Genomic DNA, 444367 nt, shown 5'->3' with positions numbered 1-444367 from the left:
TTCGACTACATGGAGCTTCAGAGACAGAGACAATGAAGTTCCAGGCACAGCTCCACCACCTCCTTGCAATGAGCAAGTCCTCTCAACTGTCTGAATTTGTTTCCTCTGCTGTCAAATGGGGATAATAGCTGCCTCAAAAGGCTGCTGTGAAATGAACAAGAAGCCTGTAAAAAAAGCTGTTCAACATCATTAGTCGTTAGAGACATGCAAATCAAAACCACAGTGCAATACCACTGCACACCCACGAAGATGGCTATAATCAAAAAGACAGAAAATAACAAGTGTTGGCTGGGATGTGGAGAAATTGGAACCCTCATATGTGACTGCTGGGAACGTGAAATGGTGCAGCTGCTCCAGAAAATAATTTGGCAGTTCCTCTCAAAATTAAACATAGACCCAGCAATTGTCTCTTACCTGTATACCGAAGAGAATTGGAAACAGTTGTTCACAAAAACCTGTACACAAATATTTATAGCAGCATTACTCATAATAGCCAAATAATGGAAACAACCCAAATGTCCATCAACTTGAGGAATGGATAAGCAAAATGTGGTACATCCATGCAACAGAATACCATTCAGCTGTAAAAAGGAATGAAGCACTGACACATGCTACAACAGGGATGAACTTAGAACACTGTGCTAAGTGAAAGAAGCCAGGCACAAAAAGCCACAAATAGTATGGTTCCATTTCTATGAAATGTCCTTACTAAACCAATCCATACAGCCAGAAAGTAGATTAGTGGTTATTGGGAGATTGGGGGGAAGGAAAGAAAGGGGAGTGACTAATGGATACAGAGCCTCTTTTGGGGATGATGAAAATGTTCTGAAATTAGGTAGTTGTAATGATCACACAACATTGTGAATATACTAAAAGCCACTACTGCCCTGCACATTTTGAAATGGTGAAATTTTTGTTATGTTAATTTCACTTTTTAAAAAGCTGCTGTGAAAATTGAAAATTGTATGTGGAGGACTTCCCTGGTGGCGCAGTGGTTAAGAATCCACCTTCCAGTGCATGGGATATGGGTTCGATCCCTGGTCCAGGAAGATCCCACATGCCACAGAGCAACTAAGCCCGTGCGCCACAACTACTGAAGCCTGTGTGCCTAGAGCCCATGCTCTGCAACAAGAGAAGCCACCACAATGAGAAGTCCGCGCACCGCAACGAAGAGTAGCCCCTGCTCACCACAACTAGGGAAAGCCCACACACAGCAGCGAAGACCCAACACAACCAAAAATTAATTAATTAATCAAATTAAAAAAGAAAAAAGAAAATTATATGTGGAGAGCATTTATCCTGGCATGTAGAACTTCTCCATAAATAGCTGTTATTGTTAATGGCACATTCATTTCATCCTGCCAACAAGCCTCAAAGGTAGCTATGTAATTCAACTCACTTTACTGATGGAAATTAAGGTTCATTGACGTAAAGTAACTTGCTCAAACTTACATAGCAAGTAGATCACAGCAGCAATAATTGTGGGCTGAATTAATTTATTCATTCAAAAAATATTAAAATGATTCAATTATGTAATGAAATTATTTGCTCAGCACCTACTATGTGTCAAGCTTGTTTCTAGGAATCAATGAATGAATGAATGAATGGCATCCCAATCACCCAGAACCGTGCCCGTCACAACTACGTGTTCAATAAATATTTGTCAAAGGTTCAATTCCTTTTCATTACTTCTCTGGGTCTTCTGTGCGACATAGGAAAATGTGGCCTCACCACCCACCCCCACAGGAATCTACTGATGAAGAGGTTTGAGTGTCTCCAGTGTCACCAAGTTGCTGCTTTGGTGAATGTGAAAAGTAAAAAGACGGGCTCTGTTCTAGAGATGTCCACTTCCTGATGAGAGAGGCTCGACTCCAGAAGACCTAGACAGGACTGGTCATAATTCAACATGCCCCGGATGCCGTGAGGGTCAGTAAATAATGATAGAATGAAGGGCTGCTTTCACAATGTTCATCACACTCACGCCTGCTCTGGGCTCAGCTTTGAGGGAATGAACACACAGGTGAACCAGATGGAGTTCCTCTCCTCATGTTGTGGATTGAATTGTGTCCCCCCCTCCAAAGCTGACATGTTGAAGTCCCAAACCCCAGTACCTCAGGATGTGACCTTATTTGAAGATAGGGCCTTGACAGAGGTAATCAAGTGAAAATGAGGTCATTAGGGTAGATCTTAATCCAGCACGATTGAGGTCCTTTTCAAAGGGGAAATTTACAGACAGATGTTCACACAGGGAGAACATCATGTGAACGTGACAGCAGAGATTAAGCCAAGGAATGTCAGAGATTGGCAGCAAACTACCAGAAGCTAGGCCAGAGGCCTGGAACAGCCCTCAGAAGGAACCTACCTGCCAACACCAACACCTTGCTTTCAGACTTCTAGCCTTCATAACTGTGAGACAATAAGTTTCTTTTTCTTTTTTTTTCTTTTTTTTTTTGCCATGCTGTGCAGCTTGCAGCATCTTAGTTCCCCGACCAGGGACTGAACCTGGGCCCTCAGCGGTGAAAGTGCGAAGTCTTAACCACTGGACTGCCGGGGAATTCCTGACAATGTTTCTGTTGTTTCTGTTATTTAAGCCACCCAGTTTGTGGTACTTTGTTACAGCAGCTCTAAGAAATGAATACACCTCATGAGTTCACAGTCTGAGGGAGGAGAGAAGACCCCAGAAAGACTCACAGCCTGGTATGCCAAGGCTGGGTGGAGGAGGGTTGCTGCAGAAGCCAAGAGGCTCAGAAGGACAGAGTGTGAGCTCGTGGGGTGAGAAGACAGGGGGGACGGACACACAGGCGAAGTCCTGGGGTATGGAGCAAACAAAACCAAACAAAAAGCCCTGACAGTGATTTGTTTTCAGGAAACGGTGATGAATCTGATGCGGCTGCAGCAAAGGGAAGCACAGCAGCCTGCAGCCCCCAGAGGACAGTGGCAAGGCGTCTGTGTCCAGCTGGAGGAGCCAGGGAAGGATGTGGAAATGATTTGTGATCTCAGTTTGTCCCTGGGCATTTCTCTTCCTAACTGGGTCTCTTTGGTATGGTTTTCACACCCAGATGAGCTGAGGTGGTGGCACTGTCTGTCTTGTGGCTTCTAGAGGTGGCCCAGCAGAGGAAGCTGGAGCCAGCAGAGGGCGACAGAGAGCTTCCAGGCCCCTGAGGCGCGCAGTCCAAGGCCCTAGAAACTCCACTCAGCCTGGGTCAGGGCTGGGACCCTGCTTCGGCCTCCCTGTCCAACATGACTGCTGCCCCCTGGGACTGCAGCTCTCTGGACTGCAGCCCAGTCTAGAACCTGGGCCTGGACACAGTCCCACTTAATCCCTGGCAGTGCCACCAAAACTGACTGACTAGTAAAGCTACCACTTCTGCTCTGGATCTGGCTGTGTGACCTCAGGGGAGCCATCAGACTCTCTGGGTCTCAGTTTCCTAATAATATAGTAACAACCAACATTCCCTGCATGCCCCCCACAACCTGTTCTAACCACTTTATATACAGGGCCTCATGGTCACCCTAAGCACCTAGAATGTGCCAACACAGAAAACAGATGATCAAGAGACAGACACAGTGCTGCCCTCAGGGAGCTGGCAGTCCCTGAAGACCAAGTATCACTGCCCCACTTTACAGATGAGGCAACTGAGGCCCAGAGAAGTGAACACTGGCTCAAGGTGATAAATGGCACACAGCTAAGTGGCAGAGCCACAGTTCAAACCACGTGCCTCCCAGCCCCAGACCAGACACAGCTCCACTTCCCTGACCCCTGGCAATTACAGTCCAGCTGGAACCCAAGCTCCTATGTTCTCGGGGGTTTGCCAGAACAAAAGCAAGGCAAACTCAGCTAGTTCCCAGCTGTGTGATTGGAGGCTGGTCTCTTCATCTCTCATCTGTTTCCTCTGCTATAGAATGAGAGCACATTACAATGTTTCTCTTGCCTTGGGCATACCAAATAAGAACATGCAGTGTAAACTGTAAAGCATTTTATTCATTCATTCGTTCATCCATTCATTCATTCAGTATTTATTAAACCCTTCCTTGGTGCCAGGTTCTGTGCCACATCATAGTCTTGAGGGGCGCTGGTCTGGGAACTGCACCTCCAGTTCACTGTGCTAAGTGCCCTAAGTGACACATACCAGAGCACAGCCAGGAAACGGCTCCCAAGAGAGCCTGAGGCAGCTGGGTAGACACCCGGAGGACGGGAGTTAGCACTGAGGCCAGGAGACCAGAGGGTGCATCCCATATGGAGGGTTCAGCTGTGCATGGCCCCTGCTCATGCCTGGATTTTCCAAGGCCCTGGCAAGCACCCTCCCCCAACCTGCAGGCTGCTAGGAGCCCAGCGTGGGATGGGCCCTGGAAGGCTCACCCCCATCCTCTATCAGGATACACACACATCCGGGGGTGCCCCCCACAAGGAGACTTGGCCATCTTCCCATTGCAGGGAAAGCAGCCCATGATGCTCCCGGTTGCTAAGGCAACTGGGCCCTTGTTTTTCCTTCTTCATAAATAAGCTATAAATAGACAGGGCAAACCTGGGCGCCTTCCTTTGCATGAATTAGAGCAGCTGCTCCCGGCTCCAGGGCGCTGGCACAACATCCAAGTGCCAAGTGTTGCTGCACAGGCCACAGAAACACAGCTCCAGTGGGAGGGCATGGCAGACACATGGCAGCATCGAATGTGAATTCCCCCCACCCTCTCCAGACTCTGCTGGGGCACTGAGCAGATTCTGGGACCCTGCCGAGACCCACTGAACCACAATCATTGCAAGTGAGGCCTGAGGTGGGAGTTTAACTACTTAACCCCAGCAGATGAGATGAGCCATGAGTTTGCCCACCCAGCTAATGGTGAGCAAGAATGGGCATCCTTCCCTTCTTCCCATCTGGGACGTATGCAAGTCACAAGGAAATCACGAGAATACGTCCCATTATGAAGGACTTTGTAGGCTGGCTCAGAATCTGGGCCTGTCCAGAGGGCACTTGGGAGCCATGGGAGGCGTGTAGGCAGAGAAGCAATGTGACCTCTCTTGGAAGAATGGGATTCCCACTTGACAAAGGGAGTTTGAGCAGAGTGTGTCACCCAAAACAAGGTGCCCTGAAGGTTGCTGGACCACAGCTGACAGATGCTTCCTCAAGCCAAGCCTCTGAATATGGACACCGGATGCCTCCCAGGCACATCTAGCTCCACATCTTCACCATGGGCTAGACCTGCCACGCCCTCCCACAGTGAGGCAAATGCTATCCCATTCATTCATTCATTCATTCATTCATTCATTCATCCAGGCATCCTTTAAACAAACTCCAGTTCTGTGTCTGGCACTGTGCTGGGCTCAGGAACACAAAGACTCTGCCCTCGAGGGAAATGGATACAGGAATAAATGTAAGAAAGCTAAAGGACCAGAGGTTCTGATGGAAATTGCACAGGGTACAAAGAGGCTCAAAGGAGAGAAAGAGGACAGCTCCCCAAGGGGAGCTTTTAAGAAAACATGGGATTGTAAACAAAACTAAAAAGATGAGTAGGAGTTGGCTGGCTGGAGTTGCAGGAGAGAATGGGTGCTCCAGAAGGAGAGTCTGAGCAGACACGTGGAAGCATGTTGGACAGCATTAAATGGGAGGGAGTGGGAAGCTGGAAACTCGGCAGGGACCAAGGCAGGCAGGACCTCACATCAGTGTGTTGTGAAAATCAACCTGGCAGCTGGCCAAGGATGGAATGGACAGGGAGACTCTGGAAACACGCAATCCGGGAGGGAACTACAGACATGGACCAGGGAGGAGGGAAAGAGGGTCTGAACGAGGGCGGTGTTACTCAAGAAATATTACAGAAGGTCAAACAGGATGTGGTCAGAGGTTAGATTCGAGGAGCAGGGAAAAGGAGGAGTTGATGTTCTTGGGGGTCTGACTCGGGTGGCAGGATGGATGGTGGTGGGAAGGTCCACACGGGTCCCTGTGGGATATGCTGCACTGGAGGTCTGGGCTGGGGAGAGCAGTGCAGGACAGCAGGGAGAAGGCTGTGTAAGTCCCGGGTGTGAATGAGATGCTTCAGGAGAGTGGGCAGAGGGAGAGAAGGGAGCCAGGGACAGAGGCCAGGAACGGTAATGTTCGTCATGCAGGTAAGGATGAGGGGCGGGCAAAGGATGGAGAGAAGCAGCAGGCTGGGAGGCAGGCAGGGACTGGGGAGAATGATGTCATAGCCGCCAAGATGGGGAAAGGGGGCTGGAGACGGAGGGAGAATGGCCTAAGTCCCAGCAGCCCAGCAAGACGAGGACGGAAACTCGTCCACGGGACCATCAAATCAAGCAAAGATTTTTTTTCTAATAATAATGCTCAGTGTTACCGATGATGTGACAAGATGAGCACTTTCACATTTGCTTGTGGGAGTGTAAAGTGGTACAAACTTTCTGCAAAGCCACTGGCCAAGATAGTTCAAGATCCCGTACAACAGAGTACCTGGTTTAACAACACCATATTGTGCACTTCAAAGTTTGTTATGAGGGCAGCTCTCATGCTAAGCAGTGTAGTTTTTTTGTATATCAACTATACCCCAATAAAGCTGTTTTTTAAAAAGTAGTTCAAGATCCTTGAAAAAGCTCAGAATATTTAACTCAAAAATTCCCCTCTAGGGACTCCCCTGGTGGCACAGTAGTTAAGAATCCGCCTGCCAATGCAGGGGACACGGGTTCGATCCCTGGTCCGGGAAGATCCCACATGCCGCGGAGCAACTAAGCCCGTGCGCCACAACTACTGAGCCTGCGCTCTGGAGCCTGTGAGCCACAGCTACTGAGTCCACGTGCCACAGCTACTGAGGCCCATGTGCCTAGAGCCCAGGCACAACAAAAAGAGAAGCCATCGCAATGAGAAGTCCACGCACCGCAACGAAGAGTAGCCCCTGCTCGCCACAACTAGAGAAAGCCCACGCACAGCAACGAAGACCCAACGCAGCCAAAAATAAAAATAAATTAAAAAAAAAATTCCCCTCTATGGCTCTATCCTCAGACAAAGATAGGTGTGTGAAGATGTTCATTGTAACACTATTTATGATAGACCATATTGGACTTTATAGTGAACTATATATTGGATATATATTGGATAATGGATTATATACATTGCATATTATAATAGATTCTATATTATAATGAAAATCTGGAAACTGCTTTAATATCAAACAACAGATGAATGGCTAAATAGTTTATGATGGAGGGTGAGAAACAGGCAGAAATACATATGGTTCCAACTTTATAATGTATGTGGGTGTATATTATGTATGTAAAAAGCCAATCATATTAATAATAGGCATAATTCCTTGCTGGTAGGTTATCAGGTCATTCTTATTTTCCTCTTTGAGCCTCTGCTTTTTTTTAATTCTCTATCTATGCACTATTTTTTCTCAGCTTTTTTAATATTTTGAGGTTTTTCAAGTCTTCAGAAAGTTGCAAGAGTAGTACAATGAACCGTCCTCCCTCCCTCCCTCTCTCTCTTTCTCTCTCCACTGAATCAATTGAAAGTCACACAACACTCCACCCTAAATGCTAGAGGATGAATCTCCTGAAAACAAGGACATTCTCCTACATAAACACAATACCAATATAAGGATTCAGTATTACTATCTAATATTCACTCCACTTTCAAATTCCCCCAATTATCCCAATAAAACCTTTATGATTTTTGTGATCCAGGATCTCATCAAGGACCACACACTGAATTTAGTTGCCTGATAAATACTCCAGCAAAAGTCCCCTAATAACCAGGGCATTCTCCTACAAAACCACAATACAATTGTCACATTGCGGAAATGTAATACGGGTTCAGGATTATTACCTAATATTCTGTCCACATGTAAATCTCCCCAATATCACCTTTATGATTTTTGTGATCAGGATGCAGTCAGGGAGCCCCACTGAATTCAATCTCCATGACTCGTTAGCCTCCTTCAAGCTGGAATAGTCTCCAGCCTTGTTTTATGTCTTTCATGAAGAGGCCAGGCCCGTTCTGAAGAATTGTCTTCAATGTGGACTTGTCTGATGATTTTGGCAGGTAAGCATTTTTGGCAGGAGGTCCTCATAAGTGATGTGTCCTTTCTTGGGGCACCACATCAGAGGGCACTGATATTGGCTTGTCCCATTATTAGGGGTGTTAAGTTTAATCATTTGGGTAAGGTGGGGTCTGCCGGGTTTCTCTATTTGTAAAGCTAACATTTTCTCTTTGTAATTAAAAAGTAATTTGCAGGTGATTCTTTAAGACTGTGCACACAGCCTATTCCCAATGGTCTCTGACCCAATGGCATGGTCACCCGCTGATGATTTTTACCCAAATCCATTTTTACAATGTTGATTATAAGATGCTGTTTTCTGTTTCTATTACTCCTCCTCAGCTGGCACTCTTCTAAGAGCTTTCCCTTAACCTGACTTCTCTGGGTCTTTTTTTTTTTAAATCAAGGATATTTTTTCAATTTTATGCATTATGATCCATTCTTGTTATTAATCATTTGGATCTCCAGTTGTCCCAAATGTAGCCGTTGGAGCTGTTTCAAATGGGCTCCCCAGCAGTTTGAGATCATCTTTGCTTTCTGGCACAATGACATATTCCAGGCATGGAGTGGAGCGCTTGCTGGGTCCATCCAGCCCTCTGGGCCACAGAAACAGCCACTCACCTCTGGACCCAGGGGGGACTTGACGGAGGTGAGCGGGCAGCAAGTGAAGCGGCGGGGGCTGGATGGACATTCGGAGTTATTTCTCTTGGAGCATCAACAGCCGGTGCTTTAATTAATGGCCCCACTCCAGGGGCCCAGGGCCAGTTGACTTCAGCTTAGGAACAGGGCACCAGCCCGCTCAGGTATCTCACTTCACATCCCATTCATTTACTCCTTGCATGCGGAAAGATATTAGTTATAGTACAAAGATGAAGAAAATCTGTGTGTTCTTTTGTAACTTCACTGAGGAAAGGAAAAGGCAGGGAATAAATGTCCTGACTTTAGGAGGGAAAAGCATGTGTGCCTGCAAGTGTGTGTGTGTGTGAGTGTGTGTTTGTCTGTCCCCAGGTTCTCCAGGCCTCTGCATCCCCTTTTTTCTTCTTTATCTTATTTCTTTTCTGGTTGAGGTAGAGTTTGCATACAGTAAAATGAACAGATTTGAAGGATACAGTTGGGTGGGTTTCAATAAAGGTGTAATCAGCACCCAACCGAATTACAGAACATTTCCACCAACCCCAGAAAGATCCCTCGTGTGTCCTCCAGTCAACCCCTCATAAAGGCAACCACTTTCTAATATCTCAAAATTCCAGAACGTCACAAACGAAATTATGCAGCAAGCACACCTCCTTTAACTGCCAAATAAAATGGTGGTGGAAAGCCTGGCAGTGCCACCACTGCCCCCAGAATATTTCCAAGGCTTTCCCGGGGGGAAAGAGGCAGGACACTGATGTCCCTCTGTGGGTTCTCTCCCCAAATCCCTGCTCCCAGGCTGGTGACCAAGAAGGGGACCCAGACCAAGTTCATTCCCCCACCCAGAAAGAAAATCATCTTCTGCGGCCCAGAAACGATGGCCTAGAAACCCCACTGGACATGGCAGGAGGCTCTCTACCCAGCAGTGAGGCCCAGACACACTGACTGCCCCCGGTCCCCTGACCGTGGGGACCCCAGGGGGACCGTGGTCCTGTCTATCTGCCAGCAGGAGCAGTGAGCAGCACCACTGGCCAGCCGGCCGGCCTCCTGCATTTCTGCTGTCAATCTGCCCACTGCCCTGGGTTGTTTACTGGAAGCTGGCCTCCCTGCCAGGGTTCAAAGCCCTGGCCCTGGGCACGTCCGTGGCAGGAAGCAGACCGGGCAGTAATTGGCAGCGCGGCTGTGCTCAGAGGCCAGCACTGACCCGGCATCCTCCTCCAGCACCGCCTTTGAGTCGCTCCACACTGACCTTCCAGGCCTGCAGGGACTTCCTGCTGAATGCCGAGCCCGCACCAGCAACAACTTACTCATTCCCCAAGAAATCTATTAAAAGGTGACAGCACTTTGGGGCCCCCACCACAGAAAGCCTAATGTCTTCTGTTCCCAAGAGCCACCAGCCGACTCCGGCTGAACTCAGAGAGAACTGAGTTAGAACTCGAAATTTGGGTGCCAAGGGAAAAATGACTCAGACACGAGGAGAGGTCGCCATCCTTGAGGCCCGTCTATGGCTTCACGAAGGGGGAACAGGTGGGATATGGAGTCCCCTTGACCTCAGAACCTATCTGCCACTTCCACTCTGTGTGACCTTGGGCAAGCCGCTTGGCCTCTCTGAGCCTTCCATGCCCATAAAGGAGAGAGGAGCCCACCCCATGGGTTGGCAAAAAGCCAGTGAAGTGCCAGGCACATAACAGATGCTATTCTCTGTGAGTGTTGCTGGATCAGAAGCAGACTGTATTTATTTCATTCTCCAGCTCAGAGAGAAATAAGCCCAGAGTGACCTGCACGTGTGTGCCCACATCCTGAGAAAGCCAGTGGCCGAGCCATGGGGTCACGTGGGGTGGAGCTGCAGCTGGAGGCTCTAGGGGGTGGGGGCGGGGCATTTGAGGATGGGGGCTCTTACCACCTCCAGCAAGGCTCTGGCTGATCACTGAGCCATTGGATGGATGAATGGAACCAATGGGTGAATGCCCGCATCACTGGTAGATGCTGTAGGCTAAATAATGGCCCCCCAAAGATGTTGACGGCCCAGTCCCTGCAACCTGTGAAGATGTTACCTTACGTGGTAAAAGGAACTTTGCAGATTCAATTAAGTTAAGGCTCTTGAGTGGGAAGATCATCCTGGATTATCCAGGTGGGCCCAGTGTAATCCCAGGGGTCCTTATAAGAGGGAGGCATCAGACTAAGAGTTGAGGCCTGAGGTGTGAGTTGAGGGAGAGGCATCTGCAATGGACCACGGTGACATCGAGGCTACAGTCACATAACTTCTGTTCTCTGGACCTGGCTGGGCCCAAACTCCAATGTACTATTTTCACCATAGGATGAAGTGCTGCTGGGCCCACTGACCTTATGATTTGGAGGATCAAAAAACACCAGCTCACGAGGGACAGCTCAGATCTCATAGCTACACGATGTCCGGTGGTCATCAGTCTCTACTAGGGTCCAGCAGAGTACCACGCACCGATTTTCTAAGGGTGAGTAGCTCTCTGCAGCAGAAGTCATGGACTTGCTTCTAAACCCTAGTTAAAAGAAATAATTTTTAATAAGATACTTTTGATTCATTTGGCAGATTGTCCATTTTGTAAGTGACAATCATTTTAAATTGAACTGGCCTTTGGAGAATTGGTTTTTAGCAAAATGGGTCAGTGCTGGCTTCAGAGCTGGCTGGATTCCGGTACACAGAGGATGACCTCAAGAACTCTTTCCTGTTCTTGGATTTGCTCTCTTCTGGGCTGGCTTTGCTTTCACTTGACTTTTCTCTAAATTGTGGCAGAGATGGCCACCATTCCTCTGGTTTGGCTTCCCCAGTTGAAAGAAAAAGAGAATGATTTTCCCAGCAATTCCAGTAGAAGACCACCTGTCTTGTGTGCCCACTCTAGAATGACTCTCCGTGGCCAGGAGATGAAATACCATGACTGGGTAAGCATGGGCTACATACCCACATGTGGAAGGCAGAATTCTAAAGGTGCCTCCTCTCCTGATTTCCATCCTTGGTTATTCAACGAAACACTAACCTAAGTACTATGTGATGGTTGATTTTACACGTCAACTTGGCTGGGCCACAGTGCCCAGATGTTTGGTTAAACATTATTCTGGATGTTTCTGTAAAGGTGTTTTTGGATGAGATTAACATTTAAATTGGTGGGCTTTGAGTAAAGCAGATTACCCTCTGTCATGTGGGTGGGTCTCATCCAATCATGTGAAGGGCTTAATAGAACAAAAGACTGACCTCCCCAGAGCAAGAAGGAATTCTGCCAGCAGATCGCCTTTGGACTTGAACTACATCTCTTTCCTGGGTCTCCAGTCCGCTGGCCTGCCCTGCAGATGTTGGATATACCAAGCCTCTATAATCATGTAAACCACTTTAAATTTTTAAAATAATCTTTAAAATCTCCCCTCCCCCTCACCTTGATATGTGGAATTTGCCAATATAATTAAGGTTACTAATCAGCTGACATTAAAATAAGGTTACACTGGATTATCTAGGTGGCCCAGTATAATCAAACAAGCCCTTAGAAGCAGTAGAGGAAGGCAGAAGAAGAGGACAAAGAAATGTGGCAGAAAGGGAAGTTGGAGAGACATGAAGCAGGAGGGGGATTTGACCTGCCTCGCTGGAGGAGGCTACATGAAAAGCGTGAAGAGAAATGCAGGCAGCCTGTAAGACAAGGACCAGCCCCTGAATGACAGCCAGCAAGGACACGGGGACCTCAGTCCCACAACCATAGGAACAGAATCTGGCCAACAGCCCGAATGGGCTTACAAACAGTATACCCTCGGCACCTCCAGAAAGGTAGGCAACCCTGCCGACACCTTGATTTCACCCTTCTGAGACCCAGAGCAGAGGAACTAACGGAGCCAACCTGATTTCTGATCTACAGAATTGTGAGCTGATTGATTTGTGTTGCTTCAAGCTGCTAAATTTGTGGTAATTTGCCATGACTATAATAGAAAACAAATACACCACCCATGGAGAATGGGGCGGAGCCAGCCCCTCCCAACACCACAGGGACTGATCATAGAAGGTGGGCTCCCCAGATCGGGTGCTGGTCCCAGAAGTGGGGGGCCTGGGCAGAGTTGACCACAGTGTCCAAGCTGAAAATTGATTCTCCATTGCCCAGCACCCAGGCACCACCAAGGTGAGGGTCCCACCCCAAGTTTCAGACCAACTTAGGTGAGGGGCCTTAGCCCCTCTGCTTGTGCCCATGGCCAGAGCCCCCTACGACAAAGTGGCAGTTGTTTTCTCTGTTCCAGGAATTTCTCCAGCTCTCTCTCCACTCTTCTCTCTATTTGGGGGCTTCTTCAGTTTCCACCCCACTACTCAGGTGTCCAGAAAACTCCCCCAAGCCTGGCCAGACTCCCAGGTCAGACTTGGAGTAAGTTCCATGTAAACCCCCAGCAATCGTGGAGTAGAATCCCTGGAGCTGGACAGGAGGAAGAGCAGAGCCTTCAGGCCGCCAGGCTGCTGGGCAGGGCTCCCTGCCTGGCACTGGGCAGGTATTATCACAATTAGTCCTTGTCACGGCTCCACCTGGTGGGCAATAGGATCCTCATTTCTTGGAAGGAAAAAACAAGGCTCAAAGAAGGCGCAAATCCTTGTCCAAGGTCAGTCAGCACACTTTTCCAGTTACAAGTGACAGAAGCCTAATTCAACCTGGCTGGAGAAAAGGAAGCATGTGCTGATCCATGCAACCTGGAGGTCGAGGGGTGGGGCTGGCTTCAGGCACCCTTCTGCTCGGGGACTCAGTGAGGTCCTCATCTCCCCCTGCCTCTCTGTACCTGCATCTCTTCCTGTCTCTCCCTCTTTTTCTCTCTCCCTCTGCCCACCGCACTCTGGTTCTCCCTCACTCTGTCTCCTACTTCATGAGTGCCCTCCTCGCAGCTGGCTTTATTCCCTCCCACTGCATATAGATAGGACAGAAAATGTAGCCTGTGGCAGAAACAGAAGCTTGGTCTTATCTGAAGCAGCAAAGTGCCCAGGTGATAAATGAGCTTTCTCGAACTCCCTTGCAACCAGTGACATGTAAATAGAAATATTCTATAGTAATTCTGGGAAGCTTGACTATAGGGAGGCAAGCTGACTCAGCTGAAAGGAGCACCTCTTTTACCCTTCTCCCCTTTCTGCCTTCCTGTTGCCTAGAACTATGTGTGTAATGGCAGGAGCTCTGGCCACCATTTGGGGCCATAGGGTGAGGCTGGATGCCAGTGCCAGTCATATGAGCCCTGAACTGGCCACCATCAGACTTCTTTTACATGCAAAAAAAAACCCCCAAACTATTGCATGTTTAACCCACTTTTATTTGGAGTTTTTGTTATATGCAGCCAAACTTAACCCCATGATACGTGACCACCTATCACATCTATCCAACTCAGAAACTCCAGAGTCAGGACCCCTGCTCTTCTCACTCACAAGGCATCTAGTGAACTCTGAATGGCACAGCTAGGGTCACATAGTTATGACTAGAGGAATGGCCAAACCATGTCCCAGGCCCACTCTTGGTGTGCTTAATGTTGCTTGTTAGTTTGCTTTTGAGGACAGCCAGAGTAGAATCACATGAATGGTGGGGGAGGAGCATTCCCCAAAAGAAGTGGGTGTGCTAGGCACCTAGGAAGTGACAGATGTCCTCTACAGCTAGTGTGTGGTGAACCCCAGTTTGCCTGACTCCCAGCTGGGCACTCTCCACTCTACTCTGCAGGATTTCAGTCTTAACAGAAGGGGCTTCCCTGTCTGACCTCTCAGGAGCAGGACCATGCAGGAGCCCACTGGGGTCAGTCTGACCTCTCTCAAGAAAGTCCATCTGGAGGCCAGCGTGTGGGGTCAAGAGGGAGATGAGTGTGAGTGTTAGAGTCACACAGAGCTGAGGTCAAAGCCCATCTCAGCTACTCCAGCTGTGTGCCCTCGGGTAAGTTGCTTTACCTCTCTGAGCCTCCCTGCTAATTCCCCCATTTCTGTCTCTAGTCCTGTCTTCACTCCCTCCCTCCCAGTCCTGCACACCTAGAATTCCCTCTTCTTCCTCTCACCTCGTCTACCCATCCTCCTCCAAGAGGCCCACCTCCACAGCTCCTACCACACCCAGCCAGAGACTCAGCCTGGGACATGCTGGCACAGCCTCCTTGATGCCGGCATATTCTAATGTGGCCTAAGGAACAATTCAACTTTCAGAGTTTCCAAATTACCAAACATGCAAAACAAACAACCTCCACCCAGGCCAGAGCCCTGCCCCTGCACTACTGACCCCCCAACCCAGGGACAGAGGTGGGAATCCCAGGTGGGCCGTGGGCTCAACCACCACCCCTGTTCCCACTCGGGGACAGGGAGGCGGCAGTGTCCAAAAGTCCTGGTTCTCTGTCCCCGGCTCTGGCTGCCTTGAACACTGTGCTCTATTCTCTTAAGGGTGCAGGCAAACTAAAATGACCTCCTGGGGAGGCAGGTCTTAGAGACTAAGCCCGGCAAAAAGGTCAACATTAATTTTTAAATTATTGTCATTATTTTCATTTTTATTATTGAAACATTTCTTGTTATTTTCATTATTAAAGCACTACGTGCACAGAAAAACAATAAATGAATGAACTAAAAATGTAAGTCTCTTGTAATTGGAGTCGCAGTCAGAAACATCTCTTGCGCACATTCCTTGATTAAAAAATAAAGGAGGAAAACAGAAACATAAACAAACGTGATTCCTCACTTTGTCCTTTGGAGGCAGCTGTTTCTGGGCAGCTTTGCTGCTGTGCTCTCCCCGAGGCCAGAGACTCACCTATCCTCGTGCTGCAGGGACCGGCTGGGGTTCACATCTGTCCTGGACACCCAGCACAGGGCCTGGTGTAGAGTAGGGTTCAGTGTGTTTGTTGGCAGCAGGGTAGGAGAGAGGGATAGAGAGGATAGAGAAGGGAGGGAGGGAGACCCCCCACTTACTTGTGAAAACAGGGACGTACAAAATCCTGTGGGGATCCAGGGAGAACAACTCACTCTGCCCGGAGGGGTGGGGAAGCAGCCAGTGACACTGAGTCTTGAAGCACGACTAGGAACTTTCCAGAATTTATAGACATCCACCAGGCAAAGAAACAAAGAGAAGGCAGGGTGAGTGCAAAGGCATGCAGACATGAGAGAACAGGCTGTCTGGGCCTTCGTGGAGAGCCTGGGACAGCCTGGAGGAGGGTTTTGGAGAAGCGAGGGGATAGGAGAGGTTGAGGACATCGGAAAGGACTTTCTGAGCGGGGCCAAGGGGTTGGGACGTTATCCTCCCGATTTCAGGGAACACGCACGGGGTGCTCGGGGAACACGCATGGGGTGCTCACTGAGCCTTGGCTGAAGCAGATTAGGAGTCCGGGACCCCAGGTCCAACCACTGGAGGGGCAGCAGCCCCCGGATCCCATCCCCTGCTGCGGCCCCCAAGCAGCTACTCCTCCCCTCCCACACTCCAGCCTGGATGTTTTTCTCTGCACTTGATGAAGTTAAAATAAGCCCTCTCTGGGGTGACTCGCAGGCATTCAAATTGGATTGGCACACAGACATCGAGCAGTTGGTGGCAGGAGCCAGGGGACCCGGAGAGCAGGTTTTCGCTGGAGGGGACATGAGCTTTATTTCCCTCTTGGTTGCTGACAAGGAAGCAGCTGTCCTTCCCTGATTATTTTTACCTCGAGTCACAGCCGCTGATGCCGAGCCTCCTCAGCGCCCATCCGTCAGCCAGGGCCAGGTGAAGAGTCCCACTCCCCGGCCCAGCTCAGCGGAGAGCCTCGAGCTCCACCTACCGCCGCCTCCACACAGGACCAAGAAACAGCCCTTTGGCTTGGATCCAGACCCTTCCATGCCAAGCTGGGGTCACCGACAGGAGGAGAGAGAGCCAGAGCAGCCTTGAAGATTTGAGACAAAAAAAGGGAAAAAAAATTTCATAACCAGTTCCCCTCCTCTAACACACTAGCTCCTTCCTTTTTGTTTTACCTCTTTTAGTTTGATGAGACTAAACCTGAATGCCACTTTACTGTTACCTAAGCACTTCGAAGTCCATCATGTCATTCCATCCCTGAAAAGCCCAACAGGTGGGGGACTTCCCTGGTGGTCTAGTGGCTAAGACTCTGAGCTCCCGATGCAGGGGGCCTGGGTTCAATCCCTGGTCAGGGAACTAGACCCCACATGTCACAACTAAGAGTTCACATGCTGCAGCTAAAAGAGCCTGCAACTAAGACCCGTACAGCCAAATAAATAAATAAGACTTTTTTTCAAAAAAAAAGAAAAGCCCAACAGGTGGGTGTCATTAGATCCATCTTACAGCTGAGGAAACTGAGGCTCACAGGGGAAGTGGCTTGCCTGAAATCACACAATAACAGAGTGGGAGAAATAGGATTGGAACCCCAGTCTGTCCAACTTCAAATCTTATACACCATCCACTGTATTTTCAAGTCTTTGTCCATGTATCAGCTAGTAACACTCTCAGCAGCAGCTAACAATACTTTAAATAAAATGGGGGGTTATTTTCATTGGATACCAAAAGACTGGCAGCAGGTTGTTTCCAGGTTGGGAGGCAGCACAATGATGTCATGGACACAGGGTCTTTCAATCTTGCTGCTCCATCATCCTTGATAGGTTGCCTTTTAACATGCTTGCTGCCTCATTGTCACAAGGAGGCTGCTGCAACTCCAGACACCTTGCCTAAATTCAAGGCATAATGAGGATAGAGGGAGGGGATGTTGAAAGCTGTGAGAATCCCATTTATCAGTAAAGCAACATATTTCCCTGAATTCCTCCGGGAGACTTTGGTTTATATCTTACTGGTAACATGGCTACCACAGCTCAAGTGAAGCTGAGAAAGCAAGTATTTTGAGGACAAAGGAGAAGGACAAAGGAACAAATGTTGTGTTGGTCACCAACAGAATCTGCCACAGTCTACATATAGTTGTACGTAGTTACAATTATATCACACACGCTTTTTGCTTCCTACTTTTTTCTTTTACTGTTAGGTCATTTGCGGTTTCCTTATCACTATGTTGTTTTTATAATTCTCATTTTTAATGGTTTAATAGTATTTCTTCAAGTGGATAAGCCATAATGTATTTATTGGACATAGTAAGCTTCCAATGTTTTCAATATTATGTATAATATTTTGATGAACATCTTCATGTTCATTTAGGTGGGTGCCTCCCAAACATAAATCCCATACAGTGGAATTACTTGAATCAAAGATGTTAACATTTTTGGTTAATATATTACTCTTTATTTCTGCTCTTATATATTGCTTTATTGATTTCCAAGAGGATTATGCTATTTTATATTATGTCACGGTACCTGGATGTATCGATTTTACCATAACTGCACCTGCACAAAGTATATTACCACTTTTTAAAGGTTTTTACCAAAATTGGTATCCTAAAATGATATCTTAAAGCTACTACTGTTTCTATTCCTTTGATTACAACTGAGGAGGAACACTTTTCCCCATGTATTTTCACTTTGTATTTCCTCTTTGGTGAAGTATATGTTCATTTCTTTATCCAGCCAATATCTGGAGTAAGAAACCCATTTTTATAGAAACCATACTGGTACTGGTATTACCTCTGGTCATATTACAACTCAACTTTCCCATCTGATCTTACAAGTTCCTGGGAGGAAGGCAAGGTGTGGAACAACGAGTCACCAATGAGGGAAATGGGCTCAAGAAGTTCATGCAGCTACTAACAGGCAGAGCCTCCATCTCCAAGCCCAGCACTTTTTCTTGTACAGTATTGCTCTTTAAAAAAAAAAAATAACAACTTTATTGAGATATAATTCACATAGCATACAATTCACTCATTTAAAGTACCCAACACAAGGGATTTCCCTGGTGGTGCAGTGGGTAAGACTCCATGCTCCCAATGCAGGGGGCCCAGCTTTGATCCCCGGTCAGGGAACTAGATCCCATGTGCATGCCGCAACTAAGAGTTCACGTGCTGCAACTAAGAGTTCGCATGCCGCAACTAAGACCTGATGCAACCAAGTAAATAAATATTTATAAATAAATAAATAAAGCACCCAGCTTAATTGTTTTTAGCACATTCACAGAGTTGTGCAACCAGCACCGCAATCAATTTTAGAACATTTCATCGCCCCCAGGAGAAACCTTGAACATACTAGCTTTTCACCATCACATCAGGTAGAGGTAAAAATATGTTTAAGCCTGGAGAAAAGAGATGGGTGGGGTGGGCAGTTCGAAGAAAGCAGAGCAGACAGGCTGTGCCACTGGACTTGCTCCGTGACCACAGGTCACTTCTCCCCTGGCTCTGGGTTTCCTCCTAATACAAATAGAGCGCTCACTGTGTCCAGGCTCCAGGCCACGTGTGTCACAGACGTTCCTGATCGCTCTCTCTAACGTGGGGTGAGAAGCCCCACTTTACAGAAGAGGGAAGCCAAGACCAAGAGCAGAAACATGTGGCCATTCACGTCCCTATGCTGGTTGGTGGCAGAGAGGAGCCTGGAGTGGGGGGTGGGATTCGGGAGGGAGTCTGACTTCAAGCTCAAGGCCACTACATCAGCTGCCTCCGCCTCCCTGCTTCTGGACCTGCCCCAGCGACAGGTGGCGCCAGGTGGGGAGGGGGAAAGAGGGGCATCTCTCTGTGCACTGGCTGAGGAGGGCCCTAAACAGGTTGGCACTAAATAGCTGTTTCACCAATTGTGTGGCCACAATTGGTGGTGTGATTGTCAGGCCTTGGGAGCCATTAAGCCAAGTCCTCTTCCCACTGCCCCCTACACCAACCCCCCGGGCACACACTCACATGCAAACCTTAGTGTCACAAGGTGTCTGGCTAGGTGTATCTAGATCTGTGGGATCATTCCTTCAGTCCTTCAACAAACACAAAGTGCTCACTCTGCCAAGCTTTTCCCGGGTGCTGGGGGCGTAGGGGGAAGGCAGACAGTTCCCTGGCTTTTGTAGGGATCTGGGGGCTCCTGAAATAGTTTAGGATGCAGGGAAAGAATCCTAGAAGGTCTAAGTGGACACCTGAAGGATACATAAAAATGAGCCAAAAAGGACTTGGAGGTGGGGTACTCCTGCCTAGTCTTGGGGAGAGGGAATAGCATGTGCAAAGGCCCGGGGGTGAGAATGGCAAAGTGTTCAGTCTGGTCACAGGCTGGGCCACTGAGTGAAGGGGAAGAGGCACAGTGAGGGAGGAAGGAGGGCAGAGATGGGTCACGTTAGCCATGTGCCCAAGGTTGGACTTTCTCCTGGAGCATCAGGGAGCCACAGAAGGGTTTTGAGCAGGGGATGGAAATTTCAGAGAGCCTGCTCCGACTGCCCAGTGGAGAAGGGGTTGGGGCAGGTAGGAGGGGAGGCACGGCTGGTTCTGGGCCTGTCCGGGTTTCTCAGGACCCAGAGTAGGCAGGGGTCGGGAGAGGGGAAGGAACTCGGTCTGTAGAGCAGAAGCCCATCCTCCCCAGAGAAAAATGACAATAGGCCCAGGTTTTGGGGCTCCCCCAACGGCAGTACTCACACAGCTCTTCTCACAGCCACCTTCTATGTCCCTGAAAGGAAGGAGTGATTCTCCACATTTGGTGCAAGAAGACATGAAGCAGAGAGACTCGCCCAGGTCACATTAAAGTTGGTTGATGGCCAAATCCCAGTTCTGTGGGGTCTGTTGTAACCCCAAAGTGAAAACATGCCGGCTGCTGGCTTCCTCCTTCCAATATTCTTAGCCCTGGACTATGGACAGTTTGGCTGAGGGTCTGGCACAGGGCCAGGCCCCAGGAAGAAGGAAGGACCCTGGCTGTCCTCATCACCCCTGCCCACCCCCCGCCATCCCCCCCCCATCTACACGGACAATGAGCCCAAGGGCCTCAATGGCTATCATTCACCCACGGCCTCCGGGCCTTGTCTATGGAGACAAGGGGCCTGTCAGAGCCGCCTGCCCATAACGCCGATGAATGGCCCCTGGCTGCCAGTAAGATAGTACCCAGGCTCTGGGGAAGCGAGATAAGGCAGAGTCACAGCCCCAAACAGTCCCAACTGCTCAGAATCCATGGAGCACACCCACACCCTCGTAGTACTTGGCCATCTCCAGGAGTGACTCCTGGGAAATGTGACCCCAAGGAAGGGAAGGAGTGGGATGGGGGCCCCAGGGGCAGAGGTGTTGCCAAGGATGGGAAGGTCATAACTTATGTTACAGGGGAGAGATTTGGGATGGGACAGGAAGGCAAGGAGCGCCAGAAGGCATAAGAAAGTGGCTGGGAGAGTTGGGGTCGACACAAAGCCCACCCACCCACAGAGAGAAAGAGCCTGGCTTAGGAGGCAGACCTGGGATCCACCTCTTCCTTGCTGTGTGACCTTAAGTGAGTCCTGACTTCTCTCCGGCCTCAGTTTGCACAGATGTAGACCTGGGCCCCAAGAATCCCTGTCTTGAAGGAGATGGTGCAAGTGTGGAAGGGCCCACCCAGGGCCGGGCAGACCAAGGGCTCCGTCCCCCACTTTCCTTCCCGCTGGCTCCAGACTGGGCTGGGTGGGTGGGGGTGAGCAGGTCACAGACACCAGAGAGCCAAGTCCTGCGTGCATCCTGCTGGCCCAGGAACCCGGGAAATGCTCAGAGCTTTGCCCCAAATGGGGACCTCTTATATCCCAGTTTTTATTTTGAAAATTCTCAAACCTGGAGAAAAGCTGAAAGAAGAGTACACTGAACACCCATGTATCATCCACTTTGATTCCCCTCCTCTTTCTTTAAAAAAAAAAAATCAAAAGATGGTAAATTTTATGTTGTGTATTTAACCACAATTTTTAAAAATTGGAAAAAAAGAAAAAAGAAAACAATAAGCCATTGTGTTGCCGGCTGGCTATTAAGCGTAAATTAAGTTTTGACAGGAATGCTAAGTGAACTGTGTGCCAGGCACCAGGTACAAGCCATGGGCTTTGTACATATTAAGTCAAAGTCATTTAAATTGCACAGCAGCCCCATGAGTTGTGTACTATTTATCATCCACATGTTACAGACGGGGAAACAGGGGCTCAGAGAAATTATGCAAGGTGGCTCCTGTGTCAAGATGAGCTTGGATGTCTGACCTCCCTCCCCAGCAGGAATCCCTGCCACCAAGGCAGCACAGCTACCTCTGGATCCAGCTGCACACCTCCCATGCCGGGATGTGGGGGCTCCTCCCTCTGCACTGCCACCCCCCGACCCCACCCCAGAAGCCAAAATCCTACTCCCTTTCATCCAAACAGGGCCTCTCCCCCCTCACGTGTTACCTTTATTTTGGTCCCCACGGCTTGTGGGATCTTAGTTCCCCCACCAGGGATTGAACCCGGCAGTGAAAGCTCAGAGTCCTAACCACTGGACCACCAGGGAACTCCCCTCGTGTTACCTTCTGAATGACCTAGATGAAGACCCAGAGCCCGGGTTCAAGGCCGGGCTCTGCCACTGGCCAGCCGTCTAACTCGGGATGAAAGCCCTCAGTCCTCATCTGGAAAACGGGCATGACAGCCCCTCCTCACATCGGGTTGAAGGTAAAGGCGATGGGGCCTGTAGGGGACCAGCTCAGGGCACGCACGTAGCAGGCTAGATGCTGGGTGTGCCCTCCTCATCCTGGCCTGAGAAAGGACTAGGGAGTTCAAGGATCCTTGGGTTTCCACAAACTTATCTCGGATCCGAGGCTCACAAGGTGCCCCTTCTAATAGGGTGACTTTACCTGTGCGTTGTGGGGAGATGTGTGACGCAGGTCTCGTCCAGAGACTGAAGACCCCCTCCTGCCCCGCGGACTCACGTGTCTCCTGCTGGCCCGCGCCTGCCCAGTCCCTTGCGCGCTGGCGGGCTGGGGCCGAGGGGCGGGGTCTCCTAGCACCGCCCCGCACCCGTCGGTCTCACGGACAGCTGCCAGGCGGAAAGCACGCAGATGCAGCTGCCGGATTCGGTCCCTGAAACACCCCGCAGAGGTTGAGCCGATCACAGCCACCAGGCCAGGCGAAGCTGGTGAGGACTTGGGCTGTGAACAGGGGAGGGATCAGTGCGGGTGAAGGGGAGCCCTTTGCCCCGGGGCCCACCAGCCTACGAGGGATTCCCCACTGGTGCCTTGTGGAGAAGGGACGTGCAGTGGCACAACCAAACTTCGCATCTCTCTTGAATGCCAACGAGTGTTTGGCAAGGAAGGTGGGTGCCAAGGAGTCTCTGGGGGCAAATACGGGCAGATGTGAACGGAAAGCTGGGGCCGTCAGCAGTTATTGAGCCCACACTGTGCGCCCTGGACCAGCCTCTTATAATTCTCCACTGACTTGGGGTTGGGGGTGGGGCCTGGTGGACGCAAGTACTGTTTAAAACGGGAGAAAGTGACAATAAATTGGTGCTTTTCAGAGTCCAAAATATGTGAACCTCCGTGTCCTCCCGTGCTGGGATCTGTTTGATTTTCACGCTTATATAGACTTTATCTGGGAAAGGAGAAAGGGTATGAATTATCATTGGTGATGGCTCCAGACCTCCAGGTGGCATGCGGCTGAATGGTGGGACACAGCGGGGCGTTACTTTACTTCCAGTGTTTTCTGAGACCCATTTGTGCCTGGCCAGGGCTCTTGCTGGCCTGAAGCCCCCCAGGCTGCCAAGAGCAACCTCCAAATCACGTGTGATTAGGGTCTCCTCAGCTTACTACGGCGCCTGGCAATGGCAGGTCTGAAGTGAAGTTTCAGACTGAAACTTGCGATGAAGTGATCACAAGCTGATCTTGTAGGTGGTGCCTCTGAGGGAGTGGGAGGCCAGTCTAGGCAGGAGGGACAGCATGGCCAAAGGTCTGGACAAGGGATGCTGCCGGGGGAAATGGGAGCAGCTTAGGGAGCAAGGGAAAAGGTGGCTGCATGAGGGAATGGTGGCACTGGTGAGGCCAGAGAGCTCAGCAGAGGCCTGATAGAGCAGAACCTTGAATGCCAGACTGAGAAGCCCAAAGGACATGAGGAAGCCTACAGGGCCCAGAGCTCGCTCTCCCTCCCTCCCCTCGCACTCCAGGAGACCCTGCACTTTGTTTCCACCACTCTCTGGCCCGTGGACAGCTGCTGCCCTCCTCCCCACCCCCAAGCCCCTGTCAGCTCACCAGGGCTACAGTGTTTCCCATCTGCGGTCTTGAAGAGGCTCCTGGAGACCATCCCTTTGTGCAGTAAATGTCATCCCCACTGGGTGGGCCATCCCATCCTGGGCTTCCAGCCCAGTGGGGTCTGGGAGCCAAACAAGGGGCGAGATGACCGAGTGGGTAGCATAGCAAGCCAGGCAGGACAGTGAGCTGCTTTCCTGTGCTTTTTTCCTTCCCCAGCCCCCACTGGCCACGCCTGTGATTCCTGCTGTTCCTCGCCTGCCCCTGCTGGATCCAGAATGGCCCCCTGGTGCCACTGCCTCCTTGCCCTCCTGGTACCTGAACTTCTGGGAGGCAGGGGGGTGCAGGGGAGGAGGCCAAGGGGACTCAAAGCTGCTAGGTTCCAAGTGGCCACCTCACATCATGAGGTAACCGCAAAGGTTACACAAGCTAAGCCCCTGACATAGAACTAAAAACATCCACCGGATGCGAGGAAACAGGCTCAGGGCAATGAAGTGACCTGCCCCAGATCCCACTCTGGGTGAACCCAGGTCTGCCTGCAGGGCCTGCAGCTTCCACTGCACCCCACTGGAGCACACAGGAGGCATTCAGTAACTGTACATATGGGCGTGCGGACCTGACTCAGACCCCACCTCTCTGCTTCTCTCTCAGATAAGGAGTCTCTCTGGGACCCCTTCCAACTCCCCAGGTGAATCAAGGAACCCTTGGGTCACAGGTTGGTATGAGGGATGCCACAGAGAGGCTCTGCCTGCCCCCAGTTCAGCCAGCCCGGGGCCCATGTGCTACACTGGCCTCAAATGCAGAGGAAGGGAGGAGGCGCCATTTAGTTCAGCACCCCTATAACAGGCCCTGGGCTGAAAGCATCACTCATGTCCATCTCATTCCTGCCACTATACAGATGACAAAACAGGCTCAGCAAGGGGACAAAACTTGCTAGGTCATAGAGCATAGCTAGGGTTCAGCCCCATCCAGCCCCAAATGACTCCAAGCTCAGTGTCCTTGGCCCTGCCTACCCTACTCACCCAGCAAGGGTCAGATGCCCACACACTTCTCCCACATTGACCCTCCTCTCGCCCTGCAGCTCCAGTGGCCCCTGGAGAGGTAATGGAGACTGCAGATGAGGTATGCAAGTTCCCAGGGCAGCGGCTGAGCTGGTGGGAGGCCCAAGAGTCCTGTGAGCAGTAGTTTGGCCACGTAGTACTGCGGCACCCAGATGCGGTCCTCGCTCCACAGCTGCCTGACCCCATCTGGGTAGGCAAAAGAGAGGCCCCTCTGCAAAGACCCCCGCAGAGGCGTGAGTGTGGGCCGGGGCCTGGGAAGTGGGGGCTGGGGGGAGGGGGCTGGGAGATGGCAGCCCACCGTGACAGTCCTTGTGGATTGACCCCAGAGGAAGTCCACATCGCCTCTCAGGTTCCCTTGTCCTGGACTGAAAGTAGAGGGTTGACCCCTGGGCACGGGCACTGGAGCCCCATTTCTTCCTTCCAGAGGGAGGGAGGAACCAGAAGCCCAGAAGGGGCCCTACAGCTGCGCCAAAGGGCCGTCAGAAGCAGGACGGTGTGCGCAGCTGGGGAAACTGAGGTCGAGGCCCGTGTGTCCCCGCAGGCGCGCGCACCGCGGCCGCACTAATGTTCGGCGAGAGGACCGCGGGCCGGGCGGCGTGGCTTCGGACGCCTCTGCCGGCGCTCGGGACGCTGACAGCGTGCGTGCACGTGCAGTGGAACGCCGCCTCACCCGACGCGGCCGCACTCTCCTCCCTGGCTGTACCCGCGCTGGCCAACGCGCTGCAGCTGCGCGCCTTCGCCGAGCCGGGCGGCGCCGTGCACGCGGCGCTCGCGGTGCGCGGGCACCACGCGCCTTTCCACGCTGCCTTCGCGCAGATGGCCGCTGGCACCACGTGTGCGCCACGTGGGAGCAGCTCTGCGGGCACTGGTCGCTGTTCGCCGACGGGCGGCGACCCGCTGGGGCGTGGGGCCTTGGCGCGGGCCACCCACTGCCACCTGGCGGCATCCTCGTTTTGGGCCAAGACCAGGACTCTCTGGGCGGCGGCTTCTAGGCGCGTGACGCCTTCAGCGGCAACCTCACCGACTTCCATCTGTGGGCCCGGGCGCTGAGCCCCGCGCAGCTGCACCGGGCACGGGCCTGCGCGCCGCACCCCGGGCGGCCTGCTCTTCCGCTGGGTTCTGGGCGCCCTGGACGTCACACCCTCGCTGCTACCGCCGGTGCGGGTGCGGCTTCTCTGTCTGGGTACGGCCCGCCCAGCCTCCTGTTTGTCAGGCCCCGCCCACCTTTTGGCTCCACCCCCAACCTCCTGGCTCCCATCCGCTTCCCTTCCGACTGGGGGACCCAGCCCACCTCTTGCCAACCGGGCCACGCCCACCTCTGGCCACGCCCTCTCCAGGCCTCCAGTACCTCGGGCATCCGCCCAGTCCTAGCAGCCTGAATGGGCTCGCCCCCTGGCGACCTTGCTCCTCCCAGTGTTGGCTGCAGCACTTATCTCCCAGGTTCCCACGTCGCCCCTAACTCCGGGACCGCGCGTCCTGGCACCCCCTCAAGTGTGCAGGCGCCTTCAAGGCCCGAACGGGCTGTGGGTCACAGGGACCGATGGGATGCCAGGATGCGGCCCTGACACCTCTCCCACCCTGGCCAGTGCCCTCAGAGGAGTGCCCTACGTAGGACCCTGGACCCCGCACCGAGGGCTTTTTGTTTTACCTGCAGCCTCTGCCCTTCCTCTGCTGCTACTGGCCAGGTGCGCCCTGTCCGGCTGTGCCTTGGGCTCTGCTGAAGGGGACGCTGGGTATGGACCAGTGTAGGCTGAGGGGGAGCAGTTGGCACAGCCTGGGAATTCAGAATCTTCTCAGAGTTTCGGGGGCCTCCACGGAGTCTAGACCACAGACAATGGGGCCATACGGAACTGGGGGTGAATCCCAGCTGTGTGGGAGTCACCTCGAGCAGGTGATTTTGCCATTCTTTGCTTCAGTTTCCCCATCCAGGACACCTAAGTCTCCAGACACACAGCCATCAGTGTGCTCTTCTTCCCCGAGCAGCACACAGGGGATGGGGCACCTCTGCAGAGGATGTTGCCCAGGGCTCAGTCTGGCATCCACTCCTTTGCAGAGACCTACCAGCCGCTGCAGGACACCCAGTCATGGTCTGGCCAGGATGTTATCAGCCAAGTCAATGCCTTGGCCAATGCCATTGTGGTGAGCCCCCTCCCAGGGGGCTGGAGGGTCTGGGGGCACTATGGGTGGCATCCCTGCATCTCAGTGTCCTTACCTGTAAAGGGGACACCCACCTAATGTGTGTGCAGGAATTAAGGTTGTTCATGCCCCCTATTCTGGAGCCTCTGAGAGCTGGGGGCTTGTGACTAGTTAGACCCACACCCCCCAAGAAGACTGGCAGAGGCCAAGTATAGCCCCTTGCGGGGGGTCCCCTTGAGACAGACCAGCAGTCAGCAGCTCTTCTGCACCACAGCTCCTCCCTGACCCTCTCTCTGAAGCCCACGGAGACCTGCCCCTGGCCGAGGCCTCCAGCTTCCTGGGAATCCTGGAGAGAGTCCTGACAAAGGAGACAGCTCCACTGGGGCCAGCTGCGCTGCTGGCTGTCATGCACTTCCTGAAAAGAGTGGCAGCCCTTGGGACATGGGAGCCAGAGCCCATGACAGGGCCCTGGGAGCAGCTGGGCCAGGCCATCGTGTCTGTGGCCAGCCTGGTCCTGGAGGAGCAGCTGGCTGGTGCATGGCTGTCAGTCAGCGAGGTGAGGCTAGCAGGGCTCTGTGGGGCAGGGGCCTGGGCTCTGGTTCCTACCTTGCCACCGACTGTGTAGCCACGGGCGAGTCAGCCCCCATCTCTGAGCTCCATCTCTCCATCCATCAGGAGAAGCCCTTCTTCTGTCTGTTTTATAAGTTGAACTTCCGCATACAACTGCTCTGGAACAACTTCTGCGGTTAAAAATTAAGAGCCACTAGTCAGTAAGGGCCCCCCATATCCAACAGTCCGCTGACCACCTTAAGTAGGAGGCCCTCTCTGCTGAGTGTTCAGCCATGGAGAACAGAAGAGACAGATGGTGAGGGTGTTGGAAATCTCATCGTGGCAGAAGTGGCTGTAGGCCTGGGAGTCATCAGCCCAGAGAGGGAGAAAACGAGGGGTCGTGAACATTGCCTGAAAGGCTCTGGGGCTTAAGAGGCAGACATGGTCCCCCTGTGACTTCAGGACAGAGTTCAAAACTGGGCTTGGGGGTAGGGTGGGGATGTCACAACACAGGAGGCTGGTTCAGTGGAATGTTCACCTGTCCAGGTGATGCTCCCCATCCTAGGGGATGTGTAAGCCCACATTTTACTGGGGATCTGAGACACCGTGACAGACTGGGGAAAACTGGACTCTGAACTTCAGTTTTCTTCCCTGGAAAATGGGGATGATCATACCTGCCTTGCTTAGGCAATGGAGAGGAGTAGGCGTCTATCAGGTGACTTGCCCACCACAGAGGAGGTGTCCCATTAGTGCACGTTCCCCCTCCCTGCTCTGTCCTCACCCCGCATGGTTTCCTTTTTGGAACCTAAAACTTGAGCACCTGTTAGGGATCTAACACTGAGCCAGACCAAAGAAGCAGGAGGCACGGCCCTGCCTTCAGAGTGGACCCTGGTTGGCAAACAACCTGCCAGCAGGCAGAGAGCACTGTGAGGCCTTCAGCTTGACGAGAGGATGACGTGGCTTAGGAGAGCGTTGGAGAAGCCAGAGAAGGCTCATCAGGCAGGGCCTCAAGCGTCAGCTGAGGAGCCAGGACTTGATCCTGGAGGCCCTGCAGAGCCACTGAGGGTCTGGAGCCTGCAGGCCACCTCACAGATCATTGAGATCCTGTTAACCGCAGTGGTCAGGGCAGGCAGCTGTGGGGCGTGGCGTCTGAGAGAGGGCTGCGTTGCGGCCTCCTCCCAGGTGGTGGGCGGACCCCGGGCCCTGGTGGCGAGCGAGCAGCGCCTGGCGCCCCTGCTGAGCACCATGCTGACCTCTGAGCGGCCCTGAACGCACATCCAGCACCACCATGCCGGTGAGCCTGCCCGCCACCTGTGCCACACATCTGGGCTCCGGGTGGGGCCTGGGCTCACACATCCTCCTCAGCCCTGGTCACTGGGAGTTCTCAGACTCCCACAGATCCTCCATTCTCTTTCCTGCCTTTGCCCATGCTGTGCCCTCCATCCAGAATACTCTTTCTCTCTCGGTCTCCTAGCAAACTCGCATACAGCCTTCAGAACCCTGCTTGAGCACCAGCTCTGCTAGGAAGGCTCCCCAGTTCTAGCTCTCTCCCGACAGTTCCTCTCTCCTGTTACCCCGGTGTTTTGAACATACCTTTTATCGCCTCTATGGTAATTACATAATACCACCTGAAGTCCTCTGAGTGCCAGGGCTATTTCTGAGTCATTTCTGCATCTCAGGTTCAGACCCAAGGGCACACTCAGTGAATGTTTGTAGATTGAGTGGGGGAGCACTTACGCTGGAACTTCAGGCAAAACTTGGGTCCTTCAGGTGCCCAGTGGCTTCTGGCAGCTCATTGATATTCATGTCCCATCCCCCAGAGACTCCCCCTTCTCAGTGACCCCCTCTCCCTGGCTTGGAGAAGTCAGACTTACCTTGGGTAAGTTGCTGAACCTCTCTGTGCAGGAATGGTGGCCTCCTGTGTGTGGCAGGGAGAGGGGAAGCAGACCCTGCCAGCAGGGCCAGCCCAGCAGAAAGACCTCCCTCCTGAGGTCCAGCCCCTGAGCCCCATTTGCTCCCAGGCCTGCAGTTGCGGAGCCTACACTTGAGGGAGACCAGCACGGAGGGCCAAGTGTTCACGATGCCCGGTGGGCATCCAGAGGGGCCTGGCCACATCCTCATCCCTGCTGCTGAAGTGAGGCAGCTCCTCAGGAAAGGTGGGTGAGGGAGAGGGGTGGTGGGGTCCTGTTGGGGTCTGGGTCAAACCTCAGCCCTCACAGTTGCTAGCTCTGCTATTTTGAATAAGTCACCTCACCTTTCAGAAGTATCTCCTCATCTGTAAAACTGTATTACTAGTACTCGCCTCGGGTTGTTTTTTTTTTTTTTTTTTTTTTTTTTTAGTCTCTGCTTTACAACAAAGTGAATCAGTCATACCTATCCCCTCCCAGGGGTGGAGGATTAGGATAAGGGGCAAAGGGCTTTGGAGCCGGCAGGTTAAGCACATCAGCTATGGCTGGTTGAAATTCTGGCTCTGCCACTTATTAACTGTGTGATATTCAGGAAGTCATTTAACCTCTGTGAGACTCAGTTTCCCTATGTGTAAGGTGGGCAGAGCATTTCCCTCAGGACCAACCTGTGGTGCTTGCTCAGTCACTGGGCGGGTCTTAGCCTCCTTCTATTCATCCAGGCCTCTCTGGAGTCACCATGATCCACAGCTGGTTCAGCTCGAGTGTCTTCCAGTACACCCTGGGGGCCCCTGGCCGAGAGCCCCAGGCCCCTGACACCTCTGAAGAGGCAAGCAGAATGCAGAGGTGAGTGGGTCCCACCCAGCAGGCAGCTGAGGGCCTGGATCCCCTCACCAGGGAAGGCTAGGCCTCCATCCCCTCCCAGAGCCCCCATTCTGTTAGGCATATCTGCCCTTGGCAGCCCAGGGCCAAACCTGCTCCCCCCTGACACACACAGATTTCTGGGCCTGCCAAAGATGGGCTGGTGGGAACATGGCTCAGCTCCTCCCTGGGGTCCTGGCTTCAGTGTTGACTCTCAGGGAGGGAACAGGGCTTACACAAATTACCAGAAAGAATGGAACCCAGGTGCCCTAATTCCCAGCACAGGACTTTTCCACAGAGGGTATTATCTGTTCTGCAGGGGCCTGGATGACATGACCCCAGCCATGTATGACCTCCCCCCACAGATACCTGGTGCCCTTAAAAGCTCCCTTTCTCCCCACAGGTTCCTAAGCACCCAGGTGGGGTCAGCAATCATCTCATCTGAGGTGTGGGATGAAACCGGGGAGGCCAACACGGCTGTGACCTTTCACCTGCAACACTGGGCGCAGGTACTGGGCGATGCTTCTGGGAAACAGCCACCTGGTACAGTTATCCTGGTTTGGTGCCCCCCACTACATCCCAGTATTTGTTCACTGGACAACCAACGTCTAAAATGTTCAAGAAAAATACTCATCCACAAGCCATCCCATTGTCCTCGAGAGAGGGGGAAGGGCAGTAGTGCATTGCACACTTACTTTATGGCGGGTGCCTTAAACAAGCAGCATTCATTTAATCTTCCAGCTGCCCATTCCATAAAAGTGAGCTTGGAAGAGGTGCTGTGCCTGGCACCAGCTTATAAGTGACAGAGCTGGGATTTCATTATAGGTCTGCATGACTTGAAAAACTGGTGGTTCCCATCAGTAATACAGGGAGATATGAGAGACCTGCACTGCAGTATGCTTCATAAGCATAAAAATAACCTAAATGTCCATCAGTAGGGGATCACTTAGCCTTATAGAGCTATAAAATGGAATATCAGCTGAGGTTATGTAAAGAATGAGGTATTTTGCTGTAAACTGACAAGAAAAGCATCACCAAGATATGTCATTTAATCCACTATATGTAATACACAAATTCCTTCTCGCTTTTGAAGCTTTAGAGCATTTCAGAGAAAGCTAAAGTCTCCTTTGCTCAAAACCACCAATCCTGGACACACACCCCCCCACAGATTATATCTTTTGTATATCATCTCAAGACTTCTTAAAAATCAATTTCATTAAGGTATATAAATCTACATGTACTAAAACATCCATTTTAAGTGTATAGCTTGATGAGTTTTGACCAGTGTATATACTCATGTATCACTGCCTCAATCAAGATATAGAACTTTTCCACCTTCCCAAAAGGCTTCTCCGTGCCCCTTCCCCATCAGCCTTCCCCACTCTGACCCAGGAAATCACTGCTCTGTTTTCTGTGACTCTAGATTGTCTGTCTTTCCTAAAGCTTCATATAAATGGAACCATATAGTGTGTGCCATGGTCTGGCTTCTTTTGCTCAGGTGGTATTTTTGAGTATCATCTACATTCTTGCCTGTTTCAGTAATTCACTCCTCATTAGTGCTGTGTAGAATTCCGTTATATGGATAGACCATAATTTGTTTTTCTTTTTACTTGTTTTTTTATTAATTTATTTTATTTTATTTTATTTTATTTATTGGCTGCGTTGGGTCTTGGTTGCTGCTCACGAGAGTTCCCTAGTTGTGGTGAGTGGGGGCTACTCTTCCTTGCATTGTGTGGGCTTCTCATTGTGGTGGCTTCTCTTGTTGTGGAGCACGGGCTCTAGGTGCGCAGGCTTCAGTAGCTGTGGCGCACGGGCTCAGTAGTTGTGGCTCACGGTCTCTAGAGCTCAGGCACGGGCTTAGTGGCTCTGCGGCATGTGGGATCTTCCCTGACCAGGGCTCCAACACGTGTCCCCTGCATTGGCAGGTGGATTCTTAACCGCTGCGCCACCAGGGAAGACCCTCCATTTGCTTGTTGATGGAGATTTGAGTTGTCTCCAGTTTGAGCTGCTATGAATAGATCCACTATGAACACTCATATACAGCCTTTTTGTGGACATATGATTTCTTTCTACTGGGTGAATACCTAAAAGGGGACTTTCTGGGTTGTATGATAAGTATATGTATACACTAACTTCCTAAGAGACTGTCCAACTGTTTTCCAAAGTTGTGTACTATCTTACATTCCCACTAGCAGTGTGTGAGCATTGCAGTGTTCCATACCTTTGCTAACATCCTTAACTGCCTTTTTAATATCGTTCATTATAATGGTTGTGTACTGATGTCTCACTGTGGTTCTAAGTTGCAATTCCTTCAAGACCAATGATTTTCAGCATCGTTTTCTACACTATTGCGCATTCATATATCTTCCTTTGTTAAATATAAGTTCAAATCTTTTCCCCAATTTTCACTTTTTTAATTAAATAAATTTCAAGATGAGCCACTGGGTTTTTTTTAAATAGGAAATGCTCTTTATTCTTTTTTTCCCAAAATTTTTGCATTAGTCTGCTGTTTGCTTTTCTGATTACTGACATTTCTGCACATAAGCCATACAGATCCTCTCTTTTTAAATTTTATCTTTGTACTCCCCTCACTCTTTTTCTCCCTGCCCCCACCCCACCACCACTGGCAACCACCAATCTGTTCTCTGCATTTATGAGCTTGATTTTTTTTTAGAGTCCCCATATAAGTGAGATCATACAGTATTTTTCTTTCTCTGACTTATTTCACTTAGCATAATGCCATTGAGCTCCATCCACGTTGTTGCAAATGGCAAGATTTCATTCTTTTTATGGTTGAGTAACATTCCATTATTATACACCACAATTTCTTTATCCATTCATTCATCAGTGGACACTTAGGTTGTTTCCATATCTTTGCTATTGTAAATAGCCATGAACATGGGGGTGCATATATCTTTTCTGAGTTAGTATTTTCATTTTCTTTGGATAGATACCTAGAAGTGGAATTGCTGGATCGTATGGTACTTCTATTTTTAATTTTTGGAGGAAACTCCATACTGTTTTCCATAGCGGCTGCACCAACTTACATTCCTACCAACAGTGTATGAGGGTCCCCATTTCTCCACATCCTCTCCAACACTTGTTATTTCTTGTCATTTTGATAATAACCATCCTAACAGGTGTGAGGTAATATCTCACTGTGGTTTTGATTTGCATTTCTCTGATGTTTAGTGATGCTGAGCATCTTTTCATGTACCGGTTGGCCATTTGTGTGTCTTCTTTGGAGAAATGCTTATTCAGATCTTCTGCCCATTTTTTAATTGGATGGTTTGGGTTTTTTGTTTTGTTTGTTTGTTTGTTTCTACTATGTTAAGGAGCTTATCACCTATATTTTCTTCTAAAATTTTTATGGTTTCAGACCTTAAGTTCAAATCTTTAGTCCATATTGAGTTAATTTTTGTGTATGGTGTAAGATGGTAGTCAAGTTTCATTCTTTTGCCTGCAGCTGTCCAGTTTTCCCAACATCAGTTATTGAAGAGACTGTTCTTTCCCCATTGTATGTTCTTGCCTCCTTTGCCATAAATTAATTGACCATATATGCATAGATTTATTTCTGGGCTCTCTATTCTGTTCCATCGATCTATGTGTCTGTTTTTAATGCCAATACTATACTGTTTTAATTTCTATAGCTTTGTAATATAGTTTGAAATCAGTAAGCATGATGCCTCCAGCTTTGTTCTTCCCCAATTTTTAAATTATTTGTCTTATCATTGAACTGTAAGAATTCTTTATATATTTTGAATACAAGTCCTTTGTCAGCTATATGTTTTGTGAATAATATCTTCTAGTCTCTGGATTGCTTTTCACTTTCTTGACAGTGTCTTTGGAAGATAAGTTTTGAATGTGATAAAGTCTGGTTTATCAGTTTTTATCCTGCATGGTTTATGCTTTTTGCATCCTATCTAGGAAATCTTGCTTATCCCAAGCCCACAAAGATATTCTCAAAGAAGTTTATCATTTTAACCTTTACATTTATGTCTATGATTTATTTCAATTCATTTATGTGTATTATGTTGGGTAGGGGTTGAAGGTCATTATTTTTCCATATAGACATCCCATTCCAATATCATTTGTTGAAAAGATTATTCTTTCTCTCATTGAATTATCACCTTTGTTGAAAATCAATTGTCCATATATGTGTAAGTCTGTTTCTGGGCTCTCTATTCTGTTCCAGAGATCTATACACTAACCCTATAGTGTCGTGATTAATGCATCTGTATGGTAAGCCTTGAAATCAGGTTGTGTAAGTCCTCCAACATTGTTCTCCCTTTTCAAAATTGCTTTGGCTAGCCTAGGGTGTTCACATTGCCATATAAATTCTAGAATCAGCTTGTTAATGTCTATGGAAACACCTGCTGGGATTTTGATTGGGATTGCATTAAATCTCTCAAATTGAAATAAGATGATGAACTGGCATATTAACAATGAATCTTCCAATCCTTAATCAAGGTATATCCCTCTGTTTATTTAGGTTTTCTTGAATTTCTCTCAGCAGTGATATACAGTTGTCAGGGTACAGGTCTTCAAGGTATTTTGTTAGATATACCCTTTTTTGTAAATGGAATTATTTTCTTAATTCAATTTTAAATTGTTCATTGCAAGTATATAGTAATACAATTGATTTTTATATAATGAGATTGTATCCTGCAGCCTTGTTAGACTCACTTAGTACTTCTGGTAGCTCTCTTATAGAGTTCTTAGGATCTTCTACATCCCTGATCATGTTGTCTGCACATGAAGACAGTTTTGTTTTCTCCTTTCCAATCCATGTCTTTTTTTTTTTTTTTTTTTTTTTTCCGATTTTCCTTCCTTGGTACAGTGGCTAGGACCTCTAGTTCAGCATTAAATAGGAGTGACGAGACCAAATAGCTTTGTCTTGTTCCTAACTTTAGAGGGGAGAGTATTCAGTCTTGAACCATTAAATGTGATGCTAGCTGTGGGCTTTTTGTAGATGCCCCTTGTCAGATTAAGTTCTCTTTTCTTCCTGCTTTGCTGAGAATTTTTATCATGAATGGCTATTGAATTTTGCCAAATGTTTCTTCCACATTGATAGGATCATATGGTTTTCTCTTTTATTCTGTTAATATAGTAAATTGCACTGATTGATTTTCAAATGTCAAACCAGCCTTGGATTCCTGGGATAAACTCCACTTGGTTATGGTGTATTATCCTTTGTATATATTGCTGGATTCAATTTGCTAATATTTGTTAAGGATTTTTGTGTTTATATTCCTGAATATGTAATATGTTCTGTAGTTTTCTTATACTGTCTTCCTCTGGTTTTGGTGTCAGGATAATGCTAATCTCATAAAATGTGTTGGGAGTTCTCTCCTCCTCTGTTTCCTAAGAGAGTTTTGCAGAATTGGTATTATTTCTTCCTTAAATGCTTGATAGGCCAGTGAAGACCAGTGAAGTCTTTCGGGCCTGGTGTTTTCTTTGTGGGAAGTTTTTAAAGTATGAGTTATTTCTTAAACTGATATAGGATTGTTTGGGGTGTTTTATATCTTCTTGAGATGGTTTTAGTAATTTGTGTCCTTTAAGGAATTTGTTCCTTTCATCTAGGTTGTTCAATTCTAGCAGGAAGTTGTTCATAATAGTCACTTATTATCCTTTTAACATGTGTAGGATTTATAATGATGTTTGCCTTTTCATTCTTGATCAGTTTAGCTAGAAGTTTACCAATTTTGTTTATATTTTCAAACAACTAACTTCTGAGATTGTATTTATATATTAATTATATGAATTAAAATACATTAAAATGAAAAATAAATAAAAGTAAGGGATTGCTCATTGTGGCAAATTTGGAAAATGTAGAAAAGGATAAAGAAGACAAATCCTATTACCCAGAGATAGCTGCCCTAAACTTTTCCATGTGTTTCCCTTCAGCCTTTTTCTGGGTACATTATATATATATATATATATATATATATATATTTTTTTTTTTTTTTTTTTCCCTTTTGAAGAATCAAAGCCCTTGCTCTTTCAGTTGAGCCATGTAAACATTTGTGTTTTTCATTTTCCCCACAGGTGTTTTCTGCATTGTCTCTGTCACAGATGTCCCTTTGCCATCCTGTCCTTTCTCACTTGCTGCTTGATCCTAGCAATGTGTAGGCCTTGACTGCGGCCAAGTCCAGAACCGCCCACCCCCTTCCCAGGGGATGGTCCAAAATGAACTCGACCCCTTCTCCTCCATGCATCCAGAGTATCTGCAGAGTTTTTTCTATTACAATTAACCCTGCCTAACCCTGTGAAAATCCTCACTTATAATATGTTTTGATTCTGGTGACTGTCTCCTGGGGATATATGGCCAGGTATGGAGCCACTGGGCACCAACAGTTTTGTGGCTTTTGAGTGTATAAGCTGCACTGATATTTCAGTTTGTACCACTTGAAAATGCTTATCAGTGGTGTAACAATCATCCATTTTAAAAGCAAACAGTAGGTTTTCTTTGTGTTCCAGCACCTAACGTAGTACCTGACACCCAGGAAAAATATTATGAGTGAATGAATACATGTGGTAAGAATTCAGCCAACCCAAGGAATAATATGTTCTCTGGAGGCATCGTCACAGAGTGTGGAAAGAGCATGGAGTTGACCAAGTCACAACCCAGTCTAAGCTCACTGCTGTGTGACCTCGAACAGATTAATTCCCCTCTCTGAGGCTCATCTTCCTCACCTGAAATTACATAAATTTATACCCGTCCCCTGGGTTGCTATGAATATCAACAACAATAAAGGACATGAAAATACTTTGCAAAACACAAAGTATCATATTCTAGTGAGGTGACGTTGCTGTTACCCTCCCCAGTCGGGACAAATAACCCAAGTCCTGAGCTCAGGCTGCCTCCCTGCTTGGTCTGGGACAGGTACCACCTGCCACCTGATGTCTTCTTTCTGCTTGATGACATCTTATAAAGTCCATAGTGTTGTCATTGTTCATTACAAAAGAACTAACATGTTCATTATAACACATTCAAACTGAGACCTAACTATTGTTAAGTTAGCTGTGTGTTTGATTCCAGACCTTTTGTGCATGTGTTTTCACAATTACATAGAACCTTATTTTTTTTTTAACCATAAATGGGCTCCTACTATGCAGAGTGTCAGGCAGCTTTTTCCTGTACTGAAAAACATATGGCGATGCTGGAGAGGGTGTGGAGAAAAGCGAACCCTCTTGCACTATTGGTGGGAATGTAAACTGATACAGCCACTATGGAGAACAGTATGGAGGTTCCTTAAAAAACTAAAACTAGAACTACCATACGACCCAGCAATCCCACTACTGGACATATACCCTGAGAAAACCATAATTCAAAAAGAGTCATGTACCATAATGTTCATTGCAGCTCTATTTACAGTAGTCAGGACATGGAAGCAACCTAAGTGTCCATCGACAGATGAATGGATAAAGAAGATGTGGCACATATATACAATGGAATACTACTCAGCCATAAAAAGAAAAGAAACTGAGTTATTTGTAGTGAGGTGGATGGACCTAGAGTCTGTCATACAGAGTGAAGTAAGTCAGAAAGAGAAAAACATATACCGTATGCTAACACATATATATGGAATCTAACCAAAAAATAAAATGGTTCTGAAGAACCTAGGGGCAGGACAGGAGTAAACACGCAGACGTAGAGAATGGACTTGAGGACACGGGGAGGGGGAAGGGTAAGCTGGGACGAAGTGAGAGAGTAGCATGGACATATATACACTACCAAATGTAAAATAGATAGCTAGTGGGAAGCAGCCGCATAGCACAGGGAGATCAGCTCCGTGCTTTGTGACCACCTACAGGGGTGGGATAGGGAGGGTGGGAGGGAGACGTAAGAGGGAGGAGATATGGGGATATATTTATACGTATAGCTGATTCACTTTGTTATACAGCAGAAGCTAACACACCATTGTGAAGCAATTATACTCCAATAAAGATGTTAAAAAATATATATATATATATATATATATATATATATATATATATATATATATATATATATATGGCGAGCTCTTTCCCCAACAGTAGATAGAGACCTGTGTGTTCTTACTAGGTAGAGCATCCTGGAGGGAAGACTCACAGTGGTTTGTTAGCTTGTTAGCTTGTTAGCTTGTTCCTAGGATTTCGATATTAACCATTAATGCCAGCCTGAAACTCTACTCACTTCACCTTCCTTCTGCTGCCCTGCCGGCATTCTTCTCCAGTCCCTGCACCCACAACCCATGCTGGGCAACCCCCTGGTCCCTCAAACGCAGGAGGCCTCCACATCCCCCTGCATCGTTTGGTCTCTCTCCTTGCCCACATGTGCTCACACACCTGCCCTGTCCCTGTTGGCTGCCCTTAGGCCTTCCCTCTGAAGCTGGTGGAGCCTGTCTGTGCCTTCTGGAACTTCAGCATCGGGTGGGTTTCCAAGTTCTTTCTTTATTATTTTTTTAATTTTTAAATTTTATTTATTTTTGGCTGCATCGGGTCTTAGTTGAGGCATGCGGGATCATTGTTGTGGTGCATGGGCTTCTCTCTAGTTGTGGCGTGCGGGTTTTCTCTTCTCTAGTTGTGGTGCTCAGGCTCCGGAGGGCGTGGGCTCTGCAGTTTGTGGCATGTGGGCTCTCTAGCCGAGGCACGCAAGCTCAGTAGCTGTGGCACACGGACTTAGTTGCCCCACAGCATGTGGGATCTTAGTTCCCTGACCAGGGATCAAACCTGCATCCCCTGTGTTGTAAGGCTGGTTCTCTACCACTGGACCACCAAGGAAGTTCCCCAAGTTCTTTAAATAAGGCACTTGAAAAAAAAAAGACATCCAGGGACTTACCTGGTGGTCCAGTGGTTAAGAGCCGCGCTTCCCCTGCAGGGAACCAGGTTCCATCCCTGGTTGGGGAACTAAGGTCTGCATACCCTGCAGTATGGCACCCCCCCCAAAAAAAATTTTTTTTTAATTAAAAAAAAACATCTGTTCCTCTTGAGGATGAGGCAGGACTCAAGCATGTTTTTGGCCTCCATTCACCAACTTCCTTGCAGGGGTGGTTCCAAGCCCCACTCAACTGGGGACAAGCTGGGGCAGGAGAGCCTGTTACCCAGGAGGTAGTGAGCTCCCTATCATAGTAGGTATGCAAGCCTACTCTGTGGGGTACCTAGGAAGAGACTCATCTGTGGAATGGGTGGTAGAGTTGATGAGGGAATGAACATCAATCACTGTTGCTTAGTAATTAACACAGTTAATCAATGGTGATCATTGGTATCAGCCCCATCCTCCTACCATTCCTGAGAAAAGTACATTTTACAGATGAAAAACTGAGACCCAAGGAGGGGCAGTGACTTGGCCAAGGTCACATAGCTGGTTAGAGGCAGGGCACTGAGGGACCCCAGGCTCTGGGGAGAGGCTTTCCCCTGCTTGCCACCTGTCCCCCAGCCCCATGTCCAGCCCAGCTCAAGAGCCCTCTGTTCACTACTCACCCCAAGCCCAGACTCAGGGGCTCCTGGGCCACCACTGGCTGCTCCGTGACCGCTCTGTACCAGGACTCAACCACCTGCTTCTGCAACCACAGCACCAACTTTGCCGTCCTGTTGTACGTCCAGGTGTACGACGTCCAGGTGAGTGCTGGGGAGGGGGCAGTGGGGCAGGGGAAGGTGATGTCAGAACCAAGTTTTAAAGGATGCACAGGAGTTGAACAGAAAGGCATTCCAAGCAGAGGGCCATCTGAGCAAAGGCAAGGAGGCTAGAAGTGGCAGACGAGTTACGTTCTAGAACTGCAATGTGTCTGGGGCTTCCAGTGCGATGCCCGGGGTCGGGGGATGGCAGTGAACAAGGTAGGCACGGGTCAGATCGCACAGGCCTGGAAGGCCAGGCCCACGCGCTTGGATCGTGGTCCTGTAGCAGAGGGCAGATGTGGAAGAGTGTGAAGCAGGCTTTAGATTTACATGAGGGAGGCCGCTGGTGCAGCGAGTGAGGCTGAGGTGGGGGCCAGGGGGGAAAAGCAGCTCGGGTGCTGCGGGCCTGGCCTAGGAGAGGGGAGGGGCCCTGGGCCAGGGAGCAGTGGGGAGATGAGGAAGACTGGCTGAGGAGGAGGGGTGACCTGGGCCACCGGGGGATGTGGGACTCGTCTCAGGAGGCACAGGTGGGCAACGGGTTTGTGGGTCTGTGGTCCGGTGCTCGGGGCGGGAGGGGTCTCAGCTGGCCCCAAGATCCAGTAGGTAAAGCCATGGTCAAGGTGAGGTTAGAAGTAAAAGGAGTCGCAACTAAAGACAGGCCCCTGAGAGGCATTAGCATTCACAGCCTTGGGGGGATGCCAAATTCCAGGAGGAGGCCAAGCAAGGTGGGCTCGCTGGACAGAAGGGGACTCAGGTTGAGTGAGATGGTGTCTGAGCCCAGGAATGCTGCGGTCACTTGGCCTGTTGGGAGCACGCTAGAAAAACACGCTACCGAATGCATTTTTCCTGTAAAAACAGCATGGACATCGGACACATCGTGAGTAATCCGTGCCAGCTCCCTGTTCCCCCTCAGTGGGTGGTTGTCACATACCATCCCTCCTCCCCATGGGCGTGTCGGTGGTCACTTCCAGTCTAGTGCTTCTCAGTATCTGAGGAGTCCGTGAAAGCTGGGCCCCTCTCCAGCAGGAGAGGACATGCAAATGCTCATGATCAAATTGCTGTGTGCAGGCCTGGCCATCCCTGCTTCACGGCAGAGAATGTGGTTGAGGAACCTGGGAGCTGCCGGGCGGGGCGGGTGAGTGTCCCGTCGGGCCAGGGCGTTGGTGGGGCTGCTGTCCTTCGGGGTCTCTGTCCCTCCCACAGAGACGCCCCGACGGGGGGTCCCTGCTGAGGACGCTCTCGTCTGTGGGCTGCGGTGTGTCCTGTGCCCTCGCCACCACCTTCTTGCTCTTACTGGCGGCCAGGTGAGGCAAGCTCACCACTTTGCCTGCCACCCTGGGCCCGCCCCGCCCCTCGTGGGCCTCCACGTCCCTCCTCGGGTGGGTGTCCATCCTCGGTCAGAGAAGCCCCTGTGGAGCCGCCCTTTCCTCCTTCACTGGCTGGCTCACCAGGACGCAGGTGGTGGTGGGGGTCCTTGCTAACCAACTCCTCTGCCTGCCCGGGGTCCCCCAGTCAGAACGAGCCACAGTCCACAAGAAACTCACCTTCTCCCTGGCCTCCGCCGAGGGCTTCCTCGTGGCCAGCGAGTGGGCAAAGGCCAACAAGGTGGGCGGCCAGCGGGGTGGGCTTGTGAGCTCAGGGGGGCCTGGGAAAGCACCTTCAGCCTTTTCTGGGTTGCCCCCCATATCTTCACTTGGCTCCATTTCCGGGGAGGAGTATGGCCTAGAGAGGAAAGACCCAGAATGTTGGAGCTGGGCCCAGGGCGCTGCCCCGAGACCCTACCCGCTCATACTGCTTTGGGCTGGCAACGCCAGGCACGGACAGGGGACCCAGGGTGGACCGCACCCATGACCGGCCTCCGTGGGGACCCCCCACCCTCCCACACAGGTGGTGTGTGTGGCCGTCACAGCAGTGATGCACCTCCTCTTTTTGGTCGCCTTCTCCTGGATGTTGGCGGAAGGGCTGCTGCTGTGCAGCAAGGTGGTGGCTGTGAGCATGCGCCCGGGCCCCAGGAAGCCGCGCTGCTACGCCACAGGCTGGGGTGAGGCCCCTCTGCTCCCCACTCTTGCTCTGTTCCCCTCCACCCTGCCTCGCGTGGCCTCTGTTGTGTCCAACACCCACCGCCCAACACCCTCCTCCACCGGCACCCAGCGCCACCCAGTGGCCAGCGCCCGTGTCTGACACAAACTCAGCTCCGTCGACCTCCAACTCTACCCAGCTCCAGTTCGTAATCCTCCTCCACTTCAACTGCCTCAGCTCCCAGCCCCCGGCACTGCCTTCCTAATCTGAAGCCAGCTAACCCCACGCCAATCGCCAGTTTCCAACTCTTGATTCTCAGCCCTAAGGCCTCGACTCAATCTCAGCTCTTCCGCTCCCCAACTACTCGGGGCTCCAGTGCCACCCAAAATATCAGGCCCACCCAACCCCACTCCCTGGATCTCCCAGTGCCGCCAGTACACCCACTACTATGGGACAGCTGGAGGATGCAGCTCTGGACGGGGGCTGGCTCCCGAGAGACACGGCCCTGAGGTCACCTCTTCTTCCCCTAGGCGTGCCTGTGGCCATCGTGGCCATCACCCTGGCAGTGTCCCCACATGACTACGTGGCCACTGGGCACTGCTGGCTCAATGTGCACACAGACGCCATCTGGGCTTTTGTGGGGCCCGTGCTGACCGTGCTGACCGTGAGCGGGGAGGCCTGGGGGCCCTGCAGGGGAGGGATGTGTCGGGGAAGGGGGAGGGTGCCCCCACTGACACCAGATCTCCAGGCCAATACCTGCATCCTGGTCCGTGTGGTGATTGTCACCGTGTCCAGGGCCCGCCGCTGTGCCCGCACGCTGAGCCCGCAGCCCTGTGTGCAGCAGCAGACCCCGATCCAGATGTGGTGAGGCCGCAGACTGGGGGAGTCAAGAAGAAGTGGGGAGCCAGGTGTGGCCACGTGTGCTTATGAGTGCAAGGCTATAAATGAGCATATGTCTGCAATGTGTCTGTGCTGCGTGTGCACACATGCTCATGCACATGGGCGTGTGGAAGTCTGTGCCCATGCGTGTTACCTGTGCAGATGGTAATTGAGCCTGTGTGTATATGACGTGGGATGTGGACACCAGCCACTGTCCTGGGGACTCACCTTCTGCAGAAAGCACTGATGGTCTGGTGGCGACAAGGTAGAGGAGACCCCCAAGTCAGGCAGTCCCTAGAAGTTCAGGTTCAGGGTGAGAATCTAGGTCTCTACCCCTGCCAAGAATCCCCATCACTCTCCAGGACCATATCCTGCTGAAGCAGGCACCCCCCCCCCAGCCTTCCTCCTCACCACCACCCCTCTGCCAAGGGCAGGGCAGCCCAAGCCAGTGGAGCCTGAAAATCCAGGCAGCCCCAGGGGTCCCCTTCCAGACTCCATGCCCCCTGGACTCACTGTCCAGGCCTCAGCCCTCCCCCTGGACAGCTGCAACTCCCTTCCTTTGAGCCAGGCTTGGGACTGGGACCCTATCTCCCCAGTGCCATTACCCCTACTTCATGCCACTCTGGGTGTCTGAGAAGGGGCCACCAGGTCCAGCCGAAAGTTCCAGCTACACCTAAGTCCTGAGCCTAAGTCCCCAGTCTGCTGCTCCGGCCCCTCTCCAGGCACTTTCCAGGGGCTGCCCTCCCCAGAACCCTGTGGGGAGCCCCCGGCCCCCTGGCCTCCCTCAGTCCAGCCTGCTGTCCTGCAGGCCCAAGGTGAAGCCAGTGTTGGTCCTGCTGCCCGTCCTGGGCCTGACCTGGCTGGTCAGCATGTTGGTGCACCTCAGCCCGGCCTGGGCCTACGCCGCCGTGGGCCTCAATTCCTTCCGGGCCCTGGGCCGTGTGGGACCAGGGCTCCGCCATGCACTGGAGCTCAGAGGGTGTGGCTGGTTTGTCAGGGGGCTGGGGAGGGAGTGTCCTCTCTGTCATGGGAGTCACCAGCAGCCTCGGGGACACTGTCAAGGGGAGGGCGGGTGAGGGGGAGAGTGGGAACAAACCTCCAATCAAAGAGCAGTACCTCAGGGAGGATTTGGGGGCCCATTTGGCAGTTGAAGAATCTGAGGCCCAGAAAGGGGGTGGCTAAGATGCCTTGTGCCCTGACGCTCAAGGGCGCAGCAGAAGTTCCAGTCCCCAGGCTGTGCTAGAGCCACTTCCGGCCTCGGCAGGAAGCCGAGGATGGGGGTACAGGACACCAGGGACCTCTCCCCTTGGGGTCTGTGGATGGCCTACTGTGGGGCAGCATGAGCTGCTCCATCAGTGAGGACAGCAGTTCAGAAAAGGTTTTGGCTGGAAGGACATGACCCACATAAATGAAGCAGTAACGTGGGACCGCAGGAACCCCCCTGTGTGCCTTTCAGGTCCTGTGTCCTGGAGCCACAGAGATGGGTCAGACTAAGCCCTTGTCTTCAGGGGGTTTGCAGATCTATGGGGGACCCAGGTACAGACACAAACAGCCACAGCCCTGGGAGCTGAGTGCTGGGAGGGAGGTCAGTCCAAGGAGGGCCCAATCCGCCCCTGCCCTGCCCCTCAGCCTCCCTTGTACCCCCCAGCACCTCTTCCTGTTGTCTGCACTCCCCACTCCCAGCTCTGCCGAGCCCAGGTCCCTCTCAGGGCTGAGAAGTGAGGTGGCCCACGGATGGACAAAGACAAGCTTGGGAAATCAAGTGCAAACTCTGTCCAGGGTCCCTGTGTCCCAGAGCTGGGCTTCCTGCTGATGGATGCCTAAGTGCTCTGAGTCCTGGACCAGGATCATATTTATATCTCTGAACAGGCCTTACAAACGGGGAAACAGATTCCATGAAGTCATCTGCCCGAGGCCTCACAGTAGGAAGGAGCAGCATGGGGCCCAAGTTCAGAGTCTGTGTTCTCAGCCATCAGGATATTCAGCTTTGACCGCAGAGGGGCCTGGTTCCTGGAAGAGCTGCTGAGGCTGGGAGTGAGGGTGGGGAGCTGGGGTCAGGAGGGGCACCCTCATCCAGTTAGTTATTCATCCATCCCTGCGAGGTTTTTTGAATGTCCACTAGAGGCCAGGCACTGTGCTAGGCGCCAGGGACACAGCAGCAAAGGAGGCTGCAAAATGCCCTGTTCTTGTGGAGGTGACATGAGTCGGGGAGGCAGACGATGCCCAAGACCAGGGAGTGAAGTGTTAAGGGAGGGATGAGGCAGGAAGAAGGGAGGGTGCAAAGGGGGTTGGTCCCCAGGGTCCTGGTCCATGTTGTCTTCTCCCCCTGGGCCCTGGGGACTCGCCACTCTCTGCCAGGTAGGCATGGGAATGGAGAGGGGAAAAGAAAGAACAGGGGCGGTGGGAGATGGGGGGTGCAGACTGCTCAGGGAGAATGGAGGTTGTGCCCAGAGAGGGGCTGGGAGAGCAAAGAAAAACTGGGGTCCCAACGCTCTTCCTAAAGAAGCACGGCTCCCAGAGACCTGGCGGGGCCTGAGCAGCTGGGGACAGAGATGGACACAGAGAAGCCCTTCCTCCAAGCCCTGCACTCCCAGAGCTCCGCGGGCTGGAATTCCAGCTCAGCCCACTTAGCAGAGGGACCCTACCCAGGTGTCTCCACCCTGCCTCAGAGTGGCGAGGGCAGCAGCATCCTGTTGCTATGGCAACCACTCCAGCTCCTTCCCTGCCTGTGGCCCTCAGGTGGGCAGGGCTGCAGCCAGGGAGCCAGAGCCACCATCACCACGCTGTCTGCCTCCCTCTCAGGGCAGGTCCTTTCCTCTCCCGGTGTCTCATTACTTCGTCTCTGTCTCTGAGTTTTCCCTGGGATTCTTTCTCCGTCTTTCAGGCTCTGTCACAGGCTCCTGTCCCTGTCCCCGCCTCCTCTGGCATGGACCCACCTGGCTTCTCCTGGGCCTCTCTCTACATCTCCCCTTCTGTTGGGCTCTGACCCCCTGTCTCTTGGTCCCTTACCCTGCTTCTCCCTCTCTCTGAGTGTCACCTCTCTTGCCCCCTCCCAGCCAGCCTCAGACCTTCAGGTCTGATAAAGGAGGGGAGAGGCTGCCTTATGAGGGGGTCAGAAGGCATGAGACCTGGGCCCACTCTGATGTTCCTGTGACTGTCTCGAGGCAGGTCCCCAAGTTAGGCTCAGAGTCGCGTTCTCTGGGTCCCTCCCGGCTGCTTCCCTCCCCAGGCCTGGCCTTTCCCTCTCCTCCCTCTTCCACCATACCTGCTGCCTCTCCATGTCTTTCTCTCCCTGCCCCACCTCCAGCCCCGTTCCTCTCTCACTCTGTCTTGGGCATAAGCTGGGCAGGACGTGCCCAAGGTGACCAGGGAGCAGGCCTGGGGCTGGAGGGACTGAAATCTGCGCTGACTCATTCATTCACTCTTGGTGATTTGTTTCCGTCTGGCCCCTATGCCAGGTTTTGTGGTGGAAGAGCAGAGCCTCACTTCTGCAACTAGCTGTAGCTCACACCTACCCTGCCTGAGAGTGTCGTTGGGAGGCCTGCACAAGTTGAGACAGGCCTCAGTTTCCACATCCATATAAAGGGGGGGATCATATTCTCCACCTCGTGGGACCGTTGTGGGGTTCCACTGGGAAGATATTTGCAAAGGGCAAAGCATAACACCTGGCACACATCAGGAGCGCCGTGAATGTGAGCACATTTGTGTCGTTCGGCCATTCAGCACGTACTTCCCCGGCGCCTCCCCTGTGCTGGGCTGCATCCTGGGGAAAGTGTTGGAACTCAAGATCGAGGAACCCACCCTTGGGGGTCTCAGCCTGAGGGACAGACAGACACCAAAACCACACAACCACAGCGGGCACGACTGAGGCTGAAAGGCTAAGGGGCAGTCGGGGCCGTATGGGGAGGCAGAATGGGCACTCCCTGGAGGCAGTGATTCTCAGCTAATACCTGAACGCTGTGTGGAGAGAGGGGGAAGAATGTTTTAAGTCAGGGGAGCACAGTGGGATCAGATGGAGGGAGACATGGGGTTGGGGGAGCTGGTGAGAAAGGGGACAGGAGGAAACATGGGGGCCAGACTGTGCAGGGTCCCTAGAGCTGTTGTGAGGAGCTCAGGCTTCACCCCAGGGGTACTAGGGAGCCTTGGAGGACGTTAGGCAGGTGCTGGTGTGGTTGGGTTGGAGTGTGAGGAGTGAGTAAAAGGAGACAGGATGGGGGAGGCTGTGCAGGGGCTTTGGAGAGAGCACAGGCTGGGTGGGTGTGGGGGGCTGCGAGGCCCAGAGTCTGTCTTAGGGGCAGAGTAGAGGCTGGTAGCAACCCAGTTGGTGCCTGGGAGCCAGGGGGAGTAGTCAAGCTCTGGGGCTCCAGCTCTCAGCCCTGGGAAACTAGAGGGCCTCAAGGAACCCCATGTCCCCTCACCTGTGTCCTCTTGGGGAGGAACTGTTACATTGTCCAGGTGGAACCTGAGAAAGTCCTAGGCTCCACATGCTACCCGCTGAGTCACACTTTTGCTCTGTCTTCTACCCTGGACCCCAGGGTCCCTCTCCATCAAATGGGGAGAATGAATCCCCACCACCCCAACCATGGAGCTGCTGTGAGGGTCACCCCAAGTGTGCTGGTGCTTTGTGAGCGGCGAGGCCATCGTGGTCCTCGCATGTGTGGGAAGGAGCCAGCTATGACTCAGCCACTGTGCTGAGTCCTTCACACACAGCTAGAAGCAAGTCCTGGCCTCCTCCCCACTTTCCAGATGAAGAGACAGAGGCTCAGAGAGGCACTCAGCTAGAGATACAGTCAGAATGCAACCTGGGTCTGCTGCCCCTGGACCTGATTTAGCCTTGGAGCTTCAGGAAGGTGTCGCCTCTCCCATCCCCCACCCGTGCAACATGGTGAGGGTGTGAGGATGGGGCAGGTCAGGGGGGTGGGGCTTGGAGGGATAGAGGGCAGAGAGGCTGCCTCTTGACCAGAGACTGAAGGCAGGGGGTCCAGTGGGGCAAGACCCCTCCTGGTTCTCTTTGCCATAGAATGCCACAACTGCCGGCTCCCCATCGCGGACTGGGGGGCAGGGCAGGATTTGTGTTCATCCTCCTGTGTCTCTAAATGTCTCTGGAGGTGTCTCTGCTGCGGTGCCAGGCCAGACACTGGGGGAAAGGGGATGGGACTCCCAGGTAGTGACACCCATCCTCACCCTGGGTCTGTCCCCAGGGGGCCGTACATCTTCCTGGTCTATGCAGCCTACAACACGGGGAAGTAAGTCAGGGGATACTAGCTGCTGGAGGGTGGGATGTGGGTGGAGGCAGGCAGGGCTTACTTGCAGGGGGCTCTGCAACTGGCCCGTGGAGGTCAGGAGAAGGTCCCAGCCCTGACCCTGGCCTGATCCTCCAGGTCCAGAGCGCCCTGCAGAGGATGACTGAGAAGGCAGCGGAGGCATTCACAGTGGGCAGGCGGGGGGTCCGTGGGGTGGGAGGGTGGGAGGTCCCACCTACGGCCGGATCCCAGCGCTGACGCCCTTTCCTTTCAGGCTCTCTCCTGTCCCGCGGGCCCGGGGTTCCACCCTAGGCCCTCACATCCCTGGGAGGTGGCCCGTGACAACCCAGTAGTCTTGGCTCCACCCTGAAGACACCTGGCTCTTAGAGGTAAGACCACACCACCCTCCAGTCCGAGTGCCACCTGGTGCGTCGGTCTCCCCAGTGCTCGGGCTGAGCTAGGAGGGCCACGGCAGATTCCATTAGCCCATCTTAAAGACAAGGAGACTGAGGCCTGGGGAATTCCGCAACTGCGGGACCTAGGGGATGGCTTAGAAAAGGCTCCTGTCCTCCCATCACCACCACCAGGGAACAAGGGTCCCTGGTGCCCAGCCCAGAGGCAGAGCTTGCCCAGGGTCACTTTCCCTGGGTTTCCATGCAGAAGGGATGTGGAGGGTTCCCAAAGGCAGGTAGGTGGATGAGGTTCAGGGCCCTGAGATAGGGCATGGGTTGAATGACTTAAGGGTCAGGCCAGGAATTTAAATCCCAGCTCCTACTTCCCCTGCTGTGTGCCCTTGGGCAAGTTACTTTCCCTCTCTGGGCCTTAGTGTCTTCATCGCTAATCTATGAGGTAAACTTTTGAGTGGATTCTTAGGGTCTTTGATAATGAGGTCCCTGTCCAGGGTCGGGGGAGCAGAGAGAGAGCTTCCTACCTCAGCCTCCTGTAAGTTCACGTGATCGAGTGTTTTCCCCCTACTAGGGACGCACGGCCCCAGGATCCCCACAGCCTTCTCCTCCATTGCAGAACCCAAGAGACTGGTGAGGCTGGGACAGGGGTGGCAGGACTCTGCCGAGGGGCTAGCAAGTGTGACCGGCAGGGTTAGGGAAACCACAGGGACCAGGGCGGGCCTGGGGTGGGGCTTCCCCTGGGGATCCAGAGGGCCTGTCCCTCAGTTACCAGGCTGAAGGGGGCTGGGAGCCGCTGGCAGAACTTGAATGCCAAGGCCACTGGGGGTGGAAGAGTCATCACCAGGGTAGCCGAGGGCCCCCAGAGCAAGGGGAGCAGGAGTCGGGCCCCACCCCCCCGACAGACCTCCTCTGTCCTCAGGCCGTGCAGCTGACGGCATTCAGGGCTTCAGGTGTAGCTCCCACCTCAGGGGGTTCCCCTTTTCCCTTTGGCATCCCGACACCCCCTCAGCCCCACTGTACGGGAATGGAAGTGATTTGAGAAGCAACCACAGCCGACCTCCCACAATTTGAGGGGCTCTTCCCCTCACTCCGCTCCTTGCTGGTGCCTGAAAGTCCCCCATTAGCGCCCCGTGGGCTCTGTCAGTGACAATGCAGTGCTCTGGGGAGAGGCTTACTTAGGGAGTGAGTCTGGGACCCCTTCCCAGGCCGGCGCTGCCGGGAGGGCCCCGGAGCAAGAACCTGCCTTCCTCTCTGCATTCCCACCTCTCCAGCGCCCCAAGCCCAGCCTCCCCGCCTCCCCACCTCAGGGCTCCGGGCCTGGTGGTCTGAGAGGCTTCCAAACCCGGTAAGGGGCAAGTGCTTTCCCAAGACCTCAGTTTCCCCAGCTGGACAGCTGACGGGGGCGTGATGGGGGGCCTGTGGGTAGCAGGGCAGGGCCGGGACCACCGAGGCCCCGCTCAAGGAGAGCTCGGCCTGGCCCGAGGGGAGCCTCAGGGACCCTGGTCGCTGCCAGCCTCTCTGGGCCTGGGTTCCCACAGTCTTAAACCAGAGACAAGCCTATGAGGGGCGGGCTTAGCACTGCCCAGCCCTCCAACAAGGGATTCTTTCCCACCAGAGCAAGAGGCCTGCCTATGGAGCTCTGACCAGGGCTGAGCTCTGTGCTAAACCCAGCCATCTGCTGACTCCTTTCATGTGGTGACCTGGGGAAATGGGGGTGCTGTCGTCCTCCCACTGTGCAGATGAGGAAGCTGAGGCATAGAGGGGAGCCCTGACCAGCCAGGGTCAGTGGCAGAGCTGGGGTCAGGGCCCCCGCCCGCGCAGATGAGGAAACTGAGGCGCAGCAGTAGTCACGTGGGGGTTAGCGTAGGCACATTTGAACCCAGGTCTGTATGACCCCAGACCCCCAGCTGGCCTCCACCTCTGGCAGGTGTCCCAGTCCTTCTGAGTCTCAGCTTCCCCTTCTGCAAAATGGGCTGGAGGCGGCTCCTGCAGGCCTGCCTGGAGGGCGCAGGCGCCCTGCAGGCGGTGGGCGTTCCGAAGGGGCCGAGCGGCAACCCCCACCCCCCCACCTCGGCTTCCAGCCCCCCCGCCCCCGCCCCTGCAGGCGCAGCGTCTGTGGGAACAAGAGAGCCGCAGGGGCGCCTCTGCACTCAAGCGACAGCGCCTTTGTCTCCGCTGAATGGGTGCGTTGCTAAGGCCGCTCGTAGCAACGGAGCCGCTTCCACCTTGGCCTCGGAGGAACACCCAACCCGTCCTGCCCTCCGATGCCCTAGGCCCCCCGCCCCCCAGGCGACCCACTCAGGTGGCCCTAGCAAGAAGAGCGGGGGAGTGAAGGCTGCCAGCTGTGTGTCCCTCACAGGCCGGGCCCCGCCCCTCCCTCTGGAAAGTCCATGGCGCCCCCCAACTCCCCACTCCCCCCATCCCCGGCATTGCAGGTGTTCTCCGGATGGAGAAACTGAGGCTCAGAGAGGGAGACTGCCAGGGTCACCCAGGCCAGAATCCTACCCCAGGTCTTCCCTTAGCCCCAGTTCCCAGCCCCGTCCCCATCTTGGGAGGGTGGGTCCCCATCTTGGTTCTCTGCCAGCCCAGCCCAAAGGGTGTACTTTCCTCCCAGGTTTCTAGAGACATTACATGGGAACTTTCCTCCCAGCTCTACCTGGGGACCTCTGAAAGGCCCAACCGGGGGCCCCTGAGGGACAGACGCAGCATCTAGACCACTACCCACTCCCAGGAGCCTCAGCCTCTCTCTTCTTCCAGTGGAGCCCCTGGCCCTGGTGCTCCCGCTGACGCTGCCAGGTCCCACAGCTCTGTCCTCAGCTTTCTGCCTGTGACTGTCCCTCCCCTCTGTCCCTCCCCTCCTGCCCTGAAGTTCTGACAGCCCCGTGATGTCTCTGGTAATAAATGGTACTGTAGTGACCTTTCCTTCTCTGGGGGTCACCCTGGCCTGCGGAGGGGGACAGGATGCCAGTCTCCCTGGGAGGAGGGAGGGACAAGTGAAGCTGCCACTTTGGCTTTGGGACTCAAGACAGACCCAGCTTCACCATCAGGGCAGGTGTGGCCAACACTTACTAGCACCTACTGTGTACCTGGCTGGTGCTAAGCCTTGTACTGCCTTAGAGCTGCAGATCCTTACCTCAGCCCTGAGACCACCATCACCTCTCTTGTACAGAAAAGAAAACTCAGGCTCAGAGAAGCTCTCCACGACTCATACCTGGGTCTCCCCGGCTGGGTAACATAGAGGTCAGGGGGTGGCAGTCGCTGTGAGTGGGAGCCATCCAGGCAGACTGCTCGGAGGAGGCACCAGGGCAGGTGGAACGGCTTCAGGTCTGACGTGTCATGCTGCGAGAGGACCCCAACTCAGAATCTGGCTACGGGACCAGGTCCTGACACCACTGATTCTGTGGCCTCGAGCAAGATTCTTCTCTGAGTCCCGGTCTCCTCTTGGGTAGAGCCGGTTGCAGAGCTAAGGTGAGCAGCAGTAGTGATGTGTTAGGGCTTGGCACCAGGATGGGCCCCAAGGTATGGGCCAGGCGAGGGAGAGGCCCAGGGCCTGGGACTTAGGGTGCAGAGGCTGTTAACACCGTCCTGCTAACCTGGCTCCAGTGCTGCCAGAAGACGCTGTCAGAGCAGCCTCCCTGGGGGGAGGGAGGAGAGGTAGCCACTCCAGATGCAGGTGAGTGGAGGTGGGGCAGGGCTGCATGAGAAGAAGCCCAGAGACCCATCAAGGTACAAGCTGCTCCCAGATCCCTCTACGGCCTCAGGGTCACTTTCACCCTGAGCCCCACCTGCATTGAGTCTGGGACAAAATCTATGTGGGGTGTAGTTAACCCACCACACAGCACAGGAGTCTGGGTATTTCATTCTGGGCATGGGGGCTGCTGTTGAACTTCTGGAAGCCCAGTCCATCGTCTGCAGAATGGGGGACATCTGGCCCACTCCGCAGGTGACGTGAGGCTGTCCTGTGTATTAGTCCAAGTGCCCGGCAGACCCAGGCACTCGGGAGAAGTCAGCTGTTGCCAGAGGAGGGTGTGCAGGGGACTGTGCGCACAGTGGAGGCGAGTTTAAGGCCTTGAAGGCCCCAAGCAGGGAGAAAAGACAGCAGACCTCCGTGGGGAGGAGCGTTGTTCCTGCCTGCTCAGGGAAGATGCAGCAGTCCCCCGGGGCAGGAGGGGCGGGCTGGGCACCACTGCTGAGGTTCACCCACCGGGCTGCTCAGCCCCGGGAGGTTATGCAAAGCCCACTGCCCGCTACTGTGGGGCAGGAGTGGAGGGGCCGGGGCCTGGAGGAGCAGCAGGAAGGTGGCACTGAACTGGGCTGGGCACTTGGCGGCCCCTGCTCTCTGCACCTGCAGTGTCCTCTGACTCCTTCCCCTCACCACCAGAGGGCCCCTGCCTCCTCCCAGACTAATCATATGGGCGGGGTGGGGGGGGGCGGGCGGTCAGCGTTGGGGACCAAGGAGTCCTTTCCAGTCTCCCCACCCCCTGCTCCATACTCTTCCTGTCCCTCAACACACTGTCTTCACTCTTCAGCCAAAATAACTCCTCTTAGGTCCCCAAACACTGCTGGTTGACAGCCCTCCATCCCTCTGCTCACACTGCTTCCTCTGCCTGGACTGACCCCGACTCTTATCTAGCTGGTGAACCCCTGGACGTCCTTCAAAACCCAGTTTGGATGACACATGGGCTATGTCCCCCCAGGAGCAGAATCAATCACTTCCTTATCTTGTGCAGTTACATGATGCATCACATCAGATAACAATCTGATTAAGGTAATCTCCTCCTACAAGACTGAACAGTCCCCAGGGGCAGGAACCGGGGTGTCTGCTTCTGGAGCTGCCAGAGGGAAAGGGAGGCTTTTTCCCTTTGCCTAAGCCACTGCCAAGCTGTGTGCCTGGGGCTGCCTCGCCCTAGAAGGGATGCCTTTTTCTAATTTGAACAGGGGAGCAGGAGTGGCTCTGGAGATAAACTAGTCAGGTTGGTCAAGGTGTGTCAGGGGGATGGAAGTTTGCATCCTGGTTGGCCCTTCTCAGTGTGTGACCTTGGACAGGACACTTCCCCTTAGTTTCCTTATCTGTAATCTGGGGCTGCCACCTACCAAAGCGGCTGCGAAGAGCCGATGGGACAAGACCAGTGGACAAGGCAGGCGAAGTCCTGGAAGGGCACCTGGAGCAGAGGAAGCAGTCCTCAGAGTTGGCTGTGCTCACTGCTGCCACCAAGCAAGTGAGAGGGGCCAGCCAGGCCTGGGGCCTGTGGGTGTGCCACCGGAGGACAGAGAGGAAAGGACCAGTGCCCTGAAGTCAGGTGGATCCAGGTTTGAATCTGCCCCAGCAGATGGCCGACTAAGGGCCCTTGCCAAGTGCCCCTTCTGGATTATAACCCCTGCCTCACAGGCTACTGCAGGGACAGCGAAGTGATGGATGGCACACAGTAGATGCTCACTAAATGACTGTTCCCTTCTGCCCAAGATGGCAGCTGAGATGCACGCCAGGGTGGCAGTGAGGCTGAGTCCCCAGAAAGCCCAAGCATCTCCCAGGCCTCCCAGGGTTGGCAGGGCCCCAGGGATGAGGTGGGGCCCAAAGGCCCCCCAGCAGTGCCTGGTATCCCCCACCTTGGCCCTCACACCCCATCCTGCCTCCCCCGAGTTTGGAACCGAAAATTACCTAGGTGTTGCCTTCGTCCCATTCGGCGCTCGGCCCCGCCCTAGACAGCCCAAACCCACTTAGGAGGCTCTCCTCGGGCCCTAGAATGTAGATAGGCAAAGGTAGCTGGAAACTAACTGCAAAATTTATTCCAGGGCTGCGGGCACTGTGGGGGCCTTAAGGGCACTTCTCATTTGGGGGCTGGGAGTCGCCAGCCTGGCCAGGGGTACACGTTTCAGGGGGGAGGACTGAGACAGGGTGGTCGAAGGCGGGGGCGGGGATGCCCAGTCACCTCCAGCTGGGCGAGCTCAGCGCAAGCTGCAAGGGCAACGTGAAAGCAGGACAGACAGTGGATGCCCAGCCCTGCGACAGAGGACAGCTGAGGCCCCGCCCCTGTGTCTGGCCCTGGAGAGTGTCTTTCAGGACATAGGACAGGAGTTGAGGCCAGGGAGTTGAGGCCCAGCTTCAAGGGTGTACAGTAAGAAACCCAGTGGGAGGGGCCAGTGAAAGACGGCTCATCAGCAATGTCCCTGATCTGGAGGCCCATACATCCTCCCCAAGATCACCCAGATTCCCACCCACAGAGACTCTGAGCCCCCCACAGGCCAGGCTGCCGGTCCTCTAGTGGGCTGGGGTGGGGGTGGGGGGGGAAGCTCTCCTCTGGATTGGAGTGAGGGCTCAGAAATAATGGCCCAGCACCACCCATGGGGTACTTGGTTTGAGGGTGTTTGGGAAGAATCCATGGGCTGGTCTTGGTGCTAATCCCCAGTCCCAGCCTCAGACCTCAAATCTGTCCCCTGCCCCTCCACATACACACCTTTCAAGGAGTATCTAAATTAAAAAACAAATAAAATGAAAACAAACAAACAAAAAACTTCTTGACTACAGCTTTGCAGATAAATACCAGCCTGGAGGGCCAACCGTGGGTGGGGCTAGAACGCTGATTGTGCCAAACTTCTCCTCTGCCGGGAGAGGGTTAGAAAGATGATTGCAGCAAAATTCTTTGCAGATAACATGTCAAAATTCTCCCCTGCAGACGTCAGACGGGATAGAAGGTTTAGGGAGGAGGTCTTTGGGTCCTAACCGGTCTCCCAGGGTCCTCTAGGGCCCAACAGCCCCTTGCCTAATTTTGCAAACTCTGTTATCCCTAGTTTACAAAACAGAGGGCTTCCCTCCTGGGCTCCGGGAGGGAGTCCTGGAGATCCTCCTCTCCACCCCGCTCCCCACCGAGTTGATGTCGCTCAACTTCTCTCTGCCTCTGTTTCCAGGAGAGGGGGAAGGGATGACCTCTGACTCAAGGGACATGGAGGCCCACCAGGGAAGCCGAACCTCTTCCCTGGGCCTGTGCACCAGACTCCAGGACAGACAGCTGGGAGCAGGGGGAGGGAGGGAGTGGTTAGCAGCCACCTCCCTGGGGCACTCTGAGTGGCAGGCAAGTGCCAGTGGCTAGTGGAGACCACCCCACCTCAGCCAGGCCCTGCCCACCTTCACCCACCTTCCCAAACGCAGGGCTTCAGAGAGCTCAGGGGCAGGGGCCTACGTGGTGGGGTCCTGGGTCAGCATAATCAAATAAACCATCTGGAGACCACAAGGGTGCTGCGGCCCCTCCCCCGGCCCCGGCCCCCCTTCCCCCCGTCACTGGCCCAAGCTCAGGTCTGCTTGGCCTGCAGCATCTCGATGAGCAGGTTGTTTCGGGGCATCTCGTTGCCCAGGTGCTTGTGGTACAGGTATTCCTTGGCCTGCATGCTCAGCGCCCGCACCTCCACCAGGCACAGCAGCAGCTGCTGGAACTTGTCTCCGCAGTGCGGGTAGTGGCACAGGGTGTAATCGAGCAGGGCGGCATTGGCCTTCTCCTGAGCGTCCTTCACCAGGCTGTGGTTATTCAGGAACTTCACATCTGCAAAGGGAGGAGCCGTTCACCAGCCCCATCACATCATCAGCACCGTCACTGGCATCAGCAACGCCAACATCCCTATGATCGCCAAAGACATGGGCACTGCCACCACCAACAACGAACCACAATCTCCCCGTCGCCACCACGGCGCCATGACCGTTGTTGATGAACACTGCCACCAGCATCAGTCACCCGATGCCAGCATCCCTGGTTTTCACACGCATGGTCACTGCTGCCATCAACAATCAAACCACCGTCATTCCCGTCACCACCATGATCACCATCACCATCACCACCTTGGCTGAGCGCCACCATCAGCAGCAGTCACTGACACTAACAGGCCTGCGGTTATCACGCACACGGCCACCAGTGACCACCAGCCACAAGCGCCTGTCACCACCACTGCTGCCATTGTCATCAACCCCACCGTCATCACCAAGACCATCGCCAACCTCACCAGGTGTATCCCTGGACACGTTATTTAACCTCTTAATTCCTTCATCTGCAAAACAGGGCGGCAGTGGTGCCTACTTCACAAGATTGTTGTGAGAATTAAGGGAGTTGATATGTAGGAAGTGCTCAGAAGAACAGTGTCCGGTGCTTCATAAGACTCAGTGTGTTAGTGTTATTATTACTCCTACTCTCACCACGTCCAGGAACAAGACCATCCCCAGCCCCACGGTCAGAACCATCCTGTTGCCATCATCCTCGGGGTAGGCACCATCAGCATCACCACCCCGCCACCATCATCACTATCGCCCATCGGCACCATCACCAGAGAGGCGCACTGTGAGTGGAGGGGTCCCACCCCCCGTTCTAGGGTGTGACAGGCACTCCTCTGGTCCGTGCTCTGACCAATCAAGAGGCTCTGGTAACCCAAGGAGGTTTTCTCATGGGGCCGTGGACGTTCACTGCAACAGTATTTACGGTGATGGGGAGGTGGCCTGGATGGCCAGGTGGTGGCTGCATCCCCGGGAGTCCTGTGCAGTAGACAGAAGTAATGGAGCAGACACAGTGCTGAGCAAATGGACGGACTTTTAAAAGCATGGGGCTGAGGGGAAGAAAAACAAAAAATAAGATAAAAAACAAAAAAGGGAGATCCAGAATGAGATCTCTAAGGTAAAGCCGCCTACTTAAATTAAAAACACTAGCGCACAAAGCATGCACCTTGTGTAAGAACAGAGACAAACAAGAAGAGCCGAGTTAAACGTAAAGGGGACGGTTGGTGATGGGAGGGAGAGGCGGGTGGGTGGCTCTGCGTGGACCAATGATCATCTGTACCAGGGACAGAGGAGTGTGATTAATGCATCCCCTGTCCTGGAGGTCCAGTGAAGAAATAAAAATTGTGTCTTTAGCGTGAAGTGGATGGTTGTTCAAATCCCAGCCCCACCATTTAGAATCGGTGGCCTGTGCCCTGTCCTCTCCCGACCTGAAGGCCTTCCTCCGCTACAAAAGGGGCCGTGCCCACCTTGCAGCGGGGGGAGCTCAGGTGCCAGGGCACTGCACAGGTGCCTGGCCCCCAGGGGTGCCCATGGAGGGTCAGTGTCCTGTCACAGGAGTCCTCATCTCTGCTTGCAGGCTCTTTTCAGCTCCTGGGCAGCATCTCCAGCTGGTGCCCTGCCTAGGGGCTGAAAGTCAGCAGGAATCCACAGAACCTGTCCCCATCCCCCGCTCCGAGCCCCGCCAGGCCTGGGATGCGTCGTCCAGCGGTTCAGAAGATGTTCGTCCATCCACCTCCCTTGCGTTCGCGTCACCCCCAGCCCTGCTGCTGCGGGGGAGTCCGGAGCCCAGCATGCACAGCCCTTGGCCCTTCTAATCCCTCTTAACACCCACTGCGTCAGGAGGGCTGGACGCTCCTGGCAACCCTGATCCCCAGCCGCCCCCAGCATGCCCGCCGAGGCCTGTGTTGTCCAAAGTCGGATTTAGGGAAACCCAAGCTGGACCCAGGGCGTATGGCAGGATCTGGGCCTCCCCCCATCCTCGTCCCCATCCCCCTCACCTCATTCAGTAAGTGAGCCAGGGTCATATTCTTCCTGGCCTCCCCAGGATCACCATTAGCCCCTAAGGCACCTGGTGCCAATTAGAAAGAAGGTCCCCCATGTCCACAGAAAGACAGCTTGGTGAGGGGCATGCAGGCTGGATTTCAGCCTCTACCTTTCCCCTGTCTAGGTGCCCTTGTTCAGTAAACAACCTGTCCAACTGTACATAGCAGCCCTGTTCCCTAGCTTGGCCCTCTCCAAATAAACTCAAAGGTCATGAGAAGTCTCCCCACCTAATTAGCATCTCCTGGGGGCAAGAGGTTCTTACTGGCCCCATCCCTTTCCATCCCAATCTACCTTCCGTCCCCACCATCCCCAGGGCAGTTCTCCTACTTGTCTTCTGATAATTTACAATAGGAGGCTGGGGGTCCAGAGAAGGGTAGGGACCAGCTCAAGGCCACACAGCAGTAAAAGGGCCCAGAAGAAACAGGTGAGGGTGCGGGGAGGACTGGATAAGATGCTGCAGTAGAGGCAGGAGTGGGAGGGGGCTGGGGAGGACCAACCAGAGCCTCGGCTTTACCAGGATTTACTGTTCCCAGCAGCAGTGTGACAGGGACAGCAGGGCGGAGTGCAGGGTGGGGAGGTGCGGAACAAGGACAGCTTTCAGGGACACCTCCCTCCTAGCAGCTCTACGGGTCCTGCAGCTCTCAGGAGGCTGGAGACCCCAACCGCCCCCACAAGGTGGGCTACAGGGCTGGGGTCGGGAAGCACGGTCACTAATTGAGCCCTGGCCACTACAGTACAAGACAGGAGAGCCGTTTCCCCCGCACCTGCTGCACCTTCCCCACCCCCACCCCCGCCATCACTTAATCCCCACAGACACCCAGGCAGGCAGGAAAGGGCGTCTTCCGTGCACAGCGACAGTGGGGCAGGCCTGGAGCACACAACAGATACCAGAGCAGGTATTCAAACCTAGATCTCTCTGGCTCCAAAGCACTATGGGTAAGCAGAGGCGGGGTCAGGCCTGGATGCGGGGTCAAGCCTGGACCCTGGTCCCTGGAGGATTAGATGACGTGATGACTTTATGTTCCATCCAACTCAGGAGTCCTGTCCAAGGGCCACCAAGCCTGGGGTCCTTGGTTTCCCCAGGAAGGTTACTCTGGACGCCCTCTTGGAGAGGAACGTGGTCAAGTCACGCCCCTTCTCCCAGCCTACCTCTAAAGGGACTGTCATGAAGATTCTCTGGGATGCTGGATGTGACAGAGCCAGCATCCCTCGGGACACCACACCCTTCCTTCCTTCCTTAGACACACAAACCTGGAGACGCCCCCTTCGTGCGTCAGGGGCTCAAACCCCAGCTCCACCACCAGCTAGGTGACCCGGGGCAAGTCCCTTCCCCAGTCTGAGCCTCAGTTTCCCGTCATCTGCAGAACGGGGGCAAATTAATCTCCACCTCTCAGGGCACCGAAGAACTGGGCCTCATCTGCCCAGCTCTGGGCCTTGAGCCACCGCGGGCTGGAGCCGGGCCTGCTCAGCTCCCAGCAATCCGGGGGGTGGGAGGTAGGAAGGGGCTGGGAGATGGCAACCCCACCCCCAAGAGCAGCCCGCTAGCTCTGCGGAGCCTGGGGCCCCCAGGTTCTCAGAAAAGCCCCCTTTTCACGGTTTAATTGAATATTTGAATAATCCTTTCATTCCAGCGAGGCGTAAAGAATGTTGTCCCAATAGCGGTGACTCAGGCAGGCGCCCCCGCGCACAATGGCCCCTCGAGTGGGGCTGCTATTCAGGCCGCCTTTTGTCGGCACGAGCAGTGGGTAAATTGCAAACGCTTAAGGGAATGCTGCCGCCGTCGCCTCAATGCAAGTCAGGAAATCGAATGTTAGGTCAATCCATTAAGCTTCGATTAAGTCCTCTGCGGAACAATGCCAGCCGGGCCCATCTTCATAAACACCGTGATTGCCAGGAGAGAGGCACTAATTTTAATTAAACCTCCTTACCTGCCTTCGCGCCTGCCTGAGCCGGCTATTTAGACACCAAATGGCACCCTTCTGTGGAGGCAGGCGAGAAGGAGGCACTGAGCGGGCTGAAGGGCGGAGGGGTTGGGGGGCAGCCGTCACACAAGTTCAGGCTGAAGCAGCCCAGGGAGGCGCTGCCCCGGGGTGATGCCCAGCATGCCAGCTGGAGGACTAGGAGCAAGTGGCCACCCCATTCTGTGCCCCAGTTCCCTTGGGGACCCAGCTCTGGTGGTCTGGGTGGGATCATGGGAGTAGCCCCCTCCCACCTTCCAGACTCTGGGCAAATCTTCCCCCTCGTCTTGCCCAAATTTATCCACTTCATCCCAGCCCCACGTCTAACCTCTTGCAGGGCTCTGGGTTGCCACCTGGCATCCTTTTCCCATGCTGCAGTTGGAAGGACCTTGCCAAAATGCAAACTTGATCATGTTTCTCCCTGCTGAAAATCCTCCCCGAGGGAAGGTTCAACGTACTGGCCTGGCATTCAAGGCCTTGCACAGCTCAGCCCCTGCCCACCTCTCCAGCCTCCTCCTCACCCTCTCCCTGCCCCACAGGTACTTCCAGACTTTCAGGATCACCCATCCCTGTGCACAGGCTGTTCCTTCAGTCTGGAATGCCCTTGCTGCTGCTTGCTTTGTTTCACCCAGAACACTCCTGCTCATACTACAAGGCCCAGCTCAGAGGCCCCTCCTCCAAGCAGACTTCCCTGATATCCTAGGCATAGTTGTCTTCTCCTCTTTGGCCCAGCCCAGATCACACTGGACTGCCCAGGCTCCTCTCCACACCTGGAACCTGTCAGCCAGCGGCCCCTGTGGCTCCCCTGGGCTCCTCTCACCGCACACCTACGAGCTTGGACAGGCCTGGGTCCCGGGTCTTCTCCCCTCACAGCCCCCATACCACTAGAGTTTCTGGCCCCCACCCTGAGGGTCACTGTCCCCAAAGACAAGGCACTGTGCCAGACACACAGTGTGCAATAAAGATGGAGAGAGACTCATTCCTTCCTTCACTTCATTCACTAACTTGTTCATTTGCTCGTGAACTTAATGATGGCTATGACAGAAACAATACTGATGCATACTCTGAGGGGCCAGGCCACGCACTGAACATTTTGGGGAATTTTCTCATTAAACCTCATAGCAAGTTAAAGATGATTATGATGTTCATTTTACAGATGGGGAAATAGAGGCTCAGAGAGGGGAGTGACTTGCTCAAGGGCCCACAAGCAGAGAGAGAGTCTAGATTTAGAATCCAGGTGGTCCATCGCTAGTCCCCTTTCCCAACCACTGCTCCACACTGCCTCGCATGTGTACACACACGTGCACACTCTCACTCCTCCGTTCCACCCCCTCCAGCCTGTTCCAGCCAAGCACTGTAGACACTCCCGGTCTCCTGGCCCCAGCTGCCTCCTCTGGAAAACAGGATGAAGGCTGGCGTGCAGGAGGGGCTGTGCACTCATGGTTCTGAGTACAGCCCCTTGCCTGGACCCAGGAGAAGAGGGCTGGGCTCAGCCTTGATGTCCTCCCTACACCCCATAGAAGGAGGAATCCTGGATTTATCACCTGGTGGAGGCCAAGGCTGTGCCAGGCCTGGCAGTCCCCAGCGCTGGGGCTTTGGTAGGAAGAGGGGCTGAGGGCTGCAGGCATGTGTCTCAGGCCCCGGGTGGTCTGGAGAGCCAAGATGTGGTCCCTGCTCTGCAGGGGGCACCAAGACGGAGCCCTGGCCAAGGAACCTGGTGGCTGGCAGCCCCACCCTCCCCAAGACCTCCTAGTGGCCTCTTGACGACGGTCAGGTCAAGAACTGTCACCTCACAAACCACCACAGAACCCACACTACAATACAATGTGTCCCAAGCACGCCCCTCAAATCCCTCACAACTCCACATCTCCCCAGTCACCACTCAGCCATATACAGATTGCTCACACCACATGACACATAAAATCCCAGTAGCCCATAAAAGTTCACAGTCTATACATGCGCGAAAACGAAGGCACAGACACGCACATGACCCCTGGAGCCTGCACACCCCAAACCACACACATCCGTGACTCTGGTGAAACTGAGGTTGGGAGAAGGGTACCACTGCAGGCAGAGGGGGAAGGGGGCTTCCCCAGCTGGAGCCAGCCTGGCCCAGGTCCCTGAGGCCCCGCCAAGGGCTTCAGGCTCCTAACCGGCTGCCCGAGATTCAGCCCTCACCCCACAGCATGCTCGACCCCTACCAACCCCTGCAGCCTTGCCGGTACGCCCTCCAGCTACCAACCTGCTGTGCCAGCAGAGTCAGGAGGCCCAGCCCAGGCACCCAGTCATACGGCCACGGCCTGAACACAGGGCTTCCCCCAGTCAGTACGTCACTAATCACCCCCTCCTAGCTTGTTTTACCCGCTGCTTCCCCAGCTGCCCCCACTCTTGAGCAGGCACACCCTTGCCAGACTGTGGCTGTGATGCCATCTGCCACAAAGACAGCATCTCGATCCTGCCCCCTCCCCAGGTGACAAGGCATTCACGCCCCCCTGTTCCAACCTTCCATCCCATCTACACCTCTGCTAAAAGATTTATCCCCCCCCCCAACAAACTCCTACTCATCCTTCAAGACCCTGCTCAGATGTCCTTTCAGGAAGCCTTCCCGGCAGATCCCTTGCTCCCCGTCCTGGGTTCCCCATCTCTCTGTCTCAGCCCTGATGGCACTGGCTGGAGGCCTCTCCCAGACTGGGAGCCGCCTGAGAGCAGGGAAAACCTCTGTGAACGCAGCATTGCTGGGCACAGGGAGGGCACGGGACGTGCTTGCTGGGTGAAGGAGGACAAAAGGAGGCTGACCTGATGAGAGCTCAGAGGGAGGGTGGAGACCTGAGCGGCACAGGCTGGGCCGGGGTCAGGAGGGCGAAGGGAGGGAGACACCAGACACCTGGGGAGCCAGGCGAGCTGGGGGCTGGGCTGGCCCTCTGCTCCTGCCCTGCTTTGTTTTCCTCCCTAGCACTTACCGAAATCTTCCAGGCTATACATTTTACGAATCATTTCACTAATTTATACATTTTACTAATCATACTATGCTTATTGTCTCTCTCCCCAGTGGAAGGTCAGCTCCTTGAAGACACGGATTTGGGGCCTTTTTTGAATGAGTGAATGAATGAATGAATGGGCAAAGGGGTCTGGGCCCCAAAGAGCTCAGAGTCAGAATTCAGACATCCTTCGAGCGGGGAATTAGGAAACACAGGGACCTCAGGATGGGAGCCAGGGACCAGAAGCTCCTGAAATCACACGGGCATTTTCTGGGGTGGCATCGGCACTTTTCTAGAGCTGTCAGCTGGGAATCTACCACATCCTCAGGAGGGTTCCTTGTCCCATCAAGGGCAAGTCTTAGACATTATCCTGGCCCTCTGTCCTTCCAAACAAAGAAACTCAGGCCCAGAGAGGAAGCAGGCCCTGGGCCAGGTCCCCTTTATTCACTAAGAGAGGCCCCATCGGAGAGCCCCATCTCAGGCTCTCCTTGCCAGCCCGCCCCCTACCCTCAGGCCAGGCCGCGCTCAGCCCACTCACCGAGGCTGAAGAGGATGAGGAACTTGAGGCAGACGAACTCCTGGCGGTCCAGCTGCAGCGCGTGCAGCTGCAGCACCAGCTCCTGCGCCCGAAGCACCAGGCTGTGAAGCAGGGAGCCTGCCTGGGCGGCCACCATGGTCAGCTCCACCTGGATGGGCAGAGGGCAGGGGTCAGGAACACGAGGGGAGGGCGTGGATAGGAGGCACTGGTCGGAGGCTGGGGGTCAGGGGTGCCCAGCCTTGGAGCTGAGCCAGCGGCACCTCCTCAGGCCCCTGGACCCCTCCCAGGCCCCCAGCTCTGCTCCCACTGCCCGGCCCAGAGCTGAGGGCCCCCGCGCAGCAGAGCCGACACCAGGCAGGTGTGTGCAGAGGGAGAGCTGAAGGGTCCTTCATGCACAAAGAGCCGCCGCCAGGCCCAGTGGTACAAGCAGCTTTTGTGTTTTGTGTGGTGTCTGCAGTGAGCACCACGTCGCGCTGGGTGGGGGGCGGGGCAGCCGTGCCTGGATCCGCGTGGATGCAGCCACATGACCGCCCGGGGCCCACACATGGACACCTGGACTGCAGATGTGGCCACACCTCAGCTCACATTCACACACATGGAGGGACACACTCACAGCCTTGTCCACCCGCTTCAGGACGTGAACACACACACACGCACACCCTTGTAGGGTCACATCACAGGGTAACACAGACAGACATGCCTGTGTATATGTTCCCACTGACATGGTGACGGGCAGATCTCAACACCCACCCACTTACGTGTGTGGAGATGTTTGCACAATAAAATACAGGAGCACACACAAACACACACACACACGCACACACAGGACTGTCCCACAGCCTCAGAGACTTCCGCCCACGTGTTGACAGAGGCTGACACTCACACCTCAGACTCCTTCATGTGCTCTCCCAGGTGGCCTCAAAGTTACATCCTTGCAACCAGCATTCCGCTGGCCCTGGATGGCCTGAGACACCCAGGTGAGAACAGAGGATGAGGACAAAGGGTTGGAGGCAGGGGGTGGGGAGCAGGGCCTCAGTCTCCAGTCTCTCTCCCCAAAAGCACCTATGAAACCCACTCCTCCTGTATCCCCCCCAGGAGTGATGTTCCCTCCACCAGGCTAGACCCTGGGCATCAACCTCCCTTTCCTTCTCCCTACTTCCCTCCATTTCCCCTACACCTCCTCTCCCCTCCTCCTTGAATTGTGCCCTCCCAGATCCCCAGTGTTCTGAGCAGTGGGTGGCTGCCTTCATTTCCTCCTCACCCCCATCTTGCCCCCTCCATGCGCTTCCTCATATACAACCTGGTTGTACCCTTCCCCACTTAAAACTCTTCTGATGCTCCCTGCTTGATTCCAGGAGCCACCCCACCTGCCTCCCATCCTCGTGCCCCTAATTCCCTGCTCTAAGAGTGCCCAAATGAGCTCTTTGGGGCCCAGACCCCTTTGCCCACCCATTCAGCCATCCATCCATCCATCCATCCATCCATCCATCCTTCCATCTATCATTCAGGATTTAGAACCTGCAAGGTCTTGCCCATCCCAGCCCCCAGCCACACCTCCAGCCTTATCTCTCACCTCAACCCAGCCCCCACAGGGCACCTGCCTCCCAAACCCATGTCCCAGCACACCGGCAGCCCCCGGCAGCTCAGCAGTCCTAACCTGCCTCTCTCAGCCTGGCCCGTGCTACCTCCTCTACGCGTCTGGATTGCCCCTCCACCCCGTCACTACCTGACCAGCCCTTATTTATTCTTTCACTACCCAGCGCCACCATCACGTCCTCCAAGAGCCTCCCTGACCCTCCCCGCATCCCTGAGCTGCTTCCCCCAGAGCAGGGCTCCCAGGGCCTGGTTCCTCTCAAGGTCAAAGCTAGGGCTGATCAGAGGGAGGTCGGGCTGGTGGGTATCCCATGAACCTGGGGAAAGGGCTGATATTCAGTGGTGCCCAGGGCCAGCCCTGGAGAGGCCTGGGACCTCTTCTGGGCCCAGAATTCTGGAAATGTGTGGTGGGGGGTCAGGACAGGGCACAGTAGGGTCTGGTCACCTCCTGCCCAGTGACCAGCAGGATGCTGCCCTCCTTGCCATGTTGGATCTGACGGTAGATGTGGTCGAACACCAGCAGCTCACTCCAGCAGTTCTGCAGTAGTGTCATCTGGTCGGCCACCTGCAAGGAAGAGGCACACAGGGGTCCAGGGTCCAGCCACGGTCCAGCTGGGGACCGTCTCCTCGCCCCTCCTCCTCCCAGCTCTGAGTTCAGCAGCTCAACTGCGTATGTGACCTGGGCAAGCTGCCCAACCTCTGTGTCCAGTTTACCCATGTGTCTTCTTCATCAAAGTGTGGCAGGGGTCTAGCAAAATAATAAGAGGGTCCAACGGAGGTGCTCAGGCCCCGGCTCTGCCTCTTACAAGTTGTATGACCTTAAGCAAGTTCTGTAACCTTTCTGGGCCTCAGTTTTCTCATCTGGAAAGTGGGCAAAGTATTAGAAGGTGGTCTGGCACATATTAAGCCCTCAATAAATGTTACAGAATAATGTCCACGGAAGTGCTTTGTGAAGGATTCCTTTAAATGCGAGGGAAGATTTGTATTAATTTTTCCTTGTGCCCATTTGGCCTGTGGTCACATCTCCAGCGGCCTGAATCACTCAAAAAGGAGCCACGTAGAGAAAACAGAGGGCTTCCTCGCAGTCTTGTGCAGAGCTTTGAAGTTCATGGGAAGAGAGGAGGTCCGGCCCACGGAATGAGCAGGTGGCTGGCAACAGTCTACATCAGAAGCAGGAACAGAAGGGCACACGGGGCCGATTCTGAATCCCCAGGCTGCACTGAGGGGCACTCAGTGTGAGGGCAGGGACTCTCCTCCAGTCTGGGGGATCGCCACATTCTAGCAAGGCAAGAGTAGACCCTCGTGACAGTGACAAGTGGGACTCAGGACCATGGGCTGCCAGAGCCAGAAGGGCCCTTAGGGATCTCCTGGCCTAAACTCCTATTTCCACATGAAGAATCTGCCACCCAGTGAGGGCAAGGGACTCTCCTGAGGTCACAGAGAGGCAAAGTCAGGCCAGGGCCACGGCTGGCATTCTCCATCCACAACTCTCCATAGTGACAAATACTGAACACTCCTGGGTGTTCAGAACTGCGCTGGGTGCAGCGTGTCACCCTAGGAGGACACAGTGCAGACGCCAGTCCCCTTCGGCATCCGTGGCTCATCAGCCAGCCGCCATCGACCCAACAGGCACCCCTCAGGCACCTTCCTGGGCCATGCCCTACAGTGGATGCAAATCACGTTAGCTCACAGTCACTGTGCTGCAGCTCCACAAGCCTTTGTAGTTGGTACTAGTGTTATCCCCAATCCATGGAGAGAGGACACTGAGCTCAGAGAGGTCAAGTAACTTACCCAAGGTCACACAGCTCTGTCTAGTTCATCTCTGCTCTTGACACTAGGTGTGCAGGAAGACCCACCCTTGCCACCCTAGAGCTCACGGCAGGCTCACTACCTCACCCATGAAGCCCTCCCCATCCTCTGGACATGGCACCTGCAGCATCTGATGGCACCATTCATGCCACTGTCTTCCCTGACACCTGTGGGGTCTGGGAGGAACAACCCCCAACCTGGAGAGCAGAGTAGCCCAGGCGGCCCCTGGCCTGAAAAGGAACTGGCCCAGGCCTAACCCACAGCTCTCTTCTCGGGGGCTAGAAGCCCCCTCCTCCCCTCTGCTCTGCTCCTCTCCTGGGAGTGGCCCTGGGGCCTGTCCTCAGACAGACAAAGGGAGAGAAAATGGACAAAGAGCAAAGTGAGCAGCTGGACACACAGTCAGGCTTCCTCCAGGCCTCGCCTGCTCAGCCCTTCCCCAGCCTGTGTGGCTGAGAACAAGAGGAAGGGTCTGTCTCTATCCTGCTCTGAGTCCCCGGCCTCCCACCCTCCCCTCCTCCCCTCCCCTCCGTGTCAAGAACCCATACCTCCCCCTCCATCTCCCAGCAGAAGGTCCATCCTAGAGCCCCATTACTGTCAGAACAGGAAGCCCAGCCAAGGGGACCCGAGGCTCAGCCACAGGTAGCCCTGGATGGGAGGGGCCGGGAGAGACTGAGAACCAGGCAAGGATGCATCGCAGAGACACCTCGCCTTATCGCGCCTCAGGAAGTGGCCGGTCCCCAGAGAGCCTCCCCATCACAGCTTCCAAGAAGGGAGGCAAGGCTCAGTGAGCACCTAGACCAGGCCCCGTTCCCAGCACGCCCGACACTCCTCAGCCCTGCCCACTACAGATGAGGAAGCAGAGGCTCCCCTCAGGTAACCGCAGGGAGCTGGGCTCTGCACAGACCACCCGCCTGGGCTGCTCTTCTTGGGGGGCGGGGGGGCTGGCACTCCTGGAGCCCAAGCAGGAGGTGCCTGGTCTGGGAGTTGCAATGGCCCACTTTGGGCAACCCAGACGGAGGCAGAGGGGGAGGGAGGACGTGCAGGGCTGGGTTCTGCCCCCCACCCATTGAGGCCCTAGGGAGCAGACACCCTTGTGCCTGAATTAAAGGAACAGGGGGTGGGGAGGTGGAAGCGCAAGAGATAAGGGGGAGAATTAGGAGATAAGCTGACTGAGCTTTGGGCAGAAAGCAGAAGGGGTCACAGTGACCCGGCTGGCCAAGCCCTGGGAGCAGACTCTGTACCCAGACCTCAGACCCCGGGAGTGGGGGCAGCCCTGCCCACGGGGCTGATAGGGGTGCAGGGCAGAGAGATGCACTACGGTGGCTGGGCTTTGGTGCCCTGTGCCCTCTGATTCCCACTTAGCCACACACCCTCTCCTGACCTGATTTCCTATTCTGAGAAATGGAAAAAAAAAAAAATCCTCTCTCTTTTGGTTAGGGAAAATATATGAGCACAGCGGTGTCAGTCGTGAAGGGTTCTGGGAACCCATGGTCAGCTATTCTGGGGACTCTGCCCTGGCCTGGGTTCCCCTCCCCACCAGCCAAGCAATCGTGCCTTCCAGACTCTTTACTGGCTCTTCCCCTAGATGGACACATAAAGACACCAAACTCCAAACACTCCCCACACAGATGAACACACACACAGACACACAGACACAGAGGCACACAGGCACACAGGCACACACACACACACACACACACTCCCCTTTTTATTTAAAAGAAAACCAGAGGGCCCTAGCTGCCAGCCCCTCTCCATGGGAAAGCAGGTGGCTAAGAGGCTCACTTAACCAAAGAGAGTTGGTTTTCACCTTCCGTGGGCTTTTCCCTAAGCAAAAGGTTCTTCCTCTACCCTCAGTCCGCCCTGCCACCCCGGGGACAAGGACATGTGCAGTCCCGGCCCCGGGGTCCCTCATCAGCCTGGCCTGTCTTCTGGGCCCACCAGCCGCCCACCCCTCCTGCCGGTCTGCCACAAATCTTCCTGGAGCCTTGACACTTTGCAGCCTGCCTCGGAGACGGGGTATTTATGCGTGCTGAGATGACCTCCTTCCCAGCAGGCCCCCCTCCAGAGCCCCCTGGGGTCTGATCAGTCTGGCGGTCGAAGGCCAGTGGGCTCTGTAATTCTCCAGTGGCTGACAAGCCGCGGGCTGGCCACAGCGCTGTCCCGGCCGAGTGGTTGGCGGGCTGTCATTTGTCAGTCCAGGACTGACAGAGTTACTGCCACTTAAATGAAACCATATATCTAAGCAGTTAAATCTGTTGCCAATCGGGGGCCTCGGAGCTGGATGTCAAGGGTGAACTGATGTCAAGGTGGGTCATTAGGCACTCTTGGCCCTTGCCTCCACCTCCCTGATTCCTATCTTGCATCCTCCCAGCTGTCCTTCCTGGGGACTGTCCACAGAGGCTGCCTGCCTGGGCCTACACCCTGCCCCCACTGAGCAGTATGTACAGGTGAGTTTCTGCTACCTTGCAGGTATGAAGCTGCTTTGGAAGCCCAGGGCAAGGTGGGCCCCCGTCTTCTCCCAGAGCTCTAGTGCTCAGAGGAGCGTGGACACGATGTATCTTTTCTCCCTCTTCCTGGCCAGACCTGTCTACCACCTGCAAGGTTAGATTCAATGGTACCGCTGCAGAGGGGCCCAGCGAGGGAGGGAGCCACTGCCCCCACTCACTGAACACTTCCTGGGCGCTGTACCGTGTGCTAAATTCTTTACCTGCCCTAGCTCACTAAGCCCTTCCAACAACCCTATGAGGTGGCTACTATTTCAACTCCCCCTTTTTTACAGATAGGGACAACTGAGGCCCAGAGAAGTAAAGTCACTTGCCCAAAGTCACGCACCAGATAAGTGGCAGATATGGAACTTGAACACGGGCCTCTCTGATTCTGGTGTATGTTACTAACCTCTGTACCATGTCACATCTAACACACCGTGATTGCATGAGGTGGAAAAATGGAGACAGAGGGACTTCCCTGGCAGTCCAGTGGTTAAGACACTGTGCTTCCACTGCAGGGGGCACAGGTTTGATCCCTGGTCAGGGACTAGGACCCCACGTGCCGCACGGCCTGCCCCACCTCCCCCAAAAAATTGGAGGCAGAGGGACATCCAAGCTGGGAAAGAGGCTGGAGGAGGACAACCCCAAAGGGCATCTGGAGCCCCAATATCAGCTCAGCAAAGACCCCAGTCTTTCCCCTGGACAGCAAGACATCATCAGCATCACAGAGGGCTGAGAAAGCCTCTGGGGAGAGCTCAGGCTCTGTGGTGGGAGCCTGCCCTTCCCAGGCAGGCTGTCCGTCACCCACTGCCAAAGGACCTACTCTTGGTCCAAGCGCTGCTTCCGACTCTGCCTACCTCTCCAGCCCTGCCTCATAAGACCACCTGGGACTCCCTGACACATGGTACCTTTTCACACTTCTGGGTCTTCTGCTGTCCCCTTTCCCAGAACGCCCTTAACCTTCTCAGACTGCTTTCTGGAGAGATGTAGATCAAAGAAACGTTCCCTCACTTTCTAACACAGAGCCATTTGCTCTCCTGCTGGCCTCCCTTGGCCCCTTTCTACTGCTGTCAGAGCCCCGGGCACCCTGTGTTGGCATTACCTATGTGCATGTCTGTCTCTTCCTCTAGCCTGGCAACCTCCTGGGTCCAATTCATTTCAGTGTCCCTATGCACAGGTCAAGGGCTACCCCACTCTCAGAGCTAGGGAGCCCCCTCTGCTGTCTGCTGTGTCCTGCCCGGAGGTGAGGAATGAATGGTCAGTCAAAAGAGAGAACAGGGACTTCCCTGGTGGCACAGTGGATAGGACTCCATGCTCCCAACACAGGGGGCCCGGGTTCGATCCCTGGTCAGGGAACTAGATCCCACATGCACACTGCAACTAAGAGTTCGCATGCCACAACTAAAGAGCCCACGTGCTGCAACTAAGGAGCCCACCTGCTGCAACGAAGACCTGCTGTAACCAAATAAATAAATAAATAAATAAATATTTTTTTTTAAAGAGAGAAAACAGTCACTCAGCTCCCCTCGCACTTTTCTTCTTCCCTACCTCTGGCTTTGCAAATAGACATCAGCCCAGCGCTTATTGGACCAGTGGGAAAGAAGCTCCACATGGCTGATGAGAGGCCCTCTAAGGGCTGGGCTGGTACTTATCTGCAAGGCTCCTTTACAGAGGCTGGTAACGATGGTTCATATTCCTGGGCTTGATTCAGAGACTCTGGGAAGGGGAAGCAGGAAGGTTTGGACCACAGAGAAACCAGAAGCAGGAAAAAACACTCAGCTAAGCTTGGACAAAAGCCCTTCCCATCCTGCGTGAAAAACCCCGAGAGACCAGGAAGGCGGCCAGAGGAAGTGCCCTGCCCCTGGATCCAGGATTCTGGAAGGTCAGGAATGCTCTAGCTCCTCCTCCCCTCTGAACTGGGGGCTCATGGGAAGCCTGGAGGGAAAGCCGGCAACCAACCGAAGGGTCTTGGGATCCTCCTCCCATACCAGGGCCTCCAGCCACGAGTGGAAGGCAGATGGGATTGGTTGAGGCCCTGCCTCTTGTTCTACCCATGAGGTCAGCCTAGAGAGGGGGCAGGGGTGAGAAGTCCCTCCCCATGACAGACACCCGGCACATCCCCAGACCTCAGCCACGACAGGCCCTCCACAGTAGAAGCAGAAGGCGTTACAGCCAATGCTTGCTTGCTCTGGGCCCCAGAGCAACCCAGGCGCCCAGCTCCACGATGCCTCGAGGGTTCACAGTGCCCAGGCTTCGTGTTACCCCCCCGACCCCCATGCCCAGCCCAGACCCTGCAGACAGCACCCCTGGCCCATCCGGCCACACGCCCTGGAGGAAGCCCAGGCCTGAGTGGCGTCAGCACCGACAGTGCAGCTCAGGGCTGCAGCGGCCCAAGCAGGGAGGGCAACAGGCCCTGCTGTTTACACCCAGTCCCAGAACAGCCAAGGGGACTGACCTGGGAAAGGCAAACGTCAGCAGGCCTGAACTAAAGGCCTATCGTGTCTCCGTCTAGGCCAGGGAGGATGGGCTTGGCCAGGCTTGGGGGGGGGGGGCCCTCTGAAGTTGGCAGAAACCCTGATCATAGGGAGCCAGGGCACTAGAGGGGCAGCCCCCAGTCTTCGGGTGCTTCAAACCACTAGGCAGGGTGAATGGGAAGTTCTTCCTTGTCTGGCCTTAGTTTCTCCTGCTGCTTTCCTGCTTACTTTAGCCGCAGGTACCTCAACCCAGGGGAATGGAAGGCCTTACAGCCGAGGCATTTGGAAGATGAGGGGCGGGTCCTGCAATCCCCCACTTACCCTCCCACCTAGCACTCCCTGCACACACAGACACACACATTTACACGTGGGACTAACCATCGTGCAAGAGACGTGCAGGAACGGTAAGATCTTTCACCTTAGCTGGGAAGGAGAAGCATCCCAAACTCTGAGATACTAAGACCCCTTCTGTGATATCTGAGGCTAGCAGGGAGTGGTGGCCTCTCCAAATGAGAGGACAGGATGGCTTGGACCCTATTCCTGACACTGGGCTGGGGCAACCAGAGACAGCCTCCCAAGGACTGAGCTAGTCCTTTGCGAGAGCCCAGGGTCTCAGAGAAAGAAAGATAAATGTCGACAGAGACTCAGACTGGGAGAGGAAGAGACAAAGACTGAAGGGCCTAGAGAGAGACAGGGAAGCAGAGAGATAGCACACCAGGGAGAGAGACAACAGAAAGAGACAGAGGCAGAGGTAAAAGAACCAGAGGCTGTGAGAGATAGACACTCAGGGAACAGAGAGGGAGAAAGAGGGAGGGGTGAGTGAGGAGGTGGGACAGGGACAAGGAAGGCTGTGATGGACCAGAAACACTCCTCATGTCCCCAGTGTGGCCTCCCTGTCCCCGGACATGGCCTGAAGCCAGTGGGCAGGGGAGCCCCACCCAAGGGGTGGCCAAGACTGAGACTTGGGCAGCTGAGGGGACACCCCAGAACCAGCGGCCAGCCAGGTGGGAGGAGGGACTCACCTCCAGTTCCTTGAAGACCATGCACCTGCGTGCCCAGTCCACGATGGAGATGAAGGTCTGGTCAGCCATCCTGCACAGGAGGCTGAAGGGTGCAGGCTGGTCGGGGCGGCCTTTGGCCGGTTCCTGCAGGCAGCCCACGATGCGCGCCCGTACCTGGTCCTCGTCTGGCTCCAGCTGCAGCAGCTGCAGGATGAGCTCGGGCACACCAGGCCCTCCAGAGAAGGGCTCTGGGTAGCCGTAGTGCGGCCCGGGCTGTGGGGGGCTGGCGTAGGGCTCTGGGTACTCAGACTTGATGGCGCGGCCAGGGAAGGCAGGATAGAGGTAGCCAGCCAGTGGCCCGTGGGCGCTGGGCACAGCCATAGGCAGCGCTGGGGCCCCAAAGTCGCCCAGTGGCCCAGCAGGTGGACCAGAGGCCAGGCCCTTGGGCTCAGGTGCATGCAGGCCAGGGGGCAGCATGTAGTCCGGCGGGGGAGGGGGCGGCGGGGGCACCCCCATTGGGGGGCCTGTCTCCAGCTTGAAGCCATTGGCTCGAATCTGTGCCTTCTTCTGTTGCTTCAGGGCCCGGTCCCGCTTGTACATGGGCCCAAACTTGTTCCGGCCGCCCCGCATGCGGTCAGCGCGCACGGCTGTGGGCAGAGGCAGAGGGGTAGGCTCACCGGCTCCAGGCCACCCGCCATACTACCCCACTCACAGTTCTTCCCCAAACCGATCTGACTGGGTCACTCTCCAGCTCAATACCTCTCATGGCTCCTCCAGTGCCCTTAACCTGGCATTCAGAGGAAGTCAATCTCCCTAACCCGGCGTTCAAGGCCCTGTTCACCTCTCCATCATCCCCCCGCCGCCCACCATGAGACCCTGTGTTCTTCCCACTCCACCTTACTCTCTCTCTGCTCCTCTGCTTGGCACTTCCTCCACCCTGCCTCTGGTATTCTTTCTGCCTCAAACCCTTTCCTTCTCTCATGCCTACTAAACACCCAAAGTGTTCCTGGATTCACCCAGGCAGCAGCCACTGTTCTTGCCCCGGATGTCCTGTCTCTTGCCCACTCTCGTCCTGCTGAGTGCTACTGTACCATGGACCCAGGCTGAGAGCTTCTGGGGGCTCAGCAGGGGTTCAGGTGCCCAGCATAGGGCCTGAGATGGTGACAGGAAGTGGGCTCTGGTCAGCCTTGTTCACAGGTGGGTCCCCAGTGTCCAGCTGCTTCTTGACTGACTGCCTGACTCTGTTGAACCCCTATTTCAAAATGACTCGGGTTTCTGCCGCTGCCTTCAAATCTGAAGCTGAGTTTAGGGCTGACTGGGGCTCTATGCTGGTGGGAAGGGACCTCCCTTGCTGACCAGATGTCCCTCCACCTGGCCAAGAATGTGTCACCAGCCAGACCCAACAGGTGTGTCTCTGCGGCCGAAGTGTGGCCCCAGCCCCTGCTCAGACAGGACCCCACCCTGGGCTCCAGGAGAAGGGAGAGAGGAGGAGGGAGAGGGCGGTGCTCAGCAAGGGATGTGTCTCCGGGGCCCATGCAGCCAATCTTCCTGCCATGGGGGTGGGTAGCCCTGCTCCACTCCCTCAGGCCCCGCGAGGGGTTTCTGCAGCTCACAACAACCAGTTCTTCTGAGCCCCTCAGGACCTGGTGCTGGGCACATGGGCTCTGGGGACAGGACAGGATATCCCCCTTCCATCAGGGGCCCTTCCTCTAGGTGACAGGACTTGTGGCCTGCAGTTCTCAGAGCCACCAGGGGCCTTCTACTTTGTTTAAAAACTTTAACCAACAGCTGCCTGCTCGGCACACAGCCCGGCTGGGGCCAGCGGGGTGGAAGCCTATGACTGTCCACCCTCAAAGAGTTTGAGTTTTTCCTGCTAAAACGTTTTCCTCCCCTCCGGACAGAGAGCTAGGGGTGGGGGTGGGGAGACAAGGATGGGCCTGGGTCCTCTGGGGGCGATTGTTCTCCATTACCCAGCCCTCTAGGGCCTGGCTAAAACCTGCTGAGTGAATAACTGAGTGAATCTTGTGGATGGATGGACAGATGAACAGATGGGTAGTCTGAGTGAGTGCAGGCTGCACAGTGATGCTGGACAGATAATAACATAAATAAGAATAACAGTACTAGCTAACCTGTTGAGCATTTTCTACATTCCAGGCACCATGCTAGGAGCTTTTCATACAATTCTCTCACTAACTCAAGGAGGAAGGCGTTATTCTTAGGCCCATCTTTCAGATGGGGAGTCTGCAGCTCAGAGAGGTTAAGGAACTTGCCCAATGTCACCCAGCCTGTAAGTGGTGGCACTGGGACTTGAACTCCAGTAAAGGTATTGAAAACCTTGGCTCTGGTTGGTATGGGATGTCAGTGGGGGTGTGACAGAACTCCTGGCAGAGGGAGGAGCTCTGGGGGGCTCTGCCCTGTGCTGCCCTGCCTACAAGGGCTGGGGAGAGGGTCATCTCTCTGAGGTTCACTTTTAGATGCTTCTCAAGCCATCCCAAGCTGGTCCTGCATGCATCCCTTCACCCAGACCGACATCAGTTCTCACCCCTCCCCCATAGAGATCAGGGCCCTAATGTCACATGAGGGGCTAATCGCCTGGCCCCAGAAACTTTAAGAAGACCTATGGTACCCTCCCCTCACCCCTTCTCCCACCCCCACCCCCTGCCCCCTCGCCATCAGAGGTCAGGGGTAGGAGGAGCGGCGTGCGCACCTTCCAGGCGCATCCCCACTGTCAGGCACTTCTGGAAGCGGCAGAAGGGACAGCGCTTGCGCTGCGTCTTGTCGATCTTGCAGCTCTGGCTCTCGGTGCACGTGTAGTGCTTGTTGTTCTGCACCGTGCGCTTGAAGAAGCCCTGGGGGAGAGGGGAGTCAGCACGGGAGGGGACAGGCCCCGTCTCCCCTTCCCTGCACTTCCCAGCAGGGCTTTCCGCCGCTTCCCGCCGGCTGCTCGCCAGCCTTCCACGCCGGTCCCTTGCCGGCCAGCTGCCCGCTCACCTTGCAACTCTCGCATGTGAGCAGCCCGTAGTGGTAGCCGGACACCTTGTCCCCACAGACGGGGCACAGCTCGTCCAGGTCCTCGTCGTATGAATAGTCCATGCCCGCGGCGTCCGCCTGTGGAGGGAGGAGAGGCTCATCGCGGGCGGGACTGAGACTGGCAGCGCCGCGGACCTGGGTCCGGCGGGTCCTGCACCACCGCGGCCGCGCGCCCCAGGGTGCCCTCCTTATGGGCCCGGCCCCCGGCCCCCACCACAGCGCCAGTGGTCGAGGGCGCCCGTTGCAGGCCACCTATTAGAGCGCCCTGAGCAGCCCGCAACACGCGTGCCTGGAGCAGCTCCCCTGCCGGGCCCTTGCTGACCCTGTCCCCACACTTCCGCCCCGCGCGCTCCCCAACCCTCCCAGGGGCTCCTCCTGAGCGGCCCCCCGCCGCGTCCGATCTGGGACTCTCGGATTAAATGCGCTTTGATCCGGATTCGTTCGTTTGAGAACAAAACCCCGATTCTGAGAAAACGAGATTGTCTCGCCCGCCGGGGTGATGCCAACGAACCCGGTCGGAGTGGGGCCCAAGCGTTCTGGGTATCGGACAGGGATGAGGGAGACAGAGGCAGAGCCTGAGAGAGACCGAGAGATGGGCAGAAAAGAGAGCGAGAGACACCGACCGACGCTGCTTAACGGAGAGAGTTCCCCGGGGCGACAGAGACAACGAAAATCCGAGAGTGACAGAGGAACATTGATGCCCAGTCAGAGAAAACCTGGGGGAGATGAGAACGACGGAGAGCTAGGGAGATGGTAGAGAGTGGGGAGCGGGGGGAGAGAGAGAACGAAAGAGAGAGATAGAGAGATCAGAGACACTGTCAGACAGAGGCCCAAAGAGAAAACCTGGGAGAGACACAGTGATAGACGGAGAGACAGACCGAGACACCGGAGAGACAAGAGAAATCTGGGAGATACCCAGGCAGAGAGAGTGACAGAGACACTGAGAGAAAACCTGGAGAGACGGAGGTGCCCGGCCAGGGGGTCGGGGACGGCAAGACGCACGGAAATCGGCCGGACCCGGGGCCCGAGCTCAGAGGCGCGGCCCGGCAGAGTCGGACCCGGACATGGGCTCGAGCTGAGAGAGGCGGAGAACGACGGCGCCCGTGCAGAGAGCCCGAAAGCGCGGAGCCGCCGGGCCCCCAGGCCGGGAGAGACAAAGCCCGCGGGCGGCAGCCACCAAGACCGAGACCGACCGAGGCCGTGCCAACGAGTCCGTGCCGCCGAGACCGAGACATCGGGCGGAGAGCCGGCGAGGAGGGCGCAGCGGGGACAGCGGGTGCAGGGCGTGGAGCCGCTAGCGGGGCGCGAGTCGCTGAGACCTCGGGCGGAGACCCCGCGGGCCCCCGAGAGAGAGGCCGAGCCCGAGGCGGGGGGGAGCGACCTCGGGCGGAGAGTCGAAGTCCCCAGAAGGGAAGCGCGCAGAGCCTGGGCCGGGGCAGCGCGAAGGGGCGCGACGGCGGCTACGGCCCGCCCGGTGCCCACCTGGAGGCTCCTGGGAGCAGCAGCGCCCCGCGTCCCGCCAGCGCGAGCCCCGCACCGCCTGGCCGCGTCGCCGCCGCTGCCGGCGATGAGCCGCACCCGGGCGCAGCGCCGCCCGCCCGCGATGACGGCCGCTCGGGCCGGGGGCGAGGAGGCGGGGGCTCGGGGCTGGCGGCGCGGGGCCCCGGCGCTCCCCCACCCCGCCTCCCCGCCCCCGCCGCCTCCAGGGCCGCTCTGAGGCGCACCTGGGACCCGGGCCCCTCCGCCGCCAGTGCTTGCTGCGCGAACCCACTGCGCCGGGTTCAGGGGCCGGCCCCTCCATATCAGCGCGTTCGGTATCCGGGGGCGGCGGCCGGGCCCGCGCCCTCCGCCGCCCCCTAGACGGGTTCATGCCTTTCCCCTCACCCTGTCGCCCCACATCCCCATCCCGGCTCCCAGAGCCCGGGCACCCCGGAATCCGAGCAGGTGTTAGGCGCCTGGGAGCCTCGGGCCACCCGCCTGCGGTGAAAGGAGGCGAGTCCCTATTTGCAAATCCAGCTTAGTCTTGGCGAGGGCCACGCTGGGGGCGCTGGCCGTTTGACAGCGTAGAAAGTAGGTAGGGCGAACGTGGGGGGCCGTGGCCAAGGTATGGGTTCAAGGGTAGAAACTGGGTTCTCCCCCGGCCCAGGCACATTTCCTCATTGGATTTTTAAGCAAATCTCCTCCCCTCTGTGGTCCTCAGTTTCCTCATCTGTAAAGTGGGAATGATGACTGGACTTCCTTAAGGGTGGTCGTGCGGATGAACCGAAGTGGTGTTTGGCAAAGCACATGCCTGGCACTGCGGCATCGATGGAGAGCGTCCAGTTGGGAGACCTGGGACAAGCTCTTTCTCCTCCTTGAGCTTCAGTTTGCTTGGCTGGAAATGGGAGTCGTCCTAATCCCACCCTGCGAATTTTCCGAAGTCTGGTGAGGACCCAAAGCCAGCCACAGAAGGCGCGGGAGCTCGGAGAACAGCCCAGGGACAGGAGAAATCCCTCTCTCCTCCCGTTCTGCGCTCTCACCTGGGCTGGGGGCAGGGCAAGAGAGAGTGCCCCGCAGCCCCGGGACAGAGGGGTCCTCGGGTCGAGCCGGGACGGGCTGAGCCATTGCTCTGGGCTGGGGGACGTCTACTCGGTCACTCTCATTTTTCAAATGAAAAAATTGAGACCCGAGAGAGGAAGGCGCCTGCTCGCATCCTGCTCCTGCCGCTGCCCCTCGGGGCGCCTAGGGTCCGAGAGAGTGTTGAGAACAGCAAAGCCAAAAAGCCGCGATCTTCAAGCCGGGAAATACCACAATTATGCATTCACATCGACGCAGAGACCGAAAGGCTCAAATCTGAAGGCTGAAGGCTCGGACCCTTGGGTGCGGTCAGCTTCGTCTGGGCCTCTACCCCGAGGCCTCTGGCTTTGGTTGGAGCTGGCGCCTTGGTCCTGCGAGCCGAGGCCCCGAGACCCCGCGCAGACCACGTCCCATCTCGCTCACTCAGCGGAATGAAGGGCAGAATCTGCGGCCGACTTGCGATGCAAGCCCGGCAGGTCACTTCGCTTCTCTGAGCCTCAGTTTCTCCATATATAAAATGGAAAAGATCGGCCCTACAGAAGGGGTTCTGTGGTTTCCGTGAAAGTTCATGAAACAATCTCGGTGAGGAGGGAGGAAAGAGAGTTATTGCAGATGCCCCCCCACCCCCCCACCCCAAGCCCCTGAGAAACAAGAGTATCTGCAGGAGCTGGAGGGCGGGCGCTACTGCCTCTGAACAGTCAGGGAAGGGCCCTCAGAAAGTGGAAAACGGGAGCAGCACCACCTCTGCAGCGCAGTGAAGGGGACTGAGGGGGAGGGCTGGGCTGAGGAACCCCCAGTCAGCTTCTCTAGGGTGGAGCCCACGGGGGTCTCCCGGACATTGTTGAGGAAGACCCAGGCAGTGTAAGCACAAGTCTGGGCTGGGGACCCAGGTGGGGTGGCGGCTGGGCTCTGAGCCTGTTCTCCCCTGCCCCCTCCACCTGGATCCCCTCTCCCAGAGGTTCCACTATCACTGGTTGGAAGCCCTTAGGTTGCCCCTTCAGGCTTCATTGCACCCACCCCTCACAGCCCCAGGTTCCAGCTCAACATGTGGGGAATCACAGCCCCTCACCCACGTACCCAGGGAAGCAAATACAGACCTGGCCCAGCCACAGAACCAGGACTGACAGATGGATACTGGAGACAGATGCATGAATCTACACAGAGACTCAGAGACATCCATGGAGACAGCACAGACTCTCAGGGAGACCCAAAGACGGACCCAGGGACCACAGACATACTCACAGACTACAAGGCTTGGGCCAACACAGTCCTGTGGACACCCGGGCAACCATAGACAGCAGGACACTCACAGACCCCTGTAGGGCCTGTCCCCATAGGCCTAGCTCCTCCCATCAGCCACCCAGGAGAAAAGAGGCAGAAGCATGGTGGGAGGGTAGGTCTGGGGAGATCCCTGGCCCCTTCCCTGCCCAGAGTAGCGGGCACCAGTCACTCAGCAGAGCAGGCAGTGGCCGGCCCAGGCCGCAGGGAGGCACTGAGGAGGGAGGCTGGCCATTAGAGGCCTGGGCCCAGGCCCTCACTTACGGAGCGGAAGGCGAGCTCTCACGCTGGATGAGGGTGGACACTGGGCACCAGGGGTCCTAGCGGAAGCTCCAGCGGCCCAGGTGGGGCAGTGGCGACTGGGCACACGGGAGCTCCTTCACGCCACGGCTGGCGGCAGGCGGACAGTAGGCTGGCCCTGTCCGTCCGTCCTCCTCCTCCTCCCCGCCCTGGGTGGGGGGGCCACCGGAGGCCCAATTGGTCTCTGCCCCCACGTGACTCTGCAGGCCTCTCTCCTTCTTTGTTGGTGTTTCTCTTCATTTAGGTCTATTTTTTTTCTTCTCCTAAAAGAAAAAAAAAATACCCCTATCTATCTCGGGGCTGCGGATGGGGGCGGAGGCCAAGGCACTCAAGGAGGCCTTGGCCAGCTGGCTGTTCCAGGCTGCTGTGGCAGCCCAGAGGCAGGGACCCCACGTAGGCGGGTAGGCAGCCCCGCTTGTTAGCGACTGGGTGGGAGTGGGGCCTGATTTATGGGCAGCTCCCCCACCCAGCCTGCAGCCCGGCCTCTCTCCCTTTGAATGGCTACCTCCCTGGGGCCTGGCCCAGCGAGCGGGGTCCGGCCTGTCCCAGACATGGAGTGGAGTCAGGTTGGGCTGGCGTGGAGGCAGGGGCATGGATGACTTGACCAGGTGGCCCTGCAGCTTTGGCCTGGTCTTTTTACTCTTCCAGAAGGTGAAGGAAGGAAGAGGGGGACAGAAGGCAAGCAGGTGAGCTGAATAAACACCTCCCCATGTGTGCATTCCACGTTGGCTTCTCTGAACATCACCATCCACCGAGGGCTGCTGATGCAGCTGGGAAAGTTGAGGCTGGGCTTAGACTGCCTCCAGAGCCAGGTGGTTGGCTATGGTGGCCCCAGGGTAGGCCAAGTGGGTAGCTAGACCAGGAAATTTAGGGCAGGGCGGAGGGAAGGGGTTTTTTTCTAGAAGGCCAGGCCTCCCCATGCAGCTGAGGGTGTCCCTATCCAATCTCCAGGCCTACACACGTCTTGGTCTCGGAGGGCCCAATTGCTCTGCACCCCTCCCATGCACGACTCATTCTTTTGTGCATTCCTCCATTCATCTCACAGTCACTGAGGGCACACTAGATGCCAGACACTGGTCCAGGCACTGGAGGAAAGGGAAGTAAAGGAAAGAAGTCTCTGTCCTCAGAGGATTTACCTCCCAGCCTCTTGTTCAAGGTGGTGGGGAGGGGCACAGGGGGACCATGGGAGAATCCACACACAACTCCCTTCATTTGAGGAAATAGGCAAATCACGTAGAACATCTCACTTATCTGGCTTGGGATGAGAGGGATTTTTCTGTATAACTAAAGCCAACTATATTTAAAACCTAATGTGTCTTCCTCATTGTGCCACTTAAAACATTTTTTCCCAGTTTTACTGAGAAATAATTAACATATGTCACTGTATAAGTTTAAGACATATAGCATGATGATTTGATATACATATATTGTGAAATGATTAACACGATAGGTAAGACTTTTTTTATTGTGAAAATACACACAGGACAATACGTTTTCTGACAATCATAACTGACTGATTCTGATTCAATATATTCTAATTCTACCTATGACATAGTTTGCAACTTATTCCCCATTGTGCATGACCTCATAATTGTCTTTTTTACCCATAGAAGTTCTTACAGGATACACTTCTCTCGCATATGACTGAACCTAACTAGTCTCCTCATTTTAATATAATGATTTTGTTTCTGGATTAATACCACTCATCCTCTGCATTTAAAAAAGAAGTATTCCAGGAAATACCCTATATCACCAATATATCATATACGTGTAACAAAACTGAACAACAAAAAATCATGGTCGTTTGCACCTCTTTTGATCGGATACTTTGTGAAGTTCTGGGGATGAAGTTAAAAATTTTTTTTAATTTTTACAAATCATGGATATATTGAGTCATTCTAAAACTACTTGACAAAGTATCCCATCAGAAGAGGTGCAAAGGTGATTTCCCCACCTTCTTAAATAGGACAAACAGGGTCTTTCAACATCACAGCACCATGGAAAGAACCAGCCTGGCTTTGCCAGTCTCCTCAGAAGGCCTTGAGTCTGGAGAAGAACTGCTGAGGCGCTAGTGGCAGAGACTCTATATTAAATCCCAATTCTTCCGTGTTCTAGCTGTGTGACCTGGGACCAGTCACTTTCTCTCCCTGGGTCTCACATCCTCTCCATATAATGAAGACAAAATGAGACAACACATGTAACATACTCAGTGGCTGCCTGACATGTTGTATGTGCTCAGTAAATGTTGGCAAAACACAAACCAACCAACCAAAAGACTGGTAGGTCTGTCCTTAGGGGCCCTTTCTGTGTTGAGTCTGAGATTGCAACATCATCCTGAACACTGTTTGCCCTTCTGTGATAGAATGACTCACCCCAGCCTGGGGAACCCTCAAGGAAAGGCTCAGGACTGATTTATTTCTGAGTCCACAGCAGCCATCACAGAGCCAGTATCAGCGAGTGTCTGTTGAATGACTGCTTGCCGCTGTATCCACATGCTGCCTGAGGGTGTAGAATTCTGCTGCCTGTTCTCCTGTCCTGCCGCCTTCTCTATATGCAGTCAACTGTTACTTTCCACCACTCGGGCTGGGTTTTCCTCACCCCAATCACCCTGGATGTTTACTGACATCCTCTTCCTCTGTGCTGCCCCCTCTGCCCTCACCCTTACTGGATGAGGCATGCTGGGAGTGCAAGGCCCTAACACTAAAGTGCTTCTTACTTGCTTCGTTCCCTATTAACCTTTCCACACCTGTGGTCAGTCACCTCTCTACCATCCTGGGAGGTAGGTAGTATTTTCCCCTCACCTTCCATGAACAGTATTTGAGAGATAAGGAAACTCAGGCTCAGAGAGATGAGGCATCTTCCCAAAGTCACAGAACAAGGGTGTGATGGAATCAGGATTCAAATCTAGGCAGTGGGAGTCCAGAACCTGGGCTTTCAGACACAGCATCCTCTCCACTCTGCTGGGGCCCCTGGGTGGCCTATTAGTCCTTTCCTTCCAGCTCCAGCCCAGGTGGTCCCAGGCCATGAGACCCACCCAGAAGGGAAGGAGAAGGGGTGTAGTCCTGAACCAGGCTCCCTCCTCCCTCCCTCCCCAGGCAAACAAAGCCCAGGATCTCCTTCTAAGTGGGGACTTTCCCAAAGTGCCAGTCCTATTTCCTGGAGGTGGAACAAGGAACAAACAAACCAGAGACCCAGAAACTGAAATGGAGAAGAGAAAGAACCATCACGCTGGGGTTGGGGTACAGTGTAGAAAGAAAGACAGAAAAAGAGAGAAGCCATGGAAAGAATGAGGCAGAAAATGAGAAAAGGGAGACCCATTGACAGCGTAACAGATGCAGAGATGGCCAGAGACAGAGAGACAGAGAAGAGAGGAATGGGGGGGTTGAGAAGGAATGAGACAAGAAATGGGAGAGAGAGAGAGAGAGAGAGAGAGAGAGAGAGAGAGAGAGAGAGAGAGGAGAGAGAGGGGGAGAGAGAGAGAGAGAGAGAGAGAGAGAGAGAGAGAGAGAGAGAGAGAGAGAGAAATTGGCTGAAGCAGAGAATAAGAGAGGGGCAGGGGCCCTGAGCTGGAAAGAGAGAGAGTGTGGACGTGAAGACCCCTTGCAGGGCAGTGGAGGGGGTGGGGCTGCTGGCAGCAGCAGAGGCAGTTTCCGCTGCACCCCTTATCAGCCTGCTGCCAGATGTTCAGATCCGATGCCAATGTCAGAGAAGTCCATAGTGCCGGGTCAAGGCCGTGGCCGGCGGGAGCCTCAGCTGCAGTGTGGGGAGGGGGGCCGGGGGACGGCAAAAGACCTGCTTGCTCTTCTCCCTCTGCCTCATGGCTCTCGGGGCTGGACCACCTGGTGAGGGTGGGAGAGACCAGGTGCCTCTGGGGGCTACTTTTCTAGCCTGAGAGCAAGGACTTGTGGAGGCAGAGTGGGGCTTCTGGCAACATGTGGAAATGTAAGCACATGGACATGTGCACATAGGCTCACACACGTGCATGAGTGTGCAAAGCCACATGGGGACAAATCACAGTCCTGCTGAGCTGCTCCATGACAGGGCCCCTGTGCTGGAGGCCTGCTCTGCATGGTCGGCTTAGAGACCACCCCTGCCCCCAGCCGCCTCACCTGAGCCAGGGCTGCAGCCAGAGCTGGAGAAGTAAGACTCTGTGGCTGGCGGTGTTCCCAGGGCGCCCTGCTCTTCTATGAATGGCAATCTGCATGCCCTCAAGGGCTAGGCTGAGGGTCCTGAGACCTTCCAGACTGTGAGGCCTGGTGGAGACCCTCAGGAGGAGATGCAGGAGCTGGGTGTCTGGCAGGGCTGGGGCTCCAGCCTTGGGCCCGGGCCTCTCCACCACGCTCCTGGAGCATGCAGCCGCAGCTGGGGCCCCCTTCCTGGGGTAGTTTATCTTACAGTGCACACGCTTGGCCCTCAAGGGGTGACCCAGCCTTGCTCCCCACATTCCACTTCAGCCATGCAGCCGGTGGGCCCCCACAGCCCTGAGACAGAGCCTGTACTTGGAGGTGGTCAGGAGCAACCAGAGACATCCCACTGCCCTCTTGGCCCCAGCCCTTTGCAGCTGTCTCTCTGCTTTTGTCTCCGCCACAGTCAATGTGTCTATCAGTTTTTGCCCCTTTCTCTGGGAGTGTCCCAGTTTGTCTCTCCCTAAGGTCCTTGAGTGGGACCAAGTCTGGGGATACCTCTGCTCTTCTTTCTGGCTCAGAGTGGCCAGCCTCAATGGGAATGTATAGGAGAAATCAGGCTGTGGGGGAGGATCCTGGGCAAGTGAAGGCCTTAGACTTGTAATGGGTGAACCGGGACAGCCCAAGCAGCACAAATCCAGACCCCCTCCCACCCACCTGCTAAGAGACAGCCCAGATAATGGACACTGATCAGGGCCTGGAGCTGGTGGGTTTCCCCATGTATTAGCTAAGACTGCGGGGGTGGGGGTGTAAGAGGAGGAAGCTGGGGCTGGAGGTCTCGGCCTGAGAGCCTCCTTCCTGTTTGTAGGGAAGTGACTGCCTCAGAAAGCTGCTCAGGGGAGAGGAGGGAGGCCATGGTGACTTCCGGGAAGCTGGCCAAGGGCCCGAGGCCACCCTCCCTGTGCCCACATGGGGCCTGTCGGCCCTGGCTTAAAATAGTGCAGTTCCTCCACTGCTGCTGCCAGAGGCCAGCCCAGAACTCAAAGGACTGCTGCTCCTGCTCCCAGCAGAGGCCTAGAGCAAAGGGGATTCACCCACCTACCTAACCCTCCCCAGACTGAGGCTGGAGGCTGTGTCTTGACAGTGTGTGTATGGGGGGGGCGGTGCAGGGGGAGCTTCAGAGAAAGCAGGGCTTCAGAAACCCTGGATTCAGGTCTCGATCCAAGACTGACCAGCTGTGAAACTTTGAGCTGGTCCATCTTGTCTCCTTGAGCCTCAGTTTCCACTTACATAAAATAGGGTGAGTGTCTGACTTTCAACCTAAATGAGGCCACATACGTAGACCCCTCAGAACCTTGCTAAGCGTACAGTAGACACAAAAAATGGGAGTTCCCTTTGCCTCTCTTCCTGGCCGTGCCTCAAAGTCCTCAGCCTGAGGAAGGGCCTCCTTGAAGCTTTCCTTAGTTCCTACACTGCTCCTAGGACTAGGTGTTGAATACAGAAGGTCTGTGGAGAGGGAGCTTGCAGGGAGGGCAAGGATGGGGCTGTGGTCTCCATGGTGAGACTTGTTGCCAAGGGAACAAGACTCCAAGAGCCCTGGGTCTGACAGTTGGGCACTTTTGCCACAGGATCTGAGAGAGGCTGATTACCACTGTGGACCTAAAACCTGGGTGGGCAGCCAGGCCAAGTCAGAGAGGGGGCTTCTGGCTTTTCTGGGTTTCTGCTATTGGAGTATGAGGCGTTGCAGCTCCCCTCACACAGCTTCCTTTTATTGGATTGACTTCATTGAGCCCCTACTTTGAACCAGCTGTAGTGAATCCTCCTTAAACCTCCAAGATACAGGCACCATCAACTCCATTTATCTGACAGGGACAGTGAGGATGAGGGAGGTATCCATCTGGGCCAAGGCCACATATGACTGGAGAAGGAAGAGGTGGGATTAGAACTCAGGTGGTGAGAGCCCTGCTTGATGTGTATGCTGTCGCGCAATCTGCCTGAGGAAAATGATCCCCGACAGAGAGCTCCATTGTGGCCACGTCCAACCTCATCCTAACACCCTCCCCTGCCCACCATTTCTGGGGGTTTCTGGCTTCAGATTCTGACAACCCAGAGCTGCCAGCATGCCCTGTTTCCTCCTCGGTTAAACAGAGATGATCTTACCTCAGAGGGTTTGCATAAGAATAAGGGTCTCTGCAGATCCTAGTAGAAGGCACTCAATCAGTGCTGGGTTTTATTCATTCCTGAGGTTACATACAAGTTATGTAACCTTAGGCACATTACTTACCCTTTCTGGGCCTTTGTTTTCTTATCTGTAAAGTGGGATCATTATAGCATCAACTTCATAGGATTGAGGAATCAGTAATCAAATGCACATAAAATGCTTATTAGCACAGCACTTAGCCTTGCTCTTATATATGTTAATTACTTTATTATTCTTTACTTCCAGGTTATTGCCTGGCACTCAAAGAAACCAAAAGTTCAGCATTAGTTAAGTAGCAATTTATAAATTTAGAGCAGTGTCCTAAATTTTATTCCATGGAACACCGTCCCAACAGAATTTTAACAGGAGGAAAGAATGGTCCATGGTCAAATACCTTTGGTAGACCCTGAGCTAAACAAAATTAAAGTTTTCTTTAGGTAGGACTTCTCAAAGCCTTTAATATGCCAGCGAAGGTTGGGAACCAATAAGAGGAAGGTAAAGTGAGTGCAGTATTTCCCAGATTTTCGGCAGTAGAACTCCTACTTCTCTTCCCATGAAGACACCTGTGGGTTCTCTACGTTCTGATAAACCACAATTTGGTGTCTGTAGCATTCTACATATACTTGGGACAGCACTGCTTTTCAGATCAATTTGGGTCTGTTCATTCACCTCTTATAGAAATTAATCCTTTATTAGTTTAATAGAGTTTTGTTTTGTTAATAGCAAAAAGTTCAACCAAAGGCCATTCCTGAGCTTTGTTACAAACTCCAGACATTCATATTCAGCACTATTTGAGTTGCTAAGGCCCAGCAGGGAGGAAGCCTGTTGTAACTTTGGTACCAGATAGACCCGGATTCAAAAGCCAATTCTGTCACTTACTCATGTGTCATTTTAGGCAAATGGTTTAACTTCCTCGAGCCTCAATTTGCTTATGAGTAAAGCGGGGCTGAGACCTATACCTTGCAAAATTGTTATGAGGATTACAGGAGCCAAGGCATGTAAAACACCAATCCTAGAGCCTGGCACTCACTACGAGGCTTTTAGCAAATATGTTCCTTGCACCTCTGTGTCTTATCTGTTCCCTCTTGTGGGGCAAAAAAGAATCTACTAATTAGTTCTGCAGCATTTCCTTTATTCTAAAACCATCTCTTTCAAACCTCAAGGGCTCTCTGGTCCCTTGTGCTGGAGGAGGCTGAGGTATGGGAAGGCAGCTGGGCTTCCCCTCATTTCACACATGGGATTTAACAGAACTTGATCAGACTCCTCAGCCTTTATCTTCCCAAACCGAGCTTTCATCTTCCCTATCTGTCTTCAAATGACCCTCAACCCAAACTCTGCCACTTCTCTGACCGTAGGAACAGCAGGATTACAGGACAGTTGGGCAGATCTAGGTTCAAGTCAGAACTCTGCCACTTCCTGTGTGATTGGGCACATCCCTTGACCTCTCAGAGCTTCCATTTTCTCAGCTCTAGAAAACCTCATCCATTTTCTGGAAAAACAGGTATTAACTGGTTGGACCACAGTGACATACAGGCAGGCCACCCACCAGCACACTGCTGTCACTGAGATTGAGCTCTTTCCTGAGATTTAGCAGATGGTTTTCCTTCCTGTAACTCCTGAATGTGGCATTCAAGGCTCCAAGTGCTTCTCCAGCCTCAACTCTTGCAAAAACCTCCCATCTGCCACCATTCCTGCCATGGCAGAACCCTGTTATGTCTGAATATTCCATATGTTTCTGATTCACAGCTGGGCCTTCAGACATGTTGTTGACCCCTCTGACTTGGTCTATCCTCCTCTTTCTGTTTGGTGACTTTCTTCAAGGCTTACCTTCAACACTCATCTGTGAAGCTCCTCCTGAGTCCCATGACCTCTCCTCTCAGAGACTCCATTTTCTCAGCTCTAGAAAACCTCATCTATTTTCTGGAAAGGCAGGCATTAATTGGTTGGACCACAGTGACATAAACGTCCATACACATCCCCATATACATCCTTAATTACAATCCTGATCCCACTGTACTTCAAAGGTCTGAGTTTGCCTCTCCTGCTAGACTCAGTTCCTCTAGTTGTGCCACTTTCTGGCTGGTTAGTCCCTTACCCTCATTTAACCTTAGTTTCTTCATTTACAAAATAGAGGTAATAATTCTTGAAGTTCAAGGAGGTTCAGGTTTGTGAAAAGTCCCAACACACTGCCTGGCACACAGAGCAGGCACTTCAGTCAGTATTGGCTCACTGATTCAAACAGTTCTGAGAGATATCTCTCTGCCAGACCCTCTCAGCAATAGGAAGTGGGCGAGTATCAGCTACAAGCAGAAGCAATTGGTCTGAAGGCACACCCAGCACCTAAGGACACCCCATCGTCCCTCCTCGGAACCCCAGACACGCTTCACAAACAGATGCTGTGTGCAGGATTCACATTTATTGGTTCAAATACAGTACCTAACATTTGCTAAACATGCATTTCACACTAATTGGTCACATTTCCACAGGTAGTCAATTCACAGAAAAGGGCCCAGCCCTTGCCGGATGGCAGGGTGGGAGGTAGCAGAGGGCCTGGGGAGCAGAGTCCGCCAACTATCACTTGGTCATGCAGGATTGATGGAGCCAGGTTGGCGGGCAGCCCTTGGCCGGCCCTTTGGGGACAAGGGCTCAGAGACATCCTGTTTACTCGACTCCTATACAGGACTGTGGGTAGAGGTGGGCCTCGGGGAGGTAGCCCAGGGCTAGGCTCACGGATGCACGTGCCACCAGAGCTCCTGAAGGTGGGGTCACGGGAGGTGGTGCTCCCTGTGCCTTGGGTCATAGGAAGGAAATGGAAGCCTCTTCAAGGGGGTGGCTAGTCCCTGGCTGGGCAGGTGGGAAGGACTCCCCAGACATGGCCCAGACATTACAACACAGCCACAAGCCCCTATCGCAGGCCTGGGATGGCAACATAGACAAAAACACCAACACCCCAGGGCAGGCGGGGTTTCTTTACTAACAGAAACATGTAAACAGAGCAGGAGCTACAGTATTCTTTTCCCACAAGATTCCTCAGAGAGGAATAGACTAGGATGTCACTCAAGAGGTAGTTTTTTTTTTTTCTTTTTCATGGAAATTTGAGTCAACAACATTATCACCTATTATAAGACATTTCAGAGAAAGAAAACAATGGTCACCAAAGGGCAAAAATGATCCTTTGGCTGGCAGGGCTGGCTCTCGGATTTGGAAGACTAGCCTCCACCATTAAGACAACTTTTTTCTTGGGCTCGAAGCAAGCTCTGGCCTGATTCACAGATTCCATTTGAGCCTGCAACTGATTCCTGAGCAGGCTGTGGCCCATTGAGGGCCACAGGCCCAGAGAAGGGAGGCCAGATGGGGACTGGATTAGGCAGAGGGACCAGGCATCTTGTGAGCCAGTAGAGGCAGGGTCACTGTGGCTCATGTTGCAGGACAGCCAGAATTCTTCAAGTCTCAAGGGAGCCCAGCTCTGGCCAAAGAGGAAGCCCCAGCATCTTTTCTGGGGGCCCTGCCTCTGAGGAAACAGTCCAGGTCTGGCTCCCAAGCCCAGAAAAGAAGCTGTTGCTTGTGGTAGCCAGGAGAGGGGTTTCTGGGGACCCTGTAATTAAATACACATCCCTGAGCTGTGGTCCTAGAAACCCTTGCCTCAAGGCTAACCAGTTTCCAGCACCTGGTGGAATGATTGCCGTTTCTTATCCTGAGACACAGATAAAACATCATTTCACAGACACTGGACATAGATGCTTCAAGCTGAGGGAAAAGGGAGGAATAATCAACTGCAAAGGCAGAGGGGAGTGCAGGGAGACTCTCATGGATCAAGTTGGGGAAAGTAAGAGTGGTGGGATTTTTGTTTAGTTTTTTTTTTTTAATTTTTTTTTTTTTACTTTAAAAAATCAAAGAAAAATTTAAAGTTTAATAAAAGGGCTGGTCTAAAAGACTGGATTTCTTAAAACAATTGCAAAATTTTAAAAAGCAACAAGGAAAAAAAGACATAGACCAGGGGCCCAGAGCTAAAGACTTGGAACCACTACTCAACTTCCTGCCCTGCTGGAAGGCCAGAGTCCCTTTACTTTGGCCAACCTTGGACATGGCCTAGATGTTGCCCATACTGGGTTTGTCTGTCTCCGTCTGTCCCATTCCCCAGTAAATTGAGAACAAACAAAGGTAGGATATAGGCAGCAGAGCAAGGCAGCTAGCTCAGAGAGCCCAGGGCTTTAAGGACCTGGTGACACACTGGCCACGGCAGGACTCTCTTCCCTGACAAGGGGTGGCAGGTGAGAGGCACGGTGCTGTGGAGAGGGTGACTGTCATGATGCCATGGAGATCCCTCAGTTCCCTCTATCCCTCCTCCTCTGGATCTGGGGAACAGGACAGAGGTTCTTGCCTGCTGCTTTCTGTCCCTGGAGGTTTGCCCACCTCACTTACGGATCAGGCCTGGCTGGGGGGCTGGGTATCCTCTGAGCCAGATGGAGTGCTTTGAGACAGGTTCTGGGGAGTTTCTCTAGACTGAGGGTAAGGCCACCAAGCCTTGTGAAAGACTCCAAAAGTCTACAAAGTAGCCATAGAGCATGAGTTGTAGGTGAAATTGCAAGATTCCAAACTTCTGTCTTGGGTCAAGAAAACATTCAAAGGGAAAGGATGGGAATAGCTTGTACGTTTCAACGCAGTGCAATGAGGTGGGATTCTCCTTTACCACACAGCCTTCAGGGTCATATTTTTATGGTGGAAAAGTTCTCACTCAAAGTGAGTGCTGCTGGTGGCAGGGGATCAGAGAGAGGACAGAAGGGAGGGGAATTACAGACAACATGCACAACTTTTTTCTTTTCCACTAGCAAAAAGGCTACCTGTTAACCAAACATCATGGGAAGAAAGGCAAAAAATAAACACATCAAACCTCCCCCTCCAACCTTTCTCTGTGTCCTTCAAACTGAATTCACAAATACATCTAGTGGCTGACCTAATGTCTCCACACTGCTAGCTACACTCCTACCTTCCTCTCATAATACCTGAGTTTGCGACGCAACACAGTCACTTTACCCTGTTTAAAAAAAGCCCACGTCATAAAAGGACTGGGTGCAGAAGACATTAAAGGTGGTCCACAGGTCAGGCTCCGGCTCGGAACACAAGGCCACTTGGCTCAGAGATTCTGCAGGGCTCTCAGCAATGAATGGGCTCTTTGTTCTTGTGGAATCTGCTGCAAACATTTGTAAAAATGGATTTGTACAATGGCAACTTGCAGAACCTTTCCCCCATTCCACAAATTAACAACTTGCTCTGTTTAATGCTGCATTATTAAAGAGACATGTTGCTGCCTCATGGAGAGCAGTTCCCTCTGATACCCAACCCAACCAGTAAAATGCTTCATTTAAGAGAAAAGCAATTTCAAAAAATAATAATAATTTGGCCGATGGAGGTCTAGCAAAGAAAGATGCAGCACGTAAGAGCCATCCTGGAGAAGGGGTCTCTGATATGTGTATCCTCCCCTACCTTGAGGAAAGCGGCTCGGAGTCTGACCTGTAGCCAGAGTGTGATCTAGTTGGTTAAATAAAAGAGCAGAAAAACAAAACTATTGTGAATTTAGAAATAAACAAATACACACACACAAATCTTCCCATTGACATGTGAAAAACATTCTGGTTGGCGCTTTTCCTGAGGACCACGTCTCTTCTTTTTTTTTTTTCCTTTCTCAGAGCAAATGGGGAAACGGCATTGGGAAGTAATGCTCTGAGTTTTAGATCCATCAAGGGATAAAGTCATCACTCTGCTGGTACCCGTAACATTTTACCGGAAAGAAAAAATTACAATCGGACACGGACTACCCGATATGCACACAATGTGGTGGCCCTCTGAGTAAGTGTGCTAGGCTGAGCTGGGAAGAGAGCAAACAGCCTTTGACTAAACAGGCAAAAGGAGGTCCTGTAGGCCCCTCAAGCCTAGCCAGGGATGTACCCAGCTAACTGGCCTGTCTGCTGCATTGGCTGTGGGAGGTATGTGGGTTTAGGCAGGGACAACTGCTGTAGTAAGGCAGAGGAGGGAAAAGCACCTGAAAGAGTTCCATGACAGACCTTGTGTGACTGCTGGCCAAAGCCAAGAGGGTAAGGAACATTTCCCAGGACTAGGTGGGGCAGGTAGTGAAAGAACAAGGGGTCCAGGCCATACCTGCAGAGGGGGCAGCCAGGCCTTTAGGAACATGAGGTAGTTTAAGGCCCCCCTTCCCTTCCAGGAGCTTTGGACTCCAGCCCTCCAGACCTTGGTCAGCCAGGCCACTGATAACTCTAAGGGGCAGCTGGGCCACTCTGGGTCTTGGGCTTACTATTCTGAAGAAACCTGGTTTCATTTTGAGAGAGATTAGGAGAGCATGGAGTAGCATGTAGGGACAAAAATTCTGGTCAGCAGACGGGTGAATGATCCTTCCAGCTGTTTGGAAAAGAGGCTGCAGTTTCAGATTCAGATCTGGAGGTGGGATGGGATGGGGTGGGGAGAGAAACAGGGAACTCCAAAAGAGGAGTGTTTATGCTATTAGCAGTCTGGCCTTTGTCCCACTACTCTCTGAAGGTGAAAGGAGAGTAAATCAGTAGTGGGCATCAGGATTCTGGACATAACATTCTGAACTCACCTGTTTTTTTCAAAGGGCCAATAGGAAGTCAAGTTTATAAGGGAGAGGCAATGAGCCCAAGGAAAGTAAGGAAACTAGGTAGCTGTGAGCCCCAAGGGAGATGGTAGGCAAATCCCAAGGATTAGCTTACCGCTAGGGCTTTGCCTAGGTGAAAAGTTGACAGTGGCAGAAATTAGTAGTGGTCGTATGGATGGTGGGGAGGGGAGGCCCCACAGTGTGGTGTGAGAGAAGAAACCCTTCTCCCTGAGGACTCGTCTGGAGGGAGGACACCTAACTTAGATGTGGTCACTGTGCCCAACTCTCAGCTTTCATGCTTTCCAAAGAAAAGAGATAGCTAAATCCCCATCTCTTGTCCTGTTCCCGATGTCTCACCCACTTTGCTTAGTAAACCTCCTAATGCCACTTTCCCTTTTATGGTGTGCTCTCTTACCTGGTAATTCTGTAGCTAGAAAAAGGCAGTTTGCTCTCTGACAGACAAACGTATGAATCTGCTGAGAACATGTGGAAAAAGTAGGGTTGGTCACACCCCTCCCTTTCCACTGAGGTAGTCATCTTTGTCAATATTATGGAAATAGTCATCTCAGCCCCATCCCACCCTCTCCCTCAAAATACAAAAGAACTATCTCTAAACAATGACAACACTGTAACATTAAACATCTTCACATTCTGTAAACTGCAAGGAAATGCATCGGCTGCATTCACACAAAAGCATGTGCATCATGTTGAAGGCCATACATTCAACTCTGTCGTGAAATAAATATATAGAAAAATGAGGTTAAAAAAACAAGACAAACAAACAAAAACTCTTTTGCTATGGAGGCAACTGGCAAGGCTGCTCCACAGCCTCCATCTTGGTCTCTCTGGCTCTTTCTTCCGGAGCCTGTCCTGCCCACCCCAGGCCTTGCCACTGGCCTGAGGAGGGGTGCTGGGGACAGGTCACTCCTTGCCCACACTTGTCTTGCAGGAATGCAGCACCACCTTAAAGAGGAGGGGCAGCTGCTCCAAGGGTACATTCACCATCTTTCCTGGGAAAAGGCAGAAGAAGAAGAGTTAGCCGTGGCCACTAGAAGAAGGGCGTGTTTGCCTCCTCTTGGGCTGGTGAAAGAACACTGCCTTTTCTAGCGACTGGGGCGAGGAAGGTGCCACGAGTATTACAAAGGTAAAACAGACTGGGCTAACATCCTATTACCCAGACCTATTTTGGTGCCTTAGGGAGTCCGGTAATGGCGCAAGTTCTAACTGTTGCTACTATCCAAAGAATACTGAACTCTATGCTAGGTGTTTAAATACATTATCTCATTTAACTCTCACAATATTTCTGTCTGACAGATTTTACTTTTTATCCCCATTTTACAGATGAGGAATCTGAAACTGAAAAGTATTCCTAGATGTCCTCTTAGAGCGAAAATAACATGAGAAACTTACATCCTATTTCATTTCCTAGTAGATTCTTTAATTAGCATTCTATAAAATACTGCTCTTCAGAATAGTATAATGGGTTAATAAAACGTAGCAAGGAAAAAGGAGATGGGGTTTACAGGGGCAAATAAATTGAGAAATTCAGGGTTAAAACAGGTTTTTCTTTATTGGAGGACTTCTAAGAGCACTCAGTACGCTAATATACTTTGTAAATATGAGGCTATAGTTCTCCTCCCTGACAGAACCCTACAGTCACCTGGCAATTTTTTTTTTTTAAATACTGATGACCAGGCTCCACTCCATATCAATTAAGTCAGAATCTTTAGAGGTGTAGCGTAAGAATGGATATTTTTTAAAAGCTTCCCAGGTGATTCCAAGGGCTGTCAGTGTTGACGACCCAGCTCTGTGGGGTATAATTATTGACCTGTATTTCACAGAGCACCTGATTAATATTTTGCTTGGTAGAACATAGTTTTAAAAATGCTGAGACATACACTATCAAAACACTCCTAAAATTCCAATCATTTATTTAAGTCCAGTTCACATCTCCTAGACTATTTTGTGGCCCAAAAAGTAAAATTTGATTTTATCAGACTGAAAATTTTTTTCCTTCAAAATTGTACTGCTGAATTTTACAGAACAATCTCAGCCCAGAGGTCACATTTCTGAGCTGCCCCTCAGTATGTGCTAGATAACTATAAACAAGAATCTTTACCAAATGAAGTAAAGCAACAACAAAAGCCAGGGTTTCATGTTGAAATGGACCTATTTAAATGTCAAGAAGCTCAGAAAGGGGTCAAGACCACAAAACAACTAAAACAAAAATTCCTTTGTGAACACAGGATTTTTGAGAATTATTTTAAAGATATCACTTTTAATGAAAGATCCTCAAAAACCTATAGGCAATTCTATGAAATAAAATCAATTAAAAAATTGAGATATAGTTAGTTCACATGCCATAAAATCCACCCTTTTAAAGTATATAATTCAGGAAATGACATTAATTTGAGAAACTGAGCTTCTTTCCCCATCCATAGAATGGCCATAATATCACCAACCACCAGTCCTGCAGAAATTGAGATTAAATGATATCAGGTCACAAAGGACCCTGCATATCACAGGAGCTTAGGAAACGTTAGATTCTCTTCCCTACAAAGAAAAAACAAACTTCTCATTATAACTTTTCTGAGGGCAGGGGTAGTATCTCTTTTATTCAGCTGGTGATAGGCCTGGCATCAGCATCCTGAAAACACTGCTTTCCTCATTCCCTTCACAAGTTAACAAAAGCAAGGAAGGGTTGGAAGCCCAGGACCCAGAATGTTACCTGCAATATAGCGAATCTCAGGTAAGCACATCATGAGGTCAGGAAAACGGTTCGGCTGATGTGTATATTTATATTCAGTGAAATCCTGGCAAATGTACCAGTATCGTTTGTTCAATTGTTCCAGCTGCGAGGCACTGGTCAGACCCCTGATATCTGTGAAAAAACCACAGGAAACGGGAGGGGCTTTATAATGTGGAAGAAACACTGGCTCCTTGAATATGTGTATCTTTCAATGAAAAGTTATTAAACATTGTCTCAAAAGGGGATCTTCTCTCTTTCTGACAGGGAGGAACAAAAGCTCTGGGTAAGGGAAGAGAAATAAGATAAAGGAAAAAATTATCAAGGACAATCACTAGACTGAGCCCCCTGGGGGCTAGGCTTATCTTTCTCAACTCTGTACCCAGCTCCCAGCACCGGGTTGGCACAAAATGGGCACCAGTGGATGTTGAACAACTAACTGAAATAATCTACTTTTCCCAATTTATCCTTCACAGTATCTTTAAATTTGCTCTTTGCTGGAACCATTCAGAAATCTTCACGCTTCTACGTACAATTACACATGGTCTCCTATGTGCTTCTACTCATACTATTCTACCTGGGCCACTGGTATTCTACTGGGTCACTCCAGTTTTTTTTTTCTGTATATAAGTATACCTTGTTTTATTGTGCTTTGCTTTATTGCACTTCACAGATACTGCATTTTTTACAAATTGAAGGTGTGTGGCAACTCTGCACCAAGCAAGTCTATTGGTGTCATTTTTTCCAATGGCATTTGCTCATTTCATGCCTCTGTCACATTTTGGTAATTCTTGCAATATTTCAAGCTTTTTCATTATTATTAGATTTGTTATGAGGATCTATGATCAGTGATCTTTTTTTTTTTTTTTTTTTTTTTTGCAGTACGTGGGCCTCTCACTGTTGTGGCCTCTCCCGTTGCGGAGCACAGGCTCTGGATGTGCAGGCTCAGCGGCCATGGCTCACGGGCCCAGCTGCTCCGCGGCATGTGGGATCTTCCCAGACTGGGGCACGAACCCGTGTCCCCTGCATCGGCAGGCAGACTCTCAACCACTGCGCCACCAGGGAAGCCCAATCAGTGATCTTTGACGTTACTATTGTAATTGTTTTGGGGTGCCACAAACTGCGCCCGTATGAGACGGTAAACTTAATTGATAAATGTTGTGCGTTCTGACTATTCCGTTGACTGGCTGGTTCCACTGTCTCTCTCCCTCTCATCGGGCCTCCCTATTCCCTGAGACACAACAATATTGTAATTAGGCCAATTAATAATCGTACAATCGCCTATAAGTGTTGAAGTGAAAGGAAAAGTCACATATCTCTCATTTTAAATCAAAAGCTAGAAATAATTAAGCTCAGTGAAGAAGAAATGTCAAAAGCCGAGACAAGCTGAAAGCTAGGCCTCTTGTGAGTTAGCAAAGTTGCGAATGCAAAGGAAAAGTTCTTGAAGGAAACTAAGAGCACTACTCTAGTGAACACACAAATGATAAGAAAGCAAAACAGCCTTATTGCCGATATGGAGAAAGTTTGAGTGGTCTGGATAGAAGATCAAACCAGCCACAACATTCCCTTAAACCGAAGCCTAATCCAGAACAAGGTCCTAACTCTCTTCAATTTTGTGAAGGCTGAGAGAGGTGAGGAAGCTGCAGAAGAAAAGTCTGAAGCTAGCACAGGTTGGTTCATGAGATTTAAGGAAAGCCGCTATCTCCATTAAAGTGTGAGGTAAAAGAGCAAGTGCTAATACGGAAGCTGCAGCAAGTTATCTAGAGATCTAGCTAAGATAATTAAAGAAGATGGCTACACTAAACAACAGATTTTCAATGCAGACAAAACAGCCCTATATTGGAAGAAGACACTATCTAGGACTTTTCATAGCTAGAAAGAAGTCAATGTCTGGCTTCAAAGCTTCAAAGGACAGGCTGACTCTCGTTAGGGGCTAATGCAGCTGATGACTTTAAATTGAAGCCAATGCTCATTTACTACTCCGAAAATCCTAGGGCCCTTAAGAATTACGCTAAATCTACTCTGCTTGTGTTCTATAAATGGAACAACAAAGCCTGGATGACAGCACTTCTGTTCACAACCCGGTTTACTAAATATTTCAAGCCCACTGTGCAGACCTACTGCTCAGAAAAAAAGATTCCTTTCAAAATATTACTGCTCACTGACAAAGCACCTGGTCACCCAAGAGCTCTGATGGAGATGTACAACGAGATTAATTTTGTTTTCATGCCTGCTAACACAACATCCATTCTGCAGCCCATGGATCAAGGAGTAATTTCAACATTCAAGTCTTACTATTTAAGAAATACACTTCCTAAGGCTATAGCTGCCCATAGACAGTGATTCCTCTGAAGGATCTGGGCAAAGTAAATTGAAAACCTTCTGGAAAGGATTCACCATTCTAGATGCCATTCATGATTCACTGGAAGAGGTCAAAATATCAACATTAACAGGATTTTGGAAGAAGGTGATTCCAACCCTCATGGATGACTTTGAGGGGTTCAAGACTTCAGTGGTGGAAGTACTGCAGATGTGGTGGAAACAACAAGAGAACTAGACAGAATGCGAAATGAAGCCTGAAAATGTGACTGAATTCATGCAATCTCATGATAAAACTTTAACAGATGAGGAGTTGCTTCTTATGGATGAGCAAAGAAAGTGGTCCCTTGAGATGGAATCTACTCCTGCTGAAGAAGCTGTGTGAAGACCGCTGAAATAACAACAAAGGATTTAGAATATTACATAAACTTAGTTGATAAAGCAGCAGCAGGGTTTGAGAGAATTGACTCTAAATTTGGAAGAAGTTCTACTGTGGGTAAAGTTCAAACAGCATTGCACGTTACAGAAAGTTCGTTCATCAAAGAAAAAGTCAATTGATGTGGCAAATGTCACTGTGGTCTTATTTTAAGAAATTGCCACAGCCACCCCAACCTTCAGCAACCACCACCCTGATCAGTCAGCAGCATCAACACTGAGGCAAGGGCTTCCCTGGTGGCGCAGTGGTTGAGAATCCACCTGCCAATGCAGGGGACACGGGTTCGAGCCCTGGTCCGGGAAGATCCCACAAGCGGCAGAGCAACTGAGCCCGTGCGCCACAACTACTGAAGCCCAAGTGCCTAGAGCCCGTGCTCCGCAACAACAGAAGCCACCGCAATGAGAAACCTGCGCATCTCAACGAACAGTAGCCCCCGCTCGCCGCAACTAAGAAAGCCCGCATGCAGCAACGAAGACCCAATGCAGCCAAAAATAAATTTAAAAAATAAATTCAAACAAACAAACAAACAAACAAAAACAACACTGAGGCAAGACCCTCCACCAGCAAAAAGATTACAACTCGCTGAAGGCTCAATGATGGTTAGCATTTTATAGCAATATATTTTTTGAGGTATGTACTCTGTTTTTTAAGACATAATGCTACTGCACATTTAACAGATCACAGTATAGTATAAACATAACTTTCACAGGCACTGGGAAACCAAAAATTTCATGTGACTCGCTCTATTGCAATATTCACTTTATTGTGCTGGTCTGGAACCAAACCTGCAATATCTCCAAGGTACGCCTGTAGACGTCTCTCTGTCTCATATATGTATATATATATTATATAGTGTGTTCATATACATATAAACACACACAATCCCCCTTTTTCATATACAGAATATAAATATTCTATACACAAATCTTACCCAGGCTTTGAGGCCCAGCTCTCAGATTTCTGGTCCTCCAACTAGTTGTTACTGATCTCCCCCCATTTGAGGCTCAAGCAATGTAACAAGTGCCATCAGATTGTATACTTCTTGAGGCCAGGAACCTGGGACCTAATTTATTTCAATGTCTTTAATGCTCAACACAGGGCCTGGCCTAAGGGAGGCATACAGAACACCAGATAAATGCATGAAAGGTGCAGAAGCAAGAGGAAGAGGTCAGTACTGAGGGAGGGGTGGGCAAAGAGGAGGGGATCAAGAGTCTCTGGACTAGGAAACTGAATACAGGAACACAGCATTTTCAGTGTCGTAGGCAGCAAGACAGCCCAGCCCCACTCTGAGAGTAGAGTGCTCACACGCTACTCTGGAAGGAAGGGAACACAAATCCTCCTTGCATACTCTGCTTACCAGCAGCTACCAAGCGCCGCTCTGCAGGTAATACTCCATGTAAATCACACCCACCACTCTTCGAATTAAAGCCATGCTTGATATGGGTGTGTGAGTTTTGTGCACCCCCGCTCTGCCCTGAAGGGGCCCGTCAGCCTGTCACAGATCCCTTATCTCCAGTAGTTTCATCAGTCACTCTGCTCTTCTTCAGTCACTGGTAAACTTGGTGCATATTTTAAATGACGCATGTACTGTCCTTGATGTCTGTGTTTAAGTGCATTAAAACTGACTAAACAAAGCAAATCCTCTTCCTTCCTCTATGAGTTATAGAGGCTGTGGCATTTAGGTTTGAAGAAAAAAATCCAAACCATGCTCTGCGCTATAGTGGGGCAGAATGATGATGAGGGCAGCACAGGACTTCCAAGATCGGTGCCCACGTGGTGTGACAGATTCTGTGTGACAGTCCTGGGGGTAGGGGTGAAACATGAAGGCAAAAGGGCAAATATTCACTGACAAAAAAGTCTTTTCTTCCCACCCCCACTTACTCACCTTGATTTAGGAAGTTAATTGCTTTCATGCAAGCATACTCCTCATTGCTCACTTTTAGCTGATGGAACTTGTGATACAGGTAGATGAGCCGCTCAATCACCTCCATCCCTTCATCACTAAATCTGGGGAACAGATACCAGTGTTAATAATGGGCTCTGATTACCAGTGGAGGTAATGGAAGGGAGACAGAAGTCACCTACAGCTCCTTAAGGCAGCTAAGATAGGAAAGAGGTTGAGCTTGGGGGAAATGGAATCCAGACACATCTGTGAAAGACAGGTGAATCCATGGTTTGTCTAGAGGCCAAGGCAGCTCATACGAGCTGCTGTTCCCAAGGTCAGCTGGGGTCAATCTAATCTAAGTTCAAATCCAGCTCCATCACATACAAGCTATGAGACCTTGGGAAAGTCCTTTGACCCCTCTAAGCTTTGAGGACCTCCTCTGTAAAATAATGCTTGCCTGCTTGGGGTAACAAGGGTCACGGAGGTTTGGGATGTAAATGTAGAGAAGGACGACATCGTTAAGACACTGCAGTTGTTGCGATGCAGCCTGTAGTAACAATGGCAGCTACCATGGTGACTCTGTGAGCTCCTGCCACAATGAAGAAAGAGCTGCTGACTGTATTTAAGTTCACTGTTTCCAGCATGGCTGAGGTTACGCACAGTGAACATTTTTACTGGTATCCCTGACTTCAGCTAGAGAGGGAGGGAGGGAAACATAAATTGAGCCTCCATGTCATGCCAGTCTCTGTGCTGGGCACTTTATGTGCATTATCTCATTTAGTTTTCTCAGCCCTATGTGCTAGGTGAGATTATAATCACCATTGTACAGATGAGAAACTGAAGTTCAAAGAATAGAAGGGACTGGTCTGCAAGCACACAGCTAGTTGGTAGCAGAGCTACAACCTTGAACCTGGGCTAACTCCCTAAGGCCTTGATTTTCTCAATATCTGAGGTGGCATCCATTAGCAGAGAAGACTCAATGCTGACCATGCTGCTTTTTTTTTTTTAATGTTTTTTCTTTCAGGAGTGTTTTTTTTTTTTTTTAAATTTTATTTTTGGCTGCCTTGGGTCTTCGTTGCTGCACGTGGGCTTTCTCTAGTTGCAGTGCGCAGACTTCTCATTGCGGTGGCTTCTCTTGTTGCGGAGCCCAGGCTCTAGGAGCGTGGTCTTCAGTAGTTGTGGCACACGGGCTCAGTAGTTGTGGCTCGTGGGCTCTAGAGTGCAGGCTCAGTAGTTGTGGCACACGGGCTTAGTTGCTCCGCGGCATGTGGGATCTTCCCGGACCAGGGCTCGAACCCATGTCCCCTGCAATGGCAGGTGGATTCTTAACCACTGTGCCACCAGGGAAGCCCCCATGCTGCTTTCTTTGGATTAGGAGTTAATTCCTTGGGGAAACACCAAGTTTTAGGCAAATGAGCCAGGCTGGGGGACTAATACTCTGGGTCATAGTGGGGAATATCTTATACCAGAAATGGAGATACTCCCAAACCAAGGAGGCAAAGGCTTAGTGGGGAAATAGTTTATAAAAGCTGGGGTCAGGCCCAGCATCCACTCTTCTAGGTGTTCCAGACAGGCCTCTGACGCAGCTGAGTCACAGAGAGACGCTTAGCCTCAGAGTTGCTTCCTGGTGACTTGTTCAGATCGGGGTACTACAGCCCCATGCTAGGCAAGAAGCCCCTATCTGGGTAGGGTCCAGAACTCCTGGGAATGTACTACTGCTGTCTGGGTCCTACTGCTTTCTGTGTTGACTCTGAAGGCTTCGCAAGGGCTTGGGTTCCTCGCCAGGCAGGACATTTTCTCTTCCGTGGGGAAAGCCTGGCTCCTGTTGGGGCCAGAGGCACCTGCACTTCTCAAGCACCAGGGGGAGCCACAGCAGCAGCTACCTGCAGTCCGGAGCCCTGACCCCCTGGGTCCCAGTTTGCTAATTTGAACTACCATGGCCCAATGGCTTTTACAACTTTATTAATACATTCTCAGATTGGCTGATAGACACACTTATATTTAATAACCACTGTAATAACCATATCTATTATTCTACCATTTGTTGAGTGTTTGCTACTTGCCAGGCCCTTTGTTAAATATTTTACATACATCATTTCATTGGATACTTCCAATAAATCCTCAAAAAAGGATATTATAATTCTCTTTGTTCACTTGTGGAAACAAAGGCTCAGAGAGATTATTTACTGCGCCCTTATTGCATTCTTACATTTTGCCCTCCTGATAATCTGTGAGAAAAGTAATACCACCTTCATGTTAGGGAAGAGGAAGCAGAAGAGATGCCTTCTCCAAAGTTCTAAGTGAATAAAACAAATTAGTGGTGGTGGGGACAAGGTTCAAACCCAAGTTTTCTCATTCCAAGTCTGTTGCTTTCTCGGCACCACACTGTCCATTCCCTGTCTTGTTCTTAACTGGCAACAGGGAAAGGCTACCACATGCTACCACAGGGGATACCTCAGGAGGTCTGTGTTCCCAGAGCAACTCAGCTCAGGGCCCAACCCAGAGTGGGTGTTGGACTCGCTGCAGTGCATAGAACTGCCCCTCCGCTGCCTCCATGACGCTGAGACCTGCAGGAAGCAGTGTGCCTGTGACTGAAGATCACTCCTCATCACAGTACTTTGTCAGCTACTTCTGTTCTTGAGAGGGAAAAGGTCTTTACTGAAAATGCCCATCAGTATCTGTTTGGAGGGGTGGGGAAGAGATGGGATGGGGTCGGGCATAAAAAAGGAGGATGCAGCAGTGTCAGCGTCTGTCTGGTGGCCGAGCAGTATAGCAAGTAAAGATAACACTCTCTCCCCTCATCAGTAACCTCTTGCCGCAAGTGCTCACTCTGGCTCTGCAGAACCTGCAGGTGTGTGGCTACCAGCCAGACCCCTAGACAGCAATGCTAAACCTATTCCCAGTTGAGTCTTGACCTGAGGGACACAAAGGAACTCCCACATGCCTGGCCTGAGTATATGACCCAGATCTGCCCTCTCTCTTGGGGAGAGCACATACCCTCTTTCCCAAGCTTCCTAGGATAGGCAACCAGCATGGACCTCTGGCAGCCAGCCCAGCAGCCCCCACTCAGTCTCCAGAGCCTGACTGCAAAGATTTCCTCCACACCCCGCATCCCGCCCCTTGATAAAACAAATTGTTCTCTGTTCCATGGGCCTGCTTTCTCCTGCAGCCGTGCCTCCTCCACATCTGCCCACTGCACAGTTCTAACGCCCCTGTATTCCCTGTCTACAAATTATCAACATTCAAAGCCTGAAAGTTGGACAAACACACCCATTCTTCTTCTAGGTTACCATTACACAAGCATGTTAGGACAAGGAAAACATTCCTGCCAGGATCCCCCAAACCACTGGACCATTCAGTCAGCAATTGAAGCTGACACTGTGTAAGTTATGTCCCATTAAGGGGGCTGAAAGGCCCAGTTGTCTCTTTTTCACTCATCTAAATGCACCTACTCCCAGAAGCAGTCATCAGCCACATCCTTAGAGGAACTGCCATCTCAGCACCCACATACAGACTCCAAGGTGAAAAGTAAGACTGCAGCTCCAGGACACATTCCAGAAAGTCAAACTTTTGAGAAGGCTGAAAAATTTAGTAATGGTAAAGAATCTGGGCTTTAGAGCACAACAGATCTAGATGATAATCTCAACTCCATCTCTTTTAGCCTTAGAGCCTTGAGTTTTCATCTCTCTGAACCTCATGCTCCTTCCTCATGTGTGGAACAGGGCTAATATTAGTACAGTCTCTTAGGGAAGTGGTGAGGACTAAACAAATGTTTGCAAAGCACTTAAGATGGAATTTGGCACCATAAACAGTCTATAATTGTTAGCTATTATCATTATTAGCAGCAGCAGCAGCATCACTCGTGTTATCACAGCAAAAAGAAAAGACTGTTTCCTGAACCTTACCGCTAGGGCCTTTTAGCAGGGAAGCTGTGAGGCAACTTTCCAGAGATCTGGCAGAGATGGAGCTAGTGTTCACGAGATAGAAGTGCCCATTAAAGCCCATCTAGTGCAAGGCATCTTCTCCTAAGAGTGAAGGAGTCTTGATTAGGGCCAGGAGCAGTCACCGGCTGGTGCTACAATCTGCTTTAAATCAAATTCACCCAGCTTACTGTCTGATAACAGCCTGATTAAGGAAAATGGGCACCATAAATTTGATTCAATATTTGAGAAGAGAAAAGGAGGTGGTCATGTATCATCTGAGAAAAGTCTTTCATGACAGCAGGAACTCACTTGCACTCAACAGTTGTGAAAAAGTAAAGGCGTTTTGTGGGAGTGGGAGTAACGCCAGAGTAGGCAAGGTAGGGAAGAGCTGTGGCCTATTACAGACTCCACGCTCTCCACAGTCTGGGGACTGCCTTACAGTGATGAACCTGATTCCAAAGGTTCTCGTACTTCCATTTTCCTCTGGCCTCCTGAGCAGTTCCACGTGCATCTCAGACTCAAGAGACCCCAAGTCAAACTCAGAGCGGCTCATCTCTCAACCTGTTCTTCCCAGGCTCCATTATCTTGGCTAAGAGAACTGGTGCCCACCTGCCTGGCAGTATCCCCAACTTTTCCACTCACTGAGGTCCCACTGACTTTACCTCCCTGTCATCTCTTAACTCTGTGCTGCCCTCTCTATTCCCATGGTCACTGCTGCCTTGTCCAGGACTTGTTTATTTTTACCTGGGCTATGGAACAGCTTCCTACACAGCCACTGTCTTCTAGCCTTGTCTATGCAATCCATCCTGAACTTTATAGCCACGGGGATCTTTCCAAAATGCAACCTGACATGTAATTGCTCTACATAAAAACGTCCCACGACTTAATACTATTCACACAATAAAATCCAAGTTTTTTAGATTAGCATTTGAGCACCTTCATGACTCGTCTTTCCTGTACCTTTCTCTCCTGTCATTTCTCCCCTCATTTCTCTGCCTCTCAGATATATTCTCTCTATACCCTAATCCACAGGATTGCTTTTTGGTTATCTGCACAAACCAACCACCCAGAATCTCTAACTTCTAGGACTCTGTGTTATTCTCCTGCCTGCCTTTTATTCTCTATAATCTACCTAGAAAAATGCCACTTCAAGATGCAGCTCAAATGTCTTTTCCTCTTTGGCAACCATTCCCTGATTATGCAAGTAGAGGTACTCACTCCTTAGTCTATGCTTCCACAGTCCCTCATATGCCCCTCAATCCCCACTAATATCACCCTGAACTGTAGATTCTATCTGCTTCTATTTGCCCCTCAATCCCCTAAACCAAGAATATGGGCTCTCATCTCAGAAACCATGTCTGTATTATCTGTTATCCCAACACCCCTCCTCCAGGCACACACAACAGGTGCTCAATAAATGGGCATGTTGAACTAACATGCTGAAGTTTAACTTGTATTTTTCCATTGAAGGATTCCACAGTGGAGTGAGCGTCCTAACAACGAATCTACTTCTTATCCTCAGAACCCACTTGCAAGCTCAGCTGCAACATGTGCTCCAGAGTTAGCACTGTTCAATACAACTTTCTGTGACGATGGAAATATATATATATATATATCTGCAACTGTCCAATACAGTAGCCACTAGCCACATGTGGCTCCTGAGCACTTGAAATGTGGCTACTGTAAATGAGGAACTAAATTTTTAATTTTAAGTAACTTAAATAGCCACCTGAGGCTAGCAGCTACTATACTTGATAGTGCAGCTCTAGTTCTCCTTGGTAAGGACCCTTCCTAGAAAATAAAAATTCCCTCACTAGTTCAGCTGCTACTGGTCCCTGCCTTGCTCTTGGGGCTCAAGGGATTGGAAACAGTGGGATGGGGTGTCTTTCATGAAGCTTAAAGCCACGGAGAACCCTGCATGGTCAGTGATCCTTGCCTACCTGCAGAGGGCATGGGGGAACTCACCATTCTATAGAGAGGGGAGCCCACAGGCTTACTTTGTAGGCAGCCTCAGGCTGCACTGGTGGATTCCAGGCAAATAGGGAGGCCGGGCTCACTGGGCCAGCTCTGCAAACCCTGACAATATTAGAGCAGGCTGACTACTATCCAAACACTCAGTCAGCCCAGAGATACAGAGCAGGAGACAGGAATTTGATGGAAACAATGAATTAGAGGCTCAAGACAAGGGGTTAGGTTATCTGCAAAATCAGATAGCTCTGTTTAAGGACAAAATGTCATCTGGGTTAAAAACTCTGTCATTTATAGATTACCATCAAGCCTGTAAGCATCATTAATAAGGAAATATTAGAAAACCAGGGGGAGAAAGTATCCAGACTCCTCCCTCCCTCAGCTGTGCAAAGGGCCCTTGAAGGTGTTAGAGCTTCGCTCCCAGCCTAAGTCTCAACTTATCTTTACGCCATGGTGATTAAGTGGCAGAGGGAGATGCACCTCAGTCCTGTGTAGAGAAGTTTGGGGGCTGGTACTCTACCTTCTCCAGGTTTCTTCGATGGAGGAACCTTTTCTTCCTTCTCTCTTGGTGCTCTGGAATCCCATGACTTCCATTATTTTAAACTGTCTAATAAAGGTGAACTATTGAAAGGACTTTCTCACTGCATCTGAGATACAGTGAAAGAGCCTAGACTTTCAGTTGGGCAGGCACAGGTTCAAATCCAGGCTCTGGGTTCAAATCCAAAACCCTCAAGGGTAGGCCCCTCTGAACTTCAGTTTTCTCATCTATAAAATGGGCATAACAACACCTACAGTGCTGGAGACTGTGACAAAGAAAGATAATAATGCAAAATACCAAGCCCAGTGCTTGGCACACAGTAGGTACCACAATAACTCCTGAGTCTTTTTCTCGGATTGCAAACTATAGCTCAGAGCCCCTCACCTTGTAGGAAATGTTCTTTCCAGATACATCCTCTTATCTCAGTAGTCCAGATGTGACCAAAATAACAGCTTAATACTTGCTACGCTTTGCTGCACATTATCATTTATTCCTCACAACTACCTTGTTGGGGAGGTACTGTCATTACCCCACTTTATAAATTCAGAACCTGAGGATCAGAGACTTGACCAAAGTTACAAAGCTAGTCAGCAGCAGAGTGAAGATTCAAGTCCAGCCACGTGTGGCTTTAATGCCCATCCTTTGGAGTGTCAGGCAGCCCTGCCTTGCAGAGATGACAATGGTTTGGTTGCCTGAGACTTTCTCCCCAGCCAGCAGCTCTCACCTATGTAGTTCTTCATCAGAGGGTGAGTACTTGGCAGTGACATCAGCCAGCTCCCCGAAGATCTGCTTGCTGTAAACAGTGAGGGAGGACAGCAGGATTAATTCCTGCCACGTAGAGCTCAGGAGGCACGTGTAATCCTTGATTGAGAGCTCGCAGAAGAAAGGCAGTTTCTTGATCCAGGCAATCTGCCTAAAAAGCAGCTCGTCAGCCAGGCGGCAAAGCAGGGCAAATAGCTCTGCTTGAGTCACAGCATATCTGGGGGTGGGTAGGAACAGGAGAAAGTTACTTCTAGTGGCCAGAATGGTGGGAATGGGGGCAAAGGGAGAGAGTACTCCTAAGGGCACAAAGGGTCTCTGGCAGTGGGCTCCTTGCCCTTGACCAAGGATCTCCAGCTCCATTCAATTCAGTTTCATGATAAAGGGACAGGACTGGGGCCAGCATTAAGCTCAGGGCCGGAGGAGCAGATTTGATAAGAAAAGGTTGCAAAGGGGAAAGGAGGCTTAGAAATTTGTGCAATTATCAGGGAGTATGACTTTTAACGCTCCATGTGTTAGAAGAAAATTCCCAGTCACTTTTGCACCAGTTTTGGAAATGAGAGCTCCATTAGGGTGAATCTGGTGCCTACTCAATACAGGGATTGGCACAAAAATGAGCCTCGGGGCGAGATGGCTGAAAGAGAAAAGAACAGGTTCAGAAGCTTTTCTTGCTCTCATTGCACCCCCTGGTGGTGCGAGTTCAGGAAACTAAGCTACCGCGGGATGGAAGGAGCAGGAAATTTCTCATCTCTGGGCTGGAGGAGACAGGGTCCCAGTTTTCTTTCCCTCAAGGCCCCTGTCATGACTCTTCCCCACACCCCCACATGAGATTTATAAAGGTTTTGGTGGTGGCCTTCTTGTAGGCAGACATCTGAATTTCCTCTTCTGAAACTGGAAACTAGCTTAAGAAATCTCAGGATACCTTTTGGAGCAGAGGGGGCGGTCTAAGCTTAATAACACTCAAACAGCCTATGCTCCAGGCTAAATGAGTAACAGTACAGCAATGGGTGGGCTGAACTATTATCTACTCAGGCAGAGCTGACAGGATTGAAAGAGTATTCCTTCCACCCACTCAGGCCTGCACACAGAGCACACGGCACTAGGCTACTGATGAGTATGTTGACTAGGGATACAGACAGGCCACAACCAGTTAGTGCCTTGAGTGCCCTGTTAAGAAGCCTAAACTTAATGTATGATTATTCCCAGAATTATAGCTCATCTCTGGCACAGAAGCACTCGGACCCATTCCAGAGTCTGGCGTACCTCGGCCCAACCAGAAACAAAAGCCCTTTAATCCCAACTCCATAGGGATTGATAAATAGCCCCCACTCTATGAGAAAAGATGCTCAAGAGAAAAATGAGGGACCACTAACTTCAACGATAAGCAAAGATTTGTCCTCTGATGCTCGAGTCATTGCTCATTATCCCCAAACTCATTCCAAAGCCTGGGGTACAGCAGCCAGGGATGAAGATGAGTGTGGGGTAGGGACCACTTTGAAGCTACAGGGCTAAATAGACCAAGGCTCACTCACCCATCTTCAATCAACATGGGCGTGCCCAATGGCTCCAGGTCCTCGGCTGACACCAGCTGATGAATCAGACTATATGACTGGGGATCCAGGCTGCGAGCTTGTGGGGGCAGAAGTGGAGAGTGGGCAGAATAGCTAAAAAGGTGCGGTATATATTGATAGTGTGGAGGCACAGACATCCCCATGTATTGATCCCTGAATGCCATGAATCCATTTAGTTCCACAGACCTACTGGAGAGAAAAGTCTCATGTCAAGCAGAAACATCGCAGCTCTACTGCCTACTCAAAGGAAGTGAGCTAGGAGGTGGCTCAGGTGTTCTCTGGCCATGCACTCTGTCTTCATTAAGCTAAGGACATAATCAATGGTTACACGCATGTCTCCCCTACTAGATGGGGTCTCTGTGCAAATGTGCATATGTGTGGCTCACCTTTGGACACCCAGAACTTGGCAGAGCTGTACTGAAAAACACTGGTTAAATGACCTCTCTGTACAGGTGCCACATTTGGAAAGTTTCATAGAATATTCATAGACTATGATGACAAAGGTGAGTGTTTATATTTTATACTGCTAGGACAACTAAGTCAGAAACAGGCTAAGTGCCTTGCCAGGCCACAAAACAAATCCAGCACCTAGCAAAGAACCTGGCATGTGGCAACAACTCCCTAAACATTCAAAGGAAGGAACAAACTAAGGAACAAACGAATGAATAAAAGTTATAATGAAATATCAAGAGAAAGGAATATTCTTATCTTCCCCACCTTTCTTGGAGAAATCTAACAGTCAACTAGTTTTACCTAGATGACCCCTCTGGTAACAGGGGCTGGCAAACTATGGCCCATGGCCTGTTTTGGTAAATGAAGTTTTATTAGAACACAGCCACACTCATTCATTTACGTATTGTCTCTGGCTGCTTTCGCACTACAATGGCAGAACTGAGTAGTTGAGACCTAGACTGTGTGGACTGCAAAGCCTAAAATATTTACTATCTGGCCTTTATAAAAAATGTTTCTCAACCCCTGTCCTAAAATAAAGATTTCTGGAGAAAGAAAATCTTCCTTGGTAGCTGATGGCTATATTTCACACCTAACAACTAACTTAAGATATCATTCTAGAACCAAGAGTCTTCAAACTGGTATTTCATGACACCAGCAAATCTAACTTGAAAAGTTTTCACTGTTTCCTAAAATTTATAAGTGAAAATCTTCACTCTTGCTGAGGCAGAGAAATGATAACTTAATTCGATATTGTCAATGTGGTTTTTTTTAAAATGATAAAGTAAGTGAGAGAAAAGAGCTACAATTAAAATGTTATTGTGTTAGGTGAAGAATGTATGGGCACGGATAGTGGCTATAGCACTTTATCAATCTGCAGAAGAGACTGCTGACATTTTCAAGGTCTTTAGCTAAAAAATGGGCTGTAAAATGCTGCTTTGCATCATCGTCACCCCAACCCCAGAAGACTGAGGAAGCAAGAGTACAATGGCTGAGACAGACTGGCAGGAATACCCAGCCCAGCTCAGAGGTTGCTTGTGGGTCCATTCTTTGGGTGATCTCTAGATGATGTTGGGTTTGCCCTGAAGCTCACCTGGAGGACAATGTGGAGCCTGGTGAGGGCTGGTTGCTCTCTGAAGCCCTGTTCCCAGGGGAACTGTGGTCGCTGTCACCATGGTTGCTCCAGTGACTGGCCTCTTCCTCAAATTCCTGCCCAGACATAATCCTTTCGATCTCTTCCTCTGATATCTTTGACAAGGAATTGATATATGTTAGACTGGGTGTTCCTTCTTTAGGACTGAGAACTTACTTAAACTTCATGGGGATTCTTAGAACTCTCTAGAGAGAAAGTCAAATTCCCTCCCCTCCACCCACATACTCCAGGTCTCTCTCTCACTAATCTTAGGACAGCTTGGTTGCCTGCCTGCCAGCACTATGGCTCACCATGGCATTCCTTTTGTCCATTTACCCTCCTCCCAGCCACAAAGCCTCTAGGTTCCTCAACACTCCTCTTTGTCCTTAGTCTATTCTTTCCTGCCGCTGAAACACCACTCTTCAATAACAAACTCCTACTTGCCATTTAAGACCCAATTCAAATGTCACCTTCTTTTTGAATCCTTCTATTACTAAGCGCAGACAGAATTTTAGGTCCTTCTTCTATCCACTCATAATTCTGTGTATTCTGAGAGAGGCAGAATAGCATAACGGTTAAGAGTTTGAAGTTTACAGTCAAATCACCTTTGTTCTAATCCAGGTTCTGCCACTTTCTAGTTGTACAATCTTGGGAAAGTCATACAACTATTTAAACCTAAGTTCCTTAACCTGTAGAGTGGAGAGAATAATAGTATCTATCACATAGGACTGGTTTGAGGATTAAATTAGTTAATATATTATCACATGTTTAGGAAAGGGCCTAGCACATAACAACTATTATGGAAGGCTGACAATGATATCTTGATTATCACTGTTATTTTTATAGCACTTATGGTAATGTACCATAAAAATATCCTTAAGTAAGAACTTAGGCTATGACAGGATCTAGAAAAAAGCAGTACTCAAATAAATGCATGTTGGATAAATGAATAAATGTTCACTTACTAAGTACTGACTATATACCTTCACATGAGATTTCTTAGTAAGAAAGACATTTCTAAGCCTACTGAATAAAAGAAGAAACTGTAGCTCAGACAAGCAAATTGACTTGCTCATGTCTGAGCAGGAGTTTGAGGAAGAGGCCAAAGTAGCCAAGTATTCAGTCCAGTGCCCTAGCTACTATGCCATACAGGGAGTGGACACACACTTCTTCTCTAAAGTGTTTAATCCAGAGTTGAGGCCAAGCTGGCTAAAGTCAGCACACAGAATGAGAGTGAGTGCTAAGGAAAAAGAGCCAGATGAATTTTTGTTTCTTGTTCCTATGGAAAGCCTGGGAGGACATTTTCTCCCAAGTCTGTCTGACACAAACCTACATACTTCTTTGCCTGTGAGGGAACCTTGAGCTGCTCCAATCATAGATATAAATAGGCACTTAGAACTGGAAGTTAGCCAACACAGAGGACTTTGAGGGAAAACAAGAAATGTTTAACTGGTGCTCAAGTTGAGTGATTGGTTTTAAATAGTTTGGGTTGCATATTGAATTAGAGGGTTTGTCTTTTTTTATTCAGTCACATGTAGCAAAAGAAACCCCAAATATTTTCTCTTAGAGGTCCTTAGAACATTGAAATCATTGTTTACATTTTATAAGACACATGAAGACAAATGGTGCCATCAAATTACAAGCCATCTACTGAGGCCCTGAATGTGCAGCCTCAGTGATGGTGGTGAGAGCAAAACCAGAATGTCGAGGTCATGAAAGTACTTGAGCTTGGTAAAAAGGGCCAGTTATGGTAAAATCAAGCTTATTCCAGCTGGAAGTCAAAGTTGGACTGTACTTGTCTCTCCCTGAGGGTCTCATGGGACACTAAGCAATCATTAATGCATTGAACAGGGGACGGAACTTGTTGGGAGTGCTTGAATCTGGGTGTAAATCTCATCTGTCATTTCCTAGCTGGGTACTTACTGTTGGGCAAGTCACTCAAGTTCTCTGAGCCTTAGCTCCCTCATTGGTAAAATGGAGATAATACCACTTCCCTCATAGCTCATGATTCCCTCACTGGGTGCTGGAGCAAAGAAGCATACAGGTTTGAGTCAGATAGACTTGGGAAGTTAATCTAAGATAAAGTTATTAAGTGCAGGTGCACAACAGGTGCTCAATAAATGGAAATTCTATCACTTCTTATTTTTAATTACAACTAAACACAGTTAAGAACTTGGAGATAACAGCTCTCTCTTCCTAACACACCACCTGGAAACAGTGAAACACTAAAAGGAAAATTATATGCCCAGTATCAAAACCCCAAAAGCAATGACAGATGAAATAGGTTTTTCTGAGCATCAGCCTCCTCAATTCTGGAGAGAACATAGAGTCTGGAGATGTAAATGACTGAGGATCCCTTGGCATGGTGAGAGAGCCACAGAGGGTACTCAAAAAACATTAGGTAATAGTGAGGAAGGTTTTTCATTGAGGAAATGCTTAAGAATTCTTCCCAATGGATAAACTTTTTATTATATCTAAATATAAAAAGAATAAACACAAATAAGGCCATATATTAAAAGCCCATAGCTAACATCATACTCAGTGGTGAAAAACGGAAAGCTTTTCCTCTAAGATCAGGATCAAGACAAGGATGCCCACTCTTACCACACCTATTCAAGATAGTACTAGAAGTCCTCGCCAGAGCAATAGGCAAGAAAAAGAAACAAAAGGCATCTAAATCAAAAAGGAAGAAGTAAAACTATCTCTGTTCACAGAAGACATATGATCTTATATGTAGATAACTTAAAGATGTCACCAAAAAACTATTAGAACTAATATAAGAATTCAGCAAAGCTGCAGGATACAAAGTCAACATAGAAAATCAGTTGCATTTTTATATACTAATAATGAATTATCTGAAGAGAAAATTAAGAAAACAATCTCATTTACAATAGTATAAAAAAGAATTAAAAAAAAGAATACTTAGGAAAAAACTTAACTAAGGAGGTGAAAGGCTTGTACACTTCTGAAAGAAATTAAAGACATACATAAATGGAAAGACATCCTGTGTTCATAGATTAAAAGACTTAATATTGTTAAAAAGTCCATACAAGTCCATACTATCCAAAGTGTTCTATAGATTCAATGTAATCCTTATCAAAATTCCAATGGCATTTTTTTTGCTGAAAAAACCAATCCTAAAATTCATATGAAACTACAAAGAACTCCAAATAGCCAAAACAATCCTGAGAAAGAACAACAAAACTAGAGGCCTTGCACTTCCTGATTTCAAAACATATTACAAAGCTAAAGTAATCAAAACAGTAACGTACTGGCACAAGGACAGACATACAGAGCCCCCCAAATAAACCCAGACATATGGTCAAAAGGTCTTTGACAAAGATGCCAAGACTACACAATGGGAAAAGGGAAGTATTTTCAACAAGTGGTGTTGGGAAAATCAGATATCCATATGCAAAAGCATAAAATTAGAGTTTTACCTTATGCCATATGCAAAAAGCAACTCAGTGGATTAAAGACTTAAACATAAGACCCAAAACAGTACAACTCCTAAAAGAAAACATAGAGAAAAAGCTTCTTGACATTGGCCTTGGCAATGATTTTTTTCTTTTTTTAATTGAAGCATAGTTGATTTACAATATTGTGTTAGTTTCAGGTGTATAGCATAGTGATTCAGTATTTTTACAGATTCTATTCCATTACAGGTTATTACAAGATAATGGGTATAATTCCCTGTGCTATACAATATTATCCTGTTGCTTATCTATTTTATATATAGTACTTTGTATCTGTTAATCCCATACCCCTAATTTGTCAATGACTTCTTGAATATGACATCAAAGCAAAAATAGAAACATAGGATTACATCAAACTAAAAGACTTCTGCAAAGCAAAGGAAACAATTGACAAAGCGAACAGGTGACTTCCAGAAAATTTTTGCAAACTATATACCTGATAAAGGGTTAATATTCAAAATATATAAGGAATTCCTACAACTCAATAGTCAATTAACTAATTAATCAGCCTGATTAAAAAAGCAAATACTAGGGACTTCCCTGGTGGCGCAGTGGTTAAGAATCTGCCTGCCAATGCAGGGGACACAGGTTCGAGCCCTGGTCCAGGAAGATCCCACATGCTGCGGAGCAACTAAGCCCATGTGCCACAACTACTGAGACTGCGCTCTAGAGTCTGCAAGCCACAACTACGGAGCCCACATGCCACAACTACTGAAGTCCGCCCGCTTAGAGCCCGTGCTCTGCTACAAGAGAAGCCACCGCAATGAGGAGCCTGCGCACCACAATGAAGAGTAGGCCCCGCTCGCCGCAACGAGAGAAAGCCCACGTGCAGCAACAAAAACCCAACACAGCCAAAAATAAATAAATAAATATTTTAAAAAAGTAGCAAATACCTGAATAGACATTTCTCCAAAGAAGACATACAAATACCCAACAGGCATATGAAAAGATGATCAACGTCACTAATCATCAGGGAAATGGAAATCAAAGCCATAATGAGAAATCACCTCATGCCTATTAGGATAGCCAGTATCACACAAGCAAGCAAGCAAGCAAGCAAGCAGAAAAAAAACTCCAGAAAATAAGAAGTGCTGGAGAGGATGAGGAAAACTGGAACCCTGTGCACTTGGGTGAGAATATATCAACAAAATGGTGTGGCGACTATGGAAAACAATATGGAGGTTTCTCAAAAACTTAAAAACAGAATTATCATATGACGCAGTAATCCCACTCGGTATTTATCCAAAAGAGTTGAAATCAGGATCTTGAAGAGATATCTGCACTCTCATGTTCACTGCAGCCAAGGCCATGTTCACTTTAGCCAAGAGGTAGAAACAACCTAAATGTCCATCAATGGATGAATAGATAAACAAAATGTGCTATATTCTATTTACAACAGCCAGGAAATGGAAGCAACCTAAATGTCCATCAACACAGGAATGGATAAAGAAGGTGTGGTACATACTACTCATGGAATATTACTCAGCCATAAAAAAGGAATGAAATAATGCCATTTGCAGCAACATGGATGGACCTAGGGATTGTCACACTGAGTGAAGTAAGTGAAAGAAAATATCATATGATATCACTTATATGTAGAATCTTAAAAAATGGTACAAATGAACTTATTTACAAAATAGAAATAAAGTCACAGATGTAGAAAACAAACTTATGGTTACCAGGGGAATGGGGGGGGGATAAACTGGGAGATTAGGATTGAGATATAGATACTACTATATATAAAATAGATAACTAAAAAGGACCTACTCTACAGCACTGGGAACTCTACTCAATATTCTGTAATGACCTATATGGGGAAAGAATCTAAAAAAGAGTGGATATATGTATATGTATAACTGATTCACCTTGCTGTACAGCAGAAACTAACACAACATCATAAAGTCAACTATACTCCAATAAAAATTAAAAACACAAAGCAAAAACAAAAAACAAAAAACGTGCTATATACATACAGTGGAATATCACTCAGCCTTAAAAAAGAAGGAATCCTGTCATATGCTGCAACATGGATGAACCTTGAGGACATTATGCTAAGCAAAATAAGGCAGTCACAGAAGGACAAGTCCTGCATGATCCCACTTATATGACGTATCAAAAGTTGTCAAACTCTTAGAAGCGGAAAGTAGAATGGTGGTTGCCAGGGACTGGGGGGAGGACGAAATGAGGAGTTGCTGTTCAACAGGTATAAAGTTTCAGTGATAAGATTAAGAAGTTCTAGAGATCTGCTGTACGGAATGTGCATATAGTTGACACTACTGTACTGTACACTTAACAATTTGTTAAGGAGGTGTATTTCCTGTTACATGTTTTTTACCACACAAAAAAAGAGCAGCTATGAATGGAGACCAAAATAAATTAATTTGCAAGAGACACATATGACTTGAATAAATGAATAAAAATGTTTGATTTAAAAAAGAGAATGAATGCAGCACACACCCCACACCTGAGTGCATATGTGTACCAAGCTCATGTGACAGAAGAACCTCCCATACATCATCAGTGTATGTCTCAAACCAACTCTGAATTCCTGTCTTTCTCTCATTCCCTCAAATTCAATTGGATAAATCCTATCAATTTTACCTATTAAACATTTCTTGAATCTATTTCCTCTCTTCAATCTGCACTATCACTGTCCTACTTGAAACCACATTGTCTGTATCTCTCGCCTGGACTTCTGTAAAACCCTTTTAACTGCTTTTTCTCTGCCACCAGTTTCACTGACCCTTACCCAGCTCCTCATAAACAATTTACATTGCTAGAATGATCTTTCCAAAATGTAAATTTGACCATATCCCTCTTTCTACTTAAAACCTTTTAGTAGTTGCCTCTTGGTCTACCCCCATAATTCCTGAATCATGGTCCCTGCCCACTAGGGTACTGAAGGATTCACTTCATGGGTCGTAAGCAGATCCAATTCTCTATCATGATGAAGTTCTTCTGCTGGCCAAGTAAGAACAAGTGATGCAGGCTGGCCCCACAAAGGCTTTACTGAAGGAGCTATAATCAAAGTTAGTTGGAGGCCACTTTTTAGAGAACTGATTCCAAACTCAAGGAATCTGCCTTATCTCCTGCCACTTCACAACATGTGCCCAGTGCTCTAGCCTGAGTGAATGAACTCCTTGCCATTCCTTGAAGATTCCTTTTACAGTCTATTCTGTCTAGCAGGAATAAAAGATGTTTGGGTTTCCACCCCTTCTCAACATAGCTAATTCTTCCTTTTCCTTGAAGACTCAGTTCAAACTTTATCTTCTCCAGGAAGCCTTTCCTGAGTGTCTTCAGTCCTCAACCATGGCTCTGGTCCAAACAGAAAAGAAGCCCCTTCTTTCTGTACTCCCTGGGCAACCTCTGTTATCACCCACTGTATTATGATGTCCGTTTACGTTTCTGTCTTTCCCACTACACTGAATTTACAGTACAGGGGGCCTGGTACAGAGTAAGTAATACTGAGTAAATGTTTGTGGGACTGAATGGGTATTACCTTCCCTACTTTACAAACAGGCAATCAAGGAACTTTCTGCTGAAATATCTTTAGTGACACTGAACAGCAAAGTAGTCTTGCTGATTTCTGCCAGACTAAGTAACTACAGCCTTAAGTGACTGACATAAAAAGTCCTCTGGGAAATTCCCTGGTGGTCCAGTGGTTAGGACTCTGTGCTCTCACTGCGGAGGGCCTGGGTTCAATTCCTGGTCAGGGAACTAAGATCCCATAAGCCGCATGGCGCGGCCAAAAAAAACAAAAAAAAATCCTCTGGATGCTTTAGAACCAGAATTGGATTCATCTTCTGTAAAAATCCTTAGGAAGAGTTGAGGCATCACAAGTGGAGCTTTAACCATTATCTTATATATTTAAGATTTTCAAAGCACTTTCATATCCAGGCTCTAAAGCAGTTTTACAGGAATGAAAGTAAAGATGGCTCCCCCTAGCAGCAGATAAGAGGATCAAGGTGAGCAGCTACAGGAGCATCTGGAGGCCTGAGCTTTCAGGGTAGATCACAAAGGGTAAGACCTAGAACTCACCTGGACGGGCCCAATGCTCTTATTCCGGCCTCCAGGCATGCCATCTTCTCTGATTGCTGGAAGGAAACATAAGTTAAGACAGTAAGAAGCATGCCCACAGAAGTCTAGGCACAAAAAGAGAACTTATTTGGCCAAAAGCATAAGGTAGTAATTGGTGAAGCTAAGATTAAAACACCGATCTTTCTGGACCCAAAGCACATATTCTTTCCATCATTCCAGGCTAGCTCATAGGCAGCAGATACTTTTGGGCCCCCAAGGCACTGTATACACACTACACACACTGTATACATTCAATATGCTCAACAAAGATGACAGCATTATTAACAGTCCTACAGTTAAATATCCCACCAAAATAATGCATTTGAAGGCCTTGATAAATTCAACGGGGCGGGGGGCGGGGAGATAAAAAGAACACTCCCATTTTAAAATAAAATATTTTTTATTTCTAGTTTAGGTTTGAGACTAATTTGCAGGATGAGGAAAACAGGTTTTTTGTTTTTTCTGTTTTTTAATGACTCAGAACTTTGACCTCACTGGCTCTCTTCTACAATGGCAGTCAGTAGAGTTCCCTTGCAGTTGATTTCCCACTCATGTAATTCAACAAAAAGCAGCTATTTAGCATTTCCTAACTATAAAAAGCAGACTTTAAATAGTACCAGCCTCATTAAGAATAACCACTACTAACACTGTTACCATCATTGTTTACAGAGCACTGCATACAGGGGCACAGACAAGGAACCCCTGGTTCGCAATTACAGAAGGGTTCTGGCGTCTGGCAAAGCTCTCTGGAAAACATAACTTCTGAACCGAGTCTTAAAGGATAAATATGATTTATGCAGACAGGAAAAGGGTGCTCCAGGTTGAGTGGACAGTATACAGAAAAGCTTCAAGTTGAAAGTAAGCATGGAGTGTTCTTTCTGGGAATTTCCAAGTGATTCAGTCTGGCTGAAGCATGTGTGTGTGTGTGTGTGTGTGTGTGTGAGAGAGAGAGAGAGAGAGAGAGAGAGAGAGGGAGGGGTGGGGGGAGAGAGAGAGGCGCGGGGGGGGGAGAGAGGAGGGGAGGGAGAAAGGGAGAGAGGGAGACAGAGGAAGAGGGAGACAGAGGGAGAGAAGAGTAGCAAGAGATAAGGCTGAAGAGGCCAACTGGGGCCAGATCATAGAGAGCCTTGGACGCCAGGCTAAGAGTATGGACTTCAGCAGAGGAGCCTGAGGATAAGATGGAATGCAGGGGAGGATGTGGTCATGTTGGCATATTTGAAAAATCTTTGTAATGGCAACTGTGGAAGGTGGCTTGGAGAGGGTAATATTAACAGAGAAGTAATGGCATCATGTGAGAGCAAGCTTTGCTGTAATACACCTGGCTCCAAAAAAATTAACACGAACAATCTGTAAAGTCCTTAGGGCGGGGCTGGTTGCCTCAAAAGCTAAGGGCTCTAAGTCTAACAGTTACCTGTGGTAACTGAAAGGCTGACAGGAAGCTCATTTTCCTTAAAGCAGCCATTATTCTTAGTCTTAGAAGATTGCACACTCAGAATTAGACAAGCTTGAGTCTAAATCCAGTTTCTGCCAGGTCTGTGTAATTACAGACAAGTTTTTTTCATCTCTCTGAACTTCAGTTTACTTAAGAATAAAGAGGGCTATTGGAACCTGTCTTATGGGGTATTGTGAAGATAATACATAATTTAGCGAAAGCACCAAGCATAGGGCCTGGCATATGAAGTAGGAGGTAACAGTCTGCTTTACAAGGCTGCTGTGAATTTGGGTCAAGAAACATAGACAGCTAGATATATATTATCTAGATGCATGCTGGTTGTTGTCTAGAAGCTCTCTTTCGACCTTATTTCAAGTTCTAAACATCCTTAAAAATCATCCTCTGCTGTTCCAGGGTCAATGACAGTCTTCAGATACTCATATTTCCAATACTGGTATCTCACACATCTTTGCTTCAGCTCACAGGTACACAACAAACGTCTGTCACTGGAAGATAGAACACTGAACATTTCTCACTTGATACTTCACTCTCAGTGTCTTGGAGGTGAGGAAGGAACTCAACTTGCTTTCCTTTTTGTTTAAAGGGCCACAAATCTTAAAGATTTACATCTTGCCAATTTCACCTTCTGATATTTAAAAGCTTGTGTTGTCCCTCAACCTCACCTGGAGTAAGAAACTCCTATACGTGTGAGATAGTATCATGGGTAAAATTAACCCATGAGGATAGTATTAGTATTATCACTCCCACTGAACAGATGACTCTAATGCTCAGAAAAATGAAGTATTTTGCTTAGGGTGATAGAAACTAAATATCAGAATCCGACTATCAGATTAAGACCAACCTTCTTTCCACCACTACAATTTCCTGAAGAGTGTGTGCATCCCATTGGAGAAACATAATTTTAGGTGGTGCTTAAACTCTTAATTATACATTTATCCTAATGTGCATTAAAAATACTGATTTTCCGTTCACTGAAGTGATAAAAATTCCATTTGAAAATTAACTTTGATTTTTTCAAAAGATAATTTAGAAGAACATAAACAACTGGTTTAATCAGAGATGGTAACATCTGTTAAGACGGCATGATACTGCCTGAGGTGTGGGCAGCAATACCACATGTCACAGTGCCTCTGTTAAGAATCTGGATCATATTTTAAAACTTATATTCAGATACATGAGATTGCATTTGATCCTCACAACAACCTTAAGAAGTATACACATTATTATTATCCTATGCAGTTTAGACACGAGGAAACGAAAGCTCAAAGAGGAAAAGCGACTTGCTCAAGGTTATTCAGTGAAGAACTGACAGAGCTGGGATTTCAATTTAGGTCTTCTGATTCTAAAGTTGTGCTTGTTCCGTGATGCTACACTGAGCTAAGAGTAAGTTTTTCAGCAGGGCTGAGAGTCTTCTGGTAGTGAAGTTATTAAAACAAAACAACAGAACAAAGGGCTTCTGGGTATAGGATCACAGGAACGGTTCTGTTGCACCTCTCGTCTAAGCCTAAGAGAATGGCACCAGCTATGGTTCTTCTATCTACTCAGAAGAAGCACAAATACTTTTTCTGCTCTAGAACTCATGTACCTAATATTCCTCACTTGCTTAGGCCTGGGTAGCCAACCAAACCCAGAAACCAGAAAGGTAGAAAGACACAAAGCTAACTACCATCAAAGCGCTGTTCAAAATCCACTGGTGCTTCCCTGTGGTCTATGGGCTAATTAAATACAAGCTCCCTAGCTTGGCATTCAAGATCCTCTGTGATCTGGTTCTTATGGAACTCTCCATCCTCATCTTTAGCCAAAAATGTTACACTGTATCTACAGAGAACTACTTGTTAGTTCTTGAAAATGCCATGCTGTTTTACAACACAGTTTTGCCTCTGCACGTGTTGCTGCCTCTACTGAGAAAGAAACTTCACAGTGGAAAAGTCTAACACCACCACGTTACCCAAGTGACACCACCTTAACTAAGTGACTCAAGTTAAAATGACCAATAATGGGACAAACTTATACCATGTGCTCTAGATAGGATGCACTAAAAGGACACAACATTGCTTTTGTGGCATTCTTGCCAAAACTGCATAACCGCAATCTAATTGTGAGGAAAGTGACAAACCCAAATTGAGGGACGGTCTACAAAATAAATGATTTGTTTTCTTAAAAATTGACAATGTTATTAAAGACAAGAAAAGAATGAGAACTACTTCAGATAAAAGGAGATTAAAGAGACCTAAGAACTAAATATAATGTGTGATTTTGGATTGGCTCCTAGATTAGAAAATAGAAATTGCTACAAAGGACATTGGGATAACAAGTGAAATTTAAATATGGTCTGCAATTAGTTAATAGTATTATGTCATGTTAAATTTCCTGATTTTGATAATAGTGCTGTGGTTATGTTAGAAGGAAAGGGGAATGAAATCTGTAACTTACTCCCAAATAGTTAAGAACACACACACGGAAGAAGAGAGAAGGACAGAAGGGGGAGTCATTTTTACAAAGCTCTTTAAGTTTGTAAGGAGCTTGAACTTCTATTCCTTCAAGATTCTGCTCAAATGTTATCTCTCCTTGAGATTTCTCGGTGCTCCATTTTTATCCTGGTAAAGTGATACGGCAATGCCACAGGATCAGTCTCAACAATGTCATTCTACAAACACCAACCTCCTCCAAGCTTTCCTTAACCTTTTCACTTTTGAACTAGTTATCTAGCAAGTTATGAGACAACAAAGTTATGGGAATTTTAAGTATTTTCGCATAATTACTTAACTGATATGAATTCCCCATGTGGCTCAGTGTAGCTTCCTCTTGCCTCTGATGATTTTAACAATATTTCCCCCATCCCACTTCCTACCCTGCCCGCCCCCCCCAACCACAGTCAATTCATCAAACCAGGAAGCATCCTACACTAATTGGGACACAAGAGAAAAGTAGGACTTGGTCACGGCCCATGAGAGGATCACTGTCTAATAATGGGGGCAGCGGGGGAAACAGACAAGTACACAGACAAAGAGCACAAGGTGATCAGCGCTATGCAGAGAGCAAAAAAGGGTGATGGAAGCACAAAAGGGTTATGTGGTGGGGGGTGGTGTCAGAGAAGACGTCTTAGAGGATGTTACAAATAAAAGCTGAGTCTAGAAAGAAAAGTATATATAGTCAGGTGAAGAAGAGGGGGTAGAACATTCCAGGAAGATGAAACCAAATGTGCAAAGCCCCCAAAACATGAAATATCCCTGAGTTCTTGGAGAACTGGATTATGTGGGAAGAGCAGCAGAGGGAGAGGGAAGGGATGCCAGAGGCCTTGAGAATCATGCTGAGGAGCCCGACTTTACCTAAAGACTGCAAGATGTGTGAGGAGGATGTGTTTTGGGGGTATTGGGGTAGTAGTGGGGACGGACAGAAAGGGCCCAGCCTCTACTCACCACCCTTATTTAAATCTCCCTCATTGCTTTGCTAATTAATTTCCTGACCAGCCAAGTTCAAGGTCTGAAAAGATATCTATGTCCAGAGATGGGGGGCATAGGCTGACTGTAGGCTCACACATGACAGCTGTATTTTTTTTTTTTTTTTTTTTGCGGTACGCAGGCCTCTCACTGCTGTGGCCTCTCCCGTTGCAGAGCACAGGCTCCGGACGTGCAGGCTCAGCGGCCATGGCTCACGGGCCCAGCCGCCCCGCGGCATGTGGGATCTTCCCAGACCGGGGCACGAACCCGTGGTCCCCTGCATCGGCAGGCGGACTCTCAACCACTGCGCCACCAGGGAAGCCCAACAGCTGTATTTTTTAACAGTTAATTTTTAAAATTCTGAGGCTAAGTTTAGATTTATAGAACAATTGCAAAAACAGTACAGAGAATTCCCGTATACTCTACACCCAGCTTCCCCTTCTGTTAACTAAGCTTACACAGCTATAGATCATTCATCAAAACTAGAAAATTAACTTTGGTAGAACACTATTCACCAAAGACTTTATTCATATTTTCCCAGTTCTATTAATGTCCTTTTTCTGTTCCAGAATCCAATCCAGGATCTCACAATGCATGTAGCTGTTATGTTTCCATAGTCTCCTCCAATCTGTGACAGTTGCTTAGTCTTTCCTTATCTTCTGTGACCTTGACACTTATGGAGAGTATTTTGTAGAATGCCAGTTATTTTGAAGAATATTGCTCAATTTGGGCTTGTATGTATTCTCATGATGAGACTGGAGATAAATCTATCCATCCCTGTGTGTGTATATGTATATGTGCGCCCTTCTTAGTGATCATATCAGGGGGTACATGATGTCAATGTAAACACACTGATGTTACTCTTGACCCTTTGGCTAAAGTGGTATCTGTCAGAATTCTCTACTGAAATGTACTATTTTTCTCTTTGTAATTACTAAATATTCTGAGACTATTCTAAATATTCTGTTTCTGTTTAAACCCATGCTCTCTTTTTTTAGCATCCATCAGTGGATCTTGCCTATAGCAACTACTATGGTGTTCTAATGGTGATTTTCTATTTCCCTCATTTTTTCTACACTTACTAGAATTCCTCTGTAAGGAAGAATAATCATTCCTCTATTTATTCAGTTCATTTTATCAGTATGAACTCATGGATATTTTATTCTTTGGGTTATAAACTAATATATATATATATATATATATATATATATATATATATATATATAATTCTTTGGGTGAAAAACTAATATAAACTAACATATATCTAAATATCTATATCTATAGCACCTTCTAACTTTCCGGCACCACAAGATGCTCCAGACTCATCTTATATATTCCCTGCCTCAGCCCTAAAATCAACCAGTTCTCCAAGGACTCCTGATTCCTTTTATTGATATTTAGAAACCAAGATATGGACGCTGGGTGTGCTCGTTACTATTGCGGGTGTCACTGCTTCTAGCCCTTCTCAATGGCTGAGCTAGGAAATATATGTATGTATACCAACTCATCTATCTACACACACATCTATATTTTTTTAATCTATCTAAACATGAGTCCATATTACAATAACCTCTGACTCCAATCTAGCACCAGAGGTTTCATTCTAGCCTTCCCCTTTCCTGATTTATAACTTCTTTCCCTGATGTGAGAAACCCAACTCTCATTATCAACAGTATTATTTCCTTATTTGTTCAACCCTAGTATACAAAGTAGTGAAAGAATTCCTAAACCATAACTTTGAGAGAACCAAATTTATAAGCCAGAGTGCTGTTTGTATACAGTTCTTTTTGTCTTCAGTTTTAACAGTATACAGTCAAAACACTATTTTCCAGCTCTTCTTCCTCGTTCCCTTCAGTGTGGCTATGTGATTTATTTGTAATATTACACTCATTTGCTATATGCTACAGTCTCTCTCCACCCCGCCCCCACCATACTGGTTGCTTTAAAAAAATTTATATACAGTGAAATTCACTTCTTTTGTGGTGCTTAGTTCTATAGCTTTCGACAGATGCATAAAATTATGTGTCAAACACCATAGTTCCATCACCCCAAAAATACTCCAGTGGCAACTGCAATTTTAATTCTGCTTTCTCAGCACCAACCAGGAGGTGGCAGGGTTTCTCTCTGAGACGCAGCCTTCACCATGCAACTGAGCCTGTCTGCTCTGCATGCAAATGGGCCTAGGAAGGCAGCTCTAGATCCCTCACACCTCATGTGTCATCTTCTCCTGGCTATGGTTAGAGGGGTTATGTTGGGTAAGCTTCTTCCTCCCTGGAAGAGGCAAGTTTGGCTGAAAGCCTCAGAATCTCACACTCTTGATTGAATAAGCAGGACGATTCATCAGAGAGAGTAGTCAAGAAAGCAACTCATAAATATGCTTTGATAAAATACTCTCAGTGAAGGCAACAAAGGAAGATGAGAAAACTGGAGACCAAAACCAAGTCAGATGACCAGACTCTCTCTTTGAGACATTACTTGGAAAAAAAAAAAAAAATGACATTACTTGGTGGCTTGTAAGGATTTCTGCAGCAGTAAACTGATAGTGGGGAAGGGAGAGGATTTCTAGGTAGCGGAAGGAACCTAGCACAGGCAGGACAGTGCAAGGCATGCTTGAGGTACAGTAAATTCTGGACAAATGAGGTTAGAAACATAGACAGGGGACAAAGATGGTAACAGTTTAAATGCCTTATTAAATGTTTTTATCATTCAGTAAATATAGCACATTCCAACATGCAACTAGTTATCCCATACGGTAGACATGTGAAGCAGTGTGTTGTCCATGTGGTTAGGTACAAGTTTTGCTTGATTAATAACAAATTACATTTTAAAAATTATTAACTGTCAATACAACAACCACTAATCCAACTACTTGTAAGTCATTGTATCTCCCTAAGCTGCCTCTGTAAACTGAGGATAATAGTTAACAATAGGGTTGTTGTGTGTATTTAATGAGATAATGCATAGAAAGTATACAAGACTTTTTGGTACACACAATGCTCAGTAAATATTAGTATTGTAAGTAAATTATAAATGACCTATATTTACCTAAATGCCCTTCTATATCTCTCTTAACTCTCTTCGTAATAGGCAAGTTTTCAAAAAATTCTTATTATCCCATACACAATTTAAAAAACCAGTCTGAAGTGTCTGCTACAAAACCAATTTGAACAATTCATTAAATCTGACTAATCCCCACCCCATACTACTACTATGAGCTCTTAATACCTTCCTGGGTATTTTATATACATAGTCATATTTAATCCTCTACAGAGCTCTGAAAGTTAAGTATTATCATACCATTTTAAAGGTAAGATTTAGCATCAGAGACATAAAGCAAACTGCCCAAGGTCACCGAGCTAGTCTGTCACCAACCTCTGCCCTCCTGAGCCTCTATTCTTTTACTGAACTATACTGCACCACTCTCCACCCTCCATAAGAATACTCCTAAAGTTCTGACATTGGCCCTCTTTCTCTTCTGTATCCAAGTTCTCTCTTTGGGTGATTTCTACCCACTAACAAAACTTTACCACCTCTATGCCAATTGCTCCACAAACTCCTACTTGTAAGCAGGACTTTTCACCTCAGTTCCAATCCAATGGACATCTATGTGTGTGTCCTTCTCAGGTACTTCAAATTCAGCACCTACCAAGGCCAACATTTTGCCCCATTCTTTTATTAATTAATTTACTATTTATTTTTATTATTATTATTATTTTTGCGGTATGTGGGCCTCTCACTGCTGTGGCCTCTCCCATTGCGGAGCACAGTCTCCGGACGCGCAGGCTCAGCGGCCATGGCTCACGGGCACAGCCGCTCCGCGGCATGTGGGATCTTCCCGAACCGGGGCACGAACCCGTGTCCCCTACATCAGCAGACGGACTCTCAACCACTGCGCCACCAGGGAAGCCCCAATTAATTTAATATTAATTCGAATTACCAGCTTCAACCTCTGGTACTGCCCAATACTCAGTATGTCACCAACTCCCATCAGGTGAGCTTCTCCTGCATCTCCCCATCTGTGCCATTACTTTCCCCGCCTCTCCTTCAGATCCTTCCTACCTTTCTTGTGGACTCTTCTAAATACTTTGTAGGTGTTTTTTCTTCTTCCCCCACCCCAATCCATTCTGCAGAGCTGCCCTCTGGATTAACCCCCTTAGAATATTGGTTTATTCATGTCATCTTAGGTTAATGGCTCTTGGAAAACTTCCCAATAAATCCCAAATTCTTCACCAACCTGGATGCAGATTTCTGAGTATGCCCAACCTGAGTATGCCATGCTTGTACCAAACAAAATGATAACACATTCAGGGGACCTACTGCCTTCCTGCCGTTTCATATAAAATTCCTGCTTCCTTTCATCATGCTCTGAAAAAAGAATTAGTGGAGTATATTAATCCTAGTTAGTGCCTGATTGTTAATTGGAGTCTTGTCACATGGACCCTGTGCATTCATTCGCACAGGATCCTTAACATCTCACCAGTCCTTTCTCCCACCTAATCTGGGAGATCCCTGTAGGCAGATTCATTTTGGGGTTATGAGTACACAGTACAAGTGCAGGCTTGGGAAATGAATAACTCCAAGGCTTAATGGCTGACACTAAAGATAAAGTGATGGGTGAAGCGTGGGTAGCAGAGCCGCAAGCACCACTCACCCTTCCGGTTCATCCCCATCTGGAGGCATTTGAGCAGGCGGCAGTACTGGCACCTGTTCCTCTGCTTCCGAGACATGACACAGTTCTTGTCACGACTGCACCGATATACCCGCTTGTTGCAAATGCTCCGCTTGAAAAACCCTTTGCAACCCTCACAGGAGATGATTCCATAGTGCAAGCCTGTGGCGCGGTCCCCACAAATGAGACAGGTTCGTTGTTCAGCCCGATCATCTGGAACAGAAACTGAACATATGCAAGTTAGAACACAGTGGAAATAATGGCTTTAAGCCTGCAGATCTAAAATTAGCAACCCTGGATAGACCCAGAACATTACCCTCTCCAGGCTAACTGGCAAAGAGGTGGCATCTTTAAAACCCTTGTTGTAGGAGCAGACTCCTGCATCTACCTGTAGATACCGCAAACATAGCCTAACTAAAAAAAGAACTCACATTTCTTCCTCTGAGTTTCATCATCACTTGGACCAGTAACCAAGTCAGAAACCTGGAAGGTATCTTTGACTCCTCTTTCTCCCTTACCTTCTTTAGCAACAGCCCATCACTTCTACCCTGTAGGAAGGTGGTAAGGATTACTTATCATGTATGTAAGTGCCCAGCATATGGTATACACCCAATAAATGATAGTTATAATTAATAACAAGTGAAGAAGCTTCCATGCCCAGCTAAGCCATCCACGCATCCAACAGATATATACTGAGCAACTATTCTCTTCTAGTCACTGTTGTAAGGCATGGATACAGCAATGAATAAAAGACCCTGGTGAAGCTTACATTCCAGCAGAACATCTACTCTGTGTCCAGGCCCTGTACTAGGTATTGGGTATTCAGAAATAAATCATCATAATACCCATAGTCAAGGAACTCACTGTCTAGCAACAAACAAGTTAGTCAAAGCAGAAATTCAGGCTGGAATATAGCTCTTCACTTCCTCTTCCCTCAAATTCCACTTTGGACCAAGCAACTGCCAAAGAACAGGCATATGACAAAAAAAAGCGCCTTGGTGAACTATGTCAGACCTTGGTAGCGGGCCCAAGAAACCTCCAGCAGAGAAAGACAAATATCATATTATATTACTTACAGAGAAAACAAACTTCTGGTTGCCAAAGGGGAAAGGGAGGGAGGGATAAACTGGGAATCTGGGATTAACAGATACATACTACTAAATATAAAATAGATAACAAGGACCTACTGTGTAGTACAGAGAACTATATTCATTGTCTTGTAATAACCTATAATGGAAAAGAATCTAAATATGTACATAACCACTCTGCTGTACACCTGAACACTGTAAATCAACTATTTACCTCAATTAAAAAAACAAAAAGGAAAAAAGAAACCTCCTGGCAAGATTCTAATCTGTGCCAAGCACCTAACACATGTTATTGTGCTGAATCATCATAACAAACCTAACTGAGGTACCCTTATTTTACAGCTGAGGAAACTCATGAAGCTCATGAGGTAATATCACTCTTCAACAGTCACCCATCTAGTAAGAAAGGGAGCTAGGGCTGGAACCCCCAAAGTCTATATACCTAACAAACATACTCAGTGGCCACGGCAAGGCAAATCTATCCATTCTACGCAGGTAAGTCAGGCCCTTCCCTTGGGAAACACACACACACACACACACACACACACACACACACACACACCTTAAAAAAAGCCAAGGTCTCCCTTTGTAAATGAACAAACAGAAGGAAGCAAACTGTCCCAAATGGTGCTCGTCCAGATGTCAGATAGAGATTTCTGCACCTCCGATTCTTATAAAGGACTTGAAGGGTATTTAAAGCATGTTTACATTCATCATCTCACTTGTACCAAGACCAGGGCATGGATTATTTTTATCTTATAGATACGGCAAAGAAAATTCGGTGAGCACCAATCGTGTACCATGCAATGTTCAAGAAGTTTTTACTGTCTTATTTATTCATCTCAGTGACTGTGAGAGGTATCTTTATCCCCATATTACAGAATCAAGAATCTTAAGAGTTAAGAAAGGGCCTTAGAAATTGGCTCCAACAGACCTTTACCTGAGGCATGAAATGAACTCCCTCTAGGATATTCCAAGACAAGGGGTTGGAACTCTACTTGCACATATCCAGTGACTCAATAAGGTACTTCATTCCATTCATTCTGTTTTAGATAGTTTTAATGGTTCAAAAGCTTTTCTTTACACTGAGCCAAAGTCTATTAACCTGAAGTTTTCCTCATTGCCCTGAGTTACGTGCTCACGGGCAAAAAATAAATGTATAACCTAGCCTAGTTCATATATCAACCATTCAGAGATTTAAAGATAAGTGGGGTTCCTAACTGTGAATTTTTCTTCTCCCATTTTTTTTTTTTTTTTGGCGGTACGTGGGCCTCTCACTGTTGTGGCCTCTCCTGTTGCGGAGCACAGGCTCCGGACACGCAGGCTCAGCGGCCATGGCTCACGGGCCCAGCCGCTCCGCGGCATGTGGGATCTTCCCGGACCAGGGCACAAACCCATATCCCCTGCATCGGCAGGCAGACTCTCAACCACTGCGCCACCAGGGAAGCCCCCTCCCATTTCTTATTCTTAATCATATAGTATCAAAATTTCTTATAAAACAAAGTATCCAGAACTAAATGGTTTGATTTTCTTAATTTAAGACTCAATTAGTTTTGTTTATGCATCTGCAGCCATCAACACCAGTATATACATAGTATTTTATAATTATCGATGCTATGCTATAAAAATGCTACACATTTTATAATGGGAAAAAAATGAAGCTTAAAGAGGTAAGGAAATTTAATTGGTTATATAATCAGAAGTGGAACTGAAATTAGTATTCAAGATTTTCTGATTCTGAGACTGCTGTATTTCCAATCCCCCCCTACATTTAATTCACATCTGGTTCACAGACATCTAAATCCTGAAGTATTTATCACATATAACATTAACGCATGTCTTTCTTATTCCATTCTTGGGAAGGGTAGGATTTCTAAACCCAACGGTAGGACTTTACACTTGTCTTTGATCAAATTTATCTTTATATAAGAAATTCTATGTGTCATTCTGGTCTATGGAACTCCTTGGGGATCCAGTCCTGCCACCCAGTATATTAGTTATTTCTCACTCCTCCTCCTTTTCTCTAATATTGTATGGTCAATATTAGATCATTTTCATTTCCAACCTTAAAACAATATTCAACAGAAATGTGGCCTCAGGCAAGCTGTTGGAGCCCCTTCTCAATCTGACTTAACCAAATTAACCAGCTGGAAACAGTTGTTCAACTAGTTTTTTCTGTTAATTAGGCCAGACATTTCTCTACCTTATACATAAGGATATCATGTTATACGCCTCACTGAAATTTCAGATTCATTACATCTACAGTATTCTTTGACTAGTGAGCCTAACAACACAAAGGAGATGTTCATAACCATTCAGCACTCTTAATCTATTCAATGTTCTTAATCTGTTAGTCTACCTGAAAATATAACGGGAAAAAAATCAGGCAAATAAGCACTTCAAAGTAGAGACTATGGGAACATAGCCAATATTTTATAATAATTTTAAATGGAGTATAATCTACAAAAATATTGAATCACTATGTTGTACACTTGAAACTAATATTGTAAATCAACCATACTTCAATTAAAACATATATATATATAAAACAACACCACCAACAGAAACAATAGCAACAAAAACAAAGTAGAAACTATGGCTCTTAGTAACTGTAGTGCTCAGTAAGGTAACAGACAGAGCTGTTGATGAAAATCTGAGGGTCCGAAAAATGATAGGTATTTAAAATCCTGAACAAGGCAGCTTGCTATCTACAAAAATAGCAATGGGTTTAAAAATAGGAGGAGAGAAGATTCTTACTAATTTATCAGAGAAGTTCAATGTTTGTCTTGATCAGGAATACTAGAAGGTAGAAGGGCTCAGACAGTATACTCTAAAAATACCATTTCCTATGAACAGGAGCCAGGACTCCTAAGAGAAATGGTTAATTTCAGGTTTGAGGCAGAATGTATACAAGATGAGTCTTGTACTACCCAAGACTAATAATGGGGTTATGTCAAAAGGATACAGGGAGCAACATAAAAGCCTCCCATTGGCCTTAAATGGAGCAGACTATGCATCAAAAAGAATAATGATGGCAATGGATTAAAACACTTCAGATATAAAAATCAATGAGTTCATAATAATATTAAAAAGAAAAACTTCATTAGTTACCACTGGAGGTTTCTAGGACACCAATTCAGTATTCTGAAAATTGATGAATGAAGGGGAAAAAAATCAAACATTAAAGTAAAAACTATTGGAATCTTCTTTTGCTCTCCTCCCCATGAGTAAGAGAAGAGAGGAGGGTGAACACTAAGACAGTTTTTAAGAACTTTAAACTTTAATTGAGAAGATTGGCATTAGGTAAACATTTGCCTGGCAGTCAAGGGAAGAGGCTTGGGTGGGGAGGTAGAGTTGAACTCGGGCCCCATGGCAAGGTAAGTCTCAACTCAATGATGGAAAGGAAAGAGACAACTGTCAGCTCTACAAAATCTTCTGAGAAGAGGCAGTAGAACATAGAGATTAAGAACTTGGTCTCTAAAGTCAGAATCCTTGGGTTCAAATCTAGGCTCTGTGACTTACTAGCTGTGTGACTTTGGAAAGCTTCTTAACCTCTCCAGAGGTACCTCAGTTTCTAGTCTATAAGATGTGGATCATACTACCTTCTTCAAGGAACTGTTGTGAGAATCAATGAGTTAACAGATTACCTATAAATGACATGGAGCTCCAGCTTCCTCATGGTTTGTATTAGAATGAGACAGCTTTACGAACTCTAAAGTACTAGACAATATTGTTGACTGCCTTTCTTTTTCTGACTTAAAAAACTTAAAAAATTCCACTAGCACAAAGGAGGAGTATTCAGTCAGTCTGGTGGCAGGGTAAGGTAATAACAGATTTCCTAGAGGAGGTGAGTTCTGAAGTATGCCTACCAGTTAGACAAGTGAAAGGAGAGGAGGGTATAAGCAGAAGAAACAACTGGCATATAAAGTAATGTCTCAGTTTTGGCGCTAGAAACCTCTAACTTGGGTTTTCCCCAAAACAATCTCATTCATTTCTAAAATAGCCAATATAGTTTACTAAGCTTCAGCAAGACTAACTCAAGATGAGTTACCCAGAAATATCCACAGATACAACATCAAGTTATATCCTACCCCTCTATATGTAAAACAGTCATGATTTGCCCAGAATTTTTTTCCTGCAAGATGTTCTCAAGGATGCTTGCTGGTTACTCATGAGAAATAAATGTAACCACACATGGGCATTGTTAGAAAGAAAGGTAACATGCTTGTCTTTGCTATAGTCTTTCAAGACTTAGAAACAATCTTAAGAATTTTTTTTTTTTTTTCTTTTTGCGGTATGCGGGCCTCTCACTGCCGTGGCCTCTCCCGCTGCAGAGCACAAGCTCCGGATGCGCAGGCCCAGCGGCCATGGCTCACGGGCCCAGCCGCTCCGCGGCATATGGGATCCTCCCAGACCAGGGCACGAACCCGTATCCCCTGCATCGGCAGGCGGACTCTCAACCACTGCGCCACCAGGGAGGCCCAAGAATTTATTTTTAATCAGAAATGATTCTAAGGCAGGTAACAGGAACTATCATATCATTTTCATTTCTTCACACATTAACACTCTTGTGTAGAGAGAGAAGGGCTAATGCAGAGCTCGGTTAGGGTCACTATGGACACAGATTAATCTTCAGAGGCAGAAACATCAAGTTCAAAGGAAATAATGAAAATGATGAAAAAAGCAGCTGATATGGTTGGCTTAGAAGATTAGTAACAATCTGAACCAGGTAAGAGCCCTAGCAACGTCTCTTCAGGGTACCAATGACATGTGCCCGCTCACACAAATCGATGTTCCTGTTTCTACATCATTTAGCAAGAACAAAAAGTAAATGAATACAAGGATATTTATAAATGAATCTATCTGGTCGTCAATCTGACCAGAATTTTACAATACTGAGGTTCTTGTTTTATAAAAATGGCAGGACCCCTTGGTTACACCTAACCAAGATTATACTGCAGTATTAAGTCTCAATCAAAAACATTAACAGTGGGCTTCCCTGGTGGCGCAGTGCTTAAGAATCCACATGCCAATGCAGGGGACACAGGTTCGAGCCCTAGTCCGGGAAGATCCCACATGCTGTGGAGCAACTAAGCCCGTGCGCCACAACTACTGAGGCTGCACTCTAGAGCCTGCGAGCCACAACTACTGAAGCCCACACACCTAGAGCTCATGCTCTGCACCAAGAGAAGCCACCGCAATGAGAAGCCTGCACACCACAACGAACAGTAGCCCCTGCTAGCTGCAACTAGAAAGCCCACGTGCAGCAACAAAGAACGAACTCAGCCAAAAATAAATAAATAAATTTATTTAAAAAAAGAAACAAAAACCATTAACAGTAACATCTGGTACCATGACTGCTACATAGAAGAAGCTCATTTTGTTGAATGAATGAATAAATCAATAAATACTATGGCTTAGTGCAGTGTTTTCGAAATTATGTCATAACCCATAGCATCACGACTAGCATTTTTGGAAGAAATGAAGGAAAATATCAAAGTGCATCACATGTAGTAAGGGTAAAGTATTGTGAAACCTTTCTTTCAATTAAAGTGTGTGCATTTTATGTCTGTGTGTACATGTGTGCAGCGGATCACAATGTACTATGGATCAAATTGTAAAAAGTTTAAAATACACTGATTTCGTGGTTAAGACATACTGGGTATGAATTCCAGCTCTGCCACATCCTAGCTTTGTTAACTGTGGACACACAACTCAGTTCTCTTAAGTCTCATTATCAACTGTAAAATAGAGATAACAATAGTACTCACCTCATGCAGTTGCTAGGGAATAAATGATTATAGGTATATGACAACAGCTAACATGTACCTAGTGCTTATTATGTAACAAGTTCTGTTTTATATGTGTCACATATAATAATTCACTCATTTCTCACAACTCTATTATCCCCATTTTGTAGATGTAAAAGACTGAGGCACACATAGGATAAAAAATATGTCCCAGGTCCTCAACAGGACCTAGCTATCTAGTAGGCAGCAGAGCCAGGATTCTAAGCAGACTATCTTGAACCAGGATCTGAGACCTTTCATACTATACCATACTGCTTAATACAATTCCTAATATACCGTAAATACAATAAATGTCAGTTGTGCTATTGTTATTAAAGGTACATTTCCTGTAAGATCAGAACCTGATAAAAATTGCAATTTATGAAACATTCTGGAAAGTATTTTGTTTAAAAAATCCATCTTAAAAGCAATAAAGAGTGCTTTAATAAAAAAAGAAAAGGCTTTCATAGAAATCAAATTATTATTATTAAACTCTTGGCAAATTAGGAATAGAAAAAAAACTTGCTTAATGTGATAAAGACTATCTAAAGAAACCTGTACCAAATATCATACTTAATGGTGAAATGCTTTAAAAAACCTTTTCTTCTGAGATTGGAAGACAAGGATGGCCCATTATCAATACCTTCATTCAACACTGTACTGGAGGTTCCAGCAAGCACAGTAAAATTTAAAAAAAAATACAAAAACTAACTATATTTCTATCCCAGCCACAAAAAGAAATGAAATTTCAAAAGATGCCATTTATAATAGCATCTAAACATATAAAATACCTAGGTTGTAATCTAATAAAGACATATAAGATCTCTATGTAAAAATTTTAATACAGTTATTTAATGTGAAATATTTCTAAGATAAACTGAAGAAGATTTCAGTAAATGGACAGGTATGTTATGATCATAGGTTGGAAGAGTTATTATTGTAAAGATCTATAGAGTCAGTAAAATTCCATTCAAAATCCCAGTTCTGTGTGTGTGTGTGTGTGTGTGTGTGTGTGTGTATACCTGACAAGCTAATTCTAAAATGTATATGGAAATGCAAAAGAACAAAAATAGCACAAATACTTAAGAAAAAATAAGATGACTTTATCTACCATATATCAATATTCATTTTAAAGCTATAGTAATTAAGATATCTTTTACTGGCTCACAGGTAGACAAACAGACCAAAGGAACTGAATGGAGAATCCTACATCATCATACATATATGGATATTTAATTTATGATATGAGTGGCACTGCAGAGCAGTGACGAAAATACAGTTCTTTTCCATGAACAATGTTGGGACAATCAGATACCTAATATGGGAAAAAAAAAAAAAAAAAAAAGAAACTTGATCCTACCTCACCCCATGCAAAGTATTTAATTCCAAGTAGATAGCAGACCCAAGTATCAAAAGCAAAATAATATACCACTCAGAAGATAATAAAGGAGAATATCTTCATGATCTTGGGATAGGAAGAGATTTCTGAAACAGGCCATAAAAAGCACGAACATAAAGGAAAACATTAATAAAATTGGACTACATTAAAATGAAGAACTTCAAGAAAGTGATAAGGCAAGCCACAGTGTGAAAGAAGATATAAGCAATACACACAACCTAGAGTGCTCACATCCAGAACATATAAAATTCCTTTACATCAATAAGAAAAAAGCAACCCAGCAGAAAACTGGGCGAGAGACCTGAACACGCATTTCACAAAGGAGGCTATCCACATAATCAATAAACTTATGAAAAGATGTTCAAACCTATCAGTAATCAAAGACATGCAAATTAAGACATGCAGATTAAAACCACAGTGATACACTATTACACATCCATTAGAATGGCTAAAAATTAAAAATGACTTCAAGCTATGGTGGCAATTTAGAAAAACTAACTTTCACATACCATTGGTAGAAGTGTTTACTGGTACAACTACTATGGAAGTGTGTCATTATTAGAGTTGAAGATACACCTATCTTATGACCCATTCCCAGGCACATACCCAACAGAAATACATGCACATGTGTATTAGAAGACAAGTTCAAGGATGTTCACAACAGCATGCTTATAAAAGTCCCAAATTAAAAATTACCGTACATTCATCAACTTACCGTAGGTTAACAGTGTAATTCGTACAATATAATACTTGACAGCAGTGAAGATATTTGAACTACTGCAACAGCACAGATGACGCACACAAACAGTGCTGGGTAAAAGAAACCAGGAAAACGCTAATGCATCCTGCAGGATTCCGTTTGTATTAAGGAAGTTAAAACAACAACAGCAACAACAATAACAAACAAGCAATATAGGGGAAAGAGACGCAGAGTGAAGAGAGTGCTGGGGTGGAGAGAAGCCTGTGGATCCTGTCAAGGTTCTATTTCTTGATTTGGGTGGTGCCTGTTTTATATTAATTCATTAGGCTGTAAATTCGTGTTTTATTTACTTTTCTCTAAGTGTTACATTCCACAATAAAAAGGTTTAAAACAAAAGATAGCAGGGCACTTCAGGAAAGGGAAATGACATCATCAATAGTAAAATGAAAGAACACAAATGTAAGGTGTGTTTGAAGGAACTGCATAGGATATTATAGTTAAGTAGAGAGCAATGGTCAGAGATAAGTCTAGAAAGCTAGTTTGGAACAGAGTGCAGTTGATTTTATCCTACTGATAAAAGGCTACTAGATTTTAAAATAGAGGTATATCTGGATCAAAGCAGGATTTTTAGGAATACTAACCTCACAATGATGTGCAGGTTGCCACAAGATGGATGGCATGGGCATCTAGGTAACAGGAATGGTAATGAAGGAATGGCTGAATGGAAGTGAAAAGAAAGCATAGGAGCCCTAGAGACGGCTTGTTGACTGACTAGATTCCAGAGGGGGGATGAGGGGAGGACGGGATAGGAAAGTGTTTAAAAAATGAACTCGAGGGGCCTCCCTGGTGGCGCAGTGGTTGAGAGTCCGCCTGCCAATGCAGGGGATACGGGTTCGTGCCCCGGTCTGGGAGGATCCCATATGCCGCGGAGCGGCTGGGCCCGTGAGCCATGGCCGCTGGGCCTGCGCATCCGGAGCCTGTGCTCCGCAACGGGAGAGGCCACAACAGTGAGAGGCCCGCGTACCGCAAAAAGAAAAAAAAAAAAAATGAACTCGAGGTTCTAAACCAAGGTGGCTGTGAGAAATGTGATATCACTAATAGAAAAGAGTAAAGCAAAAGCTAAGTGAGGGACAAAAATCAATGGCTTTAGTTTAACAGAGGATGATGGGCAAGTCAAACAGAAGTTTTCCAAAGGCAGTTACTTAGAGGACAATGGTTCAGGCTAGAATGAAGGATTTGGGAGTCATCAACCCATGGGAGAGTTGAAGCTATGGCAACAGGTTAGAACTCCAAGGAGGAAGGGGATGTACGGAGAAGCAGCCGGAAGGTAAAATGGAGACACAGAGAGGGGAAGGTAAGAAGTTAGGGAAAGAAAGTGAGATGACATGACCAAAGAAGAAACAGGTAGAATATAAATCCATGATTGTGAGAAAGATAAGGGACAAAAAGGGTTTCACAAAGAAGATGAGCACTGTCAAACACAATGCAGGTCAAAAAGTGTGAGGAATAAGAAAAGGCTCAAAGATCACTGGTGAGAAGTTTCAGTCAACTGGTTAGAACAAAAATCAGATTCAGTTAAAAACAGGTGAGTGGTAAAGATATAAAATTAGTATTTTATTATCACTCCAAGAGTGATAGAGAAACATTCTGCAGGAAGAAGCAACAGATTTAAGCAAATGTTTATTTTTTAACTAGGAGAAATTCATATGCATTTAAAGAAGATAAACATAAGAATAAAGCCTTTTAAGAGGAGAAAGAACTGTAATCCAGATATACTTTCAAAATAAAAAGTAATGAAATGTAAAAAAATTAAACATTAAAATTTTTCTTATGTATTTTATTTTTATTAAGAAAAAGGTAAAGGTACATGCCTAGTGTCAGAAAAGGAAAGCGATCTACCCAAGGTCACACAGCTAGTCAGTGATGGATCTGAACCTCAACCTTACTACTTTTCCAAAGACAGACTTCCCATTATACAAACTACCTCCTATGGGGGTGGGGTACAGGAAGAGAAGGATGGTATATATCAAAATTGAGCCTCAGTGCTGCTGCTGCCTTTTTTTTTTAACCAAAGAAACAACTGGAGTCACAACAAAATCTGTGTAACTAGATGTATTCTTACCATGCTGTGAGTGAGCATGAAGTACCTTCATATTAGCAACCAGTTCTACTTTAACTTGGTTAAATGCAGACCAAAACCTGTTGTTGAAATGCGTCTTACTGTCATACCTCCACTCAGCCCTGCTGCTACAAAAATACCTCCCCAATCCCACAAAGAGCATTTTACCCATTCCAAGGGCTCAGGTTACGCAAATTACATTTGGAAACTGATTTTTATCAAAACCTGCTTTTCAGACTGTGATGAAGGCCAGATTTAGGAAATGGAGAGTACAGCTGCTCACTAGACCAAAATTATGCTGACAGCTCAGGCAATCTGGAACTTGGCTGGGTAAAGGGTATCAAAAACAAAGGGGATCTGTTTCAACTGGATTGCTGGTTCTAACTCCCTGATCAGTTGCATAGTCTAAGTACTGACTGCAGTCAGTTTTATAGGTTGCCACTATCTGAAATGAAAGCATCAGGCGGTGCAGCAGAAATGAAATTGGAAACAGGTACCCTCAAAATTTCATTTGTGAATACAGAATTCAAACAGAAATAAGTAAAAATCATAGGACTTCTCCTCTACTAATATATTCTTCCTCCTCTACACTTACCACTATAAAAATCCATTTCCAGAGGCCGCACATGGCGTTCCACAGAGGACATTCCTAAAAAATGACATCAGTTGAATGAAAGCAAGTGAGCAATTTACAAGATTGGTATTAACTGAATGTTTGGAAATTATCCCTATATGTCACTGAATGAAAGATGGGAAAAAGACAATGTTACCACCATTAACTGCTTAGGCCTGGAAACACAGATGAAATGGTTCACAAATTACAATTAACTGAATGCCACAGGAAATGAATTCAGAGAAAATATTACCCCATCACTCAACAGATGGGGGTAAGAACATACAGCTTCAGACCAAAGTCCCTAGTTCCTTCCAGTCTCTCATACGTAGGAATCTTTGAACTAGGAATCAAGTTTCAATTTGCAATAAAAAGTTTTCATATTCATGCAAATTTAGGTTTTCCAGTTGGAGAAAACAACTTGCAAATTTGTGGTTTGTCCTATTTGGATTGTTAATGGGAACTTTTAAGGATTCCCTGTTCATTTAGGGAAAAAAAGAGTTGGTTGATTCTGAGGAGTCTTCTCTGAAAAAAAACGTAAACATATCATATATTTCATTAATAGATAGCTTGGATCCCCGCATTATGGCTCTAAGCAAGTATTTTTGAATTTGGAAGTATAAAGTAGACATTGATTCACTATTTAATAATTATTACGTCTTACTTCAAATCATCTCTTGACATTTATTCACTAAATAAATATTTGAGGACTTCTCTGTGCCTCTGGAACTATGAATGTGACCAGTAAGATGGCCTTCTTCTAGAAAAGCAGAAGCTGCTCATCTGTGTGATAGTGGTGGTGATGAGGGCTGGGGATGAGGTGAAGCAGAGGTGCTATACCACATGGATTCATAAGGGTTGAGAGTAGTTACTATGGCTCCTGAAGCTTAAACATGGCTCCCTGTAATAAAAACATACCAATCTTGAGATTTCCCTGGCAGTCCAGAGGTTAGGATTCGGCGTGTTCACTGAAGGGGCCTGGATTCAATCCCTGGTCAGGGAACTAAGATCCCACAAGCCATGTGGTACAAACAAACAAAGAAAAAACCCATAGTGATCTTAATTCAATCTGTGGACACTGCCCAACCTGAACCAGTCTGCTCCCTCCTTATTTCCACCAAGAGTTTTCAGCCTTTGGAGTTTAACATCCCTAGTCCCCAAAACTGACTTACACAGTACATGATTCCTAGTCCTCTCATCACACTGGTCATCTGCCTTCTCCTCTGGACATGTTCCTGCTTGTAAGGATCTTATGAAAATATGATGCTCACAATCTAGTGTGGACTGATGGGTACATAACAGAGGGGGTCTATTTCCCCTACTCCCTTTTATATGTATATATTTTTTGGCTGCACCGCGCAGCTTATGGGATCTTAGTTCCCCAACCAGGGGTTGAACCCAGGCCCTCGGCAGTGAGAGTGCAGAGTCCTAACCACTGGACCTGTATACTATGTTTTTAATGAATGCAAATTGGGTTTATCGCCTTTAGGGTGTCTGTAATGTATTTGTGACAGTATAATACTATATGACTGCATAAAAGATAATGGATTAATATTATTAATCAGTCCTGAGTATATAGTAACTCAAATCTCTCAGTCTTGGGCTTCCCTGGTGGTGCAGTGGTTGAGAGTCCGGCTGTCGATGCAGGGGACACGGGTTTGTGCCCCGGTCCCGGAGGATCCCACATGACGCAGAGCGGCTGGGCCTGTGAGCCATGGCCGCTGAGCCTGCGCGTCCGGAGCCTGTGATCCACAATGGGAGAGACCACAGCAGTGAGAGGCCCACATACCACACACACAAAAAAAAAAATACAGTAAATACAGTGATTTTTAAATATCAAAATGTATTCAAGTTATATTTTTATATTTATAACTTTTCCCAATTTTACTGAGACAATTGACATATAGTACTGTATAAGTTTAAGGTGCACAGCATAATGACTTGAAATGATGACTTGTGAAATGATTAGAAGTATAGTGATTAAGAGGATGAGCTATGAAATCAAATCTCTGTCTGGATTCAAATCTCAGCTTTTACATTTACTAAATGTATGGCCTCAGTTCCCTCGTTTGTAAAATGAAGGTAATACTACTACTTACATCACAAAGTTGCTGTGGGGACTGAGTTCATACATGTAACATACTTAGTGCTTAGAACAAACTTAATATACATAAAGTTCCTGGCACACAGTAAAAGCTCAATAAATGTGCGATATTATTATTACTACTATTATATCATCACCATTTTGTCTCAGGATACCCATCAGTAATGAGAAAGTGCCCCCATATATTCTAAAATTCAGGATACCTGTGAAGAAAGGTGGTAACTGACCGGAGTGAGCTTCTAACTCATGCCTGGGCCTACTGGGTTTGCGTGCCAGTCAGGTGCAGAAAAACACCTATAGTCGTGCACATATGGCTTTCCTCAGTGCCTGATTGCTCCCCTCTACATTTACTTTTGGTTTTGGAGATCGCTGCTTAGGTTAGAGAACTAAAAATTTACTTATTAAGCTTTTGCTGCAAACTGCCCTTGAAGTTTTTTTTTTGTTTATTTATTTTTATTGTTATTATAAAGTCAAAAGCAACCCCAGCTGTGCATCCCTGTTAGTCACTATTTTAGCTGTGTGACAATCCCTCTAAGCTTCAGTTTCTTCGTTTATAAAGACAAAAATATTCATCTTTCAGGACTGTTGTGAGAATGAAGAGATTAAAATATGTAAAAGATTTGTGAAAGTGAAAATATACACAGTTCAGTTATACTAAACCATTAAACCAGAGTCATCAAAATCTCCTTTAGGAAAGTATGTATATATATAAAATTATCTTTGGGTTTATTCCAAAGACACTCCCAGGGACTTTCATTATTGTAGCTTTCAACTGTCAAAATCCTGTGCTTCCACCATCAGACACTCAATTAGAGGTTGATCTGGCTACTGAAGGAGTCACTGAAAAAGATATTACAGACGTTGAAAGTTGATGTGTTTGTTGCATTATCTCAGTTATTTGTGACTTCTCTGATTAGTTGGTCCTGGACTATGGAGTCATTAAATTTCAGAGCCAGAAGAGGCTTTAGAAATAAACTAGATGGAGAAACTGAGGTCCAGAGAATTAAAGTAACTTGCACATGTTTGTGTAAGTAACCTCTACACTACAGCTGCCTCTGCATTTCATTTAGCCTTTAAATGACCTATGTATCTATAATAATGTTGCTATTCTGGATCACATGAATTTGCATACCAAACCTTCTATTCTAGTAACAAAAATTGGGAATACTATGGAATCATGAGTGTTAAAGTGTTCAAGGCAACTTTCTGAAATTTAAATATCGTAACTGAGTATAGATGGGCCCTCAAAATCCCTATATAGCTTCACACTGAAATCCTTGAAATATATATGTAGACACTATATATATTGGGTTGGCCAAAATGTTTGTTCGGGTTTTTCTGTAACACCTTACAAAAACCCGAACTAACATTTTGGCCAACCCAATATATTTAGAGATAGAGCGGACTACTTCATCTGTCCTGATCACTGCTGGACCTATCCATGGAGTCTTATAAAGTGAAAAGTACTCAAGAATGTTTGCTTGATGAATGAAAGAAATTGGACAAGCATCTCAATTCTTTCCTTTTTGAAACATTTTCCTCCCTTGGCTTCTAGAATACCACTCTCTCCTGGCTTTCCTACTTTCTCAGTCTCTCTCTCTCTTTTTTAAAAAATTTATTTCTTTTTGGCTGCGTTGGGTCTTCATTGCTGCACACGGGCTTTCTCTAGTTGCAGTGAGCGGGGGCTACTCTTCGCTGCGGTGTGCAGGCTTCTCACTGTGGTGGCTTCTCTTGCTGCAGAGCATGGGCTCTAGGTGAGTGGGCTTCAGTAGTTGTGGTGCACGGGCTGAGCAGTTGTGGCTTGTGGGCTCTAGGCACACAGGCTTCAGTAGTTGTGGCGCATAGGCTTAGTTGCTCCATGGCATGTGGGATCTTCCTGGACCAGGGATCGAACCCGTGTCCCCTGCACTGGCAGGCGGATTCTTAACCACTGAGCCACCAGGGAAGTCCCCAGGCCCTTTCTTAAACTACCATCATCTCTCACTTGGATGACCATTCATTCTAATAATGGTTTCCCTACTTCTCCTTGGCTCCCTACAATCCATTTTCCCATCCATTCTATAATGTAGTGGGTGGGCCGGGGTGGGGTGGGTCTTTAAAAATTCTCCTCATTAGGCTGTAAATACTTCCTCTTGCACATGAAATAAAATCCATGGCCTATATATAGTCCTATATGATCAGGTTCTGGCCTAATTCTCTGACCTCATCTAATTCTACCCTTCCTCCACTCACTGGAAATAATCCTTTCTCATTTTCAAAAGAGCAATTTATATCTAGGGAGAGGATTTCAGACGGGGAAATCACAGTACATCAATTCAATTGTTTAACATTTCTAAACTGTGAGAATTTAGAATTGTGAGAAAACCCACTGTAGAACTGTGAGAAAAGCCCCTGTGTCATAAAGCACAGGTTGGCTCCTAAAGAAAAAGGCTGAGAGTTGTAAAAGCATGAGGCATAAACTATGATTTAAGAATAATCTGGAAATATAAGCAAGCCTCTTTAGTAACTACACACTACACCCTTTCCATCTTCAGTCATTCAATTTCTGTAAAGAAAACTCATCCAAAAAGGAATCCATATCCAGAATATATAAAGAACTGTCAAAATTCAATAATGAAAAACCAAATACCACAATTTAAAAATGGAAAGACCTGGACATTTCACCAAAGAGGTTATGTGGCTACAAATAAACATGAAAAGATGGTCAACATCATTAGCTGTTAGAGAAATGAGATACCACAATGAGGTATCAGTACATATTAGAATGCCTTAAAAAATTTTGTTCTCAATTCTTTCCACCACTCTGCTTCTATGTATTCCCACAGTAGATACGTTTATACAAATATTAGTCCTTAACTAATAAAATTACATGTGAACTAATTTTTTAGAAGATTCTGATCACATAATACTTTTTATAAACAGATTTGCTATTTGGATCATTATTTTTTTAATTTATTTTTTATTAAGGTAATAAGGTTTATAACATTATTTAAGGTAATAAGGTTTATAACATTATTTAAGTTTCATGTGTGCAACATTATATTTTTACTTCTGTAAACCCTACAGTGTGCTCACCACCAAAAATTTAGTTTCCATCTGTCACAATACAATTGATCCCCATTACCCATTTCACCCTCCCCCATCAACTGCCTCCTCCTCTGGTAGCCACTACTCTGTTCTCTGTATCTACATGCTTGTTTTTGTTTGGTTTGTTCATTTATTTTTGTTGTTGTTTGCTTTTTATTTTCCACATGAGTGAAAAAAATATGGCATTTGTCTTCCTCCATCTGACTTAGCTCACTTAGCAAAATACCCTCAAGCTCCATCCATATTGTTGCAAATGGCAAGACTTCATCTCTCTCTCTCTTTTTTTTTTTTTTTGATCTGGACCATTTTTAAAGTCTTTATTGAATTTGTTACAATATTGCTTCTGTTCTATGTTTTGGCTCTCTTGGCCCTAGGCATGTGGGATCCTAGCTCCCCCACTAGGGATTGAACCCGTACCGCCCACATTGGAAGGCGAAGTCTTAACCACTGGACCACCAGGGAAGTCCCAAGATTTCATCTCTTTTTATGGCTGAGCAGTATTCCATTGTATATGTATATTGCATCTTCTTTATCTATAGAATGGCTAAAATTTAAAAACAACAATACCAAGTGATGGTGAAGACCTAGAGCAGTTAGAACTCTCACACACTGCAAGTGAGAATGTAAAATGATAAAAGCACTATGGAAAACAGTTTGGCAGGTTCTCATAAAGTTAAACATATACTTACCATATGACCCATCAAGTCTACTCCTAGTTATTTACCATAGAAAATAAATACTTCGGTTCACACACAAACTTGTACATGAAATGTTTATAGCAGCTCTATTCATAATCACTGCAAACTGGAAATAACCTACATGTCCTTCAAGACGTCAATGAATCAACAAACATACAATGGAATACTACTCACCAATAAAAAAAGAATGAACTATTGATACATACAACAATTTGGATGAATCTCAGAGGCATTATACTGAGTGAAAGAAGCCAGTTTCAAAAGGTTACATACTGTATGATTCCATTCATAGAACACTGTCCAGAAGATAAAATTATAGTAACAGAAAACAGATAGTGATTGCTAGGGGGTTAGGATTAAGGTAAGGGGATGAAGGAGTCTTTTTTGGGGGGGGGCAGGTAATGAATCTGCTTTGTATCTTTATTGTAGGGTGGTTACACAAACCCATATTCATAGAACTATGCACCCCTTTCAAAACCCCTCAATTTTACTGTATGTTAATCTTTTTAGAAAGCATCTAATACTACCTATTCAAAAACATTTTAATGCTTTGATCACTAGGTCATCAACTATTTCACCAAGATTAAATAAAAATACAATGATTATCTCAGTAAAAACATACACAACTTGCCCTAGAAAACCAAAAGAAATTTTTGGTCTAAACTCGTGAAATAGTCTGGGTAAGATATTATTAAGTCTCTCGTATACCACAGGGAATTCTACCCAACATTCTTTAATAACCTACATGGGAAAAGAATCTGAAAATGAATGGATATATGTATATGTATAACTGAATCACTTTGCTGTACACTTGAAACTCATGTAACATTGTAAATCAACTATACTCCACCATAAAATTAAATTAAAAAAAAAAGACTTTCACAGACTTTCCTGGTGGCACAGTGGTTAAGAATCTGCCTGCCAATGCAGGGGACACGGGTTCGATCCCTGGTCCGGGAAGATCCCACATGCCGCGGAGCAACTAAGCCCATGCGCCACAACTACTGAGCCCGTGTGCCTAGAGCCCACATGCTCTGCAACAAGAGAAGCCACTGCAATGAGAAGCCCGCACACCGAAACAACGACCCAACACAGTCAAAAGTAAAAACAAACAAATAAATTTAAAAAAAAAAAGACTTTCTCTATTAACTAAAAAAATACAAGAGGCCCCATTTCTGTTTGGAACCATTCCCCCAGAGCACAAATAGTATAACTTATTAGAACCATTTAACCAAGGCCTCTCCCTCTGCAGTACCTGGCAATTTGTAACAAAGTTAAGCAAGGCTATATAGCATGCTCTCCCTAAGTCCCAGAAGCAGTAATGTCCAGGCCTCCAGCTCTGGGGCGGACCTGTGCCCTTTTCTAGCAAAGTACATTAATCTCTTCAACATATTTGCAAGAGGAGTACTGAAAGGAATGTGAGGAGGGTGCTCTTCTGCTCAACAGGGGTAGGGGTATACATTCTCAGACCAAGGCTCTCTCTAAGGTTTCCCTTGCATCTAGAACCAACCAATCTTTCTGTCTTATGTGGGCCTTATAGCTCACCCTGTACTCTGTCAGGTTGTTTTATATTGTTATGCCTTTGCTCATGCTGCTCCTTCTGCCTGGGAGACCCTTTCCTCAGTTTAACAGCCTGACAAACATTGACCAATCTGTCATGATGCCTTCCTGGTTGAAGAAAGAGATCAGAAAAGAGCACTCTTAGCTGTGTACAACCTTTGTACCTTCCAAGATTACTATTATTGTGCCTCAAACACCTTGTTGCACTTATCTATCTCCCTCTGCTAGACTGTAAGCTCCACGGAGCAGGGAGAGTATCTTATTTTTTCTGTATCCCTAATATATAGCTCAATACTAAGCATAGGGCAACCTCTTGTGAATGTCAGTTGAATGAATGAATAGTGTAGCTTCTCTACTTGCGAATCAAAGTGCACAGTTTATAAGAACTCTAGATGATAAACTAATAAGCCATCCCAGAAACCTTATGCCAATGCTCAAAGCTCAGTACTCTGCTACCTAGGTCTCTGCCCAGTTCTAAAATCCTGGTGAAAGAGAGATAAATTAGCATGCTTCAAGTAAAACCATATGTTCTAGAAGGGTAGAAAACATAGTTGCCGTACCAAAAGGCCACTTTCTCCAGAATTCTGACCAGATTTAGTAGAAAGAGCCAGAACACAGATATGCTGCATTATTGGAGATTCACACTCTATATGCCAAGAAGTGCTTTTGTAACTACTTTCATATGTAAAACAATGTTCAGAATAAGTGCTGGAGTCTCTCTGCACTCATAATTAGGACCACAAATTATGAAACTTAAATTATGCACAATTATGCACATTACAAAATCTTTCACAATTACACTCACATTATTTTACTAATGTAGCCATCAGAACCACAGGGTTCTGCTTCCTGGAGGCCCTGGATCAATACTTTCATAAAACTAGTACTCCTTCCCCACCACTCCCCAAGACTCCCTAAACGTTCATCATTCTCTTCCTTTGGTAAGACTAATGGTTAGTGGAAATAAAGAATTAAGAAACTAAGTTCAAATATTTTTCAGCATATGACATATGACAACTTTCCATACTAAAAAATGTTCTATGGTGGGTAGTTTTTCTCTAGTAACAGATTGGTAACTTCATGGCAAGTGTTTTAGCGTCCATGACACTCAAAAAAGTATGTGAGGGGCTTCCCTGGTGGCGCAGTGGTTAAGAATCCGCCTGCCAATGCAGGAGACATGGGTTCGAGCCCTGGTCCGGGAAGATCCCACATGCCGCGGAGCAACTAAGCCCATGCACCACAACTACTGAGCCCAAGTGCCACAACTACGCTGCGCTCTAGAGCCCGCAAGCCACAACTACAGAGCCCAAGTGCCACAAATACTGAAGCCTGCGCGCCTAGAGCCCGTGCTCCGCGACAAGAGAAGCCACGACAACGAGAAGCCTGCGCACTGCAACGAAGAGTAGCCCCCACTCACCGCACCTAGAGAAAGCCCACGCACGGCAACTTAGACCCAATGCAGCTGTAAATAAATAAATAAATAAATAAATTTAAAAAAAAAAGTATGTGAGGATGAGAGCAGAAGTTCTGAGGGAGAATTCATTTCTACATATTCAAAAGGAACCTAGAATCCTAAAAGAACAATGTGATGGCCAGTTTATTAAAGTACCATTTAAATACGCAATATGGTTAAAACAATGGTATGGACTATACCCAACGACAGGGAGAGAAACTAGCTGTGGCACATCATCACCTCACCCCTATCCTGCCCCCAGTCAATAAAAGACGTGAGGGTAGTAGATTTTTTTTGTCAGCAGCAATAAACAACTATCTCATGGCAAACTTAAAAAAACTATGAATGCATATGAGTATGTGCATGTATACATGTTATTATAATAGTAACAATGGCCAAGACTCCATGATCAGCACCTACTGGGTGCCAAGACTTTCATTTACACATCTCTTACTTCCACAGACTCAAGTGCATGTGTTTTGGGATTAAATGGCCACTGGGATGGTATTTACTTCTACTTCTTTCTTTTTTTTTTTTAAAGGTCCAAAACATGCATTTGCTGTAGAGCAGTTAGTTAATAAACTTTAATTAAATATATCTGACATTTAGTAAGTTATCCATAACTTATCAGCTCCTTTGAAAAGCAAAGCTAGGTGCTATAGTCATCACACTGAGGGCACATGCTAAAACCTCTTGGAAGGAAAACATTTTGCTAACAGTGAATAGGATGCTAACACAGAAACAGAAATGAGATTTAGAGTCTCTCCACACTTTTGCCAAATGCATTCCAGGACTCTAATTTTACTATATTACGAAAAATAGAAAAGTATTTGAATATTCTACGTTGCAACCATACACTTGTAAGAGCAAAAACATTTCAAGAAATGTCTAACAAATGTAGTCAAAAAAACTAAAGAAATATAAGGCCCAAAGTGCAAACAAAATCCTACCGCCAGTTTTGAATAATGCTTTGGAAGCTAAATGTTCTTCTTCCTCTCCCAGCAACTGCCCTCAAAGACTGGGTTTTTTTTTTTCCTTAAATTTTTAATTTTTGTACTGTTTTAAAGGTTGCTTTCCATTTACAGTTATTACAAAATATTGGCTATGTTCCCCATGTTGTACAGTACATCCTTGAGCCTATCTTATACCCAACAGTTTATACCTCCCGATCCCCACCACTATCGTGTCCTTCCCCCTTTCCCCCCACCACTGGTAACCACTAATTTGTTCTCTGTATCTGTGAGTCTGCTTCTTATATTCACTCGTTTATTTTTTAGATTCCACATAAGTGATATCATACAGTATTTCTCTTTGTCTGACTTATTTCACGTGGCATAATGCCCTCCAAGTCCATCCATGTTGCTGCATATGCCAAAATTTCATTCTTTTCTATGGCTGAGTAGTATTCCATTGTGCATCTTTATCAAAAACTCTAAATGAGGAACTTCCCTGGTGGTCCTGTGGTTAACACTCCATGCTTCCACTGCAGGAGGTGAGACTTCAATCCCTGGTCAGGGAACTAAGATTCAACATACCACGTGGCATGGCCAAAAAAAATTAAGTAAATAAATAAAAATAAAAATTTTAAAACTCTAAGTGATAAAGTTAATATCTGTTAAGCAACATTAAAATTATTTTCCCCTCTTTGTAGCTAAAAAGGAGGAGCTGCAGTTCAGGTAAGGAATTATGTCTGATTCACCTGTGTTCCCAGGGCTCAATGAATGTTGGCTACATAAATTATAATTTTAAATACAGAGATAAGAAAATGAACCACTGATATAACCTCTCAACCAGAAGGCGGAGAGACTGAAGACACCAAAGTTAAGCAGGGCAATGATTAGTGTGCTAATAATATTCCCGACTTTACTACCTCACGGTAAGGCTTCTGAGAAGGGGCTATGAAGCATGGCCTCGGTAATCATCTTGGCATCTATTTATCTCCCAAAACGCATGAAAGAATATCTTCTTCTTTCACGTTATAAGACTAACGTGACTATCCTTCCTTTTCTAATAATGACTTAATCTGTGTGCTCACTTAGAGGCCATCCCTTCTCCTTTTCCTTCCCATCAAAACAACTGTAAAAAAGACTCTTGGGGAAAAAGCTACAGATTTTGCAGGGACCCACTCATTACTAATTATTTTCATTAGCCCAGGAATAGGATATTAGCACAGCAACTGGATGTAGAAGAAGGCTCAGCAGCTCATCTCACTGGTCATACAGCATTTTCCAATTTCCAAAGGGCCCTTCCCTGACTGTTCCCCACTGAATGGAGGCATTCCCTGGGGACTTTTCTACTTGGAATATAAACAGCACCAGCCACAGCCTCACCCAAGAATCTTCTCCTTCCTAATCTCCTTAAATTTGCTACTATTTGAAACTTATTTCAATGTCAAGGCATGTTAAGCATGTGTTGGGCACTGAGCCAGAGGTTCTCTTATTCAATTCCTATAACAATCCTGTGGAGATTGGTATTATCATCCCCTGTTGTACATATGAGGAAATTGAGGCTCACAGAGGTCAAGTGACTTGGCCAAGTGACAGAGCAGGCTGCTGAGGTTCTGTAGCAAAGCAATGGATGCAGTCAAGTTTTTATGAGCCATCTGGGCAGCACAGGACAAGTCCTTACCATACAGGCCAAAGGATCTGCTCAGAGGCCATGGAAGCAACAGCAGGTTTTTTGTTCTTTCGTTTTTGTTTTTGTTTTTGTTTGGCTTCAACGGCTAAAAATCCTATACGAATTCTGATTGGCCCCAACGACAATCCACCAAGGCCCACAGTCAGTTGACTCCTGACCTTCCATGCTTCTCATCCTAATTAATGCAAGGTTCTTGGATCACAGTGTGAGCATCAAGACCCTGTTAGAGTTAGCAATGACCTTTACATCTATCGGGCTTTTCAAAATATGTAAAACAGCTGTGCCTTGGGAACACCCCCCAAAACCCTCAACCTTGAAATATGAGTGGGTACATTTTTCTTAATTATGGTGTTTTTAACCAAGTCTTTGAGACATGACTTCTTTATGTGACAAAAAAATATCTGAGAAACAGCTTGTTTTTCAAATGCCCAAGCAAACCACTGAGGCATGCAAAAAGAAGATTCTTACAAATGGACTAATTTTCTTGGCTTAAAAAAACTTTTAAAAAAATGATCTGAAAATATTTGGGGGGAAGGGAGAATGTTTGGCTTCCATACTTGTGCCTCTGATATCCTTTTGTTCTCCCACCTCATTGTATTAAGGATGCTAAATCAAACATGATTGCAGTGATGTTTGTGTGTGAAAATGACAAAAGCAATGGCCTAAAATCCCAACCTCATCTTGAACCCTGAAGACTTTTATGGCTTTTCCTTCACTAGGCCCTCCCCCTAAAGCACATTAAAGACCACATTGTTCAAAGGGTCATGGTAGGTTTCATACCCCATTTTAATACAATGCAAATGGTAACTGAACTTCCAAGTTTTGCTAGTAATATTTGTATCTCTCTGGAAAATACCCATTAAAAGAATTGATCCCTTCTGTAGTGAAAAATTATAATGCATCAGAAAGGCAAAAACAATGCTATCAAAGAGGTTTGTGATGATTAAATTAAATTTTCTTTTTATACATCATTTCATTTTATACATATACATCATATATACAGAAAAGGTGTATAGGTTAGAGATGTGTTAAAAATATCCAGATGATCTTGTGAAGTGTCGATGTATTCTCTCAAGCCTCAAAACTGTCCAGGAGACTGTGTCAGGTCTCAACTCAAGAAGCACAAAATAAATTAAACTTGGGGCTCATTTAAGATACAGGTCTTTTGTATATTTGCAAGTTGCATTACAGACCTCCAGTTAGCTTATGCATTTATTCCTGGAAGATTTTTAAACTGGAAGATTTTTAAACTGGAAGAAGTTCTTTATGATTCCATTTTCCACAGCTATTACCATCAGTTGTCACCAATACTTTGGAGGTTTAGCAGAAGAGAAGCAGCAAAGACTCCATTACTCTTTCGAATTGCCATAAAGAATCTGCATCATAAAAATACCTACTGAATTACTGCCTTGGTCCTCTGAAAAAGGATACAGTAAAACAGGAATGTTACAGTTGGGCCTGGAAAAGGGGAATTCAAAAAATGAAAATCTGGGCTGGAGTAAAAGAAGAACAAACTTGGTAGCTTTTAAAACCATAACTTCATTGGCGGAATTTGTTCACTTTCCCAAGCTCAGGTATTTCTGTTTAACACCCATGTAATATGCATTAGGATGTGGCATATCACAACTTCAGTGCATTTTAAAATAAGACCTATAATTTTTATAGATTTCTTAGCTACAAATCTACTTTAAACGATCTCAAAATAACACTAAGAGCATCTGTTTAGCTCAGCTGAAGTTTCAAGAACCAATACCAGCTGTTGGGGGAGGGATTTCACACGTGTTACTTAAATCCTAACCAAATTTTGTTTTTTTTATTCCTTTAATGATGCCTCCAATACCAATAGAGTAAAACAAACGTTAGAGTAAAAAAGAAAAAAAAAGAAGGAAGAGAAGAAAAAAGTAAAGAAAAAGAAAAAAAGACTACTCAAAGCTTTGATGCACGTGACTAAGACCAAAATGATCACCCTCTCCAATTCAATACAGTATTAGCATGAGGACAAAAGGCGTTTAAAAATCAATTTGGAGTTATTTCTAGTGGGGGTTGCCTGATCCCAGCAAGCTGAGGAATGAGAATATTCCCAACATTAAAAGGGCACTCAAGTATTTTTTTTCTCTTTTAAACAGCAATCTTATTTTCACAGGGAATTCATTCAGTGGCATTGTTTTGGTTTTAGGTGTCTGTCTTGCCAGGCAGGGGCCGTGCAAAAGGGCTACATCTATCTTGAAGTGTGCACAATGGCCTCTCTGCGGCTTGCTCTCTGTTATTGATCCTTACAGATGCTCCAAGGCCCTTCCCCCACCTTTCTCCAAATCCCAACCCCCCATTCTGAAAGATAGCTTAAGAAATAAGACTTCCTGCCTAGCGACTGGCAGGGCTGAAAGACCAGATTGTAAGACTCCACAGATCAGGCCTGCCACAGTGAAAGCTTGAATAGAGTTAACCCTCTGTGAACTAAAACAAAACATTTGTATGCCCAGCTGTGACAAAGGTTAATTTAAATGGACAAGGGCCCAATATCTAAAACCAGGCAACGCTTTTTTACAGTAGCATTTTCACTGATCTCTTTTGTAAGTAGTTTGATTTTGCTTTTTAAGCTTCCAAAGACCTCCTTCAGCTGGGATAATTCATTTTGCCTTATTAGAATTTTGTATGGATGATTCAGGTGAAATTTTTAAAATTCACTTCTTTGTATTATAAAAGTTCTCATTTTAGTACCATAAGTTATTTTCTGCCATTGAACAGCTAAGAAAAATTGAAGTTTCAATATTTAATTAAGAACTAAGGGAGAACTTTCTGTTCAAACATTTTTTCTCTTTCAGAACTGGTGTAATATCATTGTAAAGCATTATACTCCAATAAAGATGTTAAAAAAAAAAAAAAAAACTAGTGGACTACATATCACTAACAGATTCAAACTAGTTGAAAAAAGTCCAAATCCTCCAGAGCTATCCCCTCCAAACTCATCTAACTATTGCTCTGGTATCTCTGCTTACCCCTAAACTATTCCAATGGATCCAGAGCAAATCTTACTTCTTAAACTACTCCCTTCTGGAAAAGCTAGTGTAAGCAGATTAGTTTAACAAAGAATTTCTGTGCCTATTGGGAGAAAGTTGTTCAAGATAAAAAATATCAGGTTGTGCATGTAATTGATAATTTCTATAAACTTTGTAGTTTCCATCAATTTATAATAAAAACCAGTGAGGTAATTCTGGCATACAAAGTGCTGGGGAAGAACATATAAGGGAGTATTACTATAAAGAAGAATGTTGCTGTGAGAGAGGGTCCCATTTCCCTAGCTTGCGCATCCTCAGAGTAAGAATTAAACTGCAAAGCTGCCTATGGCAGATGTTAGGCATGCTGCAAGGGGCTGGGAAGCTTTCCTAAGAAAGCATTTCATAGATTAATGCCATTCCTAGAAATATATCAACTGCCTCAAAGAATCTGAAACTCTTCTGGCTATAACTGAGCAGTGCCTATGAGAAACCAAACTTTTGGCAAACTCTTAGACTCTATACTTTATAAACACAGCAAACAAATACAGCAAATCTTAAATACTAAGATTCATTTTGTAGCTGTTTCTTTAGCTGCCTATGTCTTTTGAGGCCCGAATAATAAAGTTGTGGGGCACTGGTGTTTCTCACACAAGAGCTTATTACAAGTATACAAATTCAACACTAAGTACTTGCTATTAAATGAGAGAGAGAGAGAGAGAGAGAGAGAGAGAGAGAGAATATTTACCCATTTTAAAAACAATCCACTTAAAAAGAAATTAGCAATGGCTTAGGCTTATACCCAAAACCGTAAAGTATCTAAGTTCCCCCAAAGGGAATGAGGATGCCTTATCAAAGGGCTCATGACCCCAATACTATCTATAATTAACAGTACTAAATAAGGCTTTGGCAGATGGTGAGCTGGATTAGGGAATTTAAAATATAAACAAAATCTGTCAAGAAGTAAACAGAATAATTTTTTAAACTGTAAACTTTACCTAAGGACTGTGATGTAAAATGAAGTTTAAGATTTTTTTTCAAGTCACTATAAAATTTCAATCCATTTTTTCTTTCCTTTTTTTTCTGCTCATTCTCTTAAAAACATCAACCACAATAACCAGTTTACTACAGTTCTCCCTTGCTTTTCTCTATTTCAAAACATTTATAGTTAGTTGCTATTTACATGAAAACTTGTTGGCTGAATTCCTCCAAGACACACAAAAAAAGGATTGGACTGCCTCCCTCTTCCCTCAAGGCTACTATCTGCTCTAAACCTTCAAAGAAAATTTCTAAACCTTAGATTTGAGCCGAGACTGACACAGTCTGCTCCCTTACCTTCCCATGTCTCCATTTCATGCTTCTCGGAGTCTGTTGAGAAGTTCTATTGCAGCCATGAAGAAACAGAGATTACAAGACAAGTCCAGCTTGATGATCACCCTTCCGACACTTGGCCAATTTCTCTCTCTTAGCCCGTACTACAACAGTCATCCTCACAGGTCAGTTTACAAGCCAGTCATGTGATTAGAAAGTTCAGGCGCTAAGGTCACAACGTGTATGGAGTTCGTTTATTTCCAAAGGTTATCTAAGTGGAACTGATAGACTTATTTTCTTTAGTTAACAATACTGCCTACCATGACTCTCTGAAAACTGTTATGGGAACATTTAATAGGAAATACTCCTCTGGTTTTTTTTTAAAGCTGAGATCCTAAACTTAAAAGGCAGCATTTTAGAAGGACTTGGTTTTCATTTAATTTAAAAGAGTTCTAGTATGTAGGATTTTTTCTCTCCTTTCTTTCAAGAGCTATTTTATATTATATTCTTTTATAATCTGGATTAGAAAGTTTACAGTTAAAACCTTTGGCACAAGGAAAAGAAAAAACAAAGACTCCGTGTTATGCATGTGTTGGTGGGGTAGGAGTGGGATCCCCTGCTTTTTGTCATTATAATAAACAATGACAAGGCAAATTCTTCTGAGAAAATTAAAATGTGAAGCTGAGTTATTTGCAGTGTTCACTTTAACTCTGGCCCTTAATTTTCATGCTGTGGTTATACACACTAGTTTGAAATAATGTGGAGAAAGGGAACTAGGTCTGCAATATTCTTTTGGAAAGCAAAGGTTAGAATTTTCATCCCCCGCCCCCAGCCAAGAGCTTAAATCTTTAAAGTAAGCTTCTTGCTTCATTCCTTTAAAACTCCTAAGATCTTAAGCAATCATTATGCCATGCCTCCTTGATTTGTGAACCATACCAGTGCACGTCACCCTGGGTGTGTGAGTATGTTCAAACACCGCCACAGAGCTGCAGAGGCTGGCAAATCTGAGCCATATGCTAATGACACATGATGTCAAACATTCAGCTCTCCATTCAGATAATCAGAACACAATATCAGGGCAAGTTCCACTGAGAAGGTGGGATGATCCAAAGAGAGACCAACTGCCAGGGATAAGTGTTTTTTAACTGTGCAAAGTGTTTCATCCTGTGAAATCTCCTTTAATCTCTAGGCTAGCCTTGGGAATAATTTAAAGGTCAGGCACATCTTACAGCAGTAGTCCATAAAAAAGGAGTGGGAGTGGAATCTGTCACTGGCAGCCATATAACTGAATGGCAAATATTGCTACCACTGTTACTAGAGGGCTTTCCCAACCAAACGAGAGAGCATTAAGGTCATCTTACAAAGTATGGCCTAAAGGGAAAGTAACCAATGATTTCCAGGAGGAGAAAAGGCTATAATTTGTCTGCCTAAAAATAAATTTTTTGCCACTGGCATCACACACCTCACTCCAACACAAACACATCAACCAGCATTCCCATCCTATTCCCACCCAGACAAGAGATTAATAAAGTGTAGTAAGCCTCTTTGCTTTACTGTACCAACCTTTGGAGGAAAACATAAAATGGGGAGCTGTTGGTCAAGGTCCAAGTATCAAGACTGAGGCAGCACTCTTGATTTTAAAGGGTGGGTCTTAGTTATAATCCTTGGTGTACCCATAAGCCTGAGAACAAATCTTTAACATAGTTTAAGACAGGTAAGTCTTTGTCTTTGGATACAGAGTCATATTTCTTCAGTATCCGAAGTCCCACAAGTTTTTTGAGAGCCCTTTATAGGTTCTACTAGGAGGAAGGGGCACAGCACGTGAACATGCACCTCAGTGACCATGTGAAGCAAAAGACAAACTCTAAATCTAAACAGGGCTCCCAATAAGATTGTTAAAAACAACCGCAGAGAAGAAAAGTCATTTAAAAAAATTAAAAGGATTCATGGAATTTACAAGTGGGAAGGGGAGAAAAGAAGGTAAGAAAGCAACGTTTTCTACTTGCTAATACTAGTTTTATAATGTAGAAAAAAGTAGATGAACAAACTTCTACATCCAACCAATACCTGTGACATTTGCATACTGAATATCTAATAGAATTCAAAAGTTGAGTCCAAATTATGAATGGCAGAACCTTAGTTAACCTTGCAAGAAACTGGTTCCACTTTCACTTTAAAGATGGGGAAGAGGCCCAAAGAAAGGAAAAAGCAAGAGTCATCACACCAGCTGAGAGAAGAAATCCAAATATCCTAGTCCCTCATCTCCTCCATTATGCCACATATCTTGGACAGGAAACAACAAAGCCTCTTTTTAGATGTTACTATTCAACATCATTTCCATGTTTGTTTATTCAAATGGAAACTTTCAAAGAAGACTGCAGATTTTGAAGCTGAAGGGGGTAATCAAGATGTATTATGTTTAGTCCTTCAAAGTAAAACAAAAGATAGCGATTCTAGTGGCTACACAATCACTGGAATCATTTCAGCCTTATTTGCCTTTAAGAAGTTTCAGTGATAGTCTGATGCGAAGTGAAAGCCATGTGACCACTGATGGAGGGGGACTAGTTCGAAAATCTATCCATTTCAGAAAAACAGAATTATGCGGAAAATATTTAAAATTCCTTTTTAACCTTGCAAACCACAAAACTCAAAAGCCCAAGGTCTCTTGTTCTCATCTGTCAGATCCTTGATGCATACATTCCTTATGGCAAGGACAGGAGGTTAATTCAACTAAACAGGAATAATGAAACACAGCCAAATGAAGTCCACACTACCTGGGACTAACAAGCAAAGCTCCTGAGTTCAGAAAAAGAACAGGAGCAACAAAGAACATACTTAGATATGATTTCCAGTTTTGCCATCTATTTCTGGAGTTGGAAAGGGCAGTCCATAGTTCAGGAAAAAACAAACAAAAAATAACTCAGAGCTACAAACCAAAAATATTTTAGAAACTAGGATTTTTCATCCAATTCTACAAACATTCACTGAGTGTCTCCTATGAGCTAGGCACTATGCTGACTGAAGTGACAGTAATGAATATTATGTGATCCTCACCTTAGAGGTGCTCACCATCTGCTGACCTCTCTCTAGCCTCATTTCCCCCCACTCCACATTAACCCACTTGTACTGCAAACAACTAAACAGATAAATGACAACATGATGTTATGAGTTAAGGAAACAGATGAAGGAAAATTCATTAGATTGGAGTGGCATGCCACAGAAAGGGAGCTGAACCTTGGTGTTCAACATGTAAACAGGTAGGAAAGGTATTTCAAGACATGAAGGAATAAGGATCACAAAAGACTTTTTAATGCCTATGATATAAAGTCAGGAATTAAACCTGTATGTAGAAGAGTAACATGACTGGCAATGGAAAAAAAGACTCGAGGGTGTGATTTAAGAATACCCTATAGGGACTTCCCTGGTGGTCCAGTGGTAAAGAATCTACCTTACAACGCAGGGGACGCTGGTTTGATCAGGGAACTAAGATCCCACATGCCGCGGGGCAACTAAGCCCGCACGCCACCACTACTGAGCTCGCGCGCCTCAACTAGAGAGCCCATGTGCAGCCAACTACAGAGCCCACGCACTCTGGACCCTGCAAGCCACAACTACAGAGCCCATTCGCCCTGGAGCCTGCGTGCCACAACTAGAGAGAAGCCTGCGCTCTGCAACGAAGAGCTCGTGCACCGCAACTAAGACCCGACGCAGCCAAAAATAAATAATAAATAATAAATAGATTAAAAAAAAAAAGAATAGCCTTATATATAACAACCAGATGCAAAGTATGTACCTTGCTTGGACTGTGATTTGAACAAATCAACTGTAAAAAGACATTTTTGAGATAATCAAGTAAATTTAAATATGAGTAGGGTACTTAAGACCTGGAAAGAGTGAACCCTCCTTTAAAACATCTCCATAATTCTCCAGTCAAGATCTTGTACATGGATTTTTAAAGTATCAGATTATAGTATGAATAAATCAGCCCCTTTTGAATGAAGAGAAAAAGAAAAGAAACAGACATACAACGTATAAATATAAACACAGCCAACTATTCTGTCTCCTGAGAAGTCTGAACAAGTTGGGATTTATTCATCCCATATGGCACCCTTACCTGTCGTCTACCTTCTTCACAATTAAGTCCAGAGATGAATGCAAATAAAATACTGCAGCTCTGAATATATCAACAGCTCAAAGTGCTGTTAAGCAACATGTGCAAATGAAGTAAAAAAGATCACAGCAGTAAAAAGGAAGACTTGGGGGCAGGGCAAATGGACAGAGAGCCTTCCTCCTTTGGTGCCCCTAAAAAGGAAGACCACTTGAAACTCAGTAGTTTCTGCATAGACTATGGCCTAGGCCTTGACTTCTCACTGTTGTTTCATTTGTCTACCCATCTATTTGCCTGACTGAGAGGAAAAAAAAAAGATGACACAGGAAGAGGTTTCTGCCTACAAGTAACTCACTGCTGTATAACTGGGGACTCTGGACAAAGGTGTGCAAGATAAAAACTCCCAATAACTGTGGCATGACCTGTGTCTAGTCAATGACTCTCAGGCACCTACAGTATAAAGGTCCACAATCCCAATCCCCTTTACACTCCAGCCCTTGCTGATCTCTCCAGCTTCATTTACCACTATTCCCTATAAATACCCATCACTCCTGCCATACTGACTCACCTGTAGTGCAAATATGCTAAGCTATAACATCTACCTGGAATAACTCTTCTCACTACTTCCTTATAGCTTCCACTAGCACTTACTCATCTTTCTGGACTCAATTTAAATATCACCTCCACTGTGAGGTATTCTAAGACTCCATCCTCCCAGGCATCAAATCAGACAGAGTCAAGCCACACCCTTCTTCCATGCTGCTCCCTAAAATACATCATGATAACACAAGCCACCTACTGTTTTTATTTTACAGTTCTGCCTTCCTTATTAGTCTGAATATAACCCCAAAGAGTCAAGCTTTGGTAATTTCAGAGCACAGCCTTGGGTTTAGCATATATCATATAGCAGGCATTCATAATATGCTAAAGCAATTAGAAGGCTTTTGGTATATGCGTTGTGTAAGTGAGTGGGTGGTATGCATTTTTAAAAAAATTAAACTTAATGATGGGACTTCCCTGGTGACACAGTGGTTAAGAATCCGCCTGCCAATGCAGGGGACAATGGTTTGAGCCCTGGTCCGGGAAGATCCCACATGCTGCAGAGCAATTAAGCCTGTGTGCCACAACTGCGCTCTAGAGTCTGTGAGCCACAACTACTGAGCCCACGTGCCACAACTACTGAAGCCCCGTGCCTGGAGCCAGTTCTCCGCAACAGAGAAGCCACCGCAATGAGAAGCCCACACACCGCAACAAAGAGTAGCCCCCGCTCACTGCAACTAGAGAAAGCCCGCGCACAGCAATGAAGACCCAATGCAGCCCTAAATAAATAAATAAATTTATTAAAAATAATAAATAATAAACTTAATGGTGCATTCATAGTCTACGTACTTTCATTTTCACGTTTTCTAAATCTTCCATCTTACTTCAGAGGAGGTTTTTTTTCCCCTAGACAAACTTCATTTCAGAGTCTCTATGTGTCAGGCCCTTTGTTTTATATATATATATATATATATATATATATTTTTTTTTTTTTCCCCCCTCATTTGTAAACCTACCTGACACTGAATCTTCCAATAATGAAAACCCAGCACTGGTAATAAAAGATTTCTGGCCAATATGTCCTATTTACTGAGTTCCTGTATTAGTATGGAATCATACGTTGCTGGTGATCTTCTGATTAACATGTTATATATATATATGTGTGTGTGTGTGTATATATATATATATATATATATATACACACACACACACACACACATATATATATATATCTGCCACTAGACTCCAAGCTATATGAAGGCAGGGACTGTGCCCCCTATTCTTGTTCACCATTGTATCCCCAGTGCCTGACACAAAGCATGTGCTCAATGAATATTTGTTGACTAGAGGAAGAAAGGAAAGGAGTTGCTTCAGAGAGCAGGAACATGGGGGAGGGAAAGAAAATCCTTTAGGAATACAAATACTCACAAAAAGATTGCCCTAAGCCATTCCTGCAAAGCCAAAACCAGTTCACCCGGCCTCAATTCCAACTACAGTAAATCCTACCCATACACAGAGCTCTCCTCTAATTGAGAGACTGGGTGTAATAAATCGGAAAACCAACAGGACCTGTTGTAAACCGGCCTAGTGGCAAACCCACCTACAACCAATTCTGTCCTTCCTACTCTACTAGAGATTGAACCTGACTCTCTGAAGATAAGCACAAAGAAAAGAGAAAGCAATAGGGGCTTAATAATCTTACTTTGGGGTACAGCCTGGCTTCAGCTGGCAAAGGGACTGATTTTTATCAAACAAGATATAACATACATCATCATATGAGTCAACTACACATAGCAACTGAGCCCTATCCTGGGTCTTGGAGTCATGGATTGCTCCCCTGAGCTTCACATCTTGATATCCAACTGCCTCCCGGGCATCTCCACCAAGATGCATCTATCATAAGCACCTCAGACATGTCCAGACATGTCCACCCTTTAAAACCGGCTCCTATTTCTCAGCTGTTTCAGTGAACAGCCTCAACCACCCAAGCCAAAAACCTGGGACTCTCCTTAACTCCCTTCTCCCCTTTAACCCACCTACATTCAAAACCTATCATCATTCCTATCTTTCCTATCTCTTCAAAAGCTGCTGAATCAGCCGCTCTCTAACCATAGATGAGAATTTGAATATCCTTTTAAAAAATAATTACAATTAACTGAAACACAAATGTTTAAATCCATGAGTTAATAATGACTCTAAAAAAATCTGTCACCATTGAAGGATGCTAGGGAACTAACACAGCATATTGGAAATTATTAAATACTAAAAAGGGAAAGAATCAAGTATTTACCCTGCCTTTTCTAAATGAAATACAGAACAGGGTAATCAACAGCAGTGGAAAATTTTCTCTTTATAGAAACATTCCAGCCAATAAGTGAACAAGAAATACTGGAATTAGAATGTTACTATAATGGCTCCTAGATACTGATCATCAACAGCTACTAACATAACAAAAAGAGAAAACAGGATGGTATATATCTTCTGATGGAAGAACTCAACATCCCCATGAAGAATTCTTGCCCAGAAAGTTGAATCTGAAGGTGATCATGCCTCCAGATCCAACTACTAAAATAAAAGAGCTACAGAGTTCAGAAAAACACATTCATCTACATCAGAAGGATGTAATCGGCAAAACCTGGGCTGTGGTAAATTCAACAAGACAAATCACCCAATCTCTTAAATGAGAAGGGAAAAAAAGATGGAGGAGAAATCTATAGATTAAAAAAAAAAATCTTCTAGAGATACATACTGGAATATTTATGGATGAAATGATACCTGAGATTTGCTTCAAATAACATGGGGGGTGGGGGAGGTAAAGATATGGGTGGGATAGGATTAGCCACTGGATGATGATTACTGTTGAGGCTGTGTATGTAGGTTCATTGTACCACTTTACATATTTCTACGTACGCATAAAATCTAATAATATAAAGCAAAACAAACAAATCTTCCTGAATCCATACATTTATTTTCATCTCCACTATCCTATTCTTGGCCACCATTATCTCTCATCTGGCTTATTTCAAGAGCCTCCTTATAGGTCTCTCTTGTTAGCTCCTATTGTTTTCCACCTTTCTACCTTCCCCCCTCCCAAATCCATTCTCCACTCTGGCTGCTTTCTAAAACTCAAATAAAACCATATACTCCCATTTAAAATTTGTCAATTCTTTCAGAATAAAGCACCTTCCCAAGCTTACAAGAGCTTTCCTGATCAAGCCTCTTGTCAACCTCTCCATTTTCCCTTCTCATTCCCAGTGCTGTCAACAAACCGTGCTATTTACAGTTTCCCAAATGTGCCTTTGCATGTGCTGTTCCTTCTGCCTGGCTAGTTTCCATGAATTATTTAATTCTCAGCTAACTCAGACATTATATCTTCCAAGAAATCTCCAATTCTTACCTGCCCTAAGGGTTCCAATCTTATGAATTTCTACGGTTCCATCCCGCTGGATGCCTGCCTGCCCATGGGTCTGTGAGTATTCCAAGAATAGGGACGTGATCTGATTCATCTTTGTATTCCTGGCACCTACCACAAAACCTAGCACAAAATGGGTACAGTAGTCCCTAGGTATCGACAGGGGATTGGTTCCAGGACCTCCATGGATACCAAAATCCACAGATGCTCAAGTCCCTCACATAAAATGGCACAGTATTTGCATACAACCTATGCACATCCTCTTGTATACTTCAAATCATCTCTAGATTACTTATAATACCAAATACAATGTAAATGCTATGTAAATAGTTCCTGGTATGCAGCAAATTCAAGTTTTGTTTTTTGGAACTTTCTGGAATTTTTAAAAATTTTTAATATTTTTGGATCCATGATTGGTTGAATCCACAGATGTGGAATCTGCAAATATAGAGGGCCCACTGTACTTGATTCATGTTTGATGAATCCATAATTCTAAAGAAACAGCTAACTAAAATAAGAGGCAGCCTGAAATTAGATGGTTTTACAGGTATATACTTGTCTCTAAACTCATCAAGTTTTATACATTAAATAGGTACAGTTTTTTTGTATGTCAATCATATCTCAATAAAGTGATTTTTTAAAAAGACCATTCTCCCTTCTTTAGTCCAGAATTAGAGACAAAGAATTAAGCATTCCGAGCAGTTCAACACTGAGCAATTCCTGTTCTATGCCAAGCTAGAGGTGACTGCATCGAGACAAATGAGTGAAGATTCTGTCCTTGAGGAAATCAAGCCAGTGGGAAAGAATGATATATATGTCTTAGAAGAGGGGCAAAATATAAGGTATGCTCAGAAGAGATGTGCTTGTTTTAGCTGGGGTGGAAGCAGCTTATCACTGTGTTCTTGGTGCTTAGTATATATTTGATTATTTGATGAACTGAACTGAAAGACTGGAAGGGCTTCCTGGAGAGAGTGATAGCTGAGTTGTGCAGCTGTATTGTTCAGCTAATTGTATCACAGAGACTTTTGCTTTTTGATAAGATTTCCAAATAAAGCTAAACAAGGAATTAAAACCAAATGTCAGGTAAAAAAGGAAGCATTTCCATTTGGTGAACTGAATCACTTCTCTCTCCTGCCCCCCTCTCAGAGTCCACCCAGATTCCAAGGAGTCGACCTCCATTTGGAGCAAAAGTAGTGAATTATGAAGAGCCTCCATTGACCTCACCCTGGACTCAGCTGTATGGGACAAACCAGTACAGAAAGCAGAGAAAGAACCACTCCTAGGCCTGAAGAGACACCAAAGACTTCCAGGAAATGCTTTCCTGGGATTTGCCAAGCATCTTCTCTTGGTAATACTGCTTGGACCAAAACACTAGCATCTCTGCAGAACTTAAATGGCACTCCAGCCAAAGGGAATAGTATCAGGGCTGTGGGTAGAGGCAGTCGTATCTGAACACTATGCATTAGTAAACTCCTCTCTTCTGAGTTACTTAACTGGGTTAGCAGATGGATCGGGTTCAAATCACATCAATGTAAGAATTTGCCTGCCAAAAAATCATATCCTTAGAAATTACCCAATTCCAATGATAATTCTTGTCCTATAGAGAAAGCGAGCTCCTCCATGTATCCTACCAGTGTTAATGCAAAGAAGTAGTTTAGGTGATTTTTTTTTTTTAGCATCTTCCATCACACACTCATTATATAAATTGGTACAACATTTTGAGAGATCACTTTCGGCATTATGTATCAAAACCAAGCCTATCCTTTAAAACGCACATATCATTTTTTAACCTAGTAATTCCACTTCTAGAAAAGTATCCTACAGATATACTTGTGCAGGAATGAGGAAGTATTCACTGTAGTACTGTATATAATAGCTAAATAAATAACAAAACAAATTCTGCAATCTAATAAAGCTATAAGATATATGTTACTATTATAAAAATGAGTAAGTCTTTAATGTATTGGCATGTAAAGAAGTCCATAACATGCTGTGAATGAAAAGAGATTGGTTTGATCCCTTTTATGAACACTTAAGTACATTTAAAAGTACATAAAAGTTGCAAATGGATCTTGCCTCTGGCCAAGATGGAGTAATGGGAACCAGATTTGGCCTCCTGACTAGAGAAGACTGGAACTGGACAAAGTATATAAAATAATAATTTTCATGTATTGATTTCAGGCAGCAAAGGACAGTGATTCCTGGAAACAAGGAAGCCCTGTGAATATCCCACCTAACTGCCCAGAGAGTTTCCAGGAGGAAGCACAGGGAGAGCTCAGGTAGAGCCGAACAAGTCTTCTCGAGCTGAGGATTTGGGGTTGGGAGTCCAGGAGGCTAGGGTGGCTGGAATTAACAGGGCAGAGGGCTGGAAAAGAGAGCGCCACACGGAGAGAGCATGACTGAGATGTGCAAAGGGTTCTCCTGAGTCTTCAGCTGAGGATGGATGACTGTACACGTATGAGGAAACTACCCAAGGCTAGGGAAAGAATCACCCAAAAGGAATAGGGGAAATTGTTTTCAGGGCTCACAAGAGCCAGGAATAGCTCTTGTTTTCACCAGCCAGAGTGAAAAATGTTCAAGATTAGAGAATATATTTCCTGAAATCCTGATTAGTATTCATATATCCCTGACAACTGGCCTTCAGGTATTCCCCTAAAAGCACTGACTGTTTTCTCAAGTTATCTATTGCCGTATTCAATTCATACAGGATAGAATCTAAGACAGGTTGTGATGGTTGGTTTGTGGGATGAGATACGGATTATAAAGTCAAGAGGAGCCAGGGCTTACCTGGTGGTGCAGTGGTTAAGAATCCGCCTGCCAATGCAGGGGACAATGGTTTGAGCCCTGGTCCGGGAAGATCCCACATGCTGCGGAGCAACTAAGCCCGTGCGCCACAACTACTGAGGCTGCGCTCTAGAGCCTGCAAGCCACAACTACTGAGCCCACGTGCCACAACTACTGAAGCCCGCATGCCTAGAGCCCGTGCTCCGCAACAAGAGAAGCCAACACAATGAGAAGCCCACGCATCGCAACAAAGAGTAGCCCCCGCCCGCCACAACTAGAGAAAGCCCGCGCACAGCAACGAAGACCCAATGCAGCCAAAAATTAATTAATTAATTAAATTAAAAAAAAAAAAAAAGAGGAGCCAAAGAGATAAATCCAACAGCTGGAGAGAGCAGATCCTAAAAATAAACTTTGCCTCAGGCTCATCTTGACTTTGACAAAATCCACCACTATAAGCAGAATTCCCCTTTGCAAATTAGCACAAAAATGACTGTAAAGATAACAATATCATAATCCCTCTTAAACAAACTGGTCACCACAATGAAATTCTCCTTTTCTTCTTGGATATTTTTCAAGCCTCTACAACTCTGCCCAAAGCCAACCTTCCCATTCACCATGTCTTCTTTGCAAGAGACACCCAAATGCATTAAAGCAATCCTTTTGAGCATATTCCTGGAAAACAAGTCTGTACAATCTTACTTGACCTTTTGGTACTAATGAAATAATTATTAATTTAAAGTCTGATATTGCCCTTTTAATGGTGTTTTCTCAGTCTTGGTGAAGTTCACCTTTCACACAAATAAGATACTTGAATTCCACTGAACATCTCTGTTCAGATCAAGTTATTACAAAGTTGGGAAACTTAGATCCTTTATCATATAACATTGAGAATTCTCAGATAAATGCAGTGTAAAAAGAATTTGATAGAGATAAACAACAGGCTCCTACTGTATAGCACAGGAAACTATATTTGATGTTCTGTAATAAACCATAATGAAAAAGAATCTGAAAAAGAATATATAGATATTGGGTTGGCCAAAAAGTTCATTCGGTTAGTGAATACATTGTTGAATAAAATTCTTGGTGAAAATGAAAAACGTGCCTTTAATGTTTCCTTAAAACCAAACGAACGTTTTGGCCAGCCCTATATATATAATCACTTTGCTGTACACCTGAAAGTAACACAACGTTGTAAATCAACTATACTTTCCAATTTTTAAAAAAGTGATTATTGATTTAAAAAAAAAAAAGAAAGTAAGTTTTGCCATCTCCTTGCGTCTTGAGTCCTCGTGAAGGCTCCCGTGTCATGTAAAACTTGTATTAAATAAATTTGCATGGAGCTTGCTTCCACAGCATGGGTAATAAAATCGGAACAGAACGAAAAAAAAAAAAAAAAAAAAAAGAATTTGATAACTTTCCAGGCTAAGACACTGCAGTGCCATTATTTTAATGACCTACTAAAAAGAGAAATTAAACAAAAAGAAAATGGGTAGGGCACTTTTTACAGTAAGCACTTCACTGTAAGAGTCACAGTGGTATGAAAATCAACACTCAGGGACTTCCCTGGTGGTCCAGTGGTTAAGACTTCGCCTTCCAATGCAGGGGGTACAGGTTTGATCCTTGATCAGGGAGCTAAGATCCCACATGCCTCCCAGCCAGAAAATCAAAACAAAAAACAGAAGCAATATTGTAACAAATCAATAAAGACTTTAAAAAAATGGCCCACATCAAAAAGAAAAATCTTAAAAAAAAAAAAAAAGAAAGAAAATCAACACTCAGCAAAAGGGAAATGCATGATAGGCTTCAGAGAGGCAGTTGGTGACAGGCATATAGTTGGGGTTCTGGAATGGGAGCCAGGTACAGAACTGGAGGTGAAATCCTGGTCTATTAAATACTCACCCAGCTCCTTTAAAATTCTAAATGTATATATGGAGAATTCTACAAAGGCCTGACACTGGAAACTGTAAAAGGTTATCAGGCAAGCAGCAACACAATATTTATTCCAACTTCAGGAAAGCACTATTTCATTAACTTCTAGCTATCCCAACCTTCCAACTCTCTCTGTCCTCCCACAAAGCACCTAAGAAACATTTGTGAGGCATATTGTTTTTGTCTGTTTATTTCAGGAGGATGCAAAACTTTGCACGCAGATGCTGAGCCACAAATCTTTTTTAAAGAGATGAACAACAGAAGAATGATTATACGTTAACAGTCAAATGTTCTTGCAATTTGGATAACTAAAAAGAGCCGTAGCTAGAATAATTGGAGCCAGAAAAATCTCCGCCACTTATTACTTATATAATCTTAATTTCTTCACCCATAAAATGGGGATAATTATACCTGTCCTAACTGAAAAGTGTCCTAACTGAAAAGTGTTCTGAGGAACCAATTAGAACGTGTGTGGAAACATTTTATAAACAGAAGTGTCAAACAGTTATTATTTTTAGTAAAAATAACATGTACTTAAAAAAAAAGATAGTTAAGAAAAGGACAAATACAATTGGAGCAGAAGGGAGAAGAGAACAGCACCCTGGTCCCAAGTCTATAATCCCAAAGTAATCATTACCAAAAGGGCATATTGATTTTGTTTTTATTATCTTTCTGAATTAAAAATCCACTATTTTTCCTTTGGCAGTAAAATGTGTTGACAGCTCATGAAACAGAAATTTCATGAACTATAAAAGAACTAATCACATATACAAAAAATGAACTGGAAAATCATTAGAATAAAAAATGAAAATAATGTATTTCTTTACTGTTGCGGGGAGGGAAAGTCTACATAACATAAAACCCAGACATCATTAAGGAAAAGACGATTGTATTTGCATTTACATAAATGTCTAACTTCTGAAAGGCAAAAACACCCAAACACCCAAACACACACACACACACACACAGTATTTATAAACATAAAGAAATCCTACAAATAAGGATTAAGTACTATTTCTTATCCATCAAATTGGCAAAAAATTTAAAATGCTGAGAATATTTCAGTGCTGGAAAAGGCTTGAGAAAATGAGTATGCTTATACAATGTTGATAGTTGATACACAGCTTAAATACAGCTTATAGTATCTATCAACATTTAAACTGTGCACACTTTTGGACCCAAAGATCCCTCTTTTACTACTCTATCTTATGGAAATACTTATGGTTTACAAAGCTATACATGTAAGGATGATCACTGGAATATGCTACAATTTTTAAAAGCTGGAAGAAACTCAAATATTCATCAATATAGGAAAAGCCAAGAAATGGGAAGATGATTAAGGAGATAAGAAACCAGACTTTTTAGACCTTACTCGGTCATTTTGCAAGATTCTGGATTTTAGTCAGGCTGTCATTAGCGGGCTACTCCCCCTGTGCTAAACCCACAGCCAAAAATCAAGTGGTTGATCAAAACCTGCTCAACCAGACAGCTGCTTCCAGAGCCCAGGGGCCATAGGCTCTAGTCCAGGCTTAGACTGAGAAAGGATAATAAACAATCTATCCCATCACATCAGGAATGATGTCTTCCTCAGAGTTGAGCACAGGGCCTGACAGGGACTGTTTGAGAAACAGGGCTGATCCTGAACTTGCATGACCCTGAGAGTGAAAGTTGTTTTAAATTTTGTATTACAGGTATCTCATTTGCCTCATTCTAGTCCTGCTGTTGAAAACTGAGCAATTTACTTGTTAAATGAAAAGGATCAAGATTATGAGTCAATACTTTTTATTCTCATCCAAATGTTATGTAATGAGGTGCTTCGTTTTAGAAAACAGAAGTTGTGGTTTGTCAAAAGGCTCCTTTCCCTCCTTATGGTTCTTTACAAAAAGAAAATCTCAGAAATATCATAACCTGTAGGTTGTCACCATCCTACTGGGCATCATTTGAGGTGGAGACCTATACCAAGGAGGCAAGTCAGTCTCTCATCAAATCATACAAAGTAATGTCTACACTCTATGTGGCCTCCTATATTATAAAAGAGACTACAGGTGAAAAGCCTGCCTAGGAAGTTCCTGTCACAACTGGGGTACCTGTTTTAGTCAGTTGTTACCTAAGGCACCACCTTATTGTCTTAGGAAATCAGGTCTGAGGGAGGACCACGCATCATAGAAATGTTTGTAGCAGGCCACTCAAATGTCAAGTATTTGTTTCAGGAGAAAATACAGATATACAGCAATACTAAAGAAACATTGGGCATACTGTTTTACTAACAGTATTAATGAAATATCAAAGGAGATCATCCTAGCTTTGACAACTAGTCTTGAGGATTCCAAATTAGCCATTATCCTACATAAGAAATATAATATTTCCCATGGCTGCAATTGGTATATTCTGCTTGCCTTTTGTTTTGTGATAAATATTTTCATTCTTCTATGTTGTCTTTACACAGCCAATTTTAGCACCTCTAAGTACAATCCCGAGTGCTGGACACCTAGGTTTTATTCTTTTGCCACAATAGATATTACAGTGAAAGTCTCTGTACTTTTCTAGTGATTGATGAATTATTCTCACAGCAAAAAGTCTTAGGACTGTTTCATGAAACTGGAGACTAGAGAGCTTTATGACTCTGGCTCTATATAGCCTCGTCAGTTCCTCTAGTGATCAGATCCATCTAAACTGCTGTGGGTATCCTACAGTCCACCAGCAGAGGGCAGCATCCCCCAGACTAACAGAGCCTAGGGATGAAGACACCAAGCATGGAGAGTGGAGAGGAAAGGGATAGTCAGAAGACAAAGGCAAAATCTACAGGAAAATTCTAATCAGGGTTCCCAATATCTGAGAGATGTGGTAAGCTCTGGCTCCTGCAAGACAACTGGGGATCATCCACAACTAGCAACATCCAACACTCCTGTGTCCTTGATTCCTTTACTGGCAACCAGGATGGAAAAGTTACCTCCCCTTAAACAGGTGTATACAGCACTATATACTGGCCACAGAGACCATGCCAACTTGGATCCTGCCAGCAACAGAAATGACTAGAGCCTTACCTCTGGAGAGACTACAAAAGGATAGCATTAGGCTGTTGGCCTCACTCTGGCAGTTTTCACTGAAGGAAAGAATGGAAATGGTAAGCACATGTATCTATCCCAGATGTCCAAGTTCTCATCTCCCTTCTTCCTGGCTTCACTTTAAAGTGAGTTGGGGGTAAAGACGCAGACCTACTAGAGAATGGACTTGAGGACACGGGGAGGGGGAAGGGTAAGCTGGGACAAAGTGAGAGAGTGGCATGGACATATATACACTACCAAATGCAAAACCGATAGCTAGTGGGAAGCAGCCGCATAGCACAGGGAGATGAGCTTGGTGCTTTGTGACCAACTAGAGGGGTGGGATAGGGAGGGTGGGAGGGAGGGAGATGCAAGAGGGAAGAGATATGGGGATATATGTATATGTATAGCTGATTCACTTTGTTATAAAGCAGAAACTAACACACCACTGTAAAGCAATTATACTCCAATAAAGATGTTTAAAAAAATAAATAAAGTGAGTTGGGGGGCAAGACAAGGATAGTGTAGGCAGCAATGAGGTGAAAGGTAACCAGCAGGCCAGAGCAGTTAGGGAACAGGCCTAAGAAAATGGAAATGGCTGTGGCTGAAATGTCTTAATGTTCATTTAAAATCATCAACCAAGTAAGTCAACCTAAATTAATCTGAATTACAGTTTGGGCTACTCCAATATTGCAGAGCTCTTGAGAGCCTAGATAAATGCCAAATCCTTACCTATCAAAAGGCTGGAAACTACTTAAATTTACCAGCTATTCACCACTGCCCTTCACTGATATGTTAACTTCTCTCTAGAATGTTTATATGATTGACAACATATAACCACATTACAGAGATAATAATGCAACATTGATGAGGCTGGAAAAACAGGCTCTCATATGCTGATTGCAAGGGTGAGGGAGTTGGAGGGGGTTATTTACCACCTTCTGTGTGGGGGGCTGGTATTTAACAGCACCAAAATTTCCACTTTCATTTGGAAATTTCACTTCTAGGACTTAAGGCCAAAAAAGTAACACATGTAAGCAAAGTATTATACAAGGATATTTGCTGCAGCTCTATTCATAATAGAAAAGGAAAAAAAACAGCAACCAAATGTCTACTAATAAAAGACAAATTAAATTCTGGTGCTTCCCTGGTGGCGCAGTGGATAAGATTCTGCACTCCCAATGCAGGGGGCCCAGGTTCGATCCCTGGTCAGGGAACTAGACCCCACGTGCATGCTGCAACTAAGAGTTGGCATGCCACAACTAAGGAGCCCTCCTGCTGCAACTAAGGAGCCCACATGCCACAACTAAGGAGCTGGTGAGCCACAACTAAGGAGCCTGCTTGTGCAACTAAGACCCGGTAGAACCTAAATAAATAAATAAATAAATATTAAAAAAAAAAATCCTGGCATATGTACTCATGAAACCATAAAAATAATTAGATCTATAAATCCTACCATGGAATAATCTGTAAGACAAATTAAGTGAAATAAAACAAGCTACAGAATAAAATAGTATATAATTTTTGTTTTTAAAAAACTGCATATTTTGGAAAGTCTGGAAGAACATACACCAGAATGCCCAAGTTCAAATTCTGGCTCTTCCACTTACTAGAAAAGCAATTTTACATTTAGTCCTTCAACTTCAGTGTCCTCATCCATAAAATAAGGAAAAATAGTATCAACTTAAAAGGATTATTTCATATATATGCTATATGAAATAACTGAATTGAATTGAATATGTAAGGCAACACAATGCCTGGCATACAGTAAATGCTCAAAACACTCAGAAGATGATTATTATTATTATTACCATCGCCACCCCTGGAAAGTGACTCATTTACCAAGGTGACTCATTTACCAAGTTTCATACTTCCATATATAAAGACTTTTTCAGAACAAGCATGTATTACTTTTATAATTAAAAGATACATGTTTATACTCAAGAGAAATGAAAACATGTCCACACAAAGACTTGTATGTGAATGTTCACAGCAGCATTATTCATAATAATAAAAAAATGGAAAAAACCTAAATGTCCATCAATCGGTGGACTAAACAAAACAACTATACAAAAATGACTAAACAAAAACTAAACAAAGGGCTTCCCTGGTGGCGCAGTGGTTGAGAGTCCACCTGCCAATGCAGGGGACACGGGTTCGTGCCCTGGTCCGGGAAGATCCCACATGCCGCAGAGCGGCTGGGCCCGTGAGCCATGGCCACTGAGCCTGCGCGTCCGGAGCCTGTGCTCCGCAATGAGAGAGGCCACAACAATGAGAGGCCCGTGTACCGCAAAAAAAAAAAAAAAAAAAAAAAAAAAAAAACGAAACTAAACTAAATGTATGGTATATCCATATAATGGAATGCTATTCAGAAATAGAACTATTCATATATACTATGACATGAACAAACCTCCAAACCATCATGCTAAGTGAAAGAAGCAAGACACAGAGAACACATATTGTATGATTCCATTTAGAAAAAATGTCCAGAAAGGGCAAATCTATAGAGACAGATAGTAGATTAGGGATTGCCTGGATCAGGAGTTGGGAATAGGACTAACAGTTAAGGGACACTAGGGATCTTACTGGGATGATGAAAATGTTCTAAAACTGATTTATGGTAATGGTTACACAACTTGGGTAAATTTACTAGATATCACTAAATTGCACAGAGTAAAATATGCCTCAATGAAGTTGTTTAAACAAAAAAAGTTGGAAAAAGATATCCTTAAAAACCATGCATTATTCTATGATCATATAATGCTTTGCTCCTTGGAAAAGGACTTTTCACATGCATTATCCTATTTGACCCTCATAAGAATCATGTGAGGCAGAGTAAGGATCATGCCCTTCGAAGAGAAAAGGAAAATAATGTTCAGAGAAGTAACATAACTAGCCCATAGTCACTGCAGCACATAAAGCAACTGGAGCCCAGCTCCTAAACATAACTAACTCAATACAAGTGGCAGCAGAAATATGCCAAGCCTGCAAGATCCAGGGATAGTCACCAAACAGTGATCACACTTCAGATGAATACTGAAGGACAGAGGCTTTAAAACTTTTTAAAACTTTTTGAATAAGTGTGCATTTAAGAAATTTTATGTAAAAGATGCTTTTCTTCCCCCTTATACACTCCGCTAAAAGTGAGATCCATTACAGACCAATTCCCAGAAGCAACAAGATATTTCCTTTTCAGTAGCTCATAAAATGCTCAGCACACAACTGGATTCAATATATGATTCTAACATCTATGAAAAATAATTATAAATTTTAAAAGGCTTTATTTGAACATTATTCTAAATGTATCCTGCATTTTGTTTTGTATAGAAAAACTGGAGAGAAATGACAAGAGACAAAATTCAAACCATAAGCCATATGGAAGATTCTCTCTCTCTCTTTTTTTTTTTTTTTGCCAGATGGTTACTTTTTGGCAACCATTTTGCTAAAAAGTATAAAAGGCCACCTGCATCAGCAGTCACCACAGGCTTTCCCAGCATCAGGCAAGGAACTAAGAAAACAAAAACAATGAAAACCTAGTACGATCAACCAATAATTTCCCCACAGCTTTCTCTTACTGACTAGGTGCAGAGAACTACCTAGTAGGAAAGAATTGGTTCTGTGTGAAAAATCCTGTGTCTGTCACACTAAACAGGGTTGATAATGTGGTTGATCTTGCTCACTCCCATTTTAAAGATGGAAAAATAAGCTCGGGCAGACAAAATGTCAAAGTTTCTTAGCATTTTCTGTTGATCGCAGCTAAAAAGATCAAGACTCCTTGAACTGTTAACTAAAACACCTTGCACTAAACCTTGACAATTGAGATTATTTTACCTAATCACGGTCTCTGAAAAGAAATGCCTAGAGATAACTGGTAAACTAGAAAAGCAAGTTATAAATCTTGGACCATTATAACATATTTGGGATTTACTTTTTGTCTTTACAACTGACATTATATTCTTTAGGATTTAGGCACCTAACAGAAGGTAAAGGCTATCAGGGAAAAAGCCACAAGCCACAAACAAACAGGGTTTTGGAATTCTGGGCAGACCAAGAAAAGCACTAGAAAACCTGACAAAAAAACCTGAGCTCAACTCTGGCTCCTGAGGCCTTCTCATAGAGACGCAGATCCAGAACAAGCAAGGCACAATGTACAAGTGGGCTCAATTTTTACACGATTTTATGCATAGACAAAGAGACCTTAGAAGACAGTGCATAAATCCATGGTTGTTGGGGGCAGTACCTCAGAAGACTCACTGTGATATAACTATAGAATCTTAACAAGGGGGCTATGAGCCCAACACCAGGCAGAGAGTACTTCTAAAGGTCCAGAAATACATTTCCTGTTGCAGTCTGCCAAATAAAAGGTCTGTCTCTATAGGCTGTGGCAGGATTTTCTTTGCCCCTTTTAGCAGTCAGCCCTCTGCAGAGATGGTGGCATGACAAGAAAAAGAATTTTCAAAATGAAGGGAACTGAAGAAAGGTAAGTATACGATGTCAGGGTATTAAGACTATCTTTGGTTGGTCAGTTCTGAGTTGTTAGAGGATTTCAGAGTGGGGATGGGAACAGGGATAGGGCTGGGAGATGGATGGCAGCTCAGGCAAGCCAAGAGCCAGGAATGCAAGGTGAGTCCCTTCACATGACCAAGAGCAATAATCTATACCTTGTGAGTCCAATTTTTTAGAATCATAACACTCTGTCTTAATTTCCCCTTCCTACTGCCTGAGTACTACGAAACCCTAGTTTAATTTTTCTAGCCCTACCTCAGCTATACTATGGGGTCTTGAGGGATAAACCATTTATCTCTGCTTAAACTAGAGATCTGAAGAACAGATGTCTAGCCCCCCGCTGAGGCCTGTTTGGTAGACAACTTAAGCCCCCCGGCCCCACACACATACCCTCCCACTCCATACTTTTTCTTCTACCCTTACTGGGTCCTGACTTCCTGCCTGGCACCAGTGCTAAATGTTTTATGTGTATCATCTTACCAAAATCTCATAAGAAGTCTGGAAATATGCTTATTATCCTAATTTTAGAAATAAAAACACTGAGTCTTAGAGAGGTTAGGTAAATTGCCCAAGGTCAAGCAGCTCATAAAGAACAAAGCTAAAATACGAACCCAGGAATGTTTGAGTACTAAAGGCACAAGTTCTTAACTACCCTGCCATAGCAGTGGCAGCAATTAGTAAGAGACCTCAAGGGTATGGTTACTTACAGGGGAGAGAGCTGAACTACTTGTGAAGATTTCCTTCCAGGCAAATATGGAAGTTCTATCTTTCTTGAGGGTTGTGGCAGTTTCCTCGTACATGGTGGCAGCAGTGGGATCATGGATACAGGTTATCTAGGCTAGCAAATCTGTCCTCAGGCAGATGAGAGTGTTACCTTCTGCCTTTTTCTAGGTTGATTTTCTAATACCAAGTTGCATATTGATAAGACTCCTTTTTTATTTCATTCTCTCTCCAAATAGGTAATACCCCCAATTCATTTCATATTAGGTATCTTCTCTTCAAAACCCCTGTTGGCATCATGTCCTGGCCCAGCCTGGAGATGTGTAGGGACAAAATGCTGGGATGGGTTATCCTAGGACACACTGACTACCTACATAAGAACATGAGGCTGTTTCCCAAAAGCACTAAAATCAAGAAAGTAGATCTCCTGACACAACAGTTTCTCCAAACAACATGAAACAACTCTTTGAGATATCAAATATTGTTCAGTCAAACCTTGTGATTTGAGCCTTGCTATTGGTTGAGTCCCTGCAGTTTGTGCAGTGCCCGGGGTTTTGCTCCAAATCCGTCACATTGCATTAGTGCCCTTCCTCCTCACTGCCTACAGAAATAACAGTCTTGAACATGGCAGCACAATCCATTTGTCCTGCTCTAATTACTTTTTGACATTATTCTTTCTGCTGCCAACGTCCTCCCTCCCTCTTTCTTTCTTCTTTTCTGCCTTAGGGCATCATTAGAATCATCTGAAAAGATCTTTAGGTTCCACTGGTATATATTTTGTTAACTTTTTATCACAAGATGGTTCCAAGGAGGAGTATGATAGTTCCAAGAAGAAAAGCCACCAGATTCTCAAAACCATTTCCAGAGTTTCCCAGCTAGCACAGAGAGAATGGCCAAGAGGAAAATGTCCAGGTTTGAAGTACCTGGACAAATTGTAGCTCTGTCACTCACTAGCTGTGAGACCTTGGGCAAGTCTGATAATCTGTCTCAGTCTTAGTGCTCTATTCAGACAAGTGGAGTTATATCTGATAACCTAACAAGGGCTTCTATGAAGGTCAACTGAGATAATGCATGTGAAAATACTTCGGAAAGGGCTGTAGTTGTATTATTATTAAGAGACACAAAAGTAATGACCAATATTGATAGGAATCTCTAAGTCTTGTGTTTTTCATTAAACTTAGTGTGATGGTTAGTTTTACATGTCAACTTAGCTGGGCCATCAGATCAAACATTTGGTCAAATATTACTCTGGGTATTTCCATGAAGGTGTTTTTGAATGAAATTAACATTTAAATTGGTGGACTCTGAATACAGCAGATTGCCCTCAATAATGTGGTTGGGCCTCATCCACATTATTGAAGGCCTGAAGAGAACAAAAAGACTGGCCCTCCCCTGAGCAAGATATAAATCTCCAGGAGACTGCCTTCGGACTTGAACTGGAACATCAGCTCTCCTGGGTCTCTAGCCTGTCAGCCTTCAGACTGGAACTGCAGCGCTGACTTTCCTGGGTCTCCAACCTGCTGGCCAACCCTGCGGATTCTGGACTTGTAAGCTTCCGTAATTATGTGAGCCAATTCCCTACAATAAATCTTTAGTTATCTATCTACATATACACACAAACACACACACATACCCCATACTGGTTCTGTTTCTCTGGAGAATCCTGACTAATATATCTAGGACTTAGCTTTGTTTAGGATTCACAAGGACCATCCTATGCTCTAATAATAAGGGACAGAAACATCATGGATACAATAAATCCAGAGGTTTATCTCCAGAGCTCTTTTTGCTTCAGGATGACAGATCCTGATTTATAAATTACATATGTTCCCAAAGTCACTTTTAAGCCAGCTGCCTGGAACTTAAAAGGCTTTCCTCAATAATAAAATGGAGCTTAAAGACAAAGGATTGAGATGTTATCCTTATAGGAGTGATTAACACAGTGATTAATATATGTTTGTTAGATAAGTGCAAGAATCAATGTTGTTCTATTTAGAAAATACTTTTGGAAGAAAAGAATACAACATTTATTAAACCCTTCTCATGTGTTAAGTAAGCACTGTACTGGGTGTTTCACATATATTGTTTTATTCAACCTTAATACCTGTAGTACAAAGACAATGTTTCCCATTTCTGCAAATGACAAACTGAGCTCTGAAAGATGAGACAATTTTGGCATAGGTCAAACACAACTAGAATGTGGTAAAGCTGGGATCAGACTGACTCCATCAACCCATCTCAGACTGTAGGACAGACATACTGAATAGTCTCTACCCTTATACATTAAAAAAAAAAAAAAAAGTAGGGGTGATGAACTATGACAGACCTGTTCCTCTTCCTCCACTCATTCCTAGATGTGGGATGGCAAAAAAGCACAAAAGGTAGAAAATAAGAAGCACTGGGTAAAGCAGGCTTTGGAAATCTACAGGCTGAGGGGTTTTCAGCAATGTCAACATGAGCACTATCATTATAGCAAAAGACTGGATGTAAAGAGCAATGTCTTGGCAAACAAGAGTGAGGGTTTTTGTTTTTATTTTTTTAAAGAAAGCAATAGAAAATGCAGTGGTCCCAATGAACTGTAAATGTAGATGGGGGAAAGATGGTGTGTGAGGTGGGGGGAATCTGTTTGGTCTTTGTTGTTAATCTTAACAAGCCAGCACATCCTCTTTGTGCTGACAGCCTCAGGTCCAAGTGATAAGTCAAGCCAAAGCCAAGCCAAAGAGGTCTCTGTCTCCTGCAGCGCTTCCCTTTTCCCATCTCAGATGGCTTTCCAGGATCCATCCTTAATTCACATTCCTTCTGCCCCAAATGCATACACTTAACAGGGAAAACTAATCTCACATTTTGTATTGTTGTACACAGCCTGCCAACCAAGGATAGGGACCGGAAGAATGATAAGCAATGAAACAAGAATTATTTGCTATTAAGCCAAACAAGGTTCATTTTCAACGACATTAAAATAGGCCAAGTAGACCAGCTGCTTGAGAAGATATTTTCCTGCAACAAAGGGTGACAGCAGGTTATTTAAACGTAACTACTGTTGGAATTACATCACTGATAAAATGTTGCAACTCCAGTAGTTTCGAAACATACTCCTTCATCTTGATTGTAAAAAAAATCCACTTATAACCATGACTTCAGAATAACTCTGTAAGAAGGTATCATTACCCCACTTTATCAGTGAAGAAATTGAGGCTCAGAATGGTAGTCAAATGCTTAAGTGGTCAGAGACAGGATCTGACTCTAAGTTTTGAGTGTTTTTGCCTTTCTCAAGTCAATTTCCCAAAGCTATCAAGGTCTTGTTTATTAGGCCTCTCACTTTCTTGAGGTGTCTTGCTTCTAAGGACAATGTCAGATAAACACTACTGTAGTTGTGGTGTCTAAGACATTCCAATCTAAAGAACAACAAAGTCATGCCTGCCAAGTTCTAAATCATTTAGCGTGGTTCTTCTAGATAATGTAGTCACTGGCATGGGTAAGATTAACCTCCAATGATACTGATTTTTTTTTCCTCCAAAATTTTGGGCAACTTGATCTCGTTAATCATTTGTGAAATTGTAAACATTTTGTGAACTAAAAGCAAGAACCTTTTCCAGATGAACATTTGAGATGCTAAAGTAGTATGCCATGTTTTCTAAATTTTTTCATTCGTGTAATCAAAAGTAACAGAACCTTCAAAATAACAGTTCTAAATCAAAATGAATATTTATAAACACATAGCTATATGTGAATTCTATTTTATGGTTTTTTATTCTATTTTAGGTACAAATACCTACATAAAATCCCCAATTATATTTTGAATTATTATAACTTTCTGAACTTAGCCATTCCAGTTCTACCAATCAGCTTCTTCTTAAAACTAGTACAGGCTGCACACTGAAGGGGAAAGCACACGGATTCTGAGATCAGACAAATCTGGGTTCCAATTCTTGCTCTATTATTTCATACTTTTGACAAGTTACTCAATTGCTTGGAGTCTCACAGCCTTCTCGTACAAAACAGGGATACCATCCCTTAACCTTTAATGGTTATTGTAACATATAAAATAAATGAACTACAATATCAGGCAAGCTCAGTTCCTGGGATACAGATGGTGTTCAATGAATGCCAATAGGTGCTTAATGAATGCTGTTATAAATTGTTTTTAAAACCCTATAAGGAATATGTCTATTGTTCCTCCTATGACCCAGAGAAAGGGAAATGAAGATTAGTAATATGACATAAAGTAAAAACTTATTTCCACTTCTAGTATTTCTAGCATTTCAGCATTTATTTCTCCCGAATTTGTTAGAATACAGTTGTAACTGGAAGTGGAATTTAAGATGAAATATTTGGATAAAGGGGTCTACATTAGTTGATTACATTCAAAAATTTAAATATAGTGTGGGGGCTTCCCTGGTGGCGCAGTGGTTGAGAGTGCGCCTGCCGATGCAGGGGACACGGGTTCGTGCCCTGGTCTGGGAAGATCCCACATGCCGCGGAGCGGCTGGGCCCGTGAGCCATGGCCGTTGAGCCTGCGCGTCCGGAGCCTGTGTTCCGCAATGGGAGAGGCCACAACAGTGAGAGGCCCACATACCGCCCCCCCCAAAAAATAAATAAATAAATAAATATAGTGTGTACTAAATATTCTCCAAATTGCTACAAAGCAAAACCATTTTCTACACAGCTTGCATTTCTGCAGCATAGCTTCGAAAGAAAAGAAACCACTCTGTAATCCCACAGATTATGTCTAAAAATAGGATGATAGGCCAGCTGTCAGATGCATACGTTGTAGGGAAAATGGGGCCAAGAATCTCTCCCCAAAAATCAGTGCAACTCTTCTTGCATTTGCTCCCATAAGGATGAAAAATTGAAATCTATTCAATTCTAGCAGCTACTACTTTCTTTTTGGACTAGGACAAAGGTTTGGAATTCTGAAGATTTATGAGGCCTTTTGTGAAATCTCTCCAAATTTGCAAAGTGCTGCTCATAACAGGCTTATAACAGAAGTGTCATGCATGATCTGGAATTACTGCCTCAACACAAGCTCATTTTTAAAAAACTTTTGCTTTTTTGTGAATGCTTCCTGCCAGAGTTATTTAACCTTAAAAAAAAAAAAAAAGATGTAATGATTGGGACTAGGTTAACTTGCTGGATAGCCTTAGGTACAGTAAGCCCTTTGTGGGCCTCAGTTTTCTCATCTGCTTAATGAGAAAGTTGTGGGAACGTCTGTGCAAGGCTATCTTTCAGCTATGATGCTCTAGGGATTTTCTGAGCCTCAAAATTTCCAGACAGGATGAACAGAAGAGAAAACAAATACCCTTTTGGAGCTAACCTGTGTTAAGATGCTTCAGTCCAAGAGCTCAGCAACCCTAAAAAGGTGAACAGAAGAAATTTCAATATCTTTTCTGCTGACTGTTGAAGAAGCATAGGGCCAGGACTTCCCTGGTGGTTAAGACTCTGCACTCCCAATGCAGGGGGCCTGGGTTCAATCCCTGGTCAGGGAACTAGATCCCACATGACGCAACGTAGATCCCGCGTGCCGCAACCAAGACCTGGAGCAGCTAGCTAGCTAAGTATTAAGTAAGTGAATAAATAAATATTTAAAAAAGAAAGAAAGAAAGCATAGGGTCAATTATTGTGGGTAAGGGTGGGAAGTGTCCTGGTGAGAAGAAAGGAAAGTGCTATCTAACTGAAAAAAGTGGGCACACGTCAAGGAAATACATACAGCCTGTGTACTATGTAGTCCACAAATACATTCATCTTACTATTACACAACTGACACTTTTCTAGATGCTAGGGACAGAATGTGAGCTAGACACGCATTCCTGTCAAGAGTCTCACCAGCATCTCAAGGCAGGCACAGATCGTACCCAGGTCAATTTCAAACCCTGACCCTCAACAGTTCAATGGAAAGACTATAAAAAGGTTCAGCCTCACATCCGGTACACTTAATACGTGCTGGCTATACCTGGAGGATAACCTACCTTACACCAATGCCTTTAAAGGTTGGCAGTTTCAAAGAAAAATAATTGGCATATTGAGTTTGAGAGAGGAGCTTTTAGGTGAGATATTGAGGATCAAAATACTATGTCAGCTTTGTGACCACCTAGAGGGGTGGGATAGGGAGGGTGGGAGGGAGATGCAAGAGGGAGGAGGTATGGGGATATATGTACATGTATAGCTGATTCACTTTGTTATAATACAGCAGAAACTAACACACCATTGTAAAGCAATTATACTCTAATAGAGATGTTAAAAAAATACTATGTCAGCCATTTATAGCACTCATTTCTTGTTTTTGTTTTTTGTGTTTTTCAGGGAATAGTGGTATCATTATTCAAAAACCAACAGCAGAAAACGCAAGAGAAAGAAGACCTAGTGTCAGAGGTGTCTACTCTGCACTGTAGCTCAGAACCTAAAGGATTTCCTTGTAAAGCAGGGGTCCCCAACCCCCGGGCCACCAAGGACTGCTACAGGCCTGCAGCCCGTTAGGAACCGGGCCACACAGCAGGAGGTGAGCGGCGGCGAGAGAGCGAAGCTTCATCTGCCGCTGCCCATCGCTCGCATCACCACCTCAACCATCCCCATCCCCACCTCCCCCAACCACCCCCCAGGTCTGTGGAAAAACTGTCTTCCACAAAACTGGTCCCTTGTGCCAAAAAGGCTGGGGACTGCTGTTGTAAAGGACAGAGGTTTGGCTACTATCTAACAATGTCACCATGAGGAAACTAAATCTGATATGAGATGTTTCCCCACAAGATTATAGGCTTATTTCTCCCTAAACCTCAGACACACTATATACCGTTGAGACAATCCAAGGACTTGAGGAGTTCATGAGGATTCAATCATTCATTCAACAAATGTTTATTGGGTGCTTACAATCCTCATGATGGGGATCAGAGCAAACAAGACTGGCATGGTCACTGCCCTTACAGACTAGTAGAAGGGACAAACATTAAGCAGTTATATAAAGAAATATTTAATTATAATTGTGATAAGTGTAATAACTGTCCTAAGTACAGAAGGTATGAGTAACAATGACAGGACCAAACTTGGCCTAGGAGAAGTGGAATAACATTCAAGCAATGGAATATGAGGAGAGTGGGCAGAAAGCAAACTATCCACAGAAAAAAACCACATGATTTCTTTATAAAAAATGGTCTAGCCTTTTCTGCTCCCAAAGTCTCAGACATATGTCTCTCCTCAGTGCTCTTAGCACCCTGTACTTCTCGGCACTACTGAGCTGATTTTACTGCAACGTGACAACCAGTTTTATGAATCTGTCTCCCTTACTAAACTGCAAACTCCTCCAGAATAGGGACCTTATCCAACCTATTTCTGTGCCTCTAATACCTAGCATTGGGCTAGATACTCAGTATGCCCTCAGAAAATGGTAATTATTATTACTGTGATTACTGCTCTTCAGTGACCAGTAGATCATTACACAAATTATACAGCTTTGTTCTGTTAATTGAGACCTTTGTCCCACTTTGTAGAGAGACCCCAACAAGTGAGTCCCAGGAATAGATCACCTACCACTGATCCCAACACATGCCACTGCTCTCAGCTCCTTTGCAGTGGTAATTTTTGCTTGTTTACATGGATGATTCAGAGCTATCTTTTCCACTGTTCTGTGGTCACTTCCAATGCAAGACTATCAGCCAAGAACAGAAATGCCTTAAAAGGTAGTGATATGAAGATCACAAGTTAGGAAAGGGAGAGGGGGTGAAGAGAATTAGGACACAGCTGTAGTGTTCTGTAGGCTAAAACACAGACTCAATGTGTCACAGAAAATTAAATCAGAGGCTGAATATTATTCCTGGTCTCCTGAATAAATGTAAGCAAGGGCCCTGGTACTCTGTCACTGGCTACACTGTAGCCGTGCTAGGTCCTCAATGACATCCAGTTCTACACCCTAGGATCATTCTGAATTGGGGAGGCAAGGTCATTGCTCCTCCAGGCTAAATTCTACAAAGCTCCATTTGCCCCAGACAGAAAAAAGAGGATGTCAACTGCTAAATCCATTTTGATAGCTAGAGGAGGATTAAAGAAACTGCACACATGGTGATGTCCGAATCTGAGCAATGAGATTAAGCTCCATGTGGACTGCCTATATCTCACAGAGGTTTAAAACAAACAGATCTGCCATCACATTTTTCACATCTAGAATTCAAACTGAAAGGGAAGCCCCAAGTGAGATATAGTCATGCATTCTGCTGCCCCAGATTCTAGAGAGACACTAAGACAGGGTCACTGTCCTCTAGAAAGTGAGGGGGAGAAAGACCAGGAAATTATCTACAGTGCCCAAGAAAAGCACAAACAAGGTGCTAAGTGGGAACTCACAGGCAGGAGTGATAAATCTGTGTGGAGTGGGGCTAGATCTGATGGAAACAGCACAGTCAGAAGTGGCATTAGAGCTCAATGTTGAAGGAGTAGGCTCCCAGAACGCAGAGAAGGGGGAAGAGGTGGCAAGTGCATTCTAGGCAGAAGCAACAGCAAGTACAAAGACATGGCAGCACAAAAGCAGAGGTTGTTTTGAAACTATGAATACTTTTGTGTAGCGTGGGTTTAAGACACATGACAGTGAGTGGCAGGAAAAGAGACTGAGGGACGTTGAGGAAAGCCAGATTTAGAAAGGCCTTATATACTGGGCTAAACAGCTGGACTTCTTCCTGCAGGTGGGAATAACATACATTTAATATTATTACAGTTTATTTATTTTGTTAAATACCTGCTTTGAACAAGGCAAGGTGTTTTACATACTTCAGTGCATTTGATGTTCAAAACTCCTCATTGTACACACAAGCAAAAAGACTCAAGAGAGGTCAGGTAACCCAAACCAGGTCTGTTTGACTTCAAAGACTACAAAATCTCCCAAAAAAGGATTCCTGGTATAGGAACTCCTAGACTTCTGATTCCAAACAATCTAGGGCTCTTTCCAACATACTATATACGTTATAATGTAAGTTTCAGAATGCTCTCACTTGAGCCTACAGCAAACTGGTGGTAAAAAATGTTCAAGGGGGCTTCCCTGGTGGCACAGTGGTTGACAGTCCGCCTGCCGATGCAGGGGACACGGGTTCGTGCCCCAGTCCGCGAGGATTCCGCATGACGCGGAGCGGCTGGGCCCGTGAGCCATGGCCACTGGGCCTGCGCGTCCGGAGCCTGTGCTCTGCGACGGGAGAGGCCACAATGGTGAGAGGCCCGCGTACCGCAAAAAAAAAAAAAAAAAGTTCAAGGAACCCTTGAAATCACTGGCATCAGACCATGTAGGTTCATCTACTCATTCTTAGCAGTCTCTAAAACACAGGAATACTAAGAAATCTAAGATCAGTTTTTCTAATGGTCCTTGTCTGAAGGTTTTCTCTCTGACATTACTGCAGTGTTTTACATCAACAGCTATTTCAGAAGACAAGGTAGCCAGGTTCCCCAAAGCAGAAATAGGAACAGAATGAGACTGTGGCTTAGATACCACCAAATCTGACACCTGGCCATGAAAATTCAACAGTGAGGACACACGACTTTGTTGAAACATGTCTAGGCTCTGAAGCACATTAGTTGGTTGAATTTTGATCATGTTAACCTTTCTGAGCCTCAAGTTCCTTACATTAAAAATGTAGTAATAAACACTACCTTTCAGGATAGCTATGAAAGCTAAATAGTATAAATAAGGTGAAGAAGGAGGGACTCAAAGCCTAGAGCATGGTAGGCACCCATACCTACCTTTCCTACACACACTTATATACATACTTAGCTAGCATTCTCTCTGCCTACTTCATATGATTTTTGTGAGGCTCAAATAGGGTGATGTCTATGAAAGTCCTTAACCAAGTATCAGTAAAAAATAACTGTCATTATAACTAAGCTCAAAACTCTGCTCAGGGCACAGTGATGAATATTTTTTTATAATCCTTGTCTTCAAGGGACTAACCCTCCGATAAGTGAGCTACAAGTATACAAATGAGTGGAATATAGGTAAGAAGTAGTAGAATTAGTAAGTGCTAGAAGAGTGGTAATAATAGCTAACATAATTGAGCACTTACCATGGGCCAGACCTAGTCCAGGTGCTTTACCTATATTATCTCATTTTATCCTGAAATAAGCCCTATGGAGCACATGCTATTATATGCATAGATGTGGAAACTAAAGCACATGATGGCTAGGTAATTTGATTAAATTTACACAACTAGTAAGTGGTGATACCAGGATTGAAATGCATGAATTCTGACTCTACAGCTCATACTATTAGAGATGCAGAGGTGTGAATTAAAGAAGTGGAGAAATAATATGGTAACAAATAATGGGGTCTATTAATGAACTCACTGAGCACTCATATTGTGCCAGGCCTGGGCTAAGTACTTCACATGTGAGCTCTTACTTAATTCCAAAAACCCTCTGTGAGCTAGACACCATCCCAATTTTACAGATGAGGCAACAGATTTAATGAGGTTGGGTTACTTGCTCAAGGTCTCACAGCTAGTTACCAGAAAAAAACAGATCTCAAACTTAGCCCTGTCAGTGTGTAAAAGCACATGCTCTTAACCTCTTTGCTCTTTGGATCAGTGGCAGGCAGTAGTGTTCAGGTTGGGCCCTGATGGCCAAAAATAATTTGAATAGCTGATAATGAGTTCTGTGGGATTCCAAAGGGCACAGCATGAACAAAGGATTACACAGAGGAAGTCTGGGGGCTTTAAAATAAAAATACAATCACTTTATTTTGTAATCCCTAAATCATCAGACAGGCTGGATATTCTTTTCTGCCATTAAAAACAACCTTCTAAATTACAACAGCAGTATATATGTTATCGAATATTGGGAAATATATAAAGAAGCAAAAATAAGAAAATAAAGCATGTCTTAGAAAAGATGTCTTTGAAAAGAAGAGAGTTGTGGAAAATTAGTTGGAAAGGTACTTCAGGGACTGACTGCAGCAGCTTTTTAAATGCTGGACTGGGGAACCAAAACTACATTCCAAATGCATTGGAAGATTGTGAGCAGAGAGGGAGTATAATTAGAGACTTAAGCCATGCTTAAGACAGACTTAAACAGAGAGATAAGAGGCAAGAAGATCAGGAAGCCCATTATAGTAGACCAGGTAAAAGCTAAGGGTCTGAGTTATGAGCAGGCTATGTATCATGACCACTGTAAGCTCAGACTGAGTCAGACCTAAGTTTGAACTTGGCTCCATTACTTACTAGCTATGTGATGCTGATTAAGTTAACTTAAACCTTGTGAGCCTCAGTTTCATCACCTATAAAGTAGGGATAATATAACCCACGTAAAGAGTTGTTGTGAGGGGGCTTCCCTGGTAGTGCAGTGGTTGAGAGTCCGCCTGCTAATGCAGGGGACACGGGTTCGTGTCCCAGTCCGGGAAGATCCCACATGCCACGGAGCGGCTGGGCCCGTGAGCCATGGCCGCTGAACCTGCGCGTCTGGAGCCTGTGCTCCACAACGGGAGAGGCCACAACAGTGAGAGGCCCACGTACTGCAAAAAAAAAAAAAAAAAAGAGTTGTTGTGAGGACTAAGTAAGCTATGAAACAATTAATGTGATTCAGGTTTCTCAACTTCTACACTATTGACATTTGGGGCCAAATAATTCTTTTTTTATGGAGGAGCTATCCTGTGCATTAATAGGATATTTAGCAGCATCCTTGGTCTCTACCTACCCGTCCCCTCCCCACCCGCCCTGGCCCCCAGGTTGTGACAACCAAAAGTGCTCGACATGGTCAAATAAACTCCGGTTGATAACTACCTGGCATAATTTCTGGCATATAAAGTATCAATAAATATAAGCTTTAAAAAATGATTGCAGGGAATGAAGGGAGGGGAAGGTGGTTACTCAGTGATGAAAACAGAAATGTAAAAGTAAAACAAAGACAGATATGATGAATTGCCTGGCTGACTGGATATGGAGATCATGAAAGAAGAAGGTAGAGGAGATGACCAAAGCTTTAACTCTGTGTGATTCATCCAACCAAAAGAAATAAGGAAGAAAGGAGAGTGTGAAGGCTTAAGGGACCAAGGGACATGCAAATAAAGATATTTGAAAGATTAAGTATTCTGGTCTTGGGCTTCCCTTGTGGCGCAGTGGTTGAGAGTCCGCCTGCCGATGCAGGGGACACGGGTTCATGCCCCGGTCCGGGAAGATCCCACATGCCGCGGAGTGGCTGGGTCCGTGAGCCATGGCCGCTGAGCCTGCGCATCCGGAGCCTGTGCTCCGCAGCGGGAGAGGCCACAACAGTGAGAGGCCCATGTACCGCAAAAAAAAAAAAAAAAAAAAAAAAATTCTGGTCTTTAGCTAGGGAGAAGGGTCAGTATAGGTCTATGAATAAAATATAAAAATCACTCTTTATGTTTCCTGAGCTTTTAATGTTTTCAGCTATAGTTCCAAAGTGAGTACTAGTCACAAGCCTTAATTGTAGAGCTCTCAGGAGAAATAAACTTAAAAGACATGTTTGACAATGAATATGTATTGTCATTAAAATCAGAAAAAAAGGTATTCTATTTTCAGAAGGAAATGTAATCAGAAAAAATATATAAAGCAAATAAGACATTAAGAAAAACACTACGAATTTGTACAAAGTGACAGACTTTTTTAGTTTTCCATCCTTTCACCAGACAACTGAAAAACTGGTATATACTGATCTTCCGAAGATTAAACCAACTTCAGAGCTTCTAGTATGTGCCATATATTTTAGAGATACTGGTGAAAGAAAAAAGTTGAATCCAAACCTATGCATGTTCAAATTCCAGTAGTTTGATACCTTTCGGAAAAGTCAGATCTTTCTGACTCTATAGCCTTCCGGTCCCCAGCAGACCCCCATGGCAACTCTTGCAGCCTTTGCTAAGCCACCTGAGCAAACAAGACTGTATCCCTGCTTGTCACCTGCTACGTAGTCTATTCCAAGGCCCTTTCAAGCACTAGTCAAAGCAGAAAAGCACTGAAACTGATCTGACACATCTACATACAGTGACTGTACTTTGATTTTTCCAAGATTATTATGTTCTGTGGTCTCCATGAACCAATGTTCTATAAATTCCAATATTCAGGAATTCAAACTAAATCTCCATATAAAAAGTCCATGTGATATCATGACACATTTGCCAAAATCCATAAAGTATAAAATACGAAGAGTGAACCCTAATGTAAACTATGAATTTTGGGTGATAATATTGTACAGTATCAATGTAGCTTCACTGATTATAACAAATGTACCATTCTGGTATGGGATGTTGATGGGAGGGGACTGTACAATATGTTTGGAAGCGAGTATATGGAAAGTCTCTGTACTTTCTGCTCAATATTGCTGTGAACTTAAAACCTTTCTAAAAAATAGTCTATTTAAAAGGGAAAAAAAAATCTCATGTGAGATCTGTTGTCCTGATTTTGGATTCAGAAAACGTGATCCTTGTAGATGTGCAGGAGCAGATGTCAGAGAGACGACTTATGCTAAGGGCCAGAGACAAGGTCTGAGAAAGCAAGCTCTGAACTCTTGGGATAGTCATGAAGAAAATAAAATTTTCCAATCAAAATATGCAGAAATCGGGCTTCCCTGGTGGCGCAGTGGTTGGGAGTCCGCCTGATGATGCAGGGGACACGGGTTCGTGCCCCAGTCAGGAGGATCCCATGTGCCGCGGAGCGGCTGGGCCCCGTGAACCATGGCTGCTGAGCCTGCGCGTCTGGAGCCTGTGCTCCGCAACAGGAGAGGCCACAGCAGTGAGAAGCTCACGTGCCGCAAAATAAATAAATAAATAAATAAATAAATAAATAATGCAGAAATCCAAATGGTGAGCTTTCTCATTGCAGTTGGATAAAGACTCCCATTTTTGTCATGGGGTAAACTTATATGTGCCAAATTTACAAAGAGGGGTGTAGAAAATAAGTAAATGCCTTGTCAGGAAGCTCTCTAAACTAAATGACAACTTTTGGATAAGGTTAAAAGTAGGAAGAAATGACATCCCTATCTCAAATTCTTTAAAAAATCAATACCACCTCCAGTTTCCAGTCTGGCCATGTCAGGAGCTTAGAAGTTGCCGCTCTGTCCTAACAATAAGAAAAAGCTGAACAAAATGGAAAATCAACAACTCTTCATAGATGTGGCAGAGAAGTGAGGTCAGATGGCAAACCACTGTCCCCAAAATTGGAGAGACAGATACAGATAACAGAGAATCACAACCTACTAAAGCTGAAACTCTTGAGCAGAAAATTCCACAGGAACCAGTGCCAGAGTAGAACACCTAAGCTGTAGTTGATGAACTGTTGGAAGCTAAGTGTGGATAACTCTGAGAGTTAAAACTCCAGAGGGAGGACTTCCCTGGTGGGCCAGTGGTTAAGACTCCATGCTTCCAATGCAGGGGGCATGGGTTCAATCCCTGGTTGGGGAAGTTCCACATGCTGCATGGCGCGGCCAAAAACAAAAACAAAAAACTCCAGAGGGACCCAGTCACAGGAGGGCTCCACACTTTTTGAGTTTTACCTCCAAAACCTCTACCAGGACCTCACAGTGAATATCAGAGAAAAATTCCTTCTTGCTTCCAGAAGAGAGAGGGGAAAAAGACCCCTGAAATATACCAGAGCATTCTGTTCTTACAAGGCCTGCATTCAGGAAAAAATTATTTTATTAGAGCCTAACTTGCTGGAGTTTTATCAGAGCCTAACCAACCTAGGAGATGGGAAATACCCAACTCTAGCTTCCTCTAGCATCCCACATGAAGAAAGAGGAATAACCCAACTCCAGCCCACCCAGCCATCCTGTCCCACCTAAGGGGCAAAAAAACCCTTAGAAGCACTAGTAAAGTTCACTGTTCTGCGGCACTGGCTCATCAAAACACTGAGACCAAATCAAAGGACTATAGAATGCTTCCCCTTCCGCACATCTTACCACTACATTACTAAAGGCCTGGTTATAGCAGTTCCTTTTACCTAGTACACCACATTCAATTTTCAACAAAAAAACCCCACAGGCATACTGAAAGGCAAAACAAGCATCAGAAATCAGAGTCAGACACTGCAGAAATGTTGGAATTATCAGATCAGGAACTTTAAAGAACTATGATTAATATGCTAAGGGTTTTAATGGAAAACAGACAACATGAAAGACAGATGGATAATTTAAGCAGGGAGGTGGAAATTCTAAGAAAGAATCATAATAAAATGCTAGAAAATAAAAAATACTGTAATAGAAATGAAGAAGGCTTTGATAGGCTCAATAGTAGACTGGGCATGGCTAAAGAAAGATCTCTGACCTTAAAGATATGACAGTAGAAACTCCCAAAACTGAAAAGCAAAGAGAAAAAAGACTGAAACAAACAAAAGAACAGAATCTCCAAGGACTGTGAGACAACAACAAAAGGTGTTACGTATGTGTAATGGGAATACTAGAAGGAAAAGAAAGAAACAGAAGCAGTATTTGAAGTAATAATGACTGAGAATTTCTCCCAAATTAATGTCAGATACCAAACTACAGATCCAAGAAGCTCAGAGAACATCAAGCAAGATCAATGCCAAAAAACCCCCACTACACCTAGACATCATATTCAAACTTCAGAAAATCAAAGGTTAAAAGAAAAAAATCAAATCTTGGACTTCCCTGGTGGTCCAGTGGGTAAGACTCCAGGGAGTCTGGGTTCGATCTCTGGTCAGGGAACTAGATCCTGCATGCATGCTGCAACTAAGAGTTCGCATACTGCAACTAGGAGTCCACATGCCACAACTAGGAGTCCACATGTCGCAACTAACAAGTCCACATGCCGCAACTAAGAGCCCGCATGCCACAGGGAAGATCCCACATGCCACAACTAAGACCCAGAGCAGCAAAATAAAATAAAATAAAAAATAAAATAAAATAAAATAAAGTATAAAAATAAAAAAAGGGTGACTTATAACTTAAAAGAAAAAAATCTTGAAAGAAGCCAGAGGGAAAAAACATCTTACCTATAGAGGAGTAAAGATAATAATTACATCCAAGTTAACCTCAAAACGATGCAAGCAAGAAGGGAATAGAGAAAAATGTTTAGGGTGATGAGAGAAATAAACCCACCAACCTAGAATTCTGTATCCTGTGAAATTATCCTTCAAAAGAGAAAGAGAAATAAAGAATTTCTCAGACAAACAAAATTGGAGAGAATTCATTGCCAGTACACCTGCCTAGCAAGAAGTGTTAAAAGCAGTTCTTCAGAGGGAAGGAAAATGTTAATAAAGTCAGAAACTCAGATCTACATAATAAGAAGGAAGAGCACTAGAGAATAAGTAAAGGTAAAATTAAAACTTATTTTTCTTATTCTTAGTTCTAACAAGTAACAGTTTAAAATAATAATAGCGGGCTTCCCTGGTGGCGCAGTGGTTGAGAGTCCGCCTGCCAATGCAGCGGACACGGGTTCATTTCCCGGTCCAGGAAGATCCCACATGCTGCGGAGCGGCTAGGCCCGTGAGCCATGGCTGCTGAGCCTGTGCGTCTGGAGCCTGTGCTCCGCAACGGGAGAGGCCACAACAGTGAGAGGCCCGCGTACCACAAAAACAAAACAAAACAAAAAAACAACGTAATAGCATGTATTCTACTGTATATACTTACGTGTAAATGAAATGAATGACAACATGATATAAGGGATGGGAGGTAGGAATTAGGAATATTTTGTTATTATAAGGTATGCATACTACTTGTGAAATAGTATAGTGTTATTTGAAAGCTGACTTGGATTAGTTGTAAATGTATATTGCAAACTCTAGAGCACCACTAAAAAAAAAGTTAAAAAAGAAGTACAATTGACATACTCAGAAAAGAAAGAAAACAGAATCATATAAAATGCTCACTTAAAACTACAAGAGGCAGGGCTTCCCTGGTGGCGCAGTGGTTGAGAATCCGCCTGCCAATGCACGGGACACAGGTTCGAGCCCTGGTCTGGGAAGATCCCACATGCCGCGGAGCAACTGGGCCCGTGAGCCACAACTGCTGAGTCTGTGCATCTGGAGCCTGTGCTCCGCAACAAGAGAGGCCCCGACAGTGAGAGGCCTGCACGGCGCGATGAAGAATGGCTCCCACTTGCCACAACTAGAGAAAGCCCTCACACAGAAACGAAGACCCAACACAGCAAAAATAAATAAAATAAATTAATAAACTCCTACCCCCAACATCTAAAAAAAAAAAAAAAAAAAAAAAAAAAAAAAAAAAACAAAAACTACAAGAGGCAGAAAAAAATGTGGAAGACAAAATCAAGGACAAATAACAAGGGCAATAAATAGAAAACACTAACAAATATGGTAGATATTAATCCAACTATATCAATTATCACCTTAAACATCAATGGTTTAAATACACTAATTGAAAGACAGAGATTGTCAGAGTGGATCCAAAAACAAGACCCAACTACATGTTGTCTATTGGAAACACACATATAGATTAAAAGTAAAGGGATGGAGAAAGATATATCATGGTAACATCAATCAAAAGAAAGCAGGTATGTCATCAAAACACAAAAGTGTTTTGATGTTTGATGTGTTTTAAGGACACCCCTGCCCTGCTTTCTTTTGATTGGTGTTACCATGATATATCTTTCTCCACCCTTTTATTTTTAATCAAGAAGACAACAAGTAAGTCTTGGTGAAGATATGGAGAAAAGGTAAATCCTGTGCACTGTTGGTGGGACTGTAAACTGGTGCAGCCACTATAGAAAACAGTATAGAAATTCCTCAAAAAGTTAAAAATAGAACTGCCATAAGATCCAACAATTTCACTTCTGGGTATTTACCCAAAGAAAACAAAAACACTAATTTGAATATACATACATACATACCAATCTTCATTGCAGCATTATTTACAATAGGAAGATATGGAAGCGACCTAAGTGTCCATCAATAGACGAGTGGGTAAAAAGACGTGGTTATGTATATAAAATGAAATATTATTTGGTCACTAAAAAAATGAAATCCTGCCATTTGTGACAACATGGATGAATCTAAAGGATATTATACTAAGTAAAATAAGTCAGATGGAGACAAATACCACGCAATCTCACATTTGGAATCTAATAAACAAAACAAAATGAAACAGACTCACAGACACAAAGAACAAATAGGTGGTTGCCAAAAGAGGGGGGTGGTGGAGTGGATGATATTGGTGGAGTGGATGATATTGGTGAAGGGGATTCAGAGGTACAAACCTCCAGTTATGTAAGTCATGGGGTTGTAATATACATCATAAGGAGTACGGTCAATAATATTGAAAGTTGTACAGGAACAGATGGTTACTAGACTTACCATGAGGATCATTTCACAATGTATACAAATGTCAAATCATTATGTAGAACACCTGAAACTAACATAATATTGTATGTAACCTATATTTATTTTTTAAAAAGTAAATGAATTGACAGATGGGTAGAGGGACAGATGGATGGATAGATATGGATTAAAGCAGAGTGAAACATTAGTGGGAGAATACAGGAGGTGGGCATATGAGTATTCACTCTACAGTCTTTAACTTCTCTGGTGTTTGAAATTTTTGTAATAGTATTTGGGGAAAAGTGTTTTAAATACTTCAAAGAAGTTATAATTTTTGGAACTGACTAATGAGTACATCAGGGCTCTTTATACCATTCTCTTTACATCTGCATATATTTGGATATTTCCACAATAAAATTTAAAAACTTTAAAAACAAGTTAACAGGCTAAAAAAAAAAGTAAGAATGGGTATATTAATTTCAGACAAAGCAGATTTCAGAGTGAGGTAAGTTATCAGGGATAACATAATGATAAAGGCATCAGTATTCCAAAGATGACATAACAACCCTTAATGTGTATGCACCTAACAACACAGCATCAAAATATGAGGTAAACTCTTTATTTAAATTTACAATTCTTTGACCCAAAATGTGGTTGAATACTTATTCATACTGTTTCATTTTTAAATTTTTATTTATGTGTGTCCAATTTTTATTTTTATTGTGACATATATCAAAAGTATGTGTATGTATAATTTAAATCATCATAATAATATAGTAAACACTAATTTATAAATTTTTAGCTTATGAAAAAATATGAGGTAAAAACTGGTAGAACCACAAAAAGAAATAGATTTGAATCTATTATTATAGTTGGACACTTTAACACCCATCTATCAGATATGGACAGATCCACAGCCGTAAAATCAGTAAGGACATAGCTGAACTAAACTGAACTACAAATCAACAGAATATAATTGATATTTACAGACTACTTTATCCAACAACAGCATATTACACATTCTTCTCAAGCTCATGTGGAACGTCTGCCAAGATAAACCACATTCTGGATCGTAAAACACACTTTAACTAACTTAAAAGAATAGAAATCATATAGTGAATGTCTGCTCTCAGATCACAATGGAATTAAACTAGAAATCAATAACAGCAAGATAGCTGGAAAATTACTTAAAATATTTGGAGATTAAACAATACAATTCTAAACACATGGGTCAAAGAAGAAATCTGAAGAGAAATTTTTAAAATATCTTCAAATATTTAAAAAATGAAAATACAACTTATCAAATGAAATACAACTTATCAAAATTTGTAGGATGCATCAAACACAGTGCTTAAAGAAAAATTAATAGCACTGAATGTTTTAGAGTTGAATTTGAATTCAATATTAGAGTTGAAAATTGAATATTAGAAAAGATCTAAAATCAATAATCTAAGCTTCCACCTTAGGAAACTAGAATATGAAGAGCAAATTAAACCCAAGGCAAGCAGAAGAAAAGAAATAATAAGAACTAGAGAAAAAAAAAATCAATGAAATCGAAAATAAGAAATCAATAGAGAAAATCAACAAAACCAAAAGCTGGTTCTTTGAAAATATAAATAAAATCGATAAGCCTCTAGCCAGGCTAAGAAAACAAGGGAGAAGACACAAATTACCAAAATCAGAAATGAAAGAAGTGACATCAGTACAGATCACACAGACATTAGAATAAAGAAATACTACTATGAACAACTTTAGGCCCGCAAATTTGATAACCTAGATGAAATGGACCAATTCCTGGAAAGACAATCTCCCAAAACTCACACAAGAAGAAATAATCTAAATAGGCTTATTATTAAAGAAATTAAATCAATAATTAATTATCTTCCCAAACAGAAAGCACCAGGCCCAGACGGGTTCACTGGTGAATTCTACGGAACACGTAAGAACAAAATTATACCAATTTTCTATAATCTGTTCCAGAATACAGAAGCAGAAGGAATATTTCTTAACTCATTATGTGAGGCCAGCATTCCAAGACCTTGTAAGAAAATTACAAACCAATTTCTCTCATTAATACAGATTTTAAAATCCTCAACAAAATACTAGCAAATGGAATCCAACAATGTAAACAGAATTATACATCATAACCAAATGGGATTTATTCCAGGTATGCAAGGCTTGTTTGTCATTTGAAAATTATTAATATAATCCATCATATCAACATGCTAAAGAAAAAAAACACTTGATCATATCAATAGATGCAGAAAAAAGCATTTGACAAAATCCAACACCCATTCCCAATAAAAATACTCAGGAAACTAGGAATAGATGGGAACTTCCTTAATGTGATAACACCTGCAAAAAACCTACAGCTAACACGAAACTTAATGATAAGAAACTCAAAGCTTTCCTGCTAAGATCAGGAACAAAGCAAGGATGCCCCTCTCACTACTGCTTTTCAACAACACACTGGAAGTCCCAGCTATTGTGATAAGACAGCAAAAAGGAAATAAAAGGTATACAGATTGGGAAGGAAGAAATAAATCTGTCTTTGTTCACAGATGACAAGATCGTCTATGTAGAAAATCCTAAAGAATCAACAAAAAACTCCTGGAACTAATAAGCAGTGATAATAAGGTTTCAGGATACAAGGTTAATAAAAGTCAGTCACCTTCCTATATACCAGTAATGAACAAGTGGAATTTGAAATTAAAAATACATTACCATTTACAATAGCACAACCCCCCCAAAATGAAATACTTAGGTATAAAACTAACAAAATATGTACAAGATCTTTATGAGGAAAACTACAAAATCCTGATGAAAAAAATGTCAAAAGTACTAGAGAGATATTACATATTCATAGATAGGAAGAGTCAATATCACCAGATACCAGTTCCTCCCACCTTGATTCACAGATTCAATGCAATCCCAATCAAAATCCCAGCAACTTATTTTGTAGATATCAACAAACTGATTCTAAAGTTTATATGGAGAGGCAAAAGACCCAGAATGGCCAATACAATATTGAAATAGAAGAACAAAGCTGAAGAACTGACACTATCTGACTTCAAGAATTATTACAAAGTCACAGTAATCAAGACAGTGTGGTACTGGGGAAAGAACAAATAGATTAATGGAACAGAACAGAGAGCCCAGAAATGGACCCAAATAAATCCAACCAAATGATCTTTGACAAAGGAGTAAAGGCAATAAAATGTAGCAAAGTTAGCCTTCAAGAAATGGTGCTGGAACAACTGGATATCTACGTGTAAAAAAAAAAAAAATCAATCTACACACAGACCTTACACCCTTAACAAAAATTAACTCAAAATGGATCACAGACCTAAACGAAAAACACAAAACTATGAGACTCCTAGAAGATAACACCGAAGAAAACCTAGATGACCTTGTGCATGGCAATGAATTGTTGGGTACAACACCAAAAGCATGACCCATGGAAGAAATAATTAGTAAGCTAGACTTCATTAAAATGAAAAATTTCTGGTCTGCTAAAGACAATGTCATTAGAATGAGATGACCAGACTACGAGAAAATATTGGTAAAAGACATCTGATAAGGAACCGCTATCCAAAATTATAAAAGAAACTCTTAAAACTCCACAATAAGAAAAAACCCTCAACAATAAGAAAATGAACCACCAAATTAAAAAATAGGTGAGAAACCTTACTAGACACCTGACCAAAGAAGATACAGAGATGGCAATCAAGCATAAGATGTTCAACATCATCTGTCATTAGGGGAGTGCAAGTTAATATGACAAGATATCACTACACACCTGTTAGAATGACTCCCACACCAAAAAAAAAAAGAGAGAGAGAGAGAGAGAGATAATATCATATGCTGGGGAGGATGATGTAGAGCAACCGGAATTCTCATTCCTTGCTGGTAGAAATGCTATCTTGGAAGACAGTTTGGCAGTTGCATACAAACTAAACATACTCATACCATATGATCCAGTAACCACCCTTGGTATTTACCCAAATGAACTGAAAACTTATGTCCACACAAAAACTTACATACAGATGTTTATATATTTATATATAGCAGCTCTATTCATAACTGCCAAAACTTGGAAGTGGCTTACATGCCCTTTGGTCGGTGAGTGGATAAACTGTGGTACATCCAGACAAAGGAATTATTATTCAGTGCTAAAAAGAAATGAGCTATCAAGCTATGAAAAGACATGGAGGAAACTTAAACGCATATTACTAAGTGAAAGAAGCCAATCTAAAAAGGCCACATACTATATGATTCCAACTGTGTAACATCTGGAAAAGGCAAAACTATGGAGACAGCAAAAAGATCAGTAGTTGTCAGTGGTTAGGAAGGAGGGAGAGAGGTATGAATAGGCAGAGCACAGAGAACTTTTAGGGCAGTGAAGCTGTTCTGTAACATACTGCAAGGGTAATACACATCATTATCTATTTGTCAAAATCCACAGAACGTACAACACCAAGAGTGAAATCTAAACTAAACTATGAGGACTTCCCGGGTGGTTCAGTGGGTAAGACTCTGCACTCCCAATGCAGAGGGCCTGGGTTAGATCCCTGGTTGGGGAACTAGATCCCACGTGCATGCCGCAACTGAGAGTCCACATGCTACAACTAAGAAGTCCACATGCCGCAACCAAGAGTCCGAAGGCTGCAACGGAGATCCTGCGTGCTGCAACAAAGACTCCCTGGCGCTACATACATGCATGCATGCATGCATGAATGAATAAATAAATAAATATATTTTTTAAAAGAGCAGTGGCTGAAACCAGCAATGGTCATTTTATAAATAAGTTAGTAAGTAAGTAAGTAAGTAAACAAATAAATAAATAAATACTATGGATTTGGGGTGACAATGATGTGTCAGTGTAGGTTTATCAACTGTAACAAATGCATCACTCTGGTACTGGATGTTGATAGTTGGTCGGGGGTCATGAACATTGGGAACAGGGAGTATACTGGAACTCTCTGTACTTTCCACTCAATTTGGGGGTGAAACTAAAGCTGCTCCAAAAATAAAGTTTATTAGTTAAATAAAATACATATGAAAGAAAAAATATTAATTTTCTAACTTTTCAAGTATTAATAGCTAATGCCTTTAGAAGCCTGGAGAAAAAAGGGCGGTAACAATTTTTACAAAGAAGAAAAACATATATTCACAATTTTTAAAGTTAAAAAAGGCTCCCTTAAAACTGCTTAAGTGAATTAATCCCTGCCATGTTTTGTCAGTGGGCACTTATGACTCTAATGGGAATGGTGACCATGTAAACTTCTAGAAAGTGTGTAATTCCAGTGGCAGGTATCTCCTGAACATGACCTCTCTATACATTTAAAAGGTTAACAGGGACTTCCCTGGTGGTCCAGTGGCTAAGACTGCGCTCCCAATGCAGGGGGCCTGGGTCCAATCCCTGGTCAGGGAACTAGATCCTACATGCCGCAACTAAGACCCAGTGCAGCCAAATAAATAAATAAATGTTTTTTAAAAAATAATAAAGGTTAATAGACCTGCTTGGAGAGGCCTAGTAGTAATTACAAATGGTAAGTCAGGCCAAAACGCTGGCCACCAATGGCCTGCCTCTGAACCATATCCCTTGGGAGTGCTGGTACCTGCCTAGGTTCAGCCCTCTGTGACCTGGAATTGAGCTCTGGCTTCTTCCTGTGATACAGTCTGACCCCACGTGGGCTCAGCCCATAGCCAAGTACCTTTCTGCCCTATCACCTTCTGCCCAGTAACCATGTGGCTCTGGATCAGTGGATATTCCAAATCTCAACAGCCCTAGGTCCCTCAATGTTTCAATCAGCTCCTGAAGATTTTGATGCCGTGAGTTTTTAAATGATGTTGAAGTCACCATAACACAACTCTGAACTGAATCTCTTTTTAAAGTTAAAATGTTCAAGAATGATTTGATAATTTAAAGGGAAAAAAGGGGTATAATCACCACCACCATTCTCTGAACACTGGCAATGCCCTTGAGAGGCACTGGAAGTGTGTTAGTGAAGATAGCAAATAGGTAATACAAAGAGACAACTTTGGAGCCACACCAAAACAAAAACAAAAACAAAATCCATACACACCAAAAACAAAACAAAACAAAACCCCACAAAAAACCTGAGTTAGATTACTGGCTCTGTCTTAGGAATCTTGAAGAAGCTACTACTTAACCTCTCTGTACCTCAGTTTTCCTCATTTGTATAAAGGAGGAAATGACAATGCCAACTTAGTAAGGATGTTATAAGAATTCAAAGTAACAGTTTTGCATAACAGTTTTGCAAAGTCCCATCTTTACCCTTGATGTGATCCATGAGAAGACAAAATGGGGGAGAAAAAGTAGGCTTTATCATATATCTAAAGAAATTATCCAAAATCCCTGCTTTAATTATATAATCGAACGACTAACACTGGACCAGCCTCTTCACAAAAAAATGAGCATTTTCTTGGCAGCCACAGGAGTAATGTTTTATGAGCCACACCTTCGACCCAATCATACCCACGTGATTTTACCCTTTTCCCTAGCAGACACTGGGGCACCTGACTATTTTTGCCTACCCCAGAAACGAGGTCCAGAAGCTTTGGAGAGCCAACCCAGTTCAAGCCCAAGAGAAAAGAAACCTATGTCCAAGTCATGGCGGAAGAAAAAAAGGAAAAACAAAAACAAAACCCAGCAGGTTAATAAAGGAAACTAGCAGAGGATTAAACTCCAGTTTTTCACTGAAAAGCAACTGCATAAAGACTAAAAACATGAATCTATACTGATTAAAAAAGTGTTGGGGCTTCCCTGGTGGCGCAGTGGTTGAGAGTCCGCCTGCTGATGCAGGGGACACAGGTTCGTGCCCCAGTCCGGGAAGATCCCACATGCCACGGAGCGGCTGGGCCCGTGAGCCATGGCCGCTGAGCCTGCGCGTCCGGAGCCTGTGCTCCGCAACGGGAGAGGCCACAACAGTGAGAGACCTGCGTACCGCAAAAAAAAAAAAAAAAAAAAAAAAAGTATTGGAGGTGGGACTTCCCCTGTGGTGCAGTGGCTGCACCAGGAGGATCCCACATGCCGCGGAGCAACTAAGCCCATGTGCCACGGCTACTAAGCCTGTGCTCTAGAGCCCTTGAGACACAACTACTGAGCCCGCGTGCTGCAACTACTGAGCCCAAGTGCTGTAATTACTGAAGCCCGCACACCTAGAGCCCGTGCTCTGCAACAGGAGAAGCCACCTCAATGGGAAGCCTGCGCACTGCCACGAAGAGGAGCCCCCACTCACCGCAACTAGAGAAAGCCCACGCACAGCAACGAAGACCCAACACGGCCAAAAAAAAAACAAAAAGAAAGTGTTGGAGGTATCCTAGACAAACCCCGCACTACACAGGAATAAGAAAGCAGCTCTATTCCCACAGTGTTGGGTTTTTCAAAGGCTTCCATCCTATGACATAACCCTTTATTCTTAAAGCCTAGGAATGTCCCCTTCTGCACAGTCTCATCAACTTAGAGCTCCAATTCAGTTCTACGGTGAAGGTACGATTTTTTTTTTTAATGTTGGGGTAGGAGTTTTTACTAATTAATTTATTTATTTTTGCTGTGTTGGGTCTTCGTTTCTGTGCAAGGGCTTTCTCTAGTTGTGGCAAGCGGGCGCCACTCTTCATCGTGGTGCGCGGGCCTCTCACCATCGCGGCCTCTCTTGCTGCGGAGCACAGGCTCCAGACGTGCAGGCTCAGTAGTTGTGGCTCACGGGCCTAGTTGCTCCGTGGCATGTGGGATCCTCCCAGACCAGGGCTCGAACCCGTGTCCCTTGCATTAGCAGGCAGATTCTCAACCACTGAGCCACCAGGGAAGCCCCGAAGGTACGATTTTTAAAGGTAAGTATAGTGTAGCTTCTGTCCCAACCTCAGCCACTACCTGACTTTGTGATTGTTTAAGAATCATTTCTTCTCTCTGAGCCTCACTGTTTCTTTTCTGTAAAATAAGGATAATACACAAAATAGTTTTTTGGGGCACTGTAACTGTTCTGTGTCCTGATTGTTCTGTATCCTAATTTTAAGAAATAAAAATAATAAATGAAAACAATAGGGATAATAACTTTCCCCTCACGGAACTGTCGTGAGAATTAAACTAAAACCTATGTCAAAAGGGCCTAGAGGGCTTCCCTGGTGGCGCAGTGGTTAAGAGTCTGCCTGCTAATGCAGGGTACACGGGTTTGAGCCCTGGTCCAGGAAGATCCCACATGTCGTGGAGCAACTAAGCCCATGCACCACAACTACCGAGCCTGCGCTCTAGAGCCCGAGCACCACAACTACTGAAGCCCATGTGCCACAACTACTGAGCCTGTGCTCCAGAGTCCGAGCACCACACCTACTGAAGCCCATGTGCCACAACTACTGAAGCCCACACACCTAGAGGCCATGCTCCACAACAAGAGAAGCCACTGCAATGAGAGGCCCGCGCACTGCAACCAACAGTGGCCCCTGCTGCTGTAACTGAAGAAAAGCCTGCATGCAGCAACAAAGACCCAACACAGCCAAAAAATAAATTAAATTAAATTAGATTAAAAGGGGTGGTGTAGAGCAGCAGTCCCCAACCTTTTTGGCACCAGGGACCGGTTTCCTGGAAGACAATTTTTCCACGGACCAGGGTGGGGGTGGGGGTGTGGAAATGGTTCATGCGGTAATGCGACCGATGGGGAGTGTTGGGCAGTGGCAGATGAAGCCTTGCTCGCTCGCCCGCCACTCACCTCCTGCTGTGCGGCCTGGTTCCTAACAGGCCGTGGACCGAGGGTTAGGTACCCCTGGCCTAGAGTACAGCACATGTCTGGCTCATAGTAAACAAAAGGCATTAATTCCCTACCCTTTCCCTTTGATACAGCCTTATCCTCCAGCGGGAGAGGAGGACATGATTTCTCCTTTCAGCAAAATTAACTCAACCAGTACCGTAACCAGGTCAGAAAACGGCAGGGCTGGACTCAGACGCTAGATATATTTCCTGTCTTGTATCTGAGCACTGACTCCAAGTTACACTGCAACAGCTCGCTTTTGAGAGGCCACATTCTCAATCTCATAAGCTAGGTATCACACAGCTATTATTTTAAGAAGCCAAGATTAGCCCAGGGGTAGGCTGAGTAACGAGATACAAGTGCTTTGGGAATCTGCTGGTTCCCAGTACAACTAATGAGTAATATAAACTGCATGCTGTCCAACATATGGAAGACAACACCAAGTGGCCAACAGCTCTTTGAAAAAGGCAGAGGACATAATCATAGGAAGAATATTTCTGTCCCACCCTATAGCCTCTGCTTTGAAAATTTATATTTTATATAATCATTATTAAAGGTCATTTTTGGTGTTTTCATTTTTGTTCAGTTTCACTGAAGGTTATAATCACTAGAAAAGCTATACAATGTGGTAACAAGGAAGGACTTTGGAATCATTAGCAATGGTTTAAGTCCCAGCTCTGCTACTTCCTTGCTATGTGACAAATGACAAGTCATAACCTCTCTGAGCCTCAGATTTCTCCCCTATAACGTTTTTTCAAAGTTCAGATTTCCCTTCAGTGGGTTTTAAAATCAATTTAGTGGCTTGTAAATAATATTTTTTAAGTAAAAAAAAAAAAAGCAGATGACTACATGTAATAAGGACAAGTACTATACCATGAAAGTATGGTTTCAGATATAGATATTGATACATAGATATATATACAAATACGTGTATAATGGATTACAATATAAAATATCTTTCTTACAGAGGATAATGGTCAAAACAATTTGAATGCAACTGATCTATAAAATGAAACTATCAGGTGTGTAATATTATGTTCGGTATTTTTCACAGTATTTGAAAAAATTAAATAATATGGGATAAATGTTAGCAATTAACCCTACTAGAGTCAGAATACCTGAATACAACCTTATTTAAGAATACTGGGAAGGGGGGACTTTCCTGGTGGTCCAGTGGTAAAGAATCCGCCTTACAATGCAGGGCGCGTGGGTTCGATCCCTGGTCAGGGAACTAAGATCCCACATGCCGCGGGGCAACTAAGCCTGCAGGCCGCAACTAATGAGCTCGTGCGCCTCAACTAGAGAGCCTGCATGCCGCAAACTACAGAACCCATGCACCCTGGAGCCTGCGTGCCACAACTAGAGAAGAGAAAACCTGCACACCACAACTAGAGAGAGCCTGCGCACCACAAAGAAGAGCCTGCACACTGCAATGGAAGATCTTGCATGCCTCAACAAAGATCCTGAATGCCACAACTAAGACCTGACGCAGCCATACATACATACATACATAAATAATCTTAAAAAAAATAAAAAGAATACTGGCAAACGGACTTCCCTGGTGGTCCAGTGGTAAAGAATCCACCTTCCAACACAGGGGACGCGGGTTCAATCCCTGGTTGGGGAACTAAGATCCCACATGCCACGGGGCAGCTAAGCCCGCATGCCACAACTGAGCCGGCAGGCCTCAACTAGAGAGAGAAAATAGAAGGAAGCCCACACACCACAGTGAAGAGCCCACGCACCTCAACAAATATCCTGCATGCTGCAACTAAGACCCGACAAAGCCAAAAAATAAAAAGAATACTGGGAAATTTCCTCTTTACTTGTCAATTTCAGATTCCCATCAGTATGCCCTTAAGTATATCATATAAATGAAACAGCCATTATCAACTGCCAAGAACACGTCCTTCAAAGTTACTGACACAGAAAGATCAGGTCTAATTAAGAACTGAATTTTAGCCTAAATTAATACAGAAAACCAGCATATAAAACCCTATCCACACAACAGTAATGTTGTGAAAACAACAAGACTCCTGTTGAACGAGCCCTCTTTGACGTGGAAAGAGCAATGAAACCAATGGTTGCCCCAGCATTCTTGTAAAAGAAGTATCATTCTGCTAGGACACCTAGAGCTGGCCACTAACATGTGAAAGCCTTGGCAAAGTCTCCAGCTTGGGAAGGACTCCAGTTAAAGGTAGTGTCAGGGGAATTCACTAGCAGTCCAGTGGTTAGGACTCTGTGCTTCCACTGCAGGGGGCACAGGAACTAAGATCCTACATGCCTCCCAGAGCAGCCCAAAATAAATAAATTAATTAATTAAATTTAATTTTTTAAAAAAAGGTAGTGTCAGGAGGACTCTTCTGCTTAAAACCTTCCAATCTCCTACCTTTGGGAAAAATCCAAATTTCTTATCACAGCTCACAAGGCCCTACATGATAGGATGCCATCCTACCTCTCCAACATTATCTCCTACCTGCATTCACTCCACTTTAGCCATGCTACTCTTTCTGCTCCTCAAACACACCAAACTCAATCCTATCTTAGAGCTCTTATATCTCGTTCTCATTGCTCAGATCACACTTCTTTTAGCTCTTTATCCTCTAGGATTCTTCTTGTCATCGTTTGGCTCTCAGCTTGTATATTTTACTTCCTCAGAGAAGCATTCCTGGGTATTTCCTCATTTAAGGAGTCCCTCATCCAAATCTACCCCCAAGGCATTGTCCAACATCACATTACCCTATTTTATTTTGCTCATAGCATGGTTTCCTGTTTTACTTTATATTACTTTGTAAACTTGTTTTTCTGTCTCCTCACTAGCATGCAAGATCCATAAGAATCTGTTCTGGTTTATTCTTGACTCACCCTAGCACCCAGAACAGTATCATTCATGTATGTATGAGGAACATCGATTCATTCGTTCTAGTGCATTTATGTAACTGCACTTTCAAAATAACCTAAGAAAGAGAATTTACATACACAGGAATATGTGTGAACTGAGTTCAACAAGGGGTTGTTCAGCTAAAGATCTATAATGTGCAAAGCTTTCCTCTGAGTATCCACTCATGAACCATCTCTATCACAGGGCTATAGCTCCTGATGCCTAATGAAAGAATATCTGATTTGGAATCAATGCTTAGCCTTAATCTCCTGCTTCCAAACCCACTGATCATCACCTCACTACGGAGTTTGCATAATGGCTCTGGAGCCAAAAAAGACAAGGGTTCAAATCTCAGTTGTATCTTTTTTTTAAATTTTATTTATTTATTTATTCATTCATTCATTCATTCATTCATTCATTCATGGCTGTGTTGGGTCTTCGTTTCTGTGCGCGGGCTTTCTCCAGTTGCGGCGAGCGGGGGCCACTCTTCATCGCGGTGCACAGGCCTCTCACTATCGCAGCCTCTCTTGTTGCGGAGCACAAGCTCCAGACACGCAGGCTCAGTAGTTGTGGCGCACGGGCCTAGGTGCTCCACGGCACGCGGGATCCTCCCAGACCAGGGCTCGAACCCGTGTCCCCTGCATTGGCAGGCAGACTCTCAACCACTGCGCCACCAGGGAAGCCCCTCAGTTGTATCTTTTACATGCTATGAGGTCCTGAACAAGCTATCTATTAAATGAAGATAGCAACACTTATCTCAGAGCTGTTTTGGAAGTTAAATAATGCATATAAAACATCTGTCACAGTGTCTTGCCTATAATAAAAATCCAATAAAATTAGCTATAATTCTATTATTATTCATTAATTCACATTTTTTCCAACTAATTTTTATTGATGTCTACTTCCTAAACAAGAGGCACAGGCACAATTCAAAAGGAATTTACTACAGTCCCTGCCCAGGAAGAGCTCACAGTGTAATAGGAAAAGATAAACCCATAAAAAATAAATAGAGAGGAATTATGTTTTAAGCCTCATCCAAGAAGGCTGAAAAGAATCTGCCCTTCTCTAGCAAATCTGATATTAGGGCCTAGTTAGTCTCTAAAGTTAAAAGGCATATCAAAACCCTTCCAACTGATAAAATGGAATAGCTTTTAAGATGGGTCAGAACAGCTCTGTAAAGAAGCCCTCACAAGATTACAAGAAGAATGGTCAAGAATGATTGTCTTAATAGCCAAAAGGTGGGAGCAACTAAGTGTCCATCGACAGATGAAAGGATAAACAAAATGCGGTCTATACGTAAAATGGAACTGAATATTATTCCACCTTAAAAAGGAAGGAAATTCTGACACATGCTACAACATGAATGACCCTAGAGGACATTAAGCTAAGTGAAGTAACCCAGTCACAAAAAGACAAGTACTGTATGATTCTACTTTTATGAGGTATCTTGAATAGTCAAATTCATAGAGACAGAAAGAATGGTGGTTGCCAGGGGCTGGGGGAGGAAGGAATAAGAAGTTAATGTTAGGTACAGAGCTTCAGTTTGGGGAAATAAAAATATTCTGGAGATAGGTGGTGGGGATGATTATACAACAATGTGAGTGTACCTAATGCTACAGACTACAGACATTAAAATGGTAAATTTTACTTTACGTATATTTTACCACAACTTAAAGAAAAAAAGGAATGATTGTTCTGTAGTTTACAGAAAGAGAGGGTGTGCATCCCTTCTTTTCTGACTTTGATCATTGTTATATCCCATAGCATATCAACCCAGCTTCTCCAGGTTAAGACAAGAGAAAAATTCCTGGGCAGTCCCCATATATAGGGTGCTGTGTAACATCTAAGAAATTACAAATACTTAAACATCCAAACCCAGAATTTACAGCAAAACAGACAGACGCTATACACTGACCATGGATATATTTCCACAAGTGTAAGAGAGGCAGAAAATAAACCAAAGTATTTATATGTCTAAACACCAGTTTAGGATTATATAAGCTGATTCCTTTATTGCTTCAAATTTTAAAAAAATAGTGTTAATTTGCATTAAACAAAGCAACTTTCATATACTAAACAAAAATGTCACAACCAACAGTCCAAATAATGGCCTCATTTCCTAGTGGCCCAGAAAGACAGGAAATAATCCCAAGGACCCTAGTTCAGACAGACTAGAGAGAGTAGACTGTGGCTATCTTGCATAAAGGCTATGTCACAGTTCAATGGGATCCTATATGTTGGTAGCTTCCCCCCAGCAGTCCCCTATGTGATTAAGGACTAGGATAAGAGTGACAGCTTCACAAAGGCGATAAGAGATAAAGCTTCTTCCTAGCACATTCAAAGACTCCAGAATCCAAAACTTAACTTCTCTGCTGTCCATCCATCCAATTTTCATTAAGAGCAATTTGTATCATCTAGGAAGCTTCAAGGTCAAATGCTACCTTTATTTTTACCTTATCATACCCATAAAATCACGGCCAGGGTGTGGTCTGGACATGGGCCTTGGTTAAGATCACAAAAATTCTCAAATAATTGGGTTAAGTTAGAGCAAAGTTCATCAACAATAAGATGACAGAATTCAGGCAAAGTCGGCTTCCTTCTTGCATTTCAGGAAGGCTAGCATTGTTCCTAATACTAGTACATAGGTGTAAGTAACCTCTGAGTGGGTAATGCCACCAAACAAAAGCAACACCTTCAAAGTCTCTCTCAGTGACTAGAGGCAGCCAGACACTCAAACTGCCAGTCCTGAATTACGGCCTCTGAATGGTGAGGGCTTCACATTTCACTGATCAGGGCACAGCCCAATCAGAAGACAAACCCCTGCACTGCCAGGGACCAGCAAATCCGCTTTCTTCCAGTGTGCACATGACTGAATGTGCTTCTGTCCATCATCTGGGTCATATATAGTTCAATGCGAGCTGAGCAGACAGGGCTGCAAGGAAATCTGGCGCGGTTCAATACCTCATCTAGTCTGGGTTCCAGTATCTAATTTTTTTTTACTGACAAACTCATTTCTCTACCGGGACAGGATGCTGTGCTGGCTGGGAGTTCCATTTCTACAGCAAGAATCCTATCTGGAAACAGAGAAGTTGTCCTCTAAGCCACAGCAGCTCGAACTTTTTTGATTGTTGTTGCTGCTTTCTCCCATCACCCCCACCCCCTTTTGACAAAGATCCAACTGTAAAAAGTCTTACGTAACAGTTCAGGACTACTTCGGTTCTTTTACTGGGTAAGCACTTTCAATTTTTTTTTTTTTTTAACTAAAAACCATTTTAACATTGAATCTGTTGAGAGGCTTGACTAAAATCTTTTAAGTAATTTGTGTGGTGAAATACTGTCAGTGGATTTTTTAGTCTCATTTCTGCACGTGCTCCTTTGTTCTCAGAACAGAAGCTTTTTATACACACCCCATAACGCAGCTGGAGAGAGTTATGAAGCCAGTTATTATAAGGAACACAAAGGTTGCTTTGCATTCTTTGCCTTTAGATAATTAATTTTGTATTTGTTTTCTTAAAACGAAGTATTAAAGAAGAGAGAAAGTGAATAAACAAAAGAATAAACTGTTGGAGAATCTAGCAAAGTTTGAAGTTTTTACCACCTTTTTTCTATCTGTAGTTTTGTGTAGCCAAACACTTGTGCTGCCTGGGGCGGTGGGGGTAGAGGCAAGCGTAGACAGAGAGGAACTAAGCCAGACATGGACAAAGGCATGAGCCAAAACCAGACAGTCCTGGCCGTTCGATAGGCCAGCAGTGGGTGAGACAGGTCAGCCAGCTGCAGGGGCGGGAGAGGGGGGAAAGGGGCATGGATGTGTGAGGTGCTCATGCGTGCGATCGTGACTAGATTCTGAAACTGCCAGCCATTTTCCCAGCTATGCTTTGTGCAATCTAAAGGAATGCATCTCCTCTGAAGCAGTCTTGCCAGAGCCCAGTGATAGCGAGGAGTGTGATAAATACCACAACATATGTAATCAGAAAATACTGGGATCTGGGGTGGGCAAGAGGGAATGCAGAGGGTGTGGAAATTTTTTAGTGATCTGGAATGTGTTGAGTGACAGGAAGTGCCCCAAGCTCTCCCCCCCTCAACTCTTCTCAGTCGCGCCTGCTTTTGTCTAACTCTTGTAATCTACACACTACTGCTTACAAAGCTGTCTGAGTTTAAGACAAAAAGAAACATAAAAGGCTCTCCCGTTCCACAGTACCTGCAATATGGAAGGAATGTAAAAAGCATGGCCCTTTAAGCCTGTGGACATTTTTTCAGGTATACAGGAGAAAGATAATATAACAGTATTCCAAGGATAATGAAATTATGAATTATAGTCAAGCTTCCAAATCTAATTTTTAAAATCCTGATTCTGCTATACTTACAAATGCTTAAGTTGGTTCCTAATTTGAAGGAGGCTTGTTTGGTTGGTTAATACATCGCATATGAAGTTGTTTCTATTTTCTCTGTATAAATTTGTGCTTTGGGGGGAAAAAAATGCAAATAAGTAGAATGCTCTGAAAAAAAGGAGATTTTTCCCTTCAATGGTTGGAAAGCATTTTAAAGGGTTGGTTTCTTAGAAAAAGAAGCTCCCTCTCTCTCATTCTTGCATGTATGCTATAAAGATAACTTTATGCCATTATAAATGTAAGGTAGAAAACTTTTGACAGAAAAAAAATAGTGTTCTAAGAGAAAAACAACTTAGCATCTTCCCAAACTTCCATATTATCAACAGAAACACTAAACTTAAGAGAAAAGTAGTCAAATAGTTGAATGGCTAACTCTACTTTTGGAAGATGAAATGGAAAATTAAGTGTGAATAAAATGATACTTGGGAATGTTTCTACCTCCTACTACAAAAGATGTTAGTGGTCAGCCCAGGAGTTAATCTTTCCTAGTGTGGCTCTGAGCTTTCATGCCGAGCAGACGTTATTCACATGACGATTCGAAAAGTCCATTCATATATCTCACTACCTGGATTTGAATAGAAACCAGACAGCAATTCTTTAGTTCCAGCCACCATTCGCCCCACTGGACAATAGCGATTTGTTAGCACAGAGTCACAGGCTGTGGGACACAAAGCTTGGAGCTGCAGAAAGATGGGGGATTCAGAGAACAGGAAATTACAGGCCCAATGCGCTCCTGGCAGCTCTAAGAATACAAAAAAAAAAAAAAAAAAGGCAACACAGCGATGCCATGTTTAAGAGTTACTTCTAGCGTTTTTAACCACCTCCAATGTCATAAAAGCTCTATTGTTGGAGTATATAAAGTCACGAGTTCCATGTGCTCTCTTTTCTCACTACAGCGAACTTCATTCAATGCCTTGGCATAGTCAGAAAATCAAAAGCACCCAGAGTCGATTAGTTGTGAGCTCTGATAGAAAGGAGAGGAGCATTTTACAACTAAAATGACAGAGAAAAATATGCTACTTAGTAACACATAATAAAATTAATATATTTTACAAATTATTTCATAAGGCCAGACAATCAAAACGAAACCAAATCTATCAAGACTCCAGGGAAATGAATTTTTCTTCAAAATATCATATGAAATCTACTATTTAATTCCATCAAAAGTTTCTTCAGAAGACACGTATCAATTTAAAAACTCATCTTACACAGAACATTTCTGAGTTCTGGGTTGTATTTTCCAAAACAAAGAACTAAAATCAAAGCCCTGAGGATTTATTTTGAAATATTAGAAAGGAAAACTAAATTTTCTTTTGTTGGGTATCAAATTATTATAGCTCCCTGGCTAAATTTAGAAACTGTCTCTACTTCCCTCTCTTTAGATATAAAAAATGAAATTAATGGACATTCTAGGTGAGGGGAGAGGGATAATTCTCCAATCTCAATGAGCAGTGGAAAACAGTTCATGGGTTCCTGTCCAGGCCCTCAAGCCTCAACCTGAGCATCAAGGGGCCAGAATGGTGTCCATTTCAACAGGAGTAGCCCCTGCACAAGAAAGGTGTAAATGGTTTTGCTCTTCTGTGATCCATTAGCAAACACAAGTCCCAAATGATATCATACCTGAAATACTCATCAAATGAGATCATGAATAATCAAAAAGTGCTCTGGAAATATGAACTGTTCTATTCTATTTGGTTCTATGGCTTTAGGATAAACACATGCCAAAGTTTATGTTGCTGGAAAACCAATCAGCAACTTTTAAACTACTAATTATTGGATTTCCTCAAATTCTATCATTACTCATCAAACACAAGAATCAATTACTACCTCAAACTGTGCTATAATCACACATGGCTATTTTTATTTGAATTTAGTCAAAATTAAATAAAATTTAAAATTTGGTTCCACAGTTGCACTAGCTACATTTCAAGCACTCAGCAGCCCCACATAACTAGTGGCTATTATACTGGACAATGCAGAAACTGGACATTTCCAACTGCAGGAAGTTCTATTGGACAGTATTGATCTAGAGCATATTTATATCCAGAACACCTGTTTTCAACTGCACATCCAGCTAGACATGAAAGAAAGTGATCTCTAAGCAAAAAATACAATGACAAGACAAGGTAGCTAGCACTGTGATACTTGAGAGATGTCTGAAAAAGCATTTTGAAAACAAAGGCTTCATTTTTTTCCTTGGTCTGTAATAAAGGTTATGAAGAATATTAAGACGGTAGCGGCAGACAGGTAGCAGTGGCCAGAGTAATTAAAATGTTCCAGAATGGCATTTAGTGTTATGACTACATGTCTTAACCTCCAAATCTACCATCAAATAATCAGACATGATAAACATGAATATGAGGTCCTTCAATTTGGATGCATTCTCAACCCATCCTATGCCTGCTAGGTGCAAGAAAGGGTCTTAGGGTCAAGTGGACATGGGTTGGAATCCTGGCTCTGCCACTTATTTACTATGTGATCCTGAATAAGTCACTTCCTCTCTTTGTCTCAGACTTCTCATGTACAAACCACGAATATTAATGCCTTCCTGACAGTTGTTTTAAGGTTCAAGGATCATATATATAAAAGATCTTGAACTGCTCCTGGCACATTGGAAAACACCCTGGAAATGTCAATTCTGTGAAAACTCAGTAAGGGCTTGAGGTTCAATTCACTGTCTGAGACTCTTCCCAAACACAGAGAATGGAAACAGAAGGGTTCCAAGCTGCTTTATAGCACAGGCCATTCTCTGTTTAAATTTTAATTAAAACAAACATGAAGATGAAAGCTGTCAACACTGCACAAAGAATCTCACAAAGTCTTAGAAACAGAAATATTAGATGAACTGATTGAATGAATATAGGAAAATTATCATTTGAAAAGTGAGGTGGAACATCAGATTTTAATATCATGAAGTGTATTTAATACTGATACTAATTTAATGTTATTACATATGTAAGAATCATTTTCTTAAATTAAGAAATAATATTTCCTGGAGACTTTTTTGGAATAAGCTTTCTACTAATTCTTCTTGGTGATTAAAACAGAACATGAAAATTCTAATACTGCCTATGACTAAGAAATTAAAATAGCCTCCTGCAGGTATGGGAAAGAAAATTCATGTCTTTTAAAATCAAAGCCATACACTTGAAACTAACACAACATTGTAAATCAACTATACTCCAAAAAAAATTTTTTTTAATAAAATAAAACCAAAGCCATAGAAGGAATTCCTAGGCAAAATCTGTACTACATCTGTAGACTCATTTTAAAGTTGAAAGTAATCTAGCAGAAACTAGAAAAAGTAGGTGTTTCTTAATGATGATGCCAAATAACTGAAAAATGTTGAACATGCCACAGAATCTTTTCAGAGTACGAAAGGCAAGAGATTTTCCAAAGCAAACAGCAGAACAACATATGGGGAGACAATGTGGTACAGTGTAAAATCTGAAAAGGTAGGTTCATAATCCCAGAAACTGGATTAGATATGACATGAAATTTTAGCTCTGCCACTATCTAGCTAGGCGATTTTTAACAAAGTCACTTCAAGTCTTTGTTACCAGTGGTGGTCCAAAAAACATATCTATACTGGAGGCTAAATGACAGACAGCAATTTCGATTTGCAAGAGGGTATTCAAATATTTATCAAGCACAGTGCTAGACCCAGGTTGAATGATAAACAAAATAGATACAGAAGCTGCCCTCTTGGAGCTGATAAGCTATTAACTGAGATAACCATGGCTAGAGGCCATCTCATTTAAAAAATGGTAGGGATCTGAGTTCAGAAACTTTGAGAATGGACCCAATGATTTGGAGAAACTGCCGTGCCATCCTTCGAAGCTGAACTAACATAGTTCATAAGAATGTGAAAGAATGTACACCCTCAGCTCCGTTTGATTCAAGCAAAGAGAGATGCTAAACTACAAGACCTTAATGGATTTCAAGCCATTATGGAAACAAAATACTGGGTTGGCCAAAAAGTTCCTTCCGTTTTTAAATAAAAATAAAAGACACATTTTTCATTTTCACCATGAACTTTATTGAACAATGTATTCACCGTTTTGTTCCACTACCTTCTGCCATTTTTCAGGCAACTTTGTAATTCCATCTTCCCAAAACTTTTTTATCTTTTTGAGCAAAGAACTGTTCCAGGTGCCTTTTACAGTCTTCCATGGAATTGAAATTTTTTCCATTAAGAGAATTTTGTGGGATTTCCCTGGTGGCGCAGTGGTTAAGTCTCTGCACTCCCAATGGAGGGGCCCGGGTTCAATCCCTGGTCAGGGAACTAGATCCCACATGCATGCTGCAACGAAGAGCTCGCACGCCTCAACTAAGGAGCTGGCAAGCCACAACTAATGAGCCCGCCTGCCGCAACTAAGACCCAGCGCAACCAAATAAATAAATAAATATTTTTAAAAACAACAAATTTAAAAATTAAAAAAAAGAGAGAGAGAATTTTGTAAAGACCAAAATAAATGGAAATCTGAAGGTACAATGTCTGGTGAATATGGCGGATGAATCAGAACTTCCCAGCCAGCTGTAACAGTTTTTGCCTGGTCATCAAAGAAACATGCGGTCTTGCGTTATCCTGATGGAAGATTATGTGTTTTCTGTTGACTAATTCCAGATGCTCTTTGTTGGGTGCTGCTTTCAGTTGGCCTCAATGGGAGCAGTACTTGTTGGAATTCATCGTTTGGTTTTCCAGAAGGAGCTCATAGTAGAGGACTCCCTTCCAATCCCACCATATACACAACATCACCTTCTTTGGATGAAGACCAGCCTTTGGTGTGGTTGGTGGTGGTTCATTTCGCTTGCCCCACAATCTCTTCTGTTCCACATTATTGTACACTATCTGCTTTTCATCACCCGTCACTATTGGTTTTAAAAACGGAATTTTTTCTTATGTTTAAGTAGAGAATTGCATGTGCAAATATGGTCAAAAAGGGGTTTTTTTTGCTTAACTTATGTGGAACCCAAACATCAAAGAGACTGACATAACCAAGCTGGTGCAAATGATTTTCAATGCTCGATTTGGATATTTTGAGTATGTCGGCTATCTCCCGCGAGGTATAACGTTGACTGTTCTCAATTAATGTCTCAATTTGATCGATATCAACTTCAATTGGTCTACCCGACCGTGGAGCATCGTCCAGCGAGAAATCTCCAGCATAAAACTGCGCAAACCACTTCTAACACATTCGATCAGTCACAGCACCTTCTCCACACACTGCACAAATCTTTGTGTTTCAGCTGCATTTTTACCTTTCTTGAAATAATAAAGCATAATATGCTGAAAATGTTGCTTTTTTCTTCCATCTTCAATATTAAAATGGCTACATAAAAATTCACCAATTTTGATAAGCTGTTTTTTTAAATGCACGCTGATACGACAGCTGTCACAACATAAGCTAACAAAATCGTTTCGAATGAGGTTAAAGACAACCAAGCGCTACTAGAATCATCTTACAGAAAAACCGAACGAAATTTTTGGCCAACCCAACACCTTCAAACAAACATAGGGTGGGTTTCACAGTGACCATTACTCAGATCTGTGGCAAACCACTATCTCATACAAAAATTCAGTCTCCTTTTGATTCGTGATGATTAAAAACAAGAAAATTTCTGGAGGGGAAAGAGCAAAGGGTGTCTGAACGTAGAAAAACAATCCAGGAGCAGACTGTGATACACTGAAGCATTAGATGTGATACATATTTCCTTCACTCCCTTCCTTAAGACTAAATTCCTAGCACTTACCATTTCCTTTAATGGCGCATGCTATGACATCATGACCACACAGCTAGCTAGTACTCAACCCATGACTCAGCTAGCTCTTAGCAACCAAGAATATTTCAGACATGGATGATAAACATGAAAAGAAGGCAAGGCTAGGGCTAGAGTCACAACCGGGCTTCTGTAACAATTTATCGTACAAACTAGTACCATGTCTACGAGGTATCTAAATATCAACCTCTCTTCCAATTGGAATTTAGTCTTTGTTGTCATAGGGCTATATAAGAAGTTGCTGTTAACAATAAAGAATCTCCATATACCACAATGGCACAATGTTATTTCCACAGAATCTGAGGCTCCCAGCACCCAAATCCCAATCAAGAAATTCCCATTCTAGTTCCTTGACACTTACAGAACTTGGGTTTCCACACAGATTTTTCCCCCCACCGGCAAGGACCTAATATCATGTGTATTTTGCTTTTCCTTTGTTCACTGAATATCAAAGTGGAAAAGAGAGCTGGCAAATGTACTCAGAACAAATTAGACAGTTAAATCAAAAAAGAGGCTCCCAATCTGGTCATCTGTTACTATGACCTAGATTTTGTTAGAAGTATCTCCATTTGGCTTTCTAATAGCATTACATTTTATCAGGTTCACTTCTATGTATAATCCTATATTACTAGAACAGACAATCTCTTCTGCTTGGCCACTTAAAAGCTTCTAGGTATATAGTTCATTCTTTCAAAGGCTATCTGTTGAATGCTTAGTATATGCCAAGCGTTGTTGTAGGCACTGAATATACAATAGCAAACCAGACAAAGGTCCTGTCCTTCAGCATCATAATCACAAAGACTGGAATCCAGTCTCAGCTTAAGCACTCACGGACTGCATCACCCAAGACAAATCTGCCTCTCTGAACGTTAGATACATCTTCTAGGAGAAAAAAGGGAAAATAATACTACTTCAAAGAACTGCTGTGAAAAATATGTTTGTCAGTGTCTAGCATAGTGCCTGGAATACCACAAATGTTTGACAAACATAGCTAAAGTTTTACAAATAGCAGATATTATTATTATCCATTCTGCTTTTATATCCATGTATATGAGAATCACTCTAGTTTTTTAAAAAAATAACAGGTTTCAAAGGCTTACGTATATCTAAAATATTTATTTCAGATGTTAAGAGCTAAGCAGAGTAAGATCCATTAATGGATGAACTGCTACTTCTGATTATAGAGAAGTTTCTGGTTGTATATGCTAAACACAAGATAGCAAGAATACTGTGAGAAAAATACTTTGAAGTTGGGATGTTAATGGTGAAATGGATCGCTGCACTCACACAGATTTCAAAAGGTACAGCACTTTATCTCCAGCAGTATTACTACTTCAGTTAATTTAATCAGAAATTGTATAGAAGAAACATAACTAAAATTTGGAGGGACTTCCCCGGCGGCGCAGTAGTTAAGAATCCGCCTGCCAATGCAGGGGACACGGGTTTGATCCCTGGTCTGGGAAGATCCCACATGCCACGGAGCAACTAAGCCCATGAGCCACAACTACTGAGCCCGTGTGCTGCAACTACTGAAGCCCGCGCGTGCCCTAGAGCCCCTGCTCCACAAAATGAGGAGCCACCCCAATGAGAAGCCCACGCACCGCAATGAAGAGTAGCCCCCACTCGCCACAACTAGAGAAAGCCTACACGCAAGCAACGAAGACCCAACACAGCCAAAAAAAAAAAAAAAAAGATTTGTATTCTCAAGTCTACCAAAGCCATCAAGCAGGGAAAAGAAAGTATGTCTTTCCCCTAAAGATCATTATGGAAGTCTCACAGAGGAAGAAATGTCTCTGAAAGAAAATTCCTGGTTGACTATAGTGATATACTTTATAAAATAACTTATTTTTTCATCTTATAAAAATAGTATGCTTACTGAAGATAGACTGAGAAGCACAAAAAATATGAAGACAAAAAGTTATTCATAATCTAAAATAAAGTTATTCATCATCCCACTATCTAAAGATAACCACTGTCAATAAATTTCCCTCGTCTTGTTTTGTAATTATCTATTAGTGATTTTTAAAATACCAGGAGTTTTTGTCATTATATTCGTAACACTTCATCTATATGGAAAATCTGGATAATAAAAAAAATGTAAAGAAAATTTGTCACCTATAACCCCACTTACAGAGAAAATTCTTATTAATTATCTTGGTGTAGTTCATATACAATGGAATCAATTCTTTATATACAATTTTATATTCTAATTTGTTCCCTTAAAAGCATTTTTTAAAGTCTGTAAAAATGACTTTTTTTTTTAGATATCCAGGTGGTTTCCAGTTATTTTCTATTATAAATAATACTGTAGTGAACATATTTATACAGAAATCACTAACTACATTTCTGATAATTTTTTTAGTTTGACCAATTTACACTCCTACTAACAGGAACTGATAGCGCCTGTCTCACCCTAAGCTCATAACACTGAGAATGTGCTACACATAATTAGCAGGTACCCAAATATAATAAGGTTTCCATTTCTTCAATAATGAAAAAAGAAGAGTTCTAAAGGAAAACTCAAAGTGAAATAAGGACAAGAAAATAGAAGAATCTCCCTAGTAAGATAAATTATACACCCTTGAAAATGATAGGCAGTTGACCGAAATCTTGAAAACCTTCCAACAGGATACAGGGAAGCTGAACATTAGGCTCCCCAAATCTCAGAAGTAAAAACAAATCAAATCAAATCACTCTATCTTGTAGATGTGTTCATTACTTGGAAACAATGACATGAATCAAGAATTAATCCCACCTTTGGGAGAAAAACAACATGGAAAACTGTGGTGATAAATTAAAATGCACAAAATCAGTATTTTCACATCTGAATTATTTTCAAATTTTAGGAGTGAGTAAAGAGTATTAACTATGGATATAAATTTTTGGTTTCCCAAATTTATAATAGAAATTACTATAAATTCTTTTTTTTTTCCTTTTTTTGGCTGCATTGGGTCTTTGTTGCTGCGCACGGGCTTTCTCTAGTTGTGGTGAGCGTGGGCTACTCTTCCTTGCGGTGCATGGGCTTCTCATTGCGGTGGCTTCTCTTGTTGCGGAGCATGGGCTCTAGGCTTCAGTAGTTGCGGCAGATGAGCCCCAGAGTGTGTGGGCTTCAGTAGTTGTGGCACGCCGGCTTAGTTGCTCGGCGGCATGTGGGATCTTCCCAGACCAGGAATCGAACCCATGCCCCCTTCAATGGCAGGCAGATTCTTAACCACTGCGCCACCAGGGAAGTCCTATAAATTCTTACCAAGACAAGAAAATAACCAATGATATCACTTATTCAACAAAGCTTTACTGAATGACAACTTTGTTTCAGGTACTTTTATGTATAAGAAGAGATCCAAAGTTATTAAAAAGAGTTCTTTCCTCAAAAAGCTTGCCTTTAGTATGCTTCCCAATCTGGCCCTCTTACATCATGTAACATTTGCCCTGCCTAATTGCTGAAACATTAAATATTTCAGGCCATGATTAGAAAAAGGAAAACCTTTGAGGACACACACTGTACTGAATGTTCAACTTAAAAATCAAAATTTCTTAAGAAAAAAAAAGCCCAAAGTCAGTAAAATCCAATTGAATAGATTCCACTTACATGGCCTCATACCAGCACAAAGTAATGTTTACCCAAGTACCTACAGTCAAGAGGAATTCAAACACTGACAGGAAGAAAAAAAACTCTTACTTCCCACAGAATAGCTAATAAAATTACTATCATTTTTCATTTCTTTGTAATTTTCCCTGTAAATCCTGCTTAATTTCAGTCTGACAAGACGGATTTCTCCTTAAGAGAAAATGACGCCCCATGTTTCCTGCAGATATTTGAGAATATGTATATCACACAGAAGAGAAATTGCCACAGTAACTGCATGGTCCAAAAATGAAAGCTGATCAGCTCAGTGTGAAAGGTCAGATTTCTGGTAAAGCTTCGCATCTGCTAAGACTTTGATACTTATATATACCTAACATGTTTCAAAAATACACCCTCCCCAAATGATAGCAAATAACATTTATCAAGGGTCTACTACATGTCAGAACCTGTGCAATGTTTTTCTAAACATGTCATTTAATAATCAAAACCATCTAAAGAATCCGGTACTGTTATTAGCACCTATTTTACTGATGAAGATATTGAAGCTTGGAAAACTTGTCCACTGTCAAAACTGCTAGGAAACAGCGCAGTCCAGATGACTGGTTCCTAGGGGAACTGCTCAGTTCACTATAGCAGTTTGATTTTCTATGGTTTGGTGGGACTTTTTCCTTCTTTAAAATTTTTCCTGTCAAAGACTAGGTAAATTCTTTTCTGCTTCTAACTTTGAAAAGAACTAGTTTCCAGGATCACAAGAATATGGGACAGTACGATGTAATTTTACATATGATGAAAATAGATTTCTGAATGTCAGCAAGTATGCAGTCTAAACTATGCATGGAACTTTTAAAAATAGCTAGATATCATTTATTTATTAGGCTTCAAGTCTCCAGAAAAAGTAGAAAGAACTATATAATCTCTCTTAAAAATTTACTTAAGTATAAACAATATAGTCTAATTTGGAGAAATACATCCAGTGTTTGCTAAAATAGACTAGTGTCCATTGCACCAATGCTCTATGCTTATATTGTAATGTTATTTAAAAGGATATATAATATCTTAAAAGAACGGCATCTCTGGATTATTATATGTGAATGTGAAAGCCTGTTGTAAATAGTAAAGCAAAATTATCATTAACATTATTTTAAGGCACTTGTTCTGCTTTAATAGGTCCTAGAAATTCATGGTTACCTTTTGATAACAGATAACTAGAGTTCACCAGAAAAGATACTTAATTTTGGGCAGGCAGTAAAATGTAGAGAAAAAAGCAGAGACAGTATGAAAACATGGGTTTAATCAAAGAATTTCTAACTAAAATTCTCTAAGCCTCAGTTGCAAAATGGAAAAATACTAAGTTCCTCATACAGCTGAATGAGAGTCATAAATGACAAAGTGCCTCACTAAAAGTCATGATTCATTCATGATTCACTGTCAACAAATACAGATTGGGAACATGAAACAGTATGATCAAGAAAAAAATTAAGATGTGTATCTAGCTTGGGAGCAAACGGTATACCTAGTTTGGGAGCAATAAGGAAATGGATGTAACTTAGGAACTAGTGTATTAGAGCCCCATAGTGAAAGCCTTGTCAGCTGAAAGCATTTAGATTTTATTTAACGGCAGTCAGGGCATCAAGTTTTAAAGTCAAATTTGCATTTAGCCCCTGGGTGGAAGGTAAATTAGAGGTGGGCGAGACTGGAGGCAAGGAGAATACTGAGGCTACTGCAATCATTCAAATGAAAAAAATGATGGTTTTGACCACAATAGTGGCAGTTAAGACAAAGGCTGTCACATGCTACAACACAGATGAACCTTGAGGGCATTATGCTAAGTGAAATAAGAAGCCAGTCAAAAAAAGACAAGTACTGTATGCTGCCACTAATATGGGCTATCTAAAGTAGTCAAATTCATAGAAACAAGTAGAATGGTGGTTACCAGGTGTTGGAAGAAGGGAAAATGGGGAGTTGTTTAATGGATACAGGGTTTCAAGTTTCCAAGATGAAAAAGTTCTAGAGATCTGTTGATCAACAATATGAACATACTTAACACTTATGAACTATGTATTTTTAAAAAGCTAAGATGATAAATTTTACGTTACGTGTTTTTTACCACAGTTTGTTGTTTTTTTTTAAGATGCAAACGGGAGGCCAGGGCTTGTTTTTTTTTTTTTTTTTTTTTTGTTTTTTTTTTTTTGCGGTACACGGGCCTCTCACTGTTGTGGCCTCTCCCGTTGCGGAGCACAGGCTCCGGACGCGCAGGCTCAGCGGCCATGGCTCACTGGCCCAGCCGCTCCGCGGCACGTGGGATCTTCCCAGACCGGGGCACGAACCCGTGTCCCCTGCATCGGCAGGCGGACTCTCAACCACTGCGCCACCAGGGAAGCCCTTGTTTTGTTTTATTTTGACATTTTGCTCTATTCAACCTCTGAGCAATTCTCTTGCTGTTTTACTGAACTGTAAAATAACTATGGCTAAATGAGATCTGATTTTCAGGGCACCGAAGTTCCACTTGACCTCAAGTATCTTACCCTATTACTTGTCATGCTACTTACTTAACAGTTCCTTCATTAAAATTGCTTTTTAAAAAAGCATGCTTAGGGCTTCCCTGGTGGCGCAGTGGTTGAGAGTCCGCCTGCTGATGCAGGGGACACGGGTTCGTGCCCCGGTCCAGGAAGATCCCACATGCCGCGGAGCGGCTGGGCCCGTGAGCCATGGCTGCTGAGCCTGCGCGTCCGGAGCCTGTGCTCCGCAACGGGAGAGGCCACAACAGTGAGAGGCCCGCGTATCGCAAAAAAAAAAAAAAAAAAAAAAAAAAAAAAAAAAAAAAAAAAAAAAAAAAAGCATGCTTAAAATATTATTGAAAAATAACTCAAAATGTGAGAAGTACTAAACAGAATAAAAGGTAAAACCCCACCAATTCTCTCACAACCCTACTCTTGACCCAAAGTATTATTGGTTTGGTGTGATTCCTTCCAGCCCTTTACTGTAAATTTTAAAAAGTTATCATTTAAGGCCTCTCTTAAGTGACTAGCTCCAAGTCATTAACTAGAAATGGTCTCTTAGCACAAGTCCTTGAGCCCTATGCTTCCCCTCAAACTTTTAAACCAAGCTTCTGCCTAGCTTTTTAAAATTTGTGTTTGTTCCAGTGTAAAAAGTAAAGCACACGCATCTCAAATGTACAGTTCAATGAATTTTTACAAAGTAAACATACTTGTGGAACCAACACCCAAATCAAGATATAGAGTATTACTATTACCTCAGAAACTTCCTTTGTGCCCCCTCACAGTCATTATATCCTCTCAGTAAACGTAACCACTATTCTGACTTCTATCACCACAGATTAGTTTAGCCCAGTTTTGAACTTTACATAAAGGTAATCACATATTATATAATCTTTTGTGTCTGGCTCCTTTTGCTCAACATTTTGTATAGGACATTCATCCATGCTGCTGCATACTGCGATAGTTTGTCTGTACAGTATTCCACTTTACAGATTATACCACAATTCATTTACCCATTCTACTCTTGATAGATATTTAGTTGTTTCCAGTTGGGGACTATTACAAATAATGCCGTTATGAACATTCTCATAAATGTTCTTTCAGCATACACTTTATCCATTTTTGTTGGGTATATGCCTAGACATGGAATTGCTTATGTTCAACTTGCAAAGGTACTCCTGAAGAGTTTTCAAATGTCTGTACCGGGCCTCCCTGGTGGCGCAGTGGTTGAGAGTCCGCCTGCCGATGCAGGGGATACGGGTTCGTGCCCCGGTCTGGGAGGATCCCATATGCCGCGGAGCGGCTGGGCCCGTGAGCCATGGCCGCTGGGCCTGCGCGTCCGGAGCCTGTGCTCCGCAACGGGAGAGGCCGCAACAGTGAGAGGCCCGCATACCGCAAAAAAAAAAAAAAAAAAAAAAAAAAAAAAAAATGTCTGTACCAACTTACACTCTACTTCTGCTGGCAGAAGTTGAATGTTACAGTTGTTCTCTGCAACGCTTTAAATGGTCAGTTTTTTTGTTTGTTATTTTAATTTTAGCCATTCTGGTGGCCATGTGGTAGTATATTATTTAAAATTTTTTTTCATTATTCTGATATCTAGTGATGTTGAGTACTTTGGGCCAGAGTTTGATAGGTATTTGGGAGGTAGATTTAATAAATCTAAGTGACCAACCGACTGAAGAGAAAGAAGAGAAAATCTAGAATGATAGAAAAGGGAAATATATTTAGGAAAGGAAGTAGGGACAGAAAACATACTCATTTCTGAAATTATTAGATTTGACTCTGCCAATGGAAATGGGTGAGACACGAGATTCAAGAGTTGAATGCAACTACTGAGACTCAACGGGACACATAAAGGTTCTCACATTAAAAAATAATTTAAAACAAACAAAAATCTCCAACACCACATCTTAGGTGGTAAAGAAAATAAACTTACAATCCAAAGGAAGCAAGATAAAGATACACTGAAGTGCAGTATTTCAAAAACAGAACCTCATAGATGCTTATGATTTTCCCCACTATAACTTCTAGAAATTCCTGTGAAGATAACAGAAACAAATCTATAAAGAGTGATGAGTCCAGCAAATGGAATTAAAGAAAAATTCAAAGCCTTAATAAAGGACAAGTTCACTAAATCAGATAGACAAGGATCTCCTGTGTTCAGACAAGAAGACTATCTGTGACACCAAGTTTCTCTATTATGAGAACATAAAGAAGAAGAAAAGAAAGGCTCACAATTAATCAACAAACTATGTGAGGATTAAAGACGAGAAACAGATTTGGAGCTAGGCTCAGTCTTCTGAGATTCGCCTCATCATTGTTATATCTATAGCTAATTATTGCTTCTCCTTAAGTATTATGTGGTATCAAGAGCTTGGGGTCTGGAGACAGGCAAACCAGTATTTAAATCCTAACTTTCTATCTCTCCTTAGCTATATTTTTAAAATTTTTTATTTTATATTGGAGTATAGTTGATTAACAATATTGTGTTAGTTTCAGGTATACAGCAAAAATAGGCAAGAGACCTCCTTAGCTATTTTACTCCAGGCAAATGACCATCTCTAGCTTCAGTTTTCTCATATCCAGAATGAGAATAGTAATGATCCACAGAACTACTGTGAACATTAAATAATACAAAGTAAAGCACTTAAATACAATGCCTGACCCATAGTTAGGTTCTCCATAAATGTTGATATTATCATCTGCAAAATGGGACCAATTTACATACCCATTAAGATTGAAAAGAAGTAAAGTGACATGTATAATGCCTAGCTATAGGAGGCACACAAATGGTAAATATTATTATTATCCCTTACTTTTAGGGAACTCTGCATCATTCAATGTCAAACTGCATATGAAATGGTATAGTGCACTGATTAAGAACACAATGGGTCTGAAACTCCTGAATTTAAATCCTGGCTCTGCCACTTAGCTATGTGATCTTGGGCAAGTTATTTACCTTACTTTGCCTTCCTGTTTTTATCTGTAAAATGGAAAAAATAATAAGCATCTATCTCATTGGACTGTTGTGAGAATGAGACAATCTTCTTTTTAATTGCTTTATTTGTAAAGCTCTAAAAACAAAACCTGGAACATAAGTACTATATAAGTATAAGCTGTTATTATTTTAATAGCAGCAGTATACATGTTTTATCTGAGACTTCTGCATCAAAGAAATGGGGAGAGAATTCCCTGGCGGTCCAACTCCATGCCTTCACTGCCAAGGGCCTGGATTCGGTCCCTGGTCGGGGACTAGGATCCCACAAGCTGCGCAGCACAGTCAAAAAAAAAAAAAAAAAAAAAGAAATGGGGAAATAAGTTTGGACATAAACAATTTAACATTCTTCTTATGGATAAGAGAAGCCCAATGAAAATATTCATATACTCATCCTCAAAAATGGAGGGAAAAAGGCTGAAAGAATAACAAGTTATACACAAGAACTGTTATCACTATGAAGGAAATATGACCTCATCTGTCCAGAAATAGTTAGGGGGGAAACATGTGCTTTCTGGCTCTGCCCTAACTGTGCAACAATTCAGATGAAGGAAGCCTACGGTGCACAGAGAGAAGGAAATAATTTTTCCTACTTTTACCTTACCAGAGCCTGATAACCAACAGAGCTATCTAGAGAGACTGGTACATCCTCCTAATCTTTTTTAGATAAAGGAAAGTGCTTAGAACAGAATAACCAATTCTGGAAGCCTTCTTAGAAATGTCTTTCTGCATTATTCTGACATCTTTCCACACTCCACAAATCTTCATTCCTGGGCAAGTCAGAAGAGGTATCTAAAGAGGCAAAAATGCCAGCGAGTAGCATACTTTAGAATTAAAAAGAAATCCCATGCTTGTTCTTAGGTCACGATGTCAATCCTGTGGACTGGTTCTTGTAGCTGACTCACAAAATGAACAAAATACTGAACTACGTCGACAATAAATAAAATCAGTGAATTGTAGCTTATCTGTTTAAGAGTTTATGCCTTCTACCAGACTGCGGGCTTCTTGAAAAAAGATCTTATTCATCGCTAGCATCTAGTACACTGCCCGGTACACACAGACAGTTCAATAAATGGTGACTGAATTTAGTCATTGAGCACCTCCCCCTTGTAAAAGGTACTATGTTAGGTGCCAGAGAGCCTGTAATGGTTCACTTTTGTTGAAGCCAAAACATTTTAGACTATTTAAAAATTAAACAAGGCCAGATTTGGTTAAGGAGCTGCAGCTGCAGTAGCACCCGCTCTCATCCCAGACTTAACTCCGAACAGCAAGGCTACCCTCCTCTGCATGCCTGTGGAAGCAAATTAAATACTTCCCTCAAATGATGGAGAGCCTCTTCCCATGCAGCTCTGGTGTGGTGTTCTTTCTGCTTAGCAAAGGAGGCAAACTCCAGAATCTCTGGTCATAAAAATGTGATGTGAGCAAGAACAGGTGCTGAGTAAGCCTGGTGCACTTCCAAATGAAGTCTTGCCATCTAGAATTCTGAATTGAGGATGCCAGACTCAAGACCATCTGGATTTGCTCCTCTGGCTTTGAGCTTTCTCTAAGAGAGGCCGGGAGAAAGTATGCTGTTGCCAGTATGTGTAATGTGTAATTGCATACTCAAATACTGTACTTTGGATAAGAGTCCAAGACTTGGCAAATGGATGGAATGTAGCACGTGGAACTTTCTGAATAGAGAACCATGCAAAGGGAAGGGTTTCCTCACAAAACATAAACTAGGCAAGGTGTGAATTGCCCCTCTGTGTCACATTTTGGAAAAATTCACGCAGGATAATAAATACTTGGGAGTTGGGCGGGGCGGGGTGGGGGGGATGCTCAGAAGTATGTGAGAGGCAAAACAGCACCATTACCTCAGAAAGCAGTAAGTTTATCTAACAATAATTCTTTATTTCCCTTCCCCCAATGAGATAAATGTATGTGATTATAATTTGGTACATACAGAAAAAAATATCAAGCTGTGGACTCTGGCAGACAGACGGTGTTGAAATTAAACAGTGTGAGCTCTGGCAGCTGCACTATGTACTCTTTCAAATTCTGACATCATTACTCTGGTAAGGGCCCTGTACCAAGTTGGCGTGGGTTCTAATGTGGTTTAGAGAGAGAAGTTCTTGCCTTTTTTAAAAAAGATGACCTACAAATAGTCTTTTTCATACAACAGGGAAATAAGTATTTCCCTTTACCCCAGATTTTGTTTTAAAGGACAAAACCATGTTGCCAAGGTATTAAGAAAGTGTTAGAAATGATTCTGAGATTTTAAAGGCCACTCAATACAAGCTCTAAAAAGACATCTAAAACAGTACATGAATGTCTCTTAAACTAGTGATTATCCTTTTGTGGTAATAAAGAGTCAATTACAAAGAATGCTAATTTTCTTCATATTTATACTCTGACATTGGCAGCTTAGGTATCCTTTGGAGGCCAAGAATGGGGAGCCCTCCCTACTTCAGCCATGAGAACTTGGACAAGTTACTTGACATCAGATCCTCAGTGTCCTCAAATGCTAAGTGAAATAGTAACATCACCCCACAAGATACCCCTCACAATACCAAATATATGGCAAATCCTCACTAAGTATTAGACAGACTTATGAAAGAGCCTTTAAAACTGATGCTTAATTAGAACTTAATAGAGCTAAGTGGTCTGACTTTTCTCCACTCAGATTCAAGAATGGAATTTACATATAAGCTGGTTTTAAGATCAAGACTGGATTTGTCCTCTTTCAACAAGTGATATCACAAAAACTAAGATTTCATTCTCCTCTCCAGTAATATCCAATAAAACACAAAATCCAAATATGAAAAATGACAGGTTAAAGAAAAGAGAGAATAAAAAACCACCTGTAGCTCTCATAAAGTAGATATAATTTGACTTGTTTAGAGTGACAGGATTTTTCATTTCATTTTTATCATGAAACATTTTAAATTTTCATAAAAACAGTGATAATAATAAAATGAACTATCAACTCCTATTCAACAATGATCAAGATTTTGCCACATTTGCTTCAGAAAAGCTTATTACTATTTTATTTTTTGAGGTATAATTTACATACAGTAAGGTGAACAAACCTTAAATTAAATAAGTCTGATTAATATTTACATATGTACACATACATGTAACTACCACCCAGAACAAAATTATGGAACATTTATAGCAGCCCACAGATTCTCTTGTAACTTTTTCCTCCCAATGTATCTAATACTCTGAACTCAGATAGCATTATTCTTCATTTGTTAGGTTTTCCTTTCACCATTAATAATAAGATCTAGGCTTTACTTTTCTGTTTTCTTAAATAGTTTGCCAATGTCTATTTCAATCGTACATTTTTTGGCCATAATGATCCCATTAAACATAACAAATTTATGCAAGAGTCAAAGTAGTAATAGTAGAAACAGGCAAAAGACCTAAAAAGTGTAGTTTAAAAAAAAAAGTCTACATATTTAGAATGCCCGTAAGCCCCCCAACATTTTAAAGGGGGCAGAAGACTGAGAATGCTAGCATAAAAGTGACCAAAAGGAAAAGTGGAATTCATTTTGATTTCAATAAATCCTAAAGAAAATACACTAGACAGTTTTTTAAATAAGAAGGTCTGTACATTTCTAAGCCATTTTTAAGAAAACATTCAACTGAAAATTTAAACCCTTCATATGTTGATTTTTATTGCCTGTCAGTGTCTGAATAAATCCCACCCCAATTACATTTTCTTTGAAGTTCACAACCATTTTAAGGCCATGCACTCATGCCTAAAAGCTGACATTCTTCCTAAATGAGCCAGATCCCTACACAATATTAGACCTAGTACACATACAAATTTAAAGCTAATCAACAGCTTTTTCATGAAGTAAAGTCCTATATTTGGTATGTACATCTCACCACCTGTCAGTTACTGCATAATTTAGTATTTCAATCAAATAACACAACCTAGTTGATCTGATATACTTAGCAATATGCACCACTGTTAAATTAATATAGTCATGTGACTGGACAACATATATACTAAATTACTTTGGTATATGCAAACCAAGCAATTCTAGGGTCAACTGGAAAACAGTGGAGTGGGACAGCATATCTCAGTGCAGTGACAAATGCAATAACCACTACCTTATCAGAAGTGTTGTTGGAAGCATTAACTAAGATAACACAAAGAAAGGGTGTTACTTCTCTCACCTCCTCAGCGCTCCTCACTCCCTTCGATTACATGGCCTAAGCTGTGATGTGACAGAAATGCCCTCTCCTCACCTCCACATCCTAGAGCAGCACAAATATTCTACTTCTAAAAGCCATAATTTTCACGAATTCATTTGTGTAACCAAGTATCTCTGAAAGACTTAAGAATTGAACTTTGGGATAAATTTCTTTAGTCGGTTTGCTTTCATAAGACTCCACTGGAAATAAAAATTTGAGATGGTATTAAGAAAGCCCCAAAGGGAAGAACTCCAGCCCTAAGTACTTCCTAGAAACAAAAAGATAAGCTGAGGGTTTATTAGGAAGCAAAGACACCCAATTTGCATGTGGCTTACAAAGAACTGACAACTAGTCTCCTTTCTCTACCCAGACCTCAAGTTTGCACTCACAATGCTAGGTTAGTCCCTTATACAGATGTTACTCTTTAAATAATCTTTTTACAGAGACTATACAAAAATAGAACAATTATCATACTGGCTGCTTCTGATCACTGTTTATTTTGGAGACATAAATAACCCCCTGCCAGCTACTGGCTTTATTGTGACTGACACCGTATGGAGGGTGCTTTGATCTCCAAATTGATTTATTAAGCTGCAAACTGACTATCTCTTATGTTAAAAAGATTAGCAAGCTGAACTTTCACAACTTTCTTCCATCTGCCTTCATCCAAAAAGTAAATGTAGTATCAACTCAAATCAGCAACCTCTCCCCAATTATCTTATCATAGAACCATCTCTCAGGAGCCAAAAAGGGTACTACTTAATCAACACTAGCAATATGAACAAAAATCTTCATATTTTTCATTGCTTTTCAAACCTAGGAGTTGCAAATAAAACATGTGAACCCACTCCGCTCCACCAAAACAGATGCATACTGCAACTTTTAGAGGAGACAGATTATAGGGTTGTTAGTCACATCTCAAAAGGAAATATTAAGCATATTTTTAAAACTAACTTAATATATATTTAAACGATTTCATTTATATACTATTTAAACAATGAATTAAATTTCATTCACTGTTAATAAAATATGTTTATATAAATATTTATCAAGTGCCTGATACCTATCTGAACAAAATGCTTGTTTTCACTGAGTTTACACAACTGTAATACAAGGTACACCATGAGAAATGTTATAGAATCAAGGAGGAAAGACGAGATACCAGGAAGACGTCTAGGAAAGCTTTAGGAAAAATCTGGCATTGGGAAAATAATTAATTCTACCCAGTCCAGCCCATATTGCTTTCACCCCTCTGAGCAATTAGGCATATACTGGAAAGTTTGGCAGCAGACAGACCAAGGTTCTGTGACTTTGAGCAAATCACACCCCCTATTAGAGTCTCATGTATAAAGTAAGTGTAATACCAAATACCTGGCAGAACTGTCGTGAAGATTAAATGTGAATGATTTACATATTTATATAGATTTTTATATACTACATATACATATATAATACATATCTATATACTTTATCTATTTATACAAACTTTATTGTAAATATACACTTACATATATGTGACATGTTGAATACAGTATATTTATGTGTGTGTGTGCATATATGTATATGTACATAAAATCACAATGGATGGTGAATGTTAACTAAGCCTAATGTGGTAATCATTTCACAATATATGTAAATCAAACCATCATGCTGTACACCTTAAACTTACACAGTGATATATGTCAATTATTTCTCAGTAAAGCTGGAAAAAAAATCACAATGCCTGACACTGAAAGGATGCTCAAGAAAAGGAAGTATTTATTATAAATACCTACTAAACACTGAACCCTATGCCAGGTACTATTCACCTCTGCATCTGGACCGTGCTTGATATGTTGTTTAACTGCTTATTTTCCCCAAGATCATAAAAGAGCAAATCCCATGTGATTTACTTCTTATCTACCCACAAAGAGCATAAAACACACATAGTAACACATGTCCAACTGCTATCTGTTAAGTAAATTGAACTAACTTCGTTATAAAAAGGTAACTGAACAAACAGAAGGATCAGCAAGACTCAGAAAATACACGGTGTTTACCATGAGAACATAAAAAAACTGACTTTTTCAGTATAGCAGAAAAAAGAAATTGTTAGATATATTATTTAGGCAATTTATATTGATTGATCAACCTATACTGAGCTCCACCACGTGCAAACTAAAAGCCCTTTGGGGATCCCAGAACAGGTTGTCTTCTCTCCAGCAGCCTACAGCAGCCCTCTGAGTCTGATGGGATTAAGGAAGTTTCCACCACTTGCCTAGAGTTTCCTAACATTTGGAACTCCACAGTAGTGGTTCTCAAAGTGTGGTTCATAGATGTCCCCAAGACCCTTTTCACAGAGTCTGCAAGATCAAAGCTATTTCTGTACTAATTATAAGACATTATTTGCCTTTTTCACTTGACATTTGCACTGATGGGGCAAAGCCAATGTTAAGTTAAATCGCTGGCCTTAGCCCTAATTAAAGCAGTGGCACCAAAATATGCACTGATAGTCATTGTACCCATCACTGCCACACACTGGGGGGTACAGGTGCGGCAGGGGAGGGGGGAACCCAGCCATTTTAACTGAAGAATGTCTTTGATGAAGCAATAAGATTTATCGGTTTTATTAAATCTTGATGCTTGAGTACATAATTTTTTAATATTTTGTGAACAAAATGGAAAGTACACATAAAGCAATTCTACTGTACACTGGCTGTCCCCAAGGAAATGCACTTTGAGCTACTGTTTGAGTTGTATACTCAACTAGCCAATTTTTTCATGGATCACCAATCTACCTGAAAGAACTAAGAGAAAATTATGGTAATTCAGACTTGGATGTTTGACAGATTTTCTTGAAAATGAACAAAGTGAGCATGTCATTTCAAGGAGAATAACTGACAGTCTTTGCTGCCAATGATAAAATTCAAGCCTTTAGACAAAAATTAGAATTTTGGAAAATTTATATCTGCCACTGTGTGCTTCACACAGCTTCCCAACATTTAAAAGTGTTTCCAGGGACTTCCCTGGCTATCCAGTGGTTAAGACTTCGCCTTCCAATTCAGGGGGTGTGGGTTCGATCCCTGGTCAGGGAGCTAAGATTCCACATGCCTCACGGCCAAAACACCAAAACATAAAACAGAAGCAATAGTGTAACAAATTCAATATAGATTTTAAAAATGGTCCACATCAAAAAAAATAAATCTTTTAAAAAAATAAAAAGAATAATATATACAATTATCTGAAGAAACTATTAAAATTCTCCTCCCTTTTCCATATATATGTATGGATAGAGGCCAGATTTTCTTTGTATACCTCAGCCAAAATAACATATTGAAACAGATAGAAAGCAGATGCAGATACATGCAAATATGAGAATTCAGTTGACTTTTACAAAGCCAGACATTAAAGAGAGCTGCAAAAATATAAAATAATCCCACAGTTCTCACTAAGCTTTTTGGAGAAAAAAATAACTACTGTTATACTTTTTTTTTTTTTTTTTTTTTTTTCAGTACGCGGGCCTCTTACCGTTGTGGCCTCTCCCGTTGCGGAGCACAGGCTCCGGACGTGCAGGCTCAGCGGCCATGGCTCACGGGCCCAGCTGCTCCGCGGCATGCGGGATCTTCCCGGACCGGGGCACAAACCCATGTCCCCTGCATCGGCAGGCGGACCTCCAACCACTGCGCCACCAGGGAAGCCCTATACTTATTTTTATTTTAAAATGTTATTTATGCTGGTATGTAATGGGTTTGTTTTTATTTCAAATGAATTAATAAATATTTTAATTTCTCAGTTTTAATTTCTAATACAGTAAAGTGATAGCTATAATCCAAATAAACAAAAGCTCCTGGAAACCTCAGTAATTTTTACAAATGTAAAGAGTTTTTGTATGGCAAGAGATCTTAGAGATCTGACCTTGGGTTTGGTTGATATAATTTTTCTTAATGGAAAACTATGAAAACTGAAGTAACATACAGCACAGTCAAGACTGTGTCTCCTGACTTCAATTTTACATTCATTCTGGACCACGATTCCTGAATTCACTAAAGAATAATTTTGAAGCCCCTCATTCCATTCTTCCCAGTAAGCAGGAAGTTTGACCAAATAATTACAATAGTAACAGTAACTGAAATTTGAATGTTATGTCCTAGGTATTTTTATACTGCTGCTTTCACTTAATTCTCACAACCCTGTGATATAAGTACAATTAATTACTAACCTCTAGATGAGAAGCACAAGTTAAACCAGAAGTCAGAAAGCTACTTAATGGCAGAGATGGGATGTGAAAATAACACTTCTAACAGAGAGATATATCAGCAAAAAAGCTTTCTCGTAACTCTCAATCAAAACATTTGTGTGGTCACCAGCAGGGGCATTTAGGGAAATACAGGACCTGTGACTCTGGCCCAGTACACCTTCAGATGTAGACAGAACAAAACACTAGCCTGGAGTATGGCCACACAAATTTAGCTCTACACTAAATGGCAAGAAAACAAGCAAATAGGGAGATGTGCTAGAGTGCCTCTCTTCCTCACCCATCCAGCAACTCTACCATCACCCATTAAAAAGAAGTGACAGGAGTCAAGGGTGAAGGATTTGTTACTGACACACAGCTGGGGCAGTGAAAACTCCTGGCAGGTGTTCTCTAAGCTATAACTCCTCTCCTATGCAAACTAACCCCCAAGCTGAGTCCTCCTGGCTTTATCACACTGAGGCTCGACAAGAGCCATCATTAGTGTCCAAACTCCACTTTTTCCAGGCTGATGACATGTGTCAGACCTTGATTCCTGGTGCTACTCCTGCCTGCCAACTCCAGAAAGACTTCTGTAATGGCTTTGGGTTTTTAAAAAATACTTCAAGTCACAAGGCAGCAGCTGACACCAACTCCCTCCTGAGGATGGACACTTGGCCAGGAGCCCAAGCTGAGGTAGATTTGGAGATTCTTGATCTTTTTTGAAATCATTCCTAACTTCTCACTGGCAATTAAAATAAAATCCTCCCCAGAGAACAGCCAGAGGTTGGGCAAGCCTCTTCCATCCAGTGGTAGTCACCTTTGATTAGAGAAAAGTGTTAAAGTGTAGCAGCAACTGATAAATGTCAGAGCCTGGAGGGCCTTCAGAGTTTTGATCATTTATGGCTATTTCTCATTTCATACCATGAACAGTTTCTAAGCCAGCACCACTCAGCATTGCTTACTTAGTCAAATGCTTCAGGTCAGCGTACCAAACTCAAGTCAATGGTCCGTTTGCACTAGTTCTGAGTGCCTCCCTAAGGCTAAGATGTTTGACTTGCCAGGCAGATGACCTGATGTGCTCTGCAGATGCCCAAGAGGACATTAGAAAACGTCCACAAAAAACTGGCTTTTTCATGGTGGAGAGGTAGTGTGGTATAAGTGAACACACAAAAAATTCAAGCACACACACAGAGTCAAGGATTTCAATTTTAATTCACTGTGTGACTTGGGGTCTTCATTTCCCTTCAACATCTGTTTCCTTATCTATTAAAGAAAGATCTTAGCCTAAATCAGAGATTCTCAAATGTCTGTGGAATGGCTACATCAGAACCCTCCGACGGCTTGTGAAAACTACAGAACCTATTCCTAAAGGATATGATTTACTGAGTCTAGGGTGATACCTAGGAATCTGCATTTTTAGCAATCTATATTCCCCACCACCACCACCACCACCACTTTTAATTCTGATGCAAAGTCACGTTTGGAAATCATTAGACTAAATGACCTCTGAGACTCCTGATAGCTTTGAAAGTTATAAAACTATAGACTGGAACTTATTTTCTATTCTTTCATCCCAGAATGTTTTCCCCTATCCACTATTAGCATTCCCACTCAAACATCAGGATTGTCTAATTTCAGGTTAGCAATGGAGACATAAGTCTAAGAGCAGTATGTCAAGTATTAATAGCTTACCCAACCGAGTACACTGCTATTTCATTTATGAAAGTAGATCTAAGCATAGCTTTTCTACACAATATACATAGAAAAATAAAACTTTTAAGACATCATATTTTGCAAAGATTCAACTATTTGCTGGAAACAGTCAAGAAAAACAACATTTAAAAAGCATTTTCCCTAAATGTTATGAATAACTAAAAAGTTATGGAATGAATATACTTAATTAGTACTTATGACTCATGATGCCTTAACACAAAGCTATAATCTACCTGAGGCAATAAAAAACTTTATAACAATAGAGGTCAAGTTTTTAAAGCATAAATAAAGTACCATATGATTAAATTTTTAACCCAATGAACTAAAATAGGCCAGAGGAGAAATCAAAGTCCTACATTATTGATATATCAACAGGGTTTCATTATAAAAAAGGAAAGATTGAGTCCTCTGATCACTGTTCTTGTTTATTTCATTAACTGGTTGTTGCAAACACATGCCTGTTGCTCTAAAGGACTCTCAAAAATCTCCTCCAACACTTTTCACACACTGTAATAAAACCCAATATTCTTTCCAGCTCATTCCTTAATTCCCATGAATATTAACTACTGCATGATTTGGGTTCCTATTTCTTTTACAACTTTCAATGCCTAACTCATTTATGTACTCATTTATCTCAGCCAGACAACAATCCTTGGTACAGAGTTACTTAGAAGAGTTCACTGATTACAGATATCCTGTGAATTAATTTATGATGGAAAAATGGAGTCCTGCTTCCGGTGGGTTTGCAAGATAATCTAAAATAGTAATACCTCAAAACACATGAAGTCACTGTAATTAAGGGATGGAGAATTCAGGTGGCCTCTAGAATATTTTGATAGGCTTTGAAGTGTGCATCCCATAATGCCTTTGGCACTTGACCAATTTGCTATCTCACTGAGTTGGCCTCCCACTTCCTGTCTTCTAGACTCATCTGAAATAGCTGAAGAAACCTGATATAAAGTTGCCATGTCAAATAGTAAAATGTTCCAAGCTATTAAGTTTAAGCTTCTATTCCTACCTCTCAACTCCTTGGTAAAAACCTCAAGCAGGCTAAATATAATAAAGACCAATAATTCCATATACAACTGCAATCTTTGGCACACTCTTTTTTCCCCGCTTCCTAATATTCAAGTAAATACTCTGAATTTAGCAGCCTCCTTTGTAAGCTTTGCCTTGAAACAACACACGTTTTCAGCCTAACTTAAAGCCAGAATTAGTAGTCAAAGTGCTGGAATCAGATCCAAACCAAACTGGTAGCTGGGGAAGTTGTGGGGAGGCGGGAGATAGGGAACTGCTGCAAAATAAGATAAATTCATTCAAATATTTATGTTAACTTCTCTTCCTGCAACTTATTTTAGAAAGCTGCTAACTGTACAAGCACAGAGTTACTAATTAATGATTGGTACCTGCAATTCGTACAAAACTTGATGAAGTCTAAATATCCACTCTTCCAGAGACCATCATTATATGACACCTTTATAGTTATCATTGTCCTAGGTTATACTGCACAGGTTATGCTATAGGGAAAGGTGTGACTAGATGATGGTGAGTCTGCACTACTGCTGGCAAGTAGCCACTCCTAATAAGATGGAGATTGAGATTTCCAAAAGTAGCAATATTACACCAGTGACAATAGATTGCAAAATCTTGGTCTAAAGCTCTGGTCAGAATTTCTCATCCTGAAGTTCGTAGGGAGGCTATGGATGGGTTCTTAGATTCCATAAATGAAACTCCTTTCAAATGTTTGTGTTTACGTGCATGTATTTAGGGAGAGAATCCATAGCTTTCCACAGAGTTTTAAATTATATACGTAACTTAATCCTCACAATCAATATGAGATAGGTACTAACATTATTCTCACTTTTACAGATTGAAGAAATTGAAGCTTATAGGAGAAAAAAACTTTACATAAGGTCACAAAGAAAGTGGTAGAGCATTAATTTCAAAAATGTCTTTAAAACACACATATACATATGTATATTATGTATTAGCTAGTCAGACATTGTTTTAACTATAAAAGAAGGTTTTTACATTAGTGTATATGCACTGGAAACCAAATTCTGGGCAAAACATGCAATTTTATTTAGTAACGTAAATAATAGTTGTAAATGATTTTAACAATTTAAATCATTTTGAAATAACTTATATAAAAACACAAACCTGACATGTATTACCTCATTTAGTCCTCAGAACAGTCCTATGAGGTAGATACTATCATTATCTCCATTTTATAGGTAAGGAAACAGAGAAACAAAAGAGGTCAAATAAGGTCACATAGCTATTAAGTTGCAAAGTCAAGATTCTGGCTCTGAAGTCTGTGCTCTTTTAATATTGCTTCCCCAAACAATTAATATATGAAAAATGTAAACTATGGTCACTTCAAAGGGAAAAAAAATAAAACCAAATAAAAATCAAATTGGAGAAGTCTATCATGATAAGGTACTTCATTTATTCTATTTAGCACATATGAACCAAAAGCAATGAGAAGAGAGACCTACCAATTATATTTGTATGCTACTTTCACATACATAACCTCCTGTGATTTTCACAGCTGTGTGCACAGGAAGAGTGAGTGCTATTTGTCCAGCATCTTAAAGATGAGCTAACTGAGGCTCTGAGGGGTTACTCTCAATACTATTCACCATTATCTGAACTTCCCTGCCTCTAGGATTTCCTGTACAGAGTTTTGGAATATCTTTCCTTCTTTGTCTAGTAAAAATTCAACTAAACCTTCAAGGCCCAGATCAGATGTGACCATTTAGATATGCCTTTCCTGGCACTCACTCCTAGGCAGAATTAACCCTTCTTTTCTCTATTGTCCCTTAACATAGTTCATACCATTTCGTCAACACAGCAATCATCCTCTTTGTCATCAGCTGTGTCTATGTCTAGTTCTCTGCGTAGACACTGCGCTCGGTGATGGCAAGGGCTATATGTAGGAGAAAGCGTTCCTAGAAAAGATTCTGCTGTTGAGTTAGTAGAAGGATGAAGCAGAACGCTGGCAGTCTGGCTAAGAGAAACATGGATTCATGCGGACATTTTGTTGTCATCTTTATAACTTAAGACTTTGTCCTCAAGAATAGAAACATTACCTCAAAACACTTCTAGAGATGTTCCCTGTATAGTGTTTGGGAAGTTATGGGCAGACAGCCACCTGAGACAGTGACTCCCCTTCTATGCTACTAATCTCTCAAATACCTATTGTTTTAATAAATTTATGCTTCTTGTTTCTTTCAAGTATATCAAGAGGCCTCAAGAGGACTATGAAAACATTTACATCTCCAACTCAGAGCAATGTGGGTTTCACAATATTTCGTAGTACCTCTGGAAAAGGAAAGAAAGGAGGTAAGTGAAACAATAAAGGATGGCATGGTGAGTTTTGACAAACTCAAAACTAGTCTAAATCAATTTATTAATTTGGACCAATTTATTAAATGTGTAGTAGCTTCTATAATCTAGCTAATTTAACCCTCAACTTTTCTAACCCCTAGACTTCTGCACTGAGTACATACATCTCTTGGCCAAACTCACTGAAAAGATCCAATGCGTGCCTTAAACTTGCTTGATGATAAAAACTAAACTTAAGGATTTAAAGCAAATTGAAGGAATGAAGATAATGAAGGCCTTTATTGCCCTGAAAATTAATTGTCTCAAACACAATGGGAAACACCCCAATGTCACTTTAGAAACCTTTCACTCTTCTCTAGTTTTTCAAGACTACGAAAAGCATTCTTTTTAGAATGCCATGAATTTAAGAAATTGTATTTTGTAAACATCTAATGGTTTGGGGGAGCAGAGGTCAGTATTTTTTTAAAGCCTGACTATTTATCAAAACGGAATAAGACATTGACTTCTCTTCATATTATCAGGCCAAGGAGAAGACCATTTAAAATAAACCCATTAAAGAGTTTTTAAAATACCACACAGTAACAGTTGCTTGATTTTTTGTTGTCGATTGTATACAATTTACTGTCATAATACTGAGGACTCAACAAAGCTGGCTAACTGAAGTGTTTTGACAGAGGGTGAGATAATTAAACTGATGTAGAACGTAAACAGTTTATATCCAAACCAAATTCTCAGTGGCTGATTTTTTTTTTAATGTGTACCATTTGGCTGTTTAAAAATGAATTTGAGAACAGTCAACTTTTAATATTTAAACTTAAAGCAAATGGTAATAACTATCCCGGATTAAAGATTAACCTCAATTCAGCCAGCAGTTCTATAAGCACTTTTTCTACGGAGCATGCCTGGATCCCTCCCATTATAAACCCTATATTCTGAAAAATTCCATGTAATTAATTCATTTTCCAAATTTTTCATCAAGGACACTCAACAGGCAATAAAAAATAACCAGTATGTCTACAATGCACTGGTACCATTTCTGCCAAAAGCTAAGGCACCTGACATTTTAGTTACTCTCTGTGAACCTTACTAAGGGGAAATGCAGGCTTTCTATTAGGTGGTAGAGTTCTTATTTTTTGCTTTTTCAATATGGAAAATAGACTACCCCTGAACCCCTGTGGTAACTTGGTGACCCAGGATCTCAGCTAGAGAGATCACCAATTATAAAGGTCAATTTTTTTAATCTTCTTCTATGAAACATTTCACCTACTATTATTACAGGCAAATAAGAAGAGGATGTTTACTTGTTTGACTTAGATCTCACTGAAGGTCCTGCCCCCAGATATACAACAGTAAGTTTTGTGGTGGTCAACGGAGGAGGCAGTACGATCAGTGAGTTTTTGCTATCATAAAGTCCAGTATTCAAGGTCTAGCTTGCAACCTTGGCTCCTGGCTATGTAACTTTGGGCAAATCACTTAAGGCTCAGCTTTCTCATGAGGTCAAAGTATGTTGAGAATTTAAGGAGATAAAAATATATAAATCTCAGTATACAGTAAGTCCTCAATATATGTTAATTTCTTTCTTATCCTTGCCCTTTAGTAATTAAAGTACTACTATAAAATGGGATATCTGATATTTTCAGAATTACAAAATAATACTATTCAAAGCTCTTTTCTCAGATATCCATTTGAGTCCGCTTATATATAAATAACTGCAGCCTCACAATCCTGAAGTTTGTTAGCTCTGCGCTGTACACAAAGTGATTTCTTAAACACTCGCAACTTCAAACCTGGAAAAGAATGTGAGAGGCTCCAACAGCAGTGGTCTCTCAGGCTCACTGGCTCCTGAAACATGGGTGCAGGCTGAAGAAGGGCTGCCAGGGCCAGGACCCAGTCTTCAGAGGACTCCAAGGAACATTCAACGCTGTCGGTGAGTTTGGGATTTGAAAAAACCACCGACCGTTGACTGTACCTTGGGGTCCTTATAGACAACACTATATTTCCTGAAGCAAAGGAGCATGCTGTGCCTTCACATATCACATTAGATCACCAAAACCAGTCCCGCTCCCCATCCCCCAAAGGTGGTCCAGTTAATTTTTTAAAAGCTCCCCTCTATTTCTCTTGCCCATTGTTCCTTGATTTTTGTTGTGTTTTCGACAAACAAGTGTTTCATTTCAACAAGATAAGGAAAGCTCCATGATACTACCTAATGTTTTTAAATGTCTCCTAGAAATAGGCCATTCTGGTGAGAAATTGGACGTAGCAAGAATAGATTTATTAAAAACATGTATTTCATTTTGGAGTAAAATCCAATTAAGTATTTTACTGCCACTTCTCCCATGTCCCCTCAAAACCTTTAATTAGGACAAGGGGAGGATTTAATAAGCAAAAATAGCACAGAACTGTCCAATGTCTGCACAGTTCTTAACACATTCTACCTCCAATTACAGTTAATGTGGTTAAGTTCTGACAGCCCCATTAGAATACGAGCTGTTTGAAAGCAGCAACTGCCTCACCATTTCCATCCACACGTAAGCTGATTTCAATGTTCGTTAAATTCAAGTAAAAAGTCATGTCTGGCGTCAGAAGGATCTGGGATGAATCTTGGCTCAGAACTCCCTAACTAGCTGTGTGACCCTGGGCAAGTGTCCGAGTCTCAGTTTTCTCATATATAAAATGGGGGATAATAAGTATCCTTACCTCATAGAGTTTTGAGATTCAATAAGATAATATATAAAGTGCTTTGTACCATTCCTAGCACACAAAAAATGCTCAATAAATGTAAGCTATTATTATTATTAAGCCAAAACATCATCTGTGCTAATTTACTTTGAAAGGCACTCGTAATTCTCAGTTCGAAGCAGAGAGAAGGAAATAGGGTCCTCAGCTCTTGTTTATACCTACCAGCATGAAACCACTGCCTGTGTAGTCACAGAGCTACTCGTTAGCTTTTCCAAGGGCTCCTTCCCTTCCCTGAACCACAGTTTCTCCATCTTTAAGAATCTCCCAGCTCTACTGTCAGTGTTATCTATAATTATGTGGATCCTCAATGGCTGGTTACTAAGAGAGATGCCAGAACCAGACCTCAAAAATCCAGCATGGAAAAGAAGAGCCAGGAGCTGGGACAGGCCAGGGCAACTCCACCAACTTGAAACACTGATGGCTGCACTCAACATTCATTGCTGTCGGTGGGTTTGAGTCTGAGTCAACTCACTGATCAATGAATGCAAACTGCGGACCAAACAACCCAAGGGAAGCAAAATCCTGTGTAGAGAATCACCCAAGTGTATCAGCTACTGTGCTGGGTAGGAGCTGCTGTTGTCTCCAATGTACTGGCTAAAGGCTTTGGTTCTAATACAGAGTAAGCCCTCTAAATTCCTAATACTTTTCTTCGCCCCCCACCTTTATTTTTTTTAAAAAAACGATGTTTTAGAATTAAGGAAATATTTTATAGAAAGAATAAACATCATACCATATTTTTAAAAACAATGTTTTCATAAATTTTAAATGTAAAAGAATCACATGCTCATTATTTAAAATTCAAATAAGAAATAAATAAAAACTGAAAATCTCTTTCCTCATCATCTGCAATCATTTTCTCAATGGAAATCACCTATAACTATAATAAATCAGTTTAATAACTTGTTTAAAATAATAAATATAATTATAACAAACTATTTATTGTATTATCTATCATTAAAAGGATAAATATCATAAGTAAACTAAATATTTATTTTATTTCCTTGAAGACCTTTATCCATGAACATTTAGATACATACCACAACTCTGTGGTTTTTTGGAGGGTGGCTTAAAACAAAAACTACCTCATTTTATTTTATTTTATTTTATTTTATTTTTGGCTGCACCACATGCCTTGCAGGATTCTCAGTTTCCTGACCAGGGATTGAACCCAGGCCACAGCAGTGAAAGCCCAGAATCCTAACCACTAGGCCAGCAGGGAACTCCCCAAAACGACCTCATTTTATACTTACTCCCAAACAATCTGCTTTTTCACTCAGATATACATTACAGATAGCCTTCGACAACAATCTTGTTATAGTTATATTAACTATACAGTTATGTGCCTTAGTATGAACACCTTGGTTATTATTGTTCAAATATATTTAAATACTCTCTTTTGACCAAAACTATAAGGTCCATTCATTCTGACCTTTGCAACCCACATCCCTCAATTAAGAGAAAAAACAAGTGAGATGGGAGATTCACTTCATTTCTCTTAGCAAAAATTAAAATGTAGTATCAACTCTCTGAATCCTTTAAAATAAGCCACTAAATCTTTCATGATAATGACAGGAAAACAAATGCCTTGGTCATGAATAATTTATCATACACATAAGTCTGAGATAGAAACAGATTCTCATAGCAAAAGTCAAATTAAATAAGGCAGCAGGAGAAGAGGCTTGTCAACTTAGCCTTCTGAAATTTTTTATCTCAGAGGTAGGAAGGAAGGTGAAGTGCAGGTGAAGTGCAGGTGAAGTGAGACAAGAACTAAAAAGACAAATCAAAGCCCAAAGAAAAATACAAAAAATGATGACAATTGGGACTTCCCTGGTGGCGCAGTGGTTAAGAATCCATCTGCCAATGCAGGTGACACGGGTTCAAGCCCTGGTCCGGGAAGATCCCACATGCCACAGAGCAACTAAGCCCATGCGCCACAACTACTAAGCCCGCGTGCCAGAGCTACTGAATCCCACATGCCTAGAGCCCTTGCTCAGCAACAAGAGAAGCCACTGCAATGAGAAGCCTGCACACCACAACGAAGAGTAGCCCCCACTCTCTGCAACTACAGAAAGCCCGTGCACAGCAACAAAGACCCAACGCAGGCATGCAGGCATGCATAAATTTATTTATTTATTTATTTATTTATTTATTTTAAATGATGAGAATTCAGGAAAAATATGGGGTTCAGGCCAGTGTTTCCCAAACCTGGTTGAACATCAGAATCGTCTAGAGGTGCTTTTAAAAATGCAGGTTCCTGAGTTCTACCCCAGATCACAAGTAGGGCCCTACAATCTGTATTTTATTATAAGTTCACCAGGTATTTAGAGCCACTGAAGCCTGGTTTGAAGCAAAGCCAAGCCCACCAACTTAACACTGGATTCTGACCACCACACTTCATGTCATCCACTTCTCAACTATTGCCCAAACTTCTGTGCCACCATCTGATACTACCACTAGTCTTCTGAGTACAGAAAAATATAGCCATACTTACGTTGCTATTGAGTAACTCTCTTCAGAGTGAATAAAACTTTGCACCATGCTGTGGCAGCCCAACAAATCAAACTGTGTCTGATATTTTATAGGAACAGATGCACTTGAGTTTATGTTCTCTCAAAAACTAAAACCTACCTAAAGAACCTAATGAATGGGACCTTCCCTGGTGGTCCAGTGGTTAAGAACCCAACTTCCAACACAGGGGACACAGCTTTGATCGCTGGTCAGGGAACTAAGATCCCACATGCCGCAGGGCAACTAATCCCGCGCACCACAACTACTGAGCCTGCATGCCACGACTAGAGAGCCTGTATGGTGCAACTACTGAGCCCGCATGCCACAACTAGACAGCCCATGTGCCGCAACTACTGAGCCCATGCTCTGGAGCCCGTGCGCCACAACAAAAGATCCTGCATGCCGCAACGAGGATCCCACATGCTGCAACTAAGACCCGACGCAGCCAAAGTAAATAAAATAAATTAAAAAAAAAAAAAGAAAGCAGCCATTAGAGTTTCTTTAAAAATAAAGAACCTAATGAATGAACAAGGTTAAATTCAGATGACTGTCCCACCCAAGAAGTCTTTATAGAAATCAAAAACTTTTCTTTCTTTCATACTGGTGGACACATAGGAGGTAATTCACATATTGTTGTTTGTCAAGATGCCATGCATCCTATAGGTATTTATTTTCAACCACCAATTATTTCCAAATTTCTGAAAACATTAGAAAAGAATGTCTGACAGGGCTTCCCTGGTGGCTCAGTGGTTAAGAATCCGCCTGTCGATGCAGGGGACATGGGTTCGAGCCCTGGTCCGGGAAGATCCCACATGCTGCGGAGCAACTAAGCCCGTGCACCACAACTACTGAGCCTGCGCTCTGGAGCCCGTGAGCCACAACTGCTGAAGCCCGTGCGCGTAGAGCCCATGCTCCGCAACAAGAGAGGACACCGCAGTGAGAAGCCCGCTCACCGCAACGAGGAGTGTCCCCCACTCACCACAACTGGAGAAAGCCTGCGCGTAGCAACAAAGACCCAGCGCAGCCAAAAAAATAAATAAAAAGAATGTCTGACATGTTCTTTGAAAAATGTACAACTAAACAAGCATGCCATTTGTTTACCCAGACAATCAGTAGTCTCTATATATGCCAATGAAAAAATTACATATTTTAGCCACCAAAATCCTCAATAGTTTCTATTGGATAAAACTAATTGCTACAGGAAGGGAGAACTTATGTGAGTTTAAGGGTGTTTCCTGCATATGGGACTTGTAAATAAATACCTGCAACAGAGAAAATATGTGGCATGTATAGTGGACAAGAGCAGAACAGTTCAGAGATTATGTTTGGGCGCACTGAAAAAGTAAAAGGACAAATTACAGACAGTCTTGTGAGCCAGGCAGAAAAGTTTAGAAGTAGTGCAACAGGAAGCCACTTTAAGTGGTTAGCTCTGCAAGGAGATAACAAAAGCAAGACTTTGGGAAGATTCACCAAGCAGATGAAGTAGGAGGAAGGGAGGAGAGATCTGAGACAAAAAGAAATAGAAATCTGTTGCTCAAAAGAGCTAAGCTCAGAGGGAGGCAGCAGGAAGAGACAGGATGAAAAGGATAATCTCAAAAAGGCATTTGAGCTTCGGTTGCTTTTTGTTTTTCAAATAGATTTTTTTTGGGGGGGGCGGTTACTACGTAGTTACTGAAAAATTCATACAAAAGAGAAAACTAAAGTCCACCAGTTGCCCCCCCGCATCATTCTGTTCAGTGTATTATTCTTCCAGATATTTCAGAGGTATTTAAAATATTAATATATGTATTTATATTTAGAGAAAATATCACAAATTACACATAATTTTCCGTAACCTTTTTTCACTTAAAACATTGTGGCCATCTTTCCAGGTCAAAGGACTAGAGCCATCGTGTAACTGACTCAAACAGAAAAGATAGTGATGAAGTTCAAACAGACTGGAAGCAAAAATGTTAACAGTTGAAATCTCCAAGTTGTAGAATTAAAGGTGATTTCTAAGTTTATCATTTACAACTCATCTATGTCTTCCAAGCGTTTGGCAATAAATATGAACTATTTCAACAATTAAGAAAAATTATTTAAATGCCTTTTTTTAAAAAGCAAAGATTTCTTTTAGATGCAACATCTACCTACGTTTGGCTGAAAAGCATATGGAAGAATCCACAGAGGGAAAGGAAGAAAAGATGGACTATTTTTATTAAGAAAGGGTACCTGTAGAAAGCACAGCTGCAGGGACAGTGGAAAGTAAAGGGCTCCAGGTCCATGGTTAAAGCGGTCACTTTGGAGGGCAGACACATCGGCCTCAGAGAATGAAAATTACAAAGCAAATTCCAGCCTACTTCTGTTCTCCTCTCAGGCTGTATCTCAATAGGATCCAACTGGGTGATCCCAAATCTTGCAAGAGGCCTTCCATGGAATAGACATTCCATAAATGATTGCCAAATGAATTCCCTTATGTTTTATGACACAATTATGTTTATAACTTATGAAACTCCTTGAAGTAAGCATAGGATACCTTCAAACCATCTGTGCCATGAAGTAGAGTTCCAACGCAGATATAATTTTATTATCTACCAGATATCAGGACAAAGCTATCTTGATTATACTTGCTATAGAACCCCTGAATTTACACTGTAGCCCAACCTCCCCTCCTACTCTTCAGACTAACTAAATCTACTGAAAAAGACATGCACAATCCATCAAAATCACATGCCCCTTTCTCTTCTCTTCCCAGTACAGTGGGTCCTCCGTATCCAAGATGTGGAGGACCAAAGATACTGCACCATTTTATATAAGGGACTTGAGCATCCTCGGATTCTGGTGTCCAAGGAGGATCCTGGAATCAATTCCTGTGGATACCGAGGGACGACTGTAAATAGCTGAGGCAAAACAGTAGAGTAAAAAAGAAATAAATGGTTTGGGATAGTATGGAGTTAGAAAACCTGAATTTAATTCCAATTTCTGCCATGGTTATGTGTTCTTGGACAAGTGAGTCACCTCTTAAGCCTTAATTCTCCGTGAAAGAGAGACTAAGTATACCTGTCCTATTTTCACAGGATTGTTGTGAGGCTTCAGAGAGAGCACAGTGAAAAAATGTGCTGCAAACAGCACACAGCAGTACAGCCCAATGCATCCTGGCCTTTGACGGTACTACTCCATGGCTTATCCCCACTTTTAGTAGATAAGATTCCCTCACTCCCCAAATTCTCACCTACTTGTCAACCAGAAGCACGTATTTGCAAGATGTCTAGCTGAGGTTATTAATCTATAACCTGGGGCTGAATGCAGGCATTTTTCTGTATATATGTGTCACCAGCATAGACAGTCCATCAGAGCCACAATCTATTTATTTAGGTCTTTGTAAACTTCTCTCAGAAATATTTTAGTTTTTAGTGTACAAATCTTACACTTCTTTTGTTAAATTTATTCCTAAGTATTTTTATTCTTTTGATGCAATCGTGAATGGAACTGTTTTCTCACTTTCATTTTTGGAGCGTTGCTAACTATAAAAATACAACTGATTTTTGTATATTGATCTGGTATCCTGTGACCTTGCTAAACTGAATTAGTTCTACTTGTTTTGTGTTTCTTTGTGTGAATTATTTAGGATTATATATAGGATTATGTCGCCTATGAATAAAAACAGTTTTAAGACATCCGGTTTAGATGCCTTCCTCCCTAACCCTCACATTACTGTACTAGCTAGAACCTCCAGTGAATGTTGAAAAGAAGTAGTAAGAGCACATTCTTACCTACCTTATTCCCAATCTTAGGGGAAAGGTACTTATATTTACCCAATTAAGTATTATGTTAGCTTTAGGCTCTTCATAGATGTCCTTGGTCAAATTGGTGAAGTTGCCTTCTATTCCTAGTTTGTTGGGAGATTTTGATCATGAATGGGTATTGATTTTGTCAAATGTTTTTCCTGTGTCTACTCAGATGATCACGTGGGGCGTTTTAACCTTTATTTTATTAGACTTATTTTATGGCCCAGAATACTCTTAGAGACTGTTCTATGTGTACTTGAAAAGAATGTATATTCTGCATGGAGTATTCAATAAACATGAGCTATGGTAAGCTGGTTGATTACTTCTCAATTTGTTATAAGCCTATGCTTGTTGTTGATGGTTTTATTCAGCTTTACAGTTGCTTTTTGGGGACAGGCTGTGTTGACCTTCTCACTCACTCATGCCAGAAATCAATCTCCTCCTCAGGTATGTTTTTACAAATCTCATAAGTGATAAAATCCTAATCTTGGTGAAACCAAACAGCTAGTCTGAATTCCAGTCTATTTTCCTGAAATTAGACCCAAGTACCATAACAAACTGCTCAAATACAACTCAATCCCAAAATACACTTAGGAGGAAAAACTTCCTGAGGAAGGCAGAGGAATAAAGTCACTCTGGAATATTGGAATGATTTTCAAATCCCAAAGGCAACAATACAAAAACTTGAATATCAAAGACTTATCTTCAGTTTCCACTACCAAAAGCCCTAACTGTTGGAGTCACTAGTACCTTCTATGTGTGTATACAATCTGAACCAGCCCCAGAGCCAATCATGGCTAGGGCGAGAGTACCTGGACAGCCTCAGATCTTGTCACCAGGTAGGTACTCAAATAGGGGTTATGCAGTGAGGTACACTGAGGGCTACAAGTGGCCCTGGCCACTGCAATTAAGCCATCAGCACGCTTATAACTCCCAGCCAATAACTGAGTGGTTTGAAAGTATCTTTTCTACTTGCCAAACTTCAAGCATTACCTAATGCCTGGATTTTCACTGCAGTTGCCAGATCCCCATCCTTTCCCACCCCAGGGCTAGCAAATAATTCCTAATCAACCATGCCCCTGAATTTGCCCTACCTTTGCACTATCCCTCAAATACCGGACTTACTGGGGAGTTTCTACAATCTCCATGCTACCTGTTTCCTGACTGAAACTATCATATCAGAAAATGTGTCTGCTCTATTAATATTCTCCTTAGAATGCACCTGCAGCTTCTACTGAATAGTCAGTGGCCATAGCCCCAGGTAAATGGATATCTGGACACCAAGCTGGGTTTATCCTCTTTCCTGAGTATTTAAGATTTGAACACAAATGCTTCAGTTAGTCTGTGCTGAGCATGGGTGCTGGAAAGACATGACAAGGCAGGGCAAATCAGGGGCAGCCATCTTCCATCATGGACACAGAAGCAAAGAGTATCAGTCTGAACGAGAAGAGAAATATGAAACAGAAGCACCAGAGAAGCAGAGATAAGCCTCCACAGAGAGATGGGAAAGAAATCCTGGTCTTGCTCCTTCATGAAATCCAACTGAATGCTCCCTCCTTGGACCCCAAGAGAAACCCTGTATTTTCCACCAATGTCCCCATTTTAAACTAGCTTAAGGAGAGCGTCTTTCTTACAATTTAACTACTTGAGTCAACATCTCTGGTTTTCCTCCCTTGCTACCAGTCTATATTTCCCAGGCACCAACACTGTTCACACACTTTCATGTGTTACTTCGCCATAATACAGCTCCCTGTGTTCAACTCATGTTTTTCTGACTATGCCAAGTTTCTTTACAAACCTCTAAGACTAGATCATATTCTCAAAGCTCTAAAGTTTTCTTTGGCTATGATGAACAGGGGAATGAAAGGCAGTGTGGTCTTAACCTTTTAGCCTTAGCTTCTCATCTGGGAACTACCACCTACTACATAGAGTTGTGATGGGGATTATATAAGGTGAGAATAAAGTGCTTAGCACAGCATCTGACATATGGCAAGCCCCACTAAAGGTAGCTCTTTTCTATAATAGCTTGATTAAACTTGTACATACTAAACAATAGGTAAAAATCATATCACTAATATTTAGGATCTAAATGGCACCAAGTATATCAAGAAAACTAATCAAGAGTAATTCCTGCCGAGCAGCAATCTTTTTACATGACAGCACTACATCACTAACATGTGAGCAGCCGTATCAACTCCCAATCAACATCTATTTCTTCCAAGCTTGTTTCTAGTCCCACTGTACTTCTGAAGCTTTTCAAATTACCCTGTTATCTTTCATCTGCATTTGTAGGATCATTTCCACTAATTTACCAATGTTGCTTTTGAGGTTTGTTTGCTCAGTGATATTTTTATCCAAGGTATTTCAAAAGAGAAAACAAAGATCAGAGGTTGAAACTAACTGGTCAGACTTAACTTATAAAACTTAAGAGAATATATTTTTGGTGAAAGATAATTAAGGGTCAAAATTATCATGACTATTAGGAAAGGGTGACTAAGGTATTTTAATTTTTTGTCTAACAAAACCTCTCACAAAGGGAAAGAGAGACAGAGAGAAACAAAGGGACAGAGACTAGATTTCACAATTAAGATTATCTTGATGAAAATGATGTTTAGGGCCTGGCTTTTATTGCATCCTAGTTATGTTGAAAAATTCCTGGACAGCTGAGATGTTAAATAATGCACACACCAAAAACAATCAACAAAAATCCCAGGACAAAATCATTACATAAAGGATTTTACTTCCTTCTTGATTACCCTTCAACATAAGGAAAAACAATTCCTAGAAGAATCATTTGTTGTTAGACTCACGTAACAAATAATTCTGTCAATAGGACTGATCACATGAGTAGTAATTCTATCAACAGTATTAGAGCCATTATCATAAACATCTACGCATACACAGTGAAGACACACATTCACACACAATGGTGAGATTTTGCTTTAAGTCACAGAAGACATATATTTTTTCTATTTCACACCTAGCTCCAAAGGCCCATTGCACTGAGCCTTCTTCTAGCTAGCCTGTGGCTGTTTTCTACCTTCTCCTCCTCCTTCCCAATCTTTTAGCCCCATGATTCTCAAGGTATGAATTTAAAGGATCCTCATGGTATATTAATCCAACTTTCATCCATCTTATGAGTGACTGATGTTCAGTTCATTTCTACTTATGAATAAAGGCTATAAGTAACTTGTTAATGGACTGTCAATAAAATTTGGTGTTTATAAACTAAAAGTAACAAGAGACTCTTTAGTATTCTACTAATAAGCCTGGCTGCCACAAAATGGGTGGCAATGGTGCAAAGATCCTACTGCAAACACACACATAAAATCAACTGGAAATCTTGCAGTTCTCTGAACTCCATTATCACTGTTGAGGGAATTAGTGGTAGTTTTCAATTACTGTTATTCTTGCTTTTTAATCTTCATTATGGCTCATTCAGCATCATCGTTTTCAAATTAGTTTGATACATGCTGTGTATGATAGTACACCAACAGTATCCTTATTTTAAAATCTTCTCGTACTGTAATTAGACTTTGACAAGTATATGCCATGTTTCAAATATGAACCATACCTCAATTGCTAATGCACATTTATCATCCTCCCTCCAAATTTATTTGCACGTTAATAGTCCATTGTCAATGAATTTTCAACTGGAAAGCAGGAATAGGAAGGTTAAGTAGATAATGGGGTCCTGCCTAAGTCAGCTGTGTTTCTAACCTACGTAAGTCACTGAGGTCAAAAAAGTTAGCATCCATTGCCATAATCAAGCAAGCTGCAACAGGCTGCCAGGTCACTCTGCTTCCAGCCTAGTTGTCCTCCCAAACCTTTTCTCTTCTTAACTACTTCAGGGAGCATTAGAAACTCACCCCACCCATCATCTTTTAATTTTCACAGCCTGATAATTCTACTCATGGCTTCTTAGAATCTTACATCCCCTTAAACAACCTTCTTCCTTCACTGCTATCTTAAACAAATCCTCATTCAGGAAAATTTCTGTTCTCCCAATTTCCATTTTTATAAGGAAAACCCACACCTTCGACTATAACATTCATAAAAACTCTTCTTCATGCCCAAGGAAAGAAGTCTCAGACCCAAGGGACAGCACGGAGCTATTAATGCCTCTTCTTGCAGTCTCCCTGGAAGCAGATTGTCAGCCCTTGGATATAAGAGCACATCCTTCTTGCCCCGACTCCCCAAACTCAGATCTCTTTGCATTAACGGTCAGCTATATCACCTTCCCCCCATCCCCCAATATTCAAAAAAAAAAAAAAGCAACTGGATAGCCACTGAATAAGCCAAGATTTTGAAGTTTGAGAGGCAATGGAAGGCAGCAGAATGGATTCCCATATAATATTAATTAGTTTCCAAACATGCTCTTAGAATGAGCTAAAGGCTCACTCCATCTCTCATATCTTGAGGGTTAGCAGTATTACTTTTCAGAAAAACTTGGTTTTCTGTTCCGTTTAATTATGAGTTTTACAAGCATTGTTTTCCGTTTTTCGGTCTGATTCCTTGCTCTTGGCTCTTCAGTTAGGGCCTGTTGCCACCTAGTGGACTAAGTGGGAATAAATGCCAATACATCATCACAGCTTCTCACCACTGTGCTCTCAGAAGAGACCACTAGATGGAGACTTCAAATTTGAAGCAGAAGGAGAGTGCCTAAACCTATCTAGAAAACCAGTTAGTTGGTATAAGACTACACAAAAAACTAATAAAAACTCACACAAATAAAAGCGAACGTGTCCAAAATGACACTGAGGTTAAGGACATAGGCTTTGACTCTTTTGAACATAATCACAAAAATCTACAATAAATATTACCAAGTTGAATTACCAAGACTCCACGTTCCCAATGCAGAGGGCCCAGTTTCGATCCCTGGGCAGGGAACTAGATCCCACATGCATGCCGCAACTAAGAGTTCACATGTCACAACTAAAGAGCCCACCTGCCACAACTAAGACCCAGTGCAACCAAATAAATAAATAAATAAATAATTTTAAAAATCCACAGTTTTTGAAACATACATAACTTAAAACAAAACAAAACAAAACAAAAATGTGGCATAAAGAGATACATATAGACAAAAGAAACAGAACAGCAAGCCCTGAAATAAGCCCTCACCTATATGGTCAATGACTGTCAACAAGGTTGCCAAGACTATTCAATGAGGAAAGGACCATCTTTTCAACAAACAGTGATGGCAAAAGTGAATATCCACATGCAAAAGGATGAATGTGAACATCATCTTATACCATATTATACAAAAAATAACTCAAAATAGATCAAAGACCTAAATGTAAGACATAAAACTTTTAAAGGAAAACAAAGGGGAAAAGCTTCCTGGCACTGGATTTGGCAATGATTTCTTGGCTATGACACCAAAGGCACAGACAACAAAAGAAAAAATAAGTAAATTGTGGGCTTCCCTGGTGGCGCAGTGGTTGAGAGTCCGCCTGCCGATGCAGGGGACATGGGTTCGTGCCCTGGTCCGGGAAGATCCCACATGCCATGGAGCGGCTGGGCCTGTGAGCCATGGCCGCTGAGCCTGTGCGTCCGGAGCCTGTGCTCCGCAATGGGAGAGGCCACAACAGTGAGAGGCCCGCGTACCACAAAAAAAAAAAAAAAAAAAAAAAAGTAAATTGTACTACATCAAAATTTAAAACAACTGTATATGAAAGGACACAACAGTGAAAAGGTAATCATAAACTGGGAGAAAATATTTGCAAATCATATATCTGATAAGGGGTAATATCCATAATATATAAAGAAATCTTAGAATTAAAAAAACAAAAAACAAAATAACAACAACAACAAAAAACCTGATTAGAAGATGGACAAAAGACTTAAATAGGCACTTCTCCAAAGATGATATACAAATGGCCAATAAGCACATGAAAATACATTCAACAGCATTAATCATTAGGGAAATACAAATCAAAACCACAGTGAGATACTACTATTGGGTGTGTGTGATACTATCAAAAACACAGAAAATAGGAGGGTGCAGAAAAATCAGAACCCTTGTACACTGCTGCATGGGATTGTAAAATGATACAGCCACTGTGGAAAACAGTATGGTGGTTCCTCAAAAAATTAAAAATAGAATTACCATATGATCCAGCAATTCCAGTTCTGGCTATGTAACCAAAAGCACTGAAAATAGGGACTTGAAGAGCTATTTGTACACTCAATATTCATAGCAGCATTATTCACAACGTTCACAATAGTTAAAAGCTATAAGCAACCCAAGTATCCATCAACAGATGTATGGATAGACAAAATGTGGTATGTAACAAACAATGGAATATTAGTCCATCTCAAAAAGGAAGGAAATTCTGACATGCTACAACATGGATCAAGCTTGAAAACAGTATGCTAAGTGAAAGAAGTCAGCCACAAAGGGACAAATACAGCATGACTCCACTTATATGAGATACCTAGATTAGCCAAATTCATAGAGACAGAAAGTAGAATGGTGGGTGCCGGAGTCTGGAGAATGGGGAAATACTGTTTATGGTTACAGGTTCGTTTTTGCAAGACAGAAAGAATTCTGTGGATGGATGGTGGTGATGGTTTCATAACAATACTAGTGCGGTACTTAACGGCACTAAACCGTACACTTAAAAAATGGTTAAGATAATAAATGTTTTGATCTGTATATTTCACCACAATTTTTTAAAATAAATAATAAGAAAAAAACTATAGCTAACATCATTCTTAATAGTGAAATATTGAACTCTTTCCCTCTAAGATCAAAAACAAGAATGTCATCCTCGGGCTTCCCTGGTGGTGCAGTGGTTAAGAATCCGCCTGCCAATGCAGGGGACACGGGTTCGAGCACTGGTCCGGGAAGATCCCACATGCCGCGGAGCAACTAAGCCCGTGTGCCACAACTACTGAGCCGGCGCTCTACAGCCGCGAGCCACAACTACTGAGCTCACGTGCCACAACTACCGAAGCTCGCGTGCATAGAGCCCGTGCTCCGCAACAAGAGAAGCCACCGCAATGAGAAGCCCGTGCACCGCAACAAAGAGTAGCCCCTGCTCGCCACAACTAGAGAAAGCCTGCACACAGCAACGAAGACCCAACACAGCCAAAAATAAATAAATAAAATAAATAAATTTATAAATAAATAATAAATTTAAAAAATTTTTTTAAAAAAGAATGTCATCCTCAACATTTTTATCTACTATTGGACTGCAAATCTTAGCCAATGCCATAAGGTAAGAAAACTAAAAGTCATAAACATTAAAAAGGAAGAAGTAAAATTGTCTTTATTCATAGTTGTACACATAAAAAGTCCCAAAGAATTTATTTTTAAAACTTACTAGAACTAGTACACAAATTTAACAATGTTGTATGATACAATCTCAATATACAAAAATCAATGGCATTTCTATATACTAGCAACAAACAATTGGAAAATAAAATTTTAAAATAATACCATTTACTACAGCACTAAAAAAACATACTTAGGGATAAATTTAAAGAAAGATGCACAAGATCTCAACACTAATCTTTTTAAAAACATCACTGAGAAAAAATACAGTTCTAAATAAGTGGGAAAATATACTGCATTCATAGAAGACTCAATTCTAAAATGACAACTCTACCCAAATTGATAAGATCAATGAAATCCAATCAAATTCCAGCAGCCTTTTCACTAAAAAAAAAAAAAAAAAAAAATTTTTTTTTTTTTGATGAGCTGATTCTAAAATGTAAAACGAAATTAAAACAAAACAAAACAAAACCCTAGAATAGCCAAAACAGCTAAAACAACTCTGAAAAGGAAAAATGGAGTTGGAGGACTAACACCACCCGATTTCAAGATTTACTATACAACTATAGTATTCAAAACATTGTGGTATTAGTGAACACATAAGTAGGTTAATGGAAGAAAACAGAGTCTACAAGTAGATCATACGTATAAAGATCAAATTATTTTTCAGCAAGTGCATCAAAAATTCAATGAGGAAAGTCTTGTCAACAAATAGTGCTGAAACAAATAAATATTCATATAAAAAGACTTTGATTCCTATCTTACACCATACCAAAAAAATTAACTTGAATAAAGCTAAACCATGAAGTTTCCAGTAGAAAACATAGAATAATACCTTTGCAACCTCAGATTAGGCCAAGATTTCTTAGGGAGGATACAGAAAGAATTAATCATAAAAGAAAAAATTAATAAATAGAACTTCATAAAAATGTAAAACTTTTGTTAATCAAAAATCATGTCAAGGGGGCCTCCCTGGTGGCGCAGTGGTTGAGAGTCCGCCTGCCGATGCAGGGGATGCGGGTTCGTGCCCCGGTCTGGGAGGATCCCATATGCCGCGGAGCGGCTGGGCCCGTGAGCCACGGCCGCTGGGCCGGCGCGTCCGGAGCCTGTGCTCCGCAACGGGAGAGGCCACAACAGTGAGAGGCCCGCATACCGCAAAAAGAAAAAAAAAAAAAAATCATGTCAAGGGCTTCCCTGGTGGCACAGTGGTTGAGAGTCCGCCTGCCGATGCAGGGGACACGGGTTCGTGCCCCGGTCTGGGAAGATCCCACATGCTGCGGAGCGGCTAGGCCCGTGAGCCATGGCCGCTGAGCCTGCGCGTCTGGAGCCTGTGCTCCGCAACGGGAGAGGCCACAACAGTGAGAGGCCCTCGTACCGGGAAAAAAAAAAAAAAAAAAAAAAAAAATCCTGTCAATAAAGTAGAAGAGAACGCCACAGATTTGAAGAAAATATTCACAACATATATATATGATGAAGGACTTGTATCATAATAAAAAATACCCACAACTCAATAATAGGACAAAGAACACAATTTTTTTTAATTATCAAAAGACTTTGAATAGACACTTCTAAAAGACAAAATATGAACGGCCAATAAGGGTATGAAAAGATAATCAATATAAATAGTCATCAGGGAAATGCAAATTAAAACCACATCGGTCCCATTACCTGCTCACTAGAATAACTAAAATTTAAAAGTTAACAACACTTACAAGGATGTGGAACTATTAGAAATCATACTACTGGAATTGTAAAATGTACAATTTGGAAAACTGGCAATTTCATAAAAAGTTTAACATACATCTACCATCTGACCCAACAATTCCTAGATACGTCTAGAGAAATTAAAATATATCCACAAAAACCTTGTACAAGAATTTTCATAGCTACTTTATCATAATAGTACAAAACTAGAAACAGCCCGGGTATCAACAGATGAATAGATCAACTATGATATAGTCAATTGAATACTACTCAGTAATAAAAAGAAATGAATTACTAACACCTGCAACAACATGGATGAGTCTCAAACATTATGCTGAAAAACGCTAGACACAATAAAGCACATGCTGTATGATTCCATCTATAAGACATGTCAGAATAGACAAACTAATCTATCATGACAGAAATCCGAAGTTATTGCTTCTTGGGGCAGAATAGTGGCATCAACTGAGAAAAAGCATAAGGGAATTTTCTGAAGGGATGGCAATGTCCTGTATCTTGATGAAACATGAATTACAAGGGTACATGCATTTGTGAAAACTGCTTGAACGTTACACTTAGTATCTGTGTGTTTCACTGTACGTAAATCATACCACTATTTTAAAAAGATAAAAAGTACACTGGCTTTGGAATCATACAGGTTTCAGCTCTGCCACTTAACAGCTCTGCGACCTTAGCCAAGTGTTAAACTGTCAGTTTCCTTATCTGTAAAATGGGGAGAACAAGAGTTGAGAACAACTTCATAGAGTTGAAAGAATAAAGGAGACAATGTTTTAAAACCATTAGCATACAGTAAACGCTCACTAAGTATGAGCCGAAAAAGTTAGAAACCCTTCATCATATATTTCAGGAACAAAGAAACATGCAGTAACAGCTAGAGCAGCTAAATACTTGGTAATTCACATATACTATCTAACTTATTTTTAAAAACAACCCCTAATAGGGATTACTACTGTTTTATGGATGAAGAAACTGACCTTCACAGGTTGCCTATGGTCACTAGCAAGGACTGGCAAAAGCCAAGATGCAAACTCTCATGTTCTTTCCACTGCACCACACCGTGTCCATTAGGGTCACTTCCAGCAACATGACCTGCAACTGCCAGGACAGCACAATTCATATGAGAAGCTTACTTAAGGCTCCCTACATTCTTGATAGCAGGGTAAAAGGAGGCCAATTCTGATAGCTTGATTAGTGAATGGAGGCAGGGTGGCAAGCAGAAGCCTGAAAATGCTGCTCTAAGCTTTTATCCTGTTTTTTGGCTTCAAGATGGTTCCGGATACTTGAGGATACAGGTTCCTATTCCTTAGAGCAATTTCAAGGTAAGAAAATTCTGAATGTAAAATCTACTATCTAAATGGAAAGCTGTAGCCTGGGTGACTCAATTTGACAGAATAGCTTGGAAGCTTGGCAGCTGAAATGAGAGCCACAGATTTTTTTTTAAAAAATATATCTCATTTCTTAATACAAGAGCCTTGTTTAAAAAAAAAATTAAGGGGGCCTCCCTGGTGGCGCAGTGGTTGAGAGTCCGCCTGCCGATGCAGGGGATACGGGTTCGTGCCCCGGTCTGGGAGGATCCCATATGCCGCGGAGCGGCTGGGCCCGTGAGCCATGGCCGCTGGGCCTGCGCATCCGGAGCCTGTGCTCCGCAACGGGAGAGGCCACAACAGTGAGAGGCCCGCATACCGCAAAAAAAAAAAAAAAAAAATTAAGGGATAAAACCTGGTGGTCCAGTAGTTAGGACTCTGCACTTCCACTGCCGGGGGCCCAGGTTCAGTCCCTGGTCAGGGAACTAAGATCCCACAAGCTGCGGTGTGGCCAATAAATTAATTAATTTATAAAAATTAAAACAGAAATAGTGAAAGGTACTCTGTGATACCACCTGCCCAAAGATATCACTGTTAACTTCAGTGTATCTTCTTCCAGACTAAAAATTACCTTCTCCTTAATGATTCTATAGTATTCTATTACATGGATAACTACAAACCATTTTAGTCCCCTATTAAACTTTTGAGCTGTTCCTTTTTTGCTATTATAAATGCTGAAAAGAGTATCTGTGAATATACATTTTGCACACCTTTCATTTCTTATAGGATAAATACCCAGATGTACTAACTGCTAAATCTGCAAATTTAAATTTAAAAATTTTAAATTTTAAACTGCTAAATCTGCAAGAATAAACCCGAACATTTTAAGTGTTGACAGATATTGTTAGATTATACTCACAGACTTCCCGTTTTCCCACACCTTCATCTGCACTGTTAATTATCATTTTTTAATGTAGGAACTGCAAACTCAGATACCTAGAGAAGACTGGAAGGAAACATAAATGGATGAAGGAGGCCATGTGGGTTTGTGACAAACCTGAGTCTGCATGCTCATTTAAAGAGGGCAGCCACTACTCTGTTCCAGCCAACAGATGCCATGTATCAACAGAAATCCAGGCCCAGTGCTGGACCATCCAATTTATCAAGAAGGCCAGAAATGGAAATTTTTATGAAACTCTTGCAGGTTTTAAATGTTGACAACTAACATGCTTTTATTTAAACATCCAGTTAGTCAAACAAAATACATCTATAAGCCAGACTACATTTAGCACATGGAATTTTGTGCTAAGGTGAAAACGATATAACACTATTTTCACTGTGAATCTTATTATTCATGCAGTTTATCCTTTCTTATGCTTACCAACAGAGGATGTATCTATTCAATTTTGGTTCATACTGTCAGCACCCTTCAAAGAAAGATGCTTATCTTTTCTTTCAGATTCAAATCTACAAAAACAAATACTGGACCAACAAAAAAAAAGATATGTAACTTCAGATACAGAAGCTAAGAGTCTTAACTGACCTGTATGCCCAGAAAAGGCTTATGAAGACTCATCTGGAACTGAATTGCTATACTCTCCTCAACATACTTAGAGAACCCCAAGATTTTGAGAGAAAACACCAATTTGTAAAACTATGTATAACTCTGAAGAGGGTGGCTTTAATAATCCAGGGTTTCCCTCCACTACCTAATACATTTGCCTAACACAGCAAATTTTCTCCTTGGTGAGACATCAGAAAAGGAAGAGAATTCCCACACATCCCCCTTTGCTATCATATACTGAATTTAAACAACCACTTTCAGCTTTTTTAAAAAAAATGAAATAAAGCACAGGTTTATAGGAATCCTTCTCTGCTCTCAAAATTACTGCAATACTGCACCCACAGAAATAATTTCAGCAACCTATCTAATTTCAGAGTTTCTTCTCATTCCTTCTTAGTCATCCATTACATATCTCCAGACCCAGATGTTCAAGCATTCCCTGAACCCACCATAGATAATGGCAGAGATTCATGACTATCCAAGGATCCAACAAGAGCCTTTGAATGCAACTATCTTTTCATCAATTGTAAACAAGTCCTAAACTCTCGGCTCCACAGGGAATCTCTATCAAGTCAGTATAAACTCTGAAATAGGGGCAAAGGTCAAGGGGATGAAGCTCAGCCTAAACTCTGGATCTCATCCCACCCCCACCCTGTTCAAAAGAATTCTTATCAGAAAGGAACTCCCCAGCAAAAGGCCACATTCAGGAGACGTGATCTTGCAGTGATCTAGCAGATTCAGCTGAAGCTTTGGAAGCAAGGCTCTTGGAACTGTTATGAATGTGAAATACCAATATCACAAACAGAATGTTGTGAAGGAAAGGTGACATAAAGGGGAAAACCAAGAGAACTTATCTTATGAACTATCTTCATTTGTTTCAGGAAAGAACCTGTTTGATAATACATAGTGGAATAATCCTGAACCTCAGAAGAAATCTCTTTGGGAACCTATTCCACAGTGAATTACTCTACTTTACATCCAAAATAATTCTAATATATGCAAAAGAGCCCAAATGACGCTTAGAAAATAGTCTTCATTCTGTACATAAAAGGCCCCATTATATATGTTATAAATCCTTATACTGCCTTAAACTCTTCCATTAGCATCTGAGACTTGTCACAGTCAAGAGAGCTAGAAACAGGATAGAAGATTCATTAAAACAGCAGCTCTGAAGTCCCAGATGTTTCTCCACTGTGTACTTTGGGGTGAGTCATTTAACCTCTCCAGGCCTTAGCACTCTCATCTGTTAGGATAGGAATAGTATCTTTTCAAACAGGCTTTATGAGTGCTTAATGAAAAATGCACATGAAGCATTTAATGTGTAATAAATATTAGCCATTATTATTATTACTAACTACTATTATGTAGTAAAAGCCACATATCATCAAATTTTGTTGTCTGTCGTTCCTGACTAAACCAGAGTCCCTTGAGGGCAGGAACTGAGTCTTAGGCTTGACACACACATCAAAGGGAAAAAGAGAAATGGGGAGGGAAGGAAACAGTGGACTAGGTATTACAAAGTCAAACTTAAATTTAGATACTTTATATGCTATAACCAACCCTTCTCACTCCCACCGAATATGTTCAAAGTACCTAGCACATAAGGAATACCCAATAAATGTTAATTTTCTTTGATCTCTAACACCCAACCTTAAGTTCATTATCTGCAGACCACACTTGGGTTTATATAAACTGTTTTCTGAGATCAAAATTTGTGACATATAGGGCTTCCTTGGTGGCGCAGTGGTTGAGAGTCCGCCTGCCAATGCAGGGGACACGGGTTCGTGCCCTGGTCCAGGAAGATCCCACATGCCGCGGAGGGGCTAGGCCTGTGAGCCATGGCTGCTGAGCCTGCGCGTCCGGAGCCTGTGCTCCGCAGAGGGAGAGGCCACAACAGTGAGAGGCCCGCGCACCACAAAAAAAAAAAAAAAAAAAAAAAAAAATTGTGACATATAGTTTGACAACTAGGAATAGACCCATAGGACATGGTACAGAATGTTGGAATTTTGGAATGAACCTATGGGTAACTCTAGCTGAGATATACATTTCTCTTTTATAGCTTGAAGGATCCACAAAAAGTCTCCTTGGGATGCCAAAACACTTGACAGATGAATGCAAAGCCAGAGCAAACTAGTGATGTTAGGCTGTCTTATTCTGAAGCTGTTTTTTCAATTGCCTGTTCATCCCACATCACTCATGGATCTCTCCCTGGTGGGCTTCTATCAGTATGGCAACAGAGGGCAAAGATTAATTTAACTTTCAAATCTCTTCTAAAATGCTCATTTATCCAGGTCTTTGCTCAGTAGGGGAAAATATATACATATGTATATGTATGTATGTATGTATGTATGTATGTGTGTGTGTGTACACACACACACATATATATTAAAAAGTCTGAGTCAGCAAGAATCCCAAGTATGCAGTCTTTTAAAAATTGTAGGGATTTCCCTGGTGGCGCAGTAGCTGAGAATCCGTCTGCCAATGCAGGGGACATGGGTTCAAGCCCTGGTCCAGGAAGATCCCACATACCGAAAAGCAACTAAGCCCATGTGCCACAACTACTGAGCCTGTGCTCTAGAGCCCGTGAGCCACAACTACTGAAGCCCGCAAGGCATAACTACTGAAGCCCATGCCCCTAGAGCCCATGCTCTGCAACAAGAGAAGCCACTGCAATGAGAAGCCCGTGCACTGCAACGAAGAGTAGCCCCTACTCGCTGTAACTAGAGAAAGCCCACACGCAGCAACAAAGACCCAACGCAGCCAAAAATAATTAATTATTTAATTATTTTTTTAAAGTATCATAGGATTTATAAATAAATAAATTTAATTAAATGGTAATGGCAGGTCTTTAATTACACAGATTTCTTCCTCAGCATGCTCTCTATAAGACCTTGCTACTGACCAAAGAGAAAGTGCATAATCTGAGTATTTATTTTAAATGAGCAGAGGGTTAACTCCTTTAGTTTCCTAAGAGGTTAAATAAATGGGTTGGCAGATGGTCATTTTGGTTACCTGCTGCTGCTTGGGCGAAGGGGCCCAAAACACCCTAACAGTCAACCAGATGGTAAGAACAGTCTTGGCCAGCCGTACGTGAGCTCCATTCCTTTGAGGGAATTATTTACTTGAAGCAGTAACTTACACCTGCTAACATCTGGAATGATTTATCTTTGTGTCATTAGGCAACACAGGATAGTTTAATTGAATAAAGTGGTTACAACAGCCGTTAGGTACAGAAAGACTGAGAATTTCAACATTATGCTATACAGCCTAGAATAGCATACACTTAATAGTGTTTACCATTTGCCAAGCATTGTTCCAAATGCATATATTACTTTCTTTAATCTCCACAACAGCCTTGTGAAGTAGAAGTACTTTTTTATTGTCCCCATTTAACAGATGAGAATACTAAGGCACAGAGAGGTTAAATAACTTAGCCAAGATTACAGAGCTAGTAAATACCGAAGCCAAGTTGAACTCAAGCAATCTTAAGCCAGCCAGAGTCCATGCTCTTAATTCAGAAGAGTTTTGGCTTATTTAAAAAGATAAAGGGCTCACTTGAAATGCAGACAAAAAATTTATATAAAACTATGTTCACGGGCTTCCCTGGTGGCACAGTGGTTGAGGGTCCGCCTGCCGATGCAGGGGACACAGGTTCGTGCTCCGGTTCGGGAAGATCCCACGTGCCGTGGAGCGGCTGGGCCCTTGAGCCATGGCCGCTGAGCCTGCGCGTCTGGAGCCTGTGCTCCGCAACGGGAGAGGCCACAGTAGTCAGAGGCCCGCGTACCGCAAAAACAAACAAACAAAAAACAAACAAAAAAAACAAACTATGTTCACTGTGGCACTATTTATAATGTAGAAAAAACTGCAAACAACCTAAATGCCAACAATAGGTAAATGATTAAATAAACCATGGTAAACTTATTCACTTACAATGAAATATTATCTTGCCATTAAAAATACTTATGAAAGGGCTTCCCTGGTGGCGCAGTGGTTGGGAGTCCGCCTGCCGATGCAGGGGACACGGGTTCGTGCCCCGGTCTGGGAGGATCCCACATGCCGCAGAGCGGCTAGGCCCGTGAGCCATGGCCACTGAGCTTGCGCGTCCGGGGCCTGTGCTCCGCAATGGGAGGGGCCACAACAGTGGGAGGCCCGCGTACCACAAAAAAAAAAAAAAAAAAAACTTTATGAAAACTGTTTCATGACTTGGGACAGTGTTCCCAAGGTAATGTTGAGTGGGGGAGCAATAAACAGGATACAAAATTGTAAATATGATTTCTAACCACATAAAAAATAAGCTCCGACACAAACTGGAAGGACATATTCTCAAATAAGAAACAATGGTTATTTCCAGGTGGTGGGATTAGGGGTGTTTATAGTTTTCTTTTAGTGTTTTCCACAACGAGCACGTATTATCCTACCATCAGTTTAAACAAAGGCAATTTTTTTCTTTTAATCAAGCTGCATGAAAATCCTCAAGCAGTTGGTATAAACAGCTAGAAAGCTTCTAATCTGTCTAAACTTCAAGTACTTACTTTCCTTGGCATAATACCCTTTGAACACCAAACAACATAGTCAGCACATACCAAAAAGAATGCTCATCTTCAAATTTGGAAACTGAATTAAAATACGAGTATTTTCAATTTTGGTCAGTGTTTATTCTCTAATTATTTGTAGGATTATTTTACAAGAAGAGAAATGGATTTAACTATTTAGAGGCCAAGAACCCAGGAATGGTTTTGCTGCAACAGAATAAGGGACAAAAATCTGACTAGGGAGGAAGAACAGCTGTTGCTAATCCAACTATTTACCCTTTGACCCTCTATCTGGCCAATAACTGAACAGTATCAATTGTTTTCCTGTATTATGTGCTGTTTACAAGCCCTGAGAGGCATGAAAGGAATTAATAGTTTAGCCTAGATAGCCGACAGCCTTTATTGGGGAGTCCCTTGTCTGTGGGACAGAAATCAGAGCAAGTAACTGTCCTGAAGTCATAGGTCCCTTTACTGTTCCTGTTTTATAGCCTAATTGGTCCCCAAACATAAATCAATTATTTCTCCTGTTTTAAGCAACAATGACTTCTATTCTCTAACTTCCCTTATATCAAGTCAGTCCTTGTTCTCTTGAGTTTTACAACTACACGGTAAGCACGATGGCTGAGGAAAAAACTCGGGGAGCAGGGCAGACTGGGGTTATTTGGAAACAGAAGCACAGAAAGGTTATGCTGTTTTGAACTTCTCTTGACCTTTGACTGCCCTTGTCCCTTATGCTAATAGGCAGGGTACAGAGATGCTTCTTGTAGAAATGAACTTAGCCTGAACCTGTGCTGTAACATTGGACTCCAGGAAGCCCAGGAATCATAGGAAGGCAGCCAGAGTGTGAGTAGCTGCCCATATTCTAAGCATGCTACCCATATGGTCTATCACAAAAAATGTAGGGGAAAAAAAGGCTATACAAATTTTACAAAGTCAGTCTTTCCTCATCCAGTTCCAACATGTTGTCCCAAACTTGCTGTCCACAACCACTGCCAAGCAAAATGGGAAATCAGCAACAATGGTATTTCCTGGTCCAAAATAAGCAAGTATGAGCAGGCCTTCCTTATCAGGAATTTGGGGGTAAGGGAGACATTGGAGCCTCTAAATTCCAAAGATGCATCACAAAGAAAACCCTATTATTCTCCATCTAATGTGCAGAAGTTGTGAAATATTAACATAGATGTTATTCCTTCCCAATCAGAAGCCATGGAATTTGTAGTATCAACAACCATAACCAACTTTACACAACACATGTGTACAGCCCATTTCAGTCTTGAGGTGTGCTATGACTTGGTAGGACTGAGCATGCTCAATTAAACCCCAAGACTGACTCAGACCAGATGATAAACTTTTGTTTCTTCCCATTCATTATTATAATGTCAGATCTTTATGTATTTCTTCAAAGAGAAAGACCAAAAATACTAACTTCACAAAAATAACATGGGGACTATTGAAAATATTGCCACATAAGTATGATTTTTAAAAGAAAAATGATTTTTTTTAGGTAACTCCCATTCTATACTGATATATAAAATTATGATTCAATATCTGTTCATTCTCCTGGAATGGAGAGGTATATAAAGCACAATATCTAGCTAGAGAGTCTATGCAGAAATGTTAAATGAGTTAGAATTACTTGGCCCAGAAAAAACAATAATCCAATAATAATCTTCATAAGAATATCAAGTGCCTTTCCTAGAAGATGGGCACAAGTATTTTCAATTGTTACTAAGTGCAGAAAAAAAGAATAAATTTGGATACTATGTGCTAAATTAGAGGTTTAAAAAAGTGTATTTTGAAATAATTCCAGACAAGGAAGTATTTTCCAATAGACTATTAATAAATTAGGGCAGGACATAGATTTATTTATTTGTGTATCCCTGGAGCCTAGAACTGGGCCTGTTGCAGAGAACATTCAATGTTAAACTGAGTTCTCAATTATCTGGCTTGTTTTACGTGTAGTTCTATCTGAAAGATCACAGGGCATGTCAATATCCTTCCTAGTGTTCAAAAATGCCTCTAAGAGAGGACCATGACTCGAGAATTTACCTTTTCCTCCTCCTAAATGACGGCTATTCATTAAGAGAAAGACAGTGAAAATAGTGTGTTCACTCACAGGTAATGGGATGTCAGGTAGGAAGGTGGGGTAAACTGAGCCTATATTACCTACAAAGCTGATTCTGAACTTTATGACTTGTAGAAAGACAAATCTATTTCCCTGGTGTTTGATAAGCATTATGAGACTTATTTTACCTTGCAATTAATAAGTTAGTTGAACAAACATGAATGTTTATACTATTAAGGTGTGTGAGGAAAATATGACAATGTCCACAGCTGATATTAGGATGGTGAGAAGGTGAACTTGATCGGTTACCTCAACAGCAGAATGGTGACCAATAACCAGCCCCATGACCCTAACAAGTACAAGAACTAGAAAAAATAACTAAATCATCTCATGGAATCTCAATCTAAAGTATCATTCGACCTTTTGGTATTATAGCAAAATAAGGTATGTATACACTGAATATTCTCCGTATCCCGGAATGGTGTATGCCACATTATGAGAGCACTATAAACACAGATGATTATCTATGATCAAGACTTAAATAGTCCTGAAAAGCATCATTTAATTAGACTTTGAAATGGTCATTCTCATACCTTAAACTTAAGAATGTAGTTGAAGATGCTTTAGAAATTAAACTGTGGTATGAAGGTTATCAACTATAAATATCTAAACCTTTACATAATCCTTCTTTGAAAGAAATTATATCAAAATTATGTCAACATTTTAAAAAGTGGTTCTGGGTATATGGTTGTATGTGTGCATAAATGAAAGCACAATTTTTGTTGGTGGTGGTTTCATGGGATGATGGAGAACAAGAAACTAGTGTTAAATAGAAATTTTCAGCAAAGAATTTTCTATTAAATGGCTAGACTCTGGCCACCAAATAACATTAGGAGAAGAGAAAGAAAACGTAACTAGAAAAGAGAGAATGCCCTCCCCATAATCATAAATTAAAGTGAAATAAAATCTGTCAATAGGTCTATAAATGACATGTTAAGTTATACATTTCAAAGTACACACACATACACTTTTCTTACACATGAACACTGGGGAACATTCAGAACTTACTAGTGCTTGGGTCAAGCTCTGCCAATTCGTCCTGACAAAAACCTAAAGAGAAAACAACGGGAAAAAAAGATTACAATTCATGAATTACTCCAAGGTGCCTCCAAATATGAAAAATCAAGTATCATATAGCGGGAAAAAAAATCCAGACTCAGATGTCAAATCTGGATTTGAATCCTAGCTCTATAACATTTAGCTACTGTACATCCTTCTTTGAGCCTCCATTTCATCATCTTTATATAAAAAAATGGAGATAGTAACAGCACTTATCATGGAGTAGTAATGAGGATTAAGTGGGACACTGATATAAAATGCTTATTTAGCACAGTCCCTGGCACAGAGGAGTTCAATAAACAACAACACAAGTAATTATGAGTAAGCATGCCAAAGTTAGCTGTAAAAAGTTCGTAATAAAATTACAATGTACTTAATACTCATCATGTTCTACTATGTTATCAATGAATTATTTTCCAAAAGAAAGCAAAATATACAAAATATGAACTTATAAAATATCCAACAGGAAAATTTTACTTAAAATTTTCACAGTTGCTTAAGTATTTTACCTATACACACAAATGGGAGCAATTCTTCCATTAATAAATATGCCATTCAAGTTGGAATAAATACCTCTCAGAGCACATTTCAGGCCCAAAAAATCTGAGCTACATCTTTCTGATTGGTGTGTAACTATCACACTGAAGAGAAAAATCAAGCACAGTGAGTGACAAACACCCAGTAGGTGTTCTATACATAGGTGATGAAAGTTCTATTTTCCTGGAATGACTGCTTACTCTCTCCAGTTTGCCTTCTACTCATTCTCAGAAAAGCTTTTTCTTGCCTCTCTTATCCTTGTCTCATACACAAGGTCAAAGCCCCCTGTTATAATTATCTATAATGCTTTGTGCACTCATCAGCAAGGAATTATTGGCTCAATGTCTGATGCCACTATTAGACTGTTCCACTAACAGTGTTCCACCACCCCAGGGGAAGGGACCTGGCCTGTCTTGTTCACAGCTGTATACCCATTATGTCTCACAAGCCTAGTACAAAGCAGATGTTCAATAAATATCAACTGTAGTATCTCAATGGTAAATTCAAAAATAATGGAGCAAAACTAGGACTAGAGGGATATAAGAACATTTTCTGTCATCAGAGCCAGGCAACCAGAAGCCAAAAGAGCAACTGAGCGTCGTGTGGAGAAGAAGGATTCAAACAGCAAGTAGACTGTTTAAACACCACTTTTAAAGTCCTTGCAATCCTGGGCATTCACCAAACAAGCCACAGTCCTTCTTGGTAAAGAACTATTCATCATCCTTCAAGACCCAGCTCAAATATGACAAGTATGAAACGTGGAAAACAGAAGAGGCCTCTCCTGCATTCACAACTTAAATAACTGCCTCCTCCACTAGACAGTGAGCTCTTCAAGGGTAGGGACAGTGCCATATCCATTTGCAGAGCTGCTTCTACGCCCGAAACAGTTGTCGATACATTAAGTAAGGTGCTCAAATGCAGGATGAACTAAACAGAAAACACAACCCTGCCTCTAGATCACAGTCTAGGGTAAGGAAGTCACAGGATCAGAAAATCTAGGTCTAGCCTGAAAAGTGTGTGGAATGTCTGAATGAGGAAATCTGATCTGGAAAACCAGAGTTTGGAAGCTGCTAAAGTGGATGAGATGCCTAAAAAAGGCTCACCTCAGAGCAACTTTAAACCGTCTCTACCTAAACACATGGGGATCAGAAAAGCTGTGGAGAGATGCCAGGCAATGAGGAAATCACTCATTACACATGGGTCCAATACTGAACATGCTGCCAGAAATGAAACTGAGAATAAGCACTCACTTAACATAAATTGACTCAAAAATAGGACAAAACATGGGAAGGCAGAATAGTATAATGGGCAAGTTATAGTTCAAGCCACTTTGAGTTCAGTCATATGACCTTAGGCAAGTCACTCTCTATTCTGGACCTCAGATTCTGGACATTAAATGAAAAAGCTGTACTAGAAGTCTCAAGAAAAGACAAAGCCTAACACATTTTCTTAAAACAACATTCGGAACTCAAAGTAACTAGATCAAACACAAATAAAGAGAGGGTGACTAAAAAAAAGAAATACTATGAAAAATAGTTAAAGTGGACATCTATTGCTTTTATCTGCCTAGCAACCACTCCCCCCTTCTGGTTAATGGCATTCTGATTTTACTTTGGAGACGTATCCCTTTTACACTTTCAGTTGATATGACCCAAGCAGAATTGACCTTAACCCTGCTATCAACTGGGATTAACAACAGCACTTACCTTATAGGTCTGTTAAAAGGATTAAATGAGATAGTGAATGTAAAGACCTTACACAGTACTTGACAAAGTCAAAGCACAACATATGTGAGCTACGACTAACTAACTAACCCCAAGGGTCCATCCAATCTAGTGCTGTATCTGTGGTACCAAAGAAGAGATTATAGGAGGGTTAACTATTGACTCATTCATGACACCATTCTCAAAGACCTGGAATGGAACCCCCTAACATCACCAATGTAGTTTAGTTACTTGCTGTGATTCTTGAACCTTTTTCTATATTTTGAGCCTATAAATTGCTTGATGCAATAATTCCAGATGTAGTACACTACCCCCTGAGGAAAGAAGAACTCTTTATATTTGCCTTAAAACAAATTCCTCCAGTGGTCACAAAGATCCCTGATTATGGAATTCAGTAACTATGTCTACAGTCCCTCCATCCAGCCCTGAGACCACTGGCTAATAATGTTGTCTCTGGCTTTACAGATAATCACTAATGCAGGAGGCCTGAGGAGATATGGAGAACAATGTTAATCCTACCTCCTGACAAGTCAATGGAATAGCTAGATCAGGCTACCTTCTCAAACAGTCTCACCCAGATTCTCAGCAACCAGATCTAGCTAGCAAAATGATTCCCTGGTGGCGCAGTGGTTGAGAGTCCGCCTGCCGATGCAGGGGACATGGGTTCGTGCCCCGGTCCGGGAAGATCCCACATGCCGCGGAGCGGCTGGGCCTGTGAGCCATGGCCGCTGAGCCTGCGCGTCCAGAGCCTGTGCTCCGCAACGGGAGAGGCCACAACAGTGAGAAGCCCGCGTACCGCAAAAAAAAAAAAAAATGATTCCTAGCTAGAAGAATCCAAACCACTGCTAGAAATAACCCCAATGTGTGTTCAATTCATTTCAACACAGAGGCAAAGGATATCAGAACTGTTCGGTAAAAAGCAGACTCCTAAGGCACATAAATACACAAATATAACCCCAAAACCTTCTGCCTCACAAAATACAACACATTAAACAGATTAGGAAATGTTCTGAGAAACCCAGAGTCTTTGGCTGGTGACTTAAATTGCTTTAAAAAGGGAGAGACAAGAGACACACATTGGTTCCTAAAATGATAGATATACCACTAAATCAGCATGCTCATAAGCAATTTGAAATTTAGTGCAAAGCTTATATATATTCTGTTACCACGGTTTAACTTAAAAGACAGATGTATAGTGAAAAGGACATGGGTCTGAGTTAAGAGTTGAATTCAAATCCCATATCTGCCACTATTTTTGTTTAATTAACTACCCTATAGCTACTTCCTGAAATGGGGATAAAAATAACCATCTTGTTCAACTGTTGTGAGATTTGGTGAATATATATAAATAACCTACTTTATGGCAAGAGATCAATAAATGGCTCTCAGTCTAGGAATTTTCTTTAATACAAAGGAAGATCCAGTTGACAAGCTTTTCTCCAATAGGAAAGAATTTGGCAAAAACAAAAAGATCAGTGACTCCTTAATCTGTGATTGGCTACAGTAAGAGATTTTGAAAATATTGATTTTTTTCTTTATTTACTATTTTTGGCTATGAAGTTATACATTTACCACAATAGGATCTTAAAAAAACTTTGAGTATCCAATTTTTTTCCAAATGTGAACAAATAAAAGCTTATGGGTAATGCCACTTAACAAATTCAAGTCTAAAACACTAGCTAATTGTAATCTATAATGTGTTTTTTACAAAAGCAAGTTAAAGATTACTCTAGGAATGTTTTAATTTCATTCAATTTGACTGCAGGAAGGCAGCATGGTGCAATAGAGACTTGGATCCTGGGCAGGATTCTGCCAATCCACTTTGAAGCCCACAAGGCAAAATTAAGGTGAGGCCCTTAAAGGGCAAAATTCTATAATTTTAATCAAACATCTCATCTTTCGCCAAAACAGAAATCACATATTAACATTAGTTTAAATGTTTTAATTAAATATGAGATATAACATTATTTTACCTAGTCAACTGCAATTCAAGTTTCATGTACTTTAAAATGTGAGATATGAAGTGAAGCAGAGCTTCCAGAAGGAAGTCAGGGATCTAGAAGGATTTTGAAATTATTCTGCCTTATTAGGTTCCCTACTCTGTGATCCCAATTCCCTCTGCTTCCCACACCAAATCACCATCAGGGCTACTGACTGTGAATTCAGGTTTTAGAGAATTTTGTTTTCCATACTCCCTAAGAAAAAAGCTAAAAATCTTTACCCAGGATTTGTACTGATACACAAGGGTCATTCACTGGTACTTTCTGGACCAACAGCTCTGGTCATCTGTGTCAGTTTCCCATCTGCTTTCTGCCCCTGATCATGATTAGGTTCCCAATGAAACTCTGTGTCGTTCTTTCAGTCAGATCTGGTCTCAGCCCTAACTATCTCCAGCTTCAAGGTTGAGGCACATCCCAGTATCCCAGGAAAGGTTGCTCAGTAAATGTTGAGGAACTACTTCTTTCTCCAAAAAGCAATGGTACTAGGGCTTCCCTGGTGGTGCAGTGGTTGAGAATCCGTCTGCCGATGCAGGGGGACACAGGTTCGTGCCCCGGTCCGGGAAGATCCCACATGCCGCGGAGCCGCTGGGCCCGTGAGCCATGGCCGCTGAGCCTGTGCATCCGGAGCCTGTGCTCTGCAACGGGAGAGGCCACAGCAGTGAGAGGCCCACGTACCGCAAAAAAAAAAAAAAAAAAAAAAGCAATGGTACTAAACCACATGCTACCACAATGAAGTTCTTGCCAAAATATCAAGTTCTAAAAGAAAATAACAGTTTCAGTATTCTCTGCTTTCGAAGTCTAGACCAACAATGTCCAATTGAAATTCCTACAATGATGGAAATGTTCTCTCTCTTCATTATCCAAAACGATAGCCACTAGCCACATGTGGCTATTAAGCACTTAGAATGTGACTAGTGTGACTGAGCAACTGAATTTTTAACTTAATTTTATTTTGATTAATTAAAGTAGCCACATAAGGCCAGTGGCTATTATAATGGAAAACATAAGACTAGAAAAAAAGTCTTCCCTCTTCTAAATGTATTATGCCACCTTTTGGACTCTGTTGCAGCTTTAAAGTAAATGAAATATGGAAATGCTTACGCTAGTGTTATTTACTAACCAATTCATAAGTTTATCAGTTGTTATCAGAAAGTAATTCCATCAGCCTAGCAAATATAGTCACTTACTTCCTCAAATATTATTAAGTACCTGCCCACACTGTAGCAGTTCCTAGGCCTGGAAGATACAGGTATCAGTAAGAATGACCCTACTGTCAGAGAATGAATAGTCCAGAGGGGTACAGAATAAAAATTAACTATAGAGCACAACAATATGAATGTACTTAATGCCACTGAACTGTACACTTAAAATGGTTAAAATGGTAAATTTTATGTTATATATATTTTACTACAATAAGAAAAGATTAAAGCCAAATGAAATAAAGATAGTTAAGGAATTTCCCTGGTGGTCCAGTGGTTAGGACTCCATGCTTCCACTGCAAGGGGCACAGGTTCAATACCTGGTTGGGGAACTAAGATCCCACATGCCGTGAGGTGCGGCCAAAAAAAAAAAAAAAAAAAAAGAAAGATAGTGAAATAGATAACATTAAAAAAATTAATGGTAGGGAGTGAATGATGGACAGAGTAGGACAGATGGACAAGGTGAAACTGGGAAGCACTGCAGAGTAGTAAGAGCATATATTTTGCTATCAGAATAGGTTTGAGTCCTGGCACCATCACTTACTACTGTGTTAATTTAGGAAGTAACTTCACCTATCTGAGCCAATTTCCTCATCTGTAGATTGTTGTGAGGATTCAATGAAATGATACACTTAGGGCAGTGGAAAGCGCTTCTGAGCCGCTATCAATATTAGTGAGAACAGAGCAGCAACAATGGGGCCAGGGGCAAGTGCAAGGGATAAGCATTCACCAGACAAACAGGGCTATTTGAGAAACATATGCAGAGGAAGCCACATGTAAAAGGCATGAACAGAGAAAGTGAACAGTGTTACCTGGTAACGTGATTTGACTGGAGCCCCAGCCAGGGCCATATCATAAAGGGTTTTAACTGCCATACACGGGGAGTTTTTGGCTTTTACTCTATAGGCAACAGTCACTGAGGAAAGGAAATACATGGATACACCTAGGAAGTGTGTCAATACCAGCCCAACTCTGACTAACTTCAATATAGTGGTTCTAAAATTTCAACCAGGTAACTAAAAGCATAAGGGTTAAAGGGATGGGAGGAAAGCTCTCTGAGAGGGTAGCCAAGATACACATGGCAAACCATCCACAGCTCCTGAAATTCTAGGAACTCTTCCCATTTTTCAGGGCCCCTCCCAACTCCATCTCCTATATTGCTTTTGGTACAAAGAATGGCTTAGGTAGCGGCTGAAAAGGAATGTAGTCTTTTTTTTTTTTTTTTGGTAACAAACATTAGCTAGCCAAACCGTGGCCTGCCTTACAGTCCAGTTTGCAGACTACAGTTTAGCCACAGACCCAAGCAAATACAGAAACACTTTTCTTTAGATTGGCTGAGCATTAAATTCACATCTGCCTCTTTCCTTTCTATCCAGTGAGTGGGATGCCACTTGCGCCAGTAGCTTTTGTTTCTCACAGGCAACCTGATAAACTATACTTCAGGAATAACAGAAAATGCTTTTGAATACAGAGACAGCACCACAAGTCTGCACAGCAAAAGCTGGCTGGCAGAACTTCAAGTCATATTTCCCTTTCTCCACCTACAAATGTCAAGGTCACATTTTAAAAACTGCAACAAAAACAAAGCCCTTTCCCTAATGTCATTTTTTTTAACATGAAGTCTTAGGGGCAGAAAAAAAGAGTGGGGGGAGGAGAAGCCAAGGATTCTCAATTATATAACCTATTGTGCCCACATATTTGCTCAGCTTAAATGCTGCTTACAAGAAGTGTCTACATTTCTATGGAAACATTAATAAGTTCCATCTGATCAACCTACATCACCTTTCATACAGTTTTTCAGCCTTCTAGCTTTGTAACGGCAGCCTTGAAACCATACTGAAGGCAGAAAAGCCAGCTCAAGATTATGACATTTTGATTTTAAGATATTTTAAAAAATAAAAGCAGTACAAAGCTTCAAGGCTGTGGCTAGAGAATCAGAAGGTGAAAACAGTTTAGGAAGGCAATTCGGTTTGATGAGTCAGAGGTCATTAGTGTTTCTATGGAAATATAGTACAGGCATTTCTCAGAAAACTGCATGTACTGATGAGCCTCTGACACTTTTCATTTACAATTCCTGGATCTCTGTAGTAACAAAAGAGATTGTTGATAATTCTCTATTCAGCTTGGAGGTTAAAGAAATTTCAAAATGCACACATACAATAAAGTGTATAAAATAATCTCTCAGCTGCCATTTATTGAATCTTTACTATAGGCCTGGCATTGGCGTGATGCTTTACACGAATTCTTCCTTCCTCCATCTTATAGGTTTAAACAGATTATTGTATTCTGTTACATGGAAAGAGTCACAAAAGTCAAAACAAGAGAACTTCTATTCAGAGCAGCTGGGCTAATAAAACCCCACCTTTGCAAGGTACATGCTTTTCAACAGCTAGATGGGAACTTGACGTTATTTCAAAAAACAAACCCTGACATTCCCACAAAAGCAGGGCTTCAGAGTCCAAGAAAAAAACACTACACCTTAGATGAGTCCATTATAAACCTCCTCTTGAATAATCCAAGATAATCAGAAGCAGCTAGAGTAACTTCACTAACCAGATCAAACCAAAGTATAAAACTTTACATGAATGAATGAATGCAATACTGTAATTAAACAAGAACTAGGTTCTTTTGGAAAAATATATGTTACTCCCAGCAGGAGCAGGGAGAGTGAAGGAGATTTTTTTTTTGCTCATTGTCATTTCAAAGACTAACTGAAGAAGAGTCTTACAGACAAAGGAGTTTGTTTGACCATGGTCACAGAGCTTTCGAGGTCATTTCAGAACCATCTGTTGAGGATTTTTTTTTTCTCCATTCTACTTTTCTGATTGAAAATATATTGTTTTTATAAACAGAAACATGCACATTTTAAAAATCCTAAGAACAATGAAAAATATTTTTAAAAAGAATGTATATATATATATAACTGAATCACTTTGTTGTACAGCAGTAATTAATACAACATTGTAAATCAACTTTACTTCAATAAAAAAGAAAAAGCCTAAGAACAAAATGATTCGCCTTAACTCTCTAAAATTGACCAGTTCAACTGAAGGAAAAAAAAAAAACCTCCCAGACATTCTCTAAGTGACTTTTAAATTACTTCTTATTAGAAACATAATTCTGGGCACTAATCTTTCTGACACACTAGTTAACCATTAATGCTAAAGCTCAGTGCCATCTCTCATGTCTCAGCTTCAGAAATCCATTGTGTGGCAACAAAAAGATACATCTTTAAACTTCCACTCCAGAATCTTTCAAATATGAAGCAAAGCTAGTTGCTAGTTAATCAATCTATGAAATAACCCCAAAAGAATTTTTTTGAACTATTCGAACTGGAGTCAAGATAGAAGAGCAAAAACCAACATATGTTTATAGCACCACATAAATGCAAAAGACACTCCACAAACAGGAGTAAGGGTGAAAAACTCCTGCTGCTTCTTATATGCTACACTTTCCTACGTTCTAAAATTAAACTCAATAAATATTTACCTAGCATTTTCAATATAGGGCACTATGGTAAGTTAAAAGGGATACAAAGATGAATAAAGCTGGCTACCCCTAGATTCTTACAATTCCTCTCCCCACTGGTAACCACTAGTTTGTTCTCTATATCTGTGAGTCTGCTTCTTTGTTATATTCACTAGTTTGTTCTATTTTTTTAGATTCCACATGTAAGTGATATCATACAACACTTTGTATTTGTCTTCCTCTGTCTGACTTATTTCAATTAGCATAATAACCTCCAGGTCCATCCATGTTGCTGCAAACAGCAGAATTTCATTCTTTCTAACGGCTGAGTAGTATTCCATTGTATGTATATTACCACATCATCTTTATCCATTCATCTGTTGACAGAAACTTAGGTCACTTCCATATCTTGGCAATTGTAAATAATGCTGCCATGAACATTGGGGTGTATGTATATTTTCGAATTATTGTTTCTGGTTTTTTTGGATATATAGCCAGGAGTCGAACTGCTGGGTCATATGGTAGTTCTATTTTTAGTTTTTTGAGAAACCTCCATACTGTTTTCCACAGTGGCTACACCAGTTTACACTCCCACCAATAGGGTACAAAGGTACCCTTTTCTCCACATCCTCACCAACATTTGTTATTTGTGTTCTTTTTGATGACAGCCATCCTGACAGGTGTGAGATGATGCTTCATTGTAGTTTTGATTTGCATTTCCCTGATGATTAGCGATGTTGAGCATCTTCTCATGTGCCTGTTGGCTGGCTCCCCATTTTCAACATGTTTAGCAAGGCATAGAAGGCCTTAAATCATAGAAATAGGGAATCCCCTGGCAGTCCAGTGGTTAAGACTCCGAGCTTTCACTGCCGAGGGCCCGGGTCTGATCCCTGGTCGGGGAACTGAGATCCCACGGGCCACGTGGCACCGCCAAAAAAAAAAAAAAAACATAGAAATAAGCAAGTCCAACATTTAAAAAGCTACTTTTTAGAACCTTCTTTTCCTTGACTCATCATGAAGTTTGGAAAGGGTAAAACATCAATTCCTACTTCCAAACTCTTAACTCTTTATACAGAGATAAAAACGTCTATACCAACTCTGATGTTAAAGCAATTTCCTAATGTTAAGAAATCAATAAAGTGATACACTAGGGAGGCAAGACACCTGAACACTAGCCTTACTCTGGTACTAATAAGCCATTTGTGTGATGCTAAGGGATCTACTCCCTCTGTGCTCCATTTTCTCTTCAGTAAAAGGAGAAAGTCTGGCCAATTTTCTTAGTATTTTTTCAGCTCTAAAGTCTACGAATTTTTCATAAGTTGGCAGTTGTGTATACTAGGGGATACAGAGGATATAACGTTAACACTTGAGGAACCCTTAAGAGGTTGCCAAGATTCTTAGATTTTTTTTTTTTAACTGGAAGAAACCTTATAATCCTCCCTAATCTCCCTAATCTCTTCCATCCCACTCTAGCCCCCATTTTACAGAAGGGAGAAATTATGTAAAGGGGGTAACATCTGTAATATCTCTCTGATTTAAACAATAATCATGGTCCTAAAGGCTTTGGCATTTTTCCAATCTAAAAATGGCAACAATAATAGTACGTACATGTCACAGGGCTGCGGAGAGGATTAAAAGAAATGAAAAAAAATTTAAAGCACTCAAGGGAGTACCTGGTGCATAGTACATGTTTAGTAAAAGTTAGCCTTTTTTTTTTTTTTTTTAGATGGACCAGTTATTCAATTAGGTTCTTTGTAAGAAGTTTAGAACACTATTTTGTGAGGATAAATTCCATTTGTAAGAGTGGAGGTAGCCCTGGAGCTGAGGAACAGCTTTGATTCTTCATAGAATTTGTGAGTCCACAGCTTTCTGATCAACCTTGTGCTGCTCTGTAATCTCATATTTCTCTCTGAGTCGAAGATCTCACCTTCCTGGTGCTTGGACTTACGCAGCTTCTTCTTCTTTTTTTTTTTTTTTTTTTTTTTTTTTTTTTTTTTTTTTTTTTTTTGCTGTACGCGGGCCTCTCACTGCTGTGGCCTCTCCCGTTGCGGAGCACAGGCTCCGGACACACAGGCTCCGTGGCCATGGCTCGCGGGCCCAGCCGCTCCGCGGCATGTGGGATCTTCCGGGATCGGGGCACGAACCCGTGTCCCCTGCATCGGCAGGCGGACTCTCAACCACTGCGCCACCAGGGAAGCCCAGCTTCTTCTTCTTGAAGTAAGCATCAGTGAGATGTTCTAGGATTTTTCACACCACTGATATCAATTTTGATAGAGGTGGCAATGACAAATTTCTGGTGTGCTCTGCGGAGAACTCGATTGAGGGACAGAGGCCCAGTCACAAGTAGCATGCCACTGCTCAGATGCTGCAGACAGATGACCCTCTTGCCTCCGTGGCACCCAGTGAGGCAGATCAGAATGGTCCCAGGACGCAGTTTTCTCACGTGCTTACTGATGGGTTTTTTGCCATGACTTAACAGCTTTCCAGGCACATTTTCAGTAGGATAATACCTAGGCATTTTGCGAAGTTAACCACTCGGGTACCACCATTCTTGTCACCACCAACTGGTTTTGTGACAGTAGCAAGGACCATCACCTTCTTTTTCTTTTCAACCTTGGATTTAGCTGCTGAATACTTCATCTTGTACAAGGCCTTTCTGGAATACATAACCAATCAGGAATACTGGCCAATTCCTCTGACCAAGACAGGGTTTCAGCTGCAGTGGGGCTTCCCCTTCTTAACCTTTTTAACCTTGCCACCAGCATCAGCCTTTTTTTTTCTTTTAATTTTTATCGGAGTATGGTTGCTTTACAATGTTGTGTTAGCCTCCACTATACAACAAAATGAAACAGCCATACACACACAGATATCCCCTCCCTTTTGGACTTCCCTCCCATTTAGGTTACCACAGTGCATTAGGTAGAGTTCCCTGAGCTATACAGTATGTTCCCATCAGTTGTCTAATTTATACATAGTATCAATAATGTATATGTGTCAATCCCAGTCTCCCAATTCCTCCCACCCCACCCCTTTCCCCCTTGGTATCCATACATTTGTTCTCTACACATCAGCCTTCTTGGCTTCACATTTTTTTCTCTTTAGTATCTGGCTTCTCAGCTTTTTCACTGCCATCTTGTAAGATGGGAAAATGGAGTTAGCCATTATTATCATAGTTGGGAAAGTCATTCTGATCTTCACCCTCCAAGCCACAAATATAAGTATACTTGTGAAACAGACTTCTTGATTAAAAAACATAAACCACTTTGCAGCAGCTCTAGGGAAACTGTTCCACTCTGTGCACACACAGAGAATAGGACCTTTTATTAAGTCATCACTCAGTGCTATTATTGAGATGTTGGCTTCTTGATGAAGCTACAGCATTCATGTGAAAACTGACCTCTGGGTCAACCATTCAGATCTCAGATCACCAGACCAATGAAATAAATGACTGGGGCATGTTTAAGAGCTACAGATACTAGTCTACCCTGCCCAACTAAAATCATACTCTACTTGTATAATACGTGCATCCTTTTAATTTTTGATACCTGTTATAAGGTCTGTCAGCTTAGGGGTAAAGTTCATCTTCTAACATTATCATGCATTAGCATTAGCACAAACATAATGTAGCATTCTTACTTCCGAATATGTATCTCAAAACTAAGTGAAATACCAAAAATGTCAGGCTTCCTGAGTGGGGAACCATCACTTGGTATACAGCACTTCTGATCTGACTTTAGCAATCCTGTTTCTGCATATGCTTCACATTCCTGAATAAGTCAAAGTGACCATATTTTTAGAATATTAGCTAATGATGTCAAGGTGAGAAGAGTGTACTCATAAGGTCAACAAGGCAGACTGAAATACAAGCTGACCTGGAAATTGAAGTTGTGTAGACATACTGGTTGCTTACAGTCACTACCATGTTACAGTCTTCGTGTTTTCAGTTCACAATATTCATTTTTTAACTTGTTCCACATAGTATTAAGTAGCCTAATGTTATTTTGCTTTATTTCCTAAAAGCCATTAAGTATTACAATTCCTTCCCATTCCACACAGAGATCTACTTCTGTGTTAAATGCCCAGGGCCATCATTGCCTCCTTGTTTGCAAGGACATGTCCTAAATCCCACAACAGCAGCCTTCTCTAACACCACTAATTGGTTTTGGACTTCATTCTTTTCTTTGGAAACACAAAAAGGTATCTTTTTAAAAAAATGGTCAGGGACTTCCCTGGTGGCGCAGGGGTTAAGAATCCATCTGCCAGTGCAGGGGACACGGGTTCGAGCCCTGGTCCAGGAAGATCCCACATGTCGTGAAGCAACTAAGCCCGTGCGCCACAACTACTGAGCCTGCGCTCTAGCGCCCACGAGCTACAACTACTGAGTCGGCGCGCCTAGAACCTGCGCTCCGCAACAAGAGAAGCCACTGCAATGAGAAGCACGCGCACCGGCAACAAAGAGTAGACCCCGCTCGACACAACTAGAGAAAGTCCACATGCAGCAATGAAGACCCAATGCAACCAAAAATAAATAAGTAAATAAAAATAAAATAAAATAAAATAAATTTTTAAATGGCCAATTAAAAAAAAAAGTTAAGAATTTAAACAAGCAATTTTCAAGGGGCACAACTGTCCCCGTGCCTAAAAATGGAGGCGGCATTAACTCTGAAGTTTGGTTTTAATTTTTGCATCTGCCATTAAAGCAATGTCTTCTAAATACTAGACTCCTTAAGGTACAAATGGCCCTTAGGATCCTCCTCTATCAGAATATGGTGCTGAGATTCCAAGAGTGTGAGGCCTAGAGTCAAACAGCCTATATTTGAATCCCATCTCTCCCATTTACCAGGCCAAGTCACATAACTGCTCCCAGTTTTCTCATCTGCAAAATGACAGTAATAATGTAACTCTCCTTATAAGACTGCTGAACATAATTAGTACACAGTAAGCACACAATAAATTTCAATTTAAGAAAAAAGACAAACGCTTAACTACAAGATTTTCAGAGAAAGATAATGATCACAAACTAAGTACTAATTATACTAATTTTGCACATGAATAGAGTTGCTAAATCACAATTCAGCTAAGAAATTGGTTTGGGACAAAATTTTTTCCTTTCAACAGGAAGAACACAAATACTTCATGCTCTAATCAAGAGAGACATTAAGTTTTTGTTTATGATTTAGAATTTAAAGTGGTAAAATTCTAGATAGAGCATATGAGCTAGATAATAAAATTTCAAACCCTTGTTCTAAAGTCTCCATTACTTCATACCAGGGCATGCTGACAAATCTTACCCTGGGATAAGCTCTGGGTTGAAACCCTGGGTTCAAAGTGTCAAAGAACAGTGAATCATATATTTTAGCTTATGCCAAGTGTTAGAAAAATTTTATTAAAGTATCAATTATACCAAGTTTGGCCTTCCATACACTACACCAGTCTGGCCTCTGGGATTAGAAACCTATTAGGAATAGGTTTCACAAGATGATTTATCAAGAATCCACAGTAAATGTTCAAAGATATAATCTAGCACAGACAAAGTACAACACAGTAGACAGGAAAATCAATTCATGGGGAATTCCTTGGTAGCGCAGTGGTTAAGAATCTGCCTGCCAATGCAGGGGACACGGGTTCAAGCCCTGGTCCGGGAAGGTCCCACATGCCACGGAGCAGCTAAGTCCGTGCACCAGAACTACTGAGCCTGCGCTCTAGAGCCCGCGAGCCACAACTACTGAGCCCTCATGCCACGACTACTGAGGCCCGCACGCCTAGAGCCCATGCTCTGCAACAGGAGAAGCCACTGCAATGAGAAGCACGTGCACCGCAAGGAAGAGCAGCCCCCACTCACCACAACTAGAGAAAGCCCGCGCGCAGCAACGAAGACCTAGTGCAGCCAAAAATAAATTAAATAAATAAATTTATTTTTTAAAAAAAGATTTCTGCCAAATTAAGATCGACAGTTAGCACAGCAGCATTTTCAAGAATGTTCAATTTGTCTCTATCCCAGCTCTCTGCTGCTCCTGCAGCTGGAAAGAGCCAGGGCAGAGAGGGGACCTCTGCTGGTGGAAAGATACAGTCTGCTCTGGGCTGCAGGTAATGGGGGAAGAGGTGGGGTACAGGAAAAGGGAGAGAAGAAAAGGGCAAAAAATGACAGGGTAGCAATTTAGAAGAAGGAAACTGACAACAAACACTATAAGTTCTACAAATTAGATTCAGCAAATTGATTTTTGTTGAATTGAATATTGGGTAAAGTGGATATTTGGCAAACTAGTTTCAATGACTTGGATTTCGGTGAACTAGCTTGCTTACCCATGAAGTAAGTATATTAACGTTACTTACAGATAAGGAAATTGAGAAATGTTAAATAACCTTCATACAGTAACACAGCTACACTCCAGGTTCTTCACACACTACATCAATTCATTCTCCAGTAACTTGTGTGGTGATTCTACATCCTTTCAGCACCACTACCCTCCAAAAAAATCAAAAAAGTAGGAGACAGGCTTTAAACCCAGGTCCAACTAGAGCTCATGCCCTAACACACCTAGTTAATCACTACATCATCATAATAGTTCTCTGAAATAAGTTTAAATTGCCACCCATGCCAATGCAGTTTGTCTACCATACTACAATAACTACTCATTCTACCCTCTTCTGCTAAAATTTGTATCTGCTGTTCAGAGGTTGGGTGGTACTGCTGCTGCCAGACTAAACTAGAGTACTTTCAAGGCAGAAGTCAAGACTGTAGAGACATTATTACTTTATTTAGGCTGGACAACCTTATTACTCATATGATTTTAGATCAAATTTTGCACAACTGAAATTGCTTGAGAACCCGTACTACCATCTTTAGGGATCCCACACTGACAATCCCTGATGTGTGTGTACATATACACAAATACACACATACACACACGCACACACACACAGGTATACAATTTTATGATCAATTATTTTGGTCAAAGTGTAGGCTAGCCTCATTAAGTAAATGTAAAAACTAAAATAATCCTAAAGTCTACACAATCTATATAAGACATTAGTGCTTGCTCAAACTGTTTGCCTTACTACTGGGGTCTTCAGGGATTTATCACATTTATGATGCTAGGAGAAATGTCTTATCTCACCTACTGACACGTAAAACTTGACTTTTCTTGTAGCAACATGTTCAACTTTCCTCCTACCAATAAGATAGTAGTTCAAGGCTCTCTAAACAACTGAAAATATATTTTGCTCTTTTTGGTAAGCAGAAAAATTCTCTACTCATAGATCTTGCGATACAGCCCAAATATAAAGCATTTTTGCCTCAGCATAATCAGGAACTTTTACTAACAAAGTTCCCACTCCTGTAAAATATTTTAAGAATGAATTAAACTGTTACTTTTAAAAAGCATTAAACATTTATTCTGATTTTGAACACTGGGTTCAAAGATCTCTTTATGTTAAGATGGGGAAAAGAAAGATCTTTTAAGCAAACTGACACTTTGAAAAGCATCACCCTACCTTAAACCTCTTCAAATACATATTTCAAATGCTCAACGAAGAAATGACAAAGCTAATTTTTTTTTGTCCATTCCAGGCTTCTCTTCTGCACTTTAAAAGTGCCTCTTATTATTTCTGATCATCATCATACACCCAAGGCTACCCTTAATGTTTTAGCAAATAGAATATGATTCTTCCTAACCTCTTGTGAAAACAACAAGAACTATAAATTTAACTCAAGACAGCGTTTGTCCTTCAGTTAGATTCAAGGTCATCTCAAGGCTTTTAATTACTAACCAGGATTTGAGGAGGTCTGCAATTGGTATAGACGAGGGAAAGAGCAGCTGGCTTATTCACTTTCTTATTAAAGAGCCTTATAAAAACTGTGTCTTGGCAAATTGCAAACTCTCTTACCACCAGTGGTGAACACAAAGAAGCAGAGCAAATGATCTTCAAACATCTGTGTTTACTCTCAATCAACCTCAACTTTTAAAATTACCAGAAGACTCTTAAATCTGAATTTCAACAAGTATGATTTATGATTTAATTCAAAATTTGTAGATAGCCAGATTCTGAAAATATTTGTTTCCATTCTGAAACCAGCCCTGTTAAAAATTATGAATGCCCTTCAAATTAGCATAAAATGTATTTAGGTTTTTCACTATCAAACCCTGTGCAGGGTCAGTGTTTCAGCCACTGAGGAAGCCATGCAGATTATGCAGATATCTAAAGGAATGTAAGTTTAACTTCTCTCTCCATGTACTTAATTTCCAATCAAATTCAGTTTTAAGTTTCAGGACATATTCAAGACTTTGAGGAAGTTGATATAGTTGTATTTGAAGACAGAAAGACACCCCCCCCACACACAATCCATCCTCCTGAAATTTTTAGAGGCAACCATAGAAGGCTCCAGAATGTCTTTGTGACCCATTCACCCATGATCTATAAGAGAAAGAAGACAGCCTCAGAAGGGTCCTTAAGCACTGCTCTGACCAGGCTGGAGATACTGGGGTGGGGGGTAGAAGGCAATGTGCATGGGGGGCCTGGTGCCAGAAATCTAAAAGATTCAGGGGACAAAAGGCATTGGGAATGACTTCACGTATCCCTCCATAACATGAGAACAGAGGAAATAGCCTAGCAGTGTCTCAATTCTATCTCAAGCATGAGGCATTTATTAAAAAAAATAGTAATAAGTCCTAGATGTTAGTATACAAGGCATCTTAGTGTAAATTAAATTGGTTGTTGGCGATGGTACACTGAGGTAGATACATACTTCTAAAAATTTATCCCCCCAAAAATAAGCCAAAATAAAAGAAAGCACAAGATAGTCTGAGCAGTATTGTTATACCAGTGAGAAACTAAAAACTATCTTAATGTCCAACAGTGAAAAACAATGGGCTGTCATATAGCTAATAAAAGTTTTAAATAAGTTAATGTTGAATCAGTAAAGTTTATAACATGAGAAAAAGGCTTAAAATTAAACAAAAAGCATAAAACATAACGGTATATACTGTATAATCACAACAATACACAAAAAAACTAGGATTTGAAGAAAGTCTAGAAGAAAACATAAGCAAATGCTAATAAAAGTTGCTTGGAGACAAGATTATAGGTAATCTTCCCTTCAGTTTCCATATTTTCTACAGTGATTACACATTTCTAATTTTAAAATCATTAGATTCCTAAACAGCTCACACCTAAGGAACCTAAGGGCCACAGGCAATTCAAGCACAGAACTCAGAGATCACACCATTTAAAATCTAAATACAAGATACAGCTAAATCCCTCCTGCTTGTATGCAAGCACTTCCAACTGTGTTGCCCAGGAAGCGTCCCTTAAACAACGCTCTAAACTTGCTTTCCAAACACGGCATTGGAAACACTGGGTACCCTTCAGCCAGGAGCCCTATCTATGCTCCTGAAACTAGCTTTGGAGAATAAATTTACAGTATTTCACACACTTCATATTACCCATAGATGCTCGGTAATTGTTTTTTTATTAATGGGCACACTATATGAAAAGCAAACTTACTTTGAAATATTTTTAAAAGGCTCACGGCAGATAGTGCATTTTATCTTCAAATGTTAAATGCATTTTTTCATCACAGTAGTACTTTCAGTAACTGCTCGTCAGCAGTTAGCTCTGAATTCCAGCCAGCCCAACTATCTTTCAGATTTAATCTGTCAGCAAGTAAGGGAATATTTTTTTGTGGGAAAGCAATTGTAATTTCCCACATTAGGTGATTGATTAAGTTCTCTCCCCTAAAAGGCTGATTGGTTTCCTGGTGCCAGTAAAATGATTGATGAATATTTCAACTGCAGCTCCCTTGCTAACCCCCCTCCACCCCTCCCCCATACATTGCCGCCCCTTTCCTGCTGGGTTCCCTTTTTCCAGACCAACAGCATTTAAGGAGGTTTTGCAATTTTCCTTAATGAATCCAAGTTCTCAAACTCAGAGCATTTGATCTTAAGAGGATAGGACTCTTCTCAATGATGAATGAGTTTTGCAGATAAAAATTCCTTTACAAGGAATGAGAGAAAACTCTGAAATGAACTATGGGTTTAACTCAATGAATGAAAATGTACTTACAAAAGAAAAGTGTGGCACTGAGGGGGCGGGGTTATAAATGAGAAGAAAAGTGATCATGTTAAAAAGAAAAAAACACAAATGAAAACTCTACATTGAATTTCGAGTTTACATTACAAATTATCATAATGTCATAACTGCAACATTTTAACTGCAAACTGCAAACATTTCTATGCGGCAGACCCAGAGAACAGAATTTACATGTAAATTATGTGATCCTACAGACTTTAAAGCAGCCAGGTATTCTAAAATTTAAACAGGGAAACAAGGTATGGTAAGCATTAAGGAATGTAAATATTCTTTGAGGGATTATTGAACAGTATCTGAAATCAAAATCATCCCAATGAATCTGGGCTGTGAGTACCATAGTTATTTGCTTTAGGCAGGGCTTTCCTAAGTTGCAACTTCCTGTTTTACCCAATTCATTTCATCATAAAGCTGGAAAATTCCTTCAGGGATTACTTAATTTAGCTCCTTCATTTTATACGTGGGCCCATAGAGACATGCCTTTATAAGAGAGCTAGAATGAGAACCCAGGCAAAACCTAGGCGCATCAACTATTTCCTGAGCCTCATACCTCCTCAAATAATGTGGTTGGCCTCCTCTCGCAAGTCCTTTCCTGCTCAAACTACATTGCTACCATAATCTATTAACCCCCACTGCCACATCAGTCTCACCATCTCCTTGCTAGGAAATCACTATCTATATTTTACAAGCTTTAGACAACTGGTTCTTATATTTCCATTTTCAAAGGGTCACACCAACCTTAGACTGGTCCTCCTCTTTTTCATATAGCCAGCTTTTGTGTGGCAGAAATAAAAAAGGTATAGGGAACAAAGCCCATCTTTTTCCTAAACCACATTCCCCAACATAGTCAAGCAAACAGCCAGGGGTTTATTGGCCGTCGCATCTTAATCTGGTGTATCTGGTCACTTTAGGTATAATGAGAGCTACATTTCCAAACAGAAATGTAGCTATATTCTGGTTCCAGGAGGGCCTGTCAAACCTTGGATTTAGCTTCAACACATGGCTTGACTTACATACTGGCCCCAATTTTCTGAAGTGACTGAAAAGCACATTCCCTTCCCTTATATTTTGCAGACTTTCTCTGACTACCAGCAAAGAACTCAGACTCAAAGGGCTCTGATTAAAGCAAAAGACTAAAGATTCCTGACCTGACCGCTTTCATTCGTCCATTCATTCAACATTCATGAAACACCAATTCCTTGTGTTTTTAGTGTTGACGCTACAGATACAAGATTTGGTATCCCTGCCTTGAATGGCTCAAAACCCCTTCTTTCCTTAGCACTCAACGATTATCTCTGATTCTGCAAAATTATTTTCTGCTCAGTTGTTTTCTGGTTGGTTTATTAAAGCTAACATGAGAGAAAGAAAAAAATCACTTGCAACTCTAAGGGTGGATCTCTGTGACTCTCTAATCTATCGGGAGTTGAGTTCTGGGCCTCTTCAACAACTATAAATGGCCTGGATTCACAAGTGTCTGCTTTGAGGCAGACACTATGCTTGGCACTCTACAGACTTTGTCACGAGTCCTAATAACCCTACCCTCAATTTCAGAAACATTACAGTATGTGGGGAGAAGGAGTGGAAGGAGAGGTTAAACCTAAGAAACAAATGATTAATGGTGTTACTAACTGTAAAATCTAGGGCTTAACCTCTGTGGGCTTCAGTTTTCACATCTGTAAAATGGAGATGATAATAGAACACCTACCTCATAGGGTTATGAGAATAAAGTGAGTTGATATATGTAAGGTGCTAAGAATATTATATAATAACAACTATATAAATGTTAGCTGCTGTTATTATTCAATGAGAACACTAAAGTTCAGAAAAGTCAAGTGACAAAGTCACACAGGTGTGATCTTTGTTCTGCCACACTCCAGAGTCCCTGCTCTTTCCCTCTCACACAATCTAACCAAAATCCTTCCTCCTTTGCTGAGACTACTACTGCGACTTCCAAAAAAACAAAGCCCTCTGAATAGATATCAGTGGGGGGTTTCCCCCAGGTGGTTTATTATCCTGCTAAAAAGGCATTTTTGAGGAAGGACTGTAAGGCTAGAGAGAAGCCTCCTAACAGGTTAGATTTCGAGAGTACAGCAAAAATATGGAAGAAAAAAAAACAAATCTGCCTCAGTTATCAAGCTTAGTAATTAGCACGATTTAACTCATCTGAAACTTGAAATAATATCCAAGCATTAAAATGAAAAAGGCATGTATCTTCTCATTACTAAGCTGCTCCCCCACCCCACCCAGAGAACACAAAAATGCTTTAAAAGGTACATTATGTGAAACTCCAAGAACATCAAGATAACTAAAGAGCTCTCAGGAAGGTAGCCCAAATATCACATGATCGTTCATCATCCACCAATCTTCATCTTAAGTTCTGATCCAGTTACTCCTTACTGTTACTCACATTGTTCTGTGACATTTCTTCTGCCAGCAAGCTCACTACAGGATGAATTCTACCTAGCAACTACCCTAAGGAGTAAATCCCTAACCCTTTAACAACACAGTAATTGACTTACACTAAAATGTTACTCACACTAGGAAAGGGTATTCTTAACACCAGAAGAGGAGATACTTCTCCTATACAGATTTTATTACCACCTCTCTCAGTGCAAACCAGGTTAAAGGAAAACCAATCTACAAATTGACTTTGCCAAAATCACAACTTTAGAAGGCTCTGTGAAAGCCAAACATGTCTACTGAAAGCAAACAAGCAAACTATTCTTTTATTTTATGTTCATAATTTTGGGTTCTTTTCTTTTACTTATTTTTTAATTGAAGTATAGTTGATTTACAATGTTGTGTTAATTTCTGCGGTACAGCTAAGTGATTCAGTTATACATCCATATATACATTCTTTTTTTAAATATTATTTTCCATTATGGTTTATCACAACTATTCTTGATGGAAGTTTTAAAAAGCAAGATAGGATTTTTACCTCATAAATATTTATTTATTTATTTATTTATTTTTGCTGTACGCGGGCCTCTCACTGTTGTGGTCTCTCCCATTGCGGAGCACAGGTTCCGGACGCGCAGGCTCAGCGGCCATGGCTCACGGGTCCAGCCACTCCGCGCCATGTGGGATCTTCCCGGACCGGGGCACGAACCCGTGTCCCCTGCATCGGCAGGCGGACTCTCAACCACTGCACCACCAGGGAAGCCCTATATTTAATTTTTATAGCAATGATTCTTATCAAGTAATAAAGTATTTCTGTGTTGTCAGATTTATTTCCACAATTATAAATCCACCCTTGGTGAGGAAACAGGTTCTATTGGAAAATTTCTAACACAAATAATTAACACTTAAGCAACAGATTTCATGTAGCAGGTAACAAAAGCCTTATCAGAGAACTCAGTGACGTGAACTTCTTTTAGTCTCTAGTAAAGAAAACTTAAAATGATATGAACTCATTTTCATTTTTTTTCCTCCATAGCCCCTTTACAGAGTTTTTAAAAAGAAAGAAAGGGGCTTCCCTGGTGGCACAGTGGTTGAGAGTCCGCCTGCTGATGCAGGGGACACGGGTTCGTGCCCCGGTCCGGGAGGATCAAACAAACAAAAAAAAGTTTAATTAATTATGTCCTTTTTCAAACAATGGTTTTAAAGGGAAAAATTAAGAACACAGAAATTTTGACACTACAATGATGGGATTGAAGAGCAAGCATTCACAGACCTCTGAAATGCTTTTATAGACAGACACAAAATTCCCTGATACTATGAATTATAAAGAGTTGAGAAGGCTATCTACCTCTTCCACATGAACAATTTAGTTGTGCATTTCTCTCTCTCAAACTTATAATTCTTCAGTATATTTTCTAAAAAACTACAAATTGTTTCCAATGCAAACAGTTGTTCAAGCAAGTATCTATGTTTGATATATCCTTTGCTAATATCACCACTGCCATTCCAATGTGCTATAGCTTATTACTCAAACAATTCCATCATTATTACCAATTTCTCTTTATGATTTCTCACTCTGAAATGAGAGCAAAATCACTACTCTGGTTCAAACCACCCACAGAGTGTATCTTCAAATCAATTGCCCGGATTTGTTTCCAGAATACATTACATGTTGCTGCCTAGGGAATTGGTTTAGGAAACATTATACTTGGCAGCTGACGTATCAACAGTGCCCGTAGAATTGACACCAACCTAAAGGCCAGAGTCCATCCAGAAAATAGAAAAATATGCCGCTACTGCCATCTGTGGTTTATGCTTGAATAGCTTCTCCCATGTAAACAAACTGAAAGGTGTACGGTTTGCAATTAAGATCCGAAGACTTCATCATTTGAAGATACTTTTAGAAATTAACTCTTAATATAACTGTACAGTTTATTAAATATATGACAGTAAGAATTTGTGATTCTTTATTTGAACTTATTAATATAATGCTGATGGAGAAACCACAACTACTTTGAATGACAATTTTTCCACTGCATAAAGGCTAACTTTTGTTTTCCCCAAACACACATTCCTAAAGAAATTCAAAACACTTGAGTGCCTCCTGTGGACTTATAATAAGGATAATTTCTCTTTTGAAATAGTGATTGTCAATACTAAAACACTCCCCAAATTTTTAAAGCAAAAAATGTATTTTTAAGGAAATTCAGGAATTTTCTATTTAGACATGAGACTATGCGCCCTTCAAAATAAATTTTAAAGGTTCAATTACCCCTATAATTTTTTTCTAAGAACAACTTCCAAGATGCAAATGAAGCCTCAAAGTAGACTATTTTCACAACTTATTTTCTCTCAGTTTGCTTTCTCAAATGACAACTACTGTAGCTTAGGGATCAAAAGATTTGGTGCTGCTGGGGGTGGGGAAAAAAGCAATTCAGGTCCCCGGCAGCCAGATGAGGAAATCCTGGTTCGCTCCCCAACTAAATCACTGTTAATTAGAATTACCAGGTTACATAGTAAGGCCTTATTTAAATAATCGTAAACAAAAAAAAAAATCTGTTTCTTGAAAAGCTGTTCTCTGCAGGCTACTGTTTAACAGCAGGTAGTAAGGGAAGAATGAAATAAAGTAGGAAATGTTTTAATCTTTCAAGTAAAGTTTTCTATTTATAGTTATTTCTAAACCACACTGAAAAGGCAGGTTAGCCACCTCACAATGGTTTTCTTCTAATTTTCCCTTATCTAAGGTCTAACAGTCTTATCTTTTTCATAAAGACAAGCCATGGTGGAAAACAAGCAATAAATAGAAGTCTGGGCCTGATTCTTGTAATACAGTATATCAAAGTTAATCCAGAGTTTGTTTTTTTGTTTGTTTTTTTTTTAATATAAGAATAAGTTCAGACGAATCTGAATCTTCGGCTCTAACAGGGACGCAACAACCGAAAAAGAATTACCTGCTCAGTACTTCTTGCTGACTTTAAATAATGGTGGTATTTCTGAACCCTAGTTATCGATCAAAGGCATCCGTAAAGCCTTAAGAAATTACCTGAACCAGGAAAAAGTTGACCTTAAGAATACAAAAGTTTGAAAGAAAACATTTTCTTTCACAACTTGTTGGTCTCAGAAATACTTTCAAAGTATTACAAAGAGTTGGGTATATTAGATCACTACCTGTGTGGACATATTCAATAGCTACCTTCTATTTAAAATTGTTTCAAAGACTCTTTTATTCTTTGCTGAAATGCAAGATTTATCTGTTGATTCAGAACTTCTGATTTTTCTGTGAACCTTTTTCACATATAAGACGACTGGTTCACACAAAATAAGGCATTTTTATTGTCCTAGTTTAATAGAGTAGATTTGACCAACAACGTAAAATTTACTCGTAAGTGGCATCTTCCCAAATTTAACTTTCAACCTAATTATATAAATGGAAAAAATACTTAAATGGAAAATGTTATTTAACTTGGCTACAACACAAAAGTATACAAGAACCAAAAGTTATGACAAGGCCCCAAAGTCCTACATGAGCTTGCTGAAAATAAAGTCTCCTAATGTGGAAGGAGCGATCCTGGCTTTTGAAATTCTGAAGCCAAAAGCTACCATCTGAATACAATTCATTAATGGGCCAATTTATTCAACACAAACCAATAAATACCCACCTAGTTATAGAAACAAAGTGATGGTGTCTTAATACAGGATGGAACTCACAAGTACAGCCCCGGGGCCCAGAACACGCAAAGCATCATTAGCAATTTAAAGCCATCTTGCACAACAGGCACTAGAAGTGGTATAGAAACTTCCTTTACCAATATCATACTTGCAGTTGGCATTTCTACCCTCCAGTCTCCACTAACCTAAACCTAGATATTTAAACCTTTGCTCCACAACCCCAGGAAAAAGTGGAAAAATTTGAGAAACCAATTAGTTATGAATAAAATACAGAATACATGATTTGGGCATATTTTAGGAAATTTACCAGCAGTTTTTTCATTAACTCATCTCCCTCCTCCCCCTCGCTAACTCCCTTTCACATGCTAATTCATGCAGCACACACACACACACACACACACACACACACACACACTTTTGCTATAGAATTCAGAATGATTTATGGATCAGGAACATGTCATGTTCATATTCTGATTACATGAAACAGAAATGCTCAGAAAGAAGATAGTGGATGGTAAATATGAGATTGGAAATGTGGTCATCTCACACCTCAGCTACTCAAAATCACCAATGAATCTGTTCATTGTTGCCTTTCACTGTTCTTTGGAGGTCACAGAACCTACTAAAAAAACACCTGTTTGCTGTTTTACTAAAGAACAACAGTACTATAGTATGTTTTTTTTTTAATGGAAGTAGAAAATTCTGAGGTGACTCAGAACTAACTTGATCTTTAAAGTCACAGAACTGAAAAGTTAGACTGTCATGGAAAACATCTGCTAATGTATTTTCAGGGATAAACATTCGGATGCTATGGTCCTAGCAAAAAAAGGGCATGATGTTATTTAGTGAACTCTCCAATTCCTCTAAAGTGTAATTATATAAAACATGCCTTTAATTACTTAGAGTGGCTTATTATCTTCCTTTGCTTGAAATATTTAAAAGTCTACTCCCTTATTCTCTTAAAATAAAATGAACAAGTGCAATATTCAGCATATACTTCCTCAAATCATTCATCTTCCTTTAAAATTATGACTAAGTGAGTTCATGTTTGTCATCAAAACCTAAAAGCAACAACTGAAAACATCTAGCGCAGTCAGCACAGGGAATTCCTGGAAGGGTGATGGTGCATCAAAAGGCTACCAACTCTATTGCAATAGAATAATAAAAACCATTAAAACCACTTAAAGGACTGTAAATTCAGCATCAGTGGCATTTCTGGCAGGAAAACATTTCTAAAATTCCACCTCCAGTTTATTTCTTCATGACACAAACCAAAAGACCTCCTATCTAGATAGCTATCTACTGCAAATAGTTCATATAAAATAGAAATCAGTCGCTAGGATAAAAAGCCAGGAGAATTCATTTTCTCTGCTTGGAGCCTAAGCAGTTTCATTTACTTTGGGAGAAAAATATTAATTAGTAAGTGAACGAGAAAAAAAAAAAAGTCCCACCATTCCAAAGATAAACTTTTTTTTTCTTTTTTGGTAATTCTTTTGTGAGCATGTTAAGTTATAAGAGGTAATGAACATAAATTGTAAAACAGTAGACAATGCTCATTTTTACACTAGAAAATAAAACTTCCCACAACAGTCTAATGTTTCACATATTTTCTTTAAAGCCCATCAAACTGCCAAAATTCCATTCTGTTTTCAACAAAAAGGAAATATTTGTAGCACTAAACTGGACTGATGCCACCTTAGCCTAAATGTATTGCTTGATAACATTCTTTTACATGGTCCAGACGATTGAGGAAATGAGGCTGTGAAAGGGAAATCTGATTAAGAGTTAAAATTACCACTGAGTTCTTTAAAATGTACTAATGAATAATTAATAGCAAATGCAGTTCCTAGGCTTCCCTTACAACGATATTCTCAAGTAGAACTGAAAGTACTGTCTGTAGTACAATCCATCAGCTACGTGTCGCACAGGTGGATACAGGAAGTATAGACACACAGAAGAAAGGCATTATGAAAATACACACACTAATATGGGCCATAACATAGATCTGGGACTTGGGTAAAAAATCAGCATGATAAATTTTACATCACGATTTACAACTTTAACACATTAACACCAAACCAAATCACCTCTTAAAAAGCTCACAAGTCCAAAGCACTAAAGAAATCCTTTGTTCCTATGATACTGTCTCCTTCTACCCTAACTGGATTCCAGCCTCCTCCTTTGTGACACGGGATTTTATTGATCTCAAACATGTTCACATTCAGAAATTAGTCTCCAAAGACATCCCAAGGGACTGCCAGCCACCTAGATACCACACATCACAGACATCTCAGAAAAGGACAAGAGCTTTGAAAACATATCACTATTTGGTCAGCAACATTTAGTGAAGTTAACCAGGCTCTCTTCGAAACAGACTTTTCCCTTAACTGGTAAAAAAAAAAATACCAGATCTACTCAACTGGCAATAAATGTTTGACGAGTTAATAAATTTATAAAGGCGCAGATCCACCCCAAGATTTCCCCCCTTGTGTAGCTCCTCATTCATTCAACAACTGAGCGCCCAAGTGACCTATTTTCAGGTTATTTTCTTCACACCTGCCAGGTCACTGTCCTGATTGAGAAACTTTTGCTAAAGCAATTAATTTTTAGTGCCTCCTAACTGTCCCGGGTGTTTGCATTCAATGTGAAATCTGTTACTTGTTAGACACTGTTCGGTCCTAGATCTTTCAGAGAATTGCGCGTTTATGGCGCAGAGAGGGGAGGAGACACGGATCTCCGAGAGCCTGCCCTTTATTCGGAAATGAGGAGATGTGAAAGGTGGAAGGCAGGGCAAATAAATAAATAAATCGGGTTTGCCGCCGAAGCGTTTGCGGGCCGGTACGAGCACCCTTTGTAATGCAGGCCTCCCGGGGCTATCGCCTGCGCTAATTGCTCCAGGGCGCTTTCCAAGTTCAAAAGTTCACCTTTTACGACCTCACAAAAGCTCCTTACACGTTACCAATAAAAACATTCCGCGGCAAACACTGAGGGGGAAAATATCAAACAGATACAAATAAAACACCCTGCGGGGGTAGCAGAGAGCCGGGGGGAGGAGGGTGAGTCGGGCCCAGGCACAGCCCCGAGGAACCTGAGGACTTGGCCCGGACGTGGGGGCAGGGAGAGAGCGGTGGGAAGGGCCGGGCCAGGTGAGGAATCCTCCGGGCCTGGGCTCCGGGATCGCGAAAGGGAAGAGGAGAACTGAGGTTGGGCAGGCGCGGGCCGGGACAGGCGGGTGTAAGAAGGGAAGAGGCAGGTGTCCCGGGCACCCGATCGGGCCGGAGCTCTGAGCCAGCGGGGAGAAGGGACTGAGCAGGGCGGGGGGGCAGGCGGGCAGGAGAGCGCGGGGAAGGAGGGCAGAAAGGCGGGGTGCGGGGTCCGAAAGGGAACCGCTGAGCCGGTAGCTACGGAACTGGGGGTCGGCGCCGAGGTGGAGGCTGGGGCAGCAACGGAAGCGCGGCACCGCATGAGAGGGAAAGAGGCTCCATAAAGGTGAGGGGCAGAGAAAACCAAGGGGTCGAGGGTGTGGCGGCGGCAGGGGGCAGAGGGAGAGTCCGCGGAGGGAGGAGAGGAGGGACCCGCGTGGGGGAGAGTTGTGGGGGGGGGAGGGGAAGGGGCTCGTCGCCGAAGGGACCCTTTGGGGAAGAGACCCCCACAGACGGGTCCCCCGGGGGAGGGAAGGGGAGGCTCGGAGCAGAGGGAACCCGAGGGGGAGGGGGGCTTCCCCAATGACGGGACTCGAGGTGAGGGGACCGGGGAGCGCGAGAGGGGCCGGCGCAGAGGGGACCTGAGAGAGGGGGGGAGGATTCGCGCAGAGGGACGGGGGGAGGGGAGGCCTGTGCTGAGGGGACAGAGGGGAGGGGAAAACGAAGGTCGGGGTGGAGGGAACCAGGCAGGGGGAGGATCCGCGCGGAGGGGAACCGGGAAGGAGGGGGAGGAGAGGGAGGGTCCGCGCCGGGGGGAACCGGGGTGAAGGTCCGCGCTGAGGGGATCCCGGGCCGCCGCGGCTTCCCAGAGTGAGAGTCGGCTGAGAGGAGGGGAATTCCCGGGGTAGGGGACAGGAGGCTGGTTCTCGCCCGGCGAGACTCTGCACGCCCCTCACCCACCGTTGCGCGGCGGCGGAGGGAGCGCGGCGGGCGGCTCCAGGAACCCCGCCGAGCCCCCGCCGCCTCCCCCTCCGCTAGGCGGCCGTTCGTCCCGCTCCATGCGGTGGTGCTCAGGGCCCGCGCTCGGTTCGCTGCTCCGCCATGACCGGCGCCCTCGTCGTCGTCGTCGTCCGCCGGGGGGGAGGGGGCTGTCAGGGGCCGGCGGGCTGCCGGCCGCGGCGCTCTCTGGGCCCCGAGCCGCCCGGCTCCGCGCCCCTCCGCGCCGCGCCCCCTCAGCACTGGCCAGCTCCCACCCCCGACGTCACGCGTCGCTGCCACGCACTGCTCTGCGGGGCACGCTGGGAATTGGAGTCCGCCGAGCGAGGCCGGCCACGCGGGACCCCACCAACTGAAGGGGTGGGAGGAAGGAAAAGCGGCTTTGAGAAGGGAAGGCCAAGGCCTGTCAATATCGTGAACCCTGATGAAAACTTCTGGTAAAAATTGAATAAAGACTGCTTCAGGGCCTTCTCTTTATTGTGATTTGTCCATGTTCAACGTCCCCTACGACGCCTCGTATCCCCCCGCCCCAAGAATGAGTCTTTCCTAGGAGGCGGATCGCGAAGGAGCCGGGTGAGCACGTGCAATGAAGCCCAGCCCTGTGGGCGGGGCTTATAGGGGGCGGGGCTTGGGGTATTCACGAGGGCCTTCCTCCGCGGCTTCGGGACAAATTGGACCCGAGATTAAAGGGCCGGAGTTTAACTCGAGGTGACTGCGTTCGTATGCAAATGGAATCTATAAAACTCCGCTTTCCGGGGTACTCTTTAAAGGCTTTTACCTCCGGGTGGGCGGGAAAGATTAAAGTTTCTCTTCCTCTTCTTTCATTCTCCCCCTGCCCAAAGAACAGAATGGCAAACTAAGCTTCAGGCCATTGATGCCGGTAAAGAAACTCAGACTCTTGACTCCTGAGGTCTTGAAGCCCTCCGTTTGAGAGGGTCCTTACCCGGTCTTGTTCGCCTTCCCTTCTCCTCAGCTTTCCTATCTGTCAAATGGGGTTGGAATAGGGACGGGGTCCAATTGGAAGATCCCAATCTCCCCCACACCCGCTCCTTGCCTCAGTTTCCCAGAGCAAAATCCCGGATTTTGCAATTTCCGCTGCTGAGCCCACCTCCTGCGGCCACCAGGTGGCGCGCGGCCTCCAGCCTCTGGGCCTGCCGGGGGCGTACGCCTTCAGCGACCCTCTCAGGAAAGGGCTCATCGCGGCTGCCTCCCAAGGTCTAACTAAGCTCTACTTGGCCTGTTCGAAAGCAAAGAACAAGAACGCTCGTTCCTTGCCCGCCTCTACTCTGCCGGGTTATGCTGCAGCTTCCTCACTGGCTGCCCACTCCCCACCCTGACCCCTACCCCGCCCCACCAATCAGTTGGCTCTTCTATGTCATTGCTTGCTTAATTTTCAAGTCCTCATCCTGGCATTCTCACCCTTGCCTGGTCTGACCCCTGCCACATTTCCCATTACACCCCTTCCCTCACCTGCTAGGCAGGATGTTTTGCAATGCTTCCCTGCATTTATGGGTTGGTTGGCTGTTCCTTACCGACACCGATTAACCTGTACTTCATCCTTAATCTGCTCGGGCTACCGTTCTGAGAGATTTACATTAACGTTATGCTCTGAACCTCACATCTGCTCTATGAGGTAGCTCCCATATTGCCGCTATCACACACTGATGAAATCACCCATCAGTAATGGGGATTCCAAAGCCAGTCGGTCAGACACCTGAACCTGAACGCTTGGCTCCTTCACACTACTGGCTTCACCCAACCCAATCCCAAACTCCTATTCATCTTTCAAGATCCTGTTCAAATAGCCCCTCACGGATATTAATATCTCCCACCAGGGAACATCTAGTTCCCCTCTGTGTTCCCTTACTGCTCTGTTGAACTCTCTGAACTCTCTATGGACTGTGAGAAATGACCTCTCTGTGATTGCTTCCCCACTACCGTTCCCCAGCCCCAGAGGGGGAGGGGAGCCCTTAGAGTTGGGGGTTGGGGGGGAGGGAGACAGAGGAGATGGGTCTTCTGGGCCATTCCCTCAGCTCTGGGTTCTAAAATGAGTTAGGACCAGGTGGCCTTCCTAGAGCCAAAACTTGCTTTTGTCACAGACCTCTGGAGGCAGTGAGTTCCCCTTCCCTGGAGATCCAATCAGGGGCTAAGTGGCACTGCAGAAACCTCCGGAAGGACTGGGGTTTCAGTGGTGGATGAAATTCTAAATCGACTCTCAAAGATGGACAGAAAAGTTCAGCCAAATGCTCAGCCCTTGGAAGTAGCTCCTCCTCATCCTTCAGACTCCAGCTCTGTTGTCACTTCCTCCCAAAAGCCTTTCTATAAACTCATTTATTTTATGTATTTTTTTTTTTGGCTGCGTTGGGTCTTCGTTGCTGCGCATGGGCTTTCTCTAGTTGTGGCGAGTGGGGGCTACTCTTCGTTGCAGTACATAGGCTTCTCATTGCCGTGGCTTCTCTCGTTGTAGAGCACGGGCTCTAGGCGTTCAGGCCTTGGTAGTTGCAGCACGCGGGCTCAGTAGTTGTGGCGCACGGGCTTAGTTGCTCTGCGGCATGTGGGATCCTCCCGGACCAGGGCTCAAACCCAGGTCCCCTGCATTGGCAGGCGGATTCCTAACTATTGCGCCACCAGGGAAGCCCCCAAAAGCCTTTCTAGATCTCCCTTTTTTCTCACTCTCATCATTATAACCCCAACTGCTGAGCACAGAACCTGAACACAGTAGACACTCAATAAATAATTGCTGAGTGGGTGAAAAAACAAGTAAAACATATCTGATTTTTCTATTAATAACTGCAACTTTGGTTACCTCCAAGCCTCAAAGTCCTGGTTTCTAAGGGGGGAGGAATAATAGTGATAGTTACTACCTCACAGGATTGTTATGAGAATCAAATAAGATGATGCATGCAAAGCAATTAATATAAGGTCTGGCTTAATAAATGGGACCTGTTAACTAATGTTATTTAAAGAGTGGTCCTAATTCCCAGTTACTTCTCTTCTGAAAATGCTTCTTGGGAAGAGTCAACTACCACAAAACTGAGAAAGGTGAGGGAAATGACTATGTACTGAGACCCCAGCCACTGACTGTTCTAAGCAGATAGGGTCCTGTGAGGTAGGCACTTACTGTGGACCCTTTCCCTTACATTGTCCCCCCAACAATCCTGAGAGGTCAATACTTTTCTCCCCAAATTACAAATGAGAAAACAGGCTCAGAAGGACAGGTGAAAAAGACTCCCCCCACCAGCAGGACAAATGACAAAAGAGCTAGGAAGGAAAATATCTAAGGAGAATGAAGGATCTGGGGGTGGGGGGAGTGCTGAGGTCAGTGGTAGACAAACCACCAGTCAGAGCTACAGCTAAGAACAAGGCAGGTATGGGCTCCATCATGAGGGCCTTGTCCTGTGGTGGGAGAGACAGACACTCATCAAACAAAATAATCACATACCCACAATTACACATAAGTACTACGACTGAGAACACGCTTAGAAGTTCCTGGTGCTATGGCAGTGTGTGACAGGGCTCATTTTGGTCAGGGGCAGTGACCAGGGGATAATGAGCATTGAAGATGGAAGGATGAGTAGGAGTGAGTCACAGTGGGTGGAGAGAGAGAGTTTCAGGGGGAAGGAACAGCCTGTGCAAAGGTCCTGAGGCCGTGTTGAAACAGAAAATTCACTGTGACTGGAGCCTACCCAGGGACAGAGTGCAGGAGACAAGGGTGAAAAGGAGGAAGCCAGAGGAAACCATGGGGCCATGTGGGAGAACAGCCAGCAGGGGGGGTAGAGTTCTCTGATGACAGCAGCCTTGCTCTTCCAGGACCTAGCCAGAGAGTCCCAGCCAGGCTGCATGGGGAGAAAGGGCTGGGAAAGGGAACCCCCACCAGGTTGTTTGTTTTAAGTACACTTTGTCTATTATCTGAATAGATAGGAAACACATTGCAAAATTCCCAGGTTGCAAAAAAGTATTCAGTGAAAAGTAAGCCTTTCTCCTTACTAGATTCCCAGCAGCTGGCTCTCCTCCTTATCCATTAATTGTGTCCATTCCCAGATTGTGCACATAAGAACACACACCATATTTGTTTTGTACACTAATCTAGCCCTCCCCAGGGGATCTCTAGTTATGAAAGAAGCTAATTTGTACTGAACATCTACTGCACATGATTCTTTAATTCAACTGAGAGTTATGGACCACCTGACCTTGTGCTGAGCCAGTGGTTCTCAAATTTTAAATCCCCTGGAGGGCTGGTTAAAAACCACAGATTGGGGACTTCCCTGGTGGCGCAGTGGTTAAGAATCCGCTGGCAAATGCAGGGGTCACAGGTTCGAGCCCTGGTTCAGGAACATCCCACATGCCGCGGAGCAACTAAGTCTGGGAGGCACAACTGCTGAAGCCCGCACGCCTAGAGCCCGTGCTCCGCAACAAGAGAAGCCACCACAATGAGAAGCCCATGCACCGCATCGAAGAGTAGCCCCCGCTCGCCGCAACTAGAGAGAGCCCACACGCAGCAACGAAGACCCAACGCAGCCAAAAAAGAAAAAAAAAAAAAAAAAAGAAAATTGGATCATTTCACAGCCCTGATTTTAAAAAAACCTTCTTTAAAACAAACAGATTGGGCCTCCCTGGTGGCGCAGTGGTTGAGAGTCCGCCTGCCGATGCAGGGGATACGAGTTCGTGCCCCGGTCCGGGAGGATCCCATATGCCGTGGAGCGGCTGGGCCCGTGAGCCATGGCCGCTGAGCCTGCGCATCCGGAGCCTGTGCTCCACGACGGGGGGGGGCCACAACAGTGAGAGGCCCGCGTACCGCAAAAAAAAAAGGGAAAAAAAAAAAGAAACAAACAGATTGTTGGGACTTCCCTGGCGATCCTGTGGTTAAGAATCCACGCTTCCGCTGCAAGGGGCGCGGGTTCGATCCCTGGAGAAGGAAATAAGATCCCAAAAGCCTCGCGGTGGGGCCAAAAAAAAAAAAAAAAAAAGAAAAAGAAACACACAGGTGGTTGGGCCCCACCCCTGGAGGAGCTTCTGCCTCCTTAGGTCTGGGTTGAGGCCTTATATTTGCATGTCTAACAAGTTCCCAGGTGATGCTGAGGCTGCTGGTCCAGAGACCGCACTTTGAGAACCACTGAGCTAGCTGCTTGTGGACAAAGTATGTGGACAGGAAGGCCTTATTCCTCTCCCACAAGAGAAGGCATGAACAGACACAAAGAAACACATACCAACAATATAGTTCATAAAGTGATAGTTTCCATGAGGAAAATGAAGAGGGTGGAGGAGTGCAGGAAGGGGAAGTGCTGGAAAGTAAGGATAGGGTAGGCGTGGAAGGTAGCAACACTTGAGGGCACAAATCAGTGTTCCTTTTTGAGCAGTTGAAGTTTACAAAGCCAGGCAAGCACACACAAGAGAGGCCTTCTTGGGCTCAGGGGAGGGGTAATCTATAGACATAGTGAGGAGAGGTTAGAAAAGGGGGTCCACTCCCCCTCCCCCCACCCCCACCCCCACGGCGTGCACAGAGGCAGAAGGACTTGCAGAAGTGACTGAGTCGTCCGCGGTGAGATCCGAGGGCAAATCCGAGAGAGAGTTGGAGAAGGGGGCGTGATCAAGAGCCGTCGATTTTGAGAGGGTAGAGAGGTGCCGCTTTGGGTTGGGTTGCAGGAGGGCCCAGAGACCCCAACAAGGCATTTCCATAGTGAGACTGAAGACCCCTGGAGCGAGGGGATGAGCGGGGAATTTGAGGATTGGCGACCGCAGATGGCTCCTCGGGAAAGTTTTGTTGCTCAGGAAACGGAGGAATGAGGCGCTCCCTCAGGCGGATGGGGAGGGTGTTTAAAAGGTTGGAGGTGCTGGAGTTTAGTTGGGCGTTGATGGGAGGGATCTCGGAGGGAGGAAGAAATGGGACATGCAGGAGAGAGGGGTCTGAGCCTTGAGAAGGGTAGAGCTGGCAGGGTCTGGGTGTTTAGAGAACTCAAAAGTTCGCCTGCCCTGGAAACAGCACTCATCTGAAATTTACAACCAACTCCAAAAGGAAAGCACTATTTTCCCCATTTAACAGACGAGGAAACTGAAGCTCAAAGAGGTGAAGAGACACGTCCAAGGTCCCACATCTCAAAGAACAGGACCTCACTCGATGTAGGGAGCCCGCGCTCCTCTCACTGCCCCCGCTGCTCCTGCGGGCTCCGAACAAGACCCTTTTTTGTGTCCTTGCAGGGATGCCCTTTGGAGAGCCGCCCAATGGCAAAGAGGCCCGGCTGAGAGAGGGCCCGCGGGGTGGGGTGCCCCCCCTTCATCCTAGCTCCGCCCCCAGCGGCGCGGGAGGGGGCGCGGGGCGGGGAGCAGCGGGCAGACGCGGGGCGCGCGGGACGGGTAGAGCTGGCGGCGGCGCCCGGCTAGCAGTGCGGCCCGCGCTTCCCGGACTCCGCGCCCACTGTCCGTGCCCGCCTTGCCCGTCCCGCCATGGCCGCAGCCACCCTCCCGCCCCGGTCTCGGCCCGGGCCTGGGCCCCGGCCGCTGCCTCTGCTCCTGTTGCCTCTGCTGCTGCTGCTGCGTGCCAGCCCGGTGCGCGCTGACAGTAAGGTACGTGCGGCCCTCCGACCAGGTCGCAGCTCGACGTGTAGCCTGGCGCGAGGGGGCGCTGTGGCTGGGGGTGCCGGCTAAGCATGGTTTCTGGGCCAGGAACAGAGGACCCAGAGAGGGGAGTCTTAACAGGGAGGCCGCAGGGGCAGGGACCCCGGGAGAGGAGCACGTGGGGGAAGAAGGGCTGGAGACAGATGGCAAGGGTGCTTGGGACCCCGAGCCTCTGGAAGGGGCGCCGGACACAGTCCAGTGCGGGGAGGAGGTCAGTACTGAAACCCCGGGCCAGGGAAAAGGGGCGCTGGGAGCTTAAAGGCGGCCCAAACAGGGAGATGCAGTCCCCAGCCTAGGGAGGGGATTCCCGGGAGCGCTGGGCAGGGGCAGCCTGGAGATCTGGCTCAAAGTTTCCATGGGAGGCTGACCCACGTGGGGACAGACCCCTGGGTAACTGCTACCTAGCGACTCCTAGGTTTGCAGCAGGCCCTGGGCCAAGGCTTTCATTCAGGCCATACGGGGGACCCAATGAACCCAGCTGGGCTGGCCACTCTCCTGACCTCTGGTGTTCCTGCCAGAGATCTGATGCATCCTCCAGGAGACACGGTGTCTCCTGAAGTGACTGAGCTGTTCTCAGTTATGGTTGAAAGGATCTGCTCTGGTGTCAGGTAGACCTGGGTTCAAATCCCGCCTCCGTCCCTCAGCTAGGTGACCTTGGCCCTTTATGACCTCTAGATTAGTGAGATCCGGCCTGGATAATGCTTAGCACCACTCTGGCACCTAGTGAGTGTCCAATAAATGATACTGTGATTTTGAAATCTTACCACAGAGACCCCAAAAGGGGGTGTGATCCAGAATGTAGAGAGGAGAAGCACTTAGAGTCAGTCAGAGCAGGGACCTCTTGAGCATGTTCTAGAAATGACCCGGTGAGGACTGGGTTGGGACTGGGGGGCAAGTGAGAGGCAGGAGGGAGGTACTGCAGAGCATGAGAGTAAGAGTGACTTCTCTTGATGTCTCTTCAGCCTCTTTCCTGGGTAGGAGGTGAGGCTGCCCTGTCCACAGGCAGGTAAAGGGCAGAGGTCACTAGCCACATGGTAAGTATATGAGCAGTGGGCACTGGCAGACCTTCGGCCTGAAGATTCAGCTCAGGGTGTGCAAACAAGTGAGCTGCAGTCCTAACCATGTGCTCCAAAGACAAGGAGGGAATGAGTATCGTTCCCATTTTACAGATGGGGAAATTAGGATGTATAGAAAGACAGCTAGCTTGTGGATCAAAAAACCTAGGTTCTGGCCCTTTGTTGTTTTTTGTCTGTGTGACCTTGGGCAAGTCACTGACTGTTTCTGGACCTCAGTTCCCCCATCTGAAAAACACTGTCTCCCCAACTTCCTTTCCGTATAGGGCCTTCTAGGATTCCCTGACCTGGCTCAGGTAGGGGAACAAGTGAGCAAAAAACCCCAGATAACCTGGTCAGCACTCTGCCACCTCTCCTCTCTCTGGCTGGGAGGAATATTTGGTCTTGGGCACCCTCTGAGCCATGCAGAGGGCTGTAGAGCTTGTGGGGGAGGGCTCGCATTCAAAGCAAAGCAAAGACAAAGAAAACCCAACACCCTGTTTATGTAGTGAGTCAGCCAAACACTTGCTAGGTTGGGGGTGTGTGTGTGTGTTTATTTGTCCCAGGGCAAGCTGGGGCTGGTGGGGTGGGGAGGCACATCCTAGAGTTTGGAGGATGAAGCAGCTGGGGGACTCAGCACAGCCCTCCGCCAGACACCTCCCACCCCACACCACTCAGCCAGCTGGGAAAAATAAAAATCAAGTGATGGGTGAATTTACTCTGCATTCCTCAGCACAGCCGGACTCCTGCTGGCTCTGTAGAGAGAGCTGTTTTCATTATCACCCTCCCTCCCCCAACAATCCTCCTTCCTCTTCAAGCCTGTCCTATTTTCTGAGGGTGAGGGGAGAGCCCTTTGGAAGGCCAGTCTGGGACTTGAAATCTACCTAGGGCCCTAAAGGGTTAAGTTGGCCCCTCCTCAGACTTCCTGCTCCTGGGCGGTCCAGCCTCACCTTCTGCCCAGTACTTTCAGGGGTACAGGGGCAGCTCGACCCCAGTTCTCACCAAGGAACTCTGTGGTCTTGGCCAGCTCCTCACTCACTCAGTGTGTTTTAATTTTGTGTTTATAACAAGGTCTCTCCTAAGCAGCACTTGGGGTTTCCATCTAAGGAAGTGTTTTGCCCAACTTGGGAGTGGGAGAAGGAGTTCACAGCTTCCCTGGCATATCTGAGGGGCTGCCCAGTGTGAAGGTTAGGATGGACAGACAGGTAACCACATGAAACCCAGGCACAGCACCAGAGACCTCTGGGAACCTGCTTTTTGCTGCGTGTCCTAGGAATGTGGCTAAAATTCCCCATCTCTACCTCAGTTTCCCCATCTGTGAAAGGGCTGCTGGCACCTCATGTTCCCCATGCATCCTGGGGTGGGAAGGGGGTCTTTGGTCAGCCCTGCTGCTGATCAGAGGCCCGGGGACAGTGGGGAGGCCAAGGCCTGTGGGAGCTGGGCTAGGGGAGCAGGAGGGCTAGCACAGGCAGGTGGTGGTGTCCCAGGCTGGATCACATGTTCCCGGCCAGGCCGGTCCCAGAGGCTTAGGTGTTGCTGCCCCTCCACTCAGGGAGTTGCTGCCTGTGGTTGTAATCGGAAACAGGCTCCAGAGCAGGCAAGGGCTGCACAGTGATGGAGTCCTCCTTCTGCACACAAAGAGTGTGGGAGCCAGTGAGGCCCCGCAGCGTCTCTCTGCAGGGAAGATCTTGCTCCATCTCTCCCATTGGCTGGGGCACAGGAAGAGCATCCTGGGTGCCAAGCCCCCTGCCCAGGATTTACATTCAGGATCTCACACAACACTCTAAGACTTCAGTGCTCCCTCCCCGTTTGACAGACTTGAACATTGAAGCTCAAAAGAGTCAGGTTGGGGCTGCTGAAAAATCCAAGATAGGGAACTTGGGGAGTTTGGAGATTCCTGGGACTCCAGGATTCTCAGCCTTTAGTGGGCATCCAAATACCCGGGGAGCCTGAGAGAGTCTGAGTGAAGGGATGTGGAGTAAGGACAGGGCATCTGCATTTTCCAAGTCATTCCACCCCAGGTAATTCTGAGGCACATCCCTAGTTGAGAACTCATGGAGGTTTGTGGAGCAAGAGAATAACAGATCAACAAAAAGGAGCTTTTGGAAGGTTAATCCAGCAGAGAGGAGGCTCCTGTATGCCCAGGTAGCAGTTGATGCAATCTGAGCTCAGGATGCGGCCAGGGAGTAGAGACCAAGAGATTGAGATCGGAGATATTTAGAATGAAGCATCCATCGGAAAAACATGACCGATGGGTTCCAGAGTAAGAAGGAGGCTCAGAGACCTGGGTTGGGCAGGAAGGTAGGTAGACACGGGTTTGGGAGAAGATGCTGGGCCCAGTTTCGGATGGATTAAGTTTGGGGTACCTTTGGGGTGTATCCAGAGGGAGGTGTCCAGCTGACCATGGGCTCTAGGGGAGGTCTTTCCCTGCAGGAGGACATGGAAACTGCCTCTCAGTGAATCTGGGCTGGCCATGAGAGAATAGTGAAGATTCAACCTCAAGGTGATACAATTTGAAACTGTTCTGTTTCTAGAGCATTTTATCGGTTGAACCCCCTCTTCCCCATTCTGGCCAGATTTATCCATCTCCCTTCAGAAATATCAAGTACACCTTCTTGCCATCTTATTGTGGGATTTCCTTGCAAATTGCTAGGGAACATTTTAAGCACAAGCCACCCACACTTCCGGGGGCTTTGGCAGCTGTGTGTGCTGAGCAAGCCTGCAGGGAGGGATGGGGGGCTGAGGCAGCAACTCCAGCCCTCAGGCCAAGGGCAAGGTGGGTCAGGCCCAGCGGGAGCCCCATTTCCCCTGCCCCACCAAGGCCTGATCCAGGGCCAACATCGCTATCCCAGCTCAGTTGCTGGTGGAGAAGCCCTTGCCTGGTGATTATTGGTGGTCATAGGAGGAAGAGCATGTGAACTAAATTTTGGAGTCAGCCTGTGCTGTGTGACCCTGGGCAAGCCCCTCATCTTCTCTGATGCTCAGATTTCTCCTCTCCAAGATGGGGTTGTGGTGAGAGCAAAGAGGTAGAAAATGATGTACAAACGTGAGGGAGGGTTATTGGGAGCAACTTCAGTAGCAAGTAGACAACAGTTGTTCTATGCCAGGCACTTTGCATGCATTGACTCATTTTAGCCTCAGGACAAGCTTATGAGGAAAGGACTGTTATCCTCCCCATTTTACAGAGGAGGAAGCTGAGGCTCAGAGGGTCAAGGTCATGTGGGGAGGACACGTGGGAGCTGGGATTTGAGCCCAGGCCTGGCTCCTTTCCATGGTGCTCCACCTCCAGTCAAGCGGCACAGGACATAGTAACCACAGGAGGTAGGGCCCTGCCTGGGCTCCTGGCAGCCGGGGCTGAGCAGAGGCCCTCTTCTGACTCCATTCCTGACTCCTGGCCTGTGTCAGGGCCTTGGCTGCCCCCATCAGGACGTAGCACCTCATCTGAGGAGGGAAGGAATGTTGCGGTCTGATGTGGAGGCCGCTGCTGTGGGGATGGGCGTTGGATTATGGGCGAGTCCTAAGGAAGAGGCCTCTCTGGCCTGGCCACACAGAACACACCCACATCCCCTCACTGGGCTCTTACCCCAACCTGGGGGAGTGGGTGGGGGGCGGCTAGGGGTTCCAGCAGAGCCGGGAAGGGGGCCCAGAAATCTCAAAGAGAAGGCAGGCTTACGGTAGTAGCAGCGATCTAAAGAATATACAGCATCTGAGCCTGGCTGTCTGCGTTCACAGGCGGGGAGAATTGCCCAGCAGGGCCCAGGGTACACTTCGCCCACAGACAACCCAGGACAAAGCTTCCACCCGTAGCCACCTCCTTCCCCACACTCATCCTCCAGGGGACAGCAAGTCTACCCACCCTGGGCTCTGATCCCCTTGAACTAGTCATTTGATGGCTCCAGGGCTATTTCCTCATCTGGAGGACACTGCTAAGAATATCTACCAATGCACCCACGTGGAGAAACAAAGGGAAAAGCAAGCCCCTGTCAGGATTCTCGGTGGTAATAATAACAACTACAACAAGTTCCTGGCATTCCGTCTCTCAGTTCTCACACAGTCCTTTGCTGGGTATGCACTAGCAGTACCATTTTACAGATGAGGAAACTGAGGCACAGAGAAGTTAAGCAATCTACCCAAGAGCACACAGCTGTAGGTGGCCCATGGCTGAGTTCCTAACCACTGCCCCACACTTCCCCAGCACTCAGGGAGTTCTCAGTAAATGTCTCCTCCCTGGGCTCTGCACCCCAGGCTTGCTTCCTCCACCCACCGTCTGTCCACAAAGCAGCCTCAGTGAGTGTCCCATGATGCAGATCTGACCCTGGCTCTCTCCTACTTAAAACCCTTCATGAATCCCCAGTGTTTTCAGGAATAAGTCCAGATCCTCAGCCAACTTTCAGGGCCCTCCACGAGCGGGCTCTACCACCCCCAGCCTTAGCTCCTGCCACCCAGGCTCTCTGCAGGCACCAGCCAGAGTCAACCTCCTCCAAGCCTCCAAAGTGCCAGGCCCTTGCTTGTCTTTGCATATATGACTTGCTCTCCCTGTAATGCTCTACTCGTGCTTAGAGATGTCCCCTGGGGTGCCCCCCTCTGAGCAGTCTTCATGGGTGTCTTTTTCTGTGATCTCAGAGCTCACTACATCAGCTTCTCTCATGGTTGAGAAGATCAAGGATGTACCTCTATTTCTTCTGCACCTCCAGCTATCACCCAGAGTCTGGCTGAAGCCAGGGGTTCAAACAGGTGTCTGAGGGCTCAGAGCAGAAATGGAGTGCCTGCTGCCCTTCCCCAGAGGGTCCTGGGACACTCATGGGGGCCGGGCTTGGCAGAAAGCCCAAGGGAGCCTTGAACTCACCTGGGTCCTGGTGGCTTCAGTGAGAGCTTAGTAGCCATGAGGCTTGCGGTGTTGGTTTGTCGATTGAGCCATAAATAGCTGTGTCCTGAGAGCCTGGAAGCCCAGGATGGGCTGGCTGAACCAGCTAGGGCAGTGGCTGGCTGGGGCTCCGAGAGCCTGGCTGGTGTGTGACGGCAAGGTAGCCTGGAGGCGGTGACTGGGCCTGGCACCTACCGCTGCTCTCACCAAGCTGACTCTTGCAGGCACAAAGTCCTGCTGCCCCAGGGACCAGTGACCACACTTAGACACGGGGTATGTGGCCTCCCAGGGTGGGATTGAAGGAAAAGGGGGGAGGGAAGGGAAGCCACTAAATGGAGGTCATGTATCTCATTTGAGCCTCACTATGAGGAGGCCGGGTATGGAGAGTCATCCATTTTACCGCTGAGGGAATGAGGCTCAGAGAGGTTATGTAACCTGTTTAAGGTCACACAGGATATGGGGAAACAGATTTGTAGGAGAAGCAGCATAAACCAGTGATTTCTATCTGGAGGCAGATATCCACAGCTGGATGTTCCCAGGTGAAGCTGTGTGAACTTGTGACTTCACCTCTCTAAGCCTCTGCTTCTTTAGCTGTAGTAATAATGGCTCACACTTAAGACACACTCACTATTGCTTAGACTCTGTTCTTTACCTATATGAACTCTTTTCATCCTCACGACAACTCCGTGAGGCAGGAGCCCATTTTACAAATGAGGAAACAGAGGCACAGAAAAATTGGGTTGCCCACAATCTCACAGTTACTGGTCTAGGCTCCAGATACCATGCTCTTAGCCCTGTGCTCTAGAGTGTCTGTAAAATACGGGCTTGTTTATCCAACAGATATTTCCAGGGCTCCTACTATCAGCCAAGCGGGCACTGTTCTGGGGATACAGGAGGGAACTAGACACAAGTTCCTGCCTCTGAAGGTGCCTTCAGTAGAGTAGGGGAGACAAAAAATAAGAAAACACAGATATGATATTTCAGATGGTAGTACGTGCAATAAAGAAAAGCAAAGCCACTAGATAAGGGGACGGAGAGAAATGGGAGGTGTGTGGTCAGGGAAGGCTTCTCGGAGGAGGTAATGTGTAAGTTAATGTGAGGGAATGAACTCAGGGAATATCAGAGGGATAGGGGTTTCAGGATGAGGGTACCGAATCCGAAAAGGCCCCTGAGGCTGGAGTGGAGTGAAGGGAAGAGTGGCAAAAGGAGGGCCTCGAGGGAGGCTGTCAGCTCACATAGGCCTCGAAGGCCAGGCTAAGGACTTCGGAGGTAACGATACCCCCCATGCACAGATATTATTAAAGAGTGTAATGCACCTGAAACCTGGGATGTAGTAAGTGCTCCGTAAAAGGTCTCCATTCATATTTTTTTACTATTGTGGCAAAATACACATAACATAAAATTTACCACTTTAACCATTTGAAAGTGTACAACTCAGTGGCATTTACGTAGTACATTCATAATGCTGTGCAACCATCACCACTACCTAGATCCAGAACATTTTCATCACTCCAAAAGGAAACCGTGTACCCATTGAGCAAACACTCTCCATTTGTTCCTCTCTCTACATCCTGGGAACCACTAATCTGCTTTTTCTCTCTATGGATTGCCTATTCTGGATATTAATGTAAGTGGCTCTTTCATTTAGTATAATATTTTTCAAGGTTCATCCATGTTGTAGCATGTATCAGTACTTCATTCCTTTTTATGGCTGAATCATATTCCATTGTGGGGCTATACCACACCTTGTTTATCCATGGATCAGTTGATGGACATTTGGGTTGTTTCTACCTTGTGGTTATTGTGAATGGTGCTGCTGTGAACATTCCTGTACAAGCCCTTGCTTTAACACCTGTTTTCAATTCTTTAGGTATATACCCAGGGGAGTAGAATTATTGGGTCACATGGTAATTCCATGTTTAACTTATTGAGAAACAGCCAAACTGTTTGTCGCAGCGGCCATTACTCTTCTCATTGTTGTTATTATTATAAGGCTTCCATTTCCTTGTAAGGACATTTGTTTCCTTCTCAGCCCACTCTAATGCTGCCCCCAAAGGCCAGGGGGGCCGGATCCTGCTACCTGTCCCTCCCTCTCCTTCTCTCCCCCTCCCTCCAGCGCTGGCCTTCGGCTCACTGGGGCCCCTCTTGCAGGTGTTCGGCGACGTGGACCAGGTGCGCATGACCTCGGAGGGCTCAGACTGCCGCTGCAAGTGCATCATGCGGCCGCTGAGCAAGGACGCGTGCAGCCGGGTGCGCAGCGGGCGGGCGCGAGTGGAGGACTTCTACACAGTGGAGACTGTGAGCTCCGGCACCGACTGCCGCTGCTCCTGCACCGCGCCGCCCTCCTCGCTCAACCCCTGCGAGAACGAGTGGAAGATGGAGAAACTCAAGAAACAGGCACCCGAGCTCCTCAAGGTAGACTTTCTGGAGTAAAGGCCGGGATGGGACCCCACTCCTGCGTGAATACCTAGCATAGGCTGGCGCCGGCTGTCCCTCCAAGGAAAAGGCCACATGTTCTAAGGCAGGGGTCCCATTTCACAGGTGAGGAAACAGAGGCTCCCTGAGAGGAAACCAATTCCTGCCTAAGACCATTCGGCCAGCCAGTGATGGAGGCAGCATCCTTCGGCTGGCTTACCTGGATAGAGCCCTTTGCCATCTAGTAGCATCTATCCCAGTGTCCTGTGTTTTACCCAAACCAGGTCATCTGTCAGCACCTCCATGTAGTATTTTGTGGCATTTGATTGTTTTTTATGTAATAACGTTTCCCATATTCACGTACCACCTTCGTGCCAGACGTTGTGCTGAGCTCTTTTCTTTTTTTTACCATTATTTCTCTAAATTCTTAAACCGTTTTCTGAAGTATGGGATCTTTGTCCTCATTTTAGAGGCAAGAAAACCTGAGGCTTGGAGAAGTTAGGTAACTGGCCCAAGCTCTCACATAATGACATGCAGCCGCAAGTCTCTACCATATTTTTATGTAAATTTTGTGCTTATAATCCCCTCCCCCCACCCCTCCCCCCACCATAGGAAGATTAGAAGGAGGCACCACCTCTAGGTGACACAGCCCTGTGCCGGGCCCACCACCAGGACCCATGGCTTGGATAGGCATGTACAGGGAGATCACAGTCCCCCATCCAGCCTGGCACCTTCGTGCCATTCACGCCATGCGCAACTCCCTGCTTGGCGGGCCTGGTGGGGCTGGGATGTGAACTCGGGGCCTGCTGTGTCCAAAGCATGTGTCCTAAGTCACCCTGCTCTCCTGTCTTCCTTTCTGTAATAGCCAGATAATTTGGTGGCTTTTGAGAGGATCCTTTTCTTTTATAATTTCTTCCAAACATGTGTCTATTTTGCCCTTTTCGTGTCAAGAACTGTGAAGTTGACTGAGATGTTATCCTACTTGTAAGCTAACAAGTTAGCCTGCTAGCTTCATGGCAGTAGACACGAGCCAGAGACAAAGGACTTTATTACTCACAGTCGGAGTGTCTCCACTTTCTTGCACTGGTTCTCCCACTCACTTCCCACAGGGTGATGCAGTGAGGGCCAGATAACACCTGCACACACAGTGGGATGTTTTCCAAGAGAGGAGCCCCAACTTAGAGAACCCAGATCTCTTATAATGAGCACCAAACACACCTTCCCTGCTCCAGAGGGAAACACTCTCCGGATGCGCCAAGGCTGTTCACTCTGCAACAAGATGGCCTGGAACGAGGACAGTCAGTGCCTCTGCAGGCAAGACATGAAGAAAAGCAAGAGGCCTGGGAAGAACTGTCTCCCAACATTTGGCTAAAAATCATTTTCTTTAAATTTAACTTTAGTTTTATTTTTGTAACTACTGAATGGATACCAAAACTCTCGAAGTTGGGGGTGGCGGTTGAATTTTAGGCCAAGTGGCCTCTTGACAACTTGGCAGTTCCTGGACCACACTGTCTCCCAAACCCAGTAGGGCCCTGCAGACTCCAGGCACTGAAGCCATAGGCCAGTCTTCAGTTACAGGGACAAAACCAACTTTTGCTCAAATCCACTTCTCAACAACTGAATTGTAAGCATACTTGACATGAGGATAGACAAAACCTTTCCTAAATGCTGGCTAATTTAATCCTTGCTACAGCCCTTTGGAGAGGGAACTTATGTTCCCAGCTTTACTTGGGGGAGGAATCTGAGGCCCAGAGAGGAACTGTGACTTGCCTAACATAACACAGCAAGAAATATGAATCCAGGAATTCTCTGCTGTGTCCCCTTGCCCAGTGGAGAGGTCACTGGGCAGTTCTCTCAGCCGGGAGCTGTCCCTTCAGTGCACAGCAGCCATGGGGGGTTTTATTCAGCCTTATAGGACTGGAGTGGGGCAGTGGTGGATTAACCCAGCAGGAGGGGTCGCAGGAGGAACACAGGGAAGATACTCTGCCTCCTTGATACTGTAGAAGTATAAGTGAGTACCCGACAGGTACCCAGTGAGCCCCAAGAGGAGAAGTGGACACAGGCAGTAGGAGACAGAGCTGAGGCCCCTCTCATTTGGCTAGGCTCCCCCTCCCTCAGTGGGCAGCCCCCCCCCCCAGGAGAGGAGGTTAGGGGAAGCCACTGTGGAGGGGAACAGGGCAACCCACCCTATACCTGCCCCTTGTCTCTACCCCAACCTTCCCCTCAAGCTAAGAACTGCAGCTGTGATGTAGCCTTAGTTGCATGGCTCTGAGGAGGAAGAATGGGATTCTAGATCCCCTTTCTTGGGGGCGTATCTCTCACCTCTTCACTCCCTTTCCTTTTGGACCTGAATTCGGCATGGCCCCACCCAGTAACTGCCTAGTAACCAGGAATGGCAGTGCGGTCAGTGCTGGGCCAATGGAGGTCCCAGGGACTGTGGGAACCCAGAGGAGGAGGTAACATTACAGCTGGGCTTTGAGGGATGTGTAGGAGTCCCTCGAGCAGAGCAGAAATAAGAACATTCTGGGTGAGAGTAAGTGGAGTGGGTGTGACCCAGGGTGCCACCCTGCCCTCTCTGCCCCAGCCCCACTAGTTGCCTGCCAGTTCCACACTGTACTTCTCAAACTATATGTGGTGAAAGACCAGTTTTTAAAACAATCTGTCAAGAACCGGGAATTCCTTGGCGATCCAGTGGTTAGGACCTGGCGCTCTCATTCCCAGGGGCCCAGGTTTGATCCCTGAAAAGGGAACTAAAATCCTGCAAGCCACGTGGCTCGGCCAAAAATAAAATCTGTCAAGAACCAACACTCTTGTAAAATACTGTAAAAATGAATTGTTAGGAAAATGAATTGGAGTAGAAACAGACACGCAAAATACAAGTCCAGTGTTGTATTATTAGAGTCCACAGATATAAAATTTCTCTGTCAAATGGCTCTGAAAGTTTATAAAAGCCTACGCTCGCTTTTTGTAATTATTTTATCACAGACTGGTAACGAGCAGCTTGGACTTGTGCTGGTCCGCAGACTACATTTTGAGTTGCTCGGCTCAAACACACCATGTGTCTTCACACCTCCAGCTCTTTGCACGAGCTGTTCCCTTTGCCTGGAATGTCCTTCTCCGACCATTGTTGTCTGATTTGTGCTCCTCCTTCAGAGCTCAGTTCAAACAAAACTTCCTGCTGGCAGACTTTACTAAACCACACACACTCCCAGAGAAGGTCAGTGCCCCGTCGATAATGACCTGGGCACCTGTGTGTGTTCCCACCTGCATTCCCTGATCCAGGCACCTCTGTGTTACTCTGCACTCCTTGACAGCCTGTAAAGGACCATGAAGGCTCGTGTCTGTATTGTCATCACTGTCCTTAATGCCTGGCCCAGAGTGAACATTTGCTGAGGTCGAAGAAGGTGGCAGGGGCAGATCAAGAAGGGCTGGAATGCCAGGGTCAGGAGACAAGTAGTCACACCTGGGCAGTGGGGAGCCACAGCAAGTAATCTAGCAGGGGAGAGACCCATGGTCAAAGCTGTGCTTTGGGAAGCCAGTTTTGGTGGCCATGAAGGCAGCAGAAGTGAAGCTAGGAGGTCCCATTTAGCCGCCTGGAATAGTAATCATCATTGCTGGTATTCATGAAGGCCTTGCTGTGTGCCCATTCTGAGCTGAGCCCTATCCAGACGGTACTGCTCCGCTCCACAACCCTGCTGCCCATTTCACAGAGAAGGAAGCTGAGGCCCAGGAGTCTCCGTGCATGGTTCTTAAACTGAACTCCACAGAGCCCTGGGGTACCATGCAACCCCTCGGAGTCTGAACAAGGTTGTAGGGGAGCAGAGAAGACTTGAGGCCCTTTCCCTGCTTCCACCAGAGCCCCCCCCCACCATCCCCTTTTTCTGTTTTAGAGATCAAAGTCTATTCAGAGAAGAACCCTCTGGCTTAAAACAGCTTGAACACCCCTGGGAGAGTGGGAGTAAAACTGTGTTGGAAACAGCTGGCCAAGGCCAGACAGGAGCACCAGCATGCTCAGGCCCTGAGAATGTATACAGGGGGTGGGCTGGAGGAACCACCCACTAGAAGCAAGGGAAAGCTGATTTCCCAACTGGCTCCTCGTGCCAAGGTTTCCCTGACAGTCGCTGGCATCTTGGCCACTCTAGCTAGGATGTTGGGCTACTAGATGCCCACACCAATCAGGCATTGCCTACAGGCTGCCCCAGGAGGACACAGACTCCCAGGCACTTTGGTGGGCAAAGTGGCTCTTTGAAGAGAGTCACAGATGCAGACTGTTAAAAGGGAGGGAGGCACATGGAAGCCAAGGCTGGGCACAAGAAACAGAAGCAGGGATCCAGGGGATGTGGATGGAGCTCCCCCAGTGTCCACTACACACCTCGAGGGGTTGTTCAGGATTAAGTGAAATGGCTCATTCAAGCCCCTATACAGTGTCTGCCATATGGAAGTGCTCAAAGTAGCTTTTCTTGTGATTATGAGCAGGCTGGGTCTAGTCAAGCAGACCACTCTGAGGCTCTGGTGTTCACGTTCTGGTGGGGCTCCTTTTGCACCCTCTGTGCCTGGCCGCGTGCTGTGCCTTTTCCCTAACCCTCACCCTTCCCCGGGCAGCTGCAGTCCATGGTGGATCTCCTGGAGGGCACCTTATACAGCATGGACCTGATGAAGGTGCACGCCTACGTCCACAAGGTGGCTTCCCAGATGAACACGCTAGAAGAGGTAAGGGCAGGGCTCGAAACAGAGGCCAGGCTGGTGCAGTGCTGGCAGCCAAGGGTGGTGTCCGAAGGGGCCTAGGCAATTCTGTCTGGACCCTGGTGGCTGTTAGAAGCTGGACTCCTGCAGGGAGCTGGGAGAAGGAGATGCAGGCCACAGGGTCCAGCCTTTGAGGAAGAGGTCTGACTGGGCCTCAAGGGCCTGTAGGAAGCTGGAAGGCTGGGTGGAGAAACTGAGGCACCTGCTGGTTGTATGAAAGAGGTGCAGAGGGGGCTGAAACTTGCAGTCGCCCTCAGTTCACCAAGACAAGGGCCCATATATTGCACAAGTCTGGGGCAACCATTCACATGAAACACCAGCATTGTGCAGGACTGGCCAAACCCACGGGGGCCAGGCTCGAGGTAGCATGGCTGTTCAAGGACCCACCTACCGTGGAGGCAGAGGTGCTAAGTGTCTTCTCCTGGTCAGGGTAAATGTGCTGGAGGGCTGGGCGGGCGGCTGATACTGCCCCCTGAGGACAGGGACAGAGTTGAGTGAGCATGGAGGTTCAGGCTGCAGGTTTGAGGTTTGCATCTCTGCTGGCACAGCCTGGCCTCCGCCTGTTTCCTGCATCCGGTCCCTGCTGGGCTGCTGGGAGCCTGGGGATATGCAGCTGCCAGGAGGGGCGTGAAGGCTTCCTTTCCCAGCTTCCGTTCCACAGGGAGGGGGGCACCTGGGCATCCTGTGCCCCACGAGGGGAGATTAACCCCTTACTCACCCCAAAGTCGGGGTCACAGTGGCTTTAATTATTCAAAAAGTGTTTGGTGAGTATCTCTTATATGCCAGACCCATGCCAGCACGGGAGAATGGTAACAGTTGTTGAATTTCTACTGTGCACCAGTATTTCCTGTGCATCTAGTACATGCCAGGCTCTCCTGTTGTTGGTTCTACAGTGAGCCTCCTTTGACCTCTCCTCTGGTAATCTTAGGAAATGTTAACTCACTTCACGCAACTATGAGCCAGACAATCTGGAGGGTATGTCTGCAGAGCCTGGAACAAACCAGAAATGATTTCTGCAGCCACAAGGAAATGATTTTTAAATTATCTTCTGTTTTGCATTATCTGTGCTTTGCTTCTGTTCACTAAGTGATAGCTATGAAAAAAAAAAGAAAAAGAAAAAGAAAAAGGTTTTGCCAACACTGGGAGGAGGTGGGGAGAACAGCCTCACTGAGGAGGAGATGGCTCCCTCTGCCTAAGGGAAAAACATCGCAGGAGGTCAGGCGACAATCTGGGGTCCCAGCTTCCTTCTGCTTTCTTCCCTTACACCAGTGGTTCTCAACCGGGGGTGACTTTGCTCCCCAGGGGGCAGCTGGCACTATCTGGAGGCATTTCTGGTTGTCACAATTTGGGGGAGGTGGGTGGCAGATGCTATCGGTCCTAGCAGGCAGAGGCCAGGGATGCTGCTAAACATCCTACAGTGCACAGGACAGCCCTACAGCACCCAAATGTCAGCAGTGCTGAGGTTGAGAAACCTGCCTTACACAGTGTGCCTTCTGTCCACCCTGTGATCCAGGTGGGAGTGAGGCTAGGGGCTGCTAAAGCCAGGCAGAGTCCCCAGCAGTAAGGAGACAATGAGGCAGGGCAGGAGAACAAGAGGAAGAGTAAAGGTGGGGCTTGGTGCGGTGGGAGGAGCCAAGCCTGCCCAGGAGAGAAGTCGGAGGCCTGGAGACTAGGAAGGGATCAGAGACCATAGCAAAACCCCACAGAGTTCCGGTGTTTGAGTATTTTATAAAAAAAGAGGTATTTATGTATTACTTGTGAAATTAAAAGGTAATTTTAAAGTAGCAAAAGATTGGTGGTAGCAACTTAAAAGGTGGATCCGTAAGGGACTGGCTAAATACATTTTGGCCCATCCACACAGGGGCAAACTAAAAGGTATGGGGAGCGCTATATACACAGATACGCAAGAGTTCCCAAAATAGGCTCAAGGGAGAAAGCGAAGTGCCAAGGAAAGGAAGGCAGGGAGGAAGGGAGGGAACGCCCCACCCGTTCCCCCAGGCCCTGCTCAGGGGACTGGGCAGCAAAGCCTGATGGCAGAAGCTGGGGTGTCCCCCGGGGCTGGGGACAGTCGGAGGCTGGAAAGGTCTTGGGTCCCGCCCCCACAGAGCATCAAGACCAACCTGAGCCGGGAGAACGAGGTGGTGAGGGAGAGCATGCGCCACTTCAGGGAGCAGCTGAGCCACTACGAGAACCACTCGGCCATCCTGATGGGCGTCAGGAAGGAGCTCTCCAGCCTGGGCCTCCAGCTGCTGCAGAAGGACGCGGCCGCGGCGCCCGCCGCTGCCCCGGCCCCCAGGCCTGGCAGTAAGGCTCAGGTGAGCCCAGGGCTCTTGTGGCGGGCCAGAAGGTGGGTGGGCTGGGAGCACAGTGTGCCAGGACCTCGGCCCTGAGGGCCAGCTGGGTGGGGCTTTGGGGCCGCGGGATGGGCCGAGGGCTGGCACAGCGGGGGAGTCCATGGCAGGGCGGGGGCAGGGGCTGCCTGCTGCTCAGTGAGCCGTCAACACAGGTGAACTGGGGGCAGACGTGGGGCTCCAGCCCAGGGACACGGTTGTAGAGATGACCCTCCCTGCCTGGTCCTGGGGAACCAGGTCGGCTGCGGCAAAACCACTTCTAACCTCCCCTGCTGCGGCTGGGCCCCTGGCTGGGTCAGGCCTGCTCATGGGTAGGTGGGCAATGCCTCGGGGACCCCAGCCAACTAATACCACTTCATCCAACCCATCCTGGGGTGGAGAACTCCTGCAGCCAACACCCAGCCTTCCATATTCAAACTCAGCACACAAAGTGAGCAAAGGCCTTCACCAGGCTGAGCCACCCGACACACAACACACCTTCGGGCAGATTTGAAAAAGGCCCTCCTGTAGGCAGACATGCTGCAGAAAAGGCTTTCCCACAGGCCAGATAAATTAAAAGGAGGAGCCCCCTTTGGGTGGATAAATTGTACAAAGGCTCCTTCCTGTGACAGACACATACCAGGGTGTGTGACTTGGCAAATGGAGTACAGACTAGACTTCAGTCCCATTCGTGCCCCTTTGACCAGTGCCACGTGCAGGATACAGCCCACCACTCCCACAGCGGCCCTGTGTGTTGGTGAGTGGAGGAAAAAGGGAGCTGACTTCTTCGCAGACATTATCTCAGTTAATCTCATAGCCACCTGCGAGGAGGGATGCTCGTTGCCAGTTTGGCAGATGAAGAAACACGGAGCGGGGTCACTCAGAGAAGGTGGCTGTGTTGGAACCCGGGCCTGCCTGACAGCCGAGACCGTGCTCTTCCTCTGCACCCCTCAGCCTCCGTGCTGACATTTTGACAATGGGGCTATTTGTGTCTGCAGCAGGGACCACCTAGGTGCTGATAAAGCAGGGAGGAAGCCTAGTGCCTTGACCCAGAGCTGGCTTCCTGCTCATTCGTGTGCCAATTCCACAGTAAGAATGAATCCTGTTTGGGCGGTGGCACAGAAGGCCTAGATCCTGTACTTACTGTATCTCCTAGATATCCTGCCTGACCATGGGTGATGTCACAGGCCCTAGGTTCTTGTGCCAAGCCAGCATCAGAGGCATTTAAAAGGAAGCAAAAATAACAAAATTCACAAAATGTTAGAAACAGCATGCCCTAAGGTCAATGCCCCGGTGACCAACCATCCCAGTTTGCCCAGGACTGAAGGGTTGCCCAGGATACAGGACTTTCAGTGCTAACACTGGGAAAGTTCCATCACACTGTAATGAATTGGTCACCCTGACTTGGGGCCTGAGAACCTCTCCCTGCCCACACACAAAGACCAATGAGTGAGAGAGACAGGGATGGGAAGCTGACCTCCCCGGGGAGCAGACCGCTGTAGTCTACCCCCAGGGGGGAGTGTACAGGAGTTGGGAAGTAGAACAGGAATCTCACCTATCAGGCTGGGCTTCAAGCCTGCAGGGGAGCTAGAGAGCTGAGTGGGGAAACTGAGGCACACCCCAGTCATGGATGTAACTATGGGAGGAAAGCTGTGACTTCATGAGCGCCTGGGACGTGGGGCCAGGAGCAACATGGCCATTACCAGCCCCCACATGCTGAGCCTCCGGACGCCCCGCGACATCCCTTCTACCATCCTCCAAATCTGAGACTTCCCTTCTCCCCCAGGACACAGCTGGAGGGAAAGGCAAAGACAGCAACAAGTATGGCAGCATGCAGAAGAGCTTTGTAGACAAGGGCCTCCCAAAACCTCCTAAGGAGAAGCTGCTGAAAGTGGAGAAGCTGAAGAAGGAGGGCAAGGGCAGATTCCCCCAGACCACAGCCAAGCCCCGGTCCCTGGCCCAGCAGCAGGCTGTGATCCGAGGCATCACCTACTACAAGGCGGGCAGAAAGGAGATGACCGAGGCCATGGCTGGTGAGTTAGAAGAAGACTGGAACCTTGGGGAGTGGGGGCCCCTACAGGGACCCAGGGTCTTCTCGACAGTCAGACTGCCCCAGATCTCAGCTCCAAGGGTCACCTGTCGGTGCCCTTTGCTCGTCCATACAGCGGGATAATCCCTCTCCTGGGGTTGTTGGGGATGAAATGATCAAATCAACACAAAGGGCCACTCACTCAGTTCCTCTCCAGTAGTTATAGCCGTCTCCACCCTCACTGGCCTTTTCCTTCTTCTTTGAAAGATGTGCGGAAGGTTCACTACGTACGTGCTGTACCTTCCGGACTTTCTGCCTAACACGGAGCTCACGGTCTAGTGGGAAAAGCAGACCCATAACCAGGCAGCTGTCTCTGGTGGGCAGGCGAACGCAGGGACCAGACCACTTCTGGGAAGTGACCTGGGGCCTTGGAGGCACCTCCCGTCTCCAGACTGGCCTTGGGGTGTACGGCCTCTCCAGCACCTCCCACTCTTTTCCCCCCAAAGAAGAGCCCACAGACTCTTGTATCCTTCTTATAGCTCCCTGCCCAATCACAGTGAAGGACAACAAAATAATGAACCGAGGAACAAGGGACAAAAGTTCCAAGAGTACCCAAATTTCCGGGCCACCCCCACTGGTGTGGCTCCTGGTTCTTCCTCTGAGCCCCTCCCCAGATGCCTGCTCTCCCTCCAGGGTCCTGCTGACCACCTCCTCCAGGGAGGTTCTCTGCCCAGCCCATGCCCAAGGGGCCCAGGGGTAGAACTGGGAGGGACCAGTCTCCCAAGAGCCCCCTCAATTCTTGGCCTCTCAGGGCTCAGGGGCCTCTTCTCCCAGCTCCTGGTGCCAGCTGCTGGCTCTGAGTCCTGCCAGGTCAGCCTAGCCACGGCATAGAGCCTCTGACCCCTGGCCAGGGCTCTGCCCAGGAACAGCTGCAGGCGTCTGACTCTGCCAGTGAGGGCCGTGGGAACAAGCCCCTGCCCTGGCAGGCTGCCAAGGCTGGGCCCCACTGAGGCCTGCTGACCAGAGGGGGTGCCCGCGTTCCCGAGAGACTCCAGGGGCTGCTCCACAGCAGGGCCTGGCTGAACCCCCGTGCAAAGAGGAAGCCCAGCAGGGAGAGAAAAGGAAGAAGTCAGGTGATTGGAGGCAAGGGGCCTCAGTGCATCTCTGGGGGCCACACCATCACGGTAACAACAGCACCATTCCTTTGTCTCTGGCATCACAGCCTGCTGAGTCCTTTCACACATGCTGTCGCACTTGATCCAGCAGAGGAAACAAGCTCAGAGAGGTGAAGTGACAGCTTCCAGGTTTCACGGCGAGTTAGTGGGACCCCATCCATTCCAACCCAGGAAAGCGTGGGTCAGGGAGGACCCAGAGATGGCCCCAAACCAGTCCCACGGAGCTGAAAAAGTCCTCCTATCAGCAAAGCCTGTGCCAGCAGCAGTGGAAGAAGTGGGGAGGGATGCCAAGAAAGCTGAGAGATGGGAGATAGGAGATGAACGAGGGGGCAGAGACAGAGAACTGGGGTTCAGAGGTGACGGGAAGCTGGCTGCACCCGCCCTTCCCTACCTGAAGTAGCAAATCCTGGGTGAGAGAAACTAGAGGGTGTTTCCAGGGGAGCGGACTAGGAGAAAGTCTGTAAAATGGGAGCAAGGGTTTCTGCCTTCCTGGCATTGGATCCAGGAAATGAAAGAATTGGTACAAAGGGACATTTAGGAGGGAAAGGGGTCTCACATCCGGCACCTCATATTTGCCAGGATCTGTGCAAATGTCTTGTGCACATTTTCCTCTAATCAACACAACAGCTTGACATGGTGGACCTCATGACTCACTTCACGGAAGGGGAAGCCGAGGCCCACAGAGGCAGGGGACTTGGCCAAGGCCACTCATCTGAGGGGCCTATAGCCAGTCTGCTGACCATGAAGCCTCCCCCACCTCCCACTTTTCAAGGCCTTTCACTCCTTAGGGGCCACCCGCACCTCTCCCCCATGGCCCCAGCGCTGGGACCCGGTGGGCCTGGACCCCAGGCAGCGGCAGTGCTGCTGGGATGTGAGCACAGGGTCTTCTCTCCACAGACAACGCCCTCAAGGGCACTTCCTGGCTGGAGCAGCTGCCGCCCCGGGTGGAGGGTAGGCAGCCTGAGCCCAACTCAGCAGAGCGTGACAAGACTGGGCCCAGGGCCTCTGAGGAAGCAGACTTGGCCCCTGGCACCCCTGCCTCGGATCCCATCCCCACCCCTACCCTGACTCCCATCACCAGTCCCCTGCCCACCACGCCACCTTCGCGCCCAGAAGTCCCCAGCCAAGGTGAGTAAGCCTCACAGGGGTCAGCAAACTACAGCCCGTGGGCCAAACAGCCTATAGCCTGTTTTTGTACAGCCCTTGAGCTAAGAATGGTTTTTACATTTTTTAAGGGTTGTTAAAGAATATGGGACAGAAGTATGTGGTCTGGAAAGTCTAAAATGTTTGCTATCTGATCTTTACAGAAAAAGCTTGACAACGTTTACAGTGAAACAGGTAGTGTTTCCAACAAATTCTTCTTAAAACGTCACCTAGAACCCCATCCTCAAATCCAGCAACTATTTTCACTTCTGTATTTCCTCTGTCTAGTCTTTGGCCCTGTTTTTATCTCCACGTTTATAGTTTTGGCTTGTGTCTTTGGTAGAAATCTTCCTCATTAAATCATCGATCAAGCCCGTCCTTCTGGAGGGCATCTTGGCTACCTGTGATAACAAGACAGAACCATTCCCTACTTTGGTCCACGTGCATTCCACTTCTAGGAATCTCTTTCCTAAAGGATCCATCAGATATGTGAACGACAGCTGCAGCTTAACTGGTTTCCTTGCAGCCTATTTCTAATGTCAGAAAACTGAAAATAATCTAAAGGTCTAACACTGAGGGGACTGGTTAAATAAATACAAGGGCACAGCTGTCTGGCAGCCTGGTGGAACCTTGAGATCACATCATTAAAAGGCCATTTAATGATGCGAGAGATTGCTCAGTGGAAGGAAAAAACAGGATACCTAAAACTGTATATTCAGAAGAATCATGTTTTTTTTTTAAGTATGTCTGCATGACTATACATGCAGAGAAAAAAAAGGAAAGGAAGGAAATACAGCATGTTTAAAAATTTCTTTGAATAATAGAATTTTGAATGATTTTTATTTTCTCCATTCTCCTTTTCTGAATGTTCTGTGTTTTCTACAATGATCAGACATTGCTTTGATCATGAAGAAAGAAAAAAGAAATAAATAAGGCTGCAAACAAATCCTCAGGGGGGATTTAAGTAAGACCCAGATAACGATCCCAGGACTGTTGCTCTGGCTCAGCGTCTGTGGGTCTGTGTACCAAATGCTGCACCCCTTGCTCCCCACAGGCAGAGAGGCGAGCTGCGAGGGCACCCTCCGGGCCGTGGACCCCCCTGTGAGACACCACAGCTATGGGCGCCATGAGGGAGCCTGGATGAAGGACCCCGCTGCGAGGGATGACAAGATCTATGTCACCAACTACTACTATGGAAACAGCCTGGTGGAATTCCGCAACCTGGAAAACTTCAAGCAAGGTCAGGGACCCCTGTGATGGGCAAGGGGCAGGTGTGGGTAGCCTAGGGAGGGTCCCCCATGGAGACTTGGCCCTCCTTTGCCTGTGGTTTCCTGTGGTCCAGACTTCCCCTGCCTGGCCTAGCTCTGAATGGTCAGCCACCCCAAGAAGAGGAGTCTGGGGGCACCCCCTATGTGCTGGCCCCAGGCCAGAAGCTGGAATGCAACAGCAAACAAGATGGACCGTGGTCTTGCCCTCATGAGTGTAATTTACTGTCAAGGGTAACAATACTTAGAAATTCCACTTGTTGAGTGCCTATTATGTGCTAATCACCAGTGTGTATCAGCTCATGGTATCTTTGAGGTGGGGGTTATCACCCTGTTTTACAGATGAGCAGAGCCCCAGGCCTTCCAGGACCTTCAGGTCTGGGCAGGGAAGGGCAGAAATTTGGTTATCAGATCTGGAACACGATGAGGGGAAAGGGTCACTTAGACATGAGCTGCCCTCCAGAAGTGCACAATCTGATGTGCATGGCAAAGGCTTCCAGAAACAATTTCAATATAGTGCTAGAGGGAGGCCTCCGGGGCTATGGGAACCCAGCCTGGAGATCAGGGAAGACTTTCCAGAGGAGGTGATGCTGGGGCATTCCCCAGGCAGATAGGATGGGAAATGGCAGTCTAGGCAGAGGGAACAGCATGGGCAAACGCCCTGAAACAAAGCACAGGGGCTGGTATCAGCCTGTGTCTAAATCCTGGCTGTGCTGTTCCACAACCAGTGACCTTGAACCCTCTGAGCCTGTTCTCTCCCCGGCAAATGGGATAATAATAGTACCTCCTTCATGGGACTGTCTTGATGGGATCAGATAACTGGCCCAGCTCCAGGCCCATAGCTCACTCAGTATCCTTGCTGGGCCACCCAAGAGCCCTGGTCCCTGGCCTCCCTGGTCCCTGGGGTGGGCTGGGGTTTCTTGGGAAGCTCTGGTGTGACCTTCCGCCCTCCGCACGCAGGCCGCTGGAGTAACATGTACAAGCTGCCCTACAACTGGATCGGCACAGGCCACGTGGTGTACCAGGGCGCCTTCTACTACAACCGCGCCTTCACCAAGAACATCATCAAGTACGACCTGCGGCAGCGCTTCGTGGCCTCCTGGGCGCTGCTGCCTGACGCGGTGTACGAGGACACCACACCCTGGAAGTGGCGCGGCCACTCGGACATTGACTTCGCCGTGGATGAGAGCGGCCTGTGGGTCATCTATCCCGCTGCGGATGACCACCACGAGGCCCAGTCCGAGGTGATCGTGCTGAGCCGCCTGGACCCCGGCGACCTGTCGGTGCACCGTGAGACCACGTGGAAGACGTGGCTGCGGCGAAACTCCTACGGGAACTGCTTCCTGGTGTGCGGCATCCTGTACGCTGTGGACAGCTACAACCAGCGGGAGGGCCACGTGGCCTACGCCTTCGACACGCACACGGGCACCGACGCCCGCCCACAGCTGCCCTTCCTCAACGAGCACGCCTACACCACCCAGATCGACTACAACCCCAAGGAGCGGGTGCTCTATGCCTGGGACAATGGTCACCAGCTCACCTACACCCTCCACTTCGTGGTCTGAGCGAGACCTGGGCTCACGGGAGAGGAGTGGCCGTGGGCATGGGGGGCTCCCCACAGCGACTCCTGCAAGGGACTCCCTCCGCAAATATTTACTGGGCCCAGGCCTGGAGCTAGGTGCTAGGCAGTGGGCACAGCCGGCGTCAAGCTTCCTCAGCACGCAGTGGAGTAATAATCACTTCCACTTGCACAACACTGCCAAGAGCTTCATGTGCACTAACCCACTTAATCCTCCTGACACCCTTGGAGGTAGAGACAGTTAAGCCTATTTAACAGGTGAGGAGACTGAGGCCTCACTTTGGATCTGGCGAGCCCATTTTACAGATGAGACCTGACCATGCTCTACCCTAACCTCTCCCCTACCTCCAACCCTCTCCCCTCTCCCCTCATTTCTCTTGTTCTCTCAAGTCTATCTCCCTTCCCCGGGGCTACTCAAAACCAGAGGCCTTTGGGACCAACACACTAGTGTTGGGTGGAGGCCCAGCTCTGCGTGCCACCCCAGGCCCCTGTTCTGATGGAGCTGTTGGTGGCCCTGGGGCTTTGGGCCCTTTGGCTAATGGGCTAATGTCCTTGTTCCATGCCTTTGGCCAGCCCCCCATCCCCACCCCACCCGCTGTCTGACCACATTCCAAACCTCCACAGTCATCCAGCCACTGAGCAGAAACCACACCCCGAGAAAAAATACCAGCCCCCATTCCAAGACCCCCCCCACCCCGTACTCATTTTTATTTTCTCTTATTCTTCATCAGTGCCGTCATTTGTTTCTGCAGCAGCAGCTGAGAAGGCTGCAGGCAGCTGCCTGCCAGCAGCCACTCTACCAGGGTGGGGAACTGGGCCAGGCCCCAAGGCTCCCTCTCCACCCAGAAGTGCTGGCTTTGGCCACATACCCAGGCTGTGGGACCTCTCCCCAGTCCCTCCCAGAGCCTTTGCGCCTGGGGTCCACCTCATCCTTTCTCTCTGGGCCTTTGAACCCACAACCTATACGCACTCAGGGATACCTCCAGGTCGGCCACGAGCAAGACCTTAGGCCTGAGGCTGGGTGGCACCAGGGTAAAACAGGTTTCTTCTTCCTTGTCAGTTCTAACCTGGCCATTTGGTGGGCTGGTCTGGGGGACCGGGGGAGGCTGAGATCTGGGCAACCAGGTCCAGAGGAGGCTTCGGACCTTCTGGGTGCAGGGAGGAGACAGAGGTGAAAGCTGGGAGGGAAGGAGAAAGGGATCTGTGGATCAGACTTTTCCTGGCTTCAGAGAGAGAATGGTGCCAGGGCTGCCCCGAGCCCAGGACTTGGGGCTGAGGGTGCACAGGTGGGCTCCCCCGAGCCTCAGACCCAGCAGCCCCGGGGACAAGACCTTCAGGCCTGCCCCACATCTGCTTTGAACAGTATTTTTAGAACTGGAAGAAGTTCTCTGGTCTGACTCCCTATATCTACAAAGGAGAAATAGGCCCAGAAAGGTTTAGAGAATGGCTCAGGGCCACACGGGAACAGGACCCAGCTGATCTCCTTCCAGAAGGGCTTTGTCTTTATCCTTTATTCTCCACGCTCAGAGGCAGCTAGGCAATAGACCACCCAGCACCCAAGTCATCCCAACACCTTTGAGGGGTATTTACTGCTGATCGCTACACAACCCCGGACCCTGCTTCTTTCATTCTGTCCCCATGCCAGCTCCCAGGTATCTGTATGTATGAACACCCAGCTGCCATGTTGGGAAATTCAGCTGCATACCCAAGAGTGTAAAGAAATGCACTTTGTGCAGAATATATTTCTTTCAGGCATTGTCAGGTGATGTTTTGTTTAAGCCGTAACTCACTCCCGAAGTAAAGGGGGATGATGACGCCCAGCCAAGCAAGGCCTGACTCAGAGTGGTGGACACGTCCAGCCTCCCCCGCCCAACTGAACTCTGAGGGCTCCACTTACAAACTCTTCAGGGGTCTGCAAGTTCCAGCGTTTCCCTTGGCCCTGGGTGTGGCTTTTAGAAGACTCTGTCTTTCGTGATATCACAGCCCAACCACGTGAGAAATGTTCAGGCTCCTCTTTCCCCATTAGTCTTAGAAAAGGGAAAGTTAGAATGGACCAGTTTTGGAAAAGGACAAGCAAAATGGTTTTCTCGGGGAGAGGATGCTGGCTGCAGCCTGTAAACATTCACTAAGCCCCTTCTGTTTTCAGGCCCTTGTATGTGGGTTATGTTGTAGGTAAAATTGTTTTCCTCATTTTACAGATAGTCAAACTGGAGCCCAGAGAGGTTAAGTGGAGGCAGGGTCAAGTGGAAAGCCAGGTTTCCAAATCGGTAATATAACCTGAGCATCAACAGTGGGCTAAGCAAGCCATGTGCATATTCTTGCATCTTCACAACAGTGGAAGGTGTGTACTCTGAGTGTGTCCATTTTACAGACGAGGAAACTGAGGTGAAGGGACTTACCCAAGCACAGCGGCTTAGCCTGTAGCACAGTCAGGTTTTCAGGGCTGGTCAGCACATGTTCTTTGCCAACTCTGTGTCACTCTAGCAGCAGCTCCAGAAATGGTGGTCGTTGCTTTTAACCAGTGTAGCCAAGCCACGAATTGCATCTACATAGGAGACCCAAGAAGGAGGTTGGGGTCAGTTTATAAAGAGCCTTGAATGCCAAACCAGAGAAAAGGAAATTCCAAGACAACTGGATTTTGTTCTATCGGTGACGGGAGGCAGGGAAGAGTTTTTGTTGTGGGATTTATTACAGTTGGTAACAGGTACTTCAAACAAAGAAGGAGAGGGCTAGCTTTTCCTACCGACCTCAGCTGTGACAGCAAAGGAAGTTGTCTCCGGTGTTTCTGAACAACATGCTACGTGAAGGGGCTTTGGCTGCCACCTTTGAGTCCTCCCAAGAGATTTCTAGACCTTAATACTTAATTTGCTCTGTCTGGGAGGCAGCCCTAAAGGTGAGACTGGGGGGTTTTCCTGGGAATGACGAGGGCTACTGAAAGCCCGTATGTTCTAAAGCACCTTTTCCTCCATGACAGCATTGGAAACCACTCTGGATAGGAGTTAGGGAGTACTAGGTTAGAATCCAGCTATGCTTCTGACATGCTGCACAGAGGGGACAGATGTCAACTCCCTTTTATGGCTGAAGACCTGCAGCTTAGTGAGGACAAAGGGCAGCTGAGGGCCCAAGCAGTACCCTCCTAGAGCTAGAAGTCACCTTTACATACATTATCACTAATCCACCCAGGAACCCCAAGGTTGGCATTACTTTTCCCTATTACAGGGAGTGAACCTCAAGTTCAGAAACGTTAAGCAAGCTGCTCAGGGTCACGAATCTAACAAGTAGTAGAGTGAAGAGTTGAACCAGGTCTGTTTTTACACCAAAGCCCAAAACTAACTTGTTAGGAATTTTGTAACCAGTCAGGTTTTCTTCTTTGCTTTGGCTACTGGGAAGCTCAAAGTCAAATTTGAGATTATTTTTAACAATTGTACTGGGTCTCCTACTGGACTCTGGCTTCATTCTGGCTTTCTGCTTTTACCTTTACCCTGATCTCTTTGTTTTTATTATATTGTATTTTATCTATTTTTGTAAATTGCCACAATACCTTTTTTTGCAACAAGGTGGAATATGCCTAAATAAATACGTGATCAAAATCTTGATTGAAAAGTCTTGACTAAATGCTATGGTCTGCATCCTTATCATAACACAGACATTTAATAACTTTAAAACAATACTTTGTTATGAGAATCGGCCTTGTTGCTAGAAACTGATCTGGATTATGAGCCAGGGCAGAAGAATCCAACTCAGGCTGACAACCAGGCCCCTCCCAGTGAAGAGGAGAAGCAAGCCATTCCCAAAGGTATGCAGACACTACCCTGCAGCCGCACCTTCAGCTGCAGAGAGAGAATCCCAGGGAGGGAGCCTTGAGCATCACTTAGTCCCATGTTCTCAAACTTCAGTCATTCATGTACAGACCCTCTTTGTGATCTCTGTTATTTCCCTTTACCATCTTCAGTATAGTTTACTATTTCTTTTTTCAATCATTTCATTCTTTTTACTAAAATAATTTTATCTCAAAGGGAAGCTTTATAAGCTGTCAGCAAAAACGAAAACAAAAAATCTTTAAAAAAATTTTTTTAAGTAGGAATATTACAATAGTAAAAAGAAAGCCAGTGACCACAAACACAAGGTGACCAGGATGTGACACTGAGAACAAGCAGCACTGCTGCATCCCACTGGACACCGTGCCTGTGAGGCCGGCCAAAGCGCTTTGTGTAAAAAGGAAGATTAGCAAATGCTCAGGGGACATAAAGGGCAAACCAGCAGCAAGTGGATATTGTCCTTGATGTAATCAGAGGGATGGGATTGGAAGGGAATAGCTTCTCCCATGTGACTTAATGGCCCTTCATATGGTGGCTTAGGTACCTCCAAGGAGTTCTCAAACCACTGATGGGTGACTTGGATTTAGACTACCTTCCCAAACACACACACACACACACACACACACACACACACACTCATTCAGCCAGGCCTTCCCTCCCCGGCCTCCCCCACCTACAGGCCAGCCTCGGCAGAGCCCGCCTTGCCTGGTAGCTGGGCACTGTCCCTGTAGCCCTGGGCAATGACGAGGGCCCCAATCTCCACAGTACAGACAGGTCAGAAGCACAATGCCACACCTGCCATGGCAGAGGCTGATGGGAACATGTCCCTCTCACAACTCAGACTCCACTAGGGCTGACCCTAGTCCCAAGCAAGCCAAACATGGCTGGGTTTTAGGTAATCTGGACCATGGCCTCCCCTCTCTGACCCCTCACCAGCACCAGTCCCATCTGCTCTCCACCCCATCCTCCCCAGCCTTTGCATTAGCTTTGCATCCCTCTGCCTGGTACATTGGTGCCTGCACCTGTGCATGGTTGCCTCCCTCTGGTCATTCAGGTCTCAGCTTCCCCAGGGAAACTGTCCTTCAATGCTGAGTCTAAAGTCATCCCCATCGGGTTTCCCTGATGGCGCAGTGGTTAAGAATCTGCCTGCCAATGCAGGGGACACGGGTTCAAGCCCTGGTCCGGGAAGATCCCACATGCCACGGGACAACTAAGCCCGTGCGCCACAACTACTGAGCCTGCGCTCTACAGCCCACAAGGCACAACTACTGAGCCCGTGCACCACAACTACTGAGCCTGCGCTCTAGAGCCCACGAGGCACAACTACTGAGCCCACGTGCCACAACTACTGAAGCCTGCGCGCCTAGAGCCCATGCTCCGCAACAAGAGAAGCCACTGCAATGAGAAGCCCGCATGCCACAACGAAGAGTAGCCCCTGCTCGCTGCAACTAGAGAAAGCCTGTGCACAGCAACGAAGACCCAAAGCAGCCAAAAATAAATAAATAAAATAAGTTAAAAAAAATTTTTTTTAAATAAATAAATAAAGTCGTCCCCATCACAAGCCCTCTCGTCTCTTCACTAGCAGGTATTTAGTTATTAGTTTTCCTGCTTAGGGCCTGTCTCCTGTCACTGGAATCTGAGCTCCATGAAAGCAGAGCTTGCTCCCTACTTGTTCATCAGCACCCAGGAGACCCCCCAACAAATGTCTGCAAATACCGAGTGATCTGTCTCAGAACCTTGGGCAAGTTCATGAACAGTCTGCTGAGCAAGCCACTCTTGGTTCTGAGGTCATGGCCACTGAATAGGCCACACTTCTTTCATTTTATTCGTGCAGCATATTTGTTGAGGCCATCCCTAAGTCAGGTTCCAGGCAGAAATCTCTAGAATGCAATCTCAGATCACTAAGGTTGGAGAGCAGATGGGATATTTCCAGTGACTCTCTCCATCTTGAAATTCTATGAAAATGAGAAAACCCATCTTCAGGAAAAAATACTCCACCTGAACACCCCATCCTGGGCTGCAGCCAGGGACCTGGGCAGCAAAAAAAGCTGTGGCGTTTATGTTGTCTGTGGCAGTAATACTCTCACGTGCCAGGCACGTAGCTCTGAACCCCAGTTTAGTGTTTGAGGCAGCTCAGTGGCCAACAGAGGCCAGAGGCTGTAGAGTTCAGTGAGCTTAGGCTGACCCTTACCAGCTTGGTTGACAGCATGGCTTGCCAGAAAGAGCAGTGACAAGGCTTGTGCAGTCTTGTAAGCCCTAAGCATGATGCCCAATACAGGGTGGGCGTTCAGAAAGCAGTAGCTGCTGTTGCCATTGTAACCAGTTAATTCCCTGCTCAGAGGATCTGCCAGCTCTCTTGGCAGGTCTGTGTCATGCACCGCGGGCTATCCAATGTGACTGATGCCTGTGTGCCAGCCTCGGGGGCACCAAGCTGAGCAAGCCTCACCCCTCCCCTTGAGAACTTGCTGGGAGGTGGGGAAGCCAGATGTAGCCGCACACACATGGTGTTTTTGGTGCTTTGAGAGCCAAGATCCTGAGGTCTCCATGCCTTGCCAAGGAGTGTGGGCTGCTCCTGGAAACAAAGAGGTGCCAACACCTCCCAACCTGCCTCCCTGTCAGAGTGAAGAGCCTCCTCTGGTCCCCTCTTGATGTGGTCCTCAAAGGGGACCTCTCTCTGCCCTCTAGATTTTCTCCCTAGGACTTTAAGTCCTAAAATTTCCCCTTGGCAGGTGGGAAAGGAAGAAATAACAATAACTATCTATAGGATAGATATAGATATCTACAGCGTCTGGGTGTGTGCTCCGTGCCAGGCGCAGTGCCGAGTCTTTTTTTTTTTTTGTATTTATTTTTGGCTGCGTTGGGTCTTCGTTGCTGCACGCGGGCTTTCTCTAGTTGCGGAGAGCGGGGGCTACTCTTCGTTGCGGTGCATGGGCTTCTCATTGAGGTGGCTTCTCTTGTTGCAGAGCACGGGCTCTAGGCACGTGAGCTTCAGTAGTTGTGGCACGTGGGCTTCAGTAGTTATGGCACACAGGCTTCAGTAGTTGTGGCTCGCGGGCTCTAGAGCGCAGGCTCAGTAGTTCTGTTGCATGGGCTTAGTTGCTCCGCGGCATATGGGATCTTCTCAGACCAGGGCTTGAACCCATGTCCCCTGCCTTGGCAGGTGGGTTCTTAACCACTGCACCACCAGGGAAGCCCAGTGCCGAGTCTTTACAGCATCGTCCCACTGAATCGTCCCATTGACCCCACAAAATAGGTACTGTTGCTGTCCACATTTCACAAATGGGGAAACTGGGGCACCAACTGCTATGTCACGTGTTCCAGGTCACACAGTTCAAGGTCACACCCTCTCAAAACACCACACTGGTGGTTCTCAAACCCAGATCCCTTCAGAATCACTGCCCATGCCCAGGTGCCACTCCAGAACAACTGAACATAGCCTCTGGGGGCGAGGACTGGGATTTGGTCTGTTTTTAAAGCTGCCCAGGAGATCGTGCCACGCATTCAGGTTTGAGGGCCCCTGCCCTTCACCCTCCCACTGCTCAGAAGGAGCACCCCAGGCGTGATGGGGTAGATCTGTCAGATGCCAGGCTGCACCTAGGGAAGCACTCTCCTCCCGGCTGCCCCAGAAGAAGGAGAGAGAGCAGGCCTTAGCCTGGCATGTCAGCCATTTCTCCCCAACAGGGCGACTGCGGGTGGGGGTGGGATTCCTAAGGCACAGAGCACAAAGGCTCCCTCTGCCCCCAGGCAGTGCCCAGACGCTACCCCACCCACTGGGTCCAGTCTAAGCTCTGCCCACAGCTGGGGCCAGCCCCTTGACCCCCTACATTCCAACAGGGACCCCATGAGGCAGGAACAGACAGGGCTTTCAGGATGCATGCCTGCCAGGGGGGATGAATTATTACCCCCCTGCTATGGCAGAATTATCTGCCATGAGCTCAGGGTGGCATTTCACGTGCCAAAGGTTGGCTGGCTCTGCCCTGGCCCTGGCCGCTTGGCTCTGGGGCCCTCATTCCAACTGTGCAAGGACAGAAACTTTATTCTCTTCCACTGCAAGAGGGCTCCCCCCCTCACCATCTGTGCAGCATCCCCCTCAGTGATCCCCCTGCCCCCACCCAGGGGCCAGGGCCTCGCTTCTCCATGGCTCAACACAGAGCGGATTAGATAGGGTGATTCCAAAGTCAAGTTTCCCAGGTCCTTTTAAGCCAGGGATTTTATTGACAGGGAAAGCCATGGTTACCAAGATGTCCCACCCCAACCTGTCCTGCTTTCTGCATGAGGCCCTGACAGATTCGAACAGCTGCTGCAGCTGGAACAAGCTTCTTGTGGAAGGAGCCAGGGCTTTGGGAGCCAGACAGCCCTTGGTTTGAATCCCAGTTCTGCCACCTACCACCTGTGGAACTTGGACACGCTACTGAAGTCTCTGGTCTCAGTTTCCTCCTCTGTAAAATGGGGATGACAACCTTGATCTTCCAGGAATGTTGTGAGGTTGAAATGAGCTAATGGATGTGCAAAAGCACTGAGTGGGAGCACAGAGGGTGTACAGCAGGGCAAGGCACAATGCACCATGAGGGACCTCAAAGACTGAATTGGGGTATCACCCTCGGTCTGACCCCCAGGGCCTAAGGTCGGGCCAGACCCAAAGTGAGTTGTCGGCAAACGTGAGCATATCCTCAAACTGATGCTCTTCCTTGCCTTCTCTTACAGAGAGTGGAGAGGGCAAATGTCTTTCATTCAGTGAGCCTACTTGGATTGATCGGTAGTGGTCGTCTATGGGAGCTGCCCATGCAGGCCCAGGACAAGGGAGGACAGTGAGGGATTAGCAATGTTTGCCATGAGAACAAGAAGTTTGGGTGGTGAGATATATGCTACGTTTGCCGTTTCTGTTATAGAACAAGGTCTAACTAATACTTCTCATTCTAGTTTTTGCCTGGATTCGTGTAACAGCCTCTACATTGATCTTTCTGCTTGTTGTCCCTTCCCACCCTCTGATCTTCAACTTTAGCTTCTAGAGTGAATTTTCTAAAATGAAAATCTGACCATTTCACTCCATTACCTGTCACTGTCCCATGGCTCCTCCCCTTGCTCTGAGGATCCCAGGGGTGGCTTTTAAGGCCTCCATTCACCTTCTCAGACTCATCCATGGCCACTCACTTCCAAATATCCCAACCTCAAGCCCCATCGATCTGAGGGCCTTCAAGAACCAAGATGTGAGGATCCGAGGCAGCTTGGAAAGTCAAACCCAAAACCTTGTGCCCAGACTCACAAGATCAGGTCAAGATCAGAGCGGTAGCCAGAGGGTTCACTTCATTTACTACTAGTGAGTTTAACAAACCAGAAGGAGCTGGTAAACTTCCAATGGACCCTGAAGTGCAGTTTAGCAAAGCTGTCACCTGCTCACCCTTAACCACACTGATGGGATTAGTTCTGAGTCACCCCTGCAGAGGGGAATTTACACTGCTCTGTCTCCTGATTGCCCATTCCAAGACAAATCTCCTTGGCAGCCAGACACAGGGTAGAGGCTTCCAGGCACCGCTGGGTCCAAAGCTTTCTAGTCCAGGGTCCAGGCATGTATGAGGGCCCTTGCCCCACAGAAGGCCAGTGGGGTTCCTCCTCATTCCCTCTCAGTTCCAACTCTTACTATTCCCCTGAAGACAATCAGATATTTCAGTCTTTCAGTTTCACAAACTCCTACCCTATGCTCCTGCTCTGGCCAGGTACGGGATGAGCCTTGGGGATTCAGAGATGGCGCAATGCAAAAGTGTTCAGTGGACATTGTCCATGAGCCAGACAGGAAGGGTTGATGATCAGGGAGCATAACCAGCGCCACACGGCTGAGGAATGAGGAACTCATAAACAAATCTCCATTTGTTTCTAAAATATTGGGATGTCGACTAAAATGCTAAGGAACAGTCTAGACTTGCTGAAGAGGCAAGCATATGAGTGAGTTCCTTGAGGGAAAATAGCTTCTTTAAAGAAAAGAATCCAAACAGGTTTTTTTCTTTCTTTTTTTCTGTTTAACTTTTTGCTTTGAAATAATGACAAAGTTATAGAAAAATTAGAAGAGTAGCACAAATAACTCCTAAATAGTCTTCCCCTTGATTCGCCAATTATTCACATTTTGTGACATTTGCTTTATCATTCTATGTACAGCTTTTTTCTGAACACTTGAGGGTAAGTTGCAAAGAGGATGCCCCTTTTTCCCTAAATACCTCAGTGTACATTGCCTAAGATAACCACGGTACAATTAGCAAAATCAGGAAATTTAGAGATGACATAAAATTATATCTAATCTACAGGTCTTATACAAATTTGGTGAAGCTTAGAGCAGTTTTCTTTCCAGTTCAGGATCCAATCCAGAATAACACATCACATTTCAGTCTCCCTTAACTCTAGAACAGTTCCCCAGCCTTCCTTTGTCTTCCATGACATTGCCATTTTTGAAGAGTACAGGTCATTAATTTTGTAAAATATTCCTCGATTTTCATTTTTCAGAGATTTCCTCATGATTAGATTCAGGCTATGCATTTGGGGCAGAGATACCACTGAAATGATACTATGTCTTTCTGATTTTAATATTCTGCCAAACTGTTCTCTGGAAAGGTCAGATCAGATAGGCTGGCCACTACAATGAAGCACTGTGGCCTCCATGTAGAGTAGGGATTAAATCATATTAAGAAGCACTTGATGTCAATTTGCCCTATTACTGGTGATGGTTACTTTGATCACTTGGTTAAGGTGGTGTCCACCAGTTTTATCTACTGTACAATCCCTATTTTCTCTTTATAATTAATAAGTAATTTGCACGGGAGTACTTTGATGCTATATAAATATTTTATTTCTCATCAAGTTTTCACCCTCTAATTTTAGCATCTTGATTTTTATCTATATTAATGATTTCTCTGATGATTGCAAAATTGTGACTTAAAATTTTCTATTATTATGAGTCAGCGTTCTACTGAAAGAAGAGCTTACAGTATACATACATACAGTGGATGATGGGCACATGAATTCTTATCTTATTCAATGGGTTATAATTCATTACTATTATTGGGACTTCCCTGGGGGCCCAGTGGTTAAGAATCCGCCTGTCAATGCCGAGGACATGGGTTCGATCCCTGGTCCGGGAAGATCCCACATGCTGCGGAGCAACTAAGCCCATGTGCCACAACTACTGAGCCCGTGTGCCACAACTGCTGAAGCCCGCAGGCCGAGAGCCCATGCTCCACAAGAGAAAGCCTGCGTGCAGCCACAAAGACCCAACACACCCAAAAATAAATAAATTTTAAAATTCATTACTATTATTATTTACTTGATAACCAAATTGTTCCAGATTTGGCCAGTGAGAGCTCATTCAAGGTGGCTGCTATGTCCTTTTGATGTGTCTCTCTTATTCGTTGAGCACTTCCTTATTTTCTGACACAAAAGGATGCTCTAGGCTCATCCTATATTTTCTCTGGCCTTGCCCAGGAACCAGCCATTTCTTCTAGCAGCTCTGGTTTCCTTGGGGGAGGATGGTATTGGTATTTAGAAGCAAGGAGCTGGGCACAGCTGGGCTCACTGTTCGCAGGTATCATTGCTTCTAGGCCCTCTCAGTGGATAGAACTAGGAAACACATGCACGTATAAATATGAATCCAAGAGTTCATACTGATGCCTCCGGTTCCCATCCGATACCACAGTGTTCTTCCTGGCCTTCCCCATTTCCTATTTGTACGTCCCTTCTACAACAGTGAGAAACCTGCCTCTCAACATCCTCAATATATTTCACCTTTTACTCAGTCTGCCAATGCACAGAGACTAGTTTCAGAATCAGTTACTATGAAAAACAAGCCCATTAGGTAGAGTTCAGTATTTGTTTGCAATTCTTTTTATCTTTAGACTGAGGGTATATATCAAAGTTCTGTGTTCAAAAGTTACTTGGGGTGCTTACAGTACAGATACTAAAATTGGAACAATACAGAGAAGATTAGTATGGCTCCTGCACAAGGATGACCAAAAAATAGTTACTTAAATTAGTCCTTTTTTTCACTTCAGTGGGGTTTGTTATTCATTTGAAACATAATTCAATAATTTATAAATACAGAGCTACTTCATTAGAGATTTTTACTTCTTTCCATAGCTTGTTTTAGTTCTCTTATAAATAACATGTAACTAAATTTTCTTTTCCCCCACTTTTTTCAGCTTGTCTTCTTGTTGTTTTTGTTTTAATAAAGGAAATTAACCCATTTACATGTATAGTGAAAGCTAATATGTCTGGTCTTTTTCCTGACATCTTGTTTGTGTTATTTCTTTAATATGGATGGGAGAGAATTAGGAGAACCTTGTATCTGCCAGAGCCCAGCACCTGGTCTGGAGCGTAGCAATGCTCAGCAGATATTTGTGGAATGTTGGCTGGAAGCTCAACAAGTGACTTCCCCTTGTACCTGGATAGATAGACACAGGGTCTTGACCTTACTGTGATTATAATGATGACTATGGCAGTAGTTACCATTAAGTTGAATAATTATGAAAAGTCTTAGCAAAGGGCCTGGATGGGGTGATCACTGAATAAACTGCACCTGCTATTGATTGAGCACTGACTAAGAACCAGGCATGGTGCTCCATTATCTTATTTAATCCTCCCAATAATCCCATTTTACAGATGGGGAAACCTGGGGTTTAGAGAGTCTTTGTTCATATACCTAGGAAGCAGTCAAGTTGGGATCTGAATCCAGACCTGACTTCAAAATCCACACTTTATCCACCACATGTCCCAGCCTCTACAAATGCAAAAACAAACACATACAGAGTCAGCTAATTCCAGGAACTCTGAAGCTCTTGCTCACAAGGTCAAAGATTCCTTAGCTGGACCCAGCCGCCAGCCAGTCCCCTGGAAACCCACAGCCGGAACAGAGGCCAATCCCAGGAAGTCAGGCCCATAAGGGTCTAAGGAAATGCTCCTGTGTTGGACTTAAAACATTTGGCCAGAGTATGGGAAACGAACATTCTCATGCTCTGCTAGTGGAAGCATAATGACAGCCAACGTTAATGAGAACTTATTCTGGACCAGGCCCTTTACACTGGGATTTTTCAGCCTCAGCACTGTTGACATTTGGGACTGGAACATTCTTTGTTGGGGTGGGGAGCACTGCCCTGTGCACTGTAGGATGCTCAGCAGCACCCCTGACCTCTACCCCCCAGATGTTAGTAGTGCCCCAGCCCAGTCGTGACAACCAGAAATCTCTCCAGACATTGCCAAATATCCCCTTGGGGGGCGGGCAAAGTCACCCCAGTTGAGAACCACTGCTTTACATGTATTACACTAATTTAATTCTCACAACAAACTGATGAGATTGGTACTTTCATTATCCCCGTTCTACAGATAAGGAAACTGAGGCACAGACAAGTTAAAGTCCTACCAATAATGAGCATAGAGTAGGGATTAAAATCCAAGTAGCTGGAGTCCAGAGGCCACAGTGCTTCATTGTAGTGGCCAGCCTATCTGATCTGACCTTTCCAGAGAACAGTTTGGCAGAATATTTTAAAAAAGTAAACATGCATACCATTTAGCCCACAGTCCCATGTCTAGGACTTTAAAGAAATGTACACACAAAGCTGTCATCTCATTGTTTACACTCAGCGAAAAGCTGGAAATGTGGTAAAGACCCATTTGGAGGGGACTAGCCTGCCTTCCTCCTGGGCCTGAGCACTGAGCTTGAGCCAGACATAATTTTTTAACCATGTAATTTATTCTGCAGACAATAAAAAGGGTTATGCAGATTTGTACTGACAAAGAAAGATGTCCTTGATACTGGATTGAAATAAAAAAATTAAAAACCCACATGTATAGTATGGTTTTACTTCTGTGAAGTTTTATGTACATATAGCAAGGGGGAAAAGTGCCATTTGTAACAAGAGGTGATTACAGTAGCTCTTGCACTCGTTTAGAAAATTATCTGATGGGATGCTTGGCGTGAGAAGAAGGCCAGTCACAAAAGGCCACATATTGTACGATTCCATTTATATGAAATGTCAGAATAGGCAAATCCATAGAGACAGAAAGATCAGTGTTTGCCAGGGCCTAAAGAGAGGGGGACGGGGAGTGACAGCTAATGGGTACGGGATTTCTTTATAGGGTGACAAAAAAATGTTCTGGAATAAGATAGTGATGATGGTCCCACAACCTTGTGAATATACTAAAAGCCAGCGAACTGTATGCTTTAAAAGGATGAATGTTATAGTATGTGAATAATGCTTCAGTAAAACAGATTTTGACAGGGAGAAATTGACAAATCTAAAGCAATGATTAGGAAGCCAGTGACACAATAGAGGATCTATTCCCCCAGGGATCCAGAGGACTATTGGAGGGGGCATTTCCCTCAGTGCGTGGAAAGAGGAGCTGAAATTAGTTGAATGTTGAAGGGTGCCTGGACAACTTGGGGACGGCTGGGGCTGACACGTGGCTTCCGAATACACAGATGTGTACCTGCTTCTCCTGCTTCTCTTTACATTACTCTGAGTTCAAGTTCCAATAGCCTCTTGAGTTAGAGGCTACTCCCTTTAACAGGCTTTAGTGGCACCAAAGGATAAAGCTCTAGCCGCCCCCCCCATCAACTCCACCAGCCCCCACTCCCACCCTAGGAAGCCCACAGTCCAGGTAAAAACAATGTGCTCATCTCGTTATGTAATCACTGTGGGATAAACCCTTCCCCCTTCACTTCCAACTAGATCGACACCCCTGAAAACCCAACTCAAAATCACTTCAACAACATGGGGACTTGTTTTCCTTGCATAACACGAAGTCCTGGGCATGGCAGTCCAGGACTGTTTATTCAAAGGCTCAGTGACATCAGTAAGGACCCAGATTCTTGCCTTTTTTGCTTGGCTGCCCTCTCATCTTGTCTCATCCTCAAGGGTGCAAGATGGCTGCTGCAGTTCCGGATCACACCTTCACCATCAATGTCTAGAGGCAGAAAAGGAATTGGCTTGGTCCTTTCTCAGAAGTTCTTCTGAAGTTCCTTCCCTCCTCATAGTCAGAGCTGGACCACACGGCCTGGCCGTACCCAACTACTGGCAAGGGACTGAGGACCACCGTGATCAGCTTAGACTCATCAGGATTTACCTGAGTAAAATAGTAACTTAGTGACCGGAGGGGTAGACACCAGAACAAAACCCAGTCTCTGCAGCGATGGAGGAAGGGGAACAGGTAGTCAGCCATGGTGGCCACATCGGGATTCCTTCCCCACAGGCCTTGCCCTCTGCCTGGCATGCCTTTCTCAATCTCTCCAGGTTTACACCTCCTCTTCCTTCACATCAGCTGGGCACCTCCTCCAAAAAGCCCTCCCTGTCCTCACTGGCTAGGTCAAAGAACCAGCACCCGCTTTGTAGCTCTGGCCATAGTTGCAATTAATTAATTATGTGTGTCATTATATTTGATTAAAATCTGTCCCACGGAGGCAGCTCCACCCTTTATCCCCAGGACCCAATCAGAGCCTGGCACAGAGTAGGTACTCAATAAACAGTTACTGGCTAGACAGATATATCAGTATGTTACAAGAAGCAGATGTGAGGTCTGGAAGATGATATCAAGAGTTTTCTCTGAGTGGTGAGATATTTTATTAAAACATAACCCATACAGCAGAGTGCTGACATCTTAGGTGTAGCTTGATGACTATACAAAATGAATACACTGGTATAAGTAGCTGGGAGGTGTGATATGGAGTAATTTTATTTTCCCCTCTGTCCTTTTCTGGGTCATTTAAATCTTTTTCAATCTTACAAGGGGCTGGGTCATTTTTACAAAAACAAAACTTCTATTTATTTTTTTTTAACAAAGAAAACATCATTTTCAACTATTCGGATGTGGGAGGAACCCATGGAGTGCTAAGAATTTTTTCTTCTCTTGTTTTATTTTCCCTCCCTCCTTCCCCTGACCTTGAAGCAGGAGCATCCTCCTTGATAACCTCTTCCTATCCTCCAGTGGATAGGTATGAATTTGTTACAAAGGCCCAAAGGCTGTGCTGGGCTCAGGAATAAAAGTGAGGCAAAAAGGTAAATTTCCATTAGAAAATTATACAGGTGTTTGTGTTTTACTTTTCTTTTCCTCCAAAAGCAGGAATTTGGGAGATTCGAAACATCTGGCTCTTATAATAAAAAATTGGAATCTATTCTCAAAGAAACGCCCAGATTAACAACTTGCATGTGATGAAGCGTTCATTCACTCACTTGTTCATTCACTCATCTGTTCACTGGTGTCTGCTTCCATGCCTGGTCCATCCCGAGTGTGGGGAATATAGAGATGGATCAGATCTGGTGTCTGTCCCCAGGGAGATAGACACATTCACCACGATCACTTCAAACTATGATTGGTGCTCTATGGTGGGAAGGCACAGTGTACAGCAGATGCTATCATCCAAGGGAAGGGGCATTTGAGATGGGTTTTGAAGAATACGTATAAGTTTATAAGGCAGAGAAGGAGTGGAAAGGCAGTCCAGACAGAAGGAACAGCTGAGCCAAAGTACAGAGGCTGGGACAGCTTAGCTCATTGAATGCAGTGGTCAAGAGCATGGATGTATAGCCAGTCTGCCTGCATTTGAGTCCTGCCTTACCCACCTCTTGCCTGTATGATCTTGAGCAAGCTTTTTACTCTTTCTATGCCTCAGCTTCTTCATCTATTAAGTAGAGACAATGATAGCACCTACCCCATGGGGTTGAGGATAAACTCAGATAAACCACCTAAAGAGCTTAGACCATTCCCTAGGCAGGGTAGCCTTTGTAAATTGCTAGCTCCTGGTTTTGGTGCGATGGGTATTGGGCATGGGGGCGGTAAGACTGAGCTGAGACTGGGGAAGCTGGTGGGGGCCAGGGCAAGTTTTCAACAGGAGAATGACATGATCAAATCAGGGTGCCTGCAGCGGGAGGGTGGGCTGGAGGGTGAGTAGAGAGAGTCAACACAGTAGTCAGAGCACAGTGGTGTGGCTGGGCCTCGCAGGGGCTGTGAGCACAGGGAAGGTGGAGGATTCAAGACAGTCTGTTGGGGCTGAATTGTGTCCCCTCAAAATTCAGATGTTGAAGTCTTAATTCCCAGTGCCTCAGAAGGTGACTGTATTTGGGGTTAGGGCCTTTAAAGGTCATTAGGTAAAATGAGGTCATTAGAATGAGCCCTAACCCAATATCCACTGCTGTCCCCATAAGAAGAGATTAGGACAAGACAAGAACACAGGGGAGACCACGTAACAACATAGGGAGAAGGCAGCTACCTACAAGCCAAGGAGAGAAGCCTCAGAAGGAATCAACCCTGCGACACCTTCATCTCAGACTTCCAGCCTCCAGACAGTGAGAAAATAGATTTCTGTTGTTCACGCTCCCCAGCTTGAGCTGTCGAGCTGTCATGGCCACCTGAGCGAACAATTGCAGAGTCCAGCCATAGAGTGGAGAGACTTGGGGGATGCCTAGATGTGAGAGCCGAGGGACAGAGAGGACAACCCCTGGATTCTGGCTGACACAAGGGGTGGAAAGAGCTACCATCACTGAGATGAGGTAGGTGCTGGGGAGAAGGAGACATGGGCCCCGTGCCGGCCTCCACCCCCTCCCATCTCCTGCCTCTTGGGCTCCGAGGACCCTGGCCCCAGGACCTGCAATGGCTCCACCAGTGCTTCAGGCTTGCCAGCTCCATGCCATGGTGACAGATGCTGTCATACCCCGCCCCTGTGCAGCCTGGGTGGAGTACTGCCAGCTGGGCATTGCCTCAGTGCGAAGAAGCGGAAGGAAGGGAGGCCCAGCTAAGGCCCAGGCCCAGATAGGGCCAAGGGCACCCATCCTTCCATGAAAACAGTCTGGTTACCAGGATATGGCTCATCACCTTGCAGATGGCCCAGCCCAAGATGCAGTTTACTTGGGCGCACTGGGTTACTGGGCATCTCTTTCACTCCTGGTGATAAGAGCACCTGCTACCCAGGTACTGCATGTCTCCCCAGGCTCAGAGAGATGAAGTGACTTGTCTGGGGACACACAGCTGGTGGGATAGGCCTGTCTCATGCTGGAGCCTGTGCTCTTAACTGTTCTGATGGCACATTTCATTAAGTTTTCTCTCAAAGGGGGCTTGGGCGATCAACATTGGACTTTGTTAGTAACTTCTAGAGAGCATGGAGATTACATAAAGAGAAGTCATCTCTGAATATGTGTTTCTGAATTTTATGTTTAAGAATATTTTTTAAGGAGGTTGCAAGGCTCATCTGCTAAAAATATTTAAGTGTAAGAACTTGGAAGCCCTTGGAGGCAGGAAATAGTAATTACTGCAAAGCTCTCAGTCGGCATGAATGCCTGCCAATTCCCAGGCCATCTGGGGAGTCCAGGCCCTGCCCCAGACCGGCCCTTGGGGAGTCCCCCACCCCATCAGAGGCCCCGGCCAAAGCCACTTCCTTGGACTCGGCTGAGCTCTGAGCCTGCCTGGGAGTTAGCCTGCTTCCGAGCTGTGGTTTTTGCCCTGATGTGCTAGGAGCCGTCCCATGGTCTGAGGCCTGGCTTTGGATGATTCCTTGCCTCCCAGGGGAGGCTAAGGGAGAACTGGGGCCCGCATGCAGTAGATCCTGGGTTCAAATCCCACCTCTACCTCCTAAAAGTCCACAAGGCTTGAGTGTGGGCTGTGGAGCCAGACCCTGGATTAGAACCCAGTCTCGACCACTTCCCAGCCATGCGGCCATGGGCAACTCATTGCCCTGTGCACTTTAATTTCCTTACCTTTCACATGAGGATTAGAATGGTTCTGACCTCACAGGCTGTGGAGAGCATTAAATGACACAGTATGTATAAAGCCCTTGGAACAGTGTCTGACACAGACTAAGTGCCCAGTAAATGTGGGATATTACTGTGTCTTTGAGCAGTGCCCTTTCACCTACCTGAGCCTCAGTTTCCCCACCTGTAAAATGGGAATAATACTAGACCCTACCTCAGAGCACTGATGAGCAGATTAGATGAGATGATGCAAGGAAAACAGTTAGCACAGTACCTGGCAATTAGTGAATGTTCAACGAATTGTTAGCAATTATATTTATTACCCCAAAGCCCTTCTGGGAGGCTCACACTCTGGAAAAGTTGCCTGAGAAGGTTTAAGGATTAAATTAGTGAGAAGAGAGGCAAAGCCATACCATTTAACAGTTTCTAGAGCAAGGGTGTCCAGCAGCCCCAAGGCACTGTAAATGCCTTGGTGAGTGGCACGGGATGGGCACAGGACACGGAACCATGGAAGGGCTGGAAAGCATCTTGTTTGGATGCTGAGGCTGGAAGCTGGCAGCAGGGAATTCTGGGAGTGGAATGGGCTGGGAGGATGTCGGTTGTAAGCCTGAGGGACTGGACTAGGGGGGCAGACTGCCAAGGCCAAGGGTGGGGTGGGGTGCGGCAGCCTGGAATCTGAGCCTGTGGGTGGGAGGGGGGGCATGGTTCCAATCTGGCCACAAGCTCAGGCAGGTCCCTGCCCCTCTGAGCTGCACTTCCTCATCTGTTAAGTGGGGCCAATGATGCACTGAATGACTCAAGGCACACTTGTGCACTCCATTGCACGCGCATGATAGGGACTCAATTACAAGGTTGTTAATACAACCTGGAAGCCTGGTCAGGTGTTGGGAGAAGCTAGTGACTGATCCACCTGACTGCACCTGAGACAGACCACAGGCAGGTGGCAGAGGGTGCAGGACCCCCAAGCCTGGCGTTACAGTATCTTGGGCTTCCCTCCGCTGCTCCCTCGGCAGGCTGAGACCTGGATGGTTTCCCTCGGGTCCTAAATGGGGAAGCAGATTTCCCAGCCTAGTTGTGGGACTGGTCCTGATGCCAGTGGGCACTGGAGAGGGGCCCTGTGGGTGAGGCTGTCCTCCAAGTGCCTTCTGTACACTCCCCACGCCCTGAAACTACTTCCTGAGACTCGCCCAGGGCACTTTCTCCCTCCAGCTGGTCAGGATCATCACACCTTCCTCCCTAGGGCCTAAGCTGTGGGTCTCTCTGTGCTGGGAGTTCTGCCTGTAGCCTCACTCCCCTCCCAGCTCTGAGACCATGACCTCCAGTCACAGGAGCCCTGTTGGGGCTTGGCACACGGTCAGACTCTGTCCTCTGGGGGGATGCATTCTGTAGACTTTTATTAATAACAACAATAGTTTTGCACTTTCTGTGTGCCACGCACTGAACTAAACTCTTGCTTGCATTGAGAATGAACAATGGGGGCTTCCCTGGTGGTGCAGTGGTTAAGAATCCTCCTGACAATGCAGGAGACACAGTTTCAAGCCCTGGTCTGGGAAAATCCCACATGCCGTGGAGCAACTAAACCCGGTGCACCATAACTACTGAGCCTGCGCTCTAGAGTGCATGTGCCACAACTGCTGAAGCCCGCACACCTAAAGCCCGTGCTCCGCAACAAGAGAAGCCACCGCAATGAGAAGCCCGCGCACCGCAACGAAGAGTAGCCCCCGCTCGCCACAACTAGAGAAAGCCCACGCGCAGCAACAACGACCCAATGCGGCCAAAAAATAATTAATTAATTAATTTTTTAAAAAAGAAAATGAACAATGACCCTGTGAGGTGGGCTCCATGACCCCATTCCTAGGCTCAGAGTCATCCCGTATCTCACCCAGCATCATGCAGTGGAGGGTCCAACCAGGGCAGACTGATACTGGCTGTTCCTTATGCAGGAACCACACTGTCTTCGTGGAAAGAGCACTGGTTTAGGTGTTTATAGGCCTGAGCTCTGCCTCTCAGGTGACCTTGGACAGCTTTCCAACAACTGAGATGAGCCCTGCCCTGCCTCCCCTAGATGGGATCATGGATAACAAATATTACCCCCTGTATCAGTCGTGGTTCTTTGGAGAAACAGAACCAATAGGATAATCTATATCTATGTCTATATCTATATCTGTGTCTATATCTATATCTATGTCTATATCTGTATCTTTTTTTAAAATATAAATTTATTTATTTATTTATTTTTGGCTGTGTTGGGTCTTCGTTGCTGTGCACAAGCTTTCTTTAGTTGTGGTGAGTGGGGGCTACTCTTCGTTGCGGTGCGCGGGCTTCTCACTGCCGTGGTTTCTCGTTGTGGAGCACAGGCTCTAGGCACGCAGGCTTCAGTAGTTGTGGCACGTGGGCTCAGTAATTGTGGCTTGCAGGCTCTAGAGCTCAGGCTCAGTAGTTGTGGCGCACAGGCTTAGTTGCTCTGCGGCATGTGGGATCTTCCCAGGCCAGGGCTCGAACCCATGTCCCTTGCATTGGCAGGCAGATTCTTAACCACTGCGCCACCAGGGAAGCCCTGTATCTGTATCTTTTTAAGGAATTTGTTCATGCAATTGAAATTCGTAGGGCAGGCTGGCAGGCTGGTAACTCAGGTAGAATTTGATGTTGCGGTTTTGAGGCAGAATTTCTTCTCTGGAAACGTATTTTGCTCTTAAGACCTTCAACTTATTGGAGGAGGAACACCCACCTCATTGAGGGTAATCTTCAGTGACTTAAAGTCAACTAATTGTAGAAGTCAGTGTTAACCACATCTACAACACACCTTCAAAGCCGTAACTAGATTAGAGTTTGGTGTTACAGCCTAGCCAAGTTGACACATAAGACTGACCATCACATCCCCAATTCATATCCAGGGAAACTGAGGTCCAGAGAGGTGAACAAGCAGCCCAGATCCCATAGATACAACTGGGAAAGTGGGAAATAGGATCCTTGTCCACATATATGTCTATGCTAACATCTTTAGGGAGTAGGATTTCAGGTGATTTTTACTTTTTTCTTTATATCTTTCTTACTGTTTAGTATTTTTTTAGTTGTACATGGATAACTTTTATAATCACAAAAAAAGTAAATAATTTTCACTTCGAAAAAAAATGAGATTTTCTGAGACTATATCATCCTAGGTGGATAAAGCATTAAAAAAAAAACAGTTATTAAAAACAGTGACAAGTCTACAACTGATTATCCAAAGACTCAGAAAAAAAGCACATAGATAGATGAAACAAATGTAACCAGAGCTTAGCTAATGGTGATTCTAGGTGGAAGATAAATGGATGCTCACTGAATATACTTGGACATTTTCTGTGAGCTTTATTGTTCAAAATAAATACTTGGTTGGGAGGAGGATTTCAAAATAACTGGAGAGCGGGAGTAAGTGTCGACATAAATGGGCCATACAGTCATTACCAACCTAGGTGATGGATATGTGGGGAAAGACTTCAGATTTCAAAAAGTTAAGAGCACGGGCTGTAATTTTTAGGGCAACCACTAAAAGTGCAAACTTTCCAAATGATTAGAAGGAAAAATAGATAATCGGAGTAAGATAAGAAAGGAGAGAAAAAGGAAATGTATAACAAAACAAGAAAAATAGAAGGCACAAAAGAAGAAGGTGGATTTAAATACCCAAGTAACTCGGGAATTACATTAAGTGTGAATGGACTAGATGATCCAACTAAGAGTCACCTCTAAAAACAAAGGATATAGCAAGGTCAAAAATAAAGATACACCATGAAAATAACAACCAAAAGAAAACCGGCGTAGCTATATCAGTAGCAGACAAAACACACTTGAAGGCCAAAATCACTACTAGAAATAATGACATTTTATAATGACAAGAGGTTTGATTTGTCCATAAAATTAGCAATTTAAAAACTATATGCACTGGGCTTCCCTGGTGGCGCAGTGGTTGAGAGTCCGCCTGCCGATGCAGGGGACACGGCTTCGTGCCCCGGTCCGGGAGGATCCCACATGCCGTGGAGCGACTGGGCCCATGAGCCATGGCTGCTGAGCCTGTGTGTCCGTAGCCTGTGCTCCGCAGCGGGAGAGGCCGCAGCAGTGAGAGGCCCGCGTACCGTAAGGAAGGGGGAAAAAAAAAAAACAAAACTATATGCACCTAATAAAGTAACTTCAAAATATATAACACAAGTAGTAGAAGAAATACAAGGAGAGACAAGACAAACTTCACAGTCATAACGGGAGATTGTAACATATTTTCCTCAGTAATTTATAGAAAAGGCGGGGAAAAAAAAATCAGTAAGACTCTAGAAGATTAAACAAGATTAAGAAACCTGATCTAATGGATCCATCTGGAACGCAGTAGCCACACTTCCAGAAGGCACTGTCTTTGCAAGGACAATGCAACATCTGTAAAAAAATGACCACATACTGGGCCACAAAGTGAGGGACTGAGATCATTCTGAGCATGCACTCAATCTAGAAATCAATTACATAAAGGATAACTAGAAAATCCCCACACATCTGGAAATTATGAAACACACTTCAAACATAAAATCATTACGAAAACCTTAAAAATGGGCAAAGGTAGAGAGACCCACTTGGAGCCTGGGGGAGGGGAAACTGCCTAGGAACCTCATCAGTTTTGTTTGTGGGGACAATGGGATGTGTGGCCATCTGGCCCCATTATTCCTGAGTGGTTTTCCAAAGCCAGCGCTTATTGAGCACCTAGTGTGTGCCAGGTCTGTATGCTCTCTCCTGATTTCTCACCAGGAACTTCTGTGGCAGGTCCCCATTCCATAGAGGACCAAGCTGAAGCTTGAAGAGGTCAAGTGACTCACCCAAAATCACTCAACTATAAAGCAGCCCAGGGTTGTCAGATCCCATGATTGCAATTACCTATGAGGCTGGTAGGATATACTCCTGTTTTTCAGATGAGGAAACTGAGGCTTATGGCATAAAGCCAGTAAGTGATAGGATTTGAACTGGGGATTTGAGCCCTGGTCTAACTGGGTGTTAAGCCTCTACAGAGTGGGAAACTGAGGGAGGGCTGCTGGGACTTGCATGGGAATGCACGGCTGGGGGTGACTGGAGGCTGGGATTCAGGCCTGAGCTTCTGGAAAGGCTGGAAAGGGAAACAAGTCTGAGAGGAAATGACCGCAAATGCCTCCCACCCGGACCCAGACAGGAAGGGAAGGACAATGCCCCAGACAGACTGAAGGAGAGGGCTTCTCACCCCCTAGCCCCGGGGCTGACAGGATTCCATTATCGTGAGGTCTCAGGGGCAGGGGCAGCTGAGCAAACAGCAGTCCTCTGGCAAGACACAAAATGGCCATTGAGGAAGGCTGGGGCCTTGGGGGAGCAGGCTGGTGGGGGGGGTGCACGGCTGCTGTGACCAGCCCCTAGGTGGAGGAAGGAAGTGCTGCCTGCAGGGCATCCCAGCCACCAACCCTCTCAATGTATTGATGAGGAAGCCAAGACACTGGCCTGGGATCACACTGAAGGTCAGCCCCCAGCACTCTGGCCGTGGGGTGAAGGACTCAGTGGCCCCCTGTGGGCGCCAGTGCACTGTTCCTGGCATGAGCAGGTGAGCCCAGGAAGCCACAAGTTGCCTATAGTTAATCCTGGAGCTCCAGCTCCCAGTGGCCAAAAGCAGACCTAGCCCAGAGAGGCCCAGCAAGGAGCCCAAGATCACACAGCAAATGGAGGCTGCTAGTCTCTCCCTGCCCTGCCACAGCTGCTCCATTTCCCACTCCACCCCTGTCTCCCAACCCCCATGTTCCAGCTGTCTTCTCGGAGGGCAGCACAAGGCTGGTCAGATTTCCACAGGGCATGTGGTTGCCAGGTGTGGCTGAGACAGTTGGCAGGGCAGGTGGGCAGAAGGGGCTGTAGCTGCAGGAGGCTCCAGCTGGGATCGGCTGCTCCACACCTGCTCTGGGTTGCCTGGGGGGCAGGCACTCTGGGGTATGCCAGACCCTGGGTCTGCATCCTGACTCTGCCCCTGAAGCTGGCTGGTAATCCTGGCTTTGAGTTTCTTCCTCTCCCAGGCCCTCGAGTTCCCCATGTGCACACGTACTCACCCTATGTGATGAAGTAACACAGTGTGGGTGTGCGTAGTGTGGTGCCTGCTGGCATTGTGATGATTGGGTTATTATTATTATAATTACCTCCTGGTGGCCTGAGGAGAAAAGGTCAGGAGGCCTGTGGGCCATGTGACTCCCAGAGTTCAGTTCTTCCTCTTGGGCAGCCAGCACTCACTTCCTAAAGCCCAGTGCAGTCCACCCCCTTGTCCCTGCTGAATGCCTCTCACTGCTCCCCAAGCGCAGTCCACAAATATTGTGAAATTAGGGTCATTCTGGCTGGAGTGGGGCCAGGGGCCCAGAATTCCATCCCTGGGTCTCCTCCTCACGACCTTTCACTCCCATAAGGAGTTCTGAGGCTCCTTCTTGCACCCTGTGGGTTCCATAACATCTACTTTGAGAACCACTGGCCTGGCAATGTGTTCCAAGCCCCTTAGCCTGGCATTCAAGGTGCATTTCCTGCACCTCTCCTCAGCTTCTCATTCCTGTTTCCTGTGGATGTCCCCCCAGTTGCCCAGTGCCCCCCACACCCCATTCCTGCCTCCCAGATCCTCTCCCTGTTTTGCAGCTGGCAGATACCTCCTTAACTCCAGAGGCCTAGAAGCCTACAGTCTCGGCGCAGAAGATGTCCCTCGCTGCCCGCAGGGGGCCAATCCCTCCTCCCTGAGCCTCTTGGGCCCAGCGAAGCTCAGGCAGGCTCGGAGGGGTTGAGGGGCAGGGTTCAGCTAGAGCCAGAGGGAGGGATCTAGGTGAGAGGAAGGCAGTGGAGGTGGAGGACAGAAACAAAGAAGGAAGGAAGGAAAGGGGAGAGGAAGAGGAGGAGAGCACGCCCCATCCCCCTTCCTGCCCTGAGGCGAAGCCCACTGTTCCCAGCTCCAGTGGGGAGGAGGATTCCAAGACCCTCATTTTAGGGCCCAAGGTGGGCCACCAGCCCAGGGGACCAGGGGACAGAGGATAGGAGCCACCACCCATCCTGAGGCTCTTGCCCTTCAGGCCGGATCTCACTGGGTGGACTCAAAGAGGTAGGACAGGGTTAGTCTCAGTGAGCAGAACCGTGGCTATGGCTGTCCTGCCAATGCTGTCGGGTTGCCCGGCCTGGGTGCTGTGTGTTCCACCTCTCAGGGCTCCACTCCCAGATGATCTGCCTTCCTGAGCTACTTCCCAGGGTAGGGTCATGTCCCCCCAAAACCCCAGGAGGTGGAAATAGGTCCACTAGATGCTGACCTTGGTCTACTACCTTCACAGATGCCCCAGAGCCTGAGCCAGCCTCACCCTTTTCTCCAACTCTTCTCCCCCAGAGCCAGGATAGACACAGGGAGACCAAGGAGCTGGGCCCCAACTTCATCTGGATCCTCTCTATGCAGGGCCCGGGGGAGGCTGAACCCTGCTGGGTTAGGAATGGGCATCCAGGAGGACGTGGGCAAGTGTCTCAAAGCCTCACCATTAATTTAGTCCTGAGCAAACAAACCCTGCATATGCCTTTTTCCTGGGCATCCATGCAAGCACCTAGTGCTTCAACATCTACTGAGCCCTTAGTTTAGGCCTGCCCCATGCTAGTCTCAGGAGCCCCCCAGAGCTGGCCCTGGCACCGTGGAGAGGGCAGTGGGGCCAGTGGAAACAGCTCACACGGCCTCTGACTTCAGACAGCTTGGGCTTGAGTTCCAGCTCTGTCTCCTTCTCATGCTAAGGCTAAGGCCTGGGGCAAGAAAAACACAACCCTACTTCCCCATCTGTGAAATGGAGGTGAGGCTTCCCAGTAGATAGGGTCATTGTAAAAAAATCACATGAAATGAGGGCTGTGAAAGGAAAACCAAAGCTGTACTGATGGAGAGTATATATGATATATATAATGTAGCCATTGAATCATTCATTCACCTATTCACTCATTTGAAAAGCATCTCCAAGACCTCCTCTGGGCCCATCCTGAGCACAGCTATGAATCATTGGCTTGCAGTCAGTGTGGCTCGGCAGAAGGGACTTGGGTTCAGGACACAGGCCTGACGTCCATTCTGGTTCTACTGTCCACCAATCACGTGGTCTTGGGCAAGTTACTTCCCCACTCCAACCCTCGTCTCCTCATCTGCAAAAAATGGGACTGTACCCCATTCTGAAGATTGATTGAGATCAGTCGCCCCAAGTAGGCCATCAAGTGCTGGGAGTTTCATCCCTTCCTCTACCTCTCCCCTGAATTTTGTTGGGTTGGGACTAATTTCTTCTGGATCCAGTGAGAGGGCAGTAAGTGGGGTTTGACCCCAGGCTGCAATCTGGGGAGACAGAGGGGGTGGTTGAGGCTTGAAGGGGCACAATCACACAAGAAGTTACTGGTAACCACTGAGAAATAAGCAGCCATTTCCTGAGCACCTATTACATGCAAGGTCCCAGGCCAGGTTCTCTATTTACTTTGCCTTATTTAACTGGGCAACACCTCCCCTCACAGAGCCCCTTGGACCAAGCATCACTGTCTCCACTTTACAGAGGGAAAACAGGGCTCAAAGGAGAAGTCACTAGGAAGGACACCCACCCCAAACTGTTCACAGCCATTCCCTTTAAGGACTGAGGCTGGAGGCAGTAGGTAGTGAGCGGACACTTGTGTTATTTTTTAGCCATATATATATATATGTATATATGGCAGCCGGCATGTAATTTAAAACATTAAAAAAAATTAAAAACATTGGTTTGTGTGCTAGGAATAAAGTTGTATAGAAATGTGACGGGGGAACCTTCCTGGTGGTCCAGTGGTAAAGAATTCGCCTTGTGATGCAGGGGATGCAGGTTTGATCCCTGGTCAGGGAACTAAGATCCCACATGCCGCTGGGCAACTAAGCTCGCATGCCACAACTATTGAGCTCGCTCACCTCAAGGAGAGAGCCCGTGTGCAGCAAACTACAGAGCCCATGTGCCCTGGAGCCTGCACACTACAACCAGAGAAGAGTAAACCTGCATGTCACAACTAGAGAGAAGCCCACGTGCCGCAACGAAGATCGCGCCTACTGCAATGAAAGATCTCATTAAGACCAGACACAGCCAAAAAAGAAAAAAAGAAAAAAAAAGAAAATGAAAAAAGAAAATAAATAAATATTTTTTTAAAAAAGTGTGACAGGGCCCAAAAGAGGCACAGAGGAGTGAGACCCAGGTTCAATGCCCTGTGTCAGCTGCAGGACCTGGGCCTGTCCCTTCCATCTCGGCAACAACCCCGGGATCATGGTGGGGCCGTGAGCCACCCCAAATTGGCATAATTGAAGGCACAGGCCTCACCCGAAGAATAACAGTGGCTGTAACACTGGGGGCTTGGGACAATGAGTGACTTTCCTGTCCTCAGGCTAGTCTTTAACATTGCTGCGTCCAGGATGTTTTAAGAATTAAAAAAAATTAAAGAAATGAAAGAGCATAAAAGTCCTCTCTGGCTGGGCTGTGGCCCAGACTCCACAAGCTGCATGGGCCTGTCACAGAGGCCCTGCCCAGCCGTCCACCTGGCCCACCATGTTCCATCTTCATCTGGGCCTGGCATCAGGACGGTGGTGTGTCCGAGAACTCCACAGTTCTCGTCCCAGGGCCCCAGAGGTTTCTCTTTCTCTGTAAGAGTCACTGGAACATGGGAGAGGCCCAGGGGGCCTATGGGCAAGACTTGCTGAACACAAGAGCTTGGAGCACAGGCATGGGGCCACAGCCCACGCTGGCGACAGGGGGTGGTGGTCAGGCCCTCTGAGCATCTCAGGTTCCTTCTGGCACCTGGGTCACTTTGCTACCCAAACAGGAAAAAAGTCTTAGAAAAAAACACACTAAAAATATAACAAGGTAAATAAGACCAAGTCTCTAGATCTAGCAAATTGTACCCCAAGAGAGCCCGAGTGGAAGGGGTGACTGACACTACAGAGGCCAGAAGCCAGGAGAGAAGAAAGCACCATCATCCCACTTTTTTAGAACGGGTGAGTCCTCCAGTCATGGACCAGCTAGCCCATTATTAATTGCCAAGAAATTCTGGACAGATCATTCGGTAATGATTTGAGAATGCTCAGAAAAGGAAGTGGTGACCAGAAATGCCAACAAGGGTCACTGGGAATTAAAATCAAATTGCTCTTGCCTCTCTGCTTTAATAACAGGGCGACTGCACCCAATCCAGATATATTAATACCTGGGTTTCTGTAAGACCTGGCAGTTCGTCTATGTATCTTTGGGGCTACAGTGGGAAAATGTGGACTCACAATGTAATAATGCTTTAGTAACAGCTGACCAACCCGGAGCACTTACTACATGCAGGATACTATTCCAAGCACTTTGCATGTATTAACTCAATCCTCAAAGCAAACCTTACAAGATGAGTATTAATCATCCTCATTGTAAACATGAGGAAAAGGAAGCACCGAACAGTTAGGTAACTTGCCCTAGGTCACTGCTGGTAGGTGATGAAGTCAGATTTGAATACAGCTGTCTGGTCCCTGAGCCCACAGGTGCACAGCTGATTTTAAACTGACCTAGAGACCCCCACTGATTAACAGGGGAGGGTGGAGGTGGGGGTGGAAGTCCAGATCTCATTGGGACGGGCAGTCAAGATACTCTGCCCTGGCTGAGGAGTGGGCACATGACTCCTGCTGGGCCAATCATATGATCTCCAAAGATCTGGAAGTGCCCAGGCTTCACCCTGGATTCTCTGCCCTGCCTCCTGTCCTTCCCATCTTTGATTTCTCCCCCTTCCCCCAGCCCCTTCCCCTATGGTCCCTTTTGGCCATCGATGGTTTCTGTCATTTACAACCAGAGACCCCTGCTTGAGGCAGGAGCTCGTAGCTCTCCTCTCAACTCAAATCTACCTCTAAGGCAAGTGGTCCTCCCCTAACCCGACCATTAGTGATGCGTGTGGATGGGTGCAAAAAAAAAAAAGATGGGTGCATCTCCAGTGACAGACCACAGGGCTCTGTCCTTATCCTTGTCCCGTTGATCATCACGTTCGCAATCTGGATTTAGAATACAGAAGGCCTACTCATAAAATTCGCAGCTGCCACAGTGCCAGAAGTAATGCTTTGTGCAATGGAAGCCAGACTTACAATGCTTTCAAGACTAGGCTGCTGGATGGGATCCAAAGAGATGACATTTAACCAGCATAATGTAAGGTCTTTCGTGTTTCCGAAGAATCCATTGTGCAAGTACCAGATCAGGGAGGGAGAGTTGACTGGACAGTAGTTCATGGGAAAAAGCTCCCTCCGCAAATTCAGTCACCAGAATAATGTAGCTGTTGAAAACACAAATGACTCTGGTAATGCAGGCAGCGTTACTAGAGTTGGAGAAAACGGGAGGTGACAGTCCCTTTCAACTTGGCACTTGTCAGTCCCTCCAAAGAGCACATTTACAGTCTGGTCTTCATACTTTAGGACGGACAATGACAAATACAGTGCATTCCAATAAGGGTGGCCGAGGTTGTGCGGAAAGGACTGGACTCAAGGGTGTTGATCACCCTTAGGTGATCCCTGCGTGCAGGGGAGTCCCAGAAAAGATGCCCCTGGCAAAACATTAGGGGACCAGCTGTGGAAATTACAGAGATGTTTTGATCAAAGCCCTTGGGGTGGCAAATAACCTAAACCACTGGAGCTTACTCAGCAAAATAAGGAATTGACTCTAAGGAAACAGGTGTGTTTCAGGACGGCAGCCTCGGGGACTGGAGCTGGGAGCTGGAAAGCTGACAGGAAGCAGGGCATCTGACTCTCCACCTCTCTCTCCTCTCTGCTGTCTTGCGACAGAAGTTTTCTCTGCTTCCTGGGGCACTGTTGGAAACTGCATCCTAGCCCTGGCACCACGTAATCCACCAAACTGCTCAGGCCTGGGGGTGATGGGGACAAAGAGTGGGGGAGAAGGTGAGGAAGCCAGAAGAGGGCAGGAGAGGTGGGCAGGGGCCAAACAGGCAGGCCAGTTATTAAAGAATAATCCAACAAACACCTGGGTGCCCACTGCCCAGTCAAGCGCAAATATCACCAGGAGCAAGTCCTCTTCAAGGCCCCCTGAATCCCCTTCCTTCCTCTCCCCACAGTTAACCCCCCTGGAGGTTTAGGAGTTACTCATTCTTGCTTTTCTTTATAGTTTCAGTACATATGGATGTATACCTGAGAAACGGAAGGTTGCCTTTGGCACGTCTTGATTTTTATATGAGGGGGATCATACTTATAGTGTCTTCTGCTATGTTGCTTTTTTGCTGAACATTTTATTTTTGGCTGCGCTTCATGGCATGTGGGATGTGTGATCTTAGTTCCCCGACCAGGGACGGAGCATGTGCCCCCCACAGTGCAAGCTTGGAGTCTTAACCACTGGACCGCCGGGAAGTCCCTTTTGCTGAACATTTTGTCAGATGTTTGCATGCCGATATGCAGAGCTGTAGTTTGTTCATTTCCCTGACTTTTGTAGCTTTCATTGTTTGACTGTACAACCGTTTATTTCTACAGTCTTTGACTATTCAGGTTGTTTCCAGCCTTCTGGAACTACAAACAGTGCTGAATGTGTCCCTGGGAGTGGAATTGCAGACGTAGCCTGGGCCCATCTTCTACTGTGATAGCGTAAGGTAGATTCTGACTCACCCAGGACTTTCCAACAGCCTGATGGGATAGGCTGTCCTGCAGGGTAGTGAGATCACATTCACAGGGGTGAGGGCTGTGTGTTAGGGGTGGGGCAGAGGCTCACACCCCAACCTCCCCAAGCTTTACTGAAAGAGTGTCTGGTGCAAGGAATGAGCTGGGGGCTTAGGGGTTATTGGACATGGGTTTAAATCTCAGCTCTACTACTCTCCAACTGTGTGACCTTGAGCAAGTCATTTTCCTTTCTGAATCTCTAGTTTTCTCTTTAAAATGGCTGTGTACCTATAGCAGTTTCAGAGGGAACCAAGGAGCCTGGGAAGGCAGATACTTTGAGGAAATGAAGAGAGGCGAAGCTGGTCCCAGGACCGTGGGTTACCTTCAGGGGATGGAGTGAGTGGGCAAGTTCAGCACAGAGCTCCCTCCCCAGACAGTCTGGGCTGAGGGAGGAGAGAATATGGCAGGCTCCCTGAGAATGAAGAGATAGTCAAGGGTGGAAAATATTCCCCAAAACCTCTCTTGGAGTGGCTAAAACCTGAGTGACTCCATCCCACAGGCTGAGCCTGAGCCAGTGAACTACTTCTGCTGCCACCATAACTGTGACCCACCCATCCCCACTCCTTCCCCTTGCTTAATGGACCACATCCTGCAGGTTCAGCCCCTGCCCAAACCCAGGGTTGGCCATACCTTCAGCCCCTACTGGGCATGAAGCCAGACAGCTCCTGATTACAAGGTCCTCTCTACATCATGAGGTGTATCTGGGCTGTGGGTCCCTTGGGTGATGGTTTAGGGCATTTGGAGCCTGACAAAGGGCATCCGGAGCTTTAGCTTGAAGTACTTTAAGCTAAAGTGACGAAGATGGATGTCACCAACCCCTCCCCCCAATTCTCTGAGCACTTACTGCACACCAGGTACCCTTAAGAGGCACCATCTCACCAACTCTTGACAAGGCAACCACTGTCAGCACTCCCATTTTAGAGATTAGGAAACCAAGGCACTGAATGATCAGTTAGCTTGCCCAAGGTTGCAGAGCTAGTAGTTGGCAGAACCTGGGTTTAACCCAGAACTGTGGCTTTAACGCCCTATCTTTGGGGAAGGAGCTCTGACTTAGCCTGGGAGCTGGGCAAGGGAAGGCCAATCCAGGGGAAGCAATACTGGAGCTAGATCCCAATGTAAGTGTCAGGCCAAGAGGGTGGGAAACACCGTGTGCACAGGCCCAGGGTGGGAGTGAAGTTGGAGGGATAGAAGAAAGAGCCCATGTGGATAAGTTCAGGGAGTAAAATGGGGCAGGGGACAGGGGCAGGATGAAGCAGGAGAGGTGGACATGATGCTTTGGTCTCAGAGGGCTCTGGAATTCATGGTGGGTGATTCCAACCACAGACTCCTGGGTCAAGCAGAAACGTTTTAACCCCAGCTACACTGCTACGGGCTTAGTGGTCGCTGGGCCTGGTGGACAAGGTCTATCCAGGGGACTCTGGGAGTGATGGGCGGCGCTGGGGAAGGCGGTTCTGGGCACTTCAGGTAAAGCAGGAGCAGCTAGGTGGCTGGGGCATGGGCTGCAGGGCGCCTAAGCAGACAGAAGTGGGAGAGGGCCTGGGGAGCCAGCTATGGGGGAGCCGTGTTCAGGACCCATGCCTGGAGCTGGGGGGATGGGTGGCCGTATAGGCCCAGATGGGTCCCTGGGGAGCCAATTCAGTGACCTGGGCCCTTCGGGAGTTAGAATGGGGTGGGGCAGCCTCAAAGCCGCCATTGTCGCCCCCTCGCCCGCCTGTCTAGGACCTAAAATAGAGCAGGAGAACGGCAGATCTCCGTGAGAAGCATTTCTGGCAAAGAGGTCTGGGAGGAGGGGTGTGAATCACCACTGGGAACACCTGAGTTTGAAGCTCCCCAAGCCCAGCTGTCCCAGCCCCATCCCCAGGGAGACTGGAATCCACTGGCAAGTCGGGGAGTGGGGTACCTCAGTCCTACTCCTGTCCAACTGTGGGGAGGGGACTGCGTTCTGGCCCCAGGTCCGCCACGGAGGTGCTGGATGACTGGGCCAAATCTGCTCCCTCAGGGCCTGTTTCCCAGACTTCATCTGCTCTGAGGCCCCTGGAATTCACGGCAGGTGGTCCTGATATAGGCCTCAGGGTCAGACAGACATGGGACGAGGTCCCAATTCTTTTCCTATTGGCTGAGTGACCTTGAGCAAGTCCCCCGACCTCCTGGAGCCTCAGTTTCCTCATCTGAAAAATGGACATTGAAACCAAGTCCTGTTCTTTCTGGGTTTCAGCTGAACTATCCAACAAGGATCTTGACAGCTCCTGGGGCCTCTCTCCATGTCCTCCAAAGGCACACTTTGCGCTGCCAGGAATGTTAACAGTGACCTCACTTTTTAATGTCCTGTGCTTTGCATACTGCCTCTGGCTCTCCACATCCTGGAGGGCTGATATGAATATCGTTTCTAGTCTTCTCCATGGGAGATCTTCAGCCTCCTGGAGGAAAGGGGTCTTGGATCCCGACTGGGCCCTCATGGGCACCTACCTTGTGTCATGCCTGGAACCCTGGGGGGCAGGGATGAGCCTCCCTTTTGTGCAGATGGGGAAACGATCGTCTCAAACTGTGCACCAGTTCGGTGCAGCTGCAGAGGCAGGCGCGGTTGTGTGGGGCTGGCGTGCCCTCTAGCGGCCACCGTGCGCCACATTCCGCCCCGCGGCCAGAGCTGCCCAAGGTCTGGCTGGCAGCCGTCGACTGGCAGGGGAGTCCCTTCTTGGAGCCGTCCGCGGCCCAGCGAGCTGCTGCCTCACCTCCCCGGGCTGACAAGTCCCTCCCAGGCTCTCTCCTCTCATGGATTCCCAGAGACCCCACAGCGGCTGCGCGCCCCGCCCCGATTGCCATGCAGACCGCTTATACAGTTTCCCCCTTCCCCTCCACCTGGTCCTAAGTAGGGCCAGCAGGCCCGACCAGCGCCCGCCTAGGAGGGAGCCCGCGGGGCGGGCGGCCACGGCCCCATGAACAGCAGGGTCCCAGGGACGCTGGCCGTGGAGAGAGTGAAATTCGTCGGCCGGCACCGCGGGGAGGTGAGGCCCTGTAGATCTCTGCCCAGATCTTGGGCTTCTTGCTTTAGAGTGTTCTCTGGGCTCCAGTTGCAGAATGGGCTCTAGAATTCTAAGCACTGGTTCCTCAGGGGGCTCAAACTCCTGGCTGATTCCAGTGCTCTTTGGACTCTGGCTTAAGAGGGAATTCGGGGCTTAGAGTAGATTTTGAACTAGTTCTGGGCTTCAGCTCTGGAATGGGCTCTTGGCTTCTAGAGAAGGCTCCAGCCTCTGGCTTCAGTGAGGGCTCGCTCTGAGCTTCAGGTTCTGGTCTTTTTTTTTTTTTTTAAATTTTTGGCTGTGTTGGGTCTTCGTTGTTGTGCCTTCGTTGTTGCGCACGGGTTTTCTTTAGTTGCGTCCAGCGGGTGCTACTCTTTGCTGCGACGTGCTGGCTTCTCATTGCGGTGGCTTCTCTTGTGGAGCACAGGCTCTAGGCGTGCAGGCTTCAGTAGCTGTGGCACGCGGGCTCTAGAGCACAGGCTCAGTAGTTGTGGCGCACGGTCTTAGTTGCTCCGCGGCATGTGGGAGCTTCCCAGACCAGGGCTCGAACCCGTGTGCCCTGCATTGGCAGGCAGATTCTTAACCACTGCGCCACCAGGGAAGCCCCAGGCTCTGATCTTACAGGACAGCAGAGAGGGCCCCAAGCTCTTGGCTCCCCTGCAGGGTGGTTCCTGAGTTCTGGTTGTTGAGAGAGGCCTGAAGTCCAAGCTCCAACCCCAGGCTCCTGGGGCAGTATTTATGGCTGGCCCAGGAGTCTGGGGTTAGGGATGAGCAGAAAGGTGTTTCTTGCCCCAGGACAGGACTTTTGTGCTCTCCTTGCAGGTCAACTCTTCCGCCTTCTCTCCCGACGGCCAGAAGCTGCTCACAGCCTCCGAGGACGGCTGTGTATATGGTTGGGAGACCCAGAGTGGGCGGCTGCTGTGGAGACACAGGTGGGGCTCTTCACCCCACGGGGAGACTGAGGCCTATGGCCCTGTTGTGGCTTTCTACAGAGCTTACCACAATAATCTGACATCTGAGCTGAGCATCTATGCAAGACAGCCCGGGCAGGGCAGGGAGACAGGACCTGGTCCCTGGGGTCCTGAGCCTCTGACTCTGACAGACCTGGACTCAAATCCTACCACTTAAAAAAAAAAAAAATTAAAAATCGACATAATACCCTATTAACCATTTTAAAGTGTACAGTTCAGTACATTCACACTGTTGTGCACCTAGCTTCCAGAAGTCTCTTCATATCTTGCAAAACTGAAACTCTATACCCATTAAACTCCCCATTCCTCCCTTTTCCCAGCCCCTGACAACCACTGTCCTGCCTTCTGTCTCCATTTTGACTAAGTACAATACCTGGTATAAGTGGAATCATACACTATTTCTTTTGGTGACTGATTTCACTTAGCATAATGTCCTTAAGGTTCATCTATGTTTACCCACTTTTTTGACTGTGATTGAACTCAAGTCATTTCACCTTCTCTGCACCTCTTATTTCCTCTTCGGAATGGGGATAATAGTTGCTACCCTATAGGATGAGATAATGCAAGCAAAGTGCCTGGCACCCAGTAAGAACTCAGTAGACGTAACTTATGATTATTAAGAAGACAAGAAAAAACAAATCTGGTAATTATAGGGCAGATTGATTCATGTTGTAATAGGAAAAGTCCAGTGGCTGGGGAGCTCAAAGAGGGTAATGAACCTACGCTGGGCTGTCAAGGAGTTTCTGGGAGGTGCTTGCATTTGATTTGGGTATTGATCTTCCAAATAGGCAAACTGAGTTGGGCATTCCAGACCAAGGCATGGAAGCCCAGGAATTTTCCAGGTGGCTGGAGGGTGAGGGTTAGAAGGAAGTGAGGAGAGGGGCAGTAGGCAACGAGACTAAAGAAATTAGCAGGGGTTGGACTGCAAGGGCCAGAGGTGGAGTGCAGTGCCCCGTTCCTTGACCACGGCCGCCCACCCAGGCCCCATGAGGTTCTGCCGCTTCTCCCCCAATGGCTGCCTCTTTGCCAGCAACTCCTGTGGCTGCACCATCCGCCTGTGGGATGTAGCAGAAGCCAAGTGTCTGCAAGTCCTACAGGGTGAGTGGGCTGGGTGGGACTGGGAGCCAAGCAGCCAGGCCTGGGTTCCCTTTCGGACCCTGCTGTGTCCTGTGCCACCTCGCCCCTGCCTCGCCGGCTGGCCGGTGCCTGCAGGTCACCAGTGGAGTGTGGAGACCATCAGCTTCAGCCCTGACTCAAAGCAACTGGCATCAGGCGGCTGGGACAAGAGGGTGATGCTCTGGGAAGTGCAGGTAGGTGGAGGGGCAGCCAGTGAGGCCTGGGATCCAGGGATGCACACTATCCAGTGGCCACACTTTCCAACTGGGAAAGGTTGTTCGTCTTCCCCACACCTGGCATCCCATCCCCTTGCATCTGGCTGCAGCTACCTCCCCAGTTCCCCTCCCCCCACCCTCATGCCTCAAAACCTCTGTCATGAGGTTCCCCCTGCCTGTATTGCCCTCCTCTCTTGCCAAGGCCCGGGAAGCCTCCCCTAACCCCTGTGCTGCATCACATTACCCAGGCAGCCCCACAAGGGCCTGGGTCTGACCCACCTGAGGCAGAGAACCTGGCACGCAGCCTCTGGGCTCTCTCCTCCACAGTCAGGCCAGGTGCTGAGTCACTTGGTGGGACATCCAGACTGTCCGAGTGACTTCGCACCCAGCTCAGACTGCTTGGTGAGCCACACCTCTGCCCGGGCCCCACCTCAGTGGCCTAACAGTGGTTACACCTTGACAGTGACTTAGCTCTTCTGAGCCTGTCCCCTCCTCTGTAAGATGGGGATTCAACAGGGCTTGGTGAGATGGTGCCTGCTTTTTGTGAGCCTAGCTAGTCGAGGAACCGGGAGGCGCCATGCTTATGGCGTGCTGTCTGCACGCCACCGGCTCTTGGGATTCCACCATCCACATGTGGGACCTTTGGGCAGGGACCCCAGTGATCTTCCACCAGGAGCTGGAGGGCCACAGTGGCAACATCAGCTGCCTGTGCTACTCAGCATCTGGCCTATTGGTGGGCTGGGTTGCCTAGGTTCCAGGGTGGCCCCTTGCTCACTACAACTCTTTGAGGGTCACAGGCCATTTTGGGGGCAGAGAATGCAGGCCCCAAGCCTCTATGCTTAGAGCTGTCTGCTGTCCAGGCGTCTGGCTCCTGGGACAACACTACCCACATCTGGAAGCCCTCAACCGGAAGCCTGCCTGTCCAGCTCAAGGGCCACATCACCTGGGTGAAGAGCAGAGCTTTCTCCCCTGATGGGCTGCAGGTGGCCAGCACCGGCTATTCCCACATGGTAACCCCACCCCATCAGGCCTTCCTTCCTGTGAACTCCTACCCCACATCCTCCCTACCGGAGCCCTCAGCAACCCATGTCCAGAAATGTCCACATCCCTATCTGCCCTAAATAGGAGGCTACCAAGGGCAAGACCCAGGTGCCAACCACTTCCTTACCGAATGCCTGGCACTAAGGTCTGCACGGGCCCAAATGTTAGTGGCACTGACATTTCTATGACTCGGCTTCAGGGGAAAGGGAAGTATTAAACTGAATTTCTGCAACAGCTATTACGCAGCCCTTGTTAAACACACCTCACAGACAACAAAACCCAGATCAAGAAGTTAACATGTTGGCTAAGACTCACCCCAGGGTGATTTTGTCAAAGACACCAGACTTGCCTATGAGACTTCCCTACCCCCCAGCTTGTTTTGATTTCCAGGTCAAAGTCTGGGACTACAATACGGGAAAGTGCATTGCGACCCTGAAGGTAAGGCCTGTGGCTACAGCAAACAAGGGTACAGAGGAAGGTCTGCTAGGGGAGGCCCGCACCCACAGAGCCCCATGCCATGCTTTTGGCAGGGAGTCCTGGATGTGGCCTTTACCCCAGATGGGAAACTCTTAGTGTCTGGAGCTGCTTAGGCAAAATGCCAAGTTCACTGCAAATCACCGAGCTGCTCAAACAGATCATCACTACCTATGGTTCTCAAGACCTTCCACCCCTGCTTCTCCCTGCCCAGTGGGCACAGGACCAAAGTAACCATAAGAGAGTGCCCAACAGGCCCCTGTGGCCAGGGCTGCCATGGCCCCCCGCCAGGGCCGCCAACAGCAGCAGGCCAGCCTGCTGGGATCCATCAGACACCCGGTAACCATAACCAGGGCCGCACCAGCCCACCTCTCCAGCACTTAGAAGAAACCCCTATAAACACAAAGCAACACCAGCCAGTTTGTTTGTTTTATTGACACCTGGATGCTCAGGCCTTGACCGCGTACTTCCGGAGTGGGTACAGCCGCTCTTTCCGCTGCTGCTTCTTGGTCTTCAGGTTCTCTTCGTGTTTGTTGAGCCGGCGGCGCATGGCACGCGTTTTCTTGGGCCTCAGATCCAGGGGCTTGTACTTCTTGCCCTGGGTGAGGGGGAGCGGGGGAACATGAGGACCAGGGTTTGGGAGCTACTGCGGTAGCCAAGGAAGCCACAGAGTCGGAACTGAGATGCTGGGACATGTCTGGGGAGACGCAAGCGTGAGGAGCTGTATGACACCCAGCCCAGGAGGGGACTGGAGACTGAAGTGTTCCCAGGCCATACTTTGCTTCCTAGCTCTTTAATTCCCCCAAGTTCAAGGTTGGGAAGGACTGTCCTCATTTTCTTTAAGTATACTGATTTGCTGGGCTAGGAAGTAATTTTGCCCAAATCTCAGTGAAGCTGTAGTGGAACTTGGGGCGCACATCCAAGTCAATCCACTCCCTACTTGGTGCTCCTTCCACCAGATTGACAGCCGTGGAGTCAACGTCACACCCCAACCCAGCAAGGGATGTTTGGTACCCACCAAGTCCTGGGGGCATTTCCTGTTATCTTAGCTTAAATTATGTGTGTGTGTATGGGAGGGTGAGATGTGCAGCTTAAGCTGGTGCTCAATTTATCTGAAGGACCTGCCAGGTACCTGTGGTGACATTCCCACCGAGCACATGCATCTCAGAGGGAAGATCTGGCTTGGCCAAGACCACCCTGCTACGAGGGGCCAAGCCCCCCTTCCTGACTTGGCTCCTGCTCTCAGACCTTTCTCAGGGCACTGTCTCTCCATCTCTGCTCCCACTCGCTCCCCACCCACTTCCTCCTCAGTGAGGAATCTAGGCTAAGGCAGCTCTCATGGTCCCCTTTGTTCTGCAAAGGTCCCCTGGGGCCTCTTCAGTGTGAGGCCCTGTGCTGGGTGCTGGCTTAGCTACAAATGAGACCTGCTTCCTGCTCGAGGAGCTCCCAGCACAGCGGAAAACGGAAGACAAGTGGAGCATCAGTGTGGAGGAGGAAAGAGGTTAAGGGAGGTTTCACCTCAATGACTGACAACAGCCTTGAAAGCAATGGGCACGTCAACCGCAAGAGAAACAAGAGTGGGCACAAAAGCCCTTAAGAGTGACAGCTCAGGCTGGGAGCTGCCAACAGCCTGCAGGGGTAGGCACATGGCAGGCGTACGTGAGCTAAGCGGGGTTCAGGTCACGAACAGCCTCAGTGCAGAGAAATGCAGGGAAAAAGCTAAGCAGGAGATGAGGGCAAGCTCTGGGGGGAGCTGGAAGCATGAATGTCTGTCCACCCACATCCCTCAAATCAGTTGGTACAGGTCAGGGCTTCATCTGTTTCCAATTTACCAAGCACCTTAGAGCCCTGCTGTCCAAGAGTGGCCACTAGCCACACACACAGTTTACATCCTTCAGTCACTGTGGCCACATAAGCGCTTAAGAGGCACGTATGGCCAGAAGTTACTGTATCAAACATCAGCGTCGCTCATATAGGGACCTTACCTCTATCTCCAGGAGTCCTGCCTGACTGTTTGGGGGAGTGTACTCACTGGATGGTCATGAAGGCAATTTTTCCAGGCCACAACTCTACATGGTCCCCCCAGAGCCTGATGAAAGCTCCAGACCCAATTCTCAGAAATACGTTCCCCCGGGCTTCCCTGGTGGCACAGTGGTTGAGAGTCCGCCTGCCAATGCAGGGGACACAGGTTCGTGCCCCGGTCCGGGAAGATCCCACATGCCATGGAGCGGCTGGGCCCGTGAACCATGGCTGCTGAGCCTGCGCGTCCGGAGCCTGTGCTCCGCAATGGGAGAGGCCACAACAGTGAGAGGCCCGCATACCACAAAAAAAAAAAAAAAAAAGAAAGAAATACGTTCCCCCACACAAATGCACACACGTCCAGGGGTGGGAGCAACCGCCCCCCACATGCTGCTGTTCCCTGGGCAGCTGGCCCCGGCTCACCGGGACGACTTTTTTGATGTGTCAAACCCTCCAGTCATTCAAACACTAATTTGGGTATTGATATGAAGCCATTCTGCAGATGCTATCGAAGCCCCTAATCAGTCAGCTTTATCAGTCAGAGATTATCCAGAGTAATCTGGGTGGGCCTGATCCAATCAGTTGAAAGGCCTTAAAGGCAGGGCTGTGGCTTTCCCCAAGAAATCCACCTGAGGGCAGCAGCTTCAACCAAACCTTGAGCTCCGGCTTGCTCACGGATCCTCTTCTTGACAAGTATGCCCCCCACCATCAAACAAGTCATTTCCTTGTAATAAACCAACTGTGTGCAAACACAGTATATAAAATCTCCTACTGGTTCCAATTCAAAGCTTGAACCCCGACAACACTAGTTTTAGGCACAAGACAAAAAAATGATTATAAAAATTCTAGGCTGAGTGAGGGGCAAGCACCTGTGGAAAATCTCCAGGAAGCACTCAATCCACCCTTACCAAGACATGGTTTGGAACCTAGGCCCAATCCATTTACTGTAGGTGGCGCTGGGCAACTTAACCTAAGCGTTGAGGTCATCGTTTGAAAAATGAGGGTACCAGATGCTTGGCAGTGACTGACAGTGCTAGCAAGACCATTAAAACATTTAAACAAGACTGCCCAAACTCAGCTGGTGAGGTTTTATTCAAAACGCATCTCCAGCCAGACTCCCACATCTTTGATTTCTTGACAACTGCAGCCCCAAGGAAATGCAGTCTGCATGCCATATGCTAGTAAGAAGGCGAACACATCCACAAGCTGAGAAGTCTCTAGAAAGCCCAGTCCCAAGCACCCCAGCAGGAGAAGCTTACCATAGTGCCCCTCTAGCCAAGCACCACCTTCCCTTAGCCACTAACCTTATAGAATTTCCTGAGGTTCTCTTTCTGAGTCTGGTTAATGACGGTGAGTACACGGGCGATGGATTTGCGAACAACACGGCTACAAAACAGAGACGTCGATAAAGATGGGGAAGACACACAGCACTCCCCAAGGTATCTATTTCAGGGCCTGACCCAGATGTCATAGGGCAGGGGCATTCCCCATCAGCTCACCCACGTTCACCCAGGAGGTACCCAACCCAGCCCAGGAGGAAGGTGTTCTGGAGGGAAGAGAGACAGTAGATGAGTATCCCAGGAGTGGGGACATGGAACGGCTGGCACATCCAGTGCTTTCGAAGAGTTGTGAAGTATTCACTGAGGAGGCTTAATGAGGAGAGGTGAAGGGCAGATCAGGAAAGATCTCGCATCCCAGGCCGTATATCCCGAGGGCTGTGAAGACGACCTAACCAATGCCAATCTGAATGAGCTGACGGGAGGGAATCATGCCACAAGCTGGGCAACCAAGTTAAGCTTAGGGAGTCACAGGAGGGGTCACTGGGGAGGGGACAAGGCTGAAGACAGGAACAGGCTGGGGATAAGTGAATCTGCAGTCATGCTGAATATGAGGGTTGCTTAGTAAATGACTGGTAAACACAGTCTTGAGGATTCAGCATGCACCACCACAGGAAATTTATTGGGTGCCCATTTTATAAAAGAGGAAAGAAAAACCTGGGTGGTGAGCCAATCTACCCACCGAGTAGGATGTGGCAGAAGCGGAATTTATGCCCAGGTTGACTAACTCCAAATCCATGCTCCTTTCACGAATCTTGATTCTTGCTCCACGTACATCAGTAAGTTACACTACGACTCAAGTAAGGGGTGCAAGGGATCCCCCAACCAAGTGAGGGAGGATACGGAAAAAAATCCAAGTGCTGGTGGGAGGTAGGAGAAAGGGATCAATGAGACTTTCGAAGGTACCATTAAAATGAGTCTTCAGGGACACCCAGTTCTTTCTCCAGCCAGAGAAGTTGAAGGAGGTTACTCCAGGCAAAAGGACCACAGGTCAAAGGCAGGTAAAGGCAGCAGGTCACCACGCACCTGGGTATGAGCAAGCGGAGCCTAGAGAGGCTGGCTAGGAAGGGCACGACATTCCGACCCACGGATGCATGGAATGGGCACTTAAACGGACACCTCCTTAAGCCGACTTCGAAAATCCACAAATGTTCCCGACGCGTATGTATCCCCCACGCCCAGAGGGCCGTAGTCTGGCCTCCCGTCACTTACATCTTGGAGAGTTTGGAAGCCGCGCCGCCTGTTACTTTAGCCACGCGTAGCTGGGACAGCTCCACTTTCAGGTCCTCCAGCTGTTTCAGCAGCTCCTCCTTCTTCTTGCCGCGAAGGTCTCGAGCCTTAATCTTGGCCTGAGAGAAAGAAAGGATCTGGGTCAAACACCCGGCGGGGCGGTCTCCCCCTCGGCCACTTACCGAGGCTTCCACCGGCCATCGTCCCCTCCACCTCCGTCGTAATCAGCCCGTGGAGGGCGCGCGCCTCGCCCTGGGCCAGGAGCGCGCTGGAGGCCCAGCACTACCGTGCCTTGGGCAGGGCAACCCAGACCGCAGCAGGCGCGCCCTCGCCCAGGCCTGCTGCGAGGCTGGGCCACTACCCCCATTCCGCAGAGGAAAAGACGGAGGCCCCCGGCAGCGCGCGCGCACCTCTCCTGGTCTAGGCTTGCGTGAGGAGAAAGCAAGAGGCCGGCTGGGGCGGCGCTAGGCCATTCCGCAGGGCCTCCCACAGGCCGGGTTGGTAGATAGGCTCTCAGGATTCGCCACGCGCCCCCCACCCCAGTCCCTGAGCCCCACAGCGCGCGGATGGCGCCCGATTGCCCTACACTCACCATGACTGTAGAGTCAGTCTCCGCCGCCTTCTCGGAGGAAAAGAGGAAAGGGCGGGGCTGACCTCCACAACTACAGCCGGATGGCGGCGGGCGTGGTCAATAACGCCGGCGGGGGAGCCCTGGCTCCGCCCCTTCCGCCCCACCCCCGCGCGAGGAAAGCTGTGGTCCGGCCCGCCGAGCCCCGCCCGGAGGAGCCGGAGACTCGCCCAGCAGTGTCCACGTCTTCTTTCTGCGCGCTGGAGAATACTTGGGTTCGGTGTATTGCCCAGAGCAGCGCTGTGGGGAAATCGAGGCCTGGGGTGGCGGCAATTTACTGGACTAGTAAGGACTCGGATTCATCCATTCATTTATTCGTTCATTCATTCATTCATTTGGTAAACCTTTGCAGGTCGCCCAGTCTGTGCTACTCCGAGCTGGGCGCCGGTGTTCCGGGGGTACAGGGGATGAAGGTTGAGGGTTTTCAAAGATGAATTAACATGGCCTCTGCCTTGGAGGAATTTAAAGTCCAAGGTGGGCGGGGAAGGGCGGGGTCAGACAACTATAATCCAACTGCAAAAAAAATTCTAGTGGAGACAGCATGCGTTAGGGGAAACATTCATGGCCTTTTCTTAGTGAAACTGACCCGGTTTCAAATTCTTATCCTGTTGCCTGGTGCTGACTCTCCGCAAATCCCTTCCCCTCCCTGAGTTTTAGTTTTCTCACCTGTGATAATGGGGTATTTATAAGGATCAGGAAGATAACATATAAAACTCTTATTACAAGGCCTGATGCAGGACTTCCCTGGCGGTCCAGTGGTTAAGACTCTGAAGTTCCAATGCAGGGGGCAGAGGTTCCATCCCTGGTCGGGGAACTAAGATCCCACATGCCGTGGGGCACGGCCAACAAACAAAACACCTGATGCATAACAAGCGCTGAAAATATCATCATCATCAATATTCCCAGTTGAATGAACACTTGAGGTGGCCTGAAAGTTAAAGGGGGGATTTCACAAGGGAAAGTGCTCAGGCTTTCCGACTGGACGGTTGCATTGTTGCCCCAACCAGCAAGCATGAATCTGTGCTCTAGTGTCACTCCACTGCCCTTAACAAAGGCACACCCACACGTTAGAGCTCTAGTTAAAGCCAGGTTGGCCCCTTGCTGCTGTCACGTGTCTCCTCCAGGAAGCCTTCTCCCATCCCCTTATGGGTTTCCGTTAATGGATCGTAGCCTTGGACTAAATTGGGACACAGGCCCCCCTTGTGTGCGGAGCTTTCTGGGCAATCCTCTCTTTAGCCCCAAACATAATTAAAATAAATTTATGTGTCTATCTCCACAGCCAGCCTGGAAGTTCCCCAGGGGTCAGAACCATGGCTGACACCTGGTTTGGTTTTTCTCATCTCCAGGCCCAGCATAGGGATGCTTGTTGGATGAATTGAATTAATGAGCTTTGCCCAAGATCACGGGGAGGCATGCTTCCAGCAAGTGGAGGGAGGTGGAGAAGAGAGAGCAGAGGACATTCTTGGCATGGATTAGTCTTAAATGGAAGTTGAATGGTGCACAGGGACTTGACTGTCATATTTTCCAAATGCTTATAGTTCTATTAAAGGTAATGATTGTGTACATCTTTTCTGAACTTGAAGTCACCTACGACTACCCTGTTTCTCTTACATGCCACATCCAACCCACTCCCAAATTCTGCAGCCTCTTTCTTCAAAACACCCAACCTCCTCCCACCACTGTTACTGGCACCTGCCTGGCCTGAGCTGCCACTGCCCGTCACCTGGACCATTGATGTCACTTCTTAAATCACCTACTTTGGCTCAGGCTCCCATGTGTTCTCAATACACATTTGAAGGACCCTTTTCAAGTCAGATCATGTCACTGCTCTGCCCAGAACTTCCAGGGCTGTCCTGAGTTAAGACCACATCCTTTCCTCAGCCTACAAAGCTCTACAGCACCCGCCCCTCCCCCCCACCTCCCTTCCATCTCATTTCTTCTCACTCTTCTGCTCTAGTATGGCCTTGTTGTTTCTGGAATACACCAAGCCTACCCTGTCTTTGAGCCTTTGCTTGGCTCCCTCCTTCACTTCCTGCAGGTCCTTGATCAGCGTCACCTCCTCGGGGACACTTCTCTTGACCACTTTATCTGAGGTACTCTCAGAAACTGCATGTTATTATTATTATTTTTTTGAGATACGCGGGCCTCTAACTGTTGTGGCCTCTCCCGTTGCGGAGCACAGGCTCCGGACGCGCAGGCTCAGCAGCCATGGCTCACGGGCCCAGCCGCTCCGCGGCATGTGGGATCTTCCCGGACCGGGGCACGAACCCGTGTCCCCTGCATCGGCAGGCGGACTCTCAACCACTGCGCCACCAGGGAAGCCCTGCATGTTGTTTTTTTCTTCTCCTCAGAACACAGTCATCCCTGACATAGTGTGAATTTTTAATTCTGCCTCCTTGACTGGAATGGAGATCCACGGTCATAAACAGTGACATTATTTCATTCACCAGTTTATCTGGGGGCTATTTCCTTACTTGTAAAATGGGCATTTTGGTTTAAAATTCCTTCTGATCAGGATGTTCTGGGGATATGAATTTCTGTTGTCTTGTGGCCTCCCTAGGTCACACAGATTTCTTCCAAGGTATGGAGCTGATAGGCAGTTCTTCCAGGACCCCTGATACTTTTATTTAGCACCTGTTTCCCACTGTAGGAGTCTATCTTTAGCACCCAAGATTAGGTAGCATCCTAGTCTGAATATTTTTTTGATCTGTAGACACAGTTCAATGGGAGGTATTCGGAGCGATGAAAACGAGTCACATCTCATTAACTTCTACTGATCTTTATTAAAAGGAAAACTATTATATGAAAACAAAGACCCAATGGAGTCTCAGGCTAAGTCTCATTGATAAAACCCCTCAAGCAACAGCCCAGGCACCTAATCTTGGCACTACAATGTTGTCCTTGACTCTGCCCTATCTCTCCCCATCTCAGACTCTGGGGGTTCGCCTCCTACCAGGATATTCCTCTCCAGCCAGGCAAGATATCTCAGCACCCCCAGGACCTCGTCCTTCCTGCCAGGATGGTGGCCACAGGGTCAACCTCCACTGAGCTCAGTGTGGTGGCGTCCAAAGCTCCTAAAATCCGAGACTTAGGTTCTCCCACCCTACGTCACTCCCCGGGGCACAGGAACTACTACTCATCCCTCAGGTTTCAGCTCGAAGGTTTCTTCTCTAAGAAGCCTGCCCGGCACTCGAAAGGCCGAGCCGGGCGCCTTCTCCTGGGGGCCCCGTGCCCCCTCAGTCTGGGCAGAGATGACACCCGGAGTCGGCGAGTGTGCCCGCCCCGGCCCCCTCCAGGGCCAGGGGCTCCTCGGGAGCAGGAGCGAAGCCGAAGTGCGCAGTTATGGCGTCCACGTGCTGGGCCTGCGCGGGATTGGGCGCCTGCTCCTCAGACGGGAAGACTTTTCCTCCATGAAGACAGGAATCCCCCGGAGCTCCACAGGTCTCTTTCCCGGCGCTTCCCGACACGCCCCGCCCCTCCCTCCCACCGGCACTTCCGGCTCCGGCGTGGGCCGGAAGTGGGCGGGCGGCGGCGGCTGCGCGCGGAGGAGGTGGAGGAGGTGCCGGGCGGCAGCTTCCCGCCCCCGAGCCGGAGCCGGTTCCGAGCGGAGTGGAGTGGAGGTTTTCCCCGGAGTGTAGCTGCCTGAGCGGGCGCCGAGCCCCCGCCATGGCCCGGAACACGCTGTCCTCGCGCTTCCGTCGGGTGGACATCGACGAATTTGACGAGAACAAATTCGTGGACGAACAGGAGGAGGCGGCGGCGGCGGCGGCCGAGCCAGGCCCGGATCCTAGCGAGGTGGACGGGCTCCTGCGGCAATATCCTTCTCCCGCGCGGCGGCCCGGACTCCCCTTTGGCCCGGCCTTCCCACTTCCCTCATCCCCGGCTCCGGCCCTTCAGGCCGACCTCCCCACTCCTCTCAGCCCCGGACCCCTCAGGTCAGTCTCCCGACTCCCTTCCGACCTGGCTCTCCTCGGGCCACGCATCCCCACTTCCCTCTGACCCGGCCTCCCCACTCTCCTTGTCCCCGGCCCGAGCCCTCGGAACCTCCCTCAAAAGCGCGGCCCCACGCGGCCCCCGGATCCTGGTGGGCCGGCCTGCTCGGCGGCCCCAAGAGCGTGCCGGAGGGGCCTCCGGCTCGTAGGCCCCTCACTCTTGCACGAGACCTCTCCCCTTTCTTCCCCCTTGCCTCCCCACCCCCTCAGGCTGGCCCTTCCTTGGGCGCCCGATCACTCCATCCCTCCCATGCGGGAAACGGGGCCATACTCGGGCATGATCGGCGGGAGGCGCCGAGGTGAGCCACCGCTGAGTAATTGAACGGCCAGGGCGGCTCCCAGGCACAGTCTTCTCGGGCCGAATTGCAGCACCACCTGAAAATAGGTGGGTGGATGGCTGCGGGGAAGAAAGGCCCCACGGGGGGAGCCAAGGCTGCAGCCTTAGTCCAGCCCTGAGGTTTGAGATCGCACCTCCCACCCCAGAATCATTCTGACCCTGCGGCTTAATGCCACTCTTCCTCACCTATTCTTAGTTTCTTATGACCATTCATTGGGCTTTGGACCTCGATGGTCTCAGCCACGTTCAACAAGTGAGTTTTGGCTCCCTCCCCCCCATAGCCTTCTTGTGCAGGAAGCAGTGGAAAAAAACTAGTCGTTTAGAGCTAAGAAGAACCAGGCAGCATAAAGTGAGATGTAAAAGTAGAGCCCCACGTCTGGAAATGACTGTTCTGTGGTCACAGAAAACAAGCATTTAGAAAACAAGATTAAAAATAGAGTTGGCTGTCACAGCCTGCTTGGTCCCTTAGCAGTTTGAGCACAGGAAACTGACTTATTCTCACAGGAAGGATTTTTCTTTATTCAAATGGTGTTACAGGAAGTGCCTACCCCTCCCCCGCACTGGCCAGGGCAGGGTTGGAGGCTCTTGCTGTACTGTATATAAATCAGGTTCTGGGTGTTTAATCAGTTGACTCAGCTTGGGAAGTCGAGCCCATAGACTGCCTTTGGGAGGAGTCCTGCAGTGTTCCTCCAATGTGCCTTTGAAACAGAAACCTCCAGACTTTCTTTGTGTGAACGGAAATGTGTTTTCAAAGGTGGTGATTCAAACTTGTATTTCCTGCCCCATCAGGATCACCCTGCTTACCCCATTGGTGAAATGGGGCCATGAGAAGGGCCCCCATGAGGGAAGGTTGATTCTGCAGTCTGGTGTAGAACCTGGCTCATGGGCAGGCATTGCTAAAAGGACTCCAGCGTCAGGCCTGTGGCCCAGACCATCCACAAAAGGGGAGGGCAAGGTCCGGTTATCTGCTGTCTTGGTCTTGGTGCTGCAGGTTGAAGGTCATCTCTTGGTACGCTCCTCACATGATAGGTTCCTTGAGGCTGCTTGGAGACCTAGGCTTAGCACATCAGGGGATGGTAGTTTCTCCACTAATGGCCGTGTCAGAAACCTTGTTACCATGGAGAGTGTACCTCTTGGGATTGGGGAAAGGGAGGTTAGCAAATGAGAACTGAAATCCTGGCAAATGTGGGGCCCAGGAAGGAAGGAGGAAGGAGCTAATATTTGCTGAGTCCCTACCATGTGCCAGGTCTTGGATTTATGTTAGATTATGAAACATAGAAAGGGCTTCTAGGAGTCTTAGAACAGAGGCGAGGGGAGTAGGGATAGGGAGGGGTTCGTTGATTGGAGTGAGGGGATGTAGGGAGTGGGCCTGTCCTAGTACTGTATAGGGAAGCGAGTCATGGTGGGAGATCACACACATGAAATAGAGCGTGGGCTGTGCATCCACACAGACCCAACTCAGTCTTCTATAGCTGTGTGACTTTGAATAGGTCACTTACACTCTCTGAACCTCAGTATCCTCCTGTGTTAAAAGGAGGAGAACCAAGCTGGGCTTATAGGTTCCATGGGAGCATCACTGGACAACATCCCAGAAGGCTTTAGCACAGTGCTGGACACACAGTAAGTGTCCTGGACATGCACCTTGGGCCTGTGGGTGGAGTGGCAGCAGGGGATTGTAGAAAGAACTTGGCCTTGGAGTCAGGCATCCTTGGGTTTGAAGGCCAGCTGGACAGCTTAGCTTTGTGACCTTGAACATGTCATTTTCCTTCTCTGAGCCTCAGATTCATTGCCTTTAAAATCAGAATAATGATTCTTGTCACAAAGAACTGTTAGCAGTGATGAGATGACATGTGAAAACACCTGGGCACAGGATCTGAGACCTTGTAGGGGTTTTAAAAAATTGGCTCCTTTTCTTCCTTGCTGAGGCACCTTCTGGTCCTCTGGAGGGGGATCTGTCCAGAGCAGTAGTTTTGAATGATTTTGCAGTCTCCTCCCCCTGAGGAAATTTGTCGATGTTTGGAGATACTTTGTTTGTCACAACTTGGGGGGTGGGAGGGAGTGCTACTGGAATCTAGTGCGTGGAGGCCAGAGATGCTGCTAAATATGGTACCATGCATGCACAGGACAGACCCCACGTCAGTCATCTGGTCTAAAATGTCAGTAGTGCTGTGGTTGAGAAAACCTGATGTAGAGGAGACCAGGGGCTGGGCACGGTTCCTTGGCCCCCACAGCCTGTTCTCTGGAAGGGCCTAAAACCAGCTGAGACAGAGGCCAGCTTGATAAATGGTATGCCCCTCCCTACTCCCCAGTTCTCCCCAGCTGCTGAAGGCCCCCTACCTATCAACACCTATAGTGAATGCTTGGTAGAGGGGTGCTGCAGAGAGATTAACTCTAAAGCAGTGACTCTTTTTACCCTTACCCATTCATCTTCTGAAATATTTTGTTTCCCAACCTTGCTGGTTAGTGAAGAGCGCCAGCCTTCGTTTCCTCTGAAGCCTCTGGGACTCTGCCTATTGCTCTGGGATGTCAAATTCGAAAAGAGTTCTGAGGTAGAAATTATCAGTGGCTGATATCACATGGGCCCTAACCAGGCTGGGAAAAAGGAATTCCAAAGCTGACAGATACAGGGGTGTGGGAGAGTGGGCTACCTCTCAAGTTGGAAGGTGGATCAGAGCCCAGCAGGGTGCTAGGGAGCTCCACAGGGGTGGCTCCCTGGGTGTGTGGGCCCAGCTCAGTCAAGATGGAGGCCACACTAGGGAAGACCGGGGACTCGGCTTTGCTTGGGAGGTTCTGGCTTTTCACATGTGGGTATCGCTGCATGAACAGGAGTAGAGACCCAATTGGGCAGAAGCCATTTCTTGTTCTATTTTTGAAGCTTTTTGGCTGAAGCCAGTGTTTCAGATGAGGAAATGAAAGTCAACTGATGTAATTCAGTTTAAAATAGGTGTCACCTTTGGGGACCTAACCCAGATTGTAATTTTCTTTTGAGCACTGGCTATTCAGAGCTCAGCAAAGATTGTGTCAGGACTCCAACTAAGGTTTGGGGAGCAAGGAGGGGAGGATTGATTCATGTTGTTGGCAAAAGATTCTTTTAGATTGTTAACATTTCCCCCAGTTGGGACCTCACTGACTTGGGTAGGTCTTGGAAGATAAAAGTTTTAGCACATCTTAATTTCTTTAATAGTTTAACTGATAGAAAACATTGGATTAAGAGTTAGGAGACCTCCATTTGTGCCTTTGTTCTTCCCTTTTGAGAATGAGAAGATGAAAATGATAACCTTACTCGGTGGTCGTGAGGGTCCAGTAGGGCAGATACTGTGCCAAGTAAGTGCATATCAGCTCAGTCAGATTTTGCTGCAAGTTACCCTGCGGGGGCAGTTGCTTTGCTACTCCCTTCCCAGGAGGGAGCGAGTCCGTGTCCAAACTTGCTTTGAAGGGGAAGGTTTCGGGGCCGGCAGAGGAGGGGTTTGCAGGGTTGGCAGAGATGCCCCACCCACCCTCCGTGTGGCTCAGGAGAGCTACAGGCTACCCTCTGAACTGGCTGTGCCCACCGGGAGGCCACAGTGGGAGGCGGGTGGATGTGGATAGATGCCATTTGACTCCACTCTCTTGAGCTCTTTTTGAAATGAGTTCGTTAATAAAAGTATGAACATGCTAGAGCCTAGCCATCCTTAACTGGTGCTGATGCACAGGGGACATGCTTCGGGCGTTTCATGCAGCCTTGCGGAACTCTCCCGTCAACACCAAGAATCAAGCTGTGAAGGTAAAGGGGGTTGAACTGCAGCTCTGCTGGGCGGGTGTTGGGACCAGGGCTGTTATTGTCCAGTGTGAGCTCCCTGGGACTCTGGACAGCACCTGTTTCATCTCTGCATCGGTGAGTATCTACCAAGGAAGTGAGTTGGCACCGGGCAGTGTTTCCACGGAAGCCTCCTGGCGCTCCTAACACCCAAAGCTGTCAGTGTTCATAGTAAACACTCCCCAAAGAAACGTTCACTCCTCCCCGAGGCCTCATGGGGTGAGAAGTCAGCCCAGCCCTTCCTGATGAGCAAAGTTATAAATTAGCTTGCCATGTGGGACTTAGCAGTGGTTATGCTTTTATAAGCTCTTGAATAGGCTTTATTTGCATAAGGATTTTCAGTGCTTTTATGATTTCCTGCCTCGTAAAAACTAGGTGGACCATACAGTTGTGCAGACTGTATCGGTTACGTTGTCTAAAAGCTCATCGCTGAGACTGTCTAAAATTTGGTCCAGGGAAAGGAGTCTCTCTGGAGCTGGGGTTTTGCCATCTTGTGATGGCACTTTTTTTTTTTTTTTTTTTGATGGCATCTTGATATAAATGGCCGCACCTGTCAAACATGGAGGAAAGTGGCCCCTTTTTTGCATTGGGGTTGAACGCAGACAGAAGGTGCAGCCAAGTAGACCTGTTTTTTTTTTTAATCTCCACAGTTATGATCCTGTAGAGTTTTAAGGCCTTGCTGGTGTCATCAGAAATAGGGATGCTTCTCCCCAGGAAACCGCTTATTTCCCCCAAAATAAGTGGAATAAATTACTGGCTTTGAATACTTCGGGATACTTTGAAACTTAAATCAATAAAAGAATTTCACTTAAGCATTCCAAATGAATTAGAAATTGGGCAGTGTTTCTAATGAGTTCTGACTACTTGGTTTGGTGTTTCTGAGCCTGCAGTGCAGGATGTGGATATGTCTGGGCCATGGCTCTAGGCCTCACTCCCTTTCTCTTTCCTCTGTAGGAACGGGCCCAGGGCGTGGTGCTGAAAGTGCTTACAAATTTTAAGAGCAGCGAAATTGAGCAGGCTGTGCAGTCACTGGACAGAAATGGCATTGACTTGCTAATGAAGTACATTTATAAAGGGTTTGAGAAGCCCACAGAAAATAGCAGCGCAGTGTTACTCCAGTGGCATGAAAAGGTATGTGAACATCAGGCAGCCCACTGAGTCACCCCAACCCCAGGGTTCAAATCAGCAGGCCAGGCTATTGCAAACAAACAAAGGACAGTCTGATAGGCATGTGAGAATAAGGGGCCACGCCTCAAGCAACCTGGGACAGCTGAGCACTTAACCTCTCCCAAGGAAGCACCTGGTAGGGATCTGCCGTCTCTGGTAATCGCTGTTGCTTTAGCTTTTGGTTTGTGCCGGGCAGGCGTGGGGGCAGATGGCTTGGCGTGGTAAGGTAGGCTGGGACTTTGTAATACTTTCTTTGGGCCGGTGGAGGTGGTGGTTGTGGGTCTTAGATGCAGGCTGAGCCCTCCCGTTAGCTCTGAGGGCTTCCTGCTCCAGCCTCAGCCTCACCAGGCCCGAGGGGGCAGTGGCAGATACCTTGGCAGTGTCTTTAATAGGGCCTTCATCCACCTAAAGCATGAAAAGCCTGTCTTTTGCTTGGGTCAGTATAAGAGCAGGGCCTTTCATCAAGCCTGTGTCCTTCCTGAAAGGCTCTGTTGAGTTTTAAGGGAGTGGCCCTTACTGAGGGATGGGTCACTTGGGCAGCCTGGGGCTGGGCTGTGGCCTTCGGTCCTGCCGGTGGGTGTGCTCTGCCAGAAGGTGAGCTCCTAGGCTTAGTGGGTGGAGGTGGTTGTGGGGCTCAGGGGAACTGAGTGGTATGGAGGCCAGGCTCTCTGGTCCCTTTAAGGCAACTGGGTGCTCAGCCCTGTTGATGTTTCAGCTCTAATGGGCTAGTGTTTGTTTAAGTGCCTACGGCTGTGCCTGTAAGCTGGGACATGATGAGCTTGTCAAAGGGAAACTGGGGGTCTCTGTGTGAGCTTGGTAACAATGTTCTCAAGCCCAATTCTCCTGCCTCAAGAGCTAGCAGCTCTTGGGAACCCTTTGTTCCAGGACAGGGCTCCATCCCTCAAATGTGGACCCTGTTGGCACCTCTTAACTGTGCTCTCGCGGGAATCCTTTTTCAGAAGGTCTGTGACATGGTCAGGAGCGCATGGTCCCATCTCCCCTGGCAAGCTAGGCTCCCCTTGTCCGACCAAGTCTCAACTGACACCTTTTCTTTTCCTGCCCCTACAGGCATTAGCAGTAGGAGGACTAGGCTCCATTATAAGAGTTCTTACAGCAAGAAAGACTGTTTAAAAAAAAAAAAAAAGACTCATGTTACCTTGAGAAGAATTTTGGATGCACAGGCTGTTGAAGAAGGGATTGACAATGGACCATCTTCCTCGGAACTCCGAAGTAAACTGTTTCAGGACATGCACCCGCTAAAGTGTATTTTATTTTCACGGTGGAGGGAGAAATCGTCTGTTTCCCAGATCCTTTGCAGGATCTGATAGTCTATGCCTTTGTCCACAAGTAATGCAGAACTGACACTGACTGTCTGCCAGAGTGGCTGGCCCGCATTGGTCGGGTGAGCCTGTGTGCCCTGCCTGTGTAAAAGCGGGGAGGGGTGACTTGGGCAAGGGGTGTGGTAGAAAAGGGAGAGCTTGCTTCTTGTTGGAGTGGAAAACCCCCAAGGGTTTGTACAGACATCCCGACCTCCCAAAGAAGGCGGGCTCTCTTGGGTTCATTGTAAAGTGCCTGCTGCATCAATAAAGCTCTTGGCTTATTAGTATATACTCTGCAGTGTGTTTCGTGTATATAAAAGAAATGGGTAATGGATGGTAATGAATGAGAGGTCGCCTGTTCTGGAAACGGGACATGGAGGGCGGGTAGATGTGTGTCCCCGCCGAGCCACGGGAGCGAGCATGGCATTCCAGCCCTCCTGCCACAGCAGTACCTCAGGCCTGGGCTGCAGTGCTGCTGGCTGCTACAGAGAGATGTTTTGCTGAATAACTATTTATTGTTTTTACTCCTTTGATTTGTGTGTAGTTTTGGAGCTTATTTAATAAAGTGCCAAACATTCAATAATTGACCTAAGCTTTAAAAGTCTTCAGTTTGTGTGACTGCACTTGGAGTCTTTTGGGAGCGGGCTTAGACGGGCCCAGTCACCACCTCCTGACGCAGGGCTCGGCTGCTCGGCAGGAACACCGTGATGTTGTTTTCTTTAAAGGGTTAAGAGCCAGAAACAGGTAGCAATCATCAGCCTATAGATATAAAAGGAACATTTTCTTCCCTGTAACCACTAAAAATGGGCCTCTCTGAAGAGCAGGGATGTTTTTCTTTGCTTTTTGGCACATGTAACCGCAGTTTGCTAAAGGTAGGGACCCCATTCATGTCCCTGAAGCTCTTCCCAGTCATGTGGGCCTTGGAGATGGAGGTGACCAAAGTGACAATCCTCCCAACTCCTCTGCAGAACCCCACCCTTCCTGGGAGGTGGGACTGGGCTGCTGGCTTCATTAAATTACATGTCATGTTGATTTCACCCAAACCTAATCCGGGGAGGTGGTTCCTGAAAGACTAGGGTTCTACAGGCCTTGAACTTGGCCTTGGAGTTTTAAATGTGAGACACAATGTACTAAATTTAACAAGTTAAAGAAATATTGACAAACCAAACTATATCAAGTAAATCCACTGCCTCTGGATTGAAGAGCTTTAATCAAAAAGTGTATTGCACCACAAGTGAGTTTCCTACAGCAGTTTTAGATAATACAGTCTCCCTGTGTACAACCTGGAGGGTGAGATCAAGATCCAATGCTCATATAAAGGACTATATATACTGTCTCTATCACAGAACGTTTTATACAAGTAAAAGTGCATCAAATCACTTAGAACATTTACTCCACTCTTCCTCTTAAAGCTGAAGGAAATTCAACATGCAGGAGGAAAGCCTGATCAGAATGAATCCTCCCTGTGCAAGTACAGACTTAGTGAGGGGCCCCACAACCAATGACACCTAAAATTGCCACCGGACGTGGGTGGTGGGTGAGACCAGCTCGAGGGCTGGAGAAGCCACGGGGGGAGTCGGGCGGGCCTCCCACGGCTGTGTGGTAGTCGCCTCTAGCAAGCCCTGAACTACCCAATCTTAGGGATTCTTTCCTGGAAGAGCTGGAAGAGCTACCTCCTATTCATCAAAATTGTGGAACAGAAGGGACTCCTGTTTTGTGTCCACACCAGATAAATGGAAAACAGCATTCTAAACACAGGTCAGGCATCTGCATGGGGAGCCATAGGAGGAGGTAGGTAACCGGAGAATGGGTCACTTGGATGGCAGAGAGCCCAAGTGGGGACGAGGGTGATGCTGCCCTTGCTTGGTACTTCTAGGTCCACGGAACTGTCTTATGTTAACTGCAAATCCTTGTTTTCCTGTGAGATATACTGTATTTTAACCCTAAACATAGTTGAGAAACATAACTTTACAGCATTGGATAACTGATGATAAATTTAGGAGCTCCAGTTATTCAGTTTTTTATTTAACCAATAAAACTTTCATCAAACTATAACTCAATACATGCTTTCCCTTTAGATTTGATAGTGTGCCTTATCCAGGGCAAGCACGTTCCCTTTTCTTTATAATGATAATGAATACAAGTTTTTATCAGTCAGTTCCAGAGCCATTTGCATGCTATCAAGTACTGCAGCCAGCTAGGGGCTGCCTGGTTGCCATACATGAATGTAGTGTCATCTTAAATATTTGGGGGTAGGGTGACAGGGAGAGACAGTGGCTCCACTTACAAGGCAGTCCACCCTCCAACGTTTTGGTCAAGCCTGGGGAGAAGGACAGCTGCTGCTTCCTTTGAATACAGCAGACTGTCCTTAGCAGTAGAAAATGTGATTAGCATTTGCTCAGTGTTACAACACAGAATTAAGAGCTAAACAAATGAAACACCACCACTGCTTCAGAGGGAAGCAGATGCCACAGATTGCTAGTGACATTACAAAGGGACAGGGCTCCCAATCTTAGAAATAATTTCCTCCTGATGCTCTGATTTTCCTTTAAGAACACCAGTTAAATGGATTTTATAATACAGAAGACATGTTTATAATAGCAAGGAACTTTAGCTATAAAAAATAGTTTAAAATGGTTTACCAGCAACCTATCCAAGACAAGTACATTCATTAAAAAGGCAATTGAGTGTATTTGGTACTAAGGATCTTTTTATACATTTGCTAGTTTTCTTCAGTAAAATGAGATACTGTCAGAAAGGTGCATATTCATTAATCCACACTGGCCCCAGAGTACCTTAAAGACGGACACATCTAAAGTTCTCGGTGGTCTGAGAAACAACGTGAAATAACGTTTCCTTGGGAGGAAGGGTTAAAAAGCTGCTTCTAACTCATCTGAACCCAAACATACTGAAATGGAAAGGGAGTTTTTAAAGGCCGGACTCACTGAGTTGGCTCTTCGTGGCAGAACTAGGTGGGTCTGGGCTGCTGGGCACCATTTTGAAGGGCTGTCTACGTCCAGTGTCATCACCACACGATGGATCAGCCGCCTCCTCTCTGACACATGCTGAGGGCTTCAGCTTTAAGTGCTCACCTTGAAAGAGGATTCAGGGGCAGATGGGTGCTGGCCAGAGCTGGGATTTTAGCAGCACTGTGGAAATGTGGGTAGTGCCAGGACCCTCTGGTGACCAGAACAACAGGATCAGCTACCTCCTGAGGTTCTTATCAGTCTGCAGGAGTGGGCCTTTAGTCTTGTAAACAATGTTCAGATGCTTGTACAAAATACTGCAGTTACAGTGATTAAAAACCCACCCAGCCTGGTGTGTCAGTGTTCTTTTCACAGAAAAAGTGTCAGCCCTTGGACGTTCACCCTTGGGTGGTGCCGCCTAGGACCACGGTATCCGAGGGTTGGAGATGGACGGCCGGATGCTGCCCTTGGGAGCTGGCTTGGACCCAAACCACGACATCTGTTTGAAACAGAAAAGGCTCCGGAGATGAGAATCAGGACTAGGTGCGAAGCAGCTGAAAGAGCCCCTCCCTACCCATGGGCCGCCGCCCCCGCCCTCCACACACCCGGACTCTGGCTGTGAGCAGAGCAGTGAAGACGATGGTTCTGGTAACCAGTGCACGGGGCTGAAAGGCCCATTCTAAAGATGGGAGGGAGACAGGAGAAAAACCTGAGGTGACAAGAACAAGGGAGTGGAACTTAGGTAATGTTTCCTTAAAATGTTTTCTATTATAGCATTTATGCAGGTACTTTTTGAATATTTTTCATTTTTTAAAAAAGTCTGGGTGCTGGCCAGACCTGGGGCTGTTGATGAGGTGATACCAATGAAAGTGCTCTGGAGAAGAACACAAGGCCCTGTTAATCAAGTACAGCAGAGACCTGTGGGCACAAAGCATGTCCTCGGTAAATACCACCCGAGTCCAGTTCATCAACCAAAAGCACCTTCCAAGCTAATGATGCATCTGTGGGGTGGTCTCACCTGCCAGGGCTGGGATGACTGACTACATTTTTTGGAAGGCGGACAGCAGACCAGGAAACCCTACCTTATACTCCAGGGTTTCTTTGAGCATGTTCTCCTCCTCTTGTGAAAAGTTCAGCAACACTGACACAGCTTTTATAAGATGAAAAGCCTGAAACAAAGCAAATTTTGCTGCCATGGGCCTCGGTCAGTTAGCAGGCGGTCAGGGGGCTAAATGGCAGCATCTCCTGGTCCTGCTCCTCCTGTGCACTCTGGGCTTGATCAGCAAGGACCACGTAGAGGGTGGAGATGGGCATTCTGAGGTCTGCTGGTTCTTTTCCTCCCCCACCTTTTACTTCGGGGACTGGCGAGACCACCAGGACGACCACCACAGCCACCTGCTCTTCGGCAGGAGGCAGGACTGCTGGGCGGATTCAGTTCCCTGGACTCTGGCCTCAGCATCCGACCCACATCTCCTCCCAGGAGCCAGTTCCCTACTCGGCGCCCCCTGCTTGCTGCTCAACCAGCAGGTCAGTGCCTGCTGGAGAAATGACTGAGTGCTCACGGTGGTGGTCAAAGCGGAATGGGGGACAGGAAGAAAGAAATGGATCTGGTGGGAAGCCAGGCAGGGCTTGGACAAATGAACCAGGCCCTGGGGTGGAACTCAGTACCCAAAGGGCAACTCAAAAGCCCTTTACCTCAGATTCGCGACAGGACATGAATTTTAAAACCACATGTTTGAGGTACTCGAAGTTGATCTCGCGGGCATCAGTCAGGTCAGTGTTATTCGTGACAGAAGGGGCCATGTTTGGCATTTCAGGCCCAGGCTTCTCCCGGACTTCAAAAAGCTCGTTATCGGGTCTGATTTTCTGAAAAACCAATGGAAAGATGCTACATTGAACCCTTCAAGACAGGTTCGAAAATCACAGGGGAGATTCACTTGGCCCTGGCTGTGATCACCTGCAGTTCTCTGCCACACCCTGCACGGAGTAGGGCGAAAAGGGCCCCACCTGCGAAGGAAGCGCCAGCACCTGAAGGAGGCAGGGTGCCGGCTGAGAGGAGGGAGAGAGGTATGTGGGGAAGTTCAGCCATTTCCTTTACCCGTGTCAGGACTCGTCTCCTGGGGCAGTGAGCACCCAGCCAGGGCAGAGGCGCCGCTCTCCCACGTCTGGGCCTGGCCTCTACCATTCACACACGGCCACACGTCCCCTCACTGACCTCTCAGACAACACACAGGCTCAGAGAAAGAGGGCTCGTGCCGGGGGTCACAGAGCCACTTTCCAGGATCACGTTCAAGGTGGCAGGGCCACTGTCCCACCAGCCTGACTTCCCAGAGACCTCGTGCAGTCCCCTGGGGGTGGGGGGAGTGTCATCAGGCAGGAGGGCATGGGCAGCGGGGAGAAGGGGGACACTCACCAGCTCCTTCTGCAGAGTCTTCTTGAGTTCCAGCATCCTCTGCTGCATCTGCTTTATGGTCTGAGGCAAAGCCCCACCCCCACAAAAGGCCATTCATTAAATGCACGTTTCACCATCTTTAAAGTGCAAAGGACCACAGAGCAGACAGACAACCCCTTGGGTCCCCATACACCTGTTAGAAGCCCCTGCTTCGTCTCCTGAGGAGCTTGCGCTGCCACACCTGCTGCCTCGGCCTCCTTCCCCCACATGCTGAGGCTGTGCACAGCCCTGCTCTCCAGGCCCCGCCGCTGCCGCAGTGCTGTCCCACCCCTCCCGGCCTGGGGCCTTAGGACTGCTTCTGGCGCTCGCCTCCACAGGCAGCCTAGCTAGAAATGCCCCTGCACAGTGTATTCTGCCCTTCAGAATGATATTTATGTGCTATCATCCCCAAGTAGGATACGTGGGCCAAAATTTATGATTCTCGTCATCACCACTGATCTCCTGAAATACCATAATAATTTTTAACGCTTATTTTGAACAGTATTAAAGATCGTGGTTTTTCGGCACAACCCATCAACAATGGGTCTTATGTCTTTTCTTTATTTTCCTTATTTATTTTTAGTGAGCTTAATTAGTATTATGGGCCTTAAATATAATTACACATTCCATTAACCACCAGAAAGGCTGAACTCTGTTTTCTCAATGAAAAAATTTAATGTGTAATCGACATTACAGGGAAAAAATTTTAAACAAACATTTCTCCAAAATCTCACAACTATATCAAAATGAGTTTTTCCTGTGGACTTCTAGTCCACGTCACCATTCTTGCACTGAGTAGCTAGAATTTTGAACAGTAGTTTTCATTTATCAGAGTTTCCACAGCTTTATAGTTTTGCTAATTATAACTTTTAATGTGACAGTAACTCTAGGGGATGCCCCATGTCTTCTTGTGAAGCTGAGTTACCTTTTTTTTGGCCACATTGCATGGCTTGTGGGACCTGAGTTCCCCGACCAGGGATTGAACCCGGGGCCATGGCAGAGCAAGTGCCAAGTCCTAACCACTGGACCGCCAGGTAACTCCCTGAGCTTCCATTTTCAAACAAAGCTGTAATAAGCTTCGTTGTCTCAAGAGCGGTATGGCCACGGCCCCCTGGGGATGAGACGGCTGGGAAAGCGCCTCCAGCTCGTGTCACACTGCCTGCAACACCCCACTGACAAAATGGTAATGTTCCGTTTCAATCTGTATTCTCTGCTTGACCGTGAAGCTGGGCATTCCCCCAAAAGTACATTTGCTAGTTTATGTTACTTGATTTTCTAGATTTTGACTCATTCATTAACTTATCCAATGAATACAAAGTCTCTACACCAGCCTAGAGGCTGCAGAAACAGCAGGAAAAAAAAAAAAGAAAAAACGTCTGCCCTCAGGAGAGGACAGTGTCAATAAGCAAATATACAGTGTATCAGAAGGTATTAAGAGGTCTGGAGAAAAAAGAGCAAGGTGAGGGGACTGGGAGTTCTGTTGGTGAGGGCTGGCAGGATAGCAGGAAGGCCTCACTGACAAAATGACACCATAAAGGACGTGAGGGTAATTCGGGGAAGGATCTTCCAGACAGAAGGCTCAGCAAGTGCAAAGGCCCTGAGGCGGGAGGGTGCTTGATATTCACAGAAAGGCAAGGCTACTGTGGCTGAGAGGGAATGCTGGGGGAGAGCAGAGGGTGCGGGGAAGGGGGCAGTAAGGAGCCAGACCACAAAGGCTTTGTGGGCCACTGCAAGGACTTTGGCTTTTATGGGGACAGAGAGTCATCAGAGGGCCGGAACAGACAAGTGACAGGGAAACCAATTAGAAGCCCAACACCATCCTCTAGGGAAGATAGGATGGTCACCTGGTCTTGGGTGGTAGCAGTGGCGGGGATGAGAAGCAGCTCATTCCGCATACAGTTTGAAGGGAGAGCCAAATGGATTCCTTAATGATTTGGATGTTGGTTGTGAAAGAAACAAAGGGGTCAAGGATGACTCCAAGGTTTTCGCCATTTACTGAGATAGGAAAGATGGCAGTAGATGCTAGAGAGCGTGGTCAGTCTGAAGTCTGGTTCTGGATGTTTTAAATTTCAGGGGCCTTTCAGACACTGACAGAGAGAAATAGGGTAGATACAGCAGTCTAGAGTTCACAGGAGCCATCTGGATTCGAGGTACGGATGTGAGGCCAGCAGCACACAGGATGGGGGAGATCGCCAAGGATGTGAGTGCAATTTGGAGAAGCTGTCTGAGGGCTGGACCCAGGGACACACAGTGTGCACTCTTCTATATTTTATATTTCATGATAAGAGATTAAGAGCCTGTGTGTGTGTGTGTGTGTGTGTGTGTGTGTGTGTGTGAGAAAGGGGGAGATGGGTGGGGGTGGGGGGAGAGAAAGAATGACCACCTTTCTCCTTTGTTAAAGAGCAATCACACAATTTGGGGGCGGAATTTCAGGCCAGAGCACTGACTAGCCAGCATATTTAACTTCACAGGACATTTTAAAAACGAGGCTCAAACGAGACCCTGCATTTACAGGTGCAGAGGCCAGGCAGGGTGGGTGGAATCATGACATTTATAAGCCTCTATCAAATACCAGAAAATTTACAGGAAGCTAACAAACAGTTTCGTTTCATCCCCCAACCCCCCCCCCACCACCACAAAACCACTGAAAGGCAGGTATCACTGCTCTCATTTCACAGCTCTAGAAAAAAGTGCAGAGGTAAGGTGACTGGTCATAGGACCTAGCTGGCGATGGCAGAGGGGGCTGGGGACACTGAGACCTGCCACTGTTCCAGCTCTAATACTCCGATACCATCTCAGGTGGGGGTTCTGGGAGGAGACTGCGCGAGCGTGAAAGGAAGAGGGTCGTGCAGGAGGTAAGCAGAAGAGGAGAACCAGGAAGAAGCCCTTGTGATGGAAGAGGTAACACCTCCCCCAAGAGGGGCCCAGGGGCATCAGCACAACTCTTGAAGAACGGACTGGATGGTTTTAGGCACAAGGACAGGGAAAGGGACATAAACAACTGAGGTAGAGTGTCCTCACCTTATTTTTCTCTAGAAGTTGCTGCTCCAAGTCCTGTTTTTCCTTCTGTAGCTGCCCTAGATCCATGGCGGTCCCCATCTCACCATTTGGTATCCCCTCTGCAGCCGGAAGCTGGTACGCGGGGTCCTGCCTGGCCCTCGAGGTCACCTACAGGGTGGTGGCAGCACAGGACATGGTCAAGCTAAGCCACGGATCCCTAGGGAAGGGGCCCAGACTCATTCCAAAGGTGACGACTGATGTGCTCCACCAGGCAGCTGGCCAGGAACCAGACTTAAACTATGGCAACCCCGTCACAGAGCCTGCTGGGGGGACAATGGACTCTCCACGCAAGGAGCCTGCTGGGAAGGAAGGGCTTCAACACCTGAACACGGACAGGTGTCGTCACATCAGATGGGCTCCCCAACACGCACAACCCCTCGCGGCGAGGCGCCCCCCGTTGGAGAGGAAGCTGAGGCGCAGGGCGGCGGCTCAGGCGGGACTTACGTGAGGCTCGCTGACCGAGGGCACCACGCCCTGCTCCGGGCGCCGCAGCCTCAGCAGGTCCTCCCGCGCGGCGGCCGCGGCGGCCGCCTCCGACTCCTCGGCCCTCAGGCCCCTCAGGGCCTCCAGCTCACTCTGCAGCTGGCGCATCTGCAGCAGGGCGGAGTCGTGACCTAGGCCGGGCAGAGGGGAGGCGAGCGCCGTCACTGGGCCACCTCCGGGCAGGGGTCCGGGCAGGAACAGGTGAGAAGGCCCAGCCTTGGCGGACTCCTCACCTTTCTTCAGCTGGAGAATCTCCTGCTCTTGCTGGAGAATCACTTCAGTTTTTTCCTGCAGACTCCGCTCCTTCTCACCTTCTATGGCGATCAGGTTAGCAGCCTCGGAGAGAAAAACCAACACGAGAGAAGGCTGATAGCAATAATCCCATCTTCCCTAAAGGAGTCTCCACTTTTCCACTACCAGGGTCCTCCATGAATCCCTCCCTGAAGGCCACAGCCTAGAACATTCCCCAAGCTAACCTCTGCTCCTATAAACATGCACAAATCAGTTCTCCTCGGCAGGGGCCCTGCACAGGGGCAATCACCCTCACTGCCCCTCTGGCCTGTAGTGGGCCTACCAGAGACATGGTCATTCTGCCCAGCCTTCCTATAAGCTGTCAAAACCGTAACTTCCACGTCCTGAGGACCTGTGATGTGCCCAGCATTTGATACAGATGACCTCATTATCATATTCTTGAAGGTATGATTATCATAGGGTCTTTTCAGAGGCAACTCAGACAGATCTGTTAAGGACCGAACAAAGACCTAGAGCCAGTTACCTAGATCTGGGGCCTGACTCTTGAGTCTGTCCTCAAAGGAAGGCTTTTCCCACCCTTGCTGCTGAGAGCTCAACTGTATGTGGTCTCTGGGGCCTGCAGCCGGTCGTGGCCCACCTCACAGAATTAGAGTCCAGTAGTACTTGGTTCTGGACTTTTCCCCAGGTGATGTTTATCACATTAACTATCGAAATTTTAAAAGGCCATCCTATGGGGTGAGGGTTTCTTTCTAAAATCTTTCTCCCACCTTCCTAGAGACGTCAGGGGAATCAAGCAGCTGACGACACTCCTGAGACCTGTGTCCACCCTCTGCCCTGGAGAGACCAGGAGGTAGGTTGGTCCTGCCTGGGACTGAGGTGGAGGCATCACAGGGGGCCTACCTGTTGCTGGAACTCTTCCCTTTGCTTCCGCACCTCCTCCAGGGCTTGAGCCATTGCCACACTCACAATTTCTCTTTGGCTCCATTCTTCCTACAATCCGGAAAATGGGTAGGAGATTGAGTCCAGAACCTCAGTTCACCTTTTTTTAGCTGCACACTTCACGTGACGCCCACAGAGGGAGGGCCATCTTGCAGGGCCAGACGAACGTGTTTCCCAAGGTTCCCAGGCTACTCTTTCGCTGCACTGCCTTCTGTTTGCCTCTGAGAACTGTTCCTGTGGACAACCCACCAACCTCTGGGAACAGGCACACCGTGGAAGGTCGGTCGTCCCATGAACACACCAGCTAGTACTCAGGCCAAAGGCTAGGGGATCTAGACTCAAAGAGGTGGTCTAGTGAAATCAACACAGAACAAGAAGACTCAGGCTGACATGAATGGAGTAGCAGACTGGAACAATCTGGTTACAGAAATGATAATAAGCAATTACTGAATTTTAATACAGGAAATGTCACAAATTCATCAAAATCATCCATATTACAGGAGAGAAAACTGAGGCTCTGAGAGGTTAAATAATTGCCTGAGGTCCTAGAGCTAGTAAGTGGCATGGCCACGTTTTAAGCCAGAGTCTGAGCTGAGCCAAGCCTTTGGCTGCTACACTCTACCACCCAGTCTTTTCTACCACAAGCAGGGCTGCCCCACTGCATCCCCCCGCCAGAGCACAGGGACTCCCTCCTGACAAACACATCAGTCCTCTTCCCTGAGGCTGACGCCGGGCTCACTGATCAACCCCCAGATGAATAATATGACTTCTCAGGTGCCTGCACACTGGTCAGGGATGTCTGCTGTTTATGTCTACCCAGAATCACCCCTTTTGGTGGGGGGCTAAGAGCCTCATCACTGCTATTCCCCACTCCCACCCCAAAATTCTACATGGTTCTGGTAGGGCTACCAATAATGATGTCCCCATTTTGTGGCTACAAGAATAAGCATGTGATTCGGGCCTGGCCAATCAGAGTAAATCATTCCCTTGGCCAACTTGATTTGTCCAAAGGATGGCTCTGTCACCCAAGATGAACCAATCAAGTCCCTTTTTATATCAGAATCCTCTTTTATATGGTGAAGCTGAGAGGGAGATGCCCTCTTTCCCCTGGGGTTGCTAAGTTGGAATGATACCAGATTGGAGCTGCTGAGGTGATGTCCTCCCAACCTCTAGGACACAGTCTACATCATCGAGAAAAGCAAGGATGAATTGGGTGACTGACAGGGCAAGAGACAGCATGACACAGGCAGAGAAGAGATCTGAGGCCCCAGGTTCCAGTCGGACAAGTCTTTCTGGTTCAGTGAACTACTCAACTCCTCCTACGATATCTCCTTTTCCACTTCCACCAGTCCAGGTGGGTTAATGGATGGAGACGTCAGCCTCATGGCCAGTGCCATTCCGGTTCCTACTGGGGAGCTGTCAGAATTGACCTTCCGTGAGTCCACCTCTAGTAGACAAGGAAAATTGGTGCAGGAACTCAAGAGGCTGACAGTGGGACCTTGAACTACCCCAGACAATCCCCTTCATCGGGAGAAGCTCTGTTGGTACAGGAGAAGGAGCAAGAGATCTCAGGCTGAGTGGAGCTATGAAACCCTGGCCCTGCAAGCCCAGGTGGACCAGGTGACAGGAATGTCATGCCTGCACAGGAGCCTTTTCTGGGGAAGTTTAGAAGAGATGCTATGACTGCTGATGCCTTAAAGAGGACAGCTGGCAGGCTGTGAGCGAGAAGGCAGGAAGCATGCCAGGAACTGTACTTGGTACTTTTCATCCATGGTCATGCTTGATCCCCAGGGTAATCCTCTTGAGGTCAAGGGTTATCATCTTCAGTTTGAAAAAAGGAAACCGGATTCCCTCAAGCATCAGCTAGTGAGGGGCCAGGGTGACACCCAGAACTGAGTCTACGTGGTTCTAGAGTCTCAGCTACTGCCACAGAGCCACACACGATCCAGGATTTGAGACTGACCGGCATAGCTCAGGTTCACTGCAGAAGCCAGCAGGCTACCCATGAGCACAGCCCTCTGCACCTGGGAATGATTTCCCCAGAGGGCTGTTTTGAAAAATATGGATACGAACAAACAAACAAAAAAAAAGTGTGCACCTAAAGATAGTGCTTCAAAATACCAGAAGCAAAGACTGACAGAACTAAAGGGAGAAAGAGACAAATCCATGATTATAGCTGAAGAGCTAGCCCCCCTCTCAGTAAGTGATGGAACAAATATACCAGAAAAGAAAAAAAAAAAAATAGAAGACCTACAGAAGATTTGAGCAATACTATTAACGAACTTGATCTAATTAGCGTTTATAGAACGCTCTCCTTACTAGCAGAATATATATTCTTTTCAAGTGCACTGAAATATTTACCAAGATAGACTATAGGTTGAGTCATAAAACAAGCCTAATAAATATAAAAGAACTGAAATCATTTAGAATATTATCTGACTATAATGGTATTAAACTAGAAATCCAAGATATCGAGAAAATTCACTCAAACGTTTGAAAATTAACCACACTTCTAAATAGCCTGTGTGTGCTAGTTTTAAAGTTATGGCCTCAGCCCACACCCACCCTTTCATATTCTGCTTTGTGATGCTGTGCCTGGGAATCTGCAAACCCTATTTCTCCAGGTCGGGCTCCATATTCATATACATACTCATCTCTGCCAACAGGGGGAGCTCCAGGGAGACTGGAAGGCAGGAGGAGGGAGAAAGACTTGCTCCTTTCCGTCAGCTTCCAGTTTCTGTGAGCCATGCTGCTTGGCCCTGGCAGCTGCAATTTCTGCCCAAAGCAGCAGCTGCATCCACTCTGCAGTCTTCCCGACACTTGCGGCTGAATTCTTTCACTGCCCTATCCCCCAACAAACACACCAGCGCCAACTGTACAGAGCCCCCTCCTCACAGGTCTGAGTTTCAAATCTGTGGGGCTCCTCTTCTTAATTCCTAAATAATTCCAACATCTTCACTTTGTTCCCTGAGTCCTAGGGTTGGAAGCTGTGTCCTGCAGTTGCTGCTACCTTCATGGTATCTTTTAACTGTTTCAGTGCTGGATTAAAAACTTTACATTAGAACACAAATTCTCATTCACATAACTGGGGTAGTTCCTCTCTCCTGCCTGGACCGTGAATCACATGCTGTGGGGCAGATTTTCTGTTGCTTCTTGTGCACATACTTGCAATACTCACTGCCCTCCATTCTTCCCTCTACATCTTCCGTACTTCTATCTAGAACGTTCCTTCACCTGAAAGATGCTCTTCAGTACTTCCTTTAATGCAAGTCTGTTAGCGCCTAATTCTTCGTGTTTTATTGGTTTTCTTTAGTGCTACTACAATGCTGTGTCTGGGTATGGATTTTAAAATTTATCCTGTTTGGATTTGTAAGGATGCTTATACCTGGACCTGTGACTTGAGAGCTTTCATCAGTTTGAAAAATTCTCAGCCATTATCTCTTTAATGATTGCTTCTGTCTCATTTTTTTCATTTCCTCTGGGCTTCTACTGACACATGATAAAACATCTCACAGTACCCTGTATGTCTTTTATCTCCTCTTTTCTGCATTTTATTCTGCCCTTTCTTCCATTTCACTGCTTCTCTCTTTAGTTCTAATCTGCTGTTAAGCTCATTCATTGTTTTTTAAACAGCTTTACTGAAGTATAATTGGCAAATAATAAACTGCACATATTTAAAGCATGCAACTGATGAATTATGCTGAAACCATCACCAAAATTAAAATAGTGAAAATGTCCAATACCCCAAAAAAGTTTCCTCATGCCCTTTTGTAATCTGCATTTTTACTTTCAGCTACTGCATTTTTCAGTTTTGGATTTCTAATTTGATTCCTTTTCTTTTTTAAAACAATTTATTTATTTTATTTATTTTTGGCTGCATTGGGTCTTCACTGCTGCATGCAGGTTTTCTCTAGTTGCGACGAGTGGGGGCTACTCTTCGTTGCAGTGTGTGGGCTTCTCATTGTGGTGGCTTCTCTTGTTGCAGAGCATGGGCTCTAGGCGTGCAGGATTCAGCAATTGTGGCATGTGGGCTCAGCAGCTGTGGCACATGGGCTTCAGCAGTTGTGGCTTGTGGGCTCTAGAGCGCAGGCTCAGTAGTTGTGGTGCATGGGCTTAGTTGCTCCTCAGCATGTGGGATCTTCCCAGATCAGGGATCGAACCCGTGTCCCCTGCATTGGCAGGTGGATTTGTAACCACTGCGCCACCAGGGAAACCCTAATTAGGTTCCTTTTCAAAACTACTGTCTTCTATTATAATTTCCAAATCTCTGCTGAAATGTTCAATTTTGTCTTTTATATCCTTAAACGGAGTATGCACAGTAATATCTGAGCCTCCTAAAAGGTCTTCCTGCTTCTGTACTTGCCTCCTTTACAGAACATTCTCCACATACAGCCAGAGTAATCCTTTTACTACAAAACTTCTCACGTCACTCCTCTGCTTAAAACCTCCAACTGCTTCCCCAATGACCTTCTATCATCCACCGCTCTCCCCCAGGCCACGGAGTGGCAGCTACAGTGGCCTTTCTGCTGTTCTCTGAACAAACCAAGCTTTTCTCTGCCTGAGGGTGCTTCTCTTTGCTATTTCTTCTGTCTGGAATATTCCTTCCCCAAAAAATCACATTGCTGTCCCCTTCTCGTTATTCAGACCTTTTGCTCAAATCTCACTGACACTCTCCCTCGCCTCCATATATATACATTTTCTTAATTTTTTAATTTAATATTATTTATTTTTTTAAACAGCAGGTTCTTATTAGTCATCAATTTTATACACATCAGTATATACATGTCAATCCCAATCTCCCAATTCATCACAGCATCCCCCCCACACATGGCTTTCCTCCCTTGGTGTCCATACGCTTGTTCTCTACATCTGTGTCTCTATTTCTGCCCTGCAAACTGGTTCATCTGTACCATTTTTCTAGGTTCCACATATATGCGTTAATATACGATATTTGTTTTTCTCTTTCTGACTTACTTCACTCTGTATGACAGTCTCTAGATCCATCCACATCTCAACAAATGACCCAGTTTTGTTCTTTTTTATGGTTTAGTAATATTCCATTGTATATATGTACCACAGCTTCTTTATCCATTAGTCTGTCGATGGGCATTTAGGTTGCTTCCATGACCTGGCTATTGTAAATAGTGTTGCAATGAACATTGGGGTGCATGTGTCTTTTTGAATTGTGGTTTTCTCTACATATATGCCCAGTAGTGGGATTGCTAGATCATATGGTAATTCTATTTTTAGCTTTTTAAGGAACCTCCATACTGTTCTCCATAGTGGCTGTATCAATTTACATTCCCACCAACAGTGCAAGAGGGTTCCCATTTCTCCACACCCTCTCCAGCATTTGTCGTTTGTAGATTTTCTGATGAAGCCCATTCTAACTGGTGTGAGGTGATACCTCATTGCAGTTTTGATTTGCATTTCTCTAATAATTAGTGATGTTGAGCAGCTTTTCATGTGCTTCTTGGCCAGCTGTATGTCTTCTTTGGAGAAATGTCTATTTAGGTCTTCTGCCCATTTTTGGATTGGGTTGTTTTTTTAAAATTGAACTGCATGAGCTGTTTATATACCTTGGAGATTAATCCTTTGTCCGTTGATTCGTCTGCAAATATTTTCTCCCATTCTGAGGGCTGTCTTTTCATCTTGTTTATGGTTTCCTTTGCTGTGCAAAAGCTTTTAACTTTCATTAGGTCCCATTTGTTTATTTTTGTTTTTATTTCCATTACTCTAGGAGGTGGATCAAAAAAGATCTTGCTGTGATTTATGTCAAAGAGTGTTCTTCCTATGTTTTCCACTAAGAGTTTTATAGTGTCCGGTCTTACATTTAGGTCTCTAATCCATGTTGAGTTTATTTTTGTGTATGGTGTTAGGGAGTGTTCTAATTTCATTCTTTTACATGTAGCTGTCCAGTTTTCCCAGCACCACTTGTAGAAAAGACTGTCTTGTCTTCATTGTATATCCTTGCCTCCTTTGTCATAGATTAGTTGACCATAGGTGCATGGGTTTAGCTCTGGGCTTTCTATCTTGTTCATTGATCTATGTTTCTGTTTTTGTGCCAGTACCATATTGTCTTGATTACTGTAGCTTTGTAGTATAGTCTGAAGTCAGGGAGTCTGATTCCTCCAGCTCCATTTTTTTCCCTCAAGACTGCTTTGGCTATTCAGGGTCTTTTGTATCTCCATACAAATTTTAAGATTTTTTTGTTCTAATTCCATAAAAAATGTCACTGGTAATTTGATAGGGATTGCATTGAATCTGTAGATTGCTTTGGGTAGTATAGTCATTTTCACAATATTGATTCTTCCAATCCAAGAACATGGTATATCTCTCCATCTGTTGGTATCATCTTTAATTTCTTTCATCAGTGTCTTATAGTTTTCTGCATACAGGTCTTTTGTCTCCCTAGGTAGGAGAGTTGCATGGTAAATGGGAGTGTTTCCTTAATTTCTCTTTCAGAATTTTCATCATTAGTGTATAGGAATGCAAGAGATTCCTGTGCGTTAATTTTGTATCCTGCAACTTTACCAAATTCATTGATTAGCTCTAGTAGTTTTCTGGTGGCATCTTTAGGATTCTACATGTATAGTATGTCATCTGCAAACAGTGACAGTTTTACTTCTTCTTTTCCAGTTTGTATTCCTTTTATTTCTTTTTCTCCTCTGATTGCTGTGGCTAGGACTTCCAAAACTATGTTGAATAATAGCAGTGAGAGTGGACATCCTTGTCTTCTTCCTGATCTTAGAGGAAATGCTTTCAGTTTTTCACCACTGAGAATGATGTTTGCTGTGGGCTTGTCATATATGGCCTTTATTATGTTGAGGTAGGTTCCCTCTATGCCCACTTTCTGGAGAGTTTTTATCATAAACGGGTGTTGAATTTTGTCAAAAGCTTTTTCTGAATCTATTGAGATGATCATATGGTTTTTATTCTTCAATTTGTTAATATGGTGTGTCACACTGATTGATTTGCATATATTGAAGAAGCCTTGCATCCCTGGGATAAATCCCACTTGATCATAGTGTATGATCCTTTTGATGTGTTGTTGGATTCTGTTTGCTAGTATTTTGTTGAGGATTTTTTGCATCTATATTCATGAGTGATATTGGTCTGTAATTTTCTTGTTTTGTAGTATCTTTGTCTGGTTTTGGTATCAGGGTGATGGTGGCCTCATAGAATGAGTTTGGGAGTGTTCCTTCCTCTGCAATATTTTGGAAGAGTTTGAGAAGGATGGGTGTTAGCTCATCCCTAAATGTTTGATAGAATTCACCTGTGAAGCCATTTGGTCCTGGACTTCTGTTTGTTGGAAGATTTTTAATCACAGTTTCAATTTCATTACTTGTGATTGGCCTGTTCATATTTTGTTTCTTCCTGGTTCAGTCTTGGAAGGTTATACCTTTCTAAGAATTTGTCCATTTCTTCCAGGTTGTCCATTTCATTGGCATAGAGCTGCTGGTAGTAGTCTCTTAGGATGCTTTGTATTTTTGCGGTGTCTGTTGTAACGTCTCCTTTTTCATTTTTAATTTTATTGATTTGAGTCCTCTCCCTCTTTTTCTTGATGAGTCTTGCTAATGGTTTATCAATTTTGGTTATCTTCTCAAAGAACCAGCTTTTAGTTTTCTTGATCTTTGCTATTCTTTTCTTTGTTTCTATGTCATTTATTTCTGCTCTGATCTTGATGATTTCTTTCCTTCTGCTAACTTTGGGTTTTGTTTGTTCTTCTTTCTCTAGTTCCTTTAGGTGTAAGGTTAGATTGTTTATTTCAGATTTTTCTTGTTTCTTGAGGTAGCCTTGTATAGCTATAAACTTCCCTCTTAGAACTGCTTTTGCTGCATCCCATAGGTTTTGGATTGTTGTGTTTTCATTGTCATTTATCTCTAGGTATTTTTTGATTTCCTCAGTGACCTCTTGGTTATTTAGTAACATATTGTTTAGCCTCCATGTGTTTGTGTTTTTTACGTTTTTTCCCCTGTAATTCATTTCTAACCTCATAGCGTTGTGGTCAGAAAAGATGCTTGATATGATTTCAATTTTCTTAAATTTACTGAGGCTTGATTTGTGACCCAAGATGTGATCTATCCTGGAGAATGTTCCATGCGCACTTGAGAAGAAGGTGTAATCTGCTGTTTTAGGATGGAATGTCCTATAAATATCAATTAAATCTATCTGGTCTATAGTGTCATTTAAAGCTTCTGTTTCTGGGCTTCCCTGGTGGGGCAGTGGTTGAGAGTCCGCCTGCTGATGCAGGGGACACGGGTTTGTGCCCCAGTCCAGGAGGATCCCACATGCCGCGGAGCGGCTGGGCCTGTGAGCCATGGCCGCTGAGCCTGCGCGTCTGGAGCCTGTGCTCCGTGGTGGGACGGGCCACAGCAGTGAGGGGCCCGCATGCCATGAAAAAAAAAAAAAGCTTGTGTTTCCTTATTTATTTTCATTTTGGATGATCTGTCCATTCGTGTAAGTGAGGTGTTAAAGTCCCCCACTATTATTGTGTTACTGTCGATTTCCTTTTATAGCTGTTAGCAGTTGCCTTATGTATTGAGGTGCTCCTATGTTGGGTGCATATATATTTATAATTGTTTTATCTTCTTCTTGGATTGATCCCTTGATCATTATGTAGTGCCCTTCTTTGTCTTTTGTAACATTCTTTATTTTAAAGTCTATTTTATCTGATGAGTATTGCTACTCCAGCTTTCTTTTGATTTCCATTTGCATGTAATATCTTTTTCCATCCCCTCACTTTCAGTCTGTATGTGTCCCTAGGTCTGAAGTGGGTCTCTTGTAGACAGCATATAGATGTGTCTTGCTTTTGTATCCATTCAGCAAGCCTGTGTCTTTTGTTTGGAGCATTTAATCGATTCATGTTTCAGGTAATTATTGATATGTATGTTCCTATAACCATAGTCTTAATTTTTTTTTTTTTTTTTTTTTTTTTTTTGTGGTACACAGGCCTCTCACTGCTGTGGCCTCTCCCGTTGTGGAGCACAGGCTCCGGACACGCAGGCTCAGCAGCCATGGCTCACGGGCCCAGCCACTCCGCGGCATGTGGGATCTTCCCAGAACGGGGCAGGAACCCCTGTCTCCTGCATCGGTAGGCAGACTCTCAACCACTGAGCCACCAGGGAAGCCTTTGGGTTTGTTTTTGTAGGTCCTTTTCTTCTCTTGTGTTTCCCACTTAGAGAAGTTCCTTTAGCATTTGTTGTAGAGCTAGTTTGGTGGTGCTGAATTCTCTGAGCTTTTGCTTGTCTGTAAAGCTTTTGATTTCTCCATCAAATCTGAATGAGATCCTTGCCGGGTAATCTTCTTTGTAGGTTCTCCCCTTTCATCACTTTAAGTATATCATGCCACTCCCTTCTGGCTTCTACAGTTTCTGCTAAGAAATCAGCTGTTAACCTTATGGGAGTTCCCTTGTATGTTATTTGTCATTTTTCACTTGCTGCTTTCAATAATTTTTCTTTGTATTTAATTTTTGCCAATTTGATTACTATGTGTCTCGGTGTGTTTCTCCTTGGGTTTATCCTGTATGGGACTCGCTGCACTTCCTGGACTTGGGTGGCCATTTCCTTTCCCATGTTAGGGAAGTTTTTGACTATAATCTCTTCAAATATTTTCTCTGGCCCTTTCTCTCTCTCGTCTCCTTCTGGGACCCCTATAATGCGAATGTGTTTGCGTTTAATGTTGTCCCAGAGGTCTCTTAGGCTGTCTTCATTTCTTTTCATTCTTGTTTCTTTATTCTGTTCCGCAGCAGTGAATTCCACCATTCTGTCTTCCAGGTCACTTATCCGTTCTTCTGCCTCAGTTATCCTGCTATTGATTCCTTCTAGTGTAGTTTTCATTTCAGTTATTGTATTGTTCATCTCTGTTTGTTCTTTAATTCTTCTAGGTCTTTGTTAAGTATTTCTTGCATCTTCTTGATCTTTGCCTCCATTCCTTTTCTGAGGTCCTGGATCATCTTCACTATCATTATTCTGAATTCTTTTTCTGGAAGGTTGCCTATCTCCACTTCATTTAGTTGTTTTTCTGGGGTTTTATCTTGTTCCTTCATCTGGTACATAGCCCTCTGCCTTTTCATCTTGTCTGTCTTTCTGTGAATGTGGTTTTTGTTCCACAGGCTGCAGGATTGTAGTTCTTCTTGCTTCTGCTGTCTGCCCTCTGGTGGATGAGGCTATCTAAGAGGCTTGTGCAGGTTTCCTGATGGGAGGGACTGGTGGTGGGTAGAGCTGACTGTTGCTCTGGTGGGCAGAGCTCAGTAGAACTTTAATCCGCTTGACTGCTGATGGATGGGGCTGGGTTCCCTCCCTATTGGTTGTTCCCTCCCTGTTGGTTGGTTGCCTGAGGCAACCCAACACTGGAGCCTACCTGGCTCTTTGGTTGGGCTAATGGTGGACTCTGGGAGGGCTCATGCCAAGGAGCACTTCCCAGAACTTCTGCTGTGTCCTTGTCCCCATGGTGAGCCACAGCCACCCCCCGCCTCTGCAGGAGACCCAACACTAGCAGGTACGTCTGGTTCAGTCTCCCCTGGAGTCACTGCTCCTTCCCCTGGGTCCGATGTGCACACTACTTTGTGTGTGCCCTCCAAGAGTGGAGTCTCTGTTTCCCCCAGTCCTGTTGAAGTCCTAAAATCAAATCCCACTAGCCTTCAAAGTCTGATTCTCTAGGAATTCCTCCTCTCGTTGCCAGACCCCCAGGTTGGGAAGCCTGATATGGGGCTCAGAACCTTCACTCCAGTGGGTGGACATCTGTGGTGTAAGTGTTCTCCAGTCTGTGAGTCACCCACCCAGCAGTTATGGGATTAGATTTTGCTGTGATTCCGCCCCTCCTACCGTCTCATTGTGGATTCTCCTTTGTCTTTGGATGTGGGGTATCTTTTTTGGTGAGTTCCAGTGTGTGCCTGTCGATGACTGTCCAGCAGCTACTTGTGATTCTGGTGTTCTCACAAGAGGGAGTGAGAGCATGTCCTTCTACTCTGCCATGTTGGTTCCCGTATTCACCTCCATATTTAAAAGAGCCCTTTCCTCCCTCCTCTCTGTCCTTTACTCTGCTTTATTGTCTTCATAGCATTTATAACTATTTATCAAGTGTTTACTGTCTCGATGAATGGATAAAGAAGATGTGGTACATATACAATGGAGTATTACTCAGCCATAAAAAGGAACGAAATTGGATCGTTTGTAGAGACGTGGATGGATCTAGAGACTGTCATACAGAGTGAAGTAAGTCAGAAAGAGAAAAACAAATATCATATGTTAACGCATATATGTGGATCCTAGAACAATGGTACAGATGAACCAGTTTGCAGGGCAGAAATAGAGACACAGATGTAGAGAACAAACGTATGGACACCAAGGGGGGAAAGTGGTGGGGTTGGGGTGGTGGTGTGATGAACTGGGAGATTGGGATTGACATGTATACACTGATGTGTATAAAACTGATGACTAATAAGAACCTGTTGTATAAAAAATAAATAAAATAAAATTCAAAAAAAAAAGTGTTTACTGTCTCCAGTTACAAGCTCCACAGGTTGGGGGAGGGGGAAAGATTTTGTCTGTTTTGCTCATTGCCACATCCCAGCACCTACAATGGGGCCCACAGGTACTCAGATGTTTGTTGAAGGGAATGCATGAAGAAATATTTGACTCCAAAGTCCATGCTTTCCATGACATGGCACTACTGCAATAGCACCTGCATAGCTTAGCAGAGACTACTGTTGAAAGCTGACTCGGTGCAGGCCTCAGCTATGGATGTTGTCCGAGAAGATCTCTGCCAAAGGATCCACAAGATCTTTGTGTCATGACCACAGCTGGGCAAGTCCTGCAAAGATCCATCATCTAAGGGCTGCTATGAAAGGGCACAGGGGAGCCTGGAGGCCTATAAGAAAGTGGCAGACTCCTTCCCCTGAATCCAGTTATGTCCCGGGAATGAAGGTGGCAGCATCTGATCAAAGCACCAAGTTCTCAGAAGGGAACGGGAAACAATCCAGCAGGCTGTTTTTTCTTCGTTTCTGTACCTGCTCCCTGTTACAAACAAACAAATAAGGCCCTCGTGATATTTTAAGGCCTTGCTTTACTGGCCTCACTGGAAATCAGTGACAGTGGTGCTTTGACAGCATTACTGTCAGGCAGCTGTTGACGAGGACAGAGAGGAAGGGCTGGGTCCCTGTGGTGGAGTGAAAAGTCAGAGCAGCACCACCTCTAACTACAGAACCTGGACAAATTACTTACACTCAGAACCTCGAGGACATTAACTGCAAAATGAGCACAACTCTCCCTATGTCCTTGATCACTGAGAGGACTTAACGAGGTGACAATTTGTTGCAAACGCCTAGCAGAACTTTGAACAAATGCTAGTTCCATTCCTTCTCTACTCTAAGTATAGAATGTTCACTTGGCCACTCCAAATACACACATGAAAGACATGATACTTTTGTGAAACTGATTCAATTAGATAAATACCTTCAGCTTCTTTAGTTCAAGTTGGTGATGTTGTAAAGAATGTTCACATTCATTCTTACTTTCTTTAACGAATGCATTTTCTTGCTCCAGCTCTCTCTGCAAATTGAGAAAAGTATGTATAAAAGACAAGGTCTTTACCATATTTCCCCTGAGCACAGTCCTATCTCTTTGACATGGAACCTTTAAAAATGCCCCCCTGCCTTTTGTTGCCACTGCAGGGGTGGGAGATGAGAATGGTGATTGGGGTCAGGAAGGGAGAGTCACCTGACACACTCCTCACAAGTAGAACTAAGGCACTTGATTCTGAAGCCTATGGAACAAGGAGGGGGACCAGGGAAGGGAGAAGCCATTAAGGATGAACAGTATACATTTTAGAAAGGCAGTGGGAAGCAGCTGATGGGACTGGTCAGGAAGCACCAGGAAGTCCATGTGCAGCCCAAGGAAAAAGAAAACCCATTTGTTCAGGGTTTTTATAAAAAGCAGCCTTTTAACAACCAGTCTCATGAGTAGGTGTTTTGTTGGAAGATAAAAACTGCTCCAAAAAGTGGTGCCCTACTTCAGAGGAGGGCTGGTCTTCTTCCCATCAAACAATTTGGCAGCCTAGCCACACGTGAACGTGGTGCTCCCATGCCCGGCCCCTCTCCTTTCCTCACTCACCACCTTCCGCTCCGCGGCCGCATGGTCAGCCGCCCGAGCTCTCTCCAGGGCAGAGAGCTGGGCCTCCAGTGTGTGGATCTGCTCTGTGCACTGCTGCTCCAGAGCGAGGACCTGCTGCTGCGCACAGCTGCTCTCCTTGTTTGCAGAGGCCTGAGGGGGTAGCAGAGGACAGTTATTCGTGGTGACAATGGGGGCTTTATTCTGTCCCTCAGTGACCCAAAGATGAGTGTCCAATAGAAACAACTCTCCTTCCTGACCTCCAGCCTGGGTGCCGCTGAGGTGCCCTGGCCTGCTCAGGAGCTGGAATCTGGGATTGGTCTTGGTGCTGGGGGGAAAACTCTGGGCACCAGCCAGTCCTAAGACACAGCCCTCCTTCACTCTACTCAGTGCTGCCCTCTATGGATGAGGCTTTTCCCTGGGGAGGCACATAACACAGTGATGAAGAAAGAACAAGGGCTTTGACCTAGGAAGGATGTGGGTTCAGCCATTCACTAGGTGGGAGACCTTGGGCTAGTGATCTGGCCACCTTTCTGAGCCTGATTCCTCTGGAGAATAAGGATAACAGTACAGGCTCTTAGGTCTGCTGCAAGGACTAAATGAAAATACATGCAGAGTACTTAGCAGACACGGCAAACAGGGAACAAATGCCGTTTTTATTTCTCTAGTTTCAAGCTCAACACCTGACCTGGTGCTGTGATTACCGGCCAAGCCCTTGCCATCTTCTCCCCAGAGCCTGGAGCTGTTCCCCACAGCCCGGGCTGCAAGGTGAGGTTTGAACGCCAGTGGAGACACCACCTCTAACAGTCCCAGAACTAGGCTGGGCCGTCTAGCCTGTCGCTATCTCTCTGGGTAACTCAGACCCTCTAGCAGGTCCTGACTCCCTCTACCTGCACTGCCTATCTGCCCACAACTGTATCTAAGGTCAGGTCCAGATACCATTCCAGAATTTGGGAGTGAGTTTGGGGACCTACAAAGGAATAAAGGGAAAAAGCATCAAGGGCCTAGAACACAGCAGTCACAATACCCACTTACAAGCTCCTGAATCTGAGCTTCCCGAGCTGCCACAACGTCACTGCTCTGTTTTAGCTTCTCCTCAGATGCCTGCAGGCTCTGCTCTAGTTCTTTCACCTGAGGGGGGAAAGAGAAGCACCCTTTCGTTCAAAAGAAGCTAAGTAGCAACAAAATGGCTTTTAAAATCAAATCTATTTAAATCATAAAACAGGTTCATTAAAGAAAAATTTTTACTTACAGAAAAAGAAAGATGCTCATAGGTCTACCATTATAAAACACTATCATTCTAATATAGTTTCTTACAGGCTATTTTTATGACTTTTCTTTCTTTCTTTTATTACAACTTCGTATACAATTCTAGTAAAACTTTGTATTTTTTCCTATTTGCTCAAATTTCCTTCTATGTTTCCACGCAGTCTTCAGACCTTAGATTATTTCCTTAAAGGATGTTTCATAATTTCCTGAACCGCTGCCTACTGTTTTCCATTTTGCCCATAAAATAATGCAGTAGTTGACATCTTCATGCAAAAAGTGTTGATCTGGTTTGAATCACTTGATTAGGACAGATTCCCAGAAGTGGAATTACTGCTCATGATACAAACTTGGGTTTCCCTCATCCCACAATTACTGATCCAGTCTGACTGTGTACTTGGCACTGCACTAGGACACGAGGCCAGCACAGTGGACAGGATGACACACTGCCTAGCACTGAGCTAGACATGGTTATTCAGATCAACACTTTTTGCATGAAGACTCAAGCTAACTTTGCCAATTTCTCTTTTAAAGTCCTCTTGTTTGCTGAGTAAGGTTTGCCCTGGGGGAACTTTATTATTAAAACATAAGCTCATGGAAGGTTGCAGCTTTGTCAAGGAAAGGTAGGTACCAAATGAGAAAAAGAGTATTTTTAGGTCTCATGGTTTCTCATGTATGTTCACATGTAAGTTTTAACTGAAACAACCCCATGAGAACAGTGTGAGTACTTCCACAGAGAAGAACAGTAATGTTACTTGCTCATGATCACAAATTTTATTAGTGGTAAGGCCACGACTGAAACCTAGCTTTTATTTATTTATTTATTTTTAAATAGGTCTTTATTGGAGTATACTTGCTTCACAATACTGTGTTAGTTTCTGTTGTACACCAAAGTGAATCAGCCATATGCATGCATATGTCCCCATATCCCCTCTCTCTTGAGACTCCCTCCCATCCTCCCTATCCCATCCCTCTAGGTCACCACAAAGCACCAAGCTGATCTCCCTGTGCTACGCTGCTGCTTCCCACTAGCTACTTGCTTTATATTCAGTAGTGTATATTTGTCGACGCTACTCTCACTTTGCCCCATCTTCCCCCTCCCACCCCATGTCTTCAAGTCCATTCTCTATGTCTACATCTTTATTCCTGCCCTGCAACTAGGTTCATCAGTACTTTTTTTTTTTGATTCCATATATATGCATTAGCATACGTCATTTGTTTTTCTCTGACTTACTTCACTCTGTATGACAGACTCTAGGTCCATCCACCTCACTACAGATAACTCAATTTCTTTTCTTTTTATGGCTAATATTCCATTGTATATCTGTGCCACGTCTTCTTTATCCATTCATCTGTCAATGGACATTTAGGTTGGTTCCATGTCCTGGCTATTGTAGATAGTGCTGCAATGAACATTGTGGTACAAGTCTCTTGTTGAATTATGGTTTTCTCAGGATATATGCCCAGTAGTGGGATTGCTGGGTCATATGGTAGTTCTATTTTTAGTTTTTTAAGGAACCTCCATACTGTTCTCCATAGTGGCTGTATCAATTTACATTCCCACCAACAGTGCAGGAGGGTTCCCTTTTCTTCACACCCTCTCCAGCATTTATTGTTTCTAGATTTTTTGATAATGGCCACTCTGACCGGCATGAGGTGATACCTCATTGTAGTTTTGATTTGCATTTCTCTAATGATTAGTGATGTTGAGCAGATTTTCATGTGCCTCTTGGCCATCTGTGTCTTCCTTGGTGAAATGTCTATTTAGGTCTTCCGCCCATTTTTTAATTGGATTGTTTGTTTTTTTCATATTGAGCTCCACGATCTGTTTGTATATTTTGGAGATTAATCTTTTGTCTGTTGTTTCATTTGCAAATATTTTCTCCCATTCTGAGGGCTGTCTTTTTGTCTTGTTTATGGTGAAACCTAGCTTTTTGAACTCCTGGGTTCAGTAAATATCTATGCAAGTCCCAGTTTGTAGGCAGAACTCAAGAAAGATTCAGATCCTCAGAAGGTTACGCACAGAGTTATTATATGACCCAGCAACTCTACTCCTAGGAATATACCCAAGAGAAATGAAAGTATACGCCCACACAAAAACCTTGTTCATACATTAATGTTCGCTGTAGCATTATTCACAACAACCACAAGGTGGAAACAACCCAAATGTCCATGGACAAATGAATGGATAAACAAAATGTGATATATGTACAATGGAATAAAAGTCTTAAAAAGGCTTATTCAGCCTTAAAAAGGAGTGAAATTCTGAAACATGCTATAATGTGAATGAACCTTGAAGACATTATGCTAAGTGAAATAAGCCAGACACAAAAAGACAAACACCATATGATTCCACTCATATGAGGTACCTAGGATCAACAAATTCATGAAAACAGAAAGTAGAATGGTGGTTGCCAGGGGCTGGGGAGAGGAGAGAATGGGGAGTTATTGTTTTAATTGGCACAGAGTTTCTGTTTGAGAAAATGAAAAAGTTCTAGAAATGGATGGTGGTGATGGTTGCATAACAACATGAATGTACTTTATGCCAGTGTACACCTAGAAATGGTTGAAATGGTAAATTTTACGTTATGTGTATTTTACCACAATAAAACGATATTCAGAAACAATTATAATAAAACAAAGCTGTATTTAGAGAAAAATATAGCTTTATATATATTTATCAAGAAACAAGAAAGATTTAAAAAATAAGCTAAGCATTTGCTATGGTCTGAATGTTTGTGGCCCTCCAAAATTCATATACTGAAATCCTAATGTCTGATGTGATGGTGTTCGGATGTGAGGTGTCTGGGAGGTACTTAGGTTATGAGGGTGGAGCCATCATGAATGGGATTAGTGTTCTTATAAGCGGCCCCACAGAGATCCCTTGCCACTTCTACCACTTCACACTCATTAAACTGGCAAGAAGGCTGAGAAATGCCAATGCTAGAAAAGACAGAGATGCAGCGATAGGAACTCTCATGCATGCTGGGAGAGTAGAGCCAGGTGCAGGCCTTCTGGGAACATTCCTGTCCTACTGAGTCACATTAAGTCATACGCACTTGCTATCCGCCTTAAGGCAAAGGGGACAAGAATGTTCACCGCAGTGTCATTTGTGGTGACAGAACGAAGGCACTCTGGATATCTAGCATCTAGTAGACAACTATAAAGTACAGTAGGTAAGCACAATGAAGTGGACGCAGACAGAAGATGGAGCAGTTGAAAGTAACAAAGAAGACATATGTACAGCTGTATCATTTACTTAAGTCAACACACAGACACACAAAACAATGTCACCAGTTTTCAGGTTATCCAACAATAAAAGGGTCCCTATTAACCACATTAGAGTGGTGTCCTATGGGAGGGAGGGGAATGGGGATAAAGGGACCAAACAGAGAAGAGAACAACTTTCTGTGGAACAACGATGGTAATGCGGCAAGAATGAAGAAAACGACTACCTCGGTTCTCTACAAGTAAGATCCGAAAGAGAGTCCCTTTGGAAGAAAACCTCTGACCCAAGGGGATTCTCAGCCACAACCACATCATCCAACCAGGGCACCACCCAGACACAGGAACCACTGGGAGTGAGGTCAGTACCCGAGTCTCCAGGCTGTCAGTGGCATTGGCCTGGCTGCTTCTGGCTGCCAAGAGCTGCTGTCTGGTATCCTCCAAATTCTGCTCAGCAAGTGTTTTCTGTAAGTTGAAAGAAGAGTAAAAGAAAATAGTCATTTCTCCATTGAATAAATATTTACTGACATCTACACCATATTACAATTTGTGCGAGGCACGAGGGACACAAGTACACACCCAAAAACCAAAAACAGCTAATAGAGATAAAATTCACATATCATAAAGTATACATATAAAGTATACATAAAGTATAAATTTGACAGTTTTTTGACCTTGAGGCTGGGGCAAAGACTAACCAAAAAAGTATATAATCGAGTGTAATGGTGTCCACAAAGGAGCAGCACAGAGCAGGAGATCCTCACTGCCTCAGGAAACTAGGAGGCTTCATTCTTCACAGGTGGCCAGGGCCCGAGGGAGCACCCAGGCAGAGGGATGACACTAGAGGTGTGAAACAGCTGGGGGCATCTGGGGAGCTACAGCTTGCCAAAAGTCAAGGTGATGATGGGTTCAGGTCATGAAACAAGACTAGAAAGTTAGGCAAAGGGCCAGATTATGAGAAAAGCTTTTTATGCTACAGAAGGAAGTTTGAACTTAATTCTGTAGCAAATATTTTTCAAAGTGGAGTCATCCAAACACTTGCATTAGACTCACCTGGGTGGGTGGAGGGGTTTTTAAGTTTGAGGCCTTATTCCAGGCCTACTAAAATCAGAATTTCTGAGGGTAGGGCAAGACATACATACATATATATACACACACACACACATGCATACATACATACATATATATATATATTTCTTTTTTTCCCCAAAATTTTTGGCTTGCAGGATCTTAGTTTCCTGACCAGGGATTGAACCTGGGCCACTGCAGTAAAAGTGCCGATTCCTAACCACTGGACTGCCAGGGAATTCCCTAGAAATGTATACTTTAAACATACTCGCCAAGTAACTCCTATGCACACTAAACTTTATAACAATGAGGATGGCACAATAATGATTATAATATTAATAGTTGAAATATACTGAGACCCCATGATGTTCTAATTCTAATCACTTCCCAATAAGAATTCTTTGTGTTTGATACAATTTTAACCCTATTTTACAGAGGGGGAAGAAAACACAAAAAGATTAAGTTACTTGCTCTAAGTCAAAAATTAGTAAGTAGAAGAGGTAAAGTGCAAACCTAGGGAGCCTGGTTCTAGAAATCAATCTATACCTTAGAAACCACGTTATACTCACTACAGACTGTAGGGTAATTGTGGAGGCTCTTTATGGGAGTGATATAGTCAGAAATGTTGTTTGGAAAGATCAGTTTAGCAGTGATGTGGAAGACTGTGTCAGAGGGTGCAGGAGGAGAGACTGATGTTGTGTAGGCTAGTCTGGAGACTTCTAACACAGACTAGGCCGGAGTGGCTGGAAACCTAAAGTACAGCAGTGGCAGTGGAGATGGACACATTTAGTTGAAACTGACTGAAGACAGAAAGTGAGGGGCTAATCTAGGCCCAAGGCTTGGGTTTTGTCACCTCTGTCATGTAGGAGAGAGCAGAATGTGGACAGACAACAAGCAAGTTCACCTACACCACTGGGCTAGAGGCCAGTTGGCTCAATAGACTCTTTCGGCTAAGGAGAGTCCACTTGCTGCCCAAAGCAATTCTCGCTCACGCCAAAGGCAGATGGTAACTACTTTCCTTGGCCAATGTAAAGTACAATGGGTAGGGAAGGAAAGCAGGGCAGTAAGACAACAACCCAAATAGTGTAAATCACTAGGTGGGGGTAATCGGTGATCAGTATGCCACTCCTTCACATGCATCTCTGAACAAAGTGCTCCCTTTCCTTCAGGAAAACGTCACACACAGGCAACATGATGCTGATTTTATCATACGCAGAACCACCAAAGGTTGGAGGGAGTGATCTTTTCACCAAGCTCTTTGAAGATTCTCTGGCTCTGAAACTCTAGGATTTTATGAAATCTCCAGTGTTACCACTGCCCTCCCAACACTGGCCAGCCCAAAGAGAGCTAGTTACCTCTTTTAGAAGTTCCTGCACATGTTCTTCCCCTGATAAGTTCTGCTCCAGTCTCTTCTCCAAGGATGCAACCTTCTCCTGCAAACGTGTGATGAGTTTTTCTTTCTCTTGAGTTTCAGCAGTGGCCTGCAGGTGAAAGCAGAGATTACATTACACTGTCTCTCTCCCTGCCTTCCTGTATCCTCTAGAATCACCACGTTTCTCTGAAATTCTGTTTCCAACTGCATCCTAGAAGAACATATAGCCAGGAGATCTTCCCTGAAAATGGAACAGAGAAGATATGAGATCAGAACCCAACACCACTCAGGTATTTGTTTCAGGCCTATTGCAGCAAGCAGCAAACGCTCCCAAATTTAAGCACCTGGCAATCTGGGAAGGAAGAATGCTATTACGTCTGTGGAATCTAGCCAGGACCCTGAGAAGATGTTCCTCCTCTCTAAAATATCCCGTTTTGTCATGATCTACTAGCTAAAGGAATGCTCCCCCTCCCACTCTCATCAAGCACAGGTTTAATCCTATTAATCCAGAGGCCAACAGGACCTGCAACTTTACACCAGATGCCAAGAACCAGCAGAGGTAATTCCACTGAAGAAGCTCCCAGCCAGCCCTACAATGACCTACAGAACAATACGCCTGGAAACGTGGGGCTGGATGAAGCAGTCATGATGCCAGTGTAGCTGCCTTAAGGCTGAAGACAGAACTGAAACAAACAATGATATTCATCCTGGCTCACAGGACAGGGAGCACCTCTGAATCACAGCAGCACCTTACACCATGGCCCCAGATCACCAGCTGCCCACTTATTTATTTCAGTCTACCTCTTTAGCAGTGATGGTAGTGGTGGCGGTGGTGGGCTGGGACTACATTTGTTCCTTTCACAACTGCCAATCTCCAAATGCTGCTCAACATCAAAGCTGAGGATCCAGAATCCTTTGAATATACAATTTCTTAGCTCACAGTGATCCTTACATCCAATGAACATGTCCATTCTCCACTCCAAAATAAGGTCGCATGGCATCAACATTTCATTGTGAAGACTTGAACCTCCTCACATATACTGTGCTTCCTCAAATTCCCTCACCTTATGATCCGCTGCTCCATCTCAAGCCACAGACTTTCATGTTTAGCTTGCAACCCAGCCAGTTTTCTCCTCAGAATAAGATGTAGCTACTTGGGCCTCGGATTTTGGGAAGAAGCACTTGCCATTCTGAATTCTCACAGGGGTGACAACATATATAGTGGAGGGGAAGTTTGAAGAATGGATTCAGGATCCCATAATTCGGGCTTCCCTGGTGGCGCAATGGTTAAGGATCTGCCTGCCAACGCAGGGGACACGGGTTCGAGCCCTGGTCCGGGAAGATCCCACATGCCGCGGAGCAACTAAGCCCATGCACCACAACTACTGAGCCTGCGCTCTAGAGCCTGCAAGCCACAACTACTGAAGCCCGCATGCCTAGAGCCCATGCTCCACAACAAGAGAAGCCACTGCAATGAGAAGACTGCTCACCACAACGAAGGGTAGCCCCCGCTCACTGCAACTAGAGGAAGCCCGCGCGCAGCAACGAAGACCCAACGCAGCCAAAAAAAAAAAAAAGATCCCATAATTCAAAAACTTTTATCAAGCCTATACTCTGTGTGTTGTCTCTAGGGATATAATCAGCTATAGTTACTGACCCATAGAAGCATGGAGGCTGGTGGTAAAAAGAGATATACACACAGTTAATTATAAAACAATACAATAGTGCTGTAACAGAGAGACATGCAAGGCGCTATGAGATATCAGAGGCAGAAGGGACTAACGGGGGCAATCAGATCAGGCCTCCTAGCAGGCAAGTCCAGGTGGAAGGTGGGGGAGAGGAACAAGCTTTCTGGGTAAAAGGCAGCACGTGTAAAGGGGTAAACGGACAAGTTCAACATGACCAGAGGGCTGGGTGAAGAGGAAAGAAGTGAAGACAACTGCCAGGTCTGTTGCTCAGGTGCCTGGATGAATGGTAACATTATGCAAAGCAGAGAACAAAGGAGGGAGAGGTAGTCTGATAGGAAAGAAAACAGTTTTGGCGCGGCTGACCCATCTTTAACGGGTCTCTTACTAATAATGTTGGTAACAGTAATAATTACAATAGCATATGGTGCAGCAGCAGCTACAGTTTGCAAAGCATGTGAAAGCTCATCCTCTAGTCCTTACAACCACCCTCCACTGTGTCCATTTACAGGGAAATTGAAGCTTAGGGACTACTAGCCCGACAGCACACACCTTGGTGACAGAATAAGGATTCAAACCCAAGCCTTCTTGACCCAAAGCCTGTACTCCTTATATTACACATCAGTATGAACTTGAGAGATACATGTGACCCTTTCCAGTAACAACCAAGAGAACAAATAAGTCACCGCGCTGGGCAGAGTCGGGGACAGAAGAATCAGTTGCCAATTTCCATTTAGTTTTCTTGTGCACCATATCCCACATAGAGCAATGCCCCACACTCTGGCTGTTTTACTTCAAGCCCTCAGCATCTAATGTGCTATAGCTAACACCATACTTAATGGTGAGAAACTCAAAGATTTTCCCACTAAGATCAGGTACAAGGCAAGGATGTCCCCTCTCACTACTCCTTTTCAACATCATCTGGAAGTTCTTGCTAATGCAATAAGGCAAGAAAAGGAAATAAAAGGAATGGAAGGCTTCCCTGGTGGCACAGTGGTTAAGAATCCGCCTGCCAATGCAGGGGACACGGATTTGAGCCCTGGTCCGGGAAGATCCCACATGCCATGGAGCAACTGAGCCTGCACACCACAACTACTGAGCCTGCGCTCTAGAGCCTACAAGCCACAACTACTGAGCTCGTGTGCCACAACTAGTGAAGCCACGCACCTAGAGCCCGTGCTCTGCAACAAGAGAAGCCACCGCAATGAGAAGCCCACAAACTGCAACCAAGAGTAGACCCCGCTCGCCACAACTAGAGAAAGCCTGCGCACGGCAATGAAGACCCAACACAGTCAAATAAATAAATAAATAATAAATAAATAAATAAATCTTTCTGGAAAAAATTATAGAACCTTACTGAGTGTCATTTTTAAAGAAACAGTAACACTGAATATCTAGAGAGACAGACACTGTGTTCTTGGATAAGAAAACTCACATGATAAAGTAAACAGTGTTCTGCAAATGCATCTTCAGAATCAATGCAATTCCAATCAATATCCCACCAGGTGTGTGTTTGTTTGTCTGTTCATTTATTTATTTATTTAAGGCTGTGCGCGGGCTTTCTCTAGTTGTGGCGAGCGGGGGCTACTACTCGTCGCGGTGTGCGGGCTTCTCATTGCAGTGGCTTCTCTTGTTGCGGAGCATGGGCTCCAGGCACGCAGGCTTCAGTAGGTGTGGCTCACAGCCTCTAGAGCACAGGTTCAGTAGTTGTGGCACATAGGCTTAGTTAGTTGCTCCATGGCATGTGGGATCTTCCTGGACCAGGGCTTGAACCCATGTCCCCTTCATCTTTTCCTGGAGACATCTGCAGCCTGGACAATATCAACAGATACTCCCTTCCCTTTGGCATCTGGTTTGGTTCAAGGTTGCATTTGGGCAGGTGACAGTGCTGGAGGCTGGGAAGTCCACGATCAAGGTGCCAGCATGGTCACCTCTGGTGAAGGCTCATTTCCTAGTTCATAGCTGGCACTTCTTTCTGTGTCCTTACCTGGCGGAAGGGCTAATGGTCTTTCTGGAGCCTCTCCACCAGGTTTGTTTGTTTGTTTGTTTTGCGGTATGCGGGCCTCTCACTGTTGTGGCCCCTCCCGTAGTGGAGCATAGGCTCTGGATGCGCAGGCTCAGCGGCCATGGCTCACAGGCCCAGCCGCTCCGCGGCATGTGGGATCTTCCCGGACCGGGGCACGAACCCGCATCCCCTGCATCGGCAGGAGGACTCTCTACCACTGCGCCACCAGGGAAGCCCTCCACCAGGTTTTTTAAGGTGCCTGACAAGTTGTTCTGTGGAAGAGCAATAAGCCAACGACATTCAAAATACTCCTGAAAAAGAACTAGGTACGGAGACTTGTCTTGTCAGACACCAGGACTTATCCTAATACTGTAACTAGTAAGGCAATGCTTAGTATTGTGCATACACCCCAAAGTCCAGGAGTGGTTCCATGTACAAATGGAAAACTGAATCATGATAAAGCTGGCATTGCAGATCAGTGAGAAGACTGATTTTTCAATAAATGGTACTAGAACAATTAAAATGAAAATAAGACACAGATCCCTTTCTCACACCAAAATCACATTTCAGGTATGTTAAAGACTTAAAAATAAAGTCAAGACTCTAAAATTTTCAGATAATAATATAGGAGAATAATGTTATGATTCCAAGTGAGGAAAGGTTTTTAAAAAGAGACAAAGTATAAACTTAAAGGAAAATAATAAATTCAACTATACTAAAATGAAGAGCATATGTTCAACAGAAGAAACCATAAAGAGTGTGAAGGCAAGCCCAAACTGGGAGAACACATTTGCAACCCACATAACTGACCAAGGAGCATGGTGGCCAGGATATATATAAAGAACTCTGACAATTAGTGAGAAAAAGACAGAAAATGTAATAGAAAATGGGCCGAAGATTTGAACCAGCACTTCACAGAAGAGCACGAATGACTGATAAACATACGAAAATATGCTGAACTTCATTAATAATCTGGGAAAAGCAAATTAAAATCATGGTGAGAGGGAATTCCCTGGTGGTCCAGTGGTTAGAACCCTGTGCTTTCACTGCCAAGGACCCAGGTTCAATCCCTGTTCGGGGAACTAAAATCCTGCAAGCCATGCAGGGCAGCCAAAAAAAAAAAAAAAAAAAAAACCATGGTGAGAAAAGATTTCACATTCGCCAGACTGGCAAAAATTAAAAGTCTGATAATATCTCACCTTGTCAAGGAAGCAGAGGAACCCAAATTCTTATACACTGCTGGTGAATGTCTGTAAATTACTACAACTACTATGGAAAAACTGGGCATTACCTAGTAAAGGGGAAAAGTACAAATCTTTTGCCCCAAACTTTTCACATCCCAAATATACCCTAGAGTTAACTCATTCACAGGCAGACAAAAGTTCACAGCAGCCTTGTTTGTAAAAGAAAAAACCAGAAACACCGTAATGCCCACTGTCAATAGAATGGATAAGTGAATTTTAGTAACTTCATACTACACAGTTGAGAAAAGATTAAATTATAGCGGCCTGTGGCCATATGAATGTGTCTCAGAATACAACCTTGAGCACAGAAAGCTAGCATTAGAAGAATACCTAGAGCGCTTCATTTCTATAATGTTAACAAGCATGATAAACGCAAGAAGCTACTGCTTAGGGATAAAAGTAGAAAGCAAAGCTAGGAAGTGGAGTAATTTCTAGATAAGCTTACTTAAGAAGGTAGAAAGAATGTGATGGGGCTTCCCTGGTGGCGCAGTGGTTGAGAATCTGCCTGCTAATGCAAGAGACACGGGTTCGAGCCCTGGTCCGGGAGGATCCCACATGCCACGGAGCAACTAGGCCCGTGAGCCACAACGACTGAGCCTGCGCGTCTGGAGCCTGTGCTCCGCAACAAGAGAGGCCACCATAGTGAGAGGCCCGTGCACCGCGATGAAGAGTGGCCCCCGCTTGCCACAACTAGAGAAAGCCCTCGCACAGAAACGAAGACGCAACACAGCAAAAATAAATAAATAAATTAATAAACTCCTACCCCCAACATCTTCTTTCTTTTTTTTTTTTTTTTTTTTTGTGGTACGCGGGCCTCTCACTGTTGTGGCCTCTCCCGTTGCGGAGCACAGGCTCTGGACATGCAGGCCCAGCGGCCATGGCTCACGGGTCCAGCCGCTCCGCGGCATGTGGGATCTTCCCGGACCGGGGCACGAACCTGTGTCCCCTGCATCGGCAGGCGGACTCTCAACCACTGCGCCACCAGGGAAGCCCCCCAACATCTTCTTAAAAAAAAAAAAAAAAAAAAAAGAATGTGATGGAAGAGTAAAGGGCACACCAGGAATCTCAAAGGTAAACATACTGTTCTTTTTCTTAACCTGTGGGGTAGTAGCTACATGGCAGTTCATTAGCTTGTTACACTATTTACCTTACTTATGTTTCATAAATATTATTTCACATCTACTCGATATTAACAAGGACAACAAAGAAAAGGACTCTAAACTCATCATCTTTATGAGAAAACTGACCTTCCTTTAGTGCTATCTTAGCCTGATGACTGACAGCATCAGCCACTCAGGTGATTAAGCCAGAAACCCAGAGCACCCCAAACACCTCCTTTCCTCTTGCCCCTCTCCTGTATTTACCACATTACCAAGTGGGTCCGTCTCCTCACGATTTCTTAAATTTGTCTCCTCCCCCGTCATTTCCACCCCGACTCTTGTCAAAGTCACCGTCTAATGCCTGCACAACTGCGAGCGCTTCCTAACTGGAAACCCTTTCAATGTTTCCTCTAACAGCCAGAGTAGTCCTCTCCCTTCCTCTGTGTTGCCCTTCCAGCCTTCTTCCACTCCCTTGAAGGCACTACTCCCTTTACTGCCTCAGTTTCTGGGTTTATTGTTCATACTATTTCCTATTTAAAATTCTCTGCCATCATTCCTATCCCCACAAGCTTCAGTAGTTCATCTCAGTTCAAGTGTTACTTCCTCAAGGAAAGTGTTCTATGACTCCAACGCTAGATCTGACTTGATGCCCTCTTACAGGATCTCACAGCATCCTGTGGTTTTCCTTCACAGCAACACATCATAGTTTGTAATTATATATCTATGTGATTATTGATTAATGTCTCACTTTCCCTCTAGACTAAATTCCACAAGGGCAAGGGTGATATCTGTTTTGCTCACCCTAGTATTTCTAACATCCAGCACAGAGCACAGAGCTTGAACATAATAAAACTCAAATTATATTTTTAGAATGAATGAGGGAACTCAGTAGGACCAGAGTCTAGAAAATTACCTTTTCCAATTATGAAATGGATGGATGGTTCTAATATCAAATGGTCCCATGAATCCCAAAGTTTTGTGTGTTATTCTCTCCAAACCACCCCCCCCACCCAAATGTATTCTATACCCTTCTGTCTTCTCTGCTTCCTGCTGTCCTACCCATCCTTGAAATTCCAGTTCCTCCAGGAACAGTTCCTTGACTCCTGCACTGGAAATGCACTCTTCCTATGGCATATCCTTTGCATTTGAAAAATCTATTTCACTTATTTGGGACTTACTGAGTTGTGAACTTTTTTCTTGTCAAACAGGAGGTTTAAGTTCTATCATGAAACAGTAGGCCTCCGAGACAAAACACTATAGGTGTCTAGATCTATTTACTGGGTACTCCTTGTTGTGAGTCAACAAAGCCCCGTGGAACAAGCATGAGCTTTGGAGTAAGACTTGGGTTAGAATTCAGCTCTGTCACTTACTGTATAACTTTGAACAACGTATATGACCTCTCTCGGCTTCTATTTAGGTATCTGTAAGTATGCTAATAGCTAGAAGGGGTATACAGACTTCTCTTTTACACAAATCTTACTGTACTGTAATAATACTGTAAGTCTCTGGTGCACCTGAGATTAGTGGTTCTCAGGGGATGAGGGTAGGGTTTTTGGTACCACCTGTTAGGGGGTGTTTTGTCAATATGAGGAGAAGGGCTGGCTTGTTAATGCCTGAAGGATGCTGCTGGCATTCAGAACACGGGCCAGGAAAACTAAATGTCCCGCAATGCATGGGACAATCATATAGTACAAACTGTTCTGCTCAAAATGGTAAGGAACACACCACTGAGAAACACTACAGTCGATGATATTATTATCATTCACCCTTATATTCTCAGAACTTAGCATGGGCCTAGAGTAGAAGGGCAAAAAATGTACGTTAGCCAAACAAAAAAGCGAACAGTAATGATATCATTTATGTGCGTTTGAACAAATTGGATTAGAGCCACGTATGTCAAAGGTACAAGCCTAGCCACGTCAACCACCGCTGTTGTGTCTTCTTGTGCTCAAGGTCCATGACGTAGTAGTTTACAAGTTTGAGTAGATCAAAATGGTGTGCTTTGACAGTTCCTGTCAGGACAATACCGACCTCTTCTGTTAAGCAATCCTTGTTCAGCTACATGGCCCCTTCCATCTGGATACAGCCTGGGTACACCAGGAACTAGGGCAATGTGGACTGCATGAGAAACAGAACTTTGACCAGCCACCCTGAGGCGAAAATTTCTGACAGATAGTTTTTACCCCATTCATGAATCCTAGCAACTTGGGTCCACTACTAGTCCTCTACTTACCTTTTGCAAATCAATGGAAAGTTGCTGAATAAAGGCTTGGAGTTCCTGTTCCTTCTGCTCCAGGGCTGTGATCTTATTTTCTGCACCTGTTTTTGAAGCTGTCACATGATCTCTTTATTGAAAGAAAGCAGACAATGAACAAATTTGGATATCCCACCTAAGACACATTCTTCCACAGGAAAAACACAGATGGTTCTTTACATGTCAGGGCTGCAAACATTAGCCTTGTGAAGATTATCAGTGGAAAAGACTCCTTCACTCTCTCTGAAGCAGAAGTCCCAAGAGAAAAATTCCACTCAGGTTTAGGCAAGAAATCCTGATCTACCTTTGGCTATTCAATAGCTTAGCAACTCTAAAACATACTAAATTGCTCGGCAGCGTTGGAGTGTCTGAGCCTAGGCAGGTGAAGGGGAATGAGGGTTTGGAGGAGGTAGGGGGGTCTTAAAGCCCTAGGCAGGTAAGGATAAGTCCAGAAGACTTTGCCAGAATTAAGATCAGAAAGTGCTACAGTGAGCAATGGGGAAAGACAGGTTGGCTGTAACCAGAGCTACACTAACACCGCTACCCATGTGCCCCACAGACCAAGCAAGAACCTCTGCTCTTCCAGCGTTGAGTAGTTTCTCTGAAGTTCTTCTATCTTCTGGCTTAAGTCTGCTGACATCTGGTTGGAGATCATCAACTCCTCCTGGGTGCGACTAAGTTCTCTGGTACGTGCTTCCAATTCTTGCTCCATTTTCCCCAAACTTTCTTCTTTTTTTAAAAGCTGATACAAAGATAGAAAGTTTCACTGGATCACTACTAAGAAATACACTTGTAAAAAAATCCAGACAAGGACTTCCCTGATGGTCCAGTGGTTAAGAATCTGCCTTCCAATGCAGGGGACACGGTTCGATCCCTGGTCAGGGAAGATCCCACAGGCCATGGGGCAACTAAGCCCACATGTTCCAACTACTGAGCCTGCGCATCTCAACTAGAGAGCCCACGTGCTGCAAACTACAGAGCCCATGCGCTCTGGAGCCTGCGCGCCGCAACTACAGTGTCCATGTGCCCTGGAGCCCACGTGCCACAACTAGAGAGAACCCTGCATGTTGCAGTGAAGAGCCAGTGCGATTTGGAGCCCGCGCACCACAACTAGAGAGAAGCCCACATGTCACAATGAAGATCCCGCGTGCCGCAAATAAGACCCAACGCAGCCAAAAATAATAAAAATAAAATAAATTAATTAAAAATAAAATCTGGGACCTCCCTGGTGGTGCAGTGGTTAAGAATCCACCTGCCAGTGCAGGGACAGGGGTTCGATCCCTGGTCTGGGAAGATCCCACATGCTGCGGAGCAACTAAGCCCATGTGCCACAACTACTGAGCCTGCGCTCTAGAGCCTGAGAGCCACAACTACTGAAGCCCGCACACCTAGAGCCCATGCTCTGCAACAAGAGAAGTCACCACAATGAGAAGTCCATGCACCACAACGAAGAGTAGGCCCCGGGTTTCCCTGGTGGCGCAGTGGTTGAGAGTCCGCCTGCCAATGCAGGGGACATGGGTTAGCGCCCCAGTCCGGGAAGATCCCACATGCCGTGGAGTGGCTGGGCCCATGAGCCATGGCCGCTGAGCCTGCACGTCCGGAGCCTGTGCTCCACAACGGGAGAGGACACAGCAGTGAGAGGCCCGTGTACCACCAAAAAAAAAAAAAAAAAAAAAGAGTAGCCCCCGCTCGCCGCAACTAGAGAAAGCCCGCACACAGCAACGAAAATCCAGTGCAGCCAAAAATTAATTAATTAATTAATTAATTAATTAATTACAAAAAATCTGGACCGATAAGGCAGGCTTTCATAACACTTTTGTGAGCTTAGAAGGGGTCTCATATGCCCAGTAGTTCAAAAAGAAAAAGGAAATACATTTCAAACAGAATTTTTCCACTTTAACAAACTGAAAAACATACAAATATGATTAATATCAAAGACAACTAAGGTATGCTTATCAGCAGTTAGAGAGTGATGACTAGCAAAATCAGAGTAACTAATCATCTATTGAGGATTTAGCTTCTAAAACAAAAACACGTACCATGTGCTTTACTTTACTTAGTTCCTGCTGCTGGAACCCCTCTAATTCATCCATTTCATCTCTCCTTTGGAAAAGATTCAAACTCTGGTTCTTCATTTCCTGTAACTGAGCTGTCAGAAACCTTTTATCCTATGCAAAAGAAGATATCAGCTCAGGTAACTAGGACATTAGAAATCCGTATTATATAAGCAGAATTCTTAATAAAGGAAAATCTGAAGACAATTTCTTGTCAGTAGCAATAATACATTGATAATGGGAAGCTTTACGGTAATTATTTACAAAATTATCTATAAATCCTTTAAGTTAGAAATAAATATGTTTTAAATGATAGTTGTGAAAAGGGGAACAAGAGCAACAATTACTTAACACTTGAAAAGTGCTTAAGTTTGATTAGCAATTCCAGATATCCATTTTACATGTCTATCTCAATGACACACTGAACTGGCTAAATAACATGAATAACTGGAACAAGACTGAATGCTCTTAAAAAATTAGATGCATTTAAGTAGAACTAATTTTGGTTAGTAAGTTCAGATAGCAAGTCAACAAAAATTAGACATGACTGGTGTCAGGAGGTTACAATTTACTAAATAATAGCTTCCCGAGATGGATTCTCTTCAGGACAAACCCTGTTGTTGCAGTTTCCAATTCTTGATTAAAAAGAAATTAAAATGGGGGGGAGGGGTGGTGGGACTGGGAGATTGGGATTGACATATATACACTAATATGTCTAAAATGGATAACTAATAAGGACCTGCTGTATAAAAAATAAATTAAAAAAATAAAAAAAAGAACTTGCTGTATAAAAAAATTAAATTAAATTAAAAAAAAAGAAATTGAAACAGTCTAAAAATAACACTTCCAAAAATCACAGTGGCTTATAAGACCTACATAGATGCCTCATTACTCTTTCCTGGTCTAAAATATTTCCCAACCTCTCCTGCGGTAGGGCGGGGGGATGGAGAGAAAAGATCTTAGTGAACTGAAGTAGATTTTATTTAGTTCAGTCCTATATGGATTCCCCCTTTACCGTAATTTTAAAAGATGAAAAAATAGTCCATTGAGAATTCAACTGCTACAATCTTAAGAGTTTCTTTCAAGACAAGAAAACTTTAACCTAACCCATACCTTCATATTTAAGAAGACCATAATTAACACCATGTTTATATATATATATATATATATATATATATACTTTTTCTCTGTACATGGGCCTCTCCTGTTGTGGCCTCTCCCGTTGCGGAGCACAGGCTCCGGACGCACAGGCTCAGCGGCCATGGCTCACGGGCCCAGCTGCTCCGCGGTATGTGGGATCCTCCCAGACCGGGGCACGAACCCGTGTCCCCTGCATCGGCAGGCGGACTCTCAACCACTGCGCCACCAGGGAAGCCCTAGATGTATATTTTTTAAGCACAAGTTTCTTTGGGACAGAGCTTGACTTTTCTGTAATTCTTTCCTTACGTAAATATGTTAAGGCATTCTGATAGCTTGGGTAATCAGATTTCTACAGAACACACAAAGAAAATCGCTGGTTTAACTTGGTGTTTCATCCCAAGAATGGAGCAATAATAAAACTCATCTGTTTAATAAAATTAACAGTAAATATATTTTACAACTGAATATATCAATCTAAGAAATAATTTTCTGGACTTCCCTGGTGGTCCAGCAGTTAGGACTCTGTGCTCCCAATGCAGGGGGCACAGGTTTGATCCCTGGTTGGGGAACTAAGATCCTGCATGCCACATGGTGCGGCAAAAAAAAAAAAAAGAAAAAGAAAAGAAATAATTTTCTACCATAAAGAGTAACTTAGGAGTACTCAATGAAAACAAGGAATGAATTAGGAAGCAGCACATAATGTGGGCTGAGCAAATTGACTATTGATTATTTTAAGTTAAAATGTGTTTCTAATTGTAGGTGTGAAATTTCATCTTCCTGTTCATGTCTGGGAGGCAGGAATACATTACATAAGGCACCTACACAGTGTTACACAAGCTATGGTGCTGGAATAATCAATTATCCTCATCTGTGTCTAGCTAAGAGGTTCTCTTATCTACTCAATGCTGAGCCTTCAGAAATGCCCTCCTTCCCCACTGCATTCTCAAAAAGTATTCCTAATGTTACCACTGTGTCAATCAGAGCCCCAGCAAGAAACAGACTCAAAGTAGATATTCTGCAGACAGTCTAATAAAGGGACTTTTCAAAGCTGTGGGTGGGGTAAGAAAACCCAAAAGAGATGATGTGCTAGTAACAGTTGGGAATAAAGGGGCAAAGGGATAAACAGGTTACAAGAAACACAGAAAGAGAAACTCTATCAGAGGGTGAACCAAAGGTCCAGCTGAAGCTGTGACCTTTGGCCATGGGATGCAACCAAACTGAAGGGATCTCGCATGGAGATGGCTGAGGGAATAAACTTCCCGACCACACTCTTCCACACATAGTTCTTTTAGTGTTCCCCACTGGCACACTTAATTAGAAGCCAGAGGGCAATGGAGCCCTGCTGATGCATTCCCTATCAGCCTTCAGATACACAGGGAAAGGTAGGAGAGGGGGTGGAGAGTGTATCTGGAGGGGCAAACAAAAGATATCCAGTACACCCAGCAAGAAAAAGGAAGACATGAGCTTTCTAAGTCAGTGTCTAATCACCCAGTGCCCTGCTTCCAAGAGGTGGTATAGCCATCAGTGTACTAGGTACTGGAGAAAGCGTTTTCCAAGCCCCAGAGAAGAGGCCAACATTCACAATGAGAAAAAAACAAAGATGAACTAACCTTTTCAAGCTGATCCATTTTTTCTGACCATTCCTGAAACAAAACAGTAAAAAAGTACAGTTTCCAGGGAAGAGTATCAATAATATCAAGATCTTAAGAAAACAAAATAACCCTCTCCACCCAAAGCAACCAATCAACCAAACAAAACAGCAAATATAAAGAAAGCCAAGAGTCCTAAAAGGAAAAGAAGATGAACTTTATATAAAATTCTAAAGCACATATATAAGCCTGCAAATTTTTACCAAGCAGAGCACCCAAACAAGGCTGCATCTGATGTTCTGATGCAGTTTTCAGCTTATTCCTGAGTGTTTTTCTAGGAGTACTATTATTATTTCTTGGGAGTGGGTACCTGGGACCAGCTGTGTTGGTAATTCCACAATAAAAATTAATTTACTGAGAAACAGGCGGGGGGCAGGGGTTGTCTTCAGCAGCCCCCAATCATTATTTTCCTTCTCATTTTCACTTTACCAATATCTTTTATGCCATCTGATAAAAGTTAAAGGAGAAGGGATTATGCCCCTTATTCACCAATCACAGAAGAGGGGAAAAAATAACCACTGGTAGGTACAAAAGGCTATATCCCAACTGCCTACAATCAGAGTCCACCAATTTTAGATTATCTCTTCATTTATATACATTCATATCACAGTTATTCACTAATTATTGGTGAATGATTTTTTTTTCTGGCTAGTAAATGTCTGACATGACTAATACACACTGTAAAACAAGTCAACCAACCACCCCACCGACTGCAGATGAAATAATGTATTTTCTTAAAATGAAATGTAATATAATAAATTGACCCTGTCTTAATAAATCAGAACTATCATTACAATATTTTGATGCTTATCTTAAACTTAAAATGCCATTGAACAAAATATACTTTATAATTATTGTAACAGCCAGTAAAAGTATTAGTTTCTTATTGTCATTCATTCAGCATCTTTCAATGGATGGTTCTACTGAGATTACAGAAGTTCCTCTCAGTCTAGTTGGCTGGGGATGAAGAAACTTGGGACAGAGGTTGTAAGAACTATGTACTCCATGGATGATCACTAGCTTGATAGCATCTTCTCCACTATAAAGGCAAGTGTTTTGGGACTAGGCTTTCAGACAGGTTTTTGGAGGGCAGAGACCTTTTTCCTTATCTTGGGGCTCATCACCAGATTACGAACACACTACTTTCCTCTCCATTTTACAAAGTTATACAGTTTGGAAAATGATACTCTCACATTATGGACACATTTCATGATTATAACTGTAAAGTTCCTTAATAATTTCCCACCCTAAGGCCAAATGAAATCTCAAAGAACTTATATAGCACTCCTTTACTCCTGTGTTGTAAATATCTTCTACCAGGTTTATGGCATGATTTTTGAAATCATGTCACTAAGTGAAATCTTTCCACCAGCCTTGGGCAGTGCCACATATAAAATACCTGGTCCTTTCTGGCTAATGCCAAAGCCAGTCCTTCTGCCATTTTGGCTCTGTTGGCTTGGAATGTCTCATTCTGCTCTTGAAATTTCCGCATGGAAGCTGTTAACAAAGAGGCTCTATTTGAGATATGGAGATATTTCAGAAACAGCATGTCAAGTAGCCCATGTGATTACTTTACAACTATCACCTAACAAAAAAGGCCAAGGCCACTATGTGGATTATGAGACTGGGAAAAACCTGACCCATCTTGACTTTCCCAGAATCTTTTGCCCTTAGTAATAGACCACAGTTTTGTTTTAGCTTGTTTCCAATTGTTCTTAGTTTTTTGTTATAGTCAAGTATATACATTTAGGAAGATGCCAAAGGGTAACTTTTTAAATGATACAGTGATAGAACACTGAGTTAGGTAGGTTGCCAGAAAACACCAATGCTATTGCTAAGTGATGGCTACTACTACTTTATCAGAATTAAAACAAAAAGTCAAAACAAAGCAAAACAAAAAAAACCTTTCTTCCACTTTATTTTCCTTAAAAAATTTTTTTTTAGTATATATTATATCAACAAAAAATAACTTTCTAATTCTGTTAGCATCTTTCTTGGATTGAACCCAAAGGAGAACATATGATTTAGGGTAAACTAAACAAAATGTATGTTCTATTGTTAGACGAGTAATGACAGATAGAGATTTTCCCCAGTTATTGAACAAAGCAGCAATGAAGCTATGGCTAGAACCAAAGTTTCTTAATGTAGGCCCAAGGACCAGGCACTTGATTTTACTAAAAACTAAGGGCAGCCAATAAACCAGTCAACTGGATGAGATACATAATAACCTTCTCCTAAGAAGCATGCCCATAAAGCAACATAAGGATGAATTGTATGCTTATAACTATCAGATAAATGTTGTATCAACTTGATTAAGAAGTACACTACTTATAAAATAAAGATCTGGGCTATGATGAAGGACAAACTTAACCATACGCTATTGTTTCATTTCAAAAAACTAAACCCTGGAAAGATTGAAAAAAGCAGGAAAAAAAATACGTACAATCCTGGTGTTTTTCTAATGCAATTTCAAGCTTCTCTTTTATCTTCTGCAAGTTTCGGACCTGTTCAGCATAGTCTTGGGTGAGGAGGGTGACGCACATACCAGGAATGGACAAACATCAGGAAAGGAAGTTAATTAAACAAAAAAAAAATGAATGAAAATGATGATGATTTTCTCAACCTGAAAACCATTCCTGTTAAGGAAAGCTGGGCAGACAGCTTCCCATTAACAATGAACAACACAGGCAAACAGGTATAGTACACACTACCCACAGTGTAAATGGTGAATACAAACAGGCAGATTTGTTTAGCCTTGAGAGAGAACAAGAACTGGGCCTGGTCTGGTCATCAGAAATGCCCTGCCATGAAAACCACTATTATCTCATTACTTAATTTCAAATCTCAGTTTTCACCTTCCTTTCCAGTCTTAGCAGTAGGATAGATCAAAGGGAATTCACTGAACAGCTCACTTACAGTCCATACAACTGAGTGACAGTGGTTAGGGCAATAGCAAACATCTTACCACAGTATTGCCTTTGCAATAAAAGTACTTAATTCTCTAGAAAAGTCAGCTTCCTTTCTACACAGAACTGAGCTGCCTATGACATATTAAAGGTGAAAGTCAGAATTAATTACCTTGGTAGCCAAAGAAGATAGTATGGTATAGTGGAAAAGTAGACAGGCTTTAGTTCAAATCCCAACTCTGTCAGTCCTTAGCTGAGAGACCTTAAGCAAATTATTGATCCTAAGTATTAGTTTCTTCGTTTATGAAATGATGATATTAATTTATCTACCTCAAAGGATGTATTAGATAATAAACTAAATGTTCTATATGCCTTAGTTATAAAACAAACTAAGTGCTTTGAGCACGTTGCACACAATGCTCAATAAAGGGTAGCTGATACTGTGGTTGTTGTTATTATTCATACTGAGCCTGTAGGTAAATGCCCAGGACATAAGTGGGCTTAATAAATGTTAGTCCTCTTCCCTGTCCCTCCTCTAACATCAGTCAAGCCCAAACTATTTTGGGAAGATCCATATTACCTTAGAGCTTTCTCCCCAACACTGAATAAATATAAAGTTACTTCACCTCTGTTACTGGTATTACTTACAGGTAGGGGTAACAGGATAATAACAATTGAGTTTAAAGCAGACTGTAGTGGTTTGGATCCCAGCCCTACCACCTACTACCTCTGTGACCTTAATGTCACTAAGTATTGTTAGGCTAGAGTGAGAACAAAATGAGATAATGGACTATCTAGGAGCTGTGAGTTATACTATGTACCTTTGATAACTACACAAACACAAATATTTCACATACAACTTGGTGAATTTTGTAGTCTGTTGCTTTCATTACAGTAAAATGGGCATAAGGCCAAAGGACAAAAACAAACACAGAAGCCATTTACCACTTCACAGGCTGAAGCTTTCAAAATGTATCTACTGGCAGAAACCCAAATAAGAACTCACAACTCTATCACAAATATGCCCTGCTCAGGCAAAGAATATAATAGGAGTTGTGTAAATCGTAAACTGCACATAAAAGACATAATGAGAGTTATAGCTTCTATACAGGTGTTGAAGTTAGAAATACCATTGAAAAGTAGCCCAAAGACCCAGAATGACATCACACAGGTGATATGTATCTGTAGCAAGTGGCAATGTAGCACCAAACCCTGTCTGGTGCTGAAGAATCCAACATTTGTTGGCCATTCCCTAAAAATGCTGTCTCCTTACCCTCTCCACCTGAAAGCAAGCTAGGCTAACGGGTGAAAGATAGTTAAATCTACATATACTTTTAATACCTTTTATATCCACGGCTAGAAATCTCAGGAGCAGAAAAACCTAAGTTTTTTTTTTTTTAACTTTAAAACTCAGTTTTGAATTTACACTATTCAGTACACTAACAAAAGAAGGGATTAAAGGGGGTACAAGTTGCTCCTTTTTGACTGAGAATACCAAAATATGTCAAAATAACTGTAAGGTTATACTGTTTGGCTTTTTTATAGGCCAAGAGGGTCAGGCAAGGCAAGTTTCCTTTGTTTGCTTCTTATGAGTTCTTAGACATACCAGAAAGCCTGGCCTCTAATTTCCGTATCTGTTCATTCCTTCTCAAAAGCTGGGATGAAAGATCTTCTCTGGAGCTGCTTCCATCAGACGCCTGTTGAGACAGATATAAGAGGTTGTATTCATACCTGGGTTTTTAGCAGCGTGAGACCACAATATTCAATCAGAAAGCAACAACTCTTATTTTAGGTTTGGTTACACTTTTAAGTGATAACTGAAAAGTTTCTCTAACTATAAAGTAGAAGCAACACTACCTCCATCTATAACATGAGGAGATACAAGATGCAAAACAGATAAATTGTGCGTGTGTGTGTGTGTGCGCGCGCACACACTATTGGAATACACAGTGGTAAACAAATCCATTATGATCATATTACACCAAGTACATAATACAAAAAAATATATTTGCAGATAAAAAAGTAAATCACTTTATTTTTCCAAAGGTAAAATCCTGAGGTAAAGGGAAGAAGGTTCTTTAGCAAGGGATCAAAGGCTGGTTGGTCTGTGATGAAGAATCTATCACTGACATTGATAAAGTTTCAGTATCTTCATCTATAAAACAAAGGGGCATCAATCTATAGCTCTAAAATGCATCAAAAACTTTAGCAGATAATATACATTCAGTAAATCGCTGCATTAATGAGACATCAAAATTTCCCAGTAATTTAATCATCTTAAAACGTGCACTACGACTGCTTTGGGCGCGGCTTACTACTGCTAATAGATAAATCACTTTATCTTTCTACTTTTGATTATAAAATTTTAAAAATACAGAAGAGTAAGGAGGGTGGTTTAATGAACACTCTCTCTCTACTTTAACAACTGCTGGTTTTTCCCATATTTGCTTCATCAATTTTTATTCTACTGTAGTACTTTAAATAGCAGACATTGACATTTCATCCTAAATATTTTGATAAACATTTCTAAAATATAAGGACATTTTCCTTTATAGCCACAATACCATTATTATACCTAACAAAATTAAAAATAATAGTATCTAATATCCAGTCTTCAGTCTTCCCCATTTACTGCCAAAATGTATTTAAAGGTGGTTGAACAACTCACTTTAAATATTCATTTACCCACTGAGCCACTTACTCGTCCATTATGGAGGGTACAGTTAAAAGGGAGTCTCAGGAGGCGGAAGGCCCAGGTTAAAGTCCCATCTGCACCACTTACAAACTACAAGAACTTGGACCAATTACTTAACTTCTCTGTGCACTGGTTTCGTCACATGTAAAGTGTAACAAACATAATCTACGTCACAAAGCTGTGATGAGGATTAAGTAAATCAATACTTGTCTGGTCTTGAAAACACAGCCTGGTGCGTAACTAGCTTTAATACGTGTCATCTGTTAGTAGTACAAGTTATGAATATTACTGTCAGTGAGCCATCTATTCTTAGCACTGTGCTAAGCACTGGGAACAGTGGTGAAACGGGAGTCCCGATCTAAAACAGCAGCAGCTGCCGCAACTACGAATTACGAAGTGCTTATTAAGAGCCAGGCACTATACTAAGTGTTTTATATACTATGCAGAAAAGAGTTAACATCCCAGGCCTGAGACTGCTATCCTTGGCAAGGCCTGTTTGTAAGGCGAGCCCTTGGCTGGCCTGTGGAAACTTAGATTTTACAAGGGTTCTCACCATTCCTGATAAGAATGGCTCACTGTACCTAAACTAATTGTGCCAAAAATATGGTTTATGCTGAACACCTGTTTTTGTTCTGGGAGTCTGGAATTTTGGTAAATGCTAGGCAGAGGGTGCCTATATGACTAGCCTCCAGTAAAATTCCTGGGCACTGAGTCTCTAATGAGCTTCCTTGATAGACAACATTTTATCCTGTGTTGTCACAATTCCTTGCTGAGGGAAAGAATTGTGCCCTATGCGACTCCACTGGGAGAGGACTCTTGGAAGCCTGTGCCTGGTTTCCTCCAGACTTTGTTCATGCACCTTTTCCCTTTGCTAATTTTGCTTTGTGGTAAATGTTTTTACTGTGATAAATGATAGCAGTGAGTAAAACTATATGCTGAGTCCTGTGAGTTCTTCTAATGAATAATCGAACCTAGGGGACAACCTTGCCTGCCCGCCCTGCCCCAACACACATACTTTAATAAAGACAGGTATAGTTCCTATCTCCATTTTACAGAGGTGGAAATTAAGGCATAGAAAAGTGACAAAAAATTTGCCCAAGGTCACACAATAACGAGGAAAGAGGAATCGAATGCAGGTCTACCTCCAGAACCTGGCCTGAGCTCCTAACTGTTACTCTACTGCCTCTCATGAAGCTCCCAGTTTAGTGGGAGAGACAAACAAGCAAATCATCAACAACAATGCAGCGTAACAGGTGATATTACAGAGGATCTAGGAGACAAGGGGCCAAATTCAGCCAGTAGGGATAAAGAGTAGAGGCGGTGAGATGGGTAGGTCAGGTCAAGGGGGGCTTCCTGGAAGTAACACGTGAGCCAGGTGTTGAAGGATGCACAAAAGTTTGTCAGAGGAATTCAGAAGTGAGAGGAGGACACAGGAGAAATTCCAGAGAGAGGAGACAGAATATGCAAACATTTGTAGGTATGATGGAAAGTTGTCCATTCCATAAAGTACATTAAGTTCAATATGGCTGGAGCACAGGGTATAGGGAAGTAGAATGAGATAAAGGTAGGATGGGTTAGCTGTGACAAGACCACAGAGGTTTACCATTATACTATAATAATGACTTTGCACTTCATCCTGCAGATGATGGGGAAGCCACTGAGGAGTTTTAAGCATTGGACAGACATGAACAGGCCTGCTCTGGGGAGTTACTGGAGCCAGGGGGCCCAGATAGGCTACCACATTTGTCCACGGAAGAAAGACAGCCTGAAATAAAATGGAAGTAAAATGTACTACTAGTAAATGGAGTACAAAGGGTAAGTTTGAGTCAGGAGATGGAAGCCAAAATACTTGCTGACTAATTGGACACCAAGAAGTGAAGAAGCAAAGAGCCTAAAATGTCTCCAAGGTTTCTTGCTGGTGACTTGGGGGATGAAGGTGCACATGTGGACATGGAGTTAATAAATTCAGTTTTGTTCATGTTAAGAATTTGAGATACCAGAGGAAAGGTACCTGGTTGGAGAAATATATGCAATGGGATATAAAGGTCTGGAGATAGGGAGTGAAGATCGGAATGTATACATAAATAAGTTCAAACAGATAACTTTAGAAGTCACACAGCAAAGTATTTCCTGAATTCAGGCCAATCTCCATATCTGGAACACATTCAAGATCAGGGACTTCATTTAGCAAGTCAGTGTGAAGGCAAAGCAAGTACTTCTGCCACAGAACTCAGCAATAAAACTATGTCCTTCAGCCTGGTGATCAAACGTGTATTTATATTTCCTGTTAAATACAGGAGCCAATGATAATTTAGATCTGGTCATCTATTGTTCCACCCCAATAACCTAATAGCTTCTGCCACGTAATCTGACCTGAACAGGTAGTATAAGAAAGGAGGAGGCCGACTCATCTGACCATGGAAACAACTCAAGTATCTATCACTAGTAGAAGACAGAGACAAATTGTGGCCTTTTCAAATGCTGGAATCTTATACAGCAGTAAAAATAAATGAATCACCTATAGTGTACCATTTTTATAAAGTTTGAAAATAAGCAACATTAAACAACAGATTGTTTATGAATATATATGTACCTGGTAGGATATTTTAAAAAGCAAAGGATTGATATACACAAACTTTTGGACAGGTTACCTGAAGGGGCGGAAAGGGAAGGGAACCAAGAAGGAGCAAACAAGTGGCTTTGACGGTACCGATAATGTTCTAGTTCTCTGTATAGGTGACAGATTTAACAAGCGTTCATTATATTTTTATGCCTTATACTTTACACTTACATTACATACATTCTTTTACATATATCAAGCATTATAAATAACTTCTTTTAAGTTACCTAACTTTAAGAGGATCCTGTCATATGCCACCGACCCGATTTTAATCCTAAGGCATGACACTTACCTAACACAGCAGCATCCTCAAATCTTTCCAGCTACAAAGGTATTTTACAAATAAAGGACACAATGCAGCCATCAGTGCAATCTTTTCATCAATTTTCCCACTAAAATAGTGCTAATTCCCTGGCTAATTCCACACCAAACTCACAGACCTCGCTAAGCAACAATGACTTAGAGTGTATACATGTGCAGACACAACAAGCCAAAGTATTTTGAGAAACGAAATGTAAAAGAAGATGCACAAGGTGCATGGAAAAAGAGTACAAGAGGACAATGTAGAGAATATGCAAAGGGACCCATGAAAAATAAGAAAAAAAATAGAAAAGCACCTCAGAGCAAGAAGAATCAGATATAAACTACAAATAATCTTGTAACTTTAAAAGAAAATACTTATTGGAGGGACTTCCCTGGTGGTCCAGTGGCCAAAGACTCCGTGCTCCCAATGCAGGGGGCCCAGGTTTGATCCCTAGTCAGGGAAATAGATTCCACATGCTGCAACTGAGAGTTCACATGCTGCAACTCAAGATCCTGCATGCTGCAACTAAAGATCCCGCGTGCCGCAACAAAGATCCCGAGGGCCGCAACTAAGACTCAGAGCAGCCAAATAAATACATAAATATCTTAAAAAAAAAAAAAAATATATATATATATATATAAAGGCTATTAAAAATAATAATAAAAAAAGAAAATATTTATTGCAAAGATTCCGTGAAATATTATTTTAAAAATACAGTGAGGCTATACCAAACATTAAAAACTAGAGAAGATACTTACAAAGTCATCTCCTGAGTCAGCTCCCATGGAGGCAACCGATTCCTTGCTCACTGATCGTGGGATCCGAGTAGCACCTCCTGACCTCTGAGCGACAGCAGTCTCTTCTGCAATTTTCTTCTTTAGTTTTGCAAACATTTTGCTGTGTGGCTATCCTTGCACTGATGGCCAGGTCTTGAACCCCCTACAACAGTCGTTAGGCCAGCAACCAGGAATTCCGAGACAGGTGCCTAAAAAGTTCCAGATATCCAAACTAACTGCATTCCCACTGAAATGTGGGCCAAAGGCTTGTGGCAATAGCGTATCTATAAATCAGATGAAAGAGTGCTCTAAGTTAAACACCAGAGAGATTTCACATCTGGGTTGTTTTGTTAAGCTTCAGGTTTCAAGATTAAGTTTCATAAGTTTACATGCACACTTACTAGAACACAATTACGAAACATTTGAAAAGCACTCAGGTGCTACAGATGTATGTACAGATAAGGAAATCCAGTCTCAAGGAGGTGAAGTAATCTGCCAAAGATTGTGTGGCTAAATGCAGCACTGGCATTTGAACCCAGGACTCTGACTCACAAGTCCTTACTCTTTTTTTTTTTTTTTTAATTACACCACATTGGCTGTGGCATGTAACACATCAAGTAAAATTTCCCACAGCAAGCACTAACATAATGCTTCTGAATCCTTCCCCTAATAATATTAAGTTCAACTACAGTTTAGACAAAAACATGTAACTCAATACAGGGAGAAGGTATAATGTTCTAATGTTCCAAGATGGTTTGGAATCAGCTGTTCACTAGAAAATGTTGACAACTTTTATCCTAAAAAAACAGGCAAGCCAGCCAACTGTATTGTATACGTATCAGGTATCCTTAAATGTTTCCTGGAAATGCTGTGTGGTTCTCTTTTTTAAGAGTGACTAAAATTACCTCAAGTCAATTTCTTTTTTCACAATGTTTTACACGATATTCAAACATCTTTCCCTCCTAACGTGCATGAAACATTTACATTCTGGGTCCAAACTTAACTTTTGATATTTTGTGGAGGATAACTAAGCTCCGCTCTAAGATGTACAAATGACTTCTTACCACTTCAGAGCATCCATTTAAGTCTGTACAATTCTTCCAAAGTTTTACCTTCAATGTCTGTAAACCACCTACTCACCTGGCTTATCTACTAGATTTAAAACAGCGTGGAGGTCAAAGCTTTCTGTCCTGCATGAAGACAAAAATAAAATGCATTGAATATTTCCTCTCAAGTGTAAGGCCAAAATGTTGCGGGGGTCGGGGCGGGGGGAGTGGAAGAGGAGGGAGGAAGGGCTAAGGTGAGGGGGAGAGAAAATCTGTCGCTACCACAGTCCTCAGGGGTCTCCCCTCCCTCACCCTGGTCTTTGCATCTGTGATTTGCCTAAGAGCTTCACTTAAAGGCACAAAGAACAGAATCTCTCATTGTAGTAAGTGGCTAAACTCACTTCGCCTTGGGAGGAGCAGTGAGCAAAACAACTTTAACGAGATTAAGGTTTCCCAGGGCCAGTATTTATTTCAGTTGATTCTGACAGTCACACTGTTTACCCGGCCAGATCCCAGAGCCTTGACTCGCACTAAGAAAGTCGCTGAGAAAAAGGATGGCTAAGTTGGGTAAAAGACAGCTTTCTAATGCCCGGGGGCCAGCCACCTGCCACGGTAGTTTGGATCCCACTCAGTCTCCTTCCAGACCCGCCCGTGCGTGGACTGTCAAAGAAGGGAAGGACCAATGTGTCTCCCATTTGACAGCAGGGAAACCGAGACCCAGAGAGGAAGAGTGACTGGTCCAAAGTCGCGCAGTGGGGGGAAATTCCGGAACCCCAGGCTTCAGGTTCCCAGGCCGGGGAGCCCGCCTCTGCCCCCACCCTCGTCCTTTCTGCACCCCGGTACTGCTCCCCGCCTTGGGTCTTGGGCAACCCAGTCGGGGCCTCTTTGGGCGTACTCCGAGACCACCGGGAGAAAGAGGGGCCTGCTCGTGTCTCTGGTCCCCGCCCGCGCACCTGCCGCTCTCTGGGCAGCCGGCAGAGCCCCGCCTCCGGGGCCTCTCTTGAGCGCCGGCCCGCGTCACCAGCCCCCACAGCCGGCCTGCGGGCAGAGCAGCGACCCGGAACCGCACTTCCACCAGCGCGCCGGAAGTGGCTGCGCGCGGGGCCGTCCCACCGTGCGCATGCGCCTGAGCGCCGTCTCCTCGGCTGCCGGCGCGAGCTTCGGGGTGGCGGTTGGGCCGGAACCGCTGGAGGGCGCGGGGTTGGGCGCTCCCTGAAGCCGGCCCGCCACGTCAGCAGGTGGCCAAAGTCTCGTAGGACTGGGTGGCCGAAGCACTTGTTTCCTTTTTTTTTTTTTTTTTTAAAGGGGGCGGTGCGGAGCGGGGGAAGTGGTAGGAGCCTGGTGCAAAGGGGAAAGAACTGATTGCTGCGGTGGTGCCAGCCTGTGGCATGGAAACCTCAGGCCGTGGCTGCGCTGGCCCAACCCAGACTTTTCACTCCTCTCCCTGCATCCCAGTCTGCACCCCACACGGCCTCCTTGTCCCTGCAAGCCCCTGCCGCCTTCCTCACGCAGGAACCTATGGCTCCACACGTTAGTACTGGGAACTCGCGCTTCGTAATGGGTGTCTTAAGTTTTGTGCCTGTGACCCATTGTACGACACGTAATGTGTCATTGAAAGAAGAGTTTCCGGAATCATACTCTTATTATATATTGCAGTCTGATATATTGCATTTCATTAGAAACACACGCTAGCGGCAGCCCACCACATTTCACTAGCCACTAATGGGCCTCCAACTTTTGACAGATGAAGAAAGTCCGGAGAGGTAAAACTGCCTTGTACAAAGTTACAGTACAAATTGGTAGCCTACGTCGGGTCTCCAGACTCCTCAATGCCAACCAAGCCAGACATTCCAAATTGAAGTTGCACATGTTCTTGCCCAGACCCAACACCAGCCCGAGGGCCAGTAGCTTCAACCCAATCCCCTGAAACAATCTCTCCCTCAGTGTGTCCCACCAGGAGGAGGGCAGGGAAAAAACCAAGACTAGGACGTAGAAGAAATTTACAAACTAAATAACATCAAATCCTCAACCTCAAGACTGTTTCAAGTAACCGAGGAATTATCTGAAAGAAGCAAACCCTATCAGTTTAGCCCTTATGTTGTCAACAATTCTGAAGAAGTAGCAAAAACTTTAAGCAAATAATGTTTATTTTTATATCGATGATACACTTAATATATACGTGAATTCAAGATACAAAATTCGTTTACAAGAGTTCACACCTGATGAATGTAATCACATTCCTAGAGAGAACATTTATCAATGCAAAAATGTCTTCAATACACTGACAACAAAAATCAAATATTCTGTAATCTTGTTATTCAATAAACATCAAAACAATGTTTAACTCTCCATCCTCTACTATTTAAGAGCCCTCAAGGTGGTAGGCACCATATAACAGAAGAAAACATTGGAAAAGACAAGGGCCTACTGAATCTGCTCTGCAGAATCACAGTGTTTACTCTGATATTAATTTACTTAAGTAGTGAAAGGCCTGCTATCCTTTATGACAAATCACATACCATACAAGATTTAAAAGTGATGATCAAGAAAATAAAATGTTTTGATAACTTCTCAATTTCTAAAATCTATGACATATTAGCCATAACAGACAAAGCAGAAAAAGGCTGCTGAAAAGGAACACAATAGGAAAACATCCTTAAGAGTATGTATGGCTTAAGCAATTTAGAAACACAACAGATAAGACTTTTACAATACCACAGTTGTTCAAGTCAAATGATATTGACAATATAATTTTCCCCCTTAGTCATTGGTGGTAAATAGCCCCTTCAAATTTAATTCTACTGAGAACACATACAAAACTAGTGAATCCAAATGGTTTCTTGTCTCAGAGCTGAATTGATGGATTTTGTTCTAAAGTATTAACTCACAATACCCAAAATTTAATACAAATGAGCAACAAGACTACGTTTCAAGGATTACAGTGATTTGTGAATAGCTAGATAGGCAACCAAATAGCTTCATTATTTGCACGACAGATTAGCAGCACTTGGATAAGAACTGTTAAGTGAAAATTATTGTGCTTCAACCTCTCAAAGAGAGCTAATAAATATACTTCTATAATCCTTATAGTGTTACAATTCTATAACATTTCAGTTACAGACAAGCACAATTTTTAAAAAGTATTTCACACCACTAGGAAATCAAGTAATTATATTCTCCAAATGTAATTTCTGCTATGATTGAAACAAGTGCATTTCTGCCTAATATCCATAATATAGACAATAGGTTCACCATTATTTTCAGGGAAAAAAAGACCAAATATAACTTATTTTAACTCCTATTTGATTATCTTAACCTTTAGTGATGACTTGAATAAAGAAAAAGGTATTCAACCTTACAATGGAAACTACTCAGAGAAAATAATAATGTGGCCTGAAATGACAAAATTCTTTAGAGCTAAGTAGGAAATGATTTAAAACTGCTTCATCACATTCAATGATTAATGAAACCACTATTTTTACTGGTGCTACACAGTGAAGATAAACCTATTTGGATAAATTCCTTCATTTGTAAACTCTACTATGAAAATGGTAGGACATTGCATCTGCCTTTCCTATTACCTAAGACCTTTCTACTTTGACAGGAAGAAGCCTCCAAAATATATCTCTTGATTGTTGACTCCAAGGTTTATTAAAAACAACAAATAAAAAACAGCTGGAGAAGTAGTCATATGATCTATGTGATGAAAGGGATGTAACCAGATAACTATAAAAAGCCACAAACACAAAGTCCTAAAATATTTTACTGAACCATTAAGAGTTCTTTTTAATAAAAAAGAAACAAAAGTTTTTTTTAAAAACTCATTCTGCAAGAAATAGTAAATAAAAATTCTTATTGCCCTAAAACATTTGAAGCAATTTTTCCTGCAGATTTTTAATACATTACAACACATACCTATAATCTAGAAAAAAGTCAGTGACATGCAAAGAAGGGTAGGAATAGATTTTTAAATTTAAATAGTGTTTATTTCTATATGTTTGGAAATATTTACTCTTGGTATTATCATATATGATCATTTCACATTTTACAATGGTTTGATGTTTGAAAATATCAAACCATTTTACTGATTTGATGTTTGAAAAGACTTATGGGTCAAATTGTAATGTTTACAAATCTTAATTTTCAATCACAGATAAGTGGACATTCATGACAGTTTCAAAAGAGAAGAGAATATTCGTAATATAGGGCTTCCCTGGTGGCGCAGTGGTTAACAATCTGCCTGCCAGTAGAGGAGACACGGGTTCAATCCCTAGCCCAGGAAGATCCCACATGCCGCGGAGCAACTAAGCCCATGTGCCACAACTACTGAGCATGTGCTCTAGAGCCCGTGAGCCACAATTACTGAGCCCACGTGCCACAACTACTGAAGCCCGCATGCCTAGAGCCCGTGCTCCGCAACAAGAGAAACCACTACAGTGAGAAGCTCGCGCACCACGACAAAGAGTAGCCCCCGCTCACCGCAACTAGAGAAAGCCCGTGTGCAGCGAAGACTCAACATAGCCAAAAATAAAATAAATTAAAAAAAAGAATATTAGTAATATAACATAAAATTTTAAATATTGTTTACTGCAGAACTAAAGGAAGGCTAGCTATAATTCCCCATCTCATTCTGAAAAGTGACATAAACACTCATTCTATTAATCTTCATTCCATAAGCCTATCAGAAAAGTAAAAAAATCTCAACCCTAAAATTACCAATGTCTCAATAAACAATACTACACCTAAAAAGATGATTGTCTTGGGATGTAGACTGGAATTGCTCACCAAAATAGGAAAATATTCCCAATTTATAGTCTGTTCTATGACCAAATTCAGGCTTTATAATTAAGTGAATCTGGAGTGCAGAATTAGTATACCTCAAACTGCTAAAAAACTCTGAAAGCACTGTTCGAATATATTTTTAAAAAATCATACTGCTGGGCTTCCCTGGTGGTGCAGTGGTTGAGAGTCCGCCTGCCGATGCAGGGGACACGGGTTCGTGCCCGGGTCCGGGAAGATTCCACATGCCGCGGAGCGGCTGGGCCCGTGAGCCATGGCCGCTGAGCCTGCGCGTCGGAGCCTGTGCTCCGCAACGGGAGAGGCCACAACAGTGGCAGGCCCGCGTACCACAAAAAAAAAAAAAAAAAAAAAAAAAAATCATACTGCTTAGAATAGTTTGATAATTTAAAATATAACTTTTAAAAACACAAATTAACAAAAATATTTTTAAATTAAGAATTGGTGCTTCAGTCAGTGACTAACAACGTTATACAGAAAATGGAATTCTTCTTAAAAGTCAATATTACACCAAACTAAGTTAAAAATATCAATTTTAGCTTAAGAAAACATTTTATATCTACAGAATTCCAAAGGAAATATTTCTATGGCATCAACAAATTAGTTACACTTGATTTAATACATTTATCTTTACCCATTTAAGGGCATGTCCCCCTACATCATCCTGACATCCTTCCCTTCAATAGGTGATTGATTCCATTCACACATCAATTATCCTTCCTTAAACACAAGGCATGTTTAATAAATCTCTTTGTTCAAAAATTCAGTGAAGCTAGGACACAGTGTAATTATGATGTTTGGAAATTCTTGTTTGAGGAAGATGAACTGCCTTAATAAAATTGTTTTTTAAGGTAAAGTGGTCACAGTATCCAGGAAAGAACTGGAGGGACAGCATGAACAGGTATAAAGTATCCATGTCTAAGACTGCAGGAGAATAGGGGGAGAGAGGGCTTGGTTTTCTAAGCAATTCTTAGTTAATTGCAACCTGACTGTTAGAGAGTCAGAGGTCATATTCACAATGTCAGTCTCATCTACTACACTTCTAAATACTGCTGCTCTCCTCAAATCAATGTCCACATTAAGCATGAGTCAGTTCCATGAATTTTAAATAGCATAACATCTGCTCTGCTACCCTCCAGTTGCAATAAATGATCTGGTTACGAAAACAACTCGAACATCAGACATTATGAACGTTTTCACTGATTTTCTCAGAAAGAATACATCGCCAAATTTTAATATGTATTTAAGAAAAAGGCTATTACAACTTTATTTAAAATTTAACATTGTAATTGAGAAGTGTTATGAATACTTGGCTGACATATTAAAAATACAATGAAGAGGCAAATTTTGGAGGACAGTAGAAATGACTCCTGACTTTTCTCTTTAAGATAATTTAAAATTGGATCAGATAGATTTAATCTTCTGAAGAATAATGGGGTAAATAGTTGTTTGCAGTTATATTTTATCAAGCAAAAAAATAACCCCTACTTAATTTTTGTGGTGAATGTACTCAAGTGTATATTAAATATCTCCTACACTGTTCGTGCAAATAAACATGCCCAGTGAAGACCCGAGTAACCGAATATTGATCTCTGTGATATTCCATAGGTTCACAAATTGGCACTGCACATATTTACTATCCCCTTATCCTCCCCTACCTATCATTCTTGGTAGAGGTGTGAAGGCCCCACTTTTATAGCACGGGCCATGCACCTAATATTAAGAATCCTACTGCGTGTGTGAATGTATCAATTTGCAGAACACAGTGGTCTCATAGAGACAAAGAAATACAACTGGAGGCATTTTATTCACTGGAAGCATTTTCTCAGATAAGCATACTCATCTTTGATATGCAGTTCCAATTAGAAAAATCTCTAGTTAGAAATGCCAAGACAGGACTAAATTAATCACAGCTGCTGCAATTATAAAGGTTATCAACCTCTTGTTCCTCATTAAATTCGACCCTACCTAGGTAAAGCCCTCCTCTACCTAATGCTCCTTTTTCTGCCTCACAGAGGTAAGATGAGACACACTGGTGAAAAAAAAAATTGTTCCAAAATTAAACTGTGGTATCAGGCATTAAAATGGCAACTAGGAACATATTTCCCTATTTAAAGGACATTTTCCTATCTATTTTGAAATGTGATCAAAGTAATTTTTTCCACTGCCCCTTGATTCTCAATATAAATACGTATGTTACTAAGTAATAATACCCAACTACAGGCAAGAAAATAAAGTACTAATATAGCTTAAGAACCTGCTGGTGTCTCAGTTTCACATACTTAGGTTTTTCAGGTTTATATCACTAATTTATCATCAGTTTAAATGGAAATTGGCAGATGATTTTAAAGCTAAGAATATCCAGCTTTCTGTTAAGATCTTCATGTCCTAATTTCAACTCCAAATTAGTCCATTTTACCCAAACACAAGCCCCTCAAAATAGAGGCTCACGATTGAGATACAGCCACAACCTAATTACAGCAGCATGAACAATGCCACCACGATGTCCTCACAGAACTTAAATAAATTCAGCCCACAATGGGTATGGGTATATAATATACACATACTGTATCTCTGCATACCATATATTTACAAATATGTACATATATACAAAAAGTATACACAGAGATTCAGCATCATGAAAATATATACATGCCATTGCAAATAAAATAAGACTTTCAAATAAATAAGGACAACAAAAGAGCCCTCAATGTAAATATCCTTAATACTCTCCAAACAAACGTACAGGAACATATACACCCAAAATATCACCAGGAGATTCGTACCATTCATATTCATATCAAATGTTTTTACTCACTTAGGATGGGGAGGTGGTTCTGAATCACAGGCAGTAGTCAAGTTTGCAGACCTTGGTACCTTACTATACTTCCTGTCCACAATATTCTCTGTATATCAGACTGATTACAAGTCTCTGTGGATAACTAAGTACAAGATTTTTCAACAGAGTCCAAAACCCTTCTAAGAGACAGAAAGTTACTAACTCACACAGGTCAGAGATTAAACTTGGAGAAAAATGCTAATGAAAGCTCTCATAATTAATATATACATCGGATTTGTTGCTTTTCCCTTTACCTCAAAGAAATTCAGTTCAATCACCAACTAATCTGTCTCAGGGAATACTACTGCAAGAAGAAAACAAAGCACAGTAGCCACAAGTGAGAAAAAAATAAAACCCAGATCCTTTACCAGGAAAATTTCAGTCATGACTAGATTGCACTTTGCTTTTATAATCTCAAAACATTTCAACTTGGTAAAAATATAAAGGGTACAATAAATTCTATGTGCTTTGAGGTTTTTGAGAGCACCACTTCCTGGGAAGAAAACACACACACACACACACACACACAAAGGATATACCCTGGCTAAAATCAAAGATAAAATGTCTGACTTGTGGATTTTTTATAATTAATAAATAAAAATTTGCTGGGGCTGACTGATTTACTGGTTTCAATATTTGATATATTAAAAAAATACCATAGCTTTTGTGCCAAAATATAAATCTCTAATTATTTCTTTCTTGTTCATTATAGAAAGCAACCTGAGCTACTGGAAAGACTGGGCTGAGATTAGGAGATTTGAGTTTTAGTTCTAGCTCCATCTTTATGAAAAAAAACTGACAGTTTTTTGGGGTCTCAGCTTTCTCTTCTGTAAATTAGGGAAGATAGTTGCTTTATCAACTGCAGAAATATACGGACAAAGAAAGAGAAAACAATTCCATTGTGCTTAATTTTGTTTTGTATATAACTGACTTCTTGCACTCTTACACTATTTTGTTTACAGTGGTTCTTAGGTGAGGTGAGACACTGTATCAGAATCTCCAGGGGGGAGTTTGTGCAATTTGAAAGCAAAGAAGTGCCCTTTGCCATTGTTTTGCTTTGTTCTTAGTTCCAAAATTTAAATTTCTATGAATTCTAAAAATAAATAAAGGGTTTAACATTTTAATATTCATAAAGGAGAGCAGTATATATTGAGAAAGTAAGATTCTCTGCTATTGTCGTCTTGAGCCCATTGAGTGATTGTCCTTTTTCATTTCCTCTTCCTCGATTAAAGCAAGGTCTTAAAATGTAGAAGCTGGGTAATAGGTATAAAAGGTTCATTAAACTCTGTGTATGTTTTAAATTTTCATAACAAAAAGTTAAAACAACAACAAAGGAATACAAGTGTTTGCACAAATGTAACCTTCACAATAAGGCCTATCCCGATCACTCACTGAAACATTATTTTCTGCCTAAAAACAAACGAAAAATTTCCCTTGCCACGCTCTAAATTTTCTTCATACTATTTAAAACTTTGTAACATAAATTTACTTATTTATTATATTTATTGCCTGATTCCTCCTACTAGAATATAAGCTTCATGAAAACAAGGACTTTTAAGTCTACGTTGTCTGTTTCACCAATGCCTAGCACAAACTCTGGAGTATAGTGTTGCTCAATACACATTTTTTTAAAGGCATGAATGAAACAATAGTTTAGAATTTTCCAGCACAGTTTTCCTCTCAAGGTTACTTTAGTTTACTTTAAATTTTTAACCACCAGTAAGGAATTACACTACTATTAACTTGAGGAGCAAGGTCATCATCTAAACACTAGCTGTGAGTTCCAAGACCCCTTTTTCTTAGACAAACATGTTACTAATAACAAAAGCTCTAATTTCTTCCGGAGGTTCTCTCTCTGAACTAGTTTCTACAACAACTAAGTGGGACCCAGATATTTTCTTGAACAAAAACTAGGTAAAAATGATATAGAAAAGAAAATGTTGTGTATATTAAAATAAGGGAAACCAATTTTCCAGGTGGCAGGGGTGGGAAAATCAATATCTTTTGGAACAAAGAGTTCAAATTATAGAACCACAGAATTGGACAGAACCTTGGGCCAGTGCCTTCATTTTACAGATGAGAGTGCTAAAAAGCAGAGACATGAAGACACTTGTCAAAGGTCATAAAGCTAGTTACCAGGAAAGCCAGGATTAGAACTCAGGTCTCCTACTTCTCAAGCCAGTGTTCTTTATGTTAATCAAGTGAGGATAAAGCTCAGGATGATAAATATTATTTTAAGCATCAGAGAACAGGAGAATATGTGTTGCTAGGAATCTTACTGGCACAGAACTTCGGGGGAATTGAAGCAAGAGGTCAGATAACTAAGGACAGTCTATTGCTGTAGTTCAGGTGAACACTGTTATGAAAGGAAAGCTATGAAGTTTATTAAGGTACTGGGGGGAGGAAGAAAAAGGAAAGCAGTCTTTATCTGATAATGAAAACCCACTAGCAAAGGAAATCTCTCTCCAGGGTAACTTTCCCAAAGCCTTCTGAAATAATGTTTAAAAGAACAAACAAAAATGACTGTTAAAAAATTAATTAGGGCTTCCCTGGTGGCGCAGTGGTTGAGAGTCCGCCTGCCGATGCAGGTGACACGGGTTCATGCCCCGGTCCGGGAAGATCCCACATGCCGCGGAGCGGCTGGGCCCGTGAGCCATGGCCACTGAGCCTGCGCGTCCGGAGCCTGTGCTCCGCAACGGGAGAGGCCACGGCAGTGAGAGACCCGTGTACCACAAAAAAAAAAAAAAAAAAAAAATTAATTAAAAAACCCACAGAGTCTCCCAAACCCAAGAACAATAACTTCAAGACTTCAGATGAAAAACCAACAAATTGGAACACATATATTAATAACTTAGACCAAAATAATTCTGTATGTTAGAAATAAAAACCAAGTTAAAAATATTACAGTAAAATTTCCCTAGGGACATAGGAAAGAGGCACCAAAAGCAAACACCTCATTTCCCCTGGGACTGCCAGAGGTAGAGCTGTGAGCCTGTACAGAAAATTAGGTAGAAGGGTTTTTGATTCATAGATTTCTGAACCTGAATGCTGGGGAGTCAAAAGAGGGGAAAGGGGCTTCCCTGGTGGCGCAGTGGTTGAGAGTCCGCCTGCCAATGCAGGGGACGCAGGTTTGTGCCCCGGTCCGGGAAGATCCCACATGCCGCGGAGCGGCTGGGCCCGTGAGCCATGGCCGCTGAGCCTGCGGGTCCGGAGCCTGTGCTCCTCAACGGGAGAGGCCACAACACTAAGAGGCCCTCGTACCGCATTAAAAAAAAACACAACACTGAGAGGCCCGCGTACCGCATTAAAAAAAAAAAAAAAAAAAAAAGAGCGGAAAGAAA

General features: G+C 45.3%; 9 protein-coding genes, 2 long non-coding RNA genes and 1 pseudogene across 28 annotated transcripts; 6 read left to right on the top strand and 6 right to left on the bottom strand.

Moving 5' to 3' along the window:
- Positions 1 to 15185: 15185 nt before the first annotated feature.
- LOC309804448 lies at positions 15186 to 22362 on the bottom strand. 2 transcript variants are annotated; one of them, XR_014294121.1, is made up of 5 exons: positions 22277 to 22362; positions 16276 to 16491; positions 15554 to 15666; positions 15396 to 15457; positions 15186 to 15271 (listed from the first exon to the last, which is right to left on the bottom strand). It is a non-coding gene; the product is annotated as an uncharacterized lncRNA (long non-coding RNA). The 2 variants fall into 2 exon arrangements; XR_014294122.1 differs by having other exon boundaries at positions 16390 to 16491.
- A 1575-nt stretch (positions 22363 to 23937) lies between these two features.
- ADGRD2 (adhesion G protein-coupled receptor D2) lies at positions 23938 to 51149 on the top strand (the record flags this gene model as incomplete). The annotated part of the gene is given in 36 exon segments (XM_082625572.1): positions 23938 to 23973; positions 24311 to 24374; positions 24741 to 24841; positions 24845 to 24953; positions 25262 to 25528; positions 25531 to 25709; positions 25713 to 25808; positions 25810 to 25903; positions 26307 to 26329; positions 26333 to 26405; positions 26774 to 26859; positions 27131 to 27412; positions 28588 to 28671; positions 28675 to 28699; positions 29397 to 29561; positions 30032 to 30155; positions 30574 to 30679; positions 38530 to 38597; positions 39653 to 39773; positions 40974 to 41074; positions 41222 to 41375; positions 41658 to 41811; positions 42320 to 42453; positions 42538 to 42653; positions 43477 to 43647; positions 47870 to 47909; positions 47912 to 47914; positions 48050 to 48100; positions 48186 to 48278; positions 48282 to 48300; positions 48890 to 48948; positions 49238 to 49334; positions 50246 to 50343; positions 50400 to 50501; positions 50608 to 50662; positions 51076 to 51149. Coding segments are annotated over 36 exon segments (3624 nt in total).
- Positions 51150 to 55605: 4456 nt separating this feature from the next.
- NR5A1 (nuclear receptor subfamily 5 group A member 1) lies at positions 55606 to 75834 on the bottom strand (the record flags this gene model as incomplete). The annotated part of the gene is made up of 6 exons (XM_082620936.1): positions 75724 to 75834; positions 75440 to 75581; positions 72754 to 73379; positions 65408 to 65527; positions 63370 to 63517; positions 55606 to 55853 (listed from the first exon to the last, which is right to left on the bottom strand). The coding sequence occupies exons 1-6, from the start codon at positions 75823 to 75825 to the stop codon at positions 55606 to 55608; spliced, it is 1386 nt and encodes a 461-aa protein (XP_082477062.1). The 5' UTR covers positions 75826 to 75834.
- Positions 75835 to 88621: 12787 nt separating this feature from the next.
- On the bottom strand, positions 88622 to 296862 carry NR6A1 (nuclear receptor subfamily 6 group A member 1). Of its 3 annotated transcripts, none has more exons than XM_082617754.1 (10): positions 296632 to 296862; positions 267395 to 267436; positions 127673 to 127915; positions 118090 to 118145; positions 110537 to 110691; positions 108955 to 109182; positions 107388 to 107642; positions 100235 to 100356; positions 95577 to 95729; positions 88622 to 93858 (listed from the first exon to the last, which is right to left on the bottom strand). In XM_082617754.1, exons 1-10 carry the CDS (start codon positions 296729 to 296731, stop codon positions 93770 to 93772), a joined length of 1443 nt encoding a protein of 480 aa, XP_082473880.1. In that variant the 5' UTR covers positions 296732 to 296862; the 3' UTR covers positions 88622 to 93769. The 3 variants fall into 3 exon arrangements, with proteins under 3 accessions (XP_082473880.1, XP_082473881.1, XP_082473882.1); XM_082617755.1 differs by having other exon boundaries at positions 108955 to 109179; XM_082617756.1 differs by lacking the exon at positions 88622 to 93858 and having other exon boundaries at positions 95383 to 95729.
- Positions 208897 to 249973, top strand: LOC309802347. Of its 4 annotated transcripts, XR_014293768.1 has the most exons (5): positions 208897 to 209362; positions 238731 to 238837; positions 240119 to 240189; positions 245959 to 246074; positions 246204 to 249973. It is a non-coding gene; the product is annotated as an uncharacterized lncRNA (long non-coding RNA). The 4 variants fall into 4 exon arrangements; XR_014293766.1 differs by lacking the exon at positions 240119 to 240189; XR_014293767.1 differs by lacking the exon at positions 245959 to 246074.
- Positions 277476 to 279431, bottom strand: LOC309801599 (large ribosomal subunit protein eL6-like; annotated as a pseudogene). The gene is made up of 2 exons: positions 278576 to 279431; positions 277476 to 278325 (listed from the first exon to the last, which is right to left on the bottom strand). The product of its transcript is annotated as a large ribosomal subunit protein eL6-like (transcript).
- Positions 296863 to 303023: 6161 nt separating the features above from the next.
- On the top strand, positions 303024 to 329464 carry OLFML2A (olfactomedin like 2A). Its single transcript, XM_082614968.1, has 8 exons — positions 303024 to 303228; positions 311347 to 311610; positions 316213 to 316320; positions 318459 to 318668; positions 320470 to 320716; positions 322785 to 323015; positions 324085 to 324270; positions 325256 to 329464. The coding sequence occupies exons 1-8, from the start codon at positions 303109 to 303111 to the stop codon at positions 325858 to 325860; spliced, it is 1971 nt and encodes a 656-aa protein (XP_082471094.1). The 5' UTR covers positions 303024 to 303108; the 3' UTR covers positions 325861 to 329464.
- Positions 329465 to 359922: 30458 nt separating this feature from the next.
- Positions 359923 to 364032, top strand: WDR38 (WD repeat domain 38; the record flags this gene model as incomplete). The annotated part of the gene is made up of 9 exons (XM_082614187.1): positions 359923 to 360084; positions 360922 to 361031; positions 362038 to 362168; positions 362283 to 362380; positions 362729 to 362803; positions 363003 to 363134; positions 363262 to 363411; positions 363833 to 363880; positions 363973 to 364032. Exons 1-9 carry the CDS (start codon positions 360016 to 360018, stop codon positions 364030 to 364032), a joined length of 873 nt encoding a protein of 290 aa, XP_082470313.1. The 5' UTR covers positions 359923 to 360015.
- Positions 364033 to 364331: 299 nt separating this feature from the next.
- On the bottom strand, positions 364332 to 369190 carry RPL35 (ribosomal protein L35). Its single transcript, XM_082614958.1, has 4 exons — positions 369095 to 369190; positions 368485 to 368621; positions 367240 to 367321; positions 364332 to 364514 (listed from the first exon to the last, which is right to left on the bottom strand). The coding sequence occupies exons 1-4, from the start codon at positions 369095 to 369097 to the stop codon at positions 364365 to 364367; spliced, it is 372 nt and encodes a 123-aa protein (XP_082471084.1). The 5' UTR covers positions 369098 to 369190; the 3' UTR covers positions 364332 to 364364.
- Positions 369191 to 369289: 99 nt separating this feature from the next.
- LOC309800665 (uncharacterized protein) lies at positions 369290 to 372776 on the top strand (the record flags this gene model as incomplete). The annotated part of the gene is made up of 2 exons (XM_082614929.1): positions 369290 to 369415; positions 370477 to 372776. The coding sequence occupies exon 2, from the start codon at positions 372150 to 372152 to the stop codon at positions 372774 to 372776; it is 627 nt and encodes a 208-aa protein (XP_082471055.1). The 5' UTR covers positions 369290 to 369415; positions 370477 to 372149.
- Positions 372687 to 380028, top strand: ARPC5L (actin related protein 2/3 complex subunit 5 like). The gene is made up of 4 exons (XM_082614938.1): positions 372687 to 372946; positions 377151 to 377222; positions 378210 to 378386; positions 379491 to 380028. The coding sequence occupies exons 1-4, from the start codon at positions 372797 to 372799 to the stop codon at positions 379551 to 379553; spliced, it is 462 nt and encodes a 153-aa protein (XP_082471064.1). The 5' UTR covers positions 372687 to 372796; the 3' UTR covers positions 379554 to 380028.
- Positions 380029 to 380914: 886 nt separating this feature from the next.
- GOLGA1 (golgin A1) lies at positions 380915 to 434643 on the bottom strand. Of its 11 annotated transcripts, none has more exons than XM_082617523.1 (23): positions 434344 to 434641; positions 433409 to 433534; positions 432327 to 432628; positions 427556 to 427646; positions 425487 to 425561; positions 424443 to 424540; positions 423005 to 423037; positions 420240 to 420368; positions 418773 to 418942; positions 418180 to 418291; positions 409896 to 410021; positions 407842 to 407937; positions 404017 to 404112; positions 402985 to 403134; positions 402328 to 402423; positions 389834 to 389923; positions 388915 to 389017; positions 388643 to 388812; positions 388160 to 388306; positions 385121 to 385180; positions 384403 to 384573; positions 383790 to 383876; positions 380915 to 383206 (listed from the first exon to the last, which is right to left on the bottom strand). In XM_082617523.1, the coding sequence occupies exons 3-23, from the start codon at positions 432459 to 432461 to the stop codon at positions 383126 to 383128; spliced, it is 2316 nt and encodes a 771-aa protein (XP_082473649.1). In that variant the 5' UTR covers positions 432462 to 432628; positions 433409 to 433534; positions 434344 to 434641; the 3' UTR covers positions 380915 to 383125. The 11 variants fall into 11 exon arrangements, with proteins under 11 accessions (XP_082473649.1, XP_082473654.1, XP_082473656.1 ...); XM_082617528.1 differs by having other exon boundaries at positions 433485 to 433534; XM_082617530.1 differs by having other exon boundaries at positions 432327 to 432553; positions 433485 to 433534.
- Positions 434644 to 444367: the final 9724 nt, after the last annotated feature.

Source organism: Mesoplodon mirus (assembly GCF_964341445.2).
Source record: "Mesoplodon mirus genome assembly, chromosome: 1".
In the NCBI taxonomy this organism is placed as follows: domain Eukaryota; kingdom Metazoa; phylum Chordata; class Mammalia; order Artiodactyla; family Ziphiidae; genus Mesoplodon; species Mesoplodon mirus.
Note: the sequence above shows the minus strand (reverse complement) of the source record. Positions and strands in the feature narration are given on the sequence as shown.

Coding starts and splice junctions, on each gene's coding strand:
- NR6A1 (XM_082617754.1), bottom strand. CDS start 296,731: ATGGAGCGGGACGAACGGCCGCCTAGCGGAGGGGGAGGCGGCGGGGGC. Junction 107,643..108,954: donor CCCATGTTGATTGAAGATGG/GTGAGTGAGCCT, acceptor ACCCACCCCCAG/ATATGCTGTGACTCAAGCAG. Junction 100,357..107,387: donor TCTGATGAAGAACTACATAG/GTGAGAGCTGCT, acceptor TCTGTTCCCCAG/ATTTAGTGATGAAGGGATGG.
- OLFML2A (XM_082614968.1), top strand. CDS start 303,109: ATGGCCGCAGCCACCCTCCCGCCCCGGTCTCGGCCCGGGCCTGGGCCC. Junction 303,229..311,346: donor CGGTGCGCGCTGACAGTAAG/GTACGTGCGGCC, acceptor CCCCTCTTGCAG/GTGTTCGGCGACGTGGACCA. Junction 316,321..318,458: donor AGATGAACACGCTAGAAGAG/GTAAGGGCAGGG, acceptor CCGCCCCCACAG/AGCATCAAGACCAACCTGAG.
- RPL35 (XM_082614958.1), bottom strand. Junction 367,322..368,484: donor GCTTCCAAACTCTCCAAGAT/GTAAGTGACGGG, acceptor TCTGTTTTGTAG/CCGTGTTGTTCGCAAATCCA. Junction 364,515..367,239: donor ACCTCAGGAAATTCTATAAG/GTTAGTGGCTAA, acceptor CCCCTCACCCAG/GGCAAGAAGTACAAGCCCCT.
- ARPC5L (XM_082614938.1), top strand. CDS start 372,797: ATGGCCCGGAACACGCTGTCCTCGCGCTTCCGTCGGGTGGACATCGAC. Junction 372,947..377,150: donor TGGACGGGCTCCTGCGGCAA/TATCCTTCTCCC, acceptor TGCTGATGCACA/GGGGACATGCTTCGGGCGTT. Junction 377,223..378,209: donor CCAAGAATCAAGCTGTGAAG/GTAAAGGGGGTT, acceptor TTTCCTCTGTAG/GAACGGGCCCAGGGCGTGGT.
- GOLGA1 (XM_082617526.1), bottom strand. CDS start 432,461: ATGTTTGCAAAACTAAAGAAGAAAATTGCAGAAGAGACTGCTGTCGCT. Junction 420,369..423,004: donor AAATGGATCAGCTTGAAAAG/GTTAGTTCATCT, acceptor TCTTTTGCATAG/GATAAAAGGTTTCTGACAGC. Junction 383,207..383,789: donor AAGAAACCCTGGAGTATAAG/GTAGGGTTTCCT, acceptor TGTTTCAAACAG/ATGTCGTGGTTTGGGTCCAA.